We start from the raw sequence: 576,716 nt of genomic DNA on the forward strand, positions 1-576,716 counted from the left end.
CCTTCATGTGCAGCTTTGTAGGAGATCGCCGTACACCGCTGCTGCGTGAAGAACAAATTGAAGCCGCTGTCGGATGGATGGCAGCTAACGCATCGACTTCAGTTAGTGCCACATCCTCTCAGGCACAGAGCACTGGAGAGCACCCATCTGTCTCTTCACAACCTGCCAAATTGCCCAGGCAGTCAGAGAGCCCAGGACAGGAGCCATCTCTACTACTGTTCTCTGAATCTCTTGGCTTGGAAAAAGGGGGCCAGCCAAGCAGCATTGGAGAAATGGAAGAAGAGGCAGTATGCAGTGATGCCCAACAGCTTTGTCTCTCTGACTCTGAAGAGACGGGTGGGCCAGTGCCTCCGGTCAGCACACCTCAGTACGCATCTGATGATGAGACTCAGGTGCCACTTTCAGGTGCGAACTTTGCTGCCGAGACTACCCAGGAGAAGCAGTTGGTAAAAGAGGGTAGTGTAGAAGATGAGGTCCTTGACCCATCATGGCGTGAGGTAGAGGCAGGTGGTGGTGGGAGCAGCTCTGAGGAAGAGATTCCCCGAACGGCCCAAAGAGGGAGAGGGAGGGGGAAGACTGCGGAGCCTGTAGCCTCCACTTCGGCACCCATTAGGAGCATGCCTTTTCCAAAAGCCAAAATGGGCGCTCCCAAGACTTGCAGTGCCTGGTCCTTTTTTGACACAGTTGCAGATGACATTTGCTTTGTCAAATGCAAGGTGTGTCATCACAAAGTCAAAAGAGGGAGAAATGTCAGCAACCTCAATACCACAAATATGTGGAAACATGTGCGGACCAAGCACACGGTGGAGTTACAAAAACACACTGAAAACCTAGGCCAACCTACAGTAGCACCTACCACCTCTTCAGCTCGTGTTGTTGCCTCTTCCTCCAGCTCGCACACAGCTGGTTCGGCTTCCTCACAGGATCCCCATGGAAGAACCTCTGGCACTGTTGTCCACAGACCCAGTGTAATTCCACCCACAGCACCACGTTCCCAGTCATCCTCACACTCCCAGCCCAGTCTACAGCCATCGGTAGCACAGGCATGGGAGAAAAGGCGGCCATTCTTGGCATACCACCCCCGAGCACAGGCTCCGAATGCTGGCATTGCAAAACTACTGTCCCTTGAAATGCTGTCATTCAGGCTGGTGGAGACTGACAGCTTCCGTAACTTGATGGCATTGGCAGTCCCACAATACAATGTGCCCAGCCGCTTTTATTTCAGCAGGCAAGCCGTCCCTGCCTGCACAAGCATGTGGAGGGACACATAAAACACGCACTACTGAACGCCATCAGTAGCAAGGTCCACCTTACCACCGATGCGTGGACCAGTCACCATGGACAGGGGCGATACCTTTCCCTCACTGACCATTGGGCTAATGTTGTTGAGCCAGGTACAGATCGTGCGAGTGGCGCAGGACGTGTTCTGCCAACTCCAAGGATTGCAGGAATCCAGTCTGTACGCATTGACTCCTCCTCATACACAAGTTCTTCAGAATCATCGCTGCAGGAGCCGTCACAGTCCACCTCCACATGGACCCATGAACGTTTACCTGTTACGACCGATACGAGCACAGCTGTGGCCAAACGTCAACAGGCCGTCTTGAAATTAATTTCTTTGCGGAATCGAAGCCTCACAGTGCAGGAGCTCTGGAATGCCATCAAGCAGGAGAGCGACATGTGGTTTGTGCCAGCGAATCTTCAGCCAGGCATGGTAGTGTGTGACAATGGCCGAAATCTGGTGGCAGCTCTGGGCCTAGGCAACCTCACTCACATCCCATGTCTGGCACATGTGCTCAACTTGGTCGTGCAGAGTTTTTTGAGGGACTATCCGGATCATGATGCACTGCTGCACAAGGTCCGCCTAGAGTGTGCTAACTTGCGACGTTCCAGCATGGCAAGATCGCGCATTGCAGCTCTGCAGCGCCGATTCCGCCTTCCAGAACATCGCATCATATGTGACCTACCCACCAGGTGGAATTCCACGTTACATATGTTGGAGCGGTTGTGTGAGCAGCAGCAAGCAGTAATGGAGTACCAGCTGCATCAGGCGCAAGGAAGTTGTAGTTTGCGCCGTTCAGATTTCACAACCACTGTCTGGGCCACTATGAAGGACGTCTGCCAGGTTTTGCGTTCCTTCGATGATTCCACGCGGATGGTGAGTGCAGATGATGCACTAGTCTGCATGACTGTCCCCCTTATCTGCCTGCTTCATCAAACACTGCAAGTGCTAAGGGATGATGTTGTGGAAGAGGTGGAGGATGAGGAGTCACCAATTCCATCAGCTTCTGGACAGTCAGCGCTACGTGGTTCCTCACAAAGGCCTAGGCAGGGGTCACTTTGTGAGGAGGATGAGGAGGAGTCAATGGGGGAGGAAGACATCAGTCCAGAGGAGGGAGTTACACAATTCTCCAATAGTCAGTGTGTAGAGTGAGGGTGGGGTGATGCAGAGCAGGCAGAGATCACGCCTCAAGCAGGGGACAGCGTTTCTTGGCCAGTTGGCAGTCTGCAGCACATGGTTGATTACATGCTGCAGTGCCTGAGAAACGACCGCCGCATCGCCCACATTCTCAACACGGCTGATTATTGGGTGTACACCCTTCTAGATCCTTGCTACCGGGACAACTTACAAAGCCTCATAACACCGTTGAACCGGGAGCGTAAAATCCGGGAGTACCAAGACACACTGTTGAATTCCATCATCTTCTCCAGTCCAACTGAGAGCAGTGCTGCTAGTGCTTTACAAAGCAGCTCAGTGCGTCGAGGCAGTGGAGGAAGCTCTGGACAAAGAGGGAGCAGAAGCACTGCCTCAGCACAAGGCAAGACCAGTATGGCCCAACTGTGGCACAGTTTTGCCCGCCACAAATGTCTACACCATCACAGGCGGCTCCAGTCAGCAGGAGGCAACGTTTCCGTCAGATGGTGACAGACTACATGTCTTGCCCTCTTACTGTACTCCCAGACGGCTCTTCCCTCTTCAAGTTTTGGGTCTCAAAGCTGGATACATGGCCAGAGCTAAGCCAGTATGCATTGGAGGTGCTGGCTTGCCCTGCTGCTAGTGTATTATCGGAACGCGTCTTTAGTGCCGCAGGTGGTGTACTAACAGACCGTCGCATGTGACTATCCTCCGATAACGTTGACCGGCTTACTTTTCTGAAAATGACCAAGTCCTGGATCTCGCAGGAATTTGCAACTCCTCTTCCAGATTAAATAATTGGTTGGCTATAGTATCCATGTCTCCAGTTACGTTCATGTTTCTACCACCTGAACTGTAATCCCTGGGCTCCAACACCGCCAGTTGATGCTCAGAAGTGCCGTCTGCACAGTCAAAACACATGACCCAGTGTTATTGGGTTTCAGTAACATCAGCTGATCCCCAGCTGTGTATCCGGCAATGTGTCCTGCGACCACCATGCTGACACAACTGAAATTTAAGGGAACCTGTCCCCCCCCGGCGTTTGCTACTGAAAGAGCCACCTTGTGCAGCAGTAATGCTGCACAAGGAAAAGGTAGCTCTTTTAGTTTTGCTCCTAGCACACGCTGAACATAACACTTATAAAATGTGTCCCCTGATACCGTAAAACTGTCCCAGAGGTGGGACTTTCCTTCTTAATGGGACGCAGCACAGCCATCATCCCTACCCCCTTGGTGCTGTGTGCCGCCTCCTTAGTGTTGTTTGAATCTGTCCTGTAGCCTGCGCTGTTTTGTTCAACCTTGGCCATGCGCAGTTTGCGCTGCCCGTCTTCTGACATCATTTGGTGTCAGGCGGACTGGGCCTGTGCGGCCGTGCTGCCCGTGATCCCGCCTCGCAGTCTCTTCTGATTTAATCATACTGCGGGCCTGGGATCCATGGGCATGCGCAGTGCATATCTTCACCTCAGGCTCTCATTCATCTCCCTCCACCTTCTTCAGACTGTGCGCCGTCAGCTGATCCCTACTAGCTTGCCACGGCCGTGACGCCGCATAGTCTGAAGAATCCAAAAGGAGATAAGTGAGAGGCGAAGATATGCACTGCGCTTGCCCATGGATCCCAGGCCCGCAGTGTGAATAAATTAAACGACACTGTGAGGCAGGATCTCGGGCAGCGCGGCTGCCCAGGCGCTGCCAGCCTGACATCAAATGATGTCAGAAGACGGGCAGCGGTAACTGCGCATGGCCAAGGTTGAACATAACAGCGCAGGCTCCGGGACAGATTCAAACATCGCTGAGGAGGCGGCGCCCGGCGCCAAGGGGGTAGGAATAATGGCTGTGCTGCGTCCCATTACGAAGGAAAGTCCCACCTCCGGGATGGTTTCACTGTATCAGGGGACACATTTTATAAGCGTTTAGTTCTGCGTTTGCAAGGAGCATAATTAAAAGAGCCACCTTTTCCTTTTGCAGCATTAGTGCTGCACAAGTTGGCTCTTTCAGCTTCAAACGCCTGGGGGGGGTTAAAGGTTACCTTTTAACTTGCTCCAATTAGGCCTCAGCCTACACTCTGCTCCTCCTGCTTTCCCTGGACTTCAACACCGCCAGTTGCTGCCCAGAAGTGCTGTCTCCACAGTCAACACTTGCTGCCGTGTTATTGGGGTTCAGTAACGCCAGCTGCTCCCCTGCTGTGTTGCGGCAATAACTCTAGCCTGCTCCTCCTGCTATCCCTGGGCTTCAACACTGCCAGTTGCTGCCAGGAAGTGCTGTCTGCACAGTCAACACTTGCTGCCGTGTTATCGGGGTTCAGTAACGCCAGCTGCTCCCCTGCTGTGTTGCGGCAATAACTTTAGCCTGCTCCTCCTGCTATCCCTGGGCTTCAACACCGCCAGTTGCTGTCCAGAAGTGCTGTCTGCACAGTCAATACTTGCTGCCGTGTTATTGGGGTTCAGTAACGCCAGCTGCTCCCCTGCTGTGTTGCGGCAATAACTCTAGCCTGCTCCTCCTGCTTTCCCTGGGCTTCAGCACCGCCAGTTGGTGCTCGGAAGTGCTGTCTGCACAGAGAAAAACACTTGCTCCTGTGTTATTGGGGTTCAGTAACGCCAGCTGCTCCCCTGCTGTGTCGCGGCAATAACTCTAGTCTGCTCCTCCTGCTATCCCTGGGCTCTAACACCGCCAGTTAGTGCTCAGAAGTGCTGTCTGCACAGAGAAAAACACTTGCTCCTGTGTTATTGGGGTTCAGTAACGCCAGCTGCTCCCCTGCTGTGTTGCGGCAATAACTCTAGCCTGCTCCTCCTGCTATCCCTGGGCTCTAACACTGCCAGTTGGTGCTCGGAAGTGCTGTCTGCACAGAGAAAAACACTTGCTCCTGTGTTATTGGGGTTCAGTAACACCAGCTGCTCTCCTGCTGTGTTGTGGCAATGTGTCCTGCGACCGCCACGCTGACACAACAACTGAAATTTAAGGGAACCTTTCCCCCCCCAGGCGTTTGTTACTGAAAGAGCCACCTTGTGCAGCTGTAAAGCTGCACAAGGAAAAGGTAGCTCTTTTAGTTTTGCTCCTTGCACACGCTGAACTGAACACTTATATAATGTGTCCCCTGATACCGTAAAACCGTCCCGGAGGTGGGACTTTCCTTCGTAATGGGACGCAGCACAGCCGCCATCCCTACCCCCTTGGCGCCGTGCGCCGTCTCCTTAGCGTTGTTTGAATCTGTCCTATAGCCTGCGCTGTTTTGTTCAACCTTGGCCATGCGCCGTTTGCGCTGCCCATCTTCTGACATCATTTGGTGTCAGGCGGACTGGGCCTGTGCGGCCGCGCTGCCCGAGATCCTGCCTCACAGTCTCTTCTGATTTAATTATACTGCGGGCCTGGGATCCATGGACATGCGCAGTGCATATCTTCACCTCAGGCTCTCACTCATCTCCCTCCGCCTTCTTCAGACTGTGCGCCGTCAGCTGATCCCCACTAGCATGCCACAGCCGTGACGCCGCACAGTCTGAAGAATCCAAAAGGAGATGAGTGAGAGGTGAAGATATGCACTGCGCATGCCCATGGCCCAGGCCCGCAGTGTGATTACATTAGACGACACTGTGAGGCAGGATCTCGGGCAGCGCAGCCGCACAGGCGCAGCCAGCCTGACAACAAATGATGTCAGAAGACGGGCAGCGGTAACTGCGCATGGCCAAGGTTGAACATAACAGCGCAGGCTCCGGGACAGATTCAAACAACGCTGAGGAGGCGGCGCCAAGCGCCAAGGGGGTAGGAATAACGGCTGTGCTGCGTCCCATTATGAAGGAAAGTCCCACCTCCGGGATGGTTTCACTGTATCAGGGGACACATTTTATAAGTGCTTAGTTCTGCGTTTGCAAGGAGCATAATTAAAAGAGCCACCTTTTCCTTTTGCAGCATTAGTGCTGCACAAGTTGGCTCTTTCAGCTACAAACACCTGGGGGGGTTAAAGGTTACCTTTCAACTTGATCCAATTAGGCCTCAGCCTACACTCTGCTCCTCCTGCTTTCCCTGGGCTTCAACACCACCAGTTGCTGCCCGGAAGTGCTGTCTCCACAGTCAACACTTGCTGCCGTGTTATTGGGGTTCAGTAACGCCAGCTGCTCCCCTGCTGTGTTGTGGCAATAACTCTAGCCTGCTCCTCCTGCTATCCCTGGGCTTCAACACCGCCAGTTGCTGCCCGGAAGTGCTGTCTGCACAGTCAACACTTGCTGCCATGTTATTGGGGTTCAGTAACGCCAGCTGCTCCCCTGCTGTGTTGCGGCAATAACTCTAGCCTGCTCCTCCTGCTATCCCTGGGCTTGAACACCGCCATTTGCTACCCGGAAGTGCTGTTTGCACAGTCAACAGTTGCTTCTTTGTTATTGGGTTTCAGTAACGTCAGCTGATCCCCTGCTGTGTATCCAGCAATGTGTCCTGCGACTGCCACGCTGACACTCCATCAGATATTAAACTGCTTCCAGTGCAGGCTTCGGCCTACACTCTGCTCCTCCTGCTGACCCTGGGCTCTAACACCGCCAGTTGGTGCTCGGAAGTGCTGGCTGCACAAAGAAAAACACTCGCCACTGTGTCAGTGGGGTTTAGTAACGCCAGCTGTTCCCCTGCTGTGTAGCCAGCAATGTGTCCTGCAAACGCCACGCAGACACAACAGATATTAAACTGCCTCCAGTGCAGGCTTCGGTCTACACTCTGCTCCTCCTGCTGACCCTGGGTTCCAACACCGCCAGTTGCTTCTCGGAAGTGCTGTTTGCACAGAGAAAAACACTTGCTCCTGTGTTAATGGGGTTCAGTAACGTCAGCTGCTCCCCTGCTGTGTATCCGGCAATGTGTCCTGCGACCGCCACGCTGACACTCCATCAGATATTAAACTGCCTCCATTGCAGGCTTCGGCCTACACTCTGCTCCTCCTGCTGACCCTGGGCTCCAACACCGCTAGTTGCTGCTTGGAAGTACTGTTTGCACAGTCAACAGTTGGTCCTCTGTTATTGGGTTTCAGTAACGTCAGCTGATCCCCAGCTGTGTATCCAGCAATGTGTCCTGCAAACGCCATGCAGACACAACAGATATTAAACTGCCTCGAGTGCAGGCTTTGGCCTACACTCTGCTCCTCCCGCTGATCCTGGGCTCCAACACCGCTAGTTGCTGCCTGGAAGTGCTGTTTGCACAGTCAACAGTTGCTCCTCTGTTATTGGGTTTCAGTAACGTCAGCTGATCCCCAGCTGTGTATTCGGCAATGTGTCCTGTGACCACCACGCTGACACTCTGTAATAATTAGAGGGGATAACTCAGGAGACTCTTTGCGTGGAACAAGACAACTACAGGACACAGTTTTATAAGTGGTAAAGTCTATATTATCACACGGTGATTCAAACAGGTGCAGAGAGAAACTCAAGTCCACAACACTTGGTGTAAATATTAAACGCAGCTTAAACAGTCTATAGGAAACTTCAGAGGAAAATGCAAACACGCAGAAAGTCTATGAAGCACAGTTATTCTTGAGGATACTTGACACGAATAAGTCCTTGTCTTAGTTCAAACATAGATAGATATGCTTATAAGGCAGGTCAAATAATATCTTAGCACAACCAGGGAGGCCTGGGTAATAGTCTCAGGTTTAAGCAGAGCAGCAACAGCTTACATGTCCAGCAAATGCAGATGGGAGTAAACACGAGCAGCAGATGAAGGAGGATTACTGGAAACTGGTGTATGCAGCAGGAACTCAGAGCAGAGTAGCAGGATCACCACACAGGTTCACAGGAGCAGGTATATAGCCAGGGAGTCATCAGAGTCAGGAGCTGGATGCAAGGCAGAATACTCTAGCACAGACTGAAGGCTAGGGTGGAGTTTTATAGCAGGAAGACACAGTGCACATGAGACCAAAGACGCCATCTTGGAAAAGGGCAGTAATGCACAAAAGGTAATAAAAATGTTCAGAGTCCTGACACGTGCTGGGCGACAGGGCGCGTCATCTTGTGGTGGGCCATGCTCATGCACCAAGCAGTTCCTAGCTTACTCAGCACCATTGTCATCAGAGTGTGCCGTGTGACGAGCTGTGTGCCGGCGAGGGCCAATGTTTTGTATTAATTTGGCGTGCAGCATGGCATGGCCTACAATCTCATAGATAGCCGTAAGTGCACACAGACCCAAGCAGCCGTGTTTGCAGCGAATCATACCAGACCCCTTGCTGCCCACACTTGTGTACTACATCAGCCATTTAAAGCCCTGGGTTGATGCTCCCAAACCCGACTCACCAGTGCCATGGCCAGCTAAGTCACTCTTCCAGCTACTGGGTCAGGCCTTGGATATTCTTCCAGTTGCACCTTCTTCTAGAGATCTTCCATCAATTACAGGAAACCGATCTGATGCAGAGGAGAGGTGCCACCCTTTTATTTCAGGTGGTGCTGTCATGGCTGAAGTGAATATAAAATAAGCTAAGAATACGCAGATGGTAAATTGAGAATATTACACATAACATTCCTCAAAGTTATGCAAAGAAAACTGGACCATAAGAATCTGCAAATGCAAAAAACTTTTTCTAAGCTCCAAAACAATACATGTTGGGGGCATGATATTAGTTACACATGAAGCATAATGTTGGATGTTTCATTAGGTAAAGCTTTGACAATATTTAGAAAAAAATGCACAAAAAATATGAGGGTCATAAATTAATTAAATAATAATTTCATTTTAAATAAAATATATGCAAAACTTACTAATACCAATTTGGACATCATGTGAAGTCTCCTCTGCTACTGATACATTAGCCTGCAATTGTAGGTTCAGACCAGGAAGCATCTTGCTTCTTTCTCTGCACTTATCACGAGTTCCTGAGGTACCATAACTCCAGGTTCTTCTGGACGAGCACCAGCAGTATCTCAACATTGGTGGGCCGAGACATTACCAATTGTATTCACTTTGTGAAGGCGTGGATGGATAGACTTGGCCCACATTAGATTAGGGGAGGTTGGCAACATTTTCCTGTGTGTGTCACTTCCTGTCATAGGATGATTGAGTATCTTTTTATGCATATTTTTTTTTAATCTGTGCATAAAAATTGGACTGCACACGAATGAGCCATGAACTATCCGTTTTTTTTTCTTGCACCCATTGACTTGCATTGGTGAGTCTGATCCAATATACGTGGACAGTCACAGATTTCACCTGAAAAAAAAATTGCAGATCAGTACACAGAAGTGAGCGAGGCTTTAAAATATGTTATTCTCTGAAACGTCAGAGCATTTCAGAGTTACGCATACCTGGCTGAGTTTATACAACCTGCGCTTGATACATGCTGCTGCTGGATCCGGCAGCATGTGTAAGAAAGAGGACAGGACTGGGGGTACCTGTCCTGTGTTGGGTCCAGAACTGTCGGGGCTGTCACCTCTGGCTGAAAGCTTAGAGACCCGGACCGACCTTTGCACTACAGAGCAGGGGGCGTGGCAACTAGGGGAGAGCCTCAGCGTGCACGTAAGCAGACAGACTTGGCGAGGAGAAGCAGTGCGTGGCAGGGACAAGTGAGTGCTCCAACTTCTGAGCACCGAAATAGTGCAGGCCAGCGCTCATGCTTCCCTGCGGTAACTCAGAAAGACTGCGACCAGTATCTTGCCATGTACCCGCTGGCTCCTGCGTCTCGAGGTGCCAGATGCTCCGGGCCCTTGAGTAACACGCGCGCACCACTTAGGAAGGACTGGGTGACTCACCGTGAACTGTGCGATTACTCCCCAGTGTACATCTGTCGAGCCATGTTAGGCTCCGTTAGTGTTGTGGACTGCACTGCACCCCGCGCAGCTAACCCCAGACCAAGGAACTTGTTAAAGACGCCTAGGACAAGCTGCTGCCATTGGGATTCGACTCAAGGACGCCCACAGGAAGACACCAGATCCACACCACGCTGACCGTGTTGACGCCACCGAACCCACTGTGGACTCTTCAGTCAGGAAGCCATCGGACTGATAAGTTAACCCTTGAGAACTGTTGTTATCTCTATTACATACTTTACTGCATTCTGTTTACTGACAGTTCAGAGGCGTAGCTAGGGTTTTGGTTCAAGGGGGGCGAAGCTTCTGAGTGGGCCCCTAACCAGGTAACCCTGATTACAACTCTGTGACACACCCTAATAGTGGAGGAGAACCTCAGCAGATGACCGCGCTGTTGCTTAAAATAATCTCTATATGAAGACCAACATGGATATTACCGCCATATGGTCAGTGGTAGATACCAGTCCTACAGAACATATAAGTGATTACTGCACAGTTATAGATGGTGACTTACTGCTGACATTCTTTCTGATGGAATCGTTCACTTTTCCCATCTTTTCCATCTGGCCCAGACCGACATGATAACTTCTTCCAGCCACGACTCGGCTACATAGAATACAGCAAAGACATATTTCACTTCTCGTATTCCAGCCCCATCACCCTCTATTCCCAACCTGCACAAACTCCTAATCCTGCTGATACACCAATACTGAGCCGCTGCTGCCGTATGTGTCCCTATTACAGCACCTGCTATGTTGTTCTCTGTGCCCTCTAAATTCTAAAGCAACCCTCTATAATATAGTAATACCGGGTGCAAGTACAATAGAAAACGGTGCCGATATTTTGCCCCATGAAAGTAATAATGCCCTCTGTGTGCCCATTTGATAGTCACATTAACCTGAGTTCCCCTATAACAATAAGTGCCCATTACATTTATAAATATCCCAAGGCTACCCCCGAACAACTCCCCTCTACACAGTATGATGCTCTCTTATACACAGTATAATGCCCCCTCACTGTATAGTACCACCCACACAGTATACTGACCCCCTTAGTAGCCCCCAAATTGTTTGATGGCTTCAACACTGTAAGATGACCCCTCACTGTAATCTTCACACTGTATGATGGCCCCCTAGATAACCTTCATACAGTATAATGCACCAGATAGTCCTCAATATAGTATAATGCACTCCCCATAGGCCTTCATATAGTATAGTGCACTCCCCATAGTCCTACTCTATATTCTATAATTCACCCCCATAGGCAGGCTCTATAACATAAGGCAGCCCCCATATGCAGACTCTATAGCATAAGGCAGCCCCAATAGGCAGAATCAAAAGCATAAGGCAGCCCCATAGGCAGACTCTATAGCACAAGGCAGCCCCCATAGGCAGACTCTATAGCACAAGGCAGTACCCATAGGCAGACTCTGTAGTTTAAGGAAGCCCCCTTAGGCAGACTCTGTAGTATAAGGTATCCCCCCATAGGCAAACTCTGTAGTATAAGACAGACACCCCATATGCAGAATCTGTAGTATAAGGCAGCCAACCATAGGCAGACTCTGTAGTATAAGGTAGACCCCCATAGGCAGACTCTGTAGTAAGGCAGCCCCCCATATGCAGACTCTGTAATAGGGCAGCCCTCATAGGCAGGCTCTGTAATAAGGCAGCCCCCCATAGGCAGATTCTGTAGCGTAAGGCAGACCTCCCCATAGGCAGACTCTGTAGTATAAGGCAGCCCCCCCATAGGCAGACTCTGTACTATAAGGCAGACCCCCATAGGAAGACTCTATAGTATAAGACAGCCCCCCATAGGCAGACTCTGTAATATAAGGCAGCCCTCCCATAGGCAGACTCTGTAGTATAAGGCAGCCCCCATAGAAATAAATAAACATTCACCTCTCTTCCTCCTGGTTCCTCCGCTGCTCGAAGTGCCTGCACATCTCCGGACAGCGGGCACCGGGTAGTGATGTCATCGAGCCCGCTGTCAGTGTCTGACTCAGACGCTGACAGGAGGATGATGGGAGAGGGAGAATAATACTCCTCTCATCAATGCGGTCAGGATGCCGATATAGCTGAACCTGCTGGCACCGGGCCCCCACCTGCTCAGGGGCCCCATAGCGGCCGGGCAGCAGAGCAGGGAGATCGATTATCTCCTCCCTGCGTGGAGTATCCCCCTGCTCAAGTAAAACTACGTTAACTCTTCCTCTGTCTCCTGCCCGTTACTGCATCCTGCAACCTGCTCACACATGTATCAGCTGTCAGCTTCTCTTTTACAAAAAAGCTTCACAAGAGTGCTTCTTTAATTACTGTAGTATGGCAAATCCAGTAATATACTCACTGTCAGGACTCGACCTCTGGAATCAGCAAGAAAAGCCATCAAGAGACAACTCATATACAATTTTCATACCTATAATAAGAGTCAGACTGGCCTGGCAGGGTACCAATGAAAGGCCCATTGGAAAAAATGTTTTTAGGGGCATGGGCCCTTTAAAAGCCCATAAGGCAGGTGTGCACGCAGACCTTACCCGCTGCGCTGATCAGGGCCAGTGGCACCATCCGGCACTCCCAAGCAAGTGCTGGGGCTCTGAGAGAACGGGGAAAGGCCCTCTCACCTTTGGGGACACCAGCACGCTATGGGGCCCATGAGTCGGCAGAGCCCAGTGCCAATGTTAGATTATTTTTCATAGAGCAATATATGTATGTATGTATACTATATTGTATGGAGCACTGTGTGGGGCCATTATACTGTATGGAGCATTATATGGGGCCCATTATACAGTATGGACAATTATATGGGGCCCATTATCCTGTATGGAGCAATGCTGGGGCCAAGAGAGAATGGAGAAAGGCCCACTCACCGTTGGGGACATCAGCACGCTATGGGGCCCATGAGTCGGCAGAGCCCGATGCCAATGTTGGATTATTTTTCATAGAGCAATATATGTATGTATGTTTGCTATATTGTATGGAGCACTGTGTGGGGCCATTATACCATATGGAGCATTATATGGGGCCCAGTAATAATTATAGGGGATAACTCAGGAGACTCTTTGCGTGGAACAAGACAACTACAGGACACAGTTTTATAAGTGGTAAAGTCTATATTATCACACGTGATTCAAACAGGTGCAGAGAGAAACTCAAGTCCACAACACTTGGTGCAAATAATAAACGCAGCTTAGCAGTCTATAGGAAACTTCAGAGGAAAATGCAATCAAGCAGAAAGTCTATGAAGCACAGTTATTCTTGCGGATACTTGACACGAATAAATCCTTGTCTTAGTCCAGGCACAGATAGATATGCTTATTAGGCAGTTCGAATCATATCTTAACTCAACCAGGGAGGCCTGGTTAATAGTCTCAGGTTATTGCAAAGCAGAAACAGCTTACATGTCCAGCAAATGCAGATGGAAGTAAACATGAACAGCAGATGAAGGAGGATTACTGGAAACTTGTGTATGCAGCAGGAACTCAGAGCTGAGTAGCAGGATCACCACACAGGTTCACAGGAGCAGTGTATAGCTAGGGAGTAATCAGAGGTCAGGAGCTGGATGCAAGGCAGAATACTCTAGCACAGACTAAAGGCTGGGGTGGAGTTTTATAGCAGGAAGACACAGTGCACATGAGACCAAAGACGCCATCTTGGAAAAGGGCAGTAATGCACAAAGGGTAAAAAATGTTCAGAGTCCTGACATTACTCCCTCCTTAGAAGCGGCCTCAGGACGATCCTGGACCTGGTTTCTCAATGAATCTCTGATGAAAATGAGAAATCTTCTGTTGGGCATTGATGTTTTCCACAGGTTCCCAAGAGTCTTCCTCAGGGGGATATCCCTGCCATCTTATCAGATATTGGAGCCGATTCCTGCGAATCCTGGAATCAATAATTTCCTCCACCACAAATTGTTCTTGCCCATCAATCACCACAGGCTGTGGAGGTGGCACAACACGTCCCTGGAAGGTATTAGGAGATGCAGGCTTTAGTAAAGATACATGAAAACCTGGGTGTACCTTCATTGTCCTAGGCAGCTTCAGCCGGCAGGCCACAGAGCTCACAATACCGTTGATCTTGAAAGAGCCAATGAATTTCTGTCCAAGTTTTTGTGAAGGAACGTTTAACTTCAGATTCTTAGTTGCTAACCACACGGAATCTCCTACCTTGAACATGGGTGCAGGTTTACGGAATCTATCAACTGATCTCTTATAACATTCTTGAGCTGTGGTCAGGGATTCCTTCAGAACCTCCAGATTCTGTCTCATCGCAGTCAGCCTTTCCTCCACAGCCAGAACCGGAGAATTAATTGGAGACCTAGGTAAGATACACGGATGATAACCCAGATTGGCAAAGAAAGGTGTAAATTTAGTGGAGGCGCTCTAAGAATTATTATATGAAAATTCGGCTAACGGCAACAACTCCAACCAATCATCCTGGAGATGGCTGACATAACATCTTAGATATTGTTCCAGCGTCTGGTTGGTACGCTCAGTCTGACCATTTGTCTGGGGATGGTAAGCAGAAGAGAGACAGACATTAATATTGAGTGCAGAGCAAAACTCCTTCCAGAATCTTGAAGTGAACTGTACTCCACGGTCAGAGATGATCTCATCCAGAACCCCATGCAACCGAAAGACATTTTGTATAACCAAGTTCACTGTATCTTTAGCTGAGGGGAGGCCGGTGCACGGAACGAAATGAGCAGATTTAGTCAGGCGATCAACTACCACCATGATTGTATTCACGCCCCCCGATGTAGGCAGCTCCACAATAAAGTCCATTGATATAGACCTCCAAGGGCAGGACAGAACAGGTAATGGTTGTAGAAGACCCATAGGTGCCACATGAGGAGTCTTGTAACGGGCACATACCTCACAAGAGAGAACATAGTCCTTGGTATCCTTCAGGCAAGTTGGCCACCAGAAGAATCGGCTCAGGAACTCTTGTGTCTTCTGTACCCCCCTGTTATGATCCCTAGTGGCTGAGGATCACAAATAGATCAGCAAGTGATTAAACTAAGGACGAGCTCTAGGGAGATGGTAACTGGACTGATCGCAAATCTGAACCTATCCAAAACAACTAGAGGTAGCCGGTGAACGTGCCTAAAAAATTCCTAGACGTTTCGAGCCAGCCTGAGGAACTAGCTACCCCTAAACATAGTTATTAAGGTTGAAGGAAGACTTTAAGTCCATCTAGTTCAACCCATAGCCTAACATGCCCTAACATGTTAATCCAGGGGAAGGCAAAAAAACCCTATGTGGTAAGAGTAAGCTCCACCATGGGGAAAAAAATTCCTTCCCGACCCCACATACGGCAATCAGACTAGTTCCCTGGATCAACGCCCTATCAAGGAATCTAGTGTATATACCCTGTAACATTATACTTTTCCAGGAAGGTATCCAGTCCCCTCTTAAATTTAAGTAATGACTCACTCATTACAACATCATACGGCAGAGAGTTCCATAGTCTCACTGCTCTTACAGTAAAGAATCCGTGTCTGTTATTATGCTTAAACCTTTTTTCCTCCAGACGTAGAGGATGCCCCCATGTCCCTGTCACCGGTCTATGATTAAAAAGATCATCAGAAAGGTCTTTGTACTGTCCCCTCATATATTTATACATTAACATAAGATCACCCCTTAGCCTTCGTTTTTCCAAACTAAATAGCCCCAAGTGTAATAACCTATCTTGGTATTGCAGACCCCCCAGTCCTCTAATAACCTTGGTCGCTCTTCTCTGCACCCGCTCCAGTTCAGCTACGTCTTTCTTATACACCGGAGACCAGAACTGTGCACAGTATTCTAAGTGTGGTCGAACTAGTGACTTGTATAGAGGTAAAATTATGTTCTCAACATGAGCATCTATTCCTCTTTTAATGCATTCCATTATTTTATTTGCCTTTGTAGCAGCTGCCTGACACTGGCCACTGAATATGAGTTTGTCATCCACCCATACACCCAGGTCTTTTTCATTGACGGTTTTGCCCAGAGTTTTAGAATTAAGCACATAGTTATACATCTTATTACTTCTACCCAAGTGCATGACCTTACTTTTATCCCCATTAAAGCTCATTTGCCATTTATCAGCCCAAGCTTCTAGTTTACATAAATCATCCTGTAATATAAAATTGTCCTCCTCTGTATTGATTACCCTGCAGAGTTTAGTGTCATCTGCAAATATTGAAATTCTACTCTGAATGCCCCCTACAAGGTCATTAATAAATATGTTAAAAAGAAGAGGGCCTAATACTGACCCCTGTGGTACCCCACTGCTAACCGCGACCCAGTCCGAATGTGCTCCATTAATAACCACCCTTTGTTTCCTATCCCTGAGCCAGCTCTCAATCCACTTACACATATTTTCCCCTATCCCCATTATTCTCATTTTATGTAACAACCTTTTGTGTGGCACCGTATCAAAAGCTTTTGAAAAGTCCATATACACTACATCCACTGGGCTCCCTTGGTCCAGTCCGGAACTTACCTCTTCATAGAAGCTGATCAAATTAGTCTGACATGAACGGTCCCTAGTAAACCCGTGCTGATACTGGGTCATGAGGTTATTCCTCTTCAGATACTCCAGTATAGCATCTCTTAGAATGCCCTCCAGGATTTTACCCACAGTAGAGGTTAAGCTTACTGGCCTATAATTTCCGAGTTCAGTTTTTGTCCCCTTTTTGAATATTGGCACCACATTTGCTATACGCCAGTCCTGTGGTACAGACCCTGTTATTATGGACTCTTTAAAGATTAAAAATAATGGTCTATCAATGACTGTACTTAGTTCCTGCAGTACTCGGGGGTGTATCCCATCCGGGCCCGGAGATTTGTAAATTTTAGTGATTTTTAGACGCCGCCATACTTCCTGCTGGGTTAAGCAGGTAACCTTTAATTGGGAATTTTTATCACTAGTCATATTGGCTGCCATGGGATTTTCTTTTGTAAATACTGATGAAAAAAAGTCATTTAGCATATTGGCTTTTTCCTCATCCTCATCCACCATTTCACCCAGACTATTTTTAAGGGGGCCAACACTATCATTTTTTAGTTTCTTACTATTTATGTAGTTAAAGAATATTTTGGGATTATTTTTGCTCTCTCTGGCAATGAGTCTCTCTGTCTCAATCTTTGCTGCCTTGATTTGCTTTTTACAGAATTTATTTAATTTTCTGTATTTATTTAATGCCTCCTCACTACCTACTTCCTTTAATTCTCTAAATGCTTTCTTTTTGTCCCTTATTGCGCCCCTTACAGCTCTATTCAGCCATATTGGTTTCCTCCTATTTCTAGTATGTTTATTCCCATACGGTATATACTGTGCACAGGTCCTATCCAGGATGCTAATAAACGTCTCCCATTTTCTTTGTGTATTTTTATGCCTCAGGATATCGTCCCAGTTAATTGCACCAAGATCCTCTCTCATCCGTTGGAAATTTGCCCTCCTGAAGTTTAAATTAGCGGGATAGAATCCAATGGAAATACTTGTTAAGTGTAGCAATTGGACTAAAATATAACTTTTAATGTATACACTTTAAAAAAAAGACTAACTGTGAAACTTCACCACGTGATATAAACATACAAGGGACTTAAAAAAGGGGGATTGGCGTACCCCCTCAGGACACAAAAGGTACGTAGGAATAAACGAACATGAATGTGCTGATCCGTTTATATAGAGATCCAGCAACATGCACTGGTAACATGCGGTGGAGATAGCAATGCTAGTGAGTCGAGCAGGCTCGGGTATCTGTGCACAGTGGTGAAATATATAATGTCTTATGATAAGTCACCATAGGGTTCCAGACCCCAATTGTCTTTGTACACACACAGTACCTATAACCAAAATGCTCATTCAGTCCTTTCAGACTAACGACCTAGCTATATGCTTTAAACCAGATGCAATCATATATTCAGCAGCAAAAAGAACATATTGCTGACTATAATAATCAAAACAATGCATGCATATTGTGGAATACTTGTATACCCATCTCATGGGTTTCCACCCATACCGCAGCAATATGATACTTCTAGTCAGTCACAATGTGCATTTAAACATAGCGCCTATATTACAGGCGACTTGGAATAATCTCACCCATTTGATGTGTTATGGAGGGAGAGTGTGTAGGTGGCAGATAGCGTGTCCCGACGCGGGGAATGACAGGGAACCTCCTGTCCGCGGACGTCAGGTAACGCAGCTCTGCAGGTTCCCTGTCATTCCCCTGATGAGTCCTGGATAGTCCTGGATGGTTATAGGTACTGTGTGTGTACAAAGACAATTGGGGTCTGGAACCCTATGGTGACTTATCATAAGACATTATATATTTCACCACTGTGCACAGATACCCGAGCCTGCTCGACTCACTAGCATTGCTATCTCCACCGCATGTTACCAGTGCATGTTGCTGGATCTCTATATAAACGGATCAGCACATTCATGTTCGTTTATTCCTACGTACCTTTTGTGTCCTGAGGGGGTACGCCAATCCCCCTTTTTTAAGTCCCTTGTATGTTTATATCACGTGGTGAAGTTTCACAGTTAGTCTTTTTTTTAAAGTGTATACCTCCTGAAGTTTAGTGTCCTTGTCAGCCCTCTACTACACATCTTATTAAAGGAGACATGAAAACTTATTATTTTGTGATCACTATTCCCCAAGTGACCTCCAACCCTTATATTTGATATGCGGTCTGGCCTGTTGGTTAATATTAGGTCTAGCAGTGCCCCCCTCCTTGTTGGGTCCTGAACCAGTTGTGAAAGGTAATTGTCTCTCATAGTTGTCAAAAACCGATTACCTTTACTGGAACTGCAGGTTTCTGTTCCCCAATCTATTTCAGGGTAGTTGAAGTCCCCCATAATAATGACTTCTCCTTGAGTCGCAGCTTCATCTATTTGCTTTACGAGGATATTCTCCATTGCTTCCATTATTTTTGGAGATTTATAACAAACCCCTATCAGTAATTTATTATTTTTCCCCCTCCCCTTATCTCCACCCACAGGGACTCTACATTTTCATTAGATTCACCTATATTATCACGCAGGATGGGTTTTAAGGTCGATTTTACATACAGACACACCCCACCCCCTCGCTTATCTGTACGGTCATTTCTGAAAAGGCTATAGCCCTCCAAGTTAACAGCCCAGTCATGGCTCTCATCCAGCCATGTTTCAGATATCCCCACCATGTCATAATTATGCTCCAACAACATTAATTCTAATTCGTCCATTTTGTTGGCGAGGCTTCTGGCATTAGTATACATGCACTTGATGTTCCTCTCTGTACCTCTATTCTTTCTTAAATTACTAACTGTTCTAACTCCACCCCCCATGCCACCGCCACCCCCAACTTCCTTATTTGTGCCCAGGTCTCTATCTGCACTATCTTCCCCTCCTATAAAATGAACACCCTCCCCCCCAATCCCTAGTTTAAACACTCCTCCAACCTTCTAGCCATTTTCTCCCCCAGCACAGCTGCACCTTCCCCATTGAGGTGCAGCCCTTCCCTAGCGTAGAGCCTGTAGCCAACTGAGAAGTCGGCCCAGTTCTGCAGGAACCCAAACCCCTCCTTCCTACACCAATTCTTGAGCCACTTATTAACCTCCCTAATCTCCCGTTGCCTCTCTGGCGTGGCACGTGGTACAGGCAGTATTTGGGAAAATACCACGTTGGAGGTCCTTGCTTTCAGCTTGCAGCCTAATTCCCTGAAATCATCTTTAAGGACCTTCCACCTACCTCTAACTTTGTCATTTGTGCCAATGTGCACCATGACTGCTGGGTCCTCACCAGCCCCTCCCAATAACCTGTCAACCCGATCAGCGATGTGTCGGACTCGAGCGCCAGGTAGGCAGCACACCGTCCGAAGATCCCTGTCTTTGTGACAGATTGCCCTATCTGTTCCCCTGATAATTGAGTCCCCCACTACCAGCACCTGTCTGGCCTGCCCTGCTCTCCTATTTCCCTCCTTACTGGAGCAGTCACTCCTCCGGCTTTCAGAGGACATGCCTGGCTGCAGCAGTGCTACCCCTGTACTGGCACCCCCCTCATCTGCCAACTTAGCAAACTTATTGGGGTGTGCCAGATCGGGACTAGCCTCCCTGGCACTCTTCCCTCTACCCCGCCTTCTATCTGTCACCCAGCTAACTGCCTCACTGTCCTGCAGCTCCATCCTACCATCCCCCCCCTCATCTATCCCATTGAGCGTCTGCTCAGTGAGCAGAAGACTCCTCTCCATATTGTCTATGGATCTCAGTGTTGCCAGCTGCACATTTAGATCCAGAATCTGGGCTTCCAAATGCACAATGTGCTCACATCTCGCACAGCAGTATGCACCCTCGACCGGCTGATCAAGGACTGCATACATGTGGCAAGATGTGCACTGGATGGCATTAACAATAGTGGAGCACATTTCCTAATGGGGATTGCACCACACAAACGTTAATTAAAAATAAATACAAAGTATTAAAAAAAAACAAAAAAACAACAAAAAAAAAACAAAAAACAGACAGCAATTCCTCCCTTGGAAACTCCCTGATTCCAAAGTCACTGAATCACAAGTCACACTTACCGCCGTCCACACTTACGCTCAGGTCACACTCAGCTCGCTCACACTCGCTATGCTGAAGATTTATAGATTTTTTTTTCTCTCTATTTCCCTTAAACAACAAGCCACCTTGCTGTTCAAATGCACTTTCAAAAAGGACTTGAGCCCCAAACAGCTGCCCCTTATAAACCCTTGATTATGACCGCCCACCCTAAGTTAACCCCTTGTGAATATTGCTACTCCCAATTCAGCAACTCACACAGATTCACACAGGTATTTGTTAAAGGCCTTCCAAATACCTCCTCACTGAATCACAAGTCACACTTACCGCCGTCCACACTTACGCTCAGGTCACACTCAGCTCGCTCACACTCGCTATGCTGAAGATTTATAGATTTTTTTTCTCTCTATTTCCCTTCAACAACAAGCCACCTTGCTGTTCAAATGAACTTTCAAAAAAGAGAAAGAAAGACCTCGCTTGCCTCCAGAGAAATAATCCCCAAAGATTTAGAAGCCCCCAACAAATATTAACGGTGAAGTAAGAAGAAGGCACATACATAGGGATGAAATCAGATTCAGCAAAAGAGGCCCACTAGTACTAGAAAGCAGAAAATAGAGCAGGGGTCTATGCGATCAATAAAAAACCCTTACAAAATATCCATCCTGAGATTTCAAGAACCCACACACCAACTAACGGTGTGTGGGGAGAAACTCAGCCCACTAGAGCAACCAGCAAGCGAGGGAATTACATTTTAGCAAGCTGGAACAGAAAACATGATAAACACTGCTGATCAAAAAATGAGCAAACAAAACTTAGCTTATCCTGGATGGACTGGGAGCAAGGTAGTCAGAAGGAATCTGAGTAGCACTGATTACATCGACAGCCGGCAACAAGTGGAAGTAAAACAGAGCTATATAGGAACCTCCCAGAGGATAACGAACCAGCTGATAGCCAGAGACCAGCAGGATAACAGGCAAAGCCACCAGGGGGAGCCCAAAGCAAAAGTCACACCATACCACCAGTGACCACAAGAGGGAGCCTGAACACAGAGTTCACAACAGTACCCCCCCTTGAGGAGGGGTCACCAAACCCTCATGAAAACCACCAGGGCGATCAGGATGAGCCACATGGAAGGCACGAACCAAATCGGCTGCATGAACATCAGAGGCGACAACCCAAGAATTATCCTCCTGACCATAGCCCTTCCATTTAACCAAATACTGGAGCCTCCGTCTAGAAATACGAGAATCCAAGATCTTCTCCACCATGTATTCCAATTCTCCCTCAACCAGCAACAGGACAGGAGGCTCAACCGGAGGAACCACAGGCACCACATACCTCCGTGTTATGACCCCAATGGCAGAGGGTCTCAGAAGTAATTACCAAGTCTGCAAACACAAAAAACCAGCTCATAGGACAGTGGTAACTGGGCTGACCGTATAACTAATCCTAGCACCACAAATAGCAGCAGCCGGGGAACGTGCCTACGTTGGTTCTAGACGTCTCGCGCCTAGAACTAACTAACCCTAGAAGGGAAAAGATAGACCTTTCTTGCCTCCAGAGAAAAGACCCCAAAAGTTGGATACAAGCCCCCAACAAATAATAACGGTGAGGTAAGAAGAAAAGACAAACGTAAGAATGAACTAGATATTTAGCAAAGAGAGGCCCACTGACTAATAGCAGAATATAGTAAGATGACTTATACGGTCAGCAAAAACCCTATCAAAATTTCCACGCTGGATATACAAGAACCCCCGAACCGTCTAACAGCCCGGGGGGAGGATACCAGCCCCCTAGAGCTTCCAGCAAAATCAGGAATCACATTTAGTACAAGCTGGACAAATAAATAAGAGCAATGCAAATAACCAAAAAACGAGGAAGCAGGACTTAGCTTAATTTTGCAAGAACCACGACCAGCAGACAGGAGCAAACAGAAAGGAACTGATTACAACGATGCCAGGCACCAGACTGAGAATTCAGGAAGTTTATATAGCAACACCCCTGGACTAACGACCCAGGTGGGTGCCAAACTAGGGAAAGACAATCCCAGAGTCATATCACTAGTGACCACAAGAGGGAGCCAAAAAAGTCTAATTCACAACAGTACCCCCCCTTTAAGGAGGGGTCACCGAACCCTCACCAAGACCACCAGGGCGATCAGGATGAGCAGCGTGAAAGGCACGAACTAAATCGGCCGCATGCACATCAGAGGCAACCACCCAGGAATTATCCTCCTGACCATAGCCCTTCCACTTGACCAGATACTGAAGCCTCCGCCTGGAGAGATGAGAATCCAAGATCTTCTCCACCACGTACTCCAACTCGCCCTCAACCAACACCGGAGCAGGAGGCTCAACAGAAGGAACCACAGGTACAACGTACCGCCGCAACAAAGACCTATGGAACACGTTGTGAATGGCAAACGACACAGGAAGATCCAAGCGAAAGGACACGGGATTAAGGATTTCCAATATCTTGTAAGGACCGATGAAGCGAGGCTTAAATTTAGAAGAGGAGACCTTCATAGGAACAAATCGAGAAGACAGCCATACCAAATCCCCAACACGAAGTCGGGGACCCACACCGCGGCGGCGGTTGGCAAAACGCTGAGCCTTCTCCTGTGACAACTTTAAGTTGTCCACCACATGATTCCAAATCTGCTGCAACCTATCCACCACAGAATCTACCCCAGGACAGTCAGAAGGCTCCACATGTCCCGAGGAAAAACGAGGATGGAAACCAGAGTTGCAGAAAAATGGCGAAACCAAAGTAGCGGAACTAGCCCGATTATTAAGGGCAAACTCAGCCAACGGCAAGAAGGTCACCCAATCATCCTGATCTGCAGAAACAAAACACCTCAAATAAGCCTCCAGAGTCTGATTAGTTCGCTCCGTTTGTCCATTAGTCTGAGGATGAAAGGCAGACGAAAACGACAAATCAATGCCCATCTTAGCACAGAAGGATCGCCAGAACCTGGAAACAAACTGGGATCCTCTGTCAGACACGATATTCTCAGGAATGCCGTGTAAACGAACCACATTTTGAAAGAACAAAGGAACCAGATCGGAAGAGGAAGGCAGCTTAGGCAAAGATACCAAATGGACCATCTTGGAAAAGCGATCACATACCACCCAGATGACAGACATGCCCTGAGACACCGGAAGATCTGAAATGAAATCCATGGAAATGTGTGTCCAAGGCCTCTTCGGGACAGGCAAGGGCAAGAGCAACCCGCTGGCACGAGAACAGCAAGGCTTAGCTCGAGCACAAGTCCCACAGGACTGCACAAATGACCGCACATCCCGTGACAAAGAAGGCCACCAAAAGGACCTAGCCACCAAATCTCTGGTGCCAAAAATTCCCGGATGCCCTGCCAACACCGAGGAATGAACCTCGGAAATGACTCTGCTGGTCCACTTATCAGGAACAAACAGTCTGTCAGGTGGACAAGAGTCAGGTCTACCAGCCTGAAATCTCTGCAACACACGTCGCAAATCCGGAGAAATGGCTGACAAGATTACTCCCTCTTTAAGAATACCAACAGGTTCTGCGACTCCAGGAGAGTCAGGCACAAAGCTCCTTGAAAGAGCATCAGCCTTCACATTCTTTGAACCTGGTAAATACGAGACCACAAAGTCAAAACGAGAGAAAAACAATGACCAACGGGCCTGTCTAGGATTCAGGCGTTTAGCAGACTCGAGATACATCAGATTTTTGTGATCAGTCAAGACCACCACACGATGCTTAGCACCCTCGAGCCAATGACGCCACTCCTCAAATGCCCACTTCATGGCCAACAACTCCTGATTGCCAACATCATAATTCCGCTCAGCGGGCGAAAACTTCCTAGAGAAAAAAGCACATGGTCTCATTACAGAGCAACCAGGGCCTCTCTGCGACAAAACGGCCCCTGCCCCAATCTCAGAAGCATCCACTTCAACCTGAAAGGGAAGTGAGACATCAGGCTGGCACAAAACAGGCGCCGAAGTAAACCGGCGCTTCAACTCTTGGAAAGCTTCCACGGCTGCAGGAGCCCAGTTAGCAACATCAGAACCTTTCTTGGTCATATCCGTCAAAGGTTTAACAACGCTAGAAAAATTAGCGATAAAACGACGGTAGAAGTTAGCAAAACCCAAGAACTTCTGAAGACTCTTAACTGACGTGGGTTGAGTCCAATCATGAATAGCTCGGACCTTGACTGGGTCCATCTCCACCGCAGAAGGGGAAAAAATAAAACCCAAAAAGGGAACCTTCTGTACTCCAAAGAGACACTTTGAGCCCTTAACAAACAAAGCATTCTCACGCAAAACCTGAAACACCATCCTGACCTGCTCTACATGCGAATCCCAATCATCAGAAAAAAACAGAATATCATCCAGATAAACAATCATAAATTTATCCAGATACTTCCGGAAAATATCATGCATAAAGGACTGAAACACTGAAGGAGCATTAGAGAGCCCAAAAGGCATCACCAAGTACTCAAAATGACCTTCGGGCGTGTTAAATGCAGTTTTCCATTCATCTCCTTGCTTAATGCGCACAAGGTTGTACGCACCACGAAGATCTATCTTGGTGAACCACTAGGCACCTTTAATCCGGGCAAACAAGTCTGACAACAGAGGCAAAGGATACTGAAATTTAACAGTGATTTTATTCAGAAGCCGATAGTCAATACAAGGTCTCAAAGATCCGTCCTTCTTGGCCACAAAAAAGAATCCCGCACCAAGAGGGGAAGAGGATGGACGGATATGCCCCTTCTCCAGAGATTCCTTGATATACGAACGCATTGCGGTATGCTCAGGTACAGACAGATTAAATAATCTTCCCTTAGGAAATTTACTACCTGGAATCAAATCTATAGCGCAGTCACAGTCCCAATGAGGAGGGAGAGCACTGGACCTGGACTCGCTGAATACATCCTGATAATCAGACAAATACTCAGGAACTTCCGAAGGAGTAGAGGAAGCAATAGACACCGGGGGGGAATCACCATGAATTCCCTGACAGCCCCAACTTGACACAGACATTGCCTTCCAATCCAAGACTGGATTATGGGTCTGTAACCATGGCAGACCCAAAACGACCAAATCATGCATTTTATGCAGCACAAGAAAACGAATCACCTCCCGATGTTCAGGAGTCATGCACATGGTTACCTGTGTCCAAAACTGCGGTTTATTTTCCGCCAATGGCGTAGCATCAATACCTCTAAGAGGGATAGGATTTACCAACGGCTCAAGAACAAAACCACAGCGCTTGGCAAATGACAGATCCATAAGACTCAGGGCAGCACCTGAATCCACAAACGCCATAACAGGGTAGGAGGACAATGAGCAAATTAAAGTCACAGACAAAATAAATTTAGGTTGCAAATTACCAATGGCGACAGGACTAACAACCCTTGTTAGGCGTTTAGAGCATGCTGATATAACATGTGTAGAATCACCACAGTGAAAACACCACCCATTCTGACGTCTATGATTTTTCCGTTCATTTCTAGTCTGAATTCTACCACATTGCATTAAATTAGGTGTTTGTTCAGACAACACCACCAGAGGATTAGTGGCTTTGCGCTCCCGCAAACGCCGGTCAATTTGAATAGCCAGCGCCATGGAATCATTCAGACTTGTAGGAATGGAGAAACCCACCATCACATTCTTAATGGCTTCTGAAAGGCCGTTTCTGAAATTAGCGGCCAGAGCACACTCATTCCACTGAGTAAGCACGGACCATTTCCGAAATTTTTGGCAATACACTTCAGCTTCATCCTGGCCCTGAGAAATAGCCAGCAAGGCTTTTTCTGCCTGAATTTCAAGATTGGGTTCCTCGTAAAGCAATCCGAGCGCCAGAAAAAACGCATCAATATTTGCCAATGCCGGATCTCCTGGCGCTAGCGAAAAAGCCCAATCCTGAGGGTCGCCCCGCAAAAAAGAGATAACAATTTTAACTTGCTGAGCTGAGTCTCCAGATGAACGGGGTCTCAGAGACAGAAACAATTTACAATTATTCCTGAAATTCCTAAACTTAAATCGGTCTCCAGAGAACAGTTCAGGAATAGGTATTTCAGGTTCAGACATAGGACTACTAGTAACAAAATCTTGTATGCCCTGCACACGAGCAGCAAGCTGATCTACACTTGTAATCAAGGCCTGGACATTCATGTCTGCAGCAAGCACAAGCCACTCAGAGGTAAAGGGGAGGAAGAAAGAAAAAAAAAAAAAAAAACTCAGAATTTCCTTTCTTATTATCCCACTTCTGCAATGCATTAAACATTCAACTTGGGCCTGGCATACTGTTATGACCCCAATGGCAGAGGGTCTCAGAAGTAATTACTAAGTCTGCAAACACAAAAAACCAGCTCATAGGACAGTGGTAACTGGGCTGACTGTATAACTAATCCTAGCACCACAAATAGCAGCAGCTGGGGAACGTGCCTACGTTGGTTCTAGACGTCTCGCGCCAGCCGGAGAACTAACTAACCCTAGAAGGGAAAAGATAGACCTTTCTTGCCTCCAGAGAAAAGACCCCAAAAGTTGGATACAAGCCCCCAACAAATAATAACGGTGAGGTAAGAAGAAAAGACAAACGTAAGAATGAACTAGATATTTAGCAAAGAGAGGCCCACTGACTAATAGCAGAATATAGTAAGATGACTTATACGGTCAGCAAAAACCCTATCAAAATTTCCACGCTGGATATACAAGAACCCCCGAACCGTCTAACGGCCCGGGGGGAGGATACCAGCCCCCTAGAGCTTCCAGCAAAATCAGGAATCACATTTAGTACAAGCTGGACAAATAAATAAGAGCAATGCAAACTAGATGGGTATTTCCTGAAGGAACTACAGATAGTGCTTTGGAATGGTGCCTGGGCTGCCCCTGCAAGACTTTCACACTTGGGTGCCCCTCAGGCGCTGGCTTGGTAGTTGTAGCCCCTAAAGGGGTGAGGCCACTCTGGGTCCGATTTGGTGGGCGGGGTCACTCTGGGACCAATTTGGTGGGCGGGGTCACTCTGGGACCGATTTGACGGGCGGCGCCACTCTGGGTCCGATTTGGCGGGCGGCGCCACTCTGGGTCCGATTTGGTGGGTGGCGCCACTCTGGGTCCGATTTGGCTGGCGGCGCCACTCTGGGTCCGATTTGGCGGCCCGGGTCACTCTGGGTCCGATTTGGCGGCCCGGGTCACTCTGGGTCCGATTTGGCGGCCCGGGTCACTCTGGGTCCGATTTGGCGGGCCGGGTCACTCTGGGTCCGATTTGGCGGGCCGGGTCACTCTGGGTCCGATTTGGTGGCCCGGGCCACTCTGGGTCCGATTTGGTGGCCCGGGTCACTCTGGGTCCGATTTGGTGGCCCGGGTCACTCTGGGTCCGATTTGGTGGCCCGGGTCACTCTGGGTCCGATTTGGTGGCCCGGGTCACTCTGGGTCCGATTTGGTGGCCCGGGTCACTCTGGGTCCGATTTGGTGGGCCGGGTCACTCTGGGTCCGATTTTGTGGGCCGGGTCACTCTGGGTCCGATTTTGTGGGCCGGGTCACTCTGGGTCCGATTTGGTGGGCCGGGTCACTCTGGGTCCGATTTGGTGGGCCGGGTCACTCTGGGTCCGATTTGGTGGGCCGGGTCACTCTGGGTCCGATTTGGTGGGCCGGGTCACTCTGGGTCCGATTTGGTGGGCCGGGTCACTGGGTCCGATTTGGTGGCCCGGGTCACTCTGGGTCCGATTTGGTGGCCCGGGTCACTCTGGGTCCGATTTGGTGGGCCGGGTCACTCTGGGTCCGATTTGGTGGGCCGGGTCACTCTGGGTCCGATTTGGTGGGCCGGGTCACTCTGACTGACAGCAGGATAAGGGAATGGCTGATAACAGAGAATAGACTGACAGCAGGACAAGGGAATGGCTGATAACAGAGAGAATAGACTGACAGCAGGACAGGGGAATTGCTGATAACAGAGAGAAATAGACTGACAGCAGGACGGGGAATGGCTGATAACAGAAAGAATAGACTGACAGCAGGACAGGGGAATGGCTGATAACAGAGAAAAATAGACTGACAGCAGTACGGGGAATGGCTGATAACAGAGAGAAATAGACTGACAGCAGGACGGGGAATGGCTGATAACAGAGAGAATAGACTGACAGCAGGACAGGGGAATGGCTGATAACAGAGAGAATAGACTGACAGCAGGATGGGGAATGGCTGATAACAGAGAGAATAGACTGACAGCAGGACAGGGGAATGGCTGATAACAGAGAGAAATAGGCTGACAGCAGTACAGGGAATGGCTGATAACAGAGAGAAATAGACTGACAGCAGGACGGGGAATGGCTGATAACAGTGAGAATAGACTGACAGCAGGACAGGGGAATGGCTGATAACAGAGAGAATAGACTGACAGCAGGACGGGGAATGGCTGATAACAGAGAGAATAGACTGACAGCAGGACAGGGGAATGGCTGATAACAGAGAGAAATAGACTGACAGCAGTACGTGGAATGGCTGATAACAGAGAGAAATAGATGGGTATTTCCTGAAGGAACTACAGATAGTGCTTTGGAATGGTGCCCGGGCTGCCCCAGCAAGACTTTCACACTTGGGTGCCCCTCAGGCGCTGGTTTGGTAGTTGTAGCCACTCTGGGTCCAATTTGGTGGGTGGGGCCCCTCAGGGGCCGATTTGTTGGGCGCTGTATACTGCGGGGCTCTGCGCTGTATACTGCGGGGCTCTGCGCTGTATACTGCGGGGCTCTGCGCTGTATACTGCGGGGCTCTGCGCTGTATACTGCGGGGCTCTGCGCTGTATGCTGCGGGGCTCTGCGCTGTATGCTGCGCGGCTCTGCGCTGTATGCTGCGCGGCTCTGCGCTGTATGCTGCTCGGCTCTGTGCTGTATAATGCGCGGCTCTGCGTTGTATACTGCGCGGCTCTGCGCTGTATGCTGCGCGGCTCTGCGCTGTATACTGTGGGGCTCTGCGCTGTATGCTGCGGGGCTCTGCGCTGTATGCTGCACGGCTCCGCGCTGTATGCTGCGCGGCTCTGCGCTGTATAATGCGCGGCTCTGCGCTGTATACTGCGCGGCTCTGCGCTGTATACTGCGGGGCTCTGCGCTGTATACTGCGGGGCTCTGCGCTGTATGCTGCGCGGCTCCGCGCTGTATGCTGCGTGGCTCTGCGCTGTATAATGCGCGGCTCTGCGCTGTATACTGCGGGGCTCTGCGCTGTATACTGCGCGGCTCTGCGCTGTATGCTGCGCGGCTCCGCGCTGTATGCTGCATGGCTCTGCGCTGTATAATGCGCGGCTCTGCGCTGTATGCTGCGCGGCTCCGCGCTGTATGCTGCGCGGCTCCGCGGTGTATGCTGCGCGGCTCCGTGCTGTATACTGCGCGGCTCTGCGCTGTATACTGCGCGGCTCTGCGCTGTATACTGCGGGGCTCTGCGCTGTATACTGCGGGGCTCTGCGCTGTGTACTGTAATAATAATAAGACTACAGATAGTGCTTTGAAATTGTGCTGTGCTGTCACTTTAAGAGCTGATATTATCTGGCAAAACTGTGCTGGTGTGGTCATGTACAGTTCGCAGGCGTTGGCATAGTAACTGGGCCTGACTGCGCATATCAATGAGCTAATCAGCCAGGTGGCAAGTGGCAGGTACATTTCAAATTGCCTCAGAAACCCGGCCATTATAACCTATGGGAAAATTTCCCTATTGAAATGCATTACAATGAGGGGAAAAAACATTTTCAAACGCAAATTGCGCCAAAACTACAAATCCGATCGACACGAAAAATACTTAGCACACCTCTTGTGGACGCTGGCTTCGAAATGACACCTCACTGGAGTCTGTGAGTGAAGCGGTTCGGGCCGCATTACGTGCGGACTGAATAATAATAAGAACTAGATGGGTATTTCCTGAAGGAACTACAGATAGTGCTTTGGAATGGTGCCCGGGCTGCCCCTGCAAGACTTTCACACTTGGGTGCCCCTCAGGCGCTGGCTTGGTAGTTGTAGCCCCTAAAGGGGTGAGGCCACTCTGGGTCCAATTTGGCGGGCGGCGCCACTCTGGGTCCGATTTGGCGGGCGGCGCCACTCTGGGTCCGATTTGGCGGGCGGCGCCACTCTGGGTCCGATTTGGCGGGCGGCGCCACTCTGGGTCCGATTTGGCGGGCGGCGCCACGCTGGGTCCGATTTGGCGGGCGGCGCCACTCTGGGTCCGATTTGGTGGGCGGGGCCACTCTGGGTCCGATTTGGCGGGCGGCGCCACTCTGGGTCTGATTTGGCGGCCCGGGTCACTCTGGGTCCGATTTGGCGGGCCGGGTCATTCTGGGTCCGATTTGGTGGGCCGGGTCACTCTGGGTCCGATTTGGTGGGCCGGGTCACTCTGGGTCCGATTTGGTGGGCCGGGCCACTCTGGGTCCGATTTGGTGGCCCGGGTCACTCTGGGTCCGATTTGGTGGCCCGGGTCACTCTGGGTCCGATTTGGTGGCCCGGGTCACTCTGGGTCCGATTTGGTGGCCCGGGTCACTCTGGGTCCGATTTGGTGGCCCGGGTCACTCTGGGTCCGATTTGGTGGCCCGGGTCACTCTGGGTCCGATTTGGTGGGCCGGGTCACTCTGGGTCCGATTTGGTGGGCCGGGTCACTCTGGGTCCGATTTGGTGGGCCGGGTCACTCTGGGTCCGATTTGGTGGCCCGGGTCACTCTGGGTCCGATTTGGTGGGCCGGGTCACTCTGGGTCCGATTTGGTGGGCCGGGTCACTCTGGGTCCGATTTGGTGGGCCGGGTCACTCTGGGTCCGATTTGGTGGGCCGGGTCACTCTGGGTCCGATTTGGTGGGCCGGGTCACTCTGGGTCCGGTTTGGTGGGCCGGGTCACTCTGGGTCCGGTTTGGTGGGCCGGGTCACTCTGGGTCCGATTTGGTGGGCCGGGTCACTCTGGGTCCGATTTGGTGGGCCGGGTCACTCTGGGTCCGATTTGGTGGTCCGGGTCACTCTGGGTCCGATTTGGTGGGCCGGGTCACTCTGGGTCCGATTTGGTGGGCCGGGTCACTCTGACTGACAGCAGGATAAGGGAATGGCTGATAACAGAGAATAGACTGACAGCAGGACAAGGGAATGGCTGATAACAGAGAGAATAGACTGACAGCAGGACAGGGGAATTGCTGATAACAGAGAGAAATAGACTGACAGCAGGACAGGGAATGGCTGATAACAGAGAGAATAGACTGACAGCAGGACGGGGAACGGCTGATAACAGAGAGAAATAGATGGGTATTTCCTGAAGGAACTACAGATAGTGCTTTGGAATGGTGCCCGGGTTGCCCCAGCAAGACTTTCACACTTGGGTGCCCCTCAGGCGCTGGTTTGGTAGTTGTAGCCACTCTGGGTCCGAATTGGTGGGTGGGGCCCCTCAGGGGCCGATTTGGTGGGCGCTGTATACTGCGGGGCTCTGCGCTGTATACTGCGGGGCTCTGCGCTGTATACTGCGAGGCTCTGCGCTGTATATTGCGGGGCTCTGCGCTGTATGCTGCGGGGCTCTGCACTGTATACTGCGCGGCTCTGCGCTGTATGCTGCGGGGCTCTGCGCTGTATGCGGCGGGGTACTGCGCTGTATGCTGCGCGGCTCTGCGCTGTATACTGCGCGGCTCTGCGCTGTATGCTGCGCGGCTCTGCGCTGTATACTGTGGGGCTCTGCGCTGTATGCTGCGGGGCTCTGCGCTGTATGCTGCGCGGCTCCGCGCTGTATGCTGCGTGGCTCTGCGCTGTATAATGCGCGGCTCTGCGCTGTATACTGCGCGGCTCTGCGCTGTATGCTGCGCGGCTCTGCGCTGTATACTGTGGGGCTCTGCGCTGTATGCTGCGCGGCTCCGCGCTGTATGCTGCGTGGCTCTGCGCTGTATAATGCGCGGCTCTGCGCTGTGTGCTGTAATAATAATAAGACTACAGATAGTGCTTTGAAATTGTGCTGTGCTGTCACTTTAACCCCTTCATGACCCAGCCTATTTTGGCCTTAATGACCTTGCCGTTTTTTGCAATTCTGACCAGTGTCCCTTTATGAGGTAATAACTCAGGAACGCTTCAACGGATCCTAGCGATTCTGAGATTGTTTTTTCGTGACATATTGGGCTTCATGTTAGTGGTAAATTTAGGTCGATAATTTTTGAGTTTATTTGTGAAAAAAACGGAAATGTGGCAAAAAATTTGAAAATTTCGCAATTTTCACATTTTGAATTTTTATTCTGTTAAACCAGAGAGTTATGTGACACAAAATAGTTAATAAATAACGTTTCCCACATGTCTACTTTACATCAGCACAATTTTGGAAACAATTTTTTTTTTTGCTAGGAAGTTATAAGGGTTAAAATTTGACCAGTGATTTCTCATTTTTACAACAAAATTTACAAAACCATTTTTTTTAGGGACCACCTCACATTTGAAGTCATTTTGAGGGTTCTATATGGCTGAAAATACCCAAAAGTGACACCATTCTAAAAACTGCACCCCTCAAGGTGCTCAAAACCACATTCAAGAAGTTTATTAACCCTTCAGGTGTTTCACAGCAGCAGAAGCAACATGGAAGTAAAAAATGAACATTTAACTTTTTAGTCACAAAAATGATCTTTTAGCAACAATTTTTTTATTTTCCCAAGGGTAAAAGGAGAAACTGGACCAGTGACGTTGTTGTCCAATTTGTCCTGAGTACGCTGATACCTCATATGTGGGGGTAAACCACTGTTTGGGCGCACGGCAGGGCTCGGAAGGGAAGGAGCGCCATTTGACTTTTTTAATGAAAAATTGGCTCCAATCTTTAGCGGACACCATGTCGCGTTTGGAGAGCCCCCGTGTGCCTAAACATTGGAGCTCCCCCACAAGTGACCACATTTTGGAAACTAGACCCCCCAAGGAACTTATCTAGAAGCATAGTGAGCACTTTAAACCCCCAGGTGCTTCACAAATTGATCCGTAAAAATGAAAAAGTACTTTTTTTTCACAAAAAAATTATTTTAGCCTCAATTTTTTCATTTTCACATGGGCAACAGGATAAAATGGATCCTAAATTTTGTTGGGCAATTTCTCCTGAGTACACCAATACCTCACATGTGGGGGTAAACCACTGTTTGGGCACATGGTAAGGCTCGGAAGGGAAGGAGCGCCATTTGACTTTTTGAATGGAAAATTATCTCCATCGTTAGCGGACACCATGTCGCGTTTGGAAAGCTCCTGTGTGCCTAAACATTGGAGCTCCTCCACAAGTGACCCCATTTTGGAAACTAGACCCCCCAAGGAACTCATCCAGAGGCATAGTGAGCACTTTAAACCCCCAGGTGCTTCACAAATTGATCCGCAAAAATGAAAAAGTACTTTTTTTTCACACAAAATTTCTTTTAGCCTCAATTCTTTCATTTTCACATGGGCAACAGGATAAAATGGATCCTAAAATTTGTTGGGCAATTTCTCCTGAGTATGCCGATACCTCATATGTGGGGGTAAACCACTGTTTGGGTGCACGGCAAGGCTCGGAAGGGGAGGCGTGCCATTTGACTTTTTGAATGGAAAATTAGCTCCAATCGTTAGCGGACACCATGTCGCGTTTGGAGAGCCCCTGTGTGCCTAAACATTGGAGCTCCCCTACAAGTGACCCCATTTTGGAAACTAGACCCCCCAAGAAACTTATCTAGATGCATAGTGAGCACTTATAACCCCCAGGTGCTTCACAGAAGTTTATAACGCAGAGCCGTGAAAATAAAAAAATAATTTTTCTTTCCTCAAAAATGATTTTTAGCCCAGAATTTTTTATTTTCCCAAGGGTAATAGGAGAAATTGGACCCCAAATGTTTTTGTCCAGTTTGTTCTGAGTACGATGATACCCCATATGTGGGGGTAAACCACTGTTTGGGCGCACGGCAGGGCTCGGAAGGGAAGGCACGCCATTTGGCTTTTTGAATGGAAAATTAGCTCCAATCATTAGCGGACACCATGTCGCGTTTGGAGAGCCCCTGTGTGCCTAAACATTGGAGCTCCCGCACAAGTGACCCCATTTTGGAAACTAGACCTCCCAAGGAACTAATCTAGATGTGTGGTGAGCACTTTGAACCCCCAAGTGCTTCACAGAAGTTTATAACGCAGAGCCATGAAAATAAAAAATAATTTTTCTTTTCTCAAAAATGATTTTTTAGCCCACAATTTTTTATTTTCCCAAGGGTAACAGGAGAAATTGGACCCCAAAAGTTGTTGTCCAGTTTCTCCTGAGTACGCTGATACCCCATATGTGGGGGTAAACCACTGTTTTGGCACACGTCAGGGTTCGGAAGGGAAGTAGTGACGTTTTGAAATGCAGACTTTGATGGAATGCTCTGCGGGCGTCAGGTTGCGTTTGCAGAGCCCCTGATGTGCCTAAACAGTAGGAACTCCCCACAATTGACTCCATTTTGGAAACTAGACCCCCAAGGGAACTTATCTAGATGTGTAGTGAGCACTTTGAACCCCCAAGTGCTTCACAGAAGTTTATAACGCAGAGCCGTGAAAATAAAAAATGTGTTTCCTTTCCTCAAAAATATTTTTTTAGCCCAGAATTTTTTTATTTTTGCAAGAGTAACAGGAGAAATTGGACCCCAAAAGTTGTTGTCCAGTTTCTCCTGAGTACGCTGATACCCCATATGTGGGGGTAAACCACTGTTTTGGCACACGTCGGGGTTCGGAAGGGAAGTAGTGACGTTTTGAAATGCAGACTTTGATGGAATGCTCTGCGGGCGTCAGGTTGCGTTTGCAGAGCCCCTGATATGCCTAAACAGTAGAAACCCCCCACAAGTGACCCCATTTTGGAAACTAGACCCCCCAAGGAACTTATCTAGATGTGTGGTGAGCACGTTCAACCCCCAAGTGCTTCACAGAAGTTTACAACGCAGAGCCGTGAAAATAAAAAATCATTTTTCTTTCCTCAAAAAAGATGTTTTAGCAAGCAATTTTTTATTTTCACAAGGGTAACAGGAGAATTTGGACCCCAATATTTGTTGCCCAGTTTGTTGTGAGTACGCTGATACCCCATATGTGGGGGTAAACCACTGTTTTGGCACACGTCGGGGTTCGGAAGGGAAGTAGTGACGTTTTGAAATGCAGACTTTGATGGAATGCTCTGCGGGCGTCAGGTTGCGTTTGCAGAGCCCCTGATATGCCTAAACAGTAGAAACCCCCCACAAGTGACCCCATTTTGGAAACTAGACCCCCCAAGGAACTTATCTAGATGTGTGGTGAGCACGTTCAACCCCCAAGTGCTTCACAGAAGTTTACAACGCAGAGCCGTGAAAATAAAAAATAATTTTTCTTTCCTCAAAAAAGATGTTTTAGCAAGCAATTTTTTATTTTTACAAGGGTAACAGGAGAATTTGGACCCCAATATTTGTTGCCCAGTTTGTTGTGAGTACGCTGATACCCCATATGTGGGGGTAAACCACTGTTTGGGCACACGTCAGGGCTCGGAAGGGAAGTAGTGACATTTGAAATGCAGACTTTGATGGAATGGTCTGCGGGCGTCACATTGCATTTGCAGAGCCCCTGATGTACCTAAACAGTAGAAACACCCCACAAGTGACCCCATTTTGGAAACTAGACCCCCGAAGGAACTTATCTAGATGTGTGGTGAGCACTTTCAACCCCCAAGTGCTTCACAGAAGTTTATAACGCAGAGCCGTGAAAATAAAAAATAATTGTTCTTTCCTCAAAAATTATGTTTTAGCAAGTAATTTTTTATTTTTGCAAGGGTAACAGGAGAAATTAGACCCCAGCAGTTGTTGCCCAGTTTGTCCTGAGTACGCTGGTACCCCAAATGTGGGGGTAAACCACTGTTTTGGCGCACGTCGGGGCTTGGAAGGGCGGGAGCACCATTTGACTTTTTGAACGCAAGATTGGCTGGAATCAATGGTGGCGCCATGTTGCGTTTGGAGACCCCTGATGTGCCTAAACAGTGGAAACCCCTCAATTCTAACTTCAACACTAACCCCAACACACCCCTAATCCTAATCCCAACTGTAGCCATAACCCTAATCACAACCTTAACCCCAACACACGCCTAACCACAACCCTAACCGCAACACACCCGTAACCCTAATTCCAACCCTAATCCTAACCCTAATCCCAACCGTAACCCTAATCCCAACCCTAACCACAACTGTAACCCCAACACACCCCTAACCCTATCCGTAACCCTAACCACAAGCCTAATCTTAACCCTATTTCAAACCCTAGCCCTAATTCCAACCCTAACTCTAATTCCAACCCTAACCCTAAGGCTATGTGCCCACGTTGCGGATTCGTGTGAGATTTTTCCTCATGATTTTTGAAAAATCTGCAGGTAAAAGGCACTGCGTTTTACCTGCGGATTTACAGCAGATTTCCAGTGTTTTTTTGTGCAGATTTCACCTGCGGATTCCTATTGAGGAACAGGTGTAAAACGCTGCGGAATCCGCACAAAGAATTGACATGCTGCGGAAAATACAACGCAGCGTTTCTGCACGGAATTTTCCGCACCATGGGCACAGCGGATTTGGTTTTCCTTAGGTGTACATGGTACTGTAAACCTGATGGAAAACTGCTTCGAATTCGCAGCGGCCAATCCGCTGCGGATCCGCGGCCAATCCGCTGCGGATCCGCGGCCAATCCGCTGCGGATCCGCGGCCAATCCGCTGCGGATCCGCGGCCGATCCGCTGCGGATCCGCTGCCGATCCGCTGCCGATCCGCTGTGGATCCGCTGCCGATCCGCTGCGGATCCGCTGCGGATCCGCTGCGGATCCGCTGCGGATCCGCTGCCGATCCGCTGCCGATCCGCTGCCGATCCGCTGCGGATCCGCTGCGGATCCGCGGCCGATCCGCTGCGGATCCGCTGCGGATCCGCTGCGGATCCGCGGCCGATCTGCGGCCGATCCGCTGCGGATCCGCGGCGGATCCGCTGCCGATCCGCTGCCGATCCGCTGCCGATCCGCTGCGGATCCGCGGCCGATCCGCTGCGGATCCGCGGCCGATCCGCTCTGTGTGCACATGCCATAACCCTACCCCTAACCCTAACCCTACCCGTAACCCTAACCCTACCCCTAACCCTACCCCTAGTTCTAACCCTAGTTCTAACCCTAACCCTAGTGGAAAAAGAAAAAAAAATATTTTCTTTATTTTATTATTGTCCCTACCTATGGGGGTGATAAAGGGGGGGGTTTATTTATTATTTTTTTATCTTGATCGCTGTGATAGAACCTACCACAGCGATCAAAATGTACCTCTAATGAATCTGCCGGCCGGCGGGCGCACTGAGCATGCGCCCGCCATTTTGGAAGATGGCGGCGCCCATGATGGAGGCGGACGGGGACCGGGAGCCTCGGTAAGTATAAGGGGGGGGAGATCGGGGCACGGGGGGGGCGTCGGAGCACGGGGGGGGGTGACATAGGAGCAGGGGGGGAGCGGGCAGGAGGACGGGGGAGCGGACAGCAGGACGGGGGAGCCGGCAGGCGGACGGAGGGGACCGGACCCTATAACGGAGCACTGGGGGGGCGATCGGTGGGGTGGGGGGTGGTCACTTCAGGTTTTCCAGCCATGGCCGATGATATTGCAGCATCGGCCATGGCTGGATTGTAATATTTCACCTGTTTTTTAGGTGAAATATTACAAATCGCTCTGATTGGCAGTTTCACTTTCAACAGCCAATCAGAGCGATCGTAGCCACGGGGGGGTGAAGCCACCCCCCCTGGGCTGAAGTACCACTCCCCCTCTCCCTGCAGATCGGGTAAAATAGGAGTTAACCCCTTCACCCGATCTGCAGGGACGCGATCATTCCATGACGCCACATAGGCGTCATGGGTCGGATTGGCACGGGTTTTCATGACGCCTATGTGGCGTCATGGGTCGGGAAGGGGTTAAGAGCTGATATTATCTGGCAAAACTGTGCTGGTGTGGTCATGTACAGTTCGCAGGCGTTGGCATAGTAACTGGGCCTGACTGCGCATATCAATGAGCTAATCAGCCAGGTGGCAAGTGGCAGGTACATTTCAAATTGCCTCAGAAACCCGGCCATTATAACCTATGGGAAAATTTCCCTATTGAAATGCATTACAATGAGGGGAAAAAACATTTTCAAACGCAAATTGCGCCAAAACTACAAATCCGATCGACACGAAAAATACTTAGCACACCTCTTGGGGACGCTGGCTTCGAAATGACACCTCACTTGAGTCTGTGAGTGAAGCGGTTCGGGCCGCATTACGTGCGGACTGAATAATAATAAGAACTAGATGGGTATTTCCTGAAGGAACTACAGATAGTGCTTTGGAATGGTGCCCGGGCTGCCCCAGCAAGACTTTCACACTTGGGTGCCCCTCAGGCGGTCCGATTTGGTGGGTTGGGTCAATCTGGGTCTGATTTTGTGGGCGGGGTAAATCTAGGTCCGATTCGGTGGGCGGGGTCACTTTTGGTCCGATTCTGTGGGCGCGGCCACTCTGGGTCCGATTCGGTGGGCGGAGCCACTCTGGGTCCGATTTGGTGGGCGGGGCACCTTAGGGACCAATTTGGTGGGTGGGGTCAGTCGGTCGGATTTGGTGGGCTGGGCACCTCAGGGTCTGATTTGGTGGGCTGGGCACCTCAGGGTCCGATTTGGTGGGTGGGGTCACTCTGGGTCCGATTTGGTGGGCGGGGTCACTCTGGGTCCGATTTTGTGGAAGGGGTCACTCTGGGTCTGATTTGGTGGAAGGGGTCACTCTGGGTCTGATTTGGTGGAAGGGGTCACTCTGGGTCCGATTTGGTGGGCGGAGCCACTCTGGGTCCGATTTGGTGGGCGGGGTCACTCTGGGTCCGATTTGGTGGGCGGGGTCACTCTGGGTCCGATTTGGTGGGCCGGGCCCCTCGGGGTCCGATTTGGTGGGCCGGGCCCCTCGGGTTCCGAATTGGTGAGCGGGGTAATCTACTTTATAATTGTCTAAGGGCACTTCCGTCTTTCTATCTCACAACACCGCTACGTCATCATCTCGTGAGACCGCAATGCACTCTTGGGACCGGAGCGCGCAACAAGCATCGGGTACCGGCCACTCCAGGTGCAACAAGCATCGTGTACCGGCCGCTCTAGGAGGTGCAACAACCATCAGATACCGGCCGCTCCAGGAGGTGAGTATGTAACTTTTTTATTTTAATTCTTTTTTTTTTTTTTAACAGGGATATGCAGTATACTATGTGACTGGACAATATACTACGTGACTGGGCAGTATAACTACGTGGCTCTGCGCTGTATACTGCGTGGCTCTGCGCTGTATACTGCGTGGCTCTGCGCTGTATACTACGCGGCTCTGCGCTGTATACTACGCGGCTCTGCGCTGTATACTGTGCGGCTCTGCGCTGTGTACTGCGCGGCTCTGCGCTGTGTACTGCGCGGCTCTGCGCTGTGTACTGCGCGGCTCTGCGCTGTGTACTGCGCGGCTCTGCGCTGTGTACTGCGCATTCTGCGCTGTATACTGCGCGGCTCTGCGCTGTATACTGCGCGGCTCTGCGCTTTGTACTGTGCGGCTCTGCGCTATATACTGCGTGGCTCTTCGCTGTATACTACGCGGCTCTGCGCTGTGTACTGCGCGGCTCTGCGCTGTGTACTGCGCGTGTCCGTGCTGTGTACTGCGCGTGTCTGCGCTGTATATTGCACGGCTCTGCGCTGTGTACTGCGCGGCTCTGCACTGTGTACTGCACGGCTCTGCGCTGTATACTGCGGGGCTCTGCACTGTATACTGCGGGGCTCTGCGCTGTATACTACGTGGCTCTGCGCAGTATACTGCGCGGCTCTGCGCTGTATACTGCGCAGCTCTGCGCTGTATACTGCGCGGCTCTGCGCTGTATACTGGGTGGCTCTGCGCTGTGTACTGCACGGCTCTGCGCTGTATACTGCGCAGCTCTGCGCTGTATACTGCGCGGCTCTGCGCTTTGCACTGCGCCGCTCTGCGCTGTGTACTGCGCGGCTCTGCGCTGTGTACTGCGTGGCTCTGCGCTGTGTACTGCGTGGCTCTGCGCGGTATACTGCGTGGCTCTGCTCTTTATACTGTGCGGCTCTGCGCTCTGTACTGCGCGGCTCTGCGCTGTGTACTGCGCGGCTCTGCGCTGTGTACTACGCGGCTCTGCGCTGTGTACTGCACGGCTCTGCGCTGTGTACTGCGCGTGTCCGTGCTGTGTACTGCGCGTGTCTGCGCTGTATATTGCGCGGCTCTGCGCTGTGTACTGCGCGGCTCTGCACTGTGTACTGCACGGCTCTGCGCTGTATACTGCGGGGCTCTGCACTGTATACTGCGGGGCTCTGCGCTGTATACTACGTGGCTCTGCGCAGTATACTGCGCGGCTCTGCGCTGTATACTGCGCGGCTCTGCGCTGTATACTGCGCGGCTCTGCGCTGTATACTGGGTGGCTCTGCGCTGTGTACTGCGCGGCTCTGCGCTGTATACTGCGCAGCTCTGCGCTGTATACTGCGCGGCTCTGCGCTTTGCACTGCGCCGCTCTGCGCTGTGTACTGCGCGGCTCTGCGCTGTGTACTGCGCGGCTCTGCGCTGTGTACTGCGCGGCTCTGCGCGGTATACTGCGTGGCTCTGCTCTTTATACTGTGCGGCTCTGCGCTCTGTACTGCGCGGCTCTGCGCTGTGTACTGCGCGGCTCTGCGCTGTGTACTGCGCGGCTCTGCGCTGTGTACTGCGCGGCTCTGCGCTGTATACTGCGCGGCTCTGCGCTGTATACTGGGTGGCTCTGCGCTGTGTACTGCACGGCTCTGCGCTGTATACTGCGCAGCTCTGCGCTGTATACTGCGCGGCTCTGCGCTCTGCACTGCGCCGCTCTGCGCTGTGTACTGCGCGGCTCTGCGCTGTGTACTGCGCGGCTTTGCGCTGTATACTGCGCGGCTCTGCACTGTATACTGCGCGGCTGTGCAATATACTACGTGGACATGCATATTCTAGAATACCCGATGAGTTAGAATCGGGCCACAGTCTAATAATCATAAGACTACGGATAGTGGTTTGGAATTGTGCTGTACTGTCACTTTAAGAGCTGATATTATCTGACAAAACTTGTGACCTGGTGAGCTGATGTAGAGTTCATAGGCGTTGGCATAGTAACTGTGTCTGACTGCGCATATCAATGAGCTAATCAGCCAGGTGGCAGTTATTTTTAGAAATTGCCTCAGAAACCAGCCCATTATAAACGTATTGGAAAATTTCTCTATTGAAACTGCATTGAAACACTTTTTTCAAACACAAATTGCGCAAAAACTACAAATCCGATCAGCACGAAAAATACTTAGCACACCTCTCAGGAACGCTGGCTTCGAAATGACACATCACTGGAGTCTGTGAGTGAAGCGGTTCGGGCCGCATTACGTGCGGACTGAATAATAATAATAATAATAATAAGAAGTTTACCACGGTGGAATAACAGTATAGTGCTTTGTTCCAAAGCACTATAATAAGAATAAGAAGAAGTTATCCACGATGGAATAACAGTATAGTGCTTTGTTCCAAAGCACTATAATAATAAGAATAAGAAGAAGTTATCCACGATGGAATAACAGTATAGTGCTTTGTTCCAAAGCACTATAATAATAAGAATAAGAAGAAGTTATCCACGATGGAATAACAGTATAGTGCTTTGTTCCAAAGCACTATAATAACCAAAAAACGAGGAAGCAGGACTTAGCTTAATTTTGCAAGAACCACGACCAGCAGACAGGAGCAAACAGAAAGGAACTGATTACAACGATGCCAGGCACCAGACTGAGAATTCAGGAAGTTTATATAGCAACACCCCTGGACTAACGACCCAGGTGGGTGCCAAACTAGGGAAAGACAATCCCAGAGTCATATCACTAGTGACCACAAGAGGGAGCCAAAAAAGTCTAATTCACAACACCTCCGCAAAAACGAGCGATGGAACACATTATGAATAGCAAATGATGCTGGGAGGTCCAGACGAAATGACACAGGGCCAAGGACTTCCAGAATCTTATAAGGACCGATAAACCGAGGCTTGAACTTAGGAGAGGAGACCTTCATAGGAACGAAGCGAGAAGACAACCACACCAAGTCCCCAACGCAAAGTCGGGGACCCACACAGCGACGGCGGTTGGCAAAGAGCTGAGCCTTCTCTTGAGACAGCTTCAAATTGTCCACCACATGATTCCAAATCTGATACAACCTATCAACCACAACATCCACTCCAGGACAGTCAGAAGGCTCCACCTGACCCGAGGAAAAACGAGGATGAAACCCCGAATTACAAAAGAAAGGAGAAACCAAAGTAGCAGAACTAGCCCGATTATTAAGGGCAAACTTGGCCAACGGCAAAAAAGTAACCCAGTCGTCCTGATCAGCAGAAACAAAACATCTTAAATAAGTCTCCAAGGTCTGATTAGTTCGCTCGGTTTGGCCATTCGTCTGAGGATGGAAGGCCGACGAAAAAGACAAATCAATGCCCAATTTAGCACAAAAGGTCCGCCAAAATCTAGACACAAACTGGGATCCTCTGTCAGAAACAATGTTCTCAGGAATCCCGTGCAAACGAACCACATTTTGAAAAAACAGTGGAACCAACTCGGAGGAGGAAGGCAACTTAGGCAAGGGCACCAAATGGACCATCTTAGAAAAACGATCACACACCACCCAGATGACAGACATTCTCTGAGAGACAGGGAGATCTGAAATAAAATCCATGGAAATGTGCGTCCAAGGCCTCTTCGGGACAGGCAAAGGTAACAGCAAACCACTGGCTCGAGAACAGCAAGGCTTAGCCCGAGCACAAATTCCACAAGACTGCACAAAGGAACACACATCCCGCGACAAGGAAGGCCACCAAAAAGATCTGGCCACCAAGTCTTTGGTACCAAATATTCCAGGATGGCCCGCCAACACCGAAGAATGAACCTCGGAGATGACTCTGTTGGTCCATCTATCCGGGACAAACAGTCTCTCCGATGGACAGCGATCAGGTCTATCCGCCTGAAACTCTTGCAGCACACATCGCAAATCTGGGGAGATGGCAGACAAAATCACCCCTTCTCTAAGAATACCAGCCGGCTCTGAATCTCCAGGAGAGTCAGGCACAAAACTCCTAGAAAGAGCATCAGCCTTCACATTCTTCGAACCAGGCAGGTACGAAACCACGAAATCAAAACGAGAGAAAAACAATGACCAACGAGCCTGTCTGGGATTCAGCCGCTTGGCCGACTCGAGATAAATCAAATTCTTGTGATCAGTCAAGACCACCACACGATGCTTAGCTCCCTCGAGCCAATGTCGCCACTCCTCAAATGCCCACTTCATAGCCAACAACTCCCGATTACCGACATCATAATTCCGCTCGGCAGGCGAAAACTTTCTTGAAAAGAAAGCACATGGCTTCATCACAGAGTCATCGGAGCTTCTCTGCGACAAAACAGCCCCCGCTCCAATCTCGGAAGCATCAACCTCTGTCATGGTTCCCAATGGCAAGGGAACGTAAGAAAGATATAAGTAACGAACGAGCTCTCGGGTGATGGAAACTCGAGTTGACCGTGAGCTAAATCTACCACACAACTAACAGTAGCCAGGGAGCATACCTACGGCTTCCTAGATGCCACGCGCCAGCCGGAGGACTAACTACGCCTGGTAGAGGAAGAAACAGACCTGGCTTACCTCTAGGGAAATACCCCAAAAGATGATAGCAGCCCCCCACATGTGATAACGGTGAATTAAGAGGAAAAGACATACACAGTATGAAAGTAGATTTAGCAAAGAGAGGTCCACTTACTAGATAGCAGAAGGATACAAAAGAGGACTTCACGGTCAACTTAAAACCCTTTCAAAAACCATCCTGAAATTACTTTAAGACTCGTGTGTCAACTCATGACACAGGAGTGGCAATTTCAGCCCGCAAGAGCTTCCAGCTACAGAGAAATACAAAAACTGCAAACTGGACAAAAGGTACAAAACAAAAGGACAAAGTCCACTTAGCTGATCAGCAGACTAGTAGCAGGAACATGCAACCGAAGGCTCTGGTTACAATGATGACCGGCAAGGAAATGACTGGAGAGCAAGGCTAAATAGGAAACTCCCAAACACTGATGGAAGCAGGTGAACAGAAGCAGCAAAGTGCAAACAAGTCACCAGTACCACCAGCAACCACCAGGGGAGCCCAAAAAGCGGATACACAACAGTACCCTCCCCTTAAGGAGGGGGCACCGAACCCTCACAAGAACCGCCAGGGCGATCTGGATGAGCCCTATGAAAGGCACGAACCAAATCTGAGGCATGAACATCAGAGGCAGTTACCCAAGAATTATCTTCCTGACCATAGCCTTTCCATTTAACCAGATATTGAAGTCTCCGTCTGGAAATACGGGAGTCCAAGATCTTCTCTACGACGTACTCCAATTCACCCTCCACCAGCACAGGAGCAGGAGGTTCAGTAGAAGGAACCACCGGTACCTCATATCTCCGCAACAACGACCGATGGAACACATTATGGATAGCGAAAGATGCCGGGAGGTCCAAACGAAAGGAAACAGGGTTAAGAATCTCCAAAATCCTATAAGGACCGATGAACCGAGGCTTAAATTTGGGAGAAGAAACCCTCATAGGGACAAAACGGGAAGACAACCACACCAAGTCCCCAACGCGAAGTGTTGTGGATTCTGTTTGTGGGCTCCCTCTGGTGGTTACTGCTGGTACTGGGTGACTTTGGTGGGTTGCGGCCTTTGGTTTCCACCTGTCCATCAGAGGCTGGGTGTTTCCTATTTTACCTGGCCTTTCTGTCATTCCCTTGCCGGCTATCAATGTATTCAGATGTGCTCTGTTTGGTTCCTGCCTACCTGCTCCCAGATCTTTCAGGATAAGCTAAGTGCTGATTTTCAGTTGTTTGGTTTTTTGTCCAGCTTGCTTATTATGTCTCTATGCTAGCTGGTAGCTCTAGTGGACTGAGGTTCTCCCCATGTGCCATGAGTTGGCACATGGGTTCTTGTAATCTCAGGATGGTTTTTTGATTAGGGTTTTTTGCTGACCGCTCAGTCCCCTTTTGTATCGTTCTGCTTTCTAGTTTACAGCGGGCCTCAATTTGCTAAAGCTATATATATCATCTCTATGTGTGTGCCTTCCTCTCATTTCACCGTCAATACATGTGGGGGGCAACTAAATCTTTTGGGGTTCATTCCTCTGGAGGCAAGTGAGGTCTTTATTTTCTCTGCAGTGCTAGTTAGCTCTTAGGCTGGTGCGTGGCGTCTAGAACCAACGTAGGCACGCTCCCTGGCTATCTCTAGTTGCGTTTGTCAGGCGTAGGGCAGCGGTCAGCCCAGGTTCCATCACCCTAGAGCTCGTCCGTTATTTATTTGTACTTTGCTTGTCCTGTGCTATCCCTAGCCATTGGGGATTCATGACAGTATAGCCGGCCCACAAAGTGTTAATTGTTTGGGCTGAAGCAGGAGAAAAAGAAGTGTTTAAGGGAATTTTTTTTTTTTTTTTTTCCCTTCAGAGTTTTGCTGCCTAGCCCTTAATTGCTGTCTAGCTGCTTCTTACCTCCTCTTAACCCTTGAATGGCTCTGATCTTAGCTGTTTAACATGGATGTCCAGAGTTTGGCTTCCAGCCTGAGTAATCTCGCGGCAAAAGTTCAAAACATACAGGATTTTGTTGTTCACACTCCCATGTCTGAACCTAGAATTCCTATTCCAGAGTTCTTTTCTGGAGATAGATCTACCTTCCTGAATTTCAGGAACAATTGTAAATTGTTTCTTTCTTTAAAATCTCGCTCCTCTGGAGACCCTGCTCAACAGGTCAAGATTGTAATATCTTTCCTGCGGGGCGACCCTCAGAATTGGGCATTTGCATTGGCACCAGGGGATCCTGCATTGCTCAGTGTGGATGCGTTTTTTCTGGCATTGGGATTGCTCTATGAGGAACCTAACCTGGAGATTCAGGCTGAAAAGGCTTTATTAGCCCTCTCTCAGGGGCATGATGAAGCGGAAATATATTGTCAAAAATTTCGGAAATGGTCGGTGCTTACTCAGTGGAATGAGTGCGCCCTGGCTGCTAACTTCAGAAATGGTCTTTCTGAGGCCATTAAGGATATTATGGTGGGGTTCCCTACGCCTACAGGTCTGAATGAGTCTATGGCTATGGCCATTCAGATTGATCGGCGTTTACGGGAGCGCAAACCCGTGCACCAGTTGGCGGTGTCTTCTGAACAGGCACCTGAGACTATGCAATGTGATAGAATTCAGTCCAGAAGTGAACGGCAAAATTATAGGCGGAAAAATGGATTGTGTTTTTATTGTGGTGATTCAGCTCATGTTATATCAACATGCTCTAAACGCACAAAAAGGGTTGATAAATCTTTTGCCATTGGTACTCTGCAGCCTAAGTTCATTTTGTCTGTGACTCTGATTTTTTCACTGTCTTCCATTTCCGTCGATGCCTATGTGGATTCGGGCGCTGCCCTGAGTCTTATGGATTGGTCATTTGCTAAACGCTGCGGTTTTAGTCTGGAGCCTCTGGAAGTTCCTATTCCTCTGAAGGGAATTGACTCTACACCATTGGCTATGAATAAACCGCAGTATTGGACACAAGTGACCATGCGCATGACTCCCGTTCATCAGGAGGTGATTCGCTTCCTTGTACTGTATAATTTACATGATGTACTAGTGCTTGGTCTGCCATGGTTACAAACTCATAATCCTGTCCTGGACTGGAAAACAATGTCTGTGTTAAGCTGGGGATGTCAGGGGGTTCATGATGATGCACCTCCGATTTCAATCGCTTCATCTACTCCTTCTGAGATCCCTGCGTTTTTGTCTGACTATAGGGATGTTTTTGAGGAGCCTAAGCTCAATTCGCTCCCTCCTCATAGAGAGTGTGACTGTGCTATAGAATTGATTCCTGGCAGTATGTTCCCTAAGGGTCGTTTATTTAATCTGTCACTGCCAGAGCATACTGCTATGCGGAATTATATTAAGGAGTCCTTGGAAAAGGGACATATTCGTCCATCTTCGTCCCCTCTGGGAGCAGGTTTTTTTTTCGTGGCAAAAAAAGATGGTTCCCTGAGGCCTTGTATAGATTATCGCCTTCTGAATAAGATTACAGTCAAATACCAGTATCCATTGCCATTATTAACTGATTTGTTTGCTCGCATTAAGGGGGCTAGGTGGTTCACTAAGATAGATCTTCGCGGTGCGTATAATCTGGTGCGGATAAAACAGGGTGATGAGTGGAAAACCGCATTTAATATGCCTGAGGGCCATTTTGAGTATTTGGTAATGCCTTTTGGACTCTCCAATGCTCCGTCAGTCTTTCAGTCCTTTATGCACAATATTTTCCGTGAATATCTGGATAAGTTTATGATTGTGTATTTGGATGATATTTTGGTGTTTTCTGATGACTGGGAGTCTCATGTTCTACAGGTCAGGAAGGTGTTTCAGGTTCTGCGGGCCAATTCTCTGTTTGTGAAGGGCTCAAAGTGTCTCTTCGGAGTCCAGAAGATTTCTTTTTTGGGGTACATTTTTTCTCCTTCTACTATTGAGATGGATCCCGTCAAGGTTCAGGCTATTTGTGACTGGACACAATCTACATCTGTTAAGAGCCTTCAGAAGTTCTTGGGGTTTGCTAATTTTTATCGTCGGTTCATTGCTAATTTTTCCAGTATTGTTAAACCTTTGACTGATTTGACTAAAAAGGGTGCTGATGTTGCTGATTGGTCTCCTGCGGCCGTGGAGGCCTTTCAGGAACTTAAGCGCCGGTTTTCTTCTGCTCCTGTGTTGTGTCAACCAGATGTTTCACTTCCTTTTCAGGTTGAGGTTGATGCTTCCGAGATTGGAGCGGGGGCGGTTTTGTCACAGAGAAGTTCTAATGGCTAGGTGATGAAGCCATGTGCATTCTTCTCTAGAAAATTCTCGCCCGCCGAGCGCAATTATGATGTGGGTAATCGGGAGCTTTTGGCCATGAAGTGGGCATTTGAGGAGTGGCGTCATTGGCTTGAGGGTGCTAAACATCGTGTGGTGGTCTTGACTGATCACAAGAATCTCATTTACCTTGAGTCTGCCAGGCGTTTGAATCCTAGACAGGCTCGTTGGTCGTTGTTTTTTTCTCGTTTCAATTTCGTGGTTTCATACCTGCCAGGTTCAAAGAATGTGAAGGCAGATGCTCTTTCCAGGAGTTTTGTGCATGACTCTCCTGGAGACTCTGGGCCTACTGGTATCCTTAGGGATGGGGTAATATTGTCCGCCGTATCCCCAGACTTGCGACGTGCATTGCAGGAGTTTCAGGTGGATAAACCGGATCGTTGTCCACCAGAAAGACTGTTTGTTCCGGATGATTGGACCAGTAGAGTCATCTCCGAGGTCCATTCTTCTGTGTTGGCTGGTCATCCTGGAATATTTGGCCCTAGAGACTTGGTGGCCAGGTCTTTTTGGTGGCCTTCCTTGTCTAGGGATGTGCGTACCTTTGTGCAGTCTTGTGAAGTGTGTGCTCGAGCTAAGCCTTGCTGTTCTCGGGCCAGTGGGTTGTTGTTATCCTTGCCCATCCCGAAGAGGCCTTGGATGCACATTTCCATGGATTTTATTTCTGATCTCCCGGTTTCACAGAAAATGTCCGTTATCTGGGTTGTGTGTGACCGCTTTTCTAAGATGGTTCATTTGGTGCCCTTGCCTAAGTTGCCCTCCTCCTCTGAGTTGGTCCCTTTATTTTTTCAGAATGTGGTTCGTTTGCATGGGATTCCGGAGAATATCGTTTCTGACAGGGGATCCCAGTTTGTGTCTAGATTTTGGCGGACGTTTTGTGCCAAGATGGGCATTGATTTGTCTTTCTCGTCTGCATTCCATCCTCAGACGAATGGCCAGACGGAGCGAACGAATCAGACCTTGGAAACTTATTTGAGGTGTTTTGTTTCTGCTGATCAAGATGACTGGGTTGCTTTTTTGCCACTGGCCGAATTTGCTCTTAATAATCGGGCTAGTTCTGCCACGTTGGTCTCTCCTTTTTTTTGTAATTCGGGGTTTCATCCTCGTTTTTCCTCTGGTCAGGTGGAGTCTTCGGATTGTCCTGGAGTGGACGTGGTGGTGGACAGGCTACATCAGATTTGGAATCAGGTGGTGGACAATTTGAAGTTATCTCAGGAGAAGACTCAGAAGTTTGCTAATCGCCGTCGCCGCGTGGGTCCCCGACTTCTTGTTGGGGATTTGGTGTGGTTGTCTTCTCGTTTTGTCCCTATGAAGGTCTCTTCTCCTAAGTTCAAGCCTCGGTTCATCGGTCCTTATAGGATCTCGGAGATTCTTAACCCTGTATCTTTTCGTTTGGATCTCCCAGCATCGTTTGCTATTCATAATGTGTTCCATCGGTCGTTGTTGCGGAGGTATGAGGTGCCCGTTGTTCCTTCGGTTGAGCCTCCTGCTCCGGTGCTGGTGGAGGGAGAATTGGAGTATGTTGTTGAGAAGATCTTGGATTCTCGTGTTTCCAGACGCAAACTCCAGTATTTGGTTAAGTGGAAGGGTTATGGTCAGGAGGATAATTCCTGGGTGGTCGCCTCCGATGTTCATGCGACTGATTTGGTCCGCGCCTTCCATAGAGCTCACCCTGATCGCCCTGGGGGTTCTCGTGAGGGTTCGGTGACCCCTCCTCAAGGGGGGGGGTACTGTTGTGGATTCTGTTTGTGGGCTCCCTCTGGTGGTTACTGCTGGTACTGGGTGACTTTGGTGGGTTGCGGCCTTTGGTTTCCACCTGTCCATCAGAGGCTGGGTGTTTCCTATTTTACCTGGCCTTTCTGTCATTCCCTTGCCGGCTATCAATGTATTCAGATGTGCTCTGTTTGGTTCCTGCCTACCTGCTCCCAGATCTTTCAGGATAAGCTAAGTGCTGATTTTCAGTTGTTTGGTTTTTTGTCCAGCTTGCTTATTATGTCTCTATGCTAGCTGGTAGCTCTAGTGGACTGAGGTTCTCCCCATGTGCCATGAGTTGGCACATGGGTTCTTGTAATCTCAGGATGGTTTTTTGATTAGGGTTTTTTGCTGACCGCTCAGTCCCCTTTTGTATCGTTCTGCTTTCTAGTTTACAGCGGGCCTCAATTTGCTAAAGCTATATATATCATCTCTATGTGTGTGCCTTCCTCTCATTTCACCGTCAATACATGTGAGGGGGCAACTATATCTTTTTGGGGTTCATTCCTCTGGAGGCAAGTGAGGTCTTTATTTTCTCTGCAGTGCTAGTTAGCTCTTAGGCTGGTGCGTGGCGTCTAGAACCAACGTAGGCACGCTCCCTGGCTATCTCTAGTTGCGTTTGTCAGGCGTAGGGCAGCGGTCAGCCCAGGTTCCATCACCCTAGAGCTCGTCCGTTATTTATTTGTACTTTGCTTGTCCTGTGCTATCCCTAGCCATTGGGGATTCATGACAGCGAAGGTGGGGACCAACACGACGACGACGGTTAGCAAACTGCTGAGTCCTCTCCTGGGACAATTCCAAATTATCCACCACTTGTCCCCAAATCCGATGCAACCGATCCACCACCGCATCCACTCCAGGACAATCCGAAGATTCAACCTGACCAGATGAAAAACGCGGATGAAACCCTGAATTGCAAAAGAAAGGAGAAACCAAAGTGGCAGAACTAGCCCGATTATTAAGAGCAAACTCCGCCAACGGCAGAAAGGCAACCCAATCATCCTGATCCGCAGACACAAAACACCTCAAATAAGTCTCCAAAGTTTGATTAGTTCGCTCCGTCTGGCCATTGGTCTGAGGATGGAATGCAGACGAAAAGGACAAATCAATGCCCAACCTGGCACAGACTGCCCGCCAAAATCTAGACACAAACTGGGTACCCCTGTCAGAAACGATGTTTTCCGGAATACCATGCAAGCGAACCACATTTTGAAAAAACAGAGGGACCAACTCAGATGAGGAAGGCAACTTAGGCAATGGCACCAAATGAACCATTTTAGAAAAACGGTCACACACCACCCAGATGACAGACATCTTCTGAGAAACAGGGAGATCCGAGATAAAGTCCATAGAGATGTGCGTCCAAGGCCTCTTAGGAATAGGCAAGGGCAACAACAACCCACTAGCCCTAGAACAACAAGGCTTGGCCCGAGCACACACATCGCAAGACTGCACAAAAACACGCACATCTCGAGACAGGGAAGGCCACCAGAAGGATCTAGCCACCAAATCTCTGGTGCCAAAAATTCCCGGATGACCTGCCAGAGTAGAAGAATGAACTTCCGAGATGACTCTAGTGGTCCAATCGTCAGGAACAAACAGTCTACCAGACGGACAACGATCAGGTCTATCCGCCTGAAATTCTTGCAAAGCACGTCGCAGATCTGGAGAGACAGCAGACAAAACCACCCCATCCTTAAGGACACCAGCAGGTTCAGAATTCCCAGGAGAGTCAGGCTCAAAACTCCTAGAAAGAGCATCTGCCTTCACATTCCTAGAACCCGGTAAGTACGAGACCACAAAATTAAACCGGGAAAAGAACAACGACCTCGTGCCTGTCTAGGATTCAGGCGCCTGGCAGACTCCAAATAAATTAAATTCTTGTGATCAGTCAAAACTACCACCTGATGTCTGGCACCCTCAAGCCAATGACGCCACTCCTCAAATGCCCACTTCATGGCCAAAAGCTCCCGATTACCAACATCATAGTTTCGCTCGGCGGCCGAAAATTTTCGCGAAAAGAACGCACAAGGTCTCATCACTGAGCAGTCGGAACTTCTCTGCGACAAAACCGCCCCCGCTCCGATCTCGGAAGCATCGACCTCAACCTGAAAGGGAAGAGAAACATCAGGCTGGCGCAACACAGGGGCAGACAAAAAGCGGCGCTTAAGCTCCCGAAAGGCCTCCACAGCAGCAGGGGACCAATTGGCAACATCAGCACCCTTTTTAGTCAAATCCGTCAGAGGTTTAGCAACGCCAGAAAAACCAGCTATAAATCGACGATAAAAATTAGCAAAGCCCAAGAATTTCTGAAGACTCTTCAGAGAAGTAGGCTGCGTCCAGTCGTAAATAGCCCGAACCTTGACAGGGTCCATCTCAATAGAAGAAGGGGAAAAAATGTACCCCAAAAAGGAAATTTTTTGAACCCCAAAAACACACTTTGAACCCTTTACACACAAAGAATTCTCCCGCAAAACCTGAAAAACCCTCCTGACCTGCTGAACATGAGACTCCCAGTCATCAGAAAAAATCAAAATATCATCCAAGTACACAATCATAAATTTATCCAAATATTCACGGAAAATATCATGCATTAAGGACTGAAAGACAGAAGGTGCATTAGAAAGGCCGAAAGGCATTACCAAATACTCAAAATGGCCCTCAGGCGTATTAAATGCGGTTTTCCACTCATCCCCCTGCTTAATTCGCACCAAATTATACGCCCCACGAAGATCAATCTTAGAGAACCACTTAGCCCCCCTTATGCGAGCAAACAAATCAGTCAGCAAAGGCAACGGATACTGATATTTGAATGTAATTTTATTCAGGAGTCGATAATCAATACAAGGCCTCAGAGAGCCATCCTTTTTAGAGACAAAGAAAAAACCGGCTCCTAAAGGTGATGAAGAAGGACGAATATGTCCCTTTTCCAGGGACTCCTTAATATACTCGCGCATAGCAGCATGTTCAGGTACAGATAGGTTAAACAAACGACCCTTTGGAAATTTACTGCCAGGAATCAGATCTATGGCGCAATCACAATCCCTGTGAGGAGGGAGTGAACCAATTTTAGGCTCTTCAAAAATATCACGATAATCAGACAAAAATGCCGGAATCTCAGATGGAATAGATGATGAAATGGACACCAAAGGAGTGTCCCCATGAGCCCCCCGACATCCCCAGCTTACCACAGACATAGCTTTCCAGTCAAGGACTGGGTTATGAGACTGTAACCATGGTAATCCAAGCACCAAAACATCATGTAAATTGTACAACACAAGGAAGCGAATCACCTCCTGATGGTCTGGAGTCATACGCATAGTCACTTGCGTCCAGAACTGTGGTTTATTACAAGCCAAAGGTGTAGAATCAATACCCTTCAGAGGTATAGGGACTTCCAGAGGCTCTAAATCAAACCCACAGCGCCTGGCAAAGGACCAGTCCATAAGACTCAGAGCGGCGCCAGAGTCCACATAGGCATCCACGGTAATAACTGATAATGAACAAATCAAGGTTACAGACAAAATAAATTTGGACTGTAAAGTGCCAATTGAAATAGACTTGTCAACCTTCCTAGTACGTTTAGAGCATGCCGATATAACATGAGCAGAATCACCACAATAGAAGCATAACCCATTTTTACGCCTATAATTCTGCCGCTCGCTTCTGGACATAATTCTGTCACATTGCATTTTCTCTGACGTCTCTTCAGAAGATACCGCCAAATGGTGCACGGGTTTGCGTTCCCGCAAACGCCGATCAATCTGAATTGCCATTGTCATGGACTCATTCAGACCTGTAGGCGCAGGGAACCCGACCATAACATCTTTAACGGCATCAGAAAGGCCCTCTCTGAAATTTGCCGCTAAGGCGCACTCATTCCACTGAGTAAGCACAGACCATTTACGAAATTTTTGGCAGTATATCTCAGCTTCATCTTGCCCATGAGATAGGGCTATCAAAGCTTTTTCAGCTTGAATCTCCAAATTAGGTTCCTCATAAAGCAACCCTAAAGCCAGGAAAAACGCATCCACATTGAGCAACACAGGATCCCCTGGTGCCAATGAAAATGCCCAATTTTGAGGGTCACCTCGCAGCAAAGAAATTACAATCTTAACCTGCTGGACAGGATCTCCTGAGGAGTGAGGTCTGAGAGAAAGGAATAATTTACAATTATATTTGAAATTCAGAAACCGAGATCTATCTCCGGAAAACACCTCTGGTGTAGGGATTTTAGGTTCAGAAATAGGAGTATGCATAACAAAATCTTGTAAATTTTGAACCTTCGTAGCAAGATTATTTAAACCTGCAGCCAAACTCTGAGGATCCATCTTTAAACAGGTGAGCTCAGAGCCATTCAAGGATTATAAGGAGAGAAAGGCAAAGGCAGTAATTAGAGCTGAAATACAACTGATCCAACTATGGAGCAAGCATAGGGGAAACAACAACAACAAAAAAATTTACAGACTTCTTTTTTCTCTCCTTTCTTCTGCCAATAAGTTTAACACAGGCCGGTCATACTGTCATGGTTCCCAATGGCAAGGGAACGTAAGAAAGATATAAGTAACGAACGAGCTCTCGGGTGATGGAAACTCGAGTTGACCGTGAGCTAAATCTACCACACAACTAACAGTAGCCAGGGAGCATACCTACGGCTTCCTAGATGCCACGCGCCAGCCGGAGGACTAACTACGCCTGGTAGAGGAAGAAACAGACCTGGCTTACCTCTAGGGAAATACCCCAAAAGATGATAGCAGCCCCCCACATGTAATAACGGTGAATTAAGAGGAAAAGACATACACAGTATGAAAGTAGATTTAGCAAAGAGAGGTCCACTTACTAGATAGCAGAAGGATACAAAAGAGGACTTCACGGTCAACTGAAAACCCTTTCAAAAACCATCCTGAAATTACTTTAAGACTCCTGTGTCAACTCATGACACAGGAGTGGCAATTTCAGCCCGCAAGAGCTTCCAGCTACAGAGAAATACAAAATCTGCAAACTGGACAAAAGGTACAAAACAAAAGGACAAAGTCCACTTAGCTGATCAGCAGACTAGTAGCAGGAACATGCAATCGAAGGCTCTGGTTACAATGATGACCGGCAAGGAAATGACTGGAGAGCAAGGCTAAATAGGAAACTCCCAAACACTGATGGAAGCAGGTGAACAGAAGCAGCAAAGTGCAAACAAGTCACCAGTACCACCAGCAACCACCAGGGGAGCCCAAAAAGCGGATACACAACAAACCTCCACCTGGAAGGGAAGTGAGACATCTGGCTGACATAAGACCGGAGCCGAAGAAAACCGGCGCTTCAGCTCCCGAAAGGCCTCCACAGCCGCAGAGGACCAATTAGTCACATCAGAACCTTTCTTGGTCAAATCCGTCAAAGGCTTAACAACACCAGAAAAATTAGCTATGAAGCGACGGTAAAAATTAGCAAAACCCAAGAACTTCTGAAGACTCTTAACCGATGTAGGCTGCGTCCAGTCATGAATAGCCTGAACCTTGACTGGGTCCATCTCAATAGTAGAAGGAGAAAAAATGAAACCCAAAAAAGAAATCTTCTGGACTCCAAAAAGACATTTTGAGCCCTTCACAAATAAAGCATTGTCACGCAGGACCTGAAAGACCATCCTGACCTGCTTAACATGAGACTCCCAATCATCCGAAAAAAACAGAATATCATCCAGAGACACAATCATAAACTTATCCAGATATTCACGGAAGATGTCGTGCATAAAGGACTGAAATACTGAAGGAGCATTAGAAAGTCCAAAAGGCATCACCAGGTACTCAAAATGGCCTTCAGGCGTATTAAATGCAGTTTTCCATTCATCACCCTGTTTTATACGCACAAGGTTATACGCACCACGAAGATCTATCTTGGTGAACCAACTAGACCCCCTAATGCGAGCAAACAAATCAGTTAACAATGGCCAAGGATACTGAAATTTGACCGTGATTTTATTCAAAAGGCGATAATCAATACAAGGTCTCAGGGAACCATCCTTCTTAGCCACAAAAAAGAATCCCGCACCAAGAGGGGAAGAGGACGGGCGAATATGTCCCTTCTCCAAAGACTCCTTTATATAACTCCGCATGGCAGCATGCTCCGGCAGAGATAAATTGAAAAGTCGTCCCTTAGGAAACTTACTACCAGGAATCAAATTTATAGCACAATCACAGTCCCTATGAGGAGGTAGAGAATTGAGTTTGGGCTCCTCAAATACATCCTGGTAGTCTGACAAAAACGTAGGGACTTCAGAAGGAGTGGACAAAGCAATTGACACCACAGGAGCGTCACCATGAATTCCCTGACAACCCCAACTTGACACAGACATAGCTTTCCAATCCAGGACTGGATTATGAGTCTGCAACCATGGTAGACCCAACACGACAACATCATGCAAATTATGCAATACAAGAAAGCGAATCACCTCCTGATGAACAGGAGTCATGCACATGGTCACTTGTGTCCAGTACTGAGGTCTATTCGTAGCCAATGGCGTAGAGTCAATTCCCCTTAGTGGAATAAGGAATTTTAAAGGCTGCAAATCAAAACCACAGGGCCTGGCAAATGACCAATCCATCAGACTCAGGGCAGCACCTGAATCTACAAAGGCATTAACCGGGTAAGATGACAGGGAACAAATCAGGGTAACAGACAAAATGAACTTAGGCTGTAAAGTACCAATGGTGACAGATTTATCAACCTTTTTTTTGCGCTTAGAGCATGCTGAGATAACATGAGCTGAGTCACCACAGTAAAAGCACAACCCATTTTGCCGTCTATAATTTTGCCGTTCACTTCTGGTCAGAATTCTGTCACATTGCATAGATTCAGGTGTCTGTTCAGAAGACACCGCCAAATGGTGCACAGGTTTGCGCTCCCACAACCGCCGATCAATCTGAATGGCCAGAGTCATTGACTCATTCAGACCTGCAGGCGTAGGGAACCCCACCATGACATTCTTAATGGCTTCAGAAAGACCTTCTCTGAAATTTGCAGCCAGGGCACACTCATTCCACTGAGTAAGCACCGACCATTTCCGAAATTTCTGGCAGTACACCTCTGCATCATCTTGCCCCTGCGAGAGGGCCAATAACGCTTTTTCAGCCTGGTTCTCAAGATTAGGTTCCTCATAGAGCAATCCAAGGGCCAGAAAAAACGCAGCCACACTGAGCAATGCAGGATCCCCTGGCGCCAATGCGAAGGCCCAATCTTGAGGGTCACCACGCAAAAAGGAAATAATAATCCTAACTTGCTGAACGGCATCACCAGAGGAACGAGGTTTCAAAGAAAGAAACAACTTACAATTGTTCTTAAAATTTAGGAACCTAGATCTATCTCCAGAAAACAACTTCGGAATAGGTATCCTAGAAAGAAAAAAAAAATTCTCAAGGCTTCTTTTCTCCTGCTTCTGCCATGCAATTAACACTTTGCGGGCCAGCTGTACTGTTATGATCCCTAGTGGCTGAGGATCACAAATAGATCAGCAAGTGATTAAACTAAGGACGAGCTCTAGGGAGATGGTAACTGGACTGATCGCAAATCTGAACCTATCCAAAACAACTAGAGGTAGCCGGTGAACGTGCCTAAAAAATTCCTAGACGTCTCGAGCCAGCCTGAGGAACTAGCTACCCCTAAAGAGAAAGAAAGACCTCGTTTGCCTCCAGAGAAATAATCCCCAAAGATATAGAAGCCCCCAACAAATATTAACGGTGAAGTAAGAAGAAGGCACATACATAGGGATGAAATCAGATTCAGCAAAAGAGGCCCACTAGTACTAGAAAGCAGAAAATAGAGCAGTGGTCTATGCGATCAATAAAAAACCCTTACAAAATATCCATCCTGAGATTTCAAGAACCCACACACCAACTAACGGTGTGTGGGGAGAAACTCAGCCCACTAGAGCAACCAGCAAGCGAGGGAATTACATTTTAGCAAGCTGGAACAGAAAACATGATAAACACTGCTGATCAAAAAATGAGCAAACAAAATTTAGCTTATCCTGGATGGACTGGGAGCAAGGTAGTCAGAAGGAATCTGAGTAGCACTGATTACATCGACAGCCGGCAACAAGTGGAAGTAAAAGAGAGCTATATAGGAACCTCCCAGAGGATAACGAACCAGCTGATAGCCAGAGACCAGCAGGATAACAGGCAAAGCCACCAGGGGGAGCCCAAAGCAAAAGTCACACCATACCACCAGTGACCACAAGAGGGAGCCTGAACACAGAGTTCACAACACCCCCCTGTGACCAGCCAACTTGGAGTCATGTACCAACTTGAGGATCTGCAGACGGATTACCTCTGTGACGTAGATACGTCGATCTCTGAACCACATGCCACCCTTAAAGACAAGATTAATATCCACAGGTGGGTTGGTGTTATGAGCTGGTGGTTTAGGAGCAACATGTGACGTGCTCTGGAGGAGGTGGTACCTGTACTGAACGCAGTTCCTGAGCTTAACACAACACTAGAAGTAGCCGTGGGATGTTCCTGTCACTCCCTAGACACCTCGTCACAGCCGGAGGACTAACTACCCCTAAAGATAGAAACAGGAAAGCTATCTTGCCTCAGAGAAAATCCCCAAAGGATAGGACAGCCCCCCACAAATATTGACTGTGAGTGGAGAGGGAAATGACATACACAGAATGAAACCAGGATGTAGCAAAGGAGGCCAGTCTAACTAGATAAATAGAACAGGAAAGAATACTGTGCGGTCAGTATTAAAAGCTAGAAAAATCCACCACAGAGTTTACAAAAATCTCCACACCTGACTAAAGGTGTGGAGGGTAAATCTGCTTCCCAGAGCTTCCAGATTAACTAAATAAATCCATTCTGACAAGCTGGACTAGAAAAAACATAGAAAGTGCAGAAAGATTAAGTCCACAACAAGTGGACTGCAAAAGAACAAAGCAAGGACTTATCTTTGCTGAACTGGTCAGAATATCAGGGAAATCCAAGCAGAGATGTGAATCCAACCAGGAAACATTGATAACTGGCACAGGCTGAAGGATAGAACCAGGCTAAATAGTCGAGCCAGAAAGACAATCAGTGGAAGCAGCTGCTGACTACTAAATCCAAGGAGCAGCAGTACCACTTAAAACCACCAGAGAGAGCCCAAGAGCAGAACTCGCAAAAATGCCACTTACAACCACCGGAGGGAGCCCAAGAGCGTAATTCACAATAGGTTGGCCAGAAATACATCACCGTCATAGGCCTCCCTGCACTCCTTCCACAAGTCCTGATCGTGGATAACTACGATGAAATTGGCATCAGATAGAATGGTCTTGGACGGGGCTCCAGGTACGGAATCCGCAGCATGGATTCGGGATAAAGCATCAGCCTTCCCATTACAAGAACCTGGATGGTATGAGATAACAAAGTTAAATTGATTTAAAAATAAGTTCCAACGAGCCTGACGAGGAGAAAGACATCTAGCGGATCTAAGGAACTCTAAATTGCGATGGTCAGTTAGCACTATGATCTGTTGTGCAGCTCCTTGCAGATGAAGCCTCCATTCTTTGAAAGCCGCAATAATAGCCAGCAATTCCTTGTCTCCCACGTCGTAATTCTTCTCTGCTGAGGTTAGTCTACGGGAAATGAAAGCACAAGGATGTAGCAGACCCTTGTCTCCAGTTCTTTGGGAGAGAATAGCCCCCAAAGCATTATCAGAAACGTCCACCTCCACAATGAAAGGATGTGTTGGATCTGGGTGTATCAACAGCGGTGCTGATGTGAAACAGATCTTAAGCCGATCAAAAGCTTCTTGAGCCTGTGATGACCACTTAAAGGGCTTTTTCTTCTTTGTCAAGGAAGTAATGGGACGGACAATATCAGAAAAATTTTGAATGAAGCGTCTGTAGAAATTTGCAAAACCAATAAAACGTTGGACCTCCTTAACGTTCTTGGGTACCGGCCAGTCAAGGATAGCCTGAATCTTACCAGATTCCATGTTCAGCCCCTGGGGAGAGATGATATAACTTAAGAACTGTATCTCAGAACGATGGAACTCGCATTTCTCCGGCTTAATATACAGATGGTTCTCTTTCAAACATCTTAAAACAGTTTTGACACGTTCTTCATGTTCCTGTAGAGAGTCAGAAAAGATTAGCATATTGTCCAAATAGATCACTACAAACTGGTCCAACAAATCTCTGAAAATGTCATTAGCAAGGTGTTGAAATGTTGCAGGGGCGTTACAAAGCCCAAAGGGCATCACAAGAGATTCAAAGTGTCTATACCGGCATCTGATTGCTGCCTTCCACTCATCCCCTGGACGAATACACACCAAATTATAAGCCCCATGAAGATCCAGTTTAGAGAACACCTTAGTATGGTGGACTCTTTCCAGTAATTCGGGAATCAGAGGCAAAGGGTAACGGTTTCGTACGGTTACCTTATTGAGTTCCCAATAGTCAACACAGGGTCTCAGGGTCCCATCCTTCTTCTTTACAAAAAAGATAGGTGCCCCTGCTGGTGAGGAAGAAAGACATAAGAAGCCTTTGGCCAGATTTTCATCAATATACTCCTTTAAGGCTTGAAGCTCAGGTGCCGCCAAAGGGTATACGTTACCAAAAGGAATAGCTGCCCCAGGAAGCAACTCAATGGGACAGTCATAATGCCTGTGTGGAGGAAGCTGATCTGCAATCTTCTTGTCACAGATGTCAGAGAACTCTTTATATGCTGGAGGTAAAGAAAATACCTGTACATGTGGTTCCGTAGCCGTGGACTCAGGGACAGCTTCTGTTAGCGCTGAGTTGCTCCTTGTTGGGAAGATAATCTCCTTGGTCTCCCAGTTGATAATTGGGTTCTGAGTACGCAACCAAGGAATGCCTAAAATCACAGGAAAATGAGGAGAAGAAATTAGCAAGAAAGAAAGTTGCTCCTGATGATTAGGCTCCAACAAAATTTCAAGGGGTACGGTCTCCTGATCCACAGGCCCAGAGATTAAAGGTGACCCATCCACTGTTTCCATGGTAATTGGAGAGGCTCTTTGCTGAATTTCAATACCATGTTCCTTGGCAAATGCGATATCCATGAAATTGCCACCTGCACCAGAGTCAATCATAGCTGCACTGGAAATCCACTGTCCTGAACACAGGATCTTAATAGGGAGAGAACAGTGAGAGTTCTTTTCCTTCAGCTCCTTGGGAGGTGAAGTCATAGAAAGTGAATGGAATACAGCGTTTAAAGGCAGGCTACATTCAGAAATGTCAGATTCATCATCACAGTTGTCATACTCCCCTATTGCTGCTAGCACCTTGTTAGGCCGTCTAGGACACTTGATCATGAAGTGGTCAGACTGTCCACAGTAGAAACATAGACTCTCACGAAGGTGATGCTCTCGGCGCTCATTGATCTCGCGCTTCTGAATGGAATCAATTTGCATGGGCACCTCCTCCACCTCCCAAGAGGTTTTACCTGCAGGCTCTTTGGAAGGAAGGGAAAAGTTAGAAACACGGTTATATGCAGCAAATTTCTCCTGCCTACGCTCAGTAAGGTGAATGTCTATGCGCACACAATGCTGTATAAATGTCTCTAGCTCTTGTGGTGACTCAGAGAGGGCTGGTTCATCTTTTACAATACTAGACAGACCCTTTTAAAAATAGGCAATTGTGCATAACTGTCCCAATTTTTATCTACCGCTAATCTCCTGAATTCAGTGGCATACTCAATAACAGAACGTTTAGCCTGGCGTAAAGACAACAAAGCAGATTCAGCAGTTGCACGGTGATTAGGGTCATCAAACATTAATGCCATAGCGGCCAAGAAATCATCCAAGTTATTTAACCGTGGGTCACGAGACTCAATCATCGGATTCGCCCAGGCGAGCGCTCGTGAGGTCAGTAGCATTATTACACAATACTTTGGATCTATCAGTAGGAAAACGGTCAGCATGCACATCAAAATATAGCATACATTGATTCACAAAGCCACGAAATTTGTCGCGATCACCATTAAATTTGAATGGGGGCAACTTAGGTGGGCTAGCTGGTGGCGGTTGCCCAGAGGGTAAAGTCACTTGTGCAGCTATTTGCGTGCTTATGTCCTGAAAAGCCCATCCATACTGGGACTCTATGCCAGTAAGTTTGTTTTCCTGGGCTGCCATGCGGTTGCTTAAGTCCTGCAAAGTTTGTCCAAACACTTGTTGATTGTGTTCAAAGCTTCCAAACTTCTTTTGCAGACCTTCAACATCTTTCTGCAGTGATCTAATTATGGAAAACACCTGCTCTAATCTGCTTTCTGCAGTCATTGTTCTAGCAGTCTCCTTTTTTTTATGGCTAGAGTCAGTGACGCTGCTACCATGAGGCGACTTGAGCTCTTTGGCTCAGGCGGCAGAAGAGAGGGGGCGGCAGATTCTGTAACTGGATTTGCGCTACTAGGTTTTTTGTTTTTTTTAAACTCCGGGGTCAAGTGCCCGCCCCCCCTCCTTCCTCCCGCCCCCCCCTCCTCCCTCCCGCCCCCCTCCCTGAAGACGTAATACTCATCTTCCTCCAGCGGTGGCTGCACCTGTGTCTCAGCGCCGGCAGTGCGTCCTGTCTTCAGCGGTCACATGGTACCGTCATTAAGGTCATGAATATGCGCATATTCATCACCTTAATGAGCGCTACCATGTGACCGCTGAAGACAGGAAGGAAGACGCTGCAGAGATGCCAGGAAGTTCTGCGCCGCTCGGTGAGAGGTGAGTATGACAGGGAAAAAGTATGGGGGAGCCATGCACGAAGGGGAGAAGGATGGGGGAGCCATGCACGCAGGGGAGAAGGTTGGGGGAGCCACGCCCGCAGGGGAGGATGGGGGAGCCACACATGCAGGGGAGAAGGATGGGGGAGCCACGCACGCAGGGGAGAAGGATGGGCGAGCCACACACACAGGGGAGAAGGATGGGGGAGCCACGCCCGCAGGGGAGAAGGATGGGGGAGCCATACACGCAAGGGAGAAGGATGGGGGAGTCACGCATGCAGGGGAGGAGGATGGGGGAGCCATACACGCAGGGGAGAAGGATGAGAGAGCCATACACGCAGGGGAGAAGGATGGGGGAGCCACGCACGCAGGGGAGAAGGATGGGGGAGCCACGCACGCAGGGGAGGATGGGGGAGCCACGCACGCAGGGGAGGATGGGGGAGCCACGCACGCAGGGGAGGAGGATGGGGGAGCCACGCACGCAGGGGAGGAGGATGGGGGAGCCACGCACACAGGGTGGGAGGATGGGGGAGCCACGCACACAGGGTGGGAGGATGGGGGAGCCACGCACACAGGGTGGGAGGATGGAGTATAAATATGGAGTATAAATACTAGGCCCTATAGGGGGGACACAGTGTGTATAGAAAGGAGAGGTCAGTGTGAAGAGGGGGCCGGTATAGAAAGGAGAGGTCAGTATGAAGAGCATGTACCATAAGAGGGACAGTGTGGGGGTCATATTTTATGCAGACAATATAGTGAGGGGCAATTTTTTATTCAGGAGCATTATAATGACACTTGTATCTTTAAGGGCATCTTGTGGAGACTTTCTGCAAAAGAGCGGAGAAGATGGAAGTCTGCAGACACGGCTGTGGATGAGAAAACTCATCATGGGGTCTGGACAAGATGAAGAAAAGGAGAACGACTCCAGAGACAACGTCATCTATAAGGTACCTGGATGTAAATGTTATTTGTGATACTAACTAACTCTCATGTTTTTATTTATGTTAGGAGCATTAAAGGGGATGTCCAGGTTTGTAATGAGTCTGCAGTCATTCTTTGTGACTGCAGTGCAGACTTCTGAATTCTCACAGTGCGCACTGCACGCTGTCAGGATTCTCTGGTGCTGGTGATTTACATACATGCGGTCACATGCTGACTAGACATGTGGCCTCAATGAAAATGAACTGAGAGAGGCCGGGCACGTCTAGTCGGAATGTGGTCAGAAGTATACAAATCACATGCTTGTGCTGACATGACCGTCCACCGGCCAGGGAAAATCCTAAATGTGTGCAGTGCATTAGTTGTGAGAATTCAGATGCTACGATGTCAGGATTCAGCTCTGCAGGTTCCAGTCGTCACACGGACACGTCACTCATATGCGATTTTCATACTCATGGTCCTGTGACAACGAGCTTCTCTTCTGCTTCTCTCAGTTTTTCACTGAACATTGAGAGCATTAGGGAGAGGAGCTCTTCGGTACATGACCGAGTGTGCAAATCGCATATGTCCCTGGTGGTGGGGGGGGGGGCACCAAAATGGATTCTTGCCCCTGGTGCCAGAAACCCTAGATACAGCTCTGCTGGTATGCTACTGTGAGCGGCGATTACCGGGTTCGGTGGAGGGATGTGTGTGCACAGGCAGTGAGACAGGGACTGTGTGTGTGGGGGGGGGGAGGGCGCCATTTTTCCAGGTAGCAGAGAGGCTAGGTTCAGCCCTGCCTAGAGTATCCTGTAATAATTATAGGGGATAACTTAGGAGACTCTTTGCGTGGAAAAAGACAACTACAGGACACAGTTTTATAAGTGGTAAAGTCTATATTATCACACGGTGATTCAAACAGGTGCAGAGAGAAACTCAAGTCCACAACACTTGGTGCAAATAATAAACGCAGCTTAGCAGTCTATAGGAAACTTCAGAGGGAAATGCAATCAAGCAGAAAGTCTATGAAGCAGTTATTCTTGAGGAAACTTGACACGAATAAATCCTTGTCTTAGTCCAAACACAGATAGATATGCTTATAAAGCAGTTCAAATCATATCTTAGCTCAACCAGGGAGGCCTGGTTAATAGTCTCAGGTTATTGCAGAGCAGCAGAAGCTTACATGCCAAGCAAATGCAGATGAAGTAAACACGAGCAGCAGATGAAGGAGGATTACTGGAAACTTGTGTAGGCAGCAGGAACTCAGAGTAGAGTAGCAGGATCACCACACAGGTTCACAGGAGCAGGTGTATAGCCAGGGAGTAATCAGAGGTCAGGAGCTGGATGCAAGGCAGAATACTCTAGCACAGACTGAAGGCTGGGGTGGAGTTTTATAGCAGGAAGACACAGTGCACATGAGACCAAAGACGCCATCTTGGAAAAGGGCAGTAATGCACAAAAGGTAAAAAATGTTCAGAGTCCTGACAGGCCATTATACTGTATGGACCATTATATGGGGCCCATTATCCTGTATGGAGCAATATTTGGGGCCCATTATCCTGTATGGAGCAATATTTGGGGCCCATTATTCTGTATGGAGTATTACATGAGGCCAATAAACTGTATGAAGTATTATATGTGGCGCATAATACAGTATGGACCATTATATGGGGCCCATTATCCTGTATGGAGCAATATATGTGGTCCATTATACTGTACGGAGCATTATGTGGTGACTTTCAAAGTTACTGCTATGTTACTGCTATATGACGTCAGCGCGTGGCCTGTCACAAAGCTGAGTGCCCTGTTGCAACAGCAGTCGGTGGCCATTTTAATGACCACGCAGGAAGGTGAGAAGAATCTTTTTTCTCCTTCTGTGATGGATGGGGACCTTATTAAAGTGGACATAGGGGTCCAGGATAGGGGCAACATAGGGGCCTTGGATAGTTACATTAAATAAAGGGGCCAAGGATGGACACATTATATAAAGTGCCCAGAATCTACAACCTTATTAAATAAAGGGGTGACATAATTAGTGTATGGGGGTCAGGATGATGAACATATATTATTGGTTTATGGTGTCAAGTTGGGGCATAATTACTGTAGGTTCCAATCAGGGGACATTATTACTGCTGTAATTTAATTTATTTTTGAGAATACTGTCTTACACGGGGGGGGGGAACAAAAGGTGGTATTTGTCCACTATATGTGGTATTATTCGGTCACTATGTGGTGGTAATATGTGATCTGGTCATGGTGTGGTGGTATTTATCCCCTGTTTGTGGTATTATCTGATCACTATTTGGTGGTTATATGAGATCTGGTCATGGTGTGGTGGTATTTATCTCATGTATGTAATATTATTTGGTTACTGTGTGGTTATAATATGTAGTCTGATCACGATGTGACGGTATTTGTTCCTGGTATATGGTACTACTGGCCTTGGTATAGTGGATTGTGTTGTGTATGGAGGTCACTAGTTCTCTCTGATATCAATAAGGGGAAGATTCTTGATTTACAATAGAGATTAAATACTTGGATGTTTATCCCCTCCCTGTCCGGTAACTATTATACAGTAGCAAATATGCACTTACAGGTGTTTTACGGTGAAAACAAGTAATCACCTATCCTAAGGCCATATACACACATTCAGTTGTAAGGAGGTGGCAAGGAACCTCACATGCCTACCTGTATACCAGGCACATGTAGCCCGAGGGGCACCTGAATGGTTCTCTTATGTTTAATTGTGTTAATGTGCCATGTCTCATATGTACTGTGTAATGTGAAATCTTGTATATCTGTCATGCCATTGCACTGTATTAGACATGATTAGTGCAGAGATAGAGAGAGTTAACAAAAGGGGCTGGGTTAGCAGCCTCAAAGAAGCAGGAAGCTCCTGCTTCCTGGTCAGAGCCCAGGCAGGACTGCCTGAGGCAGGGTGTGTGTCCCCGTCTGGGGCATAGGTGTGTCCCTGCTTGGGACAGAAGGAGCCCCCATCTGGGGCATCTGTGCATCCCCATCTGGGACAGAAGGAGCCCCCATCTGGGGCATAAGTGTGTTTCGTCTGGAACAGTGAGGACCCCCAGTTGGGGTACATGTGGATCCCCATCTGGGACAGAAGGAATCCCAGGTTGGGGACTTCAAGCTGCCAATTACTGCCAGGCAGTGGAACAGGGCACAAGGACTGTGTTAGTGCCCCACAAGAGACTTTGGCTCTGGAGAGCTTGCTGAGAGTCATGGATTTTGCTGCTGCAGCCGTTGCTGTGTCTAGAAACAGAATAGGAAACATTCATCTCTTATTCATTTCTACACTTTTATTATTAAAATGCAAGCTGCCACTGTTGGGCCCTATACAGTGTGAAGCGTGGTTCATCCGGAGGATGCCGTCCCATTGTGGAGAACAGCCGCAGGACTGAGGTAACCCACTGTGACCCCGGGCTTGGACCAGAATTATCATTTCATGTGCAAGGGGCCGGGGTGTGGACTGACTCTGCTGTAGAAGACTCGCCCACGACTATCACCCAGTGCCATCTTGTTACATGTATGGAGGTGGCGGAGACCCTTGTTTGCCCTCCCTCCACATGGGACCTATACGACCCTTTCTGCATGTCAAGTGATGCCTCATGTTTGTTGTCTGGCAATGTATGTGTTTTGCACTTACTTTTGTGTACTGTGAAATATGTTGAAGCCATGTATATTAGTAATGTGTTATGTTCATTATTTTATTGTGGAAATTCCCCTTTAATTATCTATGTGTTTCATATGTAATTGCAGCAAGTGTATAGTTAGGGACAGCAATGAGTTAACATGGTGGGCGGGGCTAGCAGCCCAAAAGTGCAGGAATCTGCAGCTTCCTAGTGAGTAGCTTGGGCACATTTGCCCTGGGCAGGTGTGCAGCAGCAGCCAGGGCATTGCTAGACCCCAGGAGGGGATAGAATGTGCTGCTCCAGACTAAAGGACAGTGACATGGGCATTGCCAGACTCCTGAAGGGGATATAATCTGTTGCCCAAAACTTAAGGACTGCAACACCGGCCCCAGGACTTCAAGCTTCCAGATAACGGCATATGGACTACTGCTTCTACCGGCCACCGTGGCTGTGGTGGGAACGGCCGCAGGCACTGCTAAGGAAAAGGCAGGAAGCCAGTGTTGTACTTCATTTCCTCTCTGTTATTAAATTTCTTTCCCTGTTGGACTGCAAGTTGTGTCTGAGGGTTGTGTCCATCCGGTCTATCTCTGTGCAAGGTGTCGGGGTGTCTACTGACTGTGGCTTAGCTGACTCAGCTGGACTACAACCCTGGACCACCTTGTTACACAGAATTTGGTCAGTATGTTGCCTCAGTATTTGTAAGCCAAAATCAGTAGAGGGTGATAAACTCAGGAGTGGTGACATGTTTCTATTGTACTTTTCTTCTGATTGTTCCACTCCTGGTTTTGGCATACAAATACTGATGTAAAATACTGACCAAATACTGAACGTGTGAATGCAGCCAAAGTATAAGTGCTAAGTTATTAATTGGTTGGGGTCCAACTGCTGGGACCTGCACCGATCTTCAGGATATGCAACTTTTATCCTGATTAGTTCGGAGCGGCATGCACGACATGACCCCTGATCCATTCCCTAAGGGGCTGCACTTGTTTTTTTCTGGAAGCCCCCAAAGAGGATGAATGGAGCTGCGGTCAGACATCCCTCCTGCCGCTACATTTTAAAATGGGGATAAAATGGGGATAAAAGTGCTTTGTCAGGGATAAAATTTGCCATTCTTCCAATAGGTGTGGTTTCTAGAGCTCGGATTCCACCTATCAATAAGTTATCCCCTTAGCTGTGGATCAGTGATAACTTGTTTTCTAAGAACCCTTTCATGCAATGCTCCCCTATATCGGGGATAACGGCTAGCAGGTATTTCCATATAGCTGTAGACAGGGGCTGGCTGGCACTTTTCAGCCTGGGGGGCAATCACAAGGCAGTGGCCCTGAAGTTGCAGTCGCTCACCTTTGCCCTACTTATCTCTGGCTGCTACATTAAAGCAACAGAGATAACAGGCTTTAAAAACAGGCTTGTACATACTGTAGATATATAAATAGAACAGAGCATGCTGCATAGATATGGGAGCAGAACCAAGCTTACTGCCTACATAGATACTGTAACAGCAGCAAGCTGACTACATAGACACGAGAAGGATGGATCACTACATAGAAAAGGGAGCAGAACCAACGTTACTACAGAGATATGGGAGAAGAACTGACCTTACTACAGAGATATGGGAGCAGAACCGAGCTTACTACAGAGAAATGGGAACAGATCAGAGCTTACTACAGAGATATGGGAGCAGAACAGAGCTTACTACAGAGCTTACTACAGAGACATGGGGGCAGAACAGAGCTTACTACAGTGATATTTTAGAGGAACTGAACTTACTACTACAGAGATAAGAGCAGAACTGAGCTTACTACAGAGATATGGGAGCAGAAATGAGTTTACTACATAGATAAGGGAGGAGAACCAAGATTACTATAGAGATAATGGAGCAGAACCGATTTTACTACAGAGATAAGGGAGCAAAACAGAGCATACTGCAGAGATAAGGGAGCAGAACGGAGTTTACTACAGAAATAATGGAGCAGAACGGAGATTACTACAGAGATAAGGGAGCAGGTCTGAGCTTACTATAGAGATATGGGACCAGAACCGAGCTTACTACAGAGACATAGGAGCAGAGCAAAGCTTACTACAGAGATAAGGGAGCAGAACCAAGTTTACTACAGATATAATGGAGTAGAATAGAGATTACTACAGAGATAAGGGAGCAGGTCTAAGCTTACTATAGAGATATGGGAGCAGAACTGAGCTTACTACAGAGACATGGGAGCAGAACAGAGCTTACTACAGAGATAAGGGAGCAGAACCAAGTTTACTACAGAGATAAAGGAGCAGAACAGAGTTTACTAAAGAGATAAGGGAGCAGAACAGAGCTTACTACAGAGACATGCGGGCAGAACAGAGCTTACTACATAGATAAGGGAGGAGAACCAAGCTTACTACAAAGATAATGGAGCAGAACGGAGTTTACTACAGAGATAAGGGAGCAGAACAGAGCTTACTACAGAGATAAGGGAGCAGAACCATGTTTGCTAAAGATATAATGGAGCAGAACCAAGCTTACTACAGAGATATGGGAGCAGAACTGAGCTTACTACATAGATAAGTGAGGAGAACCAAGCTTACTACAGGGATAATGGAGCAGAACTGATTTTACTACAGAGATAAGGGAGCAAAACAGAGCATACTACAGAGATAAGGAAGCAGACCGGAGTTTACTACAGAAATAATGGAGCAGAGCGAAGATTACTATAGAGATAAGGGAGCAGGTCTGAGTTTATTATAGAGATATGGCAGCAGAACCGAGCTTACTACAGAGACATAGGAGCAGAACAGAGCTTACTACAAAGATAAGGGAGCAGAACTAAGTTTACTACAGAGATAATGGAGTAGAATAAAGATTACTACAGAGATAAGGGAGCAGGTCTGAGCTTACTATAGAGATATGGGAGCAGAACTGAGCTTACTACAGAGACATGGGAGCAGAACAGAGCTTTCTACAGAGATAAGGGAGCAGAACCAAGTTTACTACAGAGATAAAGGAGCAGAACGGAGTTTACTACAGAGATAAGGGAGCAGAACAGAGCTTACTACAGAGATAAGGAAGAAGAACCAAGTTTTCTACAGAGATAATGGAGTAGAACAAAGTTTACTATAGAGATAAGGGAGCAGAACAGAGCTTACTACAGAGATAAGGGAGCAGAACCAAGTCTACTAACGATATAATGGAGCAGAACAAAGTTTACTACAGAGATAAGGGAGCAGAACAGAGCTTACTATAGAGATAAGGAAGCAGAACTGAGCTTACTACAGAGATATGGGAGCAGAACAGAGCTTACTATAGAGATAAGGGAGCAGAACCAAGCTTACTACAGAGATAAGGGAGCAGAGCAGAGCTTACTACAGAGCTGTGGGAGAAAAACAGAGCTTACTACAGAGATATGGGCGCAGAACCGAGCTTACTACATAGGTATGGGAGCAGAACCGAGCTTACTACAGAGATAAGAAAGCAGAACCGAGCTTACTACAGAGATATGGGAGCAGAACCGAGCTTACTAAGTCTACTACATAGATACTGGAACAGAACCAAGCTTACGGCATGCATATGGTACGAGAATCTAGATTACTACATCGATACAGTACCAGAATCAAGCTTACTGCTTAGATATGACACATAACTGAGCTTACTTACAAACATACATATATCTCTAGAAACACTGACAAGTAAACACACCGTATGGCAGGGACATTGCTAAGGTTCTGAAAGATCAGGGGTCCAAGCCCCAAAGTGCATGTCTCCCCAATAGTGATGATGCTCGCATTTTTCCGAGTATGCTCGGGTGTCCTCCGAGTATTTTGGCATGCTCGGAGATTTAGTTTTGTCAACACAGCTGCATGATTTGCGGCAGCTGGACAGCCTGAACGCATGCAGGGATTGCCTGTTTGTTAGGGAATCCTCACATGCATTCAGACTGTCTAGCAGCTGCAAATCATGCAGCTGTGTTGACAAAAACTAAATCTCCAAGCACACCAAAATACTCGGAGGACACCCAAGCATGCTCGGAAAAACCCGAGCAATGAGTATACTCTCTCATCATTAGATCAGATGTAATTAAAATCACCGAATGGTGAAGGGCGGAGTGCACCTATTCAGACTAGTTCTCATAGTTTCAGTCAGTTTTTCTGTTAGGCCGGGGTCACACTTCCGAGTGTGATGCGAGATACCCGCATGAATCTCTCACATCAACACCTGGCACTGCAGCTGCATGCTCTGGTCCGAGTGCCAGCGGCAGTGTTGGGTGTTGATGCAAGAGACTTGTGCAAGCTTTTTGCATCACACTCGCAAGTCTGACCCCGGCCTAACAGAAAAACTGACTGAAACAATGAGAACTAGTCTGAATAGGTGCACTCTGCCCTTCACCATGCGGTGATTTTAATTACATCTAATCACATCAGGTTCCAACCAACCCATAAATATAAGCTTTATATTCATCTATACATTCAGAGATTAGCCATAGAGATTAGTTCACACTGGGCAGTTAGGTCAGGGACCCATCCGATTCATGAGATTACCTTGATGGTGGATGGGCTCACATTATTTGGCCAAATTTTGTGCTAAGCATCTCGTGTGTTTCTCTCTCTATATATATATATTACATTGTTCCTCTCTTGAGACACTCGTCTACAATTAAATATATGTATTTACATGTTTATTGGGCCTTTGTTTTTTGTATTTTTGTCTATTTTCGGTATGTTTAATAAAATTTATACCTTTTTAGAATTGTGGTTGGCCCCTTTTGTGCATGAGTCTCGAACTCCCTTCTTTTGTTCATATAGGAATTATGTTCTCATGGGGAGTGACTCTTAGTTGATACAAATAGATATCCGCTATGTCAGCTATTGTAAAGTATATATATATATATATATATATATATTAGCATGATGGCCCCAGTTCTCCCCATATATCTAATATATAATTGCCTAGAATACTACTTCCTGCAATTTGTGCCAACTTCCGTGGCTTTGTCCGGAGCTAATGTTCGGAGATAATGTCCGGAGCTAATGTCCGGAGCTAATGTCCGGAGCTAATGTCCGGAGCTAATGTCCGGAGATAAGTGACGTCACCAGTGTCCTACACCCAGGCAGAGCACAGGGGCCCCAGGCAGCATATGGGGCCCCAGGCAGAGCACAGTGGCCCCAGGCAGAGCACAGGGGCCCCAGGCAGCATATGGGGCCCCAGGCAGAGCACAGTGGTCCCAGGTAGAGCACAGGGGCCCCAGGCAGCCTATGGGGCCCCAGGCAGAGCACAGTGGCCCCAGGCAGAACATGGGGCCCCAGGCAGAGCACAGGGGCCCCAGGCAGAGCACAGGGGCCCCATGCAGCATATGGGGCCCCAGGCAGAGCACAGGGGCCCCAGGCAGCATATGGGGCCCCAGGCAGAGCACAGTGGCCCCAGGCAGAGCACAGGGGCCCCAAGCACAACATGGGGCCCCAGGCAGAGCACAGGCAGAGCACAGGGGCCCCAGGCAGCATATGGGGCCCCAGGCAGAGCACAGGGGCCCCAGGCAGCATATGGGGCCCCAGGCAGAGCACAGTGGCCCCAGGCAGAGCACAGGGGCCCCAGGCAGCATATGGGGCCCCAGGCAGAGCACAGTGGTCCCAGGCAGAGAAAAGAAGCCCCAGGCAGCATATGGGGCCCCAGGCAGAGCACAGTGGCCCCAGGCAGAGCACAGGGGCCCCAGGCAGCATATGGGGCCCCAGGCAGAGCACAGTGGTCCCAGGTAGAGCACAGGGGCCCCAGGCAGCCTATGGGGCCCCAGGCAGAGCACAGGGGCCCCAGGCAGCATATGGGGCCCCAGGCAGAGCACAGGGGCCCCAGGCAGCATATGGGGCCCCAGGCAGAGCACAGTGGCCCCAGGCAGAGCACAGGGGCCCCAGGCAGCATATGGGGCCCCAGGCAGAGCACAGTGGTCCCAGGCAGAGCACAGGGGCCCCAGGCAGCCTATGGGGCCCCAGGCAGAGCACAGGGGCCCCAGGCAGAACATGGGGCCCCAGGCAGAGCACAGGGGCCCCAGGCAGAGCACAGGGGCCGCAGGCAGCATATGGGGCCCCAGGCAGAGCACAGGGGCCCCAGGCAGCATATGGGGCCCCAGGCAGAGCACAGGGGCCCCAGGCAGCATATGGGGCCCCAGGCAGAGCACAGTGGCCCCAGGCAGAGCACAGGGGCCCCAGGCTGAACATGGGGCCCCAGGCAGAGCACAGGGGCCCCAGGCAGCATATGGGGCCCCAGGCAGAGCACAGGGGCCCCAGGCAGCATATGGGGCCCCAGGCAGAGCACAGTGGCCCCAGGCAGAGCACAGGGGCCCCAGGCAGCATATGGGGCCCCAGGCAGAGCACAGTGGTCCCAGGCAGAGCACAGGGGCCCCAGGCAGCATATGGGGCCCCAGGCAGAGCACAGGGGCCCCAGGCAGCATATGGGGCCCCAGGCAGAGCACAGTGGCCCCAGGCAGAGCACAGGGGCCCCAGGCAGCATATGGGGCCCCAGACAGAGCACAGTGGTCCCAGGCAGAGCACAGGGGCCCCAGGCAGCCTATGGGGCCCCAGGCAGAGCACAGTGGCCCCAGGCAGAACATGGGGCCCCAGGCAGAGCACAGGGGCCCCAGGCAGAGCACAGGGGCCCCAGGCAGCATATGGGGCCCCAGGCAGAGCACAGGGGCCCCAGGCAGCATATGGGGCCCCAGGCAGAGCACAGTGGCCCCAGGCAGAGCACAGGGGCCCCAGGCAGAACATGGGGCCCCAGGCAGAGCACAGGGGCCCCAGGCAGCATATGGGGCCCCAGGCAGAGCACAGGGGCCCCAGGCAGCATATGGGGCCCCAGGCAGAGCACAGTGGCCCCAGGCAGAGCACAGGGGCCCCAGGCAGCATATGGGGCCCCAGGCAGAGCACAGTGGTCCCAGGTAGAGCACAGGGGTCCCAGGCAGCCTATGGGGCCCCAGGCAGAGCACAGGGGCCCCAGGCAGCATATGGGGCCCCAGGCAGAGCACAGGGGCCCCAGGCAGCATATGCGGCCCCAGGCAGAGCACAGTGGCCCCAGGCAGAGCACAGGGGCCCCAGGCAGCATATGGGGCCCCAGGCAGAGCACAGTGGTCCCAGGCAGAGCACAGGGGCCCCAGGCAGCCTATGGGGCCCCAGGCAGAGCACAGTGGCCCCAGGCAGAACATAAGGCCCCAGGCAGAGCACAGGGGCCCCAGGCAGAGCACAGGGGCCCCAGGCAGCATATGGGGCCCCAGGCAGAGCACAGGGGCCCCAGGCAGCATATGGGGCCCCAGGCAGAGCACAGTGGCCCCAGGCAGAGCACAGGGGCCCCAGGCAGCATATGGGGCCCCAGGCAGAGCACAGGGGCCCCAGGCAGCATATGGGGCCCCAGGCAGAGCACAGTGGCCCCAGGCAGAGCACAGGGGCCCCAGGCAGCATATGGGGCCCCAGGCAGAGCACAGTGGTCCCAGGCAGAGCACAGGGGCCCCAGGCAGCCTATGGGGCCCCAGGCAGAGCACAGTGGCCCCAGGCAGAACATGGGGCCCCAGGCAGAGCACAGGGGCCCCAGGCAGAGCACAGGGGCCCCAGGCAGCATATGGGGCCCCAGGCAGAGCACAGGGGCCCCAGGCAGCATATGGGGCCCCAGGCAGAGCACAGTGGCCCCAGGCAGAGCACAGGGGCCCCAGGCAGAACATGGGGCCCCAGGCAGAGCACAGGGGCCCCAGACAGAGCACAGGGGCCCCAGGCAGCATATGGGGACCCAGGCAGAGCACAGGGGCCCCAGGCAGCATATGGGGCCCCAGGCAGAGCACAGTGGCCCCAGGCAGAGCACAGGGGCCCCAGGCAGCATATGGGGCCCCAGGCAGAGCACAGTGGTCCCAGGTAGAGTACAGGGGCCCCAGGCAGCCTATGGGGCCCCAGGCAGAGCACAGGGGCCCCAGGCAGCATATGGGGCCCCAGGCAGAGCACAGGGGCCCCAGGTAGCATATGGGGCCCCAGGCAGAGCACAGTGGCCACAGGCAGAGCACAGGGGCCCCAGGCAGCTTATGGGGCCCCAGGCAGAGCACAGTGGTCCCAGGCAGAGCACAGGGGCCCCAGGCAGCCTATGGGGCCCCAGGCAGAGCACAGTGGCCCCAGGCAGAGCACAGGGGCCCCAGGCAGAGCACAGGGGCCCCAGGCAGCATATGGGGCCCCAGGCAGAGCACAGGGGCCCCAGGCAGCATATGGGGCCCCAGGCAGAGCACAGGGGCCCCAGGCAGCATATGGGGCCCCAGGCAGAGCACAGTGGTCCCAGGCAGAGCACAGGGGCCCCAGGCAGCATATGGGGCCCCAGGCAGAGCACAGGGGCCCCAGGCAGCATATGGGGCCCCAGGCAGAGCACAGTGGCCCCAGGCAGAGCACAGGGGCCCCAGGTAGCATATGGGGCCCCAGGCAGAGCACAGTGGTCCCAGGCAGAGCACAGGGGCCCCAGGCAGCCTATGGGGCCCCAGGCAGAGCACAGTGGCCCCAGGCAGAACATGGGGCCCCAGGCAGAGCACAAGGGCCCCAGGCAGAGCACAGGAGCCCCAGGCAGCATATGGGGCCCCAGGCAGAGCACAGGGGCCCCAGGCAGCATATGGGGCCCCAGGTAGAGCACAGTTGCCCCAGGCAGAGCACAGGGGCCCCAGGCAGAACATGGGGCCCCAGGCAGAGCACAGGGGCCCCAGGCTGAGCACAGAGGCCCCAGGCAGCATATGGGGCCTCAGGCAGAGCACAGGGGCCCCAGGCAGCATATGGGGCCCCAGGCAGAGCACAGTGGCCCCAGGCAGAGCACAGGGGCCCCAGGCAGCATATGGGGCCCCAGGCAGAGCACAGTGGTCCCAGGCAGAGCACAGGGGCCCCAGGCAGCTTATGGGGCTCCAGGCAGAGCACAGGGGCCCCAGGCAGAACATGGGGCCCCAGGCAGAGCACAGGGGCCCCAGGCAGAGCACAGGGGCCCCAGGCAGCATTTGGGGCCCCAGGCAGAGCACAGGGGCCCCAGGCAGCATATGGGGCCCCAGGCAGAGCACAGTGGCCCCAGGCAGAGCACAGGGGCCCCAGGCAGAACATGGGGCCCCAGGCAGAGCACAGGGGCCCCAGGCAGAGCACAGGGGCCCCAGGCAGCATATGGGGCCGCAGGCAGAGCACAGTGGCCCCAGGCAGAGCACAGGGGCCCCAGGCAGCATATGGGGCCCCAGGCAGAGCACAGTGGTCCCAGGTAGAGCACAGGGGCCCCAGGCAGCCTATGGGGCCCCAGGCAGAGCACAGGGGCCCCAGGCAGCATATGGGGCCCCAGGCAGAGCACAGGGGCCCCAGGCAGCATATGCGGCCCCAGGCAGAGCACAGTGGCCCCAGGCAGAGCACAGGGGCCCCAGGCAGCATATGGGGCCCCAGGCAGAGCACAGTGGTCCCAGGCAGAGCACAGGGGCCCCAGGCAGCCTATGGGGCCCCAGGCAGAGCACAGTGGCCCCAGGCAGAACATAAGGCCCCAGGCAGAGCACAGGGGCCCCAGGCAGAGCACAGGGGCCCCAGGCAGCATATGGGGCCCCAGGCAGAGCACAGGGGCCCCAGGCAGCATATGGGGCCCCAGGCAGAGCACAGTGGCCCCAGGCAGAGCACAGGGGCCCCAGGCAGCATATGGGGCCCCAGGCAGAGCACAGGGGCCCCAGGCAGCATATGGGGCCCCAGGCAGAGCACAGTGGCCCCAGGCAGAGCACAGGGGCCCCAGGCAGCATATGGGGCCCCAGGCAGAGCACAGTGGTCCCAGGCAGAGCACAGGGGCCCCAGGCAGCCTATGGGGCCCCAGGCAGAGCACAGTGGCCCCAGGCAGAACATGGGGCCCCAGGCAGAGCACAGGGGCCCCAGGCAGAGCACAGGGGCCCCAGGCAGCATATGGAGCCCCAGGCAGAGCACAGGGGCCCCAGGCAGCATATGGGGCCCCAGGCAGAGCACAGTGGCCCCAGGCAGAGCACAGGGGCCCCAGGCAGAACATGGGGCCCCAGGCAGAGCACAGTGGTCCCAGGCAGAGCACAGGGGCCCCAGGCAGCATATGGGGCCCCAGGCAGAGCACAGGGGCCCCAGGCAGCATATGGGGCCCCAGGCAGAGCACAGTGGCCCCAGGCAGAGTACAGGGGCTTCAGGCAGCATATGGGGCCCCAGGCAGAGCACAGTGGTCCCAGGCAGAGCACAGGGGCCCCAGGCAGCCTATGGGGCCCCAGGCAGAGCACAGTGGCCCCAGGCAGAACATGGGGCCCCAGGCAGAGCACAAGGGCCCCAGGCAGAGCACAGGGGCCCCAGGCAGCATATGGGGCCCCAGGCAGAGCACAGGGGCCCCAGGCAGCATATGGGCCCCAGGTAGAGCACAGTTGCCCCAGGCAGAGCACAGGCGCCCCAGGCAGAACATGGGGCCCCAGGCAGAGCACAGGGGCCCCAGGCTGAGCACAGAGGCCCCAGGCAGCATATGGGGCCCCAGGCAGAGCACAGGGGCCCCAGGCAGCATATGGGGCCCCAGGCAGAGCACAGTGGCCCCAGGCAGAGCACAGGGGCCCCAGGCAGCATATGGGGCCCCAGGCAGAGCACAGTGGTCCCAAGCAGAGCACAGGGGCCCCAGGCAGCTTATGGGGCTCCAGGCAGAGCACAGGGGCCCCAGGCAGAACATGGGGCCCCAGACAGAGCACAGGGGCCCCAGGCAGAGCACAGGGGCCCCAGGCAGCATATGGGGCCCCAGGCAGAGCACAGGGGCCCCAGGCAGCATATGGGGCCCCAGGCAGAGCACAGTGGCCCCAGGCAGAGCACAGGGGCCCCAGGCAGAACATGGGGCCCCAGGCAGAGCACAGGGGCCCCAGGCAGAGCACAGGGGCCCCAGGCAGCATATGGGGCCCCAGGCAGAGCACAGTGGCCACAGGCAGAGCACAGGGGCCCCAGGCAGAACATGGGGCCCCAGGCAGAGCACAGGGGCCCCAGGCAGAGCACAGGGGCCCCAGGCAGAGCACAGTGGTCCCAGGTAGAGCACAGGGGTCCCAGGCAGCCTATGGGGCCCCAGGCAGAGCACAGGGGCCCCAGGCAGCATATGGGGCCCCAGGCAGAGCACAGGGGCCCCAGGCAGCATATGGGGCCCCAGGCAGAGCACAGGGGCCCCAGGCAGAACATGGGGCCCCAGGCAGAACATGGGGCCCCAGGCAGAGCACAGGGGCCCCAGGCAGAGCACAGGGGCCCCAGGCAGCATATGGGGCCCCAGGCAGAGCACAGTGGCCCCAGGCAGAGCACAGGGGCCCCAGGCAGAACATGGGGCCCCAGGCAGAGCACAGGGGCCCCAGGCAGAGCACAGTGGTCCCAGGTAGAGCACAGGGGCCCCAGGCAGCCTATGGGGCCCCAGGCAGAGCACAGGGGCCCCAGGCAGCATATGGGGCCCCAGGCAGAGCACAGGGGCCCCACGCAGCATATGGGGCCCCAGGCAGAGCACAGTGGCCCCAGGCAGAGCACAGGGGCCCCAGGCAGAACATGGGGCCCCAGGCAGAGCACAGGGGCCCCAGGCAGAGCACAGGGGCCCCAGGCAGCATATGGGGCCCCAGGCAGAGCACAGCGATATTTTGGACCACTGTGCGGTGTTTCAGACCCCCTGTGTGATGTCTGGGGCCCTGTTCTTAAGTATATTAAAGATTAAAGTAACGTATATTAAAGTATATTATAGATCAAATTTGACACGTTTATGAGCACCATTGAGTGATATAATCAAGAATGACATAATTTTTCAACATTTTATGGTTTCAAACTGTAAACACTCAGAGTTTTTTTTACTTCAACCAGAAAACCTTAACGGTTCATAAAGAACTTGACTGTTCAGGATATGATAAAAGTCATAGTATTCTGAATCTTTAACTTATAAAGATACCTTTACATGGGGTGATTATTGGTTCCAGAGAGGCTTTCGGCCGATAATCGTACACATGGCTGGTGACAGGACAATACAATATAAACGTTCAAAGGTAAACACTGATAACATTAAAATCTAATATATAATTGCCTAGAATACTACTTCCGGCAATTTGTGCCAACTTCCGTGGCTTTGTCCGGAGATAATGTCCGGAGATAAGTGACGTCACCAGCGTCCTACACCCGCTCAGGGTGGACAAAGATATATGCCTTCGTGGTGCGCGGCACTTTTCTGATTGGTTGCCGCCTGCCGCGAGCGACCAATCAGAAATGTGCCGTACTGTGACACACTCCGCCTGCCATTTTGGTGTGATTTTTGAATTTTTACCTCACAGCAAGTTTCTACTGCGCGGAGGCGGTCCCAGTGACGTCGCTCTTCAAGCTCCTGCCGAATTTCATCAAAAAAATGATACCATTTACCAAAACTATATATATTTAGTTGTGAAGTGGTTCAGTGACATTTTCACACCAATTTTGAACTTTTGTTTGGTGTTTTCTCCATATACTGCCTATTATTCACTGACTGTTATACTGAGAGACTGCCGTTTATTAACCTCTTCTTTGCTACACTGGGTATATTGCTCTATTATTTGCCACATAAGGACATTGTCCATTATTGCCCAGCAATTTTTCTGCAATATAAACTGCCTATTTATTAATATCTGTATTCCTGCAAAGAACTATTGCCTATTATTAACTGGCTATTTTCCTACTACCTGACACTGCCTCTTATTAACCTGTTGTTTGCCACCACCACGCTTAAAGCTGTTTAGCTTAGCCAACATGAGCTCTAATAGTAAGGATACTAATGACACAGAGCCCAAAGCTGCTGATGGCGCACGTAAGATTAGGTCTGATATAAAGTATACTAATAATGCAGAGCAAAAAGACGCCGATGCCGCACGTAAGCGTAAACAGCGTGCTAACAAGAGTACAGAGGATAGATGCAAGCGCCTGGACACTGTTAAGTATAGTAATGACACAGAGTCCAAAGCTGCTGATGGCGCACGTAAGATCAGGTCTGATATAAAGTATGGTAATGATGCAGAGCGAAAAGCCGCCGATGCCGCACGTAAGCGTAAACAGCGTGTTAACAAGAGTACAGAGGATAGATGCAAGTGCCTGGATACCGTTAAGTATACTAATGACACAGAGCCCAAAGCTGCTGATGGTGCATGTAAGATCAGGTGTGATATAAAGTATGGTAATGATGCAGAGCGAAAAGCCGCCGATGCTGCACGTAAGCGCAAACAGCGTGTTAACAAGAGTACAGAGGATAGATGCAAGCGCCTGGATACTGTTAAGTATACTAATGACACAGAGTGTAAAGCTGCTGATGGCGCGCGTAAGATCAGGTCTGATATAAAGTATGGTAATGATGCAGAGCGAAAAGCCGCCGATGCCACACGTAAGCGCAAACAGCGTGTTAACAAGAGTACAGAGGATAGATGCAAGCGCCTGGATACTGTTAAGTATACTAATGACACAGAGTCCAAAGCTGCTGATGGCGCACGTAAGATCAGGTGTGATATAAAGTATGGTAATGATGCAGAGCGAAAAGTGTCATGATCTCCATGGCCAGAGAACTAGCATAAGCCTCAATAGGAACAAGCTCTTGGAAGATGTAACTGTACTGACCATGAACTAAACCTACCGCATCATCTAGAAGTAGCCAGGTAGCATGTCCTACTTTTTATCCCTATATGCCCAGCGCCGGCCGGAGAACTAAATAATGCTAGCAGAGGGAAATATAAGACCTGACTCACCTCTAGAGAAATGCCCAAAAAGGAGACAGAAGCCCCCCACATATATTGGCGGTGATATGAGATGAAACAACAAACGCAGCAGGAAAATAGTTTTAGCAAATTTGAGGTCCGCTTTCTAGATAGCAGAAGACAGAAAGCATACTTTCATGGTCAGTAGAAAACCCTAACAAAACACATCCAGAAATTACTTTAGGACTCTGGCATTAACTCATAATACCAGAGTGGCAATTCCTGATCAACAAGAGCTTTCCAGACACAGTAACGAAACTGCAGCTGTGAACTGGAACCAAAATACAAAAACAAAACATGGACGAATGTCCAACTTATCTAGTAGATGTCTGGGAGCAGGAACAAGCACAGAGAGGCTTCTGATAACATTGTTGACCGGCAAGCATCTAACAGAGAAGCCAGGTTATATAGCGACACCCAGATCTAATCAGAACAGGTGAACAGGGAAGATGATGTCACAAGTTCAATTCCACCAGTAGCCACCGGGGGAGCCCAGAATCCAAATTCACAACAGTACCCCCCCCTCAAGGAGGGGGCACCGAACCCTCACCAGAACCACCAGGGCGATCAGGATGGGCCCTATGAAAGGCACGAACCAGATCAGAGGCATGAACATCAGATGCAGTGACCCAAGAATTATCCTCCTGGCCGTATCCCTTCCACTTGACCAGATACTGGAGTCTCCGTCTGGAAACACGGGAGTCTAGGATTTTTTCCACAACGTACTCCAACTCACCCTCAACCAACACCGGAGCAGGAGGCTCAACGGAAGGCACAACCGGTGCCTCATACCTGCGCAATAACGACCGATGAAAAACGTTATGAATAGAAAAGGATGCAGGGAGGTCCAAACGGAAGGAAACAGGGTTAAGAATCTCCAATATTTTATACGGACCGATGAACCGAGGCTTAAACTTAGGAGATGAGACCCTCATAGGGACAAAACGAGAAGACAACCACACCAAATCTCCAACACAAAGCCGAGGACCAACACGACGGTGACGGTTGGCAAAAAGCTGAGTCTTCTCCTGGGACAACTTTAAATTGTCCATCACCTGCCCCCAGATATGATGCAATCTCTCCACCACCGCATCCACTCCAGGACAATCCGAGGATTCCATCTGACCGGAGGAAAATCGAGGGTGGAACCCCGAATTACAGAAAAACGGGGACACCAAAGTGGCAGAGCTGGCCCGATTATTGAGGGCGAACTCCGCCAATGGCAAAAAAGCAACCCAATCATCCTGGTCAGCAGACACAAAACACCTCAGATATGTCTCCAGGGTCTGATTAGTCCGCTCGGTCTGGCCATTAGTCTGAGGGTGAAAAGCAGACGAAAAAGACAATTCTATGCCCATCCTAGCACAGAATGCCCGCCAAAATCTAGACACAAATTGGGTTCCTCTGTCAGAAACGATATTCTCAGGAATACCATGCAAACGAACAACATTTTGAAAAAACAGGGGCACCAACTCGGAAGAAGAAGGCAATTTGGGCAGGGGAACCAAATGGACCATCTTAGAAAAACGGTCACACACCACCCAGATGACAGACATCTTCTGAGAAACAGGCAGATCTGAAATAAAATCCATCGAGATGTGTGTCCAAGGCCTCTTAGGAATAGGCAAGGGCAACAATAATCCACTAGCCCGAGAACAACAAGGCTTGGCCCGAGCACAAACGTCACAAGACTGCACAAAGCCTCGCACATCTCGTGACAGGGAAGGCCACCAGAAGGATCTTGCCACCAAATCCCTGGTACCAAAAATTCCAGGATGACCTGCCAATGCAGAAGAATGTACCTCAGAGATGACTCTACTGGTCCAATCATCAGGAACAAACAACCTATCAGGCGGACAACGATCCGGTCTATCCGCCTGAAACTCCTGCAAGGCCCGCCGCAGGTCTGGAGAAACGGCTGACAAGATAACTCCCTCCTTAAGAATACCTGTGGGGTCAGAGTTGCCGGGTGAATCAGGCTCAAAACTCCTAGAAAGGGCATCCGCCTTAACATTCTTAGAACCCGGTAGGTACGATACCACAAAATTAAACCGAGAGAAAAATAATGACCAGCGCGCCTGTCTAGGATTCAGGCGCCTGGCGGTCTCAAGATAGATCAAATTTTTGTGGTCAGTCAATACCACCACCTGATGTCTGGCCCCCTCGAGCCAATGGCGCCACTCCTCAAACGCCCACTTCATGGCCAAAAGCTCCCGATTCCCAACATCATAATTCCGCTCAGCGGGCGAAAATTTACGGGAAAAGAAGGCACAAGGCCTCATCACGGCGCAGTCAGAACTTTTCTGCGACAACACTGCCCCAGCCCCGATCTCAGAAGCGTCGACCTCAACCTGAAAAGGAAGAGTCACATCAGGCTGACGCAACACAGGGGCAGAAGAAAAACGGCGCTTAAGCTCCTGAAAGGCCTCCACAGCATCAGGGGACCAATTAGCAACATCAGCACCCTGTCTAGTCAAATCGGTCAATGGCTTAACGACATCCGAAAAACCAGAAATAAATCGACGATAAAAGTTGGCAAAGCCCAAAAATTTCTGAAGACTTTTAAGAGAAGAGGGCTGCGTCCAATCACAAATAGCTTGAACCTTGACAGGATCCATCTCAATGGAAGAGGGAGAAAAAATATATCCCAAAAAGGAAATTCTCTGAACCCCAAAAACGCACTTAGAACCCTTGACACACAGAGAATTAGACCGCAAAACCTGAAAAACCCTCTTAACTTGCCGGACATGAGAGTCCCAATCATCCGAAAAAATCAGAATATCATCCAGATACACTATCATAAATTTATCCAAAAAATGGCGGAAAATATCATGCATAAAGGACTGGAAGACTGAAGGGGCATTAGAAAGACCAAAAGGCATCACCAAATACTCAAAGTGGCCCTCGGGCGTATTAAATGCGGTTTTCCACTCATCCCCCTGCCTGATCCGCACCAAATTATACGCCCCACGGAGATCAATCTTAGAGAACCACTTGGCCCCCTTTATGCGAGCAAACAAATCAGTCAGCAACGGCAATGGGTATTGATATTTAACCGTGATTTTATTCAAAAGCCGATAATCAATACATGGTCTCAAAGAGCCGTCTTTTTTTGACACAAAGAAAAAACCGGCTCCTAAGGGAGATGACGATGGACGAATATGTCCCTTTTCCAAAGACTCCTTTATATATTCTCGCATAGCAGTATGTTCAGGCACAGACAGATTAAATAAACGACCCTTTGGGTATTTACTACCCGGAATTAAATCTATAGCACAATCGCACTCCCGGTGCGGAGGTAATGAACCCAGCTTGGGTTCTTCAAAGACGTCACGATAATCAGACAGGAACTCAGGGATTTCAGAGGGAATAGATGATGAAATGGACACCAAAGGTACGTCCCCATGAGTCCCCTTACATCCCCAGCTCAACACAGACATAGCTCTCCAGTCAAGGACTGGGTTGTGAGACTGCAGCCATGGCAATCCCAGCACCAAATCATCATGTAGATTATACAGCACCAGAAAACGAATAGTCTCCTGGTGATCCGGATTAATACACATAGTCACTTGTGTCCAGTATTGTGGTTTATTATTAGCCAATGGGGTGGAGTCAATCCCCTTCAGAGGAATAAGAGTCTCCAAAGGCTCTAAATCATACCCACAACGATTGGCAAAGGACCAATCCATAAGACTCAAAGCGGCGCCAGAGTCGATATAGGCGTCCGTAGTAATAGATGACAAAGAGCAAATCAGGGTCACAGACAAAATAAATTTAGACTGTAAAATGCCAATGGGAACGGATTTATCAAGCTTTTTAGTACGCTTAGAGCATGCTGATATAACATGAGTAGAATCCCCACAATAGAAACACAACCCATTTTTCCGTCTAAAATTCTGCCGCTCGCTTCTGGACAGAATTCTATCACACTGCATGTTTTCTGGCGTCTTCTCAGTGGACACCGCCAGATGGTGCACTGGTTTGCGCTCCCGCAGACGCCTATCGATCTGAATGGCCATTGTCATGGACTCATTCAGACTTGCAGGCACAGGGAACCCCACCATAACATCCTTAATGGCATCAGAAAGACCCTCTCTGAAAGTAGCCGCCAAGGCACACTCATTCCACTGAGTAAGCACAGACCATTTACGGAATTTTTGGCAGTAAATTTCAGCTTCATCTTGCCCCTGCGATAGGGACATCAAAGTTTTTTCTGCCTGAAGTTCCAAATGAGGTTCCTCATAAAGCAAGCCCAAGGCCAGAAAAAACGCATCCACATTGCGCAACGCAGGATCCCCTGGTGCCAATGCAAAAGCCCAATCTTGAGGGTCGCCGCGGAGCAAGGAAATCACAATCCCAACCTGCTGTGCAGGGTCTCCAGCAGAACGAGATTTCAGGGACAAAAATAACTTACAATTATTTCTAAAATTCTGAAAGCTAGATCTATTCCCTGAGAAGAATTCCGGCAAAGGAATTCTCGGCTCTGATACCGGAGCATGAATAATAAAATCTTGCAAACTTTGTACTTTCGTGGCGAGATTATTCAAACCTGCAGTTACACTCTGTAGATCCATTATAGACAGGTGAACATAGAGCCATTCAAAGATTAGAAGGAGAGAGAAAAAAAAGAAAGACTGCAGCATAGACAGACTGGCAAGTGATCCAATTAAGAGCACACTAACTACTAGAGAAAAAAAAAAAAAAAAAAAAAATTTTCAGCAGACTTCTTATTTCTCTCCTTTCTCAGCCAAGGATTTTAACCCTTTAGTGGGCCGGTCAAACTGTCATGATCTCCATGGCCAGAGAACTAGCATAAGCCTCAATAGGAACAAGCTCTTGGAAGATGTAACTGTACTGACCATGAACTAAACCTACCGCATCATCTAGAAGTAGCCAGGTAGCATGTCCTACTTTTTATCCCTATATGCCCAGCGCCGGCCGGAGAACTAAATAATGCTAGCAGAGGGAAATATAAGACCTGACTCACCTCTAGAGAAATGCCCAAAAAGGAGACAGAAGCCCCCCACATATATTGGCGGTGATATGAGATGAAACAACAAACGCAGCAGGAAAATAGTTTTAGCAAATTTGAGGTCCGCTTTCTAGATAGCAGAAGACAGAAAGCATACTTTCATGGTCAGTAGAAAACCCTAACAAAACACATCCAGAAATTACTTTAGGACTCTGGCATTAACTCATAATACCAGAGTGGCAATTCCTGATCAACAAGAGCTTTCCAGACACAGTAACGAAACTGCAGCTGTGAACTGGAACCAAAATACAAAAACAAAACATGGACGAATGTCCAACTTATCTAGTAGATGTCTGGGAGCAGGAACAAGCACAGAGAGGCTTCTGATAACATTGTTGACCGGCAAGCATCTAACAGAGAAGCCAGGTTATATAGCGACACCCAGATCTAATCAGAACAGGTGAACAGGGAAGATGATGTCACAAGTTCAATTCCACCAGTAGCCACCGGGGGAGCCCAGAATCCAAATTCACAACAGAAAAGCCGCCGATGCTGCACGTAAGCGCAAACAGCGTGCTAACAAGAGTACAGAGGAGAGATGCAAGCGCCTGGACACTGTTAAGTATACTAATGACACAGAGCCCAAAGCTGCTGATGGCGCACGTAACATCAGGTCTGATAATAAGTATACTGTCATGAATCCCCAATGGCTAGGGATAGCACAGGACAAGCAAAGTACAAATAAATAACGGACGAGCTCTAGGGTGATGGAACCTGGGCTGACCGCTGCCCTACGCCTGACAAACGCAACTAGAGATAGCCAGGGAGCGTGCCTACGTTGGTTCTAGACGCCACGCACCAGCCTAAGAGCTAACTAGTACTGCAGAGAAAATAAAGACCTCACTTGCCTCCAGAGGAATGAACCCCAAAAAGATATAGTTGCCCCCTCACATGTATTGACGGTGAAATGAGAGGAAGGCACACACATAGAGATGATATATATAGATTTAGCAAATTGAGGCCCGCTGTAAACTAGAAAGCAGAACGATACAAAAGGGGACTGAGCGGTCAGCAAAAAACCCTAATCAAAAAAAAACATCCTGAGATTACAAGAACCCATGTGCCAACTCATGGCACATGGGGAGAACCTCAGTCCACTAGAGCTACCAGCTAGCATAGAGACATAATAAGCAAGCTGGACAAAAAACCAAACAACTGAAAAATCAGCACTTAGCTTATCCTGAAAGAACTGGGAGCAGGTAGGCAGGAACCAAACAGAGCACATCTGAATACATTGATAGCCGGCAAGGGAATGACAGAAAGGCCAGGTAAAATAGGAAACACCCAGCCTCTGATGGACAGGTGGAAACCAAAGGCCGCAACCCACCAAAGTCACCCAGTACCAGCAGCAACCACCAGAGGGAGCCCACAAACAGAATCCACAACAGTACCCCCCCCTTGAGGAGGGGTCACCGAACCCTCACGAGAACCCCCAGGGCGATCAGGGTGAGCTCTATGGAAGGCGCGGACCAAATCAGTCGCATGAACATCGGAGGCGACCACCCAGGAATTATCCTCCTGACCATAACCCTTCCACTTAACCAAATACTGGAGTTTGCGTCTGGAAACACGAGAATCCAAGATCTTCTCAACAACATACTCCAATTCTCCCTCCACCAGCACCGGAGCAGGAGGCTCAACCGAAGGAACAACGGGCACCTCATACCTCCGCAACAACGACCGATGGAACACATTATGAATAGCAAACGATGCTGGGAGATCCAAACGAAAAGATACAGGGTTAAGAATCTCCGAGATCCTATAAGGACCGATGAACCGAGGCTTGAACTTAGGAGAAGAGACCTTCATAGGGACAAAACGAGAAGACAACCACACCAAATCCTCAACAAGAAGTCGGGGACCCACGCGGCGACGGCGATTAGCAAACTGCTGAGTCTTCTCCTGAGATAACTTCAAATTGTCCACCACCTGATTCCAAATCTGATGTAGCCTGTCCACCACCATGTCCACTCCAGGACAATCCGAAGACTCCACCTGACCAGAGGAAAAACGAGGATGAAACCCCGAATTACAAAAAAAAGGAGAGACCAACGTGGCAGAACTAGCCCGATTATTAAGAGCAAATTCGGCCAGTGGCAAAAAAGCAACCCAGTCATCTTGGTCAGCAGAAACAAAACACCTCAAATAAGTTTCCAAGGTCTGATTAGTTCGCTCCGTCTGGCCATTCGTCTGAGGATGGAATGCAGACGAGAAAGACAAATCAATGCCCATCTTGGCACAAAACGTCCGCCAAAATCTAGACACAAACTGGGATCCCCTGTCAGAAACGATATTCTCCGGAATCCCATGCAAACGAACCACGTTCTGAAAAAATAAAGGGACCAACTCAGAGGAGGAAGGCAACTTAGGCAAGGGCACCAAATGAACCATCTTAGAAAAGCGGTCACACACAACCCAGATAACGGACATTTTCTGTGAAACCGGGAGATCAGAAATAAAATCCATGGAAATGTGCGTCCAAGGCCTCTTCGGGATGGGCAAGGATAACAACAACCCACTGGCCCGAGAACAGCAAGGCTTAGCTCGAGCACACACTTCACAAGACTGCACAAAGGTACGCACATCCCTAGACAAGGAAGGCCACCAAAAAGACCTGGCCACCAAGTCTCTAGTACCAAATATTCCAGGATGACCAGCCAACACAGAAGAATGGACCTCGGAGATGACTCTACTGGTCCAATCATCCGGAACAAACAGTCTTTCTGGTGGACAACGATCCGGTTTATCCACCTGAAACTCCTGCAATGCACGTCGCAAGTCTGGGGATACGGCGGACAATATTACCCCATCCCTAAGGATACCAGTAGGCCCAGAGTCTCCAGGAGAGTCAGGCACAAAACTCCTGGAAAGAGCATCTGCCTTCACATTCTTTGAACCTGGCAGGTATGAAACCACGAAATTGAAACGAGAAAAAAACAATGACCAACGAGCCTGTCTAGGATTCAAACGCCTGGCAGACTCAAGGTAAATGAGATTCTTGTGATCAGTCAAGACCACCACACGATGTTTAGCACCCTCAAGCCAATGACGCCACTCCTCAAATGCCCACTTCATGGCCAAAAGCTCCCGATTACCCACATGATAATTGCGCTCGGCGGGCGAGAATTTTCTAGAGAAGAATGCACATGGCTTCATCACCGAGCCATCAGAACTTCTCTGTGACAAAACCGCCCCCGCTCCAATCTCGGAAGCATCAACCTCAACCTGAAAAGGAAGTGAAACATCTGGTTGACACAACACAGGAGCAGAAGAAAACCGGCGCTTAAGTTCCTGAAAGGCCCCCACAGCCGCAGGAGACCAATTAGCAACATCAGCACCCTTTTTAGTTAAATCAGTCAAAGGTTTAACAATACTGGAAAAATTAGCAATGAACCGACGATAAAAATTCGCAAACCCCAAGAACTTCTGTAGGCTCTTAACAGATGTAGGTTGTGTCCAGTCACAAATTGCCTGAACCTTAACGGGATCCATCTCAATAGTAGAAGGAGAAAAAATGTACCCCAAAAAAGAAATCTTCTGGACTCCGAAGAGACACTTTGAGCCCTTCACAAACAGAGAATTGGCCCGCAGAACCTGAAACACCTTCCTGACCTGTAGAACATGAGACTCCCAGTCATCAGAAAACACCAAAATATCATCCAAATACACAATCATAAACTTATCCAGATATTCACGGAAAATATTGTGCATAAAGGACTGAAAGACTGACGGAGCATTGGAGAGTCCAAAAGGCATTACCAAATACTCAAAATGGCCCTCAGGCGTATTAAATGCGGTTTTCCACTCATCACCTTGTTTTATCCGCACCAGATTATACGCACCGCGAAGATCTATCTTAGTGAACCACCTAGCCCCCTTAATGCGAGCAAACAAGTCAGTCAATAATGGCAATGGATACTGATATTTGACTGTAATCTTATTCAGAAGGCGATAATCTATACAAGGCCTCAGGGAACCATCTTTTTTTGCCACGAAAAAAAAACCTGCTCCCAGAGGGGACGAAGATGGACGAATATGTCCCTTTTCCAAGGACTCCTTAATATAATTCCGCATAGCAGTATGCTCTGGCAGTGACAGATTAAATAAACGACCCTTAGGGAACTTACTGCCAGGAATCAATTCTATAGCACAGTCACAATCTCTATGAGGAGGGAGCGAATTGAGCTTAGGCTCCTCAAAAACATCCCTATAGTCAGACAAAAACTCAGGGATCTCAGAAGGAGTAGATGAAGCGATAGAAATTGGAGGTGCATCATCATGAACCCCCTGACATCCCCAGCTTAACACAGACATTGTTTTCCAGTCCAGGACAGGATTATGAGTTTGTAACCATGGCAGACCCAGCACTAGTACATCATGTAAATTATACAGTACAAGGAAGCGAATCACCTCCTGATGAACGGGAGTCATGCGCATGGTCACTTGTGTCCAATACTGCGGTTTATTCATAGCCAATGGAGTAGAGTCAATTCCCTTCAGAGGAATAGGGACTTCCAGAGGCTCCAAACTAAAACCACAGCGTTTAGCAAATGACCAATCCATAAGACTCAGGGCAGCGCCCGAATCCACATAGGCATCGACGGAAATGGAAGACAGTGAAAAAATCAGAGTCACAGACAAAATGAACTTAGGCTGCAGAGTACCAATGGCAAAAGATTTATCAAGCTTTTTTGTGCGTTTAGAGCATGCTGATATAACATGAGCTGAATCACCACAATAAAAACACAATCCATTTTTCCGCCTATAATTTTGCCGTTCACTTCTGGACTGAATTCTATCACATTGCATAGTCTCAGGTGCCTGTTCAGAAGACACCGCCAACTGGTGCACGGGTTTGCGCTCCCGCAAACGCCGATCAATCTGAATGGCCATAGCCATAGACTCATTCAGACCTGTAGGCGTAGGGAACCCCACCATAATATCCTTAATGGCCTCAGAAAGACCATTTCTGAAGTTTGCAGCCAGGGCGCACTCATTCCACTGAGTAAGCACCGACCATTTCCGAAATTTTTGACAATATATTTCCGCTTCATCATGCCCCTGAGAGAGGGCTAATAAAGCCTTTTCAGCCTGAATCTCCAGGTTGGGTTCCTCATAGAGCAATCCCAATGCCAGAAAAAACGCATCCACACTGAGCAATGCAGGATCCCCTGGTGCCAATGCAAATGCCCAATTCTGAGGGTCGCCCCGCAGGAAAGATATTACAATCCTGACCTGTTGAGCAGGGTCTCCAGAGGAGCGAGATTTTAAAGAAAGAAACAATTTACAATTGTTCCTGAAATTCAGGAAGGTAGATCTATCTCCAGAAAAAAACTTTGGAATAGGAATTCTAGGTTCAGACATGGGAGTGTGAACAACAAAATCCTGTATGTTTTGAACTTTTGCCGCGAGATTACTCAGGCTGGAAGCCAAACTCTGGACATCCATGTTAAACAGCTAAGATCAGAGCCATTCAAGGGTTAAGAGGAGGTAAGAAGCAGCTAGACAGCAATTAAGGGCTAGGCAGCAAAACTCTGAAGGGAAAAAAAAAAAAAATTCCCTTAACACTTCTTTTTCTCCTGCTTCAGCCCAAACAATTAACACTTTGTGGGCCGGCTATACTGTCATGAATCCCCAATGGCTAGGGATAGCACAGGACAAGCAAAGTACAAATAAATAACGGACGAGCTCTAGGGTGATGGAACCTGGGCTGACCGCTGCCCTACGCCTGACAAACGCAACTAGAGATAGCCAGGGAGCGTGCCTACGTTGGTTCTAGACGCCACGCACCAGCCTAAGAGCTAACTAGTACTGCAGAGAAAATAAAGACCTCACTTGCCTCCAGAGGAATGAACCCCAAAAAGATATAGTTGCCCCCTCACATGTATTGACGGTGAAATGAGAGGAAGGCACACACATAGAGATGATATATATAGATTTAGCAAATTGAGGCCCGCTGTAAACTAGAAAGCAGAACGATACAAAAGGGGACTGAGCGGTCATCAAAAAACCCTAATCAAAAAAAACCATCCTGAGATTACAAGAACCCATGTGCCAACTCATGGCACATGGGGAGAACCTCAGTCCACTAGAGCTACCAGCTAGCATAGAGACATAATAAGCAAGCTGGACAAAAAACCAAACAACTGAAAAATCAGCACTTAGCTTATCCTGAAAGAACTGGGAGCAGGTAGGCAGGAACCAAACAGAGCACATCTGAATACATTGATAGCCGGCAAGGGAATGACAGAAAGGCCAGGTAAAATAGGAAACTCCCAGCCTCTGATGGACAGGTGGAAACCAAAGGCTGCAACCCACCAAAGTCACCCAGTACCAGCAGCAACCACCAGAGGGAGCCCACAAACAGAATCCACAACAGTATACCAATGACGCAGAGCGAAAAGCCGCCGATGCTGCATGTAAGCGTAAACAGCGTGCTAACAAGAGTACAGAGGATAGATGCAAGCGCCTGGACACTGTTAAGTATACTAATGACACAGAGCCCAAAGCTGCTGATGGCGCACGTAACATCAGGTCTGATAATAAGTATACCAATGACGCACAGCGAAAAGACACCGATGCTGCACGTAAGCGCAAACAGCGTGCTAACAAGAGTACAGAGGATAGATGCAAGCGCCTGGACACTGTTAAGTATACTAATGACACAGAGCCCAAAGCTGCTGATGGCGCACGTAACATCAGGTCTGATAATAAGTATACCAATGACGCAGAGCGAAAAGCCGCCGATGCCGCACGTAAGCGCAAACAGCGTGCTAACGAGACTACAGAGGACAGACAGAAGCGCCTGGACACTGTTAATGCTGCTTGCAATAAACGCATTACTAATGAGTCTTTTGAGGACAAAACTAATCGATTAAGTAATAAAGCTGCTGCTGCACGCTCTCAACGTTGCAAACATAATATTTCCACGTCCTCAGTCATAGATTCTGCCCACAATACAGCTTCTTTGTCTCCATTCATAGAATGTGTGCAGCCTGAAGCTCCTTTAACCGTTGGTAAATCTGCACGTAAGCGCAAACACTGTCCTACTTACACTCCAAATGATAAACGCCGTCGCCTGTACACCGTTAAGTCTGCTTATAAGACATGCTTCACACCTGACTCTTCTAAGGCAACAAACAAACCATTACCAAATGCAGCTGGTGCACGCCGTGAACGGCGCAAAAAAAAACGCTTGCACCTCCATATTAATAAACCCTGACCACGATACACCTTCCAACTCCTCAGTGATTGAATCTGTGGACAGTGAAGATCCTCTACCAGGTCCACGCTTTATATATGTTGGCTTAAAGAAACATTCCAATGCTCCGTTACCACAACCTGTACCTCAACATCCTACAGGTTTTACTAATGATGACAGTACCATAGTAGAACACTCCTGTGGTCCTATGAACTATTTATGTGAACATTGTCAAGCATTACATTTTAATGCTGAGATACCAGCAGATAAAAATTTTCCTCTGTGTTGTCACAAGAGTAAAGTGCATATACCTATACCCCAATATCCCGAGGTCTTTAAACGATTGCTGACAGGGGAGAGTGAGTTCAGTAAGAATCTCATGGAAAATATTCGTAGTATTAACAGCTCATTTGCTTTCGCCTCCATGGGTGCCAATATATCCCCTCCACCTGGACATGGCCCTTACTGTTTCCGTATACATGGACAAATATATCATCGTACTGGAACCCTACATCCCAGTGATGATCAAGTTCCAGCTTATGCCCAACTGTATATTTTGGATACCGCTACCGCGAATGAACAACGTTTAAACTGTGAACAAAATCAAAAATGTCATCCCACTTTGATGAGTATAATTGCTCTTCAGTTAGACAATGTGAATCCCTTTGTTGCTGCCTACAAAATGTTACGAGATGTGGAACATGAAGAACATCTTAAAGCTGAAGCTAATGGCACTCTCATGCCAAATATCATCATGGCCCTTAAACAAGATCGGAATCAAGACCCTCGCCGATATAATAATCCAACTGTCAATGAAGTTGCTGTCGTATTTGAAAATGACAATGGAGAGCCACCATTTAATCGTGATATTTTAATACATTTACAACCGGACCCCAAAAATCCTTTGGCGCCAAGAACACAACAGGTCAGCATTCTACACAGTAATTTAGATGCTTTACTCTATCCTTTATTTTTCCCTTACGGAGACCAGGGCTGGCATGATGGCCTCAAGCAACAAGGGCAAAGTCCACGCAGAGTTACACAACTGCAATATTACTGCTATGTGCTGTCTGTCCGTAATCAGTTTAATCCACTCCTGAATGGTGGCAAACTCACTCAGCAGTACTTAGTGGATGCTTATGTGAAAATCGAGGCAAATCGCCTAAATTATATCCGTCAACACCAAAAGGATTTGAAAGTAGAGGATTATTGTGTACTCCAGGAACATCTCCAGAAAAAATCCATTGAGAAGGGCATCCCCATTGGAAAAACGGTCATTTTACCATCTTCGTTTGAAGGCAGTCCCAGGAATATGCAGCAGCGGTACCAGGATGCCATGGCTATTGTGACTAAATATGGTCGTCCTGATCTATTCATCACCATGACCTGTAATCCGAAATGGAATGAGATTACTGAGAATTTGGAACCTTGGCAGCGTGTGGAACATAGACCTGATTTGGTGGCACGTGTTTTCAAAATAAAACTGGAAGCACTCTTAAAAGACATTAACAACGGATTATTTGGGAAAGTTTGCGCTATGGTTCATGTAATTGAATTTCAAAAACGTGGCCTTCCACACGCTCACATTTTGATTATTCTGGACAGCAACTCCAAATTAAGGACTGAGGAGGACATAGACAATACAGTGTGGGCTGAAATTCCCAATCCTACCCACTACCCTCAGCTCCATAAAATTGTTCTCCAACATATGATTCATGGTCCGTGTGGAGAACACAACCCAAATTCTCCCTGTATGGATCTGGGGAAGTGTACAAAAGGTTTCCCTAAAGATTTGCAACCAAGAACCATCATAGCTAAGGACGCCTATCCTACTTATCGCAGACACTTTGGCCCATCTTTTCAACACCATTCTAACATGATTGACAATTCGTGGGTGGTTCCATATAATCCGTTCCTGCTATTAAAATACAAGTGCCATATAAATGTCGAAGTTTGTGGTTCCATTCAGGCTGTGAAATATTTATTTAAATACGTCTACAAAGGACATGATAAAGCCAATCTTGAAATCTGCCAGACTAACATCCAACATGATGAAACACACCAATTCATGGATTCAAGATATGTCAGTGCACCAGAGGCAGCTTGGCGAACATTCTCATATCCAATGCATAAACAATCTCATAGCATCATTCGCCTTGCTGTACATCTACCGCATTCTCAGCCACTCTATTTTCATGAGGATGACTCTATTGGAAACATCAAACAAAAGCTCCATCAAAATTCTACACTTATGGCCTACTTCAAGCTTAATCAGAACGACCATCATGCTCATATTTATTTATACCGTGAAATTCCCGAAAACTATGTTTGGAAAGAAGGTTCTTGGGAAGTTAGAAAGCGAGCAGGTGGTTCTGTGATTGGACGAATGTATACTGTCAGTGTGAAAGACCAAGAACGCTACTATTTAAGATTGTTATTGTTACATGTCAAAGGTGCAACCAGTTTTGACAGCATAAAAACTGTACACGGAGTCACACATGAAACCTTCAAAGATGCGGCATTAGCTCTTGGCTTACTATTTGATGATAGTCTGTGGAGAAATACATTACTTGATGCCAGTATTCTCAACATGCCAGCACAGCTACGTGACATGTTTGCCTACATTTGTATTTTTGGTCCTCCAGCTAAACCTCGGGACTTATGGGATGAATTTAAGGAACACTTTGTAGAAGACTACTGCTATGCATACCACTCCGACACTCTGGAGTGTGTCAATTGTGAAGGCTATGCTATGACAGATGTCCAACATGTTCTTAAAGCTCATGGCAAAACTTATACTGATTTTAATTTGCCACGTCCAGTCAAGAAACAACACCTCCTCCCACAGTATGATAAAGATTATGAGTTATCAGCAGCTGCTGAAATGAAAGCTACTCTAAATGAGGACCAACTTTTTGCTTTTGATGCTATCACTAAAGCTTTAGAAGACACTAATTCTACAGCAAAGTGTTTTTTCCTTGATGGTCCTGGTGGCAGCGGAAAAACGTACCTATATCATCTACTCCTACATCAGCTAAGATGACAAGGAGACATTGTGTCACCTGCTGCCACTACTGGAATTGCCGCCAACTTGCTACAAGGTGGACGAACCATTCATTCTCTTTATGGGATTCCAATTCCTGTGAATGAAACATCTGTTTCCAGGATTAAGAATGATACCGATGCAGCAAAAGATTTGCACAGCACTAAACTTTTTATTATTGATGAGTGCACAATGCTATCCAAATATGCATTGCATGTCATTGATAGAGTTTTACGTGATGTCATGACAACAAATGTAGCTCACAAAGAAAAAACACAGTTTGGAGGTAAAGTGATTGTTTTTGGAGGCGACTTTAGACAATGTCTTCCTGTCATCCCTCATGGGACAAGAACTGATGTTGTAGAGAGCTGTATAAAATATTCACAACACTGGCAACATTTTACTCGCCTGCCACTTATTAACAACATGCGCTCCATTGATCCTCACTACAGCAGTTGGTTCCTTCAACTGGGAAATGGTGAACTATCTAATGAACATAATCTTGGAGATGATGTCATTGAAATTCCTCCAGACATGGTATGCACTGGCTCTTTAATAATTGAAATTTTTGGAGATAATCTTTGTATTGATGTGAATGACACCGAAAGCATAAATACAGCTACATCTCATGCAATTTTATGTCCAAAAAATGAGGACGTTGAGAAAGTCAATTCCCAAGTCATGGATTTATTGATAGGTGACTATACTGAATATATCAGTGATGATTCCATTGATCCTGATGAAGCTGATGACCTCGATCAATACCCACTTGAGTTTTTGAATTCACTAACACCAACTGGAATGCCTTCACATCGGCTGAAACTTAAAATTGGCACCATTGTCATGTTATTACGTAATCTGAACACGAACAAAGGTCTCTGCAATGGTACGCGGCTCATTGTCACTGCCTTACATGCCAATATCATATTGGCTAAAGTAATTAGTGGGTCAGCAGCAGGAAATGTGGTATTCATTCCACGAATTGATTTGTGTCCATCAGAGACTGGATTACCTTTTAAATTAAGACGGAGACAATTTCCCATCAAGCCCGCATTTGCAATAACCATAAATAAATCTCAAGGCCAGACCCTCCATCGAGTTGGCATTTATCTACCAGAACCTGCTTTTGCCCATGGTCAATTGTATGTTGCTTTTTCCAGGGTGAAGCAATGTTGCAATGTGAGGGTTAAAGTGGTTAATACACCACTTCAAGGACAATTATTGGCTGATAGTACTAAAGTCTTCACACGTAATATTATCTACAAAAATATTTTAGTTTAAAGTTACTTTTCTTTTTTTTCATTATTCAGTTTTTCTAATAACATAGACAGCAATAGGCAAATTCAATGTATAGAGATAAGGAAAAAAAACAAAAACAAAAAAAAATTAGTGTAGCCATAGACATATAGATTTTAAGTACTTATGTAGGAAACTAGACTGTGGCCTGATTCTAATGCATCGGGTATTCTAGAATATGCATGTCCCCGTAGTATATGGACAATGATGATTCCAGAATTCACGGCAGACTGTGCCCGTCGCTGATTGGTCGAGGCAACCTTTATGACATCATCGTCGCCATGGCAACCATTATGACATCTACGTCGATACTGTGCCTGTCGCTGATTGGTCGAGGCGAATTCACGGCAGACTGTGCCCGTCACTGATTGGTCGAGGCAACCTTTATGACATCATCGTCGCCATGCTGTGCCCGTCTCTGATTGGTCGAGGCCTGGCGGCCTCGACCAATCAGAGACGCGGGATTTCCAGGACAGACAGACAGACAGAAAGACAGACAGACAGACAGACAGACGGAAAAACCCTTAGACAATTATATATATAGATACGTATATAACATACGTACTCATTAGCATATAGGGTTAATAACTCTATATCATATCTACATAAATTTAGAAATATGATATATCAATACATATTTTTATAGGTAAGTAGAACACACATTAAGTACAAGATGTAAGATGTGTATCATCCAAATGCCTGTATTTGGTGATAGGAACCTGTATTTGAAACTCCAGCAGTATAGCTGCTGAGAGATTTCATTTTGTTTTTAAAAAGGGTGAGGTTTTTGTGAACAGGTAAGAGACGGGTGGGATGGCTGTTCACACACATCTCTATCTCCAGGTGTGTTCTGTACATAGAAATAGATATATAGATAGGTACATATTTAGATAGATAGGGAAAGAATAGAGATTTTGCTTTCACATCAACATTTTTCTGCTATTTGGAGAATTTATGGTGGAAAAAAGGCTATTTCTGCACTTCCTGCCTAATGGCTGACCCACGCCACTCTTGCTGTAAGTTGCATGCAATGTATACGGAATTTGTACTTCACTTGCGGCAGGTGCGGCACATGTGGTTTCTGCAGTTTTCGCCACAAAATCTCCACTTACCAGTGTTTTTGTTGTGGCTGCATTTAATGCAATTGTCGAAGCCGCGTTTGCCGCATTTACTGCAAGTTAACTCCAAGCTTCATCTACATTGCATGGCACTTGCTGAAAGTGTGTTGTAGGTCAGTTCTTTGGTGCCAAGTGTGGAAGTTGTATTGTTTTTAACATTACTTCTGCAAATATCAGAAACATGCAGATGTCAAAGAGGTTTGAGTATTAAGAAATAGGAATCAGTTAGTTAGGACCCATCAGTTCAAAGGCTACCGTGACGTGGTTGATGGGCATGCTTATATTAGCCCATCGGTGTACTATGAACGTTGATTTCTTAAATTTTACACTTCTGTAAAAATAAACACAAAAAATTTGGATACACAAAAAGGCTTTTATTTCTGTTGTACTTATTAGAATTATTTAAAATGAAGGCTTAGCTAAGCCCAAGAGATGATTAAAAACGTTTCATACCAACCCATCAGATGTAAAATGACTGTGAAAATACCTGATGGGCACACAAGTATGCGCCAGTATGGGTACTAAGAGCTTTTCCACATAATAATGAAATATTTTAAAATGTCATAGAACATACCAATATACATAGTTATTGATACATATTATTTATTATTTACATTATTGTTCTTAAGCAAAGAACCGTTGTTGTGGCATTTGCCACAACACGCAAAGTTGTTGTCTGATGTCTTTCATCACTCCCCTCATAAGCATGTTCATGGATCCTGTGTAACTGTTCCTTAAATAACAAGAATTGTCAAGAGCTGGTGAGTGCAGCCATTTTTTGTTCTTTCTTACTATTATTTATTAATTGTATTATTCTTACATTTGAATAAATAAAGTATATATGGATTCTAGACTCCCGATTCTTTAGAATCGGGCTGCCATCTAGTATAGTATAATGGCCTCAGTTCTCCCCATATACCGTATATAGTATAATGGCCCCAGTTCCCCCATATATAGTATGATGGCCAAGTTCCTCCATATACACTGCTCAAAAAAATAAAGGGAACACTAAAATCCCACATCTTAGCTATCATTGAATGAAATATTCCAGTTTAAAATCTTTATTCATTACATAATGGTATGTGTTGAGAACAATAAAACCTAAAAATGATCAATGTAAATCACGAATAATATCCCACGGAGGTCTGGAGTTGGAATGATGCTCAAAATCAAAATGGAAAATGAAGTTACAGGCTGATTCAACCTCAGGACAAGGAAATGATGCTCAGTAGTGTGTGTGGCCTCCACGTACCTGTATGACCTCCCTACAACGCCTGGGCATGCTACTGATGAGGCGGCGGATGGTCTCCTGAGGGATCTCCCAGACCTGGACTAAAGCATCTGCCAACTCCTGGACAGTCTGTGGTGAAACGTGACGTTAGTGGATGGTGCGAGACATGATGTCCCAGACATGTTCAATCGGATTCAGGTCTGGGAAACAGGCGGGCCAGTCCATAGCTTCAATGCCTTCATCTTGCAGGAACTGCTGACACACTTCAGCCACGAGGTCTGGCATTGTTCAGCATTAGGAGGAACCCAGGGCCAACCGCACCAGCATATGGTCTCACAAGGGGTCTGAGGATCTCATCTCGGTACCTATTGGCACTTAGGCTACCTTTGGTGAGCACAAGGAGGGCTATGTGACCCTCCAAAGAAATGCCACCAAACACCATTACTTACACACTGCCAAACCGGTCATGCTAAAGAATGTTGCAGGCAGCAGATCGCTCTCCATGGCGTCTCCAGACTCTGTCACATCTGTCACATGTGCTCAGTGTGAACCTGCTTTCATCTGTGAAGAGCACAGGGAGCCAGTGGTGAATTTACCAATCCTGATGTTCTGTGGCAAATGCCAAGCGTCCTGCATGGTGTTGGGCTGTGAGCACAACCCTATCTGTGGACGTCGGGCACTCAGACCATCCTCATGGAGTCACTTTCTGTTTGTGCAGACACATGCACATTTGTGGCCTGCTGGTGGTCATTTTGCAGGGCTCTGGCAGTGCTCCTCCTGTTCCTCCTTGCACAAAGGCTGAGGTAGCAGTCCTGCTGCTGGGTTGTTGCCCTCCTACGGCCCCCTCCACGTCTCCTGGTGTACTGGTCTGTCTCCTGGTAGCGCCTCCAGCCACTGGACACTACGCTGACAGACACAGCAAACCTTCTTGCCATAGCTCGCATTGATTTGCCATCCTGGATGAACTGCACTACCTGAGCCACTTGTGTGGGTTGTAGAGTCCGTCTCATGCTACCACGAGCGTGAAAGCACAACCAACATTCAAAAGTGATCAAAACATCAGCCAAAAAGCATTGGTACTGAGATGTGGTCTGTGGTCCCCACCTGCAGAACCACTCCTTTATTGAGTGTGTCTTGATAATTGCCACAGGAAAGAAATATATCTTGGTACCGTGTTAGCCAGTAGATAGAAAAATATTTAGAATTGAGAGTCCTCAGTGGTTGATACCTTTTAATGGCTAACTGAAAAGATGGTGACAAAATGCAAGCTTTCGAGACTACATACGTCTCTTCATCAGGCAAAGACTAAAACAAATTCTGAAGAATCACATATTTATGCACAACATAGTATAGAGGAAAAAAAAAAAAAGAGGGGAAAAAAACCATGGATAAGCCAGGTGACATGAAGCAGAATTACCATGGGTGATAAACAGTTACGTCCATAAATATTGGGCCAATTCTTAGATAAGGATTGTTTTATTGTCCTGTGATTAGGGTCTCTGTTGTGATGACCCCACATGGTCTGATGGGCAAGTTCCTTAATTGATGTAAAAAGACATAAATCCATGTGACACATTCATTCCTGCAGTTAGAGTGTCAAAGGTCGTCATCAGTTTATATTCCCAGACTCTTCTGTCTTTCTGCGATTTGAAGTTACCTTTCAATACAAGTAATTTCATGTCCATAATGCTATGATTTGGGAGACAGAAATGTATTGCCACAGGTATATCCATTCTTTTTTCTCTTATTGTATGGTGGTGAGAGTTCATCCTTGTTCTAAGTTTTTGCCCTGTCTCCCCCACATACAGACCCCCAGTTGGACATTTAGTACAGATAATTAGGTACACCACATTAGATGTGATGCAGCTGAAAGTACCTGGTATCTTGTAGTCCTGATGTGAATTGGGGATCTTTATCTTGTCCGTGGTCATTATGAATGGACAGGTTTTACATTTTTTCTGGTTGCAAGGAAAGGTACCTGCAGCTGTTGGAGAGGACAGGGAGCTCTTGACAACGATGCTTCTTAGATTTGGGGGCTGCCTAAAACACAGTAGTTGGGGGTCTGAAAAAATGGATTGTAATCGGGCATCTTTTTGCAGTAAAGGTTGTAATTTCTGTGCAGCTCCCCTTAGCGCCTCCAGATTTGGATTGTAGGTAACTACTAGAGGTACCCGGTTATTTTCTTTTTAGTTTTGTAATGTAGCAGGTGATTCCTTGATATTCTGGTGGCTCTTGTGATCTGATTTTCAATTGTTCTTGGATGGTAGCCCTGATTCAAAAAGGTCTTTCTGAGGTGACCCAGGTGTTCATCTCTATCCATTTGGTTGGAACATATACGATTGTATCTGATGGCTTGGCTATAGACAATGGAGTTTTTTATGTGTTTTGGATGGAAACTGTCCCATTTAAGGTATGTTGGACAAAAGGTTAAATATTTATGGACGTACCGTATATACTCGAGTATAAGCCGAGATTTTCAGCCCAAATTTTTGGGCTTATACTCGAGTCACGGTCGGCGGCAGGGTCGGCGGGTGAGGGGGAGAGGGCGCTGAGGCATACTTACCTGCTTCCGGGGCTCCTGGCGCTCCCCCTGCCCGTCCCACGGTCTCCGGGTGCCGCAGCTCGTCCCCTGTTCAGCGGTCAAGTGGGACCGCTCATTAGAGAAATGAATATGGACTCCACTCCCATAGGGGCGGAGCCGCATATTCATTTCTCTAATCAGCGGTAACGGTGACCGCTGACAGAGGAAGAGGCTGCGGCACCCGGAGACCAGCTGTCCGGGATAAGGAGCCAGGGATGCCGGGAGCAGGTAAGTATTACATATTCACCTGTCCGCGTTCCACACGCCGGGCGCCGCTCCATCTTCCCTGCCTGATCAGTCAGTGCAGAGACGCCGGGACGGGATGCTGAGGAGCTGCAAGCAAGAGAGGTGAGTATGTCATTTTTTTTTTATTGCAGCAGCAGCAGCATTATAGATGGGGCACAGCTTTCTATGGTACATCTATGGGGCAAAAATGAACGGTGCAGAGCACTATATGGCGCAGCTATGGGGCAATAATGAACGGTGCAGAGCACTATATGGCACAGCTATGGGGCAATAATGAACGGTGCAGAGCACTATATGGCACAGCTATGGGGCAATAATGAACGGTGCAGAGCACTATATGGCACAGCTATGGGGCAATAATGAACGGTGCAGAGCAATATAAGGCACAGCTTTCTATGGTACAGCTATGGGGCAATAATGAACGGTGCAGAGCACTATATGGCACAGCTATGGGGCAATAATGAACGGTGCAGAGCACTATATGGCACATCTTTCTATGGTACAGCTATGGGGCAATAATGAACGGTGCAGAGCACTATATGGCACAGCTATGGGGCAATAATGAATGGTGCAGAGCACTATATGGCACAGCTATGGGGCAATAATGAATGGTGCAGAGCACTATATGGCACAGCTATGGGGCAATAATGAACGGTGCAGAGCAATATATGGCACAGCTTTCTATGGTACAGCTATGGGGCAATAAAGAACGGTGCAGAGCACTATATGGCGCAGCTATGGGGCAATAATGAACGGTGCAGAGCACTATATGGCACAGCTATGGGGCAATAATGAACGGTGCAGAGCACTATATGGCACAGCTATGGGGCAATAATGAACGGTGCAGAGCACTATATGGCACAGCTATGGGGCAATATTGAACGGTGCAGAGCAATATATGGCACAGCTTTCTATGGTACAGCTATGGGGCAATAATGAACGGTGCAGAGCACTATATGGCACAGCTATGGGGCAATAATGAACGGTGCAGAGCACTATATGGCACAGCTATGGGGCAATAATGAACGGTGCAGAGCACTATATGGCACAGCTTTCTATGGTACAGCTATGGGGCAATAATGAACGGTGCAGAGCACTATATGGCACAGCTATGGGGCAATAATGAATGGTGCAGAGCACTATATGGCACAGCTATGGGGCAATAATGAACGGTGCAGAGCAATATATGGCACAGCTTTCTATGGTACAGCTATGGGGCAATAATGAACGGTGCAGAGCACTATATGGCACAGCTATGGGGCAATAATGAACGGTGCAGAGCACTATATGGCACAGATATGGGGCAATAATGAACGGTGCAGAGCACTATATGGCACAGCTTTCTATGGTACAGCTATGGGGCAATAATGAACGGTGCAGAGCACTATATGGCACAGCTATGGGGCAATAATGAACGGTGCAGAGCACTATATGGCACAGCTTTCTATGGTACAGCTATGGGGCAATAATGAACGGTGCAGAGCACTATATGGCACAGCTATGGGGCAATAATGAACGGTGCAGAGCACTATATGGCACAGCTATGGGGCAATAATGAACGGTGCAGAGCACTATATGGCACAGCTATGGGGCAATAATGAATGGTGCAGAGCACTATATGGCACAGCTTTCTATGGCACAGCTATGGGGCAATAATGAACGGTGCAGAGCACTATATGGCACAGCTATGGGGCAATAATGAACGGTGCAGAGCACTATATAGCACAGCTTACTATGGTACAGCTATGGGGCAATAATGAACGGTGCAGAGCACTATATGGCACAGCTATGGGGCAATAATGAACGGTGCAGAGCACTATATGGCACAGCTATGGGGCAATAATGAACACTGCAGAGCACTATATGGCACAGCTATGGGGCAATAATGAACACTGCAGAGCACTATATGGCACAGCTTTCTATGGTACAGCTATGGGGCAATAATGAACGGTGCAGAGCACTATATGGCACAGCTATGGGGCCATAATGAACGGTATGGAGCATCTATTTTTATTTTTGAAATTCACCGGTAGCTGCTGCATTTTCCACCCTAGGCTTATACTCGAGTCAATAAGTTTTCCCAGTTTTTTGTGGCAAAATTAGGGGGTCGGCTTATACTCGGGTCGGCTTATACTCGAGTATATACGGTAACTGTTTATCACCCATGGTAATTCTGCTTCATGTCACCTGGCTTATCCATGGTTTTTTTCCCCTCTTTTTTTTTTCCTCTATACTATGTTGTGCATAAATATGTGATTCTTCAGAATTTGTTTTAGTCTTTGCCTGATGAAGAGACATATGTAGTCTCGAAAGCTTGCATTTTGTTACCATCTTTTCAGTTAGCCATTAAAAGGTATCAACCACTGAGGACTCTCAATTCTAAATATTTTGATAATTGCCAGTAATTTCCACCTGTTGTCTATTCCATTTGCACAACAGCATGTGAAATTGATTGCCAAACAGTGTTGCTTCCTAAGTGGAAAGTTTGATTTCACAGATGTTTGATTTACTTGGAGTCATATTCTGTTGTTTAAGTGTTCCCTTTTTTTTTGAGGGGATAGGACTCGTGGCCTCCTGCTCCTGTATCACGTAGGTATGTTTTATGCGACTATGTGCCGCGAATGTTACTAATGCCTACTTGTATTGTTATCATGATTTAGTCATTACACCAGTATTAATATTAGTGGTGATGCAGGGGTGCGTGGCTATTTGAGTCCTTATCAGTATGTCCATGCTTTGCAATGGGCACTTTTCATTTCCCACTTTGTGTAATTTACCTGATGTTTGTATTGTTTTTAACGGCTATTTAATAAACTTTTCTATTTTATGGGTCCTTGTTGACTGCATTTCTTGTGGTTTTTTGTATATGTATATCTGCAGTTTGGCCCTAATTGTGGTCCATGCCTACACGTAGATTATATATCTATTATATTGTTATGTTGGTATTTGACCCTTTAGAGGTACTCTACGTGTAGTATGCCTGCTATAATCAACTTTTCCTGGTACCTTTTTTTTTGAGCAGTGTACCATGTGGGCTATGCTATATACTATGCGGGCTGTGTTATATACTATGCGGGCTGTGCTATATACTATGAGGTTGTGCTATATACTCTGCAGGCTGTGTTATATACTATGAAGGGTATATTATATGCTATGGGGGAGGCTGTGTTATATATTATGGGGGTATATTATATTCTATGAGGAGGCTGTGTTATATACTATGTGGCTGTATTATATACTATGTGGCTGTGTTATATACTATGGGGTACATTATTTTCTATGGGGGAGGCTATGTTATATACTATGGGGCTGTGTTATATGCTATGCGGGCTGTGCTATATACTATGCGGGCTGTGCTATATACTATGCAGGCTGTGTTATATACTATGCGGGCTGTGCTATACACTATGCTGGCAGGATTATATACTATGCGGGCTGTGCTATATACTATGAGGCTGTGCTATATATTATGCGGGCTGTGTTATATACTATGGGGGTATATTATATTCTATGGGGAGGCTGTGTTATATTCTATGTGGCTGTGTTATATACTATTGGGGGTATATTATATTCTATGGGGGAGGCTGTGTTATATACTATGGGGGGGTATATTATATTCTATGGAAGAGGCTGTGTTATATACTATGTGGCTGTGTTATATGCTATGGGTGTTACATTATATTCTATGGGGAGGCTGTGTTATTTACTATGGGGGGCTGCATTATATTCTATGGGGGGCTACATTATATACTATGGGGAGGTGGATTGTATTATAGTCTATGGGGCTAGATTATATTCTATGGGGGCTGTATTAGATTTTAAGGGATGATTGCATCATACTCTTTGATGGGGCTACATTATATTCTATGGGAAGGTGGGCTGTATTATATTCTATTCGGGGCTACATTATATTCTATGGGGGCTGTATTATATTTATATTCTATGAGGGATGAGTGCATCATACTCTATGAGGTGGCTACATTATACTATATGAGGGGGGCTGCATTATATTCTATGGGGGGGTTACATTATACTCTGTGTATATACTCTGTGTACTATATCAAAGACTATGGGGAATACATCGTACTATATGAAGAACTATGGAGTGCATTATACTATGGGAAGTGAATTGTGCTACAAGGATGACTATGGTGGTGCATTATACTATATGGTGCACTATGAGGATTGTATTATACTACGTGGAGGACTGAGCAGACTATTTTAATATATGGAGGACTATCAGGAGTGTATTATACTATATGAAGAACTATGGGAAGTGTATAATACTATGTGGAGGACTGAGGAGTGTATTAAACTATATGGAGGACTATGGGGCATATTATGTTATATGGAGGACTATGGGGTATGCATTTTGCAATATGGAGGACTGTGGTGCACATTATACTATGTGGAGGACTATGGGGTGTATGATACTAAACAAGCAAAAATGCTGCATATTTATCAAGTGATTGGATTGTTTATGCTGGAACAAAAATCCTTGTTCTCAGCAGCACATCACCGGTGTAAACTATAGATATGCTGCTGATAACATGATACTGTATGGTGATCTGTTAGTGATCTATTAGTCATCTTTCTGTCCCCATCATTCTTTCTCAGACGATGGAAAGAGGCCGGGAAACAAGCGTTGAATGATTTCAATATTGTTGATCACACTCATTTTAGCGGCCTGAAATCAGCACATAAAAATACAACCGAAATGCTTCTGTGTGATGTGCAATATGTCAGCATTTGGAGCCCCATTTTAAACTTTGACTAGGGCCCCACTTTGCCTAAAACCGGCCCTGTGTTGACAAGTGCATTATCTTAAAGTTATGTCACTTGATTGTAGCAAGACTTTACTTTATGTCTTAATTTGTTAAAAGCAACAACTCTTGTAGATTGTGAGCCTTCGCGGGCAGGGTCCTCTCTCCTACTGTACCAGTTATGACTTGTATTGTTCAAGATTATTGTACTTGTTATTATGTATACCCCTCCTCACTTGTAAAGCGCCATGGAATAAATGGCGCTATAACAATAAATAATAATAATAATAATAATAATAATAACTCTGTGTTTTTCCGCAATGTGCTATGTCCGTTAAAGCAAAGCAACATAGACTGAAGAGTTTGTGTATTAAGTGTAAAGTGTGTGGAAAGAGTAGAAGCCTGGGTGAGGGGAAGGGGTCAAAGAGTTTACAAGGAATGCTTTACACACTCCCCCACATCACTTACATTCCAGCAGCCTGCTGTGATTTCTTCTGAGTCACAGGAAGTGTTACAGCAGGAAGGGGGTGGTGGGGCTCTTTAAATCAGGAATCAAAAATCCTGTCACAGAGCATACAGATGAAAGACGGTAATTAATTGTTCATTTACCTCTTTTAGCCTAATTTTGCTTTTTTGTTCTTTTGTATCCCTATGTCAGAGCTTGCTTAGCGCAAACCAAGTGAGTGTGAATTTCTGGTTAGTGGATGGCAGTCACAACAACTGTGCAATTCTCCAGGATTACATTTGCCTGTATCAGTGTATGTTTATTTCAGATAAAGCTAGCAGGAAACATTTCAATGACTTTGGTATGGAAGAGAACTTTGTGTAATGTGTTTTTTAGACAAATTTACTGGTTAGCAGATGATGATTTAAATAATAATTTGAATTTCCTTTATACAAATTAAAGGTTAAATATCTCTGTCTGTAAACCTGATATGTGTAGACATCATTTGGTTGTCCACAACTTGGACAACAGTTTTCTTAAATTCTATATTCCCAATTGGAGAATAAATATAGTAGATAGGCATGCACCACACCAACACCATTCTAGCGATAATATTGGCTGCAGAACCAACATGGTATAACAATTACTGGCAGTCGCTGATGGGTTGCAGTGCTCACACCGTACGTCCAAGGTTTGTCCTAAGGAAGCATGAGCCAAGGAGCCCATTAGCGACCACTGATTGTTAAGATAAGCAGGACTACAGCCAATGTCACGTGAACCCTGAGAGACCCTGCGCCAACATCTCTGGAATGGTGCCAGTGCAAGAGGTGAATATCGGTTATTTTTATTCTTCACTGGGGAATATAGTATTTTGTGTTGTCCAAGTAGCCAAGTAGTGTAATGAAAATAATTTTTTGCATACATCATGACCATATTATGTTGTATAGTCAAGTAAACAGGGTGCAATTCACAACATCCTTCTCATATGAGTCACATAGTGTTTGATTCACTACAACATTCTTTTATCATTTCTGTAGAGATGGGCGAGCACTAAAATGCTTGAATGCTCATTACTGGAACCGCACAATTCCTAATGCTCTTCTCAAGTAACGAGTATAATGGGAGTCAAAGGTAAATCCGAACATTTTTCCGGCAGCCCCTACAAGGAGGTCTGGGAACAGTGAAAATGTTGATGGGAAAAGTGCTGAATAGTGATGAGCGAGTGTACTCGTTGCTCGGGTTTTCCCGAGCACGCTCGGGTGACCTCCAAGTATTTGTTAGTGTTCGGAGATTTAGTTTTCATCAGGGCAGCTGAATGATTTACAGCTATTAGCCAGGCTGAGTACATGTGGGGGTTGCCTGGTTGCTAGGTAATCCCCTCATGTAATCAAGCTGGCTAATAGCTGTAAATCATGCTGCTGAGGCGATGAAAACTTAATCTCCAAGCAGTCATAAATACTCATAGACCACCCAAGCGTGCTCGGGAGAACCCGAGCAACGAGTACACTCGCTTATCACTAGTGCTGAATAGAAGGAGAACACCTCTCTGACTCCCAGATTGCTGCTCAGAACAATGGTGTCACACTTTTACTCCACTTTAAGGACTGACAATAAAACACTCAAAATCGGCAAGAAATTGCTGTTACAGGAAAAAAATGTTAAGAAACATATTTTTCCTTTATCATGACCTGTGTATAAGGCAAAACTTAAAAAGGGTTTGAAAAATAATAATTTAAGTAATTGAAATTTTTATTAAAAATTAGAAATTTCAGTTTAATTTATGAAGGAAGCACAACTGCCAAAAATATGATGGAAGAGGGGCTCAGATACACCCTGCTTTAGAGACAAAGTAGGGCCTCATGCTCGTTCTTTTCAAATTGTTATGTAATGGTACTCCTAGACTCATAAAGGTTATACACTAAGGGTACTGTCACACAGTGCCATTTTGATCGCTACGACGGCACGATCCGTGACGTCGCAGCGATCGTATGATTATCGCTCCAGCGTCGTAGACTGCGGTCACACGTTGCAATCACGGCGCTGGAGCGATGCCGAAGTCCCCGGGTAACCAGGGTAAACATCGGGTTACTAAGCGCAGGGCCGCGCTTAGTAACCCGATGTTTACCCTGGTTACCAGCGTAAACGTAAAAAAAACAAACAGTACATACTTACATTCCGGTGTCTGTCCCCCGGCGTCTCAGCTTCTCTGCACTGTGTAAGCACAGCGGCCGGAAAGCACAGCGGTGACGTCAGACGTCACAGCTGTGCTCGCTTTCTGGCTGGCCGGCGCTCACAGTGCAGAGAAGCTGAGACGCCGGAGGACAGACACCGGAATGTGAGTATGTACTGTTTGTTTTTTTTACGTTTACGCTGGTAACCAGGGTAAACATCGGGTTACTAAGCGCGGCCCTGCGCTTAGTTACCCGATGTTTACCCTGGTTACAAGCGAACACATCGCTGGATCGCTGTCACACACAACGATCCAGCGATGTCAGCGGGTGATCAAGCGACGAAAGAAAGTTCCAAACGATCTGCTACGACGTACGATTCTCAGCAGGATCCCTGATCGCTGCTGCGTGTCAGACACTGCGATATCGTAACGATATCGCTAGAACGTCACGAATCGTACCGTCGTAGCGATCAAAATTGCACTGTGTGACAGTACCCTAAGTGTAGCCTGCAATAAGTTACAAGCAAGGTCATTCATACACCCCTGAAGGCACCAACTGTAGTACCTCATTGAAATATTGTGAACAAAGTGTAGTTGTGGTACTTCTACAGTCACAAAAGCTCTGCAGACAGTGCAAAGCATGCCAAAAATTACAAACAGGGTCATCCATACACCAATGAAAGCACTAACTGAAGTGCCTCATAAAAAAATTAAGAAAGTGTAGTTGTGGACCTTCTACACTAAAGGCTCTGCACACATTACAAAGCGATGGAAAAAAATTATAAGAAGGGTAATACAGTCATCCAAAAACCATTGAAGGCAACAACTCGCGGTCGTTATTAAAGTATTTTGAATGTGTAGTTGATGTACCCATAAAGGCATTGCACAAAGTTCAAAGCCAGGAAAAAATTATAAGTGTGGTTATAAGTATTTTCATCCAGTCATCCATAGACCCTTGAAGGCAACAACTGGCGGGCATCATTCAAATATTGAAGATTAAAAACACTTTATGTGCTGCTGTCATCTGGTGGTGTGGAAAAGTTGGGGCTAATCCAAGATTCTAAACCTTCAAACTATATTCAAATATTAGGCCAAAAATGTAGTTTAATATAAAATATATAACTTTATTTATCAATTAAAAAAAAAGAAAGCATCATAATTTTTCACAAAGCACGTTAAACTGTATGGATGACTAACTGAATCCAGGATTAAATGTTTTGTTTAGAGTGTTATATACCACTGGCATTTAACAAAAAGCACATAATACTCTATGGATGATTAATTGAATCCAGAATAATTTTTTTGACATTTTTTTGAGTGTTAAATACCAACGAAATTTAACAGAAAGCACTTTATACTCTATGGATGACTAATTGAGTCCAGAAAAATTTGTGAATGTTATTTTGGACTGTTATATACCATCGAAGCTTAACAGGAAGCACGTAATACTATATGGATGATTAATTGAATCCAGAAAAATGTTTGCTCGCTCTTTTGGAGTGTTATATACCACCAAAATTTAACAGAAAACACAAAATATTCTATGGATGTCTAATAGGGATGAGCGAGTGTGCTCGTCACTACTTGTTATTCACTCGAGCATCAGTATGCTCAAGATGCGCGTTACTCGATGAGTACTTTTTGAATTCTCGAGCGGAATCTCAAGTCCTTGCCCTGCATGTTTGGCACTTTTTAGACAGACAATAAACATGTGGGAGTTGCCTGCCAGTCACTGTAATGCTATAGCCAACTTGGTTGTCGAATTACTGTGATTGGCTGGCCGCATAGCTTCATCAGGTCTATATAAGACCCGTAACGCTATGCTTGTCACACTGTAATGGCAGAGCAGGCAGAGGTGCTGTTGAAAGAGGGACAAAATTGTAGATGCATATAGGCAAGGATTCCACCACATTTATATTTCTTTCACCTACAACATCAGACCTTCTTAGGGCCATTAGTCATCTTACTACTTATTCATACTGCTGTTAGCAGCAATTAGGGAGAAATTGTGCTGAAGGGATAGTGTAGGACAGGATAGTGTGACCTGCACATCTTTTACGCTGCAGCCTGCAACTCATACCAAAACCCCTTTTCAGGGTTAATAATATTGTATTTGCTTTTAATCCTGCAAATTGTTCTGAGCAGGGAAACATTATACACCATTTTTACTGCGGCAGTTGTGTGTCAAAAGCATACAGCCAGACTGGGTTGAATCTCAGTAACATCGCTATATTGTTCCTGGTCTGTAAACAGTCCATCTGAGGTGTGCAAATTTTCCTACAATAGTAATTCTGCAACTTTTTTCAGCAGTGAAATATTATACGACATTTATAGTGCTCCAGTTGTGCGTCAAAATAAAAAAAATTGGTGGTTACAAATAGTATAGCTATATTGATACTGCAGTGTAAGAAGTCCGCCTGAAGTGAGCAAATTTTTCTGCAATAGTAGCACTGCAAATTTTTTTCAGCAGTAAAATTTTATACGACATTTATATTGATCCAGTTGTGCATAACAAAAAACTTGTTTGGTCCTAAATACCATCGATATATTGATAATGCAAAGTAAGAAGTCCATCTGAGGTGAGTACATTTTCCTGCAATTGTCGCTGTAAACCCGTGACAATTGCATGAAAATTTACCGAAATCAGATGGACTTCTTACGAGGAGCCAGAAGACCGCAGCGTCTGAGTTCTCCTACTCCTGTACTGATTAGAAGCACTTCACCTTCATATTAAATGGTGTAAATTTCTTTCAGTAGTTGCTGGAGTTAATCTGCTCAGTTGAGAGCTCATGCAAGCTTTCCTGAGTTAACTAATGACCGCCAATATGCCTTTTAACGGCGGCTGCTACGGGTACTTATCCCTCAGCGATGCTTTTTAACGGCGCTGAAAAATAAGTGTATAGCTCCCCCCAGTGTCGGAAAATCTCTGGGGGTCTCGGCTACCGGGGGGTAGTTGATACCCCAGAGAACATAATTAGGGTCAGTTTTTACCGTCCCCAGTCTTGTAATCACAGTTATTCACCGAATAGCGGTGATCACAAAAATAGTCTGCTTTCCCATTTATTTCTCTCTCCCCTGATATGATCTAGCATACCAGTGGAGAGACAAATGGGGTCCCCCAATCCCCTCAGTTCCTCTGATGTCTCTGAGGGGAGAAACCAGAGGGGAGTGCTCCAGCAGAATTCTTGGAAAAATGGCTGATCTCCACGTTTGGTAAAGAGGAATTCTCCAACTTGTTTGCTATTCAAAGGGCACACAGAGTGCCATCCAGGTCGCTGCCATCAGGAGCACCGCCAAGATCCATCCTAATTAAGCTCCTGCATTTTAGGGACAGGGACAAGATCCTGAAGCTTGCATGCACATCTCAGGACATGCAATATTCCATGTTGTATCCTGCTAAGCTGAGAATTACTGCATTTAACAAGACGCATTTCTTTGACGGTCCCAAGGAGGTACTGCGTTGGCTGAACTCCCATGAACACCAATTTAGCTCCCGCTGACATATTTGTCTGTTTTGCATCTGTCCGGTGCTCCGGTGCCTTTTCATCATTTTTGCTATATCACAGTTTGATTATACATGTTTATGCTAAAAGTGATAGCTAATGTAGGGGGGCCGTGTTCCCTGGCCGACTGATATATGTCTTGGAGCTTTAGTTTCTCCTCGTATGTATGGATATATGAGAGGAACTACCTCACACCACTTTTTTGTTGTCATAACAATGAAATTTATGAGGCACCTGCTGCTTTTCCTAGCTTCAGGTATTTTATATGCTCTGGTTGTATGATGGGGGTTGGGGAGGGATTGTAGGGGGCAGTTATGTTATTTGTTGCGTATGTAGTCTCCGGGCCTCAGGAAAAAAGTCTATCCAGTAGGAAACAATACGTGAAAATTTGGTCATGTCATATAATTAAATACACTCATGGTGGGTCAGGTTAATTTGATTTCATGGAATGTGCAGGGTTTGGGTAAGCCCACTAAAAGATCAGCCATTTTTAAGATACTTCAGGGCTTTTGAAACAACTGTGATTTGTCTCCAGGAGACTCCTAGGACCCCTGAAAGTGCACAAACTCTTAGTAAATATTGGGGAGGGTCATTCTTTCATTCTTCTCATACACCAGGGGCGTTAGGATTTTTATCCACCACAATCTTTCTTTTGCATGTGTAAAAGCCACAGTAGATCCCGGGGCAGATTTATCTGCTTGGTACTGTATGTCTGCTTTATGGCGTACGGGTGTGGTGTGCATAGTAGCATTATATATTCCTCATTCTCAATGGAAACTATACAGCTGATAATCCAGTTGCTGATGGCGCATCCAGATACACCAGCTATTATTGGGGATTTCAATATGTATCACAATGTGGCTCTAGATAAATACCAGGGAGACTTGTTGGTTGGGGGGAGTGAGGACACAGCATTGGCCAAGGTATTACGGGAGATGCAGTGGTATGATATCTGGAGGACTAAATTCCCATCAACACGGCAGTATTCTTGCTGTTCAATATCATATTCCTCCTTATTTAGGATATACCTGGCCATAGGTAATCAGTTCTTATCGCTGATGGTGGACAAGGTGGTATATCTCACAAGACGGTTGTCAGACCATTCCCCATTAAGGATTGTTCTTAAAATTCTTTCCCTATCTAATACATTGAGAGGACTATGGAAGCTTAACACGTACTGGCTGGCAATCGTAATACTGCAAAGTTTTCTCAACATGGTTATATCATACATGGCTTAAAATGGGCAAGGCATGTGGTAAGGGACGGGGAAGTGGATGTGATGTTGAGTGCATAAGCGGAGGCCATGTGAGAGGTGAAACTGTGCCTGCCGCGGGAGCACAACAAACACACACATCATGTCGATCTAGCTTCCTGTCCCACTTTGTAGGCTGGCACAGAACATCATTCTTGAAGCCAAACTAGTGTGAAAAGGTTGTTGGATAGATAGCAGATAATGCTTCCAGTCACATTGCCAGCACCACCCTGTCTTCAATACCGTGCAATCTCAGTAGCCGTGATTCTGAACCACATTATCCTCAACCTCATCCACTTTCATCCCACGCTCACAAGAAGGCGATGGTGGGAAAATGCAATTACTGACGCAAGAGGTGGATGATGATGGGACACAATTGCCAACAATAGATGTTATGTCAGCAATTCAGGAGGAGGACCAGGCGCGAAAGTTGAATACGAGGTGGTGGACGATAAAGTCACTGACCCAACCTGGGTAGATGATATGCAGAGTGAGGTCAGCAGGACACAGGGGGTGGGATCCACAGCACCTCAACAGGCAGGAAGAAGCAGTGGCGTGGCCAGAGTAACAAGGTGGGCAACTATTTCTGGGAGCACCAACAAGGGTGAAGTTGCCAAGCCAAGGGTTAAATGTTCCCGAGTCTGGTGCTTTTTTAAAGACAGTTCAGTTTACCAAAAAAATGCCGTTTGCAACATCTGCCATTCCAGCATCAGGACGGGCAGCACAACTGCCAGCCTGACCACCACGAGCATGCTCAGGCACATGCAAGCAAATCACTCAACTACTTGGACCAAAAGCCAGGGTGCAGAAACAGTGTCTGCAGGTGACACCACTGCCTCTTTTCCCTGTTCTACGTGCATGTAAATCCCCTGTCCATGATGCAGGCAAAGATGCCTCCCACCCTGCACCTGTCATTGCACACTTGCAACCACTGTCAGCAACCACATCCATGTTCTTGTCCCAGTGCAGCATTAAGTTGTCCCTACCACAGTCCATGGAATGCAAGCATAAATATGCAGCCACCCACCAACAGAAAACAATACCAAATGGCCACATTTACAGACTGCTTGCCCTGGAAACGTTGCCATTTAAGCTTGTGGAAACGGAAGCTTTCCGCAACCTCATGGTGGTGGCTGTCCCTCAGTACTTGGTCCCCAGCTGCCATTATTTCTCCAGGTGTGCCATTCTCGCCTTGCATAAGCATGTGCCCCATAACATCACCCTTGTCCTTACCAATGCTGTTAATGGAAAGGTCCACTTAACATGGACACTAGGACAAGTACTCGTGGCCAGGGATGGTACATTTCCCTGACAGCACACTCGGTGAACATTGTGGAAGCTGAGACTAAATCGGATCCTGGGACAGAACACATATACCGACACCGAGAATTGCAGGTCCAAACAGGGTTGCCCCACCTTCTACAGTAGTTCCTGCACCTCTTTTTCCTCATCCTACATCTCAGAAACATCATCATCAGTAGCAAGCTGGAAGCACTGCAGCACTGCCTCAGCAAAGCGGCAACAAGCTCTGATGAAGCTATTCTGCTTAGGTGAATAACCGCACACCGCCGCGTAGTTGCTGAAAGGTCTAACAGACCAGACTCATCTGTGACTCTCACCCCTGAACTACAACTAGACATGGTCATGTGTGACTATGGCCATAACCTTGCAGTGGTTTTGAGGCTTGGCAACCTCACAAACGTACCATGCCTGGCCCACATGCTCAACTTAGTGGTCCAGCAGTTTCTCAAAACCTACCCAGATCTTCCTGAGCTACTTTTGAAACTACGCCGCGTGTGTGGCCATTTCTGCAAGTCAGCTACAGCTGCCGCCGCCGTGGCAGTGCTGCAGCGGCATTTGCAACTTCCAGCTCACTGACTGGTGTGCGATGTCACCATGCATTGGAACCCAAAACTGCATATGTTGGCAAGGCTTCGTGATCAACAGAGGGCAGTAGTTGAATACCAGCTACACCATGTCTGGCTGTATTCCCCACCTAAGAGTTGATGATTCGGTATGGATGTCTGACATCTGTGCGGTTCTTCAAAATTTTGAGGACTCAACCAAGATGGTGAGCGGCAATGATGCCATAATCAGCATCACCATCCCATTTCTCTGTTTACTGAAACGCTCACTGCTCACAATTAAAGAGGAGGCTTTGCAGGTGGAGTTGGAGCAAAAAACTTTACTGGGTGATGCGAAACAGCCCAACGTCATCTCATCTTCTCAATACGGATTGGGTGATAATGAGGCGGAGAAGGAACAGGGGTTGGTTGCCTGCACTACAGACGGTAGTACCCTCACCACCTTTATCTGCCTGTTTAGCCTAAATGGCCTTAAGATGAGGAGGAGAGGGAGGATAAGGAGAAGAATGAGGAGGATGAGGAGAAGAACATGGACAGTCGTCCTCTTGGTTGGGACAGGGAAGTCTTGGCTGTTGGCAGTCTGGCACACATGGCTGAGTTTATGTTCCACTGCCTTTCCTGTAAACCTTACATTGTACTCATTTTGGCCAACACTAATTACTGGTTGGTCACCCTTCTAGACCCATGGTACAAGGAGAACTTTACATGTCTCCTTCCTATGGTGGAGATGTCTAGTAACATATTGCAGTACTGAAAGGCCACAGTTAAAAAATTATTAAAAAAGTCCAATTTGACAATGCTGGCAGCAGAGGTCACAGTTCCTTGCACAACCAAAGAGTAGAGGCAAGGGAGACACACACCAAATGCAACAGAGGCAGGGGAACACTATCATAGGCCTGGGTCAGTTTTCTCAAACCCTCCCATTGCCCACACCTTGATGTGCTGGGTACTCTGACAAGGAAGGAAAAGTCTTGGAAGATGCTGAAGGAGTACCTTGCCGACCATACCAGCGTCCTCCATGATTCCTCTGTGCCTTACAACAATTGGGTCTCGAAGTTAGATACGTGGCATGAACTGTCTCACTACCATATTGAGGGATGGCCTGCCTGCTTTGCCGCTAGCGTTTTGTCAGAGTGGGTTTATAGTGTTGCTGGTGGTATGAAATATAAATAAAATATGGGTATATGCTTCAGTCTTTATTATTTTTGGGTCATCCTCCACCATCATATCAACAGGGTGATCATGCTACACTCACAATTAGTGTTGAGCATTCCGATACCGCAAGTATCGGGTATCGGCCGATACTTGCGGGTATCGGAATTCCGATACCGAGATCCGATACTTTTGTGGTATCGGGTATCGGTATCGAAACAACATTAATGTGTAAAATACAACATTAATGTGTAAAATAAAGAATTAAAATAAAAAATATTGCTATACTCACCTCTCCGACGCAACCTGGACCTCACCGAGGGAACCGGCAGCGTTCTTTGCTTAAAATGCGCGCTTTTCCTTCCTTCCGTGACGTCACGGCTTGTGATTGGTCGCGTGCCGCCCATGTGGCCGCGACGCGACCAATCACAGCAAGCCGTGACGTAATTTTCAGGTCCTTCTAGGCATTCAGTATTTTAAAATTACGTTCCGGCTTTGTGATTGGTCGCGTCACGGTCACATGGGCGACGCGACCAATCACAAGCCGTGACGTCACGGGAGGCAGGAGACGCGCGCATTTTTAAAATTATGTCACGGCTTGTGATTGGTTGTGTGCCGCCCATGTGCCCGCGACGCGACCAATCACAGCAAGCCGTGACGTAATTTCAGGTCCTGAATGCAGAAATAGGCATCAGGACCTGAAATTACGTCACAGCTTGCTGTGATTGGTCGCGTCGCGGTCACATGGGCGGCACGCAACCAATCACAAGCCGTGACGTAATTTTAAAAATGCGCGCGTCTCCTGCCTCCCGTGACGTCACGGCTTGTGATTGGTCGCGTCGCCCATGTGACCGCGACGCGACCAATCACAAAGCCGGAACGTAATTTTAAAATACTGAATGCCTAGAAGGACCTGAAAATTACGTCACGGCTTGCTGTGATTGGTCGCGTCGCGGCCACATGGGCGGCACGCGACCAATCACAAGCCGTGACGTCACGGAAGGAAGGAAAAGCGCGCATTTTAAGCAAAGAACGCTGCCGGTTCCCTCGGTGAGGTCCAGGCTGCGTCGGAGAGGTGAGTATAGCAATATTTTTTATTTTAATTCTTTATTTTACACATTAATATGGTTCCCAGGGCCTGAAGGACAGTTTCCTCTCCTTCAGACCCTGGGAACCATCAGGGATACCGTCCGATACTTGAGTCCCATTGACTTGTATTGGTATCGGGTATCGGTATCGGATTAGATCCGATACTTTGCCGGTATCGGCCGATACTTTCCGATACCGATACTTTCAAGTATCGGACGGTATCGCTCAACACTACTCACAATACATTTTTTAAGGGTGTTTATGATGCCCGTGTTAACATTTTTGAGAGGCCTACTTCGAACATTCTTTGATATATATGTATACGCCCCAGGGATTAATGTTTTTCAGCCTATGCACTTAGTGCATGGAAATTACCAGTCTAGGATACCCACTCCTTAATAATGGGAAAAAAAATGTTTTCTGAGGTTCTCCACTACGTTTCTTCAAATTTTTGTCATTCCATGTACTTAGTGCATGTGCTTTACCAGTGTAGGAGTCCCACTCCTTATTAATGGTAAAAATGCTTTTCTGAGGCTCCACCTTCTAGTTGAGGGAACATTTTTGGGAACAAAAAGAGCCAGTGTGTTCTATTAGTAATAGATGATCCAGTGCCTTGTTGTCAAGTGGTCATCACATAGGGAGTTCTCACGCTGCATACAGGATTTCACAGCCGGGACAGGAGAGTTTCTACAGTAAGTGCAGAAAATCCTGGTCTCCTTCATTTCAGGCTAGGTTAATGCAAAATGTTCCCCTGCAGGGTTGATTAACTAACAGTGCTTGATGCTGCTACATTAAAATAATCACTTTTTTCAGGGTTAATTCAAATAGATTATATTCTGTTATAATAATTCCGCACTTATCCGTTCTTCGTCTACGGTGAGGTGTGGCAGTAGGGATAGTGTATTACAGCCATCTAGTCAGGGATTATTGCCTTATAAATTGTAATTTTTGCTGCTGCTTTTTTCCATGTAGCCATTGACCAATTCATGTTTTTTAATGTGATCTGTATTCAGCAATTCATTCACAGCTGGTAGTGTTACTTGCATTCCTCCAGAGTTTGTTGCTGCCACATACAAGAAAAAAATATTTTCAGGGCTGGTTAAAATACCTTTTATTTTCTACAATAATAACGCTCTTATCTGCAATTTGTCTACAGTGAGGTGTTGCTGTAGGTATTGCATATGACAGGCATCTAGTCCGGTATTATTGCTTTAGAAATTCTAAGCATTGCTGCTGCTTTTTTCCATTTACTCATTGACCAATTCATTTTTTTACAGTGATCTATTCTGTACTCAAATTCATCAAAGCAGGGAAAATTAACTGATTTAATGTGTCCATTCACAGTTTCTCTGTAGCATCTGTATGTTAGAGGTAGTGGTGGAGACTTTATGATACTGGACCTGGAATTACCACTTCTGAACTCTCCAGTGCTTTGTTTCCATATATTTCTGGGTGGTTCGTGAAGTAAGTTTGGTGTCATTGTCCTGCTGGAAAACACATGGCCCATGATGTAAACCCAGCTTTCTGACACCGGACACTAAATTGCGACCCAAAATCCTTTGTGAATCTTCATATTTCATGATGCTTTGCATACAGTCAAGGCACACAGGGCCATAGGCAGCAAACAACCTAAAATATATTTGAACCTCCACCATGTTTGACTCTAACTACTGTGTTTTATTTGTAGGCCTCATTCCATTTACAGTAAATAGTAGAATGATGTGCTTTTCCAAAAAACTCTATCTTGATCATATCTGTCCACAAGGCCTGCTTGGCCCTCTAAAAATAGTGGGGGCCTCCTGTTGACCCTCTATAAATTGTGAGGCCCACCTGCTGGCCCTCCAAGTTTTCAAACTTTATATTAATAATACAAAAAAGAAAAGTTGCCCACCTCAGATGGATAAATTATACTGCAGTAGCAATATACGGCTATACAAAGCATAGCCATCTGCTGGCCCTCCAAAAGTTCTTAGTGAAGGCTGGCTGCTGACCCTCTAACATTAGTAAGGACTAGTGATAAGTGAGTATACTCGTTGCTCGGGTTTTCCCGCTTTCACGCTTGAATACATGTGGGGATTCCCTAGCTACTAGGCAACCCCCACATGTACTCAGGCTGGCTAGCAGCTGTAAATAATGCAGCTGCAGTCGACAAAAACTAAATCACCGAGCACTCACAAAAAGGGTTGAGCGAAACGGATCGGACAAATTAAAAAATCGCTGACTTTCGCCAAAGTTGGGTTTCATGAAACCTGACCCGATCCTAGTGTGGGATCGGCCATGAGGTCGCCGATCTGCACGCAAAAGTTGCGTTTCATATGACGCTTTCAGCGCCATTTTTCAGCCAATGAAGGAGGATGCAGAGTGTGGGCAGCGTGATGACATAGGTATCGGTCCCCACCATCTTAGAGAAGGGCATGACAGTGATTGGCTTGCTTTCTGCGGCGTCACAGGGGGTATAAAGGGGCGTGCACGCCGACCACCATCTTACTTCTGCCGATCTTAGCATAGGGAGAGGTTGATGCAGCTTCGTCAGAAGAAGGGCTATAGTTAGGGAGGGAAGATAAACCCCCAAACTGCTTGTGCTGTAGCGATTTCCACTTTTTTTTTTGCAGGGACAGTGGAGGCTATATTTTTGTGCATCAGCTCTGTAGCTTATTAGGCTGCCTTATAAGGCTCCCTGATAGCACGCTGCTTTTTTAAAAGCAAAAATCCTGTTGCTCCTTTCTGCACAGTTATCTTGTTTATTTGTCCACACTTTTGTGTGCAGCAGTCCTTTTTATTGCTGCCATAATTGTCCTGAGATCATTGTAGGGAGATTGAAAATTGTACTACAGTCCTTGTATTCTTTCATATATCTTCCAGCCACTTTCTGCCACTTACATTGTGTTGTTTTATACACTGGGCCTGAGTTTTGGTTCAGTCTCCCAAAAAAAAAAAAAGTGAGATTCAAATTCTCACAAAGTGGATATACCTCAGTCCTCTTAGTTTGTGGTGTATCAGCCAGCCACTTTCTGCCACTTACATTGTGTTGTTTTATGCACAGGGCCTGAGTTTTGGTTCAGTCTCCCAAAAAAAAGGGAGATTTAAATTCTCAACAAGTTTATATACACCTTCTACCTTGTTTTACAGTACCATATAATGGTTGTTATTTTGGTTAGATTTTCCAAAAAATGAGGAGGTCTGGTGGAAGAGCCCATGGGCGGTGGTTGCCAGCTGGTACTGATGGTGGTGGTGGTGCATCTGGTGGTAGTGGCAAAAGCACAATAGCACCTAAGGCTGGAGGTGTTGAGCCAGCGTCATCATCTGGCTACACAAGGCCTTGAAGGCTCCCTTATCTGGGAGTAGGAAAACAGCTTTTAAAGCCAGAGCAGCAGGAAAAAGTTTTGGCTTTCCTTGCTGACTCAGCCTCTAGCTCTTTCGCCTCCTCTTCAGAAAGTTCCAAATATAAAAGCAGCGAGTCGTCAGTGGATGCTCCCGGTCAGGAACAAGCCGTTTCCTTGTGTCCTTCACCCATACCAAATGTGAAGGATGCGTCAGGCGACACTACAGGTTACTCCATGGAGCTCTTTACACATACCGTGCCTGGGTTAGAAAGGGAAATTGTTAACTGCCCATTACAAGATGAATCGGACATGGAGTGCACTGATGTACAGCCACAGCTAGATTATTATGCTGTTCCATTGACTATGGTGCCCCGTCCCGAACACTATAGCACCTTACACGGTGTCACAGAGGAAGGTGCACATGACATTGAAGAGGAGGTGATAGATGACCCAGTTGTTGACCCAGATTGGCAGCCATTGGGGGAAGAGGGTGCCGCTGCCAGTAGCTCAGAAGCGGAGGAGGATGATCGGCAGCAGCCATCTACATCGCAACAGCTGTCATCTGGCAGGCCCCTATCAGGCCAAAAACGTTTGTCAAAAACAAAAACAGTTTTAGGACAGCGTGGCCATCTGGTGAAAGCAGACAGCGTGCAATGCCTGAAAAGGTATTCCATAGTAGGAAGAGTGTAGTGTGGCAATTTTTTAACTAAGATCTGAATGATCAGTCAAAAGTTATCTGTAAGAAATGCTCAAAGACCTTTAGCAGAGGGAAGAATCTTCAAAATTTAAATACAACGTGCATGCTTAGACATTTAAACAGCATGCACTTGCAAGCCTGGACTAACTACCAAACGTCCCATACCGTTGGTGCACCTGCTCAGAATGAAGGTAGTCAGCAATGCTACATTGCTTCCCTCACTGTAAGTCCACCGGTTAGGACACCACCAGCAGCAAATGTGGAGGTATCGTCGCAAGGCCAAAGCAGTCAGGGAATCACAAGGTTATTGGTAGGAAACACTGTATGTAGGCCAACATCAAGAATACCATCAGCAACCCTCTCTCAATCCGCCATGTCCACCACCAAAGGGCCGGCTCCAGGTTTTTGAGGGCCCCGGGCGAAAGAGTCTCAGTGGGCCCCCTCTTTAACACATACCACAATTCATGATCGCATATAAACACAGCCATGTAGTATATAACACTGCCCACGTAGTATATAACACTGCCCACGTAGTATATAACACAGCCCACGTAGTATATAGCAGCCCACCCCACGTAGTATATAGCAGCCCATGTAGTATATAGCAGTCAACGTAGTATATAGCAGCCCAGCCCACCTAGTATATAGCAGCCAACGTAGTATATAGCACAGCCCACGTAGTATATAGCAGCGCAGCCCATGTAGTATATATCAGCCAACGTAGTATATAGCACAGCCCACGTATTATATAGCAGCCCACGTAGTATATAGCAGCCCACGTAGCATATAGCAGCCCATGTAGTATATAGCAGGCCACATAGTATATAGCACAGCCCACGTAGTATATAGCAGCCCACGTAGTATATAGCAGCCCAGCCCACGTAGTATATAGCAGCGCAGCCCATGTAGTATAGAGCAGCCAATGTAGTATATAGCACAGCCCACGTAGTATATAGCAGCCCAGCCCACGTAGTATATAGCAGCACACGTAGTATATAGCAGCACAGCCCACGTAGTATATAGCAGCGCAGCCCATGTAGCATAGAGCAGCCAACTTAGTATATAGCAGCCCAGCCCACGTAGTATATAGCAGCCCAGCCCATGTAGTATATAGCAGCGCAGCCCATGTAGTATAGAGCAGCCAAGGTAGTATATAGCAGCTCAGCCCACGTAGTATATAGCAGCCCAGCCCACGTAGTATATAGCAGCCCAGCACACGTGGTATATAGCAGCCCAGCCCACATAGTATATAGCAGCGCAGCCCATGTAGTATAGAGCAGCCAACGTAGTATATAGCAGCCCAGCCCACGTAGTATATAGCAGCCCAGCCCACGTAGTATATAGCAGCCCAGCACACATAGTATATAGCAGCCCAGCCCACGTAGTATATAGCAGCCCAGCACACATAGTATATAACAGCCCAGCCCACGTAGTATATAGCAGCCCAGCACATGTAGTATATAGCAGCCCAGCACACGTAGTATATAGCAGCCCAGCACACGTAGTATATAGCAGCCCAGCACACGTAGTATATAGCAGCCCAGCACACGTAGTATATAGCAGCCCAGCCCACGTAGTATATAGCAGCCCAGCACACGTAGTATATAGCAGCCCAGCCCACGTAGTATATAGCAGCCCAGCACACGTAGTATATAGCAGCCCAGCACACGTAGTATATAGCAGCCCAGCACACATAGTATATAGCAGCCCAGCACACGTAGAATATAGCAGCCCAGCCCACGTAGTATATAGCAGCCCAGCACACGTAGTATATAGCAGCCCAGCCCACGTAGTATATAGCAGCCCAGCACACATAGTATATAGCAGCCCAGCACACGTAGTATATACCAGCCCAGCACACGTAGTTTATAGCAGCGCAGCCCATGTAGTATATAGCAGCCCACGTATCATATAGCAGCCCACCACGTAGTATATAATACAGCCCAACCAGTATATAAGAGCCCATACCTTGTCCTCCCAGCCAGGCTCTGCATCCCCCCGGCCCCCGCAATCCTTTGCTCCAGGTGGCAGGTGCTGCACACTTCCTGTTTGTTGACGCTCGGCTCATTCTCCAAGCACTGGACAGTCGGAAGTCACTCTGCTCTGCGTATCCATGGCGACGGATTGTGGGCGGCTCTCCAGCAGCTGCAAAAGTCCCAGAGCTCCGTGCTGCCTCTGCCTCCTCTCTTCTAGCGTGCACCTTGGACCGCAGATGCCTGCCTCAGGGGCCGCATGCGGACAGCCTGCCCCTAACGCCGGCCCTAAATGGGCCCCCCTGTCTCGCCAGGGCCCCGGCACTTGCCCGGGTACGCCGGGTGCTGACGCCGGCCCTGCACCACCACCACCGCTAGTTCCACCATATGCAGCTCTCCAGTGCAGCTCACCCTACAAGAGACTCTCGTTAGGAAAAGAAAGTACTCATCCTCTCATCCGCGTGCACAGGGTTTGAACGCCCACATTGCTATACTAATCTCATTAGAGATGATGCCCTACCGGTTGGTTGAAAGTGAAGCTTTCAAAGACCTGATGGCCTACGCAGTACCACGCTATGACCTACCCAGTCAGCACTTCTTTGCGAGAAAAGCCATCCCAGCCCTCCACCAGCATGTCAAAGACCACATTGTCCATGCACTGAGGCAATAAGTCAGTGGAAAGGTGCACCTCACAACAGATGCATGGACCAGTAGGCATGGCCAGGGACATTACGTGTCCATCACGGCGCACTGGGTTAATGTGGTGGATGCAGGGTCCACAGGGGACAGCCATAGTGGGACAGTTCTGCCTAGCCCACAGTCTAGGAAACAGTTGGCTGTAGGCGTTCGCCACCCCTCCTCCTCCTCCTCCTCCTCAGAAGCGAAAGCTCATCCACAGAGCGCAGTCGCACGACCACTCCATCCGCAGCTGCCAGTGTTGCACACGAGGTGTCCCATTATCGAACAGCTAGTGGTAAGCATCAGCAGGCTGTGTTACAAATGAAGTGTTTGGGCGACAACAGACACACCGCGGAAGTACTGGCCGAGTACTTGCAGCAACAAACTCAGTCATGGCTGGGCAGTGTACATCTTGAGGCAGGCAAGGTAGTCAGTGATAACGGAAGGAATTTTATGGCTGTCATAGCCCTTTCAGAACTGAAACACATACCTTGCCTGGCTCACACCTTGAACCTGGTGGTGCAGTGCTTCCTCAAAAATTATCTGGAGTTACCAGCCCTGCTCCTGAAGGTGCGAAGACTTTGCTCGCACATCCACCGGTCACCCGTACACTCCAGCCGTATGCTGAACCATCAGCAATCCCGAATCTTCCCCAGCACCGTCTAATAATCAACGTTGCAACAAGGTGGAACTCCACACTGCACATGGTTCAGGGGCTGTGCGAACAGAGGCGTGCTGTAATTAATTTGTGGGAGGATACACATACACGGGCAGGCACTTGGATGGCAGACATGGAGTTGTCTGGTGTACAGTGGTTGAAGCTACAAGACCTCTGTCAAGTCCTTCAGTGTTTTGAGGAATGCACATGGCTGGTAAGTGCAGACGACGCCATCATAAGCATGAGCATCCCACTAATGCGTCTGCTGATTAGTGTTGAGCATTCCGATGCTGCAAGTATTGGGTATCGGCCGATACTTGCTGTATCGGAATTCCGATACCGGGATTCCGATACTCTTGTGGTATCGGGTATCGGGTATCGCAACAACATTAATGTTAAAATGTGTAAAAGAGAGAATTAAAATAAAAAATATCGCTATACTCACCTCTCCGACGCAGCCGGGACTTCAGCGAGGGAACCGGCAGCGTTGTTTGTTTAAAATTCGCGCTATTACTTGGTTACGTGAATTCCCGGCTTGTGATTGGTCAGGTCGGCCACGTTGCCGGGACGCGGACCAATCACAGCAAGCCGTGACGAAATTACGTCACGGCTTGCTGTGATTGGTCCGCGTCCCGGCAATATGGCCGCCCTGACCAATCACAAGCCGTGACGTCACGGGAGGCTGGACACGCGCCCATTTTAAAATGAGCGCGTCCAGCCTCCCGGCTTGTGATTGGTTGACCGCGGCGCAACCAATCACAAGCCGTGACGTCACGGGAGGCTGGACACGCGCCCATTTTAAAATGAGCGCGTCCAGCCTCCCGGCTTGTGATTGGTTGACCGCGGCGCAACCAATCACAAGCCGTGATGTCACGGGAGGCTGGACACGCCCCCATTTTAAAATGAGCGCGTCCAGCCTCCCGGCTTGTGATTGGTTGACCGCGGCGCAACCAATCACAAGCCGTGACGTCACGGGAGGCTGGACACGCGCCCATTTTAAAATGAGCGCGTGTCCAGCCTCCCGTGACGTCACGGCTTGTGATTGGTCAGGGCGGCCATATTGCCGGGACGCGGACCAATCACAGCAAGCCGTGACGTAATTTCGTCACGGCTTGCTGTGATTGGTCCGCGTCCCGGCAACATGGCCGACCTGACCAATCACAAGCCGGGAATTCACGTAACCAAGTAATAGCGCGAATTTTAAACAAACAACGCTGCCGGTTCCCTCGCTGAAGTCCCGGCTGCGTCGGAGGGTGAGTATAGCGATATTTTTTATTTTAATTCTTTCTTTTACACATTTATATGGTTCCCAGGGCCTGAAGGAGAGTTTCCTCTCCTTCAGACCCTGGGAACCATCAGGAATACCGTCCGATACATGAGTCCCATTGACTTGTATTGGTATCGGGTATCGGTATCGGATTGGATCCGATATTTTGCCGGTATCGGCCGATACTTTCCGATACCGATACTTTCAAGTATCGGACGGTATCGCTCAACACTACTGCTGATGCAAAGTTTGACGCACATTAAGGAGCAGGCGTCTGCAGCCGAGGAGGAGGGAAGCCTTGATGACAGTCAGCCATTGTCTGCTCAGGGAACTCTCCTGGACGAGGTGGTGGACGAAGAGGAGGAGGAGGAGGATGATGGGGATGAATATTTATGGGAGGAGGATGCTTCTCAGGGGGCAATAGAAACTGGTGGCGTTGCAAGGTCAGGTACAGGGTTTTTGCGGGACACAAGTGATGTTGATTTGCAAGAAAGTGCTCCTCAACCCAGCACAAGCAGTGAATTGACACCTGGAACATTGGCCCATATGGCTGAGTATGCCTTGCGTATCCTAAAAAGGGACCCCCGCATTATCAAAATGATGACCGATGACGATTACTGGTTGGCCTGCCTCCTGGATCCACGATATAAAGGAAAATTACAAAATATCATGCCACATGAGAAACTTGAGCAAATATTGGCTACCAAACAAGCAACTCTTGTAGGCCGTTTGGTTCAGGCATTCCCAGCACACAGCGGCGGTGATGGTTCTCACACAAGCCGTAGGGGGCAACATGGCAGAGGTGTTAGAAGTGCACAAATCTGAAGTGGCGTTGGACAGAGGGGTTTTATGACCAGGTTGTGGAGTGATTTCGCAATGACCGCTGACACGACAGGTACTGCTGCATCGATTCAAAGTGACAGGAGACAGCATTTGTCCAGTATGGTTACGAACTACTTTTCCTCCCTCATCAATGTTCTCCCTCACAGGTCATTCCCTTCGATTACTGGGCATCTAAAATAGACACCTGGCCTGAATTGGCAGAATATGCACTACAGGAGCTCGCTTGCCCTGCTGCTAGTGTGTTATCAGAAAGAGTCTTCAGTGCTGCTGGTTCAATACTGACTGAAAAAAGGACACGTCTGGCTACCCAAAATGTTGATGATCTAACCTTCATTAAAATGAACCAATCATGGATTTCAAATTATTTTGCCCCACCTTCCCCTGCTGACACGTAGCTTGCCTGAAAAATGTCTTGCTTTTGGCCTCCTCTTACTGACTTCTCCAATTCCTCCATTTGCAGCTGCTGGATGTCCACCATAGGCCATTTTTATACCTCCCTAAATGGGCTGACTCCCCCCACAGGGCCGTGGTCACCACCTGGTGCAAGCACCCGTGCGAGTGCCGTTTGCTTGGACAGGTGGGTGGGCCCACTCTTGGGCGATGGCACTGGCACAGGGTCCCTCATAGTACAATGAAGTGTCTCTGACGGTGGTGTGCACAACCAACGTCAGACACACCATCGTAATATGAGGGGCCCTGTGCCGGTACTGCCGCCCACGAGACAGTGTTCCCCCCAGCTCGAACAGTGCTCTACCACTTTCAATACTTACCTCTCCCTGCTCCACCACTGTGTAGTCTGTGCTGTTAAATCCTTCAATGGCACTGCCAATACAAATTTGTTGAAATGATAGATGATAGTTAAAATATACAGGGGCCCTGGCCTCCATTTAGACCAGTTAATACTTTGCGCCTACTAACACTGTCTGCTACTCAGCAGAGGAGCCCACCCCTGTACCTAGCTATGCCACCTGTTTATTTTTGAACAATTTTTTGGCAGACATTTAGCCCACTTTATTATTTGGGCCTACTAACTGTGTCTGCCACTAATTACAGTTTTCTTCCACTGAACAAAGCAATGCTGCCTGTTTAGTCCTGTTACCACATTTGAACTGCATTTAGCCTCGGGAGTGGAGGTGCCGGAAAAATGCTTAAGTTTACCATTGACTGCCATTATACTTGTTACTCTGGTGGAGCACCCGAGCATTACAATTTGCTCGACTTGTGTAATGGGTACCTGAGCATTTTAGTGTAATGACTAATTGAATCCAGAAATTTTTTTGAACGTAAATATATAGAAAGTGTAGTTGATGTATTTGTCACGAAAGGACTGGCGAGTAAACTGGGACCAGGGGCACCTTTCCTGGCCCTAGTACTGGGGGCACCCTAACTCGCCCTGTTCCGCGGGATACCTCAGATGGTGAGGATACCGGGGCCTCCGCACTTGCCCTGTCTCCTAACTGCAGCCCTGCGTCTGTCCCTTTCCCCCACATGGGGAAGAGAGGCGCTACCCTGTACCGCAGTGCACCAACCCGACAGATAGGGGAACAAAGACAAGGGTAAAAGAAAATTCCACTCACACAAATATACTCTCACAAATAACAGAGGTATTCACCAGGGTGTGAAGGATGAGGGAAGAAAATAAGGCAGGTAAGGATGAGGAATTTCCAAGCATACAAACCAAGCAACAGTCGCACAATTAACTCCTCCAGCTCTCCAGACACTAGACACCAGCTCTCCACTCTCCAAGTCTATCTCTAGCAAGTGCTAACTCAGACAAGGATCTGGCCAGAAGGCCTAGCTTTTATAGGAGAGAGGAGTGGTTAACCGAGCACAGCTGAAAGCAGGGATTTCCAGATGGCCGATCAACCCTTGTCCACACTCCAATGTTTCTGGAGACAATTCCTCATTGTAGTCCATTCCCCATTAAATGAGGATATGAACCGAATTACATCATCCTGTTTTGATTTCTCCTTTTTCTGAGGATATAGTAAGGCCTCACGTGTTTGGGATTTTGCCCTTAAATACCCTTTCTTAATACATCTATTACTATAGCCTCTTGCTTTAAATCTCTCTCGAAGATCATTGGCCTGTTTTTCAAACTTGGATTCAGAGGAACAAATCCTTCTCATCCTGAGGTGCTGCCCAACCGGGATGGCCCTGATAGTACTATAGGGATGACTCGAACCTGCATGCAACAGAGAGTTGACAGAGGTGGACTTCCTGTATACGTCAGTTTGTAGATAACGGTGTTCGTCCACCTCAATTTTAACGTCCAGAAAGTCCACCGCCGCCCTACTCATTTGATATGTTATTCTAATGTTAAATCTGTTGCAATTTAATTCCTGCATGAACTTCTGCAACTCACTTTCAGACCCTTGCCAGATTATAAACAGGTCATCAATATACCGCAGCCAGCACTGCACATGGTCCGCGGCCCGAGCGCCCCCCCCCGCCAAAAATCTCCCTCTCCCAATAGCCTAGGAAAAGGTTGTCGAAAGAGGGCGCACAGGCCGCGCCCATGGCAGTGCCGCGCTGCTGCAGGTAAAAGACATCCCTAAAGACAAAAAAATTTTGGGTGAGAATGAAGGTAAGTAATTCCAAAATAAAGTCACACATAAGGCCATCCCGGCCGCCCGACCCCAGGAAGAAACAGACCGCCTCCAATCCATCATCATGTCGGATACATGTGTATAATGATTCAATGTCGGCAGTGACAAGGATCATGTCCTCCTCCAACTGGATCCCATTGATCCTGCTCAACACGTCCAATGTGTCCCGGGCATAGGAGGGAAGAGTTTCGACCAAAGGTCTAAGGTAAAAATCCACAAATTTACAAATAGGGTCGCTCAAGCCCCCTATGCCCGAAATAATCGGACGGCCGGGGGGATCAATGGGATTCCTATGTATCTTTGGGATAAAATATAGAGTTGGTATTTTGGGAAACTTAGTTAGCAATCTATCAAAGATTTTTTTAGGGATAAGTCCTTTATCCAGGGCCTCCTCCAAAATGCCCTCCAATTCATGAGAAAACTCATTCAGTGGGTTATGTTCCAATTTAAGATACGTCTCCCTATCTCTGAGATGTCTTAATGCCTCTTTTTCATAGAGGACTTTTGGCCATAAAACAACGTTTCCCCCCTTGTCCGCCGGTTTGATTACGATATCATCATAATCCTTCAATTGTTGTAAGGCTTTTCTTTGTTTTGCAGTCAAGTTATCATGTTGACGCCTTGTAGTTATTTTTTCGAAATCTTGTTTCACCAATTGGGTGAAGATTTCTACTGCCGGACAAATGGACAAGGGGGGAAACCTTGTTGATCTTGGATAACAATTCCTAGGGAACCTACCAATTGGGCCCGATGTTTGCTCCTCCAAAAGATCCTCCAGCGCCTGTTGTGCCTCCCTTTCAATTTTGTCATCAGTGGATACAGATCCATCTTTTTCATAGTTTTACTTGTTTCTCTGGTGGAGCACCCGAGCATTACAATTTGCTCGACTTGTGTAATGTATACCTGAGCATTTTAGTGTAATGACTAATTGAATCCAGAAATTTTTTTGAACGTAAATATATAGAAAGTGTAGTTGATGTATTTGTCACGAAAGGACTGGCGAGTAAACTGGGACCAGGGGCACCTTTCCTGGCCCTAGCACTGGGGGCACCCTAACTCGCCCTGTTCCGCGGGATACCTCAGATGGTGAGGATACCGGGGCCTCCGCACTTGCCCTGTCTCCTAACTGCAGCCCTGCGTCTGTCCCTTTCCCCCACATGGGGAAGAGAGGCGCTACCCTGTACCGCAGTGCACCAACCCGACAGATAGGGGAACAAAGACAAGGGTAAAAGAAAATTCCACTCACACAAATATACTCTCACAAATAACAGAGGTATTCACCAGGGTGTGAAGGATGAGGGAAGAAAATAAGGCAGGTAAGGATGAGGAATTTCCAAGCATACAAACCAAGCAACAGTCGCACAATTAACTCCTCCAGCTCTCCAGACACTAGACACCAGCTCTCCACTCTCCAAGTCTATCTCTAGCAAGTGCTAACTCAGACAAGGATCTGGCCAGAAGGCCTAGCTTTTATAGGAGAGAGGAGTGGTTAACCGAGCACAGCTGAAAGCAGGGATTTCCAGATGGCCGATCAACCCTTGTCCTGCTGAAAGAAAACAAACACATTTAATACACTAGAGAAGTGCTTCTGCTCAGCGCCAATCAGAAGCCATGAGAGGATGGGGTCTTCTGGTGCTGCTCTGTCACTATAACTCCGTGACAATGCTCCTACACACAAAAATGCATTGCACAAAGTGCAAGGCCAGGTAAAAATTATAAGGTGAGTCATCCATAGACCCTTAAAGGCACCAACTGTAGTACCTCATTCAAATATTGTCAACAAACTGTAGTTGTACTTTTACACTCAAAAGCTCTGCAAATTATAAGCAGAGTCATCTATACAACCTTCAAGGCACCAACTAGTGTGGATCATAAAAAAATTAAGAAAGTGTATTTGTGGCACTTCTATACTTATAAAGGCTTTGCACAAAGTACCAAGCCAGCAAATAGAATAAGGAGGATCATCCAGTCATCCATAGACCTATGAAAGGCAACAATTGGTGGGCCTCATTCTAATATTTTGAAAGTGTATTTGATGTGCTCCAGTCTCCTACACTCATAAAGGCTTTGCACAAAGTACACACCAAGTAAAAACTTCTAAGGAGTGTAATACAGTAATCCTCTTCAGTTTTCCGTTTTATCTTGTCATTCCTCAAGTGCTGGGGGGGACTGAGTCCACCTGCTTCCTGTAGACAGATTCCCAGGTGCCTTGGCAGTAAGTGACCTGGCTTTGGGTAGTTCATGACATATAGAAATAGCCCCCTGTGTTACCTGCACCAATTCCTGGTCCCACATAGGAGGTGGTGAACCACAAGGACAGTCTGATCTCTCGGGGCTGGTAGCCCATCTCGAGCCATCTCAAGGAGCCTCTCCCAAGCCTGTTCATTTCGAAAGAAGGGTTCATCCTGCTCCCTTCCTTCTTGGATCACACCCACTGCATTTTGAGGAACATGACCCTGGTTATAGCCTTCAGCTCTTTCAGCCTTCGAGGCAAGTGTTCCATCTCTACTGCCCACCGGTTGAATGAGATGTGTTGACAGGTCCCAAACTTTTCGATGGACCCCAATCTCCACCACCGGGATGACAACCGTCCGTACCCTACAGCTAGTGGGCCCGCTTGCATGTCTCCAGTCCTGGTCCTGACTTGCATCCTTCTCTCTTCAGATCAGCCTTGGCCCAGCAGCCCTCTCACTAGTTGTTGGATCCTAGCTATCCCATCTGCAGTCAGCAAGAAAACCAGTGTTAAAGGCTGTAGCCTGGGTTTGGGCCTTGTTGGTTCTGGGAAAACAGCCATTTCTGGACGTCAGCCTTCTGCCACCTTTGCTGTCGCAGCAGCTTGGTCTGGCTCCTATATTCCTCCTGTCTCTTCCTCGGAGTCTCATGGGAGTATGCCATCTTTGTCACCCACTTAGCACGTAATACTCTAAGGATGACTAATTGATTCCAGAAAATAATTGCAATGATTTTTTGGAGTGTTATATTCCACCGAAAAGCAACAGAAAGCATGTAATACTCTATGGGTAAGTAATTGAATCCAGAAAAAAAATGTAAACAATTTTTTGGAGTATTATAAAGCACAAAATTCAAATGTAATTATTTTAAGCATGGGAACAAAAGTGCATTCATAAACCCTTTAAAACGCTAATGTTTAACCCTTTTACCCCCAATTGTGGTTTGCACGTTAATGACCGGGCCAATTTTTACAATTCTGACCACTGTCCCTTTATGAGGTTATAACTCTGGAACGCTTCAATGTATCCTGAAGATTCTGACAATGTTTTTTTGTGACATATTGTACTTAATGATAGAGGTAAAAATTTTTTGATATTACCTGTGTTTATTTGTGAAAAAAACAGAACTTTGGCAAACATTTCGCAATTTTCCAATTTTGAATTTTGATGCCCTTAAATCACAGAGATATGTCTCACAAAATACTTAATAAGTAACATTTCCCACATGTCTACTTTACATCAGCACAATTTTGTTACCAATTTCTTTTTTGTTAGGGAGTTATAAGGGTTAAAAGTTGACCAGCAATTTTACAACACCATTTTTTTAGGGACCACATCACATTTGAAGTCACTTTGAGGGGTCTATATGATAGCAAATACCCAAGTGTGACACCATTCTAAAAACTGCACATCTCAAGGTACTCAAAACACATTCAAGAAGTTTATTAACCTTTCAGGTGTTTCACAGGAATTTTTGAAATGTTTTAAAAAAAATGAATATTTAACTTTTTTTCACAAAAAATGTACTTCTGCTCCAATTTGTTTTATTTTACCAAGGGTAACAAGAGAAATTGGACTCCAAAAGTTGTTGTCCAATTTGTCCATATGATACCCCATATGTGGGGGTAAACCACTGTTTGGGCGCATGGCAGAACTCGCCATTTGACTTTTCAATGCAAAATTGACTGGAATTGAGATGGGACGCCATGTCGCGTTTGGAGAGCCCCTGATGTGCCTAAACATTGAAACCCCCCACAAGTGACACCATTTTGGAAAGTAGACCCCCTAAGGAACTTATCTAGATGTGTGGTGAGCACTTTGACCCACCAAGTGCTTCTCAGAAGTTTATAATGTAGAGCCTAAAAATAACAAATCATATTTTTTCACAAAAATGATCTTTTCGCACGCAATTTTTTATTTACCCAAAGGTTAAAAGAAGAAATTGGACCCCAAAAGTTGTTGTGCAATTTATCCTAAGTACGCTGATACCCCATATGTGGGGATAAACCACTGTTTGGGCACATGGCAGAGCTCGGAAGGGAAGGAGCGCCATTTGACTTTTCAATGCAAAATTGACTGGAATTGAGATAGCACACCATGTCGCGTTTGGAGAGCCCCTGATGTGCCTAAACATTGAAACCCACCACAATTGACACCATTTTAGTAAGAAGACCCCCTAAGGAACTTATCTAGATGTGTTGTGAAAACTTTGAACCTCCAAGTGTTTCACTACAGTTTATAACGCAGAGCAGTGAAAATAAAAATTCCTTTTTTTTTTCACAAAAATTATATTTTAGCCCCCAGTTTTGTATTTTCCCAAGGGTAACAGGAGAAATTGGACCCCAATCGTTGTTGTCCAATTTGTCTTGAGTACACTGATATCCCATATGTTGGGGGAAACCACCGTTTGGGCGCATGGCAGAGCTAGGAAGGGAAGGCGCGCCGTTTGGAATGCAGACTTAGATGGATTGGTCTGCAGGCATCACGTTGCATTTGCAGAGCCCCTGATGTACCTAAACAGTAGAAACCCTCCACAAGTGACCACATATTGGAAACTAGACCCTCCAAGGAACTTATCTAGATGTGTTCTGAGAACTTTCACCCCAAGTGTTTCACTACAGTTTATAATGCAGAGCCGTGAAAATAAAAATTCTTTTTTTCCACAAAAATTATTTTTTAGCCCCCAGTTTTGTATTTTCCCAAGGGTAACAGGAGAAATTGGACAACAAAAGTTGTTGTCCAATTTGTCCTGAGTACGCTGATACCCCATATGTAGGGGGGAACCACCGTTTAGGCGCATGGCAGAGCTCGGAAGGGAAGGAGCGCCGTTTGGAATGCAGACTTGGATTGGTTTGCAGGCATCACGTTGCATTTGCAGAGCGCCTGATGTACCTAAACAGTAGAAACCCCCCCACATTGGAAACTAGACCCCCAAGGAACTTATCTAGATGTGTTGTGAGAACTTTAAACCCCCAAGTGTTTCACTATAGTTTATAACACAGAGCCGTGAAAATCAAAAATCTTTTTTTTTCCACAAAAATTATTTTTTAGCCCTTGGTTTTGTATTTTCCCAAGGGTAACAGGAGAAATTGCACCCTAAAAGTTGTTGTCCAATTGGTCCTGAGTATGCTGATACCCCATATGTTGGGGTAAACCCCTGTTTGGGCACAAGGGAGAGCTTGGAAGGGAAGGAGCACTGTTTTTCTTTTTCAACGCAGAATTGGCTGGAATTGAGATCGGACGCCATGTCGCATTTGGAGAGCCCCTGATGTGCCTAAACAGTGCAAACCCCCCAATTCTAACTGAAACCCAAACACACCCCTAACCCTAATCCCAACCATAACCCTAACCACACCCCTAACCCTAATCCCAACCCTAATCCCAACTGTAAATGTAATCCAAACCCTAACTTTAGCCCCAACCCTAACCCTAACTTTAGCTCCAACCCTAACCCTAACTTTAGCCCCAACCCTAACCCTATCTTTAGCCCCAACCCTAACCCTAACCCCAATGAGAAAATGGAAATAAATAAATATCTTAAAATTTTATTCTTTTTCCCTAACTAAGGGGGTGATGAAGCGGGGTTTAATTTACTTTTATAGTGGGTTTTTTAGCAGATTTTTACGATTGGTAGCCGTCACACACTAAAAGATGCTTTTTATTGCAAAAAATAGTTTTTGCGTCTCCACATTTTGAGAGATATAATGTTTCTATATTTTGGTCTAAAGAGTCATGTGAGGTCTTGTTTTTTGCAGGGCGAGTTGACGTTTTTATTGGTACCATTTTCGGGCACATGACATTTTCTGATTGCTTTTTATTCCGATTTTTGTGAGGTAGAATGAACAAAAACCAGCTATTCATGAAATTATTTTGGGGGGCGCTTATACCGTTCCACGTTTGGTAAAATTGATAAAGCAATTTTATTGTTTGGGTCAGTACGATTACAGCGATATCTCATTTATATCATTGTTTCATATTTTGGCGCTTTTATACAATAAAAACTATTTTATATAAAAAATAATTATTTTTGCATTGCTTTAATCTGAGGACTGTAACATTTAAATTTTCTCATTGATGATGCTGTGTGGCAGCTCGTCTTTTGCGGGACAAGATGTAATTCAGCAGTACCATGGTTATTTATATCCGTCTTTTTGATCGCATGTTATTCCACTTTTTGTTTGGCGGTATGAAAAAGCGTAGTTTTTTGCCTCTTTTTTTTTTTTACGGTGTTCAATGAAGGGGTTAACTAGTGGGACAGATTTATAGGTCGGGTCGTTACGGATGCGGCGATACTAAATATGTGTACTTTTATTTATTTTTTTTATTTCGAAAAGTAAATGTATTTATTGGAACAATATATTTTTTTTATTTATTTAGGAATTTTTTTTTTTTTTTACACATGTAATTTTTTTTTTTTTCACTTTTCTACATCGCCCCGGGGGGGACATCACATTATAGTGACAGATCGCTGATCTGACACTGCAGTGCACTGTGTCAGATCAGCGATCTGACAGGCACTGCAGGGAGGCTTCCGGGCGCCTGCTCTGAGCAGGAGCTTGAAAGCCACCTCCCTGCAGGACCCGGAAGGCCCCCCGTGGCCATTTTGGATCCGGGACTGCAGGGAGGAGGAAGTAGGAGACCCTACCTCCTCTCAGGGTCTCAGGGAATCACGGAGGGAGCCCCCTCCCTGAGCGATGCTTCTCTGTGCCGTTGGAACGCTGCGATCATATTGGATCGCAGTGTTCCGGGGGTTAATGTGCCAGGAGCGGTCCGCGACCGCCATAGTGCCGGATGTCAGCTGCGATAGTCAGCTGACACCCGGACCCGATCGGCCGCGATCCCCCCGCGCAGCTGATCGGTGATGACATACTATCCAGTCGGTGGTCATACGGTCCCATACCACCTCGACGAGATAGTACGTCAGATGTCAGAAAGGGGTTAAAGATAATAAAAAACACCCAACTCCCTACAGTGCAAAATAACGAGATACCAAAAAAAATGTCTGTAAGAATCAGACCAATATTAAACTCAGATAGATAGATCTATAGATAATGTACATAAATACTGTCCTGTGTACAAAAAAGTCTATCAATCAGACCAGGAGTGTCTGTATTGTCAGATCCATACTAAATTCTGTATGTATACACAGAAAAATTGTTGAAGAAGGCCAGATTAATACTGGATTAGAAAACAGGGATATCTGTGTATCCAGATCAATACTGGATAAGAAAACAATAGATGTCTGTATGACCAGATCAACACTTGATTAGAAATTTATATGCACATGTAAATATACTGCCCCATACACCCAGATTAGTACTGGATCATAAAAAGAAACTTTTATATACATATGTATATATATATATACGGTACTTCTAAAAAAATAAAGGAACACTTAATCAACAGAATAAAGCTCCAAGTAAATCAAATTTCTGTGAAATCAAACTGTCCATTTAGGAAGCAACACTGTTTGACAATCAATTTCACATTCTGTTGTGCAAATGGAATAGACAACAGATGGAAATTATTGGCAATTATCAAGACACACTCAATAAATGAGTGGTTCTGCAGGTGGGGACCACAGACCACTTCTCAGTACCCATGTTTTCTGGTTGAAGTTTTGGTCACTTTTGAATGTTGGTTGTGCATTCACACTCGTTGTAGCATGAGACGGACTCTACAACCCACACAAGTGGCTCAGGTAGTGCAGCTCATCCAGGATGGCACATCAATGCGAGCTGTGGCAAGAAGGTTGGCTGTGTCTGTCAGCATAGTGTCCAGAGGCTGGAGGCGCTACCAGGATACAGGCCAGTACACCAGGAGACTTGGATGGGGCCATGAGGGCAACAACCCAGCAGCAGGACCGTTACCTCAGCCTTTGTGCAAGGAGGAGCACTGCCAGATACCTGCAAAATTATAAGCCAAGAAAATAGCGGTCTCTTAGGAGTCCTGTGAGGACAGCAAGGGAATTGAAAAGGGAAAGCAGGATTCAACGCAGCTTCAGCCGTGCACCTTGGAGAAGGAACAAATGAAACTTGAAAAAACAAGCACGGTCACAGGAGCGCTGAAATGAAGCCAGGACAAAAATATGGGTGTAAACCACAACGCGTTTCAACGGTACCCCATCTTCATCGACCTGATGAAGATGGGGTACCGTTGAAACGCGTTGTGGTTTACACCAATATTTCTGTCCTGGCTTCATTTCAGCGCTCCTGTGACCCTGCTTGTTTTTTCAAGATACCTGCAAAATGACCTCCAGCAGCCCACAAATGTGCATGTGTCTGCACAAATGGTTAATTAGCAAATTGTCTCTTCAGAGAGGAAGAGATCTAGAACTCTAGTGCCACCTATTGGAAAGTAGCAATCCTACAAGTCAGTGTTGACCCTTTAACAAGCCTTGTCACATGACTTAGGATAATAGCCAAACCAGAATCTCAATTTGCAGACAGTGTGTTTCGGGGTACTGCCCCTCGTCAGTGCAAAGTGGAGATCTGGTTTGGCTGTGTGAGAGGCATCAGACTGTTATCCAAGAAGTATCGTTTCTCCTTGCGGAGATTGACACTTAGCCTGTCGATCTCCGCAAGGGGAAACAATACTTCTTGCACAAATAGTTAGAAACTAACTCCACGAGAATGGTTTGAGTGCCCGACGTCCAGGGCCGGACTGGGACTAAAATTCAGCCCTGGCATTTGAAGTTACACAGGCCCACTTGTCACATGGTGACTGTATAATATCTTTGTACACTTGTAGGCAGGGCCGGTTTTAGGCAAAGTGGGGCCCTAGGTAAAGTTTAAAATGGGTCCCCAAATGCTAACATATTGCACATCACACAGAAGCCTTTCTGTTGTATTTACGTGCGCTGAGTTTAGGCCGCTAAACGAGTTTGATCGACAATACTGAAGTTGTTCAACGCTTGTTTCCCGGCCTCTTTCCACCAGCTGAGGAATAATGATGAGACAGAACGATCACTAATAGATCACCATACAGTATCATGTTTTCAGCAGCACATCTACAGTTTACACTGGCAATGTGCTGCTGACAACAAGGCTTTTTGTTCCAGCAAAAACAATCCGAATATGCAGCATTTTACTTGTTTAGTAAAATACACCCCATAGTCCTCCATATATTATAATGTGCTCCATAGTCCTCCATATAGTATAATACACTCCCTATAGTCCTCCATATATTAAAATACACTGCTCAGTCCTCCACATAGTATAATACACTCCTCATAGTCCTCCATATAGCATAATACAATCCTCATAGTGCTCCATATAGTATAATGCACCGCCACAGTCATCCATGTAGTACAATTCACTTCCCATAGTATAATGCACCCCATAGTTCTTCATATAGTATAACGTATTCCCCATAGTCCTCGATACAGTATAATGCAGCCCACATATAGTATAATGCAGCCACCCCAGAGTATAATGCAGCCACCCCAGAGTATAATGCAGCCACCCCAGAGTATAATGCAGCCACCCCAGAGTATGTAACCCCCATAGAATATAATACAGCACACCTCCCCATAATATATAATGTAGCCCCCCATAGAATATAATGCAGCCCCCCATAGTATATAACGCAGCCTCCCCCATAGAATATAATATACCCCCACAATAGTATATAACACAGCCACATAGTACATAACATGGCCTCCCCCATAGAATATAATATACTCCCCATAGAATATAGCAAAGCCCGCATATTATATAGCACAAACCGCATAGTATACAGCACAGCCTGCATACTATAGCACAGCTCGCGTAGTAGATAACACAGCCCACACAGCAGTATTCAGCACAGACCACACAGTAGTATACAGCACAGACCACACAGTAGTATACAGCACAGCCCACGTAGAAGTATACAGCACAGTCCACACAGTAGTATACAGCACAGCCCACAGAGTAATATATACAGCACAGCCCACAAAGTAATATATACAGCACAGCCCACAGAGTACTATATACAGCACAGCCCACAGAGAACTATATATAGCACAGCCCACAGAGAACTATATACAGCACAGCCCACAGAAAACTATATAAAGCACAGCCCAGAGTACTATATACAGCACAGCCCAGAGTACTATATAAAGCACAGCCCAGAGAGTACTATATACAGCACAGCCCAGAGAGTACTATATACAGCACAGCCCACAGAGTACTATATACAGCACAGCCCACAGAGAACTATATACAGAACAGCCCACAGAGAACTATATACAGCACAGCCCACAGAGACCTATATAAAGCACAGCCCACAGAGAACTATATAAAGCACAGCCCAGAGTACTATATACAGCACAGCCCAGAGTACTATATAAAGCACAGCACAGAGTACTATATACAGCACAGCCCAGAGTGTACTATATACAGCACAGCCCACAGAGTACTATATACAGCACAGCCCACAGAGTACTATATACAGCACAGCCCACAGAGTACTATATACAGCACAGCCCACAGAGTACTATATACAGCACAGCCCACAGAGTACTATATACAGCACAGCCCACAGAGAACTATATACAGCACACAGTAGTATACAGCACAGAGCACAGCCCACAGAGAACTATATACAGCACACAGTAGTATACAGCACAGAGCACAGCCCACAGAGTACTATATACAGCACAGCCCAGAGAACTATATACAGCACACAGTAGTATACAGCACAGAGCACAGCCCACAGAGAACTATATACAGCCCACAGTAGTATACAGCACAGAGCACAGCCCACAGAGAACTATATACAGCACAGAGCACAGCCCACAGAGAACTATATACAGCCCACAGTAGCATACAGCACAGAGCACAGCCCACAGATAACTATATACAGCCCACAGTAGTATACAGCACAGAGCACAGCCCACTGAGAACTATATACAGCACAGAGCACAGCCCACAGAGAACTATATACAGCCCACAGTAGCATACAGCACAGAGCACAGCCCACAGATAACTATATACAGCCCACAGTAGTATACAGCACAGAGCACAGCCAGAGTACTATATACAGCCCACAGTAGCATACAGCAGAGCACAGCCCACAGATAACTATATACAGCCCACAGTAGTATACAGCACAGAGCACAGCCCACAGAGAACTATATACAGCCCACAGCAGTATACAGCACAGAGCACAGCCCACAGAGAACTATATACAGCCCACAGCAGTATACAGCACAGAGCACAGCCCACAGAGAACTATATATAGCACAGAGCACACAGTAGTATACAGCACAGAGCACAGCCCACAGAGAGCTATATACAGCCCACAGCAGTATACAGCACAGAGCACAGCCCACAGAGAACTATATATAGCACAGAGCACACAGTAGTATACAGCACAGCCCACAGAGAGCTATATACAGCCCACAGCAGTATACAGCACAGAGCACAGCCCACAGAGAACTATATACAGCCCACAGTAGTATACAGCACAGAGCACAGCCCACAGAGAGCTATATACAGCCCACAGTAGTATACAGCACAGAGCACAGCCCACAGAGAACTATATACAGCCCACAGCAGTATACAGCACAGAGCACAGCCCACAGAGAACTATATACAGCCCACAGCAGTATACAGCACAGAGCACAGCCCACAGAGAACTATATATAGCACAGAGCACACAGTAGTATACAGCACAGAGCACAGCCCACAGAGAGCTATATACAGCCCACAGCAGTATACAGCACAGAGCACAGCCCACAGAGAGCTATATACAGCCCACAGTACTATACAGCACAGAGCACAGCCCACAGAGAACTATATACAGCCCACAGCAGTATACAGCACAGAGCACAGCCCACAGAGAACTATATACAGCCCACAGTAGTATACAGCACAGAGCACAGCCCACAGAGAGCTATATACAGCCCACAGCAGTATACAGCACAGAGCACAGCCCACAGAGAGCTATATACAGCCCACAGTAGTATACAGCACAGAGCACAGCCCACAGAGAACTATATACAGCCCACAGCAGTATACAGCACAGAGCACAGCCCACAGAGAACTATATACAGCCCACAGCAGTATACAGCACAGAGCACAGCCCACAGAGAACTATATACAGCCCACAGCAGTATACAGCACAGAGCACAGCCCACAGAGAACTATATACAGCCCACAGTAGTATACAGCACAGAGCACAGCCCACAGAGAACTATATACAGCCCACAGTAGTATACAGCACAGAGCACAGCCCACAGAGAGCTATATACAGCCCACAGCAGTATACAGCACAGAGCACAGCCCACAGTGAACTATATACAGCCCACAGCAGTATACAGCACAGAGCACAGCCCACAGAGAACTATATACAGCCCACAGCAGTATACAGCACAGAGCACAGCCCACAGAGAACTATATACAGCCCACAGTAGTATACAGCACAGAGCACAGCCCACAGAGAGCTATATACAGCCCACAGCAGTATACAGCACAGAGCACAGCCCACAGAGAACTATATACAGCCCACAGCAGTATACAGCACAGAGCACAGCCAGAGTACTATATATAGCACAGTAGTATACAGAACAGAGCACAGCCCACAGAGAACTATATACAGCCGACAGTAGTATACAGCACAGAGCACAGCCCACAGAGAACTATATACAGCCCACAGTAGTATACAGCACAGAGCACAGCCCACAGAGAGCTATATACAGCCCACAGTAGTATACAGCACAGAGCACAGCCCACAGAGAACTATATACAGCCCACAGCAGTATACAGCACAGAGCACAGCCCACAGAGAACTATATACAGCCCACAGCAGTATACAGCACAGAGCACAGCCCACAGAGGACTATATACAGCCCACATCTCTTCTCTTCCTCCCCTCACCTCCTCCGAGAATGGCCCCACAGTCCAGAAAAAAAAAAAAACTCTCCTCACCTCTCCTCGTGCCCAGCGTTACTTCCTGGTTCCTGCTCCTGTCTCAGCAGCTGCAGTCTGCCCGGGACACAGCAGGTGCGCGATGATATGACATCATCGCGCACCCGCAGTGTCAGAGGCAGAGCGGGGAATGATGGGAGAGGAGCGTCTGCAGACGCTCTCTCCTCCATCATTGCATTCAACTGTACCGGCGTCTATACGCCGGTATAGTTGAATGCGACGGCGGGGGCGGCGGATTGAGCGGCCCACCACTGGCACCGGCCCTTCTGGCATTTGCCAGAAGTGCCCTATGGCCAGTCCGGCCCTGCCGACGTCCACAGATGGGGATTGTAATCACAGCCCAACACCGTGCAGGACACTTGGCATTTGCCACAGAACACCAGGATTGTCAAATTCGCCACTGGCGCCCAGTGCTATTCACAGATGAAAGCAGGTTCACACTGAGCACATGTGACAGACGTGAGAGTCTGGAGATGCCATGGAGAGTAATCTGCTGCCTGCAACATCCTTTAGCATGACCGGTTTGGCAGTGGGTCAATAATGGTGTGGGGTGGCATTTCTTTGGAGAGCCGCACAGCCCTCCATGTGCTCACCAGAGGTAGCCTGACTGCCATTAGGTACCAAGATGAGATCCTCAGACCCCTTGTGAGACCATATGCTGGTGCAGTTGGCCCTGGGTTCCTCCTAATGCAAGACAATGCCAGACCTCATTTGGCTGGAGTGTGTCAGCATTGAAGCTATGGACTGGCCCGCCCATTCCCCAGACCTGAATCTGATTGAACACGTCTGGGACATCATGTCTCGCACCATCCACCAACGTCACGTTGCACTACAGTCTGCTCAGCAGAGGGTGGATGCTTTAGTCCAGGTCTGAGAGGAGATCCCTCAGGAGACCATCCGTGGCCTCATCAGGAGCATGCCCAGGTGTTTTAGGGAGATTATACAGGCACATTGAGGCCACACACACTACTGAGCATCATTTCCTTGTCTTGAGGCATTTCCACTGAAGTTGGATCAGCCTGTAACTTCATTTTCCATTTTAATTTTGAGCATCATTCCAACTCCAGACCTCCGTGGGATATTAGTTGTGATTTAAGTTAATCATTTTTAGGTTTTATTGTTCTCAACACATTCCACATATTCACATACATACACACAGATATATACACACATACATATATACATACAGTGGGGAAAAAAGTATTCAGTCAGCCACCAATTGTGCAAGTTCTCCCACTTAAAAAGATGAGAGAGGCCTGTAATTGACATCATAGGTAGACCACAACTATGAGAGTCAAAATGAGAAAACAAATCCAGAAAATCAACTTGTATGACTTGGCAAGATTTATTTAGCAAATTATGGTGGAAAATAAGTATTTGGTCATTAACAAAAGTTCATCTCAATATTTTGTTATGTATCCTTTGTTGGCAATGACAGTGGTCAAATGTTTTCTGTAAGTCTTCACAAGGTTGGCACACACTGTTGGTGGTATGTTGGCCCATTCCTCCATGCAGATCACCTCTAGAGCAGTGATGTTTTGGTCCTGTCCCTGGGCAACGCTGACTTTCAACTCCCTCCAAAGGTTTTCTAGGGGGTTGAGATCTGGAGACTGGCTAGGCCACTTCAGGACCTTCATATGCTTCTTACGAAGCCACTCCTTCATTGCCCTGCTGGTGTGCTTGGGTTCATTATGATGCTGAAAGACCCATCCACATTTCATCTTCAATGCCCTTGCTGATGGAAGGAGGTTTGCACTCAAAATTTTACAATGCATGGCCCCATTCATTCTGTCATGTACATGGATAAGTCATCATGGTCCCTTTGCAGAGAAACAGCCCCAAATCATGATGTTGCCACCCCCCATGCTTCACAGTAGGTAAGGTGTTCTTTGGATGCAACCCAGCATTCTGTCTACTCTAAACACAGCGAGTTTTGTTTCTACCAAACAGTTCTACTTTGGTTTCATCAGACCATATTAATTACATTCTTCCAATACTCTTCTGGATAATCCAAATAATCTCTAGCAAACTTCAGATCGGCCAGGACATGAACTGGCTTAAGCAGGGGGACACATCTGGCACTGCAGGATCTGACTCCCTGGCAGCATGGTGCGTTACTGATGTTAGCCTTTGTTTTGGTGGTCTCAGCTCTATGCAGGCCGTTCACTAGGTCCCCCGTGTGATTCTGGGATTTTTACTCACCGTTCTTGTGATCATTTTGACCCCATGGGGTGAGATCTTGAATGGAGTCCCAGATTGAAGGAGATTATCAGTGGTCTTCCATGTCTTCCATTTTCTTATTATTGCTCCCACAGTTGATTTCATCACAATAAGCTGCTTGCTTATTGCAGGTTCAGTCTTCCCAGCCTGGTGCAGGGCTACAATTTTGCTTCTGGTGTCCTTCAGCAGTTCTTTGGATTTCACCATAGTGGAGTTTGGAGTGTGACTGAGGTTGTGGAAAGGTGTCTTTTATACTGATAACAAGTTCAAAGAGATGCCATACTACAGGTAATGAGTGAAGGACAGAGGAGAGTCTCTTAAAGAAGAAGTTACAGGTCTGTGAGAGCCAGAAATCTTGCATTTTTTTAGGTGATGTAGTATTTCTCCACTATCTGTGAATGGGGAGTACTCACTTGGCTAGTCGTTGAGGCATATGCTGGGACACTCAGGATTAAAGCAAAAGTCCATTCGGTTTATTGATACACAGCATAAACCAAATCTCAGGTACTTGGAGCATGCAGCACCCCGTGCACCGTCTGGCTTTATAGTACTCACGGTCCTCGCTGAGCCTAGGTGTGCTTAACACGGATTAATGTTTGTTAACTGTCTGTGATGACCGCACAGGTTCCCGGATACCTCTTGTCCTCAGAGGCGTCCTCTCTGGAGGTATACCACAGGCCTCCTCTCTTTGGCTTACCCTAGCCAGCACTGTATAGTAACCCTCAGCTTTAGATCTGCTGAGCAAAAGTAAGCCCAGGCTTCATCACAGGGCCATCTACCTCTGTGAAACATACAGCCGATTAACCACTTGGCCACCCGCCCTACCACAGTGACTAAATACTTATTTTCCACCATAATTTACAAAATAAATTTTGCCAAATCAGACTAGGTGATTTTATGAATTTGGGAAAAAAAGAGAGTTTGACCAGCAGGAATAAAATGTCAATTTATTTATCCATATTAAAAAATGTAGTATTCTTATGGTAAACCACATAAAAAAATCTTTATTCCATTACAGCATATGCACATATAGCAATATTTTTTCAACGCGTTTCAACTACTGTCTTAATCATGGACTAAAGATTTTTTATGTGGTTTACCATAAGAATATTACATTTTTTAATATGGATCAATAAATTAAAATTTTATTCATCATTGCTGCTGGACAAACTCTCTTTTCGCCAATTGGAACTGACTGCTCGATTGCTTTCTGTGCAGGAACAGATGAGCAATGGCCTAAACGCAGGTGAGCTGACTGTTCGTTTTTTTCATTTTCTGAATTTGTTTTCTCATTTTGACTCTCATAGTTGTGGTCTACCTATGATGGCAATTACAGGCCTCTCTCATTTTTTAAAGTTGGAGAACTTGCACAATTGGTGTCTGACAAAATACTTTTTTTCACCACTGTACACATATACACATATATACATACTGTGGTATGTGTTATGATCTGGTGGCCTAGGAGCGGCATGAGACGTACTCTGGAGAATGTGGTAACTGTACTGACCGCAGACCCTGGACTTAACACCGCAACTAGAAGTAGCCGTGGAACAACCATTTAGAGAACTAGATACATGCACATACGTGTAGGATCACCACACAAAACACCGATAGTTCAAAAAGTATAAATTTTATTGTACACCAAACCAGACAGTACACACTTTTTAAAAACATTTAAAAACTTATGCCACGTTGAAACATATTAGATCCGTATAATACAATGTTGCACAACAGCATACACAACGTATAGAGATATTATAGTAACAATATTGAATGCCCAACCATTCAGAATAACCCTGTAGCGGAGCTCCACTGAAGAATATGAACTCCCTATCAACAATGCACTTAGTATATAAGTGTATAAGTATACAGCATGTGTCGGAACGCGTGGGTCCTGTAACCTTGCCCGGACTGTTTTCCTGCACTTAGGACCATGAGGACGGTAGTGGACCTTTGAGACGGTATAGGGTGAAGTATTACTCTTCATGACCTGATTGGACTAACATTTGTGGTTATGGGGGAATACATTATGGGTTGTGTCATGATCTCCATGGTCAGAGAACTAGCATAAGCCTCTATAGGAACAAGCTCTTGGAAGATGTAACTATACTGACCATGAACTAAACCTACCGCATCATCTAGAAGTAGCCAGGTAGCATGTCCTACTTTTTATCCCTATATGCCCAGCGCCGGCCGGAGAACTAAATAATGCTAGCAGAGGGAAATATAAGACCTGACTCACCTCTAGAGAAATGCCCAAAAAAAGGAGACAGAGGCCCCCCACATATATTGGCGGTGATTTTAGAAGAAATAACAAACGCAGCAGGAAAATAGTTTTAGCAAATTTGAGGTCCGCTTTCTAGATAGCAGAAGACAGAAAGCATACTTTCATGGTCAGTAGAAAACCCTAACAAAACACATCCAGAAATTACTTTAGGACTCTGGCATTAACTCATAATACCAGAGTGGCAATTCCTGATCAACAAGAGCTTTCCAGACACAGTAACGAAACTGCAGCTGTGAACTGGAACCAAAATACAAAAACAAAACATGGACGAATGTCCAACTTATCTAGTAGATGTCTGGGAGCAGGAACAAGCACAGAGAGGCTTCTGATAACATTGTTGACCGGCAAGCATCTAACAGAGAAGCCAGGTTATATAGCGACACCCAGATCTAATCAGAACAGGTGAACAGGGAAGATGATGTCACAAGTTCAATTCCACCAGTAGCCACCGGGGGAGCCCAGAATCCAAATTCACAACAGTACCCCCCCCTCAAGGAGGGGGCACCGAACCCTCACCAGAACCACCAGGGCGATCAGGATGGGCCCTATGAAAGGCACGAACCAGATCAGAGGCATGAACATCAGATGCAGTGACCCAAGAATTATCCTCCTGGCCATATCCCTTCCACTTGACCAGATACTGGAGTCTCCGTCTGGAAACACGGGAGTCTAGGATTTTTTCCACAACGTACTCCAACTCACCCTCAACCAACACCGGAGCAGGAGGCTCAACGGAAGGCACAACCGGTGCCTCATACCTGCGCAATAACGACCGATGAAAAACGTTATGAATAGAAAAGGATGCAGGGAGGTCCAAACGGAAGGAAACAGGGTTAAGAATCTCCAATATTTTATACGGACCGATGAACCGAGGCTTAAACTTAGGAGATGAGACCCTCATAGGGACAAAACGAGAAGACAACCACACCAAATCTCCAACACAAAGCCGAGGACCAACACGACGGTGACGGTTGGCAAAAAGCTGAGTCTTCTCCTGGGACAACTTTAAATTGTCCATCACCTGCCCCCAGATATGATGCAATCTCTCCACCACCGCATCCACTCCAGGACAATCCGAGGATTCCATCTGACCGGAGGAAAATCGAGGATGGAACCCCGAATTACAGAAAAACGGGGAAACCAAGGTGGCAGAGCTGGCCCGATTATTGAGGGCGAACTCCGCCAATGGCAAAAAAGCAACCCAATCATCCTGGTCAGCAGACACAAAACACCTCAGATATGTCTCCAGGGTCTGATTAGTCCGCTCGGTCTGGCCATTAGTCTGAGGGTGAAAAGCAGACGAAAAAGACAAATCTATGCCCATCCTAGCACAAAATGCCCGCCAAAATCTAGACACAAATTGGGTTCCTCTGTCAGAAACGATATTCTCAGGAATACCATGCAAACGAACAACATTTTGAAAAAACAGGGGCACCAACTCGGAAGAAGAAGGCAATTTGGGCAGGGGAACCAAATGAACCATCTTAGAAAAACGGTCACACACCACCCAGATGACAGACATCTTCTGAGAAACAGGCAGATCTGAAATAAAATCCATCGAGATGTGTGTCCAAGGCCTCTTAGGAATAGGCAAGGGCAACAATAATCCACTAGCCCGAGAACAACAAGGCTTGGCCCGAGCACAAACGTCACAAGACTGCACAAAGCCTCGCACATCTCGTGACAGGGAAGGCCACCAGAAGGATCTTGCCACCAAATCCCTGGTACCAAAAATTCCAGGATGACCTGCCAACGCAGAAGAATGCACCTCAGAGATGACTTTACTGGTCCAATCATCAGGAACAAACAGCCTATCAGGCGGACAACGATCCGGTCTATCCGCCTGAAACTCCTGCAAGGCCCGCCGCAGGTCTGGAGAAACGGCTGACAAGATAACTCCCTCCTTAAGAATACCTGTGGGGTCAGAGTTGCCAGGTGAATCAGGCTCAAAACTCCTAGAAAGGGCATCCGCCTTAACATTCTTAGAACCTGGTAGGTACGATACCACAAAATTAAACCGAGAAAAAAATAATGACCAGCGCGCCTGTCTAGGATTCAGGCGCCTGGCGGTCTCAAGATAAATCAAATTTTTGTGGTCAGTCAATACCACCACCTGATGTCTGGCCCCCTCGAGCCAATGGCGCCACTCCTCAAACGCCCACTTCATGGCCAAAAGCTCCCGATTCCCAACATCATAATTCCGCTCAGCGGGCGAAAATTTACGGGAAAAGAAGGCACAAGGCCTCATCACGGCGCAGTCAGAACTTTTCTGCGACAACACTGCCCCAGCTCCGATCTCAGAAGCGTCGACCTCAACCTGAAAAGGAAGAGTCACATCAGGCTGACGCAACACAGGGGCAGAAGAAAAACAGCGCTTAAGCTCCTGAAAGGCCTCCACAGCATCAGGGGACCAATTAGCAACATCAGCACCCTGTCTAGTCAAATCGGTCAATGGCTTAACGACATCCGAAAAACCAGAAATAAATCGACGATAAAAGTTGGCAAAGCCCAAAAATTTCTGAAGACTTTTAAGAGAAGAGGGCTGCGTCCAATCACAAATAGCTTGAACCTTGACAGGATCCATCTCAATGGAAGAGGGAGAAAAAATATATCCCAAAAAGGAAATTCTCTGAACCCCAAAAACGCACTTAGAACCCTTGACACACAGAGAATTAGACCGCAAAACCTGAAAAACCCTCTTAACTTGCCGGACATGAGAGTCCCAGTCATCCGAAAAAATCAGAATATCATCCAGATACACTATCATAAATTTATCCAAAAAATCGCGGAAAATATCATGCATAAAGGACTGGAAGACTGAAGGGGCATTAGAAAGACCAAAAGGCATCACCAAATACTCAAAGTGGCCCTCGGGCGTATTAAATGCGGTTTTCCACTCATCCCCCTGCCTGATCCGCACCAAATTATACGCCCCACGGAGATCAATCTTAGAGAACCACTTGGCCCCCTTTATGCGAGCAAACAAATCAGTCAGCAACGGCAATGGGTATTGATATTTAACCGTGATTTTATTCAAAAGCCGATAATCAATACATGGTCTCAAAGAGCAGTCCTTTTTTGACACAAAGAAAAAACCGGCTCCTAAGGGAGATGACGATGGACGAATATGTCCCTTTTCCAAGGACTCCTTTATATATTCTCGCATAGCAGTATGTTCAGGCACAGACAGATTAAATAAACGACCCTTTGGGTATTTACTACCCGGAATTAAATCTATAGCACAATCGCACTCACGGTGCGGAGGTAGTGAACCCAGCTTGGGTTCTTCAAAGACGTCACGATAATCAGACAGGAACTCAGGGATTTCAGAGGGAATAGATGATGAAATGGACACCAAAGGTACGTCCCCATGAGTCCCCTTACATCCCCAGCTCAACACAGACATAGCTCTCCAGTCAAGGACTGGGTTGTGAGACTGCAGCCATGGCAATCCCAGCACCAAATCATCATGTAGATTATACAGCACCAGAAAACGAATAGTCTCCTGGTGATCCGGATTAATACACATAGTCACTTGTGTCCAGTATTGTGGTTTATTATTAGCCAATGGGGTGGAGTCAATCCCCTTCAGAGGAATAAGAGTTTCCAAAGGCTCTAAATCATACCCACAACGATTGGCAAAGGACCAATCCATAAGACTCAAAGCGGCGCCAGAGTCGATATAGGCGTCAGTAGTAATAGATGACAAAGAGCAAATCAGGGTCACAGACAAAATAAATTTAGACTGTAAAGTGCCAATGGAAACGGATTTATCAAGCTTTTTAGTACGCTTAGAGCATGCTGATATAACATGAGTAGAATCCCCACAATAGAAACACAACCCATTTTTCCGTCTAAAATTCTGCCGCTCGCTTCTGGACAGAATTCTATCACACTGCATGCTTTCTGGCGTCTTCTCAGTGGACACCGCCAGATGGTGCACTGGTTTGCGCTCCCGCAGACGCCTATCGATCTGAATGGCCATTGTCATGGACTCATTCAGACCCGCAGGCACAGGGAACCCCACCATAACATCCTTAATGGCATCAGAGAGACCCTCTCTGAAAGTAGCCGCCAAGGCACACTCATTCCACTGAGTAAGCACAGACCATTTACGGAATCTTTGGCAGTAAATTTCAGCTTCATCTTGCCCCTGCAATAGGGACATCAAAGTTTTTTCTGCCTGAAGTTCCAAATGAGGTTCCTCATACAGCAAGCCCAAGGCCAAAAAAAACGCATCCACATTGCGCAACGCAGGATCCCCTGGTGCCAATGCAAAAGCCCAGTCTTGAGGGTCGCCGCGGAGCAAGGAAATCACAATCCCAACCTGCTGTGCAGGGTCTCTAGCAGAACGAGATTTCAGGGACAAAAATAGCTTACAATTATTTCTAAAATTCTGAAAGCTAGATCTATTCCCTGAGAAGAATTCCGGCAAAGGAATTCTCGGCTCAGATACCGGAGCATGAATAATAAAATCTTGCAAATTTTGTACTTTCGTGGTGAGATTATTCAAACCTGCAGTTACACTCTGAAGATCCATTATTAACAGGTGAACACAAAGCCATTCAAAGATTATAAGGAGAGAGAAAAAAAAGAAAGACTGCAGCATAGACAGACTGGCAAGTGATCCAATTAAGAGCACAGAGAAAAAAAAAAAAAAAAACTCTCAGCAGACTTCTTATTTCTCTCCTTTCTCAGCCAAGGATTTTAACCCTTTAGTGGGCCGGTCAAACTGTCATGATCTCCATGGCCAGAGAACTAGCATAAGCCTCTATAGGAACAAGCTCTTGGAAGATGTAACTATACTGACCATGAACTAAACCTACCGCATCATCTAGAAGTAGCCAGGTAGCATGTCCTACTTTTTATCCCTATATGCCCAGCGCCGGCCGGAGAACTAAATAATGCTAGCAGAGGGAAATATAAGACCTGACTCACCTCTAGAGAAATGCCCAAAAAAAGGAGACAGAGGCCCCCCACATATATTGGCGGTGATTTTAGAAGAAATAACAAACGCAGCAGGAAAATAGTTTTAGCAAATTTGAGGTCCGCTTTCTAGATAGCAGAAGACAGAAAGCATACTTTCATGGTCAGTAGAAAACCCTAACAAAACACATCCAGAAATTACTTTAGGACTCTGGCATTAACTCATAATACCAGAGTGGCAATTCCTGATCAACAAGAGCTTTCCAGACACAGTAACGAAACTGCAGCTGTGAACTGGAACCAAAATACAAAAACAAAACATGGACGAATGTCCAACTTATCTAGTAGATGTCTGGGAGCAGGAACAAGCACAGAGAGGCTTCTGATAACATTGTTGACCGGCAAGCATCTAACAGAGAAGCCAGGTTATATAGCGACACCCAGATCTAATCAGAACAGGTGAACAGGGAAGATGATGTCACAAGTTCAATTCCACCAGTAGCCACCGGGGGAGCCCAGAATCCAAATTCACAACAGGGTTGCCTGTATTCTTGTATTCTTTGGGCTGCCTTTCCCTCCATTTGACCATTTCAAATCCACACCTAATGGTCTATTTATATACTAAGTGCATTGTTGATAGGGAGTTCATATTCTTCAGTGGAGCTCCGCTACAGGGTTATTCTGAATGGTTGGGCATTCAATATTGTTACTATAATATCTCTATACGTTGTGTATGCTGTTGTGCAACATTGTATTATACGGATCTAATATGTTTCAACGTGGCATAAGTTTTTAAATGTTTTTAAAAAGTGTGTACTGTCTGGTTTGGTGTACAATAAAATTTATACTTTTTGAACTATCGGTGTTTTGTGTGGTGATCCTACACGTATGTGCATGTATCTAGTTCTCTAAATGGTTGTTGCATAATTGCCTAAAGGTACCTTCACACGAAACGACATTATAACGATATCGCTAGCAATCCGTGACGTTGCAGCGTCCTCGCTAGCGATATCGTTTCGTTTGACACGCAGCAGCGATCAGGATCCTGCTGTGATGTCGCTGGTCGCTGAATAAAGTCCAGAACTTTATTTGGTCGTCCGATCGCTGTGTATCGTTGTGTTTGAAAGCAAAAGCAACGATACCAGCGATATTTTACACTGGTAACCAGGGTAAACATCGGGTTACTAAGCGCAGGGCCGCGCTTAGTTACCCGATGTTTACCCTGGTTACTAGCGTAAAATGTAAAAAAAACAAACAGCACATACTCACATTGCGTCCCCTGCAGTCTGCTTCCTCCTCTGACTCAGCGCCGCAAAGTGAAAGTGAAAGCAGCACAGCGGTGACGTCACCGCTCTGCTCTCACTGTACGGCGCTCAGTCAGTCAGGAAGTGGACGCAGGGGGACGTGAATGTAAGTATGTGCTGTTTGTTTTTTTTAGATTTTACGCTGGTAACCAGGGTAAACATCGGGTTACTAAGCGCGGCCCTGCGCTTAGTTACCCGATGTTTACCCTGGTTACCAGGGGACCTCGGCATAGTTGATCGCTGGAGAGCGGTCTGTGTGACAGCTCTCCAGCGACCAAACAGCGACGCTGCAGCGATCGACATCGTTGTCGCTATCGCTGCAGCGTCGCTTCGTGTGAAGGTACCTTTACATGCATGGTAGTGATCCCAGACTAGTATTAACAATAGAAATTGTGTGATGGTGCCCACTAAAAAACTATTTTTTAGAAGTAGCCGTGGGATGTACCTACCAATCCTAGACACCTCGACACAGCCGGAGGACTAATTAACCCTATAGATAAAAAAGGGAAAACTATCTTGCCTCAGAGAAAATTCCCAAAGGATAGGCAGCCCCCCACAAATATTGACTGTGAGAGGAGAGGAAAAAACATACACAGGCTGAAAACAGAATTTAGCAAAGGAGGCCAATCAAGCTAGATAGATAAGATAGGACAGAGAACTATGCGGTCAGTATTAAAATACTATGAAATGTCCACCACAGATAATACAAAAAAAAAACTCCACATCTAACTAAAGATATGGAGGGTAAATCTGCCTCTCCAGAGTTTCCAGCTTGGCTGCATAAATCCTTACACAGATAAAGCTGGACAAGAAAAAACATGCAAAGCACTGAACAATGAGGCCCACAACATGTAGGCAGAAAAACAAGCAGAACTTATCTTGTAGAAATGAACTGCAAGCTGGAGCGACCAGGAAGGGATGTGAATCCTCCAGAAACAATGAACAACTGGCATTCACTAAAGGGTGAAGCCAGACTAAATAGCCCCGTCCGAAGTGGATGCACCTGATGACTGCTGTGAAGGACAAACAACAGCACTACCACTTATAACCACCGGAGGGACCCCAAGAGCAGAACCCACAACAGAATTCACAACAGTACACCCCCCCTTGAGTAGGGGTCACCGAACCCTCACCAGAGCCCCCAGGCCGATCCGGACTAGCCAAATGCAAGGCACGAACCAAATCGTCAGCATGAACATCGGAGGCAACAACCCAAGAATTATCCTCCTGGCCATAACCCTTCCACTTGACAAGATACTGAAGCCTCCGTCTTGAAAAACGAGAATCCAAGATCTTCTCCACAACATACTCCAACTCCCCATCAATCAACACCGGGGCAGGAGGATCAACAGAGGGAACCACAGGCACCACATATTTCCGCAACAAAGATCTATGAAAAACATTATGGATGGAAAAAGAGGCTGGAAGGGCCAAACAAAAAGACACTGGATTGATAATCTCAGAAATCCTATAAGGACCAATAAACCGAGGCTTGAACTTCGGGGAAGAAACCTTCATAGGAACATGACGAGAAGACAACCAGACCAAATCCCCAACCCGAAGCCGGGAACCCACACGCCGACGACGGTTGGCAAAATGCTGAGCCTCCTCCTGAGACAACACCAAATTGTCCACATGAGCCCAAATCTGCTGCAACCTGTCAACCACAGAGTCCACCCCAGGACAATCAGAAGACTCAACCTACCGTGAAGAAAAACGAGGATGAAACCCAGAATTACAAAAGAATGGTGAAACCAAGGTAGCAGAACTAGCCCGATTATTAAGGGCAAACTCGGCCAATGACAAGAAAGCCAGCCAATCATCCTGATCGGCAGACACAAAGCATCTCAAATAAGTTTCCAAAGTCTGGTTAGTTCGCTCGGTTTGGCTGTTTGTCTGAGGATGAAATGCGGAAGAAAAAGACAAATCAATGACCAGCTTAGCACAAAAGGACCGCCAAAACCTAGAAACAAACTGGGAACCTCTATCGGACACAATATTCTCCGGAATGCCATGCAAACGAACCACATGCTGAAAAAACAACGGAACCAACTCAGAAGAGGAAGGCAATTTAGGCAAAGGTACCAAATGAACCATCTTAGAAAACCGGTCACAGACCACCCAGATAACAGATATCCTCTGGGAAACAGGAAGATCCGAAATAAAATCCATAGAAATATGCGTCCAAGGCCTCTCAGGGACCGGCAAAGTCAAAAGCAACCCACTGGTGAGGGAGCAGCAAGGTTTGGCCCGCGCACAAGTCCCACAGGACTGCACAAAAGAACGCACATCCCGTCACAAAGAAGGCCACCAAAAGGACCTACCAACCAAATCTCTGGTACCAAAAATCCCAGGATGGCCAGCCAACACAGAACAGTGAACCTCAGAAATCACTTTACTAGTCCATCTGTCAGGAACAAACAGTTTCCCCGCTGGACAGCAATCATCAGCCTGAAACTCCTGAAGAACCCGTCGCAAATCAGGGGAGATGGCAGAAAGAATCACCCCCTACTTCAGAATACCAACCGGCTCAAGAATCCCAGGGGAATCAGGCAAAAAACTCCTAGAGAGGGCATCAGCCTTAACATTCTTAGAACCCGGAAGATACGAGACAACAAAATCAAAATGGGAGAAAAACAGGGACCATCGGGCCTGTCTAGGATTCAGCCGTTTGGCAGACTCGAGGTAAATCAGATTCTTATGATCGGTCAAGACCACAATACGGTGCTTGGCCCCCTCAAGCCAATGTCGCCACTCCTCAAATGCCCACTTCATAGCCAACAACTCACAATTGCCGACATCATAATTGCGTTCTGCAGGCGAAAACTTTCGAGAAAAGAAGGCACATGGTTTCATCAAGGAACCATCAGAATTCCTCTGAGACAAAACGGCCCCTGCCCCAATCTCAGAAGCGTCAACCTCAACCTGAAAAGGAAGAGAAACATCCGGCTGACGCAACACAGGGGCAGAAGTAAATCGGCGCTTAAGCTCCTGAAAGGCAGAAACAGCCTCAGAGGACCAATTCGTTACATCAGCGCCCTTCCTCGTCAAATCGGTCAGGGGTTTAACCACACTGGAGAAGTTGGCAATGAAACGGCGATAAAAATTAGCAAAGCCCAAAAATTTCTGAAGGCTCTTCACGGATGTGGGCTGGATCCAATCATGAATGGCCTGAACCTTAATAGGATCCATTTCTATAGATGATGGAGAAAAAATGAAGCCCAAAAAAGAAACCTTCTGTACTCCAAAGAGGCACTTAGACCCCTTCACAAACAAGGCATTTTCACGAAGGACCTGAAATTCCATCCTGACTTGTTTCACATGAGACTCCCAATCATCTGAAAAAATCAAAATATCATCCAAATATACAATCATGAATTTATCAAGATAATTCCGAAAAATATCATGCATGAAGGACTGAAACACGGATGGGGCATTAGAGAGTCCGAATGGCATCACAAGATATTCAAAATGACCCTCGGGCGTATTAAACACAGTTTTCCATTCGTCACCCTGCTTAATACGAACAAGATTATATTTTCCTCGAAGGTCAATCTTAGTAAACCAACTAGCCCCCTTAATCCTGGCAAACAAATCAGAAAGCAAAGGCAAAGGGTATTGGAATTTGACCGTGATCTTATTCAAGAGGCGTTAATCAATACAGGGTCTCAAGGAGCCATCCTTCTTGGCAACAAAAAAAAACCTGCTCCCAATGGAGAAGAAGATGGCCGAATATGCCCCTTCTCCAAAGATTCCTTAACATAACTCCGCATGGCGGCATGTTCAGGCACAGACAGGTTGAAAAGTCGGCCCTTAGGGAACTTACAGCCTGGAATCAAGTCAATAGCACAATCACAGTCCCTATGCGGTGGAAGGGAACTGGACTTGGGCTCATCGAAAACATCCTGGAAATCTGACAGAAACTCAGGAATTTCAGAAGAGGGGGAGGAGGAAATTGACATCAGAGGAACGTCATTATGAACCCCCTGACAACCCCAACTAGTCACAGACATAGATTTCCAATCCAACACCGGATTATGTACCTGTAACCATGGAAACCCCAGCACAATAGCATCATGCAAATTATGCAACACCAGGAAACGACAATCTTCCTGATGGGCTGGCGCCATGCACATGGTTAACTGTGTCCAAAACTGAGGTTTATTTTTAGCTAATGGTGTACATCAATACCCCTCAAAGGGATAGGACTCCGCAAAGGCTGTAAGGTAAAACCACAACGTCTGGCAAATTCTAAGTCCATCAAATTTAAAGTGGTGCCTGAATCCACAAATGCCATGACAGAGAATGACGATAATGAGCAGATCAGGGTCACAGATAACAGAAATTTAGGTTGTACAGTACTGATGGTAACGGAATTAGCGATTCTCTTGGCACGCTTAGGGCAATCAGAAATAACATGAGCAGAATCACCGCAGTAAAAGCACAACCTATTCTGACGTCTGAATCCTTGGCATTCAGCTCTAGACACAATCCTATCACACTGCATAGGCTCAGGACTCCGCTCGGAAGACAACGCCATAGTGTGCACAACTCTGCACTCACGCAAGCGCCGATCAATTTGAATGGCCAGAGACATAGAATCATTCAGACCTGCAGGCGTGGGGAACCCCACCATAACATCTTTAACAGATTCAGAAAGACCCTTTCTGAAAATTGCCGCCAAAGCATCCTCATTCCACTTAGTAAGCACAGACCATTTTCTAAATTTCTGGCAATATGATTCTGCCGCTTCTTGACCCTGACTCAGGGCCAACAAGGTTTTCTCAGCATGATCCACAGAATTAGGTTCATCATACAATAACCCAAGCGCCTGAAAAAATGTGTCTACATTAAGCAAGGCCGGATTCCTAGATTCCAGGGAAAATGCCCAATCCTGAGGGTCGCCACGCAACAGAGATATGACAATTTTTACCTGCTAGATGGGATCACCAGAGGAACGGGGCTTCAGAGCAAAAAACAGTTTACAGTTATTTTTAAAGCTCAAAAATTTGGACCTGTCCCCAAAAAACAGATCGGGGGTAGGAATTCTCGGCTCTAAAACAGGAGTCTGCACGATATAATCAGAAATACCCTGTACTCTAGCAGCAAGTTGATCCACACGAGAAGCAAGTCCCTGAACATCCATGTCAGCGCCTAACTCCTGAGCCACCCAGAGGTGAAGAGAAAAAAAAAAAACACAACAGAGTACAGAAAAAAAAATGGCTCAGCACTTTCTTTCCCTTCTTTTGAGATGCGGTTAACTCATTGTTGGCCAGTTGTACTGTTATGATCTGGTGGCCTAGGAGCGGCATGAGACATACTCTGGAGAATGTGGTAACTGTACTGACCGCAGACCCTGGACTTAACACCGCAACTAGAAGTAGCCGTGGGATGTACCTACCAATCCTAGACACCTCGACACAGCCGGAGGACTAATTAACCCTATAGATAGAAAAGGGAAAACTATCTTGCCTCAGAGAAAATTCCCAAAGGATAGGCAGCCCCCCACAAATATTGACTGTGAGAGGAGAGGAAAAACATACACAGGCTGAAAACAGAATTTAGCAAAGGAGGCCAATCTAGCTAGATAGATAAGATAGGACAGAGAACTATGCAGTCAGTATTAAAATACTATGAAATGTCCACCACAGATAATACAAAAAAAAACTCCACATCTATCTAAAGATATGGAGGGTAAATCTGCCTCTCCAGAGTTTCCAGCTTGGCTGCATAAATCCTTACACAGATAAAGCTGGACAAGAAAAAACATGCAAAGCACTGAACAATGAGGCCCACAACATGTGGGCAGAAAAACAAGCAGAACTTATCTTGTAGAAATGAACTGCAAGCAGGAGCGACCAGGAAGGGATGTGAATCCTCCAGAAACAATGAACAACTGGCATTCACTAAAGGGTGAAGCCAGACTAAATAGCCCCGTCCGAAGTGGACGCACCTGATGACTGCTGTGAAGGACAAACAGCAGCACTACCACTTATAACCACCGGAGGGACCCCAAGAGCAGAACCCACAACAGAATTCACAACAGGTATGGCAAGTGGCCATGTGGTTATTTGGCGGTATGTATCACAGAGGTGGGTGGCCCTGTGATGGAAGCCTGGGCTTATTTTGCTCAGCAGAGTAATGTGTTACTATACATTGGGAAGGCTTCCAGGTGACTTGGAGAGATGGGTGGGTCCAATCACCTACATACCCCACCCAAGGGGGTGTGTCTGAAGAGCCAAGATGGAGCCTGTGTGTTTGAGCATGGGCAGTGCTGGCTAGGCTGAGTCAAAGAGAGAAGGCCTGTGGTATACCTCCGGAGAGGATGCCTCTGAAGACAAGAGGTATCCGGGAACCTGTGCGGTCCTGACAGACAGTTAATGGACACTAGGGTTGAGCGAAACAGATCGGACAAATTAAAAAATCTCCGACTTTCGGCAAAGTCGGGCTTCATGAATCCCGACCCAATCCCAGTGTGGGATCGGCCATGCGGTCGGCGATCTTCGCGCCAAAGTCGCGTTTCGTATGGCGCGTTGAGCGCCATTTCTCAGCCAATGAAGGAGGACACAGAGTGTGGGCAGCGTGATGACATAGGTCTCGGTCCCCACCATCTTAGAGAAGGGCTTGACAGTGATTGGCTTGCTTTCTGCGGCGTCACAGGGGGTATAAAGGGGCGTGCACGCCGACCACCATCTTACTTCTGCCGATCTTAGCATAGGGAGAGGTTGATGCAGCTTCGTCAGAAGAAGGGCTATAGTTAGGGAGGCAAGATTAACCCCCAAACCGCTTGTGCTGTAGCAATTTCCACTGTCCAACACCACATTTATTTTGCAGGGACAGTGGAGGCTATATCTTTGTGCATCAGCTCTGTAGCTTATTAGGCTGCCTTATAAGGCTCCCTGACAGCTGCATTGCTGTTTGCACCGCTGCTGTGCAAACCAACTGCTTTTTTAAAAGCAACAATCCTGCTGCTCCTTTCTGCAGTTATCTTGTTTATTTGTCCACACTTTTGTGTGCAGCAGTTCTTTTTGTTGCTGCCATACTTGTCCTGAGATCATTGTAGGGAGATTGAAATTGTACTACAGTCCTTTAATTTTTTTCAGATATCTTCCAGCCACTTTCTGCCACTTACATTGTGTTGTGTTACACACTGTGCCTGAGTTGTGGTGCTGTCTCCCTCCCAAAAAAGGGAGATTCAAAGTGTCACAAAGTGGATATAAGTCAGTTCTGTTAGTTTGTCGTATATCAGCCAGCCACGTTCTGCCACTTACATTGTGTTGTAAAATACACTGGGCCTGAGTTTGGGTTCAGTCTCCCCCCAAAAAAAGTGAGATTGAAAATTACACAAAGTGGATAAACCTCAGTCCTCTTAGTTTGTGGTGTATCAGCCAGCCACTTGCTGCCACTCACATTGCGTTGTAAAATACACAGGGCCTGAGTTTGGGTTCCGTCTCCCCCAAAAAAGTGAGATTGAAATTCTCACAAAGTGGATATACCTCAGTCCTCTTAGTTTGTGGTGTATCAGCCAGTCACTTGCTGCCACTCATATTGCGTTGTAAAATACACTGGGCCTGAGTTGTGGTGCAGTCTCCCCCCAAAAAAAGGGAGAATTAAATTCTCAACAAGTTTATATACACCTTCTACCTTGTTTTACAGTACCATATAACGGATGTTATTTTGGTTAGATTTTCCCAAAAATGAGGAAGTCTGGTGGAAGAGGCCGTGGGCGGTTGTTGCCAGCTGGTACTGATGGTGGTGGTGGTGGTGGTGGGGGAGCATCTGGTGGTAGTGGCAAAATAGCAGCTAAGGCTGGAGGTGTTGAGCCAGCGTCATCGTCTGCCTACACAAGGCCTCGAAGGCTCCCTTATCTGGAAGTAGGAAAACAAGTTTTAAAGCCGCAGCAGCAGGAAAAAGTTTTGGCTTTCATTGCTGACTCAGCCTCTAGCTCTTTTGCCTCCTCTTCAGAAAGTTCCAAATTTAAAAGCAGCGAGTCATCGGTGGATGCTCCCGGTCAGGAACAAGTCGCTTCCTTGTGTCCTTCTGGATCGCCCCCACATTAAGGGCAATGGGGTACTCGGTACTGGGTCCTTCTCGGTTCTGGGGATGTCATGGTGGCCCGACCCGGTCCATGGCCCTTTGAGGGGCATCCAATTAAAGGTGTAGTTTGTACGGTGTTCGTGACGCCACCTGTGGTATTCGGTCAGGGTGACCGACGCTGCTTAGGGGTCCGCTGGGGTGATGTTATGGCAGCTAGATGGTATACCTTCACACAGGTGAAGTGTATCCCCAGGGCTTCCCAGAGTGTAGATGGTGATGGTGTAAGGCGAATAACGAGGACACAAGGTTGCAGTCTCTTTACCTTTTACTGAAGGCTTCAGTCTCCACAGTCCTGGGCACCGGATCACAAGGTAGGCAGAGTCCAGCCGGTCTGAAGGCAAATCCAGAGTCTCCTTATCCAGGTGGAATGCAATAGCCTTCCTATGCGCACAGTAACACAGTAGGTCCTCACTTGCTTTAAGCTCTAATGAAGTCCTCACTGTTATTACTCTTCTCTCTCTGTTCCCCATGGTCAGATAGAACAAAACCCGTATGACTGATGGCCTGAGGCTTGTTTATAGGGACCCTAGAGACGCCCCAACCCCCACAAGTTGCCACCTGTCTTCTTAGGTATTTTATGTCAGGCAGCCAACTTGGAATTGACTGTCCTGCCAGTCTCTGAAGCAATGGCGTAGAGCACTTTACTCCCTTGGTATCCTGGCTACCGGAACGCACACCAGAAGGATGCAGCTCCTCACGTCTACTATCTTCATTGGTATCCACTTGTTGCTATGCCTTCGTTTCTCACTTACTAGAACACACTTCCTTTCAATGTCTCTTCCTTTGGATGCTGCCGCTTGGGGTGCAGGCGCAGCTCCGTGTACCCTCGTCCTCCTCAGACCGAAGTCTGGATCACTCCAGACAGCTCGGCGTGGAGACCTTTCTCTCTCAGTCTCCAGCCAGGAACTTTCTCTGATGCTCACTGGATCGAATCCAGCTAGCTTCTTCCTACTTCCTAACCAACCCACCAGTTTTACCTAACTGTGAGGAGTGGCCTAATGGATAGAACCTTTGCTCCCCCTGGTGGACTGGAGTGTGAAGTGTGTGGTGTGTTTGTGATACCTGGACAGGAGATCTCCTTTATTGCCTCCAGACGTAATATTGCTCCCCCTGGTGGGAGAACAACATTACTGCAGCAACCAGGACTCTGGGGCGCTGCACTTCACCCAAACCAAAAGTGAAGGATGCGTCAGGCGACACAACAGGTTCCTCCATGGAGCTCTTTACACATACCGTGCCTGGGTTAGAAAGGGAAATTGTTAACAGCTCATTACAAGATGAATCGGACATGGAGTGCACTGATGCACAGCCACAGCTAGATTATTATGCTGTTCCATTGACCCAGATCACTACATTGCCCTCGCAGTGTACTGAGCCAGAATCTGACCCTGATGAGACTAAAAAAAAGAGGGTTGACCTTTTCACCATCTCAACAGACGGATAAGTTTACTTCAATTAAAGATCTTTTTCTTTTCTGCAGAAAAATCACTCTACAGGTTTTACATAATCATCCATAGTCTATGGCATCTTTGGACCAAACTGAACAGAGAACGTTCCAGGATTTGATTGACCTTTTGCGGGAGGCTGACTCTCCAGCAAGTAGGGCACGATTCCCACATCAGAACAAATCCACGGTATGTCCTCCTCTTTCGACTGTTCCAGCTATAAAAATATTTTTTGAGATGGTCAAGCATGACATAGAAGCACTACCCATGAGGACTGGTTTTATTGCCAACCTCACCTCTCAGGAACGAGGTGCCCTTCTTAGTCTTAAAAATAATAAGGAATTTCTGGTCAGAGAGGCTGACAAAGGCAGCAACGTGGTTCTATGGCCGCATGATTTATACTTTGCAGAAGCCTATAGACAGCTTAATGATCCACGGTTTTATCGTAGACTTCCCTCTAACCCCACTGGGGTATTCGCTACAAAACTGAGAGCACTTATTGACAAGGCCTTTCAACTGGGCATTTTCAATATCAAGGAGCGGGACTTTATCTGGGTAGAACAGCCGATTATATCGACTTTCTACATGCTACCTAAAGTCCACAAAAATATTGAAGAGCCTCTTGGTCGCCCAATTGTATCTAGTATTGGCAGTCTGTGTGAGAGGGCTTGTACTTATATTGACTTTTTCCTGCAGCCAATGGTCATCACACTGCCCTCCCATACTAGGGACTCCTCACATTTCATCAGGACCTACAAAGGAGTGACGTTATCTCCGAATAAATTTATGGTCACCTGCGATGTAGAATCATTGTATTCAAACATCAACCATGATGACGGCATGCGGGCTGTCCTGTTCTTTTTGGACCAACAGGTAAATTCAGACAGGATGCATGATTCTTTCATTATTGATCTACTTGACTTCATCTTGAGACATCATTTTTTTCTGTTTGACAACACCTTTTTTTTACAAACATCGGGCGTTGCTATGGGGGCACGTTGTGCCCCGGCCTTTGCAAATCTTTTTTTAGGGTGGTGGGAGTCTACTGTCGTCTATACATCGGAGCCCTATATCAACAAAGTGCGACATTGGTCGCGCTATATAGACGACATATTTTTTATTTGGTCTGGCTCATCGGAGGAATGTTTGGATTTTCTGGACTACCTCAATAATAATCCATTTCATATTTTTTTGACCCACCATTTTTCTTCTGTTACAGTTAATTTTTTGGATCTCGAGGTGAAATGTCAGGATGGCATTCTGTCCACTTGCCTGTATCGGAAGCCCACAGCCGTCAATAGTTTGTTGGAGTATCGCAGCTTCCACCCTAAACATACTAAAGATGGGGTTCCGATTGGCCAGTTTCTCAGGGCCAGCCGGAACTGTACTCAGGACCTTGACTTCAGGAAGGAAGCCCAGGACCTTACAACGAGGTTTAGAAACAGGAATTATCCCAGAAAATGTATCTCTTCCGCTTATCAGAGGGCCAATGCACAGGCACAAGACACCTTGCTTGCTTCCACTAAAAGAAGATCAGACAACTATGCACGGTTTATTACGGGTTATCATACCCAATGGTCCCAGGTAAGGCGGATTATGAGTGAACATTGGAGGATTTTAACAACAGATGCACAGACGTCTCAGGTGGTCAGTGCCCAACCATTGATGACAGCTAGGAGGGCGCCTAATTTTAGAGATATACTCACCAATAGATATACATATGGGCCTTTGGCGTAGATTATGATACATTTGTTCTGGTGTGAAACATTTGTGTTTCTTCTTTTCCCCTGTGGTATGAGGTTTGCCCATATATGTGAATTCTTTTTGGGCAACAGTATTTACTCTTCGGGATCAAATCATGCTATACACTTATGGTCATACAATATGTCTTTATATTTATATGTTATCCATTATGTATTTATTCATTTTTCTTTAATCAGTATGTACTTTGATGTGATATAGGCTGTTTTATATAAATATATGCTTTTTTTTTTTTTTTTTTTCGGCAGTCACCTGTGGGTGCAGGTTATCACCTGCACATCGCGTTCTCTCCCTTGGTTACCTTGTCCTATATGTGGCCGCTACATGTTATTGGGCCGTTCGCTCAGTATACCCTCTTCTGGAGCATGCCATTTCTATTCTGTGTCCCCATTTTTGGCTCCTCTGCGGACCGCTGTCTCTTCTGACTGGCGCGTGCGCAGTGGAACACTATGGGCAGAGACGTCTGCCCATTTCATTCATTCATCTTGTTTCGCGCATGCGCCGTTTTGTGGGCCTGGCTTACCTCTAGCCTTCCACTTCCTGTTCCGTTCCCCACCATCTCCTTGCCGCACACATGTGCTCACTCAATACCGGATGGGTTTATATAAAAGGACAACGCTATTGTTGGTTAGTTACTTCCCCTGGCGAAGCGGTCCTTTGATACCACGATACGCGTTGGGTCTCTCCACCCACCGGTCTTGCTCTTCACTCCGGCTGTTCAGGTTGTTCACCTTATTGCAGGTTCATCTTGGGAAATTTCTGCAAGTGCTGGGGCTGTGATTCGGCCAGGATTTTTATTACTGTCACATTTGTGAGTATTTGTTCACAGTGGTGGCTGTTGCACATTGCCACTGGGGCCTTTGATTGGATTTGGGTCAATACCCATGTAGGTACAGGGTGTATTGTGCTATCCGTTTCATGGTAGCAGACCCACAGGTCTTATATTCCCCTTTACAGTGAGAATTTTGTGTGTTCACTATTCCTAGCACTCTATTGCCTTATTTATTATTATATTATTTTCTTATGCCAGGTGTGAGTTTTTGATTATATTCATATACAGTGGGGCAAAAAAGTATTTATTCAGTCAGCAATAGTGCAAGTTCCACCACATAAAAAGATGAGAGGCGTCTGTAATTTACATCATAGGTAGACCTCAACTATGGGAGACAAACTGAGAAAAAAAAAAATGCAAATAAAATGATAAAAAAACAGACAATGTGATTTTCTGGATTTTTTTTTCTCAGTTTGTCTCCCATAGTTGAGGTCTACCTATGATGTAAATTACAGACGCCTCTCATCTTTTTAAGTGGTGGAACTTACACTATTGCTGACTGACTAAATACTTTTTTGCCCCACTGTATATATATACATATTGCGTATTATGAGCAGACCTGAGGGTGGATGTTTGAATTTACATTGGTTTTATGCTATTTTTATTATTTTGTATCAATAAAGCTGTTCCTTTTTTCACACATTTGATTGGTGGTGTGCAGTCTTCATGGGTGGCTACTTTTTTTCTTGAGTTACCTAACTGTGAGGAGTGGCCTAATGGATAGAACCTTTGCTCCCCCTGGTGGACTGGAGTGTGAAGTGTGTGGTGTGTTTGTGATACCTGGACAGGAGATCTCCTTTATTGCCTCCAGACGTAATATTGCTCCCCCTGGTGGGAGAACAACATTACTGCAGCAACCAGGACTCTGGGGCGCTGCACTTCACCCAAACCAAAAGTGAAGGATGCGTCAGGCGACACAACAGGTTACTCCATGGAGCTCTTTACACATACTGTGCCTGGGTTACAAAGGGAAATTGTTAACAGCCCATTACAAGATGAATCGGACATGGAGTGCACTGATGCACAGCCACAGCTAGATTATTATGCTGTTCCATTGACTCAGATCACTACATTGCCCTCGCAGTGTACTGAGCCAGAATCTGACCCTGATGAGACTATGGTGCCCCGTCACAAACGCTATAGCACCTTACACGGTGACACAGAGGAAGGTGCACATGACATTGAAGAGGAGAGGAGGTGATAGATGACCCAGTTGTTGACCCAGATTGGCAGCCATTGGGGGAAGAGGGTGCCACTGCCAGTAGCTCAGAAGCGGAGGAGGATGATCCGCAGCAGCCATCAACATCACAACAGCTTTCATCTGGCAGGCCCGTCTCAGGCCAAAAAAGTTTGTTAACCAAAAAAACAGTTTTAGGACAGTGTGGCCATCCGGTGAAAGTAGCACAGTGTGCAATGCCTGAAAAGGTATTCCATAGTAGGGAGAGTGGAGTGTGGCAATTTTTTAACCAAGATCCGAATGATCAGTGCAAAGTTATCTGTAAGAAATGCTCAAAGACCTTTAGCAGAGGGAAGAATCCCCTAAATTTAAATACAACGTGCATGCGTAGACATTTAACCAGCATGCACTTGCAAGCCTGGACTAACTACCAAACGTCCCATACCGTTGGTGCACCTGCTCAGAATGAAGGTAGTCAGCAACGCTACATTGCTTCCCTCACTGTAAGCCCACCAGTTAGGACACCACCAGCAGCAAATATGGAGGTATCGTCGCAAGGCCAAAGCAGTCAGGGAATCACAAGGTTTTTGGTAGGAAACACTGTATGTAGGTCAACATCAAGAATACCATCACCAACCCTCTCTCAATCGGCCATGTCCACCACCACCACCACCGCTAGTTCCACCATATGCACCTCTCCAGTCCAGCTCACCCTACAAGAGACTCTCGTTAGGAAAAGAAACTACTCATCCTCCCATCCGCGTACACAGGGTTTGAACGCCCACATTGCTAGACTAATCTCGTTAGAGATGATGCCCTGTGGGTTGGTTGAAAGCGAAGCTTTCAAAGCCCTGATGACCTACGCAGTAGCACGCTATGACCTACCCAGTCGATACTTTTCTTTGGGAGAAAAGCCATCCCAGCCCTCCACCAGCATGTCAAAGACCGCATTTTCCATGCACTGAGGCAATCAGTCAGTAGAAAGGTGCACCTCACAACAGATGCATGGACCAGTAGGCATGGCCAGGGACGTTACGTGTCCATCACGGCACACTGGGTTAATTGTTGTGAATTCCTTTCTCGGGCTCCCTCCTGTGGTCGTGAATGGTACTTTGGTGAGTTCTGTCCTTGTACACCCTCTGGTGGCTTTGAGTGGAACTGCTGATCTTTGAGCTTGGCTTTTTCAGCTGCTCTCGTTTATTGCCGCTGCTGGCTTCCCTATTTAACTCTGCTCGTTAGTTCATGCCAGCTGTCAATGTTTCAGTACTGGTTCAGATCTCTCTTGGATTTCTCAGATGACCTGTCTACTCCAGCAGAAGCTAAGTCCTCGCTAGTTCATTTGCTGTTCATTGATTTTTGAATATATTTCTCAGTACATGTTATGTTTCCAGTCCAGCTTGCTATTATGATATTTCCTTGCTAGCTGGAAGCTCTGGGGGTGCAGAGCTGCACCTCCACACTGTGAGTCGGTGTGGAGGTCTTTTTGCACACTCTGCGTGGTTTTTGTAGTTTTTTATACTGACCGCATAGTTCCCTTTCCTATCCTCTGTCTTTCTAGAGAAGATTCGGCCTCCTTTGCTAAAATCTGTTTCATTCCTGTGTTTGTTACTTTCCTCTTAACTCACAGTCAATATTTGTGGGGGCTACCTCTACTTTGGGGAATTTCTCTGAGGCAAGGTAGGTTGCTATTTCTATCTTTAGGGGTAGTTAGCTCTTAGGCTGTGAAGAGGCGTCTAGGGAGAGTTAGGTACGCTCCACGGCTATTTCTAGTGTGTGTGATAGGATTAGGGATTGCAGTCAGTAGAGTTACCACTTCCTCAGAGCTTGTCCCAGGTTTTCCATTTTAACCATCAGGTCATTTCGGGTGCTCCTAACCACCAGGTCCATAACAGTACAGCTGGCCCACAAAGTGTTAATGCATCTCAAAAGAGGGAAAAGAGAAGTTCTGAGTCAATTTTTTTTTCTGTGCTGCTTGTTTTGTCTTTCTTTTCCCCTTAACCCCTGGGTGGTTCAGGACTCAGGTGTAGATATGGATATTCAGGGTTTGTCCTCTTGTGTGGATCAACTCGCTGTCAGGGTACAGAGTATTCAAGATTATGTAGTTCAGAATCCGATGTTAGAGCCTAGAATTCCAATTCCTGATTTGTTTTCTGGGGATAGATCTAAATGTTTGAATTTCAAAAATAATTGCAGACTGTTTCTTGCTCTGAAACCCCGCTCCTCTGGTGACCCCATTCAGCAAGTAAAGATTGTTATTTCTTTGTTGCGTGGTGACCCGCAAGACTGGGCATTCTCCCTTGAGCCAGGAAATCCTGCATTGCTTAATGTAGATGCATTTTTTCTAGCGCTTGGATTGCTTTATGACGAACCTAATTCTGTGGATCAGGCAGAAAAGATCTTGCTGACTCTATGTCAGGGTCAGGATGAGGCAGAAGTATATTGCCAGAAGTTTAGAAAGTGGTCTGAGCTTACACAATGGAATGAGTGTGCCCTGGCAGCAATTTTCAGAAAGGGTCTTTCTGAAGCCTTTAAAGATGTTATGGTGGGGTTCCCCACGCCTGCTGGTCTGAATGAATCAATGTCTTTGGCCATTCAGATTGATCGGCGTTTGCGCGAGCGCAAATTTGTGCACCATTTGGCGGTTTCCTCTGAGCAGAGGCCTGAGCCTATGCAATGTGATAGGACTTTGACCAGAGCTGAACGGCAAGAACACAGACATCAGAATGGGCTGTGTTTTTACTGTGGTGACTCTTCTCATACTATCTCTGATTGTCCTAAGCGCACTAAGAGGTTCGCTAGGTCTGTCACCATTAGTACTGTGCAGCCTAAATTTCTCTTATCTGTTACTCTGATTTGCTCATTGTCGTCCTACTCTGTTATGGCATTTGTGGATTCGGGCGCTGCTCTGAATTTGATGGACTTGGAGTTTGCTAGGCGCTGTGGTTTTTTCTTGGAGCCTTTGCAGATTCCTATTCCCTTAAGGGGGATTGACGCTACGCCATTGGCCAAGAATAATCCTCAGTACTGGACTCAGCTGACCATGTGCATGGCCCCCGCACATCAGGAAAATATTCGCTTTTTGGTGTTGCATAATTTGCATGATGTTGTCGTGTTGGGTTTGCCATGGTTACAGGTTCATAATCCAGTACTGGATTGGAAATCAATGTCTGTGTCTAGTTGGGGTTGTCAAGGGATACATAGTGATGTTCCTTTGATGTCAATTTCTTCTTCCACTCCTTCTGAAGTTCCTGAGTTTTTGTCGGATTACCAGGATGTATTTGATGAGCCCAAGTCCAGTGCCCTACCTCCTCATAGGGACTGTGATTGCGCTATTAATTTGATTCCTGGTAGTAAGTTCCCTAAAGGCCGACTGTTTAATTTATCTGTGCCAGAACATGCCGCTATGCGGAGCTATGTAAAGGAGTCCTTGGAGAAAGGACATATTCGCCCGTCTTCGTCACCGTTGGGAGCAGGGTTCTTTTTTGTGGCCAAGAAGGATGGCTCTCTGAGACCCTGTATAGATTACCGCCTTCTCAATAAAATCATGGTCAAATTTCAGTACCCTTTGCCTCTGTTGTCTGATTTGTTTGCCGGGATTAAGGGGGCTAGTTGGTTTACCAAGATTGACCTTCGAGGGGCGAATAATCTTGTGCGTATTAAACAGGGCGATGAATGGAAAACAGCATTTAATACGCCCGAGGGCCATTTTGAGTACCTGGTGATGCCATTCGGGCTTTCAAATGCCCCATCTGTGTTTCAGTCCTTTATGCACGACATCTTCCGGAAGTATCTGGATAGGTTCATGATTGTATATTTGGATGATATTTTAGTCTTTTCGGATGATTGGGAGTCCCATGTGAGGCAGGTCAGGATGGTGTTCCAGGTCCTTCGTGCTAATGCGTTGTTTGTGAAGGGGTCTAAATGCCTCTTTGGAGTTCAGAAGGTTTCCTTTTTGGGCTTCATTTTTTCTCCTTCTACTATCGAGATGGACCCTGTTAAAGTTCAGGCCATTTATGATTGGACTCAACCTACATCTGTGAAGAGTCTTCAGAAGTTCCTGGGCTTTGCTAATTTTTAACGTCGCTTCATCGCTAATTTTTCTAGTGTGGTTAAGCCTTTGACTGATTTGACGAAGAAAGGCGCTGATGTGGTGAACTGGTCCCCTGCGGCCGTTGAGGCTTTTCAGGAGCTTAAACGTCGTTTTACTTCGGCCCCTGTGTTGCGTCAGCCAGATGCTTTGCTCCCTTTTCAGGTCGAGGTTGATGCTTCTGAGATTGGGGCAGGGGCTGTTTTTGTCTCAGAGAAGTTCTGATGGCTCTTTGATGAAGCCGTGTGCTTTCTTTTCTAGAAAGTTTTCACCTGCTGAGCGTAATTATGATGTCGGCAATCGGGAGTTGTTGGCTATGAAGTGGGCATTCGAGGAGTGGCGACATTGGCTTGAGGGAGCCAAACATCGCGTGGTGGTCCTGACTGATTACAAGAATCTGACTTACCTCGAGTCCGCCAAGCGGTTGAATCCTAGACAGGCTCGATGGTCACTGTTTTTCTCCTGTTTCGATTTTGTGGTCTCATACCTTCCGGGATCTAAGAATGTGAAGGCTGATGCCCTTTCTAGGAGTTTTTTGCCTGATTCTCCGGGAGTCTCTGAGCCGGCTGGTATTCTCAAAGAGGGGGTGATTTTGTCTACCATCTCCCCTGATTTGCGGCGGGTGCTGCAGGAGTTTCAGGCTGATAGACCTGACCACTGTCCAGTGGAGAAACTGTTTGTCCCTGATAGATGGACTAGTAGGGTTATTTCTGAGGTTCATTGTTCAGCATTGGCTGGTCATCCTGGGATATTTGGTACCAGAGATTTGGTTGCTAGGTCCTTTTGGTGGCCTTCCTTGTCACGGGATGTGCGTTCTTTTGTGCAGTCCTGTGGGACTTGTGCTCGGGCCAAACCTTGCTGTTCTCGTGCCAGTGGGTTGCTTTTGCCTTTGCCTGTCCCGAAGAGGCCCTGGACGCATATTTCCATGGATTTTATTTCTGATCTTCCTGTCTCTCAAAGGATGTCTGTCATCTGGGTGGTTTGTGATCGGTTTTCTAAGATGGTCCATTTGGTACCCTTGCCTAAATTGCCTTCCTCCTCTGATTTGGTTCCATTATTTTTTCAGCATGTGGTTCGTTTGCATGGCATTCCGGAGAACATTGTGTCGGACAGAGGTTCCCAGTTTGTTTCTAGGTTTTGGCGGTCCTTTTGTGCTAAGAAGGGCATTGATTTGTCTTTTTCTTCAGCGTTCCATCCTCAGACGAATGGCCAAACCGAACGAACTAATCAGACCTTGGAGACCTATCTGAGATGCTTTGTCTCTGCTGATCAGGATGATTGGGTGACCTTCTTGCCATTGGCCGAGTTCGCCCTTAATAATCGGGCTAGTTCTGCTACTTTGGTTTCGCCATTTTTTTGTAATTCTGGTTTTCATCCTCGTTTTTCTTCAGGGCAGGTTGAGCCTTCTGACTGTCCTGGTGTGGATTCTGTAGTGGACAGGTTGCAGCAAATTTGGACTCACGTGGTGGACAATTTGACGTTGTCTCAGGAGAAGGCGCAACGTTTTGCTAACCGCCGTCGCTGTGTTGGTCCCCGACTTCGTGTTGGGGATTTGGTTTGGTTGTCTTCTCGTTATGTTCCTATGAAGGTTTCTTCTCCTAAGTTCAAGCCTCGTTTCATTGGTCCTTATAAGATTTCTGAAATTATCAATCCTGTGTCGTTTCGTTTGGCCCTTCCAGCTTCTTTTGCCATCCATAATGTGTTCCATAGGTCGTTGTTGCGGAGATATGTGGCGCCTATGGTTCCTACTGTTGACCCTCCTGCTCCGGTGTTGGTTGAGGGGGAGTTGGAGTATGTGGTGGAGAAGATTTTGGATTCTCGTATTTCGAGACGGAAGCTTCAGTACCTGGTTAAATGGAAGGGCTATGGTCAGGAGGATAATTCCTGGGTTGTTGCCTCCGATGTCCATGCTGCCGATTTGGTTCGTGCCTTTCATTTGGCTCCTCCTGATCGGCCGGGGGGCTCTGGTGAGGGTTCGGTGACCCCTCCTCAAAGGGGGGGGTACTGTTGTGAATTCCATTCTCGGGCTCCCTCCTGTGGCTTTTTCAGCTGCTCTCGTTTATTGCCGCTGCTGGCTTCCCTATTTAACTCTGCCCAGGTCGTTAGTTCATGCCAGCTGTCAATGTTTCAGTACTGGTTCAGATCTCTCTTGGATTTCTCAGATGACCTGTCTACTCCAGCAGAAGCTAAGTCCTCGCTAGTTCATTTGCTGTTCATTGATTTTTGAATATATTTCTCAGTACATGTTATGTTTCCAGTCCAGCTTGCTATTATGATATTTCCTTGCTAGCTGGAAGCTCTGGGGGTGCAGAGCTGCACCTCCACACCGTGAGTCGGTGTGGAGGTCTTTTTGCACACTCTGCGTGGTTTTTGTAGTTTTTTATACTGACCGCATAGTTCCCTTTCCTATCCTCTGTCTTTCTAGAGAAGATTCGGCCTCCTTTGCTAAAATCTGTTTCATTCCTGTGTTTGTTACTTTCCTCTTAACTCACAGTCAATATTTGTGGGGGCTACCTCTACTTTGGGGAATTTCTCTGAGGCAAGGTAGGCAGCTATTTCTATCTTTAGGGGTAGTTAGCTCTTAGGCTGTGAAGAGGAGTCTAGGGAGAGTTAGGTACGCTCCACGGCTATTTCTAGTGTGTGTGATAGGATTAGGGATTGCGGTCAGTAGAGTTACCACTTCCTCAGAGCTTGTCCCAGGTTTTCCATTTTAACCATCAGGTCATTTTGGGTGCTCCTAACTACCAGGTCCATAACAGTTAATGTGGTGGATGCAGGGTCCACAGGGGAAAGTCATAGTGGGACAGTTCTGCCTAGCCCACGGTCTAGGAAACAGTTGGCTGTAGGCATTTGCCCCTTCTCCTCCTCTTACTCCAGAAGCGAGAGCTCATCCACAGAGCACAGTCGCATGACCACTCCATCCGCAGCTGCCAGTGTTGCACACGAGGTGTCCCATTATGGAACAGCTAATGGTAAGAGTCAGCAGGCTGTGTTGGAAATGAAGTGTTTGGGCGACAACAGACACATCGCGGAAGTTCTGGCCGAGTACTTGCAGCAAGAAACTCAGTCATGGCTGTGCAGTGTACATCTTGAGGCTGGCAAGGTAGTCAGTGATAACGGAAGGAATTTTATGGCTGCCATAGCCCTTTCAGAACTGAAACACATACCTTGCCTGGCTCACACCTTGAACCTGGTGGTGCAGTGCTTCCTGAAAAATTATCCAGGGTTACCAGCCCTGCTCCCGAAGGTGCGAAGACTTTGCTCGCACATCCGCCGGTCACCCGTACACTCCAGCCGTATGCTGAACCATCAGCGATCGCTGAGGCTTCCCCAGCACTGTCTAATAATCGACGTTGCAACAAGGTGGAACTCCACACTGCACATGCTTCAGAGGCTGTGCGAACAGAGGCGTGCTGTAATGTATTTGTGGGAGGATACACATACATGGGCAGGCAGTTGGATGGCAGACATGGAGTTGCAAGGTGTGCAGTGGTCGAAGCTACAAGACCTCTGTCAAGTCCTTCAGTGTTTTGAGGAATGCACACGGCTGGTAAGTGCAGACGACGCCATCATAAGCATGAGCATCCCACTAATGCGTCTGCTGATGCAAAGTTTGATGCACATTAAGGAGCAGGCATCTGCAGCCGAGGAGGAGGGAAGCCTTGATGACAGTCAGCCATTGCCTGCTCAGGGAACTCTCCTGGATGAGATGGTGGACAAAGAGGAGGAGGAGGAGGATGATGATGGGGATGAATATTTATGGGAGGAGGATGCTTCTCAGGGGGCAATAGAAACTGGTGGCGTTGCAAGGTCAGGTACAGGGTTTTTGCGGGAGACAAGTGATGTTGATTTGCAAGAAAGTGCTCCTCAACCCAGCACAAGCAGTGAATTGACACCTGGAACATTGGCCCACATGGCTGATTATGCCTTGCGTATCCTAAAAAGGGACCCCCGCATTATAAAAATGATGACCGATGACGATTACTGGTTGGCCTGCCTCCTGGATCCACGCTACAAAGGGAAATTACAAAATATCATGCCACATGAGAGCCTTGAGCAAATATTGGCTACCAAACAAGCAACTCTTGCAGACCGTTTGGTTCAGGCATTCCCAGCACACAGCGGCGGTGATGGTTCTCACACGAGTAGGGGGCAACATGGCAGAGTTGTTAGAGGTGCACAAATCAGAAGTGGCGTTGGACAGAGGGGTTTTATGACCAGGTTGTGGAGTGATTTCGCAATGACCGCAGACACGACAGGTACTGCTGCATCGATTCAAAGTGACAGGAAACTGCATTTGTCCAGTATGGTTACAAACTATTTTTCCTCCCTTATCAGTGTTCTCCCTCACAGGTCATTCCTCTTTGATTACTGGGCATCTAAAATAGACACCTGGCCTGAATTGGCAGAATATGCATTACAGGAGCTCGCTTGCCCTGCTGCTAGTGTGCTATCAGAAAGAGTCTTCAGTGCTGCTGGTTCAATACTGACTGAAAAAAGGACTCGTCTGGCTACCTAAAATGTTGATGATCTAAACTTCATTAAAATGAACCAATCATGGATTTCAAATTATTTTGCCCCACCTTCCCCTGCTGACACGTAGCTTGCCTGGAAAATGTCTTGCTTTTGGCCTGCTCTGACAGACTTCTCCAATTCCTCCATTTGCAGCTGCTGAATGTCCATCATAGGCCATTTTTTTACCTCCCTAAATGGGCTGACTCCCCCCACAGGGCCGTGGTCACCACCTAGCGCAAGCACCTGTGCGAGTGCCATTTGCCTGGACAGGTGGGTGTGCCCACTCTTGGGCGACGGCACTGACACAGGGTCCCTCATAGTGCAATGAAGTGTCTCTGATGGTGGTGGTGCACAACCAACGTCAGACACACCGTCGTAATATGAGGGGCCCTGTGCCAGTACCGCCGCCCACCAGAGAGTGTTCTCCACCCAGGTCGAACAGTGCTCTACCACTTGCCAAACTTACCTCTTCCTGCTCCACCACTGTGTAGTCTGTGCTATTAAATCCTTCAATGGCACTGCCAATACAATTTTTTTGAAATGATAGATGATAGCAAAAATATACAGGGGCCCTGGCCTCCATTTAGACCAGTTAATACTTTGCACCAACTACCACTTTCTGCTACTCAGCAGAGGAGCCCACCCCTGTACCTAGCTATGACACCTGTTTATTTATGAACATTTTTTGGGCAGACCTTTACCTCACTTTATTATTTTGGCCTACTAACTGTGTCAGCCACTCCTTACAGTTGTCCTCCACTGAACAAAACTATGCCGCCTGTGTACTCCTGTAACCAATTTTGAACTGCATGTAGCCTACTTTTTTATTTTAGGCCTACTAAGTCTGTCTGCGCCACTACTTACAGTTGTCCTCCACTGAACAAACTATGCCGCCTGTGTACTCCTGTAACCAATTTTGAACTGCATGTAGCCTACTTTTTTATTTTAGGCCTACAAAGTCTGTCTGCACCACTCCTTACAGTTGTCCTCTACTGAACAAAGCTATGCCGCCTGTGTACTCCTGTAACCAATTTTGAACTGCATGTAGCCTACTTTTTTATTTTAGGCCTACTAAGTCTGTCTGCGCCACTCCTTACAGTTGTCCTCCACTGAACAAAGCTGAGCCGCCAGTTTACTCCTGTTCCAAATACTAAACTGCATTTGGCCTACTTGCTTGGTTGGGCCTACTAACGGTGTCTGCCGCTGCTTGTTGTTCTCCTCAACTGAACAAAGCTGAGCCACCACTTTACTCCTGTTTCGAATATTAAACTGCATTTGGCCTACTTGTTTGGTTGTAGAGAGAGAGTCAAATCACTGCACTCATCTTGTTAATTTTTGCTGAAGTGAATAGTTTATTAAAGATGAAGACGAAACCACAGGGCAAATTTTTAATGTTTCGGCCACACAGTGGCCTTGATCACAAACAAGTGCTGTAACAAAAATAGAGAAAATTCGTATGAACACACAATATATACAGTGCTCAAATATATACAAAGTACGTTACAAGAGCTATATACATAATAAAAACTATATAGAAAAACTATATAGAAAACATGTCAGGTATCTATGAACAATAGGCAGAGATTAACACGGTTCTGCAATCCCAAGTTGGATAGTGGGACATCAAACAAGGCATGGTCAGCAGAGGGTTGAGTATAAATCTGAGAAGAAAAAACAGTACGACACAGGAGGGATTCACGTACCCTATTATGGTTGCATTCCGTCATGTGATATTAAAGTATTTTACTATATTCGTAGGTGGAGACGGCCCCGTATTACCCTGTTCAGAGGTGATAGGAGAACATGAGAGGAAGTATATATGTCGTTATGTTATTGTATATATTAATATATTTAATAACCCAGGTACTTAAACTTTCTTTCTTTAATGCGCATAGATTCAAAAAGAAGTTTATGGGAATAACGCAATGAGTGGTACACAGGGGTTAGACATATAACGAGGGGGGTATTTACCCAAGTTGAGAGAATAAGGCCTTTAGTCCAGTATACGGTTATCCAGAACAGTGTATATATGGTTCTAATACATCTGCCAAATATTAGGTTGGCTGTAACACAAATGCATGTTTAGGGTAAATATGGTATCTGGGTATTTGATAGAATACCAGGGTTCACATGTAGAGAGTGGTTCTACCTTAATTTTATCTGTATATAGTTTTGACCATAGGATCCGGGACAAATGGAGTGGGAGGTTTTGGTTTCAGGAGTAATAAACTCCGGGTGGTGTAGATCCACTTATATAGAGTGGATGTGTCCGCTCAGATCTGCAAAAAGTACATAGTATGTATAGCAACAGGTAAGTATATGTGTTGGACTTATCTGTAATAAATCTGTTGTCTCACATCCAGCGTCTGAAAAGCGCGATCAGGGAGCCTGGAGCCTGCGTTGGTGGTACCGTGGGAGGCGCCGACACAGACTGTGTCTTGGCGGTGATGGCGGCATTGCCAGAGGCTGCATGGTGCAGCTCTAAATGTTGCTCTAGCCGGTCATGTGACCGGAAGTATGGGGGACGTCGGCGCTTGCGCAGTACATAGTATGAAGGTCACATTGTCTAACTGGCGCTTGCGCAATGGGGGTACTGCCGGTGCATGCGCGTGTATAATGAGAGGGCCGGTGTCAGTATGGTTTGTAATGCAGCGGTACCCGTGTATATACCCGGCGCATGCGTGCTGGAATTGGTACTGGCGCCTGCGCTGTGCATAGAAGAAGAATCGTAATTCTAAGAGCTGGTGCGCTATTGTGGAGACCTATAGGGTTTGTTTTTGGTAGTGAGCCCTCAGTAACCTATGTGGTGTAACATCGTGTGGTAATAGCTCACCCGGTTTAGTTAGTAGACAAATGCATATATCACTGTATTAACGCATGAGACAAGTAGAACAATATCATTGGCATGACATCAGCTGAAAATAAAAATGAAAAGTAGGAGTCCAAACTAAAATTGATTATTCAAACTGAAAAAAAACCTTGAGTTGAATAAAATATGGGAAAACAAAACAAAAATAATCATAAAAGATGAAAAAAAAGGGTGAAACAAATGAAAAAATGAAAAAAATGAAAAAAATGAATGAAATGAATAAAAGAAATGAAAAAAATGAAAAAAATATGAAAAAAATACAAATTTGAACCAAAAAGGGGTAAATGAAACTTGTAAAAATATTAGGGGGTACAAGTCTTACCATCCTGCGTACATAGAGTCTATAAGTGCGGTGGGTCAATTCACCTAAGAAAAACAAAAACCTGGTTAGATGAGCCACTCAAGTTCCCTATTGAGACCTCTAGGATGAAGTGTGTCTAACGTATAAATCCAAAATGTTTCTCTCTGTTTAAGCATCTGGATGTGGTTACCCCCCTCCTTGGGCGATGGACTTTTTCTATAACTTGAAATCTTAATTGAGCGACACTATGTTGAGCTTCCTTGAAGTGCAGGGGAAGTGGCAGCCAGGTTTTGCTGCACCTAATGGTGGATTTGTGGCTCGAGATCCTATCCCTAATAGCCTGGGTGGTCTCGCCTACATAGAGTAATCCACACGGACACTTGATGATATACACCACAAAATTTGATTCGCATGTATGATATTCCTTAATGGGGAAAGCCTTTCCAGTGCGGGGATGTAGTATTTCACTACCTTTGATAATGTTGGAGCAACACCTGCAATTAAGGCAAGGGAAGGTGCCTGATCTCTTCTGTCCTGTTAGTGTCCTGGGTGGAGGTGTTTTAGATGTGCCTAAGTCAGCCCGCACCACTTTGTTTCTTAGGGTACTGTCACACAGTACCATTTTAATCGCTACGACGGCAAGTGACGTCGCAGCGATCGTATGATTATCGCTCCAGCGTCGTAGACTGCGGTCACACGTTGCAATCACGGCGCTGGAGCGATGCCGAAGTCCCCGGTAACTAGGGTAAACATCGGGTAACTAAGCGCAGGGCCGCGCTTAGTAACCCGATGTTTACCCTGGTTACCAGCGTAAACGTAAAAAAAACAAACAGTGCATACTTACATTCCGGTGTCTGTCCCCGGCGTTCTGCTTCTCTCCACTGTGTAAGCGCCATAGCCGGAAAGCACAGCGGTGACGTCAGACGTCACCGCTGTGCTCGCTTTCCGGCTGGCAGACGCTCACACAGTGGAGAGAAGTTGAGACGCCGGGGACAGACACCGGAATGTGAGTATGTACTGTTTGTTTTTTTTACGTTTACGCTGGTAACCAGGGTAAACATCGGGTTACTAAGCGCGGCCCTGCGCTTAGTTACCCGATGTTTACCCTGGTTACAAGCGAACACATTTTGAAAATGTAGCAATTTTCCAACTTTGAATTTTTATGCCCTTAAATCACAGACATATGTCACGCAAAATACTTAATAAGTAACATTTCCCACATGTCTACTTTACATCAGTACAATTTTGGAACCAAAATTTTTTTTTGTGACGGAGTTATAAGGGTTAAAAGTTGACCAGCAATTTCTCATTTTTACAACACCATTTTTTTTTAGGGACCACATCTCATTTGAAGTCATTTTGAGGGGTCTATATGATAGAAAATACTCAAGTGTGACACCATTCTAAAAACTGCACCCCTCAAGGTGCTCAAAACCACATTCAAGAAGTTTATTAACCCTTCAGGTGTTTCACAGGAATTTTTGGAATGTTTAAATAAAAATGAACATTTAACTTTTTTTCACACAAAATTTATTTCAGCTCCAATTTGTTTTATTTTACCAAGGGTAACAGGAGAAAATGGACCCCCAAAGTTGTTGTACAATTTATCCTGAGTACGCTGATACCCCATATGTGGGGGTAAACCACTGTTTGGGCGTATGGCAGAGCTCGGAAGGAAAGGAGCGCCATTTGACTTTTCAATGCAAAATTGACTGGAATTGAGATGGGACGCCATGTTGCGTTTGGAGAGCCCCTGATGTGCCTAAACACTGAAACCCCCTACAAGTGACACCATTTTGGAAAGTAGACCCCCTAAGAAACTTATCTTGATGTGTGGTGAGCACTTTGACCCACCAAGTGCTTCACAGAAGTTTATAATGCAGAGACGTAAAAATAAAAAATCATATTTTTTCACAAAAATGATCTTTTCGCCCCCAATTTTTTATTTTCCCAAGGGTAAGAGAAGAAATTGGACCCCAAGAAATGTTGTGCAATTTGTCCTGAGTACGCTGATACCCCATATGTGGGTGTAAACCATTGTTTGGGCGCATGGCAGAGCTTGGAAGGGAAGGAGCGCCATTTGACTTTTCAATGCAAAATTGACTGGAATTGAGATGGGACGCCATGTTGCGTTTGGAGAGCCCCTGATGTGCCTAAACATTGAAACTCCCTACAAGTGACACCATTTTGGAAAGTAGACCCCCTAAGGAACTTATCTAGATGTGTGGTGAGCACTTTGACCCACCAAGTGCTTCACAGAAGTTTATAATGCAGAGCCGTAAAAATAAAAAATCATATTTTTTCACAAAAATGATCTTTTTGCCCCCAATTTTTTATTTTCCCAAGGGTAAGAGAAGAAATTGGACCCCAAAAAATGTTGTGCAATTTTGTCCTGAGTACGATGATACCCCATAGGTGGGTGTAAACCATTGTTTGGGCGCATGGCAGAGCTTGGAAGGGAAGGAGCGCCATTTGACTTTTCAATGCAAAATTGACTGGAATTGAGATGGGACGCCATGTTGCGTTTGGAGAGCCCCTGATGTGCCTAAACATTGAAACTCCCTACAAGTGACACCATTTTGGAAAGTAGACCCCCTAAGGAACTTATCTAGATGTGTGGTGAGCACTTTGACCCACCAAGTGCTTCACAGAAGTTTATAATGCAGAGCCGTAAAAATAAAAAATCATATTTTTTCACAAAAATGATTTTTTGCCCCCAATTTTTTATTTTCCCAAGGGTAAGAGAAGAAATTGGACCCCAAAAAATGTTGTGCAATTTGTCCTGAGTAGGATGATACCCCATATGTGGGTGTAAACCATTGTTTGGGCGCATGGCAGAGCTTGGAAGGGAAGGAGCGCCATTTGACTTTTCAATGCAAAATTGACTGGAATTGAGATGGGACGCCATGTTGCGTTTGGAGAGCCCCTGATGTGCCTAAACATTGAAACTCCCTACAAGTGACACCATTTTGGAAAGTAGACCCCCTAAGGAACTTATCTAGATGTGTTTTGAGAGCTTTGAACCCCCAAGTGTTTCACTACAGATTATAACGCAGAGCCGTGAAAATAATTTTTATTTTTTTTCTCAAAAATGATTTTTTAGCCCCCAGCTTTGTATTTTTACAAGGGTAACAGAATAAATTGGACCCCAAAATTTGTTTTCCAATTTGTCCTGAGTACGCTGATACCCCATATGTGGGGGGGAACCACTGTTTGGGCGCATGACAGAGCTCGGAAGGGAAGGAGCGCCATTTGGAATGCAGACTTAAATGGATTGGTCAGCAGCCGTCACGTTGCATTTGCAGAGCCCCTGATGTACCCAAACAGTACAAACCCCCCACAAGTGACCCCATATTGGAAACTAGACCTCCCAAGGAACTTATCTAGATGTGTTTTGAGAACTTTGAACCCCCCAAGTGTTTCACTAAAGTTTATAGCGCAAAGCCGTGAAAATAAAAATTCTTTTTTTTTTCCACAAAAATGATTTTTTAGCAGAAGAAAAAAAAAAAAATGAGACAAAACCAGCTCACCTACTAGGCATTTGTTGTGGGGAAGCCCGGATGACGTGCAGTCTTCACGTGAGGCAATAGAACAAATAGAGGAGAAAATCCAGCTTCCAAAAATATCAAAATTTATTAAAGATAAAATCCAAAGTCCAAAAACATGGTTCACAGGAGAAGAAATAGCAGCAAGCTTGCTTGCTTGCTTGCTGCTATTTCTTCTCCTGTGAACCATGTTTTTGGACTTTGGATTTTATCTTTAATAAATTTTGATATTTTTGGAAGCTGGATTTTCTCCTCTATATGATTTTTTAGCCCCCAGTTTTGTATTTTCACAAGGGTAACAGGATAAATTAGACCCCAAAAGTTGTTGTCCAATTTGTCCTGAGTACTCTGATACCCCATATGTGGGGGGGAACCACTGTTTGGGTGCATGACAGAGCTCGGAAGGGAAGGAGCGCCATTTGGAATGCAGCCTTAAATGGATTGGTCTGCAGGCGTCACGTTGCATTTGCAGAGCCCCTGATGTACCCAAACAGTACAAACCCCCCACAAGTGACCCCATATTGGAAACTAGACCTCCCAAGGAACTTATCTAGATGTGTTGTGAGAACTTTGAACCCCCAAGTGTTTCACTACAGTTTATAACGCAGAGCCGTGAAAATAAAACATCTTTTTTTTCCCAGAAAAATGATTTTTAGCCCCCCAAATTTTTATTTTCCTAAGGATAACAAGAGAACTTGGACCCCAGAAGTTGTTGTTCAATTTGTCCCGAGTACGCTGATAACACATATGTTGGGGTAAACCCCTTTTTGGGCGCACGGGAGAGCTCGGAAGGGAAGGAGCACTGTTTTACTTTTTCAACGCAGAATTGGCTGGAATTGAGATTGGACGCCATGTCGCGCTTGGAGAGCCCCTGATGTGCCTAAACAGTGGAAACCCCCAATTCTACCTGAAACCCTAACCCAAACACACCCCTAACCCTAATCCCAACGGTAACCCTAACCACACCCCTAGCCCTGACACACCCATAATTCTAATCCCAACCCTAATCCAAACGTAAATGTAATCCAAACCCTAACCCTAACTTTAGCCCCAACCCTAACCCTAACTTTAGCCCCAACCCTAACCCTAACTTTACCTCCAACCCTAGCCCTAACCCTAACCCTACCCCTAACCCTAACCCTAAACGTGACTGAAATACGTGGCACTGAAATACGTGGCACTGAAATACGTGGCACTGAAATACGTGGCACTGAAATACGTGGCACTGAAATACGTGGCACTGAAATACGTGATACGTGGCACTGAAACACGTGGCACTGAAATACGTGATACGTGGCACTGAAATACATGGCACTGAAATACGTGGCACTTAAATACGTGGCACTTAAATACGTGGCACTGAAATATGTGATACGTGGCACTTAAATACGTGGCACTGAAATACGTGGCACTGAAATACGTGGCACTGAAATACGTGGCACTTAAATACGTGGCACTTAAATACGTGGCACTGAAATATGTGATACGTGGCACTTAAATATGTGGCACTGAAACACGTGGCACTGAAATACGTGATACGTGGCACTGAAATACGTGGCACTGAAATACGTGGCACTGAAATACGTGCAACTGAAATACGTGGTACTAAAATATGTGGCACTGAAATACGTGATACGTGGCACTGAAATACGTGATACTTGGCACTGAAATACGTGGCACTGAAACACGTGGCACTGAAATACGTGATACGTGGCACTGAAATACGTGGCACTGAAATACGTGGCACTGAAATACGTGGCACTGAAATACGTGGCACTGAAATACGTGGCACTGAAATACGTGGCACTATGACTGTCAGAAAATGTTCATTAAACGGTTAGGGGTGAGGTTAGGGGTAGAGTTAGGGTTAGGGTTTGGATCCCTTTATCACCTTGATGGTGGTGGGTGGCTTTTCAGTGTGTTTTCTGTTTTTTTTTTTATAAAAATGCATGCGTTTTTAACGCAAACAAACGCATGTGCTTAAAAACGCAAGAAAATACTGCAGGTTGTATTTCTGAAAATGAACGCATGCAGAAAAAAACCGCATGCGTTTGAAAACGCGACCAAACGCGTACAAAAAAAATGCATGCGTTTTCAATGTTAAATATAGGGAAAAAACGCATGCTTTTTTTGTGCAAAAAACGCTGCAGACAAAAACGCAAGTGTGAAACCAGCGACGCTTTTTATAGCAAAAACGTTTTTGCGTCTCCACATTTTGAGACCTATAATTTTTCCACATTTTGCTCCACAGAGTCATGTGAGGTCTTGTTTTTTGCGGGACGAGTTGACGTTTTTATTGGTAACATTTTCGGACACGTGACCATTTTTGATCGCTTTTTATTCCGATTTTTGTGAGGCAGAATGACCAAAAACCTGCTATTCATGAATTTCTTTTGGGAGAGGCGTTTATACCGTTCCGCGTTTGGTAAAATTGATAAAGCAGTTTTATTCGTCGGGTCAGTACGATTACAGCGATATCTCATTTATATCATTTTTTTATGTTTTGGCGCTTTTATACGATAAAAACGATTTTATAGAAAAAATAATTATTTTGGTATCGCTTTATTCTCAGGACTATAACTTTTTTATTTTTTTGCTGATGATGCTGTATGGCGGCTTGTTTTTTGCGGGACAAGATGACGTTTTCAGCGGTACCATGGATATTTATATCAGTCTTTTTGATCGCGTGTTATTCCACTTTTTGTTCGGCGGTGTGGTAATAAAGCGTTGTTTTTTGCCTCGTTTTTTTTTTTTTTTCTTACGGTGTTTACTGAAGGGGTTAACTAGTGGGGCAGTTTTATAGGTTGGGTCGTTACGGACGCGGCGATACTAAATATGTGTACTTTTATTGTTTTGTTTTTTTTATTTAGATAAAGAAATGTATTTATGGGAATAATATATATTTTTTTATTATTATTTATTTAGGAATTTTTTTTTTTTATTTTTTTTTTACACATGTGGAAAAATTTTTTTTTAACTTTTTTACTTTGTCCCAGGGGGGGACATCACAGATCATTGATCTGGCAGTGTGCACAGCACTCTGCCAGATCGACGATCTGCTGTGCAGGGCTGCAGGCTTACCAAGAGTCTGCTCTGAGCAGACACTCGGTAAGCCACCTCCCTCCCTGCAGGACCCGGATGCCGCGGCCATCTTGCATCCAGGACCTGCAGGGAGGAAGAAGGTAGGAGACCCTCGGAGCAACGCGATCACATCGCGTTGCTCCGGGGGTCTCAGGGAAGCCCGCAGGGAGCCCCCTCCCTGCGCGATGCTTCCCTATACCGCCGGTACACTGCGATCATGTTTGATCGCGGTGTGCCGGGGGTTAATGTGCCGGGGGCGGTCCATGACCGCTCCTGGCACATAGTGCCGGATGTCAGCTGCGATATGCAGCTGACACCCGGCCGCGATCGGCCGCGCTCCCCCCGTGAGCGCGGCCGATCGCGTATGACGTACTATCCCGTCGGTGGTCATACGGGCCCACCCCACCTCGACAGGATAGTACGTCTGATGTCAGGAAGGGGTTAAAAATTTGAATTTGTGGGTAGGCCTTTGTCAGGAGGGGCCAGTGTCCACGGATAAGGTTGTGGATTCTATGCATGGTGGGGTGATGGTTATGGACAAAAGGAAGTCTAGGGTTCTTGAATGTGGTTGTGGCTGTACTATTGGTGTTGTTAAGGGCCCTGGAGGTTTCCAACTCAAGGAGCCCAGTTGGATAGTTACGTACGCTAAATTTGTCGGCCACTTCACGTACTCTAATGTTCCTGGTTTCTGGGTTAGAGACAATCCTCGTGACCCTCTTGAATTGTGATCTAGGGAGGCTATCCCTAGTAGATTTAGGGTGGCAGCTGTTGTACAACAATAAACTGTTACAGTCGGTTGGTTTCACGTATAAATATGTGCTCAAGTTTCCAGATGTGTCCTTCAAGACTTTGGTGTCTAGGAATGAGATCTCCTCCTGATGGTGTACCAGAGTGAATGATAACTCAGGTCTAGCTGTGTTAATGATGTTGAAGAACTCTTGTAGGCTAGTTTGATCCCCTCTCCAAATGCAAAAGATGTCATCTATGTACCTATACCATGTCAGGGCATTCTGCTGGAAGATGGGGTTTGAATAAACATGTGTATGTTCAAAATGATCCTTATATAAATTTGCGTACGCCGGGGCCACATTGGACCCCATGGCGGTCCCGCAGATCTGTAAGAAGAAGTCATCTTCAAACATGAAGAAGTTTTCCCTCTGGACAAGGTTGAGTAAATCAATGCATAGGTTTTGTGAGTCACTGTCAACATTAGCCTCACGGAGGGTCAATGCCACTGCCTCTATACCCCTATCATGTTTGATGGATGTATATAAACTATTTACATCAAGGGTACACAAAGTACTTCTGGGTGGAACCTTATTGATGTTGCGAATTTTGTTGAGAAAGTCACCTGTGTTCAAAATGTAGGACCTTGTTGATGGAGTATATGGGGTGAGGATTTTCTCAAGAAAAATAGACAGAGGATTTAGTATGGAGTTGGTGGATGCCACTATAGGACGGCCGGGAGGGTTATGGAGATCTTTATGAATTTTAGGGAGGATGTAGAGTACTGGAGTTATCGGATGGTGATTCATGAGGTATGTTCTGGTTTTGGTGTCGATAGTTTTGAGCTGTAGATGTTTGTCTAGTACAGTATTGATTTTCTGACGTATGCTGTAAGTGGGGTCAGTCGGCAGTTTCCTGTAGGTACTGGGATCTGAGAGTTGGCGTCTAACTTCAGCAATATATTGGTTCTTGTTCATAACGACCGTGGCCCCACCCTTATCTGCCGGCTTTATAATAATGTTTTTGTTTTCACTGAGTGAGTCCAAAGCCTGTTTCTCAGGGGTACTGAGATTGTGGTGAACAGGGAGGAAACCTAGACTTTGGTCATGAATGGTACTCTTGATATCCCTATCTAGTAAACTGATGAATGTTTCCACCGCATGGTGGGATTTCGGTGGCATGAACGTACTAGGGTTCCTGAGTCCTAGGGAATCAATAGTGATTTTAGGTGTGTCCTGATCCGATGATGTGCCTAAGGTGTTACCCCTGTTGGTGGTGTTTGCATCAAAATGTACTTTTAATCTAATGCTCCTATAGAAGCGCTGAAGGTCTTTCTCTAGTTGAAATGCGTCCCATCTTGGTGTAGGACAAAAAGACAAACCCATATTGAGAACCTTCAACTCAAGGGGAGACAGAGAATAATCAGATATATTGACTACCGAGTTTGGACTCCTACCTGTGATCTGAGGGTCATGTGACGATCTGGAACTCTTCCTCCTTGACCTCCTGGTAGGCGTCCGCTTGGTCCTAAAAAACGAGGTCCTGGTGATAGAACTTCGCTGCCGGAACCTGCTGAGGAACCTTCTGCTGGTGAGGAGTCCCCTGAGCGGTAGTTCCCTCTTTGTGTCCAGCGATATCGTTGTCATGATTGCCGGGGAAATGGGTCCTCCCATTTATATACTTTATTGGTGAGGTAATCTCGGTATCCCTCTGGAACTTTGTCCTTTTTCTTTCTTCCAACATTTTCTGATGGGTAGATAGTATAGAGTCCACTTTACCCTTCAGGGTGGAGAATTCAGTACTGCTCAGAGTAGTAGTCAGCTGGGTCTCGATAGATACAATTTTTTCTTCTGTGGTCTTTATGGCCTCCTGGAGGTACTCTATGGTTAGCAAGATTATGTTGAAGGAGCACTTATTCAGAATTTTTTGAAACGTAGCAAAATATTTCTCGTTGTCGGCAAAAAGGGTGGGTCGCAGGTTACAGCGTAAGCTGCGAGGTATTTTTCCCTGTCGGTGATATTCACCCAACGTGGCACAATATAATTAGTCTTTTTCTTTCTTTTTCCCAATCCCTTGTTTTGATGTCCTTGCTGGGGATATGTAAAAAGTCCGTGTTGGTCCTTATTTTAGACAAGATCGTAGAACCGGTAACATCATCATAAACGTAGGTCTCGGCTGACATGAGTTCGGTCGGTGCTCAAAACTCAAAATAGACTGTATAGTGGAAAAGACGAAGAGCTAGCACTCGACTGTAGGTAGAGCTTGATGGTGCAGGTGAACGGAGCCAAAAGCCCCCTTAGTACTAGAGAGAAAGTCAAATCACTGCACTCATCTTGTTAATTTTTGCTGAAGTGAATAGTTTATTAAAGATGAAGACGAAACCACAGGGCAAATTTTTAACGTTTCGGCCACACAGTGGCCTTGATCACAAACAAGTGCTGTAACAAAAATAGAGAAAATTCGTATGAACACACAATATATACAGTGCTCAAATATATACAAAGTACGTTACAAGAGCTATATACATAATAAAAACTATATAGAAAAACTATATAGAAAACATGTCAGGTATCTATGAACAATAGGCAGAGATTAACACGGTTCTGCAATCCCAAGTTGGATAGTGGGACATCAAACAAGGCATGGTCAGCAGAGGGTTGAGTATAAATCTGAGAAGAAAAAACAGAACGACACAGGAGGTAGAGACGGATTCACGTACCCTATTATGGTTGCATTCCATCATGTGATATTAAAGTATTCTACTATATTCGTAGGTGGAGACGGCCCCGTATTACCCTGTTCAGAGGTGATAGGAGAACATGAGAGGAAGTATATATGTCGTTCTTTCTTTAATGCGCATAGATTCAAAAAGAAGTCTATGGGAATAACGCAATGAGTGGTACACAGGGGTTAGACATATAACGAGGGAGGTATTTACCCAAGTTGAGAGAATAAGGCCTTTAGTCCAGTATACGGTTATCCAGAACAGTGTATATATGGTTCTAAGACATCTGCCAAATATTAGGTTGGCTGTAACACAAATGCATGTTTAGGGTAAATATGGTATCTGGGTATTTGATAGAATACCAGGGTTCACATGTAGAGAGTGGTTCTACCTTAATTTTATCTGTATATAGTTTTGACCATAGGATCCGGGACAAATGGAGTAGGAGGTTTTGGTTTCAGGAGTAATAAACTCCGGGTGGTGTAGATCCACTTATATAGAGTGGATGTGTCCGCTCAGATCTGCAAAAAGTACATAGTATGTATAGCAACAGGTAAGTATATGTGTTGGACTTATCTGTAATAAATCTGTTGTCTCACATCCAGCGTCTGAAAAGCGCGATCAGGGAGCCTGGAGCCTGCGTTGGTGGTACAGTGGGAGGCGCCGACACAGACTGTGTCTTGGCGGTGATGGCGGCAATGCCAGAGGCTGCATGGTGCCGCTCTAAATGTTGCTCTAGCCGGTCATGTGACCGGAAGTATGGGGGATGCCGGCGCTTGCTCAGTACATAGTATGAAGGTCACATTGTCTAACTGGCGCTTGCGCAATGGGGGTACTGCCGGCGCATGCGCTGTGTATAATGAGAGGGCCGGTGTCAGTATGGTTTGTAATGCAGCGGTACCCGTGTATATACCCGGCGCCTGTGTGCTGGAATTGGTACTCAATTTTACTGTGCTAAAGCAAGGAAATGTGCAATACATGAAATGTGAATAGCATAATGGCTTGGGAAATTTATGAAAAAACACATGAGATTCTTAGCACAAGATGTGGCCAAATGTTGTGAGCCCATCCACCAAACGTCAAGGTAATCTCAAAACGGATGGGTAACTGAGCTGACTGCCTAGTGTGAACACTTACCTATAGCTAATAACATTGTAAAGCCTGCTTTTATAGGAAGCTCAGAGCCAACTGTGTCTGGATGTAGTTAAAATCACAGCATGGTGAAGGGCGGGGCTTTCAAGGCAGAAAAAATAGTACATAGTAAATATAAGAAAACAGACTGAACAGCCATCTAGTCTGAACTGGTGCATAACCAAAAAGTCTTACATAGCAAATAGATAATGGCTGCACTCAATTTTACTGTGCTAAAGCAAGGAAATGTGCAATACATGAAATGTGAATAGCATAATGGCTTGGGAAATTTATGAAAAAACACATGAGATTCTTAGCACAAGATTTGGCCAAATGTTGTGAGCCCATCCACCACCACATTGTGTACATTGGGTGAATATCACCGACAGGGAAAAATACCTCCCGGCTTACGCTGTAACCTGCGACCCACCCTTTTTGCCGACAACGAGAAATATTGTGCTACGTTTCAAAAAATTCTGAATAAGTGCTCCTTCAACATAATCTTGCTAACCATAGAGTACCTCCAGGAGGCCATAAAGACCACAGAAGAAAAAATTGTATCTATCGAGACCCAGCCGACTACTACTCTGAGCAGTACTGAATTCTCCACCCTGAAGGGTAAAGTGGACGCTATACTATCTACCCATCAGAAAACGTTGGAAGAAAGAAAAAGGACAAAGTTCCAGAGGGATACCGAGGATTACCTCACCAATAAAGTATATAAATGGGAGGACCCATTTCCCCGGCAATCACGACAACGATATCGCCGGACAGAAAGAGGGATCTACCGCTCAGGGGACTCCTCACCAGCAGAAGGTTCCTCAGCAGGTTCCGGCAGCGAAGTTCCATCACCAGGACCTCGTTTTTTAGGACCAAGCGGACGCCTACCAGGAGGTCAAGGAGGAAGAGTTCCAGATCGTCACATGACCCTCAGATCACAGGTAGGAGTCCAAACTCGGTAGTCAATATATCTGATTATTCTCTGTCTCCCCTTGAGTTGAAGGTTATCAATATGGGTTTATCTTTTTGTCCTACACCAAGATGGGACGCATTTCAACTAGAGAAAGACCTTCAGCGCTTCTATAGGAGCATTAGATTAAAAGTACATTTTGATGCAAACACCACCAACAGGGGTAACACCTTAGGCACATCATCGGATCAGGACACACCTAAAATCACTATTGATTCCCTAGGACTCAGGAACCCTAGTACGTTCATGCCACCGAAATCCCACCATGCGGTGGAAACATTCATCAGTTTACTAGATAGGGATATCAAGAGTACCATTCATGACCAACGTCTAGGTTTCCTCCCTGTTCACCACAATCTCAGTACCCCTGAGAAACAGGCTTTGGACTCACTCAGTGGAAACAAAAACATTATTATAAAGCCGGCAGATAAGGGTGGGGCCACGGTTGTTATGAACAAGAACCAATATATTGCTGAAGTTAGACGCCAACTCTCAGATCCCAGTACCTACAGGAAACTGCCGACTGACCCCACTTACAGCATACGTCAGAAAATCAATACTGTACTAGACAAACATCTACAGCTCAAAACTATCGACACCAAAACCAGAACATACCTCATGAATCACCATCCGATAACTCCAGTACTCTACATCCTCCCTAAAATTCATAAAGATCTCCATAACCCTCCCGGACGTCCTATAGTGGCATCCACCAACTCCATACTAAATCCTCTGTCTATTTTTCTTGAGAAAATCCTCACCCCATATGCTCCATCAACAAGGTCCTACATTTTGGACACAGGTGACTTTCTCAACAAAATTCGCAACATCAATAAGGTTCCACCCAGAAGTACTTTGTGTACCCTTGATGTAAATAGTTTATATACATCCATCAAACATGATAGGGGTATAGAGGCAGTGGCATTGACCCTCCGTGAGGCTAATGTTGACAGTGACTCACAAAACCTATGCATTGATTTACTCAACCTTGCCCAGAGGGAAAACTTCTTCATGTTTGAAGATGACTTCTTCTTACAGATCTGCGGGACCGCCATGGGGTCCAATGTGGCCCCGGCGTACGCAAATTTATATATGGATCATTTTGAACATACACATGTTTATTCAAACCCCATCTTCCAGCAGAATGCCCTGACATGGTATAGGTACATAGACGACATCTTTTGCATTTGGAGAGGGGATCAAACTAGCCTACAAGAGTTCTTCAACATCATTAACACAGCTAGACCTGAGTTATCATTCACTCTGGTACACCATCAGGAGGAGATCTCATTCCTAGACACCAAAGTCTTGAAGGACACATCTGGAAACTTGAGCACAGATTTATACGTGAAACCAACCGACTGTAACAGTTTATTGTTGTACAACAGCTGCCACCCTAAATCTACTAGGGATAGCCTCCCTAGATCACAATTCAAGAGGGTCACGAGGATTGTCTCTAACCCAGAAACCAGGAACATTAGAGTACGTGAAATGGCCAACAAATTTAGGGTACGTAACTATCCAACTGGGCTCCTTGAGTTGGAAACCTCCAGGGCCCTTAACAACACCAATAGTACAGCCACAACCACATTCAAGAACCCTAGACTTCCTTTTGTCCATAACCATCACCCCACCATGCACAGAATCCACAACCTTATCCGTGGACAATGGCCCCTCCTGACAAAGGCCTACCCACAAATTCAAATTTTTAAAGACCCTCCTCTGATGAGCATGAGACGACCACGGAATATAAGAAACAAAGTGGTGCGGGCTGACTTAGGCACATCTAAAACACCTCCACCCAGGACACTAACAGGACAGAAGAGATCAGGCACCTTCCCCTGCCTTAATTGCAGGTGTTGCTCCAACATTATCAAAGGTAGTGAAATACTACATCCCCGCACTGGAAAGGCTTTCCCCATTAAGGAATATCATACATGCGAATCAAATTTTGTGGTGTATATCATCAAGTGTCCGTGTGGATTACTCTATGTAGGCGAGACCACCCATGCTATTAGGGATAGGATCTCGAGCCACAAATCCACCATTAGGTGCAGCAAAACCTGGCTGCCACTTCCCCAGCACTTCAAGGAAGCTCAACATAGTGTCGCTCAATTAAGATTTCAAGTTATAGAAAAAGTCCATCGCCCAAGGAGGGGGGGGGGGGGGATAACCACATCCAGATGCTTAAACAGAGAGAAACATTTTGGATTTATACGTTAGACACATTTCATCCTAGAGGTCTCAATAGGGAACATGAGTGGCTCATCTAACCAGGTTTTTGTTTCTCTTAGGCGAATTGACCCACCGCACTTATAGACTCTATGTACGCAGGATGGTAAGACTTGTACCCCCTAATATTTTTACAAGTTTCATTTACCCCTTTTTGGTTCAAATTTTTATTTTTTTCATATTTTTTTCATTTTTTTCATTTCTTTTATTCATTTCATTCATTTTTTTTCTTTTTTTTCATTTTTTTCTTTTTTTTTCATTTTTTTTTCATTTTTTTCATTTTTTTCACCCTTTTTTTTCATCTTTTATGATTATTTTTGTTTTGTTTTCCCATTTTTTATTCAACTCAAGGTTTCTTTTCAGTTTGAATAATCAATTTTAGTTTGGACTCCTACTTTTCATTTTTATTTTCAGCTGATGTCATGCCAATGATATTGTTCTACTTGTCTCCACCACATAGGTTACTGAGGGCTCACTACCACAAACAAACCCTATAGGTCTCCACAATAGCGCACCAGCTCTTAGAATTACGATTCTTCTTCTATGCACAGCGCAGGCGCCAGTACCAATTCCAGCACGCAGGCGTCGGGTATATACACGGGTACCGCTGCATTACAAACCATACTGACACCGGCCCTCTCATTATACACAGCGAATGGGCCGGCAGTACCCCCATTGCGCAAGCGCCAGTTAGACAATGTGACCTTCATACTATGTACTGCGCAAGCGCCGGCGTCCCCCATACTTCCAGTCACATGACCGGCTAGAGCAACATTTAGAGCGGCACCATGCAGCCTCTGGCATTGCCGCCAAGACACAGTCTGTGTCGGCGCCTCCCACTGTACCACCAACGCAGGCTCCAGGCTCCCTGATCGCGCTTTTCAGACGCTGGATGTGAGACACCAGATTTATTACAGATAAGTCCAACACATATACTTACCTGTTGCTATACATACTATGTACTTTTTGCAGATCCGAGCGGACACATCCACTCTATATAAGTGGATCTACACCACCCGGAGTTTATTACTCCTGAAACCAAAACCTCCCACTCCATTTGTCCCGGATCCTATGGTCAAAACTATATACAGATAAAATTAAGGTAGAACCACTCTCTACATGTGAACCCTGGTATTCTATCAAATACCCAGATACCATATTTACCCTAAACATGCATTTGTGTTACAGCCAACCTAATATTTGGCAGATGTATTAGAACCATATATACACTGTTCTGGATAACCGTATACTGGACTAAAGGCCCTATTCTCTCAACTTGGGTAAATACCCCCCCTCGTTATATACATACAAATAGGAGGACCCGGAGCATAATATAAAAGCTACTTTATTAATACAAAAGTTTAAGAACAAACATATATCAGTAATAATTAAAGGTGCATAATTATTTCCATGATTCACATATACAAGGGGAAACCCACCCCTCTAATATCCCCATACTGCACAATAGCCCTGGGAGGGGATAAAATAACAAACCCCTACCATACAGTATGATATGGTGCAGCGGTCAGCCAATTCATGAAGTCCCTAAACCCAAAGGTAGGTATATAAAAGTGAAAATTCGGCCTAAGACTGCTTACCAAAGTGAAGGGGAGACAGAGGAGCGGGATCCCTCCAGAGTAACGACCCCGACGCGCGTTTCGTGGCTAAAAGAACGCCGCTTCTTCAAGGAAGTATAAGGTGAGAGGCATACAGGACCTGCTCTTAACCTGCCTGACCTCTGTCACATGTTAGAATCCGGCCAATAGCGGTGGCGCCAGCGGCGCATGCGCACGGCGACGGGAAGGTCCTCCATGGGGGCAGGGCGTCAGGCTCAGTGCGCACGCGCCGGATAACATCACGGAGCGCCCGCACATAGCACTTAGACGCCCGCCCACATGAGGGAGCCGCCCACCAGCCGGGCGATGCGCACGGCCACAAAGTGATAAAGGACAGAACATGCTGTCAAGAATGCTTGCCAGAAATCAGACCGCGATGTCCACGGTATATTAAAGACAGTGTAAGACTACTGGTCCCCAAATATGGAAACCTATCTAGAAAATGCAGGGATAACAGGAGTAAATAATCATAATACAGTGGAAATTATATATTATACAAAATAGAAGTATATCAGAATACATAACATGTCATGCAATAATACATACATATTTAGATATAATACTGCCACTGTTATTTACACTGCAACATAGGTAGAAAATTAAATATGTCCATTAGTGGTATATAAATGGCGCAATAACCAGTTTTTATTCATATAGATATTCATGTCCAAAAATGGTGGGGACGCTGAAATAGTGGATCCAAATGGCCAGAAGAGAAAGAAGGCAATAGTCAGCAGAAGGTCCGTAAGTGAGAGCAATTACTGATAATACAAGAACAAAGAAAACAAAAGTTAAAAATACAAAACAAATAAAAACAAAAAATGTATCTGGCGGGTTAATGATGGAGACCCATATAAGTCAGACCCGAAGACAATAGATCACTATAGATATGGAGCAAAGCTCAAGGACTCATTTAGCCCTTTAGGAATCATACAATCCAACATAACAATCCATTTTGTTTCGATCTGCGCAAGGCGTTTTTTGTTATCCCCACCCCTCACGCCCAAGTGGAGTGCATCAATCCCCGAACAGAAAGTAATTTTGAGTTGCAATTATGGTGCAACCAAAAATGTCGGGGAAGCGTTTTTAATTCAGTCTCTGTGGGCACCGTCTTGGCCGCGTCAATGTCCCGCACATGCTCACGTACACGGACCCTAAATTCACGTGTAGTGAGGCCCACGTAAATCCTTAGGCATGGACATGTAGCATAGTAAATGATATTCGACGTACCACAGGAAATGCGATGTCTTATTTGGAAAGTTCTAGAACCATCACTGGATTTAAATTCGGAACAGCGCAGGACATTGGCGCAGGCAAGACAGTGCCCACACGGGATACACCCCGGACGAGGGCCGGTGGTACCAAAAGGATTGCTCGGGGCAGGGACATAATGACTCCTGACCAACATGTCGCCAAGGTTCATGCCCCTTCTCGGTGTCATGAGTGGAAGGTTGCCCAGGGCTGCACGCAGGGAAGGTTCGGTCCTAAGGACAGACCAATGCTTTTTGAGGATTGACCGCATACTCTCCCACTCATGATTGAAGGTGGAGATGAATCTGATATGACCATCTCCACCTTCAGCACGACGGCGAGTGGTAGGGTGCAAAAGGTCACTCCTCTGGGTTCTGCGGGCACGATCATAACCGGCTTTAATGGATCTGCGGCTATAGCCGCGATCCCTAAACCTCTGTTTTAGATCATTAGCCTGTGCCTCGAATTTTACCTCAGAGGAGCAAATTCGTCACATCCTGAGGAACTGTCCGACCGGGACGGCCCTCACTGTGGCTGGATAGTGAGCAGAAGTGGCATGCAATAAAGAGTTAACAGAGGTGGACTTTCTGAAGACATCCGTCTGGATGCGCCGGTCAGAATCGACCTCCAGACGGACGTCCAGAAAGTCCACCGCAACCTCACTGGAAGTGTAAGTAAGCCGTATATTTTGCATGTTGCTGTTCAAAACCTCCATAAATTCCCCGAGCTGGCGGGCAGACCCCCCCCACAAAAACAGGATGTCGTCAATATAGCGATACCAGCACAGCACATGAGCCGCGGCCGGTGGGCCCCCGTCACCAAAAATGCCCCTCTCCCAGGCGCCAAGGAAGAGGTTGGCGTACGAGGGCGCACAAGCCGCGCCCATGGCTGTGCCGCGCTTCTGTAAGTAGAATCTGTCCTTGAAGACAAAAAAGTTGTGGGTGAGGATATACTCCACCAGCTCGAGGATAAGCTCACACAGAGGGCCGCCCAGATCGGAGGCCCCCAGGAAGCGACGAACGGCATCCAACCCATAGGAGTGATCTATGCATGTATATAAACCCTCGACATCGGCTGTAACTAGAATTGTATCCTGATCCACAAGGATGCCATCAACCCTCGACAGGACGTCCGTAGTGTCTTTAATGTACGACGGTAAAGTTTCAACAAATGGTTTAAGATAAAAGTCAATAAATTGACATACTGGATCACAAATCCCATCGATACCTGACACAATTGGACGTCCCGGGGGGTCGAGGGCATGCTTGTGGATTTTGGGCAGCAAATAGAATGTGGGGACCCGAGGTGACCTGACGGTTAATCCATCGAGTACCTGTTTAGTAATAACATTAGCCTCAAAGGCCCCCACCAATATATCTTGCAACTCCCGTGAGAAGGAGGCCATGGGATTGGAGGAGAGCTTGAGATACGTGTTAGAGTCTTTGAGCTGATGGAATACTTCCCACTCATATTTTACACATGGCCAAACCACCACGTTCCCCCCCTTGTCCGCCGGTTTAAACACCACATCTTTCATTTCTTTCAGTTGTTTTATGGCGTAACGTTGTTGTGACGTTAAATTGTCATACGTGCGCCGAGAAGACAGCCTTTTGAAATCCTCACCCACCAATTTGGTGAAGATCTCAATCGCTGGTGATAGGGACAAGGAGGGGAACCTGGCAGACTTTGGACGAGTGGATGGTGGAAACTTACTTGAACTAGATATTTGTTGTTCTTCAAGGAAATCCTCCAAATCCCCCCTCGTTATATGTCTAACCCCTGTGTACCACTCATTGCGTTATTCCCATAGACTTCTTTTTGAATCCATGCGCATTAAAGAAAGAAAGTTTAAGTACCTGGGTTATTAAATGTATTAATTAGTGTTGAGCATTCCGATGCCGCAAGTATCGGGTATCGGCCGATACTTGCGGGTATCGGAATTCCGATACCGAGATCCAATACTTTTGTGGTATCGGGTATCGGTATCGAAACAACATTAATGTGTAAAATACAACATTAATGTGTAAAATAAAGAATTAAAATAAAAAATATTGCTATACTCACCTCTCCGACGCAGCCTGGACCTCACCGAGGGAACCGGCAGCGTTCTTTGCTTAAAATGCGCGCTTTTCCTTCCTTCTGTGACGTCACGGCTTGTGATTGGTCGCGTGCCGCCCATGTGGCCGCGACGCGACCAATCACAGCAAGCCGTGACGTAATTTTCAGGTCCTTCTAGGCATTCAGTATTTTAAAATTACGTTCCGGCTTTGTGATTGGTCGCGTCGCGGTCACATGGGCGACGCGACCAATCACAAGCCGTGACGTCACGGGAGGCAGGAGACGCGCACATTTTTAAAATTACGTCACGGCTTGTGATTGGTTGCGTGCCGCCCATGTGACCGCGACGCGACCAATCACAGCAAGCCGTGACGTAATTTCAGGTCCTGAATGCAAAAATAGGCATCAGGACCTGAAATTACGTCACGGCTTGCTGTGATTGGTCGCGTCGCGGTCACATGGGCGGCACGCAACCAATCACAAGCCGTGACGTAATTTTAAAAATGCGCGCGTCTCCTGCCTCCCGTGACGTCACGGCTTGTGATTGGTCGCGTCGCCCATGTGACCGCGACGCGACCAATCACAAAGCCGGAACGTAATTTTAAAATACTGAATACCTAGAAGGACCTGAAAATTACGTCACGGCTTGCTGTGATTGGTCGCGTCGAGGCCACATGGGCGGCACGCGACCAATCACAAGCCGTGACGTCACGGAAGGAAGGAAAAGCGCGCATTTTAAGCAAAGAACGCTGCCGGTTCCCTCGGTGAGGTCCAGGCTGCAACGGAGAGGTGAGTATAGCAATATTTTTTATTTTAATTCTTTATTTTACACATTAATATGGTTCCCAGAGCCTGAAGAAGAGTTTCCTCTCCTTCAGACCCTGGGAACCATCAGGGATACCGTCCGATACTTGAGTCCCATTGACTTGTATTGGTATCGGGTATCGGTATCGGATTAGATCCGATACTTTGCCGGTATCGGCCGATACTTTCCGATACCGATACTTTCAAGTATCGGACGGTATCGCTCAACACTAGTATTAATATATACAATAACATAACGACATATATATTTCCTCTCATGTTCTCCTATCACCTCTGAACAGGGTAATACGGGGCCGTCTCCACCTACTAATATAGTAGAATACTTTAATATCACATAACGGAATGCAACCATAATAGGGTACATGAATCCGTCTCTACCTCCTGTGTCGTACTGTTTTTTCTTCTCAGATTTATACTCAACCCTCTGCTGACCATGCCTTGTTTGATGTCCCACTATCCAACTTGGGATTGCAGAACCGTGTTAATCTCTGCCTATTGTTCATAGATACCTGACATGTTTTCAATATAGTTTTTCTATATAGTTTTTATTATGTATATAGCTCTTGTAACGTACTTTGTATATATTTGAGCACTGTATATATTGTGTGTTCATACGAATTTTGTCTATTTTTGTTACAGCACTTGTTTGTGATCAAGGCCACTGTGTGGCCGAAACGTTAAAAATTTGCCCTGTGGTTTCGTCTTCATCTTTAATAAACTATTCACTTCAGCAAAAATTAACAAGATGAGTGCAGTGATTTGACTTTCTCTCTAGTACTAAGGGGGCTTTTGGCTCCGTTCACCTGCACCATCAAGCTCTACCTATAGTCGAGTGCTAGCTCTTCATCTTTTCCACTATACTTGTTTGGTTGGGCCTACTAACGGTGTCTGCCGCTGCTTGTTGTTCTCCTCCACTGAACAAAGCTGAGCTGCCACTTTACTCCTGTTTCGAATATTAAACTGCATTTGGCCTACTTGTTTGGTTGGGCCTACTAACTGTCTGCCACTCCTTGCTTTTCTCCTCCACTGAACAAAACTGAGCCACCACTTTACTCCTGTTTCGAATATTAAACTGCATTTGGCCTACTTGTTTGGTTGGGCCTACTAACGATGTCTGTCCCTGCTTGTTGTTCTCCTCCACTGAACAAAGCTGAGCCGCCAGTTTACTCCTGTTTCAAATATTAAACTGCAGTTGGCCTACTTGTTTGGTTGGACCTACTAACGGTGTCTGCCGCTGCTTGTTGTTCTCCTCCACTGAACAAAGCTGAGCCGCCAGTTTACTCCTGTTTCAAATATTAAACTGCATTTGGCCAACTTGTTTGGTTGGGCCTACTAATGGTGTCTGCTAGGGTTGAGCGACTTTCATTTTTTTAAGGTCGAGTCGGGTTTTGTGAAACCCGACTTTGTCCAGAGTCGAGTCGAGTGCAGTCGGCCGATTATCGCTAAAAGTCGGGGATCGACCGAAACACGAAACCCAATGCAAGTCAATGGGGAAGCATAGTTGGCAGTGAGTGGAGGCCAGGAAAACACCTACAGTGCCCATTTTAATGCCAAAAACATCCACTCTTGTTTCTGAAGCTTGTCAATCTTAATTAACTTTATAATAATAGTTGGGCATTGGAACTTGGGGGTCATTTTGCAAAAGTTGTGGAGGGTAGGGCTGGTTCAAGCTTTTAGTGGGCCCAGGAAACGTGGACTACGTCACGGCGGTGGAGCAGTGAGAGGTAAGTATGTCAAGTTTGCAAGTACTGTGATCCTAAGCAAGCAGGGAGGCCCCCTCGTTGGCATTGGCACTGGCACAGGGCCCCTCAAAGTACAGCGGTGTGTTTGCATGGCGGGGGCGCCTCCCACCAGCAGCGACACTTTTGCGTACTCTGAGGGGCCCTGTGCCAGTGACGTCACCAACGAGTATGCCCCCCCCACCTGATGAAGGAACCTGCACTTTCATCTGCACCTTCCTCTTTGTCCCTGTGTAAGGTGGTATAACATGCGGGAAGGGGAACCTTACTTTCAGCAGGGTCAGATTCTGGCTGTGTAGAGTGCAAGGGGAATGTAGTGGTCTAGGTCAATGTACCAGCAGACTCATCTAGCAGTGGCTGGGGAATGGGCAGGATGAGGAGGAAACAGATATAGGGCCAAAGAATAAAGTAGGCTAAATGCAGTTCAAAATTGGTAACAGGACTAAACAGGCGGCATTGCTTTGTTGAGTGGAGTAGCAAACCCAGGAGCAGCAGACACTGTTTTAAGTGCCCAAACACACTAATAGGCCAAATGCAGTTTAATATTTGCTACTGTAGGCCAAAAGCCAGAAGGTAGAAGCTCAGCTTTATTCAGTTGAGGACAACACCAGGCAGGGGCAGACACCGTTAGTAGGCCGGAACCACCAATCTTTTAAAAAACAGCACTTAATGAGAGCCAGAAGGTAGAAGCTCAGCTTTATTCAGTTGAGGACAACACCAGGCAGGGGCAGACACCGTTAGTAGGCCGGAACCACCAATCTTTTAAAAAACAGCACTTAATGAGAGCCAGAAGGTAGAAGCTCAGCTTTATTCAGTTGAGGACAAACACCAGGGAGCAGCAAACAGAGATATTAGGCCCCATCCAGCAATTTAAAAAAAAAAAAAAAAAAAAAAAAAAGCTTTATAAAAGAGCCAGATGGTAGAAGCTCAGCTTTATTCAGTTGAGGACAACACCAGGGAGAGGCAGACACCGTTAGTAGGCCGTAACCAAAGTTGAAGGCCAAATGCAGTTTAATATCTGATACTGTAGGCCGAAAGCCAGAAGGTAGAAGCTCAGCTGTATTCAGTTGAGGGCAACACCAGGGAGGGGCAGACACCGTTAGTAGGCCCTAACCACCAATTTTTAAAAACACAGCACTTAATGAGAGCCAGAAGGTAGAAGCTCAGCTGTATTCAGTTGAGGACAAACACCAGGCATGGGCAGACACCGTTAGTAGGCCCTAAACACCATTTTTTTATTTAAAACACAGCACTTAATGAGAGCCAGAAGGTAGAAGCTCAGCTTTATTCAGTTGAGGACAACACCAGGGAGGGGCAGACACCGTTAGTAGGCCGTAACCAAAGTTGAAGGCCAAATGCAGTTTAATATCTGATACTATAGGCCAAAAGCCAGAAGGTAGAAGCTCAGCTGTATTCAGTTGAGGGCAACACCAGGGAGGGGCAGACACCGTTAGTAGGCCCCATCCAGCAATTTAAAAAAAAAAAAAAAAAAAAAAAAAAAAGCTTTATAAAAGAGCCAGAAGGTAGAAGCTCAGCTTTATTCAGTTGAGGACAACACCAGGCAGGGGCAGACACCGTTAGTAGGCCGGAACCACCAATCTTTTAAAAAACAGCACTTAATGAGAGCCAGAAGGTAGAAGCTCAGCTTTATTCAGTTGAGGACAACACCAGGCAGGGGCAGACACCGTTAGTAGGCCGGAACCACCAATCTTTTAAAAAACAGCACTTAATGAGAGCCAGAAGGTGGAAGCTCAGATTTATTCATTTGAGGACAACTTGAATTAGGGACTGCAGACAGACTTACCAGGCTGTCCCCTGTGTGGACCATGCATCCAATACATTAACCCATTGCGCCACAAAGGACACGTAACCTTCCGTGGCCATGCCTACCGCTCCATGTGTCTGTTGTCAGGTGTACGTTTGGACTCACAGATTGACAGAATGAAAGGACAATGTGGTCTTTAACATGCTGGTGGAGGGGTGGGATGGCTTTTCTCGCAAAAGAATTGTCAACTGGGTAGCTCATAGCGTGGTACAGCGTAGTCCATCATGGCTTTATTAATATTAAATAAAATTAAAAAATAGGCTCTATGCACTGTAAAATAGGTTCCAGGGTTACACGGGCAGCAGTGGTCAGGTCAGTGGAGGCCTAGTGGAAGGAGGGACCGCAGACAGGCTTCCAAGGCCTAACATAATAAAATGGGCTGGCTGTAGGCACTTTATAATTGGTTCCAGGGGTACACGGGCAGCAGTGGTCTGGTCATTGGAGGCCTAGTGGAAGGAGGGACCGCAGACAGGCTTCGAAGGCCTAACATAATAAAATGGGCTGGCTGTAGGCACTTTACAATTGGTTCCAGGGGTACACGGGCAGCAGTGGTCAGGTCAGTGGAGGCCTAGTGGAAGGAGGGACCGCAGACAGGCTTCCAAGGCCTAACATAATAAAATGGGCTGGCTTTAGGCACTTTATAATTGGTTCCAGGGGGACACGGGCAGCAGTGGTCTGGTCATTGGAGGCCTAGTGGAAGGAGGGACCGCAGACAGGCTTCGAAGGCCTAACATAATAAAATGGGCTGGCTGTAGGCACTTTATAATTGGTTCCAGGGGTACACGGGCAGCAGTGGTCAGGTCAGTGGAGGCCTAGTGGAAGGAGGGACCGCAGACAGGCTTGGAAGGCCTAACATGATAAAATGGGCTGGCTGTAGGCACTGTAAAATAGGTTCCAGGGGTACACGGGCAGCAGTGGTCTGGTCAGTGGAGGCCTAGTGGAAGGAGGGACCGCAGACAGGCTTGGAAGGCCTAACATGATAAAATGGGCTGGCTGTAGGCACTGTAAAATAGGTTCCAGGGGTACACGGGCAGCAGTGGTCTGGTCAGTGGAGGCCTAGTGGAAGGAGGGACCGCAGACAGGCTTCCAAGGCCTAACATAATAAAATGGGCTGGCTGTAGGCACTGTAAAATAGGTTCCAGGGGTACACGGGCAGCAGTGGTCAGGTCAGTGGAGGCCTAGTGGAAGGAGGGACCGCAGACAGGCTTGGAAGGCCTAACATGATAAAATGGGCTGGCTGTAGGCACTGTAAAATAGGTTCCAGGGGTACACGGGCAGCAGTGGTCTGGTCAGTGGAGGCCTAGTGGAAGGAGGGACCGCAGACAGGCTTGGAAGGCCTAACATGATAAAATGGGCTGGCTGTAGGCACTGTAAAATAGGTTCCAGGGGTACACGGGCAGCAGTGGTCAGGTCAGTGGAGGCCTAGTGGAAGGAGGGACCGCAGACAGGCTTGGAAGGCCTAACATGATAAAATGGGCTGGCTGTAGGCACTGTAAAATAGGTTCCAGGGGTACACGGGCAGCAGTGGTCTGGTCAGTGGAGGCCTAGTGGAAGGAGGGACCGCAGACAGGCTTGGAAGGCCTAACATTATAAAATGGGCTGGCTGTAGGAACTGTAAAATAGGTTCCAGGGGTACACGGGCAGCAGTGGTCTGGTCAGTGGAGGCCTAGTGGAAGGAGGGACCGCAGACAGGCTTGGAAGGCCTAACATGATAAAATGGGCTGGCTGTAGGCACTGTAAAATTGTAAAATAGGTTCCAGGGGTACACGGGCAGCAGTGGTCTGGTCAGTGGAGGCCTAGTGGAAGGAGAGACCGCAGACAGGCTTCCAAGGCCTAACATAATAAAATGGGCTGGCTGTAGGCACTTTATAATTGGTTCCAGGGGTACACGGGCAGCAGTGGTCAGGTCAGTGGAGGCCTAGTGGAAGGAGGGACCGCAGACAGACTTCCAAGGCCTAACATAATAAAATGGGCTGGCTGTAGGCACTTTATAATTGGTTCCAGGGGTACACGGGCAGCAGTGGTCTGGTCAGTGGAGGCCTAGTGGAAGGAGGGACCGCAGACAGGCTTCCAAGGCCTAACATAATAAAATGGGCTGGCTGTAGGCACTGTAAAATAGGTTCCAGGGGTACACGGGCAGCAGTGGTCTGGTCAGTGGAGGCCTAGTGGAAGGAGGGACCGCAGACAGGCTTGGAAGGCCTAACATGATAAAATGGGCTGGCTGTAGGCACTGTAAAATAGGTTCCAGGGGTACACGGGCAGCAGTGGTCTGGTCAGTGGAGGCCTAGTGGAAGGAGGGACCGCAGACAGGCTTGGAAGGCCTAACATTATAAAATGGGCTGGCTGTAGGAACTGTAAAATAGGTTCCAGGGGTACACGGGCAGCAGTGGTCTGGTCAGTGGAGGCCTAGTGGAAGGAGGGACCGCAGACAGGCTTCCAAGGCCTAACATAATAAAATGGGCTGGCTGTAGGCACTTTATAATTGGTTCCAGGGGTACACGGGCAGCAGTGGTCAGGTCAGTGGAGGCCTAGTGGAAGGAGGGACCGCAGACAGACTTCCAAGGCCTAACATAATAAAATGGGCTGGCTGTAGGCACTTTATAATTGGTTCCAGGGGTACACGGGCAGCAGTGGTCTGGTCAGTGGAGGCCTAGTGGAAGGAGGGACCGCAGACAGGCTTCCAAGGCCTAACATAATAAAATGGGCTGGCTGTAGGCACTGTAAAATAGGTTCCAGGGGTACACGGGCAGCAGTGGTCTGGTCAGTGGAGGCCTAGTGGAAGGAGGGACCGCAGACAGGCTTGGAAGGCCTAACATGATAAAATGGGCTGGCTGTAGGCACTGTAAAATAGGTTCCAGGGGTACACGGGCAGCAGTGGTCTGGTCAGTGGAGGCCTAGTGGAAGGAGGAACCGCAGACAGGCTTGGAAGGCCTAACATGATAAAATGGGCTGGCTGTAGGCACTGTAAAATAGGTTCCAGGGGTACACGGGCAGCAGTGGTCTGGTCAACGGAGGCCGATTGTAATGAGTGTCTGCCAGTTAGTAGTCCAAAACAACAAATAAATGTGAATGTCTCGCATTAAAACAAAACAAAAACACTAAAGGGTGCAATCATTAGGTTCAGGGGTGGGATCCTCTGCGTTGTTTCAGACCTACTAATTTAGCGCAAAGTATTTACTGTGGTAAATAGAGGACACTGCCCCTGACTATGTTAAGTACCATCATACATGTCAACACAATGGTATTGTCAGTGGCAGGTATGGAAGGATGTCAGCGCATAGACTAAACATTGGTGGAAGTGTGAGAGATAACTGTGGAAGTGGTAGAGCAATGTTTGACCTGGGGGTGGGTGAACTCTCTTGTGGCCGGCGGTACAGGCCCAGGGCCCCTCATGTTACAACAGTGTGTCTGACGTTGGGTGCGCACCACCACCGCCAGAGACACTTTATTGTACTATGAGGGACCCAGTAGCAATGCCGTCGACCAAAAGCGAGCACACCCACCTCTTCAGACAAACAGCAGTCTCACGGGTGCTTGCGCCAAGTCGCGATACCACGACCCCGTGTGGGGAGTTTGGCCATTTAGGGAGGTGTAAACATGTCGTATGCTGGACAATCAGCTGCAGCAAATTAGACATTAGAAAAGTAATTCACAGTAGTCCACAGGCAAGAGCTTTTCATAGGAAAGCTAGGTGTCGGCCGGGCAAGGTGGGGCAAAAGATTTCGAAATCCAGTTGTGGTTCATTTTAATGAATGTTAGATCATCAACATTTTGGGTAGCCAGACGAGTCCTTTTTTTCGGTTAATATTGAACCTGCAGCACTGAATACTCTTTCTGATAGGACACTAGCTGCCGGGCAAGCAAGCTCCTGCAATGCATATTCTGCCAATTCTGGCCAGGTGTCTAATTTTGATGCCCAGTAATCAAATGGGAATGACGGTTGAGGGAGAACATCGATAAGGGATGAAAAATAGTTAGTAACCATACTGGACAAATGTTGTCTCCTGTCACTTTCAATTGATGCAGCAGTACCTGTCCTGTCTGCTGTCATAGCAAAATCAGTCCACAACCTGGTCAGAAAACCCCTCTGTCCAACGCCACTTCTGATGTGTGCACCCCTAACACTCCTAGTCTGCTAGCCCCTGGAGCTCGTGTGAGAACGATCACGTGCGCTGTGTGCTGGGAATGCCTGAAGCAAACGGTCAACAAGAGTTGATTGTTTGGTTGCTAATATTAGTTCCAAGTTCTCATGTGGCATAATATTTTGCAATTTGCCTTTATAGCGTGGATCAAGGAGGCAGGCCAACCAGTAATCGTCATCGTTCATCATTTTCGTAATGCGTGTGTCCCTTTTTAGGATACGTAAGGCATAATCCGCCATGTGGGCCAAAGTTCCAGTTGTCAAATCTCCGGTTGTGATTGGTTGAGGGGCAGTTTCAGGCAAATCTACATCACTTGTGGCCCTCAAAAAACCAGAACCCGGCCTTGCCACGCAACCAATTTTCAGGGCCCCCGGGAAAGCTTCCGCATTCAAAATATACTCATCCCCATCATCCTCCTCATCCTCCACCTCCTCTTCGCCCGCTACCTCGTCCTGTACACTGCCCTGACCAGACAATGGCTGACTGTCATCAAGGCTTTCCTCTTCCTCTGGTGCAGACGCCTGATCCTTTATGTGCGTCAAACTTTGCATCAGCAGACACATTAGGGGGATGCTCATGCTTATTATGGCGTTGTCTGCACTAACCAGCTGTGTGCATTCCTCAAAACACTGAAGGACTTGACACGTCTTGTATCTTCGACCACTGCACACCTGACAACTCCATGTCTGCCATCCTACTGCCTGCCCGTGTATGTGTATCCTCCCACAAAAACATAACAGCCCGCCTCTGTTGGCACAGTCTCTGAAGCATGTGCAGTGTTGAGTTCCACCTTGTTGCAACGTCTATGATTAGGCGATGCTGGGGAAGGTTCAAAGACCGCTGATAGGTCTGCATACGGCTGGAGTGTACAGGCGAACGTTGGAAATGTGAGCAAAGTCCACGCACTTTGAGGAGCAGGTCGGAGAACCCAGGATAAGTTTTCAATAAGCACTGCACCACCAGGTTTAAGGTGTGAGCCAGGCAAGGAATGTGTTTCAGTTGGGAAAGGGAGATGGCAGCTATGAAATTCCTTCCGTTATCACTCACTACCTTGCCTGCCTCAAGATCTACTGTGCCCAGCCACGACTGCGTTTCTTGTTGCACGAACTCGGACGGAACTTCCGCGGTGTGTCTGTTGTCGCCCAAACACTTCATAGCCAATACAGCCTGCTGACGCTTGCCAGTAGCTGGCCCATAATGGGACAACTGGTGTGCAACAGTGTCATCTGCCGATGGAGTGGTTGGCCGACTGCGGTCTGTGGAAGAGCTGTAGCTTCTGCAGGAGGACGAGGAGGAGGGGGTACGAACACCTACAGCCAACTGTTTCCTAGACCGTGGGCTAGGCACTACTGTCCCGAAATTGATGTCCCCTGTGGACCCTGCATCCACCACATTCACCCAGTGTGCCGTGATGGACACATAACGTCCCTGGCCATGCCTACTGGTCCATGCATCTGTAGTCAGGTGCACCTTTGTACTCACAGATTGCCTGAGTGCATGGACGATGCGCTGTTTAACATGCTGGTGCAGGTCTGGGATGGCTTTTCTGGAAAAAAAGTGTCGACTGGGTAGCTCGTATCGTGGTTCAGCGTACTCCATCAGGGCTTTGAAAGCTTCGCTTTCAACTAAACGGTAGGGCATCATCTCTAACGAGATTAGTCTAGCTATGTGGGCGTTAAAACCCTGTGTACGCGGATGCGAGGATAAGTACTTCCTTTTTCTAACCAGAGTCTCATGTAGGGTGAGCTGGACTGGAGAGCTGGAGATCGTGGAACTTTCGGGTGTGTCGGTGGACATGGCAGACTGAGAGACGGTTGGAGACGGTATTGTTTCCGCCGGTGCCCTAGATGCAATATTTCCTCCTACAAAACTGGTGATTCCCTGACCCTGACTGCTTTTGGCTGGCAAAGAAACCTGCACAGATACTGCCGGTGGTGCAGAAAATGGTGGCCTTACAGTGACGGAAGGGATGTTGCGTTGCTGACTAGCTTCATTGGCCGAGGGTGCTACAACCTTAAGGGACGTTTGGTAGTTAGTCCAGGCTTGAAAATGCATGGTGGTTAAGTGTCTATGCATGCAACTAGTATTGAGACTTTTCAGATTCTGACCTCTGCTTAAGCTAGTTGAACATTTTTGACAGATGACTTTGCGCCGATCAATAGGATGTTGTTTAAAAAAATGCCAGACTGCACTCTTCCTAGCATCGGATCCCTTTTCAGGGATTGCAGACTGAGCTTTAACCGGATGGCCACGCTGTCCTCCAACAGGTTTTGGCTTTGACACGCGTTTTGGCCCAGATACGGGACCGGCAGATGGAACCTGTTGCGATGTTGATGCCTGCTGCGGCCCCTCCTCCACCTCCGTTTCTGAACTACTGCCACCTGCACCCTGTTCCCCCAATGGCTGCCAATCAGGGTCAACAACTGGGTCATCTATTACCTCCTCTTCGAGCTCGTGTGCAACTTCGTCTGTGTCACCGTGTCGGTCGGTGGTATAGCGTTCGTGGCGGGGCAACATAGTCTCATCAGGGTCTGATTGTGGTTCAGTACCCTGAGAGGGCAATGTTGTGGTCTGAGTCAAAGGAGCAGCATAGTACTCTGGCTGTGGCTGTGCATCAGTGCACTCCATGTCAGAATCTACTTGTAATGGGCATGGCCTGTTAAGTGTTTCACTTTCTAAGCCAGGGACGGTATGTGTAAAGAGCTCCATGGAGTAACCCGTTGTGTCGCCTGCTGCATCCTTCTCTCTTGTTGTTGTTTTTGCTGAAGAGGACAAGGAAGCGACTTGTCCCTGACCGTGAACATCCACAAGCGATGCGCTGTTTTTACATTTACCAGTTTCAGAAGAGGAGGCAAAAGAGCTAGAGGCTGAGTCTGCAAGGTAAGCCAAAACTTGCTGTTGCTGCTCCGGCTTTAAAAGCGGTTTTCCTACTCCCAGAAAAGAGAGCGTTCGAGGCCTTGTGTAGCCAGGCAACGAACCTGGCTCCACAGCTCCAGACTTAGGTGGAATATTTTTATCCCCACGACCACCTGATGCTCCACTACCACCATTACCAGCTGACAATGAACGCCCACGGCCACGACCTCTTGCACAAGACTTCCTCATTGTTTTAAAAACTTAACCAAAGTAACTTTATTTGTTGCTGTCAAACAACTTACACGGTGAGCTATAACTTCAGTATGATTTCAATATCCCTTTACAGGTTGGTGAGACCACAAGGAAAATCAGGCCCAATGTTACACACTCTGTTTTCTGTGGCACCAAATCACAGAGATGCCACACACGCAGGACTGTCACTCAAGCACAAATGTCAATATTAATCTCCCACCTATTTTTTTTTTTTTTTTTTTTTCAGGGAGACTTTAGAAACCAAATAAGATAAAATGATTTTTTCAGGGACAATTTAGAAACCAAATAATAAAAAAAAAGGCTTTCTATGGCCCACTGAGTGAGAGATGGCACACACAGGAGTCAGGAGTGGCACACAAGCCCTGAGGCCAATATTTTTCTCCCACTGATTGATGTAGTGATTTTTTTTCAGGTAGATTTTAGAACCCAAATCAAGCAAAAAAATTAATAGGCTTTCTATGGCCCACTGAGTGAGAGATGGCACACACAGGAGTCAGGAGTGGCACACAAGCCCTGAGGCCAATATTTTTCTCCCACTGATTGATGTAGTGATTTTTTTTCAGGTAGATTTTAGAACCCAAATCAAGCAAAAAAATAAATAGGCTTTCTATGGCCCACTGAGTGAGAGATGGCACACACAGGAGTCAGGAGTGGCACACAAGCCCTGAGGCCAATATTTTTCTCCCACTGATTGATGTAGTGATTTTTTTTCAGGTAGATTTTAGAACCCAAATCAAGCAAAAAAAATTAATAGGCTTTCTATTGCCCACTGAGTGAGAGATGGCACACACAGGAGTCAGGAGTGGCACACAAGCCCTGAGGCCAATATTTTTCTCCCACTGATTGATGTAGTGATTTTTTTTCAGGTAGATTTTAGAACCCAAATCAAGCAACAAAATAAATAGGCTTTCTATGGCCCACAATTTGAGAGAGAGAGATGGCACACCCAGGAGTCAAGACTGGCACACAAGCAGAAAGTGCAATATTAATCTCCCACTGTTTTATTTTTTTTTTCTTTTTCAGGGAGACTTTAGAAACAAAATAATAATAAAAAAGGCTTTCTATGGCCCACTGAGTGAGAGATGGCACACACAGGAGTCAGGAGTGGCACACAAGCCCTGAGGCCAATATTTTTCTCCCACTGATTGATGTAGTGATTTTTTTTCAGGTAGATTTTAGAACCCAAATCAAGCAACAAAATAAATAGGCTTTCTATGGCCCACAATTTGAGAGAGAGAGATGGCACACCCAGGAGTCAAGACTGGCACACAAGCAGAAAGGGCAATATTAATCTCCCACTGTTTTCTTTTTTTTTTCTTTTTCAGGGAGACTTTAGAAACCAAATAATAAAAAAAAGGCTTTCTATGGCCCACTGAGTGAGAGATGGCACACACAGGAGTCAAGAGTGGCACACAAGCCCTGAGGCCAATATTTTTCTCCCACTGATTGATGTAGTGATTTTTTTTCAGGTAGATTTTAGAACCCAAATCAAGCAAAAAAATTAATAGGCTTTCTATGGCCCACAATTTGAGAGAGAGAGATGGCACACCCAGGAGTCAAGACTGGCACACAAGCAGAAAGGGCAATATTAATCTCCCACTGTTTTATTTTTTTTTTATTTTTCAGGGAGACTTTAGAAACCAAATAATAAAAAAAAAGGCTTTCTATGGCCCACTGAGTGAGAGATGGCACACACAGGAGTCAGGAGTGGCACACAAGCCCTGAGGCCAATATTTTTCTCCCACTGATTGATGTAGTGATTTTTTTTCAGGTAGATTTTAGAACCCAAATCAAGCAAAAAAATAAATAGGCTTTCTATGGCCCACTGAGTGAGAGATGGCACACACAGGCGTCAGGAGTGGCACACAAGCCCTGAGGCCAATATTTTTCTCCCACTGATTGATGTAGTGATTTTTTTTCAGGTAGATTTTAGAACCCAAATCAAGCAAAAAAATTAATAGGCTTTCTATGGCCCACTGAGTGAGAGATGGCACACACAGGGATGGCACTCTAGCAGAAATGCCAATCTTAATCTCCCACAAAAAAAAAAAAAAACAGGGACTGTCCTACAATTACTATCTCCCTGCAGTAATCTCAGCCAGGTATGGCAGGCAGCAATAAGAAGTGGACTGATGCACAAATTAAATAAAAAGTGTGGACAAACAAAAAAGATAGCTGTGCAGAAAGGAAGGAACAAGAGGATTTGTGCTTTGAAAAAAGCTGTTGGTTTGCACTGTGGCGTACACACAGCAATGCAGCTATCAGGGAGCCTTCTAGGGCAGCCCAATGAGCTACAGCGCTGAGGAAAAAAAAAAAAAATGTAGCTTCCACTGTCCCTGCACACCGAAGGTGGTGTTGGACAGTGGAAATCGCTACAGCACAAGCGGTTTGGTGGTTAATGGACCCTGCCTAACGCTATCCCTGCTTCTGACGAAGCGGCAGCAACCTCTCCCTGAGCTCAGATCAGCAGCAGTGAGATGGCGGTCGGCGGGAACGCCCCTTTATAGCCCCTGTGACGCCGCAGACAGCAAGCCAATCACTGCAATGCCCTTCTCTAAGATGGTGGGGACCAGGACCTATGTCATCACGCTGCCCACACTCTGCGTTCACCTTCATTGGCTGAAAAATGGCGCTTTTCGCGTCATTGAAACGCGACTTTGGCATGAAAGTCGCGTACCGCATGGCCGACTACGCACAGGGGTCGGATCGGGTTTCATGAAACCCGACTTTGCCAAAAGTCGGCGACTTTTGAAAATGAACGACCCGTTTCGCTCAACCCTAGTGTCTGCCGCTACTTGTTGTTCTCCACCACTGAACAAAGGTGAGCTACCACTTTACTCCTGTTTCGAATATTAAACTGCATTTGGCCAACTTGTTTGGTTGGGCCTGCTAACGGTGCCTGCCGCTCCTTGCTTTTCTACTCCACTGAACAAAGCTGAGCTGCCAGTTTACTCCTGTTTCAAATATTAAACTGCATTTGGCCAACTTGTTTGGTTGGGCCTACTAACAGTGTCTGCCGCTCCTTGCTTTTCTCCTCCACTGAACAAAGCTGAGCCGCCAGTTTACTTCTGTTTCAAATATTAAACTGCATTTGGCCAACTTGTTTGGTTGGGCCTACTAATGGTGTCTGCCGCTGCTTGTTGTTCTCCTCCACTGAACAAAGCTGAGCCGCCACTTTACTCCTGTTTCGAATATTAAACTGCATTTGGCCCACTTGTTTGGTTGGGCCTACCAACTGTGTCTGCCGCTCCTTGCTTTTCTCCTCCACTGAACAAAGCTGAGCTGCCAGTTTACTCCTGTTTCAAATATTAAACTGCATTTGGCCTACTTGTTTGGTTGGGCCTACTAACAGTGTCTGCCCCTCATTATAGCTGTCCTCCACTGCACAAAGCTATGCCACCTGTGTACTCCAGTTACCAATTTTGAACTGCATTTAGCCAACTTTATTATTTTAGGCCTACTAATTCTGTCTGCACCACTCATTACAGCTGTCCTCCATTGAACAAAGCTATGCTGCCTGTTTACTCCTGTTACCATTTTTGAACTGCTTGGAGCCTACTTTTTTAATGTGGGCTTACAAACTGTGTCTGCGCCACTCATTACTGCTGTCCTCCATAGAACAAAGCTTTTCTGCCTGTTTACTCATGTTACCAGTTTTGAACTGCATTTAGCCTACTTACTTTTTTGGGCCTACTAACTGTGTCTGCTACTCCTTACAATTGTCCTCCGCTGAACAAAGATATGCCACCTCTGTGCTCCAGTTACCAATTTTGAACTGCATTTAGCCTACTTTTTCATTTTAGGCCTACTAAGTCTGTCTGTGCCACTCATTACAGCTGTCCTCTATTGAACGAAGCTATGCTGCCTGTTTACTCCTGTTACCAGTTTTGAACTGCATTTAGCCTACTTTTTTATTTTAGGCCTACCACCTGTGTCTGTGCCACTCAATACAGCTGTCCTCCACTGAACAAAGCTATGCCGCCTGTGTACTCCAGTTACCAATTTTGAACTGCATTTAGCCTACTTTTTTATTTTAGGCCTACTAAGTCTGTCTGCGCCACTCCTTACAATTGTCCTCCGCTGAACAAAGCTATGCCGTCAGTTCACTCCTGTTACCAGTTTTGAACTGCATTTAGCCTACTTACTTTTTTGGGCCTACTAATTGTCAACCTCTCATTACAGTTGTCCTCCGCTGAACAAAGCTATGCCGCCTGTGTACTCCTGTTACCAATTTTGAACTGCATTTAGCCTACTTTTTTATTTTAGGCCTACTAAGTCTGTCTGCGCCACTCCTTACAGTTGTCCTCCGCTGTACAAAGCTATGCCACCAGTTTACTCCTGTTACCTATTTTGAACTGCATTTAGCCTACTTACTTTATTGGGCCTACTAACTGCCAGCCTCTCATTACAGTAGTCCTCCGCTGAACGAAGCTATGCGTCCAGTTTAGTCCTGTTACCGATTTTGAACTGCATTTAGCCTACTTTTTTATTTTAGGCCTACTAAGTCTGTCTGCGCCACTCATTACTGTTGTCCTCTGCTGAACAAAGCTATGCCACCAGTTTACTCCTGTTACCAATTTTGAACTGCATTTAGCCTACTTACTTTATTGGGCCTACTAATTGTCAGCCTCTCATTACAGTTGTCTTCCGCTGAACAAAGCTATGCCGCTTGTTTAGTCCTGTTACCAGTTTTGAACTGCATTTAGCCTACTTTATTATTTGGGCATATATCTGTGTTTCCTCGTCATCCTGCCCATTGCCCAGCCACTGCTAGATGAGTCTGCTGGTACATTGACCCAGACCACTACATTCCCCTTGCACTACACAGCCAGGATCTGACCCTGCTGAAAGTCAGGTTCCCTTCCCGCATACTATACCACCTTACACGGGGACAAAGAGGAAGGTGCAGATGAAAGTGCAGGTTCCTTCATCAGGTGGGGAGGGGCTTACTCATTGGCAACGTCACTGGCACAGGGCCCCTCATAGTACGCAAAAGTGTCTCTGCCGGTGGGAGGCGCCCCCGCCGTCATACACACCGCCGTACTTTGAGGGGCCCTGTGCCAGTGCCGATGCGAACGAGTGGGCCCCCCCTTCTTGCTCAGGATCACAGCACTTGCAAAGTTTAAATGCTTACCTCTCCCTGCTCCACCGCCGTGACGTATTCCGCGTTTCCTGGGGCAACAAAAAACTTGAGCCAGCCCTACCCCCCACAACTTTAGCCAAATGACCCCCAGTTTTCAATGCCTAACTATTACTATAAAGTAAATTAAGATTGACAAGCTTCAGTAATAAGAATTGATGTTTTTGGCATTAAAATGGGCACTGTGGGTGTTTTCCTGTCCTCCACTCTCTGCCGACTTTGATTCCCCATTGACTTGCATTGGGTTTCGTGTTTCAGTCGGCCCCCGACTTTTCGCAATAATCGGCCGATTTCACCCGACCCGACTTTTGAGAAAGTCGGGTTTCGCGAAACCCGACTCGATCCTAAAAAAGTAAAAGTCGCTCAACTCTAATGGACACTAATCCATGTTAGGCACACCAAGGCTCAGTGAGGAACAAGGGTACTGTAGAGCTGAACGGTTGCTGCATGTTATCAAGTACCTGAGACTCGGTTTATGGTGTGTATTAATAAGCCGAATGGACTGTTTAACCCTGAGTGTCCCAGCATATGCCTCAATGACCAGCTAAGTGAGTACCCTCCGTCTACAGAGAGTGGAGAAACATCACAGTTGGTGGAAAATGCGGGTGTCACGATATTGTATGAAATATAATATAAGTTTTAGTCTCTCATTGCCAGCACCTATAGGGTAGTGGTTGACCCCCCTTCACTTCAGGATTTAGCTTTTCTTTTCAATGGGTGTAGAAGAGCTTTTATTGCTCTGGCTGTAAATTCCTGACTTTGAGCAACTTACTCTTCATGCCCCTCCCAAAAGAATTTTTACGATCGCTTGTGTTGGCTCAAACTTTCCTCCAGCTAGAACTGGTATAGAATTTCTCCAAAATCCATGAGGGTCTTTGTTCTAATATGATAAGATATTGGGCCAACGGTTTAAGCTAGGAAAATAATACATCCAGTTTGTGAATCTCCATCGGCGGATCTATCGGCCACGGTAAACGCGGGCTTCTAGTTCCAACAGGGACAGAGTATGGATTTCTCTGGAACTACGCATCCCATCAAACCCAAATTTGGTCTCATTAGAACGCCAATGTTAATACAAGATGAATGCTGGGTGTGTTATGATTCTGACATGTTCTGTAGCGGAGATACAGGCATTAGACAAAACTGTTAAATTTACTAAGACTGAAGAGATAGGAGGGTCTGAGGAAGCCAGCCCTGTTCGTGATGTCACAAGGCTGTGGTTATTTAAGTGACTCCACTTTACCCAGCCTCCAGAGTCTGTCAGAGTCAGTCTGAGTCTTATCTGAGGAGTCCTGACTGCCAGTCCTGATGTATTGGGACATATGGGAACTCCACCCACTAGCCGGGTTGCCTGCATTGTCCTGACAACATGTGAGTGTTACCTTTTCTCATTTAATCCCTTTATTTTATAATTACCTTGCACATTTTCAATTGTCTCATTTTGTAACATCTTTTATACCTTTTTATAAATACTGCCTTAATCTTTAATGGAGTTAAATATTTAAAATACTAGATTCGTTCTTCATGCTCTAAAACGTACCCTAAGGCTTCTGAAGGGAATTACGCTACTGTTTTGGGTTAGCTACGGACCCGTTTAATCGAAGCTGGTGGCAGCATACCATGTGCGGGGCCTTTGGGTGTCATTGTAGTGACTGCGGCGTTGATAATTATTGTTCCTGCCTGAGTGGGAGTAGTTATATCGCCTCGCTGCAGCGTGCCCAATAGCCAGTACATAGCAGGCAGCCTTTCTGGCGACTAATTACCCTAGGTGCAGACCTGAGGGTAAGGGGGGCGCCAGAGAGCTGCAAGTTCAAGCAGAGTTGTAAAGCGGGATATACATAAATCCCTGCAGCTCGTGGTATATTGAAGAGCAGTGGGATACCTAAAATAAGCCCCTGCTGTAAGCTAGGAGGTCAATAGCCTTGTTTGTGTTTTTTTTCATCACATTGTAGCAATGGAGGGATAACTAGGATAAGCCCCCCTGCACATGTGACAGCTGTCTGTTGGCATAAGGTCATCCCGATCCGTGACGTAGGGGTGACAGTCACGGTGTGAAACGTGACTAATTGGTGGCAGCGGTGTGGATTCATGACATATTGCAGCGGTGTGGATTCATGACAAATTGGTGGCAAGGCGGTGGGATCTTAGAGCATTAGTGATTGGGTTTGAGCAATCATTCCTCTCACTAAAAACTTGCAAAGTTCTTGCGAGGACTGCGCAAATAAGTTTGGAGAATGAACTCAGTGTTTATTAGTCCTGAGACAATTGTGTGTACTGGTAATTATCCCTTCCCTTCTCTTTGTTTTTCTGTCCTATCTTTTATTTGGCAACCATGGTTGTGCTGGGAGAAACCTTTTATAAGCAGCAGACCAAAGACACCCTTATTGCCTTATGCAGGTCACAGCATATTGACTTTGCAGGCAAAAACAAAGGCCAACTGGTCGCAGATCTGGTGCAATGGGAAGCCGCTCTAGACCAAGTCAGGCCACAGAGCCCAGAGGCCGCAGAAGCCAGCATCAGCAGAGATGGTGCTGCAGCAGAGGTCCAACCACTGAATGCCGGCCCTATTAGCAATCAGGGCGAATTGGACCCCCACCTGCTGGCGGCCTTGGAAAAACTCCCCACTGACGACCATGATGGACGTCTGCAGCTGATTCAGCAATACCGGCAGGAGGCCCGAGCCGAACGAGAGGCCCAGGCCCAGCGAGCCGAGCGGGAGACAGAGAGCAGAGCGCCAAGCCCAGTGAGAATATGAACTGGAGATGCTCCAGCAGGGGGGGATGCCCTCCACCACCCAGAGCCGTGAGCCCAGCAGCGCTCAGACACCGAAGCCACGGCCTGATCACTTTCCTGTTATGGAAAAAGATGGGGACTTGGACACCTTTCTGCGGGCCTTTGAGAAATCCTGCAGGCAGTACCAGCTGCCTACACAAGAATGGGCACGATACCTGACACCAGGGCTGAGAGGCAAAGCTCTGGAGGCGTTTGCTGCCCTCCATCAAGAACAAGATGGTGACTATGTGGCCACAAAGCAGGCTCGGATAGCCTAGTGCCAGCTTACACCTGAGGTTTACCGTAGAAAGTTCCGGAACCTCCCACGTGGCCCACATGACAGCTATGGCAATGTGGCGCATGGACTGGGGACCCACTTTGACCAGTGGACCCAAGGACTGTCAGTGACCACCTTTGCACAACTGCGAGACCTGATGATCAAATACCAGTTCTTACATCTTTGCCCAGCTGAGGTGTGACAGTTCGTGATGGACAGAGAGCCCAAAGACGTGACAAAAGCAGCGCAGATTGCCGATGCCTATGAGGCCAACCGTAGATCGGAAGTGCGGAAGCCAGTCACCACCAGCTGGAGAGGGGGTAAGCCTGCAACCAATGGCAGTACCCCTGCCAGCCAACACACCAGAGGTCCTGTCCCCGTAGCCAACAGCATCAGACCTACCACCGAACCTCGCCAGTGTTACGTCTGCAAGCGGACTGGTCATATCAGTCCCCACTGTCCAGACAAGCCAAAGAACCCCTCATCCAAGGCCCCAGGGCCTAATGCAGCAGTTCTTTTGGTGGGTGGTGTGGCTGGGAGGGTGTGTGACAACGTACAGCACGTCACCATGGGAGGCCATGTTGCTACAGGCCTCAAGAACACCGGGGCTGAACGAACCCTCATCCGACCCGAACTGGCGACCCCTGAAGAAATCATTCCGGGGAAAACCCTAACTGTCACTGGGATTGGGGGCATCAGATGTCCCTTGCCAATGGCCCGGGTTTATATTAATTGGGGTGCCGGGAGCAGGGTGAAGGAAGTGGGGCTGTCTGATAATTTACCCTCTGATGTTTTGTTGGGGACCCTTCCCCAATCTGCTAATAAGGGTAACGTTAACCCTGATGATGATGGGAAATCGCATGCGTTACCTGACCATGCTTTATCCAGTAATGATGCCTCTGATAACCATTTTTTCCCTAGGATTGATTGGTGAAAATGTTGTACCTGTGCCAACTGAACCTGATAATGATTTTTCTGTGAAAGTTAATGTCTCCATAGGTACAGGAGTGCTCAGCCACGTTGCTCTGCGGAGTAAGACGGCTGAGGAACCCCTGGCAGGGGCAAGTGTCGGTGCTACAGGAAATGGGGAGATACATGGGAACCGTGAGGAAGGTGATGCCATGCAATTGACCAGTACCACCAAGGAAGGTAACTGGCCCATAAGTAGCACTGCTCCTGAGTAGGGTTGAACGAAACGGGTCGGCCATTTTCAGAAGTCGCCGACTTTTGGCAAAGTCGGGTTTCATGAAACCCGACCCGACCCCTGTGTGGGGTCGGCCATGAGGTCGGCGATCTTCTGAATCTGGTATCGGAATTCCGATACCGAGTTCCGATATGTTTGCGATATCGGAAATCGGTATCGGAATCCACATTTAAGTGTAAAATAAAGAATTAAAATAAAAAATATTGATATACTCACCTCTCCGGAGGCCCCTGGACATCGCCGCTGGTAACCGGCAGCCTTCTTTGCTTTAAATGAGCGCGTTTACGGCCTTCCATGACGTCACGGCTTCTGATTGGTCGCGTGCCGCTCATGTGACCGCCACGCGACCAATCACAAGCCGTGACGTAATTCTCAGGTCCTAAATTCCTCATTCTAGGAATTTAGGACCTGAGAATTACGTCACGGCTTGTGATTGGTCGCGTGAGCGGTCACATGGGCGGCCGCAACCAATCACAAGCCGTGACATCATCTAAGGCCCTCCACGCGCTCATTCTTAAGAAGGAAGGCTGCCGGAAAGAAGCAGGGCGCGTCCAAGGGTGAGTATATACCTAATAGGAATATACTCACCCCCGGCTTCTTTCCGGCAGCCTTCCTTCCTAAGAATGAGCGCGTTCAGGGCCTTAGATGACGTCACGGCTTGTGATTGGTCGCGGCCGCCCATGTGACCGCCACGCGACCAATCACAAGCCGTGACGTAATTCTCAGGTCCTAAATTCCTAGAATTAGGAATTTAGGACCTGAGAATTACGTCACGGCTTGTGCTTGGTCGCGTGGCGGTCACATGAGCGGCACGCGACCAATCAGAAGCCGTGACGTCATGGAATGCCCTGAACGCGCTCATTTTAAGCAAAGAAGGCTGCCGGTTACCAGCGGTAAGGTCCAGGCTGCGTCGGAGAGGTGAGTATATCAATATTTTTTATTTTAATTCTTTATTTTACACATTAATATGGATCCCAGGGCCTGAAGGAGAGTTTCTTCTCCTTCAGACCCTGGGAACCATAGTATCCCATTGCACTGCATTGGGTTTCGTGTTTCGGCCGACCCCGACCCGGACTTTTTTATAGGATCGGCCGATTTCACTCGACCCCACTTTTGAGAAAGTCGGGTTTCGTGAAACCCGACCCGATCCTATAAAAATAAAAGTCGCTCAACCCTACTCCTGAGGTAATGGGGGTGGATGGGGAGGTAGAGCCCATAGCAGTGCCGGCTGATGGGTCGGTAGATATCCCCGGGGAGACAGCCTACGTAGCTGCTGTCACCCGCAGTCAGAGTGCCCGGAACACAGATAACAGTCTGCCTTCCGGACCCTCCTCAGTCATCATTGTGACTGAACCAGAGGTGGACCCAGAGCAGGTCCCAGAGGGTTCGCGTGGGGAAGGGACCCTGATGTCGCTTCTGGCTTCCCCTAGCCAGGAGTTTCAGGCCGCTCTGCACACAGATGCGAGCCTAGAGAGTTTGAGACAACTCGCCGTGACGCCCACCTCCGTGACTGATAAGGAGAGGGTGTTCTGGGAACGAGGAAGGTTGTACCAGGAGACAGTACCCGGAAATTCGCAAAAGGAGTGGTTGAGGGAAAGACAGCTGGTCGTCCTGCAGCAATTCCAGGGTGAGTTGTTATGGATTGCCCATGAGATCCCTCTAGCTGGACACTTGGGGATCAGCAAAACTAAGGCCCGGCTGTCTCAACACTTCTATTGGCCTAAGATGGGGACAGATGTGTCAAACTACTGCCGCTCCTGTATCACCTGTCAAAGAGTGGGGAAGGCGGGGCCTGCTCTTAAGGCTCCCCTGATCCCTTTGGCAGTGATAGAGGAGCCTTTCCAGAGAATCGCGGTGGACATTGTGGGCCCGATGGCCGTATCCAGCAGCTCTGGAAAGCAATACATCCTTACTGTGGTAGACTACGCTACCCAGTACCCACAGGCAGTAGCTCTGTCTTCAACTTGGGCAGATAAGGTGGCGGATGCCCTGTTGGCTATCTTTTCACGTGTAGGATTTCCCAGGGAGATGCTTACTGATCAAGGGACCCAATTCATGTCTCGCCTAATGGAGGCTCTCTGTAAGAAAATGCAGGTGAAGCACCTGGTATCGAGTGCGTATCACCCACAGACCAATGGCTTGTGTGAACGCTTCAATGGTACCCTCAAAGAGATGCTACGCATGCTGGTTGAGACCCAAGGGCGCGACTGGGAGCGGTACCTCCCACACCTGCTATTCGCTTACCGAGAGGTTCCGCAGGCCTCGACGAGGTTCTCCCCCTTCGAGCTCCTGTACGGCAGGCGAGTCCGGGGACCCCTTGGGTTGGTAAGAGAATCCTGGGAAGAGGAGCCGAACCCTTCTGAAGTGTCCATAGTGGGGTATGTCATGTGCTTCCGTGACAAGATGCAAACCTTGACGCAGTTGGTGCATGACAACATGACGCAGGCTCAGACTGATCAGAAGCGCTGGTACAACCAGAACGCCCGGGAGAGGACCTACCACGTGGGTCAAAAGGTGTGGGTGCTGGTCCCTGTGCCAACGGATAAGCTTCAGGCAGCCTGGGAGGGACCGTACGTCGTCCATCAACAGCTCAACCCGGTCACCTACGTGGTCACGCTTGACCACGCTCGGGGTAGGCGAAAGGCTTTTCACGTCAACATTATGAAGGCTCATCACGAAAGTGAACCTTTCGTCCTACCGGTCTGCAGCTTACCCGAAGATGGGGAGGAAGACACCCTCCTGGATATGCTGGCCCAAGCCAAGGCCGGTGGGTCCATCGAGGACGTCGAGGTAAGCGCCTCGTTAACTGAACCCCAGCGGTTGCAGTTGCAAACCACTGGAACCCTTCCGGGTCGTGTTCTCCAACCGACCTGGAAGGACTGAGTTAGCAGTCCACGAGGTGGACACCGGGAATCATGCCCCACTACGGTGAACACCCTATCGAATCTTCGACCAGTTTCAGCAGGTTATGCACCAGGAGATCGATGAGATGTTACAGCTGGGGGTGATTCGACGGTCAAAGAGCGCGTGGGCCTCACCTGTTGTTCTCGTGCCAAAGAAGGACCGGACCACCCAGTTCTGCGTGGACTACAGGGGGCTCAACGCCATCACAGCCTCCGACACGCACCCAATGCCGCGCATCGAAGAGCTGCTTGAGAGGTTAGCAGGCGCAAAATACCTGACAATAATGGATCTGAGTCGAGGATACTGGCAGATTCCCCTTAGCCCCGAGGCGCAGGAGAAGTCCACCTTTATCACAACCTTTGGACTGTACGAGTCCACGGTCATGCCCTTCGGCATGAAGAATGCCCCTGCCACTTTCCAGCGGATGGTCAACCTCCTGCTTCAGGGACTGGAGAAGTACGCAGTGGCGTACTTGGATGACATTGCCATCTTCAGTTCCTCCTGGAAAGAACACCTGCAGCATCTCGAGGAGGTGCTCAGACGAATTCACCAAGCAGGACTATCAAGCCCGGAAAGTGCCAGATGGGCATGAGGGAGGTCCACTACCTGGGGCACCGGGTAGGCGGAGGTACCCTAAAGCCAGAGCCTGAGAAAGAGGACTGGCCCACTCCCAAGACCAAGAAACAGGTGATGTCCTTCCTGGGCACTGCAGGGTACTATAGGCGCTTCGTACAGCACTATAGTAGCCTGGCAAAACCTTTGACGGACCTCACCAGGAAGAAGCTACCCCACATCATCAACTAGACCAATGGCTGTGAGGGGCCTTCCAGGTGTTGAAAATAGCACTGTGCAACTCCCCTTTGTTGAAAGCAGTCGACAGCAGTCGACCGTTCTTGGTACAGACCGACGCCAGTGAGTTTGGCCTTGGTGCTGTGCTCAGCCAGGTTGACTCAGAGAACCAAGAGCACCCCGTGTTGTACCTGAGCCAGAAACTTTTGCCGAGGGAAGTGGCCTACTCCACCATCGAGAAGGAGTGCCTGGCCATAGTCTGGGCCCTGCAGCGCTTGCAGCCCTACTTGTACGGTCGCCCCTTCACTGAGGTTACTGACCACAACCCACTGCCCTGGCTAAACGCCATGGGTGGAACCAACGGCAGGTTGCTACGCTGGAGCCTTACCCTTCAGCAGCTTGACTTCACCATTGAACACAAAACGAGCAGGGAGCATGGCAATGCAGATGGACTGTCCCGCCAGGGTGAACCTACTGAGGTGCACACGGAGACATACTGAGGGGTTCTGCCTCCGTAGCGCAGACCAAAAGGGGGAGGTGTCACGATATTGTATGAAATATAATATAAGTTTTAGTCTCTCATTTCAGCACCTATAGGGTGGGTGTTGACCCCCCTTCATTTCAGGAGTTAGCTTATCTTTTCAATGGGTGTAGAAGAGCTTTTATTGCTCTGGCTGTAAATTCCTGACTTTGAGCAACTTACTCTTCATGCCCCTCCCAAAAGAATTTTTACGATCGCTTGTGTTGGCTCAAACTTTCCTCCAGCTAGAATTGGTATAGAAGTTCTCCAAAATCCATGAGGGTCTTTGTTCTAATATGATAAGATATTGGGCCAACGGTTTAAGCTAGGAAAATAATACATCCAGTTTGTGAATCTCCATCGGCGGATCTATCGGCCACGGTAAACGCGGGCTTCTAGTTCCAACAGGGACAGAGTATGGATTTCTCTGGAACTACGCATCCCATCAAACCCAAATTTGGTCTCATTAGAATGCCAATGTTAATACAAGATGAATGCTGGGTGTGTTATGATTCTGACATGTTCTGTAGCGGAGATACAGGCATTAGACAAACGTGTTAAATTTACTAAGACTGAAGAGATAGGAGGGTCTGAGGAAGCCAGCCCTGTTCGTGATGTCACAAGGCTGTGGTTATTTAAGTGACTCCACTTTACCCAGCCTCCAGAGTCTGTCAGAGTCTGTCTGAATCTCATCTGAGAAGTCCTGACTGCCAGTCCTGATGCATTAGGACATATGGGAACTCCACCCACTAGCCTGGTTGCCTGCAATGTCCTGAGAACATGTGAGTGTTACCTTTTCTCATTTAAACCCTTTATTTTATAATTACCTTGCACATTTTCAATTGTCTCATTTTGTAACATCTTTTATACCTTTTTATAAACACTGCCTTAATCTTTAATGGAGTTAAATATTTAAAATAATAGATTCGTTCTTCATGCTCTAAAACGTACCCTAAAGCTTCTGAAGGGAATTACGCTACTGTTTTGGGTTAGCTTTGGACCCGTTTAATCGAAGCTGGTGGCCGCATACCATGTGCGGGGCCTTTGGGTGTCGTTGTAGCGACTGCGGCGTTGATAATTATTGTTCCTGCCTGAGTGGGAGTAGTTATATTGCCTCGCTGCAGCGTGCCCAATAGCCAGTACATAGCAGGCAGCCTTTCTGGCGACTAATTACCCTAGGTGCAGTACCTAATCTGACCTGAGGGTAAGGGGGGCGCCAGAGAGCTGCAAGTTCAAGCAGAGCTGTAAAGCGGGATATACATAAATCACTGCAGCTCGTGGTATATTGAAGAGCATTGGGATACCTAAAATAAGCCCCTGCTGTAAACTAGGAGGTCAATAGCCTTGTTTGTGTTTTTTTTCATCACATTGTAACAGTGGAGGGATAACTAGGATAAGCCCCCCTGCACATGTGATAGCCGTCTGTTGGCCTAAGGTCACCCCGATCCGTGACCTAGGGGTGAAGGTCACGGTGTGAAACGTGACTAATTGGTGGCAGCGGTGTGGATTCATGACATATTGCAGCGGTGTGGATTCATGTCAGCGGGCATAGGTCCAGGGAAGACTATAGCAGGTGTTTGCTTTGGATCAGCGGGTCCACGGAGTCTGTAGACCGGAGCCTTGCTGAGCTGTGCACAGAGGTTCAGAGCCTTGCAGAGCCATGCAGAGGTGCGGAGCATCGCTGTGCAGAGCCGAGCAGAGTCTTGCAGAGCCAGACAGAGCCTTACATAGCTGTGTGGAGCCTTGCTGTGAGGAACTGTTGGGGCAGATAGACTGCCGTGCACAGGCGGTGAAGGGCCTGAGAGGGCCTTGTGGGGGTGCTCTGGTAACTTTGCTGCTGGTGGCAATGATAAAGCTGCAACAGCACGTGGAAGCAAGCATCTGGTTGTAACTTGGCAGGGTTACAAAGATTAAAGCTTCTGGCTGTAACTCAGCGGGGTTACAAAGCTTGTCAACATCCTCATTCCAGGTTTTGCTGTGGCTCGGAGGAGCGTGCCAGGATCAAGAATGACCACAGCAGGAGCTGTGCAAAATGCCCGGTATGGATCGATGTAAAGTGCCAGGAGGCCCAGCAGCAGCTGTGAGAGGCGAAGCAGCCATGTGGGAAGTGGCTTGCACTGACGCTCTCGAGGAGTTCTATCACTCACTCCATGATCCGTGGGCATCCACGGGTGTCCCAAAAGGGGGCGGTGTCCCTAAGGGGCGGTGCCCCTAAAGGGGGCAGTATCCCAAAAGGGAGCAGTATCCCAAAAGGGTTCAGAATCCCAAAAAGGGGCAGTGACCCAAACGGGGTTTAGCCCAGAATGGGGCGGCGGTGAATGCGCAGAAGGACTGTTGCTGGGAACAATGTTCAAGCAGCGCATGTTCAGTATCCTGTACCAAGTATACATCTAATAAGATGTCACAGAGGTGTTTGGTGGAAGTTAATGGAGAGAGAGTGACTGGGCAACACTCTTGGTCCATCTGATTCCCGGAAGGAAGATGGAAGTCCACTGCATCCATGGGGTCGCTAGGGACTACCCAGTGTCAAGGGTGATCATAGAGATGCCCACAATTACTAAAAGCCATGATGTCCCTGTGGTCCTGGACTTGCCATAGCCTATCATAATAGGCCTAGACATTAAACTGTTTTGGGACTTGTGGGAGGAGGAGGTAGCGGCCCCTGAGGTCGACAGTCCAGAAGAAAGTGTGGGTCTGGCCAACTATGGTACTTAGCAGAGGTGAACAACAGTGTGGCCGTTGAAAACATGGTAATTCCAGAAAAGGGGTCAGACACCTGTTTAAGTGGGGACTTGTTGTGCCAGGGTGAGTAGTGGTGACTCCCATTCAGACCGTGACTCTAATGTAAAGGAAAGAGAGTGTGGTAAGGTAGAGCCGGGTACAAATGACAAGTCTTCCTCTCGTCGCCGGGGACACGGCGGCCGTAGGAAGACAGGACAGGCTACACCCTCTGAAAAAAGAACTAATGGAGAGATAGGTCAGGTGCAAACAAGCTTAATGCCCTTGATAAGGAGGTTACATTCCCACTGACAAACCCCAGCACAGAGATAGTCAATGATGTGGGGAAATAACATTTTCCCATTGTGACAGTGGAGATCCATCAGCAGAGAGTGCAGGTGGAGGGAAAACCCACAAAGGTCACAGAGTGCAGACTGGTGGTTCATTCACCTCTGAGGTGGCGGAAGATGACAGCTGCATCAAAACTCTGGAAGGGGACGGAAACTGTACTGAGGCGTGTGACACAAGGACATTAGGTGGTGCGAACTCCAGGGAACCCGAGGCTGGAGAGATAGAGTCTGGAAATAAGGACATTGAATCTTCAGAGAGCCCAGCAGAGACCCTAGAGGAGGTTGAAGGTAATGGAGGGAAGACTCAAGAGAAAACTGAACCTGCTGATCAAGGTAGAGGTAGAACTCTGAAGCAACAAAGAGAGGGAGAGCACGCTGCCCCATCTGAAAATGTAATTAAAGAAGTTATGGTGCGACACGTGCTAGCCAAAAGGGAACAGGATCACGAAATAGAGATGCTTAAAGAGACAGTAAGAGACCATATCGAGCAAGAAAAGGTCCTGAGACAAGCGGCTGAGTACAGAGTGGAGGAGCTTATAAGGAAGTCTCTGAGCTCAGAGATCACTTGTCAACGTGTCAATCCATAACAAGGCCATATTGGAAAATATGAAGGTGCTCAGAGAAGCATTAAGAGGACCTCTACAGGGGAACGAGATGGTGGTCGCAGACTTACACGGCAGTGCCAGAGTTGTAAAGAGGCGGAGCTACAAATGCCCATCTTGGCGAGGGGTCTGAAAAAGTGTGAAGCCCAGGGATGGCTTGCACTAAAAGCTGAACAAGACTATCCCTCCGGTCATGACAGATGACTTGATGGAAATGTCCAAGGCAAAACAGGAGCTGTCCTGTTATGATCCGGTGACCTTGGAGCCGCATGAGACTTTCTCAGGAGTAGGTGGAACCTGTACTGACCGCAAACCCTAAACTGTCACCGCAACTAGAAGTAGCTGTGGGGTGTACCTAACACATCCTAGACACCTCGACACAGCCGGAGGACTAAATACCCCTATAGATGGAAATGGGAATTCTATCTTGCCTCAGAGCAGATCCCCAAAGGATAGGCAGCCCCCCACAAATATTGACTGTGAGTATTAGAGGAAAGACACACGCAGGCAGAAATCAGGATTTAGCAAAAGAGGCCATGTTAGCTAAATAGGAAAGGATAGGACAGAATACTAAGCGGTCAGTATTAAAACCCTAAAAATATCCACAGCAGATAATACAAAAAATTCCACCATCTAACTAAAGACATGGAGTGTATATCTGCATCTCCTGAGAATCCAACTTGACTGAAATATCCAAACACTGTCTAAGCTGGACAAGAAAAAACATTGAATAGTACTGAATTGTAAAGCACACAGCATGTGTGCTGCAGAAACAAAACCAGACACTTATCTTTGCTGGTTTGACAGCAGGGCAGGAGGAACCAGACAGAGATGCAAAACCTCCAAGAACAATGGACAACTGGCAAGGGCTAATGAATCCTGCACACCTAAATATCCCAGTCAGAGCTGCAATCAGCATGGACACCTGCCCAGGATTGCAACCCAGGGACAACTGCATTACTACCAACAACCACCGGAGGGAACCCAAGAGCAGAATTCACAACACTGTCCATTCAGGAACAGGATGAGACTTCACTCTTCAAGTGCATAGTAGAGGTACCCCAGGATGTGTGAGAAGCTTGTGCCAGTGAAGCAGTGCATGAAGATTTTAGGAAGGTGATGGAAGTGCATAGTGGGAACTGGGCGCCAGAGTCTAAGCAGTTAGTTTTACTGTCAACTAGGGAAATCACAGTGAAGCAGGTGGCTTTACTGAGTGACATTTATGTACACTGCCTTCTCATGAAACAGAGGATCCTTTTGAGGAATGAGGAAGTTGCTCGACATCTGGAGCATGCAAAGCGTGCTTAAAGTCGGTTGGAACTCGTGGAGGACATTATTCAAGTACCCAGAAGACTGGTGAGAAAAGTTATTGGGAGACTTGGGAGATTAATGCAGGAAATCATAGATAAGTCCAGTCTGGCAAGAGTGAGGATTCCGGCTGATGACGAAACCCAGGTAGCTGGTGAAGATGGGATAGTTCCATTCTTGGTTGTCGGATCAATCGAGAGCCTTGAGAATATCCGAATGCTCCTGGAATATCGCATGGCATACCTAGGAGAGGTAGAGCAGCTGAGACTTGAGAGACTGCAAATTAATAAACAGCTGCAGGAAAGGTGAAGAAGATGGCAGCCACTTTCAAACCGAGATATGGAGAGACAAAGGGGTTCTTTAAAGGGTGGAAGTGCTCAACCGGAAAGTAAATGGAACGACTGCTCTCTGGGTAATAAAGACAATAGGAGAAATTGTCAACAGAGAGACAACCGAAGGTGGCCTGATGGAAGAGGACAAGGAAGAGTGAGCTCAGGGCTGAGTGACCTAGGCGAGAGACCCCGTAGTGGACGTGGTGACAAAAGGTCAGACCAGACAGAAGGTATGGGTGCCAGGGAATCACCACACTGTACTGACCGCCGGGGATGGGGGTGGTCCAAAAGAGGGACAATTCTATCAGAGGAGGTGATGGAGTCGGGTGATGGATGGTTTCAAAAGGGTTCAGTGACAGGGCCTGATTGTGACAGACAGTGTGACTTTCAGAGGCGACCGAAAAGGGTCTCTGGTAGGGTAATAGAAAGTGCTAAGACCCGTGGCTTTAGGCAGAGGGGGTAGGTATGTGGTATGGCGAGTGGCCATGTGTTTAATGGGTGGTATGTATCATAGATGTGTGTGGCTCTGTGATGGAAACCTGGGCTTATTTTGCTCAGCAGATCTACTGATGAGTGTTACTATACGTTTGGAAGGCTTTCCAGGTGATTTGGAGAAATGGGTGAGTCCAGTCACCTTCATACCCCAACCAAGGGGGTGTGTCTGAACAGCCAAGATGGAGTCTGTGCTTGTGCATGGGCAGTGCTGGCTTGGCTGAACCAGAGAGAAGGCCTGTGGTATACCTCCGGAGAGGACACCTCTGACGATAAGAGGTATCCGGGAACCTGTGCGGTCCTGACAGACAGTTAACAGACACTAATCCATTTTAGGCACACCAAGGCTCAGGGAGGACCATGGGTACTGTAGAGCCGGACGGCACACGGGGTGATGCATGTTATCAAGTAACAGAGACTCAGTTTATGATGTGCATTAATAAATTGAATGGACTGTTTAACCCCGAGTGCCCGAGTGTATGCCTCAACCACCAACCAAGTAAGTACCCCCCATCTACAGAGAGTGGAGAAATGTCACAATGCATACAGTGGGTACGGAAAGTATTCATTTACATTTTTCACTCTTTGTTCCATTGCAGCCATTTGGTAAATTCAAAAAAGTTCATTTTTTTCTCATTAGTGTACACTCTGCACCCCATCTTGACTGGAAAAAAACAGAAATATAGAAATGTTTGTATATTTATTAAAAAAGAAAAATTGAAATATCACATGGTCATAAGTATTCAGATTCTTTGCTCAGACACTCATATTTAAGTCACATGCTATCCATTTCCTTGTGATCCTCCTTGAGATGGTTCTACTCCTTCATTGGAGTCCATCTGTGTTTAATTAAACTGATAGGAATTGACTTGGAAAGGCACACACCTATCTATATAAGCTCACAGTGCATGTCAGAACAAATGAGAATCATGAGGTCAAAGGAACTGGCCAAGGAGCTCAGATAGAATTTTGGCCAAGGTTACAACAGAATTTCTGCAGTACTCATGGTTCTTAAGATCACAATGGCTTCCTTAATCCTTAAATGGAAGAAGTTTGGAACCACCAGTAGTCTTCCTAGACCTGGCTGTCCATCCAAACTGAGCAATCGTGAGAGAAGAGCCTTGGTGAGAGAGGTAAAGAAGAACCCCAAGATCACTTTGGCTGAGCACCAGAAATGCATTAGAGAGATGGGAGAATGTTCCATAAAGTCAACTATCACTGCAGCCTTCCGCCATTCAGGCCTGGGTCACACTAGAGAGGAATACGGAAGAGGGAGAGGCGCAAAAACAACACATTGCACATGGACCAATGTTTCTTTATGGGGCAGCTTCCATCAGCCGTATATTTCTCTGCTGTATTGTCATGTCGGATGCTGTTCAGACCAGGTCGTTCGACAGACAGCGGTAATTCCGCTTTTGACCACTATTTGCTCATTGGCGTCGGCTACATTTTATCTAGCTGTTCCGGGGTTAATTTACCTGATCCTCGGATTGGAAGCTGGGCCATGCCCATTGCCTTTAAATAGTTCTCCTGATCATTGGGCATCGCCGATGATAGCTTCTGTCTTGTGCATTGTTATCTCGGTCTGGAGTGGAGAGCTGGTTGCTGGAGATTCGTTGCTGGTGGTGTATTTTCCTTTGTCTTATTTACTCCTTCCTATATTTGTATTTATTTTGCCCTGCACATTTATAGTGTATTTCTGAGTGACTGCGGCGTGGTGTATATTTTCCTTTATCCTTGTCTGTGCTAACTGTGGGTATTGGTGAATTACATCTTCACTGGGTGGTGGGCGGAGGTTTCAGCCTAGGGTTGAAACAGGAGACAGGGTGAGGTTCGAGGCCTGGACATGCACACCATCAGTGTAAACTCCAGGTAGAGGGTCAGTCAGGATTTCCCTAGTCTGAGGGAAATTGCAGGGGCCCGGGTTATTAGCTCTCGCTCACCTAGTCTCCCCGTGACATTATATTCGGCCCAACAACAAAAAAAAGAAAGGGGTTTCTTTTTTGTGTGTTTGTTTTTCATGGATCCCATGACTTCCATAACCCACCAGTTGGAGGCGCTGTCCTTACAGGTCACTGAGTTGAGGGGGGCAGTACAGCAACAGGGACTAGCAGTATCTAATGTGCAAGCTGGAGCGACAGGAAGAGTTGCTGAGCCTAAATTTCCTTTGCCTGAAAAATTTGCTGGGGAACGCAGTAAATTTGTTTCTTTTCGTGAAGCTTGCAAACTATTTTTCTGTATGCGCCCGATCTCCTCGGGTAATGAGGCTCAGCGTGTGGGCCTGGTGTTGTCATTGTTAAGCGGGGATCCCCAAGCATGGGCGTTTTCTTTGCCATCTGATTCTGCTGCATTTGACTCTGTGGAGAGTTTTTTTTCCTCTCTTGGAAAAATCTATGATGAACCTGACAGAATGGCTCTAGCAGAATCAAAGATACGCACTATTCGCCAGGGGGAGCGAGTTGCAGAGGATTACTGTTCTGAATTTCGTCGCTGGGCGATCGATACACAATGGAATGATCCAGCATTGTGGAGTAAGTTTATACATGGGATTTCTGGAAGGGTTAAAAAAGCCCTTCTGATGTACAAGACTCCTACTTCTCTAGATTCCGCTATGAGTCTGGTTGTCCGCATTGATCGCCGTTTGCATCGGGGAGCTTGAGACACCGCCTATGGGAGAGGGTTTAGGTTCACGTGAGGTTGCTGCAGGTGAGCCCACGGAGCCTATGCAAATCGCAGGGGTGTCACATGTGAAGCGTTGCGTCCCTGAGCTCAGGAAGCATGGAGCCTGTTTTTACTGTGGTAAAACTGGTCATTTTGTTAACATCTGTCCTCTGCTGTCTAAGAAAAACGCAACGGCGGAAAACTTATAAGCTCAGAGGGTGTGGAGGAGACCAATCTGAGCTTATGTATATCCTCCATGGTGGTTTCTCAATGCATGCTCCCTGCTAAGGTTTTTATCGCTGGCAGTGAGCTGCCTATTACTGTTTTTGTGGATAGTGGTTCAGCCACAAATCTCATTGATGAGGAGTTTGCGTGCACAGCAGGTTTTAGGATTGAAAAACTGTCTCATCCTATCCGTGTGGTCACCATCAATGCTGCTCCTCTCTCTCAGGGGGAGATTACTGAATTTGTGGCTGAGGTGAAACTCCACATTGGAGTTCTACATTCCGAGCGGGTTACATGTAAGGTGCTCAGGAATCTTCCTGCTCAGGTGGTTTTGGGTTTTCCTTGGTTGTCTATGCACAACCCGGTAATTGACTGGAAAACTCAGGACATAATTCAGTGGAGCGAGTTCTGCCAGGAGAATTGCCTGGCCACATGTGTTGCTGCGGTGACTTCAAGCGTTCCGGAGTCACTTCTGGATTTTGTGGATGTGTTCTCTGAGAAGGGTTGTTCAGAGTTCCCGCCACATCGTCCCTATGACTGTTCTATCAGGTTTAAACCAGGGGCCAAATTGCCTAAAGCAAGGATGTTTAAAATCTCCAGTCCGGAGAGACAAGCGTTAAAAGATTACATTGCTGAAAGCTTGAGCAAAGGGCACATCAGGCCGTCATCCTCGCCGGTGGCAGCAGGGTTCTTCTTCGTGAAGAAGAAAGATGGCAGATTATGCCCGTGTTTGGATTTCAGGGAGTTGAACCAGATTACGGTTCGTGATCCATAACCTATGCCACTGATACCAGATTTGTTCAACCAGGTGGCAGGTGCTAAGTGGTTTACCAAGCTTGACCTCAGGGGGGCGTACAACCTCATAAGAGTCCGTCAAGGTGATGAGTGGAAGACGGCTTTTAATACCCCTGAGGGTCATTTTGAAAATTTGGTGATGCCATTTGGGTTGACTAACCCACCTGCAGTGTTCCAACATTTCATCAATGATGTGTTCTCGCATGTTTTGGGGAAATTCGTTATCGTGTACCTAGATGACATTCTCATATATTCTTGCAACCGTGATGCTCATTTAGATCATGTCAGGCAGGTGTTACAGCTTCTCAGAGAGAATAAGCTGTATGCTAAACTCGAGAAATGTGTATTTTCTGTTCAAGAGTTGCCTTTCTTGGGTTATATTGTGTCTGCTTCTGGTTTTAAAATGGACGCTGCTAAGGTGCAAGCAGTGCTGCATTGGGAACGGCCTGATAACCTGAAAGCACTTCAGCGGTTCCTTTGGTTTTCTAACTACTATAGGAAATTTATCAAGGATTTTTCCATCATTGCTAAACCGCTAACTGACATGACTAAAAAGGGTACCAATTTCTCCGTTTGGCCTGAGGCTGCTGTGCGCGCATTTGAATTTCTTAAGAACAGTTTTGTTTAAGCCCCCATTCTTGTGCAGCCAGACGTATCAAAACCCTTTGTTGTGGAGGTCGATGCGTCTGAGGTTGGTGTGGGGGCGGTACTATCTCAAGGCTCATCTTTGAGTGGTTTGCGTCCGTGCGCCTATTTCTCCAAGAAACTGTCGTCTGCCGAACGTAACTACGATATCGGCAACAGGGAGTTGTTGGCAATTAAGTTGGCCTTTGAGGAATGACGACACTTCTTGGAGGGGTCGGTACATCAGGTAACTGTTATTACCGATCATAAGAATCTGCTGTATTTGGAGTCAGCCAAGCGTCTGTCCCCCAGGCAGGCTCGCTGGGCATTGTTTTTCACGTGGTTCAATTTTGTTGTCACTTATAGACCGGGGTCTAAAAACACTAAGGCGGATGCTCTGTCCAGATGTTTTCTGGGGGGAGAACCTCGGGAGGATCCAGTACCCATCCTCCAAAAGGGTGTTGTGGTTTCGGCTCTCACTACCGAGGTTGAGGCTGAGATTGCCGAGGCTCAGGAGGAGGTACCATCTGAGCTTCCCATCAACAAATCTTTTGTACCGCTTCACCTCCGCTTAAAAGTTTTGGTGGAGCATCATGATGCTGTCCTGGCTGGCCACCCAGGGGTTAGAGGTACCTTGGAGTTGGTGTCACGTCGGTTTTGGTGGCCCAAGATCTGACAGGATGTGGTCTCATACGTGTTAGCTTGTACCACGTGCGCTAGGGCTAAGAAGCCCCGCTCCCGTCCTGTTGGCACACTACTTCCTCTTGAGGTACCTAGTAAGCCATGGACGGAAATCTCCATGGATTTCATCACTGATTTGCCCTCATCTGCTGGGAACACGGTCATCTTGGTGATTGTTGATGGGTTTTCTAAAATGTCGCACTTTGTGTCTTTGCCTTCGTTGCCTAACGCTAAGACTCTGGCTGAGGTATTTGTGCAGGAGGTGGTCAGACTTCATGGGGTTCCGTCTGACATCGTGTCTGATAGGGGGTCTCAGTTTGTGGCAAAATTTTGGAAAGCATTTTGCTCACGGCTGGGGATCAAGTTGTCTCATTCTTCGGAGTTTCATCCTCAGTCAAATGGTCAGATGGAGCGTATGAACCAAAATTTGGAACAGTACCTACGCTGCTTTGTCTCTGATAACCAGGAGGAGTGGTCTACCTTTCTTCCTTTGGCTGAGTTTGCCATCAATAATCACTGCCAGGAGTCGTCTGGGGAGTCTCCGTTTTTTTGTGTTTACGGGCTACATCCTCAATTTTGTACTCTGAGTCAGAGGGGCTCTTCCGGCGTTCCGGAGGAGGACCAGTTAGGAGCCCAATTGTCATCAGTCTGGAGGAGAGTTAAACAGCGCCTGTTGAGTGTGGGTGCTAGGTACAAATGTGTGGCTGACAGTAGGCGTGTGCCAGGTCTGGACCTGAGTGTGGATGACTGGGTGTGGTTATCCACAAAGAACATAAGACTCAAAATACCGTCCCTTAAATTGGGTCCACAGTTTATTGGTCCATTTAGGGTCACCGCCGTCATTAACCCAGTAGCGTACCGATTGCAGCTCCCTACGGTGTATAAGATACACAACGTGTTCCACAGGTCTCTTCTAAAGAAGGTGGTGGGTTCTGTGGACCCGGCGCCTATGCCTCCTCCAGTCTTGGTGGATGGTAATTTGGAGTTTGAAGTCTCCAAGGTGGTTGACTCTCGTGTAGTGCGCCGCACTTTACAGTACTTGGTACACTGGCGTGGTTATGGGCCTGAGGAGAGGTCCTGGGTACCAGCCTCGGACATTCATGCGGATCGGCTGATCAGGTTTTTTCATCATCGCCATCCAGACAAGCCGGGTCCTATAAGCCGTGAGGGCCCTGGGGTCCCTCATAGAAGGCGGGGTACTGTCATGTTGGATGCTGTTCAGACCAGGTCGTTCGACAGACAGCGGTAATTCTGCTTTTGACCACTATTTGCTCATTGGCGTTGGCTAGATTTTATCTAGCTGTTCCGGGGTTAATTTACCTGATCCTCGGATTGGAAGCTGGGCCATGCCCATTGCCTTTAAATAGCTCTCCTGATCATTGGGCATCGCCGATTATAGCTTCTGTCTTGTGCATTGTTATCTCGGTCTGGACTGGAGAGCTGGTTGCTGGAGATTCGTTGCTGGTGGTGTATTTTCCTTTGTCTTATTTACTCCTTCCTATATTTGTATTTATTTTGCCCTGCACATTTATAGTGTATTCCTGAGTGACTGCGGCATGGTGTATATTTTCCTTTATCCTTGTCTGTGCTAACTGTGGGTATTGGTGAATTACATCTTCACTGGGTGGTGGGCGGAGGTTTCAGCCTAGGGTTGAAACAGGAGACAGGGTCAGGTTCGAGGCCTGGACATGCACACCATCAGTGTAAACTCCAGGTAGAGGGTCAGTCAGGATTTCCCTAGTCTGAGGGAAATTGAAGGGGCCCGGGTTATTAGCTCTCGCTCACCTAGTCTCCCCGTGACACGTATTTTACTGACTGAGAAAATCGCAGCATGCTGCATTTGTCAGCGTATTACGCAAAAAAATCCGCCAATGAAAGTCTATGGGGGCGAGAAAAATACGGATTACACACGGACCATGCGTTTGACTTGCGAGAAATATGCACCAGTGTTCAATAGAAAAGCTGGTAATTCAGTGCGGTGTACAGTAAAATCACACTGACAGGTTAGAATAGAATAGATAGAATAAATGTCTACACAGAGTAGATTATATATATATATATATATATATATATATATATATAGTCATTGGCACATTATATATATATATATATATATATATATATATATATATATAAATATATAAATATATATTTATATTTAATACAGAGCTAGATAGCATAAAAGCCGGTGATTCAATTACCGGCTTTTGCTATCTACTTATCAACCCTGACAGGATATGAGACATATGAACTCTAGCGTGAGAAAATATTCAGAAAAATTCCCATGCTAGAGTTCATATGAGTTTATACCATCAGGGTCGCAGCACCGCAAGTCAGCGAAGCTGCATTCCATTCATTCCCCAGTTTTTACAGCCGGGGCGGCTGCATTAGCAGGCTCCTGGTTGTAAATTTATTTAACCCCTTCAGATGGATTTACATCATGGGACATGACTGTACGGCGGACAGGTATGGGATATTGTTGTTATTTATTTATTTTTTTTCAGAAGAACGAGGGTCGTCAGTTGGATTGAGCATACAATAAAGATATTAAAACCCCATGTGTTTATTTCATTAAAATATTTTATTCATAATGTGTGTGTATTTTTAACTCTTTATTACTATTGGATTAATAAAGGATAGGTGTCTTATTGACATCTCTCCATTATTAACCAGGCTTAATGTCACCTTACAATAGCAAGGTGACATTAACCCCTTATTACCCCATATCCCACCGCTACCCGGGAGTGGGAAGAGAGTGGCTAAGTGCCAGAATAGGCGCATCTTACAGATGTGCTGTAATACTATTGTAGGAACTCTAGGATTCTGGCAGCATGGGGCAATGAACAGACAGAGACGGGTTTCTTTAGTGCAAATAGTGTATTTGTAACACAGAAATAACACACAAAACAATATACTGATAACCCGCAATGAAACAAGTCCCTTAACCATATACAGCAAAACAGAAGAGTTCTTAGGCCAAAGTCCTTGGCAAGGTGAGTGTGACGGGTGACGTGCAGATCCAAAACACAGTTGGTGCAGAAAGAGTCAAATCCGGGTATGTAGTAAACACAGGGAAGTCCAGAAACAAGTTCTCAGGTTAATCCCAGGTGTGGCATGAACACGGGTAAGTCCAGAAACAAGTTCTCAAGTTTATCTCAGTTGTGGCATAAACACGGGTAAGTCCAGAAACAAGTTCTCAAGTTTATCTCAGTTGTGGCATAAACATGGGTAAGTCCAGAACAAGTTCACATTAAAGTATTATACTGGTGTAATTTCCAGTAGCTCCCACCGGGGGGAGTAAATAAGGATTAAGTAGCAAACACAGTCTAAGTCCATGAACAGAAAATTCGTCAGTTTGAAATATAATACAAATATATATGGCGACTCATAGAATGAATAGCAATATAGGAGAACCAAGAGTCAAAATTGGCCAAAAAATTCACAAAAAGTTATGTTTATTAAATAAATCATTACATAAGTAAAATAAATAGTAGCAAAAAATTAGTTAAAAGAGCATGTCGTAACTGCATCCATAAATACACCCAAACGTCCAGGTATCTATAACAGGACCAGAGTGACTGTGATACACAATGTAATGACCATAAATGTCAAAGCCAGTGCTACCCACACATGAACATGATTACCATAGGTAAGTGGCGATCAGATCAAATCTGAAAAAGTATACTACCAGTGATCAAATGGTGAAGATCACCACATCTCACCATGGGTACATCAAGAATGATAAACAGTCAAATAAGTAAATTACCCATGTGTGTGGTAAGGTCCTGCCAGGGTCCTGGATCGTGTACCCACAGTCTAAGTCCAGCAGCAAAGTTCCAAACACAGTTCCAAAACAGAGTTCTTACCCGGAGGAGTGAACCAAGGGTTAAGTTCCAAAGCCAACAGACTGAGAGTGTAACTTACATAGGCAGAGAATGTCCAGAGCCACGGGTAGAAGTACAGCAAACAAGCAGCTGAACTGAAGGAGAAACAGAAGAAGAATACTCCAGCAAAGAGGCTGACACCTGACCCGGGTTTTAAACAAATGAACAGAAAGTAGGGCAGACAAAAACAGCAAACTCCATCTTAACAAAGGGCAAAATCATTCACAAGGTAACTTGGAAAACCCGGAATACTGACTTGTGCCTTTTCTGGGGTGGCTGGGGGCAGATATTTTTAGCCAGGGGGGGCAATAACCATGGTCCCTTTCTAGGCTATTAATATCTGCCCTCACTCACTTGCTTTCCCACTCTGGCGGAGAAAATTGCACTGGAGCCCATGCCAGTTTTTTTTCCGTGATTTAACCCTTTATTTTAACACCTAGAGCTCCCAAATTTTGCACACACACACTACTAACATTATTAGTGAGGGATATGTAAAACTATAACAGATATGAAATGGTTTACTGTAGGTATGGTTTACTGTCTCATATCCTGTCGGGTTTGATAAGGAGTTAGCAAAAGCCGACAATTGAATTACCGGCTTTTATGCTATCTAGCTCTGTATGAAATATAAATATATATATATTTGTCTCACTGACATATATATATATATATATATATATACATATATATACTGTGTGTATATATATATATATAGACTATATATGTTTTCACAAATATTTGAGTCCATGGATCCATCCTATGTCCATTTTGCAAGCCGTTCTCGCCGTACGGTTCCATACGGATGCCATACGGAGAAACAAATTGCAGCCTCGCATTGAATACGGATCACTGTTCAGGAACTTTTCTGCGTATCTCGACCGTAAAAAACGGACCATATTTTTATACGTTAGGTGTGACCCCGGCCTTAGACAAATGAAAGCCCGAATAGAGTTTGCTAAAAATCACATGAAGGACTCCCAAACTATGAGAAATAAGATTCTGGTCTGATGAGACGAAGATACTGTAGACCTTTTTGGTGATAATTATAAGTGGTATGTGTGGAGAAAACCAGGCACTGCTCGTCACCTGCCTAATACAATCCCAACACAACAGTGAAAAACTTGTTGCACCAATCCTAAGATTGGCTGTACTAGCTCAAAAAGGTGCTTCTACTCAATACTGAGCAAAAGGTCTGAATACTTATGACCATGTGATATTTCAGTTTTTCTCTTTTAATAAATTTGCAAAATTTCTATATTTCTGTTTTTTTTCAGTCAAGATGCGGTACAGAGTGAACATTAAAGGAACTCTGTCACCTGAATTTGGTGGGACCTGTTTACGGTCCGATGGGCGGTGTTTTCTGTTTTTTCATTCTTCCCTTCTGGGACATAGCGAAATACTTCCGGGACATAGTGCGGCGGCGCATGCGCAGTAATGCTTTTCAGCTTTGCCCGCAGCTGGGCAAAGCATACTGCGCGTGCGCAAGGCAGGATTGCATTGCGCACACGTGTACTACGGAGGAAATCAACTCTCATTCAAGAAAATATTGCGGCCAGCGGGAAAGGAAGGGGTGAATGAAACTAGAGAAAACACCGCCCATCGGACCGGACACAGGGCCCGCTAAATTCAGGTGACAAAGTCCCTTTAATGAGAAAAAAAATAACTTTTTTGAATATACCAAATGGCTGCAATGAAACAAAGAGTGAAAAACTTAAAGGGGTCTGAATACTTTCCGTACTCACTGTATATAATATTGATAACTTATACGCATATATACAATAGATAAACTGAAAAGCCAGATCAGTGGATTAGAGAAATGCACATGTATAAACAGTATTAGATACTAACATGTATGCACACATTGACTCGTCTGCAGTACCCGATCAATCCTGGATTAGAGGGTTACATGTATCTATCTATATATATAATTGTCTAAGGTCCATTTCCGTCTGTTTGTCTGTTTGTCTGTCACAGAAATCCCGCGTCGCTGATTGGTCGCGCCCGGCCAGCCGCGACCAATCAGCGACAGCTTTACTATTGATGCTGCCTATGCAGCATCAATATTAAAAAGATATAATGATAAAAATAATAAAAAAAATTAAAAATCGTGCTATTCTCACCTTCTGGCGGCCCCCAAAGCCTTCCCCATCCTCGCAATGCTCTCGGCAATTCCGTTCCCAGTAATGCTTTGAGAAATTACCCCAGATGACGTAGGATTACGCAAGACTGCTACATCATCACGGGTTATTGCCGCAAAGCAACACTGGGAACAGACTTGGCGAGAGCATCGCTAACTGCTGGGCTGGATCTGGATCTTTATGACACTTAAATCCAATTTGCATAATAATTTGGAACACAGTGTACGTGGCTGTGCTATATACTACGTGGCTGTGCTACATACTATGTGCACTGTGCTATATACTACGTGGATTGTGCTATATACTACGTGGACTGTGCTATATACTGTGTGGGCTGTGTTATATAATACGTGGACTGTACTATATACTACATGGATTGTGCTATATACTACATGGACTGTGCTATATACTATGTGGACTGTGCTATATAATATGTGGGCTGTGTTATATACTACGTGGCTGCTATATAGTCCGTGGCTGTGCTATATACTACGTGGGCTGTTATATGCTATGTGGCTATGCTATATACTATGTGGGCTGTTATATGCTACGTGGGCTGTGTTATATACTACGTGGCTGTGCTATATGCTACGTGGCTGTGTTATATATTACGTGGCTGTGCTATTTACTATATAGCTGTGTTATATACTACGTGGCTGTGCTATATACTACGTGGGCTGTTATATGCTATGTGGCTGTGCTATATGCTATGTGGTTATGTTATATGCTATGTAGCTGTGCTATATACTACATTGCTGTGTTATATACTACGTGGCTGTGCTATATGCTATGTGGGCTGTGTTATATGCTATGTGGATGTGCTATATACTACGTGGCTGTTTTATATACTACGTAGCTGTGCTATATACTACGTGGGTTGTTATATGCTACATGGCTGTGCTATATGCTATGTGGCTGTGTTATATACTACGTGGCTGTGCTATATGCTACGTGGGCTGTGTTATATGCTACATGGCTGTGCTATATGCTACATGGGCTGTGCTATATGCTACATGGGCTGTTATATAAAGACAAAAGAAGTTGAATCAAAGAAAATAGGGGTATCCACATGTCAAAAGACAATCTAGTTAAACCAAGTGATACCTAAACCTATTTAACCATTTAATGGACATAATAACAGTTCAGTACAAAATTATATGAAAATCCGATGAAAAAAATGTACCAAGAAACCAAATATATATAAAAAACAATTTTTATTAAAGAAAAAAACAACAAGACACAATATCAAAAATTACAAAAACAGGATAAGTATTAAAAAGTGGGAAACCAAAATACGGGGCAGGAACTGTTATGACCCCAATGGCAGAGGGACTCAAAAATACATACCAAGTCTGCAAACACAAAAAACCAGCTCATAGGGCTGTGGTAACTGGGCTGACCATATATCTAATCCTAGCACCACAAATAGCAGCAGCCGGGGAACGTGCCTACGTTGGTTCTAGACGTCTCGCGCCAGCCGGAGAACTAACTAACCCTAGAAGGGAAAAGATAGACCTTTCTTGCCTCCAGAGAAAAGACCCCAAAAGTTGGATACAAGCCCCCAACAAATAATAACGGTGAGGTAAGGAGAAAAGACAAACGTAAGAATGAACTAGATATTTAGCAAAGAGAGGCCCACTGACTAATAGCAGAATATAGTAAGAAGACTTATACGGTCAGCAAAAACCCTATCAAAATTTCCACGCTGGATATTCAAGAACCCCCGAACTGTCTAACGGCCCGGGGGGAGAACACAAGCCCTCTAGAGCTTCCAGCAGAATCAGGAATCACATTTAGTACAAGCTGGACAAAAATAATAGCAATGCAAATAACCAAAAAACAAGGAAGCAAGACAGCTTAATTTTGCAAGATCCAGGACCAGCAGACAGAAGCAAACAGAAAGGAACTGATTACAACGATGCCAGGCACTGGACTGAGGATCCAGGAAGTTTATATAGCAACACCCCTGGTCTAACGACCCAGGTGGGTGCCAAACTGAGGAAAGACAATCCCAGAGTCATATCACTAGTGACCACAAGAGGGAGCCAAAAAAGTCTAATTCACAACAGTACCCCCCCTTTAAGGAGGGGTCACCGAACCCTCACCAAGACCACCAGGGCGATCAGGATGAGCAGCGTGAAAGGCACGAACTAAATCGGCCGCATGCACATCAGAGGCAACCACCCAGGAATTATCCTCCTGACCATAGCCCTTCCACTTGACCAGATACTGAAGCCTCCGCCTGGAGAGACGAGAATCCAAGATCTTCTCCACCACGTACTCCAACTCGCCCTCAACCAACACCGGAGCAGGAGGCTCAACAGAAGGAACCACAGGTACAGCGTACCGCCGCAACAAAGACCTATGGAACACGTTGTGAATGGCAAACGACACCAGAAGATCCAAGCGAAAGGACACAGGATTAAGGATTTCCAATATCTTGTAAGGACCGATGAAGCGAGGCTTAAATTTAGGAGAGGAGACCTTCATAGGAACAAATCGAGAAGACAGCCATACCAAATCCCCAACACGAAGTCGGGGACCCACACCGCGGCGGCGGTTGGCAAAACGCTGAGCCTTCTCCTGTGACAACTTGAAGTTGTCCACCACATGATTCCAGATCTGCTGCAACCTATCCACCACGGAATCTACCCCAGGACAGTCAGAAGGCTCCACATGTCCCGAGGAAAAACGAGGATGGAAACCAGAGTTGCAAAAAAATGGCGAAACCAAGGTAGCGGAACTAGCCCGATTATTAAGGGCAAACTCAGCCAACGGCAAGAAGGTCACCCAATCATCCTGATCTGCAGAAACAAAACACCTCAAATAAGCCTCCAGAGTCTGATTAGTTCGCTCCGTTTGTCCATTAGTTTGAGGATGAAAGGCAGACGAAAACGACAAATCAATGCCCATCTTAGCACAAAAGGATCGCCAGAACCTGGAAACAAACTGGGATCCTCTGTCAGATACGATATTCTCAGGAATGCCGTGTAAACGAACCACATTCTGAAAGAACAAGGGAACCAGATCGGAAGAGGAAGGCAGTTTAGGCAAAGATACCAAATGGACCATCTTGGAAAAGCGATCACATACCACCCAGATGACAGACATACCTTGAGACACCGGAAGATCTGAAATGAAATCCATGGAAATGTGTGTCCAAGGCCTCTTCGGGACAGGCAAAGGCAAGAGCAAGCCGCTGGCACGAGAACAGCAAGGCTTAGCCCGAGCACAAGTCCCACAGGACTGCACAAATGACCGCACATCCCGTGACAAGGAAGGCCACCAAAAGGACCTAGCCACCAGATCTCTGGTGCCAAAAATTCCCGGATGCCCTGCCAACACCGAGGAATGAACCTCCGAAATGACTATGCTGGTCCACTTATCAGGAACAAACAGTCTGTCAGGTGGACAAGAGTCAGGTCTACCAGCCTGAAATCTCTGCAACACACGTCGCAAATCCGGAGAAATGGCTGACAAGATTACTCCCTCTTTAAGAATACCAACTGGTTCTGCGACTCCAGGAGAGTCAGGCACAAAGCTCCTTGAAAGAGCATCAGCCTTCACATTCTTTGAACCTGGTAAATACGAGACCACAAAGTCAAAACGGGAGAAAAACAATGACCAACGGGCCTGTCTAGGATTCAGGCGTTTAGCAGACTCGAGATACATCAGATTCTTGTGATCAGTCAAGACCACCACACGATGCTTAGCACCCTCGAGCCAATGACGCCACTCCTCAAATGCCCACTTCATGGCCAGCAACTCCCGATTGCCAACATCATAATTCCGCTCAGCAGGCGAAAACTTCCTAGAGAAGAAAGCACATGGTCTCATTACAGAGCAACCAGGGCCTCTCTGCGACAAAACGGCCCCTGCCCCAATCTCAGAAGCATCCACTTCAACCTGAAAGGGAAGTGAGACATCAGGCTGGCACAAAACAGGCGCTGAAGTAAACCGGCGCTTCAACTCTTGAAAAGCTTCCACGGCTGCAGGAGCCCAGTTAGCAACATCAGAACCTTTCTTGGTCATATCCGTCAAAGGTTTAACAACGCTAGAAAAATTAGCGATAAAACGACGGTAGAAGTTAGCAAAACCCAAGAACTTCTGAAGACTCTTAACTGACGTGGGTTGAGTCCAATCATGAATAGCTCGGACCTTGACTGGGTCCATCTCCACCGCAGAAGGGGAAAAAATAAAACCCAAAAAGGGAACCTTCTGTACTCCAAAGAGACACTTTGAGCCCTTAACAAACAAAGCATTCTCACGCAAAACCTGAAACACCATCCTGACCTGCTCTACATGCGAGTCCCAATCATCAGAAAAAAACAGAATATCATCCAGATAAACAATCATAAATTTATCCAGATACTTCCGGAAAATATCATGCATAAAGGACTGAAACACTGAAGGAGCATTAGAGAGCCCGAAAGGCATCACCAAGTACTCAAAATGACCTTCGGGCGTATTAAATGCAGTTTTCCATTCATCTCCTTGCTTAATGCGCACAAGGTTGTACGCACCACGAAGATCTATCTTGGTGAACCACTTGGCACCTTTAATCCGGGCAAACAAGTCCGACAACAGAGGCAAAGGATACTGAAATTTAACAGTGATTTTATTCAGAAGCCGATAGTCAGTACAAGGTCTCAAAGATCCGTCCTTCTTGGCCACAAAAAAGAATCCCGCACCAAGAGGGGAAGAGGATGGACGGATATGCCCCTTCTCCAGACATTCCTTGATATACGAACGCATTGCGGTATGCTCAGGTACAGACAGATTAAATAATCTTCCCTTAGGAAATTTACTACCTGGAATCAAATCTATAGCGCAGTCACAGTCCCTATGAGGAGGAAGAGCACTGGAGCTGGACTCGCTGAATACATCCTGGTAATCAGACAAATACTCAGGAACTTCCGAAGGAGTAGAGGAAGCAATAGACACCGGCGGGGAGTCACCATGAATTCCCTGACAGCCCCAACTTGACACAGACATTGCCTTCCAATCCAAGACTGGATTATGGGTCTGTAACCATGGCAGACCCAAAACGACCAAATCATGCATTTTATGCAGAACAAGAAAACGAATCACCTCCCGATGTTCAGGAGTCATGCACATGGTTACCTGTGTCCAAAACTGCGGTTTATTTTCCGCCAATGGCGTAGCATCAATACCTCTAAGAGGGATAGGATTTACCAACGGCTCAAGAACAAAACCACAACGCTTGGCAAACGACAGATCCATAAGACTCAGGGCAGCACCTGAATCCACAAACGCCATAACAGGGTAGGAGGACAATGAGCAAATTAAAGTCACAGACAAAATAAATTTAGGTTGCAAATTACCAATGGCGACAGGACTAACAACCCTAGTTAGGCGTTTAGAGCATGCTGATATAACATGTGTAGAATCACCACAGTAAAAACACAACCCATTCTGACGTCTATGATTTTTCCATTCATTTCTAGTCTGAATTCTACCACATTGCATTAAATCAGGTGTTTGTTCAGACAACACCACCAGAGGATTCGCGGCTTTGCGCTCCCGCAAACGCCGGTCAATTTGAATAGCCAGCGCCATGGAATCATTCAGACCTGTAGGAATGGAGAAACCCACCATCACATTCTTAATGGCTTCAGAAAGGCCATTTCTGAAATTTGCGGCCAGAGCACACTCATTCCACTGAGTAAGCACGGGCCATTTCCGAAATTTTTGGCAATACACTTCAGCTTCATCCTGCCCCTGAGAAATAGCCAACAAGGCTTTTTCTGCCTGAATTTCAAGATTGGGTTCCTCGTAAAGCAATCCGAGCGCCAGAAAAAACGCATCAACATTTGCCAATGCCGGATCTCCTGGCGCTAGCGAGAAGGCCCAATCCTGAGGGTCGCCCCGCAAAAAAGAGATAACAATTTTTACTTGCTGAGCTGAATCTCCAGATGAACGGGATCTCAGAGATAGAAACAATTTACAATTATTCCTGAAATTCCTAAACTTAAATCGGTCTCCAGAGAACAGCTCAGGAATAGGTATTTTAGGTTCAGACATTGGACTACTGGTAACAAAATCTTGTATACCCTGCACACGAGCAGCAAGCTGATCCACACTTGTAATCAAAGTCTGGACATTCATGTCTGCAGCAAGCACAAGCCACTCAGAGGTAAAGGGGAGGAAAAAAGAGAGGAAAGGAAGAAAAAAAAAAAAAAACTCAGACTTTCCTTTCTTGTAATCCCACTTCTGCAATGCATTAAACATTCAACCTTGGCCTGGCATACTGTTATGACCCCAATGGCAGAGGGACTCAAAAATACATACCAAGTCTGCAAACACAAAAAACCAGCTCATAGGGCTGTGGTAACTGGGCTGACCATATATCTAATCCTAGCACCACAAATAGCAGCAGCCGGGGAACGTGCCTACGTTGGTTCTAGACGTCTCGCGCCAGCTGGAGAACTAACTAACCCTAGAAGGGAAAAGATAGACCTTTCTTGCCTCCAGAGAAAAGACCCCAAAAGTTGGATACAAGCCCCCAACAAATAATAACGGTGAGGTAAGGAGAAAAGACAAACGTAAGAATGAACTAGATATTTAGCAAAGAGAGGCCCACTGACTAATAGCAGAATATAGTAAGAAGACTTATACGGTCAGCAAAAACCCTATCAAAATTTCCACGCTGGATATTCAAGAACCCCCGAACCGTCTAACGGCCCGGGGGGAGAACACCAGCCCCCTAGAGCTTCCAGCAGAATCAGGAATCACATTTAGTACAAGCTGGACAAAAATAATAGCAATGCAAATAACCAAAAAACAAGGAAGCAAGACTTAGCTTAATTTTGCAAGATCCAGGACCAGCAGACAGGAGCAAACAGAAAGGAACTGATTACAACGATGCCAGGCACTGGACTGAGGATCCAGGAAGTTTATATAGCAACACCCCTGGACTAACGACCCAGGTGGGTGCCAAACTGAGGAAAGAAAATCCCAGAGTCATATCACTAGTGAGCACAAGAGGGAGCCAAAAAAGTCTAATTCACAACAAGGAACCCACCATGTTGTGAAGAGAGGTACTACAAAAAACCTAAGTAACCCAATGGGATGCACATGATCGATCTATAAGTATTACTGCAAAGCGTATCTAGACATAGAAAAAGTTCTAAAAGCAGATTTACTACCAGTAATGTGCAAGTAATTACCTCTGGTGGGTGCCAACGCCTGCCCCTACGCACGTTTCGGCAATCAGCCTTCTTCTGGGGGTCTTATATGTTACGTTTACTGAACAAGTTCTGTCATACATATTCAAGATTACCCGATGCGTTAGATTCGGGCCACCATCTAGTATAGTATAATTATACACACTAATCAAATAAAACCAGATCAATACTGGATCGGAAAATATTAAATGTGTAAGACAGTATAAGATATTACATAGCTTATAGATAGTAACTGGTCTGCAGAACCAAATAATTACCAGTTTATGGTGTTTATGGTGTTGTGCATGTATTATTTACTGACCCCATGTGATACCACATGGCCTATGTATCCCTGAAATTCCATTAAAATAACTGTGCCTGACAGTGGAGGTTGGCACCCTAATTGCAAGGTTTTTGGATACCTCGCTCCACGGCTGCTCTCCCTAGATACCCCATATATCCCTATTATAATGCATATTTCTAGGACATTCTATATTAGATATAGTCCAACAATCTAGTAGGGAAGACAAAGTGAGAGCAATATAAGAGATAAAGTGAAATTATACTTATCAATGTGATGTTCATAAGATATAGGTAGATTACTTGCCTCTGCCTTAATGCGTCTCCCTAATGTGGTTAATCGGGAGGCCCAGTTTGTGTGAGGCACAGATCCTCATAGATCCATGTGGCATCAACACGTGTGTTATATTACACCAATGTAATGGGAATGATGGAACCACTGTGCTGAGGTCCATGGAAAGCCTGGATGGGCATAACTAGGTGAGCACCTGACACTTCACCAGAGACCCTGATGGTTGGGTTAGGCTTAGCTCCCGATGAACACCAAGTGCTACTCCAGGACATACCATACACACATGACAGCTGACCCACAAGGGACTGGTAGAAGGAATAACCCAGAGGGAGGGAGAGCAGATGAAGGAAGGCACTGAAGTAACAAAGGGACCACTGATACAGATGGGATCGGCTGGTATACAGAAACACTGGCAGGTGTGGGCTGGACCAGATGGTAGACAGATGAGCACTGGCAGGTGTGGATTAGACCAGCTGAAACTGAGAAAAACAAGCAAGTACGGGCAGACAGATACAGGACAGATAGTCTAACTAACGGGTACTGGGGACCTGACAACTAGCAAGCATGATAAGTGCTAATTAACCACGGTGCTCAAGCACCTCCATGCTAGAGGAGGTGCCTTAAATAGAAGTTGTCACCTAGCTATTGGCTGGGGACACTTTAGGACGAAAGAGAAAGCACATGCACGCCCTAAGAACAGTGCCCAGGGATCTGCATGCCGTGCGCACACCCCGAGTTGCAATAGACAAGGAGGAAGTGCAAGGACCGGTGCCGCGGCGGTGAGTAAGCTAGTGTCTCTGCTGAGGAAAAGGGGCATCATGCAGGGAAGCCGGCGCTACAACCAAAATGTACCGTAATGCTCTATGGGTGAGTAATTGAATCCAGAAATATTTTTCAATGCATTTTTGGAGTGATACATACCGCCGAAATGTAACATAAAGCACCTAATACTCTATTGATGAATAATTGAATCCATAAAAATAATTCAACACTCTTTTGGAGTGTTATATAACACTAAAACACATTGTACTCTATTGATGAGTAATTTAATCCAGAAAAATGTTCAACTTTTTTTCGAGTGTTATATAACACCGAAAATGTACCACAGAGCATGTAATATTCTATGGATGAGTAATTGAATATAGAATGTTTTTCAACGCTTTTTGATAGTGTTATATAATACCGAAATGTACTACAAAGCACGTAATTAGCTGGATTACATTTCTCACCATTAACTGTCACGTGGTCTGGGGTAAATTTATGTGATATTATCTAACACAACAACAAAAAACATTAAAATATATTAGATTACAGTTCTCATTCATACACTATTCCAAGGTCTAGGGGACATTTCCTATGATTTATAAAACTGAAAAATGTGTTAAAAAATTTGCAAACTTAAATTTCTCTGCCGTACAGTATTACGTTGTCTAGGGTATATTTCTGTGATATAAAACACTAAAAAAAAAACTTGCTGGGTTAAATTCCTCACCCACACATTATTCTGTGCTTTGTGGTACATTTCTGTGACATTGAAACATTTTTCTGCATTGAATTCGATTGTCATCCCTACATTTGCATTCTTTCTGTTACGTCATGGTGATATTAAACTCCCAAAAACCACTTTGACTGCTGCAGGTGACCAATTTTTTATTTTATTAAAAATGAACATGGTTTCAAGAGACCTACTGTAGCAACTACAAAATGCGTAAGGCATGCATTACAGGATTAGGAAGTGGAAGTGCTGATGATGGTGCACGCTGATGCTGAGGACGTTGGGCAGGTGCGACTACGCGTGTTTGTCACAATAATGTAAAAATGCCATAATGTGAGTTTAGTTCTAGAAGGTACCATGGCACAGACACCCGCTGAAGATTCAACCCCCCCCCCCTTCTTTTCTCTGCCTGTTAACAAGGCTGGAATTCTAAGCCACCCCTCCCTCCCCCAGTGCTATATAGTGTAATGTGAGCCCAGTGTGCTAGAAACCCTCACTAGAATCACTGAAGAAGTTGTATGGCTTTTAGCTGCAGCAGACAAGTCTTCCTATCCTACTCATTCCCCCCTCCCAACTGGTACTGGTTGAAACTAGAATATAGAAACCATGAGCTTCTATTGTTCTATTAAAGTAATATATAGGGGCACCAATCCGGGCTAGAGATATAAGAATTATATTTTCAGGATGTCCATCGATAGACCTATCACTCATTGAAACCGCTAGCAGCTAAACTCAACAAGTGCAAAGAGTGGATTTCTCCTTCTGCGGGTCATGTAATTACTCTGTATTTACACGTAAAAGAATCCTCATGATGTGGGGCACATTCTGATCATTGTGTCTTTCGTATACAAGATTCATACAGCAAGTTAGGCATAAAAATAGTTTTCATAATTCTAAGTAAAGGAGAGGTTTCAGCCTCTCAGTGAGGTCACCACAGGGGTAGGTCTTTGGTATTAGGCTAGGAATAACTGTGTGAAGTAGGAGTCTTCAGTGTCTTTTGTCCGGGGTCTAGCTGCTATACAGGGGGGTTCCCAATAGCCTGTACATAGCAGGCAGCCTTTCTGGTGACTAATTACCCTAGGTGCAGTACCCTGACTGACCTAAGGGGGACACCAGAGAGCTGCAAGTTCCAAACCGGAACTGGGAAGTGGGATATAGATAAATCCCCTTCAGAAGGAACCAGGGGCAACCAAACAAACCCTGTTCATGACAAATTGGTGTGATTCATATGAGATTATGCCAGCAGGGGGCGCAGCACCGCAAGTCTAGGTAGCTGCGTTCCCCTGCTTTCAATTAATTCCCCAGATTTTACAGTCAGGAGCACAGCTGCATTAGCAGGCGCCTGGCTGTAAAATTATTTAACCCCGTCAGATGGATTTACATCGTGGGACATGACTGAGCGCCGGAAAGGTATGGGATATTGTTGTTTTTTTATTTTTCCTTTTTTACAGAATGAGGGTCGTCATTTGAATTAAGAGTATAATAAACTATTACAACACCCTGTGTCTTCATTTAATTAAAATACTTTTTTCCTAATGTGTGTGTTTTATTAATTGGATTAATAATGGATAGGTGTCTTATTGACACCTCTCCATTATTAACCAGGCTTAATGTCACCTTACAATAGCAAGGTGGCATTAACCCTTTATTGCCCCATATCTCACCACTACAGGGGAGTGGGAAGAGAGAGGCTAAGTGCCAGAATAGGTGCATCTTCCAGATGTGCCTTTTTTGGTGTGGCTAGGGGCAGATGTTTTTAGCTGGGGGGTCCTATAACCATGGTACCTCCCTAGGCTATTAATATCTGCCCTCAGTCACTGGCTTTCCCACTCTGGCAGAGAAAATTGCACGAGAGCCCACGCCAGTTTTTTCTGCGATTTAACCCTTTACTTTAACAGCTAGAGCTCCCAAATTTTGCAAAGACACCCTACTAACATTAGTAGTGACGAATATGCAAAAAAAAGGGATATGAAGTGGTTTACTGTATGTAAACCATGTCTCATATCATGTCGGGTTTGGGAAGGAGATAGCAAAAGCCGGCAATTGAATTACCGGCTTTTCTGCTATCTAGCGCTGTATGAAATATACATATATATACTAGATGGTAGCCCGATTCTAATGCATCAGGTATTCTAGAACATGTATGTAGTTTATTTATGAAGATTTTAGAATAATACATTGAATACACAGGATTCGGCCGGCCGCGACCAATTAGCGAAACGTGGTTCAAATCCCGTGCCAATTCACGGCCGGACTGCACCTGTCGCTGATTGTTTGCAGCTGGCCACGTAGTATATAGCACAGCCACGTAGTATATAAAAGCCCACGTAGTAAATAGCAGCCACGTAGTATATTGCACAGCCACGTACTATATAGCACAGCCATGTAGTATATAGCACAGCCACGTAATATATAGCACAGCCCACGGAGTGTATAACAGCCCACATAGCATATAACACAGCTACGTAGTATATAACAGCCCACGCACGCAGTAAATAACATAGGCCACATAGTGTATAACACAGGCCACGTAGCATATAACACAGCCCACGTAGTGTATAACACAGCCCACGTAGTGTATAACAGAGCCCACGTAGTATATAGCACAGACATGTAGTATATTGCACAGCCCATGTAGTATATTGCACAGCCCATGTAGTGTATTGCACAGGCCATGTAGTATATTGCACAGGCCACGTAGTATATTGCACAGCCCATGCAGTATATTGCACAGCCCACGCAGTATATTGCACAGCCCACACAGTATATTGCACAGCCCATGCAGTATATCGCACAGTCCACGTAGTATATCGCACAGCCCACGTAGTATATAGCACAGCCCATGCAGTATATCGCACAGTCCACACAGTATATCGCACAGCCCATGTAGTATATCGCACAGCCCACGTAGTATATCGCACAGCCCACGTAGTATATCACACAGCCCACGTAGTATATCGCACAGCCCATGCAGTATATTGCACAGCCCACGTAGTATATTGCCCAGCTCACGTAGTATATTGCACAGCCACGTAGTATATTGCACAGCCCACGTAGTATATTGCCCAGCCCACGTAGTATATTGCCCAGCCCACGTAGTATATTGCACAGCCATGTAGTATATTGCACAGCCCATGTAGTATATTGCACAGCCCACGTAGTATATAGCAATGTGGGCATCATATCCCTGTTAAAAAAAGAATTAAAATAAAAAATAGTTATATACTCACCTTCCGTTGGCCCCCGGATCCAGGCGAAGCGGTTACCGACGCTCCTCGCACGCTCCGGTCTCAAGAGTGCATTGCAGTCTCGCGAGATGGTGACGTAACAGTCTCGCGAGACCGCTACGTCATCATCTCGCGAGATCGCAATGCATGGAGCAGTCACCGGAGCGTCGCGAGGAGCGGTAAAGGCCTGTTTTGGATGCGGACAGTGAGTATATAACGATTTTTTATTTTTTTATTATTTTTAAAATTAGATCTTTTCTACTATTGATGCTGCATAGGCAGCATCAATAGTAAAAAGTTGGTCACACAGGGTTAATAGCAGCGTTAACGGAGTGCGTTACACTGCGGCATAACACGGTCCGTTAGCGCTGCCATTAACCCTGTGTGAGCGCTGACTGGAGGGGATTATGGAGCGGGCACTGACTGCGGGGAGGAAGGAGCGGCCATTTTGCCGCTGGACTGTGCCCATCGCTGATTGGTCGTGGCTGTTTTGCCGCGACCAATCAGCGACTTGGATTTCCATGACAGACAGAGGCCACGACCAATGTATATCTGTGACAGACAGACAGACAGAAGGACAGAAAGACGGAAGTGACCCTTAGACAATTATATAGTAGACTAGATGGTGGCCCGATTCTAACGCATCGGGTATTCTAGAATATGTATGTCCACGTAGTATATTGCACAGCCCACGTAGTATATTGCCCAGCCACGTAGTATATTGCCCAGTGACGTAGTATACAGCACAGAGCCACATAGTATATTGCCCAGTTACGTAGTATATTGGCCAGTTACATAGTATATTGCCCAGTGACGTAGGATATTGCCCAGTGACGTAGTATACAGCACAGAGCCACGTAGTATATTGCCCAGCCACGTAGTATATTGCCCAGTGACGTAGTATATTGGCCAGTTATGTAGTATATTGCCCAGTGACGTAGTATACAGCACAGAGCCACGTAGTATATTGCCCAGCTACGTGTATGACACAGGTTAAAAAAATAAAAAATAAACATACTCACCTTCCGCAGGCGTGTTGTAGCTCTGTCGCCTGTGTGGGGTGCAGGCGGCAGCTTCCGGTCCCAGGGTGTGATGAAGTCGCGGTCATGTGACGACATTGCGGTCACGTGACCGTGACGTCACGGCAGGTCCTTGTCGCGCAGGACCTGTGATGACGTCGCGGTCACATGACCGTGTTGCGGTCACATGACCGTGACATCACGGCAGGTCCTTTCCACGCAGGCCTTGTGATGACGCATTCCTTTCATTAACTGCTCAAACAGATCTGAGTAGTGAGGTCTCGGTAGCATAACTTTTCCTTTTTGGCAGCATTGAGTAAACTCATTGTCAGATGGTTTTTCATCAATGAAATTCAGAGAGTCGCATTTAGAGCAAACTGCATTCATATTCCCACAGTAGTGTTCATGAATTGTACTTTCATTGTCTGTTACGTAATGTGCAAGTTGTTGAATATTGTCCTGGTCGTGCCTTAGTTGGTAGAGCATTAGTTTTTTATGAATTTGGCGATCATGTTGTTCCTGTCGTACAACAGTTTGTTGTGGTGTCTCCGGTTGGCGACGGTGTTTGTGAGATTCCACATCCTGGGCTTGTCTAGCAGCAGTTTGTTGTGGTGTCTCCTGTTGGCGACATTTTCTGTGACATTCTACATCCTGGGCTTGTCTGGCGGCAGTTTGTTGTGGTGTCTCCTGTTCCCGATGTTGTCGTTTTCTTGCTGCTGCTGCTGCTTTTCTGTCATCCTCATTGGCGTATTTTCGTTTACGACCCATTCTAAGATAGAAACACAGGGAGATGCCACCTATACAGGGAGACGCAGGCACACACCCTACACAATGGCGGCACTTTGACAGCAGTGGAGGACAATGATGATTCCAGAATTCGCGGCAGCCTGTGCCCGTCGCTGGCATCGACCAATCAGCAAGGCGGGATTTCCGAGACAGACAGACAATTAGACCCTTAGACAACACAATGGCGGCACTTGACAGCAGTGGAGGACAATGCCCGTCGCTGATTGGTCGATGCCAGCTGGCCTCGACCAATCAGAGACTGTGTCCGTCGCTGATTGGTCGAGGCCTGGCGGCCTCGACCAATCAGAGACGCGGGATTTCCAGGACAGACAGACAATTAAACCCTTAGACAATTATATATATAGATATATGTGTCTCACTGACATATACCGTATATATATTTCTCCCTATACTATGTGTAGATATTTATTTGATCTATTCTATCAGTGTGATTTTACTGTACACCGCACTGAATTGCCGGCTTTTCTATAGAACACCGGAGCGTATTTCTCGCAAGTCACACTGTTGGTCCATGTGTAATCCATATTTTTCTCGCCCCCATAGACTTTCATTGGCAGATTTTTTGCGCAATACGCTAAAAAACACAGCATGCTGCGATTTTCTACGCCCGTAAAATACGGCTGAGAAATATACGGCAGATAGAAGCTGCCCCATAGAGAATCATTGGTCCGTGTGCAATGCATAGTTTTTGCGCCTCTCATACGTCCGTAAAACTCTCTAGTGTGAGGCCGGCCTAAGCCTCAAAAAACTCGTTCAAAGTTTTAGGCTGTGTGCACACGTTGCATACTTGGTGCGTTTTTGTCGCATTTTTTTCGGAGCAGATTTGTTACTAGACTTGAAGCACAACCTGATGTCAGCAAAGCGAATGAGAAACATAAAGTGTCATGCACAGGTTAGGAATTTTTGACTTGCAGATTTGGTGCAGAAAATAATCTTCAACATGTCAATTCTCTGTGTGTTTTTGCCTTGCGTTTTTCACCATTGACTTCACTCAAATTAATCAAAAACGCACCAAAAGTGCGTGTTTTTTTTGTAGCTGCTTTTTTCTTTCCAAGAGATGGTAAGAAATTATACTCAACGTGTGCACATACCCTTATCCATATTATTGCTCACTATTTCATGGTTTAGAATCCATTTCCTTGGTATATAGCTCAAACATGCATAGCCTTTATGAGTCTAGGAGTAGGAATACATGACATATTGAACAGAATGTGTATAAGGCACTCCTTTATGTCTAATACAGGGTGTATCTGAGTCCCTTATTTTTGACAGTTTTGGCTTCCTTCATAAATGAAACTGAAATTTCCTATTTTTTTATTAAAAAATAAATGTAGGTTTACGTAAATTATATATTTAAAAAAAATCCTCTTTAAGTTATATACAAGTCATTATACAGGAAAAAATGTTTGTTGCCATTTTTTTTTCCTGTAAAATGCAATTTTTCGCTGGTTTGGAATGTTTTGTTGTCACTCCTTAACCCTTCCCCACCTGAGACTTATCCATACGTCCTTGTGACCTAAGTCTTATTGACCTGTGCCGTATGGATACATCTCGGTGATCATGCGGGCACACATGCTGTGTGAGCGCGATCACCTCTAGGTGTCAGCTGATTCTCGCGCTCCCGGAACTTTAACCCTTTAAATGCTGCGATCGAACTCGATCACAGCATTTTGGGATCAGGCAGAGGGATAACAGCCTCTCTGCTCTTGGATCGGAGACCCTGCACCGTCATGCGGGGTCCCGATCATTGCCATGGTGACCCGATGATGTCATGACGACATCTGTGTCACCAGAGCTAGGGAAGTTGCTGCTGCATCCCCATGCTATACAAACGATCAGTATGATAGTACCAAAGTGGGACAAAGTAAAAAAAAAAAGTATTTTTTTTTTCGTTTAAAAAACCCCTTAACCCCCGGAGGTAAAAATACCTCAACGGAGGTTGTGTGTTTTCGTTTTTTGCTCCCTTTCTTCTCAGAGCCATACCTTTTTTTTCCCGTCAATATGGCCATATGAGAGCTTGTTTTTTGCGGGACGAGTTGCACTTTTGAATGACACCATTGGTTTTACCCTCTCGTGTACTACAAAGCGGGAAAAAAATTCCAAGCGCGGTGAAATTGCAAAAAAGTGCAATTCCACACTTGTCTTTTGTTTGTCTTTTTTACTAGGTTCATTAAATGCTAAAACTGACCTGCCATTATCATTCTCCAGGTCATTACAAGTTCTAAAAACACCAACATGTCTAGGTTCTTTTTTATTTAAGTGGTGAAATAAAATTCCAAACTTTGTTAAAAAAAAAAATTCTGCCATTTTCAGATACCTATAGCGTCTCCATTTTTCATGATCTGGGGTCGGGTGAGGGCATATTTTTTGAGTGACGAGCTGACGTTTTTAATTATACCATTTTGGTGCAGATACAATCTTTTGATCGCGCGTTATTGCATTTTAATGCAATGTCGAGGTGACCCAAAAAATATAATTCTGGCATTTCAACTTTTTCTTGCTACCTTGTTTAGCGATCAGGTTAATCCTTTTTTTTTATTAATAGATCGGACAAGTCTGAATGCGCAATACCAACTATGTGCATGTTTGTTTTTTTTATATTGTTTTATTTTGAATGGGGTGAAAGGGGGGTGATTTGAACTTTTATATATTTTTTATATTTTTAAAAATATTTTTTTCACTTTTTTCATGCTTCAGTAGTCTCCATGGGAGACTAGAAGCTGCCACAACCCAATTGACTCTGCTACATAGAGGCAATGATCAGATCACCTCTATGTAGTAGAATTACTAACTTGCTATGAGTGCCGACCACTGGGTGGCGCTCACAACAACCCAGGAGTGACAATCATAGAAGTCTCAAGGAGACTTCTGGTTGTCATGCCAATGAACCGGCGACCCACGATCACATGACGGGGGTCACTGGTGGGACAGTATCCGGCCCAATGGCCCATGCTTTATCATCATACCACCAAACAAAAAGTGGAATAAAACGCGATCAAAAAGATGGATATAAATATACATGGTACCACTGTTTTCCTGCAAAAATAAACCACCACACATCTCCATCAGCAGAAAAATACAAAAGTTATAGCTCTCAAAATAAAGTAATAATGCAAAAATAATTATGTTTTTATAAAATAGTTTTTATTGTGTAGAAGCGCCAAAACATATAAAAAATATAACTGTGGTATCCCTGTAATCGTACTGACCCGAAGAATAAAACTGGCTTATCAATTTTACGACATGTGGAATGACAAAAGAAAACTCCTCCCAAAAATTTCAGAATTGCTGGTTTTTGTTCATTCTGCCTCCCAAAAATTGCAATAGAAACTGATAAAAAAATGTCATGTGTCTGACAATGGTACCAATAAAAACATCAACTCATCCTGCAAAAAAACAAGCCCTCACATGACTCAGTGGGCCAAAATATAGAAAAATTGTAGGTCTCAAAATATGGTGATGCAAAAATTATTCTTTGCAATGAAAAGTGTCTTTTAATGTGTGACAGCAGCCAAACATAAAAACCCAATATAAATTTGGTATTGCTGTAATCACACTGACCTGAAGAATAAAGTAATCTAATCACTTATACTGCACGAGGAATGGTGTAAACAATAAATAAAACCAATTCTTTACCTGCTGTTCATTTTTTCATTCTGCCTCCCAAATATCCTGCGCTCTGCGCTGAGCACTTACATCGGCAGAGTTTCCGTGTGAATTTCTGAAATATGTGATTCACACAGAATCCTCAAAGGAAGATTCCCTATGATGAGGCAGATGGAGGCACTATGGGCACCATAGGACCTGTGATCCAGCGGTGTCTGTCTTTTTAGGATTGCATGAATTTCAGTCGTTATAACGTAATTAGATCAAAATGGGAACTCGAAAAAACAGTAGTGAACATAAATTCCCTTAAAAAACCAAATTTTATTAAATAACTATTTCAAATTACACCACCCCAGTGTTCTCCCGGCAGAAAAAGACCAAAAATAGCTAAAAGTGACCACGACTAGCGCATACCCTGCAATGTCCTAACTGTCACCTGCCTTGCTGTGGAGGTTGCCACCCTAGATACACTTTTTTGGCGCCCCCACTCAACGTGGACTACCCCTCACTGCCCTTTCTCACCCTCATATAAAAGGTGGGAAAACAATGATAAATGAACAGAAATGAAAAAAGCAAAAAAAATGGTCACAAAAAAATCAGAAAAACTAAATATAATCAAAATTAGCAAAAAGACCAAAGCAGGACAAATAATGCAATCATATATGGTTACAATCCTTGCATCAACATGATTGCCAATTGCTATTCAATAACAATGGGTATGCTGCCAGATTCGCCATATACAGATATCAATACGGCATCAAACAGTATCAATAAACAAAAAAAGAGAAAGTGCCCACAACATATTATACTATCAAAATCTAGCTGAATTGGTTATCTAATAGTCTAGACTATGCCCATAGATGGGGCCCGCAACATCAGTAATCCATACAAGATGCGCCCTTAATATATATAATAGTAAAGATGGAAGACACATATCCAGATATTGTGCTCCTCAACGCGTTTCCCCGTGTTGCGGTTCATCAGGAGGCCCGTCATATATGTCAGATACCAGATGCCATAGATGAAAAGCATAACCGGCGGTTCACATCGGGCGGAGTTGTATACCCCCGTCTATACAGTCGCTCCAATCAGCGCCATCGCTAATCAGTGATGGCCGAAAAAACTGGGTAGTTAGATGTTTACCTGCCATGTCTCAAAGCGGATTCCCAATTGCAGCGTGGGTCCCAGAGTACTACGCATGCCTGGAAGTGTTTCCCCCGTTCAGCATGACTCCCCACAGCGTACCATCCCGCAGCGTGCATTCCAGTCTAATGCGCAAGACCGGAAGTGGTATCTCCTTTCCATCTGCCTGTGACGCATAGCGTGGGCCCCAGGGTACTGCGCATGCCCAGGGGTATTCCCCCGTATAATACGTATCCCTACAGCATTACTTCTTGCAGTGTGCGTCCCACTACACTACGCAGGACCGGAAGAAAAGCCTCCTCTCAATCTGCCTACGATACATATTACCACTGAGACCCATCTGTTAATTCTAGTGCGTACAATCTCATGAGGTCCCGGAATGATCTAATAATGATACCGAACATCTATCATTCCTTATTTGACCATGTCAATGCTGGAATAAATAGGGGAACCTTTTTCAAGAGAATAAAATTCATTATCAAAGGACAATGGCAGTCTTGTTAATAAAAATATATAACCGATATACAAATATAGATTCTGATAAACAAAACCTACAATAAGGCGCATGTACAAACATGCCATAACATGCAGTTTTAGTTCAAAGGTATACCCCCCAACAAGAACACATTTCGAGAGCACATAAATGGACCTCATCCATTAGAGATAAGGAACTATCAGATAAAGCAGGTATATGAAAGATATTCATTAAGCCCCTTCGGGGATAATGATTGCAACCTATACATCCATTCTGTTTCCTTCCGTTGGATGGCTCTATCCAGGTTACCACCCCTTATTTTAGGTCTAATCAATTCCACCATATTAAAGGTAATTTCTTTCAAATTGCCCCCATGTACTTCATTCATATGACGGACAACCGGGGTGTCCCTTTTATTCCTTATATCGCACACGTGCTCTCCAACCCTTACCCTCAGTTCCCTAATCGTCTTACCAATGTAATCTTTCGGGCAGGTGCACGTGGCTTTGTATACCACACCAGTTGATTTACAGTTACCAAAATCTCTGATATAATATACTCTACCATTCGCCGCACTGCAAAAGGTCTTACACTGTGTCATCATTGTGCATCTCGAGCAGTTACCACATTTGAAAAAACCATTTGGTTTTCTGTCAAGCCATGTACCTTCCTTTTTGGGCTTCTCATATAAACTGTGGACCAGGGTGTCCCCAATGGTCCTCCCTCTCCTGTACGTGATGCTCGGTTTAGGAGATACCAAGTTACTTAAATTGGGGTCTGCAAGCAGGATTCCCCAGTGCTTACGAAAGATCTGAAATACTCTGCATGAAAGTGCAGTCGGCCACAATTTTGTGCACTTCTGAAAAGAAGGAAATGCCTGAACAGAGGCCAGACAGAGTCCAGAGTAACTCTGCTTCCTCATTATAGTGAATGGATCATCTGAATCACGTCACTCAGATTTAGATGGAAACCCCAAAGTAAGTTCTCAGCGTAGAGTGCCGGATAAATGTGATCCCAAACGTTATGTAAAATGTTCCCAATAAAAGCTTCAACTCAATCCACAAAAAAAGCAAATCCCCACTCAGGTCTGTCATAGGTGGCTACCACGTTACTGGTAGTAGAAAGGTTCTGGAAAGTCAAAATGGTTCCTCACCCTCCAAAAAAAGTCAGCAAATTCTGCACTCCCAAATCCAAATTCCCCCCTCCCTTCTGAGCCCCACGGTGTACCTAAACCACATATAGCGTCCACATGTTTGGCATTTCGGAAGCGATGAGAGCCCATCTAACATACGGGTGCATGTCTCCAGAAGCACGGGCTGGACATAATATACTCGTGACTGGAATGTACCGGTCACTACAACGTACTGGTCACTATAACAGCAGTTTGCAATTTTCACTCGGCAACATTTATTGCTGCTTATTTCTTGAAAACACTCATGGAGTCACCTGTAGATAAATTCCCAAAGAGGTATAATTTCCACTTGAGGGGGAAATTCTGCTCTTCTATCAATTAGGGGCTGTATTTGGAGTCCGCCAACTGTTCTAGGAAAATCTGCGCTCCAGGAGGCAAATAGCGCTCCATTCCTCCCAGGGTCTATCCATATGACTAAGCAGTACTGTACAGTCACATATGGGGTATTACCACGTTCAGTAGAAATTGTGGGACAAATTATGGTGCCATTTTTACTCACTTCTTGTGTGAAAATATAATATCTGGGGCTAAAATAAACATTTTTAGTGGAAAAATGTAGTTAGTTATTTTTTCTTCACTGCTCAATGGTATAAAATTCTGTAACACACCTGTAACACACCTGTGGTGTCAATATGATCACTGCACCCCTAGATGAAATCATTGAGAGGTGTAGTTTGTAAAATGGGGTCATTTATTGGGGGATTCTGTTGTTCTGGCAACTCAGGGGCTCTGTGAAAAAAAAATTCCTATTAGCCTTTAGAAAAATTAAAAACTTTGGACTAAAACAACATTTTAGTGGTAAAAATGTAATTTATTCTTTTTTCACTCTCAATGGTATAAAATTATGTGAGGCGCATGTGGTGTTAATATGATCACTGCACCCCTAGATGGGTTCATTGGGAAGTGTAGTTTGTAAAATGAGCTTATGCAGCGCCCCAGAGTCCTGGTCGTTGCAGTACTGTGGCTCCGCCGCTAAGGGGGGCTATGGTACGTCTGATGGCACTGAAGGAGTTCATCTGACCAGGTATCACATACACCAATACATTTCACAGTCGGGCCTCCAGGGGGAGCTAAGGGTGCTATTTATTAGGCCACTCCTCACCGTGTGGGTAAACTGGGGGTCAGGCAGGAAGTTAGTTCAGAAAGCTGACTGGGTTGGAACCAGGCAACACCTTGTGGCAGGGGGTGTTGTGGGGAAGATTCGGTAGGGTCCCTGTCAGGTTTGGGACCCTGACAGAGGCCTGGCAACAAGAAAGAACGTCACGGGACCGTGCCTGCTCAGCATAGCGGCGGTGCCCTAAGAAAGGATCAGAAGCGAGATATATTGTGCTGAGTGGGAAACGAGATCAAAGCAAGAAGGAGAATACCAGTAGGAGTCGTGCTGTAAGACCGAGGCAACATCCTACTGAGGCGCACAACCGGCGGCCAGAACGCCGAGGAAGTATTCATATATCTAGCTCAAAGCAATACTTCAAAACAACGGCAGGACAGTCAGCCACAGGCGGGCTGTCTCACCTAAATCACCTATGCAGACTTGGGGGGCAACCTGTGGAGAGGGGCGACTCTAGGGTCCCGGAAGAGCTCCGAGCCTACCCGTCATACGGGTGCGTCCCAACCATAACACCGGGAGGGACGGAGGATTAGCAGAACATCATCTAATCGAGTTGTTGTGAGGGAACACGAGAAACAGACACAACAGTTGTGGGGACTATCCCGTAAGCACAGCAGGGGAGGACCACAACACATAGCGCTAGCAGGAAGGCACAGATTTCCACCTGCAAGGAGAACTCTGGAGGTGCCATCGGGCCGGCCGGACTTGCGCAGCCTGGTGAATTCCGTATTCCGAACTGAGGACCCAGAGACCTTCAGTAAAGAGGTAAAGAGACTGCAACCTGGTGTCCTCGTTATTTACTGCACCGCACCACCACCACTATCTACATCTATCACTGTACGCCCCTCAGCAGGGTCACAGACCGGGTCTAGCCACCGTGACAGCCCCAGAGCAGAGACTCAGAGGCCCGGTACCGGGTACCCCTCGGCCCTGCGGCAGTGGGGGCGCTACACTTACATACAGGGGGTTTCTGTTGTTCTGGCACCTCAGGGGCTTTGCCAATGTGACATGGCACACTCAAATCATTCCAGCAAAATCTGAACTCCAATATGCGCATCTTCTCTTCTGAGCTTTGAACTGTGCCTTAAAACTTGTATTCCCCCACATATTGGGTATCGGCCTACTCAGGAGAAATTGCACAACACATTTTATGGTGTAATTTTCCCTGTTATCCTTATGAAAATACAACATTTGTGACCAAAATAACATTTCTGTGGGAAAAATGGGATTATTTTATTTTCACGGCTCCGAGATCTAAGTTATAAACTTCTGTGATGCACCTGGGGGTTCAAGGTGCTCAATCCACATCCAAATACATTCCTTGAGGGGTCTAGTTTCCAAAATTGGGTCACTTGTGGGAGATTTCTACTATATAAGTGTAAAGGGATGTAAAGTCTACCCCTTTAAGCTTTCCATGCTGTTATATATATATATATATATATATATATATATATATATATATATATATATACACTCACCGGCCACTTTATTAGGTACACCTGTCCAACTTCTTGTTAACACTTAATTTCTAATCAGCCAATCACATGGCGGCAACTCAGTGCATTTAGGCATGTAGACATGGTCAAGACAATCTCCTGCAGTTCAAACCGAGCATCAGTATGGGGAAGAAAGGTGATTTGAGTGCCTTTGAACGTGGCATGGTTGTTGGTGCCAGAAGGGCTGGTCTGAGTATTTCAGAAACTGCTGATCTACTGGGATTTTCACGCACAACCATCTCTAGGGTTTACAGAGAATGGTCCGAAAAAGAAAAAAAATCCAGTGAGCGGCAGTTCTGTGGGCGGAAATGCCTTGTTGATGCCAGAGGTCAGAGGAGAATGGGCAGACTGGTTCGAGCTGATAGAAAGGCAACAGTGACTCAAATCGCCACCCGTTACAACCAAGGTAGGCCTAAGAGCATCTCTGAACGCACAGTGCGTCGAACTTTGAGGCAGATGGGCTACAGCAGCAGAAGACCACACCGGGTACCACTCCTTTCAGCTAAGAACAGGAAACTGAGGCTACAATTTGTACAAGCTCATCGAAATTGGACAGTAGAAGATTGGAAAAACGTTGCTTGGTCTGATGAGTCTCGATTTCTGCTGCGACATTCGGATGGTAGGGTCAGAATTTGGCGTAAACAACATGAAAGCATGGATCCATCCTGCCTTGTATGGAGCATCTTTGGGATGTGCAGCCGACAAATCTGCGGCAACTGTGTGATGCCATCATGTCAATATGGACCAAAATCTCTGAGGAATGCTTCCAGCACCTTGTTGAATCTATGCCACGAAGAATTGAGGCAGTTCTGAAGGCAAAAGGGGGTCCAACCCGTTACTAGCATGGTGTACCTAATAAAGTGGCCGGTGAGTGTATATATATATATATACTGTATATAAAAGTTTAAATCACCCCCCTTTCGCCCCATTCAAAATAAAACAATAAAAAAATCAAATATACATATAATTGGTATCGGCAAGGTCAGAATCTCCCGATCTATCAATAAAAAAAAGGATTAACCTGATCGCTAAACAGTGTAGCGAGAAAAAAATTTGAAACACCAGAATTACTTTTTTTTGGTCGCCATGACATTGCATTAAAATTCAGTAACAGGTGATCAAAAGAACGTATCTCCACCAAATTGGTATCATTAAAAACGTCAGCTTGGTACAGAAAAAATAAGCCCCATCCGACCCGAGATCCCGAAAAATAGAGACGCTACGGGTATCGGAAAATTGCGCAATTTTTTTTTAAGCAAAGATTGGAATTTTTTTTTACCACTTAGATAAAAAATAACCTAGACGTGTTTGATGTCTATGCTCATAATGACCTGGAGAATCATAATGGAAGGTCACTTTTAACATTAAGTGAACCTAGCAAAAAAGCCAAACAAAAAACAAGTGTGGGATTGCATATTTTCCCCACTTTCTAGTACATGACATGCAAAAACCAATGATGTCGTTCAAAAGTACAACTTGTCCCCCAAAATATAAGCCCTCACATGGGCATATTGATAGAAAAATAAAAAAGTTATGGCTCTCGGAAGGAGGGATGTGAAAAACGAAAACGCAAAACCAAAAAAAGCTGGTGTCATGAAGGAGTTAATAACGAGTGCCCCACAATGATCTCACATGCAGAACAGTCACATCGGGAGATATGACTGCTCTACCCGGCCTCCAGTGATTCACTGACAGGAGGTAATCCTCCTGCATTGTATCACTGCGCCGCCGTGAGAGTTCACTGGAGTTCATCAGCTGATCAGCTCTGGTTCTCACTTGCAGCACCGCTAAGTGAGAGCATGAACTCCAGTGAACTCTCAGTGATACACTGCAGGAGCGATTACCTCCTGTCAGTGTATCGCCAGCGGCCTGGTAGAGCAGTCACATCTCCTGATGTGACTGTTCTACACGTGAGATCATCGTGGGACACTCGATAAATGGACTACAGCGGACAGGAAGTATTTATTTTGGTTTATTATTTTATTTTTGTTGCAGGAGATCCAGGGATTCAGGGATTAAGCAATGCAGTAAGTATGGTTAATTAAGCTTCAATAAAGGAGTCTGTGTGATTATTTCAATTAAAGGACTTTATTCTGGCTGTGTCTTTATTTACCATATAACTATAGGATTAGTAATAGATAAGTGTCTTATAGACAGCTCTCTATTACTAAGCCATGGGCTTGATGTCACCGGACAATACACAGGTGACATCAACCCCACAAATATTACCCCACTTGCCACCACTACAGGACAAGTGGGAAGAGCGAGGCTAAGTGCCAGAATTGGCGCATCTATAAGATGCGCCTTTTCTGGGGTGGCTGAAAGCTGATGTTTTTAGCCTGTGGGGTGCCAATATACATGGCCCCTTCCCAGGCTATTAATATCAGCCTGCATCTATCTGCCTAGCCTTTCTGGTTCAATTTTATAGGGGGGACCACATGTCAATTTTTTTCTGGGGCTCCCTTGTAAACTGGCCAGTAAGGGTCAAGCAAACAGCTGTGAGCTGATATTAAAAGCCTGGGTACCTTTATGGCTATTGGCTCCTTATTATTATATTAACATCTGCCCTCAGCCATCGGCTTTCAATCTGCTGGTTATGAAAATTACGCAGGAGCACACGCAATTTTTTTTAAAACTTTTTTAAAAAAAGAAACAGACATTGCATTTCACGCAGATTCCCACTGCATGTTCCCACAGTCAGTAAATGCTGCGGGTTGGAAGCCATGACTTACCAAGCGGCGGCTGCTCCGGCGCGCTGCTGGTTGGGGACGAGCTCACTCCTCTCCAGTGCTTCCTGCTGTCCTGCCTGCTGCCAGGTTCTGGTGTCCGCGTGCACCCCTTACTCGGCTTAGGTCGCAGGCACACATGTCCCCTGCGCTCTATAGAACTGTCATGACCTGACCCGGGAGTGCATCTCCACCAGTAGTGGGTACGTGCAGGGTATTTCTTTGTATTTCCTCCAAGTGACTGCCTGATTATCTAGTTTGTTCCTTTAGCTCAGGCCCCTGTTGTACTCCCTCATATAGTGTGTTTACTCTGCCTGCCCTTGCCTTTCCTACAGTGTCTTATGCCATCCCTGCTCCTGGTGGTCACTGGATCTTGTTTACCCTGCCTGCTCTTGCCATTCCTATTGTGCCTCCTGCCGTCCCAGCTCATGGTGGTACCTAGATCTCATTTACCTTGCCTGCCCTTGCCTTTCCTCTTGTGCATCCTGGCGTCCCTGATCCTGGTGGTCCCTGGATCTCGTTTACTGTGCCTGCCCTTGCCTTTCCTATTGTTCCTCCCGCCTTCCAGGCCCCTGTTGGTCCTTGGACCTCACTCCCTCTCTCCAGCCCTTTTCTTTTCTCGTCCTTGGTTCTCCTCCAAACTTGCCGGTTTTCCTATTCCTCAAGTGACTGCCTGATGTGTTCTGGAGTCCCTTATGTCACATTTCCTTGTCCTCCAGGTCTGTCTCTTGTACTTCTCAGTCCTTCAGTCGCCCTCTCGGTTCCGGCAGTCGTAGTATTTGAATCCTCTGGGCTTGCCCCTGATGGTCCCTGTATAGGAGTCAGCCCACTAGGACCAGCTCCCCCAGGGGAGGCTCGGCACCACGGCCTACAGGGTCCACTCTTGGATAACCTACTGTTTAGCATAACAAGGGATTTCAAGAAATCCCATGTCCACTATGCGTGCACCGCCACCCGCGGCTTCCCTGTGGAGACGGACATGTGTTGCGTCTTTCCAGACTGCAGCATGTCCATTTATTTTTCGGAGATGCTCCACAAGATAAGGGCGCGGTGATTCTGCACGGTTCAGTGAACACCTGTGTTCAAAAGTCAGCAACGCTTTGGACACGTGCTGTGTCCAAAGTGCTGCCGATTACTGACCGTGGGGACATAGCCTAATAACGGTTGCTGTTTTGTTACAGTAGATGTAGGTTAATTATGTTAATGCTCCTAGATAGGCTGGTGACTGTGGGTATGTCTTTATTTAATTGTGTGTGTGTGTCTTTATTTAATTGTGAGTGTGTGTGTGTGTGTGTGTGTGTGTGTGTGTGTCTTTATTTAATATTAATGAGGGGATCTGGCTATAGAGTTTGAACAAGGAAATGATATCACAATTCTTTTTTTTTTGTTAAATAATATAGTGCCTTGCGAAAGTATTCGGCCCCCTGGAACTTTTTAACCTTTTCCCACATAACATGCTTCAAACATAAAGATACCAAATGTAAATTGTTGGTGAAGGATGAGCAACAAGTGGAACACAATTGTGAAGTTGAACGAAATTTATTGGTTATTTTAAATTTTTGTGGAAATTCAAAAACTGAAAAGTGGGGCGTGCAATATTATTCGGCCTCTTTACTTTCAGTGCAGCAAACTCACTCCAGAAGTTGATTGTGGATCTCTGAATGATCCAATGTTGTCCTAAATGCCTAATGATGATAAATATAATCCACCTGTGTGTAATCAAGCCTCCGTATAAATGCACCTGCTCTGTGATAGTTTCAGGGTTTTGTTTGAAGTGAGAGCATCATGAAGACCAAGGAACACAACAGGCAGGTCAGTGATACTGTTGTGGAGAAGTTTAAAGCCGGATTTGGATACAAAATGATTTCCAAAACTTTAAACATCCCAAGGGGCACTGTGCAAGCGATCATATTGAAATGGAAGGAGTATCATACCACTGCAAATATACCAAGACCCGGCTGTCCCTCTAAACTTTCATCTCAAACAAGAAGAAGACTGATCAGAGATGCAGCCAAGAGGCCCATGATCACTCTGGATGAACTGCAGAGATTTACAGCTAAGGTGAGACAGTCTGTCCATAGGACAACGATCATCACTGCACACTGCACAAATCTGGCCTTTATGGAAGAGTGGCAAGAAGAAAGCCATTTCTCAAAGATATCCATAAAAAGTGTTGTTTAAAGTTTGCAACAAGCCACCTGGGAGACACACCAAACATGTGGAAGAAGGTGCTCTGGTCTGATGATACCAAAATCGAACATTTTGGCAACAATGCCAAACGATATGTTTGGCGTAAAGGCAACAAAGCTCATCACCCTGAACACACCATCCCCACTGTCAAACATGGTGGTGGCAGCATCATGGTTTGGGCCTGCTTTTCTTCAGCAGGGACAGGGAAGATGGTTAAAATTGATGGGAAGATGGATGGAGCCAAATACAGGACCATTCTTGAAGAAACCTGTTGGAGTCTGCAAAAGACCTCAGACTGGGACAGAGATTTGTCTTCCAACAAGACAATTATCCCAAAACTTAAAGCAAAATCTACCATGGAATGGTTCACAAATAAACGCATCCAGGTATTAGAATGGCCAAGTCAAAGTCCAGACCTTAATCCAATCGAGATTCTGTGGAAAGCTGAAAACTGCTGTTCACAAATGATCTCCATCAAACCTCACTGAGCTCGAGCTGTTTGCCAAGGAAGAATGGGCAAGAATTTCAGTCTTTCGATGTAGAAAACTGATAGACATACCCCAAGCGACTTGCAGCTGTAATCGCAGCAAAAGGTGGTGCAACAAAGTATTAAGTTAAAGGGGCCGAATAATATTGCACACCCCACTTTTCAGTTTTTGAATTTCCACAAAAATTTAAAATAACCAATAAATTTCGTTCAACTTCACAATTGTGTTCCATTTGTTGTTGATTCTTCACCAAAAATTTACATTTGGTATCTTTATGTTTGAAGCATGATATGTGGGAAAAGGTTGAAAAGTTCCAGGGAGATGAATACTTTCGCAAGGCACTCTATATCTTTATTTAGCTTACAAATACGCATACAAATCCATATGACAAATTTGCATTAAAAAAACGCATGAAAACCGTGTGGAATTTCAACTGTTTTCTGCCAAGATAGGCAGAATTCGCGCAAAATTTTACAAAAGCAAATCCGCACCTTGCGCACATACCCTTAAATTCCATTTCATCTGTTCTACAAGAATTCTGGCATAAAACTGAATGAAATGTCGCAAAAATATTTTGGCTTTTGGCATTTTTATGCAAGTCCCAGACAGATTTTCCAACTTTTTTGTAAAGTAGGTGTATCTTAGCTGGGAGGGAGGGTGGCCGTGCACAGAAAAAAATAAAATCATAAAGTATTCCCCAAAAGTTAACAAAATTATCTCAGAAACAGACTCCAATGCACAGATACACTGTAGCTGTTGTTCAAAGTATTTGGGGGTAGGTGCAGCAACCCTCAAAGTATAGTCCAGTGACTGAAGCAGCGCCGGCATGCTTGTATGATTGAAAGCTGGTGGCTCCCAGAAGGAATAAAGTTCATTTTGTCCAAGTGCTGCACTCTTAGTACAGGGGCCAGACACCATCATAATTGCTATTAACCTGTAGATTAGCCCAATATCTGCAGGTTATTAGCATTAGCAGATTTGGCAGGTTCCCTTTAACCCCTTAACGACATTTGGAGTAATAATATGCCCGTGTAGCACTCCCTCCTTTTGATGTGGACTCCAGCGCTGAGCCCACATCTGTTCCGGCACATGTCAGCTGTTTTGAACAGCTGCGGGTGGAATCACGATCCACGCGGGCTACTAACCAGTTAAATGCCGCTGTCAAATGCTGACAGCGGCATTTAACATGCACTTCCGGCAGTCGCACTGGAAATCCGCCCATCGGTGACCCCGTCATGTGAGCGCGGGTCACCGATGGGTTGGCATGACAACCAGAGGTCTCCTGGAGACCTCTATGGTTGTCCCTGCCAGATTGCTATGAGTTCCGCCAGGTGGTCGTTGCTCATAGTAAGGCCAGTCTCACACGTCCAGATAATTCTGGTACCGGAAAAATTGGTACCGGAGTTATCTGTGTCCGTGAGCTCATGTGGCACATCAGTGTGGCACACGTGCGGCAGCCGTGTGCCGCCCGTGTGCCGACTGAGTACCACACGGACCGTGCAGGAGACAGCGCTACAGTAAGCGCTGTCCCCAGCGTGGTGCTGAAGCCGATATTCATCCCTTCTCTCCAGCAGCGTTTGCTGGAGAGAAGGAATGAAAAATCAATGTTTTTTTATTATTTTTGTCTTTAAAATCAAGTTCCTTGTCACCTCCCCCCTCCCACCCCCTGTGCGCCCGCCCACTGGCATTAAAATACTCACCCAGCTCCCTCGATGCTTCCTCTCAGCGCTGCAGCTTGTCCTGTATGAGCGGTCACGTGGTACCGCTCATTACAGTGATGAATATGCGGCTCCACCCCTATGGGAGGTGGAGCCACATATTCATCACTGTAATGAGTGGCACCACGTGACCGCTCATACAGGACAAGCTGCGGCGCTGAGATGAAGCATCGAGGGAGCTGGGTGAGTATTTTATTTCCAGCGAGGGAGCTGGGTGAGTATTTTATTTCCAGCAGGCGGGCGCACAGGGGGTGGGAGGGGGGAGGTTGCCGGGAACTTGATTTTAACCACAAAAAAATAAAAAAACAATGATTTTTCATTCCTTCTCTCCAGCGAACGCTGCTGGGAAGAAGGAATGAATTCCGGCTTCAGCACCCAAAGTAGGGGACAGCGCTTACTGTAGCACTGTCTCTTGCATGGCACATGGATGGCACACGGACAGCATCCGTGTGGGGTACGTGTTTTACACGGACCCATTGACTTTAATGGGTCCGTGTGATCCGTGCGCTCCCACGAACACTGACATGTCTCCGTGTTTTTCAAACGGACACACGGTCCGTGAAAACACGCTGACATGTGCAGAGACACATGATTTTAATGTGTCTACGTGAGTCAGTGTCTCCGGTATGTGAGAAAACTGTCATCACACGTACCGGAGCCACTGACGTGTGAAACAGGCCTAAGTGAGTAATTTTACTACCTACAGGCGATCTGATGTATGTATGTAGTGGAGCCGATCGGGTTATGGCAGCTTCTAGACTCCCATGGAGACTATTAAAGCATGCAAAAAGTAAAAAAAAATATTTTTTAAAATATATATAAAAAAAAGTTCAAATCACCCCCCTTTTGCCCCATTCAAAATAAAGCAATATATATAAAAAAATCAAACATACATGTATTTGGTATTGCCCGATCTATCAATAAAAAAAAAAGGAATAACCTGATCGCTAAACGGCGCAGCGAAAAAAAATAGTCAAAAACGCCAGAATTATGTTTTTTGGTTGCCGCAGCATTGCATTAAAATGCAATAATGAACTATCAAAAGATCGTATCTGCACTCTTATATAGTCAAGCAAATAAGGCAGCACACTGCAGCGCTGCAGACCTGGTATAAGAGAGATGCCGTAAAGTGGCTACCAGGTACACATAAAATTGGCCATTTTTATGCGCTAAACGCTCTCATTTTTCATATTTCTAGTGCAGTAATGCAGTTCAATTTTCGTGTTTCATATTTGCATGTTTCAGCGCTGCAGTGTGCTGCCTTATTTGCTTGACTATATAAGAGTTGGTGACTCTAGGTTCAGCACCTGTTCACACTTAGTCTATGTTTGGATGTGACGGTCAGTTTTTTCAAATGTATTATTTAGCCTTCTGACCGAGCACTCCGCCTCCTAGCTACAGGTGTCTTAATTGCAACAGGTCCATTACCCCTCCACAGAAAGTGAGAATGCTAGTCTAAGAAGAGGTTTTCATAGGTACCCATTCAGATGGAGACGTATATTCTCAGCGAGGAAAGGAAAGTGTAGGACCTGGTATAAGAGAGATGCCGTAAAGTGGCTACCAGGTACACATAAAATTGGCCATTTTTATGCACTAAACGCTCTCGATTTTCATATTTCTAGTGCAGTAATGCAGTTCAATTTTCGTGTTTCATGTTTGCATGTTTCAATGCACTCACAATGACCTGGAGAATCATAATGGCAGGTCATTTTTAGCATTTAGTGAATATAATGAATATAGTAAAAAAGTTAAACAAAAAACAACTGTGGGAATGCACTTTTTTCAATTTCACTGCACTTGAATTTTTTTTCACATTTTCCAGTACAAGATATGTTAAAACCAATGGTGTCGTTCAAAAGTACAACTCGTCCCGCAATAAACAAGCCCTCACATGGCCATATTGATGAAAAAATAAAAAAGTTATAGCTCTGGGAAGAAGGGAGCAAAAAACGAAACCCCATGAAGAAAATACCTCCGGTCATGAAGGGGTTAAATCAACAAAATTACACGAGGAAACTTTACAAAGCGTAAAGAAACTAAATAGTTCTTCATACGCCCTATAATACATGTAAAATATGATGCATATGTCTTTAGAGAAAAAAATATTTATTCACATACACTCATCCTTGATGACATCTTTTGTAATCTGCTGAAAAAACATATAACATTAAAATTTCATCTTAATATTGCAGAAATCCCACCTAGATCTCCCTCTTCATATGAGCAAGTTTCAGGTTCACTGGTGCATCAACAAACTGTGCATAATGTGGACTGCAAGATATGTGGTGACAAAGCTTCAGGCTTCCATTATGGGGTGCATGCATGTGAAGGATGTAAGGTAAGATATACAACTTTCCTAAAAACTTAATTCCATCTCACCCAGTTGCTCTATGCTCATCCATCTGGGGCTCAGACACCGGCCTCGCCCTTGCCTCACATCAAGTAAAATAGAAAAAATTGGAGTCCGGCTCAACAGGACTGGATTTTCCTTTTCTTTTTATTTTTCAAAAGAAAATATAGTGCCTCATGAGTAAGACTACCTAGTGCCTAGTGCAGTCGAAATGCGTCGACTGGGTCATGCTGACCATGTAAATTTTTCTTTTCTATGCACTATATTTAAAAAGAAAAGGAAAATCCAGTCCTGTTGTGCCGGACTCCAATTTTTTTCTATACAACTTTCCTACTCTCAGAGGCATCTGTAGGAGGCCATGTTCAAATGTTGAGAAAATGTTGCAACCATTTACAAAAAATAAACTTACCGGTAAATGGCATTTTCAAATGAATAGCAGGTCCATCATGCAACACAGTAAGTAAATCATTTAGCTGCTGAAAAGCATTGCTACAAACTTTTCAATGTGGCTATATATATATATACACTGCTCAAAAAAATAAAGGGGGCACTTAGGCTACGTTCACACTAGCGTTAACTGCAATCCGTCACAATGCGTCGTTTTGCAGAAAAAACGCATCCTGCAAAAGTGCTTGCAGGATGCGTTTTTTCTCCGTTTGACTAACATTAGTGATGCATTGCGACGGATTGCCACACGTCGCAACCGTCGTGAGATGGTTGCGCCGTGTTGTGGTGGTCCGCCGGGAGCAAAAAACGTTACATGTAGCGTTTTTTGCTCCCGACGGTCCGCTTTTTCCGACCGCGCATGCGCGGCCGGAACTCCGCCCCCACCTCCCCGCACTTCCCCGCACCTCACAATGGGGCAGCGGATGCGCTGGAAAAATGCATCCGCTGCCCCCGTTGTGCGGTGGAGACAACGCTAGCGTCGGTGACCTCGGCCCGACGCACTGCGACGGGCCGAGCCCAACGCTAGTGTGAAAGTAGCCTTATTTTGTGATATCAAACTGTCCACTTAGGAAGCAACACTGGCAACCAATTTCACATGCTGTTGTGCAAATGGAATAAATAACAAATGGACATTATTGGGAATTTTCAAGAAACACTCCATAAAAGAATGGTTCTGCAGGTGGGGACCACAGACCACATCTCAGTACCAATGCTTTCTGGCTGATGTTTTGGTCACTTTTGAATGTTGGTTGTGCTTTCACACTCGTGGTAGCATGAGACGGACTCTACAATCCACACAAGTGGCTCAGATAGTGCAGCTCATCCAGGATGGCACATCAATGTGAGCTGTGGCAAGGTTTGTTGTGTCTGTCAGCGTAGTGCCCAGAGGCTGGAGGTGCTACCAGGAGGCAGGCCAGTACACCAGGAGATGTGGAGGCGGCCGTAGGAGGGCAACAACCCAGCAGCAGGACCGCTACCTCCGCATTTGTGCAAGGAGGAACAGGAGGAGCACTGCCAGAGCCCTTCAAAATGACCTCCAGCAGGCCACAAATGTGCATGTGTCTGCACAAATGGTTAGAAACTGACTCCATGAGGATGGTCTGAGTGCCCGATGTCCACAGATGGAGGTTGTGCTCACAACCCAACACCATGCAGGATGCTTGCCAATTGCCACAGAACACCAGGATTGGCAAATTCGCCACTGGCGCCCTGTGCTCTTCACAGATGAAAGCAGGTTCACACTGAGCACATGTGACAGACGTGACAGAGTCTGAAGACGCCGTTGAGAGCAATCTGCTGCCTGCAACATCCTTCAGCATAACCGGTTTGGCAGCGTGTCATGATCTCTGCAGGCAGAGATCATAGCAAGCCTATAGAGGGACAAGCTCTCGGAAGATGGAACTATACTGACCATGAACTAAGCCTGCCGCGCAACTAGAAATAGCCAGGTAGCATTTCCTATTTATCGCTAGATGCCCAGCACTGGCCTAAGACCTAAATAGCTAGCAGAGGGAAATATAAGACCTGGCTCACCTCTAGAGAAATATTCCAAAGAAGACAGTAGCCCCCCACATATAATGACGGTGAGTTCAGATGAAACAACAAACGCAGCAGGAAAATAGTCTTAGCAAATTTGAGGTCCGCTTACTAGATAGCAGAAGACAGATAGTATACTTTCATGGTCAGCAGAAAAATACTAACAAAACACCATCCAGAGATTACCTTAAACTCTGGCATTAACTCATAACGCCAGAGTAGCAATCCCTGATCGACGAGAGCTTTCCAGACACAGTAACAAAACTTCAGCTGCGAACTGGAACAAATAGGCAAAACAAAACATGGACAAAAGTCCAACTTATCAGTAGTTGTCTAGAAGCAGGAACAAGCACTGAGAGGCATCAGATAACATTGTTGACCGGCAAGAAACCACCAGAGAAATGAGCTTAAATAGCGACACCCACTACTGATGGAATCAGGTGAAACAGGAAAGAGGATGACAAGTCCAATTCCACAAGCGGCCACCGGGGGAGCCCAGAATCCAAATTCACAACAGTACCCCCCCCTCAAGGAGGGGGCACCGAACCCTCACCAGATCCACCAGGGCGACCAGGATGAGCCCTATGGAAGGCACGAACAAGATCAGAAGCATGAACATCAGATGCATTGACCCAAGAATTATCCTCCTGGCCGTAACCCTTCCAGTTGACCAGATACTGGAGTTTCCGTCTGGAAACACGAGAGTCCAAAATTTTCTCCACAACGTACTCCAACTCACCCTCAACCAACACCGGAGCAGGAGGCTCAACAGAAGGTACAACAGGTACCTCATACCTGCGCAATAACGACCGATGAAAAACGTTATGAATGGAAAAGGACGCAGGGAGGTCCAAACGGAAAGAAACAGGATTAAGAATCTCCAATATTCTATAAGGGCCGATGAACCGAGGTTTAAACTTAGGAGAAGAGACCCTCATAGGGACAAAACGAGAAGACAACCACACTAAATCTCCAACACAAAGCCGAGAACCAACACGACGATGACGGTTGGCAAAACGCTGAGTCTTCTCCTGGGACAACTTCAAATTGTCCATAACCTGCCCCCAGATGTGATGCAATCTCTCCACCACCGCATCCACTCCAGGACAATCCGAGGATTCCACCTGACCGGAGGAAAATCGAGGGTGAAACCCCGAATTACAGAAAAACGGGGACACCAAGGTGGAAGAACTGGCCCGATTATTGAGGGCGAACTCTGCCAATGGCAAAAAAGCAACCCAATCATCCTGGTCAGCAGAGACAAAACACCTCAGATATGTCTCAAGGGTCTGATTAGTCCGCTCGGTCTGGCCATTAGTCTGAGGGTGAAAAGCAGATGAAAAAGACAAATCTATGCCCATCCTAGCACAGAATGCCCGCCAAAATCTAGACACAAATTGGGTACCTCTGTCAGAAACAATATTCTCAGGAATACCGTGCAATCGGACAACATTCTGAAAAAACAGAGGAACCAACTCAGAAGAAGAAGGCAACTTGGGCAGAGGAACCAAATGGACCATTTTAGAGAAACGGTCACAGACCACCCAGATGACAGACATCTTCTGGGAAACAGGCAGATCTGAAATAAAATCCATCGAGATGTGTGTCCAAGGCCTCTTAGGAATAGGCAAGGGCAACAGCAGTCCGCTAGCCCGAGAACTACAAGACTTGGCCCGAGCACAAACGTCACATGACTGCACAAAGACTCGCACATCTCGTGACAGAGAAGGCCACCAGAAGGATCTTGCCACCAAATCCCTGGTACCAAAAATTCCGGGATGACCTGCCAATGCAGAAGAATGTACCTCAGAGATGACTCTGCTGGTCCAATCATCCGGAACAAACAGTCTATCAGGCGGACAACGATCCGGTCTATCCGCCTGAAACTCTTGCAAGGACCGCCGCAGATCAGGAGAAACGGCCGACAAAATTACTCCCTCCCTAAGGATACCTGTGGGTTCAGAATTACCAGGAGAGTCCGGGTCAAAACTCCTAGAAAGGGCATCTGCCTTAACATTCTTAGAACCCGGTAGGTATGACACCACAAAATTAAAGCGAGAAAAAAATAAAGACCAGCGCGCCTGTCTAGGATTCAGGCGTCTGGCAGTCTCAAGATAAATCAAATTTTTGTGGTCAGTCAATACCACCACCTGATGCCTAGCCCCCTCGAGCCAATGGCGCCACTCCTCAAACGCCCACTTCATGGCCAAAAGCTCCCGATTCCCAACATCATAATTCCGCTCTGCGGGCGAAAATTTGCGAGAAAAGAAGGCACAAGGCCTAATGACGGAGCAGTCGGAACCTTTCTGCGACAACACTGCCCCAGCTCCGATCTCCGAAGCGTCAACCTCAACCTGAAAAGGCAGATTCACATCAGGCTGACGCAACACAGGGGCAGAGGCAAAACGGCGCTTAAGCTCCTGAAAGGCCTCTACAGCATGAGGGGACCAATTAGCAACATCAGCGCCTTGTCTGGTCAAATCAGTCAGTGGTTTAACGACATCCGAAAAACCAGCAATAAATCGGCGGTAAAAGTTGGCAAAGCCCAAAAATCTCTGAAGACCCTTAAGAGAGGAGGGCTGAGTCCAGTCACAAATAGCTTGCACCTTGACGGGATCCATCTCAATGGAAGAGGGAGAAAAAATATACCCCAAAAAGGAAATTTTCTGGACCCCAAAAACGCACTTAGACCCCTTCACACATAAAGAATTAGACCGCAGAACCTGAAAAACTCTCCTGACCTGCTGGACATGAGAGTCCCAGTCATCAGAAAAAATCAGAATATCATCCAGATATATTATCATAAATTTATCCAGAAAATCGCGGAAAATATCATGCATAAAAGACTGGAAAACTGAAGGGGCATTAGAAAGACCAAAAGGCATGACCAAATACTCAAAGTGGCCCTCGGGCGTATTAAATGCGGTCTTCCACTCATCCCCCTGCCTGATCCGCACCAAATTATACGCCCCACGAAGATCAATTTTAGAGAACCACTTAGCACCCTCTATACGAGCAAACAAATCAGTAAGCAATGGCAATGGGTATTGATACTTAACAGTGATCTTATTCAGAAGCCGATAATCAATACATGGTCTCAAAGAGCCGTCTTTTTTTGAGACAAAGAAAAACCCAGCTCCCAAGGGAGAAGAAGATGGACGAATATGTCCCTTTTCCAAAGACTCCTTTATATATTCCCGCATAGCAGCATGTTCCGGCACAGACAAATTAAACAAACGACCCTTTGGATATTTACAACCCGGTATCAAATCTATGGCACAATCGCACTCACGGTGCGGAGGTAACGACCCAAGCTTGGGTTCGTCAAAGACGTCTTGATAATCAGAGAGGAACTCAGGGACTTCAGAGGGAATGGACGACGAAATAGAAACCAAAGGTACGTCCCCATGAATACCCTTACATCCCCAGCTCAACACAGACATAGCTCTCCAGTCCAAGACTGGGTTGTGAGACTGCAACCATGGCAATCCCAGTACCAAATCGTCATGTAAATTATACAGCACCAGGAAACGAATAATCTCCTGGTGATCCGGATTGATACGCATGGTTACTTGTGTCCAGTATTGTGGTTTATTATTAGCCAATGGGGTGGAGTCAATCCCCTTCAGAGGAATAAGAGTCTCCAAAGGCTCTAAATCAAAACCACAACGATTGGCAAAGGACCAATCCATAAGACTCAGAGCGGCGCCAGAGTCAACATAGGCGTCCGTGGCAATGGATGACAAAGAGCAAATCAGGGTCACAGACAAAATAAACTTAGACTGAATGGTGCCAATGGAAACAGACTTATCAAGCTTCTTTGTACGCCTAGAGCATGCCGATATAACATGAGTAGAATCCCCACAATAGAAACACAATCCATTCTTCCGTCTAAAATTCTGTCGCTCGCTCCTGGACAGAATTCTATCACACTGCATACTTTCTGGCGTCTTTTCCATAGACACCGCCAGATGGTGCATCGGTTTGCGCTCCCGCAGACGCCTATCAATCTGAATAGCCATTGTCATGGACTCATTCAGACCTGCAGGCAAAGGGAACCCCACCATAACATCCTTAACGGCATCAGAGAGACCTTCTCTGAAAGTTGCCGCCAAGGCGCACTCATTCCACTGAGTAAGCACAGACCATTTACGGAATTTTTGGCAGAAAACTTCAGCTTCGTCTTGCCCCTGAGATAGTGCCATCAAAGTTTTTTCTGCCTGAAGTTCCAAATGAGGTTCCTCATAAAGCAAGCCCAAGGCCAGAAAAAACGCATCCACATCGCGTAACGCAGGATCCCCTGCTGGCAATGAGAAGGCCCAATCTTGAGGGTCACCCCTGAGCAAGGAAATCACAATCCTAACCTGCTGAGCAGGGTCTCCAGCTGAACGAGACTTCAGGGACAAATAAAGCTTACAATTATTTCGGAAATTCTGGAAGCTAGCTCTATTCCCTGTGAAGAACTCCGGCAAAGGAATTCTCGGCTCAGATACCGGAGCATGTACCACAAAATCTTGTAAATTTTGTACTTTCGTGATGAGATTATTCAAACCCGCAGTTACACTCTGGAGATCCATTATTGTCAGGTGCACACAGAGCATACAGAGATTAGGAGGAGAGAGAGAAAAAAGACTGCAGCAAGGCAGACTGGAGGAAAAAAAAAAAAAAAATTCCAGCAGACTTCTTATAACTCTCCTTTCTCAACCTGGGTCTTTAACACTTTATTGGCCGGTCAAATTGTCATGATCTCTGCAGGCAGAGATCATAGCAAGCCTATAGAGGGACAAGCTCTCGGAAGATGGAACTATACTGACCATGAACTAAGCCTGCCGCGCAACTAGAAATAGCCAGGTAGCATTTCCTATTTATCGCTAGATGCCCAGCACTGGCCTAAGACCTAAATAGCTAGCAGAGGGAAATATAAGACCTGGCTCACCTCTAGAGAAATATTCCAAAGAAGACAGTAGCCCCCCACATATAATGACGGTGAGTTCAGATGAAACAACAAACGCAGCAGGAAAATAGTCTTAGCAAATTTGAGGTCCGCTTACTAGATAGCAGAAGACAGATAGTATACTTTCATGGTCAGCAGAAAAATACTAACAAAACACCATCCAGAGATTACCTTAAACTCTGGCATTAACTCATAACGCCAGAGTAGCAATCCCTGATCGACGAGAGCTTTCCAGACACAGTAACAAAACTTCAGCTGCGAACTGGAACAAATAGGCAAAACAAAACATGGACAAAAGTCCAACTTATCAGTAGTTGTCTAGAAGCAGGAACAAGCACTGAGAGGCATCAGATAACATTGTTGACCGGCAAGAAACCACCAGAGAAATGAGCTTAAATAGCGACACCCACTACTGATGGAATCAGGTGAAACAGGAAAGAGGATGACAAGTCCAATTCCACAAGCGGCCACCGGGGGAGCCCAGAATCCAAATTCACAACAGCAGCGGGTCAGTAATGGTGTGAGGTGGCATTTCTTTGGAGAGCCGCACAGCTCTCCATGTGCTTGCCAGAGGTATCCTGACTGCCATTAGGTACCGAGATGAGATCCTCAGACCCCTTGTGAGACCATATTCTTGTGCGGTTGGCCTTGGGTTCCTCCTAATGCAGAACAATGCCAGACCTCATGTGGCTGGAGTGTGTCAGCAGTTCCTGCAAGATGAAGGCATCGAAGCTATGGACTGGCCTGCCTTTTCCCCAGACCTGAATCCGATTGAACACATCTAGGACATCATGTCTTGCACCATCCACCAACGTCACGTTGCACCACAGACTGTCCAGGAGTTGGCGGATGCTTTATTTCAGGTCTAGGAGAAGATCCCTCAGGAGACCATCCGCCGCCTCTTCAGGAGTATGATACATAGACCAGGCAACATATTTAGAGCTACGGGAAGATTAAAGCACTAGATAGTGCCATAAAAACCCACAACCAAAGCTGCAAACCAACTCCATGCAGACCATTAAAGAAAGGAGTACCAGCGGAGCATAGAAGTAGTGCAAAAGTTAATATTTTATTAATTAAACAAGCTTAAAGTGCATGATAATTACATACATAATACAAGAGGGATGGTTAAAAAGTGGAAAGTGAGTCCACCGGTGCAAGCTGCCCATATATATATCTCCTACTTAGTGTAGCAAATGGTAAAAGCGGCCACAAGTGCACCATAGAGATCGATCTGTGGGTAAAAGAAGGTGACCCACAGCCTCAGTTAATAATCAGAGAGCAGCGCTTACCAGTAAAGTGTGACGGGGCAGTGTGCATCGGGGGTGGGACTCAACCAGGAAATGTCCCCATTGGGACATTGGGCGTCGCCGATTATAGCTTCTGTCTTGTGCGTTGTTATCTCGGTCTGGAGTGGAGAGCTGGTTGTTGGAGATTCGTTGCTGGTGGTGTATTTTCCTTGGTCTTATTTACTCCTTCCTATATTTGTATTTATTTTGCCCTGCACATTTATAGTGTATTCCTGAGTGACTGCGGTGTGGTTTATATTTTCCTTTATCCCTGTCTGTGCTTACTGTGGGTATTGGTGTATTACATCTTCACTGGGTGGTGGGCGGAGGTTTTCAGCCTAGGGTTGAAACAGGAGACAGGGGGAGGTTCGAGGCCTGGACATGCACACCATCAGTGTAAACTCCAGGTAGAGGGTCAGTCAGGATTTCCCTAGTCTGAGGGGAATTGCAGGGGCCCGGGTTATTAGCTCTCGCTCACCAAGTCTCCCCGTGACAGTAATGAATAAATTTGCAACTAGAATATTTAATTCAGTGATATCTAGGATGTGGAATTTTAGTGTCCCTTTATTTTTTTGAGCAGTGTATATATAGGCTAGTGGATGGTTAGAATACCCTTGAAAACCCTTGTGCAAGTATGTTAGCACAGCTGAAAACAGTTTGACTGATTAGAGAACCTATAAACCTGACCTTTCTTGGAACTAGTTGAGAATCTAGAGCATTACATTTGTTGGTTTCATTAAACTCTCAAAATGGCCAGAAAAAGTGAACTTTCATGTGAAACTCGACAGTCTATTCTTGTTCTTAGAAATGAAGGCTATTCCATGCAAGAAACTGTCAAGAAACTGAAGATTTCCTACAACGGTGTGTACTACTCCCTTCAGAGGAAAGCACAAACAGGCTCTAACCAGAGTAGAAAGAGAAGTGGGAGGCCCTGCTGCACAACTGAGCAACAAGACAAGTACAATAGAGTCTGCAGTTTTAAAAATCGATGCCTCACAGTTCCAGGATGCTGATCTTCAGGGCAAAGTGGCAAAGAAAAAGCCATATCTGAGACTGGCTAATGAAAGGAAAAGATTAATGTGGGCAAAAGAACACAGACATTGGACAGAGGAAGATTGGAAAAAAGTGTTATGGACAGACTAATCCAAGTTTGAGGTGTTTGGATCACACAGAAGAACATTTGTTAGACACAGAACAACAGAAAAGATGCTGGAAGAGTGTCTGACACCATCTGTCCAAAACTGAACTCCTTGTGTTTTCTCCCTCTACTAACCTACCTTTGCCTGACATTGCCATCTCCTTATGTGGTTCCACCATTACCCCCAAGCTACATGCCCACTGCCTTGGGATAATACTTGATTCCGAGCTTTCATTCACCCCCCACATCCGATCACTGGCTCACTCTTCTTATCTGCATCTCAAAAACATTTCTAGAATTCGCCCTTTTCTTACTTTCAACTCTGCAATAACTCTTACTGTTTCTCTTATTTATTCTCGTCTGGACTATTGTAACTCTTTACTAATCGGCCTCTCTCTTACCAAACTCTCCCCTCTCCAATTTGTCCTGAATGCTGCATCCAGGATCATATTTCTCACCAATAGTGATGAGCGAATATACTCGTTACTTGAGATTTCCCGAGCACGCTTGGGTGTCCTCCGAGTATTTTTTAGTGCTCGGAGATTTAGTTTTCTTTGCTGCAGCTGAATGATTTACATATGTTAGCCATGTGGGGATTCCCTAGCAAACCAGGCAACCCCCACATGTACTTATGCTGGCTAACAGATGTAAATCATTCAGCTGAGGCGCTGAAAACTAAATCTCTGAGCACTAAAAAATACTCGGAGGTCACCCAAGCGTGCTCGGGAAATCTCGAGTAACGGGTATATTTGCTCATCACTACTCACCAATCGTTATACTGGTGCCTCTATCTTGTGCCAGTCATTACACTGGTTACCCTTCCACTCCAGAACCAGGACAAATTTATTACCCTCATTCACAAAGCACTCCATGGCTCAGCACGGCCCTACATCTCCTCCCTGGTCTCAGCCTACCACCCTACCTGTGCTCTTCGTTCTGCTAATAACCTGAGGTTAACATCCTCAATAATCAGAACCTCTCACTCCGCCTCCAAGACTTTTCATGTGCTGCGCCAATTCTTTGGAATGCACTACCCAGGTTAATATGATTAATCCCCACATACACTCATCCTTGATCACAGCTTTTGTAATCTGCTGAAAAAAACATATAACAAGCAATTGTTACCATCCAACTCTTGTGTCTCCCTTCTTTCATCATAGTTTGTAAGCTTGCGAGTAGGGCCCTCATTCCTCTTGGTATCTGTTTTGAACTGTGTTTATTGTTATGCTGTAATGTCTATTGTCTGTACAAGTCCCCTCTATAATGTAAAGCGCTGCGTAATATGTTGGCGCTATATAAATAAAATTATTATTATTATTATAAGTGCATCAGCCTGTCAACTGAAAATGCTGACAGGCTGACTCTTATAAAAATGAACAAGAGCTGGATTGGGCCAGACTCCTCAACACCAACAAATGTTAGCAACGTAACATAAACTCAAATCCAGTGTGTTTTTTTGGGAGGTCTATTCCCATGCATCTCTTCACACCCACACATGGGTATACGCTTCCTGATATTGGCTATTTGCTGTTGTCCCCCTCATACTCCACCACCATATCACCAGGGTGATGGTGGTCCGTGATGCAACACCCACATCATTTTTTTAAAGGGTGTTTATGATGCCCATAAAAAAATTGTTATACAGTTTGTTCATGTATACTCCCCAGGGGTAAATGTGTGTTAGCCCATACACGTGCTGCATGGGCATTACAAGTATAGGAGACCCACTCCTTTCTAATGGGAACATTTTTTATGATGCCCTCCTCCACGTCTCTTCCAAGGGGCATTGGAATGCCTCAAAATTTTTGCCAGCCCTTGCATTCACTGCATAGGCAAACACTATGGGAGATCCACTTCCTAATAATGGGAACATTTTTTCATGAGGCCCTCCTCTACATCTCTTCAAAGGTGCATTGGAGTGCCTCCAAATTTTTGGCAGCCCTTGCATTCACTGCATAGGCAAACAGTATGTGAGACCCATTTCCCAATAATGGGAACATTTTTTCATGAGGCCCTCCTCTACATCTCTTCAAAGGGGTATTGGGGTGCGTCCAAATTTCAGGCAGCCCTGCCACTCACTGCGTATGCAATAACAGTATAGGAGACCCACTGTTTAATAATGGGAACAACAAAGCTTAGCTGGCTGATGGCTCTCTAAGAATAGTAAAGGCTGACTGCTGGCCCTTTAAGAATAGTAAAGGCTGCCTGATGGCCCTATAAAAATAATAGGCTTTGTGACTTTCAGAGTCCCTCCTTCATAAATGAAACAGGACGCGTCTGATGATGTGTCACACACCATATGGCCAGATAATGTTGTAAAATGTTAAAATGAGATTTCCCAGTGAATGCATTTATCTTGGTTGAAAGCAATGCTAAAGTTCAAAAACACTACGTGTGAACATAGCCCAAGGTGTGGAGGAACATTTTTGTTTTTGGTTATTTATTTTGCTTTAAATACAAGCCATTACCCTGGAAAGGATGTTCCTTAGCATATTTCCCAGGAAAATACATTTTGGTTAAGTTTTTGTATGTTTTATTGTGAGCCTGTAAAAGTGGCGTAAGACTCTGACAACATTGTTCACAGCAGTGACCTGGGAGTCAGAAATGCTTCCAGGGTTCTTCCCCATGCTGTTCCCATGTCATTTGAGCACTGTTCCCATCGATTTCCGCAATTTCTAGCCCTCTGCAGACCGCCGGGTGGGCTGCCGGAAAAATGCTTGAGTTTCCCATAGACTTACATTGGGCTCGTTGCTCGGGTCGAGCACCCGAGCATTACAATTTGCTCGACCCGAGCAAAGCGCACCCAAGCATTTTAATGCTTTCCTATCACTACATGATTCGCCCTGCCAGGGCTGTGGGGTACTCGGTACCGGGTCCAGTACTTAAGGGGACGTGTTACGGCGGCGACCCGGTCTGTGGCCCTGGGCGCCCATGTAAAAGGGAATAGTCTTTAAAGGGAATAAAGTTTATGTTCGTGACGCCACCTGTGGTATTTGGTCAGTGGGGACCGACGCTGCTTTAAGGGGTCCTCTCGGGTGATGTTATGGCAGCTAGATGGTATAACTTCCCACAGGTGAAGTATAACCCCAGGGCTCCCGATTAGTGTTGAGCGATACCTTCCGATATCGGAAAGTATCGGTATCGTAAAGTATCGGCCGATATCGTCAAAGTATCGGATCTCGCCGATTCCGATACCCGATCCCAATGCAAGTCAATGGTACGAAAATATCGGAATTAAAATAAACCCTTTCTTTCCTTGTAGGTTCATTCTACATGAAGGAAAACAACTAAGAATAATGTAGGAAGTATTGGGGGAGGTGGCGGAGACATTAAAGGCATAGAGGTTTAGCCCAATCAAATAGAATAGCAGGAATTTTAATTTTTTTTAAAGACGTTCGGAGTTACAAAGATATTGACTATGTTAAGATTTTTTTTATTTTGTCAGATATTGATGTTTCACTACTTCCACGCCCTTCACCCTCTTTTTTACTTCTCCCACACTTTCTTCTTCATCATCATCAGCATCTTTGACATCAACTTCTTCTTCACCTTATTCATCTTCTTCATCTTCTACCTATAATTTTTTTTTTTACATTGTTCATATTCTTTTTATTTAACTATTATTCTTCTTCATATTTAACTTCTTCATCATATTCTTATTTGTGACAGGCATTCCCGTAGTTGTTATCTATAAAAGTTGGAAGATTACACCTTCCGTTCTGCCTGTCACAAAAGAGTTACATTTGTCCGCGTTCAGTTTGACCTGCAGCATCAGGCTTTATCCAGGGGCACCACAAGGAGGAACGGACTCACCCCCATACACTGCTTAGTCTTCTTCTGCTTATAATTTAGATAATATCTTTTGCTCTGATATTTAGTGTTATGCTTAATGTTCTTCTGCTCTTTGTTCTGCAGCCTCTTGTTCTTCTGCTTCTCGGTCTCCCATGTCGTCATAGTCTCCGGGGTCATCGTCTCCAGGGTCGTCGTCTCCGGGGTCGTCGTCATCGGGGTGGTCTTCAGGGTCATCGTCTCCAGGGTCGTCGTCATCTCAGTGGTTGTCGTCTCTGGTGTCGTCGTCATCTTAGGGGTGGTCTTCCGGGTCGTAGTCTTTAGGGTCTTGAACTTGGAAATGTAGCAGAAGGTACAAGAAGGCTGAGAAAATGCTGAGAAACAGCTGATGGAACTGGAACTCGGATGGCTACCCGAAGGTCCAAGAGCCAATGGAACTACCGAGGACCAGCTGACGTTACTGGAACCCGGTTACTAAGCAGGAGGTACCCGTGCCTGAAAGCACTACCAAGGACCACCTGACGTTGGTGGAACTCGGATACCCAGAGGGAGGCACCTAAGCCAAAGGCTCTGCCCGGAACCAGCTGATGGTACTGGAACCAGGATGGGGAGCAGAAGGTACAAGAGCAAAAGACACTGCCGAGAACCAGCTGACGGTACTGGAACCCGGATGGGTAGCCGAAGGTCCAAGAGCCAATGAAACTACCGAGGACCAGCTGACGTTACTGGAACCCGGTTACTAAGCAGGAGGTACCCGTGCCTGAAAGCACTACCAAGGACCACCTGACGTTGGTGGAACTCGGATACCCAGAGGGAGGCACCTAAGCCAAAGGCTCTGCCCGGAACCAGCTGATGGTACTGGAACCAGGATGGGGAGCAGAAGGTACAAGAGCAAAAGACACTGCCGAGAACCAGCTGACAGTACTGGAACCCGGATTGGTAGCCGAAGGTCCAAGAGCCAATGGAACTACCGAGGACCAGCTGACGTTACTGGAACCCGGTTACTAAGCAGGAGGTACCCGTGCCTGAAAGCACTACCAAGGACCACCTGACGTTGGTGGAACTCGGATACCCAGAAGGAGGCACTTAAACCAAAGGCTCTGCCCGGAACCAGCTGACGGTGCTGGAACCAGAATGGGGACCTATTCAAGCTTGTCTTCCTAGAGCCCCAACTAGCGGTGTTGAAGCAAAGGGTCAGCAGGGGGAGCAGAGTGTAGGCCGAAGCCTGCACTGGAGGCATTTGTAGGTCTGTTGTGTCTGCGTGGCTGTTGCAGGACACGTTGCCGGCTACACAGCAGGGGAACAGCTGGCGGTGCTGAACCCCACTGACACATTGGCGGGTGTTTTTCTCTGTGCAGCCAGCGATTCGGGGCACCAACTGGCGGTGTTAGAGCCCAGGCTCTGCAGGGGGAGCAGAGTGTAGGCCGAAGCCTAATTGAACCAATTTTAAAGGTAACCTTTAACCCCCCCTCAGGTGTTACAAACTAGAAGAGCCACGCCTTATGCAGCAGTAGTGCTGCACAAGTCAAAGGTTGCTCTTTTAATTTTGTTCCTTGCACAAGCTGAATGAAACACGTACAACATTTTTGCCCTTATACAGTCAATCTGTCTTGGAGGCGGGAGTTCCCTTCGTAATGAGACGCAGCACAGCTGGCAAAAATACCACCTTGGTGCTTGCCGCGGCCTCCTGAGCATCGCATTTTGATGTACAGGAGTCTGCGTTATCCCTTGGCCATGCGCTGCCCGTCTTCTGACATCATTTCATGTCGGCTGGTGCGGTTTGCGATGCCCATGAATCCCAGCCCCGCAGTGTCTTTACAGTGTTTCACACTGCGGGGCTGGGATTCATGGCCTGGCGCAGTACATATGTTCGCCTCTCGCTCGTGTCCTTACACCTGCTACAGACTGTGCGGCGTCAGCTGATCCCTTATTGCATGCCATGGCCATGAAGCCGCACAGTCTGAAGAAGGCGGAAGGAGCTGAGTGACAGCATGGCGAAGATATGCACTGCTCATGCCCATCAATCACACCCTCGCAGTCAAAATAAATAAGACACCGAGGGGCGTTGTGTCGGGCAGGGGGGCCGCAGAGGCGCAGCCAGCCAAACAATGATGTCAGAAGAAGGGCTGTGCTACCAAGGGGGTTGTTGCGTGTCATTACAAAGGAAAGTCACACCTCAGGGACGTTTTAATGGTCTCAGGGGACACATTGTAGACGTGTTCCGTTCCACGTGTGCAAGGAGAATAAGTTTATGTGCTACCTTGCACACATGCAGCATTACTGCTGTACAAGGTGGCTGTAAAACATACAAACACCTGGGGGAGGGGGGACAGGTTCCCTTCAATTTCAGTTCTTGTGTCTGCGTGGCTTTTGCAGGACACGATGCCGGCTACACAGCAGGGGAACAGCTGGCGGTACTGAACCCCACTGACACATTGGCGGGTGTTTTTCTCTGTGCAGCTAGCAGTACCGGGCACCAACTGGCGGTGCTAGAGCCCAGGGTCAGCAGGAGGAGAGGGAGCAGAGTGTAGGCCGAAGCCTGCACTGGCGGCAGCTTTGTGTCTGCGTGGCTGTTGCAGGACACATTGCCGGCTACACAGCAGGGGAACAGCTGGCGGTGCTGAACCCCACTGACACATTGGCGGGTGTTTTTCTCTGTGCAGCTAGCAGTACCGGGCACCAACTGGCGGTGTTAGAGCCCAGGGTCAGCAGGAGGAGAGGGAGCAGAGTGTAGGCCGAAGCCTGCACTGGCGGCAGCTTTGTGTCTGCGTGGCTGTTGCAGGACACGTTGCCGGCTACACAGCAGGGGAACAGCTGGCGGTGCTGAACCTCACTGACACATTGGCAGGTGTTTTTCTCTGTGCTGCCAGCACTTCGGAGCACAAACTGGCGGTGATAGAGCCCATGCTCTGCAGGGGGAGCAGAGTGTAGGCCGAAGCCTAATTGAACCAATTTTAAAGGTAACTTTTAACCCCCCCTCAGGTGTTACAAACTAGAAGAGCTACACCTTATGCAGCAGTAGTGCTGCACAAGTCAAAGGTTGCTCTTTTAATTTTGTTCCTTGCACAAGCTGAATGAAACACGTACAACATTTTTGCCCTTATACAGTCAATCTGTCTTGGAGGCGGGAGTTCCCTTCGTAATGAGACGCAGCACAGCTGGCAAAAATACCACCTTGGTGCTTGGCGCAGCCTCCTGAGCATCGCATTTTGATGTACAGGAGTCTGCGTTGTTGCGTTATCCCTTGGCCATGCGCTGCCCGTCTTCTGACATCATTTCATGTCGGTCGGTGCGGTTCAAGATACCCATGAATCCCAGCCCCGCAGTGTCTTTACAGTGTTTCACACTGCGGGGCTGGGATTCATGGCCTGGCGCAGTACATATGTTCGCCTCTCACTCGTGTCCTTACACCTGCTACAGACTGTGCGGCGTCAGCTGATCCCTTATCGCATGCCACTGCCATGAAGCCGCACAGTCTGAAGAAGGCGGAAGGAGCTGAGTGACAGCCTGGCGAAGATATGCACTGCTCATGCCCGTCAATCACACCCTCGCAGTCAAAGTAAATAAGACACCGAGGGGCGTTGTGTGGGGCAGGGCGGCCGCAGAGGCGCAGCCAGCCAAACAATGATGTCAGAAGAAGGGCTGCACTACCAAGGGGGTCGCTGCGTGTCATTACAAAGGAAAGTTACACCTCAGGGACGTTTTAATGGTCTCGGGGGACACATTTTAGACGTGTTTCGTTCCATGTGTGCAAGGAGAATAACTTAGTGAGCCACCTTGCACAAAAGCAGCATTACTGCTGTACAAGGTGGCTGTTATACATACAAACGCCTGGGGGGGGGAACAGGTTCCCTTCAATTTCAGTTCTTGTGTCTCCGTGGCTTTTGCAGGACACAATGCCGGCTACACAGCAGGGGAACAGCTGGCGTTGCTGAACCCCACTGACACACTGGCGAGGTGTTTGGCTCTGTGCAGCCAGCACTTCTGGGCCCCGACTGGCGGTGTTAGAGCCCAGGGTCAGCAGGAGGAGTAGAGGGAGCAGAGTGTAGGCCGAAGCCTGCACTGGAGGCAGCTTTGTGTCTGCATGGCTTTTGCAGGACACGTTGCCAGCTACACAGCAGGGGAACAGCTGGCGGTGCTGAACCCCACTGACACATTGGCTGGTGTTTTGCTCTGTGCAGCTAGCACTTCCGGGTGCCAACTGGCGGTGTTAGAGCCCAGGGTCAGCAGGAAGAGCAGAGTGTAGGCCGAAGCCTGCACTGGAGCAAGTCGAAAGGGAACCTTTAACCCCCCCCCCTTAAGGCGTTTGTAGCTGAAGGAGCCATCTTGTACAGCACTAATGCTGAAAAAGGTAAACTTAGCTCTTTTAATTATGGTCCTTGCAAACGCTGAACTTGACACTTATGAAATGTGTCCCCTCACACCGTAAAACCATCCGGTAGGTGGAACTTTCATTTATCATGTGACGCAGCACAGCCGTCATTCTTACCCCCTTGGCGCCGTGCGCCGCCTCCTCAGCGTTGTTTGAATCTGTCCCGGAGCCTGCGCTGTTATGTTAGCCCTTGGCCATGCACACATTTTGCGCTGCCCGTCTTCTGACATCATTTGGTGTCCGGCTGGCTGCGCCTGTACGGCCGCGCTGGCCAAGATCCCGCCTCGCTGTGTCATCTAATGTAATCACTCTGCGGACCTGTGATCCATGGGCATGAGCAGTGCATATCCTCGCATCTCACTCCCCTCCCTACGGCTTCTTCAGAGTGTGCGGCGTCACGGCCGTGGCATGCTATTAGGGATCAGCTGACGTTGCACAGTCTGAAGAAGGCGTAGGGAGATGAGTGAGAGGCGGAGGTTAAGATATGCACTGCGCATGTCCATGGATCAGAGGCCCGCAGTGGGATTAAATCAGAAGACACTACGAGGTGGGATCTCGTCCAGTGCGGCCGCACAGGCGCAGCCAGCCTGACACCAAATAATGTCAGAAGACGGGCAGCGCTAAGTGTGCCTGGCCAAGGGCTAACATAACAGCGCAGGCTCCGGGACAGATTAAAACAACGCTGAGGAGACGGCGCACGGCGCCAAGGGGGTAAGAATGACGGCTGTGCTGCGTCACATGACAAATGAAAGTTCCACCTACCGGACGGTTTAACGGTGTGAGGGAACAAATTTCATAAGTGTTAGGTTCAGCATGTGCAAGGAGCACCACGAAAAGAGGCACTTTTTCCTTTTGCATCATTACTGCTGCACAAGGTGGCTCTTTCAGTAAGAAACGCCTGGGGGGGGGGGGACAGGTTCCCTTAAATTTAAGTTGTTGTGCCTGCGTGGCGGTCGCATGACACGTTGCCGTATACACAGCAGGGGAGCAGCAGGCATTACTGAACCCCACTAATACATTGGCGAGGTGTTTGGCTCTGTGCGGACAGCACTTCCAGGCAACAACTAGCGGTGTTGGAGCCCAGGGACAGAAGGAGAAGGAGGTGGAGGAGAGAGGAAAGATTGCCACACACACAGCTGGGGAACAGCTGACGTTACTGAACCCCAATAACAGAGGAGCGACTGTGGACTGTGCGGACAGCACTTCCGGACAACAACTAGCGGTGTTGGAGCCCAGGGACAGAAGGAGGAGGAGGTGGAGGAGAGAGGAGGAATTGCCACACGCACAGCTGGGGAACAGCTGACGTTACTGAACCCCAATAACAGAGGAGTGACTGTGGACTGTGCGGACAGCACTTCCGGACAACAACTAGCGGTGTTGGAGCCCAGGGACAGAAGGAGGAGGAGGTGGAGGAGAGAGGAGGGATTGCCACACACACAGCAGGGGAACAGCTGACGTTACTGAACCCCAATAACAGAGGAGCGACTGTTGACTGTGCGGACAGCACTTCCGGACAACAACTAGCGGTGTTGGAGCCCAGGGACAGAAGGAGGAGGAGGAGGTGTAGGAGAGAGGAGGGATTGCCACACACACAGCTGGGGAACAGCTGACGTTACTGAACCCCAATAACAGAGGAGCGACTGTTGACTGTGCGGACAGCACTTCCGGACAACAACTAGCGGTATTGGAGCCCAGGGACAGAAGGAGGAGGTGGAGGAGAGAGGAGGGATTGCCACACACACAGCAGGGGAACAGCTGACGTTACTGAACCCCAATAACAGAGGAGCGACTGTTGACTGTGCGGACAGCACTTCCGGACAACAACTAGTGGTGTTGGAGCCCAGGGACAGAAGGAGGAGGAGGAGGTGGAGGAGAGAGGAGGGATTGCCACACACACAGCTGGGGAACAGCTGACGTTACTGAACCCCAATAACAGAGGAGCGACTGTTGACTGTGCGGACAGCACTTCCGGACAACAACTAGCGGTGTTGGAGCCCAGGGACAGAAGGAGGAGGAGGAGGTGGAGGAGAGAGGAGGGATTGCCACACACACAGCAGGGGAACAGCTGACGTTACTGAACCCCAATAACAGAGGAGCGACTGTTGACTGTGCGGACAGCACTTCCGGACAACAACTAGCGGTGTTGGAGCCCAGGGACAGAAGGAGGAGGAGGAGGTGGAGGAGAGAGAAGGGATTGCCACACACACAGCTGGGGAACAGCTGACGTTACTGAACCCCAATAACAGAGGAGCGACTGTTGACTGTGCGGACAGCACTTCCGGACAACAACTAGCGGTGTTGGAGCCCAGGGACAGAAGGAGGAGGAGGAGGTGGAGGAGAGAGGAGGGATTGCCACACACACAGCAGGGGAACAGCTGACGTTACTGAACCCCAATAACAGAGGAGCGACTATTGACTGTGTGGACAGCACTTCCAGACAACAACTAGCGGTGTTGGAGCCCAGGGACAGAAGGAGGAGTAGGTGGAGGAGAGAGGAGGGATTGCCACACACACAGCAGGGGAACAGCTGACGTTACTGAACCCCAATAACAGAGGAGCGACTGTTGACTGTGCGGACAGCACTTCCGGACAACAACTAGCGGTGTTGGAGCCCAGGGACAGAAGGAGGAGGAGGAGGTGGAGGAGAGAGGAGGGATTGCCACACACACAGCTGGGGAACAGCTGACGTTACTGAACCCCAATAACAGAGGAGCGACTGTTGACTGTGCGGACAGCACTTCCGGACAACAACTAGCGGTGTTGGAGCCCAGGGACAGAAGGAGGAGGAGGAGGTGTAGGAGAGAGGAGGGATTGCCACACACACAGCTGGGGAACAGCTGACGTTACTGAACCCCAATAACAGAGGAGCGACTGTTGACTGTGCGGACAGCACTTCCGGACAACAACTAGCGGTATTGGAGCCCAGGGACAGAAGGAGGAGGTGGAGGAGAGAGGAGGGATTGCCACACACACAGCAGGGGAACAGCTGACGTTACTGAACCCCAATAACAGAGGAGCGACTGTTGACTGTGCGGACAGCACTTCCGGACAACAACTAGTGGTGTTGGAGCCCAGGGACAGAAGGAGGAGGAGGAGGTGGAGGAGAGAGGAGGGATTGCCACACACACAGCTGGGGAACAGCTGACGTTACTGAACCCCAATAACAGAGGAGCGACTGTTGACTGTGCGGACAGCACTTCCGGACAACAACTAGCGGTGTTGGAGCCCAGGGACAGAAGGAGGAGGAGGAGGTGGAGGAGAGAGGAGGGATTGCCACACACACAGCAGGGGAACAGCTGACGTTACTGAACCCCAATAACAGAGGAGCGACTGTTGACTGTGCGGACAGCACTTCCGGACAACAACTAGCGGTGTTGGAGCCCAGGGACAGAAGGAGGAGGAGGAGGTGGAGGAGAGAGAAGGGATTGCCACACACACAGCTGGGGAACAGCTGACGTTACTGAACCCCAATAACAGAGGAGCGACTGTTGACTGTGCGGACAGCACTTCCGGACAACAACTAGCGGTGTTGGAGCCCAGGGACAGAAGGAGGAGGAGGAGGTGGAGGAGAGAGGAGGGATTGCCACACACACAGCAGGGGAACAGCTGACGTTACTGAACCCCAATAACAGAGGAGCGACTATTGACTGTGTGGACAGCACTTCCAGACAACAACTAGCGGTGTTGGAGCCCAGGGACAGAAGGAGGAGTAGGTGGAGGAGAGAGGAGGGATTGCCACACACACAGCAGGGGAACAGCTGACGTTACTGAACCCCAATAACAGAGGAGCGACTGTTGACTGTGCGGACAGCACTTCCGGACAACAACTAGCGGTGTTGGAGCCCAGGGACAGAAGGAGGAGGAGGAGGTGGAGGAGAGAGGAGGGATTGCCACACACACAGCTGGGGAACAGCTGACGTTACTGAACCCCAATAACAAAGGAGCGACTGTTGACTGTGCGGACAGCACTTCCGGACAACTAGCGGTGTTGGAGCCCAGGGACAGCAGGAGGAGCAGAGGAACACAGTGTAGGCCGAAGCCTGATTGGAGAAAGTCAAAAGGGAACCTTTACCCCCCCAAGGCATTTGTAGCTGAAAGAGCCAGCTTGTGCAGCACAAAGGATGCAAAAGGAAAAGGTAGCTCTTTTCATTATGCTCCAACAAAGAAAAAAACACAAATCCGCACTGCCAACTGAAAGGAATCCATGAATATTGTCAACCACTTCACACTCTGAGGCTTAAGGTAGCTATACGTATCCTGTATCAACTTGGGGGTGCGACATCCAACAAGTGTGCAGATAGTCCAGAAAATAAAGAAAAAATGGAGCGCACTTACCCCTGTTTAAGAAGTATCACTTTATTGGAACATGTTTTAAAACAGATTGCAGGGAGGGATGAAAGCAACTCCGGACAACGGCCGTTTCGTGCGTGCAAGCACTTCAACGGGTCCTGGAGCTTAGTGGATCCCAAGCGAATTTTGTAGACCCACCTAGGTTGCCTACTCCTCCTTCCACCTGTGACACCGGTGGAAGGAGGAGTAGGCAACCTAGGTGGGTCTACAAAATTCGCTTGGGATCCACTAAGCTCCAGGACCCGTTGAAGTGCTTGTATGCACGAAACGGCCGTTGTCCGGAGTTGCCTTCATCCCTCCCTGCAATCTGTTTTTAAACATATTCCAATAAAGTGATACTTCTTCAACAGGGGTAAAGTGCGCTCCATTTTTTTCTTTATTTTCTTTTCATTATGCTCCTTGCAAACACAGAACTAAACACTTATAAAATGTGTCCCCTGATACCGTGAGACCGTCCCGGAGGTGGGACTTTCCTTCATAATATGACGCAGCACAGCCGTCATTCCTACCCCCTTGGCGCCGTGCCCCGGCTCCTCAGCGTTGTTTGATTCTGTCCCGAAGCCTGCGCTGTTATGTTATCCCTTGGCCAGGCACACTTAGCGCTGCCCATCTTCTGACATAATTTGGTGTCAGTCTGGCTGCATCTGTGCGTCCGCGCTGGCCGAGATCCCACCTCGCAGTGTCGTCTAATGTAATCCCACCGCGGGCATGGGATCCGTGGCCATGCGCAGTGCATATCCTCACCTCACACTCCCCTCCCTCCAGCTTCTTCAGACTGTGCGGTGTCACGGCCGTGGCATGCTATTAGGGATCAGCTGACGGTGCACAGTCTGAAGAAGGCGAAGGGAGATGAGTGAGAGGCGGAAGTGAAGATATGCACTGCGCATGCCCATGGATCCCAGGCCCGCAGTGTGATTAAATCAGAAGACACTGCGAGGCGGGATCTCGGCCAGCGCCGACGCACAGGCGCAGTCAGGTTGACACCAAATGATGTCAGAAGAGGGGCAGCGCTAAGTGTGCCTGGCCAAGGGATAACATAACAGCGCAGGCTTCGGGACAGAATCAAACAACGCTGAGGAGCCGGCGCACGGCGCCAAGGGGGTAGGAATGACGGCTGTGCTGCGTCACATTACGAAGGAAAGTCCCACCTACGGGACGGTTTTACGGTATCAGTGGACACATTTTATAAGTGTTAAGTTCTGCGTGTGCAAGGAGCTAATCAAAAATAGCTACCGTTTCCTTGTGCAGCATTACTGCTGCACAAGGTGGCTCTTTCAGTAACAAACGCCTGGGGGGGGGGACAGGTTCCCTTACATTTCAGTTGTTGTGTCAGCGTGGCGGTCGCAGGACACATTGCCGGCTACACAGCTGGGGATCAGCTGACGTTACTGACACCCAATAACACTGGGTCGTATGTTTTGACTGTGCAGACGGCACTTCTGAGCCTCAACTGGCGGTGTTGGAGCCCAGGAATTAAAGTTCAGGTGGTAGAAAGATGAACACAACAGGAGACCTGGATACTGTAGACAGGAGTGGCAAATTCATGCGAGATCCAGGCCTTGTTCATTTTCAGGAAAGTAAGCCGGTCAACGTTATCGGAGGATAGTCGCATGCGACGGTCAGTTAGTACACCACCTGCAGCACTAAAGACGCGTTCCGATAATACACTAGCCGCAGGGCAAGCCAGCACCTCCAATGCATACTGGCTTAGCTCTGGCCATGTATCCAGCTTTGAGACCCAAAACTTGAAAGGGGAAGAGCCGTCTGGGAGTACAGCAAGAGGGCAAGACATGTAGTCTGTCACCATCTGACGGAACCGTTGCCTCCTGCTGCCTGGAGCCGTCTGTGATGGTGTAGACTTTTGTGGCGGGCACACAAAAGTGTGCCACAGTTGGCCCATACTGGTCTTGATTGGGCAGAGGCACTGCTTCTGCTCCCTCTTTGTGCAGAGCCTCCTCCACTGCCTGGACGCACTGAGCTGCTTTGTAATGCACTAGCAGCACTTCTCTCAGTTGGACTGGAGAAGATGATGGAATTCACCAGTGTGTCTTGGTACTCCCGCATTTTTCGCTCCCGGTTCAACAGTGTGATGAGGCTTTCTACGTTGTCCCGGTAGCGAGGATCGAGGAGGGTGAACACCCAATAATCAGACATGTTGAGAATGTGGGCGATGCGGCGGTCGTTTCTCAGGCACTGCAGCATGTAATCCACCATGTGCTGCAGACTGCCAACTGGCCAAGAAACGCTGTCCCCTGCTTGAGGCGTGATCTCTGCCCGCTCGTCATCACCCCACCCTCGCTGTACACACTGACTACTGGACAGTTGTGTAACTCCCTCCTCTGGACGGATGTCTTCCTCCTCCATTGACTCCTCCTCATCCTCCTCACAAAGTGTCCCCTGCCTACGCGTTTGTGAGGAACCACATGGCGCTGACTGTCCAGAAGATGATGGAAATGGTGAATCCTCATCCTCCACCTCTTCCACAACATCATCCCTTAGCGCTTGCAGTGATTTTTCAAGCAGGCAGATAAGGGGGACAGTCATGCTGACTAGTGCATCATCTGCACTCGCCATCCGCGTGGAATAATCGAAGGGACGCAAAACCTGGCAGACGTCCTTCATAGTGGCCCACTCTGTGGTTGTGAAGTCTGAACGGCGCGGAGTGCGACTTCTTTGCGCCTGATGCAGCTGGTACTCCATTACTGCTTGCTGCTGCTCACACAACCGCTCCAACATATGTAACGTGGAATTCCACCTGGTAGGTAGGTCACATATGATGCGATGTTCTGTTCCGGAAGGCGGAATCGGCGCTGCAGAGCTGCAATGCGCGATTTTGCCGTGCTGGAACGCCGCAAGTTAGCACACTCTAGGCGGGCCTTGTGCAGCAGTGCATCAAGATCCGGATAGTCCCTCAAAAAACTCTGCACGACCAAATTGAGCACATGTGCCAGACATGGGATGTGAGTGAGGTTGCCGAGGCCCAGAGCTGCCACCAGATTTCGGCCATTATCACACACTACCATGCCTGGCTGGAGATTCGCTGCCACAAACCACACATCGCTCTCCTGCTTGATGGCATTCCAGAGCTCCTGCGCTGTGTGGCTTCGATTCCCCAAAGAAATTAATTTCAAGATGGCCTGTTGACGTTTGGCCACGGCTGTGCTCATGTCGGTCGTAACAGGTAAACGTTCACGGGTTCATGTGGAGGTGGACTGTGACGGCTCCTGCAGCGACGATTCTGAGGAACTTGTGTAAGGGGAGGAGTCAATGCGTACAGACTGGATTCCTGCAATCCTTGGAGTGGGCAGGACACGTCCTGCACCACTCGCACGATCTGTACCTGGCTCAACAACATTAACCCAATGGGCAGTGAGGGAAAGGTATCGCCCCTGTCCATGTTGACTGGTCCACGCATCGGTGGTGAGGTGGACCTTGCTACTGACGGCGTTCAGTAGCGTGTGTTTTATGTGTCCCTCCACATGCTTGTGCAGGGCAGGGACGGCTTGCCTGCTGAAATAAAAGCGGCTGGGCACATTGTACTGTGGGACTGCCAATGACATCAAGTCACGGAAGCTGTCAGTCTCCACCAGCCTGAATGACAGCATTTCCAGTGACAGAAGTTTGGCAATGCCTGCAGTCAGAGCCTGTGCTCGTGGGTGGTTTGCCGAGAAAGGCCGCCTTTTCTCCCATGCCTGTACTACCGATGGCTGTAGACTGGCCTGGGAGTGTGAGGATAACTGGGAACGTGGTGCTGCGGGTGGACTTACAGTGGGTCTCTGGACAACAGGGCCAGAGTTTCTTCCACGGCGATCCTGGGAGGAAGCCAAACCAGCTGCGTGTGAGCTGGAGGAAGAGGCAACACGAGCTGAAGAGGTGGTAGCTGCCGCTGTTGGTTGGCCTAGCTCTTCAGTGTGTTTCTGTAACTCCGCCGCGTGCCTGGTCCACACATGTTTCCACATGTTGGAGGTATTGAGGTTGCTGACATTTCTACCTCTTTTGACTTTGTGATGACACACCTTGCATTTGACATAGCAAATGTCATCTGCAACTGTGTCAAAAAAGGACCAGGCACTGCAAGTCTTGGGAGCGCCCTTTTTGGCTGTTGGAAGAGACACGCTCCTAACGGGTGCCAAAGTGGAGGCTACAGGATCCGCAGTCTTCCCCCTCCTTCTCCCTCTTTGGCCCGTTCGGGGAATCTCTTCCTCAGAGTTGCTCCCACCACCTTCCTGTACCTCACGCCACGATGGGTCAAGGACCTCATCATCTACACTACCCTCTGCCACCAACTGCTCCTCCTGGGTAGTCTCAGCAGCAGAGCATGCACCAGAAAGTGGCACCTGAGTGTCATCAGCGGATGCGTTCTGCGGTGTGGTGACCGGAGGCACTGGCCCACCCGCCTCTTCAGACTCAGAGAGAAAAAGCTGTTGGGCATCACTGCACACTGCCTCTTCTTCCATTTCTCCAATGCTGCTTGGCTGGCCCCCTGTTTCCAAGCCAAGAGATTCAGAGAACAGAAGTAGAGACGGCTCCTGTCCTGGGCTCTCTGTCTGCCTGGGCAATTTGGCAGGTGGTGAAGAGACAGATGGGTGCTCTCCAGTGCTCTGTGTCTGAGAGGATGTGGCACTAATTGAAGTCGATGCGTTAGCTGCCATCCATCCGACAATGGCTTCAATTTGTTCTTCACGCAGCAGCGGTTTACGGCGCTCTCCGACAAAGCTGCGCCTGAAGGACTGTTCCCTGGTGAAACTGGGTGCTGATGAGTCACCGGTGCCCACAGCAGGCACAGAATCCCCACGTCCTCTCCCTGCTCCGCGCCCACGCCCACGTGCCTTACTCCCTGCCTTCTTCATCTTGGTTGACTGATAAAGATAAGCAGAAAAGTACTAACGGCTTTGTGTGCTTATTCCTGAACAGCTCCTAACAGGTATAAGAAACAATAATTTTCTAAAGTGTGGACTAGACTTTAATATCAGCTAATGTGGCCTACTCAACTGTAAAGTTGTGTGTTTGGTGAACTTTAATATTTATTTATTTTTTGGGGGCTGAACTGACAACTGGGCGAGCTGCAGTCACACGGAGACCGTGCAGACAGCTGTAAATGGTGCTGCAAGGCCCCAAAAACCTCCTCTACGTTATCCTATGTAGTGTTTTTCCACAATTTAGCTGGATACGGGTGGAAAGACACTAATAGGAATTTTTTGAAAAAATGTGCAGCAGCCTGCACTACTTAGGAAAAAGGAAATTGGATTTCACGGTATGACGCAGTGATTTACCCTGAGCTGGATACAACCGGCTATGGCTGCACACAGACTACAGGGCGAGCTGAAGTCACACGGAGACCGTGCAGACAGCCGTAAATGGCGCTGCAAGGCCCCAAAAACCTCCTCTACTTTATCCTATGTAGTGGTTTTCCACAATTTAGCTGGATACGGGTGGAAAGACACTAATAGGAATTTTTTGAAAAAATGTGCAGCAGCCTGCACTACTTAGAAAAAAGGAAATTGGATTTCACGGTATGACGCAGTGATTTACCCTGAGCTGGATACAACCGGCTATGGCTGCACACAGACTACAGGGCGAGCTGCAGTCACACGGAGACCGTGCAGACAGCCGTAAACGGCGCTGCAAGGCCCCAAAACACTCCTCTACGTTATCCTATCTAGTGTTTTTCCACAATTTAGCTGGATACGGGTGGAAAGACACTAATAGGAATTATTAGAAAAAATGTGCAGCAGCCTGCACTACTTGAAAAAGAAAAAAAAAAAATAGAACAGTATGAGGCAGTGAACCACCCTCCCTGAACTGAATACAACCAGCTATGGCCTATGGCTGCACACAGACTAGAGAGTGGGCTGCACACACACACACACACACACACACACACACACAGACCTTGCAGATCGCTGTGAAAACAGCGCTGCAAGGCAAAAGCAAGGTGATTAGTAGGTGAACACAGCGGTTGCTAAATTAGCCTTGGAAAAGAACAATGAAGCAAATCGCTATCTCAACTGGCCCTCAGTCAGCAAACAGCATCCTGTCACTAACTGAATTCACAGCAGAGTGAGCGCAAAATGGCGCCAGCGACTTTTAAACTGCAGCATGACATCATTTCAGCAGCCAATCACAGCCTTGCCAGTAGTTTCATGCCCACCATGCTGAGCAGGATGTGCCCACACTCAGAATCATTCCTCATTGGCTGAATTCGTGCAGTTTGAATCCTGAGAACTTCCGATTCCGGTATCCGATACGCGGCAAGTATCGGATCTCGGTATCGGAGTTCCGATACCGCAAGTATCGGCCGATACCTGATACTTGCGGTATCGGAATGCTCAACACTACTCCCGATGTGTAGATGGAAGATGGTGGAACGTGCAGTAAAGAACAAGGACACAGGGGTGCAGTCTCTTTACCTTGCTTACTGAAGACTTCAGGCAGCCACAGTCCAGGGCACCAGATCACAGGGCAGGCAGGGTCCGGCCAGCTTGGAAGCGAATGCAGAGTCCCCTTTACCAGGTGGAGTTAAAAGCCTTCCTCTAGTGTGGTGGTGTTGCAGTCCCTTACTGCCTATGGCTTCAGATAAGGTCCTCTCAGTTGTTCTCTCTGTCCCCCTTATAGGATAGGACATAACCTGTATGACTGGTGACTTGAGCCTGTTTATAGGGACTCTAGCATGCCCCATGCTCTAAAGGTGTCACTGTGTCTTCAGGTGTGTGTGGGGACAGATAACTTGCAATTCAGCTGTAAGTCGTAGAGTCCTCACAACCTTGGTGGTCCGGCTACCTGTTATCTGCGCTTCATAGGGAGGCAGCCTGATCTTAGCTGGTCTCCCCTGATGATACTCTCCTGTGCTTCACTCTACTGCACACTCACTGAACAATGTTCGGATTTCTGTATGTCTCTTCCTCAGGGGCTGCCCTACTTCAGACTACAGGCCCCTTCAGACCTTCTCACACTCTATGTTGGTCTGCTCTCTTCTGTGTCTCTCACTTTCTGAACTAAAGCTCAAACTGAACTCTCTTTCCCTCCAGAACAGAATGTCTTTCTAGGGGAGTTCACCTTAAACAGGTTTAGAGCTCCCCCTTTTGGCCTGGAGTGTGAAAATGTTGTATGCATTGTGGTTACTTGATAAAAGATCTCCTTCATCGGTTCCAAACGTAACATCACTCTACTCATGAGGAAAGCAATGCTACTGTGACGACCCGGACCCTAGGGCACCACACTCCCCCCCTTTAAATCCAGTACTCCCGGACTGGGAAAAGAAATCAACAGTTACAGGTAAAATAATGCAAACATTTTGAAAAACATATTTGAAAAACACATTTGAACCATTATAAAACTTAGACTTCCCTTTATGGGAGGTATTTTTGGCTTAAATGTTGCAAAAACAAGTTTATAAAAGTACATCTGGTTTTATACCAGGGTGTCTTTGTTTATAAATGAAAGTACTGATGTGAGGGACCCGTCATAACCCCCAATGTAGGATTGGGCGGGCTACAAGGCATATCCAGACCCAGAGTTCGCCACACCAGACGAGTTTGCTTTGGGTCTGTGAAGAAACAGGAAAACAAGGCCCTACCCACGGCAGCAAGTGGGTAGAACCCGTTTGCACCTTGAGGGTGCCAACTATGTACAAATACAGTTTTTGGGTAATTCACTGTCCATTACCCTATTGTCCATTTTAAATCTGTAACAAATGTAAGCAAGCAATTTAAACAATTAACAGTGATTATTTACATTTTTAATCCTTGTAACGAGATGGGATTTGACCTTTGGTACTATGAGTAGACCTGCGTAAATCCTGATCTAACATGTCTGCTGTTACTGTAGTGGACTGTTATGATCTGGTGGCCTAAGAGCAGCATGGGACGTACTCTGGAGAAGGTGGTACCTGTACTGACCGCAGACCCTGAACCTAACACTGCAACTAGAAATAGGCGTGGAATGTACCTATCGCTCCCTAGACATCTCAACACAGCCGGAGGACTAATTACCCTTAGAGATAGAAAAGGGAAAACTATCTTGCCTCAGAGAAAATCCCCAAAGAACAGGCAGCCCCCCACAAATATTGACTGTGAGAGGAGAGGGAAAAACATACACAGACTGAAATGAGAATTTAGCAAAGGAGGCCACTTCTAGCTAAATAGAAAGGACAGGACAGAGTACTATGCGGTCAGTATTAAAACACTAGAAAATATCCATCACAGAAAATACAAAAACTCCACAGCTAACTAAAGACATGGAGGGTATATCTGCATCTCCAGAGATACCAGCTTGGCTAAACAAATCCTTATACAGACCAAGCTGGACAAGACAAAACATGGAAAATAACTGAACAATAAGACCACAGCATGTGGACAGCAAAATCAAGGCCAGAACTTATCTTTGTTGAAAAGAACTGCAAAGCAGAAGAGACCAGGCAGGGATGTGAATCCTCCAGGAACAATGGACAACTGGCACTGACTAAAGGGTGAAGCAAGACTAAATAGCCCTGTCCAAATTACAAAAAGTGAAAACACCTGATAAATGCTGTGATTCAGAGACAGCAGCGCTACCACTTACAACCACCGGAGGGAGCCCAAGAGCAGAATTCACAACAGTACCCCCCCTTGAGGAGGGGTCACCGAACCCTCACCAGAGCCCCCAGGCCGATCCGGACGAGCCAAATGAAAGGCACGAACCAAATCATCAGCATGAACATCGGAGGCAAGATACTGAAGCCTCCGCCTCGAAAAACGAGAATCCAAAATCTTCTCAACCACATACTCCAACTCCCCATCAATCAACACTGGGGCAGGAGGATCAACAGAGGGAACAACGGGCACCACATATTTCCGCAACAAAGATCTATGAAAAACATTATGGATGGAAAAAGAGGCTGTTAGGGCCAAACGAAAAGACACTGGATTGATAATCTCAGAAATCCTATAAGGGCCAATAAACCGAGGCTTAAACTTAGGGGAAGAAACCTTCATAGGGACATGACGGGAAGACAACCAGACCAAATCCCCAACCCGAAGCCGGGAACCAACACAGCGACGATGGTTAGCAAAACGCTGAGCCCCTTCCTGAGACAACGCCAAATTGTCAACAACATGAGCCCAAATTTGCTGCAACCTGTCAACCACAGAGTCCACCCCAGGACAATCAGAAGGCTCAACCTGCCCTGAAGAAAAACGAGGATGAAAACCAGAGTTACAAAAGAAGGGTGAAACCAAGGTAGCAGAACTAGCCCGATTATTAAGGGCAAACTCGTCCAATGGCAAGAAAGTCACCCAATCATCCTGATCAGCAGACACAAAGCATCTCAAATAAGTTTCCAAAGTCTGATTAGTTTGCTCGGTTTGGCCATTTGTCTGAGGATGAAATGCGGAAGAAAAAGACAAATCAATGCCCAGCCTAGCACAAAAGGCCAGCCAAAACCTAGAAACAAACTGGGAACCTCTATCGGACACAATGTTCTCCGGAATGCCATGCAAATGAACCACATGCTGAAAAAACAACGGAACCAAATCAGAAGAGGAAGGCAACTTAGGCAAAGGTACCAAATGAACCATCTTAGAAAACCGGTCACAAACCACCCAGATAACTGACATCCTCTGGGAAACCGGAAGATCCGAAATAAAATCCATAGAAATATGCGTCCAAGGCCTCTCAGGGACCGGCAAAGGCAAAAGCAACCCACTAGCACGGGAACAGCAAGGCTTGGCCTGCGCACAAGTCCCACAGGACTGCACAAAAGAAACGCACATCCCGTGACAAAGAAGGCCACCAAAAGGACCTACCCACCAAATCTCTGGTACTAAAAATCCCAGGATGACCGGCCAACACAGAACAATGAACCTCCGAAATCACTTTACTAGTCCATCTGTCAGGAACAAACAATTTCCCCACTGGACAGCGGTCAGGTTTATCAGCCTGAAATTTCTGAAGAACCCGTCGTAAATCAGGGGAGATGGCAGAAAGAATCACCCCTTCCTTCAGAATACCGATCGGCTCAAGGACCCCAGGAGAATCAGGCAAAAAGCTCCTAGAGAGGGCATCAGCCTTAACATTCTTAGAACCCGGAAGATGCGAGACCACAAAATCAAAACTGGAGAAAAACAGGGACCATCGGGCCTCTCTAGGATTCAGCCGTTTGGCAGACTCGAGATAAATCAGATTCTTATGATCGGGTCAAGACCACAATACGGTGCTTGGCCCCCTCAAGCCAATGTCGCCATTCCTCAAATGCCCACTTCATAGCCAACAACTCACGATTGCCGACATCATAATTGTGTTCCGCAGGCGAAAACTTTCGAGAAAAGAAAGCACACGGTTTCATCAATGAACCATCAGAATTCCTCTGAGACAAAACGGCCCCTGCCCCAATCTCAGAAGCGTCAACCTCAACCTGAAAAGGAAGAGAAACATCCGGCTGACGCAACACAGGGGCAGAAGTAAATCGGCGTTTAAGCTCCTGAAAGGCAGAAACAGCCGCAGAGGACCAATTCGTCACATCAGCGCCTTTCTTCGTCAAATCGGTCAGAGGTTTAACCACACTAGAGAAGTTGGCAATGAAATGGCGATAAAAATTAGCAAAGCCCAAAAATTTCTGAAGGCTCTTCACGGATGTGGGCTGGATCCAATCATGAATGGCCTGAACCTTAACCGGATCCATTTCTATAGATGAGGGAGAAAAAATGAAGCCCAAAAAAGAAATCTTCTGTACTCCAAAGAGGCACTTAGACCCCTTCACAAACAAGGCATTATCACGAAGGATCTGAAATACCATCCTGACTTGTTTCACATGAGACTCCCAATCATCTGAAAAAATCAAAATATCATCCAAATATACAATCATGAATTTATCAAGATAATTCCGAAATATATCATGCATGAAGGACTGAAACACAGATGGAGCATTAGAGAGTCCGAATGGCATCACAAGGTATTCAAAATGGCCTTCGGGCGTATTAAACGCAGTTTTCCATTCGTCCCCCTGCTTAATACGAACCAGATTATATGCCCCTCGAAGGTCAATCTTAGTAAACCAACTAGATTAAGGGGAATCCTAGCAAACAGATCAGAAAGCAAAGGCAAAGGGTATTGGAATTTGACCGTGATCTTATTCAAGAGGCGATAATCAATACGGGGTCTCAAGGAGCCATCTTTTTTGGCAACAAAGAAAAAACCTGCTCCCAATGGTGAAGAAGATGGCCGAATATGCCCCTTCTCCAAGGACTCCTTCACATAGCTCCGCATGGCGGTATGTTCTGGCACAGACAGGTTGAAAAGTCGGCCTTTAGGGAACTTACAGCCTGGAATCAAGTCAATAGCACAATCACAGTCCCTATGTGGTGGAAGGGAACTGGACTTGGGCTCATTGAATACATCCTGGAAATCTGACAAAAAGTCAGGAATTTCAGAAGAGGGGGAGGAGGCAATTGACATCACAGGAACGTCACTATGAACCCCCTGACAACCCCAACTAGTCACAGACATAGATTTCCAATCTAATACCGGATTATGCACCTGTAACCATGGGAAACCCAGCACAATAGCATCATGCAAATTATGCAACACCAGAAAACGACAATCTTCCTGATGGGCTGGCGCCATGCACATGGTCAGCTGTGTCCAAAACTGAGGTTTATTTTTAGCCAACGGTGTAGCATCAATGCCCCTCAAAGGAATAGGACTCTGCAAAGGCTGCAAGGGGAAACCACAACGTCTGGCAAATTCAAAGTCCATTAAATTTAGAGCGGCGCCTGAATCCACAAATGCCATGACAGAAAATGACGATAATGAGCAGATCAGGGTCACAGATAACAGAAATTTAGGTTGTACAGTACTGATGGTGTCGGGGTCGTCACGACAATACCCTTCGTCCACCAGTCATTCCAAATTAGACTATGAGCATTTGGTACCGGGTAAGAATGAGTCAGACAAAAAGCTGGTTCAATCTCAGAGCATGCTCGAGCTTGTTTAAGTATCAGCAACGATCACAGCAACTGAACCTTTATTTCCTGATTCATAGCATCATGTAGTGTTAGAAGAAGGCGTGCAATAGGCAGGGTTAGGCGGGGTTTAAGCAATATATGTCTAGTATTCTGTCTTTCTGATTAGTCCTGACATCATCTGGTGGATCCTCCTCTCTTCACATATCCTAGGTTTCGATTTCAGAAGAAATGATACTTGGTTTCTCAGAGACAAAAGTAGGGCATAGGTGAATACTGGCAGCCATTTTTAATATAGTTACATCTACATTAGGAGAAAGGGAAAACTTATTGTTTCACAGCATAAGAATATAAAAGTACAAAAAGTGTATAAAGATATATCTTTTCACCCTGACAATCCCCTCTAAACACTAAGTTTTTCCCTTCAAGAAAGATCCTTCGAGACTGTCCATGTGATGGGGAAAGGGGAGGTGGATTTCTTCATCCATCCACCTCAGAAGCTCTCCCCTTGCGAGAGGCCTCCAGGCAGCTGAACCCTCCACTAACCTCACATGGAGTTCTCCCGCTGTCCCTAAACTAAATCTCTTAGCGTCATCTGAGAATAGGGGGTTTTGTCTAATTTTTTGAGGGGGACGTACTTAGGGATCTCCCCTGGATCAGTACCATCGTACTCTAGTGGGTCTACTTCTTGATTGAGGAAGGTGCCAGTCGGAGTTGCCTTGGCAATAACCTTTTTATACAAGGGAATAACACAACAGAGGATTATCGATCCAACTATAAGGAGGGCAATCAGTACCAGACAAGCTTGTTGAAGGAATCCCTTGAGCCCACCCAACCAGCCAGAAAAGAAAGATGTGTCTACCCCAGCATTAGTTTTCAATTCTGCTGCTAACCCAGTTATCTTTTTAAGGGCTATCAGGGTTTTTCCATTCACTCCAGAGTTCTGAGGGATATAGGTACAACATTCTTCTCCTACCATCCCACAGACTCCTCCTTTCTCAGCTAAAATCATATCAAGGGCTAGTCGGTTTTGGAGGGTCATTCTAGTATTAGGGCCCAGTTCCTCAACTATACCCTGAAAGGCATCACAGCTATAATTGACGAATCTTTGTTCACTGTAATATATGTAATTGATCCAATCAACATTTTTATTAATCTGCACCTGTGGGATCAAAGAAGCAAAGCCAGCATAGATCTGGTTCTGAGCTTTAAACTGGTCAGGCACCCCCCTTGGCACTCCAATGGCATCAATATATACTAGTGGATCTTCTTCATAACTCATATGGAGCTGATCAAGGCTTCTTCTCTTTCTGGTAGTCTCTGGATCCCAAGGTAATATCTTGAACTGCATGGCTAGTTTAACAAGGGTGCATTGACCTGTCCAGGCATTAGGCAACCTAGGACAGAGCTTACCATCTCCACATAACCAATAAATGTCGTACATATATTGTGTATGTTTAATTAGCAAGTCAGTATCTAGAGAACTGTTCTCTTTGCAGAAACCTGTCTCGAAGATCCCTACTGGTGTACCTGTGGTGTCGTGGGAATTATAGCAGGTGTAATTGTCAGCTAATACGGTTACTTCTCCTGGGACCTTTAGTTTGGGTTCCTCATGAATTAGTGGGACATAATCTGGGCAATCAGTGGGCTTCAGACCTTTCAACAGGTTCATGACACAGGCAGTGATGTTGTCATCAGGAAAAAGCAATGCATGTGTGTATAGATGTGTATTCGCAGCAGCACAAGCAATACATCCTACAGAGATATTCTAGACTCTTACATTGTATCTCACCCATTCTAACCATAAGTTTTTCCTTGGGGCTGTTTGTGTTTCTATGGAGAAAACTTCTAGCCAACTGAGACCTGGAATGGGGATTACTTCGTTAACTACATTTTGCAAACGTTCACCTGGGCCTGTTTTACTGGTAACGGGGGCCTTGGTTGGTCTGAAGCTAATATGCTGGAGCTGTATATGGCCTAAATTCCCATAATATCCACCATTAAATACATTATGAAAATGCCTTCCCAGTACAAACGTCTGCAAGTCAGTAGATTGGGGGCTTTTGAGATTTAGGAGGAGGGGGTGACAGTTTCTACCCCATTTACAGCCCCTAAGTGGTAGTAAAAGGGCTGTTAGATGCATTCTCCCACGAAGACTCCTACCCGTCCCATCCTTAGGGAACATGGCTTTGCTAGGTCTATATCCCCAATCATCCCCTGTATTCCAGGCAGCATCTGACCAATAATAACAGTTATTGTTGTCATTTCTGGTAACACATATATAAAACTGGATAATTCCCTCTACCACCCGTTGAGTCTCGGGGCATCTGACTACATCACAGAAATCAAATCGCCAGATATTTACCGGGGCCGTTAGGTTTACCCAGAGAATAGTGGCACCGGGATTCTTATTTACAATAGGGGCCGAAGAGGTAGGGGCGAGGATGGCCTTCAACCCCAAGACCAAAAACAACAGCAACATTTCCCTTCAATCACTACTGTGACTAAACGCTGGTTCGGTCTCCTTTACAGTGTGAGGCGTGGATCCAGCTAGGTTTTCCTTCGAGCTTGACAGCTGTGGCTGTGGTCAGGAGCACTTGGTATGGTCCGTCAAATCTTGGTTCCAGGCTCTCCCGGACGTGCCGCTTTATCACTACCCAGTCTCCTGGCTCCAAGGGATGGTGTCCAGGAACCTTAGGTGGGTCTGGAAGAGAACTGAAGACAGTTAAATGCACTTTGGCAAGGTGTCCATGTAAGGCCTGCACATAGCTAGTCAAGTCCTGGTACTTGAGCTGCAACTGTTGTGGAAAGAAACATCCAAGATTGGGGCCCCTGCCAAACAGAATCTCATAGGGTGACAGTCCTGTCTTCCTGTTTGGGGTATATCTTACTGAAAACAAAGCTAGAGGAAGGCATTCTGTCCATGGTTTACCAGTCTCTGCCATTGCCTTCTGGACTTTAAGCTTAAAAGTTCCATTTAGTCTCTCCACTCTTCCACTGCTCTGCGGATGGTACGGAGTATGCAATGCTTGACTTACCCCCAGTGCTGCCATTACCTCTGACATGATCTCTCCAGTAAAATGGGAACCCCGATCGCTTTCAATGACCTCAGGAACTCCATACCTGCATATGATCTCAGCTATCAGTTTCTTCGCCGTTGTCTTAGCCGTAGCTTTGGCAACTGGGTAGGCTTTTGGCCAACCTGAAAATAAATCAATGCAGACCAACACATACTCATACGTCCCTACCCTAGGCAACTGAATATAATCAATCTGCAGTCTCTGGAATGGGTAAAGGGGCCGGGGAGTGTGTTTGGATGGAGTTTTCACTGTCCTACCCTGATTATGTGTGGCACATATCATGCAGCTCTGTACCTGCCTTTCTGCGCAGGTGGAAAACCCGTGGGCAATCCATTGTTTCTGTAGGGTGTCACACATGGCCGTCTTCGAGTGGTACACATTCCCGTGCAGAACCTGTGCCATCATTGGGTACAGTGCCTGTGGTAGGCAGACCTTTTCACCCCTCCCCCATAGTCCAGTGACTGTATCAGAGCAAGCCCCTATCTCTTGCCACCTATTTTTCTCCTCCTTACTTGCCTGTTCTTGTAACCGGGCTAAGATGTCTTTTGACACAAATGGAGATGGTGGGGTGTCTAGGTGATGTACTTTAGAGGCTACAGGAGTGCTTGCTGCTTTCTTGGCAGCCTGGTCTGCCAGTGCGTTACCCTTTGCCTGTCCATCAGTGCCTTTGGTATGTTCCTTTACCTTTATGATGCCTGCTTGGGTGGGAAGCTGTAGTGCATTCATAAGTTGCTGGACTGCCTCAGCATGTTTAATGGGGAGGCCATTTGCTGTCAGGAAAGCCCTGGCTCTCCAGATAGGCCCATAATCGTGTGCAAGGCCAAAAGCATACCTGGAATCAGTGTAGATATTTACAGTCTTACCTTCTGCTAGTTTGCACGCTTCTGTGAGCGCCTTGAGCTCTGCTTCTTGTGCAGACATATGAGCTGGCATTGACTCTGCCTTGATTACCTCATGTTCTGAGACCACAGCATATCTGGTACAGAAGCATCCTTGGCCATTTTGGTGACGGGATCCATCTACAAAAAGCTCAAAATCAGCATCAGATATAGGCACACTAGAGACAGTAGGGAGACCAGCCGTTTCCTGAGACATCAATTCTAGACAATCATGTGGTTTGGAAACCTGATCTTGTTCCTCTGGATCCATTCTAGAAAGAAAAAGAGTGTCCTTTTCCATGTCACCTACCCCTCCCCATTTGGATCCATAGGAACTGGAAGCTTAGGCACCTCCGGAGTTTCCAGAACGGTAACTGCATTAACTGTCCGTAGGTCTTGTACCAGCCGGTACACAGGGGGTTAGCCGGGTGGGGGCTTTTCTTAACGGGAAACAAGGGCGTGTTACATGGGAAAACACAGGGTACCATGGCACCATTATCGAGTAACGTTTGTATTTGCTCCTTGAGGCACCGCTCCTGATCATGTTTCAAAGGGTATTGATAGACTTTGGGAAAAGGGGCACCAGGTTTGAGAACCACTTTTACTGGTTCTACAGGCATTATTGGGGGAGAATCTGGGTCTATCAGGACCATCATAACCGTAGGAAGGGCATGTAGGATACAGATCTCCTTATGTTCATCTGCATAGGGGTTATATAACGTAAGGACCATCTGACCATCATCTTGGAATTATATTCTGGAGCGGAACTGTGATAATAAATCTGCCCCAAGTAAATTTACCGGACATATGGGAGAGATTACGAACTGAGCCGTGACTTCAGGGAAGGGTCCCAATGGGATGGGATTTGTAAGAGTATATTTATTGGGTCTTCCATCTACGCCGATTAAAACAAGCTCTTGGTCTGAGAATTGACATGGCGGGGCTTGGGAGGGAGATTCCCAGACAGGGTTAAAAGAGGTATTGGAGAACTGAATTTGTATACGGTGGGAGGAGGGCAGGAGCTGGAGTCTGTTACTTGGGCCACTGATAAGGAACGGAGCTGTGTCCTTGTAGCTTGTAGCTGCGGTGGGGGCTGGAATTAGAGCAGAATTCGCTGCGGCTACTGATTTAACCTCTAATTTCCCTGCTGATGCAGAGTGGGGTAAGTTTCTAAAACCTTTTTTTACTACTTTTAATGCATCATCTGGAATGGAAGTCTCAATATCGGGTCTGACTGACATTATTGCCTCTTTCAATTCAAATCTAAGGCCGGACATTAAAGCTGCCACAAAAATGTGTGAATGGGCTTTATTTTACAATGAGAATCCCAGATCTTTAAACACTACCATAAGACGCCCATAAAACTTCTCGGCAGCCCAGGATATATTGGTGCCTTGGGGTTAAGGGGGATAGGGCTTACAGTCGGGAGTAGAGGCTTAATTTCCTGGGGAGGGACCACATTATCTAGCAGGGAGCCCCCCGTTTCAGATTATTATTTTTAATTATTTGTCTTTCTAACACATTAATCTCAGTCACTTTCTCAGTCCCTTCTGGTACCACAAAACATCCAGTTTTTTTGTCATAGTAATAGACAACTTTCCTTTTTTTCAACGTGACAAAAACAATCAGAATTCACTTCCTCTGTTGATCCTCATCTTTTACCAATCTTTCAATCACACTGATAACCCAACAATCACTTACAAGTTTCCTTCTAAAATAGGCACAGTTCTATTGCTTTAAACACAAATCTCTCAGCATGTATTAAACCAAGGACAATATTTGAGCGCAGCTCTATGCCCCCCTTCCTCTGGCACGCAGCACAGATAAGGAGAAGAGAGGAGAAATCACAAACAAATCGCGCAGCGGTCCGCTTCCCTCCTCCCATCTGGTACACAGCACTGATAAAAGCTCAGTATCTTCTACACAGAAACGTATTGCAGCAGTTTTCAGACTTAATTAATTTCTACAAAAACTACATCACACAATTCACATACCAGAACACCTTAGAACCCATGATTGAGAGTATCTTTCCTGCGTTCCTGACAGATTTATTTCCCCATCTTTGGGCTAACAATTTCAGATTCATCACACAAATTCAAAGTCTTCTTTTCCTTCCACGGAAACTAATTCTCCTTCTCCATCAACCTCTTTCCATCCTTCGTTCTTTAAGCCTCGCGCAACTCGTAAATGAGCTTGCGCTTGTTCTAACAATCCTTTATCCTTCAACATGCCCCTTTGTTCTCTATGAGATTGTGCCATGTAGACGGCTGCAATCTCCCTGACGAGGGCAATCCTACATGCTTGTACAACCTCTCAACATTCTTGACTGCCTTCTTGCCCTCCCGTGACTCTACTATTGTTTTGACTTCCACAGCATCCTCATTTAACTTGTGGGGCACAGACTTCTTCTGTTTTAAGAGACGCAGCATGACTCCCAGAATACTGCGCCCTTCTGCAGCAGGCCGCTGACATCGATATCAACACTGTGTCCTATAGCACGGAACCTCGTGTTCAAAGTACTAGGAATAAAGAGCCTCACGCTCGATATTTCCTGTCAATAACCTGAACAACAGTGATTACAGACTATCCTGTCATGATATTCTAAACCGTTGGGAGGCGGTCTCCTTGTGAGACCCCTCCACTGAAATTCTGGTGGTCCCCCTCTTGGGACGTCTTAATTACCTATTTGTACAATATCACAGAGGCTGCATCTCCTATCCCTTTCTCTAAGCCGCCCCGCAATCTACAACTTTCTCAATCTTTCACTCCACTTCACTACTAGACAATAGTCACGGGTAGGGTGGTTGAATGGAGTACAATGACCGGTGAAGGAGGTATGGTGTACATGAGGATGCGCAGGATGCGACGTCTCTCAGTTGCTGGTTCGGAGCGTGGCACGGGATCGTGCTCCGTCTCACCACTCGACCGGTCACCCCTCGGACCAAAGGAGACCACAGACAAACCAATAACGGCTGAGACACTAGCAAGTGTGACACATACAGAGTATATGATCTCCACTTACCGTGTTTGGAGGGTGATCAGTCCTCGAGGTCAGCCACCAGGGGTGTTGTCCACAGACATCCAGGGATGGGTCCAGGGGGTCTCGGATCGCTGGCCACGCCCCACGTTGGAAGCGCCAAATTGTCGGGGTCGTCACGACAATACCCTTCGTCCACCAGTCATTCCAAATTAGACTATGAGCATTTGGTACCGGGTAAGAATGAGTCAGACAAAAAGCTGGTTCAATCTCAGAGCATGCTCGAGCTTGTTTAAGTATCAGCAACGATCACAGCAACTGAACCTTTATTTCCTGATTCATAGCATCATGTAGTGTTAGGGGAAGGCGTGCAATAGGCGGGGTTAGGCAGGGTTTAAGCAATATATGTCTAGTATTCTGTCTTTCTGATTAGTCCTGACGTCATCTGGTGGATCCTCCTCTCTTCACATATCCTAGGTTTCGATTTCAGAAGAAATGATACTTGGTTTCTCAGAGACAAAAGTAGGGCATAGGTGAATACTGGCAGCCATTTTTAATATAGTTACATCTACATTAGCTAGGAGAAAGGGAAAACTTATTGTTTCACAGCATAAGAATATAAAAGTACAAAAAGTGTATAAAGATATATCTTTTCACCCTGACAATGGTAACAGAACCAGCGATTCTCTTGGTACGCTTAGGGCAATCAGAAATAACACGAGCAGAATCGCCGCAGTAAAAACACAACCTATTCTGACGTCTGAATCCTTGTCGTTCAGCTCTAGACACAATCCTATCACACTGCATAGGCTCAGGACTCCGCTCGGAAGACAATGCCATAGTGTGCACAACTCTGCGCTCGCGCAAGCGCCGATCAATCTGAATGGCCAGAGACATAGAATCACTCAGACCAACAGGCGTGGGGAACCCCACCATAACATCTTTAACAGATTCAGAAAGACCCTTTCTGAAGATTGCTGCCAAGGCATCCTCATTCCATTTAGTCAGTACAGACCATTTTCTAAACTTCTGGCAATATGATTCTGCCGCTTCCTGACCCTGAGACAGGGCCAACAAGGTCTTCTCAGCATGATCCACTGAATTAGGTTCGTCATACAATAACCCAAGCGCCTGAAAAAAGGTGTCTACATTAAGCAACACCGGATTCCCAGGTTCCAGGGCAAATGCCCAATCCTGGGGGTCACCACGCAGCAGAGATACAATAATTTTAACCTGCTGGATGGGATCACCAGAGGAACGGGGTTTCAGAGAAAAAAACAGTTTACAGTTATTTTTAAAGCTCAGAAATTTGGACCTATCCCCAAAAAACAAATCAGGAGTTGGAATTCTAGGCTCTAAAATTGGAGTCTGAACGATATAATCGGAAATACCCTGTACTCTAGCAGCAAGTTGATCCACACGAGAAGCCAATCCCTGAACATTCATACCAGCGCCGAACTCCTGAGCCACCCAGAGGCAAAGAGGGAAGAGAAAAAAAAAACACAAAAGACTACAGAAAAAAAAATGGCTCAGCACTTTCCTTCCCTTCTTCTGAGATGCGGTTAACTCATTGTTGGCCAGTTGTACTGTTATGATCTGGTGGCCTAAGAGCAGCATGGGACGTACTCTGGAGAAGGTGGTACCTGTACTGACCGCAGACTCTGAACCTAACACCGCAACTAGAAGTAGCCATGGAATGTACCTAGTGCTCCCTAGACATCTCGACACAGCCGGAGGACTAATTACCCTTAGAGATAGAAAAGGGAAAACTATCTTGCCTCAGAGAAAATCCCCAAAGAACAGGCAGCCCCCCACAAATATTGACTGTGAGAGGAGAGGGAAAAAACATACACAGACTGAAATGAGAATTTAGCAAAGGAGGCCACTTCTAGCTAAATAGAAAGGACAGGACAGAGTACTATGCGGTCAGTATTAAAACACTAGAAAATATCCACCACAGAAAATACAAAAACTCCACAGCTAACTAAAGACATGGAGGGTATATCTGCATCTCCAGAGATACCAGCTTGGCTAAACAAATCCTTATACAGACCAAGCTGGACAAGACAAAACATGGAAAATAACTGAACAATAAGACCACAGCATGTGGACAGCAAAATCAAGGCCAGAACTTATCTTTGTTGAAAAGAACTGCAAAGCAGAAGAGACCAGGCAGGGATGTGAATCCTCCAGGAACAATGGACAACTGGCACTGACTAAAGGGTGAAGCAAGACTAAATAGCCCTGTCCAAATTAAAAAAAGTGAAAACTCCTGATAAATGCTGTAATTCAGAGACAGCAGCGCTACCACTTACAACCACCGGAGGGAGCCCAAGAGCAGAATTCACAACAGTGGACCCACTAGTGTGTGTACTACTTGCAGGCCTGCATTGTATTGGCAAACTGGGCAAGTGTCTGCGTCTTCTTAGATTCGCCATAGGTCTGACAGATTCACCAATAGCAGAGGGTGGATTCTCTGCTTCCACTGCTGGGGTGAAGTTTGCTGCTTGAACCTGCTGGTGTGAAGTCTCTTCTGATTCAGGATGGTCTGGAATCACATTTTGTTCTGGTATTTCCAGCTGGGGAAAAGTCAAGACAGGTATCACTATGGCCTGATGCACTTGAGTCCAAGACTTGGGAAAATCTCCAAGAACAGCTGTTGTGAATTTGGATTCTGGGCTCCCCCGGTGGCTACTGGTGGAATTGAACTTGTGACATCATCTTCCCTGTTCACCTGTTCTGATTAGATCTGGGTGTCGCTATATAACCTGGCTTCTCTGTTAGATGCTTGCCGGTCAACAATGTTATCAGAAGCCTCTCTGTGCTTGTTCCTGCTCCCAGACATCTACTAGATAAGTTGGACATTCGTCCATGTTTTGTTTTTGTATTTTGGTTCCAGTTCACAGCTGCAGTTTCGTTACTGTGTCTGGAAAGCTCTTGTTGATCAGGAATTGCCACTCTGGTATTATGAGTTAATGCCAGAGTCCTAAAGTAATTTCTGGATGTGTTTTGTTAGGGTTTTCTACTGACCATGAAAGTATGCTTTCTGTCTTCTGCTATCTAGAAAGCGGACCTCAAATTTGCTAAAACTATTTTCCTGCTGCGTTTGTTGTTTCATCTCATATCACCGCCAATATATGTGGGGGGCTTCTGTCTCCTTTTTGGGCATTTCTCTAGAGGTGAGTCAGGTCTTATATTTCCCTCTGCTAGCATTATTTAGTTCTCCGGCCGGCGCTGGGCATATAGGGATAAAAAGTAGGACATGCTACCTGGCTACTTCTAGATGATGCGGTAGGTTTAGTTCATGGTCAGTACAGTTACATCTTCCAAGAGCTTGTTCCTATTGAGGCTTATGCTAGTTCTCTGGCCATGGAGATCATGACAGTTTGACCGGCCCACTAAAGGGTTAAAATCCTTGGCTGAGAAAGGAGAGAAATAAGAAGTCTGCTGAGAGTTTTTTTTTTTTTTTTTTTTCTCTAGTTGTGAGTGTGCTCTTAATTGGATCACTTGCCAGTCTGTCTATGCTGCAGTCTTTCTTTTTTTTCTCTCTCCTTCTAATCTTTGAATGGCTCTATGTTCACCTGTCTATAATGGATCTACAGAGTGTAACTGCAGGTTTGAATAATCTCGCCACGAAAGTACAAAGTTTGCAAGATTTTGTTGTTCATGCTCCGGTATCAGAGCCGAGAATTCCTTTGCCGGAATTCTTCTCAGGGAATAGATCTAGCTTTCAGAATTTTAGAAATAATTGTAAGTTATTTTTGTCCCTGAAATCTCGTTCTGCTGGAGACCCTGCACAGCAGGTTGGGATTGTGATTTCCTTGCTCCGCGGCGACCCTCAAGATTGGGCTTTTGCATTGGCACCAGGGGATCCTGCGTTGCGCAATGTGGATGCGTTTTTTCTGGCCTTGGGCTTGCTTTATGAGGAACCTCATTTGGAACTTCAGGCAGAAAAAACTTTGATGTCCCTATCGCAGGGGCAAGATGAAGCTGAAATTTACTGCCAAAGATTCCGTAAATGGTCTGTGCTTACTCAGTGGAATGAGTGCGCCTTGGCGGCTACTTTCAGAGAGGGTCTTTCTGATGCCATTAAGGATGTTATGGTGGGGTTCCCTGTGCCTGCAAGTCTGAATGAGTCCATGACAATGGCCATTCAGATCGATAGGCGTCTGCGGGAGCGCAAACCAGTGCACCATCTGGCGGTGTCCACTGAGAAGACGCCAGAAAACATGCAGTGTGATAGAATTCTGTCCAGAAGCGAGCGGCAGAATTTTAGACGGAAAAATGGGTTGTGTTTCTATTGTGGGGATTCTACTCATGTTATATCAGCATGCTCTAAGCGTACTAAAAAGCTTGATAAATCCGTTCCCATTGGCACTTTACAGTCTAAATTTATTTTGTCTGTGACCCTGATTTGCTCTTTGTCATCTATTACTACGGACGCCTATATCGACTCTGGCGCCGCGTTGAGTCTTATGGATTGGTCCTTTGCCAATCGTTGTGGGTATGATTTAGAGCCTTTGGAGACTCTTATTCCTCTGAAGGGGATTGACTCCACCCCATTGGCTAATAATAAACCACAATACTGGACACAAGTGACTATGTGTATTAATCCGGATCACCAGGAGACTATTCGTTTTCTGGTGCTGTATAATCTACATGATGATTTGGTGCTGGGATTGCCATGGCTGCAGTCTCACAACCCAGTCCTTGACTGGAGAGCTATGTCTGTGTTGAGCTGGGGATGTAAGGGGACTCATGGGGACGTACCTTTGGTGTCCATTTCATCATCTATTCCCTCTGAAATCCCTGAGTTCCTGTCTGATTATCGTGACGTCTTTGAAGAACCCAAGCTGGGTTCATTACCTCCGCACCGGGAGTGCGATTGTGCTATAGATTTAATTCCGGGTAGTAAATACCCAAAGGGTCGTTTATTTAATCTGTCTGTGCCTGAACATACTGCTATGCGAGAATATATAAAGGAGTCCTTGGAAAAGGGACATATTCGTCCATCGTCATCTCCCTTAGGAGCCGGTTTTTTCTTTGTGTCAAAAAAAGACGGCTCTTTGAGACCATGTATTGATTATCGGCTTTTGAATAAAATCACGGTTAAATATCAATACCCATTGCCGTTGCTGACTGATTTGTTTGCTCGCATAAAGGGGGCCAAGTGGTTCTCTAAGATTGATCTCCGTGGGGCGTATAATTTGGTGCGGATCAGGCAGGGGGATGAGTGGAAAACCGCATTTAATACGCCCGAGGGCCACTTTGAGTATTTGGTGATGCCTTTTGGTCTTTCTAATGCCCCTTCAGTCTTCCAGTCCTTTATGCATGATATTTTCCGCGATTTTTTGGATAAATTTATGATAGTGTATCTGGATGATATTCTGATTTTTTCGGATGACTGGGACTCTCATGTCCGGCAAGTTAAGAGGGTTTTTCAGGTTTTGCGGTCTAATTCTCTGTGTGTCAAGGGTTCTAAGTGCGTTTTTGGGGTTCAGAGAATTTCCTTTTTGGGATATATTTTTTCTCCCTCTTCCATTGAGATGGATCCTGTCAAGGTTCAAGCTATTTGTGATTGGACGCAGCCCTCTTCTCTTAAAAGTCTTCAGAAATTTTTGGGCTTTGCCAACTTTTATCGTCGATTTATTTCTGGTTTTTCGGATGTCGTTAAGCCATTGACCGATTTGACTAGACAGGGTGCTGATGTTGCTAATTGGTCCCCTGATGCTGTGGAGGCCTTTCAGGAGCTTAAGCGCCGTTTTTCTTCTGCCCCTGTGTTGCGTCAGCCTGATGTGACTCTTCCTTTTCAGGTTGAGGTCGACGCTTCTGAGATCGGGGCTGGGGCAGTGTTGTCGCAGAAAAGTTCTGACTGCGCCGTGATGAGGCCTTGTGCCTTCTTTTCCCGTAAATTTTCGCCCGCTGAGCGGAATTATGATGTTGGGAATCGGGAGCTTTTGGCCATGAAGTGGGCGTTTGAGGAGTGGCGCCATTGGCTCGAGGGGGCCAGACATCAGGTGGTGGTATTGACTGACCACAAAAATTTGATCTATCTTGAGACCGCCAGGCGCCTGAATCCTAGACAGGCGCGCTGGTCATTATTTTTCTCTCGGTTTAATTTTGTGGTATCGTACCTACCGGGTTCTAAGAATGTTAAGGCGGATGCCCTTTCTAGGAGTTTTGAGCCTGATTCACCCGGCAACTCTGACCCCACAGGTATTCTTAAGGAGGGAGTTATCTTGTCAGCCGTTTCTCCAGACCTGCGGCGGGCCTTGCAGGAGTTTCAGGCGGATAGACCGGATCGTTGTCCGCCTGATAGGTTGTTTGTTCCTGATGATTGGACCAGTAGAGTCATCTCTGAGGTACATTCTTCTGCATTGGCGGGTCATCCTGGAATTTTTGGTACCAGGGATTTGGTGGCAAGATCCTTCTGGTGGCCTTCCCTGTCACGAGATGTGCGAGGCTTTGTGCAGTCTTGTGACGTTTGTGCTCGGGCCAAGCCTTGTTGTTCTCGGGCTAGTGGATTATTGTTGCCCTTGCCTATTCCTAAGAGGCCTTGGACACACATCTCGATGGATTTTATTTCAGATCTGCCTGTTTCTCAGAAGATGTCTGTCATCTGGGTGGTGTGTGACCGTTTTTCTAAGATGGTCCATTTGGTTCCCCTGCCCAAATTGCCTTCTTCTTCCGAGTTGGTGCCCCTGTTTTTTCAAAATGTTGTTCGTTTGCATGGTATTCCTGAGAATATCGTTTCTGACAGAGGAACCCAATTTGTGTCTAGATTTTGGCGGGCATTCTGTGCTAGGATGGGCATAGATTTGTCTTTTTCGTCTGCTTTTCACCCTCAGACTAATGGCCAGACCGAGCGGACTAATCAGACCCTGGAGACATATCTGAGGTGTTTTGTGTCTGCTGACCAGGATGATTGGGTTGCTTTTTTGCCATTGGCGGAGTTCGCCCTCAATAATCGGGCCAGCTCTGCCACTTTGGTGTCCCCGTTTTTCTGTAATTCGGGGTTCCACCCTCGATTTTCCTCCGGTCAGATGGAATCCTCGGATTGTCCTGGAGTGGATGCGGTGGTGGAGAGATTGCATCATATCTGGGGGCAGGTGATGGACAATTTAAAGTTGTCCCAGGAGAAGACTCAGCTTTTTGCCAACCGTCACCGTCGTGTTGGTCCTCGGCTTTGTGTTGGAGATTTGGTGTGGTTGTCTTCTCGTTTTGTCCCTATGAGGGTCTCATCTCCTAAGTTTAAGCCTCGGTTCATCGGTCCGTATAAAATATTGGAGATTCTTAACCCTGTTTCCTTCCGTTTGGACCTCCCTGCATCCTTTTCTATTCATAACGTTTTTCATCGGTCGTTATTGCGCAGGTATGAGGCACCGGTTGTGCCTTCCGTTGAGCCTCCTGCTCCGGTGTTGGTTGAGGGTGAGTTGGAGTACGTTGTAGAAAAAATCCTAGACTCCCGTGTTTCCAGACGGAGACTCCAGTATCTGGTCAAGTGGAAGGGATACGGCCAGGAGGATAATTCTTGGGTCACTGCATCTGATGTTCATGCCTCTGATCTGGTTCGTGCCTTTCATAGGGCCCATCCTGATCGCCCTGGTGGTTCTGGTGAGGGTTCGGTGCCCCCTCCTTGAGGGGGGGGTACTGTTGTGAATTTGGATTCTGGGCTCCCCCGGTGGCTACTGGTGGAATTGAACTTGTGACATCATCTTCCCTGTTCACCTGTTCTGATTAGATCTGGGTGTCGCTATATAACCTGGCTTCTCTGTTAGATGCTTGCCGGTCAACAATGTTATCAGAAGCCTCTCTGTGCTTGTTCCTGCTCCCAGACATCTACTAGATAAGTTGGACATTCGTCCATGTTTTGTTTTTGTATTTTGGTTCCAGTTCACAGCTGCAGTTTCGTTACTGTGTCTGGAAAGCTCTTGTTGATCAGGAATTGCCACTCTGGTATTATGAGTTAATGCCAGAGTCCTAAAGTAATTTCTGGATGTGTTTTGTTAGGGTTTTCTACTGACCATGAAAGTATGCTTTCTGTCTTCTGCTATCTAGAAAGCGGACCTCAAATTTGCTAAAACTATTTTCCTGCTGCGTTTGTTGTTTCATCTCATATCACCGCCAATATATGTGGGGGGCTTCTGTCTCCTTTTTGGGCATTTCTCTAGAGGTGAGTCAGGTCTTATATTTCCCTCTGCTAGCATTATTTAGTTCTCCGGCCGGCGCTGGGCATATAGGGATAAAAAGTAGGACATGCTACCTGGCTACTTCTAGATGATGCGGTAGGTTTAGTTCATGGTCAGTACAGTTACATCTTCCAAGAGCTTGTTCCTATTGAGGCTTATGCTAGTTCTCTGGCCATGGAGATCATGACAAACAGCGTGAATTCTCTTTTCTTCTTCTTCCATGGGTGGAGATGTTCCTGGGTCTGTTTCTCTGTTTCTCAATTTATCAGGGCATACTTTGAAATGGTCTCTGGATACTGCAGTTGAAGTTTCTCCTCCATCTTTACTGATAAGGCAGACTTTCGTGTTGTCGAAGTTTGAAGGTAGGATAGTATATGGTTTTGCTTCCCACTGGTCGTCAAGTTTGTGCAGTCTTATTTTACTTTTTAACACTTGTTCACTTGGTGACAAGGGAATTGCAGGGGCTCGTAGGTTATAGTCTCTTTCTTGTTTCTGTCTCACCTGTGATAGACTTCTTTCAACGCACTCTTGTACTTGGCAGTACCGTTGTTGTCTTTCGGTATCCCAATCTGCATCAGATGAGGTATTTTCTGGGGTTAGGACTCGCATGTCTAGATCAACAGGTAGTTTGCTGAATCTTCCTCTCATCAGGTATGCTGGAGTACAGTTGGTGGAATTCACTGGAATGTGGTTGTACAAGTCTACTAAGTCTGGTAACTTTTCTGGCCATAAGTTTCTTTCATGTAAAGGCAAGGTCTTCAATAAGTCAATCACTACTTGGTTCATCTTTTCACACATACCTTTGGTTTGTGTTTGGTATGGTGTGGTTCTGATCTTTTTACATCCGTAGAGGTTGCAGAACTCTTGAAACACTTCCGCTTCGAAGGCTGGTCCTTGATCAGTAAATACCTTCTCAGGATATCCATGTGGTCTACAGAAGTGTTGTTGGAAGGCTCTGGCTGCCGTCTCTGCTGTCTGGTCCTTGACAGGTACAACTACCAGGAATCTGGAGTAGTGATCCACAATAGTTAAAGCGTAGCCATAGCCTGACCGGCTTGGAGTTAGCTTCACATGGTCTAAGGCCACCAGTTCAAGTGGCTGTTTGGTGACTATGAGCTGTAGGGGAGCCCTCGGCTGTCACGGTCCTTTCTGCGCAATCTACATGGGCCACACTCTCGGCACCACTTTTCGACGGCTTTTCTCATGCCAATCCAGTAGAAACTCCCACGAAGTAGGGCCTCTAACTTCTTCCATCTGAAGTGTCCTGCTCCATCATGGTACGCTTCCAGAACCATTGGCGCATCTTGTCTTGGGACCACTATCTGATAGACCAGCTCGTGAGTGCGTGGGTCAATACTCCTCTGACACAGCTTACCATCATACATAAACAGTTTGCCTTTCTCCAATACTCCTCTGACACAGCTTACCATCGTACATAAACAGTTTGCCTTTCTCTTTCCACAGCTGTTGAGTCTCTTGTGGAGCATTTGGACCAGGGTACGAACTGGCTTGCGTCAGCAGCTCCTTGACCAGATGGACTGCGGGGTCACTGTCCTATGTCTCTGCTCACCCATGGTGGGGCAATGGTTTCAGCGTGGCTTCTCGCTTGTTCCTGTGCCTGTTCCTCACGTGATGGGAATACTGAGTTGCCCTGGGGCGATGGAAAGCTGGCAACTCTATTTCTTCGAATGTTTCTGAATATTCTCCCATCTCTGGCAAATTGGGCATCCTGGACAAGGCATCGGCATTTGCATTCTTGTGCCCCACACGGTACTTGATGGTGAACTCGCAATTGGACAACCGAGCCATCCATCGCTGCTCCAAAGTGCCTAGTTTTGCTGTCTCAAGGTGTGTCAGCGGATTGTTGTCCGTGAAGACTGTGAACCTTGCCGAGGCAGGTAGTACTTGAATCTCTCTGTCACGGCCCAGACAATAGCGAGGAACTCCAGCTTAAAGGAACTGTAGTTCTTGGTGTTCCTTTCGGTGGGTCGAAGTTGCCTGCGGGCGTAGGCGATTACCCTTTCTTTGACTTTCTGTACCCAGGACAACTCGGCTCCCAGTCCCATGTTGCTGGCGTCCGTGTACAGCACAAACGGTTGGTCATATTCAGGGTAAGCCAGTACTTCATCTCCTGTGAGAGCCAACTTCAGTTGAGTGAAAGATCTCTCCAGCCTGCCGTCCCAGTCAAATAGGATATTCTTACCCTTGGTCTTCTTAGATTGGCCCACTAACAGGTCTTGTAGTGGTGCAGCTAACTTGGTGAAGACTTTAATAAATCTTCTGTGGTAGCCTACCAACCCGAGGAACTGCCAGATTTCATGGAGGTTGCTGGGCTTTGGCCAGTCTCTGATCACGGTTACCTTGTCAGGGTCTGGTGCCACTCCTTCAGTGCTCACCATATGGCCCAGGTACTGCACTTTGGGCTTTAACAGATGGCATTTGGATGGTTTTACCTTTTGGCCAAAGTTGGACAGAGCTTCGAACACCTCGGCTAGGTGCTTCAGGCGGTCCTCATAAGTCTTGGAGAAGACGATGACATCAACCTGGTACAGCAAGACGGTCTCGAAGTTCTTGTGCCCGAGACAGCACTCCATCATTCTCTGAAACATTCCCGGGGCGTTGCACAGTCTGAACGGCATGTAGTTGAATTCGCAGAGACCCATCGGTGTGGTGAAGGCCGTCTTTTCCTTATCTGCCTCTGCCACGGGAACCTGCCAGTACCCACTGGTGAGATCTAAGGTAGAGAAGTAGTTAGCAGATTTTAAAGCAGCTAAACCACAGAAAAACAAAACCCTAAAAGCATTTTTTATTCATAAATATTTAAAAAGACCAAATGATCAACACTAGACAAATACATAAATTACCATCACCAAACTGAAATTGGGTATTGGTACAAGGGTACTAATCTGGAAAGTGCCAGATTAAAGATAATGGTACACAAACCTAATGTGGCCCTAATAAAGTTCTACACATGCTGACCTGACAGTGGAGGTTGGCACCCTAAGTTCGACACGGCGCCCCCACTCCACGACGGCTGTCTCTTCTATCCCTGAAGGCCCTGTCAGCTACCCAACCTAAAACCCACCACCATACACACAAATAGCTAATTCCTTTGGCTATAAAAATGTATAAAATAGCCTCTCCTAAGATAGAAATAGAAATAAACCCTCTAGTATTCACTAGAGTTTATTGGGAGTTGCCAAACAGTGTCCATTCAAAGGACTACAAATTACCCTCATATTAAAGGCTCATGTTGTAATTGTCATTAGCATGACTAAAGAAAATATATTGTCCTCTAATTTCAAATTAACATCCAGATCTACTCTTTAGTAAATTGTGAGCCAAAGGAATAGAAATAGTTTCAGAGCAAGCTCTGGTACAGTCCAATACATATATGCATTCACCAAGTTCTCCTGGTACCGCTGTGCCACATATAGTATCAAATCTGTTGACATAAATGTTTGTGGCCAGCCAGCTATAGAAACTAAAACAAGTTACTTATCTGAGTCACGTAAATTGTTTCATAGTCCACGTCCCTACGCGTTTCACCCCTTCTGATATAGGGGCTCATCAGGGGACCATCAATAGAGGCAAAGCCATAGTGGCCTAAAGTGTATGTGGAGAAATGCAGTTCTCCGTCCTGATGATAGCGATCATCGTCTCTCCCTCTGGTCAGCGGGATCCTCTTCTGTCATTGCCAGGGGACGTCCCCCGGTCTGGAAGCCAGCTTGATCTTTTCTTTCGGCGACTCCTGCAGGGAGTGCACGGTTTTAGCTAGTGCAGCTAAGCTTTTAGTCAGTTCCTGGACCTGGAGGTGTAGTCCTGTGGGAGAGTCATCATCCAGGTTCTGTGCGTCGGCCTCAAAAGGGACCTGATGATATGGTGCCACCTCCTGGTGGTACGTGAGAGCTGGATGCCTATGGGGCACTGTGCGGCTGGGATGAGGTTCGTGCAGCACCCGGATGGCTCTGTCCTTAAATTGCGCAAAGTCCAGGTCAGGGATTTGCAAGGCCAAGATGCGCAGCTGGGTCCTGTGGTTGCTGGACAGGAGACCCTCAATGAACTGTTCCTTTAAGAGTTTGTCTCCATCCTGCAAGCTGTTAGGGTCAACCTGTCTGACGGCCGGCAGTGCCTCCTCGAGGCCGTATGCTATCCTGTGCTCTCCGCTTGCACCCAAACAACTTCATTTTGATTTCTGCAGCGGTGCGGGTGTTAAAGGTGGTCTTAAGTTTAGCAAATATCTGCTGCACAGTTCCTTTTTCCATATTTGGCCAGGATTTCACTTCTCTTAGGGCTGCGCCTATCAATTGTCCAATTAAGATGCTGACATTTTGATGCTCGGTTAAAGGATAAACTTCAAACAGGCTGCAGAGCCTTTCTTTAAAGTCACTTAATGTATGGAACTCCCTGGAATATTGTGGAAGCCAGGCCGCTCCAGGAATATAGGGCATGGACAGCGGCATGATAGGAACTGTAGCTGCAGCACGGTCTGGCCTGTTTGTAGAAGCTGCGGGGCCTGGTGGCAATATGGGGCCTGCAGGTGCATCTGCGGTGGGGCCCGGGGGTGCAAGGAGTCCGGCGGCTGCGTCCACCCCTAGGTCTTGGGGCATCACAGGGGCGGCGGCTGCATCTGCCGCCACTTCTCCCCCCTGGTCTGACATAGCTTCTCTCCCTTGCTAACCTTATAGAGGCCGGCGTATCTCCTCCAGAGTTTGCAGCGGTTCCTCCGGTGCATCGCTCGGCACTTTTCAACGTCCTCACTTCTGGCTCCACTGTACTGCGTCTTCACTTCCGGCGTTCCTCTCGCAGTGCGGCACTCGTTTTCTTCTTCATGCTCTTTCCGGCTTGCTCCGCCCACTAAGGTCTGTCTGCTCCTCCTCGCACTCCAAGCGGCGCGGTAATGGTGGCAGTTTTGGTGGAAATTCACAATGCACAGTCTCTTAATAAATCACAGTTTAGGCACAGTCTCTAAGGCACACATGACTTGATATGCTGGGTCAGTCCATCCTGTTCGTGATGCTAAGATGAGTCGCCCTGCCAGGGCCGTGGAGTACTCCAAGAGTACGGGTCCAATACTTAAGGGGACGTGTCACGGCGGTGACCCGGTCCGTGGCCCTGGGCTCCCATATAAAAGGGAATATTCTTTAAAGGGAATAAAGTTTATGTTTGAGATGCCACCTGTGGTATTCGGTCAGTGGTGACCGACGCTGCTTTAAGGGGTCATCTGGGTTGATGTTAAGGCAGCTAGATGGTATAACTTCCCACAGGTGAAGTATAACCCCATGGCTCCCGATGTGTAGATGGAAGATGGTGGAAGGTGCAGTCAAGAACAAGGACACAGGTTTGCAGTCTCTTTACCTTGTTTACTGAAGACTTCAGGCAGCCACATTCCAGGGCACCAGATCACAGGGCAGGCAGGGTCCGGCCGGCTTGGAAGCATATCCAGAGTTCCCTTTACCAGGTGGAGTTAAAAGCCTTCCTCTAGTGTGGTGATGTTGTAGTCCCTTACTGCCTATGGCTTCAGATAAGGTCCTCACAGTTCTTTTCTCTGTCCCCCGTATAGGATAGGACATAACCTGTATGACTGGTGACTTGAGCCTGTTTATAAGGACTCTAGCACGCCCTGGGCTCTAAAGGTGTCACCGTGTCTTCAGGTGTGTGTGGGGACAGATAACTTGCAATTCAGCTGTCCTGCTGGTCTCTCATAGAGTACTCACAACCTTGGTGGTCTGACTACCGGTTATCTGTGCTTCATAGGGAGGCAGCCTGATCTTAGCTGGTCTCCCCTGATGTTACTCTCCTGTGCTTCGCTCTCCTGCACACTCACTGAACAATTTTCGGCTTTCTGTATGTCTCTTCCTCCAGGGGCTGCAGTACTTCAGACTACAGGTCCCTTCAGACCTTCTCACACTCTATGTTGGTCTGCTCTCTTCTGTGTCTTTCACTTTCTGAACTAACACTGAAACTGAACTCTCTTTCCCTCCAGAACAGAATGTCTTTCTAGGGGAGTTCACCTTAAACAGGTTTAGAGCTCCCCTTCTGGCCTGGAGTGTGAACATGTTGTATGCATTGTGGTTTCCTGATAAAAGATCTCCTTCATTGCTTCCAAATGTAACATCACTCTCCCCGTGAGGAAAGCAATGCTACTGTGACGACCAGGACCCTGGGGTGCCTCACTACACTTATGACCTTCCTAGAAGTGGGGGCAGAAGTGAGCTTGTGAGAACGAGAGCAGGGGGTAGCGGCTTTAGCGGGGATGGTCCGGAGCAATGAGGTACCCACCCCGCCTGCAGCCGATCCAGAGTGGGCCCGCGAATTACAACCAGGAAATGCGAGAAACTAGGGCAGAAATATGGAGCGTAAGAGAAGCTCTTGCTGCTACCTTGGAATCCAATCTCGTACCCCGGGATAACTTACAGCAGGAGATAAGAAAAATTAGAGGAGTGATACGAAGTGTATGAAAAAGTCAAGCAGCAACTCCAGAATCTAATCCTATATCCTGGGATGAAGAACAATTACACAGGGGGTATGCCACTCCTGGGGGACAGCGATACAGAATGAAGGGCCCACAAGACAGGCTCAGAAGTGAGTGTTGGACTTGTGGAAAAAAGGAGTTGCCCAACACGAGGCAGCCAACGTCGAAGATTCGCCTACTCCTCCAACGGTCCTACCAACTGGAGAGAATGCTGCACCTGAAGGAGACAGTCCTTGGACAGGAAAGCCCATCCCCGTGGAACAGATTGGAGAGCGAAGGTCCGCCCATTGTAGAGTGACCATAGAGGATGGACTGAGGCCTGGAAGAAATGGAATGGTGAGCAGAGGGGAGCCTCCCCTAGAGCAAGGCAGAGACATGGCGCCAGATGCTGAGAAGTGAGGGAGAAGGCATAATTTGCCTGCAGCGAGATGTCTGCGTTACTCAGGAGCATGGAAGTGAATCGGGTGGAGCCGTTGTGCATCAAGGAAGTTGAAGATCAAGAGGCGGAGGTAGGGCTCACACCTAGTGCGCAGTCAGATGGCTTAGTGGAGGAGGACATTGAATGCCATGTAGGAGAGCCAGATGTCAAAATTCTACATGAGGTACCTGAAGTTCTGAGTACTCCTGACAAGAAAATTCAAGAGGTGCCTCAAAAAACCGCCTATGCGATATATGTAGAACGATTTTCTTTGGCAAAACATAGTGCAAGAAGAACATTAAGGGGCATGAAGGGCTGTTGGTATGGTGAGTTAAAGGAGAGCAGGAGTGTAGAAAAGAAGACCGGGCTGTGGGTGCATACAGGGCTCCAGGTCCAGAACTGCTGCGCCTATTGTTGCAGGAGGGAAGGAAATTGAGAAAGGAGATCCATGACCTGAGAGAGGGTGCGTGATGAGTCAGGAGAGTATAAGGAGGTTTGTGCGGGAAGAGAGAGGGGCTTCCCACTGGAGTGCTGAGCGAGTGAGGACCTGCACTGCGAGTAGGTATAAGTTGCGAGGCAATGATAAGGGTCGGGTGCAGTAAGGACCTGGGGAGCGTCGCCGGGCGTGCAGGGCAGAGCACACCAAGTGGGAGATTGTGGGAGATTGTTGAGTGAGACTAGTGACTGCAGAGCACAACGAGCAGGAGTTTGTTGTTAAAGGCTCCCGTCTGCAGGGCAGCGTGATGGACTAGGGGCTCAGCGGGCAAAATCGGTGACCTTCTGCTTCCTGCCAGAAGTGAGACCGTATTTTGGGCGGGGAAGCCTGAAGACGCAACACCGGCCTCTGCCGGCATATCATCACCTATCAGACTCCAAGAGAGTCAGTCAGGTGCTGGTAGCTCTCCGCTAATTTCTATGCTGGTCATGTTCTAGCAGCGTTTTTAAATGTTGAAATAAAATTTTTTTTTGCATTTTATCCTGGAGCTGGATTCACACCGTTTTCTTCTACAAACCCCTGCTCTGCCCCTCTGTTTCAATGCATACGAGATCCTGTCTTACATACACTTCTCCTGTATATACTTCACTTTTCTTTATTTTATTATTTCTTCCATGTCACCAGGACTATGAAATGCAACACACTTTTATGGATGCAGACATACATGGTGCATGCGCTGCAATTAACAGACACTGGTTACACCTGATTGGGAATATATATACAGCTCTGGCAAAAATTAAGAGACCACTGCAAAATATTCAGTTTGTCTGATTTTTTTCTCTCTCTAGATATATTTTTGAGTAAAATATAAATTGTTCTTTTATTCTATAAACTGACAACATGTCTCCGAATTTCCAAGTAATAAATTTTGTATTTTTTTCTGACAAAGAAAAATGGTAAAAAAAAAAAAAAAAAACAGTGCTCTCAGACCTCAAATAATACAAAGAAAACAAGTTCATAATCATTTAGAAACAATAATACTAATGTTTTAACTCAGGAAGAGTTCAGAAATCAATATTTTGTGGAATAACCATGATTTTTAATCACAGCTTTAATGCGTCTTGGCATGCTTTCCACCAGTCTTTCACACTGCTTCTGGTGCAAAAATTTAAGCAGTTCCTCTTTGTTTGATGGCTTATGACTATCCATCATCCTCTTGATTGCATTCTAGAGGTTTTCAAAGGGGTTCAGGTCTGGAGATTGGGTTGCCCATGACAGGGTTTTGATGTGGTAGTCTCTTAATTTTTGCCAGAGCTGTATATGAGAAATAATACTATGAGAAATAAGATAGTTTTTTGTGATAATTCTAAGTGATATGTGTGGAGAAAACCAGGCACTGCTCAACACCTGCCCAATACAAACCCAACAGTGAAACAAGGTGGTGGCAGCATCATGCTATGTGGGTGGCTTTCAGCTGCAGGGACAGGATGACTGGTTGTCATTGCAGGAAACATGAATGCGGCCAAGTGCAGAGATATCCTGGATGAAAACCTCTTCCAGAGTGCTCTGGACCTCAAACTTGGCCAAAGGTTCACCTTCCAACAAGACAATGACCCTAAGCACACAGCTAAAATAACAGAGTGGCTTCAGAACAACTCTGTGACCATTCTTGACTGGCCTAGCCAGAGCCCTGACCTAAACCCAATTGAGCATCTCTGGAAAGACCTGAAAATGGCTGTCCACCACAGGTCACATCCAACCTGACGGAACTGGAGAGGATCTGCAAGGAAGAATGGGTCCCCAAATCCAGGTGTGAAAAACTTGTTGCATCATTCCAAAGAAGACTCATGGCTGTACTAGTTCAAAAGGGTGCTTCTACTTTTAATAAATTTGCAAAAAATACTACTTTTCTGTTTTTTTTCAGTCAAGATGCTGTACAGAGTGTATATTAACCCCTTTCTGCCATTGGACGTACTTTTCCGTCCATGTGGGGTGGGCCCTAATTCCCAAGGACGGAATAGTATGTCCAGCGCGATCGGCCGCGCTCACGGGGGTAGCGCGGCCAATCGCGGCCGGGTGTCAGCTGCCTATCGCAGCTGACATCCGACACTATGTGCCAGGAGCAGTCACGGACCGCCCCCGACACATTAACCCCCGGTACACCGTGATCACCGCGGTATAAGGAAGCATCGCGCAGAGAGGGGGCTCCCTGCGGGCTTCCCTGAGACCCCCGGAGCAACGCGATGTGATCGCGTTGCTGCAAGGGTCTCTTACCTCCTATCCCTGCTGGCCCCGGATCCAAAATGGCCGCGGGGCTGCATCAGGGTCTTGCAGGGATTACTTCCGGGTGCAGACCAGGCTCTGGTAAGCCTGCAGCACTTTAAGTCAGATCACCGACGTCATCTTGTCCTGCAAAAAACGAGCCGCCATACAGCATCATCAGCGAAAAAATAAAAAAGTTATAGTCCTCAGAATAAAGCAATGCCAAAATAATTATTTTTTCTATAAAATAGTTTTTATCTTATAAAAGCGCCAAAACATAAAAAAATTATATAAATGAGGTATCGCTGTAATCGTACTGACCCTAAGAATAAAACTGCTTTATCAATTTTACCAAACGCGGAACGGCATAAACGCCTCCACCAAAAGAAATTCATGAATAGCTGGTTTTTGTTCATTCTGCCTCACAAAAATCGGAATAAAAAGCGATCAAAAAATCTCCCGTGCCCGAACATGTTACCAATAAAAACATCAACTTGTCTCGCAAAAAACAAGACCTCACATGACTTTGTGGACTCAAATATGGAAAAATTTTAGCTCTCAAAATGTGGTAACGCAAAAAATATTTTTTGCGATAAAAAGCGTCTTTCAGTGTGTGACTGCTGCCAATCATAAAAATCCGCTAAAATACCCGCTATAAAAGTAAATCAAACCCCCCTTCATCACCCGCTTAGTTAGGGAAAAATTAAAAAAATTAAAAAATGTATTTATTTCCATTTTCCGGTTAGGGTTAGGGCTAGGGTTAGGGCTAGGGTTAGGGCTAGGGTTAGGGTTAGGGCTAGGGTTAGGGCTAGGGTTAGGGCAAGGGTTAGGGTTAGGGTTAGGGCTAGGGTAAGGGCTAGGGTTAGGGTTAGGGCTAGGGTTAGGGCTAGGGTTAGGGTTAGGGCTAGGGTTAGGGCTAGGGTTAGGGCTAGGTTTAGGGCTAGGGCTAGGGTTAGTGTTAGGGCTAGGGTTAGGGTTAGGGCTAGAGTTGGGGCTAGGGTTAGGGCTAGGGTTGGGGCTAGGGTTAGGGCTAGGGTTGGGGCTAGGGTTAGGGCTAGGGTTGGGGCTAGGGTTAAGGCTATAGTTAGGTTTGGGGCTAAAGTTAGGGTTAGTGTTGTGGATTCTGTTTGTGGGCTCCCTCTGGTGGTTACTGCTGGTACTGGGTGACTTTGGTGGGTTGCGGCCTTTGGTTTCCACCTGTCCATCAGAGGCTGGGTGTTTCCTATTTTACCTGGCCTTTCTGTCATTCCCTTGCCGGCTATCAATGTATTCATATGTGCTCTGTTTGGTTCCTGCCTACCTGCTCCCAGATCTTTCAGGATAAGCTAAGTGCTGATTTTCAGTTGTTTGGTTTTTGGTCCAGCTTGCTTATTATGTCTCTATGCTAGCTGGTAGCTCTAGTGGACTGAGGTTCTCCCCATGTGCCATGAGTTGGCACATGGGTTCTTGTAATCTCAGGATGGTTTTTTTGATTAGGGTTTTTTGCTGACCGCTCAGTCCCCTTTTGTATCGTTCTGCTTTCTAGTTTACAGCGGGCCTCTATTTGCTAAAGCTATATATATCATCTCTATGTGTGTGCCTTCCTCTCATTTCACCGTCAATACATGTGGGGGGCAACTATATCTTTTGGGGTTCATTCCTCTGGAGGCAAGTGAGGTCTTTATTTTCTCTGCAGTGCTAGTTAGCTCTTAGGCTGGTGCGTGGCGTCTAGAACCAACGTAGGCACGCTCCCTGGCTATCTCTAGTTGCGTTTGTCAGGCGTAGGGCAGCGGTCAGCCCAGGTTCCATCACCCTAGAGCTCGTCCGTTATTTATTGGTACTTTGCTTGTCCTGTGCTATCCCTAGCCATTGGGGATTCATGACAGTATAGCCGGCCCACAAAGTGTTAAGTGTTTGGGCTGAAGCAGGAGAAAAAGAAGTGTTTAAGGGAATTTTTTTTTTTTTTTCCCTTCAGAGTTTTGCTGCCTAGCCCTTAATTGCTGTCTAGCTGCTTCTTACCTCCTCTTAACCCTTGAATGGCTCTGATCTTAGCTGTTTAACATGGATGTCCAGAGTTTGGCTTCCAGCCTGAGTAATCTCGTGGCAAAAGTTCAAAACATACAGGATTTTGTTGTTCACACTCCCATGTCTGAACCTAGAATTCCTATTCCAGAGTTCTTTTCTGGAGATAGATCTACCTTCCTGAATTTCAGGAACAATTGTAAATTGTTTCTTTCTTTAAAATCTCGCTCCTCTGGAGATCCTGCTCAACAGGTCAAGATTGTAATATCTTTCCTGCGGGGCGACCCTCAGAATTGGGCATTTGCATTGGCACCAGGGGATCCTGCATTGCTCAGTGTGGATGCGTTTTTTCTGGCATTGGGATTGCTCTATGAGGAACCTAACCTGGAGATTCAGGCTGAAAAGGCTTTATTAGCCCTCTCTCAGGGGCATGATGAAGCGGAAATATATTGTCAAAAATTTCGGAAATGGTCGGTGCTTACTCAGTGGAATGAGTGCGCCCTGGCTGCAAACTTCAGAAATGGTCTTTCTGAGGCCATTAAGGATATTATGGTGGGGTTCCCTACGCCTACAGGTCTGAATGAGTCTATGGCTATGGCCATTCAGATTGATCGGCGTTTACGGGAGCGCAAACCCGTGCACCAGTTGGCGGTGTCTTCTGAACAGGCACCTGAGACTATGCAATGTGATAGAATTCAGTCCAGAAGTGAACGGCAAAATTATAGGCGGAAAAATGGATTGTGTTTTTATTGTGGTGATTCAGCTCATGTTATATCAGCATGCTCTAAACGCACAAAAAGGGTTGATAAATGTTTTGCCATTGGTACTCTGCAGCCTAAGTTCATTTTGTCTGTGACTCTGATTTTTTCACTGTCTTCCATTTCCGTCGATGCCTATGTGGATTCGGGCGCTGCCCTGAGTCTTATGGATTGGTCATTTGCTAAACGCTGCGGTTTTAGTCTGGAGCCTCTGGAAGTTCCTATTCCTCTGAAGGGAATTGACTCTACACCATTGGCTATGAATAAACTGCAGTATTGGACACAAGTGACCATGCGCATGACTCCCGTTCATCAGGAGGTGATTCGCTTCCTTGTACTGTATAATTTACATGATGTACTAGTGCTTGGTCTGCCATGGTTACAAACTCATAATCCTGTCCTGGACTGGAAAACAATGTCTGTGTTAAGCTGGGGATGTCAGGGGGTTCATGATGATGCACCTCCGATTTCAATCGCTTCATCTACTCCTTCTGAGATCCCTGCGTTTTTGTCTGACTATAGGGATGTTTTTGAGGAGCCTAAGCTCAATTCGCTCCCTCCTCATAGAGAGTGTGACTGTGCTATAGAATTGATTCCTGGCAGTAAGTTCCCTAAGGGTCGTTTATTTAATCTGTCACTGCCAGAGCATACTGCTATGCGGAATTATATTAAGGAGTCCTTGGAAAAGGGACATATTCGTCCATCTTCGTCCCCTCTGGGAGCAGGTTTTTTTTTTGTGGCAAAAAAAGATGGTTCCCTGAGGCCTTGTATAGATTATCGCCTTCTGAATAAGATTACAGTCAAATATCAGTATCCATTGCCATTATTAACTGATTTGTTTGCTCGCATTAAGGGGGCTAGGTGGTTCACTAAGATAGATCTTCGCGGTGCGTATAATCTGGTGCGGATAAAACAGGGTGATGAGTGGAAAACCGCATTTAATACGCCTGAGGGCCATTTTGAGTATTTGGTAATGCCTTTTGGACTCTCCAATGCTCCGTCAGTCTTTCAGTCCTTTATGCACAATATTTTCCGTGAATATCTGGATAAGTTTATGATTGTGTATTTGGATGATATTTTGGTGTTTTCTGATGACTGGGAGTCTCATGTTCTACAGGTCAGGAAGGTGTTTCAGGTTCTGCGGGCCAATTCTCTGTTTGTGAAGGGCTCAAAGTGTCTCTTCGGAGTCCAGAAGATTTCTTTTTTGGGGTACATTTTTTCTCCTTCTACTATTGAGATGGATCCCGTCAAGGTTCAGGCTATTTGTGACTGGACACAACGTACATCTGTTAAGAGCCTTCAGAAGTTCTTGGGGTTTGCTAATTTTTATCGTCGGTTCATTGCTAATTTTTCCAGTATTGTTAAACCTTTGACTGATTTGACTAAAAAAAGTGCTGATGTTGCTGATTGGTCTCCTGCGGCCGTGGAGGCCTTTCAGGAACTTAAGCGCCGGTTTTCTTCTGCTCCTGTGTTGTGTCAACCAGATGTTTCACTTCCTTTTCAGGTTGAGGTTGATGCTTCCGAGATTGGAGCGGGGGGCGGTTTTGTCACAGAGAAGTTCTAATGGCTCGGTGATGAAGCCATGTGCATTCTTCTCTAGAAAATTCTCGCCCGCCGAGCGCAATTATGATGTGGGTAATCGGGAGCTTTTGGCCATGAAGTGGGCATTTGAGGAGTGGCGTCATTGGCTTGAGGGTGCTAAACATCGTGTGGTGGTCTTGACTGATCACAAGAATCTCATTTACCTTGAGTCTGCCAGGCATTTGAATCCTAGACAGGCTCGTTGGTCGTTGTTTTTTTCTCGTTTTAATTTCGTGGTTTCATACCTGCCAGGTTCAAAGAATGTGAAGGCAGATGCTCTTTCCAGGAGTTTTGTGCCTGACTCTCCTGGAGACTCTGGGCCTACTGGTATCCTTAGGGATGGGGTAATATTGTCCGCCGTATCCCCAGACTTGCGACGTGCATTGCAGGAGTTTCAGGTGGATAAACCGGATCGTTGTCCACCAGAAAGACTGTTTGTTCCGGATGATTGGACCAGTAGAGTCATCTTCGAGGTCCATTCTTCTGTGTTGGCTGGTCATCCTGGAATATTTGGTACTAGAGACTTGGTGGCCAGGTCTTTTTGGTGGCCTTCCTTGTCTAGGGATGTGCGTACCTTTGTGCAGTCTTGTGAAGTGTGTGCTCGAGCTAAGCCTTGCTGTTCTCGGGCCAGTGGGTTGTTGTTATCCTTGCCCATCCCGAAGAGGCCTTGGACGCACATTTCCATGGATTTTATTTCTGATCTCCCGGTTTCACAGAAAATGTCCGTTATCTGGGTTGTGTGTGACCGCTTTTCTAAGATGGTTCATTTGGTGCCCTTGCCTAAGTTGCCCTCCTCCTCTGAGTTGGTCCCTTTATTTTTTCAGAACGTGGTTCGTTTGCATGGGATTCCGGAGAATATCGTTTCTGACAGGGGATCCCAGTTTGTGTCTAGATTTTGGCGGACGTTTTGTGCTAAGATGGGCATTGATTTGTCTTTCTCGTCTGCATTCCATCCTCAGACGAATGGCCAGACGGAGCGAACTAATCAGACCTTGGAAACTTATTTGAGGTGTTTTGTTTCTGCTGATCAAGATGACTGGGTTGCTTTTTTGCCACTGGCCGAATTTGCTCTTAATAATCGGGCTAGTTCTGCCACGTTGGTCTCTCCTTTTTTTTGTAATTCGGGGTTTCATCCTCGTTTTTCCTCTGGTCAGGTGGAGTCTTCGGATTGTCCTGGAGTGGACGTGGTGGTGGACAGGCTACATCAGATTTGGAATCAGGTGGCGGACAATTTGAAGTTATCTCAGGAGAAGACTCAGCAGTTTGCTAATCGCCGTCGCCGCGTGGGTCCCCGACTTCTTGTTGGGGATTTGGTGTGGTTGTCTTCTCGTTTTGTCCCTATGAAGGTCTCTTCTCCTAAGTTCAAGCCTCGGTTCATCGGTCCTTATAGGATCTCGGAGATTCTTAACCCTGTATCTTTTCGTTTGGATCTCCCAGCATCGTTTGCTATTCATAATGTGTTCCATCGGTCGTTGTTGCGGAGGTATGAGGTGCCCGTTGTTCCTTCGGTTGAGCCTCCTGCTCCGGTGCTGGTGGAGGGAGAATTGGAGTATGTTGTTGAGAAGATCTTGGATTCTCGTGTTTCCAGACGCAAACTCCAGTATTTGGTTAAGTGGAAGGGTTATGGTCAGGAGGATAATTCCTGGGTGGTCGCCTCCGATGTTCATGCGACTGATTTGGTCCGCGCCTTCCATAGAGCTCACCCTGATCGCCCTGGGGGTTCTCGTGAGGGTTCGGTGACCCCTCCTCAAGGGGGGGGTACTGTTGTGGATTCTGTTTGTGGGCTCCCTCTGGTGGTTACTGCTGGTACTGGGTGACTTTGGTGGGTTGCGGCCTTTGGTTTCCACCTGTCCATCAGAGGCTGGGTGTTTCCTATTTTACCTGGCCTTTCTGTCATTCCCTTGCCGGCTATCAATGTATTCATATGTGCTCTGTTTGGTTCCTGCCTACCTGCTCCCAGATCTTTCAGGATAAGCTAAGTGCTGATTTTCAGTTGTTTGGTTTTTGGTCCAGCTTGCTTATTATGTCTCTATGCTAGCTGGTAGCTCTAGTGGACTGAGGTTCTCCCCATGTGCCATGAGTTGGCACATGGGTTCTTGTAATCTCAGGATGGTTTTTTTGATTAGGGTTTTTTGCTGACCGCTCAGTCCCCTTTTGTATCGTTCTGCTTTCTAGTTTACAGCGGGCCTCTATTTGCTAAAGCTATATATATCATCTCTATGTGTGTGCCTTCCTCTCATTTCACCGTCAATACATGTGGGGGGCAACTATATCTTTTGGGGTTCATTCCTCTGGAGGCAAGTGAGGTCTTTATTTTCTCTGCAGTGCTAGTTAGCTCTTAGGCTGGTGCGTGGCGTCTAGAACCAACGTAGGCACGCTCCCTGGCTATCTCTAGTTGCGTTTGTCAGGCGTAGGGCAGCGGTCAGCCCAGGTTCCATCACCCTAGAGCTCGTCCGTTATTTATTGGTACTTTGCTTGTCCTGTGCTATCCCTAGCCATTGGGGATTCATGACAGGTTAGGGCTAAAGATAGGGTTAGGGTTTGGATTACATTTACGGTTGGGAATAGGGTTGGCATTAGGGTTAGGGGTGTGTCTGGGTTAGAGGTGTGGTTAGGGTTACCATTGGGATTAGGGTTAGGGGTGTGTTTGGATTAGGGTTTCAGTTATAATTGGGGGGTTTCCACTGTTTAGGCACATCAGGGGCTCTCCAAACACGACATGGCGTCCGATCTCAATTCCAGCCAATTCTGCGTTGAAAAAGTAAAACAGTGCTCCTTCCCTTCTGAGCTCTCCCGTGCACCCAAACAGGGGTTTACCCCAACATATGGGGTATCAGCGTACTCGGAACACATTCGAGAACAACTTTTGGGGTCTAATTTCTCCTGTTACTCTTGGGAAAATACAAACCTGGGGGCTAAAAAATAATTTTTGTGGAAAAAAAATATTTTTTATTTGCACGGCTCTGCGTTATAAACTGTAGTGAAACACTTGGGGGTTCAAAGCTCTCACAACACATCTAGATGAGTTCCTTAGGGGGTCTACTTTCCAAAATGGTGTCACTTGTGGGGGGGTTTCTACTGTTTAGGTACATTAGGGGCTCTGCAAACGCAATGTGACGCCTGCAGACCATTCCATCTAAGTCTGCATTCCAAATGGCACTCCTTCCCTTACGAGCCCTCCCATGCGCCCAAACGGTGGTTCCCCCCACATATGGGGTATCAGCGTACTCAAGACAAATTGGAAAAAATTTTTATTTTTACGGCTCTGCATTATAAACTTCTGTGAAGCACTTGGTGGGTCAAAGTGCTCACCACACCTCTAGATAAGTTCCTTAGGGGTCTACTTTCCAAAATGGTGTCACTTGTAGGGAGTTTCAATGTTTAGGCACATCAGGGGCTCTCCAAACGCAACATGGCGTCCCATCTCAATTCCTGTCAATTTTGCATTGAAAAGTCAAATGGCGCTCCTTCCCTTCCGAGCTCTCCCATGCGCCCAAACAGTGGTTTACCCCCACATATGGGGTATGGGCATACTCAGGACAAATTGTACAACATCTTTTGTGGTCCATTTTCTCCTGTTACCCTTGGTAAAATAAAACAAATTGGAGCTGAAGTATATTTTGTGTGAAAAAAAGTTAAATGTTCATTTTTATTTAAACATTCCAAAAATTCCTGTGAAACACCTGAAGGGTTAATAAACTTCTTGAATGTGGTTTTGAGCACCTTAAGGGGTGCAGTTTTTAGAATGGTGTCACACTTGGGTATTTTCTATCATATAGACCCCTCAAAATGACTTCAAATGAGATGTGGTCCCTAAAAAAAAATGGTGTTGTAAAAATGAGAAATTGCTGGTCAAAATTTAACCCTTATAACTCCCTAACAAAAAAAATTTTGGTTCCAAAATTGTGCTGATGTAAAGTAGACATGTGGGAAATGTTATTTATTAAGTATTTTGTGTGACATATCACTGTAATTTAATTGAATAAAAATTCAAAGTTGGAAAATTGCGAAATTTTCAAAATTTTTGCCAAATTTCCATTTTTTTCACAAATAAGCGCAGGTAATATCAAAGAAATCTTACCACTATCATGAAGTACAATATGTCACGAGAAAACAGTGTCAGAATCACCAGGATCCGTTGAAGCGTTCCAGAGTTATTATCTCATAAAGGGATAGTGGTCAGAATTGTAAAAATTGGCCTGGTCATTAACGTGCAAACCACCCTTGGGGGTGAAGGGGTTAATGATAAAAAAATGAAGTTTTTTTGAATTTACCAAATTGGCTGCAATGAAACAAAGAGTGAAAAAAATTAGTACTTTCCTTACCCACTGAATATACAGTATACAGCTCTGTCAAAATATAAAAGAGACCACCGCATCAAAAGCCTGTCATGGGCAGCCTAATTTCCAGACCTGAGCCCCATTGAAAACCTCTGGAATGTAATCAAGAGGATGATGGAAAGTCACAATCCATCAAACAAAGAAGAACTGCTTAAATTTTTGCACCAGAAGACTGGTGAACAGCATGCGAAGACGCATGAAAGCTGTGATTAGAAATCATGGTTATTCCACAAAATATTTTTTTCTGATCTGTTCCTGAGTTCAAACATTGTTGGTGCTAAATGATTATGAACTTGTTTTCTATGCATTATTTGAGGTCTGAAAGCACTGTTTTTTTTTTACTTTGACCATTTCTCCTTTTCAGAAAAAAACATACAAAATTAATTGCTTGGAAATTCGGAGACATATTGGCAGAAGTTTATTGAATAAACTAACCATTTACATTTTACTCAAAAATATACTTATAAAGAGAAAAATCAGACAAACTGAACATTTTGCAGTGGTCTCTTAATTTATATATATATATATATATATATATATATATATATATATATATATATATATTTATGCACTGCTCGAAAAAATAGAAGGAACACTTAAACAACAGAATATAACTTCAAGTAATTCAAACTTCTGTGAAATCAAACTGTCCGCTTAGGAAGCAACACTGTTTGACAATCAATTTCACATGCTGTTGTGCAAATGGAATAGACAACAGATGTAAATTATTGGCAATTATCAAGACACACTCAGTAAAGGAGTGGTTCTGCAGGTGGGGACCACAGACCACATCTCAATACCAATGCTTTCTGGATGATGTTTTGGTCACTTTTGAATGTTGGTTGTGCTTTTACACTTGAGGTAGCATGAGACTCTACAACCCACACAAGTGGCTCAGGTAGTGCAGCTCATCCAGGATGGCACATCATTGCGAGCTGTGGCAAGAAGGTTTGCTGTGTCTGTCAGTGTAGCGTCCAGAGGCTGGAGGTGCTACCAGGAGATAGGCCAGTACACCAGGAGATGTGGAGGGGGCCGTAGGAGGGCAACAACCCAACAGCAAGACCGCTATCTCAGCGTTTGTGCAAGGAGGTACAGGAGGAGAACTGCCAGAGCCCTGCAAAATGACCTCCAGCAAGCCACAAATGTGCATGTGTCTGCACAAATGTTTAGAAACTGACTCCATGAGGATGGTTTGAGTGCCTGACGTCCACAGATTGGGCTTGTGCTCACAGCCCAACACCATGCAGGATGCTTGGCATTTGCCACAGAACACCAGGATTGGCAAATTCTCCACTGGCGCCCTGTGCTCTTCACAGATGAAAGCAGGTTTACACTGAGCACATGTGACAGACGTGACAGAGGGTGGAGACGCTGTGGAGAGCGATCTGCTGCCTGCAACATCCTTCAGCATGACCATTTTGGCAGTGGGTCAGTAATGGTGTAGGGTGGCATTTCTTTGGAGGGCCGCACAGCTCTCCATGTGCTCGCTAGAGATAGACCGACTGCCATTAGGTACTGAGATGAGATCCTCAGACCATTTGTGAGACCATATGCTGGCGCCAGAGGCGTAGCTAGGGTTTTGGTCCAGGGGGGCGAAGCTTCTGAGTGGGCCCCTAACCAGGCAACCTTGATTACAACTCGGTGATGCGCCCTATACTTTCTACTGCTCGTGATACCCCAATACTGAGCCGCTGCTGCTGTATGTGTTTCTCTTACTGCACCTGATACCCCAATACTGAGCCATTGCTGCCGTATGTGTCCCTATTACTGCACCTGATACCCCAATACTGAGCCGCTGCTGCCGTATGTGTTTCTCTTACTGCACCTGATACCCCAATACTGAGCCATTTCTGCCGTATGTGTCCCTATTACTGCACCTGATATCCCAACACTGAGCCGCTGCTGCCATATGTGTCCCCATTACTGCACCTGATACCCCAATACTGAGCCGCTACTGCCGTATGTGTCCCTATTACTCCACCTGATACCCCAATGCTGAGCTGCTGCTGCCGTATGTGTCCCTATTACTGCCCCTGATACCCCAATACTGAGCTGCTGCTGCTGCCGTATGTGTCCCTATTACTGCACCTGATACCCCAATACTGAGCTGCTGCTGCCATATGTGTCCCTATTACTGCACCTGATACCCCAATACTGAGCCGCTGCTGCCATATGTGTCCCTATTACTGAACCTGCTACCCCAATACTGAGCCGCTGCTGCCGTATGTGCCCCTATTACTGCTCCTGATACCCCAATACTGAGCCGCTGCTGCCGTATGTGTCCCTATTACTGCACCTGCTGTATAGTTCTCTGTGCCCTCTAAATTCTAAAGCACCCCTCTATAATATAGTAATGCCGGGTGCAAGTGCCCTAGAAAATAGTACCCATATTTTGCCCCTAAAAAGTAATATTGCCCCTTTGATAGCCACAGTAACATGTGTTCCCCTATAAAAATAAGTGCCCACTTTACATTTAATAAAGTCCCGAGTCTCCCCCTGTACAGCTCCCCTTTACACAGCATGATGCTCTCTTATACACAGTATAAAACACCCACACTGTATACTGACTCCTTAGTAGCCCCCAAACTGTTTGATGGCTCCAACAATGTATAATGACCCCCACACTGTAATCTCCATACTGTATGATGACCCCTAGATAGCCTCCATATACAGTAGTATAATGCACCAAATAGTACACAATATAGTATAATGCACTCCCCATAGGCAGACTCTATAGCATACAGCAGCCCCCATAGGCAGACACTGTAATAAGGCAGCACCGCCATATAGGCAGACCCTGTAATAAGGCGGCAGACCCTGTCATAAGGCAGCACCCCCATAGTCAGACTCTGTAATAAGGCAGCCCCCATAGTCAGACCCTGTAATAAGGCAGCACCCCTATAGGCAGACCCTGTAATAAGGCAGCAGACCCTGTAATAAGGCACCTCCCCCATAGTCAGACCCTGTAATAAGGCAGCCCCATAGTCAAACCCTGTAATAAGGCAGCACCCCCATAGTCAGACCCTGTAATAAGGCAGACGCCGACACTGACAGGGGGATGATGGGGGAAGGAGCGCAGCGCTCCTTCTCCCATCAATGCGATCAGCTGTATCGGCTGCCCTGGATCCCACCCCGCAGTGTGAATAAATCAGAAGACACTGCGGGGCGGGATCTCAGGCAGCACGGCCACACAGGCACAGTCAGCAAGACATCAAATGATGTCAGAAGATGGGCAGCGCTAACTGCGCATGCCCAAGGCATAAGATAACAGCGCAGGCGCCGGTACAGTTGAAAACAACGCTGAGGAGGTGGCGCCAGGTGCCAAGAGGGCATGAGTGATGGCGGTGCTGTGTCTGCATTAGGGGGGGAAGACCTGCCCCAGGACTATTTCAAGGTATTTTGGACAAATTGTAAAATCGATTATTTCTGCAGTTACAGTACCAAGAACTAAAAGAGCCACCTTGTCAGAATGCAGCATTAGTGCTGCACAAGGTTGCTCTTTTAGTTACAAATGCCTGTGGGGGGGGGGGGGGGTGACAGGTTCCCTTTAATGCACCTGCACTTCATACTTCTAATCCTAGCCTATATACACTGTGATATCATGTCACTATTATGATATGATAAGTTAGCTAACTTTTGTACATTGCATGATTTTTTTTAGGTCTTTTATTTTGGACAACTAATAATTATTTTTACACTTGGGCATTTTATCACTGATTCTCTTTTGTGAAGAGTTTAGTTTTTAATTCAGTCAATTCATCTGTAATAATTATATGAATTTGATGAATATACTTCTCATTTGTACAGGGCTTTTTTCGACGGACTCTGCGGATGAGGCTCCAGTATGAACATTGTGATCGCAACTGCAAAATACAAAAGAAAAATCGAAATAAATGTCAGTATTGTCGCTTCAATAAGTGCCTGAACCTGGGAATGTCCCACAATGGTAGGCAACAAGAGTACTTTTAGTTTTTTACCTTCTGTTCATGTCATTATAAAAAAAAATGCAGTTTTGAAATGTGAAGAAAGTAAAGGTGACTATTTGGCAGGATTGGATTACAATCTTATGTGTAATTTCACTTAACAACGTCCCCAAATGGCATTTGTCAATAGAAAAAAAAGTTCTTGAATTATGGCTGTTATTATACCAATTCCTATATTTCCATGTGGTAGACAGTTAAATTGTTTGTATGTCCAACCATAAAATCTTAAAGGGCTTGTCCTGGCTTGGTGTTCAAGTTTACACTCATTCTATGACTATCAGTCACCTTGATAGTGTGCACAGTGAGCGCTGTCAAGGTGACTGCTAAGGCTACTTTCACATTAGCGTTGTGCACTGCACGACGCAATGCGACGTTGCGGCGCACCGACGCATAATGTGGAAGCGCCGCACAACGGGGGCAGCGGATGCTGTTTTTCAATGCATCCGCTGCCCCATTGTGAGGTGCGGGGAGGCGGGGGCGGAGTTCCGGCCGCGCATGCGCGGTCGGAAATGCTGCAGACGACGCACCAAAAAACGTTATGCAGCGCCCCAGAGTCCTGGTCGTTGCAGTACTGTTGCTCCGCCGCTAAGGGGGGCTATGGTACGTCTGATGGCACTGAAGGAGTTCTTCTGACCAGGTATCACAGACACCAATACATTTCACAGTCTGGCCTCCAGGGGGAGCTAAGGGTTCTATTTATTAGGCCACTCCTCACAATCTGGTAAAACTGGGGGTTAGGCAGGAAGTTAGAGAGAAAGCTGACTGGGTTGGAACCAGGCAACACCTTGTGGCAGAGGGTGTTGTAGGGGAAGATTCGTAGAGAGGTCCCTGTCAGGGGTGGGATCCTAACAGAGGCCTAGCAAACAGAGAGAACGTTACGGGACCGCGCCTGCACGATATAGCGGCGGTACCCCAAGAAAGGATAAGAAGCGAGGTATATTGTGCTGAGTGAGAAACGAGATCAACGCAACAAGGAGAATACCAGTAGGAGTCGTGCTGTAAGACGAGGCAACATCCTATTGAGGCGCATAACCGGTGGCCGGAACGCCGAGGAAGTATAGAGCTCCAAGCCAAACTTCAAACCTACGGCAGGACAGTCAGTTATAGGCGGGCTGTCTCACCCAATTGACCTAGGAAGACACAGGGGGGTAACAACAGGAGTGGGGCGACGCTAGAGTCCCGGAAGAGCTCCGAGCCTCCCCGTCATACGGGTGCGTCCTAACCATAAGACCTGGGGGACATGGAAGAACATCAGAATCGAGTTGTGAGGGAACACGAGAAACAGACACAACAGTTGTGAGTAGGGTTGAGCGAAACGGGTCGTTCATTTTCAAAAGTCGCCGACTTTTGGCAAAGTCGGGTTTCATGAAACCCGATCCGACCCCTGTGCGGGGTCGGCCATGCGGTACGCGACTTTCGCGCCAAAGTCGCGTTTCAATGACGTGAAAAGCGCCATTTCTCAGCCAATGAAGGTGAACGCAGAGTGTGGGCAGCGTGATGACATAGGTCCTGGTCCCCACCATCTTAGAGAAGGGCATTGCAGTGATTGGCTTGCTGTCTGCGGCGTCACAGGGGCTATAAAGGGGCGTTCCCGCCGACCGCCATCTCACTGCTGCTGATCTGAGCTTAGGGAGAGGTTGCTGCCGCTTCGTCAGAAGCAGGGATAGTGTTAGGCAGGGTCCATTAACCACCAAACCGCTTGTGCTGTAGCGATTTCCACTGTCCAACACCACCTTCGGTGTGCAGGGACAGTGGAAGCTACATTTTTTTTTTTTTCCTCAGCGCTGTAGCTCATTGGGCTGCCCTAGAAGGCTCCCTGATAGCTGCATTGCTGTGTGTACGCCATTGTGCAAACCAACTGCTTTTTTCAAAGCACAAATCCTCTTGTTCCTTCCTTTCTGCACAGCTATCTTTTTTGTTTGTCCACACTTTTTATTTAATTTGTGCATCAGTCCACTCCTTATTGCTGCCTGCCATACCTGGCTGAGATTACTGCAGGGAGATAGTAATTGTAGGACAGTCCCTGTTTTTTTTTTTTTTTGTGGGAGATTAAGATTGGCATTTCTGCTAGAGTGCCATCCCTGTGTGTGCCATCTCTCACTCAGTGGGCCATAGAAAGCCTATTAATTTTTTTGCTTGATTTGGGTTCTAAAATCTACCTGAAAAAAAATCACTACATCAATCATTGGGAGAAAAATATTGGCCTCAGGGCATGTGTGCCACTCCTGACTCCTGTGTGTGCCATCTCTCACTCAGTGGGCCATAGAAAGCATATTAATTTTTTTGCTTGATTTGGATTCTAAAATCTACCTGAAAAAAAATCACAACATCAATCAGTGGGAGAAAAATATTGGCCTCAGGGCTTGTGTGCCACTCCTGACTCCTGTGTGTGCCATCTCTCACTCAGTGGGCCATAGAAAGCCTATTAATTTTTTTGCTTGATTTGGGTTCTAAAATCTACCTGAAAAAAAATCACTACATCAATCAGTGGGAGAAAAATATTGGCCTCAGGGCTTGTGTGCCACTCCTGACTCCTGTGTGTGCCATCTCTCACTCAGTGGGCCATAGAAAGCCTTTTTTTTTATTATTTGGTTTCTAAATTGTCCCTGAAAAAATCATTTTATCTTATTTGGTTTCTAAAGTCTCCCTGAAAAAAAAAAAAAAAAAATAGGTGGGAGATTAATATTGACATTTGTGCTTGAGTGACAGTCCTGCGTGTGTGGCATCTCTGTGATTTGGTGCCACAGAAAACAGAGTGTGTAACATTGGGCCTGATTTTCCTTGTGGTCTCACCAACCTGTAAAGGGATATTGAAATCATACTGAAGTTATAGCTCACCGTGTAAGTTGTTTGACAGCAACAAATAAAGTTACTTTGGTTAAGTTTTTAAAACAATGAGGAAGTCTTGTGCAAGAGGTCGTGGCCGTGGGCGTTCATTGTCAGCTGGTAATGATGGGTAGTGGTAGTGGAGCATCAGGTGGTCGTGGGGATAAAAATATTCCACCTAAGTCTGGAGCTGAGGAGCCAGGTACGTTGTCTGGCTACACAAGGCCTCGAACGCTCTCTTTTCTGGGAGTAGGAAAACCGCTTTTAAAGCCGGAGCAGCAACAGCAAGTTTTGGCTTACCTTGCAGACTCAGCCTCTAGCTCTTTTGCCTCCTCTTCTGAAACTGGTAAATGTAAAAACAGCGCGTCGCTTGTGGATGTTCACGGTCAGGGACAAGTCGCTTCCTTGTCCTCTTCAGCAAAAACAACAACAAGAGAGAAGGATGCAGCAGGCGACACAACGGGTTACTCCATGGAGCTCTTTACACATACCGTCCCTGGCTTAGAAAGTGAAACACTTAACAGGCCATGCCCATTACAAGTAGATTCTGACATGGAGTGCACTGATGCACAGCCACAGCCAGAGTACTATGCTGCTCCTTTGACTCAGACCACAACATTGCCCTCTCAGGGTACTGATCCACAATCAGACCCTGATGAGACTATGTTGCCCCGCCACGAACGCTATACCACCGACCGACACGGTGACACAGACGAAGTTGCACACGAGCTCGAAGAGGAGGTAATAGATGACCCAGTTGTTGACCCCGATTGGCAGCCATTGGGGGAACAGGGTGCAGGCGGCAGTAGTTCAGAAGCGGAGGTGGAGGAGGGGCCGCAGCAGGCATCAACATCGCAACAGGTTCCATCTGCCGGTCCCATATCTGGGCCAAAACGCGTGTCAAAGCCAAAACCTGTTGGAGGACAGCGTGGCCATCCGGTTAAAGCTCAGTCTGCAATCCCTGAAAAGGGATCCGATGCTAGGAAGAGTGCAGTCTGGCATTTTTTTAAACAACATCCAATTGATCAGCGCAAAGTCATCTGTCAAAAATGTTCAACTAGCTTAAGCAGAGGTCAGAATCTGAAAAGTCTCAATACTAGTTGCATGCATAGACACTTAACCACCATGCATTTTCAAGCCTGGACTAACTACCAAACGTCCCTTAAGGTTGTAGCACCCTCGGCCAATGAAGCTAGTCAGCAACGCAACATCCCTTCCGTCACTGTAAGGCCACCATTTTCCGCACCACCGGCAGTATCTGTGCAGGTTTCTTTGCCAGCCAAAAGCAGTCAGGGTCAGGGAATCACCAGTTTTGTAGGAGGAAATATTGCATCTAGGGCACCGGCGGAAACAATACCGTCTCCAACCGTCTCTCAGTCTGCCATGTCCACCGTCACACCCGAAAGTTCCACGATCTCCAGATCTCCAGTCCAGCTCACCCTACATGAGACTCTGGTTAGAAAAAGGAAGTACTTATCCTCGCATCCACATACACAGGGTTTTAACGCCCACATAGCTAGACTAATCTCGTTAGAGATGATGCCCTACCGTTTAGTTGAAAGCGAAGCTTTCAAAGCCCTGATGGAGTACGCTGAACCACGATACGAGCTACCCAGTCGACACTTTTTTTCCAGAAAAGCCATCCCAGCCCTGCACCAGCATGTTAAACAGCGCATCGTCCATGCACTCAGGCAATCTGTGAGTACAAAGGTGCACCTGACTACAGATGCATGGACCAGTAGGCATGGCCAGGGACGTTATGTGTCCATCACGGCACACTGGGTGAATGTGGTGGATGCAGGGTCCACAGGGGACATCAATTTCGGGACAGTTGTGCCTAGCCCAAGGTCTAGGAAACAGTTGGCTGTAGGCGTTCGCACCCCCTCCTCCTCCTCCTCGTCCTCCTGCAGAAGCGACAGCTCTTCCACAGACCGCAGTCGGCCAACCACTCCATCGGCAGATGACACTGTTGCACACCAGTTGTCCCATTATGGGCCAGCTACTGGCAAGCGTCAGCAGGCTGTATTGGCTATGAAGTGTTTGGGCGACAACAGACACACCGCGGAAGTTCTGTCCGAGTTCTTGCAACAAGAAACGCAGTCGTGGCTGGGCACAGTAGATCTTGAGGCAGGCAAGGTAGTGAGTGATAACGGAAGGAATTTCATGGCTGCCATCTCCCTTTCCCATTTGAAACACATTCCTTGCCTGGCTCACACCTTAAACCTGGTGGTGCAGTGCTTATTGAAAACTTATCCTGGGTTCTCCGACCTGCTCCTCAAAGTGCGTGGACTTTGCTCACATATCCGACGTTCACCTGTACACTCCAGCCGTATGCAGACCTATCAGCGGTCTTTGAACCTTCCCCAGCATCGCCTAATCATAGACGTTGCAACAAGGTGGAACTCAACACTGCACATGCTTCAGAGACTGTGCCAACAGAGGCGGGCTGTTATGTTTTTGTGGGAGGATACACATACACGGGCAGGCAGTAGGATGGCAGACATGGAGTTGTCTGGTGTGCAGTGGTCGAAGATACAAGACATGTGTCAAGTCCTTCAGTGTTTTGAGGAATGCACATGGCTGGTTAGTGCAGACAACGCCATAATAAGTATGAGCATCCCCCTAATGTGTCTGCTGATGCAAAGTTTGACGCACATAAAGGATCAGGCGTCTGCACCAGAGGAAGAGGAAAGCCTTGATGACAGTCAGCCATTGTCTGGTCAGGGCAGTGTACAGGACGAGGTAGCGGGCGAAGAGGAGGTGGAGGATGAGGAGGATGATGGGGATGAGTTTATTTTTAATGAGGAAGCTTTCCCGGGGGCACTGGAAATTGGTTGCGTGGCAAGGCCGGGTTCTGTTTTTTTGAGGGACACAAGGGACGTAGATTTGCCTGAAACTGCACCTCAACCAATCACAACCGGAGATTTGTCAACTGGAACTTCGGCCCACATGGCGGATTATGCCTTACGTATCCTAAAAAGGGACACACGCATTACGAAAATGATGAACGATGACGATTACTGGTTGGCCTGCCTCCTTGATCCACGCTATAAAGGCAAATTGCAAAATATTATGCCACATGAGAACTTGGAACTAATATTAGCAACCAAACAATCAACTCTTGTTGACCGTTTGCTTCAGGCATTCCCAGCACACAGCGCATGTGATCGTTCTCACACGAGCTCCAGGGGCCAGCAGACTAGGAGTGTTAGGGGTGCACACATCAGAAGTGGCGTTGGACAGAGGGGTTTTCTGACCAGGTTGTGGACTGATTTTGCTATGACCGCAGACAGGACAGGTACTGCTGCATCAATTGAAAGTGACAGGAGACAACATTTGTCCAGTATGGTTACTAACTATTTTTCATCCCTTATCGATGTTCTCCCTCAACCGTCATTCCCATTTGATTACTGGGCATCAAAATTAGACACCTGGCCAGAATTGGCAGAATATGCATTGCAGGAGCTTGCTTGCCCGGCAGCTAGTGTCCTATCAGAAAGAGTATTCAGTGCTGCAGGTTCAAAATTACCCGAAAAAAGGACTCGTCTGGCTACCCAAAATGTTGATGATCTAACATTCATTAAAATGAACCACAACTGGATTTCGAAATCTTTTGCCCCACCTTGCCCGGCCGACACCTAGCTTTCCTATGAAAAGCTCTTGCCTGTGGACTACTGTGAATTACTTTTCTAATGTCTAATTTACTGCAGCTGATTGTCCAGCATACAACATGTTTACACCTCCCTAAATGGCCAAACTCCCCACACGGGGCCGTGGTATCGCGACTTGGCGCAAGCACCCGTGAGACTGCTGTTTGTCTGAAGAGGTGGGTGTGCTCGCTTTTGGTCGACGGCATTGCTACTGGGTCCCTCATAGTACAATAAAGTGTCTCTGGCGGTGGTGGTGCGCACCCAACGTCAGACACACTGTTGTAACATGAGGGGCCCTGGGCCTGTACCGCCGGCCACAAGAGAGTTCACCCACCCCCAGGTCAAACATTGCTCTACCACTTCCACAGTTATCTCTCACACTTCCACCAATGTTTAGTCTATGCGCTGACATCCTTCCATACCTGCCACTGACAATACCATTGTGTTGACATGTATGATGGTACTTAACATAGTCAGGGGCAGTGTCCTCTATTTACCACAGTAAATACTTTGCGCTAAATTAGTAGGTCTGAAACAACGCAGAGGATCCCACCCCTGAACCTAATGATTGCACCCTTTAGTGTTTTTGTTTTGTTTTAATGCGAGACATTCACATTTATTTGTTGTTTTGGACTACTAACTGGCAGACACTCATTACAATCGGCCTCCGTTGACCAGACCACTGCTGCCCGTGTACCCCTGGAACCAATTATAAAGTGCCTACAGCCAGCCCATTTTATTATGTTAGGCCTTCTAAGCCTGTCTGCAGTCCCTCCTTCCACTAGGCCTCCAATGACCAGACCACTGCTGCCCGTGTCCCCCTGGAACCAATTATAAAGTGCCTACAGCCAGCCCATTTTATTATGTTAGGCCTTGGAAGCCTGTCTGCGGTCCCTCCTTCCACTAGGCCTCCACTGACCTGACCACTGCTGCCCGTGTACCCCTGGAACCAATTATAAAGTGCCTACAGCCAGCCCATTGTATTATGTTAGGCCTTGGAAGCCTGTCTGCGGTCCCTCCTTCCACTAGGCCTCCAATGACCAGACCACTGCTGCCCGTGTCCCACTGGAACCAATTATAAAGTGCCTACAGCCAGCCCATTTTATTATGTTAGGCCTTGGAAGCCTGTCTGCGGTCCCTCCTTCCACTAGGCCTCCACTGACCTGACCACTGCTGCCCGTGTACCCCTGGAACCAATTATAAAGTGCCTACAGCCAGCCCATTTTATTATGTTAGGCCTTCGAAGCCTGTCTGCGGTCCCTCCTTCCACTAGGCCTCCACTGACCTGACCACTGCTGCCCATGTACCCCTGGAACCAATTATAAAGTGCCTACAGCCAGCCCATTTTATTATGTTAGGCCTTCTAAGCCTGTCTGCGGTCCCTCCTTCCACTAGGCCTCCAATGACCAGACCACTGCTGCCCGTGTCCCCCTGGAACCAATTATAAAGTGCCTACAGCCAGCTCATTTTATTATGTTAGGCCTTGGAAGCCTGTCTGCGGTCCCTCCTTCCACTAGGCCTCCACTGACCTGACCACTGCTGCCCGTGTACCCCTGGAACCAATTATAAAGTGCCTACAGCCAGCCCATTTTATTATGTTAGGCCTTGGAAGCCTGTCTGCGGTCCCTCCTTCCACTAGGCCTCCAATGACCAGACCACTGCTGCCCGTGTCCCCCTGGAACCAATTATAAAGTGCCTACAGCCAGCCCATTTTATTATGTTAGGCCTTGGAAGCCTGTCTGCGGTCCCAACTTCCACTAGGCCTCCACTGACCTGACCACTGCTGCCCGTGTACTCCTGGAACCAATTATAAAGTGCCTACAGCCAGCCCATTTTATTATGTTAGGCCTTCGAAGCCTGTCTGCGGTCCCTCCTTCCACTAGGCCTCCAATGACCAGACCACTGCTGCCCGTGTACCCCTGGAACCTATTTTACAGTGCATAGAGCCTATTTTTTTATTTTATTTAATATTAATAAAGCCATGATGGACTACGCTGTACCACGCTATGAGCTACCCAGTTGACAATTCTTTTGCGAGAAAAGCCATCCCACCCCTCCACCAGCATGTTAAAGACCACATTGTCCTTTCATTCTGTCAATCTGTGAGTCCAAAGGTACACCTGACAACAGACACATGGAGCGGTAGGCATGGCCACGGAAGGTTACATGTCCTTTTTGGCGCAATGGGTTAATGTATTGGATGCATGGTCCACACAGGGGACAGCCTGGTAAGTCTGTCTGCAGTCCCTAATTCAAGTTGTCCTCAAATGAATAAATCTGAGCTTCCAACTTGTGGCTCTCATTAAGTGCTGTTTTTTAAAAGATTGTTGGTTCCGGCCTACTAACGGTGTCTGCCCCTGCCTGGTGTTGTCCTCAACTGAATAAAGCTGAGCTTCTACCTTCTGGCTCCCATTAAGTGCTGTTTTTTAAAAGATTGGTGGTTCCGGCCTACTAACGGTGTCTGCCCCTGCCTGGTGTTGTCCTCAACTGAATAAAGCTGAGCTTCTACCTTCTGGCTCTCATTAAGTGCTGTTTTTTAAAAGATTGGTGGTTCCGGCCTACTAACGGTGTCTGCCCCAGCCTGGTGTTGTCCTCAACTGAATAAAGCTGAGATTCTACCTTCTGGCTCTCATTAAGTGCTGTTTTTTAAAAAATTGGTGGTTCCGGCCTACTAACGGTGTCTGCCCCTGCCTGGTGTTGTCCTCAACTGAATAAAGCTGAGCTTCTACCTTTTGGCTCTCATTAAGTGCTGTTTTTTAAAAGATTGGTGGTTCCGGCCTACTAACGGTGTCTGCCCCTGCCTGGTGTTGTCCTCAACTGAATAAAGCTGAGCTTCTACCTTCTGGCTCTCATTAAGTGGTGCTTTTTAAAAAATTGGTGGTTCCGGCCTACTAACGGTGTCTGCCCCTCCCTGGTGTTGTCCTCAACTGAACAAAGCTGAGCTTCCACCTTCTGGCTCTCTTTAAGTGCTGTGTTTTTAAAAATAGGTGGTTATGGGCCTACTAACGGTGTCTGCCCCTGCCTGGTGTTGTCCTCAACTGAATAAAGCTGAGCTTCTACCTTCTGGCTCTGATTAAGCTTTTTTTTTATTTTTTAATTGCTGGATGGGGCCTAATACCTCTGTTTGCTGCTCCCTGGTGTTTGTCCTCAACTGAATAAAGCTGAGCTTCTACCTTCTGGCTCTCATTAAGTGCTGTTTTTAAAAGATTGGTGGTTCCGGCCTACTAACGGTGTCTGCCCCTGCCTGGTGTTGTCCTCAACTGAATAAAGCTGAGCTTCTACCTTCTGGCTTTTGGCCTACAGTAGCAAATATTAAACTGCATTTGGCCTATTAGTGTGTTTGGGCCCTTAAAACAGTGTCTGCTGCTCCTGGGTTTGCTACTCCACTCAACAAAGCAATGCCGCCTGTTTAGTCCTGTTACCAATTTTGAACTGCATATAGCCTACTTTATTCTTTGGCCCTATATCTGTTTCCTCCTCATCCTGCCCATTCCCCAGCCACTGCTAGATGAGTCTGCTGGTACATTGACCTAGACCACTACATTCCCCTTGCACTCTGCACAGCCAGAATCTGACCCTGCTGAAAGTAAGGTTCCCCTTCCCGCATGTTATACCACCTTCCACAGGGACAAAGAGGAAGGTGCAGATGAAAGTGCAGGTTTCTTCAACAGGTAGGGGGGCATACTCATTGGCGACGTCACAGGCACAGGGCCCCTCAGAGTACGCAAAAGTGTTGCTGCCGGTGGGAGGCGCCCCCGCCGTGCAAACACACCGCCGTACTTTGAGGGGCCCTGTGCCAGTGCCAATGCGAACGAGTGGGCCTCCCTGCTTGCTCAGGATCACAGCACTTGCAAAGTTGAAATACATACCTCTCACTGCTCCACCGCCGTGACGTAGTCCACGTTTCCTGGGCCCACTAAAACCTTGAACCAGCCCTACCCCCCACAACTTTTGCCAAATGACCCCCAATTTCCAATGCCCAACTATTATTAGAAAGTTTATTAAGATTGACAAGCTTCAGAAACAAGAATGGATGTTTTTGGCATTAAAATGGGCACTGTAGGTGTTTTCCTGGCCTCCACTCACTGCCGACTATGCTTCCCCATTGACTTGCATTGGGTTTCATGTTTCGGTCGATCCCCGACTTTTCGCGATAATCGGCCGACTGCACACGACTCGACTCTGGACAAAGTCGGGTTTCACAAAACCCGACTCGACCTTAAAAAAATGAAAGTCGCTCAACCCTAGTTGTGAGTAGGGTTGAGCGACTTTCATTTTTTTAAGGTCGAGTCGGGTTTTGTGAAACCCGACTTTGTCCAGAGTCGAGTAGAGTGCAGTCGGCCGATTATCGCTAAAAGTCGGGGATCGACCGAAACACGAAACCCAATGCAGGTCAATGGGGAAGCATAGTCGGCAGTTAGTGGAGGCCAGGAAAACACCTACAGTGCCCATTTTAATGCCAAAAACATCCACTCTTGTTTCTGAAGCTTGTCAATCTTAATTAACTTTATAATAATAGTTGGGCATTGGAACTTGGGGGTCATTTTGCAAAAGTTGTGGAGGGTAGGGCTGGTTCAAGCTTTTAGTGGGCCCAGGAAACGTGGACTACGTCACGGCGGTGGAGCAGTGAGAGGTAAGTATGTCAAGTTTGCAAGTGCTGTGATCCTAAGCAAGCAGGGAGGCCCCCTCGTTGGCATTGGCACTGGCACAGGGCCCCTCAAAGTACAGCGGTGTGTTTGCACGGCGGGGGCGCCTCCCACCAGCAGCGACACTTTTGCGTACTCTGAGGGGCCCTGTGCCAGTGACGTCGCCAACGAGTATGCCCCCCCCACCTGATGAAGGAACCTGCACTTTCATCTGCACCTTCCTCTTTGTCCCTGTGTAAGGTGGTATAACATGCGGGAAGGGGAACCTTACTTTCAGCAGGGTAAGATTCTGGATGTGTAGAGTGCAAGGGGAATGTAGTGGTCTAGGTCATTGTACCAGCAGACTCATCTAGCAGTGGCTGGGGAATGGGCAGGATGAGGAGGAGGAAACAGATATAGGGCCAAAGAATAAAGTAGGCTAAATGCAGTTCAAAATTGGTAACAGGACTAAACAGGCGGCATTGCTTTGTTGAGTGGAGTAGCAAACCCAGGAGCAGCAGACACTGTTTTAAGGGCCCAAACACACTAATAGGCCAAATGCAGTTTAATATTTGCTACTGTAGGCCAAAAGCCAGAAGGTAGAAGCTCAGCTTTATTCAGTTGAGGACAACACCAGGCAGGGGCAGACACCGTTAGTAGGCCGGAACCACCAATCTTTTAAAAAACAGCACTTAATGAGAGCCAGAAGGTAGAAGCTCAGCTTTATTCAGTTGAGGACAACACCAGGCAGGGGCAGACACCGTTAGTAGGCCGGAACCACCAATCTTTTAAAAAACAGCACTTAATGAGAGCCAGAAGGTAGAAGCTCAGCTTTATTCAGTTGAGGACAACACCAGGCAGGGGCAGACACCGTTAGTAGGCCGGAACCAACAATCTTTTAAAAAACAGCACTTAATGAGAGCCAGAAGGTGGAAGCTCAGATTTATTCATTTGAGGACAACTTGAATTAGGGACTGCAGACAGACTTACCAGGCTGTCCCCTGTGTGGACAATGCATCCAATACATTAACCCATTGCGCCACAAAGGACACGTAACCTTCCGTGGCCATGCCTTCTCCTCCATGTGTCTGTTGTCAGGTGTACCTTTGGACTCACAGATTGACAGAATGAAAGGACAATGTGGTCTTTAACATGCTGGTGGAGGGGTGGGATGGCTTTTCTCGCAAAAGAATTGACAACTGGGAAGCTCATAGCGTGGTACAGCGTAGTCCATCATGGCTTTATTAATATTAAATAAAATAAAAAAATAGGCTCTATGCACTGTAAAATAGGTTCCAGGGGTACACGGGCAGCAGTGGTCTGGTCATTGGAGGCCTAGTGGAAGGAGGGACCGCAGACAGGCTTCGAAGGCCTAACATAATAAAATGGGCTGGCTGTAGGCACTTTATAATTGGTTCCAGGGGTACACGGGTAGCAGTGGTCAGGTCAGTGGAGGCCTAGTGGAAGGAGGGACCGCAGACAGGCTTCCAAGGCCTAACATAATAAAATGGGTTGGCTGTAGGCACTTTATAATTGGTTCCAGGGGGACACGGGCAGCAGTGGTCTGGTCATTGGAAGCCTAGTGGAAGGAGGGACCGCAGACAGGCTTCCAAGGCCTAACATAATAAAATGGGCTGGCTGTAGGCACTTTATAATTGGTTCCAGGGGTACACGGGCAGCAGTGGTCAGGTCAGTGGAGGCCTAGTGGAAGGAGGGACCGCAGACAGGCTTCCAAGGCCTAACATAATAAAATGGGCTGGCTGTAGGCACTTTATAATTGGTTCCAGGGGGACACGGGCAGCAGTGGTCTGGTCATTGGAGGCCTAGTGGAAGGAGGGACCGCAGACAGGCTTAGAAGGCCTAAAATAATAAAATGGGCTGGCTGTAGGCACTTTATAATTGGTTCCAGGGGTACACGGGCAGCAGTGGTCTGGTCAACGGAGGCCGATTGTAATGAGTGTCTGCCAGTTAGTAGTCCAAAACAACAAATAAATGTGAATGTCTCGCATTAAAACAAAACAAAAACACTAAAGGGTGCAATCATTAGGTTCAGGGGTGGGATCCTCTGCGTTGTTTCAGACCTACTAATTTAGCGCAAAGTATTTACTGTGGTAAATAGAGGACACTGCCCCTGACTATGTTAAGTACCATCATACATGTCAACACAATGGTATTGTCAGTGGCAGGTATAGAAGGATGTCAGCGCATAGACTAAACATTGGTGGAAGTGTGAGAGATAACTGTGGAAGTGGTAGAGCAATGTTTGACCTGGGGGTGGGTGAACTCTCTTGTGGCCGGCGGTACAGGCCCAGGGCCCCTCATGTTACAACAGTGTGTCTGACATTGGGTGTGCACCACCACCGCCAGAGACACTTTATTGTACTATGAGGGACCCAGTAGCAATGCCGTCGACCAAAAGCGAGCACACCCACCTCTACAGAAAAACAGCAGTCTCACGGGTGCTTGCGCCAAGTCGCGATACCACGGCCCCGTGTGGGGAGTTTGGCCATTTAGGGAGGTGTAAACATGTTGTATGCTGGACAATCAGCTGCAGCAAATTAGACATTAGAAAAGTAATTCACAGTAGTCCACAGGCAAGAGCTTTTCATAGGAAAGCTAGGTGTCGGCCGGGCAAGGTGGGGCAAAAGATTTCGAAATCCAGTTGTGGTTCATTTTAATGAATGTTAGATCATCAACATTTTGGGTAGCCAGACGAGTCCTATTTTCGGTTAATATTGAACCTGCAGCACTGAATACTCTTTCTGATAGGACACTAGCTGCCGGGCAAGCAAGCTCCTGCAATGCATATTCTGCCAATTCTGGCCAGGTGTCTAATTTTGATGCCCAGTAATCAAATGGGAATGACGGTTGAGGGAGAACATCGATAAGGGATGAAAAATAGTTAGTAACCATACTGGACAAATGTTGTCTCCTGTCACTTTCAATTGATGCAGCAGTACCTGTCCTGTCTGCGGTCACAGCAAAATCAGTCCACAACCTGGTCAGAAAACCACTCTGTCCAACGCCACTTCTAATGTGTGCACCCCTAACACTCCTAGTCTGCTGGCCCCTGGAGCTCGTGTGAGAACGATCACGTGCGCTGTGTGCTGGGAATGCCTGAAGCAAACGGTCAACAAGAGTTGATTGTTTGGTTGCTAATATTAGTTCCAAGTTCTCATGTGGCATAATATTTTGCAATTTGCCTTTATAGCGTGGATCAAGGAGGCAGGCCAACCAGTAATCGTCATCGTTCATCATTTTCGTAATGCGTGTGTCCCTTTTTAGGATACGTAAGGCATAATCCACCATGTGGGCCAAAGTTCCAGTTGACAAATCTCCAGTTGTGATTGGTTGAGGGGCAGTTTCAGGCAAATCTACGTCCCTTGTGTCCCTCAAAAAACCAGAACCCGGCCTTGCCACGCAACCAATTTCCAGTGCCCCCGGGAAAGCTTCCTCATTAAAAATAAACTCATCCCCATCATCCTCCTCATCCTCCACCTCCTCTTCGCCCACTACCTCATCCTGTACACTGCCCTGACCAGACAATGGCTGACTGTCATCAAGGCTTTCCTCTTCCTCTGGTGCAGACGCCTGATCCTTTATGTGCGTCAAACTTTGCATCAGCAGACACATTAGGGGGATGCTCATGCTTATTATGGCGTTGTCTGCACTAACCAGCCGTGTGCATTCCTCAAAACACTGAAAGACTTGACACATGTCTTGTATCTTCGACCACTGCACACCAGACAACTCCATGTCTGCCATCCTACTGCCTGCCCGTGTATGTGTATCCTCCCACAAAAACATAACAGCCCGCCTCTGTTGGCACAGTCTCTGAAGCATGTGCAGTGTTGAGTTCCACCTTGTTGCAACGTCTATGATTAGGCGATGCTGGGGAAGGTTCAAAGACCGCTGATAGGTCTGCATACGGCTGGAGTGTACAGGCGAACGTCGGATATGTGAGCAAAGTCCACGCACTTTGAGGAGCAGGTCGGAGAACCCAGGATAAGTTTTCAATAAGCACTGCACCACCAGGTTTAAGGTGTGAGCCAGGCAAGGAATGTGTTTCAGTTGGGAAAGGGAGATGGCAGCCATGAAATTCCTTCCGTTATCACTCACTACCTTGCCTGCCTCAAGATCTACTGTGCCCAGCCACGACTGCGTTTCTTGTTGCAAGAACTCGGACAGAACTTCCGCGGTGTGTCTGTTGTCGCCCAAACACTTCATAGCCAATACAGCCTGCTGACGCTTGCCAGTAGCTGGCCCATAATGGGACAACTGGTGTGCAACAGTGTCATCTGCCGATGGAGTGGTTGGCCGACTGCGGTCTGTGGAAGAGCTGTCGCTTCTGCAGGAGGACGAGGAGGAGGAGGAGGGGGTGCGAACTCCTACAGCCAACTGTTTCCTAGACCGTGGGCTAGGCACAACTGTCCCGAAATTGATGTCCCCTGTGGACCCTGCATCCACCACATTCACCCAGTGTGCCGTGATGGACACATAACGTCCCTGGCCATGCCTACTGGTCCATGTATCTGTAGTCAGGTGCACCTTTGTACTCACAGATTGCCTGAGTGCATGGACGATGCGCTGTTTAACATGCTGGTGCAGGGCTGGGATGGCTTTTCTGGAAAAAAAGTGTCGACTGGGTAGCTCGTATCGTGGTTCAGCGTACTCCATCAGGGCTTTGAAAGCTTCGCTTTCAACTAAACGGTAGGGCATCATCTCCAACGAGATTAGTCTAGCTATGTGGGCATTAAAACCCTGTGTACGCGGATGCGAGGATAAGTACTTCCTTTTTCTAACCAGAGTCTCATGTAGGGTGAGCTGGACTGGAGAGCTGGAGATCGTGGAACTTTCGGGTGTGCCGGTGGACATGGCAGACTGAGAGACGGTTGGAGACGGTATTGTTTCCGCCGGTGCCCTAGATGCAATATTTCCTCCTACAAAACTGGTGATTCCCTGACCCTGACTGCTTTTGGCTGGCAAAGAAACCTGCACAGATACTGCCGGTGGTGCGGAAAATGGTGGCCTTACAGTGACGGAAGGGATGTTGCGTTGCTGACTAGCTTCATTGGCCGAGGGTGCTACAACCTTAAGGGACGTTTGGTAGTTAGTCCAGGCTTGAAAATGCATGGTGGTTAAGTGTCTATGCATGCAACTAGTATTGAGACTTTTCAGATTCTGACCTCTGCTTAAGCTAGTTGAACATTTTTGACAGATGACTTTGCGCTGATCAATTGGATGTTGTTTAAAAAAATGCCAGACTGCACTCTTCCTAGCATCGGATCCCTTTTCAGGGATTGCAGACTGAGCTTTAACCGGATGGCCACGCTGTCCTCCAACAGGTTTTGGCTTTGACACGCGTTTTGGCCCAGATATGGGACCGGCAGATGGAACCTGTTGCGATGTTGATGCCTGCTGCTGCCCCTCCTCCACCTCCGCTTCTGAACTACTGCCGCCTGCACCCTGTTCCCCCAATGGCTGCCAATCGGGGTCAACAACTGGGTCATCTATTACCTCCTCTTCGAGCTCGTGTGCAACTTCGTCTGTGTCACCGTGTCGGTCGGTGGTATAGCGTTCGTGGCGGGGCAACATAGTCTCATCAGGGTCTGATTGTGGATCAGTACCCTGAGAGGGCAATGTTGTGGTCTGAGTCAAAGGAGCAGCATAGTACTCTGGCTGTGGCTGTGCATCAGTGCACTCCATGTCAGAATCTACTTGTAATGGGCATGGCCTGTTAAGTGTTTCACTTTCTAAGCCAGGGACGGTATGTGTAAAGAGCTCCATGGAGTAACCCGTTGTGTCGCCTGCTGCATCCTTCTCTCTTGTTGTTGTTTTTGCTGAAGAGGACAAGGAAGCGACTTGTCCCTGACCGTGAACATCCACAAGCGACGCGCTGTTTTTACATTTACCAGTTTCAGAAGAGGAGGCAAAAGAGCTAGAGGCTGAGTCTGCAAGGTAAGCCAAAACTTGCTGTTGCTGCTCCGGCTTTAAAAGCGGTTTTCCTACTCCCAGAAAAGAGAGCGTTCGAGGCCTTGTGTAGCCAGACAACGTACCTGGCTCCTCAGCTCCAGACTTAGGTGGAATATTTTTATCCCCACGACCACCTGATGCTCCACTACCACTACCCATCATTACCAGCTGACAATGAACGCCCACGGCCACGACCTCTTGCACAAGACTTCCTCATTGTTTTAAAAACTTAACCAAAGTAACTTTATTTGTTGCTGTCAAACAACTTACACGGTGAGCTATAACTTCAGTATGATTTCAATATCCCTTTACAGGTTGGTGAGACCACAAGGAAAATCAGGCCCAATGTTACACACTCTGTTTTCTGTGGCACCAAATCACAGAGATGCCACAAACGCAGGACTTTCACTCAAGCACAAATGTCAATATTAATCTCCCACCTATTTTATTTTTTTTTTTCAGGGAGACTTTAGAAACCAAATAAGATAAAATGATTTTTTCAGGGACAATTTAGAAACCAAATAATAATAATAAAAAAAGGCTTTCTATGGCCCACTGAGTGAGAGATGGCACACACAGGAGTCAGGAGTGGCACACAAGCCCTGAGGCCAATATTTTTCTCCCACTGATTGATGTAGTGATTTTTTTTCAGGTAGATTTTAGAACCCAAATCAAGCAAAAAAATTAATAGGCTTTCTATGGCCCACTGAGTGAGAGATGGCACACACAGGAGTCAGGAGTGGCACACGAGTCCTGAGGCCAATATTTTTCTCCCACTGATTGATGTAGTGATTTTTTTTCAGGTAGATTTTAGAACCCAAATCAAGCAAAAAAATTAATAGGCTTTCTATGGCCCACTGAGTGAGAGATGGCACACACAGGAGTCAGGAGTGGCACACAAGCCCTGAGGCCAATATTTTTCTCCCACTGATTGATGTAGTGATTTTTTTTCAGGTAGATTTTAGAACCCAAATCAAGCAAAAAAATTAATAGGCTTTCTATGGCCCACTGAGTGAGAGATGGCACACACAGGAGTCAGGAGTGGCACACAAGCCCTGAGGCCAATATTTTTCTCCCAATGATTGATGTAGTGATTTTTTTTCAGGTAGATTTTAGAACCCAAATCAAGCAAAAAAATTAATAGGCTTTCTATGGCCCACTGAGTGAGAGATGGCACACACAGGGATGGCACTCTAGCAGAAATGCCAATCTTAATCTCCCACAAAAAAAAAAAAAAAACAGGGACTGTCCTACAATTACTATCTCCCTGCAGTAATCTCGGCCAGGTATGGCAGGCAGCAATAAGGAGTGGACTGATGCACAAATTAAATAAAAAGTGTGGACAAACAAAAAAGATGGCTGTGCAGAAAGGAAGGAACAAGAGGATTTGTGCTTTGAAAAAAGCAGTTGGTTTGCACAGTGGCGTACACACAGCAATGCAGCTATCAGGGAGCCTTCTAGGGCAGCCCAATGAGCTACAGCGCTGAGGAAAAAAAAAAATGTAGCTTCCACTGTCCCTGCACACCGAAGGTGGTGTTGGACAGTGGAAATCGCTACAGCACAAGCGGTTTGGTGGTTATTGGACCCTGCCTAACGCTATCCCTGCTTCTGACGAAGCGGCAGCAACCTCTCCCTAAGCTCAGATCAGCAGCAGTGAGATGGCGGTCGGCGGGAACGCCCCTTTATAGCCCCTGTGACGCCGCAGACAGCAAGCCAATCAGTGCAATGCCCTTCTCTAAGATGGTGGGGACCAGGACCTATGTCATCACGCTGCCCACACTCTGCGTTCACCTTCATTGGCTGAGAAATGGCGCTTTTCGCGTCATTGAAACGCGACTTTGGCGTGAAAGTCGCGTACCGCATGGCCGACCCCGCACAGGGGTCGGATCGGGTTTCATGAAACCCGACTTTGCCAAAAGTCGGCGACTTTTGAAAATGAACGACCCGTTTCGCTCAACCCTAGTTGTGAGGACTATCCCGTGGTGCTCAGCAGGGAAGGACTACAACACACAAGCGCTAGAGGGTAGGGTTCCCTTTGCAGATTTCCACCTGCAAAGGGAACTCTGGATGTGCCATCGGACCAGCCAGGCTTGCGCAGCCCGGTTAACCATATTCCGGATTGAGGATCTTGAAGCCTTCAGTAAAGAGGTAAAGAGACTGCAACCTGGTGTCCTCGTTATTTACTGCAAACTGCACCGCACCACTACAACATCACCACCATCTCGCACACCCTTTCATTGGGCGCCCCTCAGCAGGGTCTCGGACCGGGTCTAGCCACCGTGACAACCCCGGAGCAGAGACTCAGAGGCCCGGTACCGGGTATCCCTCGGCCCTGCGGCAGTGGGGGTGCTGCAATTTTGGCGTCACGAACAGGATCTACTTAAGCCTGAAGAATCAGGTCATGTGTGCCTTGGAACTGGGATTTATTATACTTGGACTGTGATTTATTGCAAAGACTGTGCCATGCCACTTGCCGCCAAAATCCGCCATTACAGCGCTGAGGAGAGCGCAGGAGAAGAAGAGGGGCGTGGAGTGGGCGTAGACAAGCTGGAGGGCGCGAAAGACAATGGCCGCCCAGTCTAAGTATTTCTGCGTCCTGAGGACGTGCCCGTCAGCAGCCGAGGTCCGCCTCCTTATTCTCTTTGGAGGATGGAGACCATGGAGACGGGGCCGCCCACAAAAGAGACCGCGGGAAGAGTACACTGGAGAGGAAGCGAAGATGGCGACGCCGGGAGCACCGCGTGGGAATGACCCGACTCAGCGAGAGGCTGCACAACTCGACACAGCCCCGGACACGCCATCAATGCGGGAACTGACCCTTGCGGAGCTACTGATGGGCCAACCCCCCTGGCCGCCGTCCGAGGAGTGTGTGGCTGCAGCTGAGGCCCGGCAGATAGCCTACCGCCTGGAGGCCGAAGCCCTTGTGATCGCTCGGCTGGGCCAACCTACGGAGGTCTGCCTGTCTCCGGTGTCCCCCGCTTCTTTCATCCCAACTGCGGCGGAGTGTGAGCTGCAGGCACAGGGCCTGAGGATCCTGCCGGAGGCGGAACACCTGCAGCGCCTGATGACAGAGTGGCGGAACAGGCCCCAACCCGCGGCCCAGGTCGATCTAACAAGCGTCGCGGAGACTCCACCATCACACTGGGGTGTTGTGGTGTCCTTCAAATCCCGGAAGGGAAGGGGAGTTATCCAGGAGATCGGGGAGCCACTACAGGTCCGTGTTGATCGGGAAGAAGTGGAGCCCTGCGGGGGAAGGTACGATTCCGACCTGGAGCCTGGCGACGCAGTGACCTACACCCAGTGGAGGAGGGAGGTCGGCTGGATAGCTCGGGGCGTCCAGCGGTGTGTCGCACTCCAGGCCGATACCGGGACATCTGAGGACGAGCCCCCTGCAGAGAAGGCGATGGAACCTGTCTCCGTGGAACCTCCGGAAGTCCGGGCTCACCGTGTGCCCCTGGGTCGCGCTTGCCCACGAGTAAGGAGGGCATCCCGCAGAGGGATCCTGTCGTTGCTGGAGCCAGGACCGGCCCTTGCTGCACCAACGCGACCCGTTGGCCGGGTGAGGCCTGGAAGGAGACCACCCCCTGCACTACAAGAAGACTAAGTAAGCAAAAATGCTTTAATGATTGTAAATAGTTCATTGTTTTTCTACTGTTTTGCTGCTAAAACCCGTCTAGGGTTACTCTTAAAGGGATCCCTTTGTTGACCCGGGATCCCTATTGCTTTTTGTTTGTTACCCACTTTTGCTCCAGTTATTAAGAGACTGCCAAATCATGGACGGTGAATGATTCACAAACTGATGTTGTAAATAGTTTGCACCTTCTTAAAGGTGCTCTCTACTGGTTTTACATAAAGAAAGGACTCTTTGCGAAGACACTGGTCGCAGAACCAGCAACGGAGTCCTTACTGCGAACAGACTTGCAGCTTGAGAAGTTGCACTACCTCATAGAGACTTGGTTCCCTCTTAAAGGGAATGTTCACATATTGCACTTATGAATAGTGTTGCCTTAAGATGGTTAAATGGCAATAATGTCTTGAAAGTAGAAGTTAAATGTAACTAATTAGTTGATTGTAAGAAATGTTGGTAATGTGCTCTGAAATAAAGTCCTGTAAAGATGAAAGCTAGAAGAAAGATGCAGCAGGCCCGTAGGGGTAGACATAGCGTCCTGCATACAAGTCAGTAAGAAAGTAATAAAGGAAGTTTAATGTTGTATTTAATAGAAAATGTTTAATAATGTGCTAGAAAATGAGGACAGGAAGTGAACCCGTAGGGGTTAGTGGCGAGTCCTCTTAGGAGCCATACAGAGATGGCTCAGTGATCTTGAACTGAAAGAAAAATGATATGTTCTATACTGTGTATAGTAGTAGAAAGACAGTAGGCCCGGGCGGAAAGGGGCGGTCCTGTAACAGAAAGGAGAGGCAGTAGGTCTGGAGCAGTTAGGACAGGCGGTCCTGCAGATTTAAAGAAGGAGAATGCATAAAAGTTGATTAGCCTTATAATGTGTTATAAGAAGGTCTTTAGTGGATCCAGCGAGTACGTCCTTAAAGGCAATGTTAAATTATTGTTCAAAGATTTTGCACTTAGCAGAATACCCGGTTGGGTAAGAAAAGTATTTATAGTATGTTAATTGAAGTATTTAACCATGTTTGTAACGTTCAAGTGTCCTCACCTCCCATAAAGGGAAGTTCTGTTAAAAAGTTTACTTGTACTTGCATTTTCAAAATTGTATGTCTTTTTGCTGACATGTATTGTTGTTTTCTTCCCAGTCCAGGAGTACTGGATTTAACCGGGGGGAGTGCAGCGCCCCAGAGTCCTGGTCGTTGCAGTACTGTTGCTCCGCCGCTAAGGGGGGCTATGGTACGTCTGATGGCACTGAAGGAGTTCTTCTGACCAGGTATCACAGACACCAATACATTTCACAGTCTGGCCTCCAGGGGGAGCTAAGGGTTCTATTTATTAGGCCACTCCTCACAATCTGGTAAAACTGGGGGTTAGGCAGGAAGTTAGAGAGAAAGCTGACTGGGTTGGAACCAGGCAACACCTTGTGGCAGAGGGTGTTGTAGGGGAAGATTCGGAGAGGTCCCTGTCAGGGGTGGGATCCTGACAGAGGCCTAGCAAACAGAGAGAACGTTACGGGACCGCGCCTGCACGATATAGCGGCGGTACCCCAAGAAAGGATAAGAAGCGAGGTATATTGTGCTGAGTGAGAAACGAGATCAACGCAACAAGGAGAATACCAGTAGGAGTCGTGCTGTAAGACAAGGCAAAATCCTATTGAGGTGCATAACCGGTGGCCGGAACGCCGAGGAAGTATAGAGCTCCAAGCCAAACTCCAAACCTATGGCAGGACAGTCAGTTATAGGCGGGCTGTCTCACCCAATTGACCTAGGAAGACACAGGGGGGTAACAACAGGAGTGGGGCGACGCTAGAGTCCCGGAAGAGCTCCGAGCCTCCCCGTCATACAGGTGCGTCCTAACCATAAGATCTGGGGGACGTGGAAGAACATCAGAATCGAGTTGTGAGGGAACACGAGAAACAGACATAACAGTTGTGAGGACTATCCCGTGGTGCTCAGCAGGGAAGGACTACAACACACAAGCGCTAGAGGGTAGGCACAGATTTCCACCTGCAAAGGGAACTCTGGATGTGCCATCGGACCGGCCAGGCTTGCACAGCCCGGTTAACCATATTCCGGATTGAGGATCTTGAAGCCTTCAGTAAAGAGGTAAAGAGACTGCAACCTGGTGTCCTCGTTATTTACTGCAACCTGCACCGCACCACTACAACATCACCACCATCTCGCACACCCTTTCATTGGGCGCCCCTCAGCAGGGTCTCGGACCGGGTCTAGCCACCGTGACAACCCCGGAGCAGAGACTCAGAGGCTCGGTACCGGGTACCCCTCGGCCCTGCGGCAGTGGGGGCGCTGCAGTTACATGCAACGTTTTTTGGTGGCGACGGTCCGATGCTCACGACGCAACCGTCGCACGACGGTTGCGACGTGTGTCAATGCGTCGCACTGCGTCGCTAATAAGTCTATGGAGAAAAAACGCATCCTGCAAACAATTTTGCAGGATGCGTTTTTTCTGCAAAACGACGCATAGCGACGTGCAGTGCACGACGCTAGTGTGAAAGAGGCCTAATATGTAATATGAATACTTCCAGTCAGATACCAACTAAACATGCCTGGCCTCAGTTTTCTTTTATTGAGTGAGGTCATGCACATCTAGTTGGCACGTGACTAAATGTATGCAAATCGCCACATCTGGTAGCGGCATCGGGAGCGAGTGCTGTGAGGATTCATAAGTCTATTGTCACATAGAGTGACTGAAAAATTGAACCCCCAAGTCTGGATAACCCCTTTATCAGTTCAATATCAGTTGTCTAAGGAGAAAACCTCTTTAAAGGGAATCTGTCAGTAGAATCAATCCTCCTAAGTCGTCTACACTCCCTGACAGAAGTTATGACCCTTATCCATGTTATGTAAATAAAAGCTTATAACCTAACGTTAAATTCATCCTTTGGTTGTATAAATTATTCTTTTGAAAGCTGAAACCCTCCGAAATGTGGTTTAGGTTAAGAAAATAAATTGGTATCAATGCAGAAATATTGGTCAGTTAATGGACACAGAATGGTCAGATTTTGGCAAGACAAAAGTTTTGTCGCCCACAGAAAGTAATGTGATATTCAAACAAATAATTAACTTAAAATACAAATATATGTTGCATTACATTGGTGAATTAAGTTGTGGTGCTATTAGAGTCATATTTAATATTTTGTGTGACTTCCATGAGCTTGAAGGACTGCATCCATGCTGTTCAACAATGATTCATACAATTTATTAATGAAGTCATCAGGAATAGCAAAGAATGCAGTCATACATGCCTCCCAGAGTTCATCTAGATTCTTTGGTTTTGTCTTTCAAGCTTCCTCTTTCATCCTACCCCAAACATGCTCAATGATGTTCATGTCTGGTGCCTGGGCTGGCCAGTCCTTGAGCACCTTGATCTTTTTTGCCTGGAGGAACTTTGTTGTACAGATGGATGTATGAGATGGAGCACCATCCTGCTGCAGAATTTGACCCCTTTTATGATTTGGAATATAAGAGGTAGCTAATACTTCTTGATATTTTAGGCTATTGATATTGCCTTCCACCTTGCAAATGTTTTGCACACTCCCATACTGAATGTAAACCAGACCAGGATCTTTCCACCACCAAATTTAACTGTTTTCTGGGTGTATTTTGGATCCATACGGGCCCCAGTAGGTCTCCTGCCGTACTTGTGGTGGCTGTGGTATAATTCTACTGAAGATTCATTAGAGAAATCCACCTTCTGCCACTTTTCCAGCATCCATCTGTTTAGCAGGCTGTGGGACTTTGCAAATGCCACACAGTTTTTTATTTGCCTTTTGTTTAGTACTGGCTTCTGAGCACTGATTTGCTCATGGAGGCCATTTTCGAGACAGAATCCTACAAACTGTTCTAATTGACACAGGGACTTGAGGTGACCAGGCCTGTTGGAGCTCTGCTGCAGTGGAAGAGGGGCTTGCTTTGGATTTTCTAACCAACAAACGTTCCTCCTGAGCAGTTGTCTTGCAGGGTTTGCCAGACCTGGGCTTGTCAAACACATCTCCAGTCTCTTCAAATCTTTCTTTAATTCTTTGTAATTGACGCTGAGACACATTAAAGGTGCCAGCCACCTCTGCAGTGGATCTGGTCTTCAGCCTATTGATAATCCAGGCTTTGGTCGCAGGGTGGATTTTTGGCATGCTGTCAGAGCTCAAGTTGCAGTTCAAGTGAAGGTCTGGGGTGCTGGGTTTCTTTTTATACACACACACTAATTAACTGATCATTTACTAAGCACAGGTGAGGATGTAAACTAGGATTGGGTGCATTATATGACCAGGCGACAAAACTTTTGTCTTGCCAAAATCTGACCATTCTGTGTCCATTAATTGATCAATATTTCTGCATTGATGCCAATTTATTTTCTTAACCTAAACCACATTTCCGAGGGTTTCAGCTTTCAAAAGAATAATTTATACAACCAATGGATGAATTTAATGTCAAGTTATAAGCTTTTATTTACATAACATGGATAAGAGACATAACTTCTGTCAGGGAGTGTATATGGGCTTTCTGGTCATAGGAAGATTAATAAAATGATACCTTGATATTTGTCACTCTATGTCTTATTCCAGAGAAATACATGTTTTTCATATATGTAAATGAGCTGTTCCAGACTATGGGCTGGACATTGATTTACATGAGAATCTGCCTCCAGAGCTTATGTTAAATAATAATGGGAAATACCAGTGTGATATGTAATGGCTGTTCTGTGCTCATAATCATACACAGTTCTGTAATCTGCGTGTGTCCTCTCATTGCTTCAGCTTCTATCTCACAGGCAGCCAGTGTTGCAATATTGCTGCAAGACAACAGAGCTGTGAGAGCTGCAGCTTCTAACGTGTTTTTTATGAGATACAGTTCAGTTCTACTGTCCTGTCTTGGTTACATGTCTCACACTGGTATCGCCCACTTTTTGAAAAAAAAAATAGAACATCTGGTGCAATGGATCCTGCTACCCCATCTGAGATCAGCATAATGCAGGGCAGATTTGCTTCAAGGATAGCAAGATTTCCACAAAAGTTTAAAACATTCTTTCAGAATGACTGTTCTACATGGATGTAATTCTACATCAATTAAGGCATGTGCTTAATGTCACAACATCACAACCCTGGACCAGATTTGCGTCAGAGTACAATAAAACATTAACACTTCATAGGTATGAACTTCTATTTAGTTTTCTTAATTTATTTTTTATTTTATTATTTCAGCCAGCAAAAAAAGGTATTCACTACTGTAAATTGTCAATTTTATGTCATCTATTTATTATTAGTTAACACAATTAGTTTCCTATTGGTTAAAGGGAACCTGTCACCCCCAAAATGGCTTGTGAGGTAAGCTCACCGGCATCAGGGGCTTATCTACAGCATTCTGTAATGCTGTAGATAAGCCGCCGATGTTACCTGAAAGAGGAGAAAAAGACGTTAGATTATACTCACCCAGGGGCGGTCCCGTTGCGGTCTGGTCGGATGGGTGTCTCCGGACCGCTCCGGCGCCTCCCATCTTCGTTCCATGACGTCCTCTTCGGGTCTTTACGCCGCGGCTCCGGCGCAGGCGTACTTTGCCTGCTCTGTTGAGTGCAGTGCAAAGTACTGCAGTGCACAGGCGCCGGGCCTCTCTGACCTTTCTGGCACCTGCACACTGCAGTACTTTGCTCTGCCCTCAACAGGGCAGGCAAAGTACGCCTGCGCCGGAGCCGCGGCGTAAAGACCCGAAGAGGACGTCATGGAATGAAGATGGGAGGCGCCTGAGCAGACCGGAGACACCCATCCGACCGGACCGCAATGGGACCGCCCCTGGGTGAGTATAATCTAACGTCTTTTTCTCCTCTTTCATGTAACATCGGGGGCTTATCTACAGCATTACAGAACGCTGTAGATAAGCCCCTGATGCCGGTGAGCTTACCTCACCAGCCATTTTGGGGGTGACAGGTTCCCTTTAAAGCTTCTGAAAGAAGTGCAAATCTTCTAGACTTTAACTGACTTTTACCAATGGGTAACCTAGTTCTTTACTTTTTTTATTTTGAATTCCTTTAGCAATTAGGTTTGGCCGAATGCCAGAAGCGGAAAGGAGACGTCTTGTACAGCCTTCCACGGAGGACACAGATTCTCCTGTGTCTGACTTGGTGGCTCTTTCCCAGAGAATCCACTCTTCCTATATGAGTACATTCACCATGACAAAGAAAAGAGCACGGGATATTCTGACTGGCAAGAGTAGCATTTCGGTGAGGAGAGTGATAATACTGACCAAGTGGCAATGCCAAAAAAAAAACAAAGTTAACTATTAATCAATATAAAGTTGTCTATGATAATTAACAATGAAATGATTTGTTATACTGACAAATTATGTAAATCCCAGACTACTTACTTTAAAGCAGCTGATGAAGTGAATTACCTTTTCATTGGGCTCGCAATAATACAGAACCCATAATAATGGTGACCATACATATTAGATTCAGATGAGTAAAACCTGTCAATCACCTAATGTGTGTGACTTGTCCTGCCCCCCCTTTAACTTGCTTTTTACTAGTACAGTAAGTGATTAGCCAATATCAATAATTGGTTACAAAGCAGTATATGGTCCAGCTGCACAGGATATCTACAGTCTATAAAGTATAAGGAGATCCGCAGCACTTCAAACTAGTTCAAAGTATATGGTGATTGATTCATAATCATAACTAAACTGCTATACTTTAAACCACTTTGTGTAGTGCTGCAAATCTTGTAGTTCATGATCAGCTGACATCTATTCAGACTGTTTGAAGGAAAGGAATAGTCGTGCATGTTGGCTTTTAGCATACCGATCTCATATTCACCAGAAAGATAATGCACTGCAGTCACCTCTAGCAGATGCTTACTTATCTCTTCCCACTAAGAAGACATGCACGCTGGTTTGGTTATGTATGGGGAGTTTGTTCGGAATAGCTTTTTGTCAAATGAGTGTTATCCGTGCACTTTGACATCAAAATTTATGTTCAGCAGAAAGCTGTTCAATGACTTAATGCAATATCCACTGCATCATTCTTTTCCCTTAGCCTTTTGTGATATACGACATGGAAACCTTATGGGAGGCAGAAAAAGGAACGGTTTGGGACCAACTGCCAACACAAAACCCACCTGGAACAGAGATTGGAGTTCATGTATTTTACCGATGTCAGTGCACTTCTGTGGAGACTGTTCGAGCACTTACTGACTTTGCCAAGAGCATTCCAGGTTTCAGTACTCTCTACCTCAATGATCAGGTCACATTACTTAAATATGGAGTCCACGAAGCAATATTTTGCATGCTTGCCTCACTCATGAACAAAGATGGGTTACTAGTAGCTGGAGGTCATGGCTTTGTCACTCGTGAATTCTTACGCAGCCTTCGTCTTCCCTTCTGTCACATCATGGAACCCAAGTTCAGCTTTGCCTCTAAGTTTAATGCATTGGAACTTAATGACAGTGACCTGGCGCTCTTTGTGGCTGCTATCATCCTTTGTGGTGGTTAGAGACTTATCAACAATTGTTCATGCCCCTTTTTTATCACTTTAAAACTTTGCCTTATAATGCCTTCTTTACTAACCTTTGCATTGCAAAATAACAATACATAATAATAGCTAAAGTCTATATCTACGTAATCACTGATTAAAAGGTTATTTTGCATATCACATTTTCTACTAACAGTAGTTGCAGTTGTCTCCTGTCTTAAATGTCCCCCTATATTTTCATACATAGACTCAAAATAATATCCATGTTGATAGATATGACTGTAATTCTCTAAAAAATGATTGATGGCTAATATAATTCTATTTTTTGCACTTAGAGGACAAAATCAACCGTACAATAATCAAGCCAACTATGTCTTAGGTCAACCACAGTGATTTATAGTAGTACCTTAGGGATTTTATGATCAATATCTAAATGGCCTAAAAGTAAGCAAAAGTTGACAAGCTACCTACTTCAACTGTCAGGGTACAAAATGTCCAACCTGCCCATATAATTTCTCATCAGCACACATTGTTGCTAGTTGCGTGTAACCAAACTTTGCCATACTTCTATGACTCATGGCCACATGGTTTTGTTTCAAGATCATGTGGTAATTGACCACCACCATTGAGCTTAGTTTTATCTGCATGTTGCGTGTCGCCCTATATGGTCTCCCCTTTACAAACAGAATACTAATGAGATAATAAGCCCAAATACAGAAATACCTGTCTTTAGAGCATAGCATTTTTTAACTTTGGTGACCAGTGACCACTGCTGGTACTTGGCAATCTTTGTCAGTCTCAGATATTGAATGGCGCAGGACTGTGGCTCTGCTTCAACTGGGAGCACAGGTTCCTCATTCTTATGATTGATAGCTACGGGTCTCGTAGCTAGTACCGCCTCCAGACACTTATCACCTATCCTATATATACAGTGGTGTTTAAACGTTTTCCAGCCCTTCAGAATTTTTTATATTTTTCAATAAATTTAACATAAAGCTACAGTATATCTACTTTATCAGATTTTTCACACAAGAGATAAGAAAAAAAATCAAACAAAATAAGGCAAAAAAATTTGACTTATTGTAATTTTTTAAGTGATGAAAATTATACAATCACATATTTGAGTGGCAAACGTATATGAGCCTTTGCTTTATATATATGGTTTGACTATTTAGAATCCGTTATTGCTGCATTAGATATTTTGGATATTCGGTGGTTAGACGTGCATGTCTATAATCCTATAGAAATGTTGTGGAAGGACATGAATCGAGCAGTTCACAAAAGAATTTTAGTCCATTTCTCCCTGCAAAACAGCTTCAACTCTAGTATGTTGGTGTTTTTTCTCCCAAGTCGATATTCACATTGGCTTGGAAGAAAAAATACCAACATACTAGAGCTTAAGCTGTTTTGCGGGGAGAAATGGACTAAAATTCCTTTGTGAACTGTAGATTGACTGTGCACATCAACTTGAGAGAAAAAACACCAACATACCAGAACTGAGGCTGTTTTGCAGGGCGGAATAAACTAAAATTCCTTCATGAACTGTTTGCTTCATGTCCTTCCACAACATTTCTATAGGATTAAGGTCAGGACTTGGTTTGATTTGGCTATTACAAAATTTTAACTTTAATCTTTTTGTAGAGCAACTTGTGTGCTTCGGGTCGTTTTCTTGCTGCATGAAATATGTTCTCATCAGATTCACCTCATGTTATGACAGGGCTAGCGGAACGCACCTAATGAAAGTTTATATTTTATTAGGATAGATGCGTTCGCAGCCCGGGGTCCACTGTGCAGGAGAACCTGCTGCCAGTAAATAGCGGAACAAATAGCAGTGTAAGCCAACTCTGTTACTTCACAGAGCAGCCGTGAACACAAAGCGCTGCGCCCTGTTAGACTCCACAGAGGCACAGGCTAACTGTCTAACAAGAGCAGTCAGTGGTCTTGCACGCACACGAAACTCCTCGCCGGAGGTGCCAGCATTCTATGGGCTTATTTTGGCCAGGTCCCTGAACACACAAGCATACGAACTCCTCGCCGGAGGTGCCAGCATTCTAGGGGCTTATTTCAGCCGGGTCCCTGAACACACACATACAAGACCACACTGGCGCAAAGTACATAAATGAAAGCAATACTAGCGCATGGCCGTGCGGCCATGCGAGCCTTATATAGCTGCAGCAAGTAAAAGACCTTCCCAGAAGGACCAATGAGAAGCTGCCATACCTGAGCATGTGACCCTAAATCTCCACTGAGAGATCTTGCCCTGGGCATGCTCAGTGTGTGCCAAGCAGGACTTATTCCTAGCACCTACAGGACCTTCCTGAAGGACCAATGGCCTTAGCTGCAGCATCTGACCATGTGACCCTCGATCTCCACTGAGAGATCTCACTCAGGGCATGCTCAGAACGAGAAGAGCAGGACTTAGTCCCAAAAGTGTCTGCTCGCCGCTGCCCAGCACTGACTTCAATAGCCGAAGCAGGAGAAGCAGCAGTAACTCTTTGTACAGAGTGGGACTGAGCAAGACGCTGGGACCGACGTCTCTGCTGAGCAGGCTCCACTGCGGCAGGAGAAGAATGGGAGACTGCAGCGGAGATGGCCTGAGACTCCCCCTGTGCAGAGGCGGGAAATCGACCCCTTACACCTCATGAACATAAATCCTGATGTTTTCCTTTTAGAATTTAGATTTTTTTTGTTCTATTAATGATGGCAAGCTGTCCTGGCCCAGATGTAGCAAAACAGGCCTAAACCAAGATACCACTACCACTGTGTTTCACAAGACTGTATGCAGTTTTTATGCTCTAGGGCAGAGGACCCCACCCTGTAGCTTGGGAGCCATATGGGACTGTCCCAAGAGTTATGGCTTTTGCTGTCTGCCATCTTGGTGCATTAGTTTCAGGTCTAGAAAAAGGTATGAAAAGCACATTTCAAAATGGTGAAGCAGATTGGGATGCACATATACTGGTCTTAGGGGTTTAGAGTTAATTTAAGTATGGTACGCTGGAGACAGGATGATACCACATGTGAGAGGAGGTGCTTGAAACTGGATGCGACAGTGTTTGATGGGAGAATACTGAATGGGAGTATTCTGGGAACCCCTGGGTCTTAGTGTACTACTTTGGGGTGATTTTTGCGGGAAAAGCTTTGGCTATCACTATGCCCATAATGGAGGCTTTGGTTGTCACTACCGTGAAGAGGGCGAGAGCTGGATGGGGTTTGCAACCCTCGCTCAGATCTGAATGTGGCTTGCGACTGTCTGTCAGAGTTGAATGGGGCTCTTAAGGTCGGTAAGATTGGGGACCACTGCTTTAAAGCATTATTTTCCCTTTTCCAAACATGACACTTGTTATTGAAACCAAAAAGCTCTATATTTGTCTTTTCCATCCACAAAAAATTGTATCAATTCAATAGCCTTCTTGCTTGTCCTGGTGATCCTTAACAAACTGCAGATGTGCATCAATTTCTTCTAGAAGGTCAGAGGCTTTCTTATTGCAATACTGTTTGAGTCCACCTGCAGAAAGATTCTAATGTAAGAGAAGCTTTTAGGCCTTAAGAAATCATTTTTGGTTCCTTTGATATCACAGGAATATTACAAAGCTGGCTCTTAGAGTGATCTTTGTTGGTCAACCACTCCTGGGCAGGTTAAAAGTGGTCTTGAATTCCTTCCAATTGTACATATCCTGTTTGGACTCCAACAATCCAAACTGAAACTCTTTAGAAATGGATTTTTAACTTTTTCCAGCCTGATGAGCATCTACACCTCTTCCACAAAGATCCGTATCACTGCGTTGAGAAACACGTGATGGTGTCTCCGCGGTGTTGGATGTTTTGATCTCCCCGAGGTCATTCACCCTTATGTTTACCTCTTCCACAAAGGAGATTTCTGAGAGCTCTGGGCAGCACAGTGGCTCAGTGGTTAGCATTGCAGCGCTGGCGTCCTTGGTTCAAATCCCACCAAGGACAACATCTGCAAGGAGTTTGTATGTTCTCCTCGTGTTTGGGTTTCCTCTGGTTTCCATTCACTGATTGCTATTGATTGAGACCTTCGCAATTGTGCTGATTTAAAAACAAAGTATATTAGAAAGTCACATCCTTTTTGTTATACAATATGTCCAGAATACACAGTGAAACTGAACCCATCACTGTTACCACTTTGTCATAAATGACACTGGAGAGATCCCACAGATCCCACAACTGCCACCAGTTGCTAAGGGAATACAAAAGTGTTGCCTCCAATCGTCAGGTCAATTACGCAATTGTCTGATGAACGATGAATGAGACTGTGGCTGCTTCCACTTCTAGGCTGGTTAATGGGGAAATCACAGTAAGCATATGGTATATACACCTTCAATTTGAACGCATGGAAAATACAGTTATATGAAAAAGTTTGGGCACCCCTATTAATCTTAAGCTTAATGTTTTATAAAAATAGTTTTTTTTGCAACAGCTATTTCAGTTTCATATATCTAATAACTGTTGGACACAGTAATGTTTCTGCCTTGAAATGAGGTTTATTGTACTAACAGAAAATGTGCAATCTGCATTCAAACAAAATTTGACAGGTGCATAAGTATGGGCACCTCACCAGAAAAGTGACATTAATATTTAGTAGATCCTCCTTTTGCAAAAATAACAGCCTCTAGTCGCTTCCTGTAGCTTTTAATGAGTTCCTGGATCCTGGATGACGGTATTTTTGACCATTCCTCTTTACAAAACAATTCCAGTTCAGTTAAGTTTGATGGTCGCCAAGCATGGACAGCCCTCTTCAAATGATCCCACAGATGTTCAATTATATTCAGGTCTGGGGACTGGGATGGCCATTCCAGAACGGTGTAATTGTTCCTCTGCATGAATGCCTGAGTTGATTTGGAGCGGTGTTTTGGATCATTGTCTTGCTGAAAGATCCATCCCCTGCGTAACTTCAACTTTGTCACTGATTCATGAACATTATTGTCAAGAATCTGCTGATACTGAGAGGAATCCATGCGTCCCTCAACTTTAACAAGATTCCCGGTGCTGGCATTGGCCACACAGCCCCAAAGCATGATGGAACCTCCACCGAATTTTACTGTGGGTAGCAAGTGTTTTTCTTGGAATGCTGTTTTTTTTGCCGCCATGCATAACGCCTTTTTGTATGACCAAACAACTCAATCTTGGTTTCATCAGTCCACAGGACCTTCTTCCAAAAAGAAATTGGCTTCTCCAAATGTGCTTTTGCATACCTCAGCCGACTCTGTTTGTGGCGTGCTTGCAGAAACGGCTTCTTTTGCATCACTCTCCCATACAGCTTCTCCTTGTGCAAAGTGCGTTGTATAGTTGACCGATGCACAGTGACACCATCTGCAGCAAGTTGATGCTGCAGCTCTCTGGAGGTGGTCTGAGGATTGTCCTTGACTGATCTCACCATTCTTCTTCTCTGCCTTTCTGATGTTTTTCTTGGCCTGCCACTTCTGGCCTTAACAAGAACTGTACCTGTGTTCTTCCATTTCCTTACTATGTTCCTCACAGTGGAAAGTGACAGGTTAAATCTCTGAGACAGCTAGGAACATCATGATAATTAAACATGTGGTCCCCTTTTGTTTTCCCAAGTGGTGGGTTGGATATAGCAAAAAGTAATCTTTATATATAATATATAACCTAAAAAAAGACAGTTGGAGTTCTTCTTAAAACAAATTATAATTTTTATTGAAATATTATAATACAAATTACAACAGCATACACAGAATATAAAAAGAGTCCCTAGCGTTATGCAAACCAAAATAGTAATATATGTATACTTCTAGGGACTGCATTGGGGTCTTTCCCTGATCTTACCTCTTTTTATATTGTGTGTATACTGTTGTAATTTGTGTTATGATATTTGAATAAAAATATATGTAAAGAGCATGTAACAGGGTTAGCTGTACATCCAATACTGGGTGGAAATCTGTTTGGGAAACCAATCAAAACACTATAGTGAGTATAAATCACAGGGAATATATATTCCTTGAATCATTAGTACCCATTGTGTTTATTAGTTTACCCAACAGGCTAGATGGAATCACTAAAACGGTGTGAAGTTGGAAATCATACAGTACAAAATCAGTATACTTCAATGTGGGCTAATCTGATTAGTGTCATGTGTGAATATCCATACATTCACTGTGCCACACCCCACATTAATTTCACATTAGTAAAACATCAAGACAGCTTACCCATGGTATATTACTGCTGCAGGTACCAGGGAAGGAGCCCTTGTGACGTGCCTTTTGCGCTAGCTTTCTTCACAACAAGGTCTTATTATGAATCACTAATGTGATTTAACTTGGGGTGTGTTTATATGGAATATATCTTTATTTTGCTATTTTCCTATTATCTTCATTTATTCTATGTTCACTCCCCATCTAAGAAGCACAGGGAATATAATATGCACCTGTTAATAAGGAATATGCATTCATTATTACCTACATATATTCCATGTTCATTCCCCACCTAACAAGTACGAGGAATATACAGGTGCCTCTCACTAAATTAGAATATCATCAAAAAGTAAATTTATTTCAGTTCTTCAATACAAAAAGTGAAACTCGTATATTATATAGAGTCACTACAAACAGAGTGATCTATTTCAAGTGTTTATTTATGTTAATGTTGCTGATTATGGCTTACAGCTTATGAAAACCCAAAAGTCATTATCTCAGTAAATTAGAATACTTTATGACGTCAGCTTGAAAAATTATTTTAAAATCCGAAATGTTGGCCTACTGAAATGTATGTTCAGTAAATGCAGTCAATATTTGGTTGGGGCTTCTTTTGCATCAATTACTGCATCAATGCGGTGTGGCATGGAAGCGATCAGCCTGTAGCACTGCTGAGGTTACATAGTTACATAGTTATTAAGGTTGAAGGAAGACTTTAAGTCCATCTAGTTCAACCCATAGCCTAACCTAACATGCCCTAACATGTTGATCCAAGGGAAGGCAAAAAAACACCATGTGGTAAGAGTAAGCTCCACCATGGGGAAAAAAATTCCTTCCCGACCCCACATACGGCAATCAGACTAGTTCCCTGGATCAACGCCTTATCAAGGAATCTAATATGTATACCCTGTAACATTATACTTTTCCAGAAAGGTATCCAGTCCCCTCTTAAATTTAAGCATTGAGTCACTCATTACAACATCATACGGCAGAGAGTTCCATAGTCTCACTGCTCTTACAGTAAAGAATCTGCATCTGTTATTATGCTTAAACCTTTTTTCCTCCAGACGTAGAGGATGCCCCCTTGTCCCTGTCACCGGTCTATGATTAAAAAGATCATCAGAAAGGTCTTTGTACTGTCCCCTCATATATTTATACATTAACATAAGATCACCCCTTAGCCTTCATTTTTCCAAACTAAATAGCCCCAAGTGTAATAACCTATCTTGGTATTGCAGACCCCCCAGTCCTCTAATAACCTTGGTCGCTCTTCTCTGCACCCGCTCTAGTTCAGCTATGTCTTTCTTATACACCGGAGACCAGAACTGTGCACAGTATTCTAAGTGTGGTCGCACCAGTGACTTGTATAGAGGTAAAATTATGTTCTCATGAGCATCTATGCCTCTTTTAATGCATCCCATTATTTTATTTGCCTTTGTAGCAGCTGCCTGACACTGGCCACTGAATATGAGTTTGTCATCCACCCATACACCCAGGTCTTTTTCATTGACGGTTTTGCCCAGAGTTTTAGAATTAAGCACATAGTTATACATCTTATTACTTCTACCCAAGTGCATGACCTTACATTTATCCCCATTAAAGCTCATTTGCCATTTATCAGCCCAAGCTTCTAGTTTGCATAAATCATCCTGTAATATAAAATTGTCCTCCCCTGTATTGATTACCCTGCAGAGTTTAGTGTCATCTGCAAATATTGAAATTCTACTCTGAATGCCCCCTACAAGGTCATTAATAAATATGAGGTGTTAAGAAAGGCCAGGTTGCTTTGATAGCAGCCTTCAGCTCGTCTGCATTGTTGGGTCTGGTGTCTCTCCTCTTCCTCTTGACAATACCCTATACAGGTCCTTCTCAAAAAATTAGCATATAGTGTTAAATTTCATTATTTACCATAATGTAATGATTACAATTAAACTTTCATATATTATAGATTCCTTATCCACCAACTGAAATTTGTCAGGTCTTTTATTGTTTTAATACTGATGATTTTGGCATACAACTCCTGATAACCCAAAAAACCTGTCTCAATAAATTAGCATATTTCACCCGTCCAATCAAATAAAAGTGTTTTTAATAACAAACAAAAAAACCATCAAATAATAATGTTCAGTTATGCACTCAATACTTGGTGGGGAATCCTTTGGCAGAAATGACTGCTTCAATGCGGCGTGGCATGGAGGCAATCAGCCTGTGACACTGCTGAGATGTTATGGAGGCCCAGGATGCTTCAATAGCGGCCTTAAGCTCATCCAGAGTGTTGGGTCTTGCGTCTCTCAACTTTCTCTTCACAATATCCCACAGATTCTCTATGGGGTTCAGGTCAGGAGAGTTGGCAGGCCAATTGAGCACAGTAATACCATGGTCAGTAAACCATTTACCAGTGGTTTTGGCACTGTGAGCAGGTGCCAGGTCGTGCTGAAAAATGAAATCTTCATCTCCATAAAGCATTTCAGCCGATGGAAGCATGAAGTGCTCCAAAATCTCCTGATAGCTAGCTGCATTGACCCTGCCCTTGATGAAACACAGTGGACCAACACCAGCAGCTGACATGGCACCCCACACCATCACTGACTGTGGGTACTTGACACTGGACTTCAGGCATTTTGGCATTTCCTTCTCCCCAGTCTTCCTCCAGACTCTGGCACCTTGATTTCCGAATGACATGCAAAATTTGCTTTCATCAGAAAAAAGTACTTGGGACCACTTAGCAACAGTCCAGTGCTGCTTCTCTGTAGCCCAGGTCAGGCGCTTCTGCCTCTGTTTATGGTTCAAAAGTGGCTTTACCTGGGGAATGCGGCACCTGTAGCCCATTTCCTGCACACGCCTGTGCACAGTGGCTCTGGATGTTTCCACACCAGACTCAGTCCACTGCTTCCTCAGGTTCCCCAAGGTCTGGAATCGGTCCTTCTCCACAATCTTCCTCAGGGTCCGGTCACCTCTTCTCGTTGTACAGCGTTTTCTGCCACATTGTTTCCTTCCAACAGACTTACCATTGAGGTGCCTTGATACAGCACTCTGGGAACAGCCTATTTGTTGAGAAATTTCTTTCTGGGTCTTACCCTCTTGCTTGAGGGTGTCAATGATGGCCTTCTTGACATCTGTCAGGTCGCTAGTCTTACCCATGATGGGGGTTTTGAGTAATGAACCAGGCAGGGAGTTTTTAAAAGCCTCAGGTATCTTTTGCATGTGTTTAGAGTTAATTAGTTGATTCAGAAGATTAGGGTAATAGGTCATTTAGAGAACCTTTTCTTGATATGCTAATTTATTGAGACAGGTTTTTTGGGTTATCAGGAGTTGTATGCCAAAATCATCAGTATTAAAACAATAAAAGACCTGACAAATTTCAGTTGGTGGATAATGAATCTATAATATATGAAAGTTTAATTGTAATCATTACATTATGGTAAATAATGAAATTTAACCCTATATGCTAATTTTTTGAGAAGGACCTGTAGATATGGGGTTAAGGTCAGGCGAGTTTGCTGGCCAATCAAGCACAGTGATACTGTTGTTTTTAAACCAGGCATTGGTACTTTTGGCAGTGTGGACAGGTGGGATGACCTGCTGGAGAATGAAATTTTCATCTCCAAAAAGCTTGTCAGCAGAGGGAAGCATGAGGTGCTCTAAAATTTCCTGGTAGATGGTTCCGCTGACTTTGTTCTTGATAAAACACAATGGACCTACGCCAGCAGATGACATGGCTCCCCAAACCATCACTGATTGTGGAAACTTCACACTAGACCTCAAGCAGCTTGGATTATGTGCCTCTCCACTTTTCCTCCAGATTCTGGGACCTTGATTTCCAAATGAAATGCAAAATTTACTTTAATCTGAAAACAACACCTTGGACCACTGAGCAACAGTCCAGTTCTGTTTCTCCTTGTCCCAGGTAAGACGCTTCTGGTATTGTCTATTGGTCATGAGTTGCTTGACACAAGGAATGCGACACTTGTAGCCCATGTCCTGTATATGTCTGTGTGTGGTGGCTCTTGAAGCAGTGACTCCAGCAGCAGTCCACTCTTTGTGAATCTCCCCCAAATTTTTTAATGGACTTTTCTTAACAATCCTTTTTCTATCACACTTTTTACTTCCATGCAACTTTCCATTAATATAATTGGATACAGTACTCTGTGAACAGCCAGCTTCTTTACCAATGACCTTTTGTGGCTTACCCTCCTTGTGGAGTGTGTCAATGACCGCCTTCTGGACAAGTCAGTAGTCTTCCCCATGATTGTGGAGCCTATTGAAACAGACTAAGAGACCTTTTTAAATGCATAGTAAGCCTTTGCAGGTGTTTTTTTGTTAATTATTCTAATGTACTGAGATAATGATTTTTGGCTTTTCATTGGATGCAAGCCATAATCATCAACATTAACCCTTTCAAGACCTTGCCCTTTTCCGTTTTTGCGTTCTCGTTTTTCACTCCCCTCCTTCCCAGAGCCATAACATTTTTATTTTTCCGTCAATATGGCCATGTGAGGGCTTGTTTTTTTGCAGGAGAAGTTGCAGTTTTGAACCACATCATTGGTTTTAGCATGTCATGTACTAGAAAAAGGGAAAAAAATTCCAAGTGCGGTGAAATTGCAAAAAAAGTGCAATCCCACACTTGTTTTTTGTTTGGCTTTTTTGCTAGGTTCACTAAATGCTAAAACTGACCTGCCATTTTGATTCTCCAGGTCATTATGAGTTCATAGACACCAAACATGTCTAGGTTACGTTTTATCTAAGTGGTAAAAAAAAAAATTGCGCAATTTTCCAATGCCCGTAGTGTCTCCATTTTTCTTGATCTGGGGTCACGTGAGGGCTTGTTTTTTGCGTGCCGAGCTGACATTTTTAATGATACCATTTTGGTGCAGATACGTTCTTTAAATCGCCCATTATCGCATTTTAATGCAATCTCGGGACGACCAAAAAACTGTAATTCTGGCGTTTAGAATTTTTTTCTCACTATGCTGTTTAGCTATCAGGTTAATGCTTTTTTTATTGATAGATCGGGCGATTCTGAGTGCGGCGATACCAAATATGTGTAGGTTTGATTTTTTTTTTATTGTTTTATTTTGAATGGGGCGAAAGGGGGGTGATTTAAACTTTTATATATATATATATATTTTTTTTATATTTTTTTAACTTTTTTTTTTACTTTTGCCATGCTTCAATAGCCTCCATGAGAGGCTAGAAGCTGGCATAGCCTGATCGGCTCTGCTATCATCATCAGAACACTTCTATGTAGCTGAACTACAGGTTTGCTATGAGCGACGACCACAGGGTGGTGCTCACAGCAAGCTGGCATCAGCAACCATAGAGGTCTCAAGGAGACCTCTGGTTGCTATGCCGATGCATCGCTGACCCCCGATCATGTGATGGGGTCGGCGATGCGCTCATTTCCGGCCCGATGGCCGGAAGCACCTGTTAAATGCCGCTGTCAGCGTTTGACAGGGGCATTTAACTAGTTAATAGCGGCGGGTGGATCGTGATTACACCCATCGCTATTGCGGGCACATGTCAGCTGTTCAAAACAGCTGACATGTCCCAGCTTTGATGCAGGCTCACCGCCGCAGCCCGCATCAAAGCGGGGGAACCGGCCTCCGCAGTAATAATACGGCAGAGGTCGGTAAAGCACTTGAAATAGATCACTATGTTTTGTAATGACTCCTTATAATATATAAGTTTCACTTTTTCCATTGAAGAATTGAAATAAATTACCTTTTTGATGATAATCTAATTTAGTGAGAAGCACTTGTAATGTACACCTGTGGGGGCCAGATGAGATGCTCAACTTCATTAGAATGTTCCTCGTGCCATGCTTTAATGATTCTAGCTGTATGAATTGGTGCATTATCATCCTGAAAGATGGCATTCCCCTCCGGGAACAGTGCTTGAACCATTGGATGCACTTGGTCGCCCAAAATGCCTAAATAATCTCGGCTGTTAATTCTTCCATGAAGGGATATCATTGGCCCGGCGGATCTCCACGAAATAGCACCCCAGATCATCACAGAACCTCCACTATGTTTTACGGTTGGGAGAAGGCAATCTGGATGGAATGCTTCTTTCGGCTGTCTCCAAACGTACACTCGGCCGGAGGTCGGAAATAGGGTAAACGATGATTCGTCTGAGAATATCACATGTTTCCACTGCTCGAGGGACCAATTCTGGAGGTTTCTACACCACTCTAAATGCTTGGAAACATTTGTCATTGAGAGCAGCAGTTTTCTAATTGCAGCTCTTCCGTGGAATCCAGATTTGTGCAGCTCCTGACGAACAGTTTTTGTGGAAACTGGGTTCTGTAGGTGTTCATTGAGCTCAGCAGTGATTTTCAGAGCTGTGATCTTGCGATCCTCTCTCACAATTCGCTTTAGAGTTCGACAGTCTCAGTCAACTTTAAATTTCGGCCGGACCTGTGCTTTGCTGCGGACGTTTTTCCTTCTCTTTCAAACGCAGTAATTACTTTGGAGACAGTGCCTCTTGACACGCCAAGCATTCGGGCACTTTCTGTTACACTAGCGCCTGCCATACGAGCACCAACAATTTGGCCTCTTTGAAAATCCGAGAGGTCTGCCATTGGTATCAGGTTCTCATCAATGTTCTTACAATTCTGCAAAACAAACAGTTATTTTACATACACATATTACATAACGCAAATAATCAACTACAAAACGTTACCATATGTCACGGTTTGCATGTTTATAACATGTTCGAAGATTATGATGCCAAAACGTTAGGTGTTTCCATTATTTGGTCCAACCCCTGTATATCCCATGTTCTTCCCGTACCTAAGAAGCATAGGGAATATTTTATACACCTGTTTATATGTGATATGTGTTAATTCTCTTGTAGTTTAGAAATATTCTATGTTCATTCCCTACCTATCAAGCACAGGACATACAATATACAGCTATTTATCCTTTCTCTAGTGTTAGCTTTCTGTTACTCTTTCTTATGTTAACGGGTCGGTTTTGACCCGTGTCTTAAATCACCCCTAGGATACCCTAAAAACAGTTATTTATGATCCAATTTGTTTCTTACCTCTTAGTTACCTAGTTAGGGTTTCTCATCCATGGAAGGATTGATTTTAATATTTTTGTTGTGGCCCCCTGGGCCTTTCATTTGAGAGCATACCTTTCATTTTCAATATAAAAATATTGTCAAATGAACCTCAAGAGAATAATATAAAATTAAAAAAGTTTGTTATATTACCTGACTATTACTGAAGGTTTTTAGAACACATTTCTTAAATGTAAAAAAAAATATACATATATATATTTTATATTATTAACTCTAGTAACATCTATGGTGTTACGGGTCAATTTTGACCCATATCTAACTACTTTATGAAAAAGGCAAAAAAAAAAATATATTTTTTTATAGAACTTTAATACAAATAAAAGATGAAAATTATATTAACATTAATAGCAATAATAATAAAAAGTAGCTTTTCTAGGTCAAACAAACAAACAAACAACAATCAATCAAGCAAATCAAATCAACAGAAATCAAGTACTAGTTTTTAGATGCATTAGTATTTAGATGCATGTTTGGCAAAAAGTGACACTTTTTGTGTGTTCTTTGCAGAGGTATTTTTTTGCAGGCGAAGCACGATGTGTTTGTCTTTCTGTCCTTATTGCTAGGGCAGACCTGACACCTCTTTCTTTTAGAATGAGGTGGTCTCACTGGGGTTGTGGCTGTTGTGGTTAATGTTGAGACAGGGCTGGTTGAGGAGGATGCTGGTGATGATGCTCTTTGTGTTGCTGTGGGTGTGGACGAAGCACTTGTTGAGCTCTGGAGTTGTCGGACCAAGGCTGCAGCGGCTGGGTCTCGGGGCACTCGTTCCCTTTGGTCAATGTGCGCCTTGACAAGGGATATTCCTAGTTCCTCAAGAAACATCCTCCACTTGTTTTTTTTCTTTGAATTCCATCCTTGGTGAATGTGGGTCCACAACACAAATGAATTGCATGCTGACACATCAAGGATGTTGTAAAATACAACCATTGGCCATCTCCTAGTCATTCGCTGGCAAGTGTAGGTGGCAGTCAGCTTGTCCAGGTTGTCCACTCCTCCTTTGTTTTTGTTATAGTCCAGGATGATTCTGGGCTTTTTGTCACTTCCTGATGACACAGCTGCATCTTTGTGAAGTGTGGACATCAGTACCACATTCCGTCGTTTTTTGGGGCAGTATGAAACAGCAGTGGTGGTGTCTGTAAAAACAAACTTTGAGGAAAGTGGAGCTCTGTCCTTCATCTGCAACAATTCAGCAGGCAGCTCAGGTTTGTTTTTTTTCACTGTGCCCACCATGGTGATTTTCCTCCTGAGAAGTTCTTGTCCAAGGTCATAGCTGGTAAAAAAAATTGTCACAAGTAATGTTGTGACCCTGCAGTCCAGTAGTCATATCGAGGACTACACGTTTTCCTTGGTTTTTTAAGGGATGCCGCTTGCAGACTTGCCTGTGTAAATCTGTAGATTCCATGCATGGCTAGTTTTTGAATCACAGGCTGCCCAGATTTTTATGCTGTATTTGCCTGGCTTACTTGGCATGTATTGCCGGAAGGGGCATTTTCAACGGAAAGGGAGAGAACATTCGTCTGCTGTCACCTCTGGCCCTGGGTTGAACATCAGTGGAAGGAGCTGCACCCATTTCTCCCAAACATCCCTGATGGGAGCAAGTTTGTCAGATTTTGTTCTGGTGTCTCTGTTGTCAAATCTGAGGACTCTTGATATCATTTGAAACTTTTGAAGTGACATTGTTGCCTGGAAAATATTCCTGCCTGTCGATGCATCCCAGAGACTATCAGTGGCCTCATTGCAGGATTTGTACACTCCAGCAAGGAGAAGAACACCAATGTAGGCATCCAGGACATCATCATGAAGGTCATTCCACATGTTGCCGTGGACTTTTTTTCCTTCAAAGTTTGTCATAGCAATAATGACTTTTTTTTATTGACAATGGCATAAACAGATCAAAACATGTCTTGATGTCACTTACTCTTGTCACAGCAAACCTTGTGATCCCAGGGGTCATTTTTATGACATTTACAGCATCTGCCCTGCCATGTACATCTGGAGGTACTGAGCTCCAACTGATCTTGCTACTTTTGGATTTGAATCTTTCAGCGGGAGCAGCTTCAGCACCAGTGACCTCCTCATCAGAATGATCAGAACTGTCTGTGTCTTCCGGTTGATACTCCACATCATCTTCCTCCTCAGAAACCTGTTCATCTGTATCAGTTTGCTGCTGTGTGTCCTCTGATTCATTATCATCTAAGATATAATCCAGAATTTGGCTTACATCAAATCTTCTCCTCATTGTTGCATGTGTAAACTGGAGATGTATACTCTGCAAAGTACCAATTCTAAGCTGATTTGGCCATACATGCCTGGACATGTCCCTAACTCAAGTTGTTGGAGGTAGAGCTGGCTGTGGGCTGTTGGTTTATATTGTGTTTATGAGTTCAGTTTTGGGACTTATTATTGTTTTTTTACTCTTATATTAGACCTGGGTTGAAATTGACCCCAACAACACAAATGTTATAATTTTAATAAGAGCATTTTACAATTTAGTAAAATAGTTTTATTTTATTGTATTTTGTTTTAAAATAAGTTCCTGAAAAAGTCAAAAAGTCTTGATGCAATAAACAAATGTATGTAGAATTTGTATGCATTTAAAACCTAAAACGGGTCGGTCACGACCCTAACACTGAAATATGTGTTCTTTCCCAAAAAATTGGGTGAAAATTTGGTTGCATCTTATAATCCGAATGTAGCTTATCAATGTGGGGAGGCGGCTGCTGTGAAATGGAGTCCCAGGAGGCAGGGTCGCTGCTGCAAGAAGCTGGCAGCGGCAGCATGAGCGAGGCAATACTACGGGCCCTGGATTTGGGGGAGGAGGTGTTCAGCTCCCGTGATCTCAATTTGTGTATGCAGCACTTCCATCATCCATTTTCCCAAATTAATTAGTGAAATGAATGGGAAGTTTGGGGAGTCCTGACATTTTCTGAAGGCCCTCCACAGCCTCGCACCGCCAAACAGCCCCGACAAAGGCCCACAGCATCGACCCACACCTGCCGCCAGCTTTCTGCAGCAGCGACCATGCCTCCAGGGACACCGCTCCACCAAAGCCCCCCTGGTAAGCTACAGTAAAAGCGGACTATAACATGCAACACCATTTTATTGAAAAAAAAATTTTTCTGTTCCTCCCCAAAATTTGGGGGGCTTCTTATACTTCTGTTCGTATTATAATTCGCAATATACAATTATATGTTCATTCTTTTTATTTATTTTATTTTTGTCATTCTTTTTAGTACGTCCCATCAAATATGCATATAATCCACACATGGTTGTGTCAGTAAAGTGTAACCAAAAATACAGGAAGTATTGAAAGCAAACTAGCTTTATTTATAACATTACATAACAATAAGAGACAAAAAAAACAGAGCATCAAAAACACTATTAACAATGTATATTAAAAAAAGCACTAAAAAACTCAATGAAAAAACAAATGTACGGTAACCTAATTTACATAATATGTGCAAAAATGGTGCAGAGAATCTGCAACATCAAAAACTCACCAAAAGCTCATTGTGGGAAGGTAGCCTAAGGGTGAACTATTTCTTGTGAAAAGTGTTTAGTAGTCATCTGAGTGCTGGTGATGGCCCTTATATAAAATCCTTTCTTCTCCCAATGATTTATTACAAAATATAGGTTACACTACCATCTATTCTATTAATCTAATTGACATAGCAGCTATGCTTATTTTACTAATATCTGCATTATTTACTTTTCCTCTCTTTATTGTTTTTTTATTTTTATTTACTTATTTTTTACAAGAAGTCTTAATAATTTGTTTTCGATATTTGCATCTAGACCGCCCAGGCCTCATGAGCCCATCCCAAGTAGAAGACATCCAAGAAAGAATTCTAAGTGCTCTCAGGCGTCATCTTGAGACCTCTCACCCAGCTGCTCCGTTTCTTTTTCCAAAACTCTTACACAAGATGGCTGATCTGCGTCAACTGGTGACTGAGCATGCAGAGCTTGTACAGAGTATAAAACGTACTGAATCCAGTGCATCACTGCATCCTCTGCTACAGGAGATCTATAGAGATATGTACTGATCAAAAAAATTCATATAATACTAGCATGCATTTATTGTGTCCTCATTTATCAGAACTTTTAGTATAAGGATATATTTGCACTTAAGTTTGATAATGCCCAGGTAAAATAGTGTTCAGCATTCATGAACATCTCATATTTCAGAATGCAAATCATATATAATCTTTTTTTAATCATTATAAACTGTATACTTCAAATTCTTTAATTAAATGTAAAAATGCTTCCCAAATAGTAATGATTATAATTTCCAAGGGCATTTAATTTAGGAAGGTTATCCTCATATAGAGAGGTAAGTTTAACTACACTCCTCAACATTGAATTTGAAAGAGTAAGAAGAAAAAGTAATTGAACGATGAAATCTCAAGATTGATAGACATGTTAAATGTTAATAACATGACAATTATGAAAAATGGAAATAACATTTTCAAAGTATCTCAATTTATTAAATATTGCTGCATGCAGAAATACATGCATTTACATACCTCGGCATGCTATCGAAGGGGTTAAGGGATGTTCAGTCTAACTGAATACTATTTGGTATGCAAACCATCAAGCTCTACTGCTGGCAGCTGCCTGTGCAATCACTGATCAATCATGTGCTGAATGGGAGACAATTCCGGAGATGCTTCAGGACATGGTACCACGTTTACGCCAAGCAGGCTTCTCACCATTGCATGAGCAACAGGCTCCCTGTCGATGTTGTGTTGAAAAACGTCTAATGGGTCACTTTGTAGAAATAGCTAGGGTTGAGCGACTTTCATTTTTTTAAGATCGAGTCTGGTTTTGTGAAACCCGATTTAGTCCAGAGTCGAGTCGAGTGAAGTCGGCCGATTATCGCTAAAAGTCGGGGATCGACCGAAACACGAAACCCAATGCAAGTCAATGGGGAAGCATAGCCGGCAGTGAGTGGAGGCCAGGAAAACACCTACAGTGCACATTTTACTGCCAAAAACATCCATTCTTGTTTTCTGAAGCTTGTCAATCTTAATTAACTTTATAATAATAGTTGGGCACTGGAAATTGGGGGTCATTTGGCAAAAGTTGTGGGGGTAGGGCTGGTTCAAGGTTTTAGTGGGCCCAGGAAACATGGACTACGTCATGGCGGTGGAGCAGGGAGAGGTAAGTATTTCAACGTTGCAAGTGCTGTGATCCTGAGCAAGCAGGGGGGGCCCACTCGTTCGCATTGGCACTGGCACAGGGCCCCTCAAAGTACGGCGGTGTGTTTGCATGGCGGGGGCGCCTCCCACCAGCAGCGACACTTTTGCGTACTCTGAGTGGCCCTGTGCCAGTGACGTCGCCAACGAGTATGCCCCCCCACCTGATGAAGGAACCTGCACTTTCATCTGCACCTTCCTCTTTGTCCCTGTGTAAGGTGGTATAATATGCGGGAAGGGGAACCTTACTTTCAGCAGGGTCAGATTCTGGCTGTGTAGAGTACAAGGGGAATGTAGTGGTCTAGGTCAATGTACCAGCAGACTCATCTAGCAGTGGCTGGGTAATGGGCAGGATGATGAGGAAACAGATATAGGGCCAAAGAATAAAGTAGGCTAAATGCAGATCAAAATTGGTAACAGGACTAAACAGGCAGCATTGCTTTGTTCAGTGGAGTAGCAAACCCAAGAGCAGCAGACACTGTTTCAAGGGCCTAACCACACTAGTAGGCCAAATGCAGTTTAATATCTGATAGTATAGGCCGAAAGCCAGAATGTGGAAGCTCAGCTTTGTTCAGTTGAGGACAACACCAGGGAGGGGCAGACACCGTTAGTAGGCCCTAACCACCATTTTGTTTTTTAAAAAACACTTAATGAGAGACAGAAGGTTGAAGCTCAGCTTTATTCAGTTGAGGGCAACACCAGGGAGGGGCAGACACCGTTAGTAGGCCCTAAACACCATTTTGTTTTTTAAAAAACACTTAATGAGAGCCAGAAGGTTGAAGCTCAGCTTTATTCAGTTGAGGGCAACACCAGGCAGGGGCAGACACCGTTAGTAGGCCGGAACCACCATTTTGTTTTTTAAAAAACACTTAATGAGAGCCAGAAGGTTGAAGCTCAGCTTTATTCAGTTGAGGGCAACACCAGGCAGGGGCAGACACCGTTAGTAGGCCGGAACCAGCAATGTGTTTAAAAACAGCAGTTAATCAGAGCCGGAAGGTAGAAGCTCAGCTTTATTCAGTTGAGGGCAACACCAGGGAGGGGCAGAAGCCGTTAGTAGGCCCTAACCACCATTTTGTTTTTTAAAAAACACTTAATGAGAGCCAGAAGGTTGAAGCTCAGCTTTATTCAGTTGAGGGCAACACCAGGCAGGGGCAGACACCGTTAGTAGGCCGGAACCAGCAATGTGTTTAAAAACAGCAGTTAATCAGAGCCGGAAGGTAGAAGCTCAGCTTTATTCAGTTGAGGGCAACACCAGGGAGGGGCAGAAGCCGTTAGTAGGCCCTAACCACCATTTTGTTTTTTAAAAAACACTTAATGAGAGCCAGAAGGTTGAAGCTCAGCTTTATTCAGTTGAGGGCAACACCAGGCAGGGGCAGACACCGTTAGTAGGCCGGAACCACCATTTTGTTTTTTAAAAAACACTTAATGAGAGCCAGAAGGTTGAAGCTCAGCTTTATTCAGTTGAGGGCAACACCAGGCAGGGGCAGACACCGTTAGTAGGCCGGAACCACCATTTTGTTTTTTAAAAAACACTTAATGAGAGCCAGAAGGTTGAAACTCAGCTTTATTCAGTTGAGGGCAACACCAGGCAGGGGCAGACACCGTTAGTAGGCCGGAACCAGCAATGTGTTTAAAAACAGCAGTTAATCAGAGCCGGAAGGTAGAAGCTCAGCTTTATTCAGTTGAGGGCAACACCAGGGAGGGGCAGACACCGTTAGTAGGCCCTAAACACCATTTTGTTTTTTAAAAAACACTTAATGAGAGCCAGAAGGTTGAAGCTCAGCTTTATTCAGTTGAGGACAACACCAGGCAGGGGCAGACACCGTTAGTAGGCCGGAACCACCATTTTGTTTTTTAAAAAACACTTAATGAGAGCCAGAAGGTTGAAGCTCAGCTTTATTCAGTTGAGGGCAACACCAGGCAGGGGCAGACACCGTTAGTAGGCCGGAACCAGCAATATGTTTAAAAACAGCAGTTAATCAGAGCCGGAAGGTAGAAGCTCAGCTTTATTCAGTTGAGGGCAACACCAGGGAGGGGCAGAAGCCGTTAGTAGGCCCTAACCACCATTTTGTTTTTTAAAAAACACTTAATGAGAGCCAGAAGGTTGAAGCTCAGCTTTATTCAGTTGAGGGCAACACCAGGCAGGGGCAGACACCGTTAGTAGGCCGGAACCAGCAATGTGTTTAAAAACAGCAGTTAATCAGAGTCGGAAGGTAGAAGCTCAGCTTTATTCAGTTGAGGGCAACACCAGGGAGGGGCAGAAGCCGTTAGTAGGCCCTAACCACCATTTTGTTTTTTAAAAAACACTTAATGAGAGCCAGAAGGTAGAAGCTCAGCTTTATTCAGTTGAGGACAACTTGAATTAGGGACTGCATACAGACTTAGCAGGCTGTCCCCTGTGTGGACCATGCATCCAATACATTAACCCATTGAGCCACAAAGGACACGTAACCTTCCGTGGCCATGCCTACAGGTCCATGTGTCTGTTGTCAGGTGTACCTTTGTCAGTGTAGGCCTATTGGAAGGAGGGACCGCAGACAGGCTTCGAAGGCCTAACACAATAAAATGGGCTGGCTGTAGGCACTTTAAAATTGGTTCCAGGGGTACACGGGCAGCAGTGGTCTGGTCAGTGGAGGCCTAGTGGAAGGAGGGACTGCAGACAGGCTTCGAAGGCCTAACACAATAAAATGGGCTGGCTGTAGGCACTTTAAAATTGGTTCCAGGGGTACACGGGCAGCAGTGGTCTGGTCAGTGGAGGCCTAGTGGAAGGAGGGACCGCAGACAGGCTTCGAAGGCCTAACACAATAAAATGGGCTGGCTGTAGGCACTTTAAAATTGGTTCCAGGGGTACACGGGCAGCAGTGGTCTGGTCAGTGGAGGCCTAGTGGAAGGAGGGACCGCAGACAGGCTTCGAAGGCCTAAAATAACAAACAATAGGCTCATGGCAGTTTTACAGCGGTTACATGGATACACGGGCAGGCAGCTTGGTGGTGAGTGGAGGAGTATTTAAAGTAGGGACCGCAGACAGGCTATCAAAGGCCTAAAATAACAAACAATAGGCTCATGGCAGTTTTACAGCGGTTACATGGATACACGGGCAGGCAGCTTGGTGGTGAGTGGAGGAGTATTTAAAGTAGGGACCGCAGACAGGCTATCAAAGGCCTAAAATAACAAACAATAGGCTCATGGCAGTTTTACAGCGGTTACATGGATACACGGGCAGGCAGCTGGTGGTGAGTGGAGGAGTATTTAAAGTAGGGACCGCAGACAGGCTATCAAAGGCCTAAAATAACAAACAATAGGCTCATGGCAGTTTTACAGCGGTTACATGGATACACGGGCAGGCAGCTGGTGATGAGTGGAGGAGTATTTAAAGTAGGGACCGCAGACAGGCTATCAAAGGCCTAAAATAACAAACAATAGGCTCATGGCAGTTTTACAGCGGTTACATGGATACACGGGCAGGCAGCTTGGTGGTGAGTGGAGGAGTATTTAAAGTAGGGACCGCAGACAGGCTATCAAAGGCCTAAAATAACAAACAATAGGCTCATGGCAGTTTTACAGCGGTTACATGGATACACGGGCAGGCAGCTGGTGATGAGTGGAGGAGTATTTAAAGTAGGGACCGCAGACAGGCTATCAAAGGCCTAAAATAACAAACAATAGGCTCATGGCAGTTTTACAGCGGTTACATGGATACACAGGCAGCTTGGTGGTGAGTGGAGGAGTATTTAAAGTAGGGACCGCAGACAGGCTATCAAAGGCCTAAAATAACAAACAATAGGCTCATGGCAGCTTTACAGCGGTTACATGGATACACAGGCAGCTTGGTGGTGAGTGGAGGAGTATTTAAAGTAGGGACCGCAGACAGGCTATCAAAGGCCTAAAATAACAAACAATAGGCTCATGGCAGTTTTACAGCGGTTACATGGATACACGGGCAGGCAGCTGGTGATGAGTGGAGGAGTATTTAAAGTAGGGACCGCAGACAGGCTATCAAAGGCCTAAAATAACACACAATAGGCTCATGGCAGTTTTACAGCGGTTACATGGATACACGGGCAGGCAGCTGGTGATGAGTGGAGGAGTATTTAAAGTAGGGACCGCAGACAGGCTATCAAAGGCCTAAAATAACAAACAATAGGCTCATGGCAGCTTTACAGCGGTTACATGGATACACAGGCAGCTTGGTGGTGAGTGGAGGAGTAGTGCAAGGAGTGTCTGTCCCAGTACTCCCAAAATATAAATAGATGTTAATGTCTCGCAAAACAACCAAAACAAAAAAAAAGGTGGCATACTTAGGTACAGGGGTGGGCTCATCTACTGAGTTTCTGACATAGTAATTTGGCAGTAACTATTTAATGGTGCCAATATAGGACACAGACACAGACTACTTTAAGTTGCATCATAGATGTCTACAAATTTGTATTGTCAGTGCCAGACATTGAATGATGTCAGCGAATAGACTAAAGATTGGTGGAGCTGTGCGACATAATTTTGCACATGGTAGAGCACATTTTGAGCTGGGGTAGGGGGGAACTCTCTTGAGGCCGGCGGGACCGCCCCAGGGCCCCTCATGTTACAACGGTGTGTCTGACGTTGGGTGCGCACCGCCACCGCCAGAGACACTACATTGTACTATGAGGGACCCAGTAGCAATGCCGTCAACCAAAAGCGAGCACACCCACCTCTTCAGACAAACAGCAGTCTCACGGGTGCTTGCGCCAAGTCGCGATACCATGGCCCCGTGTGGGGAGTTTTGCCATTTAGGGAGGTGTAAACATGTTGTATGCTGTACAATCAGCTGCAGCAAATTAGACATTAGAAAAGTAATTCACAGGCAAGAGCTTTTCATAGGAAAGCTAGGTGTCGGCCGGGCAAGGTGGGGCAAAAGATTTCGAAATCCAGTTGTGGTTCATTTTAATGAATGTTAGATCGTCAACATTTTGGGTAGCCAGACGAGTCCTTTTTTCGGTTAATATTGAACCTGCAGCACTGAATACTCTTTCTGATAGGACACTTGCTGCCGGGCAAGCAAGCTCCTGCAATGCATATTCTGCCAATTCTGGCCAGGTGTCTAATTTGGAGGCCCAGTAATCAAATGGGAATGACGGTTGAGGGAGAACATCGATAAGGGATGAAAAATAGTTAGTAACCATACTGGACAAATGTTGTCTCCTGTCACTTTCAATTGATGCAGCAGTACCTGTCCTGTCTGCGGTCATAGCAAAATCACTCCACAACCTGGTCAGAAAACCCCTCTGTCCAACGCCACTTCTGATGTGTGCACCCCTAACACTCCTAGTCTGCTGCCCCCTGGAGCTCGTGTGAGAACGATCATGTGCGCTGTGTGCTGGGAATGCCTGAAGCAAACGGTCAACAAGAGTTGATTGTTTGGTTGCTAATATTAGTTCCAAGTTCTCATGTGGCATAATATTTTGCAATTTGCCTTTATAGCGTGGATCAAGGAGGCAGGCCAACCAGTAATCGTCATCGTTCATCATTTTCGTAATGCGTGTGTCCCTTTTTAGGATACGTAAGGCATAATCCGCCATGTGGGCCAAAGTTCCAGTTGTCAAATCTCCGGTTGTGATTGGTTGAGGGGCAGTTGCAGGCAAATCTACGTCACTTGTGTCCCTCAAAAAACCAGAACCCGGCCGTGACACGCAACCAATTTCCTGTGCCCCCGGGAAAGGTTCGGCATTAAAAATATACTCATCCCCATCATCCTCCTCGTCCTCCACCTCCTCTTCGCCCGCTACCTCGTCCTGTACACTGCCCTGACCAGACAATGGCTGACTGTCATCAAGGCTTTCCTCTTCCTCTGGTGCAGACGCCTGCTCCTTTATGTGCGTCAAACTTTGCATCAGCAGACGCATTAGGGGGATGCTCATGCTTATTACGGCGTTGTCTGCACTAACCAGCCGTGTGCATTCCTCAAAACACTGAAGGACTTGACACATGTCTTGTATCTTAGACCACTGCACACCTGACAACTCCATGTCTGCCATCCTACTGCCTGCCCGTGTATCCTCCCACAAATAAATAACAGCACGCCTCTGTTCGCACAGTCTCTGAAGCATGTGCAGTGTTGAGTTCCACCTTGTTGCAACGTCTATGATGAGGCGATGCTGGGGAAGGTTCAAAGACCGCTGATAGGTCTGCATACGGCTGGCGTGTACAGGCGAACGTCGGATATGTGAGCAAAGTGCACGCACTTTGAGGAGCAGGTCGGAGAACCCAGGATAAGTTTTCAATAAGCACTGCACCACCAGGTTTAAGGTGTGAGCCAGGCAAGGAATGTGTTTCAGTTGGGAAAGGGAGATGGCAGCCATGAAATTCCTTCCGTTATCACTCACTACCTTGCCTGCCTCAAGATCTACTGTGCCCAGCCACGACTGCGTTTCTTGTTGCAAGAACTCGGACAGAACTTCCGCGGTGTGTCTGTTGTCGCCCAAACACTTCATAGCCAATACAGCCTGCTGACGCTTGGCAGTAGCTGGCCCATAATGGGACAACTGGTGTGCAACAGTGTCATCTGCCGATGGAGTGGTTGGCAGACTGCGTTCTGTGGAAGAGCTGTAGCTTCTGCAGGAGGACGAGGAGGAGGAGGAGGAGGGGGTGCGAACGCCTACAGCCAACTGTTTCCTAGACCGTGGGCTAGGCACAACTGTCCCTAAATTGATGTCGCCTGTGGACCCTGCATCCACCACATTCACCCAGTGTGCCGTGATGGACACATAACGTCCCTGGCCATGCCTACTGGTCCATGCATCTGTAGTCAGGTGCACCTTTGTACTCACAGATTGCCTGAGTGCATGGACGATGCGCTGTTTAACATGCTGGTGCAGGGCTGGGATGGCTTTTCTGGAAAAAAAGTGTCGACTGGGTAGCTCGTATCGTGGTTCAGCGTACTCCATCAGGGCTTTGAAAGCTTCGCTTTCAACTAACCGGTAGGGCATCATCTCTAACGAGATTAGTCTAGCTATGTGGGCGTTAAAACCCTGTGTACGCGGATGCGAGGATAAGTACTTCCTTTTTCTAACCAGAGTCTCATGTAGGGTGAGCTGGACTGGAGAGCTGGAGATCGTGGAACTTTCGGGTGTGCCGGTGTACATGGCAGACTGAGAGACGGTTGGAGACGGTATTGTTTCCGCCGGTGCCCTAGATGCAATATTTCCTCCTACAAAACTGGTGGTTCCCTGACCCTGACTGCTTTTGGCTGGCAAAGAAACCTGCACAGATACTGCCGGTGGTGCGGAAAATGATGGCCTTACAGTGACGGAAGGGATGTTGCGTTGCTGACTAGCTTCATTGGCCGAGGGTGCTACAACCTTAAGGGACGTTTGGTAGTTAGTCCAGGCTTGAAAATGCATGGTGGTTAAGTGTCTATGCATGCAACTAGTATTGAGACTTTTCAGATTCTGACCTCTGCTTAAGCTAGTTGAACATTTTTGACAGATGACTTTGCGCTGATCAGTTGGATGTTGTTTAAAAAAATGCCAGACTGCACTCTTCCTAGACTCGGATCCCTTTTCAGGGATTGCAGACTGAGCTTTAACCGGATGGCCACGCTATCCTCCAACAGGATTTGGCTTTGACACGCGTTTTGGGCCAGATACGGGCCCGGCAGATGGAACCTGTTGCGATGTTGATGCCTGCTGCGGCCCCTCCTCCACCTCCGCTTCTGAACTACTGCCGCCTGCACCCTGTTCCCCCAATGGCTGCCAATCGGGGTCAATAACTGGGTCATCTATTACCTCCTCTTCGAGCTCGTGTGCAACTTCGTCTGTGTCACTGTGTCGGTCGGTGGTATAGCGTTCGTGGCGGGGCAACATAGTCTCATCAGGGTCTGATTGTGGATCTGTACCCTGAGAGGGCAATGTGGTGGTCTGAGTCAAAGGAGCAGCATAGTACTCTGGCTGTGGCTGTGCATCAGTGCACTCCATGTCAGAATCTACTTGTAATGGGCATGGCCTGTTAAATGTTTCACTTTCTAAGCCAGGGACGGTATGTGTAAAGAGCTCCATGGAGTGACCCGTTGTGTCGCCTGCTGCATCCTTCTCTCTTGTTGTAGTTTTTGATGAGGAGGACAAGGAAGCGACTTGTCCCTGACCGTGAACATCCACAAGCGACGCGCTGCTTTTACATTTACCAGTTTCGGAAGAGGAGGCAAAAGAGCTAGAGGCTGAGTCTGCAATGTAAGCCAAAACTTGCTGTTGCTGCTCCGCCTTTAAAAGCGGTTTTCCTACTCCCAGAAAAGAGAGCGTTCGAGGCCTTGTGTAGCCTGACGACGAAACTGGCTCCACAGCTCCAGACTTAGGTGGAATATTTTTATCCCCACGACCACCTGATGCTCCACTACCACTACCATCATTACCAGCTGACAATGAACGCCCACGACGACCTCTTGCACCAGACTTCCTCATTGTTTTAAAATCTTAACCAAAGTAACTTTATTTGTTGCTGTCAAACAACTTACACGGTGAGCTATAACTTCAGTATGATTTCAATATCCCTTAACAGGTTGGTGAGACCACAAGGAAAATCAGGCACAATGTTACACACTCTGTTTTCTGTGGCACAAAATCACAGAGATGACACACACGCAGGACTGTCACTCAAGCACTAATGTCAATATTAATCTCCCACCTAATTTATTTATTTTTTTTTCTCAGGGAGACTTTAGAAACCAAATAATATTAAAAAACAAACAAAAAAAAAACAAAAAAAAAAAAGGCTTCCTATGGCCCACAATTAGAGAGAGAGAGGTGGCACACCCAGGAGTCAAGACTGGCGCACAAGCTGAAAGGGCAATATTACTCTCCCACTGTTTTTTTAAGTTTTTTTTTTTTTTTTTTCAGGGAGACTTTAGAAACCAAATAATATTAAAAAAACCAAAAAAATAAATAGCCTTTCTATGGCCCACTGAATGAGAGAGAGAGGTGGCACACCCAGGAGTCAAGACTGGCACACAAGCTGAAAGGGCAATATTACTCTCCCACTGTTTTTTTATGTATTTTTTGTTTTTTAAGGGAGACTTTAGAAACCCAATAATATTTAAAAAAAAAAAAAAAAAAAAAGGCTTTCTATGGCCCACTGAATGAGAGAGAGAGGTGGCACACCCAGGAGTCAAGACTGGCACACAAGCTGAAAGGGCAATATTACTCTCCCACTGTTTTTTTATGTATTTTTTGTTTTTTAAGGGAGACTTTAGAAACCAAATAATATTAAAAAAACCAAAAAAATAAATAGCCTTTCTATGGCCCACTGAATGAGAGAGAGAGGTGGCACACCCAGGAGTCAAGACTGGCACACAAGCTGAAAGGGCAATATTACTCTCCCACTGTTTTTTTATGTATTTTTTGTTTTTTAAGGGAGACTTTAGAAACCCAATAATATTTAAAAAAAAAAAAAAAAAAGGCTTTCTATGGCCCACTGAATGAGAGAGAGAGGTGGCACACCCAGGAGTCAAGACTGGCACACAAGCTGAAAGGGCAATATTACTCTCCCACTGTTTTTTTATGTATTTTTTGTTTTTTAAGGGAGACTTTAGAAACCCAATAATATTTAAAAAAAAAAAAAAAAAAAGGCTTTCTATGGCCCACAATTAGAGAGAGAGGTGGCACACCCAGGAGTCAAGACTGGCACACAAGCTGAAAGGGCAATATTACTCTCCCACTGTTTTTTTATTTATTTATTTTTTTTCAGGGAGACTTTACAAACCAAATAATAAGAAAAAAAATAAATAAATAAATAGGCTTTCTATAGCCCACTGAATAAGAGATAGCACACACAGCAGTGGCACACAAGCCCTGACTGAGGCCAATATTTTTCTACCACTGATTGATGTAGTGTTTTTGTGTTGAGGTAGAATTTAGAACACAAATCACAGAAAAAATAAATAGGCTTTCTATGGCCCACTCAGTGAGAGATGGCACACACAGGGATGGCACTGTAGCAGAAATGCCAATCTTAATCTCCCACAAAAAAAAAAAAAAAACAGGGACTGTCCTACAATTACTATATCCCTGCAGTAATCTAAGCCAGGTATGGCAGGCAGCAATAGGAGTGGACTGATGCACAAATTAAATAAAAAGTGTGGACAAACAAAAAAGATAGCTGTGCAGAAAGGAACAAGAGGATATGTGCTTTGAAAAAAGCAGTTGGTTTCCACAGTGGCGTACACACAGCAATACAGCTATCACAGAGCCTTCTAGGGCAGCCCAATGAGCTACAGCGCTGAGGAAAAAAAAAAAAAATAGCTTCCACTGTTCCTGCACACCGAAGGTGGTGTTGGACAGTGGAAATCGCTACAGCACAAGCGGTTTGGTGGTTAGTGGACCCTGCCTAACGCTCTCCCTGCTTCTGACGAAGCGGCAGCAACCTCTCCCTAAGCTCAGATCAGCAGCAGTAAGATGGCGGTCGGCGGGAACGCCCCTTTATAGCCCCTGTGACGCCGCAGACAGCAAGCCAATCACTGCAATGCCCTTCTCTAAGATGGTGGGGACCAGGATCTATGTCATCACGCTGCCCACACTCTGCGTTCACCTTCATTGGCTGAGAAATGGCGCTTTTCGCGTCATTGAAACGCGACTTTGGCGCGAAAGTCGCGTACCGCATGGCCGACAAGCACAGGGGTCGGATCGGGTTTCATGAGACGCCGACTTAGCCAAAAGTCGGCGACTTTTGAAAATGATCGACCCGTTTCGCTCAACCCTAGAAATAGCCATACCTATGATTCCATAATGAAATCAATGCAACGCCGCCTGGAGTGAACCTGGAAGGAAGATTAGAGAGGTCCAGCTACCAAAAATGATGCCATTGTGAGGGAAGCCAGGGCCGTAGTCATGGCTGACATGTACTGCTCAATTGCGCCCTGATTCCCTGTCACATAAATACAATGTCCTAATTTTTGCATGCCTTCTGCTTCACCTTCTGCACCATCAGGGTCTCATCGGAGCTGCTGAAGCTCTGCTGCTGGCGCTGTTACGCACAAAGTGACACAGTCCAAGTTCAACTGAAAACAGACAACTTTACTGGCTTCTTCTCTCAGCACATGCAGGTCTATTGCAGCATCAACATAGGGTTCCACGTAGTTTACATCCTCTGCTTTCCCTGTGCTCTCTGTTGTGAATTCTGCTCTTGGGCTCCCTCCGGTGGTTGTAAGTGGTAGCGCTGCTGTCTCTGAATCACAGCATTTATCAGGTGTTTTCACTTTTTGCAATTTGGACAGGGCTATTTAGTCTTGCTTCACCCTTTAGTCAGTGCCAGTTGTCCATTGTTCCTGGAGGATTCACATCCCTGCCTGGTCTCTTCTGCTTTGCAGTTCTTTTCAACAAAGATAAGTTCTGGCCTTGATTTTGCTGTCCACATGCTGTGGTCTTATTGTTCAGTTATTTTCCATGTTTTGTCTTGTCCAGCTTGGTCTGTATAAGGATTTGTTTAGCCAAGCTGGTATCTCTGGAGATGCAGATATACCCTCCATGTCTTTAGTTAGCTGTGGAGTTTTTGTATTTTCTGTGGTGGATATTTTCTAGTGTTTTAATACTGACCGCATAGTACTCTGTCCTGTCCTTTCTATTTAGCTAGAAGTGGCCTCCTTTGCTAAATTCTCATTTCAGTCTGTGTATGTTTTTTCCCTCTCCTCTCACAGTCAATATTTGTGGGGGGCTGCCTGTTCTTTGGGGATTTTCTCTGAGGCAAGATAGTTTTCCCTTTTCTATCTCTAGGGGTAATTAGTCCTCCGGCTGTGTCGTGATGTCTAGGGAGCGCTAGGTACATTCCACGGCTACTTCTAGTTGCGCTGTTAGGTTCAGGGTCTGCGGTCAGTACAGGTACCACCTTCTCCAGAGTACGTCCCATGCTGCTCTTAGGCCACCAGATCATAACAGTACAACTGGCCAACAATGAGTTAACCGCATCTCAGAAGAAGGGAAGGAAAGTGCTGAGCCATTTTTTTTCTGTAGTCTGTTGTGTTTTTTTTTTCTCTTCCCTCTTTGCCTCTGGGTGGCTCAGGAGTTCGGCGCTGGTATGGATGTTCAGGGATTGGCTTCTCGTGTGGATCAACTTGCTGCTAGAGTACAGGGTATTTCCGATTATATCGTTCAGACTCCAGTTTTAGAGTCTAGAATTCCAACTCCTGATTTGTTTTTTGAGGATAGGTCCAAATTTCTGAGCTTTAAAAATAACTGTAAACTGTTTTTTTCTCTGAAACCCCGTTCCTCTGGTGATCCCATCCAGCAGGTTAAAATTATTATATCTCTGCTGCGTGGTGACCCCCAGGATTGGGCATTTGCCCTGGAACCTGGGAATCCGGCGTTGCTTAATGTAGACACTTTTTTTCAGGTGCTTGGGTTATTGAATGACAAACCTAATTCAGTGGATCATGCTGAGAAGATCTTGTTGGTCCTGTCTCAGGGTCAAGAAGCGGCAGAATCATATTGCCAGAAGTTTAGAAAATGGTCTTTACTGACTAAATGGAATGAGGATGCCTTGGCGGCAATCTTCAGAAAGGGTCTTTCTGAATCCGTTAAAGATGTTATGGTGGGGTTCCCCACGCCTGCTGGTCTGAGTGATTCTATGTCTCTGGCCATTCAGATTGATCGGCGCTTGCGCGAGCGCAGAGTTGTGCACACTATGGCATTGTATTCCGAGCACAGTCCTGAGCCTATGCAGTGTGATAGGATTGTGTCTAGAGCTAAACGACAAGGATTCAGACGTCAGAATAAGTTGTGTTTTTACTGCGGCGATTCTGCTCATGTTATTTCTGATTGCCCTAAGCGTACCAAGAGAATCGCTGGTTCTGTTACCATCAGTACTGTACAACCTAAATTTCTGTTATCTGTGACCCTGATCTGCTCATTATCGTCATTTTCTGTCATGGCATTTGTGGATTCAGGCGCCGCTCTAAATTTAATGGACTTAGAATTTGCCAGACATTGTGGTTTCCCCTTGCAGCCTTTGCAGAGTCCTATTCCTTTGAGGGGCATTGATGCTACACCGTTGGCTAAACATAAACCTCAGTTTTGGACACAGCTGACCATGTGCATGGCGCCAGCCCATCAGGAAGATTGTCGTATTCTGGTGTTGCATAATTTGCATGATGCTATTGTGCTGGGTTTCCCATGGTTACAGGTGCATAATCCGGTATTAGATTGGAAATCTATGTCTGTGACTAGTTGGGGTTGTCAGGGGGTTCATGGTGACGTTCCTGTGATGTCAATTGCCTCCTCCCCCTCTTCTGAAATTCCTGAGTTTTTGTCAGATTTCCAGGATGTATTCAATGAGCCCAAGTCCAGTTCCCTTCCACCGCATAGGGACTGTGATTGTGCTATTGACTTGATTCCAGGCTGTAAGTTCCCTAAAGGCCGACTTTTCAACCTGTCTGTGCCAGAACATACCGCCATGCGGAGCTATGTGAAGGAGTCCTTGGAGAAGGGGCATATTCGGCCATCTTCTTCACCATTGGGAGCAGGTTTTTTCTTTGTTGCCAAAAAAGATGGCTCCTTGAGACCCTGTATTGATTATCGCCTCTTGAATAAGATCACGGTCAAATTCCAATACCCTTTGCCTTTGCTTTCTGATCTGTTTGCTAGGATTAAGGGGGCTAGTTGGTTTACTAAGATTGACCTTCGAGGGGCATATAATCTGGTTCGTATTAAGCAGGGGGACAAATGGAAAACTGCGTTTAATACGCCCGAAGGCCATTTTGAATACCTTGTGATGCCATTCGGACTCTCTAATGCTCCATCTGTGTTTCAGTCCTTCATGCATGATATATTTCGGAATTATCTTGATAAATTCATGATTGTATATTTGGATGATATTTTGATTTTTTCAGATGATTGGGAGTCTCATGTGAAACAAGTCAGGATGGTATTTCAGATCCTTCGTGATAATGCCTTGTTTGTGAAGGGGTCTAAGTGCCTCTTTGGAGTACAGAAGATTTCTTTTTTGGGCTTCATTTTTTCTCCCTCATCTATAGAAATGGATCCGGTTAAGGTTCAGGCCATTCATGATTGGATCCAGCCCACATCGGTGAAGAGCCTTCAGAAATTTTTGGGCTTTGCTAATTTTTATCGCCGTTTCATTGCCAACTTCTCCAGTGTGGTTAAACCCCTGACCGATTTGACGAAGAAAGGCGCTGATGTTACGAATTGGTCCTCTGCGGCTGTTTCTGCCTTTCAGGAGCTTAAACGCCGATTTACTTCTGCCCCTGTTGTTGTGAATTCCGTTCTTGGGCTCCATTCTGTGGTTGTGAATGGTATTTTTGGGAGTTCTGCTCTTGGGCTCCCTCTGGTGGTTTCCAGTGGAACCTAGCAGCTGCTTTCACTAATCGGTTCCCTGGCCTTGTTATTTAACTGGGCTCTAGTCTGTAGTGGATGCCGGCTGTCAATGTTTTCCTGTTGGATTCAGCTTTCTCCTGGAAGTTCTCTGTTGGCCAGTCCATTTCAGCTTAAGATAAGTTCCGCTAAAGTTATGTCTCTTTTGTCCAGCTGGTCATTATGAAATATTCAGGCTAGTTGGAAGCTCTGGGGTGCAGATTTGCTCCCCCACACCGTGAGTCGGTGTGGAGGCTATTTTTGTAAACTCTGCGTGGTTTTTTGTAGTTTTTTATACTGACCACACAGTATCCTTTTCTATCTCTGTCTTTTTAGATACTATTGGCCTCCTTTGCTAAAATCTACTTTCATTTCTGAGTTTGTCATTTCCCTCTCCACTCACCGTCAATATTTGTGGGGGGCTATCTTTCCTTTTGGGGGTTTCTCTGAGGCGAGATAGTTTTCCGTTTCCATCTTCAGGGGTAGTTAGTTCTTAGGCTGTGACGAGGCGTCTAGGCAGAGTCAGGAACGCTCCACGGCTATTTCTAGTGTTGGTGCTAGGAGTAGGGATTGCGGTCAGTAAAGCTTCCACCTCCTCAGAGCTTGTCCATGTTTTGTTTTACCCACCAGGTCATCTCAGTGCCACTCCGTAACCACCAGGTCATAACACCCTGTGTTGCATCAGCCGAATGTTTCTCTTCCTTTTCAGGTTGAGGTTGACGCTTCTGAGATTGGGGCAGGGGCCGTTTTGTCTCAGAGGAATTCTGATGGTTCCTTGATGAAACCGTGTGCCTTCTTTTCTCGAAAGTTTTCGCCTGCAGAACGCAATTATGATGTCGGCAATCGTGAGTTGTTGGCTATGAAGTGGGCATTTGAGGAGTGGCGACATTGGCTTGAGGGGGCCAAGCACCGTATTGTGGTCTTGACCGATCATAAGAATCTGATTTATCTCGAGTCTGCCAAACGGCTGAATCCTAGACAGGCCCGATGGTCCCTGTTTTTCTCCTGTTTTGATTTTGTGGTCTCGCATCTTCCGGGTTCTAAGAATGTTAAGGCTGATGCCCTCTCTAGGAGCTTTTTGCCTGATTCTCCTGGGGTCCTTGAGCCGGTCGGTATTCTGAAGGAAGGGGTGATTCTTTCTGCCATCTCCCCTGATTTACGACGGGTTCTTCAGAAATTTCAGGCTGATAAACCTGACCACTGTCCAGTGGGGAAATTGTTTGTTCCTGACAGATGGACTAGTAAAGTGATTTCGGAGGTTTATTGTTCTGTGTTGGCCGGTCATCCTGGGAATTTTGGTACCAGAGATTTGGTTGGTAGGTCCTTTTGGTGGCCTTCTTTGTCACGGGATGTGCGTTCTTTTGTGCAGTCCTGTGGGACTTGTGCACGGGCCAAGCCTTGCTGTTCCCACGCTAGTGGGTTGCTTTTGCCTTTGCCGGTCCATGAGAGGCCTTGGACGCATATTTCTATGGATTTTATTTCAGATCTTCTGGTTTCCCAGAGGATGTCAGTTATCTGGGTGGTTTGTGACCGGTTTTCTAAGATGGTTCATTTTGTACCTTTGCCTAAGTTGCCTTCCTCTTCTGATTTGGTTCCGTTGTTTTTTCAGCATGTGGTTCGTTTGCATGGCATTCCGGAGAACATTGTGTCCGATAGAGGTTCCCAGTTTGTTTCTAGGTTTTGGCGGGCCTTTTGTGCTAGGCTGGGCATTGATTTGTCTTTTTCTTCCGCATTTCATCCTCAGACAAATGGCCAAACCGAGCGAACTAATCAGACTTTGGAAACTTATTTGAGATGCTTTGTGTCTGCTGATCAGGATGATTGGGTGGCTTTCTTGCCATTGGCCGAGTTTGCCCTTAATAATCGGCCTAGTTCTGCTACCTTGGTTTCACCCTTCTTTTGTAACTCTGGTTTTCATCCTCGTTTTTCTTCAGGGCAGGTTGAGCCTTCTGATTGTCCTGGGGTGGACTCTGTGGTTGACAGGTTGCAGCAAATGTGGGCTCATGTTGTTGACAATTTGGTGTTGTCTCAGGAAGGGGCTCAGCGTTTTGCTAACCGTCGTCGCTGTGTTGGTTCCCGGCTTCGGGTTGGGGATTTGGTCTGGTTGTGTTCCCGTCATGTCCCTATGAAGGTTTCTTCCCCTAAGTTTAAGCCTCGGTTTATTGGCCCTTATAGGATTTCTGAGATTATCAATCCAGTGTCTTTTCGTTTGGCCCTTCCAGCCTCTTTTTCCATCCATAATGTTTTTCATAGATCTTTGTTACGGAAATATGTGGTGCCCGTTGTTCCCTCTGTTGATCCTCCTGCCCCGGTGTTGATTGATGGGGAGTTGGAGTATGTGGTTGAGAAGATTTTGGATTCTCATTTTTCGAGGCGGAGGCTTCAGTATCTTGTCAAATGGAAGGGTTATGGCCAGGAGGATAATTCTTGGGTTGTTGCCTCCGATGTTCATGCTGATGATTTGGTTTGTGCCTTTCATTTGGCTCATCTGGATCGGCCTGGGGGCTCTGGTGAGGGTTCGGTGACCCCTCCTCAAGGGGAAGTACTGTTGTGAATTCTGCTCTTGGGCTCCCTCCGGTGGTTGTAAGTGGTAGCGCTGCTGTCTCTGAATCACAGCATTTATCAGGTGTTTTCACTTTTTGCAATTTGGACAGGGCTATTTAGTCTTGCTTCACCCTTTAGTCAGTGCCAGTTGTCCATTGTTCCTGGAGGATTCACATCCCTGCCTGGTCTCTTCTGCTTTGCAGTTCTTTTCAACAAAGATAAGTTCTGGCCTTGATTTTGCTGTCCACATGCTGTGGTCTTATTGTTCAGTTATTTTCCATGTTTTGTCTTGTCCAGCTTGGTCTGTATAAGGATTTGTTTAGCCAAGCTGGTATCTCTGGAGATGCAGATATACCCTCCATGTCTTTAGTTAGATGTGGAGTTTTTGTATTTTCTGTGGTGGATATTTTCTAGTGTTTTAATACTGACCGCATAGTACTCTGTCCTGTCCTTTCTATTTAGCTAGAAGTGGCCTCCTTTGCTAAATTCTCATTTCAGTCTGTGTATGCTTTTTCCCTCTCCTCTCACAGTCAATATTTGTGGGGGGCTGCCTGTTCTTTGGGGATTTTCTCTGAGGCAAGATAGTTTTCCCTTTTCTATCTCTAGGGGTAATTAGTCCTCCGGCTGTGTCGTGATGTCTAGGGAGCGCTAGGTACATTCCACGGCTACTTCTAGTTGCGGTGTTAGGTTCAGGGTCTGCGGTCAGTACAGGTACCACCTTCTCCAGAGTACGTCCCATGCTGCTCTTAGGCCACCAGATCATAACAGCTCTCCCTCATGTCCTTCAACACATTCCCGGATCATCTCATCTTGTCCGGTATCGCAGCGTCCTCTCTGTCCAGCTTCACTACTCTTAGGGTTCTCACCAGACAAAAGGCTTCTGCCCACTTAGTAAACTTCCTGTGCTGCTGCAATCCCTGATCTCCTGGCATTGGATGTCTGGGCTTCTCACTTCCAACGTTACAGGGCCCACTGCGTTGCCCCGCGCTCTAAGGCCCCATGGGACTGCTGGGCTCTCTGGTCCTCCTGGGCTGTTTTAGCTCCCTGGCCCCACTGACTCACTGTTAGGGCTGGCGGAACGCACCGGATAAATATAAAGATAGTAAAAGGTGCGTTCGCAGCCCGGGGTCACCGTGCTGAGATGGAACCTGCTGCTAGGTAAATGTCACGGGAGACCTAGGTAGAATAGAGCTAATAACCCGGGCCCCTGCGATTTCCCTCAGACTAGGGAAACCCTGACTGACCCTCTACCCAGAGTTTACACTGATGGTGTGCATGTCTGAGCCTCCACCCTCACCCTATCTCCTGTTTCAACCCTAGGCTGAAACCACCACCCAGTGAAGAGTTAATACTCCAATACCCACAGTTAGCACAGACAAGGATAAAGGAAATATAAGCACCACGCCGCAGTCACTCAGGAATACACTAAAGTGCAAAGGGCAACACAAATACAAATATGGGAAGGAGAAAATAAGACAAAGGGAAATACACCACCAGCAACGATACTCCAACTACTAGCTCACCACTCCAGACCGAGATAACAACGCAAAGGACAGAAGCTATAATCGGCGACGCCCAATGTTCAGGAGAACTATTTAAAGGCAGTGGGCATGGCCCAGCTTCCAATCCAATCACCAGGTAAATTAACCCCGGACCAGCTAGATAAAATCTAGCCAATGCCACTGAGCACATAGTGGGCAAAAGCGGAATTACCGCTGTCTGTCGGACGACCTGGTCTGAACAGCATCTGACATGACAGTACTCCGCCTTCTACGAGGGACCCCCAGGCCCTCACGACTTATAGGACCCGGCTTGTCCGGATGGCGGCGGTGAAACAATCTGACCAGCCGATCTGCATGAACGTCCGAGGCTGGTACCCAGGACCTCTCCTCAGGCCCATAACTACGCCAGTGTACCAAGTACTGTAAAGTGCGGCGCACTACACGAGAGTCAACCACCTTGGAGACTTCGAATTCCAAATTACCATCCACCAAGACTGGAGAAGGCATTGGTGTTGCGTCCACAAGACCCACCACCTTCTTTAACAACGATCTGTGGAACATGTTGTTTATTTTATACACCGTAGGAAGCTCCAACCGGTACGCTACTGGGTTAATGACAGCGGCGACCCTAAATGGACCAATAAACCGTGGACCCAATTTAAGGGATGGTATTTTGAGTCTTATGTTTTTTGTGGATAACCACACCCAGTCATCCACACTCAGGTCCGGACCTGGCACACGCCTACTGTCAGTCACACGTTTGTACCTAGCACCCACACTCAACAGGCGCTGTTTAACTCTCCTCCAGACAGATGATAATTGTGCTCCTAACTGGTCTTCCTCCGGGACGCCGGAAGAGCCCCCCTGACTCAAAGTACAAAATTGAGGATGAAGCCCGTAAACACAAAAAAACGGAGACTCCCCAAACGACTCCTGGCGGTGATTATTGATGGCAAACTCAGCCAAAGGAAGGAACTTCGACCACTCCTCCTGGTTATCCAAAACAAAGCAGCGTAAGTACTGTTCCAGATTTTGGTTCATACGCTCGGTCTGACCATTTGACTGAGGATGAAACGCCGAAGAATGAGATAACTTGATCCCCAGCCGTGAACAAAATGCTTTCCAAAATGTTGCCACAAACTGAGACCCCCTATTAGAAATGATGCCAGACGGAACCCCATGAAGTCTGACCACCTCCTGCACAAATACCTGAGCCAGAGTCTTAGCGTTAGGCAACGAAGGCAAAGACACAAAATGCGACATTTTTGAGAATCGATCAACAATCACCAAGAAGACTGTGTGTCCTGCTGAGGAGGGCAAGTCAGTGATAAAATCCATGGAGATTTCCGTCCATGGCTTACTAGGTACCTCGAGAGGAAGTAGTGTGCCAACAGGATGGGAGCAGGGCGTCTTAGTCCTAGCGCACGTGGTACAAGCCGACACGTATGAGACCACGTCCTGTCGGATCTTGGGCCACCAAAACCGACATGACACCAACTCCAAAGTACCCCTAACCCCTGGGTGGCCAGCCAGGACAGTATCATGATGCTCCGCCAAAACCTTTAAGCGGAGATGAAGCGGTACAAACGTTTTGTTGATGGGAAGCTCAGACGGTACCTCCTCCTGGGCCTCGGCAATCTTAGCCTCAACCTCGGTAGTGAGAGCCGAAACCACAACACCCTTTTGGAGGATGGGTACTGGATCTTCCCGAGGCTCTCCCCCCGGAAAACACCTGGACAGGGCATCCGCCTTAGTGTTTTTAGAACCATGTCTGTAAGTGACAACAGAGTTGAACCTCGTGAAAAACAATGCCCAGCGAGCCTGCCTGGGAGACAGACGCTTGGCGGACTCCAAATAAAGCAAATTCTTATGGTCGGTAATGACAGTAACCTGATGAATCGACCCCTCCAAGAAGTGTCGCCATTCCTCAAAGGCCAATTTGATTGCCAACAACTCTCTGTTGCCGATATCGTAGTTACGTTCGGCGGGCGACAGTTTCTTGGAAAAGTAGGCGCATGGACGCAAACCGCTCAAGGATGAGCCTTGTGACAGCACCGCCCCCACACCAACCTCAGACGCATCGACTTCCACCACAAAAGGTTTCGATACATCTGGCTGCACAAGAATGAGAGCCGAAACAAACCTGTTTTTAAGAGATTCAAATGCGCACACAGCAGCCTCAGGCCAAACGGAGAAATTGGTACCCTTTTTAGTCATGTCAGTTAGCGGTTTAGCAATGATGGAAAATCCTTGATAAATTTCCTATAGTAGTTAGAAAACCCAAGGAACCGCTGAAGTGCTTTCAGGTTATCAGGCCGTTCCCAATGCAACACCGCTTGCACCTTAGCGGCGTCCATTTTAAAACCAGAAGCAGACACAATATAGCCCAAGAAAGGCAACTCCTGTACCGAAAACACACATTTCTCCAGTTTTGCATATAGCTTATTCTCTCTGAGAAGCTGTAACACCTGCCTGACATGATCTAAATGAGTATCACGGTCGCAAGAATATATGAGGATGTCATCTAGGTACACAATAACGAATTTCCCCAAAACATGCGAGAACACATCATTTATGAAATTCTGAAACACTGCAGGTGCGTTTGTCAACCCAAATGGCATCACCAAATTTTCAAAATGACCCTCAGGGGTATTAAAAGCCGTCTTCCACTCATCACCTTGATGGACTCTTATGAGGTTGTACGCCCCCCTGAGGTCAAGCTTGGTAAACCACTTAGCACCTGCCACCTGGTTGAACAAATCTGGTATCAATGGCATAGGGTATGGATCACGAATCGTAATCTGGTTTAACTCCCTGAAATCCAGACACGGCCGTAGTCCACCATCTTCTTAACGAAGAAGAACCCTGCTGCCACAGGCGAGGATGAAGGCCTGATGTGCCCTTTGCTCAAACTTTCAGCAATGTAATCCTTTAGCGCTTGTCTCTCTGGACCGGAGATGTTAAACATCCTTGCTTTAGGCAATTTAGCCCCTGGTTTAAACCTGATAGTACAGTCATAGGAGCGATGTGGTGGCAACTCTGAACAACCCTTCTCAGAGAACACATCCACAAAATCCAGAAGTGACTCAGGAACGCTTGAAGTCACAGCAGCAACACATGTGGCCAAGCAATTCTCCTGACAGAAATCACTCCACTGAATTATGTCCTGAGTTTTCCAGTCAATCACCGGGTTGTGAATAGACAACCATGGAAAACCCAGAACCAATTGTGCCGGAAGACTCTTGAGCACCTTACATGTAACCTGCTCGAAATGAAGAACCCCAATGTGGAGTTTAATCTCAGCCACAAACTCAGTCATCTCCCCCTGTGGGAGAGGAGCAGATTTGATGGTGACCACGCGGATAGGATGAGGCAGTTTTTCGATCCTAAAACCAGCAGTGCGCTCAAACTCCTCATCAATGAGATTTGTGGCAGAACCAATATCCACAAAAGTAGTGATTGGCAGCTCTCTGCCAGCGACAACAACTTTGGCAGGGAGCATGCACTGAGAAACCATCATGGAGGATATACATAAGCTCAGATTGGACTCCTCCACACCCTCTGAGCTTAGAAGTTTTTCCGCCGTTGCGTTTTTCTTTGACAACAGAGGACAGATATTAATAAAATGACCAGTTTTACCGCAGAAAAAACATGCTCCCTGCTTCCTGAGTACAGGAGCACGATGCTTAACATGTGATACCCCTGCAATTTGCATAGGTTCCGTGGGCTCACCTGCAGCAACCTCACGTGAACCTAAACCTCCTCCCACAGGTGGCGTCTCATGCTCTCCCAGACGCAAACGGCGATCAATGTGGACAACAAGACTCATAGCGGAATCTAATGAAGTAGGAGTCTTGTACATCAGGAGGGCTTTTTTAACCCTATCAGAAACTCCATGAATAAAGTGACTCCGCAGCGGGGAATCATTTCACTGAGTGTCGACCGCCCAGGGGCGAAATTCAGAACAGTAATCCTCTGCAACTCGCTCCCCCTGGGGAATAGTGCGTATCTTGGATTCTGCTAGAGCCATTCTGTCAGGTTCATCGTATACATTTCCAAGGAAGGAAAAAAAACTCTCCACAGAGTCAAATGCAGCAGAATCAGATGGCAAAGAAAACGCCCATGCTTGGGGATCCCCGCTTAATAATGACAACACCAGGCCCACACGCTGAGCCTCATTACCGGAGGAGATCAGACGCATCCGAAAATACAGTTTGCAAGCTTCACGAAAAGTAACAAATTTACTGCGTTCCCCAGCAAATTTTTCAGGCAAAGGAAACTTAGGCTCAGTAACTTTATCTGAAACACCGGCTTGCACATTAGATACTGCTAGTCCTTGTTGCTGCACTGCCCCCCTCAACTCAGTGACCTGTAGGAACAGCGCCCTCAACTGGCGGTTTATGGAAATCATGCGATCCATGGAAATAATGCTGGCCGATTATAATGTCGCGAGAGACCTAGGTAGAATAGAGCTAATAACCCGGGCCCCTGTGATTTCCCTCAGACTAGGGAAACCCTGACTGACCCTCTACCCAGAGTTTACACTGATGGTGTGCATGTCTGAGCCTCCACCCTCACCCTATCTCCTGTTTCAACCCTAGGCTGAAACCACCACCCAGTGAAGAGTTAATACTCCAATACCCACAGTTAGCACAGACAAGGATAAAGGAAATATAAGCACCACGCCACAGTCACTCAGGAATACACTAAAGTGCAAAGGGCAACACAAATACAAATATGGGAAGGAGAAAATAAGACAAAGGGAAATACACCACCAGCAACGATACTCCAACTACTAGCTCACCACTCCAGACCGAGATAACAACGCAAAGGACAGAAGCTATAATCGGCGACGCCCAATGTTCAGGAGAACTATTTAAAGGCAGTGGGCATGGCCCAGCTTCCAATCCAATCACCAGGTAAATTAACCCCGGACCAGCTAGATAAAATGTAGCCGACGCCACTGAGCACATAGTGGGCAAAAGCGGAATTACCGCTGTCTGTCGGACGACCTGGTCTGAACAGCATCTGACATGACAGTACTCCGCCTTCTACGAGGGACCCCCGGGCCCTCACGACTTATAGGACCCGGCTTGTCCGGATGGCGGCGGTGAAACAATCTGACCAGCCGATCTGCATGAACGTCCGAGGCTGGTACCCAGGACCTCTCCTCAGGCCCATAACTACGCCAGTGTACCAAGTACTGTAAAGTGCGGCGCACTACACGAGAGTCAACCACCTTGGAGACTTCGAATTCCAAATTACCATCCACCAAGACTGGAGAAGGCATTGGTGTTGCGTCCACAAGACCCACCACCTTCTTTAACAACGATCTGTGGAACATGTTGTTTATTTTATACACCGTAGGAAGCTCCAACCGGTACGCTACTGGGTTAATGACAGCGGCGACCCTAAATGGACCAATAAACCGTGGACCCAATTTAAGGGATGGTATTTTGAGTCTTATGTTTTTTGTGGATAACCACACCCAGTCATCCACACTCAGGTCCGGACCTGGCACACGCCTACTGTCAGTCACACGTTTGTACCTAGCACCCACACTCAACAGGCGCTGTTTAACTCTCCTCCAGACAGATGATAATTGTGCTCCTAACTGGTCTTCCTCCGGGACGCCGGAAGAGCCCCCCTGACTCAAAGTACAAAATTGAGGATGAAGCCCGTAAACACAAAAAAACGGAGACTCCCCAGACGACTCCTGGCGGTGATTATTGATGGCAAACTCAGCCAAAGGAAGGAACTTCGACCACTCCTCCTGGTTATCCAAAACAAAGCAGCGTAAGTACTGTTCCAGATTTTGGTTCATACGCTCGGTCTGACCATTTGACTGAGGATGAAACGCCGAAGAATGAGATAACTTGATCCCCAGCCGTGAACAAAATGCTTTCCAAAATGTTGCCACAAACTGAGACCCCCTATTAGAAATGATGTCAGACGGAACCCCATGAAGTCTGACCACCTCCTGCACAAATACCTGAGCCAGAGTCTTAGCGTTAGGCAACGAAGGCAAAGACACAAAATGCGACATTTTTGAGAATCGATCAACAATCACCAAGAAGACTGTGTGTCCTGCTGAGGAGGGCAAGTCAGTGATAAAATCCATGGAGATTTCCGTCCATGGCTTACTAGGTACCTCGAGAGGAAGTAGTGTGCCAACAGGATGGGAGCAGGGCGTCTTAGTCCTAGCGCACGTGGTACAAGCCGACACGTATGAGACCACGTCCTGTCGGATCTTGGGCCACCAAAACCGACATGACACCAACTCCAAAGTACCCCTAACCCCTGGGTGGCCAGCCAGGACAGTATCATGATGCTCCGCCAAAACCTTTAAGCGGAGATGAAGCGGTACAAACGTTTTGTTGATGGGAAGCTCAGACGGTACCTCCTCCTGGGCCTCGGCAATCTTAGCCTCAACCTCGGTAGTGAGAGCCGAAACCACAACACCCTTTTGGAGGATGGGTACTGGATCTTCCCGAGGCTCTCCCCCCGGAAAACACCTGGACAGGGCATCCGCCTTAGTGTTTTTAGAACCATGTCTGTAAGTGACAACAGAGTTGAACCTCGTGAAAAACAATGCCCAGCGAGCCTGCCTGGGAGACAGACGCTTGGCGGACTCCAAATAAAGCAAATTCTTATGGTCGGTAATGACAGTAACCTGATGAATCGACCCCTCCAAGAAGTGTCGCCATTCCTCAAAGGCCAATTTGATTGCCAACAACTCTCTGTTGCCGATATCGTAGTTACGTTCGGCGGGCGACAGTTTCTTGGAAAAGTAGGCGCATGGACGCAAACCGCTCAAGGATGAGCCTTGTGACAGCACCGCCCCCACACCAACCTCAGACGCATCGACTTCCACCACAAAAGGTTTCGATACATCTGGCTGCACAAGAATGAGAGCCGAAACAAACCTGTTTTTAAGAGATTCAAATGCGCACACAGCAGCCTCAGGCCAAACGGAGAAATTGGTACCCTTTTTAGTCATGTCAGTTAGCGGTTTAGCAATGATGGAAAATCCTTGATAAATTTCCTATAGTAGTTAGAAAACCCAAGGAACCGCTGAAGTGCTTTCAGGTTATCAGGCCGTTCCCAATGCAACACCGCTTGCACCTTAGCGGCGTCCATTTTAAAACCAGAAGCAGACACAATATAGCCCAAGAAAGGCAACTCCTGTACCGAAAACACACATTTCTCCAGTTTTGCATATAGCTTATTCTCTCTGAGAAGCTGTAACACCTGCCTGACATGATCTAAATGAGTATCACGGTCGCAAGAATATATGAGGATGTCATCTAGGTACACAATAACGAATTTCCCCAAAACATGCGAGAACACATCATTTATGAAATTCTGAAACACTGCAGGTGCGTTTGTCAACCCAAATGGCATCACCAAATTTTCAAAATGACCCTCAGGGGTATTAAAAGCCGTCTTCCACTCATCACCTTGATGGACTCTTATGAGGTTGTACGCCCCCCTGAGGTCAAGCTTGGTAAACCACTTAGCACCTGCCACCTGGTTGAACAAATCTGGTATCAATGGCATAGGGTATGGATCACGAATCGTAATCTGGTTTAACTCCCTGAAATCCAGACACGGCCGTAGTCCACCATCTTCTTAACGAAGAAGAACCCTGCTGCCACAGGCGAGGATGAAGGCCTGATGTGCCCTTTGCTCAAACTTTCAGCAATGTAATCCTTTAGCGCTTGTCTCTCTGGACCGGAGATGTTAAACATCCTTGCTTTAGGCAATTTAGCCCCTGGTTTAAACCTGATAGTACAGTCATAGGAGCGATGTGGTGGCAACTCTGAACAACCCTTCTCAGAGAACACATCCACAAAATCCAGAAGTGACTCAGGAATGCTTGAAGTCACAGCAGCAACACATGTGGCCAAGCAATTCTCCTGACAGAAATCACTCCACTGAATTATGTCCTGAGTTTTCCAGTCAATCACCGGGTTGTGAATAGACAACCATGGAAAACCCAGAACCAATTGTGCCGGAAGACTCTTGAGCACCTTACATGTAACCTGCTCGAAATGAAGAACCCCAATGTGGAGTTTAATCTCAGCCACAAACTCAGTCATCTCCCCCTGTGGGAGAGGAGCAGATTTGATGGTGACCACGCGGATAGGATGAGGCAGTTTTTCGATCCTAAAACCAGCAGTGCGCTCAAACTCCTCATCAATGAGATTTGTGGCAGAACCAATATCCACAAAAGTAGTGATTGGCAGCTCTCTGCCAGCGACAACAACTTTGGCAGGGAGCATGCACTGAGAAACCATCATGGAGGATATACATAAGCTCAGATTGGACTCCTCCACACCCTCTGAGCTTAGAAGTTTTTCCGCCGTTGCGTTTTTCTTTGACAACAGAGGACAGATATTAATAAAATGACCAGTTTTACCACAGAAAAAACATGCTCCCTGCTTCCTGAGTACAGGAGCACGATGCTTAACATGTGATACCCCTGCAATTTGCATAGGTTCCGTGGGCTCACCTGCAGCAACCTCACGTGAACCTAAACCTCCTCCCACAGGCGGCGTCTAATGCTCTCCCAGACGCAAACGGCGATCAATGTGGACAACAAGACTCATAGCGGAATCTAATGAAGTAGGAGTCTTGTACATCAGGAGGGCTTTTTTAACCCTATCAGAAACTCCATGAATAAAGTGACTCCGCAGCGGGGAATCATTCCACTGAGTGTCGACCGCCCAGGGGCGAAATTCAGAACAGTAATCCTCTGCAACTCGCTCCCCCTGGGGAATAGTGCGTATCTTGGATTCTGCTAGAGCCATTCTGTCAGGTTCATCGTATACATTTCCAAGGAAGGAAAAAAAACTCTCCACAGAGTCAAATGCAGCAGAATCAGATGGCAAAGAAAACGCCCATGCTTGGGGATCCCCGCTTAATAATGACAACACCAGGCCCACACGCTGAGCCTCATTACCGGAGGAGATCGGACGCATCCGAAAATACAGTTTGCAAGCTTCACGAAAAGTAACAAATTTACTGCGTTCCCCAGCAAATTTTTCAGGCAAAGGAAACTTAGGCTCAGCAACTTTATCTGAAACACCGGCTTGCACATTAGATACTGCTAGTCCCTGTTGCTGCACTGCCCCCCTCAACTCAGTGACCTGTAGGAACAGCGCCCTCAACTGGCGGTTTATGGAAATCATGCGATCCATGGAAATAATGCTGGCCGATTATAATGTCGCGAGAGACCTAGGTAGAATAGAGCTAATAACCCGGGCCCCTGTGATTTCCCTCAGACTAGGGAAACCCTGACTGACCCTCTACCCAGAGTTTACACTGATGGTGTGCATGTCTGAGCCTCCACCCTCACCCTATCTCCTGTTTCAACCCTAGGCTGAAACCACCACCCAGTGAAGAGTTAATACTCCAATACCCACAGTTAGCACAGACAAGGATAAAGGAAATATAAGCACCACGCCACAGTCACTCAGGAATACACTAAAGTGCAAAGGGCAACACAAATACAAATATGGGAAGGAGAAAATAAGACAAAGGGAAATACACCACCAGCAACGATACTCCAACTACTAGCTCACCACTCCAGACCGAGATAACAACGCAAAAGACAGAAGCTATAATCGGCGACGCCCAATGTTCAGGAGAACTATTTAAAAGCAGTGGGCATGGCCCAGCTTCCAATCCGATCACCAGGTAAATTAACCCCGGACCAGCTAGATAAAATCTAGCCAATGCCACTGAGCACATAGTGGACAAAAGCGGAATTACCGCTGTCTGTCGGACGACCTGGTCTGAACAGCGTCCGACATGACAGTAATGTCGGCACTATATGGCGGTACGACGCCAGAATAAACACCCGGTATGAACTGATGCGAACTCTGTTGCTTCACAGAGTCGCAGGGAAACAAAGGAAATGCTGTGCCCTCTTAGCAGTCACAGGGTGCAGCAGATGGATGCTAGTGGGATCCCTGAAACTCACCCCCACTATGCTGGTGATTGATCTCGCTCTGACCCTCGGTAGCTTTTGAGCCCGTGCCTGAGGACGCCCTGAGTCAGATGCTGAGATCAAGCAGGAGTGCCCACCCTACACTGACCGGTAGTCAGGTCTGATTAAAGATTACTGCACAGAGTGCGTACAGCGCCGCTCTGGCAGACGCCACTAACCACCCTAACTAGGGCTAAGAAAGTGCACTTATTGCACACGGCGCCGCACTGGCGGTCGCTGCTGATTAGATGCAGTAGGATTGTGGTCTTGTGTCTAGGATAGCTCTGTCAGGCAATCACCAGAACAGGCATACATCCACACACACACAATAACAAGTTTATACTAGCGCATGGGCGAGCAGCCATGCAAACCTTTTATAGTAGTAGCGCTCCAGGACATTCCTGATGGTCCAATAGGAGTCGCAACAGGACCTGAGCATGTGACCCCTGACCTCCAATGGGAGGAGGACCCGTGGGCATGCTCAGTATTGGAAAAGCAGGACTTAGTCCCTGAAACGCCTGCTCGCTGCTGATCAGTGCAGGCTACAAAGGCAGTAACCAAGCGCACAATATCAGCTTGAGCCAGACGCTGGGACTGACGTCTCCGCTGAGCAGGCTCCACTGCACCTCGAGGAGAATGGGAGACCTCAGCGGATATGGTTCGAAATTCCCCCTGTGCAGCGGCGGGAACTCGACACCTAACACTCGCAACAAGGAAACACCCTATCTTATCCAGAGCTGGCCCCTCCTACATTAATTATCGTGCCCCATCTAGTGTCCTAACTACTAAATGCACTCTCCCTAAGCTACAACATAGTGTACATCTTACAGCATGCAGTATAAAACAGTTTTTACACATCATGTATATACATAGCAGTATAAGGTATTATTTACAATCAGCAACATTTAACAACATTTAAACGGGATGTGCTTGGGGTATAAAACAGTCTCTGTGACCCTTTACACCACCCCTCATAAGAGTCCCAGGAGTAGGAAAGACATGATGTACAATTATGAAGGCCTTTTCGTGGTGTTGCACACGTGGTCTCTGGACCAATCTCCGGCCATCATTGTGTCCATTACAAAAGTGGGCCTCATAATTGAAGAGAATAGACTTCCATTCCAGCCTCCATGGCTGGCTCTGCACCATGATAGCCTCTGAGAGCAGTTACGTGATGTAATGACTAGTGATGAGCAAGCACTAAAATGCTCGGGTGCTCGCTGCTCGGGGCGAGCAGATTGGAATACTCAGGTACTCAGCCAGAACAATGAGCCCAATGTAAGTCTATGGGAGACCCGAGTATTTTTACCGCGATCCCCCGGGGGTCCTGTTAAGGTGTAAAAACGTCTGAAAATGATAGAAATACTGCTTGAATGACACAGGGACATCATGGGGATCGCCCCTGGAAGCATTCCTGACTCCTACCGTGTTTCCCCGAATATAAGCAAGTGTCTTATATTCTTTTTACCCCCAAAAGTCCCACTATGGCTTATTTTCGGGGTATGGCTTATATTAGCCAAAAAAAAGGCGACTTTTTTTTTTTTAACCAAAAAGTTAGTGCTCTGCACCATTATTGCCCCATAGCTGTGCCATACAGTGCTCTGCACCATTATTGCCCCATAGCTGTGCCATACAGTGCTCTGCACCATTATTGCCCCATAGCTGTGCCATACAGTGCTCTGCACCATTATTGCCCCATAGCTGTGCCATACAGTGCTCTGCACCATTATTGCCCCATAGCTGTGCCATACATTGCTCTGCACCATTATTGCCCCATAGCTGTGCCATACAGTGCTCTGCACCATTATTGCCCCATAGCTGTGCCATACAGTGCTCTGCACCATTATTGCCCCATAGCTGTGCCATACAGTGCTCTGCACCATTATTGCCCCATAGCTGTGCTGCTGCTGCAATAAAAAAAAAAACAAAACACATACTCACCTCTCTTGCTTGCAGCTCCTTGGCGCCATCTTCCCGGCATCTCTCTCCGCACTGACTGATCAGGCAGAGGGCGGCGCGCACACTATATGCGTCATCGCGCCCTCTGACCTGCACAGTCAGTGAGGAGAGACGCCGGGAAGATGGCGCGACGCCCGGCGTGTGGAACGCGGACAGGTGAATATGTCATACTTACCTGCTCCCGGCGTCCCGCTCCTTTCCCCGGACAGCTGGTCTTCGGTGCCGCAGCCTCTTCCTCTGTCAGCAGTCACCGGCACCGCTGATTAGAGAAATGAATTATGCGGCTCCGCCCCTATGGGAGGTGGAGCAGCCTATTCATTTCTCTAATGAGCGGTCCCATGTGACCGCTCAGGGGAAGAGGCTGCTGCACCCGGAGACCGTGGGACGGGGAGGGGGAGCGTCAGGATCGCCGGGACTAGGTAAGTATGCCTCGGCGCCCTCTCCCCCTCACCCGCACACAGAAAGTTAACCCTGCACTCGGGGCCACTAGAGAGAGGACAGAGGGGACCGAGGCAGTCAAAGGGTACCATGGCTTATATTTTCCACGTGTTTCCCACTACGGCTTATTTTCGGGGTATGGCTTATATTAGCCGCCCCTTCTCTACCCCCCACTACGGCTTATTATCGGGGGTGGCTTATTTTCGGGGAAACACGGTAGTTCACAGCTTTAATCAATTTTTTCCGAGATTCATGCCATTTTTCCTGGTGCTACAAAAAACACATTAAAACGAAACCAAAACGTGTTTTGCTGGGAAATATGTCAAGGTACATCCTTTGCAGGTTAATGACTTGCCTGTAAGGCCATATATTTAACCCCAGACCAAAAATTTCCTCCCCCACTTAGGCTTAGTTCAGACGCAGCGTTTTTGAAGCGTTTTTCAACTTTAACATTGCTTTCAACCACTACAAATGCATTCACTGGGAAATGTCATTGTAACATTTAACACCCCTAGCTGGTCATGTGGTGTGTGACACATAAGAACAAACAGATCAAATCTGGAAGCATATACCCATGTGTGGTTGTGAAGAGGTGCATGAGAATGCACCTCCCCAAAAGAGAGAATGTATTTGAGGTTATGTTTCGCTGTTTTCACTTGGTGGTGTACAGAAGTCTTTCCCAATCCAGCCCTTGTTCATTTTAATAAGAGTCAGCCTGTCAGCATTTTCATTTGACAGGCGGATGCGCTTATCTGTTATAATTCAACCAGCGGCACTAAAAACCCGCTCAGACAGAATGCTAGCAACAAGGCGTAGAGAGCCAGTTCATGCCATGTGTCGAGCATGGATACCCAATAATTACAAGGCACAGAGGAATCACAGATGACGTTTGTACGATCTGCAAGGTACTCACCATCTTCACAAACATTGCACTTCTTGTGACAGCACCTCTGTGCCGTCACGATGGGAGGGTCTGAGAAAACTGTCCCAGAACTTTGAAATTGTTCCCCTGCCTGAGCTGGATTGTACTTCTGTCTCTCTCACTTGGACTCCTTGGTTGTACAACAAACTCTGACGTCTGCTGCCAGGGTTCTCACATGGGAATTTTCTAAGTAATTCCGCTACAAGGGCCCTCTGGTACTACAACATTTTAGTACACCTCTCTGCCTCTGGCAGAAGAATTTGAAAGTTCTCCTGGTAGCGTGGGTCTAGAAGTGTCACCAACCAGTAATGAGTGTCACCCAAAATTTTTATAATACGAGGGTCACGTGAAACGCAGCACAATATTGAGAAGACACAAGGCTGGGCTGAGTGTAATCCCCTGTATGGTTCCTTGCTCCATGTCCTCGTGCTCTGCCTGCAATGTATACTCTTTAATTGTGAGCAGAGAGGTTTTCAGAATGCTGAGAAGTGGGATGGTGACACTAATTATGGCGTCATCGCCGCTCACCATCTTGGTGCAGTCCTCAAAGTTTTGGAGAATGGTGCATATGTCGGTCATCCATGTCCATTCCTGTGGTCTTATGTGTGGAGTCTGAACTGAATATCGATGGCCTTCTCAATGTTGGTAGTCAACAACTGCCGTCTTCTGCTCACAAATCCTTTCCAACATATGCAGCGTAGAGATCCAGCACGTGGGGACATCACACACCAGCCCGTGAGCTGTCAGCTGCAAACACTGCTGAAGCACGGCAAGGGCGGCTGAAGCTGTAGCTGACTTTCTAAAATAGGCAGATAGACGGCGTACTTTCACTAGCAGATTCGCAGCTCCGGGTAGCTTTTCAGAAAACGCTGAACCATGAGGTTAAGCACATGGGCCAAGCAAGGTACGTGTGTGAGCTCACCTTGCCTCAGAGCTGCCACTGTTGTGAATTTGCTTTTTGCTCCCTCTAGTGGTTACTAGTTTTTTGACTCTGGTTTTTCTGTCATTCCTTTTATCCGCACCTGGGTCGTTAGTTAGGGGTGTTGCTATATAAGCTCCCTGGACCTTCAGTTCTATGCCTGGCAACGTAGTTATCAGAGCTAGTCTGCTGTGCTCTTGTCTACTGATCCTGGTTCCAGTTATATCAGCTAAGTCTGCCTTTTGCTTTTTGCTATTTGTTTTGGTTTTGTATTTTTGTCCAGCTTGTTCGATATCTACATCCTGACCTTTGCTGGAAGCTCTAGGGGGCTGGTGTTCTCCCCCCGGACCGTTAGACGGTTCGGGGGTTCTTGAATTTCCAGTGTGGATTTTGATAGGGTTTTTGTTGACCATATAAGTTACCTTTCTTTATTCTGCTATCAGTAAGCGGGCCTCTCTGTGCTAAACCTGGTTCATTTCTGTGTTTGTCATTTCCTCTTACCTCACCGTCATTATTTGTGGGGGGCTTCTATCCAGCTTTGGGGTCCCCTTCTCTGGAGGCAAGAAAGGTCTTTGTTTTCCTCTACTAGGGGTAGCTAGATTCTCCGGCTGGCGCGTGTCATCTAGAATCAACGTAGGAATGATCCCCGGCTACTTCTAGTGTTGGCGTTAGGAGTAGATATATGGTCAACCCAGTTACCACTGCCCTATGAGCTGGATTTTTGTATTCTGCAGACTTCCACGTTCCTCTGAGACCCTCGCCATTGGGGTCATAACAGTTTGCCAGGCCAGTATTAAATGTTTAATGCATTGCAGAAGAGGGATTATAAGAAAGAAGATTCTGAGTTTTTTTTTTTTTTTTTCTTCTTCCCCTTTACCTCAGAGTGGCTATGCTTGCTGCAGACATGAATGTCCAGACCTTGATTACAAGTGTGGACCAGCTGGCTACTCGTGTGCAGGGCATACAAGACTATGTTATCAGAAATCCTATGTCAGAACCTAAAATACCGATTCCTGAACTGTTTTCCGGAGACAGGTTTAAGTTTAGGAATTTCGTGAATAATTGTAAATTGTTTTTGTCCCTGAGACCCTGTTCATCTGGAGATTCTGCTCAGCAAGTAAAAATTGTTATTTCGTTCTTACGGGGCGACCCTCAGGATTGGGCTTTTTCGCTGGCACCAGGAGATCCGGCATTGGCTGATCTTGATGCGTTTTTTCTGGCGCTCGGTTTACTTTATGAGGAACCCAATCTTGAGATTCAGGCAGAAAAGGCCTTGCTGGCTATGTCTCAGGGGCAGGACGAGGCTGAAGTGTATTGCCAAAAATTTCGGAAATGGTCCGTGCTGACACATTGGAACGAGTGTGCACTGGCCGCTAATTTTAGAAATGGCCTTTCTGAAGCCATTAAGAATGTTATGGTGGGTTTTCCCATTCCCACAGGTCTGAATGATACTATGGCACTGGCTATTCAAATTGACCGGCGGTTGCGGGAGCGCAAAACCGCAAATTCCCTCATGGTGTTGTCTGAACAGACACCTAATTCGGTGCAATGTGATAGAAAAACCGCAAATTCCCTCATGGTGTTGTCTGAACAGACACCTGATTTAATGCAATGTGATAGAATCCTGACTAGAAATGAGCGGAAAATTCATAGACGCCGGAATGGCTTGTGCTACTACTGTGGTGATTCTACACATGTTATCTCAGCATGCTCTAAACGTATAGCTAAGGTTGTTAGTCCTGTCACCGTTGGTAATTTGCAACCTAAATTTATTCTGTCTGTAACTTTGATTTGCTCACTGTCATCTTATCCTGTCATGGCGTTTGTAGATTCAGGTGCTGCCCTGAGTCTCATGGATCTCTCATTTGCTAAGCGCTGTGGTTTTACTCTTGAACCATTAGAAAATCCTATTCCTCTTAGGGGTATTGATGCTACACCATTGGCAGCAAATAAACCGCAGTATTGGACACAGGTTACCATGTGCATGACTCCTGAACACCGCGAGGTGATACGTTTCCTGGTTTTACATAAAATGCATGATTTGGTTGTTTTAGGGCTGCCATGGTTACAGACCCATAATCCAGTCCTGGACTGGAAGGCTATGTCAGTCTCAAGTTGGGGCTGTCGTGGTATTCATGGGGATTCCCTGCCTGTGTCTATTGCTTCTTCTACGCCTTCGGAAGTTCCGGAGTATTTGTCTGATTATCAGGATGTCTTCAGTGAGTCTGAGTCCAGTGCACTGCCTCCTCATAGGGACTGTGACTGTGCTATAGATTTGATCCCAGGCAGTAAGTTTCCTAAGGGAAGACTGTTTAATCTGTCGGTACCTGAACATACCGCTATGCGTTCATATATCAAGGAGTCTCTGGAGAAAGGACATATTCGTCCGTCTTCTTCCCCTCTTGGTGCGGGATTCTTTTTTGTGGCAAAAAAGGACGGATCTTTGAGACCTTGTATTGATTATCGGCTTTTAAATAAGATCACTGTCAAATTTCAGTATCCTTTACCGCTGTTGTCTGACTTGTTTGCCCGGATTAAGGGTGCCAAGTGGTTCACCAAGATAGACCTTCGTGGTGCGTACAACCTTGTGCGCATTAAGCAAGGTGATGAATGGAAAACCGCATTCAATACGCCCGAAGGTCATTTTGAGTACTTGGTGATGCCTTTTGGGCTCTCCAATGCGCCTTCAGTTTTTCAGTCCTTTATGCATGACATTTTCCGGAAGTATCTGGATAAATTTTTGATTGTTTATCTGGATGATATTTTGGTTTTTTCTGATAATTGGGATTCGCATGTGGAGCAGGTCAGGTTGGTCTTTAAAATTTTGCGTGAAAATTCTTTGTTTGTCAAGGGCTCAAAGTGTCTCTTTGGTGTACAGAAGGTTCCCTTTTTGGGGTTCATTTTTTCCCCTTCTGCTGTGGAGATGGACCCAGTCAAGGTCCGAGCTATTCTTGATTGGACTCAGCCCTCGTCAGTTAAGAGTCTTCAGAAGTTCTTGGGCTTCGCTAACTTCTACCGTCGTTTTATCGCTAATTTTTCTAGCATTGTGAAACCTTTGACGGATATGACCAAGAAGGGCTCCGATGTAGCTAACTGGGCTCCTGCTGCCGTGGAGGCTTTCCAGGAGTTGAAACGCCGGTTTACTTCGGCGCCTGTTTTGTGCCAGCCTGACGTCTCACTTCCCTTTCAGGTTGAGGTGGATGCTTCGGAGATTGGGGCAGGGGCCGTTTTGTCGCAGAGAGGCCCTGGTTGCTCTGTTATGAAACCTTGTGCCTTTTTCTCTAGGAAGTTTTCGCCTGCCGAGCGAAATTATGATGTGGGCAATCGGGAGTTGTTGGCCATGAAATGGGCATTTGAGGAGTGGCGTCATTGGCTTGAGGGTGCTAACCATCGTGTGGTGGTCTTGACTGATCACAAAAATCTGATGTATCTCGAGTCTGCTAAACGCCTTAATCCGAGACAGGCCCGTTGGTCATTGTTTTTCTCCCGCTTTGATTTTGTTGTCTCATATTTACCAGGTTCAAAGAATGTGAAGGCCGATGCTCTTTCTAGGAGCTTTGTGCCTGATGCTCCTGGAGTCTCTGATCCTGTTGGTATTCTTAAAGATGGAGTTATCTTGTCAGCTATTTCTCCGGATCTGCGACGTGTGTTGCAGAGATTTCAGGCTGATAGGCCTGAGTCTTGTCCACCTGACAGACTGTTTGTCCCAGATAAGTGGACCAGCAGAGTCATTTCCGAGGTTCATTCCTCGGTGTTGGCAGGTCACCCGGGAATTTTTGGCACCAGAGATCTGGTGGCCAGGTCCTTTTGGTGGCCTTCCTTGTCAAGGGATGTGCGGTCATTTGTGCAGTCCTGTGGGACTTGTGCTCGAGCTAAGCCTTGCTGTTCTCGTGCCAGCGGTTTGCTCTTGCCCTTGCCTGTCCCGAAGAGACCTTGGACACATATCTCCATGGATTTCATTTCTGATCTTCCGCTATCTCAGGGCATGTCCGTTATCTGGGTGATATGTGATCGCTTCTCCAAGATGGTCCATTTGGTTCCTTTGCCTAAGCTGCCTTCCTCTTCCGATCTGGTTCCTGTGTTTTTCCAGAACGTGGTTCGTTTGCACGGCATCCCTGAGAATATTGTGTCAGACAGAGGATCCCAGTTCGTTTCCAGGTTCTGGCGATCCTTTTGTAGTAGGATGGGCATTGATTTGTCGTTTTCGTCTGCTTTCCATCCTCAGACTAATGGACAGACGGAGCGAACCAATCAGACTTTGGAGGCTTATTTGAGGTGTTTTGTCTCTGCTGATCAGGACGATTGGGTGACATTCTTGCCGTTGGCTGAGTTTGCCCTTAATAATCGGGCTAGTTCCGCCACCTTGGTTTCGCCTTTTTTCTGCAACTCTGGTTTCCATCCTCGCTTTTCTTCGGGTCATGTGGAGCCTTCTGACTGTCCTGGGGTGGATTCTGTGGTGGATAGGTTGCAGCAGATCTGGAATCATGTGGTGGACAACTTGAAGTTGTCACAGGAGAAGGCTCAGCGCTTTGCCAACCGCCGCCGCGGTGTGGGTCCCCGACTACGCGTTGGGGATTTGGTATGGCTTTCTTCCCGCTTTGTTCCTATGAAGGTCTCCTCTCCCAAATTTAAACCTCGTTTTATTGGGCCTTACAAGATATTGGAAATCCTTAATCCTGTATCTTTTCGTCTGGATCTTCCTGTGTCGTTTGCTATTCACAATGTATTTCATAGGTCCTTGTTGCGGCGGTACATTGTGCCTGTAGTTCCTTCTGCTGAGCCTCCTGCTCCGGTGTTGGTTGAGGGCGAGTTGGAGTACGTGGTGGAGAAGATCTTGGATTCTCGCCTCTCCAGGCGGAGGCTTCAGTACCTGGTCAAGTGGAAGGGCTATGGTCAGGAGGATAATTCCTGGGTGGTCGCCTCTGATGTTCATGCGGCCGATTTAGTTCGTGCCTTTCATGCCGCTCATCCTGATCGCCCTGGTGGTCGTGGTGAGGGTTCGGTGACCCCTCACTAAGGGGGGGGGTACTGTTGTGAATTTGCTTTTTGCTCCCTCTAGTGGTTACTAGTTTTTTGACTCTGGTTTTTCTGTCATTCCTTTTATCCGCACCTGGGTCGTTAGTTAGGGGTGTTGCTATATAAGCTCCCTGGACCTTCAGTTCTATGCCTGGCAACGTAGTTATCAGAGCTAGTCTGCTGTGCTCTTGTCTACTGATCCTGGTTCCAGTTATATCAGCTAAGTCTGCCTTTTGCTTTTTGCTATTTGTTTTGGTTTTGTATTTTTGTCCAGCTTGTTCGATATCTACATCCTGACCTTTGCTGGAAGCTCTAGGGGGCTGGTGTTCTCCCCCCGGACCGTTAGACGGTTCGGGGGTTCTTGAATTTCCAGTGTGGATTTTGATAGGGTTTTTGTTGACCATATAAGTTACCTTTCTTTATTCTGCTATCAGTAAGCGGGCCTCTCTGTGCTAAACCTGGTTCATTTCTGTGTTTGTCATTTCCTCTTACCTCACCGTCATTATTTGTGGGGGGCTTCTATCCAGCTTTGGGGTCCCCTTCTCTGGAGGCAAGAAAGGTCTTTGTTTTCCTCTACTAGGGGTAGCTAGATTCTCCGGCTGGCGCGTGTCATCTAGAATCAACGTGGGAATGATCCCCGGCTACTTCTAGTGTTGGCGTTAGGAGTAGATATATGGTCAACCCAGTTACCACTGCCCTATGAGCTGGATTTTTGTATTCTGCAGACTTCCACGTTCCTCTGAGACCCTCGCCATTGGGGTCATAACATGCCACCAGGTTACGGCCATTGTCACACACGACCATGCCTGGCTGTAGTTTCAGCGGTGCCATCCAAACATCTAACTGCTCTTTCAGCGCTGTCCACAACTCTTCTGTATTGTGAGGTTTGTCACCTATGCAGATTAGCTTCAGCACAGCCTGTTGCCGCTTGGCTGAGGCAGTGCTACAGTGCTTCCAGCTTCTGAATGATGTGTTTATTTCAGAGATGGAGGATGAAGAGGAGGAGGAGGTGCAGGAGCTGTAGACTGTGGGGGCAACCCTGATTGACATAGGGCCAGCAATCCTCAGCGTGGGGAGGATGTGTTCCATCCCAAGGTCCGACTGGGTCCTGGCTTCCACTATGTTAACCCAGTGTGCCGTCAATGAGATGTACCGTCCCTGCCCACAAGCACTTGTCCATGTGTCCGTGGTTAAGTGGACTTTCTCTGTAACAGCATTGTTGAGGGCACGGGTAATGTTGTGGGACACATGCTGGTGTAATGCCGGTATGGCACACCGGGAGAAATAGTGACGACTGGGGACCGAGTACCTTGGGATGGCTGCTGCCATCAGGTTGTGTAAAGCTTCCGTCTAAATGAGCCTAAAAGGCAGCATTTCTAGCGCAAGCAGAAGAGAAATATTAGAATTTAGGACTGTGGCCTGTGGGCCGTTGGCTGGGTATTTCCGCTTGCCTTCCAAAGACTGGGTTATAGACAACTGAAGGCTGTGCTGGGAGAAGGTCGTGGATGGGCTTGATGATGGTGCTGCTTGACTGTGGGCCACAACAGGTGCAGGGCTAGAGGCATCTTTACATGCACAGTGTACTGGGGATTGACTTCTATGCAAAACAGTGGAAGAAGCAGTGGTGTGACCTGTAGACAGTGGTCCTGGAGTCTGGGGTTCGGCCCACAAAGTCGGGTGCTTTGCTGCCATGTGCCTGATCATGCTGGTGGTGGTCAGGCTGGTTGTTTTGCTACCCCTGCTGATGCAGGCATGGCAAGTGCTGCAAATGGCCTGTTTGGGGTTATCGGCAGAGTCTTTAAAAAATAACCAGACTCGGGAAGATCTAACAGTTGGAATGGCAACTTTTCTCATGTTGGTGTTACGGGGAATGGATGCACGCCTTCTGTCTGTGGCCACCACACTGCTTCTTCCTGCCTGTTGGGGTGATATGCCTCCTTCCCCATGTGTGCTGCTGCCCTCGCTCTGCATGTCCTCCTGCCAGGTTGGGTCAGTCACATAGTCATCCACCACCTTGTCTTCCACATCCGCACCCTGCTCCTCCTCCCGACTTTCTGGCAATTGTGTGTCATCATCGTCCACCTCTTCTGACACTTTCCCACCATCGCCTTTGTGTGTCCAGGACTGGACAAAGCTTTGGGCATCTCCACATGCGATCTCAGCTGTCACCACTTCAAGTTGACCGGTCAAGAGTTCTGAATCTTGAAATGGAAAACTCAACAGCTCTTCAGAGTGTCCAAGTGTGGGATCAGTTGTCTCAGGTCTCTCGGCATGGTGGGAGGAAGGAGGATCAGGGTGAGGAATATCCGGACCACAGTCATGGCTACTCAGACTTGACCATGCGGAAGACGTGGTGGTGCTGGTTGCTAAGTGACTGGAAGCATTATCCGCTATCCAACCAGCAACCGTCTCACACTGGCTTCAATAGTGGTGTGCTGCGGTCCCCTAGAAACTGGGACATAAAGGTCGAGCGAGAAGATGTGGGTCTTTGTTGTTGCCCACTTTCACCTTGGCCACGGCCTCGTCCTCTGCATGCACCATCATCATCACATCCACTCCCTCATCCCTTGCCCTTTGCCTTGCCCATTTTAAATGGACTACTGCACTATTTCAAATGCTCAACACAAATATATATATTAGTAGCAAAATAATATCTCATCAGTATGCCTGCAAATCTACGATTTTTCAAACCCAAACACCAGGCAGGCCTCAGCCTGATATAACAGACTGTATTCAATTTTGGGGGGCTTTTTTGTGAATCTAATTTATGCAAAATAGTGCTGTATATACAGTAAGTAGAGTAACAGACAGCAAAAAAAGTGGTCCACCGGCCTACAATGCCAAAACTTGGAGCACACAGATATATGAGAGCTGTCACAGAAATAACACACTGGCAAATATGTGGCCTTTTTATATTTTTTTATGCTAAATAGTGCTGTAGATAATTAGAGTAACAGACAGAAAAAAAGTGGTACACCGGCCTACAATGACCAAACTTGGAGCACGCAGATATATGAGGCCTGTCACAGAAATACCACACTGGCAAATATGTGGCCTTTTTATATTTTTTTATGCTAAATAGTGCTGTAGATAATTAGAGTAACAGACAGCAAAAAAAAGTGGTACACCGGCCTACAATGACCAAACTTGGAGCACACAGATATATAATAGTGGATAATCAAGTGCAGATTGTTAATCTCTCCACGCATACTTTAACAATGGCTGAAAGGTCAGTGCTCCAAAGGGGTCTTACTTTTTCTCCAATGTTGGTTACGGATAAATTTACTATCATCAAGGACTTATATCTTTTTTGTAGGAAGATTATTTTGAAAGCCCTACATCATAAAACGGAACTTTTGCCTGAATCTTCAACAACCTTGGACAGACATGTTTTTTCTGACCTTTTGGAGCTCCTGAATGAGAATGATGCATCTCCAGGTAGGAGAAAATTCCCTCACAAACTGCCCTCCACTACAACTCCACCTTTATCATTAGTAACATCTGTTAAAACTTTTTTTGAAGTTATCAAATCGGGTATACAAAAACTCCTGCTTAACGGTAGCAAGGATCAAAATCTCTCACTGGATGATAGGAGGGCTCTTGCTAATCTGAGATCCAATAAAGATTTCTTGATAAAGGAAGCAGACAAGGGGGGCAATGTGGTCCTGTGGCCAATTGAGATGTATACTCGTGAGGTCTTCCAACAATTGAATGATCCTAAGAATTATTGTAAGTTACCGTCTGATCCTACACAGATTTTTAACAAGCTTGAGCGACTACTTGATATAGCTTTTTCTGAGGGGACTATAAAGAAACAAGAGAGGGATTACATCTGTGTAAAAAAAACGATGATACCGACGTTTTATCTCTTAGACTCTTACCAAAAGTCCATAAGGACCTCGTTTGCCCCCAGGAAGGCCTATAGTATCCAGTATTGGTGGTCTTGGTGTGAGAGCTTGTACTTATATTGATTTTTATCTACAGCCAGTGGTACATGACTTGCCATCTTATATTAGGGATTCTACACATATTTGTTCCACAAATTGGAGGGTCTGAAATTGCCGGATGATGCGCTGCTGGTGACAATTGATGTTGAATCACTGTACACCAGCATCGCACATGATTTTGGTGTTAAAGCTGTTGATTTTTTTCTACAATGCAGTGAATCTGATGACCTTTCACATTGTGCCTTTCTCTTGAGCCTGTTGAGATTTGTGTTGACGCATAATTATTTTGTTTTTGATTATTCTTTTTACCGTCAAGTGTCTGGTACGGCGATGGGTGCCCGCTGTGCCCCCTCCTTTGCTAACCTCTTTATGGGTTGGTGGGAGGAGACCTGCGTGTACCCGTCACTGGACTTCAAAAGACACATTTTATGTTGGTTTCGGTTTATTGATGATATTTTTTTCATTTGGACAGACTCAAGAGAGGGATGTGAGGAGTTTCTTTAGTCACTGAATAATAATTCTTTCAATATTCATTTGACTTATACCATGTCTTTGTCCACAGTTGAATTTCTAAATCCTAGGCTCTCTCGCCAGGATGACCTTATTTACACGGATCTTTTTCGCAAGAGCACGGCTACTAATGGTCTCCTGGATTTTAAGAGCTTCCATCCGCATCACCTAAGGAAGAATATACCAGTTGGACAGTTTCACAGGCTTTGACGTAATTGCACTTGACCTTGTGAATTTCATTTTCAAGGGACGTCTACATGCGAGGGGTTATCCGAGATCGGTTATCTCAAGAGCATATCGACGTACGAACTCTATCTCAAGGAACACTTTGCTCAAATCTACTTCTAGATGTCCTGATGATAGTTTAAGATTTATCACAATGTACCACAATCATTGGAACCAAGTTTTTGATTTATTTAAACAACATTGGTGTATTTTGAAAACTGATCCCAGGGTGTCGGATCTGTTACCAGCATCTCCTCTTTTGACAGCAAGATGAGCGCCGAATCTACAGGACTCCTTGTCTAGGAGTCATTTTGTAAGGCCAACTACCAGAATTGACAATGGGTTAACATTGCGTGGTATGTACCCATGTGCTGATTGTAATATATGCAAGCACCTTTGTGGAGCGTTGTTCTTCCTTCACTAATCCTAGGGATGCCACTGTTCATGCATTGAGAGACTACATGAATTGTAAAACTACCAATTTGGTCTATGCTCTTGTGTGCCCCTGCCCTAAAGTATATGTTGGACAGACTTCACAGGAATTACGCAGGTGCAATCAACAGCATATTTCAAATATAAATCTGGCTAGACAAGATCTGTCTAAAGGTAAAAATATTTCTACTGTCGCCATGCACTTCTTACAGGTCCATTCATGTTGTTCCCGTGGGTTACGGGTGGTGGGCTTACAAAGGATCACTAAGAATTTCCGCAAATTGGACGGCCAGGGTGAGCTGCTCCGATTGGAGTCCCGCTGGATCTACAGACTTGGGTCTGTCTTACCCGGAGGCCTCAATGAAGATTTGCTTTTTACTGTTTTTTTGTTGCCCTAATTAAGTTTGTTTCTTTATTTCTTTTTTCTTTTTATTTAATTAATTATCGTTTTTTTCACTTTTCATTTATTTTTATTTTATGTATGTTTTTTTCCCCCTTTTTTCTATTTTTTGGGATTAATATATATTCCATTTGTTTTTCTCGGATCTCTGGTATGGCTTTGAAGCGTTTGCTCTGTGCAACTTTGTAGGGAACTTTGTGTCCATTCTTGTCCGGGCGGTGAGAAATATTTTAATATGGATTCTCTCTCCAATAAATGGAGCGCATTTGTGCATGCGCAGCTTTTTCTTCCTGTGGGCGGTACGCACACTTCCGCACGCTGACATTGCATAGGTGCCTGATATTTTGTTTTGCGATAACGCCTGTACAGACTATTACTGCTCCGATGTTCCTTGATTACTGCACGCATGTGTCAGCAATCAGGTGTTCATCAGTAAGTGCACTCACTCTTATATATACCTGACGTGACTGATTTCTATTCACTTCCCCTGACAAAGCTACTTGGAGTAGCGACACGCGTTGGGATCAGGCAGGCTCTTTCATTCCAGTGAGTGGCGAGTATCATTTATTAATTTGTTTTATAATAGTACAGACCATGAGCTTAATGTGGGACACATGTCTTTTGATATTATTCATTCATATCGACTCGCAGAGTTTTCTATTTTGTAGGTACTTTTATTATGTGCACTTAAAAATGAGTGTGTTTTTTGTGCAATATGGCTAGTGTATGCAAAAGGGTTTCCTACATTTTGAGCTCTTGGCTCTTGGTTGTGCTTTGAATTTATACTGAGTAACCCTCATTCACTGGATTAGATAAATTATTTGGGATTATTTATTCCCTGTTCAGCCTGCTTGTACACATCTCTATATACAAGGGGTGTTGGTTTGGGTATGTGTTTTAATGTTTTTAGTGTTTTTATGATTACAAGTAGGGTTGAGCGAAACGGATCGGACAAATTAAAAAATCGCCGACTTTCTGCAAAGTCGGGTTTCATGAAACCCGACCCAATCCTAGTGTGGAATCAGCCATGCGGTTGGCGATCTTCACGCCAAAGTCACGTTTCGTATGACGCGTTCAGCGCCATTTCTCAGCCAATGAAGGAGGACGCAGAGTGTGGGCAGCGTGATGACATAGGTCTCGGTCCCCACCATCTTAGAGAAGGGCATGACAGTGATTGGCTTGCTTTCTGTGGCATCACAGGGGGTATAAAGGGGCGTGCACGCTGACCGCCATCTTTCTTCTGCCGATCTTAGCATAGAGAGAGGTTGTTGCAGCTTCGTCAGAAGAAGGGATATAGTTAGGGAGGGAAGATTAACCCCCAAACCGCTTGTGCTGTAACGATTTCCACTGTCCAACACCACCTTTTATTGCAGGGACAGTGGAGGCTATTTTTTTGTGCATCAGCTCTGTAACTTATTAGGCTGCCTTATAAGACTCCCTGATAGCTGAATTGCTGTTCGCACGCTGCTGTGCAAACCAACTGCTTTTTTAAAAGCAAAAATCCGGTTGCTCCTTTCTGCAGTTATCTTGTTTATTTCTCCACACTTTTGTGTGCAGCAGTCCTTTTTGTTGCTGCCATACTTGTCCTGAGATCATTGTAGGGAGATTGAAATTGTACTACAGTCCTTGGATTTTTTCAGATATCTTCCAGCCACTTTCTGCCACTTACATTGTGTTGTGTTACCATAGCTCCCAACCGTCCCTCATTGTGCGGGACTGTCCCGCATTTGATGCTTTTCCCCGCTGTCCTGCCCGGGACACTCTGCTCCCGCAAACAACACAGGAGAATTAGCCGTCACCCCCCCTTGTGTTAGGCCACGCCCCTTCCCCATGTTCCTGAGTCTTACTCTTAGGGCTTCCTGTGGCATGAAGGAGGCGCTGCCAGTGCTGGGCACGGGGTCATGATCCGCAGGACACGGACGTGGCGAAGAGGAGGAGGATGAGGAGCTCAGCTGGATGTTGTGGAGGACGAGCAGGCACACCGACCCTCATGTCACCGGTGTGTGCGGTGCCAGGTAGGTGCCAGCAGGATAATGAGCTGGAGTGGGCGTGCTCGGTAGCCATGTGCTGCAGCAGGCTGCTTGTTGCTCTGCTTGTAACAAAGGAAACTAGTTCTCACCATGCAGAGAAATGTCTCCAGATTTACTGATCTGCACCTAATGAGGCTTTGTGCTGTCGCTGCCCCTCCATCACTTCCAGGGAAGCAACACATGCCCTGGTGAGGGCACCCGCAGGTGAGCGCCATGCAGCACTGGCACAGGGCTCACACACCCCCTTCTCTGGAGAGAAGCACGTGTCCTGGTGATGCGCTGCCTGATATGTGTGGGGTCAGGAGGTGTTTACAGTGTGAATGTAGCAGAGCCGTGTGTTTATGGAGCGGAGCCGTGTCTGTAGATAATTAGAGTAACAGACAGAAAAAAAAGTGGTACACCGGCCTACAATGACCAAACTTGGAGCACGCAGATATATGAGGCCTGTCACAGAAATACCACACTGGCAAATATGTGGCCTTTTTATATTTTTTTATGCTAAATAGTGCTGTAGATAATTAGAGTAACAGACAGCAAAAAAAAGTGGTACACCGGCCTACAATGACCAAACTTGGAGCACACAGATATATAATAGTGGATAATCAAGTGCAGATTGTTAATCTCTCCACGCATACTTTAACAATGGCTGAAAGGTCAGTGCTCCAAAGGGGTCTTACTTTTTCTCCAATGTTGGTTACGGATAAATTTACTATCATCAAGGACTTATATCTTTTTTGTAGGAAGATTATTTTGAAAGCCCTACATCATAAAATGGAACTTTTGCCTGAATCTTCAACAACCTTGGACAGACATGTTTTTTCTGACCTGTTGGAGCTCCTGAATGAGAATGATGCATCTCCAGGTAGGAGAAAATTCCCTCACAAACTGCCCTCCACTACAACTCCACCTTTATCATTAGTAACATCTGTTAAAACTTTTTTTGAAGTTATCAAATCGGGTATACAAAAACTCCTGCTTAATGGTAGCAAGGATCAAAATCTCTCACTGGATGATAGGAGGGCTCTTGCTAATCTGAGATCCAATAAAGATTTCTTGATAAAGGAAGCAGACAAGGGGGGCAATGTGGTCCTGTGGCCAATTGAGATGTATACTCGTGAGGTCTTCCAACAATTGAATGATCCTAAGAATTATTGTAAGTTACCGTCTGATCCTACACAGATTTTTAACAAGCTTGAGCGACTACTTGATATAGCTTTTTCTGAGGGGACTATAAAGAAACAAGAGAGGGATTACATCTGTGTAAAAAAAACGATGATACCGACGTTTTATCTCTTAGACTCTTACCAAAAGTCCATAAGGACCTCGTTTGCCCCCAGGAAGGCCTATAGTATCCAGTATTGGTGGTCTTGGTGTGAGAGCTTGTACTTATATTGATTTTTATCTACAGCCAGTGGTACATGACTTGCCATCTTATATTAGGGATTCTACACATATTTGTTCCACAAATTGGAGGGTCTGAAATTGCCGGATGATGCGCTGCTGGTGACAATTGATGTTGAATCACTGTACACCAGCATCGCACATGATTTTGGTGTTAAAGCTGTTGAATTTTTTCTACAATGCAGTGAATCTGAGGACCTTTCACATTGTGCCTTTCTCTTGAGCCTATTGAGATTTGTGTTGACACATAATTATTTTGTTTTTGATTATTCTTTTTACCGTCAAGTGTCTGGTACGGCGATGGGTGCCCGCTGTGCCCCCTCCTTTGCTAACCTCTTTATGGGTTGGTGGGAGGAGACCTGCGTGTACCCATCACTGGACTTCAAAAGACACATTTTATGTTGGTTTCGGTTTATTGATTATATTTTTTTCATTTGGACAGGCTCAAGAGAGGTATGTGAGGAGTTTCTTTAGTCACTGAATAATAATTCTTTCAATATTCATTTGACTTATACCATGTCTTTGTCCACAGTTGAATTTCTAAATCCTAGGCTCTCTCGCCAGGATGACCTTATTTACACGGATCTTTTTCGCAAGAGCACGGCTACTAATGGTCTCCTGGATTTTAAGAGCTTCCATCCGCATCACCTAAGGAAGAATATACGAGTTGGACAGTTTCACAGGCTTTGACGTAATTGCACTTGACCTTGTGAATTTCATTTTCAAGCCAAATTGCTCACGGGACGTCTACATGCGAGGGGTTATCCGAGATCGGTTATCTCAAGAGCATATCGACGTACGAACTCTATCTCAAGGAACACTTTGCTCAAATCTACTTCTAGATGTCCTGATGATAGTTTAAGATTTATCACAATGTACCACAATCATTGGAACCAAGTTTTTGATTTATTTAAACAACATTGGTGTATTTTGAAAACTGATCCCAGGGTGTTGGATCTGTTACCAGCATCTCCTCTTTTGACAGCAAGATGAGCGCAGAATCTACAGGACTCCTTGTCTAGGAGTCATTTTGTAAGGCCAACTACCAGAATTGACAATGGGTTAACATTGCGTGGTATGCACCCATGTGCTGATTGTAATATATGCAAGCACCTTTCTGGAGCGTTGTTCTTCCTTCACTAATCCTAGGGATGCCACTGTTCATGCATTGAGAGACTACATGAATTGTAAAACTACCAATTTGGTCTATGCTCTTGTGTGCCCCTGCCCTAAAGTATATGTTGGACAGACTTCACAGGAATTACGCAGGCGCAATCAACAGCATATTTCAAATATAAATCTGGCTAGACAAGATCTGTCTAAAGGTAAAAATATTTCTGTCGCCATGCCTCAATTAAGATTTGCTTTTTACTGTTTTTTTGTTGCCCTAATTAAAGGTAAGGTACCGCGTTTGTAGATCATTAATAAATCACTGTAATGTAGCATAACATGCTGCTATAACCAAGTTTTAAATGCATGTGAAACAGATTTCGTGTGTTATATGTGTTTAAAGAAGGAACTGGGGGCTGACATCTTGGTTTTGCAGCAGTAGCAGGGCACTAACAGTGTCATTTTACAGCACCCCATGGACATGAGATAATAGACCGGCGCTGACCCTATCTTTAACATTGGAGAGGTGTTAGCAGTGAGCTGGGCACGCCTCTGTGGGCTGCACAACTCACTGCTGTAGGTGTGACTAGCAGCCATTTTATTATAGCCCAGTGCTCTCTGCCAAGCTCCACTTACTCTCTATCACAGGAGCTCCATTCACTCCATTAAGCTGCATTCCCAGCCAGCAGAGAGAGGTGACACCTGACACCTCTCTCAGCCATACAATGTATCTCTCCCCTCCCTCCACAATGCCTGGCCATTCACTGCACACCTGGAGCTCCTTCTTATCTTACTGAGGGATGAGTCACAGACAGCTCTGCACAGACAATGCTGCTCCATACACACCACATAAACTAACTGTGCTTCTGATGCAGTAACTGCTGGTGATAGCAGATCACAGAGCAGTCACACACAAAATGTCGCTGCCCTGTGATGCTGCTCTTCATTCTGCCCCAGGGATATTAGACCACCCAAAAGGGGAGGAAAATGGTGATGTCAGCAGTTACTGCCCAGATTTTCCAGCTAACAGTAAAGCTGGTAAGTCTCACTATAGCTGCTTGAGGTCTAAAACGGAAAATGCTCCCCCTAGTGGTCAAAATATATATTTGTAAGAAAATATATAATATTTTTCATATAGAAATGTTTGCAAACAGTGCAAACATTGCATTAGTACATTTTATTTACTATTTTAAGCTTAATTTCACAAAAAAACAAACTACAAGAAAACTGGTGGCACCTTCCCTTTAAGTTTGTTTCTTTATTTCTTTTTTCTTTTTATTTAATTAATTATCGTTTTTTTCACTTTTTTCATTTATTTTTATTTTATTTATGTTTTTTTCCCCCTTTTTTCTATTTTTGGGGATTAATATATATTCCATTTGTTTTTCTCGGATCTCTGGTATGGCTTTGAAGCGTTTGCTCTGTGCAACTTTGTAGGGAACTTCGTGTCCATTCTTGTCCGGGCAGTGAGAAATATTTTAATATGGATTCTCTCTCCAATAAATGGATCGCATTTGGCCGTTTACTCAGTTTGTTGAATGTGCGCTAAGCTGCTGCGTAAATGCAGTGATGCTTCAAGATATGGGACGCTTACCTTCCAGATGTAGTTGGAACGCATGTTTTGCATTTTGCGCATGTGCCTCCTGGAACGCTGGTGGAGCTCTTGTGCATGCGCAGCTTTTTTCTCCTGTGGGTGGTACGCACACTTCCGCACGCTGACATTGCATAGGTGACTGATATTTTGTTTTGCGATAACGCCTGGACAGACTATTACTGCTCCGATGTTCCTTGATTACTGCACGCATGTGTCAGCAATCAGGTGTTCATCAGTAAGTGCACTCACTCTTATATATACCTGACGTGACTGATTTCTATTCACTTCCCCTGACAAAGCTACTTGGAGTAGCGACACGCGTTGGGATCAGGCAGGCTCTTTCATTCCAGTGAGTGGCGAGTATAATTTATTAATTTGTTTTATAATAGTACAGACCATGAGCTTAATGTGGGACACATGTCTTTTGATATTATTCATTCATATCGACTCGCAGAGTTTTCTATTTTGTAGGTACTTTCATTATGTGCACTTAAAAATGAGTGTGCTTTTTGTGCAATATGGCTAGTGTATGCAAAAGGGTTTCCTACATTTTGAGCTCTTGGCTCTTGGTTGTGCTTTAAATTTATACTGAGTAACCCTCATTCACTGGATTAGATAAATTATTTGGGATTATTTATTCCCCGTTCAGCCTGCTTGTACACATCTCTATATACAAGGGGTGTTGGTTTGGGTATGTGTTTTAATGTTTTTAGTGTTTTTATGATTACAAGTAGAGTTGAGCAAAACGGATCGGACAAATTAAAAAATCGCCGACTTTCGGCAAAGTCGGGTTTCATGAAACCCGACCCAATCCTAGTGTGGGATCGGCCATGCGGTTGGCGATCTTCACGCCAAAGTCACGTTTCGTATGACGCGTTCAGTGCCATTTCTCAGCCAATGAAGGAGGACGCAGAGTGTGGGCAACGTGATGACATTGGTCTCGATCCCCACCATCTTAGAGAAGGGCATGACAGTGATTGGCTTGCTTTCTGCGGCGTCACAGGGGGTATAAAGGGGCGTGCACGCTGACCGCCATCTTACTTCTGCCGATCTTAGCATAGAGAGAGGTTGCTGCAGCTTCGTCAGAAGAAGGGATATAGTTAGGGATGGAAGATTAACCCCCCAACCGCTTGTGCTGTAACGATTTCCACTGTCCAACACCACCTTTTATTGCAGGGACAGTGGAGGCTATTTTTTTGTGCATCAGCTCTGTAGCTTATTAGGCTGCCTTATAAGGCTCCCTGATAGCTGAATTGCTGTTCGCACGCTGCTGTGCAAACCAACTGCTTTTTTAAAAGCAAAAATCCGGTTGCTCCTTTCTGCAGTTATCTTGTTTATTTCTCCACACTTTTGTGTGCAGCAGTCCTTTTTTGTTGCTGCCATACTTGTCCTGAGATCATTGTAGGGAGATTGAAATTGTACTACAGTCCTTGGATTTTTTCAGATATCTTCCATATCTTCCAGCCACTTTCTGCCACTTACATTGTGTTGTGTTACCATAGCTCCCAACCATCCCACATTGTGCGGGACTGTCCCGCATTTGATGCTTTTCCCCGCTGTCCTGCCCGGGACACTCTGCTCCCGCAAACAACACAGGAGAATTAGCCGTCACACACCCCCTTGTGTTAGGCCATGCCCCTTCCCCATGTTCGTGAGTCTTACTCTTAGGGCTTCCTGTGGCATAAAGGAGGCGCTGCCAGCGCTGGGCACGGGGTCATGATCCGCAGGACACGGACGTGGCGAAGAGGAGGAGGATGAGGAGCTCAGCTGGATGTTGTGCAGGACGAGCAGGCACACCGACCCTCATGTCCCCGGTGTGTGCGGTGCCAGGTAGGTGCCAGCAGGATAATGAGCTGGAGTGGGCGTGCTCGGTAGCCATGTGCTGCAGCAGGCTGCTTGTTGCTCTGCTTGTAACAAAGGAAACTAGTTCTCACCATGCAGAGAAATGTCTCCAGATTTACTGATCTGCACCTAATGAGGCTTTGTGCTGTCGCTGCCACTCCATCACTGCCAGGGAAGCAACACATGCCCTGGTGAGGGCACCCGCAGGTGAGCGCCATGCAGCACTGGCACAGGGCTCACACACCCCCTTCTCTGGAGAGAAGCACGTGTCCTGGTGATGCGCTGCCTGTTATGTGTGGGGTCAGGAGGTGTTTACAGTGTGAATGTAGCAGAGCCGTGTGTTTATGGAGCGGAGCCGTGTGTGTACGAGGTGTATGGAGCGGAGCTATGTGTGTATGAGGTGTATGGAGCGGAGCCGTGTGTGTACGAGGTGCATGGAGCGGAGGCGTGTGTGTACGAGGTGTATGGAGCAGAGTCGTGTGTGTACAAGGTGTATGGAGCGAAGCTGTGTGTGTACAAGGTGTATGGAGTGGAGCCGTGTGTGTACGAGGTGTATGGAGTGGAGCTGTGTGTACGAGGTGTATGGAGCGGAGCCGTGTGTGTACAAGGTGTATGGAGCGGAGCTGTGTGTGTACGAGGTGTACGGAGCGGAGCTGAATGTGTACGAGGTGTACGGAGCGGAGCTGAATGTGTACGAGGTGTATGGAGTGGAGCTGAATGTGTACGAGTTATACGGAGCGGAGCCGTGTGTATGAGGTGTACGGAGCGGAGCCGTGTGTATGAGGTGTACGGAGCAGAGCCGTGTGTATGAGGTGTACGGAGCAGAGTCGTGTGTGTATGAGGTGTAAGGAGCGGAGCTAAATGTGTATGAGGTGTATGGAGCGGAGCCGCGTGTGTACGAGGTGTATGGAGTGGAGCGTGTGTGTACGGAGTGCAGCCGCGTGTGTAGGAGTAGCTATGTGTGGCCATTATACGGTACGAAGTATCATGTGCAGCCAATATACAGTATGGAGCATCATGTGTGGTCATTATACAGTATGGAGCATCATGTGTGGCCATTATACAATATGGAGCATCATGTGCAGCCAATATACAGTATGGAGCATCATGTGGGGCCATTGTACAGTATGGAGCATCATGTGTGGCCATTATACAGTATGGAGCATCATGTGCAGTCATTATAGGGTTTGGAGCATCATGTGTGGCCTTTATACAGTATGGAGCATCATGTGTGGCCTTTATACAGTATTGAGCATCATGTGTGGCCATTATACAGTATGGAGCATCATGTGCAGCCAATATACAGTATGGAGCATCATGTGGGGCCATTGTACAGTATGGAGCATCATGTGGGGCCATTGTACAGTATGGAGCATCATGTGGGGCCATTATACAGTATGGAGCACTGTGTGGCCTTTATACAGTATGGAGCATCATGTGGGGCCATTGTACAGTATGGAGCATCATGTGGGGCCATTATACAGTATGGAGCACTGTGTGGCCATTATACAGTGTGGAGAATCATGTGGGGCCATTATACAGTGTGGAGAATCATGTGGGGCCATTATACAGTATGGAGCATCATGTGGGGCCATTGTACAGTATGGAGCATCATGTGGGGCCATTATACAGTATGGAGCACTGTGTGGCCATTATACAGTGTGGAGAATCATGTGGGGCCATTATACAGTATGGAGCATCATGTGGGGCCATTGTACAGTATGGAGCATCATGTGGGGCCATTATACAGTATGGAGCACTGTGTGGCCATTATACAGTATGGAGCATCATGTGGGGCCATTATACAGTATTGAGCATCATGTGGGGCCATTGTACAGTATGGCCCATCATGTGGGGCCATTATACAGTATGGAGCACTGTGTGGCCATTATACAGTATGGAGCATTATGTGGGGCCATTGTACAGTATGGAGCATCATATGGGGCCATTATACAGTATGGAGCATCATGTGGGGCCATTATACAGTATGGAGCATCATATGTGGCCATTATACAGTATGGAGCATCATGTGTGGACATTATACAGTATGGAGCACTGTGTGGCCATATTTTTTTGTTTAGAATTATTCTTTATGAAAGTGTGACCAGCAGTGCTAAATGGGTGTGGTTGGGACGTGGATATGGGTGTGGCTAGTTATGAATGGGTGTGGTCAGAGGCGTGGCCTAAAATTTGCCGCGGCGCCTCTTTCCCATCTTCAAAAGTTGGGAGGCCTGAGTTGCGGTGCAGTCTCCCCCCCAAAAAGGGTGTTTCAAATTGTCACAAAGTGGATATATGTCAGTTCTGTTAGTTTGTCATATATCAGCCAGCCACGTTCTGACACTTACATTGTGTTGTGTTATACACTGGGCCTGAGTTGTGGTGCAGTCTCCCCCCAAAAAAGGGAGATTCAAATTGTCACAAAGTGGATATACGTCAGTTCTGTTAGTTTGTCGTATATCAGCCAGCCACGTTCTGCCACTTACATTGTGTTGTGTTGTACACTGGGCCAGAGTTGCGGTGCAGTCTCCCCAAAATAAAAAGGGAGATTTAAATTCTCAACAAGTTTATATACACCTTCTACCTTGTTTTACAGTACCATATAACAGTTGTTATTTTGGTTACATTTTCCCAAAAATGAGGAAGTCTGGTGGAAGAGGCCGTGGGCGGTCGTTGCCAGCTGGTACTGATGGTGGTGGTGGAGCATATGGTGGTAGTGGGAAAAGCAAAATAGCACCTAAGGCTGGAGGTGTTGAGCCAGCGTCATCGTCTGGCTACACAAGGCCTCGAAGGCTCCCTTATCTTGGAGTAGGAAAACCGCTTTTAAAGCCGGAGCAGCAGGAAAAAGTTTTGGCTTTCCTTGCTGACTCAGCCTCTAGCTCTTTCGCCTCCTCTTCAGAAAGTTCAAAATATAAAAGCAGCGAGTTGTCAGTGGATGCTACCAGTCAGGAACAAGACGTTTCCTTGTGTCCTTCACCCAAACCAAAAGTGAAGGATGCGTCAGGCGACACTACAGGTTACTCCATGGAGCTCTTTACACATACCGTGCCTGTGTTAGACAGGGAAATTGTTAACTGCCCATTGCAAGATGAATCGGACATGGAGTGCACTGATGCACAGCCACAGCTAGATTATTATGCTGTTCCATTGACTCAGATCACTACATTGCCCTCGCAGTGTACTGAGCCAGAATCTGACCCTGATTAGACTATGGTGCCCCGTCCCGAACGCTATAGCACCTTACACGGTGACACAGAGGAAGGTGCACATAACATTGAAGAGGAGGTGATAGATGACCCAGTTGTTGACCCAGATTGGCAGCCATTGGGGGAAGAGGGTGCCACTGCCAGTAGCTCAGAAGCGGAGGAGGATGATCCGCAGCAGCCATCTACATCGCAACAGCTGTCATCTGGCAGGCCCCTATCAGGCCAAAAACGTGTGTCAAAAACAAAAACAGTTTTACGACAGCATGGCCATCCGGTAAAAGTAGCACAGCGTGCAATGCCTGAAAAGGTATTCGATAGTAGGAAGAGTGCAGTGTGGCAATTTTTTAACCAAGATCCGAATGATCAGTCAAAAGTTATCTGTAAGAAATGCTCAAAGACCTTTAGCAGAGGGAAGAATCTTCAAAATTTAAATACAACGTGCATGCTTAGACATTTAACCAGCATGCACTTGCAAGCCTGGACTAACTACCAAAAGTCACGTACCATTGGTGCACCTGCTCAGAATGAAGGTAGTCAGCATCGCTACATTGCTTCCCTCACTGTAAGCCCACCGGTTAGGACACCACCAGCAGCAAATGTGGAGGTATCGTCGCAAGGCCAATGCAGTCAGGGAATCACAAGGTTATTGGTAGGAAGCACTGTATGTAGGCCAACATCAAGAATACCATCACCAACCCTCTCTCAATCCGCCATGTCCACCACCACCACCACCGCTAGTTCCACCATATGCAGCTCTCCAGTCCAGCTCACCCTACAAGAGACTCTCGTTAGGAAAAGAAAGTGCTCATCCTCTCATCCGCGTACACAGGGTTTGAACGCCCACATTGCTAGACTAATGTCGTTAGAGATGATGCCCTACCGGTTGGTTGAAAGCGAAGCTTTCAAAGACCTGATTGCCTACGCAGTACCACGCTATGACCTACCCAGCCGGCACTTTTTTGCAAGAAAAGCCATCCCAGCCCTCCACCAGCATGTCAAAGACCGCATTGTCCATGCACTGAGGCAATCAGTCAGTGGAAAGGTGCACCTCACAACAGATGCATGGACCAGTAGGCATGGCCAGGGACATCACGTGGCCATCACGGCACACTGGGTTAATGTGGTGGATGCAGGGTCCACTGTGGACAGCCATAGTGGGACAGTTCTGCCTAGCCCATGGTCTAGGAAACAATTGGCTGTAGGCGTTTGCCACCCCTCCTCCTCCTCCTCCAGAAGCGAAAGCTCGTCCACAGAGCGTAGTCGCACGACCACTCCATCCGCAGCTGCCAGTGTTGCACAAGAGGTGTCCCATTATCGAACAGCTAGTGGTAAGCGTCAGCAGGCTGTGTTACAAATGAAGTGTTTGGGCGACAACAGACACACCGCGGAAGTACTGGCCAAGTACTTGCAGCAAGAAACTCAGTCAAGGCTGGGCAGTGTACATCTTGAGGCAGGCAAGGTAGTCAGTGATAATGGAAGGAATTTTATGGCTGCCATAGCCCTTTCAGAACTGAAACACATACCTTGCCTGGCTCACACCTTGAACCTGGTGGTGCAGTGCTTCCTGAAAAATTATCCGGGGTTACCAGCCCTGCCCCTGAAGGTGCGAAGACTTTGCTCGCACATCTGCTGGTCGCCCGTACACTCCAGCCATATGCTGAACCATCAGCGATCGCTGAATCTTCCCCAGCACTGCCTAATAATCGACGTTGCATCAAGGTGGAACTCCACACTGCTCATGCTTCAGAGGCTGTGTGAACAGAGGCGTGCTGTAATTTATTTGGGGAGGATACACATACACGGGCAGGCACTTGAATGGCAGACATGGAGTTGTCTGGTGTGCAGTGGTCAAAGCTACAAGACCTCTGTCAAGTCCTTCAGTGTTTTGAGTAATGCACACGGCTGGTAAGTGCAGACGACGCCATCATAAGCATGAGCATCCCACTAATGCGTCTGCTGATGCAAAGTTTGACGCACATTAAGGAGCAGGCGTCTGTAGCCGAAGAGGAGGGAAGCCTTAATGACAGTCAGCCATTGTCTGCTTAGGGAACTCTCCTGGACGAGGTGGCAGATGAAGAGGAGGAGGAGGATGATGATGGGGATGAATATTTATGGGAGGAGCATGCTTCTCAGGGGGCAATAGAAACTGGTGGCATTGCAAGGTCAGGTACAGGGTTTTTGCGGGACACAAGTGATGTTGATTTGCAAGAAAGTGCTCCTCAACCCAGCACAAGCAGTGAATTGACACCTGGAACATTGGCCCACATGGCTGAGTATGCCTTGCGTATCCTAAAAAGGACCCCCGCATTATCAAAATGATGACCGATGACGATTACTGGTTGGCCTGCCTCCTGGATCCGCGATATAAAGGAAAATTAGAAAATATCATGCCACATGAGAACCTTGAGCAAATATTGGCTACCAAACAAGCAACTCTTGTAGACCGTTTGGTTCAGGCATTCCCAGCACACAGCGGCGGTGATGGTTCTCACACGAGCCGTAGTGGGCAACATGGCAGAGATGTTAGAGGTGCACAAATCCGAAGTGGCATTGGACAGAGGGGTTTTATGACCAGGTTGTGGAGTGATTTTGCAACGACCGCTGACACGACAGGTACTGCTGCATCGATTCAAAGTGACAGGAAACAGCATTTTTCCAGTATGGTTACGAACTACTTTTCCGCCCTTATCGACGTTCTCCTTCACAGGTCATTCCCCTTTGGTTACTGGGCATCTAAAATAGACACCTGGCCTGAATGGGCAGAATATGCATTACAGGAGCTCGCATGCCCTGCTGCTAGTGTGCTATCAGAAAGAGTATTCAGTGCTGCTAGTTCAATACTGACCGAAAAAAGGACACGTCTGGCTACCTGAAATGTCGAAGATCTAACATTCATTAAAATGAACCAATCATGGATTTCAAATTATTTGGCCCCACCTTCCCATGCTGACACGTAGCTTGCCTGAAAAATGTCTTGCTTTTGGCCTACTCTTACTGACTGCTCCAATTCCTCCTTTTGCAGCTGCTGAATGTCCACCATAGGCCATTTTTATGCCTCCCTAAATGGGCTGACTCCCCCCACAGGGCCGTGGTCACCACCTGGCGCAAGCAACCGTGCGAGTGCCATTTGCCTGGACAGGTGGGTGTGCCCACTCTTGGGCGACGGCACTGGCACAGGGTCCCTCATAGTACAATGATGTGTCTCTGACGGTGGTGGTGCACAACCAACGTCAGACACACCGTCGTAATATGAGGGGCCCTGTGCCAGTACCGCCGCCCATGAGAGAGTGTTCCCCCCAGCTCGAACAGTGCTCTACCACTTGCAATACTTACCTCTCCCTGCTCCACCACTGTGTAGTCTGTGCTGTTAAATCCTTCAATGGCACTGCCAATACAAATTTGTTGAAATGATAGATGATAGTTAAAATATACAGGGGCCCTGACCTCCATTTAGACCAGTTAATACTTTGCGCCTACTACCACTGTCTGCTACTCAGCAGAGGAGCCCACCCCTGTACCTAGCTATGCCACCTGTTTATTTATGAAAAATTTTTTGGCAGACATTTAGCCTACTTACTTATTTGGGCCTACTCACTGTGTCAGTCTCTCATTACAGTTGTCCTCCGTTGAACAAAGCAATGCCGCCAGTTTAGTCCTGTTACCAATTTTGAACTGCATTTAGCCTACTTACTTATTTGGGCCTACTCACTGTGTCAGCCTCTCATTACAGTTGTCCTCCGCTGAACAAAGCAATGCCGCCAGTTTAGTCCTGTTACCAATTTTGAACTGCATTTAGCCTACTTACTTATTTGGGCCTACTCACTGTGTCAGCCTCTCATTACAGTTGTCCTCTGCTGAACAAAGCAATGCCGCCTGGTTAGTCCTGTTACCAAATTTGAACTGCATTTAGCCTACTTACTTATTTGGGCCTACTCACTGTGTCAGCCTCTCATTACAGTTGTCCTCCGCTGAACAAAGCAATGCCGCCAGTTTAGTCCTTTTACCAATTTTGAACTGCATTTAGCCTACTTACTTATTTGGGCCTACTCACTGTGTCAGCCTCTCATTACAGTTGTCCTCTGCTGAACAAAGCAATGCCGCCTGGTTAGTCCTGTTACCAAAATTTAACTGCATTTAGCCTACTTACTTATTTGGGCCTACTCACTGTGTCAGCCTCTCATTACAGTTGTCCTCCGCTGAACAAAGCAATGCCGCCTGGTTAGTCCTGTTACCAATTTTGAACTGCATTTAGCCTACTTACTTATTTGGGCCTACTCACTGTGTCAGCCTCTCATTACAGTTGTCTTCCGCTGAACAAAGCAATGCCGCCTGGTTAGTCCTGTTACCAAATTTGAACTGCATTTAGCCTACTTACTTATTTGGGCCTACTCACTGTGTCAGCCTCTCATTACAGTTGTCCTCCGCTGAACAAAGCAATGTCACCAGTTTAGTCCTGTTACCAATTTTGAACTGCATTTAGCTTACTTACTTATTTGGGCCTACTCACTGTGTCAGCCTCTCATTACCGTTGTCCTCCACTGAACAAAGCAATGCCGCCTGTTTAGTCCTGTTACCAATTTTGAACTGCATTTAGCCCGCTTTATTATTTGTGTCCATATCTGTGTTTCCTCCTCATCCTGCCCATTGCCCAGCCACTGCTAGATGAGTCTGCTGGTACATTGACGCAGACCACTACATTCCCCTTGCACTCTACACAGCCAGAATCTGACCCTGCTGAAAGTCAGGTTCCCCTTCCCGCATACTATACCACCTTACACGGGGACAAAGAGGAAGGTGCAGATGAAAGTGCAGGTTCCTTCATCAGGTGGGGGGGCATACTCGTTGGCGACATCACTGGCACAGGGCCCCTCATAGTATGCAAAAGTGTCTCTGCCGGTGGGAGGCGCCATCCGCCGTCAAACACACAGCAGTACTATGAGGGGCCCTGTGCCAGTGCCAATGCCAATGAGTGGTCCCCCACTGCTTGCTCAGGATCACAGCATTTGCAAAATTGAAATACTTACCTCTCCCTGCTCCACCGCCGTGACGTATTCCGCGTTTCCTGAGCCCACGAAAAACTTGAGCCAGCCCTACCCCCCACAACTCTAGCCAAATGACCCCAAGTTTTCAATGCCTAACTATTTTTATAAAGTAAATTAAGATTGACAAGCTTCAGTAATAAGAATTGATGTTTTTGGCATTATAATGGGCACTGTAGGAGTTTTCCTGTCCTCCACTCACTGCCGACTTTGATTCCCCATTGACTTGCATTGGGTTTCGTGTTTCAGTCGGCCCCCGACTTAACGCAATAATCGGCCGATTTCACCCGACCCGACTTTTGACAAAGTCGGGTTTTGCGAAACCCGACTGGATCTGAAAAAAGTAAAAGTCACTCAATTCAAATTGCAAGCACTTTGTCTTTTCAATAAAGCCTTTTTCACTATTCATGGGTTGTGTGTGCACGTCATTTGCGCTTCTTTCTTCTTTTCTCTTGATATATGAGGGCTGTCACGGAAATACCCCACTAGTAAATATGTGGCCTTTTTATATTTGTTTATGTTAAATAGTGCTGTATATAATTACAGTAACAGACAGTAAAAAAAGTGATCCACCAGCCTACAATGCCCAAACTAGGAGCAAGCAGATATATGAAGGCTGTCAAGGAAATACCACAAAATATAAAATAAAATATGTGGCCTGTTTTTTTTAAAATGCCAAATAGTGCTGTATATAATTAGAGTAACAGACAGCAAAAACAGTGGCAAAATGGACTAAAATGCCCAAACTTGGAGCACGAAGATACAGTATATGAGACCTGTCACGGAAATACCACACTGCCAAATATGTGGCCTGTATTTTTTAAATGCAAAATAGTGCTGTATATAAGTTGAGTCACAGACAGCTAAAACAGTGGAAAACCGCCCTAAAATGCCCAAACTTGGAGCATGCAGATATATAAGGCCTTTTTTGTTTTTTGGTGAATTTAAAACAAAAAAAAAGAGTGGCACAAGGCTACCACACAGAACTATGCTACAGAGGAAATTTGATTTTTCAAAAACAGATCCACCAGGACTCAGTCTGACTTAACAGACTGTATTAGGCCGGTTTCACACGTCAGTGATTCCGGTACGTGAGGTGTCAGTTTCCTCACGTACCGGAGCCACTGTAACACGTAGACACATTGAAATCAATGCATCTGGGCAGATGTCATTGATTTTTTGTGGACCGTGTCTCCGTGTGCCAAACACGGAGACATGTCAGTGTTCGTGGGAGCGCACGGATTACACGGACCCTTTAAAGTCAATGGGTCCGTGTAAAACACGTACCGCACACGGACGTTGTCTGTGTGCAGTCCGTGTGCCGTGCAGGAGACAGCGCTACAGTAAGCGCTGTCCCCCCCACATGGTGCTGAAGCTGCCATTCATATCTTCTCTGCAGCAGCGTTTGCTGTAGAGAAGATATAAATAATCCTTTTTTTTTTGTTTCTCATGTTTAACATAAAGATCCCTGTCCCCACCCCCCTCCCACCCCCTGTGCGCCCGCCTGCTGTTATTAAAATACTCACCCGCCTCCCTCGCAGTGTCCTGTCCTGGCCGCAGCTTCTCCTGTATGCGGTCACGTGGGGCCGCCCATTACAGAAATGAATATGCGGCTCCACCCCTATGGGAGGTGGAGCCGCATATTCATGACTGTAATCGGCGGCCCCACGTGACCGCTCATACAGTAGAAGGTGCGGCCAGGACAGGACACTGCGAGGGAGCCGGGTGAGTATTTTAATAACAGCGGGCGGGCGCACAGGGGGTGGGGACATGGATCTTTATGTTAAACACGAGAAACAACAAAAAAAAAAGGATTATTCATATTTTCTCTACAGCAAACGCTGCTGCAGAGAAGATATGAATGGCGGCTTCAGCACCACGTGGGGGGGACAGCGATTATGTCTAGCGCTGTCTCCTGCACGGTGCGTGTGGTACCCAGTCGGCACACGGGCAGCACACGTGTGCCGCACGTGTGCCACACTGATGTGCCACAGAAACGCATGGGCACACGGACACGGATAATTCCGGTACCGATTTTTCCGGTACCGGAATTATCTGGACGTGTGGGACAGGCCTAAATGTGTTTTTTGCTTTTTGGTGAATGTAAACCAAAAAAATTTGACCAATGCTAGCACACAGAACTATGCTACGTATGCCTGTGGGAATATGGTTTTTCAAAAATAGATGCACCACGACTCAGCCTGACATAACGGACGACTGTATTAATTTTGGGGGGCTTTTGGATGCATTAAAAAAAGAACAAAAAAAAACAGTGGCACAAGGCTAGCACACACAACTATGCAGGGCCAGCTCCAGGTTTTCGAGGGCCCCGGACTATAGGGTCTCAGTGGGCCCCCCCTTTAACACATACCACGATTCATGATGCATAGATACAGCTGAGAAATATAGGTATAGTACAATGCCAGATTTCACTTTTTACATGAGTGATAGCTATTGTAAATTCTACAATACCATACAGCAGAGGGGCTTTATATAAGTCTTCCTCAGTTACCAGTAGGCATTTTATTGTTAGCTGAACTTGCTGCAAAGAAAAAACTGCATACATTGAATATGACAATTTGTTAATGGAAAACTTTTTAAAGTAAACATTAGAAAGTATTAAAGTAGAACATTTGTAAAAGTGCAAAATGGGTTGCAGCATCGCAACACATCAGTATTTGTTGTCCCATTGTTTTGAATTCACTGTCGATTTGTAGTGCTGATGACTGACCCCAATAAGTGACATGTGCAAAAATGCAGCTTAAGAGCTATAAAAACAAGACAACAAAAAAAATAAACCAGTAGTGCAATTCGGTGGCAAACCAAAGATTTGATTTGAAAATTGCTATCATCACAGTGATCGAATAATATCACATACAAGGTACAAATACCACAACACCATGACCAGACCACATATTACCACCATAAAGTGACCGAATAGCACATATAAGGGACAAATACCGCAAGACCATGACCAGATCACATATTACCACCACAAAGTGACCAAATAGCACATACAAGGGACAAATACCGCAACACCATGTCCAGACCACATATTACCACCACATAGTGACTGCGTACTACAATACTGATCAGTATTAAAAAAACCCACAATACTATTATCACCATAAGTGCCATTATACACAGAAGGTCTGTACTTAGTATGCAGTGTCTGTGTACAGGTAATACAGTGATTACCAGTAACATTATACACAGGAGCTCTGTATATAATGTATAGATATTATAGTGATTACTGTGTTGTGAACTCTATTTCTGGGCTCCCTCTAGTGGTCACAAGCGGTACTGTGTAGTGTTGTCTTTCTGCAGGTTGGCTTCATCAGCTGGTTCGTTATCCTTGGTTGGTTTTCTATTTAGCCCACCTGGATACTCAGTTCCTTGCCTGCTATCAATGTATTCAGTGCTCTTCAGATTCCGTGTGTCTACCTTGCTCCCAGTCTCTCCAAGACAAGCTAAGTTTTTGTTTGATCATTTTTTGATTATCAGTGTTCATTATGTTTTTAGTCCAGCTCGCTAAAATGTGATTTCTTCACTTGCTGGTTGCTCTAGGGGACTGAGTTTCTCCCCCCACACCGTTAGTTGGTGTGGGGGTTCTTGAAATCTCAGAGTGGATATTTTGTAAGGGTTTTTTACTGACCGCATAGATTCCCTTTTCTATTTTCTGCTATCTAGTATTAGTGGGCCTCATTTGCTGAATCTGCTTTCACCCCTGTGTATGTGCCTTCCTCTTACCTCACCGTTATTATTTGTTGGGGGCTTCTATATCTTTGGGCATTATTTCTCTGGAGGCAAGAGAGGTCTTTCTTTCTCTCTAGGGGTAGTTAGTTCCTTAGGCTGGCTCGAGACGTCTAGGAATTCAGGCATGTTCACCGGCTACTTCTAGTGTGTTTGGTTAGGTTCAGATTTGTGGTCAGTCCAGCTTGCCACCTCCCTAGAGCTTGTCCTATGTTTGTTACTTAGCTGGAGTAATTTGTGATCCTCAACCACTAAGGATCATAACAGTATAGCAGGCCAAAAAGTGTTTAATGCATCGCAGAAGTGGGATAAAAAGAAGACCTGAATACATTTTTTTTCTCCTCCCGCTTTTCCTTTGCTGCAGTCTGTTTAGCTTCTTTCATCCCCTTGAACTCTGGGTGGTTTTGAGCTCAGCTGCAGACATGGATGTTCAGACTCTGACTTCTAGTGTGGATCATCTTGCTGCACGGGTGCAAAGTATTCAGGATTTTGTTATTCATAGTCCTATGTCAGAACCAAAGATACCCATTCCTGTTGTGAACTCTATTTCTGGGCTCCCTCTAGTGGTCACAAGCGGTACTGTGTAGTGTTGTCTTTCTGCAGGTTGGCTTCATCAGCTGGTTCGTTATCCTTGGTTGGTTTTCTATTTAGCCCACCTGGATACTCAGTTCCTTGCCTGCTATCAATGTATTCAGTGCTCTTCAGATTCCGTGTGTCTACCTTGCTCCCAGTCTCTCCAAGACAAGCTAAGTTTTTGTTTGATCATTTTTTGATTATCAGTGTTCATTATGTTTTTAGTCCAGCTCGCTAAAATGTGATTTCTTTGCTTGCTGGTTGCTCTAGGGGACTGAGTTTCTCCTACCACACCGTTAGTTGGTGTGGGGGTTCTTGAAATCTCAGAGTGGATATTTTGTAAGGGTTTTTTACTGACCGCATAGATTCCCTTTTCTATTTTCTGCTATCTAGTATTAGTGGGCCTCATTTGCTGAATCTGCTTTCACCCCTGTGTATGTGCCTTCCTCTTACCTCACCGTTATTATTTGTTGGGGGCTTCTATATCTTTGGGGATTATTTCTCTGGAGGCAAGAGAGGTCTTTCTTTCTCTCTAGGGGTAGTTAGTTCCTTAGGCTGGCTCGAGACGTCTAGGAATTCAGGCACGTTCACCGGCTACTTCTAGCGTGTTTGGTTAGGTTCAGATTTGCGGTCAGTGAAGCTTGCCACCTCCCTAGAGCTTGTCCTATGTTTGTTACTTAGCTGGAGTAATTTGTGATCCTCAACCACTAAGGATCATAACAGTATAGCAGGCCAAAAAGTGTTTAATGCATCGCAGAAGTGGGATAAAAAGAAGACCTGAATACATTTTTTTTCTCCTCCCGCTTTTCCTTTGCTGCAGTCTGTTTAGCTTCTTTCATCCCCTTGAACTCTGGGTGGTTTTGAGCTCAGCTGCAGACATGGATGTTCAGACTCTGACTTCTAGTGTGGATCATCTTGCTGCACGGGTGCAAAGTATTCAGGATTTTGTTATTCATAGCCCTATGTCAGAACCAAAGATACCCATTCCTGAGTTGTTTTCTGGAGATAGATCTAGGTTTCAGAATTTTAAGAATAATTGTAAGTTATTTCTATCTCTGAGACCTCGTTCCTCTGGTGATTCTGCTCGGCAAGTAAAGATTGTTATCTCCTTGTTACGTGACGACCCTCAGGATTGGGCCTTCTCTCTGGCGCCAGGAGATCCTGCATTGCTTAATGTGGATGCATTTTTTCTGGCTCTTGGACTGCTTTATGAGGAGCCTAATCTTGAGAATCAGGCAGAAAAAGCGTTGCTGGCCCTTTCTCAAGGGCAGGATGAAGCAGAGGTGTATTGTCAAAAAGTTCGGAAATGGTCAGTGCTTACTCAATGGAATGAGTGTGCCCTGGCTGCAAATTTCAGAGAAGGTCTTTCTGAAGCCATTAAGGATCTTATGGTGGGGTTCCCCACCCCTACAAGTCTGAGTGATTCTATGGCTTTAGCCATTCAGGTTGATCGGCGTTTGCGGGAGCGCAGATCTGCTCATCCTTTGGCGGTATTTTCTGAACAGAGACCTGAGTCTATGCAATGTGATCGAACTCTGACCAGAATTGAGCGACAAAGTCATAGACGTCAAAATGGGTTGTGCTTTTACTGTGGTGATTCTGCTCATGTTATCTCAGCATGCTCTAAACGCTTAAAAAAGGTCGCTAAACCTGTCACCATTGGTACTATACAGCCTAAGTTTATTTTGTCTGTTACTTTGATTTGTTCTTTGTCGTCCTACTCGGTTATGGCCTTTGTGGATTCGGGTGCTGCCATGAATCTGATGGATTTGTCATTTGCCAGGCGCTGTGGTTTTGTCCTGGAGCCTTTGGAATTTCCTATTCCTCTGAGGGGAATTGATGCTACGCCATTGGCTGAGAATAAACCTCAGTATTGGACGCAAATGACCATGTGCATGACTCCCGTTCATCAGGAGGTGATTCGCTTTCTTGTTCTGCATAATTTACATGATGTTGTCGTTTTGGGTCTGCCATGGTTGCAGGCTCATAATCCAGTTTTAGATTGGAAAGCTATGTCTGTGTCTAGTTGGGGTTGTCAGGGAATTCATGGCGATACTCCATTGGTGTCTATTGCTTCTTCCACTCCTTCTGAGGTCCCTGAGTTTTTGTCTGACTACCAGGATGTATTTGATGAGCCCAGGTCCGGTGCCCTGCCCCCTCATAGGGATTGTGACTGTGCTATAAATTTAATTCCTGGTAGTAAATTCCCTAAGGGACGACTTTTTAATTTGTCTATACCAGAGCATGCCGCGATGCGGAGTTATATAAAGGAGTCTTTGGAGAAGGGACATATTCGCCCATCCTCTTCCCCTCTTGGTGCAGGATTCTTTTTTGTGGCCAAGAAGGACGGTTCTTTGAGACCGTGTATAGATTATCGCCTTCTGAATAAAATTACAGTCAAATTTCAGTATCCTTTGCCACTATTATCTGATTTGTTTGCTCGGATTAAGGGTGCCAGTTGGTTCACCAAGATAGATCTCCGTGGTGCGTATAATCTTGTGCACATTAAGCAGGGAGATGAATGGAAAACAGCATTTAATACGCCCGAAGGCCATTTTGAGTACTTGGTGATGCCTTTTGGACTCTCTAATGCTCCTTCTGTGTTTCAGTCCTTCATGCATGACATTTTCCGTGAATATCTGGATAAATTTATGATTGTTTATCTGGATGACATTTTGGTCTTTTCTGATGATTGGGAGTCCCATGTGAAGCAGGTCAGGATGGTGTTTCAGGTCCTGCGTGCCAATGCTTTATTTGTGAAGGGCTCAAAATGCCTCTTCGGAGTACAGAAGGTCTCCTTTTTGGGTTTTATTTTTTCTCCTTCTGCTGTGGAGATGGACCCAGTCAAGGTCCAGGCTATTCATGACTGGACTCAGCCCACGTCTGTTAAGAGTCTTCAGAAGTTCTTGGGTTTTGCTAATTTTTACCGTCGTTTCATCGCTAATTTTTCTAGCGTGGTTAAACCTTTGACGGATTTGACCAGGAAGGGCTCTGATGTGACTAATTGGTCTCCTGCGGCCGTGGAGGCCTTTCGGGAGCTTAAGCACCAGTTTTCTTCAGCTCCAGTCTTATGTCAGCCAGATGTCTCTCTCCCCTTTCAGGTCGAGGTTGATGCTTCCGAGATTGGAGCAGGGGCTGTTTTGTCACAGAGAAGTTCTGAGGGCTCTGTGATGAAGCCGTGTGCTTTCTTTTCAAGAAAGTTTTTGCCTGCCGAGCGAAATTATGATGTTGGTAATCGGGAGTTGTTGGCTATGAAGTGGGCATTTGAGGAGTGGCGTCATTGGCTCGAGGGAGCTAGACATCGTGTGGTGGTCCTGACTGATCACAAAAATCTGATTTACCTCGAGTCGGCCAAGCGCCTTAATCCTAGACAGGCTCGTTGGTCGTTGTTTTTCTCCCGTTTTAACTTCGTGGTCTCATACCTGCCTGGTTCGAAGAACGTGAAAGCTGATGCACTTTCTAGGAGCTTTGTGCCTGACTCTCCGGGAGTTTCTGAGCCGGCTGGTATTCTTAGAGAGGGAGTGATTTTGTCTGCCATTTCTCCAGATTTGCGACGAGTGCGGCAGAAATTTCAGGCGGATAGACCTGACCGTTGTCCACCAGAGAGACTGTTTGTCCCGGATAGATGGACCAGCAGAGTTATTTCCGAGGTTCATTCTTTAGTGTTGGCGGGTCATCCTGGGATTTTTGGTACCAGAGATTTGGTGGCTAGGTCCTTCTGGTGGCCTTCCTTGTCGCGGGATGTGCGTTCCTTTGTGCAGTCTTGTGGAATTTGTGTCCTGGATTGCCTCATACCTTTCCGACCGCACATTTAGTGTTTCCCACTCCCACACCACCTCCTCATCCCGCCCTCTCTCTGTTGGAGTCCCTCAAGGCTCTGTCCTAGGGCCCCTACTTTTTTCCATCTATACCCTTGGCCTAGGACAACTCATAAAGTCCCATGGCTTCCAGTACCACCTGTATGCGGACGACACTCAGATCTACCTCTCTGGCCCAGATGTCACCTCCCTGCTGTCCAGAATCCCGAAGTGTCTGTCAGCCTTATCCTCCTTCTTCACCTCTCGCTTCCTAAAACTCAATGTAGACAAAACCGAACTCATCATCTTTCCCCCATCTCACGTATCCCCCCTACCTGACCTATCTATTATGGTAAACGGCATCACGCTCTCTCCCGCACCTGAAATCCGCTGCCTCGGGGTAACTCTCGACTCTGCTCTGTCCTTCAAACCGCACGTCCAAACTCTTGCCACCTCCTGTCGCCTCCAACTCAAAAATATTGCCAGAATCCGTCCCTTCCTCAGCCCACAGTCTACCAAAACTTTTGTGCATGTCCTCATCATCTCCCGCCTCGACTACTGCAACACCCTCCTCTGTGGCTTCCCCACTAACTCTCTTGCACCACTCCAGTCTGTCCTCAACTCTGCTGCCCGGCTAATCCACCTCTCTCCTCGCTACTCCCCTGCTTCTCCCCTCTGCAAATTTCTCCACTGGCTCCCAATTCCCCAATGAATCCAGTTCAAACTACTAACACTGATCTACAGAGCCATCCACAACCTGTACGCTCCCTATATCTCTGAACTATTCTCCCAATACCTTCCCTCACGTAATCTCCGATCCTCCCAAGACCTCCTACTCTCCTCCACACTTATTCGTTCCTCACACAACTGCCTCCAAGATTTCTCCCGAATACCCCCCATCCTCTGGAATTCCATGCCTCAACACGTCCGACTATCCACCACCCTCGGATCCTTCAGACGGAACCTGAAAACCCATCTCTTCAAGAAAGCCTACTGTCTGCAATAACCATTCTGCCGCCTCGCCATCGCCAGAGCAGCCGCCTCACCACCGCCAGAGCTGCAGCACCAATGACCTTCTGTCTCTTCCCCACTATCCCATAGAATGTAAGTTCGCAAGGACAGGGTCCTCTCTCCCCTCTGTACCAGTCTGTCACTGTAAACGTGTTTACTGTAAATGATATCTGTAACTCTGTTTGTAACCCCTTTCTCATGTACAGCACCATGGAATTAATGGTGCTATATAAATAATAATAATAATAATAATAATAATATTGTAAAATGGACCCCACATAGCTTTTCATACAGTATAAATACCTCCACATAGGCTATGTACAGTATAGTGGGCCCCAAATAGTCCTCCATATAGTAAAATGGGCCCCACATTGCCTTCCATACAGTGTAATAGGTCCCAAATTGTCCTCCATACAGTATAATGGGCCCCGCATTGCCTTCTACACAAGGCAATGGACCCCACATTGCCTTTCATACAGTATAATGGGCCCAACATAGTATTCCATACAATATAATATGCCCCATATAGCCTTCCATACAGTATAATTTGCCAGACATAGCCCTACATATAGTATAATAGGCCCCACATAGCTTTCCATACATTATAATTGGCTTCACATAATCCTTCATACAGTATCATGGGTCCCACATTGCCTTCCATACAGTATATGAAACCTACAAGAGAAAAAAATGAACAAAAACCCTGCTCTAAATAACAGAGTTTTCAGTAACATTGTTTTTGATCAAAAATAGCATAAAAGCCATCCCACCACGACAAGGTAACTCTGATCGGGACAGTCCTACACTGTCTAATATTAAAAACCTTACCATGTGTCAATATTGACCTCAGTGTGAATAAGGACAGACTAAAGGACTGGGCCCAACCAGTGGAACACCAGTCTGGGGGAGCCTTATATACAATCTCCAGTTCAGAAAAGGGAGGCCACACCCCGGCTTGCATAGAATGCAATAATACAAAAAAAAACACAAAAATTGAGCTTGACCTAAGTTGGTACACATGCAGCATATAAACACATGTTCACATTGGCCATAAAACATATAAAATCTACAAAAGAAAAACTGAGCAAAAACCCTGCTGTAGCTAAGTAAAAAGCAAAAAGTGCATCTAAATAACACAGAGTTTTTAGTAATAATATTTGTGATCAAAAATAGCATAAAAGCAGGTGCATGCACGGGGCTTGATGTCGGCAGACGCGCGGCACTGAACTCCGTTCCCTGTGGAGCTAAAAATAGCCCTATTCACAGCGCGGATCGCGCCGGTACTTGAATAAGTGAGCTCCTCACACAACTGGGAACTCCATGACTCAAGATGCCGAAAAGAGGAGGTGCTGCGCAGCCGGTAAGCCGCTCCATCGCCGAACTCCTCACAGAGGGCAATAACACCAAAATGGCTGCCGCCACTACAGCAGCCTCCTCACATGGCGCGCTGACGAGTGCTGTTACAGAAGGAGAAGACCTCTCCTTACAGGACAGCAACACTATTAAAAACCTTGCAGGAAACCTTCAGATCAGAATTATCCAGCGCAATGCAAAATGTTACCTCTCAAATACAGGACATTATGCAGCGCACTTCTTCACTGGAGGAAAAAATGGACTCAGTGGCTGATGCACTGGGAGATGACCAAGAAATTATAAAACAACATATGGATTGTATTGATGATTTGGAGCTTAAATGTGAGGATTTTGAAAACAGATCACGCAGAGGTAATATATGCAGAAGGGGCCTCCCTGAAAGCATTGCTACTCTTAAAGTAACAGCGACCACTCTTTTTATGGCATTGCTCCCACAGATTGACTCTGACTTACTCCACATTACCAGGATCCATAGGGCTTTGGGAAAACCAAGATCTGACAATACACCTAAAGATGTGTGTACTTAAGTTTCATCATGAAGAAACTAGGGATCTCATATTGGCTGCAGCTCGAAAAACTTCATCATTACTTGATTTACCAGAATCAGTACATTTATTTGCAGATATTGCACCAGCCACGCTTGCCAGAAGAAGATCTCTTAAACCACTTACAATGGCACAAACTAAATACCACTGGGGCTTCCAGGTTGCCCTCTCTTTTTCATTTGAAAATAAAAGCTATACGTGTCGCTCCTTGGAGGAGGGAAAATGTATTTTAGATCAAGCTGGCATCTCGGTTCCAGAACCCACCCACTCACCTCCACAACGGAAATCAAGACCAGCTAGAGAGTGGATGGAAGTTCACAGAACAACAAGAAGCAATCGCCAGAATGTTACCTGAGGGATATTAACTTGATTTATCTTTGTTCCCGGTTCATTGGAGTTGATAACTGGAAAGTTATGTTTGAGGTGGATGCTTATCACCTCTTCTGATCCGTGCCTTGCATTCATCTATGATGTCCCTTAATAGTATTTTTTTTTTAACAATAGTTTCTCTTGACCCTGTACATCATAGATAAGTAAAATAAGCTGGGGCTTGGCTCCCAGGGATTCCACATGTTGCCTTGCCTAAGTGTTTACTGGAATACTCGTTTAATATGGGTCTCCAGTCCACTATGTTTGTTGAGCAAACTGCTCACTTGATTATGTATCTGTGTTTTATGTTGTATGTCCCTTCCCGCCCTTCTTTTCCCTCTCCTTTTATATTTTTCCACAAGGTCTTGAATAATTGCTGTCTTTTCCTGATTGAAATTTCTATAGATGTTACCTTTTGGTACCTCAGGTGCCACGCTTTCTGGATAGGAGATAGTGGCGAGCTATTATTTAGCAAATCGAATCTTATTCACCATGTGTAAGGTACTATCTCATAATATACGAGGATTTAACTCTCCTCTTAGGGTACTGTCACACAGTGCCATTTTGATCGCTATGACGGCATGATCCGTGACGTCGCAGCGATCGTATGATTATCGCTCCAGCGTCGTAGACTGCGGTCACACGTTGCAATCACGGCGCTGGAGCGATGCCGAAGTCCCCGGGTAACCAGGGTAAACATCGGGTTACTAAGCGCAGGGCCGCGCTTAGTAACCCGATGTTTACCCTGGTTACCAGCGTAAAAAAAACAAACAGTACATACTTACATTCCGGTGTCTGTCCCCCGGCGTCTCAGCTTCTCTGCACTGTGTAAGCACAGCGGCCGGAAAGCAGAGCGGTGACGTCAGACGTCACCGCTGTGCTCGCTTTCTGGCTGGCCGGCGCTCACAGTGCAGAGAAGCTGAGACGCCGGAGGACAGACACCGGAATGTGAGTATGTACTGTTTGTTTTTTTTACGTTTACGCTGGTACCCACGGTAAACATCGGGTTACTAAGCGCGGCCCTGCGCTTAGTTACCCGATGTTTACCCTGGTTACAAGCGAATACATCGCTGGATCGCTGTCACACACAACGATCCAGCGATGTCAGCGGGTGATCAAGCGACGAAAGAAAGTTCCAAACGATCTGCTACGACGTACGATTCTCAGCAGGGTCCCTGATCGCTGCTGCGTGTCAGACACTGCGATATCGTAACGATATCGCTAGAACGTCACGAATCGTACCGTCGTAGCGATCAAAATGGCACTGTGTGACAGTACCCTTAAACATAAAAAGGCCTTTCTAGATTATAAAAAACAAAATCCTGACATTATTTGCATTCAGGAGACTCATTTTTCCCATTCGTCCTGCCCTAAATATTTTGATTCTACTTATTCTCGGTTCCATATATCATCATGGTCACGTAAGACAAGAGGAGTGGCCATTTTTATAAAAAATGGCTTCCAATTTCAAATTGTTAACTCTATAATAGACACTGAGGGAAGATTAATTATTCTACAAGGCTCTCTACAAGGCCAAGATATATGTATAGTAAACTGTTACCTTCCTGCCTCTTTGCAGTTTTCAGTTTTTAAGCTAATTTTGTCTAAACTTGACTTGATCTCTATTCGACACTTAATATGGTGTGGTGATTTTAATTTAATCTTTAATCCAAATTTAGATAGTAGTGCTCCAAAGCGCTTCAAAATTTCCAAAACAGAATGAAAAAAGATTCTTCACCTTATGAAAGTGGAGTGCCCCCAAGGGCCGTGGGGTACTCGGTACTGGGTCCTTCGGTTCTTGGTGGGGATGTCACGGTGGCTGACCCGGTCCGTGGCCCTAGGGACGTCCGTTGAAAAATGGGGGAAAGGTCTTTAAAGGAATAGTGTTCGTGACGCCACCTGTGATATTCGGTCAGGGTGACCGACGCTGCTTAGGGGTCCGCTGGGGTGATGTTATGGCAGCTAGATGGTATACCTTCCAACAGGTGAAGTGTATCCCCAGGGCTTCCCAGAGTGTAGGTGGTGGATGGTGTGAGGCGCAGTGAAGAACGAGGACACAAGGTTGCAGTCTCTTTACCTTTACTGAAGGCTTCGGCATCCACAGTCCAGGGTACGGACCACAGGGTAGGCAGAGTCCGGACGGTCTGAAGGCAAATCCAGAGTCCCCTTATCCAGGTGGAAATCAGTAGCCTTCCTCTAGCACCTGGGTGTTGTAGTACCTCCCTGCTGAGCTTCTCGGTAAGGTCCTCACAAATATGGTAGATGGTATGTCTCTTTCTCTCTGTCCCCCTGATGGATAGGATAGGACAAACCCGTATGACTGATGGCCTGAGGCTTTTTACAGGGACTCTATCTCGCCCCAGCCCCCACAAGTTGCCACCGTGCCTCCTGGGTATAAGGTCAGGCAGCTAACGTGGAATTAACTGTCCTGCCAGTCTCTGAAGTAAAGCGTAGAGATCCTTACTCCTTCGGTGTTCTGGCTACCGGATGCCTGTGCCTCAGAAAGGAGGCAGCCTTTTAAGCAGGGCAGAACTCCTTCTGGTTTTCTCTCCTTTTGCTATGACTTAGTTTCTCACTCGCTACAAAACAATTCCCTTCTAATGTCTCTTTCTTAGGATGCTACCGCACGTGGGGCAGGTGCAGCTCTGTGGCCTTCTGTCTAGGCCTCTGACAGGATCCCACACCTGTCAGGGACCCACTACCTGAGAGGAGCTCAGATAGCAGCTCACTGGGTGAAGCCCAGCTCGCTTCTCCCTAACTTTTTGTCCAGACCACCAGTTTTACCTAATTGTGAGGAGTGCCTTAATAGATAGGAGTGTAGCTCCCCCTGGCGGCCTGGAGTGTGAAGTGTGTTGTGTGGTTTGTGATACCTGGTAAAGAGATCTCCTTTATTGCCTTCAGACGTAACATCACTCCCCCTGGTGGAAGAACGACATTACTGTAACAACCAGAACTCTGGGGCGCTGCAGAAGTCCACCATCTAGTGGACATATGGAGGGATTTGCACAGGAATATGTCATGTCGGACGCTGTTCAGACCAGGTCGTCCGACAGACAGCGGTAATTCCGCTTTTGACCACTATTTGCTCATTGGCGTCTGCTAGATTTTATCTAGCTGTTCCGGGGCTAATTTACCTAATCCTTGGATTGGAAGCTGGGCCATGCCCACTGCCTTTAAATAGTTCTCCTGATCATTGGGCATCGCCGATTATAGCTTCTGTCTTGTGCATTGTTATCTCGGTCTGGTGAGGAGAGCTGGTGGTTGGAGATTCGTTGCTGGTGGTGTATTTTCCTTTGTCTTATTTACTCCTTCCTATATTTGTATTTATTTTGCCCTGCACATTTATAGTGTATTCCTGAGTGACTGCGGCGTGGTGTATATTTTCCTTTATCCTTGTCTGTGCTAACTGTGGGTATTGGGGAATAACATCTTCACTGGGTGGTGGGCGGAGGTTTCAGCCTAGGGCTGAGCTCAGGAGACAGGGTGATGTTTGAGGCCTGGACATGCACACCTTCAGTGTAAACTCCAGGTAGAGGGTCAGTCAGGATTTCCCAAGTCTGAGGGAAACTGCAGGGGCCCGGGTCATTAGCTCTCGCTCACCTAGTCTCTCCCTGACATTATAATTGGCCAAACAACACAAAAAAAAAAAAAAAAAAAAGGGTTTCTTTTTTTGTGTTTTGTCATGGATCCAATGACTTCCATAACCCGCCAGTTGGAGGCGCTGTCCCTACAGGTCACGGAGTTGAGGGGGGCAGTACAGCAACAGGGACTAGCAGTGTCTAATGTGCAAGCTGGAGCGACAGGAAGAGCTGCTGAGCCTAAATTTGCCTGAAAAATTTGCTGGGGAACGCAGTAAATTTGTTTCTTTTCGTGAAGCTTGCAAACTATATTTCCGTATGCGCCCGATATCTTCAGGTAATGAGGATCAGCGTGTGGGCCTGGTGTTGTCATTGTTGAGTGGGGATCCCCAAGCATGGGCGTTTTCTTTGCCATCTGATTCTGCTGCATTTGACTCTGTGGAGAGTTTTTTTTCCTGTCTTGGGAAAATCTATGATGAACCTGACAAAATGGCTCTAGCAGAATCTAAGATACGCTCTATTCGCCAGGGGGAGCGAGTTGCAGAGGATTACTGTTCTGAATTTCGTCGCTGGGCGATCGATACACAATGGAATGATCCAGCATTGCGGAGTCAGTTGTAAGATTGCACTTACTTGCGGGTTGGGGAATACTCGCTTGGCAGCGATATAACACACAGCAAGACGTTTTTCTCATAAATAGTCCATGTGGTTTATTATCCACTCAGCATAAACCACGGAAGGCCATGTTCCACATCACAGACCTCACATAATACTTAGCACTTCACAGTATATGGCTTTGAAGCACAGTCAGTAAACATGCAGGACCTTACTTTGTCCAGTTGTCCTGGGTGACTGCATGCCGCACAGTTCAGTAACTGACCTTCAATAAAGCACGTAGTCCTTTCCCCATGTCCGGGGTTACATCGTAGGAGCTCCTGCTCCACAGGCTGACTCCTCGTCAGTCCATGGTCCTCACCACAGGTGACCTGTCCCCACCTTGTGCTGTTCAGGGATCCGGTCCTCCTCCCAGGACCTCCCAACACCCAGGTTACTCAGGATCACACACTCAGAGAGCATACAGGAACCTACAGGAACCATGTGACCCACACCCTGGTCACATTATGTACCTGTAACCACTCCCACAGGTGAGGTATGGATCACATGGACTGGTCACGTGATCCTGACATCATTGCAGGTCCTCAAAACACCCGCACTTCCGAATAGGAAAAAGAGGTACAGTGAGCACCCTTACCCAGTGGTGAGGTATGTGGGTAGCCAGACCCTCCCATCTCTCATAGCTACCCGCAACCCGGACCCCGAGTCACTAAACAACATCTTAGTGCTCATGTGCACCAAAGACCAAATACTCCGGGTTGCATTGTAGGGAGCATCTCCCCATATCAAGGGAGACTTACAGCGCAGAAGACCTCCTCCTCTGCGACACATACCTCCCACTAACCACAATGCCGGACACAGTCTCACTATCACATCCATGCATACAACTGCCATGGATTCTCACGGCCTCAACACGACTCCGTGCACATACTGGGGAGACCATGCAGCGCCCCCTACCTGTCACAGGGGTCACTGCATCACATATCCCCCCCCCTCTGTTCAAACTTGTGGGGTTGAACATCTGTCAGACACCTGGGGACTCGAGACCGGGTACCCAAGTCACATTGCCCTACTAGTCGAGAGGGCCCTCTTAGTCGGGTTTTAGAATCCCTCATCATCATACCTTTGTTAAGGTTTTCCCGCCCCCAGCGATCAATGTGTATGTTTTGAGTTTTGGCCCTTAAGTCACAGTCTGTCTGTTTCACCAAACCTTTGGTCACCACATTTTTCCTGTACGCCCCGTCACCCGACTTTTCTCTCCATGGCTGGCTTCCCTAGTTAGTACTGTCATAAGCCCCACTGACGGTCGAACTGACTGTCTGGTCTGAGTCTGACCCACTTAGTACACGACAGGAACTTCTGTCCAAGTCTCTCAGTCTCATACTGAGAGTAGAACTGCTACTTGCAGATTCTCGACGTTCTTGCCTTGCTGAAAGTCTTCGGCTACCTGCCATTTCATTATTTGGAGGGTCCCTTTTGTTCCATTTTCCTTGGGAAGAAGGCGGCTGCCATCTCATGTTCTGCATCTGTTTACTAACTTGCAGTCTCTCATGTCTCAGCTGCTCTACCTCTCTTAGGTAAGCGATGCGATATTCCAGGAGCACGCGGATATTCCCTAGACTCTCCTTGGACCCGACAACAAGGAATGGAACCATCCCATCTTCACCCATCGGGGCCTCATCATCAGCCGGAATCCTCAGTCTCTTCACACCGGATATATTCACAATCTCCTGCATCACTTTCCCAAACCTCCCAATGACTTTCGCCACCAGAGCTTTGGGCACTTGGACTGTGTCTTCCACCAAGCCCAGACGACTTTGAGCTTTCCTGGCTTGCTCCAAACATCGAGTGGCCTCATTATTCCTCAACAGGATCATCTGTTTCGTGCGGAGGCACTGTAGGTGCATATCCTTCAGGACAGCCACCCGCTTCACTGTGACCTCCTTAGTCGACAGTATCACCAACTGTTTCGTCTCTAGTGCCCAATGCACACTACACGCTTCTACTGCCTTTTTAAAGGCCTCATGCACACCCTCTCTGGTGCATGCATCTTGCGCCTCTTCGGGTACGTCTATCACGCACTTGAAGAGCGGAGTCTCACTCTCCTCAGGAACGGATGGCTCCTGCTTTGCCATCAACCTTTCCATCAAGACATCTGCCACAACTGGGTGACTATCTTGTTCGGCTCTTAGCGCACACTCTTCTTCAGCTTTACCCTCTTCCAGACCCCTGGTCAAGATGGGCATTAGCAGCTTCACCTCGTTACCACTCTGGTACTGGTACGGTAAGTCTGCGACCACCACCTCTTTCTCTTGTAGAGGGCCTTTTAGTGCTTCTCTGAGCACTTCCATGTCTTCCTTTAGGGTCTTATACATACTTTGCCATGTGAACAGGTGACCTCTGAGCTCAGAGACTTCCTTCTCCAGCTCATCCACCCTGTGCTCAGTCGCTTGTCTCAGGACTAGTGTTGAGCGATACTTTCCGATATCGGAAAGTATCGGTATCGGAAAGTATCGGCCGATACCGTCAAAATATCGGATCCAATCCGATACCGATACCCGATCCCAATGCAAGTCAATGGGACGAAAATATCGGAATTAAAATAAACCCTTTATAAAGTTGTAGGTTCATTCTACATGAAGGAAAACAACTAAGAATAATGTAGGATGTATTGGGGGACGTGGCGGAGACATTAAAGGCACAGAGGTTTAGCCCAATGTAATAGAATAGCAGGATTTTTTTTTTTTTATGACGTTCGGCGTTAGAAAGAATTTGACTGTTTTTTTTTTTTTTTTTTATGTCAGATATTGATGTTTCACTACTTCAACGCCCTTCACCTTCTTTTTTACTTCTCCCACGCTTTCTTCTTCATTATCCTCATCATCAGCTTCTTTGACATCAACTTCTTCACCTTATTCATCTTCTTCTTCATCTTCTACCTATTATTTTTTGGGTTACATTGTTCATATTCTTTTTATTTTACTATTATCTTCATCATATTCTACTTCTTCATCATATTCTTATTTGTGACAGGCATTCCCGTAGTTGTTATCTATAAAAGTTTGAAGATTACACCTTCCGTTCTGCCTGTCACAAAAGAGTTACATTTGTCCGCGTTCAGTTTGGCCTGCAGCATCAGGCTTTATCCAGGGGCACCACGAGGAGGAACGGACTCACCCCCATACACTGCTTAGTCTTCTTCTGCTTATAATTTAGATAATATTTTTTGCTCTGATATTTAGTGTTATGCTTAATGTTCTTCTGCTCTTTGTTCTGCAGCCTCTTGTTCTTCTGCTTCTCGGTCTTCCAGGTCGTAGTCGTCTCCAGGGTCGTCGTCTCCGGGGTCGTCGTCATCGGGGTGGTCTTCAGGGTCGTCGTCTCCGGGGTCGTCGTCATCACGGTGGTCTTCAGGGTCATCGTCTCCAGGGTCGTCGTCATCACGGTGGTTGTCGTCTCTGGTGTCGTCGTCATCTTAGGGGTGTTCTTCCGGGTCATCGTGTTTAGTCTCTTGAACTTGGAAATGTAGCAGAAGGTACAAGAAGGCTGAGAAAATGCCGAGAACCAGCTGATGGAACTGGAACTCGGATGGCTACCCGAAGGTCCAAGAGCTAATGGAACTACCGAGGACCAGCTGACGTTACTGGAACCCGGTTACTAAGCAGGAGGTACCCGTGCCTGAAAGCACTACCAAGGACCACCTGACGTTGGTGGAACTCGGATACCCAGAGGGAGGCACCTAAGCCAAAGGCTCTGCCCGGAACCAGCTGACGGTACTGGAACCAGGATGGGGAGCAGAAGGTACAAGAGCAAAAGACACTGCCGAGAACCAGCTGACGGTGCTGGAACCCGGATGGGTAGCCGAAGGTCCAAGAGCCAATGGAACTACCGAGGACCAGCTGACGTTACTGGAACCTGGTTACTAAGCAGGAGGTACCCGTGCCTGAAAGCACTACCAAGGACCACCTGACGTTGGTGGAACTCGGATACCCAGAGGGAGGCACCTAAGCCAAAGGCTCTGCCCGGAACCAGCTGACGGTACTGGAACCAGGATGGGGAGCAGAAGGTACAAGAGCAAGTGTCTGCGTGGCTTTTGCAGGACACGATGCCGGCTGCACAGCAGGGGAACAGCTGGCGGTGCTGAACCCCACTGACACATTGGCTGGTGTTTTTCTCTGTGCAGCTAGCAGTACCGGGCCCCAACTGGCGGTGTTGGAGCCCAGGGCTCTGCAGGGGGAGCAGAGTGTAGGCCGAAGCCTAATTGAACCAATTTCAAAGGTAACCTTTAACCCCCCCTCAGGGGTTACAAAGTAGAAGAGCCACAGCTTATGCAGCAGTAGTGCTGCACAAGTCAAAGGTTGCTCTTTTAATTTCGCTCCTTGCACACGCTGAATGAAACACGTATAACATTTAGCCCTTTATACAGTCAAACTGTGTTGGAGGCGCGAGTTCCCTTTGTAATGAGACGCAGCACAGATGTCAAGAATCCCACCTTGGTGCTGGGTGCAGCCTCCTGAGCGTTGTTATTTGCTGTACAGGAGTCTGCGCTGTCGTGTTATCCCCTGGCCTAGCGCTGTTAGCGCTGCCCATGTTCTGGCATCATTTAATGTTGGCCGGTGCGGTTCGCGATGACCATGAACCCCAGCCCCGCAGTGTCTTAACATTGTTAAAACACTGCGGGGCTGGGATTCAGGGCCTGGCGCAGCACATATGTTCGCCTCTCACACTCGGGTCCTTACACCCGCTTCAGACTGTGCGGCGTCATCTGATCCCTTATCGCATGCCACGGCCATGAAGCCGCACAGTCCGCAGAAGGCGGAAGGAGATGAGGGACGGGCGAACTGATGCACTGATCATGCCCATCAATCACACCCTCGCAGTCCCAATAAATAAGACAACGAGGGGCGTTGTGTGGGTCAGGGCGGCCGCAGAGGCGCAGGCAGCCAAACAATGATGCCAGAAGACGGGCAGCGCTACCAAGGGGGTTGCAGCGTGTCATTACAAAGGAAAGTCACACCACCGGGACGGTTAAATGGTCACACAGAGGACACATTTTAGACGTGTTTTCAGTTCCACATGTGCGAGAAGAATACGTTTATGAGCCACCTTGCACAGATGCAGCATTACCGCTGTACAAGGTGGCCTTTAAAACGTACAAACGCCTGGGGGAGGGGGGACAGGTTCCCTTCAATTTCAGTTCTTGTGTCTGCGTGGCTTTTGCAGGACACGATGCCGGCTGCACAGCAGGGGAACAGCTGGCGGTGCTGAACCCCACTGACACATTGGCTGGTGTTTTTCTCTGTGCAGCTAGCAGTACCGGGCCCCAACTGGCGGTGTTGGAGCCCGGGTTCAGCAGGAGGAGGAGATGGAGCAGAGTGTAGGCCGAAGCCTGCACTGGGGGCAGCTTTTGGGTCTGTTGTGCCTGCGTGGCAGTTGCAGGACACGTTGCCGGCTGCACAGCAGGGGAACAGCTGGCGGTGCTGAACCCCACTGACACATTGGCTGGTGTTTTTCTCTGTGCAGCTAGCAGTACTGGGCCCCAACTGGCGGTGTTGGAGCCCGGGTTCAGCAGGAGGAGGAGATGGAGCAGAGTGTAGGCCGAAGCCTGCACTGGCGGCAGCTTTTGGGTCTGTTGTGCCTGCGTGGCAGTTGCAGGACACGTTGCCGGCTGCACAGCAGGGGAACAGCTGGCGGTGCTGAACCCCACTGACACATTGGCTGGTGTTTTTCTCTGTGCAGCTAGCAGTACCGGGCCCCAACTGGCGGTGTTGGAGCCCAGGGCTCTGCAGGGGGAGCAGAGTGTAGGCCGAAGCCTAATTGAACCAATTTCAAAGGTAACCTTTAACCCCCCCTCAGGGGTTACAAAGTAGAAGAGCCACAGCTTATGCAGCAGTAGTGCTGCACAAGTCAAAGGTTGCTCTTTTAATTTCGCTCCTTGCACACGCTGAATGAAACACGTATAACATTTAGCCCTTTATACAGTCAAACTGTGTTGGAGGCGCGAGTTCCCTTTGTAATGAGACGCAGCACAGATGTCAAGAATCCCACCTTGGTGCTGGGTGCAGCCTCCTGAGCGTTGTTATTTGCTGTACAGGAGTCTGCGCTGTCGTGTTATCCCCTGGCCTAGCGCTGTTAGCGCTGCCCATGTTCTGGCATCATTTAATGTCGGCCGGTGCGGTTCGCGATGACCATGAACCCCAGCCCCGCAGTGTCTTAACATTGTTAAAACACTGCGGGGCTGGGATTCAGGGCCTGGCGCAGCACATATGTTCGCCTCTCACACTCGGGTCCTTACACCCGCTTCAGACTGTGCGGCGTCATCTGATCCCTTATCGCATGCCACGGCCATGAAGCCGCACAGTCTGCAGAAGGCGGAAGGAGATGAGGGACAGGCGAACTGATGCACTGATCATGCCCATCAATCACACCCTCGCAGTCCCAATAAATAAGACAACGAGGGGCGTTGTGTGGGTCAGGGCGGCCGCAGAGGCGCAGGCAGCCAAACAATGATGCCAGAAGACGGGAAGCGCTACCAAGGGGGTTGCAGCGTGTCATTACAAAGGAAAGTCACACCACCGGGACGGTTAAATGGTCACACTGAGGACACATTTTAGACGTGTTTTCAGTTCCACATGTGCGAGGAGAATACGTTTATGAGCCACCTTGCACAGATGCAGCATTACCGCTGTACAAGGTGGCCTTTAAAACGTACAAACGCCTGGGGGAGGGGGGACAGGTTCCCTTCAATTTCAGTTCTTGTGTCTGCGTGGCTTTTGCAGGACACGATGCCGGCTGCACAGCAGGGGAACAGCTGGCGGTGCTGAACCCCACTGACACATTGGCTGGTGTTTTTCTCTGTGCAGCTAGCAGTACCGGGCCCCAACTGGCGGTGTTGGAGCCCGGGTTCAGCAGGAGGAGGAGATGGAGCAGAGTGTAGGCCGAAGCCTGCACTGGCGGCAGCTTTTGGGTCTGTTGTGCCTGCGTGGCAGTTGCAGGACACGTTGCCGGCTGCACAGCAGGGGAACAGCTGGCGGTGCTGAACCCCACTGACACATTGGCTGGTGTTTTTCTCTGTGCAGCTAGCAGTACCGGGCCCCAACTGGCGGTGTTGGAGCCCGGGTTCAGCAGGAGGAGGAGATGGAGCAGAGTGTAGGCCGAAGCCTGCACTGGCGGCAGCTTTTGGGTCTGTTGTGCCTGCGTGGCAGTTGCAGGACACGTTGCCGGCTGCACAGCAGGGGAACAGCTGGCGGTGCTGAACCCCACTGACACATTGGCTGGTGTTTTTCTCTGTGCAGCTAGCAGTACCGGGCCCCAACTGGCGGTGTTGGAGCCCAGGGCTCTGCAGGGGGAGCAGAGTGTAGGCCGAAGCCTAATTGAACCAATTTCAAAGGTAACCTTTAACCCCCCCTCAGGGGTTACAAAGTAGAAGAGCCACAGCTTATGCAGCAGTAGTGCTGCACAAGTCAAAGGTTGCTCTTTTAATTTCGCTCCTTGCACACGCTGAATGAAACACGTATAACATTTAGCCCTTTATACAGTCAAACTGTGTGGGAGGCGCGAGTTCCCTTTGTAATGAGACGCAGCACAGATGTCAAGAATCCCACCTTGGTGCTGGGTGCAGCCTCCTGAGCGTTGTTATTTGCTGTACAGGAGTCTGCGCTGTCGTGTTATCCCCTGGCCTAGCGCTGTTAGCGCTGCCCATGTTCTGGCAACATTTAATGTCGGCCGGTGCGGTTCGCGATGACCATGAACCCCAGCCCCGCAGTGTCTTAACATTGTTAAAACACTGCGGGGCTGGGATTCAGGGCCTGGCGCAGCACATATGTTCGCCTCTCACACTCGGGTCCTTACACCCGCTTCAGACTGTGCGGCGTCATCTGATCCCTTATCGCATGCCACGGCCATGAAGCCGCACAGTCCGCAGAAGGCGGAAGGAGATGAGGGACAGGCGAACTGATGCACTGATCATGCCCATCAATCACACCCTCGCAGTCCCAATAAATAAGACAACGAGGGGCGTTGTGTGGGTCAGGGCGGCCGCAGAGGCGCAGGCAGCCAAACAATGATGCCAGAAGACGGGCAGCGCTACCAAGGGGGTTGCAGCGTGTCATTACAAAGGAAAGTCACACCACCGGGACGGTTAAATGGTCACACAGAGGACACATTTTAGACGTGTTTTCAGTTCCACATGTGCGAGGAGAATACGTTTATGAGCCACCTTGCACAGATGCAGCATTACCGCTGTACAAGGTGGCCTTTAAAACGTACAAACGCCTGGGGGAGGGGGGACAGGTTCCCTTCAATTTCAGTTCTTGTGTCTGCGTGGCTTTTGCAGGACACGATGCCGGCTGCACAGCAGGGGAACAGCTGGCGGTGCTGAACCCCACTGACACATTGGCTGGTGTTTTTCTCTGTGCAGCTAGCAGTACCGGGCCCCAACTGGCGGTGTTGGAGCCCGGGTTCAGCAGGAGGAGGAGATGGAGCAGAGTGTAGGCCGAAGCCTGCACTGGCGGCAGCTTTTGGGTCTGTTGTGCCTGCGTGGCAGTTGCAGGACACGTTGCCGGCTGCACAGCAGGGGAACAGCTGGCGGTGCTGAACCCCACTGACACATTGGCTGGTGTTTTTCTCTGTGCAGCTAGCAGTACCGGGCCCCAACTCGCGGTGTTGGAGCCCGGGTTCAGCAGGAGGAGGAGATGGAGCAGAGTGTAGGCCGAAGCCTGCACTGGCGGCAGCTTTTGGGTCTGTTGTGCCTGCGTGGCAGTTGCAGGACACGTTGCCGGCTGCACAGCAGGGGAACAGCTGGCGGTGCTGAACCCCACTGACACATTGGCTGGTGTTTTTCTCTGTGCAGCTAGCAGTACCGGGCCCCAACTGGCGGTGTTGGAGCCCAGGGCTCTGCAGGAGGAGGAGATGGAGCAGAGTGTAGGCCGAAGCCTGCACTGGCGGCAGCTTTTGGGTCTGTTGTGCCTGCGTGGCAGTTGCAGGACACGTTGCCGGCTGCACAGCAGGGGAACAGCTGGCGGTGCTGAACCCCACTGACACATTGGCTGGTGTTTTTCTCTGTGCAGCTAGCAGTACCGGGCCCCAACTGGTGGTGTTGGAGCCCAGGGCTCTGCAGGGGGAGCAGAGTGTAGGCCGAAGCCTAATTGAACCAATTTCAAAGGTAACCTTTAACCCCCCCTCAGGGGTTACAAAGTAGAAGAGCCACAGCTTATGCAGCAGTAGTGCTGCACAAGTCAAAGGTTGCACTTTTAATTTTGCTCCTTGCACACGCTGAATGAAACACGTATAACATTTAGGCCCTTACACAGTCAAACTGATTTTGAGGCGTGAGTTCCCTTCGTAAAGAGACGCAGTACAGCTGGCAAAAATGCCACCTTGGTGCTTTGCGCGGCCTCCTGAGCATCGTTATGTGTTGCACAGGAGTCTGCGCTGTCGTGTTATCCCTTGGCCTTGCGCTGTTAGTGCTGCCCGTCCTCTGACATCATTTGATGTCGGCAGGTGCGGTTCGCGATGCCCATGAATCACAGCCCCGCAGTGTCTTGACATAGTTAAAACACTGCGGGGCTGGGATTCATGGCCTGGCGCAGTACATATGTTCGCCTCTCGCTTGGGTTCTTACACCTGCTTCAGACTATGTGGCGTCAGCTGATCCCTTATCGCATGCCACGGCCATGAAGCCGCACAGTCCGAAGAAGGCGGAAGGAGATGAGGGACAGGCGAACTGATGCACTGATCATGCCCGTCAATCACACCCTCGCAGTCAAAATAAATAAGACACCGAGGGGCGTTGTGTGGGGCAAGGCGGCCGCAGAGGCGCACCCAGCCAAACAATGATGCCAGAAGACGGGCAGCGTTACCAAGGAGCTTGTTGCGTGTCAATACAAAGTAAAATTACACCTGAGGGACGTTTTAATGGTCACAGAGGACACATTTTAGACGTGTTCAGTTCCACGAGTGCAAGGAGAATAAGTTTCTGAGCCACCTTGCACACATGCAGCATTACTGCTGTACAAGGTGGCTGTAAAACATAGAAACACCTGGGGGAGGGGGGACAGGTTCCCTTCAATTTCAGTTCTTGTGTCTGCGTGGCGGTCGCAGGACACGTTGCCGGCTGCACAGCAGGGGAACAGCTGGCGGTGCTGAACCCCACTGACACATTGGCGAGTTGTTTTTCTCTGTGCAGCTAGCACATCTGGGCCCCAACTGGCGTTGTTAGAGCCCAGGGTCAGCAGGAGGAGCAGGGGGAGCGGAGTGTAGGCCGAAGCCTGCACTGGAGCAAGTTGAAAGGAAACCTTTAACCCCCCCCCCCAGGCGTTTGTAGCTGGAAGAGCCATCGTGTACAGCACTAATGCTGGAAAAGGTAAACTTAGCTCTTTTAATTATGGTCCTTGCAGATGCTGAACCTAACACTTATGAAATGTGTCCCCTCACAGCGTTCAACCGTCCGGTAGGTGGAACTTTCCTTTGTCATGTGACGCAGCACAGCCGTCATTTTTACCCCCTTGGCGCCGTGCGCCGCCTCCTCAGCGTTGTTTGAATCTGTCCCGGAGCCTGCGCTGTTAGGTTACCCCTTGGCCATGCACACATTTCGCGCTGCCCGTCTTCTGACATAATTTGCTGTCAGGCTGGCTGCGCCTGTGTGGGTGCGCTGTCCGAGATTCAGCCTCGCGGTGAATCCCACTGGGGGCCTGGGATCCATGGACATGCGCAGTGCATATCCTCGCCTCTCACTCCCCTCCCTATGGCTTCTTAAGACTGTGCGGTGTCACGGCCGTGGCATGCTATTAGGGACCAGCTGACACCGAACAGTCTGAAGAAGCCATAGGGAGATGAGTGAGAGGTGGAGGTTCAGATATGCACTGCGCATGTCCATGGATCCCAGGCCCCCAGTGGGATTAAATCAGAAGACACTGCGAGGCGGGCTCTCTGCCAGCGCGGCCGCACAGGCGCAGCCATCCTGACACCAAATGATGCCAGAAGACGGGCAGCGCTAAGTATGCCTGGCCACGGGATAACATAACAGCGCAGGCTCCGGGACGGAATCAAACAACGCTGAGGAGCCGGTGCGCGGCGCCGGGGGGGTAGGAATGACGGCTGTGCTGCGTCACATTACGAAGGAAAGTCCCACCTCCGGGACGGTTTTACGGTATCAGTGGACACATTTTATAAGTGTTAAGTTCTGCGTGTGCAAGGAGCTAAACAAAAATAGCTACCTTTTCCTTGTGCAGCATTACTGCTGCACAAGGTGGCTCTTTCAGCAACAAACGCCTGGGGGGGGGGGGGGGACAGATTCCCTTACATTTCAGTTGTTGTGTCAGCGTGGCGGTCGCATGACACATTGCCGGCTACACAGCTGGGGATCAGCTGACGTTACTGAAACCCAATAACACTGGGTCGTATGTTTTGACTGTGCAGACGGCACTTCTGAGCCTCAACTGGCGGTGTTGGAGCCCAGGAATTTAAGTTCAGGTGGTAGAAAGATGAACACAACAGGAGACCTGGATAACGTATACAGTGACCTAATTATTTAATCAGGAGGAGGAGTGGCAAATTCCTGCGAGATCCAGGCCTTGTTCATTTTCAGGAAAGTAAGCCGGTCAATGTTATCGGAGGATAGTCGCATGCGACGGTCAGTTAGTACACCACCTGCAGCACTAAAGACACGTTCCGATAATACACTGGCCGCAGGGCAAGACAGCACCTCCAATGCATACTGGCTTAGCTCTGGCCATGTATCCAGCTTTGAGACCCAAAACTTGAAAGGGGAAGAGCTGTCTGGGAGTACAGCAAGAGGGCAAGACATGTAGTCTGTCACCATCTGACGGAACCGTTGCCTCCTGCTGACTGGAGCCGTCTGTGATGGTGTAGACTTTTGTGGGGGGCACAGAAAACTGTGCCACAGTTGGGCCATACTGGTCTTGCCTTGGGCAGAGGCACTGCTTCTGCTCCCTCTTTGTGCAGAGCCTCCACCACTGCCTGGACGCACTGAGCTGCTTTGGAATGCACTAGCAGCACTTCTCTCAGTTGAAATGGAGAAGATGATGGAATTCACCAGTGTGTCTTGGTACTCCCGCATTTTTCGCTCCCGGTTCAACGGTGTGATGAGGCTTTCTACGTTGTCCCGGTAGCGAGGATCGAGGAGGGTGAACACCCAATAATCAGACATGTTGAGAATGTGGGCGATGCGGCGGTCGTTTCTCAGGCACTGCAGCATGTAATCCACCATGTGCTGCAGACTGCCAACTGCACAAGAAACGCTGTCCCCTGCTGGAGGTGTGATCTCTGCCTGCTCGTCATCACCCCACCCTCGCTGTACACACTGAGTACTGGACAATTTGGTAACTCCCTCCTCTGGACGGACGTCTTCCTCCTCCATTGACTCCTCCTCATCCTCCTCACAAACTGTCCCCTGCCTACGCGTTTGTGAGGAACCACGTGGCGCTGACTGTCCAGAAGATGATGGAAATGGTGAATCCTCATCCTCCACCTCTTCCACAACATCATCCCTTAGCGCTTGCAGTGATTTTTCAAGCAGGCAGATAAGGGGGACAGTCATGCTGACTAGTGCATCATCTGCACTCGCCATCCGCGTGGAATAATCAAAGGGACGCAAAACCTGGCAGACGTCATTCATAGTGGCCCACTCTGTGGTTGTGAAGTCTGTACGGCGCTGACTGCGACTTCTTTGCGCCTGAAACAGCTGGTACTCCATTACAGCTTGCTGCTGCTCACACAACCGCTCCAACATATGTAACGTGGAATTCCACCTGGTAGGTAGGTCACATATGATGCGATGTTCCGGCAGGCGGTGTCGGCGCTGCAGAGCCGCAATGCGCGCTTTTGCCGTGCTGGAACGCCGCAAGTGAGCACACTCTAGGCGGACCTTGTGCAGCAGTGCATCAAGATCCGGATAGTCCCTCAAAAAGCTCTGCACGACCAAATTGAGCACATGTGCCAGACATGGGATGTGAGTGAGGTTGCCGAGGCCCAGAGCTGCCACCAGATTTCGGCCATTATCACACACTACCATGCCTGGCTGGAGATTCGCTGGCACAAACCACACATCGCTCTCCTGCTTGATGGCATTCCAGAGCTCCTGCGCTGTGTGGCTACGATTCCCCAAAAAAATTAATTTCAAGACGGCCTGTTGACGTTTGGCCACGGCTGTGCTCATGTCGGTCGTAACAGGTACACGTTCATCACGGGTCCATGTGGAGGTGGACTGTGACGGCTCCTGCAGCGATGATTCTGAGGAACTGGTGTAAGAGGAGGAGTCAATGCGTACAGAATGGATTCCTGCAATCCTTGGAGTGGGCAGGACACGTCCTGCGCCACTCGCACGGTCTGTACCCGGCTCAACGACATTAACCCAATGGGCAGTGAGGGAAAGGTATCGCCCCTGTCCATGTTGACTGGTCCACGCATCGGTGGTGAGGTGGACCTTGCTACTGACGGCGTTCAGTAGCGCGTGTTTTATGTGTCCCTCCACATGCTTGTGCAGGGCAGGGACGGCTTGCCTGCTGAAGTAAAAGCGGCTGGGCACATTGTACTGTGGGACTGCCAATGACATCAAGTCACGGAAGCTGTCAGTCTCCACCAGCCTGAATGACAGCATTTCCAGTGACAGAAGTTTGGCAATGCCTGCAGTCAGAGCCTGTGCTCGTGGGTGGTTTGACGAGAAAGGCCGCCTTTTCTCCCATGCCTGTACTACCGATGGCTGTAGACTGGGCTGGGAGTGTGTGGATGACTGGGAAAGTGGTGCTGCGGGTGGAATTACAGCGGGTCTCTGGACAACAGGGCCAGAGGTTCTTCCACGGTGATCCTGGGAGGAAGCCGAACCAGCTGCGTGTGAGCTAGAGGAAGAGGCAACACGAGCTGAAGAGGTGGTAGCTGCCGCTGTTGGTTGGCCTACCTCTTCAGTGTGTTTTTCTAACTCCGCCGGGTGCCTGTTGCGCACATGTTTCCACATGTTGGAGGTATTGAGGTTGCTGACATTTCGACCTCTTTTGACTTTTTGATGACACACCTTGCATCTGACATAGCAAATGTCATCTGCAACTGTGTCAAAAAAGGACCAGGCACTGCAAGTCTTGGGAGCGCCCTTTTTGGCTTTTGGAAGAGACATGCTCCTAACGGGTGCCAAAGCGGAGGCTGCAGGATCCGCAGTCTTCCCCCTCCCTCTCCCTCTTTGGGCCGTACGGGGAATCTCTTCCTCAGAGCTGCTCCCACCACCTTCCTGTCCCTCACGCCAAGATGGGTCGAGGACCTCATCATCTACACTACCCTCTGCCCCCAACTGCTCCTCCTGGGTAGTCTCAGCAGCAGAGCACGCACCAGTAAGTGGCACCTGAGTGTCATCATCAGCTGATGCGGCCTGCGATGTGGTGACCGGAGCCACTGGCCCACCCGCCTCTTCAGAGGAAGACAGAAAAAGCTGTTGGGCATCACTGCACCCTGCCTCTTCTTCCATTTCTCCAATGCTGCTTGGCTGGCCCCCTGTTTCCAAGCCAAGAGATTCAGAGAACAGAAGTAGAGACGGCTCCTGTCCTGGGCTCTCTGTCTGCCTGTGCAATTTGGCAGGTGGTGAAGAGACAGATGGCTGCTCTCCAGTGCTCTGTGTCTGAGAGGATGTGGCACTAATGGAAGTTGATGCATTAGCTGCCATCCATCCGACAACAGCTTCAATTTGTTCTTCACGCAGCAGCGGTGTACGGCGCTCTGACACAAAGCTGCGCATGAATGACTGTTGCCTGGTGAAAGTGGGTGCTGATGAGTCACCGGTGCCCGCAGCAGGCACAGAATCCCCACGTCCCCTCCCTGCTCCGCGACAGCTCCCACGCCCACGTGCCTTACTCACTGCCTTCTTCATCTTGGTTGACTGATAAAGATAAGCAGAAAAGTACTAACGGATTTGTGTGCTTATTCCTGAGCAACTCCTCCTAACAGGTATAAGAAACACTAATTTTCTAAAGTGTGGACTAGACTTTAATATGAGCTAATGTGGCCTACACAAATGTAAAGTGGTGTAACTGGTGTGTTTGGTGAACTTTATTATTTATTTCTTTTTTGGGGGCTGAACTGACAACAGATAGAGCTGCAGTCACACGGAGACCGTGCAGACAGACGTAAACGGCGCTGCAAGGCCCAAAAACCCTCCTCTACGTTATCCTATGTAGTGTTTTTCCACAAGTTAGCTGGAGACGGGTGGAAAGACACTAATAGGATTTTTTTAAATAAATTAGCAGCAACCTACACTACTTGAAAAAAAAAGAAAATTGATTTGGCGGTATGACGCAGTGAACAACCCTGAGCTGGAGACAACCAGGCTATGGCTGCTCACAGACTACAGGGCGAGCTGCAATCACACGGAGACCATGCAGACAGCCGTCAACGGCGCTGCAAGGCCCAAAAACCCTCCTCTACTTTATCCTATGTAGTGTTTTTCCACAAATTAGCTGGAGACGGGTGGAAAGACACTAATAGGATTTTTTTTAATAAATTAGCAGCAGACTACACTACTTGAAAAAAAAAGAAAATTGATTTGGCGGTATGACGCAGTGAACAACCCTGAGCTGGAGACAACCAGGCTATGGCTGCTCACAGACTACAGGGCGAGCTGCAATCACACGGAGACCGTGCAGACAGCCGTAAACGGCGCTGCAAGGCCCAAAAACCCTCCTCTACTTTATCCTATGTAGTGTTTTTCCACAAATTAGCTGGAGACGGGTGGAAAGACACTAATAGGATTTTTTTAAATAAATTAGCAGCAGACTACACTACTTGAAAAAAAATGAAAATTGATTTGGCGGTATGACGCAGTGAACAACCCTGAGCTGGAGACAACCAGGCTATGGCTGCTCACAGACTACAGGGCGAGCTGCAATCACACGGAGACCGTGCAGACAGCCGTAAACGGCGCTGCAAGGCCCAAAAACCCTCCTCTACTTTATCCTATGTAGTGTTTTTCCACAAATTAGCTGGAGATGGGTGGAAAGACACTAATAGGATTTTTTTAAATAAATTAGCAGAAGACTACACTACTTGAAAAAAAATGAAAATTGATTTGGCGGTATGACGCAGTGAACAACCCTGAGCTGGAGACAACCAGGCTATGGCTGCTCACAGACTACAGGGCGAGCTGCAGTCACACGGAGACCGTGCAGACAGCCGTAAACGGCGCTGCAAGGCCCAAAAACCCTCCTCTACTTTATCCTATGTAGTGTTTTTCCACAAATTAGCTGGAGACGGGTGGAAAGACACTAATAGGATTTTTTTTGAATAAATTGGCAGCAGACTACACTACTTGAAAAAAAAAAAAAAAAAAAAAAAAAGAACAGTATGAGGCAATGAACCACCCTCCCTGAACTGAATACAACCAGCTATGGATGGCCTATGTGGCTGCACTCAGACTAGAGAGTGGGCTGCACTCACACACACACACACACAGACCTTGCAGATCGCTGTGAAAACAGCGCTACAAGGCAAAAGCAAGGTGAATAGTAGGTGAACACAGCGGTTGCTAAATTAGCCTTTGGAAAGCACAAAGAAGCAAATCGCTATCTCTAAACTGTCCCTCAGTCAGCAAACAGCGTCCTGTCACTAACTGAATTCACAGCAGAGTGATCGCAAAATGGCGCCAGCGACTTTTAAACTGCAGCATGACATCATTTCAGCAGCCAATCACAGCCTTGCCAGTAGTTTCATGCCCTCCATGCTAAACAGGATGTGCCCACACTTGGAATCATTCTCATTGGCTGAATTTCTGCATTTTGAATCTTGGAACTTCCGATTCCGGTATCCGATACGCGGCAAGTATCGGAATCCCGGTATCGGAATTCCGATACCGCAAGTATCGGCCGATACCCGATACTTGCGGTATCGGAATGCTCAACACTACTCAGGACCCTTTCTCGTTCGGCATGTTCTTTCACTGTCTCTTTAACCAGCTCTATTTCATGATCCTGTTCTCTTTTGGCTAACACATGTCGCATTATCACTTCTTTAAATATATTTTCAGATGGGCCAGCTTGCTCACCCACACTCTGCCGCTTCAGAGTTTTACCTATCTCTTCATTAACAGGTTCAACCCCCTCTTGGGCTTCAGTAGTGACAACCTTAGCCTCGTCCACATTTACAGGGACTTCAGAGTACTTCACACACTCCACAACATGGTGAACCTTCCCGCTGCTCCCTAACCAGGTGTCAGCTTCAGGGACTTTATTAACCACGTCACTTACAGTCTTCTTGGGGTACACATCAGGTGACATGTCCGTAAGTTGGGCAGACGCTCCCTCCCCACTGGTCAACCTGACATTTGACCCTTCAACTTTGGGAGGAATACATGTTTTAGGGATCGCAACCCCACCAGCTGAGAGCCCTCCATTCTCCTGCGGTAAAGAAGCTCCCTTCTCCCACAAGTCTGTGAGCAGCCTAGAGTCACGGCCAATTATCACTGGACAGGGTAAGGTTTAGACTATGGCCACATCATGGATTGCACTGTCCTTGGCCGTCTCGAGGACCAACCTGGCCACTGGAAAGCCCTTAGTGTGCCCATGGATGCAGGTGACCCTGACCTTTCTACCAGGTATTTCGAACCCCTCAGGTGCAACCCTCACTAGAGTCACCGGGCCCCCAGAATCGACCAGTCCGTACATTTCCATCTCATGCACCCGCAGGGCACACCCCTGTAAACTTTCACCAGGTGGATAGCTCACACAGCATACCGGACACATATAACTTACATGCCCTGGGTACCCATTTATCTGCGGTACCTCTTTGGGATGCTCCGCCCCCTTTTGGGCAAGTGCTCCGCTTTTTTACACCACCCCTGTTCGGGATACAGCCCCCTTTTGGGATTCCACCCCTTTTTGGGCTACTACCCCTGTTAGGGTTACCGCCCATTTTTGGGACTCCACCCCCTTTTGGGCAACCATCCCCGTTTGGGGTCACCGCTCACTATTAGGGATACTCGCTTCCATGGGTTACACCCCGTGGACTTCCCCACGACACTCAGGCCCCAGTTCATACAGTACACCCCTATGTCTCTGGGCTTGTACTGGCCCTTTAAGAGTCTGCACGACTTGAGAGAAAAAAAAAAAAAATAATTTTTTTCTTTTTTTTTTTTTTCTTATATGTCCCTTCACCAGCTCCTGCTGGTACTGCCGCAGCTCCCGCTGCAGTCACATATAACTGGCACCTCCGGCTGCCGACCACAAGCCACGGCCACTGCAGCTCCGCCTGCTGCGGAACCTCTTGCTGCAACTGCAGCTATGCTCCACAAGGCTCTGCACGGCTCCTCCGCAAACTTCGTGGACCCGCCGATCCACAGCAAGCTGCTTGTCACCTTCGTGGACCCGCCGATCCACAGCAAGCCGTTTGTCCCCTTCGTTGACCCGCCGATCCACAGCAAGCCGCTTGTCAGCTTCGTAACCCCGCCGAGTTACAGCCAGACACAATCTTCGTGGCCCCGCCGAGCCACAGCAATTAACTCTACGTGTGCCTCCTGGACCGTATGCCCGCATTCTCCACCATATGTAAGATTGCACTCACTAGCGGGTTGGGGAATACTCGCTTGGCAGCGATATAACACACAGCAAGACGTTTTTCTCATAAATAGTTCATGTGGTTTATTATCCACTCAGCATAAACCACGGAAGGCCATGTTCCACATCACAGACCTCACATAATACTTAGCACTTCACAGTATATGGCTTTGAAGCACAGTCAGTAAACATGCAGGACCTTACTTTGTCCAGTGGTCCTGGGTGACTGCATGCCGCACAGTTCAGTAACTGACCTTCAATAAAGCACATAGTCCTTTCCCCATGTCCGGGGTTACATCGTAGGAGCTCCTGCTCCACAGGCTGACTCCTCGTCAGTCCATGGTCCTCACCACAGGTGACCTGTCCCCACCTTGTGCTGTTCAGGGATCCGGTCCTCCTCCCAGGACCTCCCAACACCCAGGTTACTCAGGATCACACACTCAGAGAGCATACAGGAACCTACAGGAACCATGTGACCCACACCCTGGTCACATTATGTACCTGTAACCACTCCCACAGGTGAGGTATGGATCACATGGACTGGCCACGTGATCCTGACATCATTGCAGGTCCTCAAAACACCCGCACTGCCGAATAGGAAAAAGAGGTACAGTGAGCACCCTCACCCAGTGGTGAGGAATGTGGGTAGCCAGACCCTCCCATCTCTCATAGCTACCCGCAACCCGGACCCTGATTCACTAAACAACATTTTAGTGCTCATGTGCACCAAAGACCAAATACTCCGGGTTGCATTGTAGGGAGCATCTCCCCATATCAAGGGAGACTTACAGCGCAGAAGACCTCCTCCTCTGCGACACATACTTCCCACTAACCACAATGCCGGACACTGTCTCACTATCACATCCATGCATACAACTGCCATGGATTCTCACGGCCTCAACACGACTCCGTGCGCATACTGGGGAGACCATGCAGCGCCCCCTACCTGTGACAGGGGTCACTGCATCACACAGTTTATACATGGGATTTCTGGAAGGGTTAAAAAAGCCCTTCTGATGTACGAGACTCCTGCTTCTCTAGATTCTGCCATGAGTCTGGTTGTCCACATTGATCGCCGTTTGCGTCAGGGGGAGCATGTGACACCGCCTATGGGAGAGGGTTTAGGTTCACGTGAGGTTGCTGCAGGTGAACCCACGGAGCCTATGCAAATCGCAGGGGTGTCACATGGGAAGCGTCCAGTCCCTGAGCTCAGGAAGCAGGGAGCCTGTTTTTACTGTGGTAAAACGGGTCATTTTATTAACATCTGTCCTCTGCTGCCTAAGAAAAACGCAACGGCGGAAAACTTCTAAGCTCAGAGAGTGTGAAGGAGACCAGTCTGAGCTTATGTATATCCTCCATGGTGGTTTCTCAGTGCATGCTCCCTGCTAAGGTTTTTGTTGCTGGCAGTGAGCTGCCAATTACTGTTTTTGTGGATAGTGATTCAGCCACAAATCTCATTGATGAGGAGTTTGCGCGCACAGCAGGTTTTGGGATTGAAAAACTGTCTCATCCTATCCGCGTGGTCACCATCAATGCTGCTCCTCTCTCTCAGGGGGAGATTACTGAATTTGTGGCTGAGGTGAAACTCCACATTGGAGTTCTACATTCAGAGCGGGTTACATGTAAGGTGCTCAGGAATCTTCCTGCTCAGGTGGTTTTGGGTTTTCCTTGGTTGTCTATGCACAACCCGGTAATTGACTGGAAAACTCAGGACATAATTCGGTGGAGCGAGTTCTGCCAGGAGAATTGCCTGGCCACATGTGTGGCTGCGGTGACTTCAAGCGTTCCGGAGTCACTTCAGAATTTTGTGGATGTGTTCTCTGAGAAGGGTTGTTCAGAGTTGCCGCCACATCGTCCTTATGACTGTTCTATCAGGTTTAAACCAGGGGCCAAATTGCCTAAAGCAAGGATGCTTAACATCTCCGGTCCAGAGAGACAAGCGTTAAAAGATTACATTGCTGAAAGCTTGAGCAAAGGGCACATCAGGCCGTCATCCTCGCCGGTGGCAGCAGGGTTCTTCTTCGTGGAGAAGAAAGATGGCGGATTATGCCCGTGTTTGGATTTCAGGGAGTTGAAACAGATTACGGTTCGTGATCCATACCCTATGCCTCTAATACCAGATTTGTTCAACCAGGTGGCAGGTGCTAAGTGGTTTACCAAGCTTGACCTCAGGAGGGCGTACAACCTCATAAGAGTCCGTCAAGGTGATGAGTGGAAGACGGCTTTTAATACCCCTGAGAATCATTTTGAAAATTTGGTGATGCCGTTTGGGTTGACTAACGCACCTGCAGTGTTCCAACATTTCATCAATGATGTGTTCTCGCATGTTTTGGGGAAATTCGTTATCGTGTACCTAGATGACATTCTCATATATTCTTGCGACCGTGATACTCATTTAGATCATGTCAGGCAGGTGTTACAGCTTCTCAGAGAGAATAAGCTGTATGCTAAACTTGAAAAATGTGTATTTTCTGTTCAAGATTTGCCTTTCTTGGGTTATATTGTGTCTGCTTCTGGTTTTAAAATGGACGCCGCTAAGGTGCAGGCGGTGCTGCGTTGGGAACGTCCTGATAACCTGAAAGCACTTCAGCGATTCCTTGGGTTTTCTAACTACTATAGGAAATTTATCAAGGATTTTTCCATCATTGCTAAACCGCTAACTGACATGACTAAAAAGGGTACCAATTTCTCCGTTTGGACTGAGGCTGCTGTGCGCGCATTTGAATTTCTTAATAACAGTTTTGTTTCAGCCCCCATTCTTGTGCAGCCAGACGTATGTAAACCCTTTGTTGTGGAAGTCGATGCGTCTGAGGTAGGTGTGGGGGCGGTACTATCTCAAGGCTCATCTTTGAGTGGTTTACGTCCGTGCGCCTATTTCTCCAAGAAACTGTCGTCCACCGAACGTAACTACGATATCGGCAACAGGGAGATGTTGGCAATAAAGTTGGCCTTTGAGGAATGGCGACACTTCTTGGAGGGGTCGGTACATCAGGTAACTGTTATTAACGATCATAAGAATCTGCTGTATTTGGAGTCTGCCAAGCGTCTGTTCCCCCAGGCAGGCTCGCTGGGCATTGTTTTTCACGTGGTTCAATTCTGTGGTCACTTACAGACCGGGGTCTAAAAACACTTAGGCGGATGCTCTGTCCAGGTGTTTTCTGGGGGGAGAACCTCGGGAAGATCCAGTACCCATCCTCCAAAAGGGTGTTGTGGTTTCGGCTCTCACTACCGAGGTTGAGGCTGAGATTGCCGAGGCTCAGGAGGAGGTACCATCTCAGCTTCCCGTCAACAAATCTTTTGTACCGCTTCATCTCCGCCTAAAGGTTTTGGCGGAGCATCATGATGCTGTCCTGGCTGGTCACTCAGGGGTTAGAGGTATCTTGGAGTTGGTGTCACATCGGTTTTGGTGGCCCAAGATCCAACAGGATGTGGTCTCATATGTGTCAGCTTGTACCACGTGCGCTAGGGCTAAGACGCCTCGCTCCTGTCCTGTTGGCACACTACTTCCTCTTGAGGTACCTAGTAAGCCATGGACGGAAATCTCCATGGATTTCATCACTGATTTGCCCTCATCAGCTGGAAACACGGTCATCTTGGTGATTGTTGATCGGTTTTCTAAAATGTTGCACTTTGTGTCTTTGCCTGCGTTACCTAACGCTAAGACTCTGGCCCAAGTATTTGTGCAGAAGGTGGTCAGACTTCATGGGGTTCCGACTGACATCGTGTCTGATTGGGGGTCTCAGTTTGTGGCAAAATTTTGGAGAGCGTTTTGCTCACAGCTGGGAATCAAGTTATCTCATTCTTCGGCGTTTCATCCTCAGTCTAATGGTCAGACTGAGCGTATGAACCAAAATTTGGAACAGTACCTACGCTGCTTTGTCTCTGATAACCAGGAGGAGTGGTCTACCTTTCTTCCTTTGGCTGAGTTTGCCATCAATAATCACCGCCAGGAGTCATCTGGGGAGTCTCCGTTTTTTTGTGTTTACGGGCTACATCCTCAATTTGGTACCTTGAGTCAGAGGGGCTCTTCCAGCGTTTCGGAGGAGGACCAGTTAGGAACACAATTGTCATCAGTCTGGAGGAGAGTTAAACAGCGCCTGTTGAGTGTGGGTGCTAGGTACAAACGTGTGGCTGACAATAGGCGTGTGCCAGGTCCGGACCTGAGTGTGGATGACTGGGTGTGGTTATCCACAAAAAACATAAGACTCAAAATACTGTCCCTTAAATTGGGTCCACGGTTTATTGGTCCATTTAGGGTCACCGCCGTCATTAACCCAGTAGCGTACCGATTGGAGCTCCCTACGGTGTATAAGATACACAACGTGTTCCACAGGTCTCTTCTAAAGAAGGTGGTGGGTTCTGTGGACGCGGCGCCTATGCCACCTCAAGTCTTGGTGGATGGTAATTTGGAGTTTGAAGTCTCCAAGGTGGTTGACTCTCGTGTAGTGCGTCGCACTTTACAGTACTTGGTACATTGGCGTGGTTATGGGCCTGAGGAGAGGTCTTGGGTACCAGCCTCGGACGTTCATGCTGACTGGCTGGTCAGGTTGTTTCACTGCCGTCATCTGGACAAGCCGGGTCCTATTAGCCGTGAGGGCCCTGGGGTCCCTCGTAGAAGGCGGGGTACTGTCATGTCGGACGCTGTTCAGACCAGGTCGTCCGACAGACAGCGGTAATTCCGCTTTTGACCACTATTTGCTCATTGGCGTCTGCTAGATTTTATCTAGCTGTTCCGGGGTTAATTTACCTAATCCTTGGATTGGAAGCTGGGCCATGCCCACTGCCTTTAAATAGTTCTCCTGATCTTTGGGCATCGCCGATTATAGCTTCTGTCTTGTGCGTTGTTATCTCTGTCTGGTGAGGATAGCTGGTGGTTGGAGATTCGTTTCTGGTGGTGTATTTTCCTTTGTCTTATTTACTCCTTCCTACATTTGTATTTATTTTGCCCTGCACATTTATAGTGTATTCCTGAGTGACTGCGGCGTGGTGTATATTTTCCTTTATCCTTGTCTGTGCTAACTGTGGGTATTGGGGAATAACATCTTCACTGGGTGGTGGACGGAGGTTTCAGCCTAGGGCTGAGCTCAGGAGACAGGGTGAGGTTCGAGGCCTGTGCATGCACACCTTCAGAGTAAACTCCAGGTAGAGGGTCAGTCAGGATTTCCCTAGTCTGAGTGAAACTGCAGGGGCCCGGGTCAATAGCTCTCGCTCACCTAGTCTCTCCCTGACAGAATAACTGAGGCTACACTTATTTTTCTTCCACACACAAAACATATTCTAGGATTGATCTCCAATTGACAAAAGCTATTTCGCTACCATCGATATTATACACCAGTCATGTACATTCATCTTGGTCAGACCATGATGCCACCCTCTCAGTCTTCAATTATAATATTATCACCTCGAGACTATTTAAATGGAGAATAAATAAATCTTTACTAGCAGACCCCATAACTACTAATACAATCAGAGAAGACATTGTGAAATATTTAAAAATTAATACCATAGAAGATTCCTCCCAGGGTGTGATTTGGTTAGCCCATAAAAAATATATCACAGGTACCCTGATTAAGTTGGCTGCTAGTAGAAAGAAAGCTAGAACAGAACATCAAACCAAACTAAAGAATAGTCTTGCTAAACTAGAGCTAGCTAATCAAATATCCACAACTCTCTACCTTACTAAACAAATCCGAGATCTTAAACTTCAGTTAAACGCTATCCTTACCAATAAGACTAAAAAAGCACTAACTTGGACAAAAGCTACTTTTTATAAGCATCTTAATAAACCAAGCAGAATGTTAGCACGTAAATTGAGACTGACAGAATCACATAATCTTATCTCTGTTATAAAAGATAATACAGGGAAGGTTTCAGCCCTTCCAGATTTTATTTATAACACGTTTCATAATTACTATCAAACCTTTATTCAACCCCACTACTTAAGGGTGTTTTTTTCCAAAGCCTAGGAATTCCTAAAGTCTCGGAATCTATAGCCCAATAACTCTACTCAGATGTTTCTGAGGAAGAGATAGCCTTTACTATTAAAAATTTTAAAACAGGGAAATCTCCTGGGCCAGATGGCCTTACAAGCAATGTACTAAAAAAAATTTAAAGATACTCTTGCACCTCATTTACGAAATATATGTAATTCACTTTTGAATGGCCTACAGATGCCTCCAGAATTTTATTTAGCACATATTACTGTAATACCCAAACCTAAAAGAGACCATCTTTTGACAAAAAATTTAGGCCCATTTCCCTTTTAAACATAGATTTAAAATTTTTGATATCAATTATTACCAATAGATTAAATAGATTTTTACCCTCACTTATCCACTATGACCAGGTGGGATTCATACCCGCAAGGCAGGCCCCAGACAACATCAGACGAAATCTCAATATAATCCACTCAGCAAATGCCCATCAAATCAACTACTACTTTTAGCCTTAGATATTGAAAAGGCATTTGACTCACTATCTTGGCCTCATCTATTTTCTGTTCTCACAAGATTTGGCTATCCAGCTCAGTTTATTTCATGTATTTGCCTTCTCTATAACAACCCGATGGCATACCTAAAACTCCCAACAAAGCACCCAACTCCGGTTAAAATACGAGGTACAAGACAAGGCTGCCCATTGTCCCCGGCGCTTTTTGCACTAGCTATAGAACCGCTTGCAGAAGCTATAAGAAAGAACCCGAATATAACAGGTCCTTCAAATTTAGATGACCAATATAAGGTCAGTCTATTCGCAGACGATCTTCTTTTAACAATTACCAACCCCCATACCACTCTTCCTAATTTATTTTCCTTACTCCATGACTTTGAAACTCTCTGGACTCAAGATAAATGTAGATAAGTCAGAAGCCCTTTTTATAAATACTCCTAAGGAAACACAAGATAGTATAATATCCCACTTTAATTTAATAAAAAAGGACAATTACTTAACATATTTAGATATTAATTTAACATCAAACAGGTCTACTCTTTTTAAGTGGAACTACACTCCATTTATTCAGAATTTTCAAATTGATCTTACCAAGTGGTCCTCGACTAACTTATCATGGTTAGGAAGAATTCACTCAATTAAAATGGTCTCTCTGCCCCGCTTTTTATATCTTTTTCGTTCCCTACCAATAGCTATACCAACTATAACATTTACTAAGATACATAATTTAGTATTTGGCTATATTTGGCAGAAAAAAAAACCTGGAATTTTACGAAAAATTATGTTCTTCCATAGAAAATTAGGTGTCTCATTACCAAATTTTGCCCTGCACTATAGGTCTGCATAAATAGCTCAATTAACAAGTACCTGTTCATATATCAATAAACCGAGATGTGTACTTCTAGAATCATCCCTTATTAAACCATTTTCATTACCTGGTTTATTGTGGACAATGGAAAAAATTCCAAAAGGCATTAATAGTATAGCACCTTTTACAGCCCACTCTTTGCTCCTTTGGAGAAAAACTAGATTTAAATTTGGACTCCAGTCAACTCCTTCCCTTATGACTAATCTCTACTTTAATCCAATGTTTGCTCCTGGTTTAGACCCACTCTTATTTTCCTGGTGGATCCTAAAGGGATTTTTCACATTAAAACATTTATGTTCACCATTTAATATACTATTGGATAGACAGGAGTTTATTCAGAAATACGAGCCCCCGGTAAGAGAATTCTTTCGATTGAACCAAATTTTCCATTTTGCTAAGAGTCTTATTCCAAATAAAAATCCTCTTACTATTTCTAGTTTTGAACAGAAATGTATTAATGATCCCATGGGAAGAGGTACAATTTCTTTGATATATTCAATTATTAATCCTCCACATGATGAGAAAAAACTGAATTACATGATAAACTGGGAGAGGGATATGGGATTTGAAATATCTATAGAGGATTGGAGTCATTGCTGTGATACACTATCTAAAGGTAGTCACCAATAGTGTTGAGCGATACTTTCCGATATCGGAAAGTATCGGTATCGGAAAGTATCGGCCGATACCGTCACAGTATCGGAATCCAATCCGATACCGATACCCGATCCCAATGCAAGTCAATGGGGCGAAAATATCGGAATTAAAATAAACCCTTTCTTTCCTTGTAGGTTAATTCTACATGAAGGAAAACAACTAAGAATAATGTAGGATGTATTGGGGGACGTGGCGGAGACATTAAAGGCACAGGGGTTTATCCCAATCAAATAGAATAGCAGTATTTTTAATTTTTTTATGACGTTCGGCGTTAGAAAGAATTTGACTATGTTAATTTTTTATTTATTTTGTCAGATATTGATGTTTCACTACTTCCACGCCCTTCACCCTATTTTTTACTTCTCCCACACTTTCTTCTTCATTATCCTCATCATCAGCTTCTGTGACATCAACTTCTTCACCTTATTCATCTTCTTCTTTTCTACGTATATATATTTATTTTTTTTTACATTGTTCATATTCTTTTTATTTAACTATTATCTTTTTTATATTCAACTTCTTCATCATATTCTTATTTGTGACAGGCATTCCCGTAGTTGTTATCTATAAAAGTTTGAAGATTACACCTTCCGTTCTGCCTGTCACAAAACAGTTACATTTGTCCCCGTTCAGTTTGGCCTGCAGCATCAGGCTTTATCCAGGGGCACCACGAGGAGGAACGGACTCACCCCCATACACTGCTTAGTCTTCTTCTGCTTATAATTTAGATAATATCTTTTGCTCTGATATTTAGTCTTATGCTTAATGTTCTTCTGCTCTTTGTTCTGCAGCCTCTTGTTCTTCTGCTTCTCGGTCTTCCAGGTTGTCGTCGTCATCTCCAGGGTCGTCATCTCCAGGGTCGTCGTCATCGGGGTCGTCGTCATCGGGGTCGTCGTCATCGGGGTCGTCTTCAGGGTCATCGTCTCCAGGGTCGTCGTCATCTCGGTGGTTGTCGTCTCTGGTGTCGTCATCATCTTAGGGGTGGTCTTCCGGGTCATCGTCTTTCGGGTCTTGAACTTGGAAATGTAGCAGAAGGTACAAGAAGGCTGAGAAAATGCCGAGAAACAGCTGATGGAACTGGAACTCGGATGGCTACCCGAAGGTCCAAGAGCCAATGGAACTACCGAGGACCAGCTGACGTTACTGGAACCCGGTTACTAAGCAGGAGGTACCCGTGCCTGAAAGCACTACCAAGGACCACCTGACGTTGGTGGAACTCGGATACCCAGAGGGAGGCACCTAAGCCAAAGGCTCTGCCCGGAACCAGCTGACGGTACTGGAACCAGGATGGGGAGCAGAAGGTACAAGAGCAAAAGACACTGCCGAGAACCAGCTGACGGTACTGGAACCCAGATGGGTAGCCGAAGGTCCAAGAGCCAATGGAACTACCGAGGACCAGCTGACGTTACTGGAACCCGGTTACTAAGCAGGAGGTACCCGTGCCTGAAAGCACTACCAAGGACCACCTGACGTTGGTGGAACTCGGATACCCAGAGGGAGGCACCTAAGCCAAAGGCTCTGCCCGGAACCAGCTGACGGTACTGGAACCAGGATGGGGAGCAGAAGGTACAAGAGCAAAAGACACTGCCGAGAACCAGCTGACGGTACTGGAACCCGGATGGGGACCTATTCAAGCTTGTCTTCCTAGGGCCCCAACTGGCGGTGTGTTAGAGCCCAGGGACAGCAGGAGGAGGAGCAGGGGGAGGGGAGTGTAGGCCGAAGCCTGCACAGGCGGCAGCTTTGGGTGTGTTGTGTCTGCGTGGCTTTTGCAGGACACGTTGCCGGCTACACAGCAGGGGAACAGCTGGCGGTGCTGGACCCCACTGACACATTGGCGAGGTGTTTGGCTCTGTGCAGCCAGCACTTCCGGACAGCAACTAGCGTTGTTGGAGCCCGGGCTCTGCAGGTGGAGCAGAGTGTAGGCCGAAGCCTAATTGAACCGATTTCAAAAGTCACCTTTAACCCCCCCTCAGGGGTTACAAAGTAGAAGAGCCACAGCTTATGCAGCAGCAGTGCTGCGCAAGTCAAAGGTTGCTCTTGTAATTTTTCTCCTTGCACACGCTGAATGGAACACGTATAACATTTAGCCCTTTATACAGTCAAACTGTGTAATGGAGGCGAGAGTTCCCTTTGTAATGAGACGCAGCACAGGTGTCAAGAATCCCACCTTGGTGCTGGGTGCAGCCTCCCGAGCGTTGTTATTTGCTGTACAGGAGTCTGCGCTGTCGTGTTATCCCCTGGCCTAGCGCCGTTAGCGCTGCCCATCTTCTGGCATCATGTAATGTCGGCCGGTGCGGTTCGCGATGCCCATGAATCCCAGCCCCGCAGTGTCTTAACATTGTTAAAACACTGCGGGGCTGGGATTCAGGGCCTGGCGCAGCACATATGTTGGCCTCTCACACTCGGGTCCTTACACCCGCTTCAGACTGTGCGGCGTCATCTGATCCCTTATCGCATGCCACGGCCATGAAGCCGCACAGTCCGAAGAAGGCGGAAGGAGAGGAGGGACAGTCGAACTGATGCACTGATCCTGCCCATCAATCACACCCTCGCAGTCCCAATAAATAAGACACCGAGGGGCGTTGTGTGGGTCAGGGCGGCCGCAGAGGCGCAGCCAGCCAAACAATGATGCCAGAAGACGGGCAGCGCTACCAAGGGGGTTGCAGCGTGTCATTACAAAGGAAAGTCACACCACCGGGACGGTTAAATGGTCACACAGAGGACACATTTCAGACGTGTTTTCAGTTCCACATGTGCGAGGAGAATACGTTTCTGAGCCACCTTGCACACATGCAGCATTACCGCTGTACAAGGTGGCTGGATAACGTAAAAACGCCTGGGGGAGGGGGGACAGGTTCCCTTCAATTTCAGTTCTTGTGTCTGCGTGGCTTTTGCAGGACACGTTGCCGGCTGCACAGCAGGGGAACAGCTGGCGGTGCTGGACCCCACTGACACATTGGCTGGTGTTTTTCTCTGTGCAGCTAGCACATCTGGGCCCCAACTGGCGGTGTGTTAGAGCCCAGGGACAGCAGGAGGAGGAGCAGGAGGAGGAGGAGCAGGGGGAGGGGAGTGTAGGCCGAAGCCTGCACAGGCGGCAGCTTTGGGTGTGTTGTGTCTGCGTGGCTTTTGCAGGACACGTTGCCGGCTACACAGCAGGGGAACAGCTGGCGGTGCTGGACCCCACTGACACATTGGCGAGGTGTTTGGCTCTGTGCAGCCAGCACTTCCGGACAGCAACTAGCGTTGTTGGAGCCCGGGCTCTGCAGGTGGAGCAGAGTGTAGGCCGAAGCCTAATTGAACCGATTTCAAAAGTCACCTTTAACCCCCCCTCAGGGGTTACAAAGTAGAAGAGCCACAGCTTATGCAGCAGCAGTGCTGCGCAAGTCAAAGGTTGCTCTTGTAATTTTTCTCCTTGCACACGCTGAATGGAACACGTATAACATTTAGCCCTTTATACAGTCAAACTGTGTAATGGAGGCGAGAGTTCCCTTTGTAATGAGACGCAGCACAGGTGTCAAGAATCCCACCTTGGTGCTGGGTGCAGCCTCCCGAGCGTTGTTATTTGCTGTACAGGAGTCTGCGCTGTCGTGTTATCCCCTGGCCTAGCGCCGTTAGCGCTGCCCATCTTCTGGCATCATGTAATGTCGGCCGGTGCGGTTCGCGATGCCCATGAATCCCAGCCCCGCAGTGTCTTAACATTGTTAAAACACTGCGGGGCTGGGATTCAGGGCCTGGCGCAGCACATATGTTGGCCTCTCACACTCGGGTCCTTACACCCGCTTCAGACTGTGCGGCGTCATCTGATCCCTTATCGCATGCCACGGCCATGAAGCCGCACAGTCCGAAGAAGGCGGAAGGAGAGGAGGGACAGTCGAACTGATGCACTGATCCTGCCCATCAATCACACCCTCGCAGTCCCAATAAATAAGACACCGAGGGGCGTTGTGTGGGTCAGGGCGGCCGCAGAGGCGCAGCCAGCCAAACAATGATGCCAGAAGACGGGCAGCGCTACCAAGGGGGTTGCAGCGTGTCATTACAAAGGAAAGTCACACCACCGGGACGGTTAAATGGTCACACAGAGGACACATTTCAGACGTGTTTTCAGTTCCACATGTGCGAGGAGAATACGTTTCTGAGCCACCTTGCACACATGCAGCATTACCGCTGTACAAGGTGGCTGGATAACGTAAAAACGCCTGGGGGAGGGGGGACAGGTTCCCTTCAATTTCAGTTCTTGTGTCTGCGTGGCTTTTGCAGGACACGTTGCCGGCTGCACAGCAGGGGAACAGCTGGCGGTGCTGGACCCCACTGACACATTGGCTGGTGTTTTTCTCTGTGCAGCTAGCACATCTGGGCCCCAACTGGCGGTGTGTTAGAGCCCAGGGACAGCAGGAGGAGGAGCAGGAGGAGCAGGGGGAGGGGAGTGTAGGCCGAAGCCTGCACAGGCGGCAGCTTTGGGTGTGTTGTGTCTGCGTGGCTTTTGCAGGACACGTTGCCGGCTACACAGCAGGGGAACAGCTGGCGGTGCTGGACCCCACTGACACATTGGCGAGGTGTTTGGCTCTGTGCAGCCAGCACTTCCGGACAGCAACTAGCGTTGTTGGAGCCCGGGCTCTGCAGGTGGAGCAGAGTGTAGGCCGAAGCCTAATTGAACCGATTTCAAAAGTCACCTTTAACCCCCCCTCAGGGGTTACAAAGTAGAAGAGCCACAGCTTATGCAGCAGCAGTGCTGCACAAGTCAAAGGTTGCTCTTGTAATTTTTCTCCTTGCACACGCTGAATGGAACACGTATAACATTTAGCCCTTTATACAGTCAAACTGTGTAATGGAGGCGAGAGTTCCCTTTGTAATGAGACGCAGCACAGGTGTCAAGAATCCCACCTTGGTGCTGGGTGCAGCCTCCCGAGCGTTGTTATTTGCTGTACAGGAGTCTGCGCTGTCGTGTTATCCCCTGGCCTAGCGCCGTTAGCGCTGCCCATCTTCTGGCATCATGTAATGTCGGCCGGTGCGGTTCGCGATGCCCATGAATCCCAGCCCCGCAGTGTCTTAACATTGTTAAAACACTGCGGGGCTGGGATTCAGGGCCTGGCGCAGCACATATGTTCGCCTCTCACACTCGGGTCCTTACACCCGCTTCAGACTGTGCGGCGTCATCTGATCCCTTATCGCATGCCACGGCCATGAAGCCGCACAGTCCGAAGAAGGCGGAAGGAGAGGAGGGACAGGCGAACTGATGCACTGATCCTGCCCATCAATCACACCCTCGCAGTCCCATTAAATAAGACAACGAGGGCTGTTGTGTGGGTCAGGGCGGCCGCAGAGGCGCAGCCAGCCAAACAATGATGCCAGAAGACGGGCAGCGTTACCAAGGAGCTTGTTGCGTGTGTCAATACAAAGTCAAATCACACCTGAGGGACGTTTTAATGGTCACAGAGGACACATTTTAGACGTGTTCACTTCAACATGGGCAAGGAGAATAAGTTTCTGAGCCACCTTGAACACATGCAGCATTACTGCTGTTCAAGGTAGCTGTAAAACATAGAAACACCTGGGGGAGGGGGGACAGGTTCCCTTCAATTTCAGTTCTTGTGTCTGCGTGGCGGTCGCAGGACACGTTGCCGGCTACACAGCAGGGGAACAGCTGGCGGTGCTGAACCCCACTGACACATTGGCTGGTGTTTTTCTCTGTGCAGCTAGCACATCTGGGCAAAAACTGGCGGTGTTAGAGCCCAGGGTCAGCAGGAGGAGCAGGGGGAGCGGAGTGTAGGCCGAAGCCTGCACTCGAGCAAGTTGAAAGGAAACCTTTAACCCCCCCCCCCCCCCAGGCGTTTGTAGCTGAAAGAGCCATTGTGTACAGCACTAATGCTGGAAAAGGTAAACTTAGCTCTTTTAATTATGGTCCTTGTACATGCGGAACCTAACATTTATGAAATGTGTCTCCTCACAGCGTTAAACCGTCCGGTAGGTGGAACTTTCCTTTGTCGTGTGACGCAGCACAGCCATCATTTTTACCCCCTTGGCGCCGTGCGCCGCCTCCTCAGCGTTGTTTGAATCTGTCCCGGAGCCTGCGCTGTTAGGTTAGCCCTTGGCCATGCACACATGTTGCGCTGCCCGTCTTCTGACCTCATTTGGTGTCAGGCTGGCTGCGCCTGTGCGGGTGCGCTGGCCGAGATCCCGCCTCGCAGTGTCGTCTAATGTAATCCCACCGCGGGCCTGTGATCCGTGCCCGTGCGCAGTGCATATCCTCTCCTCTCACTCCCCTCCCTACGGCTTTTTCAGACTGTGCGGTGTCACGGCCGTGGCATGCTATTAGGGACCAGCTGACATCGCACAGTCTGAAGAAGCCGTAGGGAGGGGAGTGAGAGGAGAGGATATGCACTGCGCACGGGCACGGATCACAGGCCCGCGGTGGGATTACATTAGACGACACTGCGAGGCGGGATCTCGGCCAGCGCACCCGCACAGGCGCAGCCAGCCTGACACCAAATGAGGTCAGAAGACGGGCAGCGCAACATGTGTGCATGGCCAAGGGCTAACCTAACAGCGCAGGCTCCGGGACAGATTCAAACAACGCTGAGGAGGGGGCGCACGGCGCCAAGGGGGTAAAAATGATGGCTGTGCTGCGTCACACGACAAAGGAAAGTTCCACCTACCGGACGGTTTAACGCTGTGTGGGGACACATTTCATAAGTGTTTGGTTCAGCATGTGCAAGGAGCATCACGAAAAGAGGCACTTTTTCCCTTTGCATCATTACTGCTGCACAAGGTGGCTCCTTCAGTAACAAACGCCTGGGGGGGGGGGGGGTCAGGTTCCCTTACATTTAACTTGTTGTGCCTGCGTGGCGGTCGCAGTACACGTTGCCGTATACACAGCAGGGGAACAGCTGGCTGTGCTGAACCCCACTAACACATTGGCGAGGTGTTTGGCTCTGTGCGTACAGCACTTCTGGACGGCAACTGGCGGTGTTGGAGCCCAGGGACAGGTGGAGGAGGAGGAGGTTGGAGGAGGTTGGAGGAGGTAGGAGGGATTGCCACACACACAGCAGGGGAACAGCTGACGTTACTGAACCCCAATAACAGAGGAGGGACTGTTGACTGTGCGTACAGCACTTCTGGACGGCAACTGGCGGTGTTGGAGCCCAGGGACAGGTGGAGGAGGAGGAGGTTGGAGGAGGTTGGAGGAGGTAGGAGGGATTGCCACACACACAGCAGGGGAACAGCTGACGTTACTGAACCCCAATAACAGAGGAGGGACTGTTGACTGTGCGTACAGCACTTCTGGACGGCAACTGGCGGTGTTGGAGCCCAGGGACAGGTGGAGGAGGAGGAGGTTGGAGGAGGTAGGAGGGATTGCCACACACACAGCAGGGGAACAGCTGACGTTACTGAACCCCAATAACAGAGGAGGGACTGTTGACTGTGCGTACAGCACTTCTGGACGGCAACTGGCGGTGTTGGAGCCCAGGGACAGGTGGAGGAGGAGGAGGTTGGAGGAGGTTGGAGGAGGTAGGAGGGATTGCCACACACACAGCAGGGGAACAGCTGACGTTACTGAACCCCAATAACAGAGGAGGGACTGTTGACTGTGCGTACAGCACTTCTGGACGGCAACTGGCGGTGTTGGAGCCCAGGGACAGGTGGAGGAGGAGGAGGTTGGAGGAGGTTGGAGGAGGTAGGAGGGATTGCCACACACACAGCAGGGGAACAGCTGACGTTACTGAACCCCAATAACAGAGGAGGGACTGTTGACTGTGCGTACAGCACTTCTGGACGGCAACTGGCGGTGTTGGAGCCCAGGGACAGGTGGAGGAGGAGGAGGTTGGAGGAGGTTGGAGGAGGTAGGAGGGATTGCCACACACACAGCAGGGGAACAGCTGACGTTACTGAACCCCAATAACAGAGGAGGGACTGTTGACTGTGCGTACAGCACTTCTGGACGGCAACTGGCGGTGTTGGAGCCCAGGGACAGGTGGAGGAGGAGGAGGTTGGAGGAGGTTGGAGGAGGTAGGAGGGATTGCCACACACACAGCAGGGGAACAGCTGACGTTACTGAACCCCAATAACAGAGGAGGGACTGTTGACTGTGCGTACAGCACTTCTGGACGGCAACTGGCGGTGTTGGAGCCCAGGGACAGGTGGAGGAGGAGGAGGTTGGAGGAGGTAGGAGGGATTGCCACACACACAGCAGGGGAACAGCTGACGTTACTGAACCCCAATAACAGAGGAGGGACTGTTGACTGTGCGTACAGCACTTCTGGACGGCAACTGGCGGTGTTGGAGCCCAGGGACAGGTGGAGGAGGAGGAGGTTGGAGGAGGTTGGAGGAGGTAGGAGGGATTGCCACACACACAGCAGGGGAACAGCTGACGTTACTGAACCCCAATAACAGAGGAGGGACTGTTGACTGTGCGTACAGCACTTCTGGACGGCAACTGGCGGTGTTGGAGCCCAGGGACAGGTGGAGGAGGAGGAGGTTGGAGGAGGTTGGAGGAGGTAGGAGGGATTGCCACACACACAGCAGGGGAACAGCTGACGTTACTGAACCCCAATAACAGAGGAGGGACTGTTGACTGTGCGTACAGCACTTCTGGACGGCAACTGGCGGTGTTGGAGCCCAGGGACAGGTGGAGGAGGAGGAGGTTGGAGGAGGTAGGAGGGATTGCCACACACACAGCAGGGGAACAGCTGACGTTACTGAACCCCAATAACAGAGGAGGGACTGTTGACTGTGCGTACAGCACTTCTGGACGGCAACTGGCGGTGTTGGAGCCCAGGGACAGGTGGAGGAGGAGGAGGTTGGAGGAGGTAGGAGGGATTGCCACACACACAGCAGGGGAACAGCTGACGTTACTGAACCCCAATAACAGAGGAGGGACTGTTGACTGTGCGTACAGCACTTCTGGACGGCAACTGGCGGTGTTGGAGCCCAGGGACAGGTGGAGGAGGAGGAGGTTGGAGGAGGTTGGAGGAGGTAGGAGGGATTGCCACACACACAGCAGGGGAACAGCTGACGTTACTGAACCCCAATAACAGAGGAGCGACTGTTGACTGTGCGTACAGCACTTCTGGACGGCAACTAGCGGTGTTGGAGCCCAGGGGCAGGTGGAAAAGCAGAGGAACACAATGTAGGCCGAAGCCTGAGAAAGTCGAAAGGGAACCTTTAACCCCCCCCCCAAGGCGTTTGTAGCTGAAAGAGCCAGCTTGTGCAGCACAAAAGATGCAAAAGGAAAAGGTGGCTCTTTTCATCATGCTCCTTGCAAACACAGAACTAAACACTTTTAAAATGTGTCCCCTGAAGCCGTGAAACCGTCCCGGAGGTGGGACTTTCCTTCGTAATATGACGCAGCACAGCCATCATTACTACCCCCCCGCCGCCGTGCCCCGGCTCCTCAGCGTTGTTTGATTCCGTCCCGGAGCCTGCGCTGTTATGTTATCCCGTGGCCGGGCACACTTAGCGCTGCCCATCTTCTGACATCATTTGGTGTCAGGCTGGCTGCGCCTGTGCGGCCGCGCTGGCCGAGAGCCCGCCTCGCAGTGTCTTCTGATGTAATCCCACTGGGGGCCTGGGATCCATGGCCATGCGCAGTGCATATCCTCGCCTCTCACTCCCCTCCCTACGGCTTCTTTTTCAGACTGTGCGGTGTCACGGCCGTGGCATGCTATTAGGGACCAGCTGACACCGAACAGTCTGAAGAAGTCATAGGGAGATGAGTGAGAGGTGGAGGTTCAGATATGCACTGCGCATGTCCATAGATCCCAGGCCCCCAGTGGGATTAAATCAGAAGACACTGCGAGGCGGGCTCTCGGCCAGCGTGGCCGCACAGGCGCAGCCAGCCTGACACCAAATGATGCCAGAAGACGGGCAGCGCTAAGTGTGCCTGGCCACGGGATAACATAACAGCGCAGGCTCCGGGACGGAATCAAACAACGCTGAGGAGCCGGGGCGCGGCGCCGGGGGGGTAGGAATGACGGCTGTGCTGCGTCATATTACGAAGGAAAGTCCCACCTCCGGGACGGTTTTACGGTATCAGTGGACACATTTTATAAGTGTTAAGTTTTGCGTGTGCAAGGAGCAAAACCAAAATAGCTACCTTTTTCCTTGTGCAGCATTACTGCTGCACAAGGTGGCTCTTTCAGTAACAAACGCCTTGCGGGGGGGGGGACAGATTCCCTTACATTTCAGTTGTTGTGTCAGCGTGGCGGTCGCATGACACATTGCCGGCTACACAGCTGGGGATCAGCTGACGTTACTGAAACCCAATAACACTGGGTCGTATGTTTTGACTGTGCAGACGGCACATCTGAGCCTCAACTGGCGGTGTTGGAGCCCAGGAATTTAAGTTCAGGTGGTAGAAAGATGAACACAACAGGAGACCTGGATAACGTATACAGTGACCTAATTATTTAATCAGGAGGAGGAGTGGCAAATTCCTGCGAGATCCAGGCCTTGTTCATTTTCAGGAAAGTAAGCCGGTCAACGTTATCGGAGGATAGTCGCATGCGACGGTCAGTTAGTACACCACCTGCAGCACTAAAGACTAGTGTTGAGCGATACCGTCCGATACTTGAAAGTATCGGTATCGGAAAGTATCGGCCGATACCGGCAAAATATCGGATCCAATCCGATACCGATACCCGATACCAATACAAGTCAATGGGACTCAAGTATCGGACGGTATCCCTGATGGTTCCCAGGGTCTGAAGGAGAGGAAACTCTCCTTCAGGCCCTGGGAACCATATAAATGTGTAAAAGAAAGAATTAAAATAAAAAATATTGCTATACTCACCTGTCCGACGCAGCCGGGACTTCAGCGAGGGAACCGGCAGCGTTGTTTGTTTAAAAATCGCGCTATTACTTGGTTACGTGAATTCCCGGCTTGTGATTGGTCAGGTCGGCCATGTTGCCGGGACGCGGACCAATCACAGCAAGCCGTGACGAAATTACGTCACGGCTTGCTGTGATTGGTCCGCGTCCCGGCAATATGGCCGCCCTGACCAATCACAGGCCGGGACGTCACGGGAGGCTGGACACGCGCTCATTTTAAAATGGGCGCGTGTCCAGCCTCCCGTGACGTCACGGCTTGTGATTGGTTGCGCCGCGATCAACCAATCACAAGCCGGGAGGCTGGACGCGCTCATTTTTAAATGGGCGCGTGTCCAGCCTCCCGTGACGTCACGGCTTGTGATTGGTTGCGCCGCGATCAACCAATCACAAGCCGGGAGGCTGGACGCGCTCATTTTGAAATGGGCGCGTGTCCAGCCTCCCGGCTTGTGATTGGTTGACCGCGACGCAACCAATCACAAGCCGTGACGTCACGGGAGGCTGGACACGCGCCCTTTTTAAAATGAGCGCGTTTCCAGCCTCCCGTGACGTCACGGCTTGTGATTGGTTAATGGCGGCCATGTTGCCGGGACGCGGACCAATCACAGCAAGCCGTGACGTATTTTCGTCACGGCTTGCTGTGATTGGTCCGCGGCCCGGCAACATGGCCGCCCTGACCAATCACAAGCCGGGACTTCGCGTAACCATGTAAAAGCGGGAATTTTAAACAAACAACGCTGCCGGTTCCTGCGCTGAGGTCCCGGCTGCGTCGGACAGGTGAGTATAGCGATATTTTTTATTTTAATTCTCTATTTTACACATTTTAACATTAATGTTGTTCCGATACCCGATACCCGATACCACAAGAGTATCGGAATCCCGGTATCGGAATTCCGATACAGCAAGTATCGGCCGATACCCGATACTTGCAGCATCGGAATGCTCAACACTACTAAAGACACGTTCCGATAATACACTGGCCGCAGGGCAAGACAGCACCTCCAATGCATACTGGCTTAGCTCTGGCCATGTATCCAGCTTTGAGACCCAAAACTTGAAAGGGGAAGAGCCGTCTGGGAGTACAGCAAGAGGGCAAGACATGTAGTCTGTCACCATCTGACGGAACCGTTGCCTCCTGCTGACTGGAGCCGTCTGTGATGGTGTAGACTTTTGTGGCGGGCACAGAAAACTGTGCCACAGTTCGGCCATACTGGTCTTGCCTTGGGCAGAGGCACTGCTTCTGCTCCCTCTTTGTGCAGAGCCTCCACCACTGCCTGGACGCACTGAGCTGCTTTGGAATGCACTAGCAGCACTTCTCTCAGTTGGAATGGAGAAGATGATGGAACTGACCAGTGTGTCTTGGTACTCCCGCATTTTTCGCTCCCGGTTCAACGGTGTGATGAGGCTTTCTACGTTGTCCCGGTAGCGAGGATCGAGGAGGGTGAACACCCAATAATCAGACATGTTGAGAATGTGGTCGATGCGGCGGTCGTTTCTCAGGCACTGCAGCATGTAATCCACCATGTGCTGCAGACTGCCAACTGCCCAAGAAACGCTGTCCCCAGCTGGAGGCGTGATCTCTGCCCGCTCGTCATCACCCCACCCTCGCTGTACACACTGAGTACTGGACAATTCGGGAACTCCCTCCTCTGGACGGATGTCTTCCTCCTCCATTGACTCCTCCTCATCCTCCTCACAAACTGTCCCCTGCCTACGCGTTTGTGAGGAACCACGTGGCGCTGACTGTCCAGAAGATGATGGAAGTGGTGAATCCTCATCCTCCACCTCTTCCACAACATCATCCCTTAGCGCTTGCAGTGATTTTTCAAGCAGGCAGATAAGGGGGACAGTCATGCTGACTAGTGCATCATCTGCACTCGCCATCCGCGTGGAATAATCAAAGGGACGCAAAACCTGGCAGACATCCTTCATAGTGGCCCACTCTGTGGTTGTGAAGTCTGTACGGCGCTGACTGCGACTTTTTTGCGCCTGATACAGCTGGTACTCCATTACAGCTTGCTGCTGCTCACACAACCGCTCCAACATATGTAACGTGGAATTCCACCTGGTAGGTAGGTCACATATGATGCGATGTTCCGGCAGGCGGTGTCGGCGCTGCAGAGCCGCAATGCGCGCTTTTGCCGTGCTGGAACGCCGCAAGTGAGCACACTCTAGGCGGACCTTGTGCAGCAGTGCATCAAGATCCGGATAGTCCCTCAAAAAACTCTGCACGACCAAATTGAGCACATGTGCCAGACATGGGATGTGAGTGAGGTTGCCGAGGCCCAGGGCTGCCACCAGATTTCGGCCATTATCACACACTACCATGCCTGGCTGGAGATTCGCTGGCTCAAACCACACATCGCTCTCCTGCTTGATGGCATTCCAGAGCTCCTGCGCTGTGTGGCTACGATTCCCCCAAAAAATTAATTTCAAGACGGCCTGTTGACGTTTGGCCACGGCTGTGCTCATGTCGGTCGTAACAGGTACACGTTCATCACGGGTCCATGTGGAGGTGGACTGTGACGGCTCCTGCAGCGATGATTCTGAGGAACTGGTGTAAGAGGAGGAGTCAATGCGTACAGAATGGATTCCTGCAATCCTTGGAGTGGGCAGGACACGTCCTGCGCCACTCGCACGGTCTGTACCCGGCTCAACGACATTAACCCAATGGGCAGTGAGGGAAAGGTATCGCCCCTGTCCATGTTGACTGGTCCACGCATCGGTGGTGAGGTGGACCTTGCTACTGACGGCGTTCAGTAGCGCGTGTTTTATGTGTCCCTCCACATGCTTGTGCAGGGCAGGGACGGCTTGCCTGCTGAAGTAAAAGCGGCTGGGCACACTGTACTGTGGGACTGCCAATGACATCAAGTCACGGAAGCTGTCAGTCTCCACCAGCCTGAATGACAGCATTTCCAGTGACAGAAGTTTGGCAATGCCTGCAGTCAGAGCCTGTGCTCGTGGGTGGTTTGACGAGAAAGGCCGCCTTTTCTCCCATGCCTGTACTACCGATGGCTGTAGACTGGGCTGGGAGTGTGTGGTTGACTGGGAAAGTGGTGCTGCGGGTGGAATGACAGCGGGTCTCTGGACAACAGGGCCAGAGGTTCTTCCACGGCGATCCTGGGAGGAAGCCGAACCAGCTGCGTGTGAGCTAGAGGAAGAGGCAACACGAGCTGAAGAGGTGGTAGCTGCCGCTGTTGGTTGGCCTAGCTCTTCAGTGTGTTTGTCTAACTCCGCCGGGTGCCTGTTGCGCACATGTTTCCACATGTTGGAGGTATTGAGGTTGGCGACTTTTTGACCTCTTTTGATTTTTTGATGACACACCTTGCATCTGACATAGCAAATGTCATCTGCAACTGTGTCAAAAAAGGACCAGGCACTGCAAGTCTTGGGAGCCCCCCTTTTGACTTTTGGAAGAGACATGCTCCTTACGGGTGCCAAAGCGGAGGCTGCAGGATCCGCAGTCTTCCCCCTCCCTCTCCCTCTTTGGGCCGTACGGGGAATCTCTTCCTCAGAGCTGCTCCCACCACCTTCCTGTCCCTGACGCCAAGATGGGTCAAGGACCTCATCATCTACACTACCCTCTGCCCCCAACTGCTCCTCCTGGGTAGTCTCAGCAGCAGAGCACGCACCAGTAAGTGGCACCTGAGTGTCATCATCAGCTGATGCGGCCTGCGAGGTGGTGACCGGAGCCACTGGCCCACCCGCCTCTTCAGAGGAAGACAGAAAAAGCTGTTGGGCATCACTGCACCCTGCCTCTTCTTCCATTTCTCCAATGCTGCTTGGCTGGCCCCCTGTTTCCAAGCCAAGAGATGATTCAGAGAACAGAAGTAGAGACTGCTCCTGTCCTGGGATCTCTGTCTGCCTGGGCAATTTTGCAGGTGGTGAAGAGACAGATGGCTGCTCTCCAGTGCTCTGTGTCTGAGAGGATGTGGCACTAATGGAAGTTGATGCATTAGCTGCCATCCATCCCACAACGGCTTCAATTTGGTCTTCACGCAGCAGCGGTGTACGGCGCTCGGCGACAAAGCTGCGCATGAACGACTGTTCCCTTGTGAAAGTGGGTGCTGATGACTCACCGGTGCCCGCAGCAGGCACAGAATCCCCACGTCCCCTCCCTGCTCCGCGCCCACGCCCACGCCCACGTGCCTTACTCACTGCCTTCTTCATCTTGGTTGACTGATAAAGATAAGCAGAAAAGTACTAACGGCTTTGTGTGCTTATTCCTGAGCAACTCCTCCTAACAGGTATAAGACACACTAATTTTCTAAAGTGTGGACTAGACTTGAATATGAGCTAATGTGGCCTACACAAATGTAAAGTGGTGTAACTGGTGTGTTTGGTGAACTTTATTATTTATTTATTTTTTGGGGGCTGAACTGACAACGGATAGAGCTGCAATCACACGGAGACCGTGCAGACAGCCGTAAACGGCGCTGCAAGGCCCAAAAACCCTCCTCTACTTTATCCTATGTAGTGTTTTTCCACAAATTAGCTGGAGACGGGTGGAAAGACACTAATAGGATTTTTTAAAATAAATTAGCAGCAGACTACACTACTTTGAAAAAAAAGAAAATTGATTTGGCGGTATGACGCAGTGAAAAACCCTGAGCTGCAGACAACCAGGCTACGGCTGCTCACAGACTACAGGGCGAGCTGCAGTCACACGGAGACCGTGCAGACAGCCGTAAACGGCGCTGCAAGGCCCAAAAACCCTCCTCTACTTTATCCTATGTAGTGTTTTTCCACAAATTAGCTGGAGACGGGTGGAAAGACACTAATAGGATTTTTTAAAATAAATTAGCAGCAGACTACACTACTTTGAAAAAAAAGAAAATTGATTTGGCGGTATGACGCAGTGAAAAACCCTGAGCTGGAGACAACCAGGCTATAGCTGCTCACAGATTACAGGGCGAGCTGTAGTCACACGGAGACCGTGCAGACAGCCGTAAACGGCGCTGCAAGGCCCAAAAACCCTCCTCTACTTTATCCTATGTAGTGTTTTTCCACAAATTAGCTGGAGACGGGTGGAAAGACACTAATAGGATTTTTTAAAATAAATTAGCAGCAGACTACACTACTTTGAAAAAAAAGAAAATTGATTTGGCGGTATGACGCAGTGAAAAACCCTGAGCTGGAGACAACCAGGCTATAGCTGCTCACAGATTACAGGGCGAGCTGCAGTCACACGGAGACCGTGCAGACAGCCGTAAACGGCGCTGCAAGGCCCAAAAACCCTCCTCTACTTTATCCTATGTAGTGTTTTTCCACAAATTAGCTGGAGACGGGTGGAAAGACACTAATAGGAATTTTTGGAAAAAATGTGCAGCAGCCTGCACTACTTCAAAAAAAAAAAAAAAAAGGACAGTATGAGGCAATGAACCACCCTCCCTGAACTGAATACAACCAGCTATGGATGGCCTATGTGGCTGCACTCAGACTAGAGAGTGGGCTGCACTCACACACACACACACAGAGAGACCTTGCAGATCGCTGTGAAAACAGCGCTACAAGGCAAAAGGAAGGTGAATAGTAGGTGAACACAGCGGTTGCTAAATTAGCCTTTGGAAAGCACAAAGAAGCAAATCGCTATCTCTAAACTGTCCCTCAGTCAGCAAACAGCGTCCTGTCACTAACTGAATTCACAGCAGAGTGATCGCAAAATGGCGCCAGCGACTTTTAAACTGCATCATGACATCATTTCAGCAGCCAATCACAGCCTTGCCAGTAGTTTCATGCCCTCCATGCTAAACAGGATGTGCCCACACTTGGAATCTTTCTCATTGGCTGAATTTCTGAATTTTGAATCATTGAACTTCCGATTCCGGTATCCGATACGCGCCAAGTATCGGAATCCCGGTATCGGAATTCCGATACCGCTAGTATCGGCCGATACCCGATACTTGCGGTATCGGAATGCTCAACACTAGTCACCAATCATCCCTAGTAGAAACCTCGTTAAAGGTTCTCCATAGGACATACCTTGTTCCATCTAAACTACATAGTATATATAATCAGGTTTCTGATTTATGTTTTCGAGGTTGTAACCAACAAGGAGATATGATGCATATTTGGTGGACGTGCCCTTTGGTGTCGGACCTTTTGCAAAGGGTAAAATCCCTAGTAGATCGAATGGTGGACAAAAGAATTTGTCTGGATCCGGTCATCTTCCTGCTAGGAGCAAGACACCCCACACTCCAAAAGAGCATGCATAAATTAGTAAACTTCCTTTTTATGGCTACCAAAATACATAGAGCTGCAAAGTGGAAATCATCTTTGCTATCTATATCAGTTGTTAAAGAAAGAATGAACAATATTATGCTATCTGAATGTATTGAAGCAACCAGAGGTGATACTTGGGATTTATTCTTCAAACTTTGGAGTCCTTGGATGGAACTGGAGCCAAATACCCAACTAGATTGAGCGTTGCGCCTCTCTCCATAATTCTTTTTATAATATGGTACATCTAGACTGATATATTCCTTAAGGAGAAATTGATACTATAGTTTGCTGAGGAATTTTTGTTTGTCCTCTTCCCATTGTTTATTCCTTCCCCTGTCTTTGTCTGGTTCCCCATTATGATAATTGCATTGTTATAACTATTGATACAACTTATTAAAATTCCCCTGCGAGGGAATAAAATACTGTGAGGGTGAACTAAAGAGTGAACCCACTGGACCCAGACAACGAACCTCCCACGGGCGAGCTGACCAAGTGAACCACCCCCTATACAGGGAGCGTTAGGGGCAGGCCCGAGGGAGACTATCGCCAGGGCAGCTGGTACAGAAGAACTGACAAAGGAGACTGAAAGGGAACAGTGTAAATACGAACTGCACAGAAGGGATGAGCAGAAAGGAAAAACACAAGGACAGGAACCAGACGGGGGGGCTAAGGGTAGAGAGGCCGGAGGAAGCACACGGACAAGGGGGAGAACGGAAAAGGACTGGCTGACAAGGGCACCGGGAAACGGAGTAGGCGGGAAACACTGGAGGAAGGACCCTAAAGGAAGCAACAGAGAAGACCAGGATTAACTACTGAACGCAGCAACAGGAAATGAGCGACAAGCAAGGAGACGGAAAGAAATGCAGAGGAGATGAGGAGCCAGATTGACTTGCGGAACACAAATGACCATCAGGCACCGCCGAGAGGAAGAGGCGGCCTGATAAAGGGAGGAGTGGAGACATACCTTCCGGGTGGGGGTCACAGAGCGACGCAGAAGGCAGGCCAGGATCAGAGGGGGAAGTGTGCACATGCGCCGTGGAAACCAGAGCGCGCGCGTGCCTGGGAAGGAGCAGGAGCCGAGCACGCAGGAAGAGCAGAAGACCGGAAGTGAGGAGACACGTGCCGGGACGCCGCAGAGCGGTAAGTATGTGGCGAGGACGGCGGTGGCATAACAGTACCCCCCCCCCTTATGCCCCTCCTTTCTAAGACCCGAAAAATTTTTTGCCAAGATCCGAGGAGCCTGGATGTTTTCCCGAGGATCCCAAGACCTCTCCTCAGGACCAAAACCCTTCCAATCAACCAGGAAAAAGGTCTTCCCCCTAATTCTTTTTATAGCAAGAATGTCCTTAACCTCAAAAATCTCATTACAAAAATTTGGGTGAGGAGAACGATTGAGATTGGAATGGAACTGATTAAGAACCACCGGCTTCAGGAGGGAAACATGAAAAGAATTGGGAATGCGGAGCGAAGCGGGAAGTTTTAACTTATAAGAGACATTATTGATAAGAGACAAGACTTTGAAAGGCCCAATGTAGCGAGGACCCAGTTTGTGTGAAGGCACTTTTAAGCGGACAAACTTGAAAGAAAGCCACACTTTATCACCGGGCTGAAACAAAGGAGAGTCCAAGCACCTCTTGTCCGCATGTTTCTTCATTCTGGCGCAGGCCAGTTCAAGAGCGGTCCTGGTCTCCTGCCAAATCCTAGAGAACTCCCCGGACAAAAGATCGGCTGCTGGGACACCAGTAACAGGAGGAACCGGAAGAGGTACACCAGGATGTTGCCCGTAGACAATAAAAAAAGGAGTCTTGGAAGTAGATTCGCTGGTATGATTGTTATAAGTAAATTCGGCCCACGGAAGCAAATCTACCCAATCGTTCTGATGAGAGTTAGAGAAGTGACAAAGATAGGTTACCGAAGTTTGATTGGTACGTTCCACTTGACCATTGGATTGTGGATGATAGGAAGAAGAAAAATCAAGCGTGATGTCCATGAATTTGGAGAGAGACTTCCAAAAGCGGGAGGTAAACTGTACTCCTCTGTCCGAAACAATATGTTTAGGAAGACCATGAATGCGAAAAATATGATGGATAAAGACTTTCGCCAACTCTGGTGCAGAAGGTAAACCCGGAAGAGATATAAAGTGAGCCATCTTGGAGAACCTATCTACGATGACAAGGATGACAGTGCAACCGGAAGATCGAGGCAGATCGGTGATAAAATCCATTGCAATGTGCTGCCAGGGAGCAGATGGAATTGGAAGCGGATGAAGCAAACCAGAGGGCAAATGCCTAGGAATCTTGTTCTTGGCACAAGACGGACAAGAAGACACGAAACTTCGGACATCCTGAAGAAGAGTCGGCCATCAATAAAAGCGAGACACAAAAGAGAGAGTCTTCTTGAAGCCGACATGACCTGCCAACTTGGAGGAATGTCCCCAACGAAGAACTTGTCTTCTGTTGCATACAGGAACAAAAGTTTTACCAGGAGGTAGATAAGACAAAGTAACAGGTGCCACCATGAGGACCTTTGACGCATCCAAGATGTGCGAGGGTTCCTCCACAGAGTCAGAGGGTAAGGCTGCGTTCACATTAGCGGCGGGCGCTGCAGCGGCGGGCACCGCAGCGGCGCTGCATGCGTCATGCGCCCCTATATTTAACATGGGGGCGCATGGACATGCGTCGCACTTGCGTTTTGCGCCGCATGCGTCGCTGCGGCGCCCGCGTCCGGGCGCAGAGGACGCAGCAAGTTGCATTTTTGCTGCGGCCAAAATCAATTAAAAAAAGGACGCATGCGGCGCAAAACGCAGTGTTGTGCATGCGTTTTGCTGCGTTTTTGTTTGCGTTGTGCGCTGCGGCGCCGACGCTGCGGTGCACAACGCAAATGTGAACGTAGCCTTAGAAAGACCTGGACAAAGCGTCAGCCTTGATATTTTTGTTACCCGGACAAAAATGTAACTCAAAATTAAAACGAGCAAAAAACAAAGACCATCGAGCTTGCCGAGGATTAAGTCTCTGAGCAGAACGTATATATGCTAGGTTCTTGTGATCTGTGAGGACTTTAAACGGATGGACAGCACCTTCCAGAAGGTATCTCCACTCCTCCAATGCCAACTTGATGGCTAAGAGCTCTCTGTCACCTATGGAGTAATTCCGTTCAGCAGAAGAGAATGTCTTGGAAAAGAATCCGCAGGGAACCAGCCTCCCAGAAGATGACCTTTGAGAAAGTACAGCTCCAGCGCCTACGGCAGATGCATCAACCTCCAGAACAAAAGGCTTATTCACCTCCGGACGGTGTAGTACAGGAGCAGAAGCGAAGGCTTGTTTCAGAGAGGAGAAAGCATCTAAGGCTTCAGATGACCAGATATGAGGATTGGACCCCTTAGGAATCAGAGCGGTGATAGGTTCGGACAAAGAGGAGAAGTGAGGGATCAACTGTCGATAGTAATTTGCGAAAGCAAGGAATCGCTGGATAGCTTTGACACCATGTGGACGCGGTGTCACGCAGGTGCAGAAGACAAGAGTGGACCCACTGGTCCGTAATACCGAACCTCCCTCGAGCGAGCAAACCAGATTGGACAACCCCTATACAGGGATAGTTAGGGAGCAGGCTCGAAGGTAACTAGTACTACGGATGCCAGGACCAGGGATCGGCTCAGGAAGGGAAAATAAACAAAGGAGAGGACAAAAGGAGAAGGTGGAGGGAGAACCAAAGAGACGGTAGTGACTGGGGAACTACTAGGGAGGAGAGGAACGGAGAACAGAGCAGGAAGGCAGGGAACAGGACTAGACGGGCTAGTAATGGACCTGAGTGCAGAGCCAAAGACACAGAGAACCTCTGGTAAGACTAACTAAACAATCAGGCGCCTTCACAAAGGAAGGGCGGCCTGAAATACTAAGTGACTGCCTCCCATTGGCCAGGTAACCCTGCCGGGTCAGGTCGCAGCCAGGGATAAAGGGAGGGAGTGTGCGCGCGCCCGGTCCCTAAGGAGAAGATGGGAGGAGACTGGGCGCGTGACAGGCAGCAGTGGGGAGGCGCGCCGACGCGCACGCCGAGACACACGCCGGGACCCGGACCAGGAAGGAGCCGGGAGTGACGAGGGAGCGCCGGCTGAAGAGAGGGACGCAGCGGTGACTGAGGCGCCGACAGGGGTGAGTATAGATGTAACATTACCCCCTCTCTTAGAACCTCCCCTACCCCTCTTGGACAGAAATCTCTTAAGAATTTGAGGTGCATTAATGTTCTCCTGGGGTTCCCAAGATCTCTCCTCGGGACCAAACCCTTTCCAATCGATTAAGAAAAAGGTCTTGTTCCTGACCTTTTTGGAGGCTAAAATATCTTTTACCTCAAAAACATTATCTGCACAGACCGGAAGAGGAGAAGAGTCGTAGGTAGGATGGAAACGATTAAGAACGACTGGTTTTAGGAGAGAAACGTGGAAGGCGTTGGGAATGCGGAGCGAAGCAGGCAACCTCAGCTTGTAGGACACATCGTTGATGCGGCGGAGGACTTCAAAAGGACCAATGTAACGAGGACCCAACTTGTAGGAAGGTATCTTCAGTCTGATGTATTTGGAAGAAAGCCAAACCCTTTCGCCCGGAAGATAAGTTGGAGCATCAAGGTGCCTCTTGTCGGCATGTCTTTTCATGCGTTCACTGGCTCTTCCAAGTGCCTCTTTAGTCTCAAGCCATACTCTGGAAAATTCTAAGACTTCAGAATCAGCTGCCGGAACTCCGGATGAGGGAGAAATCGGTAAAGGAATGTTGGGATGCATGCCGTAAACAACAAAAAATGGAGATTTGCCAGAAGATTCATTAGGATGGTTAATATAGGCAAACTCAGCCCACGGAAGAAGTCCAGACCAGTTATCTTGAAGAGAGTTGGTGAAGTGACGCAGATAAGAAGACAGCACTTGATTTACTCGTTCTACTTGGCCGTTGGTTTGTGGATGGTATGCAGAGGAGAAGTCTAACTTAACTTCCAAGAGACCACACAGAGCCCTCCAGAATCGAGATGTAAATTGAACCCCGCGATCCGAGACAATATGTAGGGGGAAACCGTGAAGTCGGAAGACGTGCTGAACAAAGAGCTTAGCTAATTCGGGAGCAGAAGGCAGGCCCAGCAGCGGAACAAAGTGCGCCATCTTAGAAAAGCGGTCCACTACAACCAGAACGGTAGAATATCCGGAGGAGCGAGGCAGATCCGTGATGAAATCCAAAGCGACATGTTGCCAAGGGAGAGATGGAATCGGTAATGGGAGTAGAAGTCCAGACGGTAAACGCCTGGGAACTTTGATCTTAGCACAAGAAGAACACGAAGCAGTGAAATCGATCACATCCTTACGGATAGATGGCCACCAATAGAAGCGAGAAATGAGATCCAGAGTCTTCTTAATGCCGACATGACCAGAGATCTTGGAGGAATGTCCCCAACGTAGAATTGTCCACCTATGAATCTCAGGAACGAAGGTCTTGCCCGGAGGTGGAGTAATCAGATCTATGGGAGCCACAGAAATAACCTTGGATGGATCAATTATGTGCGAAGGACTCTCCTCCAAATCAGAAGGTTGAAGTGACCGGGATAAGGCATCGGCTTTGACGTTCTTCAGACCAGGACGAAAGTGCAACTTGAAATCGAAGCGGGCAAAGAATAGGGACCACCTGGCCTGCCGGGGGTTTAGCCTCTGAGCCGACTGAAGGTAGGAAAGGTTCTTATGGTCCGTGAAGATAGTAAAAGGATGGACAGCCCCCTCCAGTAAGTAACGCCACTCCTCCAAGGCCATTTTAATGGCAAGCAATTCCCGGTCTCCGATGGAATAGTTACACTCCGCAGAAGAAAAAGCCTTAGAAAAGAATCCGCAGGTAGCCAATCGCCCAGTAGAGGATCTTTGGGACAGGACTGCACCTGCACCAATGGAAGATGCGTCCACTTCCAGAACAAACGGTTTGTTTGCCTCGGGTCGATGTAAAACAGGTGCGGCTGCAAAAGACCGTTTAAGAGTTAGGAAAGCATCCTCAGCCTCTGGAGACCAGGTTGCAGCACTGAGTCCCCTCCGTGTAAGGCTTGAGATAGGTTTGGTCACAGATGAAAAATGCGGAATAAACTGACGATAGTAGTTGGCAAACCCGAGGAAGCGTTGGATCGCTTTTACTCCGATTGGCCGAGGCCACTGGCTAATTGCCGAAAGTTTTTCTGGATCCATTTCCAAGCCTGTTTCAGAAACGATATACCCTAGGAAGGGTAATGAGGCTTGCTCGAAGAGACACTTCTCCATCTTAGCGTATAGCCGGTTCTCCCGTAGACGTTGCAGCACCAGACGAACACTTCTCCGGTGGGAGGATAAATCAGGAGAGAAAACGAGGATATCGTCCAGATAGACCACAACGCAGGAGTAGAGCATGTCCCGGAAGATGTCGTTGACAAATTCTTGAAAAACCGCAGGTGCATTACACAGTCCAAACGGCATGACGAGGTACTCGTAATGGCCATCCCGGGTATTAAATGCGGTCTTCCATTCGTCACCAGGTCGGATTCGAATGGGATTATAGGCTCCACGTAAATCTAGTTTAGAAAATACACGGGCCCCTCGTAGACGGTCGAAGAGCTCAGGGATGAGCGGAAGAGGATACTTATTCTTAATGGTAATCTCATTCAGACCCCGGTAATCAATGCACGGCCGGAGAGAACCGTCCTTCTTTTTTACGAAGAAGAAGCCAGCACCTGCGGGAGAAGAGGATTTACGTATAAACCCCTTAGCGAGATTCTCACGGATATATTCGGACATGGCAGACGTCTCGGCTGGAGAGAGCGGGTAGATTCGACCTCTTGGCGGGGTGGACCCTGGTCGTAGTTCCACTGGACAGTCGTAGGGATGGTGAGGGGGTAAAGATTCAGCCTCCTTTTTATCAAACACATCCGCAAAGGACCAATAGGCGGAAGGCAGACCAGCCGGTCCAGAAGAAGGTTGAGAGGAAATAATCGGACGAACGGAACCTAAGCATCTCTGTTGACATGGATGTCCCCACTGGAGGACCTCGCCGGTGCGCCAGTCCAAAACGGGTTCGTGTGTCCGAAGCCATGGAAGGCCGAGGAGTAAGGCATGAGACAAGTGGGGCAAGACGTAAAAGGCTATTTTCTCTTGATGTAAGGCTCCTACTTGAAGAACAAGTTCCTCGGTGACCATGACGACAGTCTCTTGTAAAAGTCTTCCATCTACAGAGGCTATCATACGAGGCTGTTCCAGGGAGATCACGGGAATCCGATACTTCTTCACCTCCGCTAGGCGAATGAAGTTGCCTGCCGCACCCGAATCCACGTAAGCAACCTCCGAACCACGAGTCTGACCTTGGATAATCAAAACAGAAAAAGTAAGGGGTGGAGAGGAAACAGATACACCTAAGGAGGCCTCTCCTACCTGACCTAGGTGGAGGCGTTTCCCGGCCTCTCAGGACAGGAACGAAGAAAATGCGACGCTCCACCACAGTATAAACACAAGCCCTGTGCCAACCTCTCTTTACGACGGCGTTCAGCCAACCTCACCCGGTCAACTTGCATAGGTTCCGGGATGGAACCAGGGGTTGAACTAGAGGGCCGAGGACTAGGTGGTCTAGAGACAGAAGAAGAAGAAGATGGCCTAATGGGTCTCCTCTCCCTAGTAGCCTCACGAGAGCGCTCCTGAAAGCGTAAATCTATACGCGTAGCAAGAGAGATGAGATCCTCCAATGTAGTCGGAGTATCTCGGCCAGCAAGTTCATCTTTAATCTTGCCGGACAATCCTCTCCAAAAAGCCCCTACCAATGCCTCGTTGTTCCACCCAAGTTCGGACGACAATGTACGGAACCGGATGGCGTATTGCCCGACAGTGAGAGAACCCTACTGTAAATTAAAGAGCGACTCGGTAGTAGAAGCGAGACGACCAGGTTCATCAAAGACCCTCCGGAAGGTGTCCAAAAAGATGGCTAAACTAGACACCACCGGATCGTCTCGCTCCCAAAGAGGATTTACCCAAGATAGGGCCTCTCCTTCTAAGTGGGACACGATAAAAGCCACTTTGGCCCGATCGGTAGGGTACTGCTGAGGCAGCAACTCAAAATGTAGGCGACATTGATTGAGGAAACCTCGACAGAGCTTGGGATCTCCGCCATAGCGAGGAGGTTTGGCCAAACGTGGAGAAGAAACTGGCAAAGGTTCAGGGGTGCGCGAGGAGGTCTGCAAAGCGAGCAAACGATCATCAACTGAGGCCATGTAAGACAAAATATGAGCTTGGGTGTCCCGTTGTTGGACCAACTCTTGCTGGAGGCCCGCCAACTGGGAAGCGTTACTAGGATCCGCGGCCTGTAAAGTAGACAAACGGGAGTCCATTGTCTTCATAAAAGACATAATGCGGGTCTGATTCTCACGAAGAAAGACCAACTCCTTCTGAGCTGCGGCCCCGGCGGGATCCATGGCCTGATTGTACTGTCACGCAGGTGCAGAAGACAAGAGTGGACCCACTGGTCCGTAATACCGTACCTCCCTCGAGCGAGCAAACCAGATTGGACAACCCCTATACAGGGATAGTTAGGGAGCAGGCTCGAAGGTAACTAGTACTACGGATGCCAGGACCAGGGATCGGCTCAGGAAGGGAAAATAAACAAAGGAGAGGACAAAAGGAGAAGGTGGAGGGAGAACCAAAGAGACGGTAGTGACTGGGGAACTACTAGGGAGGAGAGGAACGGAGAACAGAGCAGGAAGGCAGGGAACAGGACTAGACGGGCTAGTAATGGACCTGAGTGCAGAGCCAAAGACACAGAGAACCTCTGGTAAGATTAACTAAACAATCAGGCGCCTTCACAAAGGAAGGGCGGCCTGAAATACTAAGTGACTGCCTCCCATTGGCCAGGTAACCCTGCCGGGTCAGGTCGCAGCCAGGGATAAAGGGAGGGAGTGTGCGCGCGCCCGGTCCCTAAGGAGAAGATGGGAGGAGACTGGGCGCGTGACAGGCAGCAGTGGGGAGGCGCGCCGACGCGCACGCCGAGACACATGCCGGGACCCGGACCAGGAAGGAGCCGGGAGTGACGAGGGAGCGCCGGCTGAAGAGAGGGATGCAGCGGTGACTGAGGCGCCGACAGGGGTGAGTATAGATGTAACACGCGGCCAGTTGAGCATGGCAGACAGCTTCTCCGGATCCATGCAAAGACCTGAGTCAGATATGATGTAACCCAAGAAGGGAAGAGACGGCTGCTCAAAGGCGCACTTTTCAAGCTTGGCATAAAGGTGATTCTGTCTCAGGCGCATTAGCACAAGACGAACATGCTTTCTGTGGGAAACCAGATCCGGAGAGAAAATGAGGATATCGTCCAAGTAAACCACCACACAGGTGTACAGAAGATCACGAAAAATCTCATTCACAAATTCCTGGAACACTGCAGGAGCATTGCATAATCCAAAGGGCATGACTAAGTACTCATAGTGCCCATCTCTGGTGTTAAAAGCAGTCTTCCACTCATCACCAGAACGAATACGGACTCAATTATAGGCTCCACGGAGATCTAGTTTCGTAAAAATGCGTGCTCCTCGTAGTCGATCGAAAAGTTCCGGAATAAGAGGAAGAGGATACTTATTCTTAATTGTGATTTTATTGAGGCCTCGATAATCGATGCAGGGACAAAGAGAACCATCCTTCTTCTTGACAAAAAAGAAACCCGCACCTGCGGGCGAAGACGACTTCTGGATAAAACCCCTGGCTAAATTCTCCTGGACATACTCAGTCATAGCTTGAGACTCAAGAGGATTCAGTGGGTAAATTCGCCCCCTGGGTGGAATAGCGCCGGGTACCAGGTCGATCGGGCAATCAAACGGGCGATGTGGAGGCAAGTTTTCTGCCTCCTTTTTGTCGAAGACGTCAGAGAAGGACCAGTAGGGCGAAGGTAATCCAACAGGTGCCTGGTTAGATTGAAGAGTTTTTACAGGTTGCACGGATAGAAGACACTTGGTCTGACAGGCATGACCCCAGCGTAGGACATCACCAGATTGCCAGTCCAAAACAGGCTCATGAGTTCTTAGCCACGGAAGACCCAACAGGAACGTGTGAGACAAAGAAGGCAACACATAGAAGGCGATCTTCTCACGATGCAGTGCTCAGATCTGTAACTCCACCTCTTCTGTGATGAGGGTAACGGTCTCCCGCAAGGGCCTACCATCAACCGAAGCTAACTGCCGGGGAGTCTCCAAGGACTTGACAGGAACTTGGAGTCTCTTGACTGCCTCAAGCTGTATAAAGTTGCCTGCAGCACCAGAATCAACATAAGCTACCTCCGAAAAACGACTGGCACCAAGACAAACTAAAACAAAAAGAGCTAATGGTAGAGAGGATTCACACGTACCTAGGGAGGCCTCTCTTACCTGACCTAGGCGGAAGCGTTTCCCGGCTTCACCGGACAAGAACGCAGGAGATGAGACGCACTGCCGCAGTAGAAGCAGAGACCTTGAGCGATTCTCTCCTTGCGACGTAGTTCTGCTGGGCGAAGACGATCCACCTGCATGGGTTCAGGAGCTGGAGCCAAAGACGAAGAAGCCAACCTCGAAGAGGAAGAGCTGGATGCAGCCGAAGATAGACGAGACGGTCTTCTCTCTCTAGCAGTTTCACTAAGCCATTCCTGGAAACGAAGATCGATGCGAGTTGCTAAGGATATGAGATCCTCCAACAACGTTGGTGTGTCACGACCTGCCAGCTCATCCTTGATCCGAGAAGACAAGCCTTGCCAAAAGGCTCCCACCAAGGCCTCGTTGTTCCAACCTAGCTCAGATGACAAAGTACGAAATTGAATGGCGTACTGACCGACAGAAAGAGAGCCTTGATGAAGATTAAAAAGGGACTCAGTGGTAGAGTCCAAGCATCCGGGCTCATCGAACACCTTACGGAAAGTCTCAAAAAATTGGCTAGTTGGGAAACTAAAGGATCGTCCCGTTCCCAGAGTGGGTTTACCCAGGACAAGGCCTCCCCTTCCAGGTGTGATACAACAAACGCCACCTTAGCCCGATCAGTGGGGTATAGTTGAGGCAATAGCTCAAAGTGTAGTTGACACTGATTTAAAAATCCACGACATAATTTAGGATCTCCACTATAGCGTGGAGGTTTGGCCAGGCGAGGTTGCGGATGCGGGGCGGGGACGGAAGCCGAAGAGGATGTCTGCAAGGCAAGCAGACGATTATCTACAGAAGCAATGTAATTAAGTATGTGACCCTGGGTGTCGCGTTGCTGAACAAGCTCTTGCTGAAGACTTGCAATCTGGGACGCGTTTGCAGAATCAGAAGGCTGTAACGCCGATAAGCGGGACTCCATGGCTTTTAAAAAGGCCATGATCCTGGTCTGGTTTTCCCGAAGAACCCCAAGCTCTTTCTGAGCGGAAAAAGGAGTACCAGCGGGGTCCATGGCTTGATGGTACTGTGAGGGTGAACTGCGGAGACTAAAGATTGAACCCACTGGACCCAGACAAAGAACCTCCCACAGGCGAGCTGACCAAGTGAACCACCCCCTATACAGGGAGCGTTAGGGGCAGGCCCGAGGGAGACTATCGCCAGGGCAGCTGGTACAGAAGAACTGACAAAGGAGACTGAAAGGGAACAGTGTAAATACGGACTGCACAGAAGGGATGAGCAGAAAGGAAAAACACAAGGACAGGAACCAGACAGAGGGGCTAAGGGTAGAGAGGCCGGAGGAAGAAAACGGACAAGGGGGAGAACGGAAAAGGACTGGCTGACAAGGACACCGGGAAACGGAGTAGGCGGGAAACACTGGAGGAAGGACCCTAAAGGAAGCAACAGAGAAGACCAGGATTAACTACTGAACGCAGCAACAGGAAATGAGCGACAAGCAAGGAGACGGAAAGAAATGCAGAGGAGACGAGGAGCCAGATTCACTTGAGGAACACAAATGACCATCAGGCACCGCCGAGAGGAAGAGGCGGCCTGATAAAGGGAGGAGTGGAGACATACCTTCCGGGTCGGGGTCACAGAGCGACGCAGAAGGCAGGCCAGGATCAGAGGGGGAAGTGTGCACGTGCGCCGTGGAAACCAGAGCGCACGCGTGCCCGGGAAGGAGCAGGAGCCGAGCACGCAGGAAGAGCAGAAGACCGGAAGTGAGGAGAGACGCGCCGGGACGCCGCAGAGCGGTAAGTATGCGGCAAGGCCGGCGGTGGCATAACAAATACAATTCATTTCTTTTACGAAAACAATGTATTAAGTTTAAATTGTTTAAATAAAACTTTATTGAAATTAAAAATAGCATAAAAGCCATCCCACCACGACAAGGTAGCTCTGATCGGGACAGTACTGCACTGTCTAATATTACAAACCTTACCATGTGTCAATGTTGACCTCAGTGTGAATAAGTGCAGACAAAAGGACTGGGCCCAAGCAGTGGAACACCAGTTTGGGGGACCCTTATATACAATCTCCAGCTCAGAAAAGAGAGGTCACACCCCGTCTTACACAGAATGCAATAATACAAAGAAAAAACACAAAAATTGAGCTTGCCTTCCATACAGTATTATAGGCCCCACATTACCTTCCATACAGAATAATGAGCCCCACAGTCTCCCAAACAGTATAATGGGCCTCATATTGCCTTTTGTACTGTAAAATGGGCCCCACATAGTCCTCCATAGAGTATAATGGGCCCCAAATTGCCTTCCATACAGTATAATGGCCCCACATTGTCTTCCAGACAGCATAATATGACCCACATTACCTTCCATACAGAATAATGGGCCCCACATAGCCTTAAAACAGTATAATGGGACCCATATTGCCCTCCTCGCTGCATTGAATTTTATTATTGTGATTTTTGTTCCATTGTTATTAAACCTGAACAAAAAAAAACTTGCAAATATGAAACTGCTGAATAAGAAACCAACTTCTGCATGGAAGACCCTGTGCCATTACATAGAATGTTAGAGTTGGAAGGGACCTCCATGGTCATCGTTTCCAGGGTCTGGCTGGCACTTTTCAGCCTGTGGGGCAATCACAAGGCAGTGGCCCTCGAGTTGCGGTGGTCCATCTTTGCCCTGCTTATCTCTGGCCACTGCAGAGATTACAGGCTTTAAAAACAGGCAGGTACATAGATATGGGAACAGAAGCTTGCTGCATAGATATGGTAGCAGAACAAAGGTTACTGCCTACATAGATACTGCAACAGAAGCAAGCTGACTACATAGACCTGAGAATGGGACCAAGATTACTACATAGATAGGGGAACTGAAAGGAGCTTACTAAAGAGATATGGGAGCAGAACCGAGCTTACTACAGAACTATGGGAGCAGAACCGAGTTTACTACAATGATATGGGAGCAGAACCAAGCTTACTACAGAGGCAAAGGAGAAGAACCGTGTTTACTAAGTCTACTACATAGATATAGCAACAGAACCAAGCCTCCTACATAGATACTGTTATGGTAAATATTTACACTTTGCTTTGATTATTATTTCGACAATTGAAAATACTTACAGTTGTTCTCAAAGGTTTACATAACCCAGCAGAATTTTTGCTTTCTTAATTTAAGAAGAGAAAACATAATAGTTTGACAATAAATGGCTTCACACAACCACTAACCATGAGTGGAGAAAAAGTTTTGGTGTTATAATTCATATTCTGTGAAAAAAGGCCAAGAAAGAAAAAATTCTGCTGGGGTATGTAAACTTTTGAGCACAACTGTATGTATCTCTGATAATTTGCAATTTAGTATTAGCTTTATAAGTGTTATTCATAAAAGCAATTACACAGGGCGTTGTCTCTGATATAGAGGAGTCTGTGTGTTAATCACTTCTTTGTCTCTGGTTAGAACTGACTAGAAAGGAATTTTCACAGAATCCATAATTTACTATTTTGATTTTCCCAACTTAAATATCTTCTGTCCTAGGTAATGTAAGCCATTCCCACATTTATCATCTCTATGCTTGTAATAAAAACTTGCGACTGGGCTTCTGAGATCAGACAAGCCAGTACACTAAGAGACCTCTGCTTGTGTGTTCTTGGTTCCGATCGATCGACTCCCTGATTTGATCAAAACTGGCAAATATGTGAAACCTTTTGAATTTCTCTTAAAACTTTCCATACGAGTTTCCACTACAGTACGTGGTGCTGAAAACCTGGGTTGTCAGAACTGGACCCCCTTTGGACCCGACAGCAAGGAACTCTCTTGGATCACTGAATGATAAACGGTGAGTAACTCATTGTGTTACTAAAAAAATTCATTGTTACCTACAGGCCTCTGAGAGAGGTAATTAGTAGAGATAAGCGGTGTTCGAGTCGAACTGTTCGCCAATTTCAAATTCGAGCTGTTTTGGGCGGTGTTCGAGTCGCTCGATGAACCCGAACAATTTGTTTAAAATTCGGCTGTTCGAGTTTCTGTTCGATAACTGTTCGTTCACCAAAAGCCTAGCTTGATTTGCACATTAAAACTGTTTATCATTGTTAATGGACTGTTTCAGTGTATAGTGGGCGGGGGATAGATCTGTGCTGAAATAACGCCGATCTCCATTTTTTTTCTCCCGCATTTACATAAGGGCGGTGCAGTCTCTCAGCCTATCAGCAGTGCACACACACACAGCAATGTGCATGTGATGCACACAAGCAAGAACATGTGTCATTGGCTGTGTATGTCACATGTCCTTGCCCTATAAGAACCAGCCATTTGCCCCATCGCCACCATTTCCTCACTGCTGCAGCTTAGTGTTAGACAGCACCGCTGCTGCTGTGGGCGCTATACAGACTAAGAGTGTTTTTTTGGAGCGAATTGTCAGAGAGATAGGTTTATGGAGTCGGGGGGAGTCGGGACTAATTGTAATATCAGCCCTTTTCAGGGTAGGTTACAGCAGTTCATAGCACTGTTTGCCAGGCAGGTCTGAGCCAGTGCTGTGCAAAGGTTAGTCACAGCACTTGATGTAATCTAGCTCAGCCAATCCTTTTTGGCTAGTAGCAGTGTCTGCACGTCAGCAGAGTAGCCCGCCTGTGAAGCTAGCTACACCGCCTGTGTATCTCAATTTTTACTGCATCTAACCCAGTAAATCGTTTTGGGGTTTTGGGCTTAGTAGCAGTGTCTGCATGTCAGCAGAGTAGCCCGCCTGTGAAGCTAACTACACCGACTGTGTATCTCTATTTTCACTGCATCTAATCCACTTAATAGTTTTGGGCCTAGGAGCAGTGTCTGCACGTCAGCAGAGTAGCCCACCTGTGAAACAAACTATACCGCCTGTGTATCTCAATTTTTACAGCATCTAACCCAGTAAATTGCTTTGGGGTTTTGGGCTTAGTAGCAGTGTCTGCATGTCAGCAGAGTAGCCCGCCTGTGAAGCTAACTACACCGACTGTGTATCTCTATTTTCACTGCATCTAATCCACTTAATAGTTTTGGGCCTAGGAGCAGTGTCTGCACATCAGCAGAGTAGCCCGCCTGTGAAACAAACTATACCGCCTGTGTATCTCAATTTTTACTGCATCTAATCCAGTTAATAATTTTGGGCCTAGGAGCAGTGTCTACACGTCAGAAGAATAGCCCGCCTGTGAAACAAACTATACCGCCTGTGTATCTCAATTTTTACTGCATCTAATCCAGTTAATAGTTTTGGGCTTAGTAGCAGTGTCTGCACGTCAGCAGAGTAGCCCGCCTGTGAAGCTAGCTACACCGCCTGTGTATCTCAATTTTTACTGCATCTAACCCAGTAAATCGTTTTGGGCTTAGTAGCAGTGTCTGCACGTCAGCAGAGTAGCCCGCCTGTGAAGCTAACTACACTGCCTGTGTATCTCTATTTTCACTGCATCTAATCCACTTAATAGTTTTGGGCCTAGGAGCAGTGTCTGCACGTCAGCAGAGTAGCCAGCCTGTGAAACAAACTATACCGCCTGTGTATCTCAATTTTTACTGCATCTAATCCAGTTAATAGTTTAGGGCCTAGGAGCAGTGTCTGCACGTCAGCAGAGTAGCCCGCCTGTGAAACTAACTACACCGCCTGTGTATCTCAATTTTCACTGCATCTAATCCAGTTAATAGTTTTGGGTCTAGGAGCAGTGTCTGCATGTCAGCAGAGTAGCCCGCCTGTGAAACTAACTACACCGCCTGTATATCTCAATTTTCACTGCATCTAATCCAGTTAATAGTTTTGGGCCTAGTACCACAGTTTGGCCACTCAGTTCTGCTTGGTTTTCATCCATCGGTTGTTGTGCCAACAACTACAGATACAGAGTTGCCAATTAGTTAAGCACTAAAATGAGTGGCAAAAGGCCTGCTGCTGGTGGAAAGGGGAATAGGCGTGTTGGAAAGGGAAAAAAAGGTTGTGTCCGTGAGGTAGGTGGTAAAGCAACAGTAACATCTGCAGAAGAAAGACCATCTTCCAGCCAAAGTAAGATGTCTACTTCTTTTCGTGGACAATCTGATATGATCCCTTTCTTACGACCATCGCTACAAGCATCAACAAAAATTCCAGATGAGGCACAAAAACAGCAGGTTCTTGAACGGATATCAAGTGCTCGTTCAAGTGGGCTCTCCTCCATGTCAACTTCAACATCACAACTACTCCAGTCCTCAGAGTTGTCACCCCAATCGCACTTGCTTCCTCACAGCTCCCAAGTCTCCAGCTGCCCATCTGAGCATGGGATAACACACATGGTTGAGTCTGTAGAGCTGTTTATGCATACTATAGCGTGGGAATCAGAGGTCTGCTCCAGAGCTTCTGTGAATCCAGACGAGGAAATGATCTGCACTGATGCCCAGAATCTTTGTGAGTTGGATCCAGGCCCAGATGAAGAAGGTTCTGAGCATAATGTAGACCCTCGTTCCCAAACTGTATCTCCTTTTGGTGGAGACAATTGAGGAAGATGATGATGAGACTGAGATACCTGATTGGAACGAAAACTTGACTTTTCGGTCGGGGCAGGAAGAGGTTGGCTCTGAGGACGACAGGTGTGAGAGCACACAGGATGATGATGACGAGGTTGTAGACCCCACTTACTGTCAACCCCCAGTCCGCCAGTCCATGAGGTCAGCAGAGGAGGTGGAGGAGGATGACGACGAGGTAACGGTGCGCCTTCCTGGACAGAGACGGAGTACTGGAAGCAAGTCAACAACTGCATTCTCAACCCCAACTGTGCCTCAGACCAAAAGTCATGGTGGCTCTTCAAGTCGCACGGGCTCTAAGCCTTGCATAGCCTGGGCATTTTTTGACATCGCAAAGGATGACCCAACTCATGTTGTCTGTAAGATTTGTCAACAAAATCTCAGTAGAGACCAAAAAATCACTAGCTTGAGTACTTCATGCATGAACCGTCACATGGATATCAGGCATAAGTTGCAGTGGGAAGCTCACTGGGCTACAATGCGGCCTAATGGGCCGGGTCAACCACCGACTGTTTACCTAAGTACTATTTTGTAACGGCATCTGGCCCAGGAAATCTTTTTGGGCCTAGTAGAATTTAGTGCTATTCAGCAGCGTACCCCGTACCCCACCCATGAAGCAAGCTACACCGCCTGTTTACCTAAGTACTATTTTGTAATGGCATCTAGCCCTGGAAATCCTTTTGGGCCTAGTAGAATTTGGTGCTACTCAGCAGCGTACCCAACCCATGAAGCAAGCTACACCGCCTGTTTGCCTAACTACTATTTTGTAACGGCATCTGGCCCAGGAAATCCTTTTGGGCCTAGTAGAATTTGGTGCTACTTAGCAGCGTACCCTGTCATGATTCTCAATGGCGAGAGAACATAGCCCAGCATATATGAGAACTAGCTCTTGGAAGATGGAAACTATACTGACCATGAACTAAACCTGCCGCACAACTAGAAGTGGCCGGGTAGCATGCCTACGTTTTTTAACCCTAGATGCCCAGCGCCAGCCGGAGAACTACCTAATCCTAGCAGAGGAAAAGACAGTCCTGGCTCACCTCTAGAGAAATTTTCCCAAAAGGCAGACAGAGGCCCCCACATATATTGGCGGTGATTTAAGATGAAATGACAAACGTAGTATGAAAATAGGTTTAGCAAAATCGAGGTCCGCTTTCTAAATAGCAGGAAGACAGAAAGGACACTTTCATGGTCAGCAGAAAACCCTATCAAAACACCATCCAGAAATTCCTTTAAGACTCTAGCATTAACTCATAACACCAGAGTGGCAATTTCCGATCACAAGAGCTTTCCAGACACAGTAACGAAACAGCAGCTGTGAACAGGAACAAAATGCAAAAACACACAAGGACAAAAGTCCAACTTAGCTGGGAGTTGTCTAGTAGCAGGAACAAGCACAGAAGGCTTCTGATTACATTGTTGACCGGCAAGAAACTGACAAAGGAGCAAGGTTATATAGCGACTCCCACATCCTGATAGGAGCAGGTGAACAGAGGGGATGATGCACACAAGTTCAATTCCACAAGTGGCCACCGGGGGAGCCCAGAATCCAATTTCACAACAGTACCCCCCCCTCAAGGAGGGGGCACCGAACCCTCACCAGAACCACCAGGGCGATCAGGATGAGCCCTATGAAAGGCACGGACAAGATCGGAGGCATGAACATCAGAGGCAGTGACCCAAGAATTATCCTCCTGACCGTATCCCTTCCATTTGACCAGATACTGGAGTCTCCGTCTGGAAACACGAGAGTCTAAGATCTTTTCCACAACGTACTCCAACTCACCCTCAACCAACACCGGAGCAGGAGGCTCAACGGAAGGCACAACCGGTACCTCATACCTGCGCAACAATGACCGATGAAAAACATTATGAATCGAAAAGGATGCAGGGAGGTCCAAACGGAAGGACACAGGGTTAAGAATCTCCAATATCTTGTACGGGCCGATGAACCGAGGCTTAAACTTAGGAGAAGAAACCCTCATAGGGACAAAACGAGAAGACAACCACACCAAGTCCCCAACACAAAGCCGAGGACCAACACGACGACGGCGGTTGGCAAAAAGCTGAGTCTTCTCCTGGGACAACTTCAAATTGTCCACCACCTGCCCCCAAATCTGATGCAACCTCTCCACCACAGCATCCACTCCAGGACAATCCGAAGATTCCACTTGACCGGAGGAAAATCGAGGATGAAACCCCAAATTACAGAAAAACGGGGACACCAAGGTGGCAGAGCTGGCCCGATTATTGAGGCCGAACTCCGCCAAAGGCAAAAAAGCAACCCAATCATCCTGATCCGCAGACACAAAACACCTCAAATATGTCTCCAAGGTCTGATTAGTCCGCTCGGTCTGGCCATTAGTCTGAGGATGGAAAGCAGACGAAAAAGACAAATCTATGCCCATCCTAGCACAGAATGCCCGCCAAAATCTAGACACGAATTGGGTCCCTCTGTCAGAAACGATATTCTCAGGAATACCATGCAAACGAACAACATTTTGAAAAAACAGAGGAACCAACTCGGAAGAAGAAGGCAACTTAGGCAAGGGAACCAGATGGACCATCTTAGAGAAACGGTCACACACCACCCAGATGACAGACATCTTCTGAGAAACAGGCAGATCCGAAATAAAATCCATCGAGATGTGCGTCCAAGGCCTCTTCGGGATAGGCAAGGGCAACAACAATCCACTAGCCCGAGAACAACAAGGCTTGGCCCGAGCACAAACGTCACAAGACTGCACAAAGCCTCGCACATCTCGTGACAGGGAAGGCCACCAGAAGGACCTTGCCACCAAATCCCTGGTACCAAAGATTCCAGGATGACCTGCCAACGCAGAAGAATGAACCTCAGAGATGACTCTACTGGTCCAATCATCAGGAACAAACAGTCTACCAGGTGGGCAACGATCAGGTCTATCCGCCTGAAACTCCTGCAAGGCCCGCCGCAGGTCTGGAGAAACGGCAGACAATATCACTCCATCTTTAAGGATACCTGTGGGCTCAGAATTACCAGGGGAGTCAGGCTCAAAACTCCTAGAAAGGGCATCCGCCTTAACATTCTTAGAACCCGGTAGGTACGACACCACAAAATTAAACCGAGAGAAAAACAACGACCAGCGCGCCTGTCTAGGATTCAGGCGCCTGGCAGACTCAAGGTAAATTAAATTTTTGTGGTCAGTCAATACCACCACCTGATGTCTGGCCCCCTCAAGCCAGTGACGCCACTCCTCAAAAGCCCACTTCATGGCCAAAAGCTCCCGATTCCCAATATCATAATTCCGCTCGGCGGGCGAAAATTTACGGGAAAAAAAAAGCACAAGGTCTCATCACGGAGCAGTCGGAACTTCTCTGCGACAACACCGCCCCAGCTCCGATTTCAGAAGCGTCGACCTCAACCTGAAAAGGAAGAGCAACATCAGGCTGATGCAACACTGGGGCGGAAGAAAAGCGGCGCTTGAGCTCCCGAAAGGCCTCCACAGCATCAGGGGACCAATCAGCAACATCAGCACCCTTCTTAGTCAAATCAGTCAATGGTTTAACAACATCAGAAAAACCAGCAATAAATCGACGATAAAAGTTAGCAAAGCCCAAAAATTTCTGAAGACTCTTAAGAGAAGAGGGTTGCGTCCAATCACCAATAGCCTGAACCTTGACAGGATCCATCTCGATGGAAGAGGGGGAAAAAATGTATCCCAAGAAAGAAATCTTTTGAACCCCAAAAACACACTTAGAACCCTTCACACACAAGGAATTAGACCGCAAAACCTGAAAAACCCTCCTGACCTGCTGGACATGAGAGTCCCAGTCATCCGAAAAAATCAGAATATCATCCAGATACACAATCATAAATTTATCCAAATAATCGCGGAAAATGTCATGCATAAAGGACTGGAAGACTGAAGGGGCATTTGAAAGACCAAAAGGCATCACCAAATACTCAAAATGGCCCTCGGGCGTATTAAATGCGGTTTTCCACTCATCCCCCTGCTTGATTCGCACCAAATTATACGCCCCACGGAGATCAATCTTAGAGAACCACTTGGCCCCCTTTATACGAGCAAACAAATCAGTAAGCAGTGGTAACTGATATTGATATTTAACCGTGATTTTATTCAAAAGTCGATAATCAATACACGGCCTCAAAGAGCCGTCTTTCTTAGACACAAAGAAAAAACCGGCTCCTAAGGGAGATGACGAAGGACGAATATGTCCCTTTTCCAAGGACTCCTTTATATATTCTCGCATAGCAGCGTGTTCAGGCACAGACAGATTAAATAAACGACCCTTAGGGTATTTACTACCCGGAATCAAGTCTATGGCACAATCGCACTCCCGGTGCGGAGGTAGTGAACCAACCTTGGGTTCTTCAAAAACGTCACGAAAGTCAGACAAGAATTCAGGAATCTCAGAGGGAATAGATGATGAAATGGAAACCAAAGGTACGTCCCCATGAGTTCCTTTACATCCCCAGCTTAACACAGACATAGCTCTCCAGTCGAGGACTGGGTTATGAGATTGCAGCCATGGCAATCCCAGCACCAAAACATCATGTAGATTATACAGCACCAGAAAGCGAATAACCTCCTGGTGATCCGGATTAACACGCATAGTCACTTGTGTCCAGTATTGTGGTTTATTACTAGCCAATGGGGTGGAGTCAATCCCTTTCAGAGGTATCGGAGCCTCCAGTGGCTCCAAATCATACCCACAGCGTTTGGCAAAGGACCAATCCATAAGACTCAAAGCAGCGCCAGAGTCGACATAGGCGTCCGCGGTAATAGATGACAAAGAACAAATCAGGGTCACAGATAGAATAAACTTAGACTGTAAAGTGCTAATTGAAACAGACTTGTCAGGCTTCTTAGTACGCTTAAAGCATGCTGATATAACATGAGTTGAATCACCACAATAGAAGCACAACCCATTTTTTCGTCTAAAATTCTGCCGCTCGCTTCTGGACAGAATTCTATCACATTGCATATTTTCTGGCGTTTTCTCAGTAGACACCGCCAAATGGTGCACAGGTTTGCGCTCCCGCAGACGCCTATCGATCTGAATAGCCATCGTCATGGACTCATTCAGACTCGCAGGCACAGGGAACCCCACCATAACATCCTTAATGGCATCAGAGAGACCTTCTCTGAAAATCGCCGCCAGGGCGCACTCATTCCACTGAGTAAGCACAGACCATTTGCGGAATTTTTGGCAGTATATTTCAGCTTCATCTTGCCCCTGAGACAAGGACATCAAGGCCTTTTCCGCCTGAAGCTCTAAATGAGGTTCCTCATAAAGCAACCCCAAGGCCAGAAAAAACGCATCCACATTGAGCAACGCAGGATCCCCTGGTGCCAATGCAAAAGCCCAGTCTTAAGGGTCGCCCCGGAGCAAGGAAATTACAATCCTGACCTGCTGTGCAGGGTCTCCGGCAGAGCGAGACTTCAGGGACAAAAACAATTTGCAATTATTTTTAAAATTTTGAAAGTGAGATCTATTCCCCGAGAAGAATTCAGGCAAAGGAATTCTAGGCTCAGACATAGGTGCATGAACAACAAAATCTTGCAAATTTTGTACCTTTGTGGCGAGATTATTCAAACCTGTAGCTACACTCTGAAGATCCATTAGAAACAGGTGAACACAGAGCCATTCAAGGATTAGAAGGAGAGAAAGAGAGGAAGGCTGCAATATAGGCAGACTAGCAAGTGATTCAATTAAGAGCACACTCAGAACTAGAGGGAAAAAAAAAAAAAATAAATTGTAGCAGACTTCTTTTTTCTCTCCTTTCTCAGCCAGTAATTTAACCCTTTTTTTTTTTAGGCCGGTCAAACTGTCATGATTCTCAATGGCGAGAGAACATAGCCCAGCATATATGAGAACTAGCTCTTGGAAGATGGAAACTATACTGACCATGAACTAAACCTGCCGCACAACTAGAAGTGGCCGGGTAGCATGCCTACGTTTTTTAACCCTAGATGCCCAGCGCCAGCCGGAGAACTACCTAATCCTAGCAGAGGAAAAGACAGTCCTGGCTTACCTCTAGAGAAATTTTCCCAAAAGGCAGACAGAGGCCCCCACATATATTGGCGGTGATTTAAGATGAAATGACAAACGTAGTATGAAAATAGGTTTAGCAAAATCGAGGTCCGCTTTCTAAATAGCAGGAAGACAGAAAGGACACTTTCATGGTCAGCAGAAAACCCTATCAAAACACCATCCAGAAATTCCTTTAAGACTCTAGCATTAACTCATAACACCAGAGTGGCAATTTCCGATCACAAGAGCTTTCCAGACACAGTAACGAAATAGCAGCTGTGAACAGGAACAAAATGCAAAAACACACAAGGACAAAAGTCCAACTTAGCTGGGAGTTGTCTAGTAGCAGGAACAAGCACAGAAGGCTTCTGATTACATTGTTGACCGGCAAGAAACTGACAGAGGAGCAAGGTTATATAGCGACTCCCACATCCTGATAGGAGCAGGTGAACAGAGGGGATGATGCACACAAGTTCAATTCCACAAGTGGCCACCGGGGGAGCCCAGAATCCAATTTCACAACAGTACCCCACCCATGAAGCAAGCTACACCACCTGTTTACCTAAGTACTATTTATAATGGCATCTGGCCCAGGAAATCCTTTTGGGCCTAGTAGAATTTGGTGCTACTCAGCAGCGTACACCACCCATGAAGCAAGCTACACCGCCTGTTTACCTAACTACTATTTTGTAACGGCATCTAGCCTGGGAAATCCTTTTGGGCCTAGTAGAATTTAGTGCTACTCAGCAGCGTACCCCACCCATGAAGCAAGCTACACTGCCTGTTGATCTAATTACTAATTTTTAACTGCATCTAGCCCAGGAAATCTTTTTTTACCTAATAGCATTTTGTGCTACTCAGCAAAGTACCCCACCCATGAAGCAAGCTACACCGCCTGTTTACCTAACTACTATTTTTTAACGGCATCTGGCCCAGGAAATCCTTTTGGGCCTAGTAGAATTTGGTGCTACTCAGCAGCGTACTTCACCCATGAAGCAAGCAACACTGCCTGTTTACCTAACTACTATGTTGTAATGGCATCTAGCCCGGGAAATCCTTTTGGGCCTAGTAGAATTTAGTGCTAATCAGCAGCGTACCCCACCCATGAAACAAGCTACACCGCCTGTTTACCTAACTACTATTTTGTAATGGCATCTAGCCTGGGAAATCCTTTTGGGCCTAGTAGAATTTAGTGCTACTCAGCAGCGTACCCCACCCATGAAGCAAGCTACACCGCCTGTTTACCTAACTACTATTTTGAAACAGCATCTAGCCCAGGAAATCCTTTTGGGCCTAGTAGAATTTAGTGCTACTCAGCAGCGTACCCCACCCATGAAGCAAGCTACACCGCCTGTTTACCTAAGTACTATTTTGTAACGGCATCTAGCCCTGGAAATCCTTTTGGTCCTAGTAGAATTTGGTGCTACTCAGGAGCGTACCCCACCCATGAAGCAAGCTACACTGCTTGTTTACCTAAGTACTATTTTGTAACGGTATCCAGCCCTGGAAATCCTTTTGGGCCTAGTAGAATTTGGTGCTACTCAGCAGCGTACCCCACCCATGAAGCAAGCTACACCGCCTGTTTACCTAAGTACTATTTTGTAATGGCATCTGGCCCAGGAAATCCTTTTGGGCCTAGTAGAATTTAGTTCTACTTAGCAGCATACCCCACCCATGAAGCAAGCTACACCGCCTGTTTACCTAAGTACTATTTTGTAACGGCATCTAGCCCTGGAAATCCTTTTGGGCCTAGTAGAATTTGGTGCTACTCAGCAGCGTACCCCACCCATGAAGCAAGCTACACCGCCTATTTGCCTAACTACTATTTTGTAACAGCATCTGGCCCAGGAAATCCTTTTGGGCCTAGTAGAATTTAGTGCTACTCAGCAGCGTACCTCACCCATGAAGCAAGCTACACCGCCTGTTTACCTAACTACTATTTTGTAATGGCATCTGGCCCAGGAAATCCTTTTGGGCCTTGTAGCAATTTCTGCTACTCAGCAGAGACCCCACCCATGAATCAAGCTACACCACCTTCTTTCTCAATCTAACCCCTCGGCTCTGGGGTGTCCACTCTCCCTCCAGCTCTCTCCTTCTCACAGGTGGACTACCGCGTGTTTTCACACTGTGGCGAATCTTTTGGGCCCAGGCATAAGAAGTCGTCGAGGTAATGGATAATATGTGCCTCCTTACAAACGTCCATGACGACACATTCGAGGAAGCAACTAAACACCTCAAATAGTGAGCAGGATATGGAGCACCCCATGGGCAAACAGCGATCAATGTAGTATGATCCTTCACAGAGCAGCCAATGGGAGGACACTATTCGGAGGCACAGGTAGTAACCGGAACGCCCCCCTCAATGTCTCTATTGGCCATTAGGGTGCCCCTTACCAACTTCTTGACCCGCCAGATTGCCTTGTCAAAGGAGGTACAGTACATAGTACTGTACTTGGTTCCGCGTCGATGTTGTCGTTTACTGACCTGCCCCTTGGATATGACAAATGGTGGATTAGTCTGATTGTATTGGGTTCATTTTGTGACACAACTCCCAATGGGGTTACCACTACATCTTCTAAGGAAAGTGTTCTGAATGGACCCGCCGCCATTCTACCTAAAGATATTTATTTATTTTTTGTCAAGACGTCTGGGTGTTGGTAGAGTGAGTTTACATTTTTACTCCAGCCTTTCTTGATTTTAGAAGGGCATGACATGCCTATATTTGTCTCTCCTCCTCCTTTTACTCCTCCACCTCTTTTCTTTTCGCATGACTATATGTAGTTGTGACTTTTCCATGTGTTTGTTGTGTCTTCTGAGCAGTTTGTCAGCTTTTGGACACCTTTTAAGGTGTTTTCTATGTGTTTGTATGTGTTTGTGTTTGCCTGCCATTGGTTTCAATGGGGTTCGACAGTGTTCGTCGAACGTTCGACGAACAGTTCATCGAACACGTCCCTGTTCGACGAACCGAACCGAACCCGAACACTAGGGAGGTGGCTCATCTCTAGTAATTAGTGGTCTGAACAAGACAATCTCAGCTGAACCTTTGCCGGTATTTGAATTTTTGTATGTATCATTTCTGGTCTGTTATATGTTCAATGTGTCTTTAGATGTATAACTGATGATTGATTGACGGTTCATTGAACATTGAATGAAGTGACAAGTAGACAATTTTGCCCGACGATTTTGGTCAGGGGCCTCTGCAGGTCTACCTGTATATTTCAGGAGTCAGAGGATTGTTATTTGCTGTCCTCATTGTCTGTGATTGTAAAGTCTGGGGTGATATTGTTGTAAACCATGAGGATCCTTGAATGAGGGACTGAATGATTTTTGAGTGACCAATAAGGGACCACGGTCTCTGATTGATAAATGATCCCGTTAGGTGTGTTCCTTCACATGTGGTGAGGAGAAAAAATTGGTCCTTAACAGGATGAGGGAAGTGTGACTGTTCATAACAGAGGAATCCTTCACGGTAAGGAAGTACTCTGAGAGTATTAATTGTCCCCTGTAAATTGATAAGGGCACTGTCTTGAAAGAGGCGCTGAATGCATCCTTAGCCCGAATAGAGCAGGAGGATCTTATACCAGTTTATAATGTAAAAACTCACACACTGTGATCCAATGTACATCTAATGATGTATGTATATTTCATTTAAATGTAATATTTTATAATTATGATTTATAATAAAGTACAACTTTTATTCACTTCCCCTTCCCCTTTTCCCTCTTCTTAATACGAAATTGGTGGTGTACACTTTGTGAATATGTCTTATGAGTCTGGATTTCTTTTTTCCTGATTTCATTGGTGTCCTGTTTGGACACATTCTATCCTTTCTCTGGATTGATACTATTTAATTTCTTTGGGTGAATCTGTATGGTCAGCAGACCACCCAGTGACAATTGATAATCAGTCAAAAGTGTATAAAACAAATTTTCTTGGGCTTTTGTCGAAAATTACTAATTGCTAAATACGACCACCTCTAAAATTTCCAAACAGTTGCAGTCCAGACAAGAACAGCTAAAAGATGATATTAGAACAATATTTAATGAGGATCAGGTTAGTAGATCAGATTAGGTTAGTAGGATCAAGTTAGTGGAAAAAGATGAACTTCTTAAAAAATTTAAAGATATTCAGATAAAACACATGCAGGCTACCTGGACCAAATTGAGCCTTGAACAATATCGAGAACAGGGTCTGATTTCCAGAGGCTTTCAAATTTCAATCTTTCCATCTTATGACCTGACAAAACCTGATTTAAAGGGGAAATGTGAGGCAACCTTAACTTAATGTTTGCGTCCACTAATGAATATTCTCATAGAAGATGAGACATATATTATAATTAAGCTAGAACAAGAACTGGATGAAATCACTCCTAAGACGGATAAATTGGATGGAAAGCCAGAATTTGAGGAAGGATTTAAACAAACTTTATAATTTATTGATAAGGTAGAAACTAATATCAAGACACGTGAAAGGATGAAATATTTGAGTGATAAGACAGACCACTCCAAGGGATTGGTCTAAAATTGGGGTAAAAAACAATCCCAATGGCTTAGAAAAATCCAAAGAAAAATGAAGAAAAAATGACGAATAAAAACGTGAATTTTTGGGTATGGATGCTGAAAGCAGCAGTATGTCGGAATCAGATATTGAACAACCCTCCCATTATACTACTAGAAATGATCAGGCAGGCAAGAACATTCTCACTGCGCCTTTTTTTTCGGGACAGAGGTCAATGGGAGTTCAGGGGTTCATCCAAGGACAGGAACAGGAGGAAATAGCCGGACAGGCCAGTGACAGGCCACAGTCACTACGTATTATAATCTTTCTAAACATGTATTAACTAGCTCTCAAGCTAAGGTCTTGAAGAAAGGCTTTAACTTCCTACTCATTTAAATAAATTTAACATCAATAAATATTTACATCTTTTTGGTCGTAAATTGATCTTTAAAAAGATCTTCGCACGCCAAACGTTGGAAACACCCCTTATAGAAGAAAATGATTGTGCCTCTATTACTTTCCTGTCAAGCCTAGGAAAAACAAGCTCTGGAAATTTTGGAAGAACTAGGAAGCGAGAATGGAAAGGAGAAGTAGAAATGAGTATTCCATCTGGTCCCAAATGGGAGAAAAAAACTCTCAGACCGAAATCCACGAATATGCCACCCTTACAGACTTGTCTCACCGTCAGTTTTTATTGACATGATGACACAAGATATTATGGCATTACAATAACCTCCTCCCTCTCCTCTCATTTCTGCTGAAGACTTTGCCTCTTTCTTTAAGCAGAAGATCGATTACATCAGAGAAGGCTTCGGCCCGCAACCCCCAATACACCTCCTCTTAATTGCTAAGCCCTGTTCTTCCAAAACCAGCTTCTCCGCCATGACTGAAGATCAGCTCTCCACCCTTCTGTCAATATCACATCTCACCACTTGCACGCTTGACCCACTCCTGTCCCACCTCATTCCTAACATCACCACAGTCTTCATCCCAACCCTAAAACATCTCTTCAACCTTTCACTTACAAATGGTGTCTTCCCCTATTCCTTCAAACATGCCTCAATCACACCCATCCTCAAAAAGCGCTACCTTGACCCAACCTCTTTGTCTAGCTATCACCTAATATCACATCTCCCTTATGCCTAAAAAATACTGGAACAGCATGTCCATCTTGAACTGTCCTCCCACCTCTCCTCCTGCTCCCTCTTTGACCAGTTACAGTCTGGCTTCTGACCGCATCACTCAACTGAAACCGCCCTAACTAAAGTCATCAATGACCTACTAACCGCCAAGAACAATCAACACTACTCTGTCCTCTTCCTCCTGGACCTGTCTTCTGCCATTGACACTGTAGACCATTCTCTCTTGTTACTGATTCTCTCATCTTTTGGCATCACAGATTTGGCCCTATCCTGGATCTCATCATATCTAACAGACCAAACATTCAGTGTCTCCCTCTCCCACACCACCTCCGCACCTCGCCCCCTGTCTGTCGGTGTTCCCCAAGGATCAGTTCTAGGACCCCTACTCTTCTCCATCTACACCTTCGGCCTGGGACAGCTCATAGATTCACTCGGTTTGCAGTATCATCTCTACACTGATGACACACAGATCTACCTATTTGTACCTGACATCACCTCCTTACTGACCAAAATCCCACAATGTCTGTACGTTATTTCATCTTTCTTTTCTGCTCGCTTTCTATAACTGAACGTGGACAAAACAGAATTCATTATCTTTCCCCCATCTCACTCTTTCCCTCTGTCAGACCTATCCATCAACATCAATGGCTGCTCACTTTCCCCAGTCCCGAGTGCTCGGTGCCTTGTGGTGATCCTCGACTCTGCCCTCTCTTTCAAGCCACACAACCAAGTCCTTGCCTCCTCCTGCCGACTCCAACTCAAAAATATTTCCCGAATCCACACATTCCATGACCAAGAAACTGCAAAAACGCTCGTGCACGCCCTCATCATCTCCTGCCTTGACTATTGCAACCTCTTACTCTCTGGCCTCCCCTCTAGCACTCTTGCACCACTCCAATCTATCCTAAACTCTGCTGCCCGACTAATCCACCTGTCTCCCTGTTATTCCCCAGTGTCAGGACTCTGAACATTTTTTATTACCTTTTGTGCATTACTGCCCTTTTCCAAGATGGTGTCTTTGGTCTCATGTGCACTGTGTCTTCCTGCTATAAATCTCCACCCCAGCCTTCAGACTGTGCTAGAGTATTCTGCCTTGCATCCAGCTCCTGACCTCTGGTGATTCCCTGGCTATATACCTGCTCCAGTGAACCTTTGTGGTGATCCTGCTACTCTGCTCTGAGTTCCTGCTGCATACACCAGTTCCAGTAGCTTCAAAGTCCTAGGCAGCTTCAGCCGGTAGGCCACAGAGCTCACGATACCGTTGATCTTGAAAGGGCCAATGAATTTCTGTCCAAGTTTTTGTGAAAGAACGTTTAACTTCAGATTCTTAGTTGATAACCACACGGAATCTCCTACCTTGAACATGGGTGCAGGTTTACGGAATCTATCAGCCGATGTCTTATAACATTCTTGAGCTGTGGTCAGGGATTCCTTCAGAACCTCCAGATTTTGTCTCATCGCAGTCAGCATTTCCTCCACTGCCGGAACTGGAGAATTAATTGGAGACCTAGGTAAAATACACGGATGATAACCCAGATTGGCAAAGAAAGGTGTAAATTTTGTGGAGGCGCTCTGAGAATTATTATATGAAAATTCAGCTAACGGCAGCAACTCCAACCAATCATCCTGGAGATGGCTGACATAGCATCTTAGATATTGTTCCAGCATCTGGTTGGTACGCTCAGTCTGACCATTTGTCTGGGGATGGTAAGCGGAAGAGAGACAGACATTAATATTGAGTGCAGAGCAAAACCCCTTCCAGTATCTTGAAGTGAACTGCACTCCACGGTCAGAGATGATCTCATCCGGAACCCCATGCAACCGAAAGACATTCTGCGTAACCAAGTTCACTGTATCTTTAGCTGAGGGGAGGCCGATGCATGGAACAAAATGAGCAGCTTTATTCAGGCGATCAACTACCACCATGATTGTATTCATGCCCCCCGATGTAGGAAGCTCCACAATAAAGTCCATTGATATAGACGCCCAAGGGCGGGACGGAACAGGTAATGGTTGTAGAAGACCCATAGGTGCCACATGAGGAGTCTTGTAACGGGCACATGCCTCGCAAAAGAGAACATAGTCCTTGGTATCCTTCAGGCAAGTTGGCCACCAGAAGAATCGGCTCAGGAACTCTTGTGTCTTCTGTACCCCCCTGTGACCAGCCAACTTGGAGTCATGTAGCAACTTGAAGATCTGCAGACGGACGACCTCAGGGATGTAGATATGTCGATCTCTGAACCACATGCCACCCTTAAAGACAAGATTAATATCCACAGGTGAGTTGGCCAGAAATACATCACCATCATAGGCCTCCCTGCACTCCTTCCTCAAGTCCTGATCATGGATAACTCCGATGAAATTGGCATCAGATAGAATGGTCTTGGACGGGGCTCCAGGTACGGAATCCGCAGCATGGATTTGGGATAAAGCATCAGCCTTCCCATTACGAGAACCTGGACGGTATGAGATAACAAAGATAAATTGATTTAAAAATAAGTTCCAACGAGCCTGACGAGGAGAAAGACATCTAGCAGATTTAAGGAACTCTAAATTGCGATGGTCAGTTAGCACTATGATCTGTTGTGCAGCTCCTTGCAGATGATGCCTCCATTCTTTAAAAGCCGCAATAATATCCAGCAATTCCTTGTCTCCCATGTCATAATTCTTCTCTGCTGAGGTTAGTCTACAGGAAAAGAAAGCACAAGGATGTAGCAGACCCTTCTCTCCAGTTCTTTGGGAGAGAATAGCCCCCAAAGCATTATCAGAAGCGTCCACCTCCACAATGAATGAAAGTGTTGGATCTGGGTGTATCAACAGCGGTGCTGATGTGAAACAGATCTTAAGCCGATCAAAAGCTTCTTGAGCCTGTGATGACCACTTAAAGGGCTTTTCCTTCTTTGTCAAGGAAGTAATGGGATGAACAATATCAGAAAAATTTCGAATGAAGCGTCTGTAGAAATTTGCAAAACCAATAAAACGTTGGACCTCCTTAATGTTCTTGGGTACCGGCCAGTCAAGGATAGCCTGAATCTCACCAGATTCCATGTTCAGCCCCTGGGGAGAGATGATATAACCTAAGAACTGTATCTCAGAACAATGGAACTTGCATTTCTCCGGCTTAATATACAGATGGTTCTCTTTCAGACGTCTTAAAACAGTTTTGACATGTTCTTCATGTTCCTGTAGAGAGTCAGAAAAGATTAGTATATCGTCCAAATAGATCACCGCAAACTGGTCCAACAAATCTCTGAAAATGTCATTAGCAAGGTGTTGAAACGTTGCAGGGGCGTTACAAAGCCAGAAGGGCATCACAAGAGATTCAAAGTGTCCATGCCGGCATCTGAATGCTGTCTTCCACTCATCCCCTGGACGAATACGCACCAAATTATAAGCCCCACGAAGATCCAGTTTAGAGAACACCTTAGCATGGTGGACTCTTTCCAGTAATTCAGGAATCAGAGGCAAAGGGTAATGGTTTCGTACGGTTACCTTATTGAGTTCCCGATAGTCAACACAGGGTTTCAGGGTCCCATCCTTCTTTTTTACAAAAAATATAGGTGCCCCTGCTGGTGAGGAAGAAGGACGTATGAAGCCTTTGGCCAGATTTTCATCAATATACTCCTTTAAGGCTTGAAGCTCAGGTGCCGCCAAAGGGTATACGTTACCAAAAGGAATAGCTGCCCCAGGAAGCAGCTCAATGGGACAGTCATAATGCCTGTGTGGAGGAAGCTGATCTGCATTCTTCTTGTCACAGATGTCAGAGAACTCTTTATATGCTGGAGGTAAAGTAAATACCTGTACATGTGGTTCCGTAGCTGTGGACTCTGGGACAGCTTCTGTTAACGCTGAGTTGCTCCTTGTTGGAAACGTAATCTCCTTCGTCTCCCTGTTGATAATTGGGTTCTGAGAACATAACCAAGGAATGCTTAAAATCACAGGAAAATGAGGAGATGAAATTAGCAAGAAAGAAAGTTGCTCCTGATGATTAGGCTCCAACACAATTTCAAGGGGTACGGTCTCCTGATCCACAGGCCCAGAGATTAAAGGTGACCCATCCACTGTTTCCATGGTAATTGGAGAGGCTCTTTGCTGAATTTCAATACCGTGTTCCTTGGCAAATGCGATATCCATGAAATTGCCACCTGCACCAGAGTCAATCATAGCTGCACTGGAAATCCACTGTTCTGAACACAGGATCTTAATAGGGAGAGAACAGTGAGAGTTATTTTCCTTCAGCTCCTTGGGGGGTGAAGTCATAGAAAGTGAATGGAATACAGCGTTTAAAGGCAGGCTACATTCAGAGATGTCAGATTCATCATCACAGTTGTCATACTCCCCTACTGCTGCTAGCACCTTATTAGGCCATCTAGGACACTAAGGCTAGGTTCAGTCATTCATGCAGGAAAAAAGGAAAAGATGCGGGCACTCACCATCCAACTTTGCTTTAATCTTTATTCCAACATAGTATAAAATGCAGGACAGGCAGGGAAATGTATATCCACTAGACGACGGCCGTTTCGTGCGAATGCGCTTCCACGGGTCTTGAACCCGTTCAAGACCCGTGGAAGCGCATTCGCGCGAAACGGCCGTCGTCTAGTGGATATACATTTCCCTGCCTGTCCTGCATTTTATACTATGTTGGAATAAAGATTAAAGCAAAGTTGGATGGTGAGTGCCCGCATCTTTTCCTTTTTTCCTGCATGAATGACTTAATTTTGGCCTTTGCGAGAGCACCCGATATCCTACAGCTTCTGGTATCTAGGTTGGATTGTTGTTGCTCAGGTGATAGAACCAGCTGGCAGTGCGGTCATTCTTCAGTCTGTTTATTTGGATATTTAAGGCTAGGTTCACATTGCGTTAGGGCAATCCGTTTAGCGCTAGCGCTAGTGGATTGCGCTAACGCAATGTATTTGTAGGGGCCGCATTTAGGGGTCACGCTAACGTCCCCGCTCTCGCAGATCCCCGATCTGCGAGAGCGGGGAACGGACCTCGGGCGCGCCGCGGACGCTGCAAGCAGCGTCCGAGGCACGCTACAAAAGAACGGCACATCGCTAGCGCGAACCGAAAAAGGCACGCGCTAGCGAGGCGCTGCAGGCAAAATTTACAATGCTGTCAATGGGTGTGCTAACGGACCCGTTGCATGGCGTTAATTGCAACATTTTCGCCATGCAACGCTGTCCGTTAGCGACCACCCACTAACGCAATGTGAACCTAGCCTTAGGACAATTGATCAAGAAGTGGTCAGACTGGCCGCAGTAGAAACATAGACTTTCACGAAGGCAATGCTCCCGGCGCTCATTGATCTCGCGCCTCTGAACGGAATCAATATGCATGGGCACCTCCTCCACCTCCCGAGAGGTTTTACCTGCAGGCTCTTTGGAAGGAAGGGAGAAGTTAGAAATACGGTTATAAGCAGCAAATTTCTCCTGCCTACGCTCAGTAAGGTGAATGTCTATGCGCACACAACGCTGTATAAATGTCTCTAGCTCTTGGGGTGACTCACAGCCAGCTAGTTCATCTTTTATAATACTAGACAGACCCCTTTTAAAAATAGGCAATTGTGCATAACTGTCCCAATTGGTATCTACCGCTAATCTCCTGAATTCAGTGGCATACTCAATAACAGAACGCTTAGCCTGGCATAAAGACAACAAAGCAGATACAGCGGTTGCACGGCGATTAGGGTCATCAAACATTAATGCCATAGCGGCCAACAAATCATCCAAGATATTTAACCGTGGGTCATGATACTTAATCATCGGATTCGCCCAGGCGAGCGCTCGTGAGGTCAGTAGCATTATTACACACAATACTTTGGATCTATCAGTAGGAAAATGGTCAGCATGCACATCAAAATATAGCATACATTGATTCACAAAGCCACAAAATTTGTCGCGATCACCATTAAATCTGAATGGGGCAAGTTAGGTGGGCTAGCTGGTGGCGGTTGCCCAAAGAGTAAATTCACTTGTGCAGCTATTTGCGTGCTTATGTCCTGAAAAGCCCATCCATACTGGGACTCTATGCCAGCAAGTTTGTTTTCCTGGGCTGCCATGCGGTTGCTTAAGTCCTGCAAAGTCTGTCCAAACACTTGATGATTGTGTTCAAAGCTTCCAATCTTCTTTTGCAGACCTTCCACATCTTTATGCAGTGATCTAATTATGGAAAACACCTGCTCTAGTCTGCTTTCTGCAGTCATTATTCCAGCAGTCTCCTTTTTTTTATGGCTAGAGTATCCTGTAATAATTATAGGGGATAACTCAGGAGACTCTTTGCGTGGAAAAAGACAACTACAGGACACAGTTTTATAAGTGGTAAAGTCTATATTATCACACGGTGATTCAAACAGGTGCAGAGAGAAACTCAAGTCCACAACACTTGGTGCAAATATCAAATGCAGCTCAGCAGTCTATAGGAAACTTCAGAGGAAAATGCAATCACGCAGAAAGTCTATGAAGCACAGTTATTCTTGAGGATACTTGACACTAATAAATCCTTGTCTTAGTCCAAACACAGATAGATAAGCTTATAAGGCAGTTCAAATAATATCTTAGCTCAACCAGGGAGGCCTGGTTAATAGTCTCAGGTTTTTGCAGAGCAGCAAACGCTTACATGTCCAGCAAATGCAGATGGAAGTAAATACGAGCAGCAGATGAAGGAGGATTACTGGAACTGGTGTATGCAGCAGGAACTCAGAGCAGAGTAGCAGGATCACCACAAAGGTTCACAGGAGCAGGTATATAGCCAGGGAGTCACCAGAGGTCAGGAGCTGGATGCAAGGCAGAATACTCTAGCACAGACTGAAGGCTGGGGTGGAGTTTTATAGCAGGAAGACACAGTGCACATGAGACCAAAGACGCCATCTTGGAAAAGGGCAGTAATGCACAAAAGGTAAAAAATGTTCAGAGTCCTGACAGAATCCTTGAGGGACAGCCAGACTGCAAATGTCCAGGTTGCCCACACCCGTAACATCTCCTCTCTGTGATACCCCCAGGTCGTGGTCAGAACTGTTGGGGCCCAGGATTGTGAGCTGTGATTGTCATCGGCCTGCGGCTGGGTGGAGAGGCAGATATAATCGGAGGGGGACGGGGTGCAGGAGAAGGCTGTGGTTCATTGTCCAGAAGCCTCCTCCATTGCGGTCGGATAGTAAGGGTTTCATCGGCCAGGGCTGCAGCTCTATCCACGGTGCACGGCGTGCGCTCCCGAACCCATTCCCGTACCTCTGCGGGGCACTTGGCAAGAAATTGTTCCATAAGGAACGCCTGTATAACATCTTCCACATTAAAGGTGTTTTCTGCTTCCAGCCATCTCCGACATGCCTGGGATATCTTATGTGCATACATCCTAAACGATCCCCCCGAAGTGCATGGGAGGTCCCGGAAATTGGCCCTATATGAGTCTGGGGTGATAGCATGGTAATCCAGGATAATCTGCTTTACAATGTTATAATCCCGATTCCGCTGTGAGACAATGGTTCGGTAAACCTCCGCCAGGCTACCGTTCAGGAGTCCCAGTAACAAACGCATCCAGCCAGAGTGGGGCACCTCCATCACAGCACACTCCTGCTGAAAGTCCTTGAAAAACCCCTCCACATCTCCGGAAGCCTCATCAAATGGCTTAAACTCTGTTTAAACTCTGATCCGTACAAGCTCCCGGATCGTTGGGTTTACATTCCACATTGCATTACTCCCTCTTTCAAGCTCCATTGCTTCTTGTGTCCGTTGTGCATGGCGGGCAGCCTCCTCCTTGTACTCCTGAGAGATGCCTGGGCCCAGAACTGCCATTTCTTCTTTGTACCACACCACCCACTGGCTTTTTGGGGTGGGGGTCCTCATCTCCAGTGCTCATCCTTCAGACATATGGGAGTAGGTGGTCTGGCTAGCACCCACCAGTAGATCAATTAAGGCCTCTTTAGTCAGTTCCTGGTAGTTCAGGCCCAGGTCTCTGGCTCTCTCCTGTAAACTGGATACAGTCCAATTTCTGTACTCACTCTGTGGGTGGTTCTCCATTAGGTTACACTCTGTTGATCCCGCTGCTTGCCACCAGTTGTCATAGGTTCCTTCTCCGGTATCACACAATCAACAGAGCAAAAGAATAGTGAGCAATCCCAAGACCTTTATTTAGGCAAAAGTACAAAAGGTCCATATACGATCCACCACACAAAGGATAAAATATTCCAGAACATGAATGCAGTTCAGTAACAGGATAAAAGTCCAACAATCCAGCACATGATAACAGTCCATATTCCCTTCTTTCTCTCTCTGACGTGCTGTTTTCACATCATGGGTTCCACACAGGATCTGGTTTCTCCCCAGCTCCTGTCCTCTCCTTATGTCCAGACAGGTTGGGGTGGTTTTAGGCCTCCCACACCTGATAAAGGTGCATGGTGGATTAAGGCACTACAGGGGGTCATTGTTTCAACAAGCTAGTTCAATATGTCATTAGTATATTAGCAAACATGTTTATTCACTGACCCTGTGGAGAGATAACAGTACAGGAATGTGGGGGCTGATATCAGATGGCAAATAACAGCCATTCATCAATTGGCAAATCCTTCTACAAGAGAACACCATGATAATTTGTAAAATATTAAGGGTATGTGCACACGTCCAGATTTCTTGCAGAAATTTCCTGAAGAAAACCGGGAATTTTCTGCAAGAAATCCGCATGTTTTTTTGCGTTTTTTTCCGCGTTTTTTTTAGCATTCTGCAAGCGTAATTAGCTTGCAGAATGCTAAAGTTTTCCAAGCGATCTGTAGCATCGCTTGGAAAACTGACTGACAGGTTGGTCACACTTGTCAAACATACTGTTTGACAAGTGTGACCAACTTTTTACTATAGATGCAGCCCATGCAGCATCAATAGTAAAAGATAGAATGTTTAAAAATAATTAAAAAAATAAAAAAAATGCTTATACTCACCCAGACGATCTCCTCAGCGGCGTCCGTTCCTCTTCCTATAGCTGGTGTGTGCGCGCAGGACCTTCCATGACGTCGCGGTCATGTGAGCGGTCACGTGAGCGGTCACATGACCGCTCACGACCAATCACAAGACAGTGACGCCATCACAGGTCCTTCACCGCACACCAGCTATGAGAACCGAAGCGGCAGCATGCAGCGGTGAGGCGGGAACACTGCGGGGGACATCGAAGGTGAGTATAGGACTATTTTTTATTTTAATCCTTTTATTTTTGGTCAATTATATGGTGCCCAGTGCGTGGAGGAGAGTCTCCTCTCCTCCACCCTGGGTACCAACCGCACATAATCTGCTTACTTCCCGCATGGTGTGCACAGCCCCGTGCAGGAAGTAAGCAGATCAATGGACTCCTAGGTGTGCGGAATCCCCGCAATTCCGCATTTTTAATGAACATGTTGCTTTTTTTTCCGCAATGCGATTTTTTCGCGGAAAAAATCGCAACATTTGCACAAAAAATGCGGAATACACGGTAAATAATAGGAGGCATATGTTAGCGTTTTTTTCGCATTTTTATCACGTTTTTATAGCGGAAAAAACGCTAAAAATCCTGAACGTGTGCACATGGCCTTATATACACAAAATGATACCCACATAACATATCACACCCATATATATAGTATGATGACCCTTGTGCTTTCCATATATATATAGTATGATGGCCCCAGTTCCTCCCATATATATAGTATGATCGTTAGGGGTTGAGATCCCACCTCTGCACAGGGGGAATCTCGAGCCATCTCTGCTGCGGTCTCCCATCCTTCTCCAGCCGCAGTGGAGCCTGCTCAGCGGAGACATCGGTCCCTGCGTCTTGCTCAGTCTGACTCTGTCCAAAGGGTTACTGCTGCTTTTCCAGCTTCTGCCATTAAAGCCAGTACTGGGCAGCGGCAAGCAGACGCTTCTGGGACTAAGTCCTGCTTTTCTCGTTCTGAGCATGCCCAGAGTAAGATCTCTCAGTGGAGATCGAGGGTCACATGTTCAGATACTGCAGTTAAATCCATTGGTCCTCCAGGAAGGTCCTGAAGGTGCTCAGGCTCTGTAGCAGCCTCTCATTGGTCCTTCTAGGAAGGTCTTGTTCTTGCTGCAGCTATTTAAGGTTCTCATGACCACACGGCCATGCGCTAGTATTGAATCAGTTTTGTGCATGCGCCAGTATGGTCGCATTTATGTGTGTGTTCAGGGACTCGGCCGAAATAAGCCCCTAGAATGAAGGCACCTCCGGCGAGGAGATTGTGTGTGTGTGGATCTAGGGCCCTGGCTGAAATAAGCCACTAGAATACCGGCTTCTCCGGTGAGGAGATTGTATGTGTGTGTGACCACAGACTGCCTTCAGCTCGGCAGTTAGCTGTGAACTCCTGTGGGGCTAATAGGGCACAGCGTCTTGTTTCCGTGCGACTCTGTGAAGTAACAGAGGTCGCTTAAACCGCCATATAGTGCCGTCATTTGCTAGCAGCAGGCTCCTCCTGCACGGTGGACCCCATAATAACATCTATATTTACTCGGTGCATTCCGCTAGCCCTAACCATGATGGCCCCAGTTCTCACCATATATATAATATGATGGCTACAGTTCCTCCCATATATATAGTATGAGGTCCCCAGTTCTCCCCATCTATATAGTATGATGGCCCCAGTTGTTCCCATACATATAGTATGATGACCCCTGGCCCTGGTTCCTCCCATATATAGTATGTGTCAGGACTCCGAACATTTTTTATTACCTTTTGTGCATTACTGCCCTTTTCCAAGATGGCATCTTTGGTCTCATGTGTACTGTGTCTTCCTGCTATAAAACTCCACCCCAGCCTTCAGTCTGTGCTAGAGTATTCTGCCTTGCATCCAGCTCCTGACCTCTGGTGACTCCCTGGCTATATACCTGCTCCTGTGAACCTGTGGGGTTATCCTGCTACTCTGCTCTGAGTTCCTGCTGAATACACCAGTTCCAGTAATCCTCCTTCATCTGCTGCTCATGTTTACTTCCATCTGCATTTGCTGGACATGTAAGCTGTTGCTGCTCTGCAAGAACCTGAGACTATTACCCAGGCCTCCCTGGTTGAGCTAAGATATTATTTGAACTGCCTTATAAGAATATCTATGTCTGTTTGGGACTAAGCAAGGACTTATTCGTGTCAAGTATCCTCAAGAATAATTGTGCTTCATAGACTTTCTGCGTGGTTGCATTTTCCTCTGAAGTTCCCTATAGACTGCTAAGCAGCATTTAATATTTACACCAAGTGTTGTGGACTTGAGTTTCTCTCTGCACCTGTTTGAATCACCGTGTTATAATATAGACTTTACCTCTTATAAAACTGTGTCCTGTAGTTGTCTTGTTCCACGCAGAGAGTCTCCTGAGTTATCCCCTATAATTATTACAGTATGATGGCCCCAGTTCTTCCCATATATATAGAATGATGGCCCCAATTCCCCTCCATAAATATAATATGATAGCCCCAATTTCCCCCATATATATAGTATGATGGCCTCAGTTCTCCCCATATATATAGTATGATGGCCCCTGGCCCCGATTCCTCCCATATAGTATGATGACCCCAGTTCCCCTCATATATAGTATTATGGCCCAAGTTTCCCCCTTTATATAGTATAATGGCCCTAGTTCCTCCCATATATATAGTGCTAGGTGTCGAGTTCCTGCCGCTGCACAGGGGGAATCTCGAACCATGTCCGCTGCGGTCTCCCATTCATCTCCAGCCACAGTGGATCCTACTCAGCGGAGACGTCGGTCCCAGCACCTGGCCCGGACAGATACTGTCCGTTTTGTTACTGCTGCCCTTCCAGGTTCAGCCATTATAACCAGTACTGTTCGGCGGCGAGCAGGCGCTCCTGGGACTAAGTCCTGCTTTTCTCCTTCTGCGCATGCCCAAGTAAAGACCTCTCATTGGAGGTCGGGGGTCACACGCTCAGGTCCTGTAGCATCTCCTATTGGTCCACTAGGAAGGTCCTGGAGAGCTACAACTATAAAAGGTTCGCATGGCCACACGGTCATGCGCTAGTATCATTTGTGTTTGGCTGTTGCCAGTGGATACTCTACCACTCAGTTTATATGTGGTGTGAGTCTGTTTAGGTTTGGGGCTGTACACTCAGGCAGCTAGCGTCAGTGGGGGCAATTAGCCTTGGCTTAGCATCTGGTTCCTTCATGTGTGTGGTTAACGGTGAGTTCCAGAGCAAGCACAACCCTAGTTAGGGTATTATTCTCTGTGCACAGCGCGACTCTGTGAGGCAACAGAGCTCGATTTCAATTCACACAGGGTGTCCATCCGCCATTACTTTGCAGCAGGTATCTCTGCATGCTGGACCCCGGGCTGCGAACGCACCTCATATCAATCTCTCTATTACTTGATGCGTTCCGCTAGCCCTAACAGTATACTAGCGCCAGGGTCTGGCTAGTAATGGCGGATGAAAAGCAACTGCTGCGGTACATCCAGCAGCAGGAGGACAGGTTGGCGGCTCTCGAGTGCACAACCTCAGATGTGGATGTTACCGCCGTAGCTGTTCAGGCTGCTAGCGTGGCTGCAGCAAATTTGTCCATTGCCACCCCTGTTCCGACCTTATCTCGCCTCCTGCTGCCAGATAGATACTCTGGTGATAGTAAATCTTGTAGGGGTTTTGTGAGCCAGTGTGCAATACATCTCGAGCTCCTAGCTGCACGTTTTCCCACAGAGCGGGCAAAGGTGGGATTCATTATATCTCTCCTGTGAGACAGGGCGTTGGAGTGGATTATGCCACTGTGGGAGCGTGGCGATCATGTGGTGCAGAGTGCTCCGCTGTTCTTGAGCACTCTGAAACAGGTCTTTTTAGGACCTCGAGTCACCCATGATATGGCTCTTCAACTGTTGGCATTGACTCAGGGCTCGTCCATGGTCAGCCATTTTGCCGTCCACTTCAAGACTTTAGCATCTGAGCTGGAGTGGTCGGATAAAGCCCTCATCCCTGTATTTTGGAGGGGGCTGGCTGACCATGTAAAGGACACTTTGGCCACTAGGGAGATTCCCGCCACACTGGAGGAGCTAATAGCTGTATCTACTTGCATAAATCTTCGTTTTAACGAACGAAGGGTGGAGCGAGCCCAATGTAGGCAGAGGTTTCGGCTGGCTCCCACCTTCGCCAAACCTTTGGAATCTCTGGTCCAGGTGCCCGAGTCACATGAGGCCATGGAGGTGTCACGAGCGGGATATAAGTCCCGGACCGCTCGTGCACTCAAGGTCTGTCATGTTTGCCAGCAGTCAGGACATCTTGCCTCCAGATGTTCCCAGCGGTCGGGAAAACGGCAGCGTCTAGTGGTTGTAGGAGGAGGTACACTAGACAAGGCGACGTTTGCCTCCAAACTGTCCTTTAAGGGGACAATTACCATAGGCTCATCCACTCATTCGGTAGAGCTTTGCGTGGATTCCGGGGTGGAGGGCAATTTTATGTCATCTGCCTTCTCCCAACGACACGCAATACCCCTGGTGATGCTCGCCAAATCAGTGACCGTACGAGTGGTGAATGGGTCGACACTGCCCTCACAGATAACACACCAGAACATCCCATTTACTCTATGTCGCCATCTCATCAGGAGATTATTTCTTTACTTGTCATTCCTGGGGGAATTGATGAGGTCCTGTTAGGGATACCTTGGCTACAGTACCACTCCCCTCATTTATAGTGGTCCACAGGCAGAATTTTGGGATGGAGTGAATCTTGTAAGAGTAGATGTCAGAGGGAGTGCGTTCAAGTTGCTACTACTGAGGTACCCGCAGATCGTTCCTCTCTCCCCAAGCAATATTGACCCTATCCGGATGTATTCTCCAAAAGGGCTCCGGAGACCCTTCCACCTAACCGCCCCTATGACTGTCCTATTGACCTCTTGCCTGGTGCTGAGCCTCCCCGGGGTTGAGTTTAGCCGTTATCTCTCCCGGAGACAGAGGCAATGTCTCAGTACATCCAAGAGAATCTGGAAAGAATATTCATTAGGAAGTTAGTGTCACCTGCAGGGGTTGGGTTCTTCTTGGTGCAGAAGAAGAAAGGAGAATTACGTCCATGCATAGATTTCAAGGGTCTTAACGCCATCACCGTTAAGAAAAAGTACCCACTGCCCCTGATATCTGAGTTCTTTGATAGGCTTTGGGGAGCAAGGGTATTTACTAAACTAGATCTGCGGGGTGCTTACAACCTGATTCGCATCCGTGAGGGGGACGAACGGAAGACGGCTTTTAACACCAGGGATGGGCACTATGAATACCTGGTGATACCCTTCGGGCTCTGTAATGCCCCAGCCATTTTCCAAGACTTTCTGAACGATATCTTCCGGGACATGCTCTCCACCTCGGTTGTAGTCTATCTGGATGATATTCTCATCTACTCTCCAGATATTGACTCCCACCAGAGAGATGTTTGCAAAGTCTTCGACCTCCTACGGGCAAACACCCTCTATGCCAAGTTGGAGAAATGTGTGTTTGAGCAGGAGTCTTTGCCTTTCCTGGGCTATATCATCTCGGCCCAAGGATTGGCTATGGATCCTGCCAACCTACAGGCTGTGATGGACTGGCAGGAACCCCATTCTCTCAAAGCAGTGCAGCGCTTTATGGGGTTCATCGACTATTATCGCCAGTTCATTCCTCACTTCTCAACTTCGGTAGCTCCACTGGTTGGCCTCACCAAGAAGGGAGCAAATCCCAAATTGTGGTCGGAGGAGGTCTCCAAGGCCTTCCTCTCTATTAAGTCCCATTTTGCTAGTGCTCCCATGCTACATTGCCCTGATGTAGATAAGCCGTTTATAATGGAGGTGGATGCCTCATCTGTTGGTGCAGGTGCAGTCCTCTTCCAAAAGGATGCTCAAGGTTGGAAGCATCCTTGCTTCTTTTTCTCCAAGACCTTTACACCCTCGGAGAGGAATTACTCCATCGGGGACAGGGAGTTGCTAGCTATGAAATTGGCCTTCTCAGAATGGAGATACCTCCTGAAGGGGCCTCATTATCCCTTCCAAGTGTTTACTGACCACAAAAATTTGGTTTATTTGCAGACTGCCCAGCGGCTAAACTATCGCCAGATGGTCCTGTTCTTCTCCCGGTTCCACTTTACTCTCCATTATCTTTCCAGGGAGAAGAACATCCGTGCCGATGCTCTCTCTCGCTCCGTGGTGTCTTCAGTAGAGGAGGAGGAGGAGCCTTGGCTAATTGTCCCTTCTGAGAGCCTGAGGACTGTGGCCCTGGTTTCGCCAGAGTCTGTGTCTCCGGGCAAGACTTTTGTGCTATCATTTGTGACCGGAGGTTCTCTCTTGGGCTCACTCGTCCAGGGTGGGTGGACTGTTATGATCTGGTGACCTTGGAGCCGCATGAAACTTTCTCTGGAGTCGGTGGAACCTGTACTGACCGCAAATCCTGAACTAACACCGCAACTAGAAGTAGCCGTGGGGTGTGCCTAACATACCCTAGACACCTCGACACAGCCGGAGGACTAAATACCCCTATAGATGGAAATAGGAATGCTACCTTGCCTCAGAGCAGACCCCCAAAGGATAGGCAGCCCCCCACGAATAATAACTGTGAATAGGAGAAGAATAGACACACGCAGGTAGAAAACAGGAATTAGCAAAAGAGGCAAAAGTAACCCACTAGCACGGGAACAAGGCTTGGCCCGCGCACAAGTCCCACAGGACTGCACAAAAGAACGCACTTCACGTGACAACGAAGGCCACCAAAAGGACCTACCAACCAAATCTCTGGTACCAAAAATACCAGGATGACCAGCCAACACAGAACAGTGAACCTCAGAAATCACTCTACTAGTCCATCTGTCAGGAACAAACAATTTCCCCACAGGACAGCGGTCAGGTCTATCAGCCTAAAATTCCTGAAGAACCCGCCGTAAATCAGGGGAAATGGCAGAAAGGACCACCCCTTCTTTCAGAATGCTGACCGGTTCAAGGGCCTCAGGAGAATCAGGCAAAAAAATCCTAGAAAGGGCATCAGCCTTAATATTCTTAGAACCCGGAAGATACGAAACCACGAAATCAAAACGGGAAAAAAACAAGGACCATCGAGCCTGTCTGGGACTCAGCCGTTTGGCAGACTCGAGGTAAATCAAATTCTTATGATTGGTCAGGACCACAATACGGTGCTTAGCTCCCTCAAGCCAATGTCGCCACTCCTCAAACGCCCACTTGACAGCCAACAACTCCCGATTGCCGACATCATAATTGCATTCAGCAGGCGAAAACTTGCGGGAGAAGAAGGCACACGGTTTCATCAAAGAACCAACAGAATCCATCTGAGACAAAATGGCCCCTGCCCCAATCTCAGAAGCATCAATCTCAACCTGAAACGGAAGAGAAACATCTGGTTGGTGCAACACCGGAGCAGAAGTAAATCGGCGTTTAAGCTCCTGAAAGGCAGAGACAGCCGCAGAGAACCAATTCGCCACATCAGCGCCTTTTTTCGTCAAATCAGTCAAGGGTTTAACCACGCTGGAGAAGTTAGCAATGAAACGTCGATAAAAATTTGCAAAACCCCCAAATTTCTGAAGGCTCTTCACGGATGTGAGTTGAATCCAATCATGAATGGCCTGAACCTTAACAGGATCCATCTCCATAGATGAGGGAGAAAAAATAAAGCCCAAAAAAGAAACCTTCTGCACCCCAAAGAGACACTTAGACCCCTTCACAAACAAAGCATTGTCACGAAGGATCTGAAATACCATCCTGACCTGTTCCACATGAGACTTCCAATCATCGGAAAAAATCAAAATATCGTCCAAATATACAATCAAGAATTTATCAATATAAGTCCGGAAGATATCATGCATGAAGGATTGAAAAACAGATGGAGCGTTAGTGAGCCCGAATGGCATCACAAGGTATTCAAAATGGCCTTCGGGCGTATTAAACGCAGTTTTCCATTCATCACCCTGTTTAATACGAACAAGATTATATGCCCCCCGAAGGTCAATCTTTGTAAACCAACTAGCCCCCTTAATCCTAGCAAACAAATCGGAAAGCAAAGGTAAAGGGTATTGAAACTTGACCGTGATCTTATTCAAGAGGCGATAATCAATACAAGGTCTCAAGGAGCCATCCTTCTTAGCAACAAAAAAAAAACCTGCTCCCAACGGTGAAGAAGATGGCCGAATATGCCCTTTCTCCAAAGACTCCTTAACATAACTCCGCATGGCGGTATGTTCAGGAACAGACAGGTTGAAAAGTCGACCCTTAGGAAACTTACTGCCTGGAATCAAGTCAATCGCACAATCACAGTCCCTGTGCGGTGGAATGGAACTGGACTTGGGCTCATCGAATACATCCTGAAAATCAGACAAAAACTCTGGAATTTCAGAAGAGGAAGAAGAGGAGATTGACATCAAAGGAACATCATTATGAACCCCCTGACAACCCCAACTAGTCACAGACATAGATTTCCAAATTTCCAATCCAACACAGGATTATGTACCTGCAACCACGGGAAACCCAGCACGATAACATCATGCAAATTATGCAACATCAGAAATCGACAATCTTCCTGATGGGCTGGCGCCATGTGCATGGTCACCTGTGTCCAAAACTGAGGCTTATTTTTAGCCAAAGGTGTAGCATCAATCCCCCTTAAAGGAATAGGGTTCTGCAAAGGCTGCAAGGGAAAACCACAACGCCTGGCAAACTCAAAATCCATTAAGTTCAAGGCGGCGCCTGAATCCACAAACGCCATGACAGAAAATGATGACAATGAGCAGATCAAGGACACCAATAACAGAAATTTAGGTTGTACAGTACTGATGGTAAATGAACTAGCGATCCTCTTTGTCCACTTAGGGCAGACTGAAATGACATGAGAAGCTTCGCCACAATAATAACACAACCTATTCTGACGTCTGAATCCTTGTCGTTCCGTTCTAGACAAAATCCTATCACACTGCATTGGCTCAGGAATTGGCTCTGAGGACGACGCCACAGCGCGCACAGTTCTACGCTCCCGCAAGCGCCGATCAATCTGAATGGCCAGAGACATAGAATCACTCAGACCGGAAGGCGTGGGAAACCCCACCATAACATCTTTAACGGATTCAGAAAGACCCTTTCTGAAAATTGCTGCCAAAGCATCATCATTCCATTTGGTCAACACAGACCATTTTCTAAATTTCTGACAAAACAATTCTGCCGCCTCTTGACCCTGAGACAGGGCCAACAAGGTTTTCTCCGCTTGATCCACAGAATTAGGTTCATCATATAATAATCCTAAAGCCTGAAAAAAGGAATCTACATTAAGCAAGGCCGGATTCCCAGATTCCAGGGAAAATGCCCAATCCTGTGGATCGCCACGCAGCAGGGAGATGACAATTTTAACCTGCTGAATGGAATCACCGGAGGATCGCGGTCTCAGAGCAAAAAACAGTTTACAATTATTTTTAAACCCCCAAAATTTGGACCTATTACCAAAAAACAAATCAGGAGTAGGAATCTTCGGCTCTAAAGCTGGAGTCTGAACAATATAATCAGAAATACCCTGTACCCTAGCAGCAAGCTGGTCTACACGAGAAGCTAATTCCTGAACATCCATGCTGGCACAAGACTCCTCAGCAACCCATAAATAAAGAGGGAAAAAAAGACAAAACAGACTGCAGAAAAAAAAATGGCTCAACACCTTTCTTCCCTTCTTCTGAGATGCATTTAACTCATTATGGGCCAGTTGTACTGTTATGATCTGGTGACCTTGAAGCCGCATGAAACTTTCTCTGGAGTCGGTGGAACCTGTAATGACCGCAAATCCTGAACTAACACCGCAACTAGAAGTAGCCGTGGGGTTTGCCTAACATACCCTAGACACCTCGACACAGCCGGAGGACTAAATACCCCTATAGATGGAAATAGGAACGCTACCTTGCCTCAGAGCAGACCCCCAAAGGATAGGCAGCCCCCCACAAATAATGACTGTGAATAGGAGAATAGACACACGCAGGTAGAAAACAGGATTTAGCAAAAGAGGGCACTCTAGCTAAATAGGAAAGGATAGGACAGATTACTAGGCGGTCAGTAATAAAACCCTTCCAAAAATATCCACAGCAGATAATACAAAAAGTTCCACAGTCTAACTAAAGACATGGAATGTATATCTGCCACTCCAGAGAATCCAGCAAGACTGAGAAAATACTGACACAATCTAAGCTGGACAAGAAAACACAAAGAATAGCACTGAATTGTGAAGCACACAACATGTGTGCCACAGGAAAAAAAAACCCAGACACTTATCTTTGCTGATTTGGCAGAAAAGGCAGGAGGAACCAGGCAGAGGTCCTAAACCTCCCAACAACAATTGACAACTGGCAAGGACTAATGAATCCTGCACGCCTAAATACCCCAGTCAGAACTTTAATCAGCAGATACACCTGACCAGGACTGCAACTCAGGGGCAACTGCATTACCACCTACAACCACCGGAGGGAGCCCAAAAGCAGAATTCACAACAGTGGACATTTTGGGTCCAAGCGGACATCTGAGCTTCTTGCGAGGACGTACTGGTGGCCGCATATGGCCCGTGATGTCAGGGATTATATTTGGGCGTGTGTCTCCTGCGCCAAGAATTGGTCTCCTCGGCAATGGCCTGCTGGGCTACTTTTCCCCCTGCCAGTGGCAGACAGGCCCTGGGAGATGGTCGGGATGGACTTCGTGGTGGGCTTACCCAATTCTCGTAGCTGCACCATTATCTGGGTAGTCACCGACCATTTTTCTAAAATGGTGCACTTGGTGCCGCTACCACAGTTACCTTCTGCACGGGCCTTGGCGGCGTTGTTCATTAAACATGTTTTCCGTCTACATGGCATGCCTTAGTGAAGAACAAGACGTGCACTCTCGCTAATACTGGTGCAGACTGAACATGGAGGGATTCTCCAGAATATAGTCATGAACATCAACAGTCGCACTCAAGAAAGATGTCTTCAGAATATTGTTAGCCAAATACGTGGTTTTTTTATTATTTTGAAAAAACACCAAAAATAGAGGTATCACCGCAGTGTTGCAAGGTAGGTAGAGGTAGCAACACTGCGGTGATACCTGTATTTTTGGTGTTTTTTCAAAATAATAAAACTACGTATTTGGCTAACAATATTCTGAAGACATCTTTCTTGAGTGCGACTGTTGATGTTCATGACTACATGGCATGCCTGACAAAATTGTCAGTGACCGGGGTCCCCAGTTTGCTCAGCATTGAGCTGAATCTCTGTTCTGCGTACCATCCCGAGACGAATGGGTTGGTAGAGGGCCAACCAGACTCTGGTCACATACCTGCGACAATTTGTCTCCGCCAGGCAAGATGACTGGGCATCTTTGTTACCTTGGGCAGAATTTGCTTTGAACAACGCCATAGCCAACTCCACTGGGCAGACTCCATTTCTCCTTAATTACGGACAGCATCCGTGTGTCCCTGTGCCCATGTCCTCCACTTCTAAGGTGGCAGACTGGGCGATGGAGGCACGTGACATTTGAGACCGCACACAGGATGCCATGCTGCGGGCCTCCAAGGAGAGAATGAGGGTTTCTGCTGATGCACACCGCTCCGACCTTTGCTCCTGGCGACTTAGTGTGGCTCTCCTTCCGTAACATCAGGCTGGGAGTTGAGTCCACTAAGTTTGCGTCTCGCTACATAGGCCCTTTCAAGGTTCTGGAACAGGTTAACCCTGTGGTCTACCATTTGGCTATTCCTCCGCGCCTAGGTATCACCAACACTTTTCATGTATCCCTCTTAAAGACCGCCTATATGTCCCAGTTTTCCGAGTCATCTGCCGGGACATCAGGTTCGTCCACGGATGAGTACGAGGTGAACTCTATCTTGGGGTGTAAAGTGATACATGGCAAAAAATACTATCTGGTGGACTGGAAGGGCCACGGCCCAGAGGACAGAACCTGGGAACCTGTGGAGCACATTCAGTCTCCGCTGCTCATTGCAGTCTTTGAACGTAGCGAGGCCCAGGGGGGCCATGTAAGGTGTTGAGTTCCTCCCGCTGCACAGGGGGAATCTGGAAACATGTCTCCCATTCTTCTCCAGCCGCAGTGGAACCTGCTCAGTGGAAACGTCAGTCCCAGCGCCTGGCTCAGACAGATACTGCACATTTGGTTACTGCTGCCCTTCCAGGTTCAGCCATTATAACCAGCACTGTTCAGCGGTGAGCAGGCGCTCCTGGGACTAAGTCCTGCTTTTCTCCTTCTGAGCATGCCCAAGGGAAGACCTCTCATTGGAGGTCGGAGATCACACGCTCAGGTCCTGTAGCAGTTCCTATTGGTCCACTAGGAAGGTCCTGGAGAGCTACAACTATAAAAGGTTTGCATGGCCGCACGGCCATGTGCTAGTATCATTTGTGTTTGACTGTTGCCAGTGGATACTCTACCACTCAGTTTATATGTGGTGTGAGTCTGTTTAGCTTTGGGGCTGTACACTCAGGCAGGCAGCTAGCGTCAGTGGTGGCAATTAGCCTTGGCTTAGCATCTGGTTCCTTCATGTGTGCGGTTAACACAGAAGAGTTCCAGAGCAAGCACAACCCTAGTTAGGGTATTATTCTCTGTGTACAGTGCAACAGAACTCGCTTTCATTTCACATGGGGTGAAGGTTAACCCATGTGTGAGCTCAGTGTCCATCCGCCATTACTTTGCAGCAGATACAGTATCTCTGCACGGTGGACCCCGGGCTGCGAACGCACCTCGTATCAAGCTCTCTATTACTTGGTGCGTTCCACTAGCCCTAACATATATTATGATATCCCCAATTCCCCTTCATATATATAGTATGATGGCCCCAATTCCCCCATATATATAGTATGCGGGCCCCAGTTATCCCCATATATAGTATGATGGCCCCAATTCCCACCATATATATAGTATGGTGGCCCCAGTTCTCCCCATATATATAGTATGATGACCCTAGTTCCTCCCATATATATAGTATGATGGCCCCAGTTTCCCCCTTTATATAAAGTATGATGGATCCAATTCCCCTCCATATATATAGTATGATTATTATTATGTATTATTATTATTATTTATTGTTATAGCGCCATTTATTCCATGGCGCTTTACATGTAAGGAGGGGTATACATAATAAAAACAAGTACAATAATCTTAAACAATACAAGTCATAACTGGTACAGGAGGAGAAAGGACCCTGCCCGCGAAGGCTCACAATCTACAAGGGATGGGTGAGAATACAGTAGGCAAGGATAGAGCTGGTCATGCAGCGGTTTGGTCGATCGGTGGTTACTGCAGGTTGTAGGCTTGTTGGAAGAGGTGGGTCTTCAGGCTCTTTTTGAAGGTTTCGATGGTAGGCGAGAGTCTGATGTGTTGTGGTAGAGGGTTCCAGAGTAGGGGTGATACGCGAGAGAAATCTTGTATACGATTGTGGGAAGAGGAGATAAGAGGGGAGTAGAGAAGGAGATCTTGTGAGGATCGGAGGTTGCGTGTAGGTAAGTACCGGGAGACGAGGTCACAGATGTATGGAGGAGACAGGTTGTGGATGGCTTTGTACGTCATGGTTAGGGTTTTGTACTGGAGTCTCTGGGCAATGGGGAGCCAGTGAAGGGATTGACAGAGGGGAGAGGCTGGGGAATAGTGGAGGGACAGGTGGATTAGTCGGGCAGCAGAGCTTAGAATAGATTGGAGGGGTGCGAGAGTGTTAGAGGGGAGACCACAGAGCAGGAGGTTGCAGTAGTCAAGGCGAGAGATGATGAGGGCATGGACAAGGGCTTTTGCAGATTTACAATATTGCCTTGCGCTGGCGTGTACTCCGGAGGACAGAGAATGAACTTCAATCCAATATTGCGGCCAGCATGCAGCCAGCGGGTAAGGAAAGGGTGAATCAAACACCCGAAAACCCCGCCCATATGACCAAAACTGGTCCCGCCAAATTCAGGTGACAGGTTCCCTTTAAAAAATAAAGGGAACACTCAAATAACACATCCTAGATCTGAATGAATGAAATATTCTCATTGAATACTTTGTTCTGACAATAAAATCACACAAAATCATCAATGGAAATCAAATTTATTAACCAATGGAGGCTTGGATTTGGAGTCACACACAAAATTAAAGTGGATTATAATTTCTAGTGAAGAGCGAAAGTGTACTCGCCGAGCACCGAGCATTTACGGAATTATTCGGCGGTAACTGGTGTCTCCACCCAGCATTTTTGGCGGACTTTAGAGACCCCATCACGCTGCAGGGATTGTCTACCAGTCCATGAAACACTGCAGCCATCTTTGTTGTGGTTCTGCAGTGATTGGCTTTGCTGCACAACATCATCCTGAGTATAAGATGTTATGATCCTGGTGGCAAGGATCGCAAACTGACCTGCTAAGTAACAAAAATCCTTAGGACAAGCTCTTGGGATGTGGGAGCTATACTGACCGCAACCCTGATTCTATCAATACACACTATAGGCAGCCGTGGAGTGTTACCTAAAATCCTAGACGCCTCGTCACAGCCTGAGAAACTAGCTACCCCTAGAGAGAAAGCAAAGCCTCACTTGCCTCAGAGAAATCACCCCAAAGTTTTAGACAGCCCCCCACAAATAATAACGGTGAGTTAAGGGGAAAACACAAACGTAGAAATGAAAACAGGTTTTTAGCAAATGAGGCCCGCTAACACTAAATAGTCAGAAGACAGCAAGGGATCTGTGCGGTCAGTATAAAATGCTATCAAAAATAATCCACGCAGAGATTACAAGAACCCCCACACCGACTCACGATGTGAGGGGCGCAACTCTGCACCCCAGAACTTCCAGCAAGCGAGAATATTACATATAAGCAAGCTGGACAGAACTCATCATATACAGAGAAACATTTTCAAGGAAATAATGAGCAAACATGAACTAGCAAGACTTAGCTTCTCAGGAGGAGACAGGTCACAAGGAAAGTCCAGAGAGATCAGAACCAGTACTGAATACAACGACAGCAGGCAAAAAGTGAAGGTCCAGGTGGAGATAAATAGAGGCCAGACTAGCAGAAAACGAGGCAGCTGGATTCCAGCTACAAACCCGCAGTAAGCACTAAAGGCCACCAGAGGGAGCCCAAGAACAGAACTCACACAATACCACTCATGACCACAGGAGGGAGCCCGAGAACGGAATTCACAACAGTACCCCCCCCCTGAGGAGGGGTCACCGAACCCTCACCAGAGCCCCCAGGCCGATCCGGACGAGCCAGATGAAAGGCACGAACCAAATCAGCCGCATAGACATCAGAGGCGACAACCCAGGAATTATCCTCCTGACCATAGCCCTTCCACTTAACCAAGTACTGAAGCTTCCGTCTCGAAATACGAGAATCCAAGATCTTCTCCACCACATACTCCAATTCTCCCTCAACCAACACCGGAGCAGGAGGATCAACAGAAGGAACCACAGGCACCACATACCTCCGCAATAATGACCTATGGAACACATTATGAATGGCAAACGATGCTGGGAGGTCCAAACGAAATGACACAGGGTTAAGGATTTCTAAAATCTTATAAGGACCGATGAAACGAGGCTTGAACTTAGGAGAGGAAACCTTCATAGGAACGAAACGAGAAGACAGCCATACCAAATCCCCCACACGAAGTCGGGGACCCACACAGTGACGGCGGTTAGCAAAGCGCTGAGCCTTCTCTTGTGACAACGTCAAATTGTCCACTACGTGGTTCCAAATCTGTTGCAACCTATCCACTACAGAATCCACCCCAGGACAGTCCGAAGGCTCAACCTGACCTGAGGAAAAACGAGGATGAAAACCAGAATTGCAAAAAAAAGGTGAAACCAAAGTAGCAGAACTAGCCCGATTATTGAGGGCGAACTCAGCCAATGGCAAAAAGGACACCCAATCATCCTGATCAGCCGAAACAAAACATCTCAGATAAGTTTCCAAGGTCTGATTCGTTCGTTCAGTTTGGCCATTCGTCTGAGGATGGAAGGCCGACGAAAACGACAAATCAATGCCCATCTTAGCACAAAAGGACCGCCAAAATCTGGACACTCTGGACACAAACTGGGATCCTCTGTCAGACACAATGTTCTCTGGAATCCCATGCAAATGAACCACATTCTGAAAAAACAGCGGCACCAAATCGGAGGAGGAAGGCAGCTTAGGCAAGGGCACCAAATGGACCATTTTAGAAAAACGATCACAAACCACCCAGATGACAGACATCCTCTGAGAGACTGGAAGATCCGAAATAAAATCCATGGAAATATGCGTCCAAGGCCTCTTTGGGACAGGCAAAGGCAAAAGCAAACCACTGGCACGAGAACAGCAACGCTTGGCCCGAACACAAATCCCACAGGACTGCACAAAGGAACGCACATCCCGCGACAAGGACGGCCACCAAAAGGACCTAGCCACCAAATCTCTGGTACCAAAAATTCCAGGGTGACCCGCCAACACCGAAGAATGAACCTCGGAAATAACTCTACTGGTCCATCTATCCGGGACAAACAGTCTCTCCGGTGGACAACGGTCAGGTTTATTGGCCTGAAATTCCTGCAGCACCCACCGCAAATCAGGGGAGATGGCAGACAGAATCACCCCCTCTCTGAGGATACCAGCCGGTTCAGAAACTCCCGGAGAGTCAGGCACAAAACTCCTAGAAAGGGCATCAGCCTTCACGTTCTTTGAACCCGGAAGGTATGAAACCACGAAATTGAAACGGGAGAAAAACAGCGACCATCGAGCCTGTCTAGGATTTAACCGTTTGGCAGACTCGAGATAAGTCAAATTCTTGTGATCCGTCAAGACCACCACACGATGTTTGGCTCCCTCAAGCCAATGTCGCCACTCCTCAAATGCCCACTTCATTGCCAACAACTCCCGACTACCAACATCATAATTCCGCTCGGCAGGCGAAAACTTTCTTGAAAAGAAAGCACATGGCCTCATCATAGAGCCATCAGAGTTTTTCTGCGACAAGACAGCCCCTGCTCCTATCTCAGAGGCATCAACCTCGACCTGGAAAGGGAGAGAGACATCCGGCTGACGCAAGACAGGAGCCGAAGAAAACCAACGTTTCAGCTCCTGAAAGGCCTCCACGGCCGCAGGAGACCAATTGGTCACATCAGAACCCATCTTGGTCAAATCCGTCAAAGGCTTAACCACACTAGAGAAATTAGTGATGAAGCGACAGTAAAAATTAGCAAAGCCCAAGAACTTCTGAAGACTCTTCACTGATGTAGGTTGAGTCCAGTCATAAATAGCCTGGACCTTAACTGGATCCATCTCAATAGTGGAAAGAGAAAAAATAAAGCCCAAAAAGGAAACCTTCTGGACTCCGAAGAGACATTTAGAGCCCTTCACAAATAAGGCATTGGCACGCAGGACCTGAAATACCATCCTGACCTGCTTCACATGGGATTCCCAATCGTCAGAAAATACCAAAATATCATCCAGAAACACAATCATAAATCTATCCAGATACTCTCGGAAGATGTCGTGCATGAAGGACTGAAACACGGAAGGTGCATTAGAGAGCCCAAAAGGCATCACCAAGTACTCAAAATGGCCTTCGGGCGTATTAAATGCCGTTTTCCATTCATCGCCCTGTTTTATACGCACAAGATTATACGCTCCTCGAAGATCTATCTTGGAGAACCAACTAGCCCCCTTAATCCGAGCAAACAGATCAGACAGCAATGGCAAAGGATACTGAAATTTGACCGTGATGTTATTTAGAAGGTGATAATCTATACAAGGTCTCAGAGAACCATCCTTCTTGGCCACAAAAAAGAACCCCGCACCCAAAGGGGACGAGGACGGGTGAATATGCCCCTTCTCCAGAGACTCCTTTATATAACTCCGCATAGCGGTATGTTCTGGTACAGATAAATTGAAAAGTCGTCCCTTAGGGAACTTACTACCTGGAATCAAATTTATAGCACAATCACAATCCCTATGAGGAGGTAGGGCACTGGATTTGGGCTCATCAAATACATCCTGGTAGTCCGACAGAAATTCAGGGACTTCAGAAGGAGTAGAAGCAGCAATTGACACCAAAGGAGCATCGCCATGAATCCCCTGGCAACCCCAACTTGACACAGACATTGCTTTCCAATCCAGGACTGGATTATGAGCCTGCAGCCATGGCAGACCCAACACGACAACGTCATGCAAATTATGTAACACAAGAAAACGAATCACCTCCTGATGTGCAGGAGTCATGCACATAGTCACTTGAGTCCAGTACTGAGGCTTATTCTTGGCCAATGGCGTAGCATCAATTCCCTTTAGTGGAATAGGAAATTGCAAAGGCTCCAAGATAAAACCACAGCGCCTGGCAAATGACAAATCCATCAAGTTCAGGGCACCACCTGAATCCACAAAAGCCATAACTGAGTAGGATGACAGGGAGCAAATCAGAGTAACAGACAAAATGAATTTGGGCTGTACAGTACCAATGGTGACAGATTTAGTGAACCTATTTGTGCGCTTAGAACAATCAGAGATAACATGAGTAGAATCACCACAGTAAAAGCACAACCCATTCTGACGTCTGTGATTCTGCCGTTCAATTCTGGTCAGAATCCTGTCACATTGCATAGACTCAGGCTTCTGCTCAGAAAATACCGCCAGATGGTGCACAGGTTTGCGCTCCCGCAAACGCCGATCAATCTGAATGGCCAACGACATAGACTCATTCAGACCCGCAGGCATGGGGAACCCCACCATAACATCCTTAACGGCTTCAGAAAGACCTTTTCTGAAAATTGCTGCCAGGGCACACTCATTCCACTGAGTGAGCACAGACCATTTCCTAAACTTCTGACAGTAAACCTCTGCTTCATCCAGACCCTGAGAGAGAGCCAGCAAAACCTTTTCTGCCTGGTCTATTAGATTAGGTTCCTCATAAAGCAATCCAAGCGCCAGAAAAAACGCATCCACATTTAGTAATGCAGGATCTTGAGGGTCACCACGTAACAAAGAAATAATAATTTTAACTTGCTGAACAGGGTCACCAGAGGAACGAGGTCTCAGAGAAAGGAATAATTTACAATTATTTTTTAAATTCAAAAACCTAGATCTATCTCCAGAGAATAACTCAGGAATTGGTATTTTAGGCTCTGACATAGGACTGTGAACTACATAATCCTGGATACCTTGTACCCTTGCAGTGAGATGATCCAGACTAGAGGACAGACTCTGAATGTCCATGTCTGCAGCTGAATTCTGAACCACCCAGAGATTAAGGGGAGGAGAGAGGCTAAACACACTGCAGAGGAAAAAAAAAAAATGAACTCAGGATCTCTCTTATCCCTCTTTTGCGATGCATTAACTCTTTTATGGCCTGCTGTACTGTTATGATCCTGGTGGCAAGGATCGCAAACTGACCTGCTAAGTAACAAAAATCCTTAGGACAAGCTCTGGGGATGTGGGAGCTATACTGACCGCAACCCTGATTCTATCAATACACACTATAGGCAGCCGTGGAGCGTTACCTAAAATCCTAGATGCCTCGTCACAGCCTGAGAAACTAGCTACCCCTAGAGAGAAAGCAAAGCCTCACTTGCCTCAGAGAAATCACCCCAAAGTTTTAGACAGCCCCCCACAAATAATAACGGTGAGTTAAGGGGAAAACACAAGCGTAGAAATGAAAACAGGTTTTTAGCAAATGAGGCCCGCTAACACTAAATAGTCAGAAGACAGCAAGGGATCTGTGCGGTCAGTATAAAATGCTATCAAAAATAATCCACGCAGAGATTACAAGAACCCCCACACCGACTCACGATGTGAGGGGCGCAACTCTGCACCCCAGAACTTCCAGCAAGCGAGAATATTACATATAAGCAAGCTGGACAGAACTCATCATATACAGAGAAACATTTTCAAGGAAATAATGAGCAAACATGAACTAGCAAGACTTAGCTTCTCAGGAGGAGACAGGTCACAAGGAAAGTCCAGAGAGATCAGAACCAGTACTGAATACAACGACAGCAGGCAAAAAGTGAAGGTCCAGGTGGAGTTAAATAGAGGCCAGACTAGCAGAAAACGAGGCAGCTGGATTCCAGCTACAAACCCGCAGTAAGCACTAAAGGCCACCAGAGGGAGCCCAAGAACAGAACTCACACAATACCACTCATGACCACAGGAGGGAGCCCGAGAACGGAATTCACAACAATAAGAGACCTGGCGCCGCCCTGCCACCTATTGGGCAGTGTGGTATTTCCATCACAGGCCTGATATATCTGCGTGCTCAAAGTTTGGGCATTGTAGGCCGGTTTACCACTTTTTTTGCTGTCTGTTACTCTACTTATAAACAGCACTATTTTGCATTCAGAAAATACAGGCCATATATTTGGCAGTTTGATATTTCTGTGACAGGTCTCATATATCTGCGTGCTCCAAGTTTGGGCATTGTAGGCCGGTTTCACACTTTTTTTCTTGTCTGTTACTCTAATTATATACAGCACTATTTTGCATTAATATAAAAATACAGGCCACATATTTGGCAGTGTGATATTTCCGTGACAGGCCTCCTATACCTGCGTGCTCAAAGTTTTGGACTTTTAGGCCGTTTTGCCACTGTTTTTGCTGTCTGCTACTCTAATTATCTACAGCACTATTTTGCATGTAAAATAAAAACAGGCCACATTTTTGGCAGTGTGGTATTTCTGTGGCAGGCCTCATATATCTGCGTGCTCCACGTTTGGGCATTGTATGCCATTTTGCCACTGTTTATGCTGTCAGTTACCTAGTTATATACAGCACTATTTTGCATAAATTAAATTCACAGAAAAGCCCCCAAAAATTGAATACAGTCTGTTACGTATGTCAGGCTGAGGCCTGCCTGGTGTTTGTGTTTGAAAAATCGTAGATTTGCAGGCATACTGATCAGATATTTCCCTCCTAATAAATACATTTGTGTTGAACTTTTGAAATAGTGCAGAAGTCCATTTAAAATGGGCAAGGCAAGGGGCGGGGAAGTGGACGTGATCCTTATGGTGCATGCAGAGGAAGAGGCCGTGGCCAAGATGAAAGTGGACCACAACAAAGACCCACAGGTCTTCTCGCTTGACCTTCCTGTCCCAGTTTCCAGGGGACCACAGCACACCACAATTGAAGCCAGAGCAGTGCGAAATGGTTGTTGGTTGGATAGCGAATAATGCTTTCAGTCGCTTAGCCACCACCATGTTTTCCACACGGTCAAGTCTGAGTAGCCATGAGTGTGGACCAGATATTCCTAAACCTGATCCTCCTTCCTCCCACCATGCCGAGTGCCCTGAGACAACTGATGCCACACTTGGACACTCTGAAGAGCTGTTCAGTTTTCCATTCCAAGATTCCAGACTCTTGGCCGGTCAAGTTGAAGTGGTGACAGCTGAGATCGCATGTAGAGCTGCCCAAAGCCTTGACCAGCCTCGGTCACACGAAGGTTATGGTGGGAAAGTGTCAGAAGAGGTGGACGATGATGAGACACAATTGCCAGAAATTAAGGAGGAGCAGCAGGGTGAGGATGTGGAAGATGAGGTGGTGGATGACTATGTGACTAAGCCAACCTGGCAGGAGGACATGCAGAGTGAGGGCAGCAGCATTCATAGGGAAGGAGGCATATCATCCCAACAGGCAGGAAGAAGCAGTGTGGTGGCCACAGACAGAACGCATGTGTCCATTCCCCGTAACATCAACATGAGTGAAGTTGCAATTCCAACTGTTAGATCTTCCCGAGTCTGGTTATTTTTTAAAGACTCTGCCGATAACCCCAAACAGGCCATTTGCAGAACCTGTTATGCCTGCATCAGCAGGGGTAGCAAAACAACCAGCCTGACCACCACCAGCATAATCAGGCACATGGCAGCAAAGCACCCGACTTTGTGGGCCGAACCTCAGGCTCCAGGACCACTGTCTGCAGGCCACACCACTGCTTCTTCCACTGTTTTGCGTAGAAGCCAATCCCCAGTCCACCGTGCATATGCAGATGCCTCTAGCCCTGCACCTGTTGTTGCCCAGTCAAACAGCACCATCATCTAGCCCGTCCACGTCCTCATCCCAACACAGCATTCAGTTGTCTATACCCCAGTCTTTGGAATGCAAGAGGAAATACCCAGCCAATGCCCCACAGGCCACAGTCCTAAAGTCTAATATTTCTCTTCTGCTTGCACTCGAAATGTTGCCTTTTAGGCTGAATGAGATGGAAGCTTTCTGCAACCTGATGGCGGCGGCTGTCCCAAGGTACTCGGTCCCCAGTCGCCACTATTTCTCCCGGTGTGCCTTACCGGCATTACCCCAGCATGTGTCCCACAACATTACCCGTGCCCTCAGCAATGCTGTTACAGGGAAAGTCCACCTAACCACGGACATGTGGACAAGTGCTTGTGGGCAGGGATGGTACATCTCACTGACGGCACACTGGGTTAACTGTCATGATTCCCCAATGGCATGGGAACATCAGAAACACAAAATAACAGACTAGCCCTCGGATGATGGAAACTCAAGCTGACCGTGACCTAAATCTACCACACAACTAACAGTAGCCAGGAAGCATTCCTACGGCTGCCTAGATGCCATGCGCCAGCCGGAGAACTAACTACGCCTGGAAGAGGAAGGAACAGACCTGGCTTACCTCTAGTGAAATTCCCCAAAGATGATAGTAGCCCCCACATACATTAGCGGTGAGTTCAGAGGAAAAGACATACACAGTATGAAGGTAGATTTAGCAAAGCGAGGTCCACTTACTAGATAGAGGAAGGATACAAAAGAGGACTTCACGGTCAGCTGAAAAACCCTTTCAAAAACCCATCCTGAAATTACTTTAAGACTCCTGTGTCAACTCATGACACAGGAGTGGCAATTTCAGTCCACAAGAGCTTCCAGTAACAGGAAATGACAAACTGTAAACTGGACAAAAAATACAAAACAAAAAGGACAAGAGTCCACTTAGCTGATCAGCAGACTGGTAGCAGGAACATACAACTGAAAGACTCAGGTTACAATGATGACCGGCAAGGAAGTGACTGGAGAGCAAGGCCAAACAGGGAACTCCCAAAACTGATTGAAGCAGGTGAGCTGAGGCAGAAAAGAACACACAAGTCTCCAGTACCACCAGCCACCACTAGGGGAGCCCAAAAAGCGGATCACAACAGTACCCCCCCCTTAAGGAGGGGGCACCGAACCCTCACAAGAACCGCCAGGGCGACCTGGATGAGCCCTATGAAAGGCACGAACCAAATCCGAGGCATGAACATCAGAGGCAGTTACCCAAGAATTATCTTCCTGACCATAGCCCTTCCATTTAACCAGATACTGGAGTCTCCGCCTGGAAATACGGGAGTCCAAGATCTTCTCTATAACGTACTCCAATTCACCCTCAACCAGCACAGGAGCAGGAGGCTCAGCAGAAGGAACCACCGGCACCTCGTATCTCCGCAACAACGACCGATGGAACACATTATGGATAGCGAAAGATGCCGGGAGGTCCAAACGAAAGGAAACAGGGTTAATAATCTCCAAAATCCTATAGGGACCGATGAACCGAGGCTTAAGAAACCCTCATTGGGACAAAACGGGAAGACAACCACACCAAGTCCCCAACACGAAGGCGAGGACCAACCCGACGCTGGCGGTTAGCAAACCGCTGAGTCCTCTCCTGGGACAAATTCAAATTGTCCACCACTTGTTCCCAAATCCGATACAACCGATCCACCACAGCATCTACTCCAGGACAATCCGAAGACTCCGCCTGACCAGAAGAAAAACGGGGATGAAACCCCGAATTGCAAAAGAAAGGGGAAACCAAAGTGGCCGAACTAGCCCGATTATTAAGAACAAACTCCGCCAACGGCAAAAAGGCAACCCAATCATCCTGATCCGCAGACACAAAACACCTCAAATACGTCTCCAAAGTCTGATTAGTCCGCTCCGTCCGGCCATTAGTCTGAGGATGGAAGGCAGACGAAAAAGACAAATCAATGCCCAACCTGGCACAGAATGCCCGCCAAAATCTAGAAACGAACTGGGTACCCCTATCAGAAACGATATTTTCAGGAATACCATGCAAGCGAACCACATTTTGAAAAAACAAAGGAACCAACTCAGACGAAGAAGGCAACTTCGGCAATGGCACCAAATGAACCATCTTAGAAAAACGGTCACACACCACCCAGATAACAGACATCCTCTGAGAGACAGGAAGATCAGAAATAAAGTCCATCGAGATGTGCGTCCAAGGCCTCTTCGGAATGGGCAAGGGCAACAACAACCCGCTAGCCCTAGAACAACAAGGCTTGGCCCGAGCGCACACATCACAAGACTGCACAAAAACACGCACATCTCGAGACAGAGATGGCCACCAGAAGGATCTAGCCACCAAATCCCTGGTACCAAAAATTCCAGGATGACCCGCCAGCGTAGAAGAATGAACCTCCGAGATGACTCTACTGGTCCAATCATCAGGAACAAACAGTCTACCAGGTGGACAGCGATCAGGTCTATCCGCCTGAAACTCTTGCAAAGCACGTCGCAGATCTGGGGAAATAGCAGATAATATCACCCCATCCTTAAGGATACCTGTAGGTTCCGAATCACCAGGGGAATCAGGCTCAAAACTCCTAGAAAGGGCATCTGCCTTCACATTCTTAGAACCTGGTAGATATGAGACCACAAAATTAAACCGAGAGAAAAACAACGACCAGCGCGCCTGTCTAGGATTCAGGCGCCTGGCAGACTCAAGATAAATCAGATTCTTGTGATCAGTCAAAACCACCACCTGATGTCTAGCACCCTCAAGCCAATGACGCCACTCCTCAAATGCCCACTTCATGGCCAAAAGCTCCCGATTACCGACATCATAATTTCTTTCGGCGGCAGAAAATTTTCGAGAAAAGAACGCACAAGGTCTCATCACTGAGCAATCGGAACTTTTCTGCGACAAAACCGCCCCCGCTCCGATCTCGGAAGCATCGACCTCAACCTGAAAGGGGAGAGAGACATCAGGCTGGCGCAACACAGGGGCAGACGAAAAGCGGCGCTTAAGTTCCCGAAAGGCCTCCACAGCGGCAGAGGACCAATTGGCAACATCAGCACCCTTCTTAGTCAAATCCGTAAGAGGCTTAGCAACACCAGAAAAACCAGTTATAAATCGACGATAAAAATTAGCAAAGCCCAAAAACTTCTGAAGACCCTTTAGAGAAGTAGGCTGCGTCCAGTCACAAATAGCCCGAACCTTGACAGGGTCCATCTCAACAAAAGAAGGGGAAAAAATGTACCCCAAAAAGGAAATCTTTTGAACCCCAAAAACACACTTAGAACCCTTTACACACAGAGAATTCTCCCGCAAGACCTGAAAAACCCTCCTGACCTGCTGAACATGAGACTCCCAGTCCTCAGAAAAAATCAAAATATCGTCCAAATACACAATCATAAATTTATCCAGATATTCACGGAAAATATCATGCATAAAGGACTGAAAAACTGAAGGTGCATTAGAAAGGCCGAAAGGCATTACCAAATACTCAAAGTGGCCCTCAGGCGTATTAAATGCGGTTTTCCACTCATCCCCTTGCTTAATTCGCACAAAATTATACGCCCCACGGAGATCAATCTTGGAGAACCACTTAGCCCCCCTTATGCAAGCAAACAAATCAGTAAGCAGCGGCAACGGATACTGATATTTGACAGTAATTTTATTCAGGAATCGATAATCAATACAAGGCCTCAGCGAGCCATCCTTTTTAGAGACAAAGAAAAACCCAGCTCCTAAAGGTGATGAAGAAGGACGAATATGTCCCTTTTCCAGGGACTCCTTAACATACTCTCGCATGGCAGCATGCTCAGGTACAGATAGGTTAAACAAACGACCCTTTGGAAATTTACTGCCTGGAATCAGATCTATGGCGCAATCACACTCTCTGTGGGGAGGGAGAGAACCAATTTTAGGCTCTTCAAAAATATCCCCAAAATCCGACAAAAATGCCGGAACCTCAGAGGGAATAGATGACGAGATAGAAACCAAAGGTATGTCCCCATGAGCCCCCTGACATCCCCAGCTTAACACAGACATAGTTTTCCAGTCCAGTACTGGGTTATGAGATTGCAACCATGGTAATCCAAGCACTAACACATCATGTAAATTATGCAACACGAGGAAGCGAATGATCTCCTGATGGTCTGGAGTCATACGCATAGTCACTTGCGTCCAGAACTGTGGTCTATTACAAGCCAGAGGTGTAGAATCAATACCCTTCAGAGGTATAGGAACTTCCAGAGGCTCCAAATCAAACCCACAGCGCCTGGCGAAGGACCAATCCATGAGACTCAGAGCGGCGCCAGAGTCCACATAGGCATCCACGGTAATAACTGATAATGAACAAATCAGAGTTACAGACAGAAGAAATTTAGACTGTAAAGTGCCAATAGAAACAGACTTGTCAACCTTCCTAGTACGTTTAGAGCATGCTGATATAACATGCGCGGAATCACCACAGTAGAAGCACAAGCCATTTTTGCGCCTATAAATCTGCCGCTCGCTTCTTGACAGAATTCTGTCACATTGCATTTTCTCTGGCGTCCCTTCAGAAGATACCGCCAAATGGTGCACGGGTTTGTGCTCCCGCAAACGCCGATCAATCTGAATCGCCATTGTGATGGACTCATTCAGACCTGTGGGCGTAGGAAACCCCACCATGACATCCTTAACGGCATCAGAAAGGCCTTCTCTGAAAATTGCCGCTAGGGCACACTCATTCCACTGAGTAAGCACAGACCATTTACGAAATTTTTGGCAGTATATCTCAGCTTCATCTTGCCCTTGAGACAGGGCTATTAAAGCTTTTTCAGCTTGAATCTCCAAATTAGGTTCCTCATACAGCAACCCTAAAGCCAGAAAAAACGCATCCACATTGAGCAACGCAGGATCCCCTGGTGTCAATGAAAATGCCCAATTTTGAGGGTCACCTCGCAGCAAGGAAATCACAATCTTAACCTGCTGAACAGGATCTCCAGAGGAGTGAGGTCTGAGAGAAAGGAATAATTTACAATTACATTTGAAATTCTGAAACCGAGATCTATCTCCGGAAAATACCTCTGGTGTAGGAATCTTAGGTTCAGAAATAGGAGTACGTATAACATAATCTTGTAAATTCTGAACCTTCGTAGCAAGATTATTTAAACCTGCAGCCAAACTCTGAGAGTCCATCCTTAAACCGGAGAGATCAGAGCCATTCAAGGATTAGAAGGAGAGAAAGGCAAGGCTGTAAATAGAGCAGAAATACAACTGAGCCAACTAAGTAGCAAACATGTGAGGGAAAAAAAAAAAAAAATCTACAGACTTCTTTTACTCTCCCTTCTTCAGCCAATTACTTTAACAGCGGCCGGTCATACTGTCATGATTCCCCAATGGCATGGGAACATCAGAAACACAAAATAACAGACTAGCCCTCGGGTGATGGAAACTCAAGCTGACCGTGACCTAAATCTACCACACAACTAACAGTAGCCAGGAAGCATTCCTACGGCTGCCTAGATGCCATGCGCCAGCTGGAGAACTAACTACGCCTGGAAGAGGAAGGAACAGACCTGGCTTACCTCTAGTGAAATTCCCCAAAGATGATAGTAGCCCCCACATACATTAACGGTGAGTTCAGAGGAAAAGACATACACAGTATGAAGGTAGATTTAGCAAAGCGAGGTCCACTTACTAGATAGAGGAAGGATACAAAAGAGGACTTCACGGTCAGCTGAAAAACCCTTTCAAAAACCCATCCTGAAATTACTTTAAGACTCCTGTGTCAACTCATGACACAGGAGTGGCAATTTCAGTCCACAAGAGCTTCCAGTAACAGGAAATGACAAACTGTAAACTGGACAAAAAATACAAAACAAAAAGGACAAGAGTCCACTTAGCTGATCAGCAGACTGGTAGCAGGAACATGCAACTGAAAGACTCAGGTTACAATGATGACCGGCAAGGAAGTGACTGGAGAGCAAGGCCAAACAGGGAACTCCCAAAACTGATGGAAGCAGGTGAGCTGAGGCAGAAAAGAACACACAAGTCTCCAGTACCACCAGCCACCACTAGGGGAGCCCAAAAAGCGGATCACAACAGTTAACATAGTGGAATCCATGACCCAGTCGGACCTTGGGATGGAACACATCCTCCCCACATCGAGGATTGTTGGCCCTACGTCAATCAGGGTTGCCCCCACAGACTACAGCTCTTGCAACTCTTCCTCTTCATCCTCCATCTCTGAAATCAACACATCAATCAGAAGCTGGAAGCACTGTAGCACTGCCTCAGCCAAGCAGCAACAGGCTGTGATGAAGCTAATCTGCATAGGTGACAAACAGCACAATGCAGCGCTGAAAGAGCAGTCAGATATTTGGATGACATCGCTGA

General features: G+C 47.1%; 1 protein-coding gene and 1 long non-coding RNA gene across 3 annotated transcripts; one reads left to right on the top strand and one right to left on the bottom strand.

The window, feature by feature from the left end:
• The first annotated feature begins 108,333 nt into the window (after nucleotides 1-108,333).
• PPARD (peroxisome proliferator activated receptor delta) lies at nucleotides 108,334-391,424 on the top strand. Of its 2 annotated transcripts, XM_077295486.1 has the most exons (7): nucleotides 108,394-108,413; nucleotides 196,997-197,079; nucleotides 274,389-274,534; nucleotides 345,560-345,698; nucleotides 372,475-372,662; nucleotides 373,473-373,923; nucleotides 390,956-391,424. In XM_077295486.1, exons 4-7 carry the CDS (start codon nucleotides 345,584-345,586, stop codon nucleotides 391,201-391,203), a joined length of 1,002 nt encoding a protein of 333 aa, XP_077151601.1. In that variant the 5' UTR covers nucleotides 108,394-108,413; nucleotides 196,997-197,079; nucleotides 274,389-274,534; nucleotides 345,560-345,583; the 3' UTR covers nucleotides 391,204-391,424. The 2 variants fall into 2 exon arrangements, with proteins under 2 accessions (XP_077151600.1, XP_077151601.1); XM_077295485.1 differs by lacking the exon at nucleotides 196,997-197,079 and having other exon boundaries at nucleotides 108,334-108,413.
• On the bottom strand, nucleotides 178,299-189,569 carry LOC143815832 (uncharacterized). The gene is made up of 4 exons (XR_013223811.1): nucleotides 189,122-189,569; nucleotides 180,335-180,378; nucleotides 178,847-178,923; nucleotides 178,299-178,573 (listed from the first exon to the last, which is right to left on the bottom strand). It is a non-coding gene; the product is annotated as an uncharacterized LOC143815832 (long non-coding RNA).
• Nucleotides 391,425-576,716: the final 185,292 nt, after the last annotated feature.

Source organism: Ranitomeya variabilis, chromosome 3, assembly GCF_051348905.1.
Source record: "Ranitomeya variabilis isolate aRanVar5 chromosome 3, aRanVar5.hap1, whole genome shotgun sequence".
Taxonomy (NCBI): Eukaryota; Metazoa; Chordata; class Amphibia; order Anura; family Dendrobatidae; genus Ranitomeya; species Ranitomeya variabilis.

What these genes read in the sequence shown, in the direction of transcription:
- PPARD (XM_077295485.1), top strand. An exon ending in CCTGGGAATGTCCCACAATG is followed by an intron (nt 345,699 to 372,474) that starts GTAGGCAACAAG and finishes GAATTCCTTTAG; the next exon opens with CAATTAGGTTTGGCCGAATG. An exon ending in CTGGCAAGAGTAGCATTTCG is followed by an intron (nt 372,663 to 373,472) that starts GTGAGGAGAGTG and finishes CTTTTCCCTTAG; the next exon opens with CCTTTTGTGATATACGACAT.